This window comes from Dermacentor variabilis, chromosome 3, assembly GCF_050947875.1.
Source record: "Dermacentor variabilis isolate Ectoservices chromosome 3, ASM5094787v1, whole genome shotgun sequence".
Taxonomy (NCBI): domain Eukaryota; kingdom Metazoa; phylum Arthropoda; class Arachnida; order Ixodida; family Ixodidae; genus Dermacentor; species Dermacentor variabilis.
Window position 1 is genome coordinate 53,343,696 of NC_134570.1, and position 568,480 is coordinate 53,912,175.

At 47.7% G+C, this 568,480-nt stretch overlaps 3 protein-coding genes across 9 annotated transcripts; 2 read left to right on the forward strand and 1 right to left on the reverse strand.

The window, feature by feature from the left end:
- The first annotated feature begins 9,606 nt into the window (after window positions 1–9,606).
- LOC142575614 (cationic amino acid transporter 4-like) lies at window positions 9,607–163,490 on the forward strand. Of its 6 annotated transcripts, none has more exons than XM_075685113.1 (6): window positions 9,607–9,815; window positions 150,382–151,326; window positions 154,878–155,183; window positions 157,304–157,651; window positions 159,147–159,255; window positions 161,191–163,490. In XM_075685113.1, the coding sequence occupies exons 1-6, from the start codon at window positions 9,807–9,809 to the stop codon at window positions 161,352–161,354; spliced, it is 1,881 nt and encodes a 626-aa protein (XP_075541228.1). In that variant the 5' UTR covers window positions 9,607–9,806; the 3' UTR covers window positions 161,355–163,490. The 6 variants fall into 6 exon arrangements, with proteins under 6 accessions (XP_075541228.1, XP_075541223.1, XP_075541222.1 ...); XM_075685108.1 differs by lacking the exon at window positions 9,607–9,815 and adding an exon at window positions 27,529–27,653; XM_075685107.1 differs by lacking the exon at window positions 9,607–9,815 and adding an exon at window positions 50,081–50,316.
- Window positions 163,491–169,866: 6,376 nt separating this feature from the next.
- Window positions 169,867–199,957, forward strand: LOC142575615 (cationic amino acid transporter 4-like). 2 transcript variants are annotated; one of them, XM_075685115.1, is made up of 6 exons: window positions 169,867–170,463; window positions 173,605–174,675; window positions 178,626–178,934; window positions 183,010–183,357; window positions 185,806–185,914; window positions 195,357–199,957. In XM_075685115.1, the coding sequence occupies exons 2-6, from the start codon at window positions 173,737–173,739 to the stop codon at window positions 195,587–195,589; spliced, it is 1,938 nt and encodes a 645-aa protein (XP_075541230.1). In that variant the 5' UTR covers window positions 169,867–170,463; window positions 173,605–173,736; the 3' UTR covers window positions 195,590–199,957. The 2 variants fall into 2 exon arrangements, with proteins under 2 accessions (XP_075541230.1, XP_075541229.1); XM_075685114.1 differs by having other exon boundaries at window positions 173,665–174,675.
- Window positions 199,958–202,287: 2,330 nt separating this feature from the next.
- On the reverse strand, window positions 202,288–437,046 carry LOC142575616 (uncharacterized). The gene is made up of 11 exons (XM_075685116.1): window positions 436,929–437,046; window positions 421,640–422,010; window positions 420,212–420,377; window positions 237,994–238,132; window positions 236,183–236,298; window positions 235,177–235,296; window positions 217,931–218,134; window positions 209,119–209,353; window positions 205,792–205,964; window positions 203,994–204,566; window positions 202,288–202,478 (listed from the first exon to the last, which is right to left on the reverse strand). Exons 1-11 carry the CDS (start codon window positions 436,932–436,934, stop codon window positions 202,419–202,421), a joined length of 2,163 nt encoding a protein of 720 aa, XP_075541231.1. The 5' UTR covers window positions 436,935–437,046; the 3' UTR covers window positions 202,288–202,418.
- Window positions 437,047–568,480: the final 131,434 nt, after the last annotated feature.

Sequence of the window (568,480 nt, forward strand, 5' to 3'; positions counted from 1 at the left end):
TTCCTTCTTGCCCTCAACTGCGAGAGTATAAAAACAGCTGCCCCCGGACGCAAAAGAGAGGGCTCCGATTTCTTCTGTTGAGTGAAGTGCTCTCCCGTCTCTCTACTTCGGTCAACCTGACCGCCAACTCTTTGCGATGTTAAAATAAACAAGTTGTTTTGTTGTTACCAGTCGACTCATGCTTTGCCGGGACCTTCGGATGCTTCCAGTTGTACCCCAGGCCGCCAGGCCAACGCTACCCTTGGGGCTTGCGACCCAGGTACAACCACGGGCGTCAGCGCCGAGTTCCCAACAGATCGTACCAGCAGTCCGATCCAAACATCTGGTTGGCAGCGGTGAGATCGCCTACGACTTCAAACAATTGTCTGCCAGCGGTGAGATCGCGACAACGGAGGCCAGCAGCGAAGAGATGCAGTTGACTGTATGCTGAGCAGCTCATCGACGATCCGGGAGCAGTGCAACGAGCCCTGTGTGATGACTGGTTGCCTGCAGCGGAACGACTGCGCTGGACTCTTGGCTGCGAGGTTTGGTGAGTGCGGGACTTTCTTCTTCTGAGCTTTGCCAGGCTTTTGTTAGTGTCAGAAACAGAGCTGGTAATTGTGGTTGTCGTTGCTGCCGGGTTAGTTTGCGGCAAGACAATAGTAAGCAGTAGAGAAAGCAGCATTCAGAGCAGCCATGGATTTGAAGTCGTTGCGCAAACCGAAATTGTTGGAGCTTGCAAGAGAGTTGGGTCTGGATGTCTCAGACAAACTAAGAAAACCAGAACTGATAAAGGCTATTCTTGAGTTAGAGGCTGAGGATGACGAGCTGTCGGAATGCCTTGAGACCATTGAAGAGAGAGAGACTGCAAAAAGACAGGAGCGCGAACTTAAAGAGCAAAAAGAAAAAGAAGAGCGCGAACGTAAAGAACAGAAAGAGCGAGAGCAACAAGAGAAAAAAGAAGAGCGTGACCGTCAACACGCTTTGGAAATGAAGCGTCTCGAGATAGAGATGGAACGCGCTCGTAATGGAAGTCAGGCACACGGTGCAGGAGAACGAGTATTGTTCAAAATGACTGACCTGATGCGGCCGTTTAAGCTTGGAGAGGACATTGGTTTGTTCCTGGTTAACTTTGAGCGAACGTGCGAGAAGCAGGGGTTCTCTCGGGAAACGTGGCCACAGCGCTTGCTCACTTTGTTACCCGGCGAGGCGGCCGACGTAGTCGCTCGCTTGGATAGAGAGGAAGCAGAGGATTTCGACAAAGTAAAATCGAGTCTGCTAAAAAAGTACCGGCTGTCTGCGGAGGCGTTCCGTCGGAAGTTTCGGGAAAATGAGAAAGGCAAAAGTGAGTCATATACAGAGTTTGCGTATAGGCTTATGTCGAACATGCAGGAGTGGCTCAAAGAAGAGAAAGCGTTTGGTGACCACGATAAAGTTCTGCAGTGTTTCGGGCTAGAACAGTTTTATAGTCGGTTACCGGAGAACGTGCGATACTGGGTCTTGGATAGGCCAGACGTTTGTACGGTGGCTAGAGCCGCTGAGCTAGCCGAGGAGTTTGTGACGCGTCGAGCTCGCGGAGCTAAGGACGGTCAAAAGGGTGAATTTGGCTCGAAGTTTGAGAGGCCGAAGTTCACGCCCATGAGATTAAAGGGGGACACGCGTAGTGCGGATGCGAGCGAAAGCAGTCCGACCAAACGTAAAGAGACGGCGGCAGCCAAACGCAGAAAGCGGTTCGAGATGAGGCGAGCGGGCGTTTGTTATACGTGCCAGAAGCCGGGTCACTTTTCGGCGCAGTGTCCGGAAACAACACCAAAAGTTGTGTTTTTTTCAATAGGCAGCACTGACGAGAACATGAAGCTTCTCGAGCCTTACATGCGAGACCTCCTCGTGAACGGGAAAGAGTGCCGAGTGCTTCGCGATTCCGCAGCTACGATGGATGTAGTTCACCCATCTTACGTAGAACCCCATATGTTCACGGGCGAGTGCGCGTGGATCAAGCAAGCCGTGGAAGCTCATAGCGTGTGTCTGCCGGTAGCAAAAGTGCGTATTGAAGGACCTTTCGGAGCGCTTGAGACGGAGGCGGCCGTGTCAACTATGCTGCCCCCCCAGTACCCGTACCTATTTTCAAACAGGTCCGATCACCTCCTGCGCGAGAAGGGGCTTTTGTTTGGTGAAGCTAGTGTTCAGGCCTTAACCAGATCGAAGGTTCGGGAGCTCGCTGCAAAGGCGGTAGTTGCGGGGCCGACGTTATCAAACAACGAAAAAGGGTCAGAGGCGCAGCAAGCTGATATTCAGAGCACGCCCGAACTGAATAAAATTGAGTCTGTAGCGTTGAAGGCGCCAGATACTGGAGAGGAAAATCCCGATTCGGGAAAGTTAGAAGAGCTATCTACTGATTTGCTCATCGCGCCTACGTCAGACGGACTTGATAGGTTGCTAAAAGTCAGCCGGTCGGCTTTGATAGCCGAGCAAAAAAAGGATGGCAGCCTGGAAAACGTGCGCTGCAATGTCAAAGAAGGTATCGCCAGGAAAACTGCGCGTTTTGTGGAAAGAGGTGGAGTCCTGTACCGGAAGTATCTAGACCGAAGAGGAGTGGAGTTCGATCAGCTGATCGTGCCTCAATGCTATCGTCAGGATCTGTTGCGCTTGTCGCATGGGGGTTCGTGGTCCGGACACCTAGGAGTTAAGAAAACTAAGGACCGTCTCTTGCAAGAGTACTATTGGCCAGGGTGTTTTCGGGACGCAGACCATTTCGTGAGGACATGTGACACTTGTCAGCGGGTGGGCAAGCCAGGGGACAAATCGAGGGCGCCGTTGAAATTGGTACCTATCATTACGGAGCCTTTTAGACGGCTCGTTATTGATACTGTGGGACCTCTGCCGGTAACAGCCACGGGGTACAGACACATTTTGACTGTGATCTGCCCAGCGACAAAGTTCCCTGAAGCAGTGCCGCTTAAAGAACTCAGCTCAGTTGAGATAGTTAATGCACTACTGTCCATATTTGCGCGAGTTGGTTTTCCTGCGGAAATCCAATCAGATCAGGGCACAGTGTTTACTAGCGCTTTGACGACAACTTTTCTCGAAAGGTGTGGGGTAAAGCTGTTACACAGCTCAGTGTACCACCCACAGTCGAATTCCGTTGAGAAGCTCCACTCCGTCATGAAGCGCGTGTTGAGAGCGTTGTGTTTTGAACATCGAACTGACTGGGAGCTGTGTCTGCCTGGGGTGATGTTTGATTTAAGGACCGCGCCGCATGCGGCTACGGGGTTTTCGCCAGCTGAACTGGTGTACGGTCGCTCGCTTCGATCTCCGCTTCGCATGCTTCGAGAATCATGGGAAGGTAGGGGCGACGACCCAGTCGTGGTGGAGTACGTGCTTAAGCTCCTCGAACGCTTAAGAAGGGCACAGGAGTTGTCAGGTGAAGCAATGACAAAGGCCCAGCAGAGGGCCAAGGTTTATTATGATCGGACAGCCAGGGCCCGTCGTTTTGAGGTTGGCGATGAGGTCATGATATTGCGCACATCGCTAAACAACAAACTAGACGTGCAGTGGGAGGGCCCAGCGCGAATTGTTCAGAAACTGTCGGACGTTAACTACGTGGTAAGTCTGCCAGGAAAGCGGAAAGCACAGCAAGTTTACCACTGTAATCTGCTCAAACCTTATAGACAAAGGGAAGCCGTGGTGTGCATGATGGTAAACGTTCCTGAAGAGCTTCCGGTCGAGCTTCCGGGACTAGGCTCAGTGACGAACAGGGAAGACACCGGTCAAGTCATTAGTGACCTTATCAGTAAAGCACCGCTGTCGCCTGAGCAGAAAACCGAACTACACCAGCTATTACAAGAGTTTCAAGGTCTGTTCTCTTAGAGGCCTGGTAGGACTTCTGTACTTACTCATGATATAGAACTTACCTCCACAGAGCCAGTGCGATCCAAAGCGTATCGGGTGTCACCCCGCCAGAGCGATATTATGGAGGCTGAGGTAAAGAAAATGCTACAGCTCGGTGTTATTGAGGCAGGTGAGAGTGATTATACCTCCCCTTTGATTTTAGTTGAGGTACCGGGCAAGGAACCTCGTCCTTGCGTCGACTACCGCAGGCTTAATTCCATCACTAAGGATCAAATTTATCCGATCCCTAACATCGAGGAGCGCCTTGAGAAAGTTAGTAGCGCTCAGTTTATTTCCACCCTAGATCTTGTCAGGGGTTATTGGCAGGTTCCACTTACAGAAGAGGCTTGTAGGTATGCGGCGTTCATTTCACCAATGGGAACATTCCGTCCTAAAGTGTTGAGTTTTGGTTTGAAGAACGCGCCATACTGTTTTTCAAGTCTCATGGATAAAGTGTTGCGGGGACAGCAAGAATTCGCTTTACCGTATCTAGACGACGTAGCGATATTCTCCGCATCCTGGTCTGAGCATATGACACACTTGCGGGCAGTGCTAACCCGCCTGCGCGAAGCAGGCTTGACAGTAAAGGCTCCTAAGTGCCAGTTAGCACAGGCCGAGGTTGTCTACCTCGGTCACGTGATTGGTCAGGGTCGTCGCCGCCCCTCTGAAATAAAAGTGGCCGCTGTGCGAGACTTTCCGCAACCGCGCACAAAGACCGATATTCGGTCGTTCTTAGGTGTCGCCGGCTACTATCAGAGGTACATCCCTAGGTACTCTGATATCGCGGCTCCCCTGACGGATGCTCTAAGAAAGACAGAGCCTCAAACAGTCGTCTGGGACGAGACAAAGGAAAGAGCTTTTAGCGCCCTAAAGAGTGCCCTAACAGGCCAGCCTGTGCTACGATCGCCAGACTATACAAAAGGGTTCATTGTTCAGTGCGATGCTAGTGAGCGAGGCATGGGCGTTGTACTGTGCCAACGGGAAAATGGAGAAGTAGAACACCCCGTCCTGTATGCTAGTCGTAAGCTGACCAGTCGTGAGCAGGCGTATAGCGCCACCGAGAAAGAGTGTGCGTGTCTCGTGTGGGCCGTTCAGAAATTGTCATGCTATCTAGCCGGCTCGAGGTTTATCATTGAGACGGATCACTGCCCTCTCCAATGGCTGCAGACCATCTCTCCCAAAAATGGCCGCCTCCTGCGCTGGAGCCTCGCTTTACAACAATATTCCTTTGAGGTGCGTTACAAAAAGGGGAGTCTCAACGGTAACGCCGATGGCTTAAGTCGAAGCCCCTAACGCAGGAATCAGCCTCAAAATTGTTTGTTACTGATGTTTTTTTTCCTGAGGCAGGATTTTTTTAACATATTGCTTTTGTTTAGTGTTTCAAAGTGATGATATGCTTTCTAGTGCAAGTTTTCAATTTGTGGACGCGTTCTGAGTGATGCTAGACTACTGTAAGGAACTAGGCAGTGGTATAAAAAGGGGAAAGAGCCTGGCAGGGCTTAGTGAGGGTTGTGCCGTGCTTGCTGACTGAGCGGTTGAGTTTCAGCGTAGTTCTAACGCTTACCGGGAACGAGAACAAAAATGTGAACTCTCCCGAAGTCTCTTTGCAGTGTCCCGTGCGAACCTGATCAAGAGAACGAGGCCTTCTCTGTGCGCTGCGCTCAAGAAACGTCGAGGGACGCCCGACTTCGGTTATGAGCATCATCGAGCGACATCCCTCCGGACAGCGGATGCTGTCCCCTGTCCATCGGGATCTCCTTCCCCCGGCGGGGCGGTCTGTTGCGTTTCGCCTGCGACACGTGGTTTTGCCGGCGCGACTGCGGCGGGGCGGCAGACATTTTGGCCCGATCGTCGTCGCCGCAACACTCATCGGCAGGTGTTTCCAGGCGCGACTGCGGCGATGCGACCGCAAAAGATCACCCTCTCATTCCAGTCATTGTGCCCGAAACAGGCGATGCCAAAGCAGGGACCATCCTCTCATTCCAGTCATTGTGCCCGAAACAGGCGATGCCAAAGCAGGGACCATCTTCTCATTCCAGTCATTGTGCCCGAAACAGGCGATGCCAAAGCAGGGACCATCCTCTCATTACAGTCATTGTGCCCGACCGGCAGCGCTACAACAGGGTGCTACGAGATCGTGCTCGACAGGGTGCTACGAGATCGTGCTCGTCATGGTGCTACGGCATCGCTACGACAGTGTGCGTCACCATTAGCCCATTGTACATTCACGTGCTCGTCTTTTGAGGGGTTCCTTCTTGCCCTCAACTGCGAGAGTATAAAAACAGCTGCCCCCGGACGCAAAAGAGAGGGCTCCGATTTCTTCTGTTGAGTGAAGTGCTCTCCCGTCTCTCTACTTCGGTCAACCTGACCGCCAACTCTTTGCGATGTTAAAATAAACAAGTTGTTTTGTTGTTACCAGTCGACTCATGCTTTGCCGGGACCTTCGGATGCTTCCAGTTGTACCCCAGGCCGCCAGGCCAACGCTACCCTTGGGGCTTGCGACCCAGGTACAACCACGGGCGTCAGCGCCGAGTTCCCAACAGATCGTACCAGCAGTCCGATCCAAACAAGGGGTAGTGCTCTGCAAACCTATCTCAGTCCGCTGCAGTTGTTTCGAGCGACCCACGGGGGTGGCGTCTTTTAGAGAACCGGCGACGACGACAGCGCTAACCGACCATGCTTTTCCTTCAGAGAACTGGAGACCACGGCAGCGTTAATCCACCATGCGCCTCCTTCGGAGAGTCGGCGACGGCAGCAGGGCTGGCCACGTTTGGCGGACCGTGTATTGTTGGTTGATTTGCCGCGGCCTTCGCGTTCTATTTGCAGCAAGAGAGCTTCTCTAACAAAGGGTGTTTTGCAGTGCGTTTCCTCGGGCCCCAGGATTCGTCAGTCTGCTGACACTCGTGGCGACTACCGGAGAAGTCAGCTCTAGAATTAAGAGGCGCCGGCTGGGGTCAAGCGCGACAATCTAGTTACGAGGACCCGCTCAACTCGGTGGGTGCTTCGTGCTGGGTGCTTGGAGCTCGTGTGCTGTATGCTTCGTCTTTCGGGCTCCATTTGGCAGTCATGCTAGACTGTTGAAATGTATCTCATGTTTTAATGTATATATGTAAATAAATCCTGTACTCCTAGTTCTCGATGCGAGCAAGTTCCTCCCTACAACCACGTCCCAAGCGTGGGTGAGTTGGACGACGGCATGGGCCAGCTACCACATAGTACATGCCCGACTACAATCCTTACAACTGGATGCCAGCGGTGACAACGTCCTACAACTCTGACACCGTGAACGACCTTGTAGAAAACTTTAATCCAAGAAAGGACATTTTCGTCAAGGTGTAGCTCAATACGCGTTAGAAAAAGTAAATAATCTTCTGAAGCGCAGCCGAAATACGAGAAAGTTTATTGAACCGTTGAGCTGTCGAATTATATCGTGTGTAACCTACACCGATTTGTGGATTGTTTATGTGAGTTCTCATCTCAAAATGGGGTCGTTAGAGAGATTTGCGAAGGTCTCTGGGCACCCCTCCTCCCACCACAGCTTTGGTCAAATAGTTAAGCACCCACCACTGCTGTCATTTTAGAATCGTCATTGAAGAATTCAACGGACTCAAGCGCTATCTCCTCTCCACTTCTGCCCTTTGACCTTTTCGATGCCGAACCCTTAAGGGGGTCCGCCCAACCCGCAGAAAAACTTTCTGCTTAGGCAAATCGACATCAGCATAACCAGGTTAATGTTTGCCGTGTTAACGAGAGCTAAAAAGGCGTGGTATTTCGTCAGTTTTATAGGAACCTTGGTAAAAACAAATACGGAAACATAGCTAACAATGCCTTGAAACTGACGCGTATATTAGGAAGCTCCGGCATCCACGAGCTGCCGTTTTCTTTCGTGAATATGCACAAAACGCGCCTTCGGCCATAAAGGAACGACGAGGCATTACAAGACAGGCTGAGGACAGCAATGAACAACTCTTCAGACATACTTCCTTTTCCCCAAGCAAAAGATGCAACGTTCCTCAGTGAAGTGCCGTCTCTGTGGCTCCCGGAGATGTTGGTATCGGACCTCCCTGGTTTTGAGTTGTCGGGTTCTGTTTGTCAGCCTTAGTTTCTACTCACAGAAAGTGAATAATTTATTAATGAAAATCTCCTGAGTAGTCGCGAGCTCCATACAGGAGCAGAGTGTGCCTTTGGCCTCTCTGCTTAGCGCGTAGAGTGCAACATTAAAGCAAGAGTGTCGGGGAACATTGCCGAAAAGCTTCAATAGGAGAGGTCCGCGGTCATGTGGAACAGCGTGGAACGCGCAGAAGTTGGCGTTTTGGCTCGAGTGTCAGGGAGACTTACACAAGCTGCATATCAGCGCCCTTCCTCGTACACCTATTTAATGTTTCCTCACTATCTGAGGGACGTCGCTAATGCAACACAGCCTACCGACCATGCCACAGCTGTTCACAGAGCGAGCGCAGAGTTCAGTAAACGTTTATCTGTGATTCGCATTCATAAACGAGTTGCAAGCATGCCAGGGGAAGCGCTACGAAAACGTCTGGCCGCTGAGGCAGCACATCAGAGGCGAAAAGTTCAAGTTGGGAGAAGGCGCGAAGCACTTGTGGTGACGTCCTGCACTCACGTGTCAACCACTCTTCACTTACTCCCTCATCGCCCACTCACTCACTCAGCCGATTATGTAACCATTCCCTCAGTTAATCAGTCACGGAGTCGCTTAATCACTCACTCCCTCAATTCTATATAGATTCTAGTGCACAGGCTTGATGTCACATGCCTTGTTCTTTCACACACTAACTCACTCGCAAGCCAACTCGTCGACAGACCCTTAGTCACTTACTGGTTTAGTAGACCTCTCCCTCCCTCTCTCCCCCTCTCTCTCACTCACTCACTCACTCACTCACTCTCATTGACTTGCACGCTGTCTCTGGAACTAGTTCGTCCGTCAATCAACTAATCAATAAATCAACCCTATCCATGCGATACTTGAGCGACCGCAGCTTTCAGAGATGCAGCTTTTTCACTCAGCTAGTCCACTTCACATACACGTCACAACGCTTGTAACGACGCGAGGCACTTTCACCGGCGAAGCGATTCGGTCTTTTCAGGAGTTCGACGTCGCGGCGCCAATAATTTCTTCCCGAACGTCAAATGTGTGCCTCGGCGTGTGCCCCGCAGGCCCGCAGTCAGCGCGACGGGAACGCCTGCGAACAACCTGCGCGAGCGCGTGCGAACCACGGAGAGGGCGAATCCAGTCCCAATGGAGTGCCGCGCGACTCCGGCGCAGCTGTTGCCGCGCACGTTTTATTTATTTTTATTTATTTTTTTATTTTCCGACCAAAACGCCGTAGTTGCGTGCTCGAGAAACGTGAGTGTGCGGGCGTGCATTTCTTTATTTCTTTCTTTTTTTTTCTTTCTGTCTATATATCCGAAGCTCGTGAGGTTCGTTCGGCGAAGTGGCACGAACGACCGATCGACCGCGTGCACACAAGCTGCTGCCGCCGTGTAGCTGCGGTGCGCCACGTTAGACCTTACACAGTTCCGCACGGAGCCTTCGCAAAGGCACTGCGTTAGCCCCGCAGGCTGTCTATCGTCCGCCTTCTTGCGTCGTGCGTCGAGCTCGCCCCGGCGTGACGATACGGGCGTATGCCTAACCGCAGCCCAACCGGCCCGGACCCTTTGACGAAGAAAAAGAACCCCACGACGTGGCCAGGTGCGACGACGTCGTTCGCCGAAAAGCGCCACTGCCGCCGCCGCCGCCGCAGCCAGTCGCCACGCCGCAGAAGCTGGAACGCGAGAGTTTACTGCGTACGTCGCTGTCGTCATCGAAGGCGCTTCCGCGGGCAGCGGGTCAGTATCAGTCCGTCGAGGTGACCAGCGAGACAAGTCCTGGTCGCACCGAGCGTAACGGAAGCAGCTCCGCGTCCGGTTCCTCTTTGACGATGCGGCAGGTGAGTAAGAAACTATGGGCGCACATTTGATTCCTTCGTACACCGAGGACTTTGCGCTAAGCGAGTACGCTGACGCTACATTGGCGACTCGTCCTACGTTGCGTTCTAAACAAACGTCAAAGCGCTGTCAACCCCAGAAGGAATCGTTGCAAGTGTCCGAGCAATCTAAGTAGTTTGCTCCTATACCTGTTTGCATGTGAACCAGTTTGGGTGCTTAGGCTAGGTGTGTGGGAGATGTCGTTCATGACACACTGGCTCCATGTGCCGTTCCCGTGATCGATGCGGCTGGTACACGCGACAGCTGCCAGAAGGAACAAGCGCCGTGTTCTTGTTTGTTCGTTCACTAAGATCGTCCGCACACCAAGCCTATACGGCTGACGACGCCAGTAAATTTTGCCCAGTGATCGGGACACTACGATAATGGCGACGAGACCGGGTGCAGCGTTTCAGAACCGCCGACTATATAGTATCAAATAGAGACATCGTCGAAGCGTTTTCCGGGCGTTTCTAATTTGCTTATGTGTCATCCTTATGCGTGCAAGAGACACGTGGTACACTCTCGATCATTTTCAAGATATATGTCAGTATAGTGCTCCTTTAGTCAGCGAATTAAGAAGGAGCAGGGGACCCTCGTTCAGAATAAAGAGTAAGGGTGGGCATCTACTGTCCCGCACACCATATAATTGTATGTAACGGCCACCATACATAGACAAGCCGCATGTTTACAAAGAAACATGTATAATAACAGGCAAAAGGAGCAGACGACTAGCGTTGACAGTTCCTTGTTGTTCGCCGCTTCGAGTAGCAATTCTCGCAAAGCAGCTTGCGAAACCCTTTTTGAATACATCTGAGAACTGTGTCTATTAATCTTGCTCTATAGAAAAAATTCAGGCTAGTATATATATATATATATATATAGCTTGTCAACGTATTGCACCAAATTTGACCGAGGTACCGGCGCATCTTCATGACGTAACGCTTTTCATGTCTTCATCCATAGTAGTGTATAGCTGCCACGGGCACCTAAACCATTCCGCGGAATAGGAACATTGCCATCAGAAGACCCACGTTTTCATGAAAGTTGCGCCGCAGAAGCTGCGATTATGTGACTCGGTCTTCTGATGGCTGGATGCAACACTTGGGTGGCGGAATTACGTCATCAGGTACTCTCGCATGAGGAGCCGGGTGTGAATCATAACGCGCCTCAATAAAGGGACCTTCGCCAAGCCTCACTGGAAATATTTGTTACACGTTAAGATGACGACGATGATATTTATTGGCATCCCCTTTGAAACGGGGCAGCTACAAATAGCCACCTAGCCTGCTTGATCTAGTCAGGTTTTATTACAAGTCTACAATTTAGCCTGGCACTTCCTGATCTTTACTTTATTTTTCATTGAAGCCTCTACCGCTATATTCTACAGTCACCTCCACATTTAATGACTCCCGTTTCATCAATCTCTTCCCTTCTTTATTTTTTAACCAATACTCTAAAACGTCTCTTACTGATTGTTTTTACTGCTAACCCGTTAATGCATCCCTCTGCTTTGAATTCCAGCGCTTCTGCAGGGTAGACGTTTCTTACGGGTTTTGCTGGAAGTCGTAAAGCGCCGTCTAGAGAGCGTTCTCATAACAAGGATCCGAAGAAAACTCTTCCAGCCAGGCAGCATTTTAGAAAAAAAAAATATTCATAAAGGCTTCTGAAGGCACGGAGTCAAAAATTCATTGTCGTTTCAGAACCCATACGTGTTCTTCGAACCGTGAAATATTTGATTCGGTCAGTGACCAGAAGCCCGTTCGGTCCTTTTTTTCTAATTAGGAGCGTTCCGCCTCAAGAATTTTATTTCGTATTGGTGCATCAATACCGGAAATAATAGAAATAATAGAAACTAAGATATCGCGAATGGCTGCTGCCTGCACGAGGCGAGCTTCGCTGCCAACAATCACAACACAAACTATCGTTGCCTCTACCAACGTCCGCGAGCGACCTTCCTTCCATACCTGCGCCCTGCCGCTTGTCCGCGTAATCGCAACCGTCACGTGGCTGTCACGTGGCTCGTTACGGCTCACCCTTCCTCCCCGTTTGCTCCTGCAGAGGCTATGCCTCCCTACCTCACAGATATCCCAAGGCCAAGTTTTTGTTCGTTAAAAATGCTACCGCATTCAAAAACCTGGTGATGAGGGCCCACCAAGGTCCTTGGTACACAATAACCCGCTTGGGGCGCCCAATATCGTGCAATTAGCGCCGGCCCACACACGTCCTCGAGCAAGCAGAATCTGCAGGATCGGGCCATGTCATACAAACAACACCGGCGGCTCAGTTTGATGCTATTGCATTGAATGAACATTTACTGCAATGAAGAGAGATACAATATAATCAAATCATTGCAAATCAATAGTTTGATGAGTTGATGACATCATAATGATGTCGCCGTACTCGGGTGCCGCTCCGGCTTATAGAGGCGGTGGGCGCCATAAGAATTGATTTATAAATTCCGTCATCAAACACGTTTTTTTTTCTCCAATGGAGTAGACTGTTTCTGCGAAATTCTCACGCTTTGGATGGAATGCCTTATTGCTGACTCACGAGTTGAGCTGTCGGCTTTAGAATCTACAATTGCATGCAATAACCTCGCACAAAACCATGGAGATGCCGGAGGTCGTGTACGACAGGATAAGGTTAAGATTGCTCACATTAATTATCTAAAATCTGGACGCGCGTTTCCTCAATGGGATGTTAGGGTGGTCATGCCGCTAAATAGCGATCGTGTAACCCGGTAAATCTCCCCTTCAGATTTTCCCGACTTTGGCCTCCGAGATGAGTGTCGTTCGCAGAGCATGGCCTCCATCGGCCCAGTCTGCTGATAAAGTGTCACAATTTATCAAACATTATCGAAGATTCTGATCATTAATGACAAGGCGGTGACTGAAGGCGCTTATTTTTTTTTTTTTTACCGTGTACAGTTGGCGTGATAAGTTTACGGGATGCTGAATTCTTCATGAACCTGCAGCCACGCAGCTATGTTTTGACCTGATACCTCTACTAGGGTATGCGCAGACAACGTATCCTTGCATTGTTTTACTATAGCCGCAAGCAAAAAAAAAAAAAGAGAAAGCATGGGCCAAAATTTGACTTTCTCGTGGAACCTGCGCTCCACAATCTTTTGACGCTGACTGTACGTATGATTTTTTTTTTTTTACCTAACTTCCATTTGTAAGTTCAGATATGTTTAGCTATGCAATCTTGCAAAAGTTTCTGTCATTTGAAATGTATCTCTACAGAGCTTATTGCACGAGAAAAAAGAAAGGACAACAAGGGCGCGGCGCGGTACTCTTTCCAGTAGCAATTGATTTTGATCAGCGAAGCTGCTAGTGTGAATAGACCTCTTCTTCCAGAAAAAGAAAAGCAGAGGAAAGAAAGAATGAATTAATGAAGGAAAAAATGAAATGAAGAAATGCTGGACATTTAATATTAGCGAAGGCGGCTGACCAGTGGTAATGATCCCTTACGAACGAAAAGCTTTATGAATTCGGCCCCAGAACATTCGTGAATTAAGCCTCAGTTTGTAGGTATATATTTGCTCCGCACTCCCTTCGCGTGTACCGTTCAGCTCACCGTTCTTCTCTCGTCAAGTATCGCGCATCAGCGGCGTCCTCGTCACATCGCTGCGTGACGTACGTTCTCACACAGCGAGATTCGATGCTTGCATTTCGGCGTAGCTGGTGGGCGGCGGTAGTGCTATAAACGCGAAATTCGCGCGAGATTAAACTCGTGTCCTGTTGTGGCGGATAAACATAAATGTGGCACAAAATTTTACAGGTTGCATAGAGTGGAACTAAACGCGCATCGCCGTTAGTCGTGTAGCATATGATTACCTGCTTCACTAAAGCTTCGCTTTCACATACATTCCAACACATGCGTCGAAATCAAAATTTTTTTGGTGATTATTTATTTGTTGCTGTTTTAAAATGAAGTGCTTCACCGACCACGGTACGCGTGAACGATCTTGAACCTCGCGCTCCAACCGCTTCGGAGCTAGTTCTGAAGCGCTCCGCCAGGTGGCACTCTTATTGTTCAATTTGCGGCGCTCATGATGGGGGCTGCTCGCCTCTCGTGGTGAGAGCGCGCATCAAGGCACTCTAACGATAAGTAGAGAACATGACAGCCCTCATAGAGAGTAATGAGCATGCAGTTAGCTGCGTCCGGGAGCCTATATGGAGCAATTCTAATACTGAGTCAGCGAAGTTTTCCTCGTATGAACTCTGGCTTATTCAACGAGCTCTCTCTCTCTCTCTCTCTCCATATATATATATATATATATAATTTTCTTGGAATGGAGGCCGCGTTGCAGCAGGAAGGAAATGAACCCTATTTTCCAAAGGCAGAGGCGTAGCCATTATCAGCTGTGGGCGCTAAATTTAATTGTACTTTTACAAAACAAAAGAGAAGGAAAAAAACTGATAAATTGCAGATATACCTTTCTAAGCGACCGATCATTACACGTACAGAGTTTAGGTGGTGTCCTGTGCCATCTGATGCCCATTGAAAAAGTCTGCTCTACATTTACCATATCATTTGGAATACTACAAACTGCGTATATTATAGAAAAAAAAAAACACTTACTCATGTATCATCTAACACTACCGAAGTTGTCAGTCCCCTATCTGGCTGCGTTTTTTTTTTTACTTTATCAGTACATATGCTTTGCGAGAATGTTTTGTTCCTTTTTACTTGCGCTGCTATGTATAAATGTATAATGTTCAGTCTTCGTGTTTTTTGAGCCCCCTATCTAATGAATGTAATGGAATTTTAACCTACGCGAACAAAAAAAAAAAGGGTCGAGTTCATTCTCACGGTTTAACGTTTAAAAAAAAGATAACCCTGGGGCTATGAGAGGTGCGGCAGTGGAGGGCTTTGGATTTACTTTTGACCTTCTGGTGTTGTTAGACGGGGGCCTAAATCTGCATAGACGAGTCGCAAGCGAAATAAACCAATTTCAGCATGCAATTTCTTGCTGTTGCAAAGTCTATTGTGTGGCTTTTGTAAACACGTTTTGTATGAAGCACTTCTTATCTTTCGAAATGTACGGTATTGTAGGCTGTTGCGAGCGACAAGCGGTGGAGAGGGGGGAACTGAGGAGCTCGATTTTTGTTAGAGCCATGCACGCCAAGTCACCAGAGAACAAGCCATAATAAGGACAATCGAATTGAAGGTGGACGAAAAGACCGCTTGCCGCCGGTGAGAGTCTAACCCACAGCCTGCGCATCACGCGATCGATGCTGTACCAATTGAGCAACAACGGTGGCTGTGCGTCGTCGACCTTCTTGAGTATTTGTATATGGAGTGTCATATATTGTCCTCGAAGTGCTAGGTAGCGCCACTCATGGACAGGGCGGCGAATGTAGAGTATCTCTTACAGTGAAAGCTGTATAGCTCTATCTCCCAATGGGTCTGTCGTGTCCGTAGGCAAAGCTCGGGAAGCACCCGTCACATGCGCTGCTGGGTTCCTTGCAGTACCAGAAGATGGCGCTCGCCTCCGCTCATCCGCGGCAGCGGTGGCGCCAGCTGTGCGGGGGAAAGAAAAAAAAAGAACCAGAAAGCTCGCCTTCGCGCATAGCATTTGCCTCAAACGTTTCCCGGTGAAGATTACCATTCCATAAGCTGCAGTAGCCGGGAAGCGGCAACTGCAGCATACGAAGCGGGGAGTGACGTAACTACACTTTTGCATGTAAAAGAAGAGCCTGCCTAGCAATTGATTTGTGTTGTGACAGTGCTATGGGAAGGCCACGTATAGTGAGGACTCTATGAAGAGCAGCGTGCGTTCGAGGCGCGGCGAAAGTGCGGTTAAGTGCATTTCTCTTCTCTCTGGTTCGCTCTTCGTAGATACACGAAGTAGCGGCGCAATCCAAGTCGCCGGCCGTTGAAACGTCTTTGGGTAATGATTAGGTAGAGTACTTGTGAATGTCACCATGAGCGCAAACGTACCGCTCTCTCGGCGGGAAAACCAGCCGTATCGGCCCACGCGGAACCCGGAGAGGCAGGGCAACGAAAACGTCGTTTACGAAAGAAAAAAGAAACACAATAAAGGAAAGTAACAGAAAAAAGCAACAGTGAGTATCATAGGCAGAGTCTAGTTCTGTCTACTTCAATGCGTAGAACTGTCACTTTGATCACTCCGAAGGTTGGAAGCTTTTACACCGGTGTTACACGTGCATTTGGCAAGCCTTCGAAGCGGTAATCCATGGACTTAAAGGCGTGGTTGATCCCGGAAGCATAGCCTAGAAGTAGTCTCAATTGTCTACGCTGCTCATGAATAACCAGTATAGCCAAAAAGGAAACTTCATTTGCGGTTATCTTTAAACCTCGCTGCCTTTACTCTCGTATTTTTCTCACTATCGGCATTCTTGGCCGTTGTGAGGATTGTGAGGTCAATCCCACCGTTCGTAACTAGTTGTCAAGAATGGAGTCGGGCATGAATTAGATGGTAGCTGGCCCATGCCGTCGCCCAACTTATCCACGCTGAGGACGTTGTTGAAGGGAAGGACTGCTTCTCATCGAGAACGAGGAATATGGGTTTATTTACAGTACCCAAATAAGGACGTTGCAGTTCATCAGTCTAGCATGACTGCGAGAGAAAGTACACTCAGTAGCCGCACAACAGCGGCTTATAAACACTCCGTCCTCCCTCGATCCCCAGGTGAGGGAAACGTTCGACCAGTAGACGAGCCGCCTCTCTGCGGGGGAGGCGGCTCTCTTTCCAGGAAAAGTCGACGCCGCTCTCGCACCTGGCTGGCAAAACTTGCACCTCAGCGGGCCGTTCTTAACACCGCGCACAATACTGTCAATATGACCTCGGGAAATCCGGGAGCATGCAGCTGTGGGAACCGTAGGCCTGAGATCTCGGAGACAATCATAAAAACATTAGCTTGGAAACTTTGCAAGGTTATAGCGGTGGGAGCTCTGTAGTGATTTTTCGGCTTATTGGATGCCTTCTTCTTTTCTAATACCCAATAACGAAACATGTTCTTTCTTTCTCTCCTTTCGCTCTAATACCTCACTACTACTCACGCGTTCTTTCTATTTCGAACTGCACGAGGTTTTATTTTTCCAGCCTGCTGCGTCACTTACATGACAGGTACCTTTATTTATTTATTTATTCAATACCCACAGCACCTTTACAGGCATCACAGAGGGGAGAAACACAGAACATCAAGCGCATTCGTGCAATACGGCTTACAAATGAACAATGCAGTACGAATGGTAAGCACAATGGTCAAAGAATTATAGATACTATTCGCAAGCAGAAAAAAAAAACGGAAGTGTAGTCGCATCAATGCAACAAGGCATAAAATGCATCATTCGATATTACATCAACCACTGACGATGGTAGTCTATTCCACTCCCGCATTGTTCTAGGAAAAAAAGACATCCCGTGAAAGCTGCTTCCTCTATCATTCCTTTTTTTCATTCTTTTACAGATCGTTTTTCTTTAACTACTAAGCGAAGCGTACCTTCCGGTCGTGACACTCTTGAAATACGATAGTAGATGGCATCGAACCCCCTCCCCCCCCTGCCCCCTCCCCTTCCTCCTCCCTGTAACAGCAATTCGTGTTCTCTCATGCAATTTGAATTATTGTCAGTGACCGCCGTCAGTCCAGAAATATGCGTACGTCCTTTACTAAGGACAGCATTTGTTACGTCGTTCCCGCTTGGTAATTCACAGGCCACATCAGGCGCGCTCGTAAACCGTAATCTGTCGCGGTCGAGGCGCTTTGTCTGTGCTAGACATTGTTTAGGCTTTCGTTTCGACAGTCAAGCGTTAGTCAACGCTGCGGGATGCTGGAAATGAGTCGTAACAGAACTAGAGCTTCCTTATTTTCTGTTTTACGAGTTTGGGCGTCAAGTTGTGCACGTGATTGTCGCTAGGAGAAAAACACTGCGTACTTGCGCAAACATATAAACAAAAAGGTCTCTAAAGGTCGTTGCGTGTTCCGATTTTCAGTGTCGCGTTCCTTTCATCCTTCTACGCTCGCAATTACACTATACGCTACTGCCGCATTCCTTCCATGTGAATGCGACGCGAATGTATAATTTTGCGTAAAATTTATAACTCAACATAATATGTTCAGCACAAAACTTGATAGATAACTAAGCCTTCCATTATTTGTAAAGTGTACACATCATTCGTACGTCATCTGTGCGTTTTAAATGTTCCCGCGAGGTCGGTGGCCATGCCTAAACCACCCTGTCTTATTGTTAGGCTTAGCCTACGTGCTTCATAGAAAACGCACACGTGCCACACGTTTGAAGCTGGCATTTCCAAAAGCTTACCAGGTGGTGCCGTGTAACTGCCGCGTAAATGTAAACCGTGCTTGTTTCCAGCACGTATTGTATTCTTGTTATAGTGTACTTTATGTGTTATTTCACGTAGTCATCGCTCTTGCATGCGTTTGCGAACGGAACTATTACATACCGTTAATATATGCACCCCATCCCCTACACCACTGTATCGGCGACAGGGCCAGTGACAGGCGAAATTATCTGCGTGCCAACCCCGACCAAGTTATGTCTAAAGGACTGCTGGATATAAAGCACGTCGAAAAGATTAGAAGAGGGAGAGACGGTGACACTGCAAGACGAGCCATCAACTTACGGCGTTCGAAAGTAGTCTCCCTTCCATAGATTGATCATATCACAAAACATTATCTTCGGCCTTACTCTTTAATTGGTAGCAACCTGATTTGCATACGAAAGGCGATTGTTAACAACGTCACTACTGCTTTAAGAGGAAGCTTTAACTCTAGAGCTGCCATCTAAATAGATCAGAACGAAGAATTCGTTCTGATCGGCAGCTAGTGCACCGAATTCGATTAGGTTTGTTGCATCTAAAAGCTTTATGCTCTACAGACTGAAAGAAGCATTTATTTTACTTATGTCAAGTCAATTGTGATGACAAAGTCGTAGTTTCGCCAAAAAGGCGAAGCATTGATTGCGATAGCAAATTATTAGGCAGCTATACTAAATGAGCGTAGCAGTTTTTTCGGTGGCTATGGCGTTGGGCAGCTGAGCACGAGGTCACGCGATCGAATCCCGACCACGGCGGCCGCATTTCGATGGGGGCGAAAACACCCGTGTACTTAGATTTAGGTGCACGTTAAAGAACCCCAGGTGGTCGAAATTACCGGAGCCCTCCACTACGGCGTGCCTCATCATCAGAAAGTGGTTATGGCACGTAAAACCCCACAATTTAATTTTTAAAAATATAATTTGTTAGTAGTTTTATCGTACGTATAAACTTGTAAACATTCGCTTATTAAATAAATTTTACAAGTATGGTGTCACGCGCGCACAGGCAAACATGAACACATATCACTCGATGACCGCGGCAGCAGCAGCGAGCGCCGAGTGAATCGACGTTCGCGCTGCAGCTCGCTTCAACGCGAACTAAGCTGCGAAAACACAGCGCTAACGAGGCTATCAGCCCTCGGTGCGCGCATAGCAGAACGCTTTCAAGATAGGGCCCGCATGGCGCTCAGCAGCGCCATGCGCAGCCTCCGCCGGAGTAGATCAAGGTTGCTATCGGCGCTGCTATCGAGGTATTTATATTCCACCATGCAGTATAGGTACCTGGCGGTAAACATAAACGAATTAAATACCTTCTTAAGCATCCACCAAGATAATGTAAGAATGAAGGGGCAGTAGAAGGCAGCAATAAAGAAACATAGGACACTTTGAGGTTAGAATATATAAGACGAGGTGCGAGGAATCTGGAGATGAGTAATGATGCCCGTGGTAACGTTTGTAAATGCCATTCTGCGCTTAAATTAGAGATCTCGTTGATGTTGGAAGTTAAGCAAAGGTCGGAAAGCCGGTTGGCCTTGGGGGCCCAGGATAAAACCACAAATGAGGCAGTACTGTGAGACATGAGTTGAGCTTTTCTTACCCTTCTTCCTTTAAGTCCGAAAAGCACAGAGCGAAATTAGTTTTGAAGAAAAACTAAGGAATATGGACGAAAATAAATGGGTAGCTAAAGTGCACAAATATGTGCACTTCAATATCATGGACACAGAATGAAAGCTGGCAACGAAGTTTAGGATAATCTAACGTGTAGTTCCGATTGTAGCATGGTCCCTCGGTCCACGCCAGCAGGCCTCAGCCCTGGCCGGCCGTGTCCAGGAGCGCGCAGCCAAGCTTCGAACCACCGCTAGCGCTCCCGAGTCACTTTGTCTTCCCCTTCTTCGACTGCTGGCTCCGATGCCCGAATTCCCATACTGCCCCTCCCTCTGCGAAGGCGATGATGGCACTGGCCCAGGGCGGCTTGCACCGACGGCACGGCACCCCGAACAGGCGGGCAAACCTTGCAGGTTGCTGCACCGAACGAGGTACGACAGAGCACGCAACGTCCTAGTCACCAAGGTCTTCCAGAAACCCGAAGGCCCTAAACCTGGCTGGCTTCCCGGACGTACGCTTCGAGAAGATGCGGCAGACCATATGTTGGAGCCTCCGAGTTGTCGAGGTCTTGCGGGAACCGCCGCCAGAGTCCGAAACCGCCGCCAGAGTCCGAAACTTCGCCCTCCTCGGGCTCGGACGAGGACGATGCGCCGCTCTTGTTCTCGGCTTCGCTACCCGCCGTTTTCTTCGACATATTGCCTTTGCGTGCCTTGGCGGCTCCCTTACCGTCACCGGTCCAGTCGTCGTGTCTATCTGACGTCTCCGGGTCGCTGGACGCGGTCGCGCCGCCGGGTTTGGAGCCAGAGCTGGCCTCCGTGCTTCGACAACTGGTCTCGGTGATGCAGTAACCGCGCCAGCGGGTCCCTTCTTCAACGGAGGCGCCGGAAGCTTCAGCAGCGCGTAGGAGACCATTCCGCCCCCGTGTCCCATGCCAGACGCGATGACGGTGACAGAGGAGGAGCCGGCGGAAACGCTCCTCAGCGAACGCCAGAGCTGCAGCTTGCACCGCGGAGGTGGTCACGCACCAGGCAAGGCTGGCGTCGCTACTGGTTGTGGAACGGGCGCCGCCCGCCTTTCCCACGATCATGGTTTGTTCCGCAACGCAGCCGGGGGGTGGGGGGGGGGATGCACGTTACAGGCGCCAATGTGAAAATGGCGCGGTCACTCGGTCCACGTCAGCAGGCCCCAGTCCTGGCTGGCAGTGTCCAAGAGCGCCCAGCCTAGCCTCGAACCATCGCTCGCGCTCACGAGTCACTTCGTCCTCTACTACTTCGACTGCTGGCTTCGATGTCGGAGTTCCCATAAAATAAAGAAGACTATGCAGATTTACAAGAATGGGAACAAGGAAATTAGAAAGGAAAATATTTACAATAACAAAGGGCAGTGCCTTGCTATTTGAGGGCCTAGCTGGTTGCCTAAGGGCAAAAACATACCGGAACAAATTTTCGCAACAGGGTGAAGAATGTGCGGATGCAACGAAAATCTATAGACAACTCAGCACATCCTAATGGAGTGCGAAGGTATTCATCCAGCGAGACCTGTAGAAAACGTCCATCTTCACAAGCGCCTGGATTTAAAGAGGCTGGAAGCATTAATCAGTCAGCAGTCGAGATGAGCAAGAGAAGCTTCGAGTATTAGTGAAGAAAGGAGGACTATGGAAATTGATAAGACCTCATCCGTTACAGAGGTAGCTATATAAGGTAGGTGTCGATGTTTTAGGGAAGATATAAAAGGCATAGACAAAATAATATATTGATAGTTATCTACAGAATAGCTGGTTAGCTTAAGCAGGCTAGGTGGTTACTTGCTGCTGCCCTGTTTCGAAGGGTATGCCGATAAATCGTCATCATCATCACGCACTTCGCTATGCGTCGGTGTTACCGAAAAAAAGCCTGCATGAGCACGTGTGCGTGCGTGCTAATAGATAATTTTAGATTAGGGGTGCGCAAGCGTTATGGGGCCCGCTAGCGCTTGGGACCACGGCACTGCGCATGCGCAGACGACGCGTGCGTGCGAATAGAGAGCTTTAGATTAGGGTGACCCAAGCGCTAGGGGGCCCCAACGCTAGCGTCCCGGTAATCTAAAGCTCTCTACTGTCGGAGCCAAATAGCGTGCGCCTACGCAAGGGCGGCCGAAATGACAGGTAGTAAAAACTGCACCTTAATATACAAAGCTCGTTGTGGTGCGATCACATGACCTCATCAGTGTCAGTAGTGGTATACAGACCAGTCGCCGCGGCGCTTGGGCGTCTCTTTCCGTTGTTAGATGAGCTGTCAACCCTGCATGCATCCATCACTTCTCTCGCTAGCAGAAATACGTGCAAAGTGCACGATATCTCCTTCAACAGTGTTCGAGCACCTTCAAGAAAAAGAAAAAAAAAGGACCCATAGGTTTGCACTCCTACCATTATCGTGTTGCCAAGCGGACTACGCTACAGAAGTGCTGCCTTGGCGTCGTACACAGTGCTCACTGTCTCCCCTTTAATCCCACTCCGTGCCATATTAGAGGGCAGATGAAGTGTTCGTGCTGTTTAAAACAGAATATATAGCTTCCGTCCAAATTAAGCACTTTCGAAAGGCTTTCGCGCATGGTCAAGCTGCTTTGATAGGTGCAGCATGTCTATTGCGCCGTCACGTACGCACATAAATATCGATAAAAAGCAAGAATGTCACGCAGGTAGGGTTGATTACAAATCCCGGCGGTCGCGTTTCAATGAAGTGGAATGCACTGTACATATATATATATATATATATATATATATATATATATATATATATATATATATATATATAGCGAGAGAGAGAGAGATTGATTGCCTTGACGCGTCATCGCTGCCGACATCTTAGGGTACTAGCACGTCGAGCATCTACGTGAGCATAGAGGCCTCACAGCAGGACAGCATCAACGGCAGGTCTTGTGCCTATAGCACACGATATGCGAATTCCTTTTTTTTTTCTCAAACTGTAACAGAGTGTAATATATTGACTTGTGCCCAAGTGTGCTGTATTATGAAAGGCCTGTTTGTCTTTTTTTTTTTTTTAGTTGTAACGCCCCCTGCTTAAACGTCCTTGGGCAAAGCTAGGTATCTCTGAATAAACAATAAATCGATAGCAGTGATAACCGAGCGAAAAATCACCGCTGTCAAAAACTAAGACGATGTGCGTCCATTAATATATGGATCACTGACATCATGGTGGGTGCCATATTCGGGTTATAGCAGTGTGAAAAGCTCCGTCCTCGACGGTCTATAGGGTCCGTCGGTGGGTAGAAAATTCACCTAGTTTTAACTGCACTATGCTAGCAACTGAAGAAGGACGAAAAATGGAAGGAAAGGCAGGGTGGTTAGCCACTTTAAGTACCGACTGGCTATACCTGTTCTTGCGGAAGGATTAAAGGAAATGAAAGTTGATAGAAGGGATGAAAAAAAATTAAGTAAGAACGAAATGCACACAATAACGCGATTCAACGCGCTACAACTTTCAAAGCCAGTCGCACAGTTGACGAGTCCTTAAGAATCTGAGCAGAGCATTCAAGGCCTCGAGTGCCGAAACCGGTCTGGACCCGCGTCTTAGAACTTCTTCCTCCGTGAAAGGGCGACCATCCAATTTTTTCGAGCGTGGCCGCGGGCACTTTTCTCGCGACATTGTTAAGGGGACAGTCACACAGAAGGAGCTTGATCGCCTCCTTGCAGCCACAGTTGTCGCAAGCCAGGCTGTTGGCCATTGCAATGCGGAAGGAATAGGCGATCGTGAATCCCACGCCGAGCCACAAGCGGTACAGAAGTGTTGCTTCCGCTCGTGGTATGCCTGGTGGAAGATGGAGTTGCAGGCGTGGATCCAATCTGTGGAGACGCGTATTCGTAAGTTCATCGTGTCCCAGTAAATATGTGTAAGCTCGCGTGCGAAACATTGTGGCTGCATCTGTTTTCGACAGTGGTATACCACTGGCATTTTCGAGTGAGCGCTTTTCACCGTCCAACAAATGTCGCGCAGCGCGGGACGCGCCCGCATGTATCGCAAGTTTCCGGAATTTTATCGATAGTTCTATCTGCTGTTTGTTGCCACCAAAGCTTGTGTAACCGAAGTGCATGTGCGACGCGAATTATAGAACTTTCTAGAAGACACGCGGGCACCAGTGGTTACTCTGGAACCTTCGACGACTCATGCGTAAAAGCCGACGCGCTTGACCGGCAGATGAGATTTTCGACGATCGCCGACTGTGTTCGCCGTGGTCGTTGTTCTTTGAGTGTAGCCTGTTTTTGAGGGCAGAGGTTCGCCCAATGTATCACTAGTTTTGTCACTCACATTTTTGCTGCTTTTTTCACCGTCACTACCACGTGACAATATATAGAGGGCACCGTCGCGGGTAGATTGGGCACCGTCATCTGCACTGTGGTTAGCAGAAATTTCGCTATGACCCGGTATTCAATGGTAGATGATTTTGTGCCTCTTGTCGAATGCGTGATCGTGAACTAGTCGGATGACTGCGACTAACTGCACGTTAGGTCCGTGATTTAACGGGGTAAGCAGACACCCGAAGGTGCCTTCGATTCACAAAAGACGGACCATGACTGTGACGATTCGCAACCTATAAACTCCAGAGCAGCACGGACAGCTGCGTGTTCCGCAGCCGTCGATGATGTAATGTGAGACTTCTGGAATGGAATGATGGCACATTTCGCGGGAATTGCCACTGCTCCAGCCGAGCTCTTGTAGAAAGCAGAACCGTCCACGTAATCGTGGAGGCGTTCTCTGTGCTTCTCGTGCAGGAATAAAAGTATGGTTTGCTTGAGAGAGATAAATGACATCTCCGTTTTCTTTTGATGCCGGGAATGACAAGAACGGCTTGAAGCAGGTGCAGGCAGCACGGCAGTAGAGATGGTCGTGCTGCAGACGTGATGTTTGCCGATAAAGTTCCACAGTTGGCGGCGATAATTCTGCTAAACGCTGAACGAACTCTAGCGGCCGGAAGAGAGGCGAGATGAAGCGACGGAAGTCGGGTGAACTGCCTTATGTGCATCCTTAAATCGTCGACTCGGACGTACGTATTGATGGGGTGGTCATGCGCGATGGCTATTGTTGCTGTAGGGGATGCAAAGCTGCAACGGCCAAAACATATCCGTAGAGCTTGGACTTGCACAGACCGGAGGGCACGGAGGTTGGTGTTACCGGTCCCACCCAGTAGGCTGGCTATGGCGCAGGATACCCTGGAACAATGTGTTATAGAATTGGAGCATCACTCTCACAGAAGCATCCGATGAATTCCCCGCGAAAAAAAAACTGAGGACATGGGTTATCATGGGTATATATTCTTTTTCGGGCAAGAAGCATGACAACTCCGGCACAGGTCCCAATCTGTTATTACTCCTAGAAAGCAGTCCGTCTTCTCGTAGGGGATTGGCTGCCTGTTAATTCTGACGACGTAGGGTCTCATTGCTCTGCTCGTGAAAGCAACCATAGAGCACTTCTCGGAGGACACCTCCAGACCTTGTGCTCGAATACAACCTGAAGTTAAGGTTTCCTTTTTTTTTTTTTGTTTCTGGCGCGAACCCAAGAACGCGTCACTCCAGATGCCCAAATGTATGTATCGTCTGCACAGAGTGACACGTGGTCGGATTGCAGAAGGGAGTGAACCACGTTGATGATCACGAGGTTAAATAGAGTGAGGCTCAAGACTTCGCCTTGTGGTACGCTACGGTAGGTGTTGTGTTGTGATGACACACCATCTTCTGTTTGCGCAAAGAATTACCTGTCCTTCAAGTAGCTGAGTATCCATCGAAAAACTAGGTCAACCAGGCCAATATCGCCGAAGGCGTCAAGGATGGCTCGATTAGTTACGTTGTTGTAAGGGCCTTTCACCTGCAGGGACACAGCCGGTGACAATTTTCACGGCCTCAGGTTGTCTATACAAGAGCGCAATGTTATGGATACCACTCTAGACGTATCAGCATCATCTTCTCCATCACCTTTCCTGGACAAGCGCCAAGAGCAATGGGACGATAAGACGCCTCGTCTAAGGGTGACTTGCGTTGCGACAATCTGAAGAGACGCATTGTGCTAATGTAAACAGAGTCAAGTGCAATTTTCTAATCGAACGCAGTCAGCTCTTACGATGGAGCAGGGGCATCTTATACTGGGCTGGACGTAGTACAAAAGGAGACAGGAAGCGTTGCATAGGTATACAAACCACGATGAGTCGCCACTGAAGAGAGAGCTGCCTTATACACTGCCTCACAAGTATAGCGCAATAGTCCCCTTCCAATTTCCGTGACTTCTCGATCTTGTAACACCTACGTCGCATTTCCTATCATTTCTAGCTCAGATGCAGCAGCCAGGCAGAAGCATTGGGTCTTGTACTACCACAGCCGCCGGGATTCCCACCCTACACTCTTAAGCAAATGTACACCCTTTGGTGTGTATATTTCCCACACAACAATAATCGTCATCTGTCTTGCTTGCGTTTCCTTCCTTGAAAACGCTGCGCTCGCTACCTTCCTGTTGTTAGATACGGGACCGTTTCCTGAGCCTCCTTCGAGTTCACCAGACCACATCGAATCGCACCACAGCTAATTAAGGAGCGCAGAAGCACGGATACCACATTCCTGAGGCGCGGCACGTGCAAACAAGTTGGTGGCCCCCACTTCGTGTGCTGCAGGTGGAACTATTCACTGCTTGACTCTTCCCGAAAGTGAAGCGAGAGCCTGGCACTGTTGCAGGTAAAGTGGGTCCCGAAGCAAGACGGCTGTAATGCACCGTGAAAACCTGGCAGCGTCGCCCCCATTCGCCTATTGTGACGGCGCATTGCAAGTCAGCAAGGCAAGACCGCAGCGAGAAGTAAGCCCTCGGACATTGGGGGACCAAGCAGCGACTCTCTTCGCCGGGTGCGACTGCATCGCACGGGCGCCTACCATTGGCCGAAAATGACGACACCCGAGCGGGCTCGCCGATTGGCCGAAAATGGCGTCACCTGAGCGGGCTCTCCCATTGGCCGAACGTGACGTGTCTTCGAGACACGGAAGGGCTTAAAAGACGGAGACCGGGAGCAGCAAGAGGGCATTCCTGGAGCATTCCTTGATTGATCTCTTTCGAACTTCTTGCCACGGGCCGCAGCGTCCGAGTTGCTGCCGGCCCGTAATGACTCTATGACTGTTAATTTCTTGGTCGTTTCACTGTAAATAATGTAAATAAACCTCCAAGTTTTTCATCCCGACGTCCTCCTCAACTCTTACAACTGGTGGTCTCAACTCTTACACTGTCTAGCATGCCCTGTAATGCTGATAACGGGCATGCCGTTCGTGACTTGGAAGTACCGGGCTCGCCGCGTTAAAGAAAGGAAATGCGGGCAAGACAGATGACGATTATCGTTGTGTCGCAAAAGGGTGTAATATTGCTTAAGAGTGTAGCAGCAATCGCCACTAGCGCATGCGCAGTTCGGTAGGTTCAGCCGATCTTCGTTTTACATTCCACTATGCTGTCGAGACATCGAGCATCGGGGCAAGCTCGCTGAGCGTGTGCTATTATAGCTCGTTACGGCTGGTAGCTTTTCCGCAGCTTGTTCGTTGTATATCGTGTGGCAAGAGGAGTGTCGTCCATTGCGAAGCACACGCCCGAAAGGCCCGCCGCAGTTTCCGTTGTGACATCGTCGATCGGAGTGTGCAAGCCAGCGCAGTCAATCCACCTGCCAGTGGAAACTGCCCCAGGCGTGACAAGCGCACGCAAGCACGCGCACAGACATTCGGCGACGACCGTTAGCGCGGCGGTGCAGCTGTCGTCCGTATACGCTAGTTCTCCCGCCTCTTCGTGGCCTGTAGATTTGATGCTCCAGCATCTCGTCTAGCTGCGCGAGCCACAGCTGCTTTGAAGATGAGGGATTCGAACTACAAGCCGGTGAGTCGCGATCAAACTTTGTCGTCGATGGTATATGACTCGATAACAAATGCAGCGGATACTTAGGTCCGTTCACACCTTTCGAATCGGTGCTGAAGACCACCTTGAAATGTGTATGGCAGCGTATTCTCGCGAATCACGAGGTGTCTTTAGCACGATGAACAGAGTTGCTTGCGGATATTTGTTAAATTCCTTCGCTGCAACATATACTTTACGAACGTGTCGCCGGTCGCGCTTTCCGCACTTTCGGTACGTAGCTCTCGGGTGCGATTTATGAGCCTGCGAATCGCGATGCAAAGACGCGCGATCTGCCTTACAAATAGTGCCATGAACGTGTCGCCTGCCACGCTTTTTTTTTTTGTATGTATGTAGTCATTCACGGCAGTTTATAAACGCGACTGTCATTCGAGCCATATGCGAATCGCAATGCAGATATATGCGATCTGTGTTACAAATAGCGTCGCTCAAGAGTTGAGGACCGTCGATGCCAGCACGCCAGCCTTATCGGTTGTCTTGATCAAATTAAGGATGATCCTTCATGCACATGTGGCGAGCGCAACGAAAAGCTGCGCTATCACTGTCGATATTTGTAGAACGTATAGCTGGAGTAACTTTTCATTGGCGCCTTGCCATGTTGGGGGATTTTGTTAATGTATTATTTAATAGCGTTGTATCCAGGGTACAAATGTGGTGCGGGTCACCTGTTTGCTATGCGGTGCGGCAAAGTGGAGGGCATCGCATTATGTTTGCTCGCCTGTGCTCATCTCTCATGAACCGAACTCAAAGCACAGATTGTTTGCATTAACTCCACCTGGGCTATGTATACCATCATGGGGCACTAGCACTTCGAGAAGCTGCGTAGACAAGAAGCGTGACCGCACGACAGTCGTGTCCTAGGCTGAGCAAATAAATCGACAAGTGATCACGTGGTGCCATGACGTCATCGTAGTCGCCATGTTAGGGCGCTAGCACGGTGAGAAGCTGCGTCCGTGTCATCCCATGAAAACCATCTATCCCGGCTGTCTCTTTTTTTAATTCCGCTGCCGAGAAGTGCATGGGCGTGTCCCGGCCGGCCGGGGGAATCGATCCCACGACCATGCGTGCTCAGTGCGCTTCCTTGTCGCTGTGTGTTTAGGATTTCGTTGTTTAAGAAGGCCACGCTGCTTCGATCCATGCACCCTCTCTGTCAACGGTATCAACAAACGGTAAAAGGGAAACGCTTTGCTAGCTAGCCTGCTCTAATCACAGCCAGGACTGATATAAATGTAGACAAAAGTACCTGAGAGCCGTACGGTGACCGATTCCTTATGCCGAGATACATGCCGGATCTGCCTGTATGTGGTCGAGAGCTCTGCCTGCGTCCTGTGAGCTAGCGACGAGCGTATCTTGTTTGTATCCGCTTCCTCTATCCGTTCTTATTTTCGTATCATCAGTCCCTCCGGGTGGCCGTACCCTACGTTAAGGAAGGCGCGCAACAGATTCCGAGCGAATAACTAAGTGCAAAACGAATGGAAAATTAAATGAGTCATTCAGAAGTTTTTCCCCAGGCGTCCTCCGTCAATTCTGATGCACGAACGCTCGTGTATTGGACCTGACTGCGCGAGTTGTAGCTAGAGCAGTGACGGGCTCATCTGTGCAACGCCTCGTATAAATGTCGGGAGGCCTGCGGGTCTCACACTGTGACGCATGTCATTATCACGGAAGGCCAACGCTGTCACTACGCGTCGTGCGACAAAAGCGCACAAAAGGGTTTTACCGCCGTTTCTCGCCTATCTGCTTGAGTAATCGTTTTGGCCGCGACCTAATCATCCCAAAGGCATTTCTGCGTCTACCTTTCCGAAAGGAAGAGCTGTGGAATGCGGGAATGTTTGTAGCGTGCTATAGTCGATCAGTCCCACAATCGTCAGCGCTGATTTTCCTAGGTACGTGTGCCGGTATGCCTCTGCGTTTGCGAGTTTAACTGTACTAAGCTGAAGCTTTCCAATTCAATATTAATCGGCCATGCGCAATTGCAGCCTCTTGGCTGAGACAAAGGGAGATAGCGGTAGTGCCGTCGCGCGTGCTGTGGAAAAATGCATCCGTCGCGTACACTTGATAAAAGCTCCCGAGCAATTGTAGCTGTCCGGCCTTTTGCCACGTGTCTTTCGCATAAACGATCCTCGCTTATAATGTCCAGTAAAAGGAAGTATGCGGGAAATGAGACGCTATTAGTTTGCGGAAATCTGCTCGATGACTAAGGCTCGCGTGGTACGGTGCGTCACCGGTGACATACCGATGCCACACCGCTCTATTTAAAGAGCGCATGATTTTATTATCTTATTTGAGGCCTCGAAAAAGCACTGAGGGGGAACGGGGGACGGCATTACGCTTGTTGATAAGCTAGATTGATTTCTGATAGGAAGAAAACATCATCTTCGGTGTTTAATTGGCAGCAGCGGCAGCACGTAGATGTGCAAAAAGCACATGCGTGTGCCATGCTCGCTTAAAAGGGTCATAAACAAATGAGAACTCGTGCTCTATTATAAAGCCGGGCATGCCTCTGCAGAGCTCGCTCGCTCGCTCGCTCGCTCGCTCACTCACTCACTCGCCCGCTCACTCACTCACTCTTGTCTCAGCTAGGTCACCTGTCTATACCTGGTTGTTCTGGTTGTTGTCATTTATCAGTTTCGGACATATTTCCCAGCACGTCCCCCTCTCACTTCTTTTCAGCTTGTGACAAACTCTTCCTCGACGTTTTCACGGCATCACTCGTAGGTAGAGCCTTCTTGCTATTGCCGTCATATTATTTGTAATTGACCTCTTACCAATACTGTTGTGGGCATTTATTTTCGTTTAGTTAGCGAACTATCAAATCTTGTGCCGTGAGCGAGAGAAATGCATTTGAGAACTGGCAGAGAGGTCGGCCTGAGGGTAACTAGTTTTGCGAAGGAACAGCGCTGAAGAACGGTACAATGGAGGAGACATTTATAAGAGCGAGCGTATGTACCAACCAGACGAAGTTAGTTCACTGTTACGTTAACTATAGTCAGCGACAACCTGAAAATAAGAGGCTACATGGGCGCTGTTCAAGTGACACACAGTTTGCATAAATCACCATAAATTAGCTTATTTCCATGACATCAAGTATTTTAAGGTGAAGCTTTCTTTGCCTACCACCCCATGGTTTCGACTGGGTCGGATGGTCGGTTGGTCGCTGGTCGGGTTCTCGCGGAGTAGATGATGAGGATGGGCTTAGATCTATAGGCACCTACCCACTCGGCGGGAGGGGGGGGGGTAAGTTCCTACTCACTTGCCGAGTAGATGATGATGATGGTGAGTTTACTTTTATTGTCACTTACGCTCTCGGGGGAGGACGGAAGTTGATTCCTACTCCCTCGCCGAGTAGATGATAATGATGAGCTTACTTCTGTTGAAATCTACGCACTGTGGGGGTGGATTCCTACTGACTTCCCGAGTAGATGGTGATGGTGAGCTTACTTCTATTGGCATCTACCCACCCGAGGAGTGGGGGGGGGGAGGGGGGAGGGGCTAGATTTCTAATAGCTCACCGAGTAGAGTATGATGATGAGCTCACTTCTATTTGCACCTACCCACTCTGGCGATAGATTCCTACTCATTCGCCGAGTAGATGATGATGTGCTTACTTATATTGGTACTTACACACTCTAGGGGGAGATTCCTACTCACTAGCCGAGTAGATGATGATAATAAGCTCACTTCTATTACAACCTACCCACTCTGCCGGGAGATTCCTACTCCCTCGTCGAGTAGATGATGATGATGGGCTTATTTCTATTGGCGCCTACCCACTGCGGGAATAAATTGCTACTCACTGTTAAAAAAAAAACGAAACGCGTCCAGTGGCACGAATCGAACCTGGCCCCCCAAGCACAGCAACCCGATGGTGTATGCAATAGGCCGCAGCAGCGATGTTTTTCCCTTTCTTACCGCGAAGTAAAGCCCTACAATTTACACTTAACAAACCGCAAGTCAATAATAAGGTGTACTTAAACTCAACTCAAATAGGTGAAACCAGTGAAGAGATTCGCAAGAACCTCCGTGTATTCCGCGCGTCTGAATTATTTCGCCCTGGTAGACGTTCTCTGCTCGAGGTGATTCCCCATGTCTTTCAATCAATTTTTCTTATGTTGTGCAGCGAACAGTTAAGAAAGAATAAGTTAAGGCTATCGCTATCAGATACCTTGATGCAGCAAAGGACAGAACCTTGCCATACGATCTCATTTTCCATATTGGATTGCAGTATTCGCTGGATAGCACCAATGATAAGCAACAACCGAACGCCCATACTACTAGCATCGTGACAACGCCGACTGTCTGTTTCTCGTGATCGCCACGTGTTCCATATGGCGCTGATTCCCATACTATGGTGCATACACACAACCTGGGATCGGCCCTCTGGCGGTACCTCTCGTCCCGAACCCCGAGTAGCTCTTTCTTACGATCGTCGCATGTTCGCCATGTTTGATTATGAAAGGCTTGCGGATCTCTTACCGAACCAACGACTTCTTTAACGTGATTGCCGCGTGTTGATTGCGATTGTGATTTCAATACTGCGGCACGCATACCAACAATAAATACGAAGACGTTACGAAGCACCTGGCGATGCATTTCACCTCCAGTATATTCAGAATAAGCGTGCTAATAGTTCCTTCAACACCCGATTCATGGCCGATCCCTCAGAATGGGTCGCGCCATTTGACTAGAGAACATGGAGAAGAACAAGATGCAGCATAACGAAAGAAGCTGGCCAATCCAGCCTCGTGGGTGCGGCACTGCACGTATGTTGAAGGGGGACAACAACAACAAAAAGCCGGAGAAAGGTGTGTGGATGAGGCCTAAGGGGGCTGCCACTCTCAACACAGCAATGGTGCCGAAACGCATTCCAACGGCAGAAGGGATACGCAAGCGCCGAAGAGACGTCGAGCCGGAAGAAAGCCCGCATTCGATGCGCGGCAGAGCGGGGCGCCGAGCTCGCGCTGTCCGCGAAATGCGAGACAAAGAGTCGTCGTTGTCGCGGACTGCAAGGCCTCAAGAACCTTTACTTACGGTTTCACGTCGACGTCAGTGCAGTGCGATTCCATACTCGGTATAAATATATATGAAAGCAGTATTCAGCGTGAACGGTACGTAAAGGACAGAGAGTGCCCGAGCTTTACAATGTTAAGAAACGCGCGTGAGCACATTGACAAAGCTACAACTGTCGCGTCGTTCGCTGCATAGAATTTTGTGGGCGTTTCACGAAAGCTCGTCGATTCCGACGTTTCAATTGGATCTGCCTGGTTTTATGCATTTAACACGGCGGCTTTCTCCTCACAGATTTGCCTTTGTGGCACTCGCTGGTTTTTTAGGATGAAACCTGAACGTCTCGGCAAAAAGTTTGAGCGATCCCGATATCAGTGCTCAACCAAAGTCAATATTTTGGCTCGAAACAACTAGCTTTTATTTTCCAGTTAACCTAGCGTTTACACTAGCAGAGCAAACTAATTAATCTGCGAGCGGACAAAAAAGTTTGAGCAATACTGATATCAGCCAAAGTCAATATTTTCACTCGAAACAGCAAGATTTTATTTTCCAGTTAGCCTAGCGTTTATAGTCAGGGCACGTAATTAACCTTAAGTGAAGCCTCACTGCATAGGTATTAAAGATTGGCTATTTTCAAACTCTTAACTTATCACTTCACACTCCTCGCAAAACTAATAAATTTTATTTTAAATTTCAGTAATTACCTACTTCATATATGTATTCATTATACGCATATATACATTATTACATTATATACATTACGTACGGTATATAAATACATTATATCCAGACGGACGCGTCTCGATATAATGCTTCGCGTTGAAAGGTCCAGACGCGGTCGTCTCGCCATGCTCACACTGACGCAGTTGAGAAGCTGTCCCTTTAGATGTTAAGTAAGAAAGCTTTGCCTTCTGAGACTAATTGGGACTCCCTATGGTGAGGGCACGCTGAGGGTTCATCAACCTCACCTGGTAACGAGCTCGTCGACCTCTGGAACGCAGGCTTGGCGTTGCATTTGCATTCCGCAAAAGAAGCCATTCCTCCTTTGAGTGAAGGCGCGGGTAATCCTCGCGATGTTGCATCCTTATCTCGCTTACTGCACACGCTGATAAAGACGCACTGCTTCCGGGCTTCCGCACACCTCTGGTCCAAACCGGTTCCCAAAGCCCCACAGCATTGTAGAAGGCAAGAGATAGAGTCAGGAGCACACACTCTCATGGACGGGAGCTTGGCCTGAATGGATCGCGTGAAATTGTTTCCGTTGTTTGTTTCTCGGTGGAATGGCGCCCTTCCAGGGAAAACGGCTGCAGTGCGCTGTCGCTTTAATCGAATTCGCTAGCAGTCCACGAACGTTTGTTCTCGCTAATTGTGCGTTTGTGTGTTTGGGAATAATGTCCCAGCGTTAAAATGGTTGTTTGAATGTGCGCGTGCGTGTGCGCGTGGGTGAGCGTGCAATTGCTTGTAGCATTTCCGTTGTTTTGTGCACATATGTCAAGTCAGAAGCGAATATATCGTTATCAGCCGTTAGTAATAAAAAGAATTCCGAAAGCGTACGTCTCTGGTACAGTTAGTTTGCTTATCGGTAGACAACGTTGGAATTTATTATTATTAGTGATTCCAGTGAACAGAGAGCGCACATGCTACACAGAAATGTAGACAGGCAAGAGACTCGAAGCAGGTAGGTTGGATGTCACTTTCAGGATACAGTTGCAGTCTAAACAAACCAAACATTCAACATGGCAAGTTTCGACAACCTTATCTGCGACAAACAGCCCAAATGCGAGAAAGCACCTCTACATTCGCAATGTCACCCAGATGTACAAACGTATTCAGCGTTAAACTGTATCGAAGGCACCCAAATTAAGCCCTGAGGGGTTTTCACACTAAGCCTGTGTAGAAAAGGGGGTGGAATTCTCTGCGAGCAGCATTCTTATACAGATTCACTTTAATTGGCAGACCCTCACCTAAATTAGCCCAAAAGCGTTTAGTTGTTTTAGATTGCACGCGCTAACGAACGTAGCCGTCCTGTTGTCTAAGATTGATTGATTGATTGATTGATTGATTGATTGATTGATTGATTGATTGTGTTTAACGTTCCAAAGCAACACTAGCACTATGAGACACACTGTAGTGATGAGATCCTCCGAATGAGCAACTTTCACTAACGGGAGTTCTATACCGTGCACTTTAAAATCTAAGTACACTAGAGGCGGTCTTTTTTTTTTTTTGCATTTCGCGCCCGTCGAAGACAGCCACCGCAGTGGCGAACACCGCTTGCGGCCTCGTGCCCTGGCACGCTCTAAGCCCCGATATCGACCGCGGAAGTTCACGACGCTGTTATGTTTCTTCTATTTCTGGAGCGCCCGGGGAGACAAACCACCGTCGCCAGTTTCTCAGGAACTTCACGCGCAGCTTCTCGCAGAGGTGGTTGGAGGTTCGATTCCCGGCAGCGGCGGCCGCATGTCGACGATGGCGAAACGGAGCCCTAGCCCCGCCGTCTTACACCACTGTTACCCGAGATTATACCCGACCGATGCGTGCGGACAGAGGGCAGCGCTGCGACGCATGCTCTGGGAATGCATTGAAAGCGCCGCCATTCCCGACGCGTTCATAACCGCGGCCGTCACCAGCGTATACAGGAAGCATCGAGCTAGTTCCTCCGAGGGCCGCCAGGGACCTTCTACGTCGGCGTCGCCGCCGCTGGGAGTCTGCGCTCAAGAGTTCGGAGCTGGAAGACCAGTTCTGGGCCGTCCGGCAAGCCGAAGATGCCACCCTAGTCCAAGAACTTCGAGCCGCCACCTGAGGCCACAACAACCAAAACTACCGCGTACCATTCTTTTTAATAAAGTGTATTTTCTTCTTCTTCTCCTTCTCCCCGTAGGGGCGTCTGCGTCAGCAGGCGTTTGGTGTGTTGCGACACCACGTACCCGAGCACACGAGGCTTGGACCCTCCCGCGTGTAGCCGTGCGCGGCTTAGCCGTGTCCGGGGAAAGGGGGATCCTGGAGGTTGAGCCGATGCCGGTTGTTAGGACCTTTAAGGCCCCCCGGCGGAGACAACACACCTCTTTGGCCTCTGCTTCACGTAGACGGCACCCCCGGACTGACCCACCCGGGGGAAATCGGTAGTCGCCTTTTCCTGTCTCTCTCTTCTCAAACCTTCGTCTTTATCTCTCACTTTACATCTTTCCTGTCTTCTTCTCTCTTCCATTTACTTCCTTCCTCCACGGCGGCAAGGGTTAACCTTGTGTGGATATCCTACCTTGGGTACACCATATTGGGTTATAGTGATGGCGTACGGCTGGCGTCGTGCAGGCTTGTACACAAGCTGTGCCGCGTCCCCTCGTTGGGCTCCGTGGTGGGCGGTCGGCGCTGTTGCCGAACATACACATTTTCCTATGGCAGCGCAAGCCTCTGTTGTTCATGATCGGCGTCTGAAGAGATGCCGCACCGAAGTACCATTTCAATTTTCCTTTCAAAGCAACGCCCCAACATTTCCAAAGTACTATGTAGTGCATAGTGAAAGCAACATTCCGGTAAGGAAACTCTCTCCTTTCCTGGTAGCGAAGTGTCTGAAAGACAAAATCGGACCAACATACAAAGTATCCAAAATGTCTAGCAGGGACCTCCTCCTAGAACTGAATAACAAAGATCAAGCAGATAAGCTCTCTGAACTTACCAGTATTGGCGAAGCGACAGTGACTGTTTCAGCCCACAGAACACTTAATACAAGCAGGGGAGTAATATCTGAAGAAGACTTCATTGGTTTAAGCGACGAGGAACTGCTGGAAGGTTTCCAGGAACAAAATGTCACCAAAGTACAAAGAATAGTAATCCGAAGAAACGATCAAGAAATCCCCACCAAACATGTTATACTCACCTTCGGAACAAGCGTAATGCCTACTTCACTAGATGCAGGTTATGTCAAAGTCAATGTGAGACCGTATATCCCGAATCCCAGACGGTGTTTTAAGTGCCAAAGATTTGGACATGCTTCACATGCATGCCGAGGACAAACAACTTGTGCTAAATGCAGCTCCAACGATCACCAATCAGAGAATTGCACTTCTTCGCCACATTGTGTTAACTGCAAGGGAGATCACCCAGCTTATTCGCGGTCCTGCCCTTGCTGGAAAAAAGAAAAAGAAGTCATTGCACTAACTGTTAAAGAAAAAATCTCTTTCTTCGAAGCCAGAAAAAGACTGTCGTACCTTCCCCGAAGAAGTTATGCCGAAGTGACGCAGGCGGGGGCAGCGTCACAGAGGCCTCCGGAGGCCTCCGAGCCCACGCGCAGTGGTGCCGCAGTGACTCCTCCCGCCCCCGTGGTGGAAGCAGTCAGTACTGCTCCACCCTCTACGACAGCCCTGCAGACACCAGCCCCGCAGGGCCCTAAAATCAAACGAACCCCAATGCCCGAGGCACGTGTCTGGGCGCCTAACTCTCGGTCCTCCAGCGCCTCAGAGAGAGCGATGGAGGTCGACACAAAAACTCCGGTGTCATTGACACCGAAGGATAAGCGCTCTCTCGAGCGCGGTAAGAGGGACAAAATCGCAATAACAACTCAAAATAAGAAAGCGTTAACCTAAAGGTTATCGCTCATTTGTATTAGCCTTTTTAAATCCATGTCACCTATACCACACCTCTTAATTTTTTCCGTAATGCCATTTCTTATCTTTCCATTTTAAGATGGCTTTTATTACCCACTGGAATTATAGAGGGCTTTTACACAACTTAGGTGACATTAAAGACATATTAATAAACTTCTCTCCTGTAGCCCTGTGTTTACAGGAAACAAACCTAGGCGAAAAACACAAAAACATTTTGAAAGGTTTCACTGTTGTACGGCGCGACCGTACTCAGGCGAACCGGCTGTCAGGTGGTGTAGCCATTGTCCTGCCAGGTGGTATAGCAGCCAGAGAAGTTCCCATTAACACTCACATAGAAGCCGTTGCTGTCACCGTTTTAGCTCACAAAACCATCACCATTTGTTCAGTATACATTCCGCCGCATTTACATTTTACCGTAAGAGACCTAGAGTTAATTTTAAACCAGCTACCCGAACCATTTTTATTAGCCGGTGATTTTAATTCACATAACACGTTGTGGGGTAGTCAAACAACTGACACCAGGGGTCAAACGCTTGAAGATTTTATCCTAACAAATAACATATGCCTTTTAAACACCGGTGCGGCAACTTACTACTCCCCAAGCACAGGCGCTATGAGTTGCTTAGATCTGGCACTATGCTCTCCATCTCTCTTTGACGATTTTCAATGGAGTGTTATTGACAACCCCTATGGTAGTGACCATATGCCTGCTATTATTAAAAGAAAATCTCCTTCTCCTACCATACCATTAAGACCACCCCGTTGGAAACTCCACCTAGCAGACTGGCCTCTCTTTACTGAAAAGGCCAGTCTAGATAACATATCAGATGAGCTAACCATAGATGAAATGAATGATAAGATCACCGCCTGTATACTTGCTGCAGCAGCAGAAACAATCCCACAATCATCTGGCCTATTAAGGAAAAATCTGAAACCCTGGTGGACGAAGGAATGTACACAAACAAAAAAACTACAAAACAAAGCGTGGGGTATCTTCCGGCGATACCCAACACAAGACAATCTACTCTCCTTCAAAAAAGCAAAAGCGAAAGCCAGGTACACACGCAGACAAGCCGAAAGACAGTCCTGGAAAAATTATGTCTCGTCTATAAATAGTTCAATAACATCCAAACGAATGTGGGATCAGGTTCGTAAGTTTAGAGGCGACTACGCTTCTTACTCTATCCCCATACTATCACCTCCAGGCACGCAAACAAATATAGACGAACAAGCAGACATATTAGGACAACACTTCCATACTATATCAAGCTCGGTAAACTATTCAGCTGCATTTCTAAAACATAAGCAATTAGCAGAAAAACTAAAGCTTCCGACCACAGGAAGTTCAGAAAGACCGTATAATGCCGCTTTAACACTACCGGAAATCAATAGAGTACTAACAACTGACAAAAAAACAGCACCTGGTCCGGACAGAGTACATTACACGATGCTCGCTCATCTACCTCCTAATGCAGTTGAAACCTTGCTTCGTTTCTTTAATAAAATCTGGGAAACGGGAAAAATGCCGAAAGAGTGGAAGAAAGCTATCATAATCCCGTTCTTGAAAGCTGGAAAACCTCCCACAACAGCAACCAGTTATAGACCCATAGCACTCACAAGTTGTCTTGCAAAGTCCTATGAGGCTATCATCAACATAAGACTGACATACATCCTTGAAACAGAGAACATGCTAGATAACCATCAGTGTGGATACAAGAAATGTTGCTCCACAACAGATCACCTAGTCCGGCTAGAAGACGAGATACGTGCGGCCTTTCTACACAAACAATACTGTCTCACTGTTTTCTTTGATTTAGAAAAGGCCTACGACACAACATGGAGGTTTGGTATCTTAAGGGACTTAGCAGATTTAGGAATCCGAGGTAGAATGCTCAAATGTCTAGCCGATTTCATGTCGGACCGAACATTCCAGGTGCGTTTAGGAACGGCGCTGTCACGTATATTCATCCAGGAAAATGGAGTGCCACAAGGATGCGTACTAAGTACAACACTCTTTATAATAAAAATGAACTCTGTTAACAAAGCAATCCCCCCCTCTGTTATGCACTCCATATATGTGGATGATCTGCAAATAGCGTGCCGCGCCTCAAACTTACAAACATGTGAAAGACAGCTCCAGATAACAATTAATAAACTAACCGAGTGGGCTGAGAAAAATGGCTTCCGCTTCTCTACTCAAAAAACCGTTACAGTGCTATTCTCGCAAAAACGAGGATTGTACTTAGTCCCGCTTCTAAAATTGAATGATGTCGCACTGCCGGTAAAACAGGAATGTAAATTCTTGGGAGTAATCTTTGATAAAAAACTAAACTTCCTAGCCCACATTAAAACACTAAAAATTAAGGCAAATAAAGCATTGAATATCCTAAAAGTTCTGGCTCATAAGCACTGGGGTTCCGACCGAACCTGTCTTTTACGTATTTACCGGTCTCTTGTGCGTAGCCTTTTAGACTACGGCTCCGTGGTTTACGGCTCAGCCAGGCAGTCCTACGTCCAACTCCTTGATCCAGTACATAACCTTGGATTGCGACTGGCAAGTGGTGCCTACAGAACGTCACCCATTCAAAGCTTATATGTTGAGTGTAATGAACCCTCATTACAGCAGCGCAGAGCCTTATTAACATTCTCTTACCTACTCAGAATTCAGTCATCACCGCAACACATATGCTACAACATCCTCACACAGTGCAACTCACGCTTACACTACACAAATAAACCGAACCTGATTAGGCCACTTCTCCTGCGGTATGAGAAATACTGTCAGGATTATGACATCCCCCACGAAGTCCTCCAGGTCGCCAAGAAACCACAACGGTTGGCCCCATGGTACAATTTCACGCAGTTGTGTGACTGGACATTAACACATTTAAAGAAAAGAAACACTCCACATGAACACATCATGCAAGAATTCCGTGCTCTTCAAGACAAGTATCAAAATCACATGGAATTCTACACGGATGGCTCCAAAACAAAAGAACACGTGGGTGTAGGGGCCGTAACAGAAAATTGGGAAACAAGTATCCGTCTACCAATACATGCTTCTGTTTTCACTGCTGAAGTTTATGCTGTATGGGTAGTAGTTAAAAAGATTATCACTGGCAAGCACAAAAACACAGTCATATACACTGATTCCTTAAGTACACTGAAAGCTCTAAATCTGAAATGTGAGTGTGAACCCCTGTTAGGGGATATACTAAACATGGTCGCGCTTAATAAATATGGGAGATCAATCCGCTTCTGCTGGGTACCAAGTCATGTTGGGATACCGGGGAACGAAGCAGCCGATAAATGTGCATCGATGGCAGCGAACAAAGATATAACAAACACAACACTTCCATACAAAGATAGCATCCGTGCGATTAGAAAAGCCTTAACGGTAAAATGGCAACACGAATGGGACCGTTGTGCTGACAACAAACTACATCTCCCGAAACCCATAGTTGGCGAGTGGAAGTCATGCTATCATCAGGAGCGGTTCATCGAAGTAGTTTTATGCCGACTACGCATTGGGCACACACACCTCACACACAATTACTTACTTACGAAAGAAGACACACCAACATGCGAGAAATGTCAACAGCCACTAACAGTTATACACATATTACTCACATGTACCCAGACTGAAACACACAGACGAACACTTTTGCACAAACTATATCAACTACACATACCTCCACACCCTTCTCTAATTTTAGGTGATGATCCACTAGTGACATTATGTGACATCCGTAAATTTCTAGACGACAGTGGACTTTTACATAAAATATAGACTATTAACAAAGCATTTTCCTTCATTCACTAGATTTTAAAACACCTCGTGTTTGGCGCAGCATAGCCTTAGCCGCTTTTGCGCCATTAAACCCCATTTAACTAACTAACTAACTCTTCTCCTTCTCCTTCTTCTTCTTCTTCTTTTTCCTTTTTCTTCTTCTTCTAGCGTGCTAAGCTTTAGGTGCGTGGTCTACAATAACCTCAGGTGGTCAAAAATGAATTTGCAGCACCCCCCAATATGGCCTGCCTCATAGTCATATTGTGGGTTTTGACGCACGCGGTTTGTTCGAGCTCGTCTCTATTTCTCTCTATCTTCTCCTTCCACTCTTTCTCTTTTCATCCCTCTTTACCCTTCCCCTGTGCAGGGTAGCCAACCGATACTGCCTCTGGTTAACCTCCCTGCCTTTCTATGCATTCTTTTCTCTCTCTCTTGACGCACTGAAAGCACCATGCAGAATTAAATCTTTTCTTTTTCTCCCAGACGCCTCGAAGATCGCGCACGGGATTCCATCGGCAGTCACGTGCAGTATAGACGCCACCGCGCACCAGATGGCACCACTTTTCGCTTGCCGTCGATCGTCCTAGTTTGCACGCGCAAACTACGAAATTGTTTAGCGGGACTGATTTCGAAATAAATGTCAACTCGAGAAATATATAAACGAGAACGAGGCATTCCGCGCATAGTAGAGCTTTTTCTTTATGCTGCGTCTGCAGACCCCGAAAGCTCTGTGTAATATATTGTGATTAGCGTACATCCTGTTTGATATGCACAGCGACAAATGGCTTTGCGAAAGCTCGCCCGGGCTATGTCTAAGCTGGAAGAAGGAATGTTTTTCAAGGTGAGAAGCGTCGACAGGGGGCGTATGATCAGTATTCCCCGCACGTGTGCTACGAAGGGGGCTTGGGAGCCTTCTTCAAGTAAGCAAAAGACAATAAAAATGCATGCAGCTCATCCCATTAGATAACGAGAGACATAAATAGAGAAAAAAAAAATATGCGCGTAATTTGCGGCGTTTATGCAAAGCAACTTGGAAAGGCGGCGAAGTGAAAAAAAAAGAAATGGTGGTTGGTACAGTCGAACCGCCATGATCCCAGCTCGTGAGAGCGGGACTTTGTGGCACGTTTCAGAAAATGGAGCGCGTAACTTTTTAAGTTTTCTTTATTTGTATTAGCTTTCTTTTTTTTTTCTTCCCCGTTGCCGCTTTGGTCGCGCTGTGTTGCGCTGGCAGTATTACCCACGTGAGTTCGCAAACGATGCGGTATGTATTTAAATACTACAATAGTTCTCACTCGCCGAATGTTGATGAACTCTACAGTATTTCTGGTCCCTTCTTGTCTGTGTTGAAAGCTAGGTGATTTTACGGCAGAAGAAAAGAGAAACGAATAAGTGCAGAAATTCGTATGCGCAAACATTGCTTCTACAGACTAAGGATTTATGGCTTAGAAAAAAGAAATGTTGGTCCACGGACGATTAGCATCTGTTATTGATTAATCGTTTGAAATTTTGAGCAATTATTTGCTGAACGTGAACAAACTATATACTGTGTACAGGCCCAGCAAGATGCGTATCCAATGCTCCATGGCTTCTTAAGATTCGTAGAACAGCAGTGCACAAGCTCCGCTTTTGGAAACGACGATGAGTGTGTGTGTTAGAGATAGAAAAAAGAGAGAGGAATATAAAGAAACCAGGGTTGCTAACCAGTCAAGAGTCTGGTTGGCTGGCCCAACAAGATGGGGGCGCATCCAATGCTCCATCGCTTCTTAGGATTCGTAGAACAGCAACCCACAAGCTACGCTTTCGCAAAGGACGATGAGTGTGTGAGATGGAGAGAGAGAGAGAAAGAGAGAGGGGGATATAAGGAAGGCAGGGATGTTAACCAGTCAAGTCTGGTTGGCTGCCCTACACTGGGGGAGAGAGAGAAAGGGAGAAGAAAACTAATGAGGCCAACCAGCCGTCCCCTTGACTGCGTTGTAGAAGGAAAAGGGGACGGTGTATTGAAATAAATATGGAAAAGTCGAAAGGGAAGACAGTTCCCGCTCAAGTTAGTAGACGCAGGGCGTCTGCAGGCGCTTTCCCTGGTCCGTTGAGTTAAGGAAAGTCATTAAAGCTAGCATAGCTCCTTGGGTTGACGATGGGTGAGGTCCCGCACCCAGCATACGTGCCTCTGTAAGAACACGACTGTCCAGTTGGTTGAGGGCTTTCCGAAAATGCTGACGTTGGACGTCGAAGCGAGTGCCGTTGCGTAAGAGGCGTGCGATGGTCTCCTCACAATTTCAGTGATCGCGTATGGCCGAGCCAGCCATTACAATGTGAAAGAAGTATGAATTTCTTAGGGCTACCTCTGCAGACGACATTCATGTGAGCAGAAGTGATGCTACGGTGAATATAACGCGTACATATGGTGCAGTATCAGCGAGTTGCTCTTGTATAACATGCGTTGACAAATAGTGTACTGGTTGGAAAGAAAAAAAAGTTGTAAGTTTTCTCTAAACACACATACGCTGACCCATTCGTCACATACATATGCGTTGTACCCATGTGTATATATCTGTCACACTCGATTTGAAGGCGCTGTTACACCCACGTCGTGACTTTTGTTCGTAACGGTGTTCATGGAGGTTAGGCTTGTCGATTGCCTCTGTCATATTCGTGAAAATACGCGGACAAGCATCTACCTGGCAGTGACGTAATGTAGACTGTATATTCTTCCCTATGGAAAAGAACGTAGGCAAAGAAGTGAGTGACTGTTTTTAAAACTCTGTTTCACACTGTTTCAGGAGCTCACAGAAAAAAAAAAAACCTACGGTGGCATAAAGGGCATTTTATAGCCAAAAAGTTGTGTCCACGAACGTGGACACAGGTTGGGAAAACATCTTGTGAGGTGCTCGCAGCCATTATTATATTTTTTAACGACCGCCTCAGAAGAGATATGGCGTCCTTCTTTGGATGCAGAGTAAACGGTGATGTAGACTGACAAACTCGCGTGATTTGAATTCTTTGGAACATTTCGCTGAGGCACACTTGGCTTTTGAAAAAACTGTCCACAAATGTAAATACTGGTAGCCAACATGAACGTTCGCGATGCCGGTCGCAGCAATCTTCTTCTTTCTTTTCTTTATTGAGGGCTGCCTCAGCCAAGATATAGCTTCCTCTTTTGGAAGTCGAGAAAGCATGGTCCAGGCTGAAAAAACCCCTCAGTTTTAACGTCTCGCAACTTCTCACTCGTGAACACTATGTCAAGGAAGAATGGTGCGAACGAACAGGGACGAGATAGAAAACGCCGACAAACGCAGAATAGCAACAACGGTTTATTTTGAATAAATGCGCAAAATGTATACCCTGGCATAAACACGTATAGCAGCGTAAAGATTAGTGATTACATAATCGATTTCTAGTTCGTGCAGACTCGCTTTGCTAACTAATCTTTAAGCTGCTACACGTGTTTATGTCAGGGCATATATTTTGCGTGTTCTTCAAGATAAACCATCGTTGCTAGTTGGCGCTCGTCCTTGCTTTGTATCTCATCCCTGTTCGCTTGCGCCATTCTTGCTTGAGTATGGATTGCTTGAGTGAGTACTTCTAGGGCACTTAGCTTTGGAAAAAAGTGCCCACAAACGTGGACACTGGCAGCGAAGAGGGTATTTAAGTGCTACAGGAGTTAAGGTGATGGCGTGCTTATAATAACGTGAGTTCTCTACGTAGTTATCCGTAATAAGTATTTCCAGGCATCTTCTCATGCGAAGCATTCTTTGCCGAGTGCCAAGCCCATTTGCTGTAGATAGGCGCAGGTATCTGTCACACCTCGTCAAAAAAAAAAAAAAAAAGGAAGAAGAAACACGCGTCCGTTGGAGCAATTTTAACCAAAGATCTCCAGCGCAAGAGCCCGGTGCGTTATCACTTAGACTGCCAGCACATGCGTACTTTTCTCACGCCGTCTTGTGTTTCGAGATGACTGGTGTGAGCTTCACGTCGCATAGCAACAATTACCTTGGAAGAGCGACGTATGCGCGTGCGCACCACTTTCTATTAGCCTATAGACGTCTAAGGGAACGTGCTATCATAATTTAAATCTTACCACTGTCCTTCGCGTGCGTCATGTCGCCTAGCAACAAGTTGCTCGTGAAACCGAGAGCCGCCGATTTCTCCCGTCCTTCCCCAGTGATGGTTGGCGCTTTGAGACGCTATGGGACATAAGTACCGCCTTTGGGATTAGCCCCACGATCATAACGGAACGCTTTTAATGATTATTGAGCTCTGTACAACGAATCAGTCGCGTGATCGTCGTCTCCGTCGAGCCAGCTTAGTCGCCGTGCTGTGAATCGCCGTCACTTTGTCACGCAATCGATTGCTTTGCACAGACATGTTGCGCCATCTGAGGTCACTTTGTGGAACTAGAAGCGATGCTATGTGGCCAGGCGCCGACGAGAAGCTTCGCACAAAATTGCTTCGCAGAGTGCGCGGGATCCGCATATTTTTTTCCTCCTCTTTACGAACTGGATGCGCTGCGGCTCAGCGCTTCTGAACAATTAAAGTGCGTACGCAAACTCTCTTTGAGGTACCGATTTTATACCGCCATTTGGATCGACACTGCTGTACACGGGCACACGTATGAAGGATGCCGTAAGGCTGTCAACACCTAATCGAATGATACATAGAGCGTGGCCTGAAGTGTCTTGGGACCTGCGTTTGTAAACGTGAGGGTATATAATAACGCAGTTTAAATGGACACTACACAGAAAAAATATAATTTCAGCTGCATTAGTAAGTTCATATTTTGAACTTTAAGAACAAAAAAGCAGCCAGTCTTACCTCCTGAAGACACTAGACAAGCCAAGACAGAAGAACGAACGACAGTTGGCGAAGTAGCCATGAAGTTCCTCGCATCCAGCTCGCCACGACGGCATAGATTTCAACGAGAAAGATCGATAACATTGTATTCTAAGGGAGTCCGAAGCTGAGCTTAGCAAGTTTCAGAACGTTTAGTGAACCACAACGGCCAAAGTAAGGAAAAGTGCTTCGAAATCCATGTCGTCACACCGACGTGTACCGGTGCTGGCGCTGCGGCACGGAATTCGAACAAATAAAAGTTTAACCGTCACTTTTCTTTTTGTGTTAGCCAACTTTTCACCGCGAAATGAATACAAATGAGTTTTCTTTTTTTTTTTAAGAATGATTTATGAGCATAAATTAATGTTTCCCTTTAGTGTCGATTTAGCAGTTTGGTGTTTAGTCGGGTCTTGGATTGAACCGAGAATAACTATCGACGCTGCTATGTCATAATGGTAAGCGGATAGCAAAGGCAAAGCCTCCAAAGTGACAATTTACTGCATCTACAACTTTTTCGCGCCATCCTGCCATGACGTCACGGATTTCGACGGGCGTCTCTACTCGCCTCTACATAGTCAATCGTTTATCGGTAATCAAAGACTGCGTCGAATTCTAATGCAAACTCAAGATTCGGCCTACATAGCAAGCTTTCTGCGCCAAAGTGACATAAATACGTAAAAGTTAACTTTCACATCCTTCACTGAAGTCTCGCCTTCAGCCAGTATAGTGCTATACAAAACCGCAATGTGGTTTTCTAGACTGGTGAGGAGCGAGGAGAGGCTCTCGGGACCTTATATGTTTTTTTCTTTTGTAAAAGACCGATCGTTCAGTCTACACACTTGAAAGTTTGGCGTCGTTCTTTTTTTTTTTTTTTTTCGAAGCGGGAACAGTGACGCAGGAGGTCGTGCAAGGTATGCAACGTCGCCCGCATTCGCTCACAGCGGCACAATCTCGTGACCTCTGAACCTATCAACGGTTCAGAGGTCACGAGATACTGCAGATTGAAGGTTCAGCTGGCTTAAGCCTAACGAGAGCGTTATCGAGGGAATGTTCGAGTTAGGTCCTCGTCACGAGTCCAAGCCACGAATCAGTCTCCGGTTCCAGTGCCAGAGTACCTCGCAGCTCGCTCTCCAGTACCGCATTTTTTTTTAATTAAACAGATCAGCCCTACATTGTTTAGAGCTCGTGATAGTGTATGCCCGAGATTTGAAAACGAAACAAACAAAAAAGACACATAACATCCCAAAGTTGGTCGCTCCCTCTGATGGCGCGACCGCGTCATTGAAACGTTCTTGACACGTTCGCGATTGTTTTGACCGTGAATTGCGATACGAGCGAAGGCCGGAGGAGTTGTGCAGACACAGTGAACGCCTTTCCCGCGCGTCGTCCTTCACCGACTGGTTGGGAGGCGTCGAGGCTCGTTCGACAACTCTCTCGATTAGCGCCGTCGATAACGGGCGTATGGAAACCGGCTGCCTTTCCTGCTGCTCCCGCTTGGGCCGTCCTTTGTGCGTTGTTAGAAATAACGCCGAGAAAAAGAGAAAAAAAGAAACGCTGTGTTTTCCTATAAGAATCGATCTCTGTGCCTGCGTCGGCCCGTGCGACAGTTAATCCTGCAGATGAGGCGCGTCGGGCGCTACATACTCTCTTAAGCAAATGTACACCCTCTGGGGTGTATATTTGCCACACGAACTGTAATCGTCGTCTGTCTTGCTTGCGTTTCCTTTCTTGAAAACGCTGCGCTCGCTACTTTCCTCTCGAGAATGCTCTGCCATGCTGATAACGGGCATGACGCGTTCGTGACTTGGAGGTACCGGGCTCGCCGCGTTAAAGAAAGGAAATGCGGACAAGACGGACGACGATCACAGTTGTGTGACAAAAGGGTGTAATTTTGGTTTAAGAGTGGACGCATAATCTAAGCGGACAGAGGCTCAGTCAGAAACTGTCCATTATCGTCATCGTCTTGTTTATGTCCACTGCAAGACAAACGTCTCTGTCCCGGCGATTGCCGAGTCTTGCGCCAGCTGACCTCATCTTCTGCCTGCAAATTTCCTAATTTCGTCAGACCACCACCTGATACTTTGCCGTCTCTCGATTGCGTTTTCTTTCTCTTAGAACCCATTCTGTAACTTCAATAGACCACCGGATATCTCCCCCTATGCAATGTATGACCTGCCCAACTTTGTTTCTTGCTCGTAATTTAAACTAGAACGTCGGCTACCCCCGTTAGCTTTAGAGAGCTTTAGTGTGGCATATATGCCCTTGTTATTGAAAGGAGGTTTTACCTATCATGCGCACTATCGAGAGAGATATTTATTTAAGGTGTGTTTATGAGAGATGTCAAGTACTCTCCATTAGGAAGGAGGAAGGGGGATAAAAAGTTCTAGAGAAAATGGGAAAGAAAATTGAGAAACGTACGCGATTGAAGCCGACAATGTGATTTTACAGGTCAGACGATGACGAAAAATTGCCTTTCTATGTCACGAAGAGAACTGTGTCGAAAATTTTCCGAGAAGGCAAATTGTAGAACGCTATGTGCAGAACAAATCCAATCAGCCCACCGCTGTGTGGAAGGGCAAGCCATAGGACATAAGGCGCTCCATATTGCCGGTGGAGCGAGACCGGTCACGCAAAATCAGTGCTCAAGGCAAACAATGTTGTCGCGATACGCGTTTGCATTTCAAATTATATATGGTCCACAGCCTCTAAACTGCCCCACTGTCGCAACCATGTCAGCTCTGACCGGCTCATCGGGCCGCTGTATGCCATCTCTGATTAGTTCAGAGCGGAAATTGGCAGATTTCGACACGGCGGAACTAGACCGTGTCCAGAATAAGCGCACCAAAATACCGGAAGTCCTGTACACAGATACGCTGCGCTTTTGGCGTTGAATTCGGAAGCTGTGATAAACTGTAAAGCTAAAATCATTCTTTTTTTTTTTCACGACTCTTCTCATCAAAAAAAAAGAACATAGAAAAATATAATAAGGAAGCGTACAAGATGCATTCATAAAGTTTGTCACTACCGAAGCGATTGCGCCAGCAGATGAATAGAAACATAGTTCACCCTTTGAGGCTGCTGCCGTGCTCATCTTCGGTTATATACGTTTGGGCTAGAACTTCTCCACTTCGCTAAAAGACCAAGCAAGCGAGCTGACACGTCCCTCTAACGGCTTACATGCGTTGATCCGCTCCCTATCGGCGGTGTCACGTGACCGCTGAACGCTCAGCCGGAAGAGCGGAACTTACGCTCCGCACCCGAGCGGGCCTGACGGTACGCGGAGCGGAGTCCTCGATACAGCGCTTCTGCCGTATTGCAGACTCGCTCACTGCTTCATATGCTGGTGCAGCTCCTTTAAAGCCTGTAGGTGCAACTGAAAGAATGTTGGGCGGAGCTGTAATTAAAAAGCTTTAACAATGGCGGTCAGCCGGAGATATGGGCAATAGCGCTTCCGTGCGCGTCTCGCATTTCAGTTCTGTTCCAAACTCTGCGCTGTATACACTTCTCATTCGAGACTCGGCACAGTCTGAGCTCGGACGGCGGCGCGCGATATGTAGTACGAAGCGCTGCCCACCCGCCCCGAATCCTCCTTCGTACCCCCGCCACAGCAATACTACTCCCGCTTCGTGTAACAGACAGCGCATCCCTAACGAAGTCGGTGCGTTTATTCAAATGAAGACGCAATGCGGCGCGGCCGGCGCAACGTGAGCGTCGCCGCCGGTCTCGCTCGCTACAGGAAACGCTAAGCACTCGCACTCGTGTCCTCAACCATTCTGTTCTTTCCTTTCTCTCTCTCTCTCTCTCTCCGCGCGTCTTGTCGAGGAGGTTTCACTGAGCGCAGCAGGTCTTCGAAAGTAACCGGCTAGCTAGCTAGCTCGCCAGCTTATAGGCCTCCCGCGCTCTGTGTTGTCTGCCCGCCCGCTGACGCGGCAATCGCCGCCTAGCCAGCCTGCCTGCCTAGCGTGCGCCGCGAGCAAGGGAGCCAGCTTATAGCAGCAGCAGCAGACACCGCGTTATCAGCGTCGCTGATCGTTTAATGGCCCCGGGCTGTTACCAAACTGCCGTATATAAGGGCGACCAGTAATCCGTCGAGGTCCCCCCACTCACACACCTCGTCGTCGCATATACGTGTACGGAGTCACTCCCACCCCCCTAGCTGTTGCATTTTATTTGCTGTCACCCCCCCCCTCCCACCCCACGTCCGACCGTTCACACCTTCTTCCTCTTCGACTGCGACGTCGTCATTTGGTCCGGAAAGGACACTCCGACTGGGACGATCGCCATGAGCTCTGCCGCAGCGGCCGCCAAGAGCGCGCTGTGCTCCGACAACGCCGAGGTCACCGAGGCACTGCTCAATGGATCTGTCGTGGACGGCAGGGACCACCGACGCCACGATGTGAGTCAATGGGTCTTTTTTTTTTTTTTTTACCAATGGCGTAGCGGGCGGTATAATATCATAGTCAGGCGTTCTCACTTGTCTACTTTCGTATTTCTTCAGTTACTTTCTTTTTTCTTCTGCAATGATAGCTGATTTATTAGGTTTGCAGTCGACGTCCGTCACCGATTAATTTGGGGCGGGAAAGGGTGAATAGATTGAAGCTTTTCGACTTACTTAAATTTCTTTCTTTAACTTCGTGCTCTCATTCATTTTCTTGGAAAGATTGCTTTCCTGTTAGGTTCGCGGCTGGCGTCCGTCGCAGACTGGCTAAGGCGAGAACGGGTGAAATCGCAAAAATTTAGATCGGTTTTCTTACGTACCAGTATGGTGACTCATTTTCCTAAATTAAAATTCGTTTATTTACGTTTTCGTTGAAACGATAACTTTCTTGTGTAGGTTCGTGATCGGCGTCTCCTGCACAGTGTAGACTGCGTTGGGAATGACGGAATCAACGGAGAATGAAGGATTTTGATTTACCTTGTATAGCTAGTTTGGTGTTTCCTTTTTCCTAAAATTATGCTTCTTTTTTCGTTTTTTTATGTTACTTTGGAAATCTGTTACAAGTTCAGGCTCGGCATTTTCCGCCGAGTTCCTCGGACGGGGAAGAGGCGAGACTGCCGGAGATCGAACTTTTCTTTTTTTTTTTGCTTACGCGAGATCACGTGATCTGATAGCCTCCTAGCTTAGGGTCACGTGTTGCCATCTGCGATTTCTGTGTTTACCTATCTGCACAAAAAAAGTGTGTGGGGGGGGGGGGGAGGGGGAATTTCGCATTGGACTCTCCGCTGACTTATTCGACTATCTTTACTTCACGTGCTTGCTGACACACATACGTCTTCCCTTCACCACCTGTTGCGTACGGGTCTCTGGCATTGGCCCAACTGTGGAATGACTTGGCTTCTCAGATGGCTTCTTCGCGCGCATAGTTACTCCATTTCGAGGCACCCTGCATTGGCTTCGAGAAGACCGAAACTTGTGCCGAGGCTTTTCACGTGCAACATTTTCAGTGGTCTTCGCTCCGATCGAATCCGCCGCCGAGCGTTAAGCTGCATGGTAGTGGAACATCTCGGCATAAAGCTATTTCGTAAAAGCAGCAAATGCTCAACTACACTGCAAAGCGAGTTTCTATGCGTAAGACAAGACTCTAATTTTCTTTTTTATTATTATTTATTTTACTATACTTTTTTAAAATTTTGCGGCACGTTTGCTGCTACCGCTTGCAGGAGGCTGAAGCGAAATTCGGTGGCGTGGATTATCACCCATTATAAGATACGAAAATGATTTAAAGGAAAAGTAATTGTCGTTTTTTCTTATTCGTTGTATGCCCAAATATGGTTCCACATTCAGTAAAATTAGGAATTCTTCGTGTTTATTTCTGGGCGTGGAAAGTACATATCACACACACACACTCACTCACTCATACGAATGAGATGTTACATTAATGAAACATAATTAGTACATTTCTAATTACACACACACTCACACACACGAATGAGATGCTACTTTAATGAAACTCAATTAGTGCATTTCTTAATTAGTCGGTAATTGGTTCCATCGTTTTGTCGTAACTGGTTTGTTCAAATAACCACAGCTGGGGTAAGCTCCCTCCAGCCTGTTCAAAGCGTTATGAGCTGTGAGCTCAGATTTCCCGGCTAAATAAGAATTTGGAGATGTTCAACTCAGCGTAGCGTACGTATGATAGGTAGGACAGTACAGGATTAACTTTTTTTTATAGCGAGTCCGTGCTTCAAAAAGTCGACATATATATGGAAGTGGGGAGGGGGAGGGAGGGGGAGCCCACTGGTTCCTCGCTCGGAACAGAAAAACCGTAAATCTCTGCGTATAATTTGGGAATTGAATCTCATTAATATCGTCATTTTGTGTGCGATATAAACGCACGATTCAAATACATACATAACATAATATAATACTTATACGCGCAAGGTTTTGTTCGTTTAGACTTTGTCACCTGACTTCATGCGTTTTCATCGAGTCCTTCGAAGGAACTGACCCCCCTTCCCTCGCCTTCATTTTCTTTCTGTTTCTCTCTCTCTCTCTCTCTTTTTTTTTTTTTTGGCACAGCCACGTTCCGAAGTTCGAATAAACGTGAAGGGTTCCCAATAACCTTCGCACGAAAAGAAAAGACAACTTAATTTGAACGAACTTTTTTTAAAAAAGCATAAGGCCTCGCTGAAACCAAGAAGCCCTCGATGCATACTACCACGCTTTATTAGTCCTGATGTATGTTCGAAATCCGATCTGAGTAGTTAAAAAGCCAGTCTTGCTCCTAAAGGGTTAATGCGCATTCATAAACACGTTCGCCAGAACTAATACTCTGGTTCTCTTATTGGGCTCAATTATGGCCGCGATACGACGGTTCCACTAGCCACCATGGTCACTGAGTGGCCACGCAGTTCGTCTGCCGGGCATGAGGTCGCGGGCTCAATTACCGACCGCGATGCGGTCGCTCTCCAAGGGGGTCTAAATGCACGAACGAAAGGCACAGCGCCTTGATTACTTGTAAAAGAAAAAAGAAAGAAACCCAGGTAGCCGAAATTAATCCCGCAGTCCTCGCAACGATTGGCATCTCTCATAGGCCATGCAGTGTTGCCTTAGGACATTAAACACCATACTTTAATTACGAGGTCGCCGAAGCCACCACCCAATCTGGTTGCTGTCTTTAACCAACACCTATTTTTCTTTTTTCGCGCGTTTGCTTCTTCTCTTTTCTTCTATTGTTCCTGTCTTCCTCACTACCTTTACCTCTCCCCCCCCCCCCCCCCAAGTATATACGGCAGCGAATGAGAAGCCTCTCTTCCCGGTTAACCTCCCTGCTTTTCCCATCTCGTTTGTTTATCTTTAAATCAACGGAACCCAAGATTCTGCGCAAGATCACGCCTAAAGTGCCGCGTTAAGGAGTCTGAAAGCGCCTACTTTCTTTGTCTAAAAGAGCAGTGGGGGAAGAAAAAAGAAACAGACTTTCTTCCGGCATCTTTAGCATGCGTTCTGCATTTGGGCTTTCTCTCAGATAGCAGCGATGGAACAACCTGACCTCTCGAAGGAAACCCCAGCAGCCTAAACCCAAGACGGCCGACATTTCAATGCACGGCGCTATCTGCCGTCGCCGCAAAAGAAAAAAAAAGGGAGAAGCAGCACGTGTACATGAACACGAATGCCATCTTTCTGCTATGTACGAAGCTATATAGCGTTTTGAATATTCATCAGGCGATGCGCGTTTGCTGAAACCGTGGTGCACCCAAGGTGGCATATATCGCCGAGCGGGGCTGCAAGAAAGAATAAGTTCTCACGAGTCTCTCTCTCCTTTCGTCGCAGCCACGAACAAAAATCCATCCGGGGGAAAAAAAGATGTGGTACGAGGAGGTCAGAGAACGCACTGAGCATGCTTAAAAAACTAGAACGTGGGCGCGTTAAACTACGTCTGCTCAGAGCAGACCAGTGTGCGCGCAGAACTTGCTAATTAGCATGCGTGCTTTGGACGTGCTCTGCAGTAGGCTGTGCAAGTTTAAAAGAAAACAAAAAAAATTTAATGAGAGAAGGAAACAGGGAAGAAAGAAATTTTTACGCTAAGAAAGAAAAGAAAATCCCCCTAGTTCTTAGGAACGCGTCGCTACAGTCGCTTTGCATCGTGAATCCGCGATGCGAGGTGAAAACGTGCGGCCAATGAATAAACGGTTCTTCTCTTCATTTGCTCGGCTTCGAGAAACGAAATTCGGCAAGAATTTTACCATATGCAAGTCGGTGAAAGGGGGTCGCGAGACAAATTTGATTAAAGAAAAAAAGAAAGTGATGTCGGGGTGCTGTCTCCGCTGAAAGGAACGATATCTTGGCTATTGCAACAATCGTGTAATGCGATTCTGTAGCGAGTATAACGGTCTTTCAAAAAAAAAAAAAATAAGGGAAAGAAGGGGAACACACAAGAAGCTCTGGTGTATGTGTTCCCCTTCTTGTCCTTCGTCTTGTCGCGCTTTCGCACAAGTCGAAGGAATGAGATATTCGCGAATCCGCATAGAGTATACATATGAAAGCTCTATTATAAACGGCCTGGGCAAACGACGTATAATTTGCACGTTATTAGAATACCGTGTGAAGTGATACCATACTAGAGGCAGCGTACGGTGCGGTACACTTTTAAAGGGAACACCTCACGTCTAATGTATCGCAGCTGCAACGCTTCTTCGACTATGCCGCTGAAAAGTGACTGATCCGTTTCACTATAAGCAGACAACCATGCTTTAAAAAAAATTGCCTGCAGGTTTTCATTGCCTATCTCGGCTGTAATTGAGGGCCGGGTACTAAGGTGTTCGAATTAGGATTTTGCTATTCTGTACATACACGAGACACATAATTGTCGCGCGTATGTGTAGTGGGCGCAGAAAGAACGACATCTTTTTTACGCGCGCTCATACAGAGTGAGCAAAGGAGCAGACTGAATGAGCTGTATGCGTTATTAACGTTTTCTTTTTTTTTATAAGTGTGTCTGTGATAGCAGATAACAGCGCCCAGCAATAAAGTGTGACGTCTTTCTGAAGATCCCTTTAAACACGACAGCGCCCGACTTTCAATGAGAGCTGAATGTAATAAATAAATAAATAAATAAATAAATAAATAAATAAATAAATAAATAAATAAATAAATAAAAACGATGTGCTACGTCACACCCATGTAAAATAGCCCTTTGCGATCACACGAGATAAAAAACGGTATGATAGCAGACAGAAGCGATGGATAGAGTATTAGGTAGACGGTTTAAGTGAACAAATTTCATTTACAATGTGGTCGGCTGATGCAGGAACAAGATCCCGATATCGTTGACAGGGGTCCGCGCCTTGTGTAGGGGACTAAAGATAGGCAGCTGATCAATTAAGCGCCTTAACTGAAAACCTAAATTAATGAGGGATTTATTAATTCACAGTAGCTCGCGAGCTGAACTGTCTCAAGAGCTAAAACTTGTCTTTCTTGTTCGTTCGTTCATTCGTTCGTTCGTTCCTAGTGACTTTCATTATTGGTGACATTCTTTCATAGTGAGAGAGGATTCATAACGACTGACTTCACAGTCGATATCGGCGTTAGCTAGCATTCGGAATCAACGTCGTTGGTTGCATAACGTGAGAAAATACGAGCATAGTATTCACTTTCTCTGCGGTTGGCGGTGCGCTAACTATTGCGTAGATATGGGATATCTTTTTTCTTTATCCCAGACAAATCTCTTTCTTTTATCTTTTATCCCAGACAATTTTTTCTTTATCCCAGGCTTCGACAAATCGTAATTTCCCCCTAGACATCAGCGAGAAAAAAAAATGTGGTCGTTGTCACCCACCTTTCCACATAAAGTCGCTCGCTTAATGTTCCAGGTGGGCTTACACAGGACATCTCGACTCACTCCTTCGCTCTAGACGCGTCTTATCAGCTCTGCAAACATTCTCCATGTGGTCTGGTTAGCACAAGAGCGTCGGCCTTAACATGGCATGTTTCTTTCTTATCGCGGCCTTATCTCGTTTCGACGCCTCGTGCGGGTTGTATCGTGTTTATCCACTGAGGAAGAGGGGGGCGTAACGCGGCGTAATCAGGGTGCCATTCGGTTGTTTCAATGCCATCTCGAAAAGTGATAACGAGGGTTGAGGAGCAGATAATACACACCCCGTCTAGGCACTCCGGATGTCCCATCGTCCAGAGGGTTTCGCTCAAGTGATAACAGGCTAGCCATGCAATTGCGTCCTCGTTTGCATGTCAACGCTACCCGCCCACCGCGGTGGCTTAACGGCTATGGTGCTGCGCTGTGCTAACCACGAGGTCGCGGGATCAAGTCCCGGCCTCGGCGGCAGGGTTTGGCAATATCGATGAACGATTAATTGATTGAAAGTATCCAGCAAAACGAACAATCTCCATCGATGCCCTCTTTCGTCTAATCGACTTCATCGATCAGACACGTTCGATTAATCGTTTTCTAGAGTTTGACGGGAGTGGCGCAAAAATTTTGAAATCGTACTGGTGTGGCAGAGCACGAGCAGTGACCGTGAGCGCCTGTGGTAAAGCAACTGCATGTAGACTGTTTTGCGAGTCCCGAGTGATGCCGATCCGAGCGCTTTCCTTCTCTTCCCTCATAAAACCCCTTAAACTTCGTAAAGTAGTGCCACGCTTTGAAGAATGCCGCCTCCTCCTCGCGCGCTCTGGCCGAGGCCGACGCCGCGTCGCTATTGGCCGAATAGCATCATGTGGGCCTTCGCGCCGTCCATCAGTGCCATTTTTGCGCGAGAAGCGCCTACGGAGTGGCGAGGAGCGCATGTTGGCGCCGTTGCTACGCTCGAGCAGTGTAGGTGGCGCCACGGTCGAGGAGGGAGCGTGAAAGAGGAGAAACGAGGAGGAGTGAAGGCGGAGGAGGAGAGTGTCGCTGCTACGAAGTTTAAGGGGCTTTATTCCCTCACAAGCCACGACGCTGCCCGAAACCGGAGGCTCGAAATGTCCTCGCAATTGAAGACTTGCTATGGTTACCCAGTCGTTAATCGTCGTGCCGCTTCTCAGTCCACTGAAGAAGTGGCACATCATTCGTGCCGGTTTGGAGCATGTATTTGACATATCGATGGAGTTCACGTCGATTCCATCAAATCTGTAGCGTCCGAGCTTCTCTTCACGCGTGCTGGTTGTGTGGCCATTCAAAGAAGGTGTCGCTTTTTACCAAAACGTCCCAGCCAATTGACGTTCCTTCGCTCTGTAGAAAAGAGCGTCTGGGTTAAAATCCCAAACCAGTAATTTCCTTTTCTCTCTGTGGATATTGCAATTTCTTGAAGGTTTTAGTTAGACTTAACCTTTCTCTTTTGCAATTTTTCTTATTTATTGTTTAACCTTACTGTAGGGACATTCACTGGTGATATGTATCTTGTTTGATTCTGCTCTAAGTGGAATTTTATAACATATGTTGTTTATCTTTTCAAAGGCCACTAGTACCAACGCTATTTAGCCTTTAACAAATTAAAGATTATTCTTTACGGAACGTTACACATTTGTATTTCCGACTTGGTTCCACCTCTCAAACATTAAAGTAGTGTCCTACAAAAGTATATAACTCTGTTTCAAGCTTTTTAAAAGTGCCGGGCGATAATTTCGATTAATAAATAATCGATGAAAAGCCCTGCATCGAAAGCAATTAAGCGATCAAAGGCTGAAATGGTGAAGGGATAATCCTTAATTGAATAAAAAAAAATTATCGGCTATCCCTACGCGGCGGCCGCATTCCGTTGTGGACGAGATGCAAGCACGCCCACGCCCCGCGCATTAGGGGCACGTTAAGGATCCCCTGGTGGCCAAAATTGATCCGCAGTCCTCCACTACGGCGTGCCTCATAATCAAATCTTGATTTTGGCACGTGAAACCCTAGCATTCATTCATTCATGTCAAAGCTGGCGGCTGTAGGCCAGGCATCCCTGCCGCATCTCGTTTCATGTGTTCTTTAAGTTGCGTTCACACTAGCGGCAGAAACGCGTGAGCGGCATGTCGCGATTGTCAAGTCGGAAGGCCGCGAGCGGCAGTGTTAGCGAACAACAACAACAACAAAAAACGCAACTGTCTGCGCTGAATCCCTGCGTGACCAATTTTTATGCGGTAGTCAGGCAGCTGTGCGACGGACAGCCACTCATGAGAGAGTTACGTCACGTGTCACGGTGATCGGGACAGCGGCGCTGCCATGTGCGCGGAGCGGCAAAAAAAGCGCGCGCACTTTCGAGTGAGCGCGAGATACAAGTGACTGTCACGTGACTCGAACGCGGGAAAACAGGACTCGTGTGAGGTAACGCGGCATTCATACGGATCTGCCACGCATCGCCTTGCGGCGAGTGAAGTGACACGTGAGGATATAGCTCCTGACATGAGGATGATGACAGTAGCGCGCCGGCTGTATGTCTGATGCTTCTTTCTGTAATACGACGAACCGGGCCACATTTCTCTGAAGCGTGTATCCTGTACTCGAAGGGAAACTTTGTTCTGAAGAAAATTTCGTTTTTCACTTGATACTTCGCTTGTCTTGTTTTGTTTTGTTGGAATGAACCTCGCAAAGCGAACACATTCTCGTTAATTTTAACACACCGATTGTCACGTTTCACAGAAAGTGTAGTGTATCCGACAATGCTCACGAAACCAACGTCTCACTTGCATACATAGTGGTACCATAAAGTTTCGAGACTGGCCCTGTTTTGAAAAAAAGGTAATTTGTTGATGGGCAATCAAGCACTGCCATCATTGAAATGGTCCTCTTGCGCAGCAATACAGCGTTCCCAGCGTTCATGCCAGTTTGCAAATGTGTCCTGGACGTCTTCATTCCCGTAGTTTCCGGCGTGGTGGCACTATAACCACACAACAGGCAGTCACGCTAATTTGCTATTTGGCCAACCATTAAAACCCTATCGCAACGCTACGGCGACAAAAATCGCAAGGCTACGAACGATACCCACGCGGTGTAAGAGCGTTATCCTCCTACATGTCTGATCGCTTACACTCTTACCAACCACTTGCTACACAATAAACTCGCTCCGCAATTAATGCCGCGGACGGACCGTGACACCGAGCTCGAACCGTCGGGACAGTCGGCGTTCATGTTAAGCGTCGCCGTCGTGGCACAATTAGGGCGCGATTGGGGCGTATTTCTCAACCCTCTGTTTGTATCCTAGTGTCAGCTCTCAAGGTCGGCTGCTTCGAAGGGCGGATGACGACGTACGACTCGCGGGTGGATGGGGGCGTGTAGTTCCACCATCCCCGCGAATGCGGCACGTGATCTCCCAACCGTTCCTCGCTCTTCGCAGTTTCATCACGAGCATTTCGTGAGTGTTGCCGCTTGAACACGGAGTGGGTAACAGAAGAGAGAGAGCGACAGAGCGAGAGGCGATCGCGTGGCAAGTGGGCGAGAGACGTAATCGCACGCCGGAAGCGAATAGCGAAAAGAAATGGAAGCATTGAGCAACAGTGGCGCCGCCTGGCATTCAGCTCGAAGAACGCACGTGATGCGTGGTGCCGCCTTTAGGCGTGAAATGTGGATTACCGCACTAGCGGTGGTTCTCCGAACAGAGGAGAGGGCGCCGGGAAATTTCCCAACGCGGAAACTATGTCACGAGAAGAAGGCTTACGGGGGCGTATAGATAAATATAGGAATGCCGCCAACATTTGACGAAGTGGTCTTCTGTGCTTATGTCGCGCCGTTGCGCTTGCGCACATTTGTTTTGTCTGGAGCGCGCGCGCGATGTTTGTGCGGTGACCATGGAAACAAACGCACCCGGCTTTCAATCACGAGTCGCACTTCCATCTGTATTATCCCTTTTGTGCTAAATGCGTATATATATATATATATATATATATATATATATATATATATATATATATATATATATATATATATATATATATATATATATTGTCTGTTTGCTGCGACACGACAAGGAATGTCTGCAATTTTTCAGCGAGTCTGCTAAAATGATGAGAGAGCGGTAGAAAAAGTAAAGCTTAGCGCTGCGGCGTGTATTTTACCCACACGCGGAATGCGATAGCTGAAGGTCCCTCTCACGTGTCGACGATTGATGGCGCTTCGCGACACACGAAGCAGGCATTGCGATAGGACGCCTTAATACAACCCGCTGCATTGAGGAGGCTCTCCCTACATTGTCATAGAGTTATTTGACGAGCTCTCCTTCAGGGGGACCACGTACACACAGCTACTCCACATGATAACGATGATGGCGTTTATTCGCATCCCCACTGAAGCGGGACGACGACAAGTAAGTCACCTAGCCTGCTTGAATTAATCAGGTTTCACTACATCACCGCCAAGCCTTTTTTGCCTGTACTTTCGCATATAAAACATGTCTCACTATATTGTACTATTACCTACGCTTACAATGACTCCGGTTCTATCAATTTCTGTCCTGCCTTTTTTTTTTCTTTTGCGCCGATACGACTGTTACTTATCTCGACTTCGGACCAGTTAATCCTTCCATCTTCTCTGAATCCGAACAATTTTGGAAGGTAGACGCGTTCCCTACACCTAGGTCTCACTGGGTTAATATCTTGGCATTTCGTTACGAAGCGCCGAGTCGTTTCCGGGATTTTCTTTCCGCGCACGCAGGCCTCACCATCCTGTGGCGCCTAATTTGCTCGCGGTTGTTTGTGTCCCCAGACCGACAGCTCGGGCCACAATTACAGAAACAGCGCAACAGCTCAAGGGTTTATAATGGTTTACCAACTAGCCTTGTCCCGCACATCGGGTTTCGAATACCAAGCACTGATCCTAACGTTGTCCTACAGATTCTGTCTGCTCATTTCTTTCGTGGCATTTTTGCAAATCTCCGTTTTCTTCTTTTGCTTTCCATCCTTTCCATCCAATATACCATCTTATTCTCTCGCTGTCCTTTTCTTTAAGACCTCTGGTCGTCTTATTCGCACTTTCAATTACCCCGTACTTGGTTTCCCACTTTCTCGACCTCTTCCTGCATTCCGCGTCCATGCTCTAGAGGTGCAGACATTTGAGCTCTTTAGTCAGCCGTTTATTTTCATCCGTGTTCCTTGGCCTTTCTTCAAAGCTAATGTACGTTCCATCGCGCTTCTCTGACTTCAAAAGAAGCTCAATCTATGAGACCTTGCGCTGCCTCAATTGTGCTTTTACCATAGGGTCCCAAAGCCAGTTGGAGCACCGACCTCCAGTCGTTCATTTTCAACCCCAACAAGACTACTGATTCTGGCATTGTGACATTGTAAGCAATAGCTGAGATTGTGAGCACTCGCAGCGACCTCTAGGGACGCGAGTATAGCGAACACATCGCGCGAGTCCATGCGTTCTCGCGGGCGGTCCTCCTGCCGTGGTATAGAACGCCAACTCTGCAAATTCGTTGTCAATCGCGGGCGTTGGCCAAGCCACAGCTGCTGCAAACTAGCATTATAAGGAGATGCTCTCGTTGCTCTTGGGTGATCAAATGTTAACGATGCGTTCAAGTCGCACAAAACTGGACACTTCTTACCCATAGCGCTGGTTCTCTGGTATACTCACTGTATGCAAGGAAGCCAGCCAATATGTGTTGGTTTGTTCTGCGTGTTCTCTACATGCCGGGCATGCAACCCCGCGCATTGGACCCTTACATCACGTGTTTAGGGGTGTGCTTATTGCGCCGATGCCAAAGCCAGCTGTCACTCATCTTGGACATCGTATTGACCGAGCTGGTATTTACCGTGGCGGGATAAGCCGCAACATAATTTTTTTAAGGAGTCTCTGTGGCAAGAACGACCACGACGACCATGAGCACACTTTAGTTGAGAGCCCGCAACGGCTGTTTATTTGAAATAATGTGCTGCAGGACGGAACGTAATGAGGTGCTCAGGTTGCGACAAAAAAATAAATAAATAAACGTCGTCACTTTTATGGTAACGGAGCACTATACGCAACGCCTTGGGTTCAGCTGCGGCGCACGAATTTTCGTTGACCGCACGCAATATGCGCAGCCTGTGTGTCTTTGCGTGCGCTTTTCAAGTGCATGCAGCGGAAAGCTTGATTTGGCAGCTGCTTCAGTCATTTAAAAAAAAAAAAAGTAAGACCGGGTGTGAGCAACTTTAGTGATAGAATGGTGTGGCAATATAACTTGCGTATACCTCATGTCATATATAGCACGGCATGGCATATAGCATACGTAGCATCTCGACTCATTTTTAATTCGAATAGCGAACGACTGGAATAATCTACCCACTTACGCTGCGCGGCGCTCCAATCCTAACCGCTTCAAGTCAGTCATTGAAGACCTCGCGCAAATGTAACAAGGCACCCCTCATGTAAAACCCCGCACCAGGGGCATTTGAGGTATAAATAAATAAATAAATAAATAAATAAATAAATAAATAAATAAACCTAATCCTATACGGAACCTCACGACGACGGCGACGGCAAAAGGTTTCTTGGAGTGCCCATATAGTTGCTATTGCAATAAGAAAAGTTGGAAGGCGGTTCAATCTCCAGTTGAAGTCGATCAAAGACAGTGTCCTTTAGAGCGAGTTATGGGTGTCAATGGGGAAAGTCACTGAGCATGGCATTCTATCGTTGTCGCCCCTCCCGCTAAAATTCTGCCGTTTCGCGGACCAAAACCACAGTGTGATTATGAGGTGCGCCATGGTGGGGTACTCCGGGTTAATTGTGACCTCCTGGGCTTCTTGCACCCAAAGCTCACGGCGCAATGGCTTTTTTTTTCTTTTTTTGCATTTCGTCTCCACCAAAATGCGGTCGCCGTGGCAGAGAATTGAACGCTTGACCTCGCGTTTAAGCAGCGCAACGCTATAACCGCTAAGCCATCGCGACGGGTTCCAGTCGTTCGGGCCGACGGAACGCGAGATGGTGTAGCGATAAAGTGGATAGCTTTCTCGTAAAGTTGGCTTCCCTTCCTGTGGTGGCCACGGGAGTGCGGTGGCGATTCGCCATATGGCGATGTTTATTACTACCGCGACGACGTCAGTCCTCTGTAAACACGCCTACGCGTGGCTGGCGCCTTTTGACCGCAGCTCGGCCTCGTGCCAGGGCGCTCGCCTCGGAGACGCGGGTTCAAAACCCTCTTTCTCTAGTTTCCCAGCTGCCTGCACATAAGTGATGGCACAGACATTCTCCTGCCCGGCACTAGGCCTTCTTCTGAAGGACAACCCGCCGTGGTTGCTCAGTGGCTATGGCGTTGGGCTGCTGAGCGCGAGGTCGCGGGATCGAATCCCGGCCATGGCGGCCGCATTTCGATGGGGGCAAAATTCGAAAACGCCCGTGTACTTAGATTTAGGTGCACGTTAAAGAACCCCAGGTGGTCGAAATTTCCGGAGTCCTCCACTACGGCGTGCCTCATAATCAGAAAGTGGTTTTGGCACGTAAAACCCCATAATTATTATTCTGAAGGACAGCTCGGGGATAGAAACCGTGATCGAGACTCTGCGAGGACCAATAACTGAACAATTTTCGCATAAAACTGCCCACTGAAAGTACTTGCGATAGCATGTTCAGGTCCCTCTCGCACTCATTGTCGCTAACGTACTGCACTTGCGTTTGCTCATGAATTGCCGCTTCAAGTGTGCGTCGACGAACTTGCGCTAGCGAGGCGCAGGTACTACGGGCGTCGGTGAAGCCCATAGAGTTCTAATCATCTGTGTTTGCTGCGACACGGCATGGTGGCGCCATCTATGCCGTACTCGGTGAATGACGGCTGTTACCATTTCGCTCATTCCTCTGCGCACGTTGGCGCCTTTAAAGGGACACTTAAGGCAAATAAGAAGTCGACTTGGACTGTTTAAAGGGACACTAAAGTGAAAAATTATCTATTTTGCATCAGTAAATTACCTTTCTACAACACCAAGAACACCACTCCTACGGCGATAAGACGTTTGGTAAGCCAGAAAAAGCGCAAGAACGAAATACGGGTGGCGACGCCTACTTAAGTTCCCGCACCTAGGGGCTGTGACGTCTTGGATTTTGATGGCATCTTCTAGGGCCTACTAATTACACATAGCGGTACAGATTGACTACACTGTGTTCTAAAGGAACCAATAATTAAACATGCCAAGTTCCGGGAACATTTATTCAGCCAACGCGGCCCAAATAGGAAAACATAGTTTGGTATCCCTGACGTCACACTGACGCACCAGCGCTGGGGTTTCCGCGCGAAATTCAAATACTGATGCTTGGACCTTCATTTTCTCATCTAATAATCAAACTATTTAAATGACTGCCAGCAGGGTTCTCAAACAATGCTTCATTAGTCTAAACTAATTTATTGTTTCGCTTTAGTGTCCCTTTAAGTACCATTTAAGTACCACCCAACCGGGGGAGTGGTGACGTTGCATCCGCCATCACCGCCCCTTGCTGCCATCGGCGAGTAAAACGACGCCCGACAGACGGCGGCACCGAGCCAAGACAGAGCGGCGTATTCGCCGTTGCAGCTGCTTTTTGGTCAAGTGACGTAGACCTTACGGGCATCCCGCGGCATAATATGGAAGTTGAATTCTCTCCTGGTTGCAGTTTGTGCGAGTTTTGCGAGCCAGCAAAACCAGTGCGGTACTACGCGATCAGGAAAGTACTGAAACGCGAAAGCGTGGGTGGCGCAGAGTCGAGCGAAAACGAAACATTTCGACCGTTCACGTCCTTGTCAAGGGAAATTTCAATAATTTATTTTTTTTCTAAAAATGAAATAGAACTGGATAAGTAGCATTTTATTTCACCTTCTAATACAATAAAATGATGTTTCTTGCAACGAATAGTTGAGTAGTAGTGACATAATTTAACTGAGCAGTCCTTTCGTCATCGGACAAGTGCTTGAATGTCCCAAGGGAGTCTTTCTATTCAATTCAATTCAGCTTATTTTTCATTGATAATAATTTGTACAAAGGAACTGGTGGAAGGAAGTCTAATCATGTCCTGCATTTACCTCAGTTTCTCGATTACTAAGGCCCTGTTCGCGATATTATTGACACCTTATAGATTTCCAAGCATTAATATATCACTTTAGCATAACTCAATATTTGCCTTTATGGTCTCTTTAAAAACCTTTCTAGTTTTCTTTATTTGCTTCGTTATGCTTTTGCCTCATTGGCATACGACATGCAAGCGGCGTCAGAAGGGATCACACAAACCAGTGGGAACACGATAGCCCAAATTATTACGGCATGTAAAACGACAGCTGAGCGCGCCTCTCTGATGCACATATGGCAGACAATACGCGCTTCAAGAACAAGGGCAAGTACTTGCTCTCGCAAGAACATCGAAGTCCGCTATTGTGCTTCTCTGTAAAGGTGCCAGATTGTGCAACCTGTAGGAGAAACTTCGCGACCTGCGCGGTGTAAAGTCTAAGGATATGAAACTGCAGATCTTACGTACGTTTATCTACCGAATTTGCCAAATTTAGAAGCCTCAGGCTTTCGTTCTGCCGGGTCATTCAAGCTGAGCTTCCGGCACAGGTTATGCATGAGGGCTGTAATGAAAACACGTTCTCTTTCTTATTCACCAGTTCGATCTATAGTTATTCAACCATGTGCGTCAATTGCGATTACATGTGTTGTTGCCATACCAGAACGTCAATCATTGTCGCCAGAAAAAGGAAAAGGCGGCTATTAATTTTGATCGGCTATTCTTTTCGACCGTCAAATAACTAGACGCATAATGTCGACGTTGCATAAATACTGAAGATATATATATCGAGGCTCTTCCCGGGCTGTGCCATTCTCCGGGAGGACAGCAACACAAGTTCGTCACAGTGCTGGAGTGTAATTTCACGGTAGACCCAATGCAGTAAAACCCACCTGAGCGTCTTCATTGCTTCAACCAATGAGGTGAAAGGACCGAAGTATATAAGGAGGAAGATGAGATATTCGTCATGCTCTTGAAAGGCTCCCTGAAGAGCAACACTGACTCGGTTTTCTACTGGTGAACCTTAGTTTCATTTTTTAAAATTAATTTCGAAGGAAATTGTTGAGAGATAAAAAGAGAAATAGAAGACAGGAAAGGCAGGGAGGTTAACCAGACGCACGTCGGATTTGCTACCCTTAACTGGTGGAAGGGGGTATGGGGATGAAGAGAGCGAGAGAGGAAAGAGAGATAGAGCACAGTTTCGCGCACAGTGGAAGGTTCGCACCGATTCGGCACACGGTTCCAAAGACCTCTCGTATTGAGGTATTTCAAAAACGCTTTCGTGGCTTTCTGTACCATCGACGCGTACGCCAGGGCCCGAGGATGTTCATTACGGAAAATGGTTTAGTGTCCATCTGTTTCAGTGCTGCCCGGAGAACTTCGCGCTCGATGTCGTATTGGGGACAGATACACGGGATGTGTTTGATCGTTTCTATGGTTCCGCAAGAATTTCCACTAAACTGAAGAGGTAATTCATGCTTTATGGAATGCTTGCTACTTCAGATAAGGTGTCTCAACTGACATGGAAATGAGAAGAATATAAACAAAAGCCAGGACTATAAATACAAAAAAAGATCAGTAACGGACTAAAGGTAATACAGGGAATGTATATGTGTGCTGACTGGCATAATCATCACTGCAGTGCAGTCGTCATGCGGAGTGCATCCTCTCTTATGTCCCAGATTCCCAGGAAATCACCAGTGTACAATGGTCCTCGCTTATGAATTTAGTCATTGCTGCTTACTTACCGCGCGGTGGTATAGCAGTGGTGACAGAACACGCGCTCAATGCCGTCAACTATCTTGCACTCGGTGTAGCCCTGGCTAAATGGGTCGCCCGATCTCTCGAGTTGATTACGAGTGAAGTAAATGTAGGGCCAAGCTGCTCACTTCCCTGAGTCAGTTCGACGTAAGGGATTTCAAAGTTTATTTTTCTCTTATTTTAACCGTTCTGGCTCAGGAAAGGTTCTCAAAGCTTTCTAGGTTCAGTCTTTGACTCGTTTAGAAAGCAATATGATTGATTTTGTTGTTGTTTGCGTTTCTTTAAGATGGAGGCTAAAGTTAATGCTTAACGATGTAAACAACTGAACTCTTGAATACCATGTGAAAAATCCATGATCTCTCACAGCGAGCCAGTGTGGAAAGTTCAGAGTGCAAAGTTGCAGCACAAACATGCCTCGCAGCATTACACACATAGCTATGAGCTATAAGTGCAATGCTCTGAAGCATATATCGGCAAGCCTACCTGGAAAGCTATCCTGGAGAGTTGTACCTCAGGAAACATCACCTCACCAAACGAAACACTGGCGATTCGACGTATGTTAGAGGTAGTTATTATTGTGAACCAGTCTCGTACGAACCTAAATAATTACTTCATTCATCAGATGGCAAGAGTGCTCGCACACGTAGGCGCATCCACGAATGTGAAAAAAAAAGAGTCAATTTATTCAGTTTGTTGAGATGAAAGCGTGTTTTTGTTTCCCTAAACACACAAACGGAGGTTTCACCCGATCACACCCGGCGAATCACATGACGGTTCCTCGCGTTCACTTTTGACGATGATTATAATGATGACGTCTGTTGTCACTTGCTTGAGCTAATCAATATTATACATTTTCATCCCGGATTGCCAGGCCATCTGGTGGCATTTGTAATTTACTACACATTCGGTTTTTTTTTCGTTTTTTTTTGTCTTTGGGGACGACGCAGCAGTATGTGTCCCGCAAAGTATCAATGTTCTCGATAAATGGCGCGGAAAGATGATAAACTTAAATTATATTGTCTCCTATACAGCTAGCACCAGAATATATCAGCTTATCGCATCCGGGTTAATATTGTAACGGATGAAGGACTTTGTCCGCGGTTGTGAACGCTGCGGACCTGAGGAGCTAGGCTTAAAGAAATACTCCGCCAGTGCAAATTTATTTAGCGTTACCAGTTAGAGTACCACTGAGAGCAGCTCGTTCGCTTTCTCGTAGACCGAGTCGGGGGCCGGAGTGTGACGTTAATTCGTAAGCGCATCCCCAGGTGACCTATTCTTGGAACACCGGCGGTTCCATTGTTGCCAGACGCGAGCGAGTCCCACCGTCATTGGCCGCCTCGTCGCTCTGTACGCACTGTGCACGCAAGAAGAAACGCCGCAGCGCTTTTCGCCGCGGATAACAGAATTTAGCAAGTTTCGCGACTTTCGTGATGGATTCCTCTCGGAAGCTGCGCGGCGACGGAGTGGCGTCTGCCCCTGGAAGGTCAAAGAGGCGGCGGCATCCTTAACAAGAATGTTCCTCCCGCCGTCTCCAATTTAGCTGCTTCTTTCTTTCTTACGCTCTTTTTTTGTTCCTATCTGCTTTCTCCTTTTCCTTCTTCTTGTTTCAATATAGTTGTCTTCCGCTGTTCTCTTTGCGGAGCGCTTTCTTTTCGCCAGAACCTTGCGTATTGTTTTCTCCTTTTCCTTCTTCAAATACAGTCGTCTCCCGCTGTTGTCTTTGTTAAGCGCTTTCTTTCGCCAAAACTTTTCGTGTTGTTTTCTCACCTTTTACTTTTTTCTCAACTTTCCTCACGTCTCGCGCGAGAATCGGTCGGCGGCGCGCTCTTCTCCCACCCTCCCCGCCATTCCGACGCCCACCTTCCGCCCACCCATCGCTTCGTCTTGAAACCGGCGGTTCCGTCTGGCTTTGGTTGGCAGCAGGGTATTTCTACTTTTGTTTCTTCTTTCTTGCTCTTCGCATTTCTGTGACTTCGCGCGTCGCCAGCGCTGAAAGAAAGAAAAAATGTTTCCCACCTGTCGCTTTTCTTTCTTTTGGAAAACGACCAGGTTTTCAGGCAGGGCCCCACGGCAAATTCTCAGAAGGGGCGGGGACGCTGGTTCAGTGCGAGCGCACTCTAGAAGCATTTCAAACTGTTGCGCATCATTGACGTCATTCGTTAAACTATCGTCGAAGTTACAAAGACGTACGTCAAAGGAACAAATAGGTTCTTTGAGTTGTTTCGTCTATCTTACTGTTTTGCGTTGCTTACTTCCTTCTTCCTCGAAGCTTCGTTCACAGAAATGCACTCGTATTCTTTTTCTTCGAAGTAGCCGAGAGCAAAGGAGCTTCGTCGACGGGAATGTTCAGTGTACCACAAACGACTGCACCTCGTGGACGCGGGGAGGTGGGGGGGGGGGGGGAGTGTCCTCGCAGACGCACCCCACGTTACTAGAGTCAAAGCTTAACGTTGAGCGTGCCTGCTAATTCACAAGGATGCCGAATCTCGTTTATCGGTTTAAAGCGTCTTCAACTCCAAGCCGCCGGATACTAAAAGGACCGAAAAGCCACGCGCCTGAGCTACTTGAGCCACCGGCTGTACACAATGCATCTAAAAGCAGCCCGTATATGCCGATTGTCGTTATTGGGGGCAACATCTACGCCGATTCGCTCGCCACAGTATGTATAATACCTCAACGAATTCGCGAATGCATGTGCAGTCTTCACAAGCCTTCCCCCTTTCGTGGTCAATGCAACGATGTACACTAGGTGCAGGGACGCGGTCACAAAAAGTACATCAGTCTATAGCAAGCTAAAACACACTTCCTCGCCGCAAATTCCGCCTGCTTTCATCTCCCCATTCTACCCCCACGGCTCCCAAAATAACTTCTCCGTCATGACACACACGCATTATTAATCTCTCCGTGTATGTGCTCCCTTCCGCGTTGCCTTTCTCGGGTGGAAGAAGCCTCCCCACTGCAGGTACACCTTCGGTCACGTGGGCTGCGTGGCCAACGCCTGAAGACACAGTGAATTGTCCAAAGTGTGCCACTTCGTCATCTATACAGCGAGCACGCATCACTTGTTTGGGCTCTGCCCAGCAAGGAGGGCTGCTAGACAGAAGCCTCTGAGCTGCCAAGCCGTGAACAGACCATGCAAACAGGTACACACGTTGGTTCATGTAAAATCACTTCTACGATCGACGCACTTCTCAAATCCCCACACGGGGAAGTCTCGCTTTCGTATAAATTCCTAAAAAAATTCCTAAAGGAATATATTCGCACGTGCCAAATATTTTGCCGGAAATAACTGATATCAAGGCTTCCATGTGTTTTGTCTATTTAGTAAGTAAAGAAAATACCACACGAACTTGAGAACTATGTCAGTTCAAAACCAGCAAAGCAGTGCATGCAGCTGGTAAATAAACGCAAACGCCACGAAATGAACAAGTTGAGGACAAATATTTTAATGCAACTTTGTCGTTAAAGGACCTTGCTTACAGTTTTGTACATATGCAACTGCCAAGGAGAAATCACATTGACGCTGTCCTTCGTTCCAATGTATTGCGCAGGAGCAGCTGGCTTTCACCGGTCGTGTATTACATATATATATATCAGAAATGCGAAGATAAAGCTATATAAAGGGCAAAAAAGTTCACTGCATGTATCCAGAAAACCTCGCACCAAGGTATTTAAATCTACGTATCTAAGCAAAAGTCACTTTATATAATGCGTCAAACAAGGCAAATAAGCATGTTGCGCAATCACAGATTCACAGATCCGAGAATCCTAAGGCCCGCGCCCCTCCCTCCACTCCCCCCGATGCATCGCGCGCGACGGAAGGCGGCGCGCTTCGTCCCCGCTTTCGTCCGTTGCGCACACAAGACTGACCCACCATCGTCGGCTCACCACCCCACCTCTTCCTACGCTTTCACTAACACATACAGCATACGGCGCGCGGTGACGATGTTATCGCCTTTTGACTGCATACGGAACATGACAGCGTCGGCGACGATAGGAATGCGTCTTGAGTGTCGATGTATTTGGTATCGCAATAATATAAACAGAATATCCGGCAACTCAAGAGCCCCGTGGCCCATTGCTGTCCGCAAAAGAAGTAACAACATGGAAATTTCACGATGCGACAATTCGCTGGGCCGCAACAATGTCATTCTTTCTTCTTTTGTGGTGCGGGAGCACCGAAATGAAAAAAAAAAGAACGCAAAGGAAAGTATGTTGGCCACAATCGAATGCCTATTTTTGGCACCTAATGTGGCTACCGAACGAATATCGAAAAAAGCGTGAGACGCTCGGTCCAAATTTTGGTGATGCCCTTAGGCGAATGCGTTGCAATCCGTCGGGCCCACATGGTGATGGCGGCGACTGACCATTGTTTCTTTTTTCTGTTTCCTAGTCAGAAAGCATCCAATATTCTGTGAGACCAAAATCCACTCGGCCAGAGAAAAATGAACGCGCACCGAAGGGCGCCGCTTGGTGGTCAGGGCAACACCCGAAAAACGCATGCGCTCTCGCTGGCTCTGACAGCCCACTAGTACCCAGGACAAGAAAATGGAAGAGGCTCATGTATCCACGCGAATAAAAGGCAATGTAGAAAAAATAAAGAAGAACGTCGTTACCTTTGCTGGTTTTAGTGTCTTCACATAGATGCTTTGGCGCAGGGGAAGAAAATGTTGATACTCGTTTCTGCGACATGACGGCACAAATGAACTACCACAACGCTTCGTCTCATCGGACCTCGCTGCGTGCTTTGTCATCTTGTCTGATAATGTGTCGATTTGGCGTCCTCATCAGAAGGGCCTCCAAGCGCTACTGCGCTTCATGAGATCAACCAGCCTGTGTGAACGCCTTGGATTGGAACGCCTGTTCTCTTACTTGTCCTTTTTTTTTTTTCGTGTTCCTTTTTTTCTCTCTCGCTTTTTGTCGTCTTTACAACCCCTATATCCCCTACCCCAGTGCAGGGTAGCAAACCTATCTCGGGTTAATCTCCACACCTTTCCTCTCTCTCTCTCTCTCTCTCTCTCTCTTTCTCTCTCTCTCTCTCTCTCTCTCTCTCTCTCTCTCTCTTTCTCGTCGAAGGCTGGACTGCCTTCGGTATCCGCCCAAGAATACGGTTTAAAGCTCGCAAGAAATCGCGAGTGTCGAGTCTTACAGAAGCGTGAAGAGCAAAAAAAAAAAAAAATACCTGCCAACAAAAGCCAAAAGTTTCCAAAGAGAGCTAACCGCTTTAAGAGAATCTGTCAACGAATACAGGTTTTCATACAATTCTGTTCTTAAAAAAAAAAAAAAACGCGACAATGTTATAGCAACTCCGATTGACGTCTGCTCAGAAACGGCGAGGCGAGGCCTCCAGATGCAAAACTCCCCGAACAAAACTGCAGGAATTTTATCGCCGCCGCCACGAAGCCTTCACGATCGCGACGACGCCCTTATCTCCTCCATCCAAACCTCCCTCAATCGCGGCTGCTATCTCATCAAGGTGGAAAACACGCGGCGTGCGCCGTTTGCCAATGCTGCTGTCGTCGCCTTGCTTTCGTTACACGTGCTTCTTCGCGCGCAATTACTTTTCCTGCCTTCTTTATTTTCTGTTGCGCCCGTTTGTGTCACGGCCCCCGACGAGTCCTGTTTGTTGTCGACGGCGGCGCACGAACGTCGACGCGGTTCGTGTTATTGTTATGACCCTGAGATGATGGCGATGGGAGCAAGAGAAGCTGGGAGGAAAGAGGGGGGGGGGGGCGGTTGCGCCGGCGCTGATGATAAAGACAAGAGTGTTTGTTTGTTTACGTACTAACGGGGAACGGCTGAGAATGTAGTTGGGCTACCCGAGGGATTCGCGTGAAGGAGTCAAAAAAAAAAAAAGGGGGGGTGGGAGGTCCGAGATCTCGCGATAGTTGTAAAAGAATACTGCGAGAAGAGAAGCGGTAGGGAGCGATGCGAGAACTGTGAGGAGGCTCCATCCATGCCAAGAGTGATTCCGAGCGTGTCTAGGCGAAAGAATGTAACGAAAACTCGCGCCGCCACCTCGAAGCTGTGGGTCACGGACGCCGGAAATGCTGCAGTGTTACAAAGTTGTTTACACTGTGTACGGTAGCCCTACGGGGTCTCACGTGCCTTGCTGTTCTGGAGCAATAGGTGTGCACTTTTATCCCGAGAACCTTTACGAAGGAAGGCGCGATCTATTGTCATTCAATGAGTTATTAAAAAAAACGGCGGCAGCCTTGCAGATGTTGATTTTAACACGAAAGTGTGTGTGTGTGTGTGTGTTGCCGCGCTACAGTGAAAATTCATTCCATGTACCTACGTCACGAGATCATCATCACGTTAATTTCCTCGCATCCCCACGAGATGACGCTACTGTGACGTTTGGTGTAGTTCGGTGCAGTGTTACTCTATAATTTCCCTGAGACCCTATACAGTAACTGGGAGCTGAAAGCTTGGCGGATGGTCGGAGGACGTCGCCAGGTGGTGTTGCCCTGAATTTAATTTAATTCTGTGGTTTTATATGCCAAAACTTCGATTTGATTCTGAAGCGCGCCGCAGTGGGGCACTCCGGAGTAATTTTGATCAACGTGCCCTCAACGCCCGGGACACGGGAATTTTTTTTATCTTTTGCAATTTCGCCTTCCATCGAAATTCGACCGCCGCGGCCGGGATTTGATACCGCAACCTCCTGCTTAGCAGCGCAACACCATAGCCGCTATGCATAGTGCCACCGCGGAGGGTGCAGAAGGTGTTGCCCTCCACGCATCGTTAGGGTGCCTCTATCAGTGGCCTCAATGCGCACCTGCCCTCCACACATCGACGCAAAGTGTATTAGTTTGGCCCAGTTGATGCACGTAGTTATTCCATCGAGGCACCCTAGCCATCGTCTCGGCGGAACAGCTCGGCGGGCGGTCGGGACGGCGGCCGGCGTGCATGCGCTAGCTGGTTGGGACACGCGCGCTTCGTGTAAAGCGTTCTCGTTTCCCACGGCCGCGATCCGACGTCGGTCGTGGACGCGTCACCTTTAACGAGGCCCTCATCGCTGAACCCGGGCAACGACTTGTGTTGTCGGACGTGCGCGATCAGGCATGACGAATGCACGGCGAAAGCGCATCGTGTCTGCATTTCCATTCGTGCGGCTGCTGTCGCGTCGGCTGTAAGGCGGGCTTTCTGGCGCGCGCCATGCTTTCGGTATGCCTTGTTGACGCTGTGCAGGTAGCGCAATGCCTTGCGCGTTTGCTTATCGCTGTCAATGCTTCGCCCTTGGACCGAAACTGTGGCCAGCAGCTTAAAGACCGTGCACATTTACGAGCTTGCATTGGTGAACGCGCACCGAAGCTACTACTGCTTCTTAGAACACGCGTCTCACTTTGGTGTTGTAATCGTTTCCTTTGAGAGAGAGCGATCGACCATTTTATAGCGACGCTTTCTTTGCGTCTTCCTTCGACGTTCTCCCTGCTGCTGCTGTCTGACGCACCCCATCGGGGGTTCGTTAGGAGCATGTGTGTGTGTACATCACAGGAGCGTGGCAGAGAGGAAAGGCGACGCGAGAAACTCGTTCGGACTTTGGCGCCGTGTCGAAGTGCGTACAATAACATCTGGAGCTCCCTCGGCGTCGCCACGTTAGCCTCTTGACAGCTGTAATTATCCGTGATCCCCCCGCAAAAGCTTGCAGATATTGCAGCGCTTACTTTTCTCCTAACGTGCAAAGTCGAGAGGGAAGCTAGATAGAGTGGTAGAGAGAAGGGGGAGAGGAGGCAAAGAATGGCTAGAAGCGACGCAGTTGCGAAGTGAGTGAATAACATCCTTGCCATTCTCTGCTTGCAGTTGCCATACAAGGTGGGGGGAGGGGGAGCATAGGGAAAAGGTGACGTGAGAAGGCAAGCATATGCGCTACTAGCATAGACAAGACAGCGGTTGCGGGCAAACGAGATAAACTTAAGTCCAAGGTACGATACGGTACGTTCCCGTTATTTCTGAAAAATAAACACCAAAGCAAATTTGTCAAGCGGACGACTTACGCAGGACGTGCAAGAGCAGAGCCGCATAAAAGCGCATCGAAGGGCCTAGACGACACTACAAAAGTGGTCACACGTCAAATCAACAATTGTGTGCTCACGGTGGCTATGTGGCTATGGCATTGTCCGAGGTCGTGGGTTTGATCCACACCATGGCAGCCGCATATATATATATATATATCAAGTTGTAAACGCTTTTCTCATGCCCGCCCCTCATGTAATACTCCGTCAGGGGGAGGCAGTATTACGCAGTTTCGAACTCACTGTACTTCAAAATTGAATTCCTTCTCCTGCTCATCAACATCAGCAGAATAATCATCGTCATTATCAGCCTACATTTTAAGTCATTTGCAGATGCAAGGTCTGACTTGTACATGTCCGAGAGACTATATCCTGCGTCAACCGCACCCACCCTATGGTGTCTGCAAACTCTTTGATCTTACCAGTTTATCTAATCCCTTGGCGTCCTCGATGGCGTTCTTTTTCTCTTAGCACCCATTCTCTTAGGCTAGCGGACCCCTGCTTATCTCATCTGCGCATGACATGACCCTGTCCTGCTTTGCTTCTGTCTCTTACTTTTTTTCTTATTCAGATGTGGAAACATTCTTTCTCGTAATCTCATCGGTAGAACCTTACCAAAGTTGCATATTTAGGTGTGGAAACGTTAGCTCTGCTAATCTCATCTGTTGAACTTGACGTAGTTGGATTTTAAGAAAGTCTTACGATGCGATTAAGGCGTTGGGCGGTGTTATATGTGCTTCAGTACTGTTTAATGTTGGGAGCCCTAATTCTTCACGCTCTCCTCTACAAGAACAGCTCCCAACCACAGGGACAAAAAAGAAAGTCTTCTTTTATGTGCATTTTGTTAACACTGCCCCTATGTGCTGCTTTGGGAGGGTAGCAAGTAATCAAATAAATAAAATTTCGACGTGCGCACACACCTCACGACATCATCGGCGGTGTCCACTGTTTCTGCATTGGGTGCGAACACGGAAATTTTCAGCCAATGTTAACAGTAGCAAGCGATATGAATAGAGAGTTTTAGCAGAGCGTTGCCTACGCTCCGCCGAGCCCACATTTCACGCGCACCGCTGGCGCCAGTGGGTTCGTCAGCAACGGATGGATGGATGGATGGACGTTATGTGTGTACCCTTTGGAACGGGGTGATAGGTTGCGCCACCAAGCTCTTGCTATTATACTGCCTAATGTCGTACGTAGGTTAAAAAAGAAAAAAAAACAACGAAAAAACACTATGAGCTCCCACGACCAAATTTTCTGATCCCCTATTGCGAACTTTGCTTTTGTACGCAACAGCAACATGCTGGCAAACAGCGCCGCGAACGGCAGAAGTAGCAGGACTGGCATGTGTAGCAGACGACGTACGAGGCGATGGAGCTTGGGGTGCTTCTAGTGACTTCGCGCTGCGCGTTTCGAGGCCTTGTAATAACGCACCGAAAAACGCATTTGCGCGTGTCTGCTTTTGAGAGAGGTTACCACTTGTACGAGGCAGGCCGCGTTCACGGCATCCAGGTGATTATATGAAGCATGAAACCGGTGCACCCGCCGCGGTTGCTTACTGGCTATGGTGTTGGGCTGCTATAGGCACGAGGTCGCGAGATCGAATACCGGCCACGGCGGCCGTATTTAGATGGGGGCCAAATGCGAGAACGCCCGTGTACTTAGGTTTAAGTGCACGTTATAGAACCCCAGGTGGTCCAAATTCCCGGAGTCCCCCACTACGGCGTGCCTCATAATCATATATTGGTTCTGGCACCTAAGAACCCATTATTTCAGTTAACTTAATTTAGTTTAAAAAAGCTAGTGCAAATTGCGATGTATAAATGCACACCGCCAACAGTGCTCACCGCGGCAAGCTAAGATGTGGAGCTCCAGCATTTATGTTCGAGATGGTATTTTTGCTGCACACGTTAACATTGTCGCGTACGTAGTCACGTACATAGGGGAAGAGTACAAAAAAATATTCACCGACTATGTATGAAAAATGTATAAAATACATACCACTGGGTATGGTATCCGTGGGGCCGCTGTGTGCCACTGCGTGTGTACCCCAGTGGCCAACGGTCATCTGCCGCTTTTCAATGAACCCTTTTTGACGTCATCTTCGGTCACATGCAAGTATCGCAGCTACACGGTGACATTCACGTAATGCGATTTTTCTTGCAAGCGAGGTGTCGGTGTCCTTTTTTTTTTTCCGCTCTCAAAAAAGAAAAGAAAAGCGCGTTGCTGAAAAATAAGACCTTCAACATCGCATTTGTAGTCTGTAAGGGCTTCTCGTGGGAGATATTGAGCTAAGAGGCTTTAGTTGCAACCGAAGTGGTTAAAAAAACTGCTTCGATTTTTCTCGCTAATTACACGATGACGAGGTATTTTTTCAGAACACTACGAAGATTGCCAGAGTGACCGCAGTGGCTATGAACGATAGCACGTATAGGCATGCGGGTGAATTGTTCGGCGCCAATAGTGCAATCATCGGCACAACTACCATAGCCTAGATGGCGGGGTCAAACTCTGACGCCGCAGGCACAGCTCCGCGATGTTGAAACCGCACGACTGACTACAGTTGAACACCACTACAACGGATGCCAGTACAACGTCCCAGGCGTTTCGTTATAAAGGCGCTCGACTGTTTACTTTACGTCTCACATACCACGACCACTTGCGTGCGCTCTATAGCTTCCATTCGGCCACTAGAATCAATGACTTTCTTCGTTGCGTCACCAGCGAGAGCGTGTCAGTTTCTCCCATTCTCGCCTCGTGGTAGCCGAGGCTTTGGGGCGCTGTGTTTGGGGCGCTTGAGGCGTTGTTGTGCGTCGTTGTTCATAATCTCTGCGAGGGTTGAGCATTATCATTGCCTCACAAGGCACATCGCATCGTGGCAGCAGCGCTCTGCACCACATTTCGCTGCGTAGCGAAGACGCTCCTGTCACGCGCGACGCTTCGTTCGGGCCTGGGTGTCCTCGACGCTGAGTGCACGCTTTGGAGCCATTTTACTGGCACGTGTTTACGTGCTCATTGTACATACGTGGCCAGCAAGCTATTAAGACGCCAGCTCTACGCGCTCTCTTCAGGCTATGGAGGGTTCTAGTGTTTGCACTATCACAGCCAAACACGTGGCCTGCACAGACCAGCATCTGTATTTTTTTTTTGCATCGGCAAGCAAGCACAACACTTGCCATACACGTAAATTGTGAAAAGCAATTAAGCTACCGCGGCGGTGCCGGCCGGGATGTGAGGAGACGAGTGCCATCTGGTGGTGTTGCAAGAAACCCAACGGCACGAACGAGCCAGACCGCAGAAGTTGCAGCGCCCAGATAGTCTGGTGAAGAGGTGGAAAAACATTCGCTTTAAAAACGACAGAACATATAAATCAACGTAGCTGGCGGCAGCGCCTGCCGAGGCTGGCCTGGCCGTCACGTACCATTACATTCGTGGCGCCACCGCATGAAGGCGCCACTGGTCCAAACTCATCCCGCGCCCGGTGCCTATAGACATGGACGAGATATCTCATCGAACGCTTTCCATGATAACATCGTTTTGCGCATGTTATGTATTTCAGCGTCGATTCGATACTGCGTATCGTTCGCCCTTGTGCGTGTGATTGTCCTAAGTGCACCCAAACCACATGTCCTCTCTCTGTATCTCTCTATCTCTCTCTTATCCGTTGATGTGAGCCTCAACTGTTGTTCGCGTCGTCAATTGCATGCAGCGCGCCCTCCGGGCGAACAAGTAAGTGTACTACGTTCGTTTCGTATATGCTCTTCAAACGCGATACCATATTGTCAACGCTAATAACCAATGAAGGCAAATTGCTTGTTCAGTGCTGAGCAAGACGTCTAGATGCAGGCAGAAAAAAAGTGCACGTCTTTCCGATTCGTTCATTTACACTGGAGGCTGTTAGTGCGTCCGTTGGCCCATCAACTTCCGGCGTGAACAAGCTCCTTGGAAGACAGTATAGACTCGTCTGGATACCACCAGGTGGCGCTACTCGGCGTCGCCACGCAGCTTAACGTTTATGAGCCATCGAGACCAAAATGGCCTGCACAGAAAATGGCTAAATGGTCCATCGTGTCGCGCCCTCCTCTCCATCATCCGGGGAGTCAAGTTAGACTCCCCGATATGTTACGAGAAGTACTGTATATACTGTCCCCCCATCCCATTCATAGGCCTCGAGATAATCCCGATTTAAAGACGTCTTCATTACCACAGGAGAAGTTGACACTTCTTCCGTGTGTTTCACGCGCGGTGCGCTTAGCGGGTGGATATAGCTGTGCGGGGATGACTAGCTCGGTTTTCTCGCAATTCTGATTGGGCGAACAACGCTTGCGGCGTCCGTAGCACTGCACCGAACTGCAGCGTGTACAGCAGAAGGCGATGCAGGAAGCTATTGCGTAAAGGGGGCGGTTTCTTGTTTTTTGGCCCGTTGACGGGAAACGAGCTCATGTTTATATTGCCGCGAAAGAGAAGCTCGCGACGCCCACATAACGCCCGTCTTCCCTCAGATACGCGTCAGCCTGTTCTGTTACGTCGGTCAACCTCCAAGAGCGAGGATTACGCTTAATCTTCTAGCCAGACGGCGCTCACGGCGTATGCGATGCGAGACGTCTCACTGGCGCTTTACGCGGAGGATCTCGGCTTTGAATGCCGTCTGCTTCCGGAATGAGCGTCTGGAATCTACTGCAGTTTTCTCGGTTAAGGCACCGGATTCGGGCAGACGCGGAGTGTTGTTGTCGACTGAAAAAGAAAATCGCGCCCAGACGATGGTGTAACTCACATTTAGGGTCAATCACTTAATGCGACATCACGAGGCTCTGACCGGGTACGTCTGCAAGGTTCTTTAAAAAGAGAAAAGAAAGAGCACGTTCACCCGAAAGCACTGACTGCAATAGCGAGATTTTACGGTTACAGTTCAACTACAGGCGGGTCTGACTAACGCGGACGCGACATACGCTTGTGCGGTAATATTTCTGGCACACTTAAAGGGACACTAAATGGAAAAATGATTCCTTCTGCATCAGTAAATTACCGTTCTACAACACCAAAAACACCACTCTTACAACGACAAGACGTTTGGTAAGCCAGAAAAAGTGCAAGAACGAAATACGGGTGGCGACGCCTACTTGAGTTCCCGCACTGGCTGTGACGTCTTGAATTTTGATGGAATCTTCTAGGGTCTACTAAATATATATAGCGGTACAGGTTGACTACATTGTGTTCTAAAGGAACCAATTATTAAACACGGCAAGTTCCGGGAACCTTTACTCAGCCAACGCGGCCCAAATGCGAAAACATACCTTGGTATCCCTGACGTCAGACTGACGTGGCGGCGTCGGGGTTTCGGCGCGAAATTCAAATACTGATACTTGGACCTTCATTTCCTGCCAAATACATCATCAGCGACTCTAAAACCGCAATTCGAAATTTTTGCAAAGGAAGGGCCCACTCAGCAGCCATCAAAATATTACGAAAAATCTCCAATACCCGCCAGATCACATTGACCTGGGTCCCCGCCCATTCAGGCCATCCTGGAAATGAGGCGGCGCACCAATTTGCCCGGGGATTCGTAGTTAACCGGGAGGTGCGTTACCCCGAGCTCAGGTCAGCCAAGGAGCGAATGACGACCTACAAAGAAATTACTGCCCACTTTAAGAAAGAAAGACAAATCTTCCCAGAACCACATAGATCTCTAAGTAAAACACAACAAGTCAGTTGGCGACAGCTCCAAACAGACACTTTCTTTAATCCGTACATATACTCCATATGGTTCCCAGAGCAGTTCAGCCCCGTCTGTTCTCTCTGTGGGCACCATAAGGCAGACACACCACACATCCTATACTCATGTAATCAAGACAAGCCGTCGAACAGTCTGCAGCTCTCTACCCAATTGCAGTGGGAGGCCGCGCTGCTCAGCTCGGACCCGGAGGTTCAACTCCGAGTCACGGAGCGGGCCGAAGAGGTCGCCGAACGACATCGTCGGTCGGCCACCTGGCGTCCGGCCTAGAAGAGGAGCCCACTGCGGGGAGGGGAACGTCACCCCAACCCCCGCCTAAGACCTCTTCTATAATAAAGTTTATCTCCTCCTCCTCTTTTCCTCACTAATAATCAAACTATATATATTTTTTTGAAATTACTGCCTGCAGGGTGCTCAAACAATGCTTCATTAGTCTAAACTGATTTATTGTTTCGCTTTAGTGTCCCTTTAAACGCTTTAACACGCCGTGTGTAGGGCTTGTAATGACAACTGCACGGGCGCCACTAAGCCAAACGTAAGGAGCCGCGCCAGTAGAATTACGTCATTTTGAGGTTTAACCACTGATATTGTTTTGCACGTTTAATGTTTCACTGTCCGAGAAGAGTTAAGATAAAGGGCATGCGCTGTGAATGCGTGTTTCATGACAAATGTTGTCTGTTCAACACATGCGCACATATCCGCAAAGAAAGCTCTTACGATAGATCTGTTTCGTAAGAGAGAAATACTGCACTATATATCCTGATGCAGGACATAATATTAGCGAGACCGGCTGGCCAATGGCAAAGAACGATTACGAACGGAAAGCTTTGTGGGTTCGGCCTCCGGTGAGGCTGAAGCCGAGAATATGGCCTGAGGGACGGTGATGACGTAACGAAAAGGACAGACACAGCAAACCGGGTTGCTAGCTCTTAACTGCGCTCGCAGTAAAAGCGAGAAAACGCGGGAGTGAAAGAAAATGCTGTCATTGTCTTGCGTTTAAGCCATTCATTCATTGCTTAAAGGGATTTGTTCCTCAGAAATCTAATTTCGTTATAGTTAAGTTATTCGGGTGAAATTTACGGAATTGTGTAGGGTTTAACCTCCGATTTTTGAATGCGTATTTCAGCTTATCAAAACCATATTTGATTACAGTTCCGTGCCCCCGGCGAAATTGTTAAACGTACAGTCAATTGTGCAAGTTTGTATCTCGTATTACGAATAAGAGAGTGTTGTAAAATAGGCTAGATAGTTGGACATAAAGCACAAATTGCAAAGAAGATAAAAAAAGATAATATTGTTTCCCTTTATTATTTAGGGAACACTTTTTTCAATCTCAACTGCCATTCTCGAGAGCATCGTCCTACGATAACCTGTAACCCGCAGAACCAAAATTGCCCTCAATTACTATGAAATGTCACATGCCTATGCAAAAAAGAGGCGTAGAATACAAGTCTTCAGGTCTTATTATTGTATACGTTTATTCTAATTTAGGGAATAAATTCCTTGAGGCGCGTCGCAGTGCATGGTGTGAAGTGGCGGGGAGCACGAAAAGCACTTTCGCTGCAATTAGCACCCCTACATGCATAAACATAACCGGCATCACTGCCGTCAACGCGGTATCAGAATAAAATAAAATAAAACGATAAACAAAAGCTAACTTATCTTTGCCTTGTTTGACGCCGTGCGCCGTTCTTTCGCATCAGTGCGATTAGATCGTTCGCGCGATTACAGTGGATCGCTTACCCGTAGTCGCAACGCAGCTTTGCTTGGCGGAAGTGAAACAAACAAGCAGGAAACTTCGCTCAACGTACCACGCTATAATTACCATAAGTCAGCACTACGTGCTAATCTCCATGCATCTGTACGGTATGAAGGTCGTGTACGCGATCTGTAGCAGGTTTGCAAACGGATATAACTCGAATCGGGGTTATTGTTATTATTTATTTTTTTGCGCACGCGGGCCCGAGGGAGATCGTGATGTATACCCAGTTTGATGTAGTGCACAGTAGCACTTCGTAGACCTTTAGAAATGTACGCACTGCTTCAGCTTTTTTAGCCGGATATAGTGGCCGTGTTACACAGTATAGTGTCCATGTGTCGCTATATAGCGGTGACCTTCCTTCTCCCCCGGAAATTTCAAGTTATTTCCTACATGTGTCACAATCTATGCGTTCCATCATGCGCTTCCCTATTTCTATGAGCCCTCGAATGAAGTTGTCGTATTGGAAACGTTGGCGGCGAGTATATCACCGGCATCTACTGCACAACGTTAAATCGCTGAATGAATGGTCATACGGGATGTGATGAGCATACAATTCCTACATCGATTTAGCAGTCGTTTGTACCGAATGTTTCACGTAACTTGAGTCAAGCTTGGTGAAAAACGAAAAAGAAGAAAGAAAGGCGTTTGATACCAGTGCACATTGTTTCTTTCTTTCTTTCTTTTTTAGAAGGTTTCTTCTGCGGCATATTTGTCGTTTGTATTTGCGGCATTTTTTTTTAACCTGCGATGAAGCATGCCTTAATGCACAGTGAAAATATATGAATGTCCAAGAAGTCCAGTAAGGCTTTGTAACGGTCATAGTCCTTACTGCACTTGCTGAGGTCAGCCCGCGACTGCCAGGCAATCTGAGCAAGGGCTCTCTCGGTGTATATCTCAAGGTGTGATCAGTTAGCGAATTAGCTAACTTTCATTCAGCTTATTCTCTAACTACTTGTTTTGTGGCATAAGTTTTATTTCGCAGACTGTAGAGGGCGCGCTCAGGTATACCCAAATGGAGTTTTTTTTTTTTCATGACATTATCTTTCACGTGGGTTTTCTTTTCCGAGATTTGAAGAAATTAGGCGAAATACTAAACATGTGACCTCATTAGTCTCTTGGGCATCTGGCCTGTAGCCCTGCCAACTGTGTGCTTTAAACTTGATAAGCCCGGAATATCTCTAAAAAAAGGGAAAGAAAAAGAAAATACCTAAGTAGACAGACGGCGCTTTCCGCATAGTCCGCGACAGGGAAGTTAAGTAAACGGTCACCTACCTTTTTATACGTACTTACTAGGAAAAGCTAACTGCTCCCCGCTTTTACCTTCTGAAATCCGAAAGCTTCCCATGTCATCCCACATATCTCTCGTACGCAACATAGAGCAGATTTTTTTTTAAAGCACATTGAACCTTCCTTTAGAGCACTTCGTCATTAAGCACTCTACAGAGCACACATAATTCCCTCAAAATGCAAAAAAAGAAGAAAGACGAAGTAGGAACGAAGACAGAAAGGAATGGGGGAGTAGAATTTCATGCGCCGAAATCGCCGGTGCTTCAAATGACTTCCCGAAATCCAAGCCCCTGGTTGGCCTTTTTCTCCGAACGGTGCTCCCCCCCCCCCCCCTTAACAAAAATTGCTGGTGTAGGTACTCAGTGGGCTATTAGCGCAGTGGTATCGCTACGATAATCAGCTGAGGTCCATGCTTCAACTGACGGACACTGCGGCCATTATAGCACTCGGGCTCCGGCGGTACACCAGAACTTAGTAGTTTGGGCGCACCCTGAACAAACACATTTGTCAAGGTTAAACCGAAGCACTTCGTTGGTTTGTGCATCATATCCGAAACGTAGCGTTGATGTGTAGAACTTTCTGAATTGCTTTCGATGTTACTAGCGCAACAGACGCATATAGTGTGGTAGACACCTCTTACATCCAGAACTAGTTCTGCACTGTGGCAAAAAGGACAGAGGGTGAGAGATGTAATGCATTTTTTAAAGCAAGATGACAACTTGAGCTCTGTCTGGAACCTCAAAGTGATGGCGTTCGGACTATCTCTCCGATTAACGTTCGAAGGTTTCAGGAGCAGCGAGTTCCCAGCGGAAGCGAAAAAATGGATGACACAAATGGAACAAATGTGCTTCGGGGGGAGGGGGGTAGTAATCGGGTTAGCTTCGCTCGAGACTACTTCCTAAAAGCTGAAAAAAAAACTCGACTTGTTTCAGCAGCTTCCATCTCTAAGAACGGCGGTTCCCGTCTCGAACACCTACCCCTCCCCTCGCCACTCCCACACGATTTTGTTTATTTCTGAGGGAACGCTTACAACAACAACAAGAATGGCAAGAACAGTCACATCAATAAACGAGGCAGTAAACCAAGCAAGCGGGCAGCGGAGTTTACCTTGAAGCGTTATGCTATCGGGCCGGAAGTGACGTCGGATGGGACCTTCCCCTTCCGCTATCTGCAGCAATCATATGCGCTCCAAACCCTCTCCGCTTTACGCACACACACAAACACACACACACACACGTGCCCGGCCTTCTCTCCCTACCATTTCACGCGTGCCCTTTCAAGAGCAGCTACGCCTACTGCCGCTTGCAATTTTCTTTTTCTTTTTCGTTTTTTTTGCAGCTTGGGATTGGAAAGAAACGAATTAGAACAAAACGAAACGAAGGAGGAGGGCTGGGAGGGAGGGAAGCAGGAAAGGGAAGTCTGCCGACGAGAGGAAGCGTGGAGGAAGTGCGGGGAGGGAGCAGCGGTAGAGGAGAAGGGAGTAATTCGGCCTGCTGGCGACGAAGGCGTATGAGAAGAAGAGATTTGAGTTGAGAGAGAGAGAAAGGAGAAGAAATGTGGGAGAGGCGAACTGGTATATACGGGTAGGGTAACGGTGCGCCAATGACATCTCAATCGCCGCCAGAGGGTGTGCTGGTGGAAGCGAATTTGGTAGGATGCCAGAGGCCGCTCGAAAGGGTTCATGTTGTCTGCAGTTTCACCAACAAACGAACCCACCTCGCGGAGAGCACGGACAGATGGCTAACTGTCAACTGGTCTCGCCTTTTATTCTTCAATCTTTATTTTCCTTGTTCTTTTTTTGTTTTCTTTCTTTTTGACATTTCGCAGCGCAGTAAGCAGTCGTATTTGAAGGGGCAGCCTCATAGTGCATAGCAAATCCACGGAAGAAAAAAATTTCCTTCGTGACCTCTGAATTAAGGAATGACTAGCTTAGTTAATGCTTCTTTCATCGCAATCCCAAGTTATCTTTATGTGTAAAGGACTTCTTCCTGCACTGACAAATATTCGCATTTCACGCAGGGCAACCTTCGAGGAATTGCAGATTAATAAACAGTTTTATTAGACTGCTTGATTTATTATTATTATTATTATTATTATTATTATTATTATTATTATTATTATTATTATTATTTCTTTGCAATGAAGCATACGTGAGAGTCTGATACAAATCCTGCTCTGTCTGGCGTATCATTAACGCTATCCTGTAAGCTGTTCGCAACGCTGTCGTTAATTGCTACATATGATTGGCAGGCTTGCAATTATAATTAATTTTCTTTAAAATCACGCACACCCTCACATGTTTCTCTAGCACCGACCTCGTACAGAGCGAGGCTCAGGAAGGCTATGATGAGAAACAAAATGGCCGAACCTACGAAGTCGGCCGTTCTCTCCCGACCACCGTGGTGCAGCTGTTGGGGATGTTATATTTTAGTGTTTTTGCCGGCAGACAGCGAACACTCTAAGAGGATCTCAGTGCCGAGGGAGGGGGAACAACACAGGATGCCCGGTGTTCACTGCTGGCGCGTGCCACAATCTGCCGCTGGCTCCGTGTGCGGAGCTTCTCCACCAGGCCCCAGAGACGACCACCGAAAGGGAAAAAAATGAGTAATTCAGACGGAGAGTTGGTGCGCGTGCCGTGGCAGAGAAAGCAGGGGCGAACACTTCGCGAACACCGATCGTGCCGGATTTGCCCGCGAACAAAAAGCGTCGTTTTCGGCGGCGATGATAGATAAAAAAAAAAAAAAGACGAAAGAAAAACGGGAAAGAAACAAAATAAAGAGCAAGTAATACTCAACTGCAAAGCACAATCACCCGGTCTTCCCCAATCCGGCCCCTTTTTTTATTATTATTGTTATCATTTCCTCGTTGACGTAATGATGCTCCTTCCACCCCCCCTCTAACCCTCGATTCCGCGTCGCTACCCCCTCTTGGCGTTTGCTGGGAACCGACCCCGGAGTCGGTGAGGAGGATGCGGTGAAGAAGGAGAGGGCGTTTCGAGACCGGGGGAAAGGGTGTCGGCGTGCAGCTAGGCTGGACGGGGCGATACTGCAAGCATGCGTTCGTTGGTTTGTGTGTGTGCGTGTGTGCTTGCGCTTGAGAGGGTGAGAGGGAGAGCGTGTCTAGAGCGCGGCGCCGGTAGCATCGGGGTGCGTGGGGTTTGGTTCCCGTTGTTTGGATTCGGCTCCGGCCAGGTCAACCCGTCTCTCTTCCGTCTGGTCGCCGTCGTCGTCTGCTACTGGCCTGCCGGTGCATCGTCTGCTACTCCCGCGGACAGAGACAGAAACCTCGCTTGTCCCTGCGACGCGCTCACCACAGCAGCACCAGCAGCACCTTTTCGTCTCATCGGCGTTTTTGCCCTAAACCGGTTGGACCTCGCAAAAGGCGCAGAGAAAAGAAGGAATCGCGCCGCGTCTCTCAGTACCGCAGTGTGTCACGAGGGATTCGGCAGCGAGCCGCTTCGAAGAGGGACGACTCTGTTGGACTGAATCCCGCGGTTCACCGGCGGTGCTAGTGGCAGCGGAGGCGGCAGTGGAGCGTTGTTGCTTTGTTGCAGCGGCTTCCGCGTTGAAGCTCGCCGGCGCCACAGAGAGAAGGGGGCTCGCTGCCACGCGCGCGGCTACGACGGAGGCATTGCTGCGTCGCTGTGCGCGTTTTGCGACGCCGCCGGTTGTTGCGTTGCCGAGGCGCTGCGCTGTCGTTGTCCCGTCGTTGGGACGAGTTGTGCGGCGAGACCGCACCTCAAAGCCCGTGAACACGACGCGCCTGCGAGACGGACCGGTCCCGTTGTTTTTGGAAGGCGGAGGAGGAAGACGTGAGTATGCACAGTTCGTTCCTTGCTTTCTCTCTGAACGCTTTTCATTCCGGGCTGGTTTGTAACGTACTGTTGTTACCTAACGCGCGCTGAAGAAAAAGGCGCGTTGGGCGTAAGCCAACCAGTGTTACTGTCTCCGTTGTGGAAAGGAAGAACTGAATAGTGGAGAGCGACGTGTGCTTGCGACCACGGATGCGCAGTACACTGGGAGGTGAAAAGGAATTGACTCGGTGCGCAATTTGTGTGTATTGAAAGGGTGCGATCCGTGAACCTTTTGTATAACGCAGCATCGCTGATTGCCTTGTTTTTCGCCCAACACCCAGAGGTGTGCCCGCCAGTTAAACGGCATCGATCGGGACGTAACATAGGCGTGTTGTGTATAATACACGGGCAGCTAAAACCTACGGAAAGAGTGTGGAGGGAAGGGGTAAAGGTTGAGGATGACGTTATTGCTGTGGTTACGTCTCGTTGCGTTAGCAACTTATAATGGGAGTGGCGGTTGGGAAAGAGGAAAAGAATTGAGCGAGAGGTGAGTCGGGGGCCTTGGGAACGACAGAACGCTTTTCTCTTGACAAACACTGAGTTGTAGCCTGGTTTGGTCAAGCTGGCGTTCTTTCGTTGTGGTAAACACAAAGTGCAGTCGTTAACACGTCGGGTCACATTAGGATGTTGTTGACGCTTTTTTCGCTGTTGTTTTCCGACGACGCCAGTGACAGTGCGTTGGTTATGTCTGTTGACAAAAGGAAAAAAGCACGTATCGGGCATTGATTTCTTTTACTGTATTTGTTTACTTCTTTGGTTTGCTTCGTTGGTTAGGCGATTGCATGACTGTTTTGGTGTTTACACCTCACGGAAACTGGAAATTGAGTGAGAGCCCCTCCTTTTCGCTTTCGTAACAAAAAGAAAGAGTTTGCGCCACCCGTCAATATACGGAGTTCCGCGTCGGTGACGTCGCGTTACTGTCGTTTGTGTGAATGTTTTCGTACGGGGCCTAAAAATATAAGCGCGCCATTGTGTTGCGTCTTCCCGTTCATGGTCATTTCACTTTGTCAACAGTTAAAGAATGAGATCATTGATCAGTTGAATAAACATTGTCAACTGCAGCAAACGTAACAGCGCAGAAAGATGGCTTGCCTAATATTGCAAAGCGCAAGCAACACAGAGTCAACAGTTCAAATAAGGTGAGGCACGGTTTTCAAAAACATTTAGTCTTGCGTTATTTAGTTATATTTTTTCCTTTCCTTTTAGAATTGCAAGAAAAGATTATATTTATTTACTAATCATATGACTTTCTGCTTTTATAAAGACCGAAAAACAGTGTCAAATACGGTGGCATTTAAGCAGGAAAGCCAGCTAGTTTGCTCCCTCGTACATGCGCACCGTCTAATAAGTGCAGAGGTGTTAAAAAAGAATGATTGCGAAAAGCTGGGGCGAACGAGCGCTGCAAGCAACACTCGCACTTTCTTTACATTCGGTTTATGTTGCCGCAAAGTTTACGTCTTGCTCACCGATACAGTACACGTCTAGGGCAAGACGATATAGTACGTATAGTAGCGCGCCTCTATAGTACGTCTAAGCACCTCTCAAAGCCGCCGTAACTGGAATGAGGGCCTCCAAATGCGACGGTCGTAAGGTGCTCGCATTTACAGCCACGTCCCAGTTCCTCCTTCGCGGCGAACGATTTTTTCGAGGTCGCATTCTCGGCCGTTTACTGCCGTTATAGTTAAGGAGCGCTCCAGTGACCGGGTCAGCACGCCGACCCGGCCGTCACGTTGTCGACGAACTGCGTATAGCGTTTGCTTGTTTGTGCGTGCGTGCGAAAGAGATAAAGAGTACCGTGTTCACTCGGACTTAGGCCTGGTACCTGCGAACGCGCAGGTGAAAGAGAAAAGAAGCGTTTCCTCGAAGAACGGTTGAAAGGCGGCGTCAAGGAGGTTATATAAAGCGTGCTTTCTCATGTACTAGCTATATGTCTCCGAAGAGGTTCCGAAGACACAGTCAAGTTCATCAGGTGCGCTTTTAACGAGGATGGCGTAGCGTAGATGTGGGCGAAGTACATGGCGAGGCATCTTACGAAAGTAGATGTTTTATGCTTACGCTGTGGATCAGAGCAGACTGAAAAAAGCAAGGAAGAGGTTCGTTGTCTAACCGGACTTCCTGACTTGATACAACTTCATGCACTTTTTGGTCATGGAACGTCACTAATTTCACCGATCATACACTGCTATCGATGTTGATGATGATGATGGCACTGCAATACTTGTATAGAGACTGGATGATAAAACATAGGTGGATGGATGAATGGATGGAATAGGATGTATGGATGGAATGGGATGGATGAATGAATGGAATGGGATGGATGGATGTATGGATGTGATTGGATTGGATTGAATTAGATTAGATTGACACCTAACCCGTTTTTTTTTTAGCAGAGCGTCTCGCTTTTGGTGGACGCTTTATCTTCAAACAAACGCAAAAAAAAGCTCCGTACGAAGGGGTCCCAGAATGCCGAGTCAACGGATCAAGGGGTCACCCACGGCTAAGAGGTTGCAGGAACCGCCTGTCTATTATAGACCTCTTCGGCAATGCCGGCGCGCTCCAAGTGGCACATACGTTGTCGTCCGCGTGGTCGGGGAACTTGCGCGGACACCTATTTTGGCATCATCGTCGCGACGTTTAGGGCGCCGCATCCCGCCGTTCTTTTTTGTCTTTTTTTTTTTGTTTTTGCCGGCGCGTGGTCTTCTTTGCTCTAACCCGACTCGCGCGCAAGTTGTGGGGGCAGACAGAGACACTCTGTCGCGTGCTATTTCGGAGAGAACGCTGCGTCGCGCAGGGCCACCTCCCCTTTCTGGACTTTCTCTCGGTTTCGGATTGCGTAGTTCTCTCCCCCCCCCCCCTCCCCCAACCTAGCTAGCCGCCCGGTTCGGTTAAAATTGGCTGTTTACAATGAACCCACTCCTCTCCCCCTCTACACACACACACACTCTCTCTCTCTCTTTCTCTCTGTTTAACTCTAAGACTTCCTGCCTCCTTGAGAGAGAGACACTTTTTGTTGTTTTTAATACCCTCCGCGAGCACACGTACAAGTGCGAACGCGGCTTGGCGAACTGCCAAAAGTTGTCTTGCTTCGCCTTTGTTTATCTGTGCGAGAGAGACAGAAAAGAGCTGAGAGAGAGAGAGAGAGAGAAGGAGCTGAGTGTGCTGCGTAAGAAGAGTTTCGCGTTGGTATTCAGCTCTGCTTGTGTTGGTGTCTTCAGTGCGAGTTTTATATCACAACGAACTAGGACTAGCGAAGGGGGTAAGGAGGCGCCGTCAGTTATTATGGCCGGAGGTTTTTCGGGTGGGCGTGCGTGTGTATAACAAAGTCTCCTGGAAATTATTATCTTTCTTTTTTTTGAGAACTCGAGCGCGGCCAGCAAGAGCTACGGGCGGCGACATGCAGAGATCAAGGCCCGCTTTATTGGATGGCTTTGTCGCACAGAAAAGCGCTGTGGGCGCCATTGCTCTCTTTCTTTCTTTTTATTTTTTTTACGGGGGGGGGGACATGAAGGGAATGTTTTACAGACCGTTTTAAACTGTATCAACACAGGTATTAAGAAACCTCAAATTTTGCTTTAAATCGAAGAAAGTTTCGCCTTTGAAACCATTTAGACAAATGACTAATCTTAACATGCGAGCAACTAATGAGTAACAGCAATATTAATAATTGAGTTCTAAATTTTAGTCACCCTTAATCTATGCGCTTTCATTTGCCTTAGGTATTATTATTTCTTCCAAGTTCTTTTCATTTGTCCTTATTTATGCAAGACCGACTACTCTATTACACATTTCTTTATATTTTATTTATGATGGCTTCCTTTCATATTCTCTTTTACGTTTATGTATGTCCCACAGTGAGTTTGTGCCATTGTTTAATACATCATCATCAACTGCGCATTACGTATGTACCTAATTGGTGTTCGTGGTTAACATGCTCCGTATGCACTAACATACTAACCATGTGCTATATAAATTTAGAGCACGCGTTTGAGATAGGTGATAAGGACTCCCCTTCGATATGTTCTCGCTTTGGTAGAATGGAGGAGGAAGCGCTGTTCTGAAAGCGATAAGCGCAGTCACTCCTTGATAAGAGGACGGCGCCGAAATATTGAGGCCGTCCGTTTTATCGCGGAGGGAGTGCGCTCGTTTCTCGCACCGTATTCTCAAACTCGCCATCTCGTCAGCTCTGATTGGCTCAGAAGGCTGCTGCGGCCTCTCTGATTGGCTCAGAACGCCGCCATTGGCAGTATTCGCTTGACGATATGGGTGTATCGTGGCAGTGTCTATAGAGTAGCGACCACGCACAGTCACGACGTGGAAACTTGACTTAAACTTCTTCACTCGCGGGCACGCATATGCAGCGCAGGTTTGTATCTGCGTATGTGCATACAATAAGTGCAACTTACCGTGCGATGCGACACACTCGATATAAACGAAGCAGAGAGTGGGCGAATATTCGAAGTTCAAAATTGGAATTGAATATTACGCACTAGCTATATACTGTTATGCAAAAAATGAACTGCACTGCACTTTTTAATATTCGAGTCTAACCAGGTATTTCACAACGACCGACTGTGTTAAAGTCTTGTTGCTGTTCACCGTCGGCTAAACAAGGTATCGCGCATGATAAGTGCAACGAGCGCAAAAATTTTGGAAGGAATGCAGAAGCAAAATGGAAATAATGCGGGTTTTGTTTTCGGTTTCTCGGCGAAAGGCCTGCGAGACGACCTGCGAGTCTAGTGTGATGTCCGTGATTTAATGTTTTTTTTGGCGGTCTGTGGTCACGCAGCGTTTTTATCTTTTACGCTATGCGACAAGTGATGTTTTCCTTGCAAGAGGGACCTTTTACGCTTCGTTAGGGCAGACATTCCCTCCCTTCTTCCACAGCTTCTAATCGTTTCTCGGCAACCATTTACTTAGCGTTCTTGTAAAGCTCCATTTCATAGAGCAGCCATTATTGCTTGGCAAGCTTGCTTGGAACAAGGCGTCGAAGGTGTTCTGCATATTCCCTCTTCTGCATATTTGAGCGATAATGCTTTCATAAACTCGGGTAAGCTTGAATCCTGGCAGAGGCTATTTGTGCAGTTTTCACATGACAATTAATAATATTTCGTTCAAAACTAATTATTCGTCCCTAATAGCTGTATTTTTTGCACTAGACAGTAAATTAAGCCATGCTGCTGAATTAAACAGCAATAAATGTACTTCCTGTAAATACGTATATGCGTGTGCATCTCACCATTCGATATTCCATTCGATACTATGACTAGTCCTATTCAATTTCTATCCGAAGAATTCGCCCATGTCGAAAGGAATGAACGAACTCAACGCAAATAGTTTCGGCACGTAACTCCCCCCCCCGCCCCCCCCCCCATTTTCTACTTCTAAAAATAACACTCAAATGACGTTTTTTTTCTCTTTCTATCTTTTTCTTTGTGTGTGTGTGTGTGTGTGTGAACCCGTGCGCTGCTTCGTCACGATGCTATTACAGTGCACAAACGTTACTCAGGCAAGCAGAAGTATTGGGCATCCCTCTGGCCGTGGCACTTAGCTTCGAAAGACGGTTAGGTATACCGCATAGACCAGCGACGAAGAGACGCGGCACCTGAGGATCTTGCATCTTTGTGGTGAACGAACGAGCGAAATGGGACGTCGCGTTGATCGGTTAATCTAGGGCTTTCTATAGACGTCACCCACTTTTTCTCCGCAGTTGATAACTCTTGTGAGCAAGATTTTGTTACGAAATGAAGAATGAGTGTTACGAACGTGATGTCTGGGCCCGTTGAGTATTTGCATGCGTCAAGAACTCGCACCCAGAGTGGACAATACAAAATATTTTGCGAGTTTGCGCGCCGAACACGTGTGAGCGCAAGTTTTCTGGGGTAGCACGCCGCTGCTGCCACGGTGCGGAGAAAAAGCTCGTAGAAAGAAAAAAAAAAGAACTGCAGTGGTAATTTAGCGGTAAATGTGAGAGAAATGCGATAGGCATCACATCGAACCTCTTAGAGGCCCCGCATACATGATTTACATTGCGTTCACCACATTGCAAAGTGTTTTTCAGAAGCCTACTCCACACACGGCCTGCCACTTAGAGGACCGATATATATATACATATATATGAACGACAGAAGAAGGGAAATCGAGGGGCTCAGTTTTTGTTAATCATGACCATATCAAGGCAACAGAAAATGTAGCCAAAAAGGCATCGTGGAAATTCGCTGTGGTCGAAATTGAAATGAAAACTATAGAGGAAGGGGCATTGAAGGTAGACGTAAAGATAACTTGCTGCTTGTGGGAGCCGGGCCCACAACATCCACATTACGGGTGCGTTGCACTAACAACTGCGTTACGGCGACGGCTATCTGCGGAGGTTGTGGGTAGCTCCCACTGGTGCAAAGTTAAACATTAAATGCTAAGAATTTGTTGGCCAACATCTCTCATGGTCGTTTCATTAACTTGGTATTTACCAAAATTGGCATAGTATGAGAAGAGTGTATGAGGAACCCAATGATAAGTCATGACACGAATATCATTACATGTATGTCGTATAGGTCATGAATGAGCAGCCTACGTCTTGCAGCTTTCATGGTCGTTTCGTTAACTTGGTATATCCAAAATTGGCACAGTATGATAATAGCGAGTGACAAACATAAATGATAGGCCATAACATGAATGTCATGGCATGCGTGTCATGTGGGTCATGAAACAGCCGCCTACGTCCTGGTGTTCTCACGGTCGTTTCGTTAACTTGGTTAACGATTCCCACAGGGCCTGGGATCTGCCGGCTGTTTTTCTGCACAGCTTCCGATGTTCTTCATATCAGGTTCCAAATATTGGCTCCCAATGGCACAGCCGTATTCTAAGATAGGTCCGAGATGTCACCTCCATATGCTAGCATATCAGTCTCATCGAATAGCTGTGCGCATGAGCGTGGCTTGCAATGTGCGGGAAGAACACCTTCTCCCTGCAATTGTCTGACAGGTTGGATCACATAGTCGCTCAGTAATACAACGTCCTGTCTGACCAATGCATTCTTTGCAGCATATAAGGCGCATCGGGTAGACCAGCGTAAAAATCCGCAACTCTGCACAATGAAACATGTGTCGCAGTTTTGTAAATGGCATCGGCTATAGAATGTAAGGCGGATAAATTTGATGTATCAATTTACAGTTGACGCAAAATTGTTAATGTTTACGATGGCTTTTCCAACATTTTACTCGCAAATAATGCTACATGTGAGAGTGCTTTATAGTGCACAAATATTGTCCGCTTTAGATGTATTATTAGCTGTAGTATGCGTAACTTAAAGAAAAGCTTAACCAACTGATGCATACGTTGAAAATGTGCTGTTTGTAGTTACTAGATATTAACTTGTTCTTTTAAATGCAACAAAACTGGTCAAGGTCTGCTCAGTGCGTTGCCGAGAACAGCGATTTCTCTGTTTCCATGCATTTAGATAGGAGAGCCCGAGCTAAAGGTCCTTTTTTTTTTCTGAAACCCTGTACATAACTATATTTTTTTGTCAGCTTTTTCAAAGCTTGACGCAGTGTGTAGATCGAAACGCCTTCTTAAAAAAAAAAAAATAAATAAACCGGGCCCCTCGTATCGCCTCCTCCTCCCAGTTCAGCAAGAATAAGAAAAAAAAAAGAAATAATTTATTAGTTCACCTAGAACGCACATCCGCGATTCGAGGAAACTCAGGTTGTCATAAAGAGAGGATGCGTCATCCGGGAACGTGCTACACGTGCCTATACAACATAGAAAAGAGAGAGCGAAAAAAAAAAGAATGATAGCTAAAGAATGGGAAGACCAAGGCCTTCTAAACGCGAACACACCACACACGTACCGATTTATTATTCGAAACATCCTGTAGCCGGCGCTACTCCGCTTCACCGAAAGCACCTCTTCCCTGTGACAAAAAGACCGAATCAGTTGCCTTTCTTTTTTTTTTTTTCAATTTTTCGAACTGCTGGCACGAAGCTACCGGCTCTCTGTATTTGCAACAACACGCTTCGCCTGCGGTGCTGCATACAAGCGAACGTGAGCCACTTGTGCCTGTAGTTGTTGTTTGCTAACCACATTGTTAAACAGGAAGATTCTCTGCTGACTATGGTGACGTAAATCTTCTAGCGCAGGGCATGTTGCTACCTTAGGGTATTTCATTTGAAACGTTTCCTATACGTTTCCAACCGAAAGTATATAACGCAGTCGGTTATGGGGGACTCCGTATCCTCCGCGATGGCTCAGTGTATTCGGCGTACTGCTGCTGCGCACTAGAGGTCGCGGGTTCGACTTCCAACCGTGGCAGCGGCAGCGATTCCAATGGGAGGGGGAATGTCCGAACGCTCGTATACGTCCATTTAGTTGCTCGATAAAGAACCCCACGTAGTCAAAATTAACGTGGAGGTACAACCCTTGCGATGTCTGTCGCAGCCCGAGAGCTGCTCTGGAACGTTTTAGTATGTAGAGACGCTAAAGGAAAGCATGCATTAAGACGAATTAGATTGATAGAGTGGGCTTCCGTAATAGTGAATGCGTCATCCGTAGCGAGAACAGACATTTAGTAAGCAGGGAAAACAACGAAAATCGGAGTGGCTCCATCTGTTGCGGACTACATAGTACCTACCATATGCGGCGTCACCACTGTTGGATTCACAGACAGGGGCTTAGAGGGAGGGCACGTGAAGGTTGCGCCAATTCGTCCGTTTCGGCGCGGGCGGTTCGGATTGAGAAATAACAGCGGGACTTTTGGAGGCGATTTTCTACGCAACCGCAAATACCCGTTTGCGCAAGGAAAACGGTAATAGGCTTATACACGACTAATATATCGATCCAGCTTGCTCTAGTTTCCCTTTTAAAATCAATCAATCAATCAATCAATCAATCAATCAATCAATCAATCAATCAATCAATCAATCAATCAATCAATCAATCCAATCAATCAATCAATCAATCAATCAATCCAATCAACCAATCAATCCAATCAACCAATCAATCCAATCAACCAATCAATCCAATCAACCAATCAGAGCAAGATGGCGGAAGTGCACGCATCTAAAAGGTTGGAGACAGCAAATTTATTAGCGCGGAGTGCTTGGAGAGAGAGAGCCAGAGAGACATAGGTCTCGTCGCAGCGCCTCTACGTTGTGTCACGGTTACCCATGCGGTGCTGCCACCTTCCAGGAAGCACACGGAAACGGCGCTGGGGAAGACATCTGTATAGGCCGGGAATTGTTTTCCTCAGCGCGGTACGTGATTGCGATTCGACATGCAACAGCTGGCGGCGATAAAAATCGATTTATTTATTCTGTAAGCCAGCACACTGAGACGTGTCTCCGTGAGGCGTCTCAGTGGCTTGACTCAGTGGCTCAGTATTGCCAATTTAGAGAATTTCCTGCTTTTTTCTAGCGGATTGCGCGTTTATTTAGCGCGTATCTTAGTGCATTCGAATGAAGCATTGCGTAGTTTTCTTTCATTTGCTTTTACAGTGTGTATTTACCTAATTCTAAGGAGTTTTAAATCTTGCTTTAACCAAACTTTGTCAATAAAACAACTCATGGGCAATGCTGTGGCTAGACCTGAGCCGCTGTAATGCGATAGCACATCATTACAATAGGACTGGTCCACCGACGCGTTTGTTTACATTGTAGGACGACACAAAAAAAAAAAACACATTGAAATACTCGCGAAGAAGCACATTGCCCACATGCTAATGAAGATCCGCTTGCCTCCGGCATCGATTTACGTGCTTGATGCTACGGCATTGTGATGGAGACCGGTGAGCGTACCTCGTAGTCTAGTACTATGGCATTGAAAGGGCAACACTACACCTGCGGACTCTATCCTCACTGGCAGCCGTGGCTGCGAATGTTGAGCCTTTGCGAAGTCAGCTTTGCCGCGTCGACCTGTTAGACGGTATTGTAGGCTTAACGATGGGAATAGCTGACGCTTAACTTTTTCAGGCGCAGTGCTATTCACACAGACACGCACACACCCCACACATAAAGTAATAAGAAGCGAGTGACATTTCGGAGTTAGGCTGAATCAGAGATCAGTGTAAAGGTTCTCTGTGGCAGCAGACTGTTGTGCGACTTAACTGGCATATTTTTCGCAGCGCCCAGTGATTAGTAATTTTTTTTCAGGTGTCGTGACCAAGCGTTTCACTAGTGTCACTCGGAATAACGGATTTCATCGCTTGTGCATGGCGCAACCACGTCGCCGTGGCAGCTGTGGCTGTAAGACAACCGCGGTTTCGACGATATTAAGTTGTGTGGGGCTGTTTTTTAGTTCTCCGAACGTTGCGTAATTGGTTACGTACACACACATCTTCCTGCTTAGCCGTTCACTAACTTTCTCTCGGCGAGAAACTAAAGTTTCTCGCCGATGTAACAGTTCGCAGGGGGATGTATTTTAATTGCAAGTTTGTTATTACTTGCGCATTTTCTTTACACTACGCTCTAAAAAAAATTTTGCACCCTTTCGGGTGTATATTTGTCCCACAACTATAATCGCCATCTGCCCTGCTTGTGTTTTCTCTATTGAAAACGCTGCGCTCGCTACTTTCCTGTCGAGAATGCTCTGTCATGCTGATAACGCGCATGCCGTTTGTGACTTGGAGGTACCGAGCTCGCAGCGTTACAGAAAGGAAGTGCGGACAAGACAGATGACGATTATCGTTGTATGGCAAGATACGACCCAAGGGATGTAATTCTGCTCAAGAGTGTATGAGGTCATTCATGCAAAAAAAAAAAAAAAATTTAACCAGGCAGGCCACTGAAGGAAATCGATGCTTCACTCTGAATTATACACAGTGTCTATAAACTTTCTGCGCAGAACCAACTTGAAACATCCACGGACGACGGCACACAAAAATAAAACCGGCTTCTTAACGACTTTTGTTGACAGAACTGCGTACGTCTTTTCGACCGAAAAGGGACGCGTCATGAAGAAAGGCAAAGCAGCCTTCTACGAGAAACCTGTGAATTCTTCTGCAGGCTGTCTAAACCACCCTTTAATGAAGGTTGTCTGTGTTTGATAGCATATACGTGATTCTCAAACTGTCACAGTGTTACCTTCTTGCTGACGCACGTAAACGCGTGCCGCGCTTCCGTCCCCTGTCTTCTGGCACGCGCCAGCTCCCGCACTGCGGAACGCGAGAGGCATCTAGACGCCCACTAGGGGGATTTGTATTTATAGCCGCGGCTTACGGTTAAACCCCCTCCGTCTGACTTTTTCTTACTTCTTTCCAGGCGTCGGCACGCGATGGTGGGATGTGGAGGGAAGGGGAGGGGGGCAGTGACTAGCACGAGGACGTTGAACCTTGTGTCCCATCTGTCTGTCTCCGGCGCCGTCTGCTCGTGTTGCAGACGACGACCCGGTGTGCGGTGGTCACACACAAACACACACGCACACACTCGCTTGCTACTTGGACTGAGCAGCAGAGGCGCGCGGCGGGCTTCTGTGCACCACACCGTGGCCGCGGGCGACCAGGTCTTCAAAGGGAAGCGGGATGAGGAGGAGATCGTGGGTGGGCATTCGGTTCCGCGTGCTCGTCGCGTTGTCTTTTGGGTGGCAGGGTTGGCGCTTTCGAACTTCCTCGCTTGCGCCGCCTGCCTTTCTGTCTGGTGTTCCTGGTTGGTCGTGCTTGTTTACTCTCACTGCCTTGGCCCATAAGAGAGAGGGTGAAGAAAATGAGAAAGAGTGCGAAGACGGGAGGAGGAAAGACTCCAGAAATCGTGGCTGGCTCCACGTTGGGCGGGGACGAGCCGGGGGTGTCCAGTTACTCCCGTGCGCTAACGTATTCGTTACTCGGGAGGTCAGGCTACGTTCTTCGCGCGAGATTTAACTGTGCTATCAACAGTCTGATCCGTTCCTCGTCTGATAGAAGTATGTTTGTTTGTGGACACCCCGAAGGGGGGCAATTTGTGGCGTGCTGTCATGCGTTTCGTGTGGCATACAACCAGCTGGATACATATTATAATTAGACGATAAAATTAACAGCTGGCAGAAGACAGCGGTCGGTGGAGAACGTTCGGAAAATGCATTGAGCCTTACAGGTGACTCAATTCGACCAATAGCAGCGGCGACGACGTTTCTTTTTTTTTTTCATCAAACCATTTCTCACGGCGTTAGCGCTTCTGTGCTCGAACGTGTGCTTAGCGGTCAAGCTTAAGAGTTGAAGAATTCAAGGATCACCCCGCATTTCTGTAAGTCTTCGAAAAGAAGCAGCTGGTCCCGTAGTATATATTGCGTCGCCTCAACCAGACACAACCTTCAGCGTGGATAAAGCATCTTCCGCGGAAAAAGCCCGCGGAAACGCTGGGGTGCTTCATTGCAAGGCGCTTCCAGCGAAGGTCGCCGAAGGTTCGTCGCTTGAGACGATTGTCTGTGCTTTTCAGCAGCGCTGCTGTCTCCGGAGCAGGCCAATCGAGCCCCATCAATTTTCGTATAAGAGGGTGAGCCACGTGTTCTTCCTCTCGAGGGAAAAGGATGCCCGACCCAGATACCGCAACGAGCTTCGTCCTTGGCTTGGCTCCGTGTCACGAACACGGGAAGAATATGAGGACTGGGCTCGCCAGGAGATTCACTCTTAGAAGACGTCGAGGTCTGCGCGCAGCAGACAAGTATTTGGCATTGGGAAACAGACGAACAGCAGACGACGGACAGGAGGAAGCAGGCGTAGACTGGTTGGTGAAAGACGGCCGATCGTCTGCAGTTGGCTCACGCTGGATTTGTCTTCCCGGTTTAGAGATCACTAGCAGTTCGTTCTCCGTATTTCTATCTGCCTTCACTGGAAGCCGCAGGGTTCCAGCCGGGGGACTTCCCTCTTGGCGACGGGGTCCCTCCTGGAATAGACCAGCTGTCGCAACCAGATTGCTGCTCAAGGGCGACGAACGTGTGCCGGCCATGCGTGCGCGTATGCTAATGCCGTCATTGTGCGTCAAGTGATGCGGCCCCGGTCGGCACTCACTGGTTGCGCCGGCGTTGCTCCACCCGATCCGAATTCAGCTACGGCGGCCAATTGACTTTGATTTGTCCTCATCTTGTCCCGGCGTTCTGGTTTCTCCAGACTAACATGTTGCTTCGCTTTTTTTTGTTCCTTGCATGTAGACCGGGGCGTCTCGCGGTGGTGCAAGACCAATAAAGCAATTCTGGAGATTTTCTTTTCTTTGCAATCACAGGAGTTCGCTGTTGCTTGTAATGGCGCATGTCGCGTCCAATTGTGGTTGTGTTCTTTTGTTTGCAAGGAACTACGTGGCCTTTCTTCTTGTTAGTGAGAATGCGGAACTTAATTTGCTTATTCAACAGTGCTATAACAGCAGATCCCTCACATCATGACATGATGTTATAAGAGAAAGAATTCGAGGTAGGCCGTGGATGACATGCGCAGAACGAATAACCTACGTTGTGCTGCCGATATCGTTGCATTGCCCATTGTTGTAACAGCACGTTGTGTTGCCTTATACAATGTTATACTATAGAGGGATGGCACGGATGCCACGTAAGGGGGGGGAGGCGCTATCGACGGCAGCAGAGGTTCAAGAGCTGCAGTGAGTAAAAAAAAAAATTTGCTGGCGTGGCATATGGGTTGCCTTACGCAAGAAATTGCGCGCAATTGCAGATTTTTGGCAGATACTTTTGTTCTGCAGTGTGCTTAAGGTAAGTTGCTGATCACGAGAACGTCGGCCATGACCTGATACGTCTTCAACGCAGCCAATTAGGCGGCATGGTGTACATCGAACTACGATAACAATTTTTTTTCTGAAAACTTGTCGCGCATTTCGCAACGAGTTTATGATAGGCCGGGAAAACGTGAGTATAAGAAAAATAAAAGAAAAGCAAAAGCAATTGTTTACACCACACGAACCAACTGGGCTGCTTAATTGTGCTGCGAAATTGGGTCAGTTTTCATGCATTTTTCAACCTTAGGCCCTGTGTTCAGAATCGTGTTCATGCCCAGATTCAAGTCCTGAACCCAAACTATTCCTGGCAAAAAATAAACGTGCGTGATCATTTGGGCCGCATGTATCCGTAACACCTAGCGACTAGCGACACGATGTAGCTAATGACAAGTGTTTTCCTACAGATAATGATGAAATTATTCATGCGAGCGCATTCTTTGCCGTCTACCCCATATACTTTGGCAGAAACACACACACACTAATACACGCAAAGAAGGCCCAGTCCCCGCGCCTGCTGGCAAGGGACCCATGTCAGCCAAGCGTAGGGACTGTTGAAAGTAAGCTCAAGAACACTGAAATACAGATGGAGGAAGTCAAACAAGCGCTGGCGTCTTTCAAAGACAGAATGCAGATGCTTATTGGCTATGTCTCACAGTTGACAGGGAATGTAGGCCAAATACAGACGGCACTGAATGACCCTAAGGAGGGGCTGAAGGCTTTTGGGCGAAATAATCAAAACGCTGGAAAGGATGACTATGTAAGTGAACGTAAGAGAACAATGCGGGTCGTCATTCGTCAGAGCTACACTAACTCCCCAGGCGAGTGAGATGAATATGCAATATGGAGGCCACTAAGAGGGAATTTCGAATATGACAGTGGAATTGCGGGGGGTGCAATAACAAACTTACCATCATCCAGCAATACCTTAGGTCACTTCAGTCTAAACCGGATATTATCGCACTTCAAGAGACAGGATATGGATATGTCACAATCACTTGATACAGGGCCATAGAGTGTCGAACGTACGGTAGGAGCCTGTACACGCCTGTAAATAAGCAGCTTACATACATCCCACATGACTTAGGCATCATGGGCAAAAACCTAGAGTACTTCATGGTTTAGGTCGTAGTACCAACTTCACACAAAAATCAAAAGAACAATACCTTATTCGTGCTCAACATCTACAGCAATCCGAAACACCATAAAAAACACTTCAAGAGAATATTCGAAAAAGCTAATAATCTAGAATGAAATAGACCTCTCGTTATATTAGGAGACTTCACTGCAACCCACGTTCTATGGGGCTACGTTACGACGAATGTCAAAGGCAGGAATCTGTGGAACCACGCGGATGAGCTAGACCTGGTCTTAATCGCGGATAAGACACATCCTTCAAGGGTCGGCAATTCTGTTTGCAGAGACACCACACCTGACCATACGTTCATTACGAGCAGAAAGCATGTTTCATGGACTAGCACAAACATGAATTTTGGCAGCGATCATTACGTAATAGAAGTCAAACTGGACGTTGAGAAAGGTCGAACTTGAGAATTCGAGGTCGTAGATTGAGACCCTTTTCGTAAGTTAAGAGCCCAAAGCGGAAAAGAAACCACCAAACTCAATCTCAGGGACTGGTGTGAGGGCATCAGAAGGGACATCAGAACAGCGTCCAAAAGGATTGTTACAGACACTAATGTGGAGGCAATGGACTCGAAACTTGCCCACTTAATAGAAGCCAAGGAAGCCCTAACTCGAAGGTGGCGGGCCCAAAGGCTAAATCGTAGGCTGAGAAAAAGAATCGCAGAACTTAACAAACAAATCGAACAACACTGTAACACCCTTTGGCAGCAACAGTGGAATGGGCTTTGTGAGTCAATCGATGGGCAAATAAGGAACGGCAAGGCGTGGACATTGATCAAGCATCTGCTGGATGAAGGAGGCACTAAAGCCAACGAGAGACACAGCCTTGCCCAAGCTATACACATAGCCCTTAAGGATCAACCCATCGAAACAGTTACCAAACAGTTAATTGACAAATACCTACCAGTTAGAAATGAGCAGGACCAACCATTTCCATGAGAACACAGGGGAGCCGCTCAACCTGAACTCGACCAACCCTTCACCAGACCCGAAATCCGGAGGTCGTTAAGTGAACTAAATCGAAAATCAGCCCCCTGTTCTGATGGAGTAACAAACAGATCACTTAGCATTCTCGATGAGCCGTCAATTTAATCGCTGACAGACTTCATCAACGAAGCATGGATCTCAGGCGAAGTCCCAAAATAATGGGAAACCTCACAAGTTATAATAATACCGAAACTGGGTAAGCCTCCAAGCTTGGGCAACTTACAGCAAATATCGCTTACATCATGCGTGGGGAAGGTCACTGAACACGCAATCCTTAACAGGCTAAAATACCAACTAGAGGACAACAATATATACGTTCAGAACATGCTGGGTTTTAGGTCTGCACTTGCCACGCAGGATGCCATGAAGCAAATCAAACACCACATACTCGACGGATTTTCTAGAAATACCAAGGCCATACTTGGATTAGATTTGGAAAAAGCGTTCCACAACATAAAGCATGAGTACATCCTCAAAACGATAGAAGATTTTGGACTCGGGTTGAGGATGTTTAACTACATTAAATCATTTCTCGAAGCACGCAAGGCGAAGATAGAGGTCGAAGGCACAAACTCGGACGTGGTTGAGCTCCGAGATCCAGGAACCCCCCAAGGATCGGTGATCTCTCCTGTCCTTTCCAACCTGTGCATGATTGGTCTGTCCAGAAAGCTGGGCAACATTAAGGGCATTGACCATACCATATATGCTGATGACCTCACTGTATGGTGTGCTGGTGGAAGTGAAGGGCAGATACAGGACGCACTGGCTGAAGCGATCAGGCCTGAGACCCAGCGGACTCAGGTGCACCCCCCCCTAAATCGGCGTTGCTAGTTAATAGACGTGAAAAAGAAGGCCGGCCTAAGGCCTGGAAACATCTATCGGAAAGCGATATACACGTACTTACAGAAAATGGTGTCAATATACCCAGAGTCAGTGTGATCAGGGTACGAGGCTTTTTCATTGATGCAAACGGTGGAAACCACACGGAAGTCAAGAAAATCATCCTTAAAACGGATAACGCGTGCAGGATGATCAGACGCCCGGTAGGAAGACACAAAGGTATGAAAGAAGATAACCTCATCAGGTTAATAAACTGTTTCGTACTCTGTCATATTTCATACGCCGCTGCCATGTACAACTGGATGCAGGTTCAACTTAAGAAGCTTGGCGCAGCGATCAAGAAGGATGTTAAAAGCGCATTGGGGCTCCCAATCCGAACCAGCACTGAAAAATTGCTCAAGTTAGGAATACACAACACGACCATGGAGATCGTGGAGACTCAAGAAATATCACATATAGCGAGACTATCTACAACCAGCACGGGAAGATCAGTCCTGGACAAGATCATGATCAACCCCATTACGGATCCAGCACAGTACACTAAAGTTCATCAATAATTCGCTGACAACATAATTGTCGCACCACTACCCAGGAATTTGCACCCATAACATAACATCAACAGGATAGTTGCACGAGCCAGGGCGTTAATCAAGAAAATGGATAAAGTGGGCAGAGGAGCCTGCATTGTTGATTCGGCTGCCTACAAGGATCGAACTAAGTTCGCGGCGGCGGTAGTGGATCATCAAGGCAAATGCGCCAACTGCGCCACGGTCTACACTAGCAAACCTGAAGTCGCGTAACAAGTTGCCATTGCATTGGCATTAGCAGACGATACATATAAATATATAGTGACTCGAAAACGGCTGTTAGAGCTTTCAATAGGGGAAAGATTGCCTCACAGGCTGCGAGAATAATTAACATAAGACAAACAAATGTTACATTTGTTGGTTCCCGGCGCATCTTTGTTCACCCTATGGCATTCCTGTCAATCCAAATGAATCGGCCAACAGCGTCGCCCGCGAACTTACAGATCATACGGTTTTGATTCTGCTGTATTGGAGAACCTACAGAGAGATACGCTCATTACATACAATGAAATTATAAAACATTACTAAATGGGAAGGAGGTAGCTTCCACCCCTTCACTATAGGCTAGACAGAGCACAAGCATTTACACTTAGGCAATTACAAACACAGTCTTATTATTCACCTGCACAAATAAAGGAATGGTATGACATTGCATGACATGACATGACAAGAACTTTGAGTCCTGAGGCACTGAGATCTTGGGGAGCTAAAACCGAAGGCTCCCGAAGATCAAGTCAGTGGCTCCGCCCACGATGGGACCGGGAGATCAACTCACGCCGCAATGTCGTGGGCCCTCTGGACAGCCTGGAGTCGAATGTGAAGATTACTGCTCTTGAGAGATTCCTGCCATTATTCTTTCGTGATGGGTGGAGAGGCGTTAAGGGCTGGGCACAGCCAGAGCATGCTCTTTGACCACATATGACACTGCAGACATGAATATTATATGCAAAACACGCAAAAAGGAGATATGCACGCTTGAACTTATGCTCTGATAGTGTGGGTCGCTCGGCCCTGGCATTTCCCGGAATCGGTTTTTTAGGAATGAGCAGATCCCACGATCACATCCCTCAACTCCTGGCTGTCCAGTACGCCCGTGATAGGGCTAGGAGGCATGACCTGCCAATCCCAACATGGGACTAGCCAGGCAGGCGGCAACACCTTGTACAGGACCAGAATAATATTTTTTCTCCTCCTCCGCACATGCACAGACGCACACCATGGACTACAATGTTGAAAGTGAATCCGAACACGTACACTCAAAAGTCAGTATACAAAGGACGGGATATTGTGCGTATAATGCTGCAGCAGTCACCGAGTCGTGATAGCTGTTTTGAGCAGAACAGATGAAGTGAACAACAATTAAATACAGGTTGAATAAAGTGTGGGTGTGTGTGTCGTGCGAATTCTCTCTCATAACTTATGTCGATCGTCGTAGATGGATCCTGCATGCTATAATTGTCTAGTTTTGTTATTTTGTTTGTTTTTGTTTTATTTTTTGTAATGACGTTACAAGAAAGCGCAGCGATTCCTAAACGTTTTTTTTTTTTTTTCATTTCACTTCGGATGTTTTCCTAGCTGTGCAATGACAACTGGCAGAAGGTATAATACCGAACGCTACGACGGCTGTTCGCGTAAAAATAGGATGGCGGTCTTTTTCTCAATGCCGACCGAATCGTTTTAAGCGAGGAGCTTAAAGAAACCTCTTTTTAAACCTCCTCTGTGTTAAATGCTTCGAGCTTTGTGATGGGGCCACACGCGGGCACTTTCCGTACGGTTCTGGACAAGGCACTTCCTGTGCAAAACCGGGTCAGCGTACTCTCTGCGACGAGCCCCGCCAGACCGGCTGTGATCAGGAGTCACGTGTCACTGTAATATGCGAGTATTTGCAGGCGTTGCAACTGTTTCCGTTCGCGCGATAATAGCTCGGGCACATTGTCTACACTACACACTGTTGGCGCACCGTCGTTTGCTGCCATCGGCGCTTCGCCGGAATACACGGTATTCAGCTTTCGTAGGTCGTTCGGCAGGCCTGGCGCACGGGCGTTCATCGATGCTATACCACATAATAAGCGGAGACGTCCTGGATGACACCGGTGGATCGGCGTCGAACAGCGTGGTAAGTTTCAGTTAGCAATAGCCGCGTCTGAGGTAAACTTCACAGTGCGCAACACTGTCTCCTGCTCGGAACTATACATTTAACGCAGAACGACTGGAAGTTTAGAGGTCGTGGGTTCAGTCCGGGCTGCTGTGACCGTATGTCGATGGAGTCGAAATGCAAGAAAAAAAAGAAAAGAACGTGTACTTGGATTTAGGCGCAAGTCAAGGAACAAATTAATCCGGAGCCTCCCAATATGGACGGTGCCTCGTAGGCAAATCCTGGTATTATTGCGTAAAACTCCACGGTTTGATGTGATTTTGGCTGAAAGTTGAGCAAGTCGGCATAGATTCATGTCACTGAATGCGAAGGCCCGCAAACACAGACGCACGTATGGGAACAACACGAACGCCAGCTATCAGCTGAAAGATCGCACAATGGCGGAAAATGACAAGGACACAAGACTTATTATATTCGAATGCTCAAAAGAGTCAATAATGCGTAAGCCAACCCTCGATTATTCTGAACTAAGAAACCTACTTGTATGTTTCACGAGTTGGCGCTGCTTTCTCTCGAGCATGTGTAGATGCGTTCTGTGTATTCCTCCTTTCTTTTACGCCACAGTTGGGACCTTTCAGTTTCTTTAGGAGCCCGAGACATTGTTGCCGTTGATTTGCCTATTATGCAGTGCTGCAAACATCATTTGTTTGACTTCTTAGGGAAAAAAAATCATAAGCCGCTCCACCCTGTGAAGGGGGATCACTAGCGAAGCTGTTGAGCACACGACACAAAGGTGACATAAAATTTTGAATGAAGGTGCGGACGTATTTATTAAAGCGAAAGCTTTACTTGCCGCGAACTTGCTATTTCGCCGTCTCGGTGCTCCGAGGAGGCACATGACGTCACAACGCGCAGCTCGCCGCGGATATTTCTCTCTCTCTCTCTCGCTCCCTAGTCACTACTGCGCATGCGCCACTACTAGCACCGAGCCACAGGTGTTCCGCCGCTGTGCAGCGCCGCGCCTTTCCACCACCGCCGTTTGGTATGACGTCACGCGCTTTCCTCGTCGTTGCGCTCGCCGCCGCTCGCTTCGCCAGCTGCGTCGCATGCCTGGTAACATGTCGGAGGATTGAAAAGGAGAGCTCGCGTGCGCTGCAACCACAGTTGAGGCGGCAGTATGGACGGCGACAATTCTAATACGCAGGGGGAGGCCTGGAATCGACATCGGAACGAGATGAAGAGGAAACGAATCGCCCAGGAAACAGACGGACAGCGCGCCGAACGACTGGCTAAACGCCGCAGCATAGCTAGACAACCAGACTAACCCGGACGTGCAATCAATATTAACCAAGGCTTACCATGCTATGTTTTAGCTTTCGCTACGTATATCCTGGCATTGCCGAGCTAAGCCACTGCCAATTTTTGTCCTGATGGTTGACCATCGTGACGATAGGTATGCATGCTCATTCTCGCTTCACCTCTGTCATTAAATGCGTCCGTCACGCAAGACAATGAATGGCTCATACGTCGCTTAAGCAATGGTTCATACCACGTGAATAATAATAATGAAAGAAATTTAACGCGGCCTCCCCATTAGGACGACAGAAAAGAAATGAAATTCTACGCTGTATTGATGAGCGACAAACGAGCCAGCTGTGAAAGAATACGACGATGCTCGAGCCATTGCTGATGGTGATGGTTGTTGAGGATGCTGATGACATTTTCCTCTTACCAATGAATGACTCAACAATGAGGGGCAACGGAGCCAACCGTGGAAGGAGACGACGACGACGAACGCGTGAGCAGTGGCACAAGCGCGTTCCCACGGTTGCGCCTAGGAACGCCGACGAACTAGCTCGCGGATGCCGTAAATGCCCTAGAAGTATGCAGCTTCGCTGTAAAACAAAAAAATGAAAATAAACAGGAAAGGAAAGCGAAATTCTTGGAATTAAAAAGAATGTTGTCAAATAACGATCATCATCATGTCAAATAAAAGAAATTAAACCACAGTTCTGACTCGTAGGAACAGTACACTGTAAAATAATTTACACCTTAAAAAGTAAAAAAGGGTGTAAATGTGTCTATAACTCACACCCTTAGGGTGTCCGTTATATAGATAACACCCTAAGGGTGTGAGTTATAGGCACATTTACACCCTTTTTCACTTTTAAGGGTGTAAATTTACAGTGTAGTGCGGGTCTTTTTGCACTTACGATCCTACGTGCGAGTTTCGCCTGCCAGGTGGCCTTATCTAACAGGCGCGATCGAGCACGTCGGCACCGCACTCGGCTTAATGTCGCAAATACCAAATGCTTGCTGTTTGAAATCAAACAGATAACGCCACCATTGTGCGCTGCGTGCAACGTTATGCTAGAATCCCACTTATTCTGCATACCTTCGAGTCCACGCTGAACATTTATCAAAGACTGTCATCCCTTGAGCTGAGACACCTCCTTGGCTCGCGGACTAACGCTGCCTGCGCACCTCGAGCAACGAAGGCTCTTTTGCCTTCCTTAGAGCCACCGGTGCCAATTGGTTACTTTAATTTAGAAGCGTTGATTATTGGGTCAATTGGTTCGTAATGTTGCGTCCTTGAGCGGGACGAGAGCGGAAAGAAAGGATGTGGGCAGGACAATACGCTCACTTACGACTGTTTGTTTACAAAGTTTGTTGTAGTGTGTTTTGTTTACGCTGTGTATCTGTGACGCGAACTGTGCGTGTCCGGTTATTTTTCATCATTAGTCATCTACGGTAGCACGTTAGGCGTCCGACCAGGCAGACCTTTCCAAGATCCTCTAAAGTGCATATCTATCTATCTATCTATCTATCTATCTATCTATCTATCTATCTATCTATCTATCTATCTATCTATCTATCTATCTATCTATCTATCTATCTATCTATCTATCTTATCTATCTTATCTATCTATCTTATCTATCTTATCTATCTTATCTATCTAAGTGAACTACTGCTTAACGGGCTTTGTACGAAATCAAATCGAAGAACGCAGTGCCGGGGACGTGCGCTGCACTGTCAAGTTGAAGACAAAAGAACTGCGCTACCGGCATGAACTAGCGTAGAAAGTGCAGTCAAACTGAAGATGCCTATAGTTTCCAATTTGCTGGGTGTCATGGCGTGTGTTTCCGGCGATTGCACGTGATGTCACCACGGCGTCGAAAAACCGCGCTCGCATCAGCTACCTCGAGTGCACCGTTGTATGCCTAAGTTCCATGGGATACGCCTGTTCTCTTTTTGTGAAAGTTAAGCCTGGCCACACTTCCTGCGTTTCGAAAGTGTTGCATTTCTGTTTCTGAATGCGGGACGTATTAACCACTGAATGGTGGCATGACGAGAGCAGAGGTCGTCGTTGATCAAGCTACCACGCGCAGTTAGCTTGAAGCCACGACGTTGCAGAGTATGTAAAATAACAACGAAAGAAAATGGATGGACCTAATTAAGATCTCCCATTGATGTAGCTGTACTAATGTCGGAAATTTTATGCCCGAGGCAACCGTCCCGATTATTTATCATCATTTGTTTTATTTATATCCCATCATTTTCTTCTCTTTTATTTATTTTTGTTTATTTCATCTTTCAAGTTAAGCCTGGAGTAGTGTGTCAGACGTTTCGCCAAAGTTAACATCTCCAGTCCTCGTTAAAATCTCATCTCTCTCACTATTTTTTACACCAGTGTCGTGTTGGAATTTAGTAAAGATACCGTTATTTTTTTCTTTTATTTGTGAACTTATTCATTATGGGAGGGACGCCCTTTCAGCCTAAATTGAGGACAAAATAAAGAGAGGAAACAAAGAAAGCTTGGAAAGCTTGTGGATAAAGTTATGTGGAGAGTGGAATAAAGTAAAATAGAGAGAGAGAGAGAGAGAGAGAGAGAGAGAGAGAGAGAGAGAGAGAGAGAGAGAGAGAGAGAGAGAGAGGGAGAGAGGTGAGTGACAAAATAAAGATAAAAATGATGTAAGCGAGCAAAAAGCCTGGTAATGACGTTTACAGGTGAGACGATGGGCGAATTCCAGCATTTCGTTATCAAGAAGTGAATCTTCTTTACAGCTTTCCGAGAAAGTCAATCTCGGAGAGGGAACCGGAACGATGAGTGCAATGGACACATCTGTTTTGAAGGGCGTGGCATAAGACCTAAGGTGCCCCGTAGAGTCAGTGGAGCGTGGCAAATATGATGTCCATTTCGAACTCGAAACGATATCTCTCGTCGCGATACGAGGGGCGTTCGCGTAACATGTGTTCCACTGTCGGCACGCTGCCACAGTTATCACGCGAGGGGCTGAGTGACGCACTTATTAAATTTGTACACACTCATTACAGCATGCAGTTTTGGGGCGCTTAAGCTATAGCACTTGGCACGCCCTCATAAAAATGCATACGTACATACGTAACGCAGAACGCTTTGCCTTCTTCCCCCAACCGGGCACGTCCTTGGTTAGCCTCCCTACCTTTCCCTCTTCGTTTCTCTCTCTCTATCTCGCTTTGCCTTCTTGTCTACAGCTTTCCGTTCTCGGCATACAAGGTCTACGTACTGCCGGTACACATTAGTCGACCAGCACCGTAAGGGGGCCATAAGTTCAAGGACTGTCCACATGGATAGCATTTCACGATAAAACAGCTATACACATTCTGTAGAATATGTAAATTTATTTATTTATTTATTTATTTATTTATTTATTTATTTATTTATTTATTTATTGCTTTTTTATTTAGAATCCCCTACAAGGCCCAAAGGGCATTGAGTAAGGGTAAAGAACAAGAATATTATCGGGAAGTGCGAAATATACAGGGCAAGAAGGGACAGGAAAGTATTGCACAGGGCTGGGACTAAGAAGCTGCAACAGACATAAGTGCAAGGTACACAATATTATCATTGAAGAAGTCTATAAATGCAGCACAAATGTCAAATACAGAACTAAAAAAAGAAGAAAGCAGGGGTTTACCATGGAAATGTTGATTATTGCAGACGAACAAAAAAAACACACAATAGCCAAAAAACACAATATTATGTACAAGACAACGATTATTGACGTCACGACGTCACTTGAAAATATCCGTGTAGCTGATGATGGAATGGTTGATGGCTGCATACGGATGCAATAATATCGGGAACAACCTTCCAAAGAACGATGCCACGTGGAAGTGCTGATGAATTGAAGACTTGTTCTTCCGCGCATGCGCTTGATGCTTGTGCTGATTATGTAAGCGGCGCGAAATTCGCGAGGACCCTTCGAGAGGTAACGGAGATGGCGTGGTGCTGTAACAATATTTATGAAATAAACATTAAAGAGCGATAGAACGACTAATATATAGTGGTTCGAGAGAAATGTGAGGTTTGTTCTGTGTTACTGAAGCTCGAAAGGGGACTGTGGTTACATGTACTGAAGCGAGCGGCTCTATTTCTTAAGAGGAAGCTTTAGCTCTGACCCAACTCCGACGCGGCCTATTCAAATACATGTAAAACGCAAAAACGTTTTTCTGAGATAACCCCTGGACCGATTTTAATGAAATTTGTTGCATTTGAAAGAGAAAGTTAAATGCTAGTGACTGTCGGAAACGGAATTTCGATTTAGAGCCTGAATTTTGTTTAAAAAATTTTCAAATATTTGAGAGCTTTACAAATATAGAAGCAAGAAGTTTACAAACTAATAGCTATGCATCAATAACAGATATCGCGGTTCTGTCAACGGCATACATTAGATCATTAAAAGCGGGCAAATTCGATATGTCATTTTACATCTTACGTGAATTTGTTATGTTGTTTACAAGGGTTCTGCAATATCTGTATTTACATATTAATACATTTTTTGAGATTCATGTGTAACATATCAATTTTGTCCGCTTTAGATGTACTATTAGATGCAACTCACAGAATTGTGATATCATTTTTGTTGCTGAGTTCCTTAGTTGTAAACTTGATAGTTTCGTTTATTGAGAATTTTCGGTTTTGCCAAATCTTAATAAAAAATTGACGACGTAAATCGAAAATTCGAAACCAACAGTCACTAGATTTTAAGTTTTTCTTTTAAATGTAATAAACCTCGTCAAATTTGGTGCAGTGGTTGCCGAGAAAAGCGAACTCTCCTTTTACATGTATTTAGATAGGACCACCCGAGCTAAAGCGTCCTCTTAAGTAGTTTTGATATGTGGGGACCATGTGTGGGGGCTGCATATTCTAGCAGCGGCCGCACAATTGTCAGAAAGGCAAGTTTTCTCACATCGTTAGGTGAATTCCGCACGTTTCGGCGCCGATACCATAGTGTCCAGGAAGCTTTGGCACAGAGGCCGTTAATATTGCCACGTGGTAGTGAAGTATAAAGAACACAGTAGCAATACTGTGAAAGACGAAACTAACGTTTGTTGGGCGAACCTGTGCCCACAAAAACAGGCTACACTTAAAGAACGGCGACAGCGGCGAACAAAGTCGTCGATCGTCAAAATCTGATGAGCCGGTCAAGCGCGTCGGCTTTTATACATAAGTCGCCGAACGTTCCAGAGTAATCCCGGGGACCCACGTGTCTTCCATATAGTTCTGCACTATTCGCGTCGCGCATACATGCAATCCGATTACACAAGGTTCGGTCACAGACGGCGGATGGAACCATCGATAACACTCCGGAAACTTCCTATACGTGCAGGCGCGTCCTGCGCTGTGCGATAACATTCGTTAGACGGTTGAACGTGGTCACCCGATAAAAATACACAAATACACGTGTCAATATGCGCGGCCCATGAAATATTACGTGTAAGATGAATACCTCAACACTTGTCTGATGATGCCTGAAACACTACCGCGTTATCTGTGAGATACGAGAAGTTGGAATCGATAGACTCGCGGCTGAAGGACATAACCTTGCATTGATTCGAGTGGAGTGTCATTTGCCGTTTATAACACCAGCTAGAAAATAAGGTTAACGTCACTTTCGAGGGAAAAATAGTCACCCATGAAACTAACGGACCTGTAAAGGAAGCTGTCGTCAGCAAAGAGTCATAGGCGAGAATATACGTCAGCGGGCATGTCGTTTATGTGTATTCGAAGTAATAAAGGGCGACGAATGCTGCCTTGGCGTACACGTGAAGCTACGTCACAGAGTGATGAATTAAAATGGTTAACTGTTGTAAACTGTTTTCGGAAAGAAATTTACGAAGCCATGACAGTGTAAAATAATCTACGCACAGAGCATATATCTATATATATATATATAAAGAGAGGATATAAGGTAGGCAGAGATGGTAACCCGTCAAGAGTCCGGTCGGTTACTCTACGCTGGGGGAAGGGAGAAGGGAAAGAGAGAGAAGGGAAATATATGTAATTTCGAAAACAAACGGGAATGTGCAACGCGGTCAAAAGCTTTAGCAAAATCTAAGAAGGGATGCCGTCAGTTTGTATGTCAGCGTCCATGTTGAAATGCAAGTCGGTCGGGAGTTTTAGCAACCGAGTGTCACAAGAAGGTCCTTTCTGGTAGCCGTGCTGTTCAGGAAAAAAAAAAAAGAATTGTGCTCGAGGTGACAGTAAATGTGAGAAGCGTACGTGCGTACCAGTAATTTACAGCAAATGGATATTAGTGAAACTGGACGGTAGTTTTCGGGTGAATTTCTGTTTCCGCTTTTAAACACGGGAATAATCTTGGCAATATTCCAGCCTCTAGGAAGCAAGCCGGATGACATTCATTGCTGGAAAATGAGGCAAAGAACTTGACTGGAGATGGTCGCTGCGCGTTTTTAATATTTTAGAGTTAATGTTGCCCGGCGCCGGCACTTGGAGAAACGTACAGGCTTGTGATGAACGATACCCGTCGAGGTTGCTTAGTGGCTATGGTGTCGGGCTGCTAAGCACGAGGTCGCGGGATCGAATCCCGGCCACGGCGGCCACATTTGGATGAGGGCGAAATGCGAGAACACCCATGTACTTGGATTTCGGTGCACGTTAAAGAACCCCAGGTGGTCCACGTTTCCAGAGTCCCCCACTACGGCGTGCCTCATAATCAGAGAGCGGTTTTGGCGCGTGAAACCCCATAATTTAATTTTTAGTTGAGCGATACCTTCAGCAGTGACATTAATAGGGGCCATTACTTGCCAGTCATGATGAGAAAGAATGGGTATGTTGGAATGATCGTCTCCCTCGTGAATACTGATGCAAAGTATCTCTTGAATGCACGGACGGCATTCGTTTTGTGAAAGAAGTGAGATTTTGATGAGGTCCATGCGCAGTCGGATGTGTGATTGCGAGAACTCAACACTTGTCGGCGCCATACGAGGGAAAAAAAAAAAGAAAAATGCTGTAGCAGGATTTTCTTTCTATATTCATTCCCTCCAACTCGCAGGACTGTTTTTTTCCCCTACTACATCAAGCGTTTCCTCCGTGCAAGGTTGCTATCTGAGTGCGCAATCATGTCAGTGAAAACAGCTGCAGTTGTTTTCGGGCCTAGCGTTTTGATGTTGCTGCGGGGCCTGGCAATAGGCTTGGCTGGCGCACAAATCTTTTCGCGGCTTCCTGTCGAGATCTAGCACTGACGCGCAGCTGCACCGGTACCGCATGTTCTTTCTTCTTCTCTTCGTTTATTTGGCTCGTTTTCTTGATTTTTATTCGTTCCTAATGTTCCCATGTAAAAGGAAAAACAAAACGAAAGACTGAAGGATGACATGTCCTTCCGTTTTCCTTGCTTGTGATTCCGGCAAAACTCGCGGAGCACCGGGCGCAGGACCAACTCTATCTACATCGACGCTTCGCTGCAGAAGCCGTGGGTCAATGGGCGTTTAACGCCACGCGCATGGATACGAGAAATGTACAAAAAACAAACAAAAAACAAGCAAAACGAACGAACAAACAAAAACAAAACAAGAAAAAAAACGAGCAGAAGGAAGAAAAACAGAGCCAAGCTTTGTCACTTTATTTTTATTTTATTTTTCGGAGGTCACGGAATTGGCCATTGGCACATGCTATGCCATCTGTGCACGTGCGTCGAGGGGGAGGACACAGAGAGAGAGAGAGAGAGAGAGAGAGAGAGAGAGAGAGAGAGAGAGCAGAAGTATAACATCCAGGGAGTCGTTGCGCTCTTATCTATTTCATTCCCCGAGTTTTATTTTCGCGACAACGACCACTAGCGTTCGAGTATTCTGTTTTGGAAGTAACCCGTGCGGTGTGAAGCACCGGCGCGTCATTGGGCCTGATGCGAGGGACGGCGTGTATGCGACCCATGATTTCGCGTGCAGGGTTGAGCGGCGCTCTTTCGGTGAAATGTCCCACGTCGTACGGGAGGACGTGACCTCTGCGATCATTTGCAAAGGAAATTCGCTTTCATCTGTTCGTGTTTTCGTCTGTTTTGAGCACAAGTTTCTCGGCATCATATTGGATTCGAGACTGACACTCATCCCGCATACTAAATACTTGAAGGCTAAGTGCCTCAAGACAATGAACTTATTGAAAGTTCTATAAAGTACAACATGGGACACCGACAGGAAATGTCTTTTGAACTTGTATAGGTGTCTTGTCGGCTCACGTCTTGACTACGGCACTATAGTATATCAGTCCGCTACACCAAGTGCTTTAAGGATGTTGGATCCTGTCCATCATTTAGGGATCGGCCACGCGACCGGAGCCTTCAGGACAAGCCCCGTACAAAGCCTTTATGCAGAAGCAAATGTATGGTCACTCCATACTCAGAGATCATATAGCAGTTTTGACATATTTCCTGAAAGTAAATTCAAACCGCGAACACCCCTCTTATTGATGCATAAACGATATGACCGATGCCATATCCTTCAATAACCGACCTGCAACGAGAAGACCGTTCTCTTTGCGTGCAAGGAACCTTAGTGAGAAAATGTGTGTTCCGGGTGCTTGAACATTGTCTTATGGCTCTAGCGAAACTGTTACCGCCATGACAGTGGCAGCTGATAGAGTGTGACACATCCTTTGTAGAGATCACTAAACATGCGCCAGAGACATATTAAAATGCATTTCTTAGAACTACAGTACAAGTACTCGTGCACAGAGTTTTACACAGACGCTTCCAAGTCGCACGCCGGGGTGTCCTACGCAGCCTTTGGTCGATCTTTCTCAGAATCCGGTGTACTGCACCCTGAAACAAGTATATTTACGGCTGAGGCCCATGCACTATTGTCGGCTGTGAAACATATAAGAAAATCAGATCATCAAAAAACAATTATACTTACAGACTCCTTAAGCGTCGTAAAAGCATTGAAGTCACTCTGTAAATGCAATAACCCGGTACTTACTGAGCTCTATTCCATTCTATGTAGAGCGTATATATCTAACCAGCATGTCATTATATGCTGGGTACCTGGCCTTAGGGGCATTGAGGGGATTGTACTAGCTGACGAAATGGCTACATCACTCACCTCGCAAGTTATTATTCCTACGGCTGCTGTCTCTGTCACAGATCTGAAGCCTCTCTTGCGGAAGAATCTGCGAAGCCACTGGCAATTACGCTTATGACACATGGAAACTATAAGAATAAGCTTCACTTGATTAAGCCAAAGTTAGGTTTCTGGTCCCCGAAAACGAAAACACGACGAACTGGTGTCCTATTCTGTCGACTCAGGATAGGACACACCTATGGCACCCACAATTGTTCACTGACTGGAAATCAGCCTCCAACGTGTGGTAGATGTGGTGAGAGGCTGACCGTTCTCCACGTCCTCCTGGAGTGTCGGGAAGCCAAACCTGAGAGAAGGAGACATTTTCCTCTTGTATATCGCCAGCACAGCCCTCTCCATCCAGCAATGTTTCTTGGTGCAGAAGCGTTCTTTGACACCAAAGCAGTTATAGGTTTCTTGAACGATGTAGACTTGAAAGTTTTTAGCCCCATAAATTCATATCACATCCCCTTTCTAGAAGATGCCGCTGTGATGGTAGTGTTGCAAAGCACATGCCTCCAGGCCCTTGCATCCCAAGGGCTCTGTTAAGACAGTAGTGCTTATTGCAAAAAGTTTATCTGTGAGATATTTCACCATCTCATCATTATCTTACAATGTGTATTTCTTGTCCATTGTGCAGCCCATTAACCATTGGCATAATTTTATGTCATCTTTGTAATCCCTATCCCCCATCTCCAGTGTAGGGTAGCAAACCGGAGACTCATACCTGGTTAACCTCCCTGCCTTTCCTCTTCATTCTCTATATATATTATCTTGTATAGGTTTTATGCACTTTAGAGCTACTGTTTTTAGGCCCCTATACAGCCACCTTAACCCTCGTTATTCATAGCTCCATTGCGGGCGCATTAGCACCGGCCTGGCGCTCATTGGCCACACTTGGCCCTTGCGCCACAATACACCACATTCATTCATTCATTCAGTCATCTGTTTGAAAAGGAAAGAAAAAAACAAGGAAAGTTCGCACGATCACTCGAAAAGCAATGCCCTCGCGATGGCTTGAATCAGTATTTTATGTGACATTGCACGGGGGAAATGGGGGGGGGGGGGGAGGTGAATGAGGGAGTAATGATACCTCCGGACGGCCGTCGACGAGTAGCTCCTGGAGGGACGCCACCGCTTTATCGCGCGGTTCCATAAACGGGCGCCGACCGGATCGCGCGACATTAATTGAGGTTGGAAGCGTCTGCTGCCACACGCGCGTCTAAGGTCAAACGACGCGGGTGTCCTCCGTTGCTAGATGTGGGAAGGTGAACGGATTTCGGAGCCCCTGAATGTATTTCGCTGTCGACACTCCGCCCTCTGTCACCTCAGATATTTCTATGCACAAATTTCCATTTTTTCCCGTCTTTCTAGTTTTGTTGTCCATAATTAGACATATGACACAGAAGAGTCTTCAGACAAGATAACGCGAACAGGTGAAAACTTCCTATGTGACGCAACATATTGTGTGATTACGCATCTCGGAGGCACACATGACAGCCAATGTGCTTCAGACAACAGCCTTCACGAACCAGCGCGAACAGTACGCATTACTTGCTACCCTAAGAATAGCAAAAATAAGAAATGACAACGAACGAAAGTCGAGGACCAGAAAGCAGACAAAAACAGTTACTCGCATCAGGAATTACTTTTATTAGTTCTGAATTATTTGCGCTAACGTACACCAGCCAGAAATTAGGCATGTTAACGGACGTGGAGGGGTTGCCATGAAACTCGCTTGAATTCATCCAGCCCGTTAAAAGAAACACGTCCGAAATTTTCGATCTCGCTTCGTCCAACTAGCCCACGTGACTACGTGATGCTTTCTGCGGCTTCCTTAAAAGCCCGTGATACGAGTGTTTTGGCTGAATGTGCATTAACGGTATGTCTTCTAATAAATGGTGTTTGAAATAGCTGTATAACCACTCCCGTTTCTTTTTGGTCGTGTAATCGCTTATCTTGTAGCGAGCTTCATGCTAATTTTGTTTCTTTATGAAACAGCTGCTCCGCGGCATTGGTTGGCGGAGACGTTTGTGTAGGCTTTGCAATATCGGTTCTGAATGACAAGTGACCACGAGCTGCGTCATTGCCGGCGTTATACCACATCTCGCAAGTAGCAACAGGGACTGCGCGTGGCATACGCGGGCCGATATACCGACGAATTATTTTCGATTGATTTGAGACATAAGTGCTTACGCCAGTAAGGGCTTATAGACGCGCTCTGTGACTTTCATGTATATGACTTGACTCGTTACAGCTAGCGAGGCAGTCAGCGACAGTTACCGAGGCAGTCGCGCCACACTTCGCTCCGTTTGCAACGCGCCCCACGTGACAGATTGTCCGCGCCAGCCAAAACGTCGCGAAATGAGAACACAAATGCAGCTGCGCTCAAATTTCGCATCAGGAAGTATCGTAATAGTCGTTTTCTTTTTTGGACCTATTTCTCCGAATATCCGCTAAGGCATTATTAGACTTCACTACAGCGTCTTGTATTTAACCCCTCGGAGTTACTAGCACTGCTGGAGCCAGTCGGTCGGCCGTTTTTCTATTCTCGTCATAGATGGGTCACTGTGGATGGATGGACGCAGAAAGTACCTTGGTTATACCATTCATGTCTGCCCTACGCCAATAAATAAATGAACGAAATGATTAGTAGGCTTGACTACTGTCCAGTTGCCCTGTGTGCAGTTCAACTGGAGAAAATGAGAAATTAAGTTGTGCAATGTTTCATTGATTTACTTCCTGTTCGATATAAAAAAAAAAAAAGAACACGTAAGGTTATTTCCTGTCTGCATCGTTTCTGGCATCGCGCGTTACCACACGTTGGATGTCTTGGTTATATTATATTTTTATTAATTTTGTCCTGAAAAACCTTCTCATTTAATAAATCGCTAGAACTATATCTAGCTTTATAATGCACTGAAATTGTCATAACTGAGGACAGAATAAACCAAGGTTTTGTTCGTTTTTTTTTTTTTTTGATTTCCTAATGTTCAAAGCTGCACTTGCTTTGAGCTCTGAACGGAGACGCGGGTGTCATACATGTCCAACGTAGCCCGCACGTGGCTCTGGAAAGTATAGTGCTCGTGACATCCGTGCTGTCCATGAATCAAAAGGGCGACGTGTGTATCAATCTCACGCTATTTAGCCAGCAGCTATGTAGGTTGTTTTTTTTCTCTACGTCTGTAATATATCAACGAAGTGATTCACGCAACCTGAAACTCTGACTAGCTCAGTACGGTTTCGTTGTAGAGAGAAATAGAGAGAAAACATCGCTAGGGACACGGAAGGCTCTGGAATGGCACTCCGCTGTCCTCTAAATATCGTTCTTCGTAATCAACAGAGATAGTCACATGGCTGTTATTAATGGCTGTAACGTATAGTAGCGGCACGGTTCGTCTGCGCATTACTGCAATGCGTGCATTTTTGTATTTGTCTGTTTGCAATGGACATATAAGGCGTATTTATGTGCATGCGTGTGCGCTTGTGGTTGCGTGAGGGAGAGTGACCGGCTGTGAGGTACAACGTCGGCTCTCTTCTTTGTTGTTCCTGTATTGCACACGTATTACGCCGATGATACGTCGCGCCTCTGCGATCGAAGAAAGCTGACATGACCCGCCGTGGTTGCTTAGTGGCTACGGTGTTGGGCATGCTAAGCACGAGGTCGCTGGATCGAATCTCGGTCGCGGCGGCCGCATTTCGATGGGGGTGAAATGCGAAAACACCCGTGTAGTTAGATTTAGGTGCACGTTAAAGAACCACAGGTGGTCTAGATTTTTTTGTAGTCCCCCACTACGGCGTTCCTCATAATCAGATCGTGGTTTTGGCTCGTAAAACACCATAATAATATAAAGCTGATGTGAAGGTGTACTAGTCACGTGTACGTTGAGGACATGCTGACTGAGTCGTACGGTAGTGAATTGACTTGCCTGCACTGTCCATGCAATCGTCACTGCCAACCGCACTGTGTCAACTGCATTTTATTAACGTCTGCTTCGGCCAACGTCAGACTTTGACGCGGTCTTCGGCCTCGAAATCAGTTACCACAGCCGTGCACCTATCTCACGGCTTTCCTATCTTACTCGGTGCAGTGACTCGACTAAGCGGCTGTGGAATTCTGCTTCCGCATCACGAAAAGATTGGTGGTCGATCCCACCGAACGAAAGGATACGAAAAATGTACTGTTTCTAATAGTTCTGGAAGATGGTTTGTATGTCGTACTAGTTTATCGCAAAGTGCACCGGTGTGCACCTGACGACGACGAAGGCGAAACACAACATGATGACTGCACCGACAGCGACACAACAGCAACTGTGGTCAGAAGCACAACGACGACTGGAACATTACAAGGGTAACTGCAGCAAATACAACTGTAGCAGGTACGACTACTTTAACAATAAACACACAATGACATTTAGAACGCTAATAAAGTTAATAATTACCAATGTGTTTGTCGCACTGTATGGAACCAAACCGACAAACAGCTAAATAGCTAGCTCGACTATACCTCCCACCTCCACAAAATCAATGCAAAACTTTAAGTTACGTTGTGGTTCAAACTGAGAAACGGCACGAGTGATAAGGAGGTATCACAAAGAACGCAAAGAAGTTTGCACAGTCAGTCTCTTTTTCGGGAAAGCTCGTTTTATTTTTTTTTGCTTTTATTCTTCGTGAATTACAATCTTTCAAAACGCCTAATGGCTTCGCGTTAGGGTTAGTCACCTACGGTTAGCCAACACTCCCTAGGAAATTCATTTCACGAAAGAGATCCAGCGTGATCACCAAGGTATATTAAGCAAGCCTGTGCTATTGACTCGCACATGGTCGCGCTCACTTTTTCTCAACGCTGCCGTGCGGTTCTCGCAAACTGTACTCGATATAGGGTGGCAGACTCAGATCGCAATAAGGAGGAGTCGAGGCTATAGAGACGGGCTTCGTGCACAGCGTGGGGAGAAGGGCGGGCAGGCACTCTTTGTCGATGGTTCCAGCTTTCCTTCACTTTTTCATTTTTTTTCCGCGTTTAACTTTCGGGAGCAAGGACTCATCGCAGTGAAGATACGCCCGAGAAAGTTCATTTTTCGTTTTCATTCAACCAGGTTCAAGTGAACTCGAAAGGTACTTGCATGATAAGGCTAGCGATATAGGCCAGTCCACGACGGTAACTACGTTCGGGTCGAACTCTCTATTAAGAAAGATCAAGATTCATTGAAGGAGACGAGTTTTTCTTAACGCTAAATAACATACCTGGAGGCGGGGGAAGAGGGGGGAGGCACTCGAGGTCGCATCTGTCTTTCTCTCACTTTGAGCTTCGCTCCACTGAACGTACGTTCTATAAGTCCATTCGAGCTTTCGTCGAGCATTGCACTGTGAAAGTTCATGAGCGTTTCTGAAAAAAATAAATGCGTCCACTGATGAAATAAAGCGACAGCTAAGAGAGAAAGATAGAAAAAAAAGTAAGTGCCCTTCCTCTCTGCGAAGAAGGATGAGCCGCGACGCTGTGTATCTGGGCCCCTTAATGGCGAACTGCACTTCCGCCGCGGGTCGAGCCGGCATTGCACTATCTTCGGGATCGGCCCACGTATGGGTAGTGCTTAACGCCTGCTTCACCTCCGCCGGGGGTCAACATGACATTGCACTACCTTCGGTATCGGCCACGTATGGGAATGCTAGAAAACATTTTATTCAAGAGGTTAACAAGAGAGTAGCTGGCTGTGCGCCCGAGTGGCAGCCCCTAGTCCGGGACGCCATTGGAGATGGCCGCTGCATGGCCGCGCGCCACCGAGGAGCATTGAGCTTCCAAGGTAGAGCAACAGAGCAGGCACTCCTCCCAAGCCTCTCTACTGTAGGGAAGGGGAAAGAGGGTGAGAAAGAGAGTGGAGCAGCGGGGCACGAAGCCCCGACGTGAAAAGGTGCCGGCGCGGACCTGACAAGTCGGGCACGTGCCAGATATTTCCGGCATGAAGCGCAGGGCAAGCGCCTCACTAAGGAAAGTATTGGTCTGAAGTCGGCGGAGTAGTCGTTCATACGCTTTCGCAAGACTGCGTGCGGGGTCGCAGTAGAGTCGGCGCGAACAATCTAGAATATTGCGGTAGCGTCTGACGCTCGAGTTGCCAGGATCCGACTCAGAATACGGAGGGGTGGGGTGTGCTTAACGTCTGCTTCACCTCCGCCGCGGATCGGTCCGGCATTGTACTATCTTCGGGATTGGCCGCCGTATGAAAAAATTGCTGCTTTACGCGCGGTCGCGATCCGCCAGATCCTAGCCACGGACAGCTTCCGATGGTTCCGATGCTTACCACAAAAGACTTGTCTATGGCTCCACGTAAGTTTTTCGTGCAACGGAAATCAATCGCTGTCACCCTGTATACAACAGAGCGGACATTGTTGCGCTGACAGGACTACAAGCGCCGTGCAGAGACTTCTATAGCGCGCCAGAAGAGGCGCTTTCTAAAATACGATAAATATTTCTCTCAGTACGACATAAAATGCTTTGTTCTGTCTTAAGTTTCGAATGTATCCTGAGCTGTCTATTTCACATCGATATCCAGTCTTCTCTTTATCTCTTTGCTAAGATTGAATGTCGAATTTATTCGACAGGAAGACGTTGCATGCAAATTCAGTAATCAGCAAAGGAATTCAAGGTCGATGGAAGAAAAAATCGTCGCGTGACGCTTGGCTGTGGAAACGATCAAACGCCCGATGGAAATCTCCGCCATAGGATCTATAGTGTGAAGGGGACATGTCCTGCAGTTTTGAACGCTTCATGTTTCATGAATAAGTAAATGAAAAAAAATGACAGAGAAGCTAATAATGACAACAATGCCGCAACCGGAAGTTTAAGTTCAGATGGCTTAGCTCAGATGGTAGAGCGGCTGCCCCGGAAAGGCGGTGGTCCCGGGTTCGAGTCCCGGACCAGGACGAATTTTTCTTCAACTATGAGGCTTTTCTTTAGAGGAACCCGTATGGGTTTCCTTTGTCGCGATTGCTACGAACGGGTGGATGTCTGGTTATCCCTTTATTCATTACTTCTCTCCACCTTGCGGGTTTCCGCAGAACTACTACGTCAAAAACTGGAAGTTTACTCGACGACAGTCCACGTCGCTCGCCAAATTGTACACGCACGTTGTGGTCGCCGTGCATTGGTGCAATAGTCGTTCAGGTACTAATGGATCGTAGGCCCAAACACACAGCTTAGTTCAAGCTCACACACGTCACCTCATACATAATTGTACAGGGCTACTTATCGCAAATGTCCATCTGACTCCATGTTCGCCTAAATGTATCTCTCTCTCTCTCTTTTTTTTTGTACAAGAATGCGTGTGACTTTCGCCGCAGATGACTCTCTGACCATGGTGCAAGTAATTTTCGTATTGTAAAGGGAAGCTTGTCTATTGTTCTTAGTTTATTTTTTTCAACGTTCTTGTTCATATACGGCGTATTTCGGGCACTCGAGAAGAGCGTGGCAGACGTTCTGAATCTTATGACCGCAGGAGCAGTTTCCTTTTTGCCTGGTCAGGCGGCGGAACAAAAAGAGAGAGAGAAAAAAAGGAACGGCTGCAGCTAGAACAGCCGCAGCCCCGAAGGAACCCATGCGATGTTGCCCATTGCCTGGCACATCCACGAGTGCATATGTAGCGATCAGCTATTTTCGGTCCATCCACACACACGCACACACACATCTGGTTTTCTTTTCTCTTTTTCCCGGCACGGTGCTTGCTTCCGTCCAACACCGCGCGCAAAACACTGTTCTTCCTTGTTCCACATGTACCGTTGGTTGGCCGGGCCTTCAAGAGCTAAGCTGTTGGTCCTATGTTAGGAGAGTAGGTTGGCAGCGCAGTCTATACTGCTGCGAATTTTTTTTTATGCTTGTTATGTTTTCGTTCGACAGGAGATACATAAAAAGAGCTAGCTATGCGATTTGGCCTTCGCTTCTCTAATTTTCGTCTCGTAAAGAACAGAAAAGCGCTCTTGCAGCTGCAGCCCGGCACTGTGTGTAGGTGCTTCAGGGAGGGAGAGAGAGAGAGAGAGAGAGAGAGAGAGAGAGAGAGAGAGAGAGAGAGAGAGAGAGAGAAATCCGCTTAGAACCATGCCCGTGTGGCGACACACATCACTGCCTGCAACCACCGAGCACACCTGTGGGTGCTCGTTCTTCGCATCGACCTGTGCAGCTCGGGAGTTAAGTCCTCGTTCGAGCCTGCGGCGCGGGCGGATTGAAGGCGTCTCCGCAACGTCGGTTGGAAGGCACACAAGCACGAGGTAAACGCGCCACCTTGTCCGTATACTTTGGTGGCTCAGTAGACGTGTGTGGCGTTGAGCTGCTGAGCACGACGAGGTCGCCGGTTCGACATATACTCGGCCGCGGCCACGTCCACAGTTGGGTAAAAAGCGAGATGAAAAACAAGAAGGAGGTTATACGGCGTTCAGCGTTCTAGGGTGCACGTTTAGAGAGCCTCAGGTAAAGTGCCAATTACACCTGAACTCTCCAATTACGGCGTCCCTCGCAATTCACTGTACAGTCTGATTTCATTAAACACCCCACAGTTTATTATTATTATTATTATTATTATTATTATTATTATTATTATTATTATTATTATTATTATTATTATTATTATTATTATTATTATTATTATTATTATTATTATTATTATTATTCCAAGTACGCACGACTCCGTGAAAAAGCTTAAATTGCGAGCGAAGTTCGAACTTCATTAAATTCAAGTAATCCTTATCTCTCTTTTCTTTTCACTCTATCAGGTATGGCTGTCGTGATGGTGATCTGATTATCTCATGAACTGCCCCCCTTCTTATCGCACGTCCCCCCGACGCTGGCATAGCCGTTCGTCACTTTCCGCAGGTCTGCAGTTTTCCTCAGGGGCCGTCTTCGGGGTGACGTTGCTTTCGCTATGGTTGACAAAAGTTGAAATGCCAACTATATATATATATATATATATATATATAGTTGTGTCGGCGAGAAAACCATACTGGCTCCGTTAATTGGTGTAGCAAAGAAGAATAAACACGACGTACGTGAATACACGTTCTTTTTCGTAAAACGTTTCGGCTGGTGGTCCATATATATATATATATATATATATATATATATATATATATATATATATATATAAATTGGCAGCGTTCTATGTTAAAGCGCTTCGGGGAGGCATGTCGGTCGGCGCAGCAAAACATTACGGGACATGGTTTCCACGCAAAGGAAAAATTTCTGCTCTGGTGAAGCACGTACGTGCATTACAATTTAATGAATGGCTGTTTACGGCTCGAGAACTGATTCAGATTGAACCTTTCAATTGGAGGTTGGGTGTCCTGGATTCGCGGGAATTCACATTTTTCGCAAATGCCGTGTATATTAAAGATTTTTTTTTGTGATTGTACTTCGGTAAAACACTATAGTACAGGGTCTACAGCTTACTAGTTCTATGTGCTTTCCTTTCGCATTTCTGTCGAACTCGTTCTAATAACATAGAACGAGTACGCTTTTTTTTTTCGAATACACTATATAACGTCGTTATTCGGGCTACATTTTGTAACCATATTTAGAACTTAGGCAACGCCACGGCACGATTTAGGCAGTAAAATCCTTCAATGGTTCCTCCGAAGTGTACGCGCCGGCCTTCTTTGAGGAAACGCCTGCGCTCCAGCTCTTCCGAGTAAACTCGAATAAGCCACGTAAGCGTTAGGTTACGAGGGACGCGCTGTCTCGCATTCGGTGGAACCGCGGAGTGCGTCCTATGTATGGGCCTGCCAAATTTGTCGCCTTGTCCTCTCAAGACTGCCTCTCGGAGCGGCTTAATTCACTACGTCTGGTTAGCTCAAAAATTCCTGCACACGATTTCGGAAATTTCGAATCCGAAATAGCACCAGTGGATTTAAGAAGGACATACGAGAAGAGAGAGAGAGAGAGAAAGAGAGAGAGAGGGAGGAGAGAGGGAGGGAAAGAGAGGGGGGGAGGGAGGGAGAAGGCAGGAATTTCTGCAGCGCAGAAAGCGGAGCAAATCCAACGCCGACTCACGCGGTGGGGCATCGTTGCATCGGGCAAGGACGGCCTCCACATGCGGCCGAAATGTTCCCCGCTGTCACTGATACGTAGAGTAATAACCAGGAAATTACCTTGTCGCCTTACCCTAGGTTGGAAGATGGGGAAACAAGGAATATGACACGAAGCGAGGAAAGTATTGGAGGTGTGGTTAACGCAGCGCAGAAAGTGCCACCAAGTCCATCAAGTCAAAGGGGATAGCTCTGGCCAGTCGTCCTTAAGATGAACAAAATTGCCTTCACTGTCTTGTGGGAAGGTTTGAAAAAAAATAAAGAAATAACGCGTTTATGAGAAAGAGTGAGAAAGTTGAATGGGTATTTTGATAAGTTAGCTACACCGACAGCCTCGGCACGTTACACCACGTGAGGCGGCGACGGAAGAAATAAAAGTGAGCTGAAAAACGTTAAAATTGGAAACAAGGTAAACAGGTTACGGATGAACGGCGAGATAAAAAAAAAATGCGCGGCCGTTAGTTACGCGCGGTGTATTGTGCGAAAGAGGTAAAAGGCAACTCAGTCAAGAAGATAGCGTGACGCTTGCTAATCACCATTTCCTGTTCACATTCGGATACTGCAGGTTCTTTCAAATGTAGACATTAATTTATCTACACAGTCTTTCCGATATGTGTGATTTATTGAAGGACTTTGGAATTGAGTACGCAACACTCGTCACTAACCGCAAGAAATTACTTCTGTTTGTGATGGCGTTACGTCCGTGGTGTACTCCATCGTGTTTCTCTGTTGCTATGAACGCATGCTGGTTAAACTGGTAGATGCATTATTGGGCGTTTGGATGAATGCGGGCTGCCTGTGAAAAAAAAAAAAAAGAAATGTCGCATATGTTCTCAACCAGGAACACGGTGTTGTTCCTGCACATGTTTAATTTTTATTTACGTTTCTTTTATATCCGTGAGTGTGTTTTCATTTTGTTTTATTTCCGGTAGGAAAGTTCTTGTTAGAGAAAAAGAGAAGCCTGTTTTCTGAGTCAATCTTCGGTGCTGCCAATTTTCAATGTATGACCGTTGGCCGAGGTAGCCGGGCCAAAATTGCCCACATCACGCAAAAACGAAACTATATCCTCGGGAGTGATGGAGCGAGAGCGGTGACTGATTGCGCTGCGAAAAGCCGCTTCATCTTACTGTCCCCAGATGAGCACGCCTTGCAAGAAGCGACGCCGATTAAGCTTCCCGATGTTTGAATTACGTTTCCTTAACCAGGACCGCCGGTAAATTAACCGAACCAAACGGGAGACGAAGCCGCAAGTCGCGCGTTTCACCCGGAAGTAATCAGCGAGTGCCCTGGCTGCCGAGGTTGTCCGAATTAATAAACAGCCGACCTTTTACAATGCCGCCGGGGGCATTGCGCCCTTGCGTCGCAAGGCTGAGCTGATTGGGCAGTGTTGAGCTCGCGTACTTTGGACACGCATGCGCACTCAGTGCCGCGGATACGCACATGCGAGCACGCACGCAGACAGACAGACAGACACAGACAGACAGACAGACACAGACAGACACAGACAGACAGACAGACAGACAAACAGACAGACATAGACAGACATAGACAGACATAGACAGACACAGACAGACAGACACAGACAGACAGACAGACAGACACAGACAGACAGACACAGACAGACAGGCACAGACAGACAGACAGACAGACAGACAGACAGACAGACAGACAGACAGACAGACAGACAGACAGACAGACAGACAGACAGACAGACAGACAGACAGACAGACAGACAGACAGACAGACAGACAGACAGACAGACAGACAGACAGACAGACAGACAGACAGACAGACAGACAGACAGACAGACAGACAGACAGACAGACAGACAGACAGACAGACAGACAGACAGACAGACAGACAGACAGACAGACAGACAGACAGACAGACAGACAGACAGACAGACAGACAGACAGACAGACAGACAGACAGACAGACAGACAGACAGACAGACAGACAGACAGACAGACAGACAGACAGACAGACAGACAGACAGACAGACAGACAGACAGACAGACAGACAGACAGACAGACAGACAGACAGACAGACAGACAGACAGACAGACAGACAGACAGACAGACAGACAGACAGACAGACAGACAGACAGACAGACAGACAGACAGACAGACAGACAGACAGACAGACAGACAGACAGACAGACAGACAGACAGACAGACAGACAGACAGACAGACAGACAGACAGACAGACAGACAGACAGACAGACAGACAGACAGACAGACAGACAGACAGACAGACAGACAGACAGACAGACAGACAGACAGACAGACAGACAGACAGACAGACAGACAGACAGACAGACAGACAGACAGACAGACAGACAGACAGACAGACAGACAGACAGACAGACAGACAGACAGACAGACAGACAGACAGACAGACAGACAGACAGACAGACAGACAGACAGACAGACAGACAGACAGACAGACAGACAGACAGACAGACAGACAGACAGACAGACAGACAGACAGACAGACAGACAGACAGACAGACAGACAGACAGACAGACAGACAGACAGACAGACAGACAGACAGACAGACAGACAGACAGACAGACAGACAGACAGACAGACAGACAGACAGACAGACAGACAGACAGACAGACACCGCGCCACGCACTCACGGGCCGGTTCTTGGGAAGCCATGTTCGCGCTCAGATAGAAAGCCGCCCACAGATGAACATGGACGCACGAGGGAGGCACAAAGAGGCGCAGACACGGAAGAGACGCCAGACGTCTTCTCAAGCAGACGCATATGCGATGTGCAAGCAGTGTTTGTACACAATTACCGTCTGCACGCATTGTGACGAGCACACAGACACAACGTCGTTTTGGAAACACGACGCCGTGTTGGAGGCCGCGCGTCGAAGCTTGCGAGCGTCGGAGGGAGAGTCCTAGCTAGGTTGGCACTGTGAGTTAGACGAGCGTTCGGGGTCTCTGTCTCCCCAAGGATTTAGTCTTGCTTCGTGATTACAGCGCCGTAGGAGGGCGTCCTCACTTGCGACATGGGAGAGAAGGATTAACGAGGCAAGGCCGTACGGCGCCAGCGTAGTCAGGCGAGACGAGAAAGGGGAGTGCGAATTTGCCTGCCGCGTAGGTTTCTCTTTCCGAAGTCGTTGCCCAGCTACTCATATGCTCGCTCGTTCAGCGCCCTAAACAACGCTGGCAGCCAGGCGTCGACTCGCATAGACGTTAGCGATGCTAGTGTGGCTTCTGTGAATGGACGCATCGCGCCGCATGTGTGTTACGTCACGACAAAAAAAAAATGCATCGCCGAAGGTGATGGATAGACGGCGCGGCGATATCTGTGGTCGTTTCAGCGTAATATAAAACCTCTGTGTGAACGCTCCTATATATAAGCGGCGAGAGCCGAACAAAGCGTGCTGCGGGGCCTTGTCAGCAGAATGCAAAACGATAGGCGAAAAAAAAAAAGAAAGAAAGCTGTTGCCGAAACACAATACGCAAGGGGTGCCGCCGGCATGCCCAGACAAGTTCGAGCAGCTGGGAAAGCGATAGGCTTGGTTCTATGCGCGCTCTCCCTGCAGTATTACGAAACCACGTGAGCTGTCGTATCAACTAATCGCGAACCTGAAACCGCGATCACCCCCACTGTTGTGGCTATGAGCAATGAGCACGGGATGGAGAGTTTGATCCTGTCGACTGCGAAGTATGTTGACCAACCAAACAAAAAAGAATGACAAAAGAAAAAGAATATAAAAAGACGTTCCCACGAATGTTTCCTCCCATACGGGGGCACGCAAAGGAAATCGTCGTAGTGAAAATTATTCCAGGGTTTGCGTAATGTAGCGATTCTGTGCCAATTCAGAACATAATTTGAACTTCACTTTGGCGCAGAAAGAAAGAAAGAAAGAAAGAAAGAAAGAAAGAAAGAAAGAAAGAAAGAAAGAAAGAAAGAAAGAACGCACGCACGCACGCGCGAACGCACGCACGCACGCACGCACGCACGAATTTCGCATTTGGCGCTTCTCCAGTGGTCATATAACCTACGTTAGCACCAGGATTGACTATACTCGTGAGCGGTGTCTGATAAGAAAGGAATAGAATCGAGCACAAGGAATCACTTCAGTACTTCGGCCCAGATTCCATGCGCTACGTGGATCGCTGTCCGCACGTAGCCCTGGAGCCATCTTTCCTAAATAACTATTTCATATTCCACGCCTTCAGCCCCTCATCATGGCGCCGACGCAGCAGAGCGGCCGTTAAAGTAGGAATCGGCCGCTCTGCGCGACCCATGATAAGAAAAGTAGAAGAGGAAACGTAACGTCACAAAATAAGGGACCGAGTTCTCTGATTTGTCAAGATGTCGAAGGATGTGGCTAGTTGGTGACACCGCCCGTACACGTGCTAGCGCGGTCTGCGTCTTTATCCCGTTCTTAGCTCATAAATGTGGAACGTTGAACCACCGGATCGACAGCTCGATCAATAATTTAGGCGATCAAAAGAACAGCTGATCAAACTGGCCAATAAGGTGCCAAACAGGGAGACGGCAGTCGCTCGATCAGTATTCTTACATCCGGGCCTCTGTAAGCTGGTGCCTGAGTCGTCGCATCTGGATCGTTGCACGGTATTAAGCCGCAGCTCAGGGCTGTTTCACGGCAAAGTGGTACTCTCAGGAGCAGTAGACACACGATTTACAGTATCCGGCGTCCGATTCGACGCACAGTCTGTAGTGCCAAACTTGAAGCTTACAACAACAACGACGACGACGAAGAAGACGAAGACGAAGAAGAAGAGGACGAAGAAGAAGAGGACGAAGAAGAAGACGACGACGACAAAGAACTACAACTACAACAACAACAGAAAACGCTAGCATGAACCCTAACGCTTGCGTTTAGGGGAGCTGCAGCAACGGTAGGCCTGACGTCAAGTAAATGATGTATGGTACAAGGATTTGCCTAAGCTTCGTCCTTTTAGCCTCAAACGGCGCTGCGACTACGCGAATTCATCCTTTTCACCAAAACATTTCGTTAGAAGTGCGACGATACGCGATAATTATGTGATACCTTGTGGCCTTCATGCGTGGAAGAAACATTTCTCGAAAATTTAGGAAGACAAGGCGTAATATATGAGTCACCAACGAGGTCTGAAGCCACGCGCGCAAAGGTTAAACACGTACTGCACGTCATACCCATGCTTGTTGAACGATTGCCGTAGGGAACTTCGTGGTGCGAGCAGTCACACCCAACGAAAGCTTTATTCGTCAGGTTCGAACAGCCACGTTCCAGATGCGGTCGCACGTCGTATAGGAAGCCGTGTCGTATCACGTAGGACGTGCTTGCGCGAAGGGCGCTTTCTTGGTGCGGAGCGGGTTGCAGGCTATGAGTATACAAAAGAAAACAAGAAATGAAAAGGAACAACCGATCCTTCGGTGCTGTCGGCGATGTCTAGCTCGTCTTTCCAGCACGGTTTGCCGGCGAAGGGAAGAAGCCCGCTTTGCGGTGCCAACTGTTGGAGAAACGTATGCGACCGAGCGCAAAAGTTTTCGAAGCTTAGAATTCCCGGAGAAGCCATCAAAAGACGCTGAACCTTGTGCAGGAGAAGTTTGTTTCAAAGAAGGGAGGGTGACTCGCCTATTTTGAGAGCCAGTAATCGTTCCGTGAAGCTTCTGTTCAGTCGGCGTCTCGCAAAGGTTGATTCTTGTTCTCTCGCATCGACGCCTGACGCTACTGAAACATTCCGCTGCGCAACACTGCACATAGTCTGTGAGGGGAAGCGCGCATATGGATGTGGCGTTAGAGTTTGCTGCACTGGGCCTGCTCTGCACAGGTCTATGAGTATGCCGTGGGATATATATATATATATATATATATATATATATAATGGTTGTATGTGCGTCGAAGCATATAGAAGCTAAAGGGCTTATATAACACTTGTATGCGGACCGTCAATGTAGTGCAAGGAAGCGCACCCGTGTTCTGCGTCAGAAAAAAGGAAAGTTCTTGCATGAAACCTGAACAAACAATGTCGCCTCGCAGATATCTCTAAAGCTCGCCGATCTGTCACTAGAATACCCGATTATATCGAACGGATTCTTTGACTTACTTCAATTTCTGTGATTTAGCCACTGGGTGTATGCCCGACCTCAGATAATCCTTCCCAATGGGCACGCGTGCCACTGGGACAAAAGAGGTCTACAATCCTTTAATGTGGCTTCATACGCACGTGTACCTTTCTGTGCGTACACCCGATTTGGAGTTTGCATTTTTGGCATGGCTTGTGAGCGATGTCTCACACGAGAATGGAGTTGTGACCGTTCTGGTGGACAAACGTTAAACATCATTAAAGCTTCACTTCACTTCAATGTGTGCTAGGAGCTAACACACACACACACACAAACGCACACACGCGCACGCACACGCACATGCGCACGCACATACATACACTCGTCATTTGCATCACTGTAGAAGCTGGAGGAGGACCCATTAGCTAAGATGGCCGAATGCCCTTGGAGATGCGTTCATCCACACCACGCCGTCTGCTCAGTGGCCGTTGAATTCGCGGTATGTGACGTGCACGCGCAAAGGTGCTGACGTGTTCCGTATCGCTGTAACGTATCGTGTACCAGGGGAAAACAACGCTACAGACAATTAGTCCTGGAACTATACACCACTGCGCAAGGATACTGCCTATGTACCACTCGTACCTTCGGCAATGCTGCAAACGGATTGAACCTTCATACGTCCCCGTACGCTCTCCACTTCAGCGTGTGTGTATTGACGGCTCCCTAGTGCAGACAAAGCCACAGCGCACTCAATGGAAACGTTCCGAAACAACGGAGGCACCCTCTCCCACCCGTTTCTGCATTCTTTCCTTTCCTGAGCGCAGCTGCGGTGCTGATTAAATGTAAGCGATTCTGTTTTATGGCCGTTCGGCGCCCTTACATTTCCCGGCGACCTCGTCCTGTTATCCGCGCTACACATATCGCGGCGCGCGACAAAGTCGCTTCTATCAACCAACGCCGCTAGCGAGGCCTTTTTTTTTTATCGTCGTCACCGCGCATTTTCTCGTATAGATAGCTGGCGCGTGACGTCACCGGCCCCGTATGGGCCGAGAATTCACTCTCTTAGCGAATCAGTGGGTCGACGTGATTTACGTTGCAATGCCATCTTCCGCCCTACATGCAGGTACGTCGTCCTTTGGGTGGTATCATGATCATAAGCACCATTATCATAATAATCACATGTTTTTATTGTTCTTTTTTCACCAGTTAATTATTGCGCTTCACATCCAGATGACGCGCATGCTTGACCTAGTGCTTTCATCTCCATCTTTATTGTGGCTTAGCCGCGAATGACAACTTTCGTTCTCGTTGTTATTTATTTATTTATTTATTTATTTATTTATTTATCTATTTGAGACTATGCGCACGTGGCAACACTTCAGTCACTTGGAGTTAGCGCTGGTTTGCGCTGTTCGTTCCCCGTCCATTGTTTTCTTGTGAGCCACACTCGCTCATGGAACACTAGCTGTAGCCCAGACTAGTGCGGTAGCACGGCCGCTGGGTAAAAAATAAAGAAATAAAAAATTCGGCAGCCATTTTACGCTGCGAAGGCGGATGACCATCGAAGCTCTATAGATAGTATAATGTAACCCAAAGACAGAGATAACACAGAGATGCAGATATACACAGATATAACGCAGACGTGAATAAATATTTAGGTGTTCTTCATTAGTTCACTCCAGTTACTGTAACTTTGTGGTCGCTATAGCAGACGGCCATTTTCTCCGCCGATACCAAACAGTCCCCGAATGGTGGCGCCGCGGCGGCTGACAGCGTGTCTGGTTCACGCCGCAGGCCGCCCGTTTTCTTTCTTTTCTCTTTACCTTCGTGTTTTTTTTTTTTTTTTTATCCAGAGGCCGTGGCGGTAGCTTACTTTTGTTCCCTTCCCTCGTTGTCGCATTCTGTCGTGAGGGTTTGCGGTGAAGCCGACCGATAGGAGCGCGCAAGCGCGTCGATTGCCTCTGTTCTTGTATCTCTCTCTCTCTCTCTCTTGTTTCTGATACGGCTCTCTGCCTGGCGAGGTGGTGCGCTAGCTGCAAGGTTGGTTTCCTCTCTTCCTCACCCTCTTTTCCTCTTTGTAACGTCGCGCCTTCTTCCCATACTTCCGCCCTTCTTCTCTTTCCGCTTTGTCTTTGTGCAGCTTGTTCGCGCGTCTAATCTCCTGTAGAGGTCTTGACCCCTAGCTTCACGCAGTGGAGAAGGAGTCAAAGGGAGATCACCGTGCACACTTCGCTGCGTTGCGGCTTCGCTGGTGGCGCGGGTACGAGGAACTCCTGCTACAACGTTTTTTGTTTTCTCTTTCACACTTCTTGTTCCTCTGTTTCCCTTTCTCGCGTTGTGCTCTTTCCCATCAGTTGTTTAGGGGCGGCTCTTTCACTGCGATATCAAATCCAAGCCGTAGCCTTGAGACTGGGTGCTCTTACCCACTGTCTCCCATGTTCGTCTGTTGCTCGTCTGCTTTTCTCCGCTTGTTGTGCGTAACGGTTAACAGACTTAGGTGGGCTAGTTGGTTGCTCGCTTGAGAAAACGTGGTTATAACGGCGCGTTTTGAGGACAGGACACAGAAAGAATGCACATATCACAGACGCCGATCTTCCATCAATGTGCATAACCGGTTTGCTTAATGTTCTTTTGCAAGTAAGCAAGCAAACGGTCGCTTCATTCTCTCTCACTCGTCTAGCGAGACACGCAGTTGTTTCTTTGGTTTCTCTATGTCACGGTTAACTCGCGGTGTCCTGAATAAAAAAAAAAAACACTGCCCTTAATTTTCTGGAAACCTTGTAATAATCGACATTATAGCAAATTTGCGATAAGCAGTTAGCTTTAAGCGCATTACTTTGAGAAGCAAGAAGGACATGCTGAACCGCAAGGACGAAGTTTTATACAAACCAGTATAGTTACCACAATTCCTGTGCTGGAACAAGCTGCTGAGGTAGCAGGTAGATAGCGACAGTAGTAACAGTAGCAACATATTTTCTGCTAATGATATGAGGATAAAACTATAGATTTGTCTGTGCAGTGCATTTTGTTTGATTTGCCTCTACGTTTTCGTCTTGAACCTTTTCCCGCCTTACGTTCGGACAGACTTTCATGAGGCATCACTTGTTGCGTTCTTATAATTCATCATGAATCACGACCATCTCGTCTACTTTATTTTTGTCCTTTTTGCCGGGATTGTTCGAGTATGTGAGAGGTGACTTTCTCCAGAGCGACGTTTGGACGAAGCGGCTCAGTGGTGAAGATGAAGGAAGCTTCCAGAACGGCAATATACTTAAGCAGGCTCCGACTAGCTTTCTGTTTTGCATTTTTGTTCTTAGCCGCCTGTCTCCCGCGCGTCATTATTCTTTTGGTTTTCTCTTCCGTTATCACTCTTGGACCGGATTACGGGCGTAGAGCGGACGTGTGCTGTAGTAATCTTTTCTCACAGAAAACCTTGTTGCCTGTTCCCTCTCTCTTTCTCTCTCTTTGCCAAGTTCAGAATCATTGTTTCAATAATCCGCAGTGCTCCGGCTACGGTGGTATCTTCGCGTAACTTTTTCTTGCACTAATACGCCATTAAGTCACCGTCGTCTGGTGGACTCTTTCGTCCCTTGCTACGGGTCCATTCAGTACTTCTGCCTTCCGCGCCAGAAGTAATCGGTAATTTTCGTTTCGAGCAAGAGAGGGTAGCGACATTAGTCGAGACATATCTCGCTGGTCTCACCTTCCCTGCTTTTTTTGTCCCACTGCCTGCTACGTCTTGGAGCCGGTTCAACAGGAGCGCGCCACTCCCTGCTTACGGCGCCTCGTTAAACGTTCACGTCTGTACCGCGTGATATGCCATGCGCTTGTGGTGGAGCCAAAAGAACCCGCGGAGCGAAGTCAAACAATGCGCGAGTTTTCTTTCTTTTCTTGTGTCTTCCTTCCGTCTTCCTTCATTTCTTTGTTTTTTCTCTCCCTCTCCCTTTTGCGGAGTACGTTTAAGGATGTGTCGTAAGAAAGGGTGGGGTAGTGAAGCTCCGTGAAAAAAAAAAAAGAGGAAGATGGATTGATGAGCGCGTCTTGTGTGCGTGTGTCTCTGTATATTTTCCTTTTTCTTTCCTTCTTTTCGTGAGGTGGAGGCAGGGGAGAGGAGGTGTGGCCGAGGGGAGAGGTAGCTAGAGATCGCTTGCGGCGGCGTTTCGGAAATTTCGCCCGCCACGTCGAATTTCGAGCGCCGAATGGAGCACGCTGAAGTTGCGCTCTCGGCGCGGGAACTTCCGTTAGGTGTACACATTTCCGCACGTTCATAGACTGCCTGCACTACTCTGTTGCCGTAAATAAGGGCAATCGTGCTGCGAGGTAGTGCAGCTCTCCAGTGACTGGAGAAAAAGTAGACGAACATTTTAACGCGATAGCGTTAAGGAGCTCGTGTCGCAGAAAAGCCGGTGTCGTCGGCGTCGGTGTCGGTGTCGGCTTCGGCGTCCGCGGCGTTGGCCGTGAGCGATAAATCACGGCAGGCACTTCATAAATAAAGAGCAACTTCCAAGATGGGCTGGGTGGGAATCGAACCAGGGTCTCCGGAGTGTGAGACGAACATTTTTCAGACCGCGCGCGCCGATCACATTGGCTGTGTGAAACACTAACGTTTGAGGCCTCAGCGACAACTTTTGGTAGAGATACTGGCCGTCCATCTCAGAGCGTGCTGTCCTAAAGGACGATCGTCGTCGTCAGCGAAAGTGATGTCCACTGTAGGACCAAGGCCTCTGCCAGCGACGTCCAATCATACCCCTGTCTTGCGACAACTGACTCTATGCTGCGCCTGCAAGTTAAACTAATTTCGTCACACCACCTAGTTCTCTGTGGTCCTCGAGTGCGTTTGCCTTTGTTTGACGCACCCATTCTGTTAGGCTAATAGACCACAGGTCAGGTGCTGTGCACATCACGTGACCTGTCCATCTTTATTTCCTGCTCCTAGTCTAATATGGTAATGCGAATAAGCATAATTAATGGTAATTTGTCCTAAATATAATTATTCTGAGGCTTGTCAGTAATGTGAGGCCCAACCTAAAGCTTGCGCGGATCGGAGTGACGTTATCATGTCACGGCATGCATAACATGACGCCTATAGTGCTGATGTGTATAGTGTATATTGCTGGCTGTAAACTTTAACTCCCAGACGACCTTCAGCCCTAACGAAAGAAATAACAAGTAGTGAAAAAACCTCATCCCGAGCGGTCTTTGTCATTACTTGCAGCAATAAACAGCACTACGTCCCTGTAATAATGTAAAAAAATAGTTTAGTCATTACAAAAGTTGCCGCCTTCAGATTACACTGCAGATGACGCGCTGTGCGAGAGGGCAAGCCACAGCTTATTGCAAATTCCCTTTATAATTTTTGTTTCGTTTGCACTTTGGCGCGCATTGTGACACCAAATGTTGTTGCAAGCTTTCTTGCTTCTCATTATTCAGTGTTTCACAAGGTAGCGATACAACATGTTAACGCGAGGTTTGCGCGCTCCAGCATTGGAGCTTATACAGTCGATTGTGAGATTCCACCAAAGGAGAAGCCCAAGATATATATATATCTTTCTTTCTTTTTGGACGGTGGGGGAGAACATGCAACGACTAAGAAGTAAGAAATAAACTTGGCCTTAGGTGCTTGCCCAGAGCCGCAAATATATGCGCTCAAATTTATATAAAGAAATTGGCTGCTCCACTTTCTGCTAACACAACGAGCCAAGGGTCACAACAACAACGACAACAACAACAATGAAAACGGAGAGAATGGGATGTTGGCAATAACACCAAGGGAGCAGAGAGCTGCGTGGCTGTTGTCCAAGGCAAGCCACGTTTCATTTGTCAAGCACACGGAAGCCAAGATAGACACGCACGCATGCCGAGCTCGTAGTCGAATAGAAACACTGGGGCTCCTGCTCGCTCTGATTTAGGTGGTACGTTATACATGATTAGGGTATTGAATAAGGAAAACTGAGGGGCTCGATCTTCTTGTTAGAACACGCGAGAAGAAATGCGATATGGCATAGAGAGCACGGTGAACTAAGAAGCATATTTCTTTTTTGGATTGGCACTGTATGTTTGTGTCTATGTAGTGTGTGTGTGCGCGTTACAGGAGGAAAGGGGTAGCCCGATGTACTTAACTGTGTCTTGGGACAGGCGGCAGTAACCTTTCCTCACTTTCAACTTTTTCACAGTTAACACCTAGCAACTGCAACTTCAACAAAAAAAAACAGAATGGAAATTTCGAGCTGCGGAGTTCTAACTCTTGGGCTTCACCACGACCGCTGGATCTAAAGAAAAAAAGCGTTTTTTTTTTACCGTGGTTTCACTACAAAAGAGAAAGAACGCCAATTGTAAGAAGAAAAATTGGCAGACACCATCGGGACACGAGCGTAAGTTAGAGAGCAGCTCTCTGCTGGTACACGTCCACATGCTACCACAGAATCCAATTTTGTTTCGCTGCATGGTGCCAGTGCTGTACGCTCCGTATCTTGTGGTATCGGGCTGAGGTGCGCGCGTTGTATGCGGGCGCTGTCCTGACGGCGTCATGACGTCATCGCTTCCGCCACCTGGCGTCCGGCCCTGCTCCTTCCTAACGTGTGCGCTTCCTCATCAAGACGACGCGTGACGTTGCAGTTTGCACCAACCAATCCGGGCGTTCCCATGCGCCTGACGTGTTTTCTACCCCCTCTCGTTGTCCTCTCCCTTTTCTGATAGAAACCGAGGCCGTACAGTTCTTTCAAAGTCCGTAGGTTTAGGTTTTGCTGGTTGCTTGACGACGTATATATATATAGTTCAGATCGACCGAGCTACTGATCCGTGCAAGACGCGGATGCTTTACGAAGCAGGACATGCATTGAATGTCCGCCACGAATATAAATAAAAGTTAGAACGGCGCTAGCGGAATGCGCGAAAAACGATGCGATGCTGTGACAGTCTGGACAGTCGTTCGCAGCGGATCCCCTGCCTGCAGCTACGCGACACGAAGTGCTGTCGCAACAAGTTGGCCAGCACATTCCGTACACAACCTGTTGCAGCGAAACGGCATGCGTTTTCGTCAGGTTTATCGTAACAGTTGTTGCCCCCGTGTTAAAGCAACGCAGACAACCACACACAGACTCATCGATGCGCTGGCCAATTCGTTGTCCACTGTGACAGCGTCCTTTTTTGTCAAGGCCGCGAGCAAGCATTGCCGCTGGAGTGACGTTTTGAACGCAACGTATCTTCTTTGCCCCATAACGACCCCTTCGCTGTACAATGCAGGATTAGGACGGCTGGTCAAAGCGAACGTGCGTGCCTCTACTGCGTGCTGGGGATATGCATTCCCTGGCGGGATTGAATTCAGGTACAGAAAAACATTCAGTGGATATTGTAGGCAGGGTGTAACGACCAGAACGGACGAACGTTTCACAGTCGTCGAAGTGTCCAGCGAGGACCCCGCCTTCGACATTAAAGGGACAGTAAGGCACAATGATGATTCAGTGTAGACTGGTAAAGTGTTATACAGATGTTGTAGTGTCATGTATTTGTCTAAAAAAAAGGGGGGGTATCCCGTGTTGAATTTCGCACTCAGACTGCAGCGTAGGTATGCCGATGTGATGACGGGAATTTCTGCCAATTTCGGCTATCCCCCGCAGCTCTGCCCTAGGGCAAAGCTTCTCAGGACCTTGTAATTCAAGTTCTTTCTCTGTCTTTCTGTCACTCAGGAAAGATTCACAGAACTCTCTAGGTCGAGTCATTCCCTTTAACAGTTGACTATCGCCTAGAGCACATGCTCAGAACGACCATGACGACACGGTGATATAGTGCGACAACTTCAATGTGGCGCCGATACCCGCCTTCCGTTATTGTGCTTTCAAGTTCTTTTTTATTCCTTCTTTTTTTTACGACAAGAAAATCTAAACTCACTGGCGTAGCCTCGCGCTCCTGAGCGCGAGGGTGCGCCTGAGCGCGAGGGTTCGACCCCGGCCGCGGTGGCCGCATTCCGATGGGATGATAAGACACTACTCGTCTACTTAGTTTTAGGTGCTCGTCGAAGAAACCGAAGCGGTCAGAATTAATCGGGAGTTCCCCACTTTGGCACGCCTCACAATCGGATCGTGGTTGCGGCACGGGAAACCCCAGAGCTTAATTTTCACTCACTCACTCACTCACTCACTCACTCACTCACTCACTCACTCACTCACTCACTCACTCACTCACTCACTCACTCACTCACTCACTCACTCACTCACTCACTCACTCACTCACTCACTCACTCACTCACTCACTCACTCGCTCATTCACTCGCTCGCTCGCTCGCTCGCTCGCTGTTTCTCACGGCAAGGCTGACCTTTATCGCATTGCAGAAGTTCACTTCAACCATTCAGCTTAATTCTACATTCGTCTATTAACTTGCTTTTTAAGCAGATCGCCATAAAGTTCTCGCTTCTCTACAACGCATGTGAATATACGTACTTATACACGAAGCGCGTGCTTGCGTAATGTAGTGTACCCTGGTCGTATCATACCTGAGCAAGGTGGAGATGCTGACGCGTGTCAAGATGTGTGCGTCAGCATTAAGCCAACTCAGAATTTCGACGAAGCGTGACGCTGACCGCAGCACGTCGTCGTCCCATGGCGCCGACTCGCGGATAGCGTGATCTCTCGCGCCCGCAGAGGTAATCTATACGTGCCAGGTACTCGTGCTTCGCACTTGACCTCTACGCGTTGAACCTGAAACTTTTCTCCGGAACTACGGGCGCAGAATAGCTTGTGCACGGAAATCGACAGCGCCTCCTCTTGCACAACTACATCAAGCGCAGACGGAAGCTTTCCATGCAGAAATGCAACGCACTTACCGTGCACTGACGTACCAAGCTCGGTTGTCTTTGTAACTATATGCCTGGCACTTAGTTGAGATAGAGTGAAGCAGAGGTATTGATAGCACTTACTGAAGTGGGAATGCTTGCGTTTCGAGGAACCGGTTGGAATTGAGCTTGCAGCGTTATTTCCGTGTTACACGAGCTGTTCTCTTTGAGACCTGACATGGCGACAAAATGATCATCAGCTTAGCGTTGGAGGCAGATATTGACGAGGGTCTCGTCGGTGCAATGCGAAACCCAAGACTCTTATGCTGAGCTGACGGTCTGGCGCGCAAAGCGCTGCCATTCCAGCCCACGAAGAAGGCTCCCCAGGATGCAAAAAGAGGCATGAAGAAAGGTCATCTTAAGGCCCCTTCCGTCCGTTGTGGTCTCCACCGAATCAACATGTGCGATCAGAGGACTAAACAAAAATGACGCCACTTTCCTTTATCGCATCTGCATGGGGTCAGCGCAGACTCCATCTTGGCGGTCCAACACGGGACTTGGCCCATCATCGTCGTGTGCGCATTGTCAAGCTCTTGGTGACATTGAACATTACATACTAAAGTGCTCTGAATTTGAAGCCGAACGCAATAAATTAATAGATAGACTGAAGAAAAAGACGATACCACATTCAAATGCAAGTGACGTTTTGTTCCTGCGAGGATGTTGGTTATTTAGGAGGAAAGTGCTTCGGCTCCTCGAGTTGCTCCGTGATACAGAGTTGCGAAGCACATGGTGAACCGTATAGGTCGTTGAGGTTCAGGAAACGCTCAAGGTATTGAGCTCCGAGTCAACTTATTTTTTGAATCTGGTATTGTTAGTTGTACTGCGAAGCTTTTCAGACCATATTGCGGTTGATAGGCGACTTTCAGGTGGAGAAATTGCTGGAAGCTTTTGCAAGGCCAGGTCCGCCTACCAGCAAGCAACCCCTCCCCCCAACCTCCTCCTTCTCGTAGAGCAACCTACTGAATATATTATCACGTGGCAATTATTGTTCCATGTGAACGGGCCTAAGTCTAGAGAGAATAGGGTTCTGTGAACCTTAGAGGGACCGGACTTGTAGCATGGGTATTATTCAAACTTCATCGCATTATCAAGTCGAGAAGGCACTGTTCTTCACAAGCGTGCTTAACACGAGCGATCCTTCAGCGTATTTAGAAAAGTCAAGAGACCTGCAGCACGTGACAACGCAGCTATAGGAAAACAAGGGTAGCGACAACACTGGCCTCTTGTAAAGGGGATGGTCATTAGAATTCTGAGGAGTCAACTTAAAGCTTTCGTTAACACGTTGTGTGGACTCAATTACAGGGGAGCTCTTAGCAACTCGTTGGTCGGCATTTTCGTGTCGATGTCCATGGGCAAAAAGGTGGACCAATCCAGGAGGTAGTGCAATACAGGGCCGACCCCGGTGGGAGTGAAGCAGGTTCCAGGCACTCAGCAAAGTGAAGCGAAAAGTGCATACATTGTTTGGAATTATGCATACAACATACAGAACGGCATTCGTTTCAATACAGAACAAGCACAAAAGAAGCATCAGAACCACATAATTTACGATAAGGCGATCCTGATAATAATGCTAAGCATATAGCGCTCCCGGCATACCTTTCGCGGTAAAGATTACTGCTGCGCAAGCTGCCGCGGCGACGGTAGCTTGCGACATGAGGAGTGACGTCACTAGCCCTTCGTATGTAAAAGAACCAGCCTAGCAACTGATTTCATTGTTGTTGCGGTACCGCTATGGGTAGGAAGCGCATGGTTAGGAATCCCGAGGAGCAGCGTGAATACGAGGAGGGGCAAAGGGGAAAAGAAACGGCAATACGACCAACGCCGGCTTGCTTTCAAAATTACCATTACTACCATTACTGTAAGGCAATGACGTATTGCATAGCCCTCTCAGCAGTTGTGGTGGCTTTCAACAGCTTCGCTGGACATCCACGTTCTCAGGGCCGGGATGACGAGTTAATTTTTTAGCTGAACTTTTGAAACATCAGCAATTGAAAGGGCTGTTTCATGACAGTGGGAGTCTCGGTATACTCTCGAGACGTCTGCGACGTCTTTTCGCCTATACGACGTGATATCGCAAAACTGTACGGGACATGGACAATTTTTATTGTGCTAATATGTGCCAAGGGGTTCACCGCACACTTGCCATGCCATCGTGCATTAGTGTTAATGCCATAATTAGTACTTCTGCTAAGCTATCGTGCGTTTGTGCATATAGGATCACGCTGACCTGACCTAAACAGACATTCGTGGTAACCATCGAACAGCGTCGACTGTTTCGGCTCGTAATCACTGGTCGTAAAATGGGAACACCGCATCAAGTGCTCCCTCTCGCGGAGCGGGACCAATAAATCGCCGTTTACTGACCTGGTTAACGACCTGGTTATTCGGATTAGTGCGTCCTTGGGTCACCTCGCGCTGGTGCACGTTAAGAACCGTTATATAGATAGCGTAACCGCACTGGGTGTGTGAGGATATCAATCGCTTTTAGTAAAGCACATCACGCTGTTCTAAAAACAACTCTTTGGGGTTCTCGCTCTTCCTAACTGGTAAACTTTGTGTCGAAGTAGTACGTGATCTTGCATGCGTGGCAACCGTACAGACACCACATACTTCCTAGACTCGTGCAGATCCAAAATCAAGAGCAAAGTCGAGGGGTGGTAACACTCGTCGTGATAAAAAGAAACAGATAAAGCAGTATAAAGTGCCTCCGACATGCTGATCGACCATGTATCTGAACTACTATCTGAACTGCTATCTGAACTGCTATCTGAACTGCTACCTGTACTGCTATCTGAACTACAATCTGAACTATTATCTGAACCACTATCTGAACGACTGCTTGCACTGCATGGTCCATCCGATATTTATCACTTTTGTATCACTACTTCTAACTTGTGTCGACAAAGCGGAAAGTGCGCGGAATGAGTTTTTTTTTTTCGTGCTCATCTGCTGGCTACAAGATAAAGCTCTTTAATGCCGACGTTGTGTCTGGTTTACGGTGACTCTCGGACGGCGGCGCACCCTTAGCATCTTAACGTAGTTTGATAGGAGACGTATAGCTCGCAGTAACGGGGCGCGCGCGGCATGCTAATACTCGCTAATATTTCCATCAGGCGTCCGTTACCTCTGCTGCCAAATTTCAGGAATTTCGTCTCCAGTGTCGGGAGGTGGCGCCGAGGTTTCCGCGTCCGAGAGCAGCCACCTGCCGGCATTTGCATGGGGCGACAGGGTTATCTTGATACGAACGAAAAAGTCGTCACGATAAGGTTTAGTGCGCGGGAATTCCGCGACAAAGACGCGCAATGATAAATGTGCACGCAAACAGCGAACGTACGTGTGTGTTTTTCCACAGCCAGATGCGCGTGACCGCCGCAGACTCCGCACATTCTCGCGCTCGCTTCTTTGCCGGTGGTTCTGCACGACGCCAAGAGCTTCGACGCAAAGGACACGCCGCCGAACTGCAAGTATCGCGAGGGTTGTCGCGAGCCAGAGGTTATCTTTACAGCTCCAGGCCTTTCCGTCGATGCGCTTGCTGCGATATGAATGCTTTCGGGCATATATGCACGCATGAAAGGCACACAGCTCCTCGCTGGAGGCATTTGACCGTGATATCATCCTCGCGAAATGCTCTTCGCACCGTAGCCGTGTCACAAACACTATCATAAATGTTCTCTGTGATTCTCAAAAGCTTATGTGCTCCCTTGGGACAAACATAAGGTTTCCTCAAAACTTTCAACATAGGGCCGAAAGCACACTCATGCTTCGGTGGGGGCGAAGCACGAAAACGCCCATCTGCTTAGATGTGTGTTCACGTTACAGAATCTCAGCCAAGTTGCCAAGGTTATCCGCATTCTCCCACTACGGCGTACTTCAAGATCAAATCGTGCTTAGGGCACGCGAGATCTCGGAACATATTTTTGATACGCATACTGGCTGATCTACACAGTCACTGTCTTTCTTGGGACCTTTATGTACGCAAGAACTTTGTTGAGAAGAACTTGCCTGTCTTTGTGGCTACTGAGCCATTTTGATCTACGGTGGAGACATCCATGGATCACCGATTGAACCAATTCTTTGAACTCCTCATTTAGTGAACTTTCGGTAGCCGCGTCTGTGAGCTTCAGAGTTCTCATACCATTTTCGTATGTTCACGAAATCGCAGAACGAAATCGGACCCCGAGCGCTGGAATAAAACCCGTAGAGTCACGTTCGGAGCTTTTGCTGCGGCGTTCATTATGCTGACAAGCAGGTATCCCTGCTTGGCTAGTGCTGGTTTAAGTGCGCGCCGCATGATTGGACAGGATGTTCCAACGCGCTCCTTCCTTGCGCGTTGTTAGTGCGCTCCGAGTTATACGATGTTACTGTTCTGATTAAGCGTAATTTGTGCCAATGCACTCCTTGACCACGGTTCCTCACTCAACTCCATGTTTATTACATGGTGTGTGATAAACACTGTGTGACTTTCACGTGGACTCTTTCGTGGACACTGTGGACTCGCACGAGAACACAGGGGTCCTCGTGAGAGTCCAGAAATAAAAGCCGCGGAACAGCGTCGTCCATCAGAAGTGCCCCCAAAGCGTCCAACGAGGGGTTCGCGATGGCGTGTTTGTGTGAGGTTACACTTTCGGTTTGGCGTTGCAAGTAGCCTAAGGGTTTCGCCTTTTCTTCAATAAAGACTGAGGTCATGGTTCGTCGTTTCTTATAGACTCTGAAAAGACAAGTTTCGCTACGATCTTTCTCCGCTAATTATCTCTCCCCACTTTTCGACTGACCAAATGCAAATGGATGTTTGCAACAGCACCCGAACAGTCGGCGCTGACAAAATGACTGCTTTCAGTAAACCCTTAGCGCTCGGGCCCTCTGCTGTAACCCCCGTTTGATAGCACTCGTTCGAGAGGTTCGACGAGAAAAAAAAAAGGGGGGTGGGGGGATTCCGGCGCCTGAGAAACATCGCTGTGTAGCACGCTGCCTGCTCGCTCTCTTATCGCTTTTCGGCGATACTCCGCCGGCAGCTTCCTCCGTCGCCGTTAACGCCAGCTCGCCTTCCTCTTCGTCGTCGACGCTAGAGGCACGCGCTCGCTAGCGCAAAGCCGCGGGCGGCCCACTTCCTGCCCTGGCTCTGTTCCGAGCGCCGCAGCGTGTCCTTCGCGCGTCGAGGAGCCAATACACTCGGCGCTTCTCCTCCCATCATCACCTCGCCGCGGGTGGTTATAGACACCCCCCCCATCCGGCGTTCGCGGCGTAAGCCCTACTACGGACGAGTCGGCACATTGTCACGTTGGATCGACCCCGAGAGTGACACCTGTTCCTCGTTTGCGACGTGTGCGGTGAAAGCGTCGCCGGTTTTGCGTCGCCTCCTCGCAATCGGTTGGCTTCGCTGCCAAGCGGCATGCTGCTGCGGCTCAGCGTGCGCCCGCGGGATTACGTCACTCGACTCTGGGCAAGCGTACGGACAGTATTCCTTTAGAAGCAGGGCAGAGAAGGGAGGGAGGGGCGGGGGGGGGGGGGCGGGGAGGAGTGTTGACGCCCTGTGGCGTCTACACAAAAGACGCCGCTGCGGCCGCGGTTCAATGCATTCCATAAAAAAAGAAAAGTGGGCAGTTTTGTGGGCCGTGGATATGGATGAGCCTCACCTGGCAGGTTGGGTTGAATAGAAAGGAACAGGATGAGTGAGGAACGGCCAATCAAAGTCACCCGGTTCAGTTTTAGCATATAGTTGCGTGCTGGTATGTGCCGTGCCCGCTGCACCGTGTAGGTATGGATGAACCTGAAGTGGCGAAATTATAGGCATGGCCTGAGGGGAATGGATAACGAGAGGAACGCGGCTTAAATTAATCGGACGCTGAAGTTGCGTGCTGAAAATGCCGGAGGGGGACGGAAACGTCGTAGAAGCTGCAACTGCTGTTATGAGCGGAACGGCACTACAGACATAAGCAATACACTGCCAGTTGAAGAAACGCTTTCCAGTGACACGAAAAACCGCGTGAGCGAAGGTTATGCCTGCCGATGACTTCGTACATGTAGCAGTTGAAGCAGTTGCGGATGAGGCCGGATAGGTTCAATAAGTAGTGCGAGGGCTAACCTTTGAATGCATCCTATAGTCATCGCTCACCAAAAAAAGAAAGAAAGAAAACCTGTATACGCAGAGAGTACACCTGCTCTTAGAGGCTGCACTAGTGGATGTGGACGGAGTCTGCGAGCGGGTTATTGCTAATCGAACAATGGCGTCCGAGACGGTGGAAGTTACGGGTTAAGGTTCAAGATCGTCGATGGAAGAAGTGTAGGACATTTCCAACATAAATGGGTTGATAACCGAAGTATGCGCATCGCTCGGCGAAGGAGACGAGTTGCGCGGCGGGGGAGGGGTGGTTTAGGTTGCAGTTTAGTGCGAATGAGGGAAGGGGGTGCCCAGCGTTGAAGGTGGCGACAGAAAGGATCGTGTTCCAGCGACGGCGACGACACCGGCGATGTGTATACCCTCCCCCACCCCCAACGCTTCGCTTTCGGCCCATAGTAGCGCCCTCGCAACGGTGCGCAAGCGAGCTCTGCGAGTGTACCCGAGAAGATGAATCGACCAATGAGCAGCCTGCTTCCCTTCCCCCTCTGCGAGGGAAGCGCGCCTCTATACGAAGCGGCGCGTTCTCTGAATCTGCCGCGGTTCGCACTCCTCGCGTTCGTCGGCGCGTATCGCTCACTCGTCAGCGGCTCATTGCGCGGTCAAGACGGGGCATCCGTCTTCTTGGCCATCTTACGGGGTTTCATTTCGAGCCATCCTGCCCCGATATTAGACCCGCCCTAAACTTGAGCGTCAGTTGAAGCGACGTACGGACGGCCTGGGGGAAAAGGCAGGCAGCGTACACCGACGAACCGCAGTTCCTGCCTGGCCGTATTACTACGGGGATCGTTTTCGCTTTATTTGTTTGTGCGTGGAATTCTGACTAGTCTTGCGAACAGACGGCGAGAAATTGCAAAATGAAGGTGAGTCGTCCATGCTTTTTCGTACACCGGCGCGCAGTTCTCGTTTGAGACGCTCTGCCACGTGGTGAGCGCCATGATGAAAAAAGCCGGAACGGTTGCTCATTATGTGACCAACATTGCGCGTTATTGCGACGCTGAAGTGCAGCTCTAAATGTCCTACTTTCATACACTGCTATGTATGAGTGCATATAATGTTATTGGCGTTAAATACGAGTTAATGTACTGAGAAACTCTGCAACGTTCGCCGTGATGAATGAAACGTGCGTTTCTGTTTACGGATAGACTATTTCTTACGGAGGAACGTGCTTTACATGGACGTAGTGTGCACATGTCTCATTCAAACTTTCAGGAACGTGCTTTACATGGACGCAGTCTCATTCAAACTTTCACGAATGTACACACACAGACACACAGGGAGCGTCGCTTCGTTATGCGTCGAGTGTACGGGTGTCTGGGACGGCCGATATGGGAGTTTAACTTCAGGAGGTCACGTGCTTGCGGGCCAGGCCAGGGCCACTCGCATTCCGCAACGACGCCTTTCATTGCCCCCTCGACACATCGGCAGCGCTCGTCAAAAAACCTCTGGCGTGTTTACGACTGTTCGCTGCCCTCTCGTTGGTCCTTCGTCGGCACCGTCGTGTATCGTATAGTGGTTGGTCGGTTGGCACGCGACATGTTGACAGCGATACGGCGGCACTTCCTTCCCTGCCCGTAAACAACGCGACGTATGTTTCCGGTTGTCCACTATAACCCGCTCGACGTGGGCAGTCGATGTCTGATTTTATTTCACTAAATTTTTTTGAGGGAAACGATGATTACTGCGCGTGCTTTATTTCGACAACCACTGAGGTCGTGATGCGCACAAGTGTCGGCGAGCTGAGGAAAGGCGAGAAAATAAATGCCAATTAAATGGCGCGGAATGCGACAGGTGCCAAGGGATAATGAAAGTCGGCATGTATAATACGTGTTGCATAAACTGGTTTATAATTTTTCATGCAATGCGGTATTTTTTTTTCTCATTAAGTGTTTGGTACATCGACACTTCTTTGGTGTTGATCGGCCTGTTGAGCCTACACACATTGAGTGCTTCGGTGAGCAGCTGAATGAGCATTGTCTGTGAATAACAATGAAACACGTTATTGTCCGTGCGATGCCACTTTTTCCTGGCGAGTGCCGTCTTGGGAGGATCACATATGGTAAGGGCAGTATTGTATGTTAGGCTGAACAAAAATGATCCCGTGACACTCGTCGACCAAAGGTAAAAGGCTGACATTCAAGAACGTCCTGAAGCAGAAAATTTTCGTGAATACAGATGGCTCGGTAATCGTGATTTTTGGACAGTACACAAAAAACGAAAATCTTTGTGAATTCGGCCCGATTATTTGTCTTCTCGTAATCGCCTCCTGCTGGCTGCGTGCTTCGTTCGTAACGCATAGACGGTCCAGGAGTGACTGCAGAGTGCATCCCGCCAGGTTCACGAATTACCGTTACCGTTTTGCACTGTAAGACCGGTCTCTACCTCTTTCTAACCAGCGGCCATATCTGTTTCCCGTTTGCGCTGCAGGGAGGCGCCGGCAAGATGCTCTCGACGTTCCTGCACAAGCTGCGACGGACCAAGGAGCCCGGCGCGGACCACATGCAGACGTCGCTGAAGCGATGTCTGACCACCTTCGACATCACGCTCCTCGGCATCGGCCACATGATGGGCTCCGGCATCTACGTGCTCACCCCGTCGGTGGCCAAGAACATCGCTGGCCCGGCGCTCATCGTCTCCTACATCGTGGCCGGCGTCGCGTCCCTGCTCGCCGCGCTCGCCTACGCCGAGTTCGGCGTGCGGTTCCCTCGGGCCGGCTCGGCCTACTCGTACTCGTACTTTAGCGTCGGCGAGTTCTGGGCCTTCTTCGTCGGCTGGAACGTGGTGCTCGAGAACGTCATCGGGATCTCGGCCGTGGCTCGGGCCTGCAGCGCGTACATCGACTCGCTCACGCACGGCGCCATCAAGGGCGCCATCATGAACACGACGGGCGAGATGCCGGGCCCGTACCTCTCTCCGTACCCGGACTTCCTGGCGCTGGGCATCATCGTGGTGTACGTGGCGTTCATGTCCGTCGGCGTGCAGGCCACCTCGTGGCTCAACAACATCCTCTGCTGCGTCAACATCTTCGTCCTCTTCATCATCATTGGCGTGGGCGGCTACTACGCCGACTTCAACAACTGGAGCAACCCGGAGACCGGAGGCTTCATGCCCTTCGGGGTGCACGGCATCCTGGCCGCGTCGGCGGCGTGCTTCTTCGCCTACGTCGGCTTCGACGCCATCGCGGCTTCGGGAGAGGAGGCGAAGAACCCGCAGCGCTCGCTGCCCATCGCCACGTTCATCTCGATGACCGTGGTCACCGTGCTCTACGTGGCCGTTTCCGCGGTGCTCACGCTCATGGTCAACTACAAGGACATAGTGCCGGACTCGGGGCTGCCGGACGCTTTGGAAGACAAAGGAGCAGTCTGGGCTAAGGTGAGCCCCTTGCTATGTCGAGTGATGGCGATGGGGATCGACGCGTGTATTTTTCCATACTTAAGAGGAACCTTGAGCTCGGGGCCCAACTGCGATTTCGCAATTCAAATGCATTACAAAACGCACGAATGCTTTTTTATGAGCCGATCTACGAGCGAGTGCCAGACGGAACGAGCGAACCGGAGCGAGTGTCAAAAAACCTCGCAATGAACCTCGACATGACGTCACGGCGCAGTATAAGCAAAAGCGAAGCGGGCTGTTTAAAAGATATTAAATTGTTAATGACGATCTGAGGTTTGCCAAGTTGCCAGTATGATTTGTGCGGTTTAGATTCCCCAAACAATTATTTACCGCAAAAAAAAAAAGTATCCTGTCAGTACTCCTATAAGAGTACCGCTTTCAATCCTAGCTAAGACAATTAAGAAATGGAAGAGTTGTAAATTTGGAATAAATGAATGGGCGTGTTAAACGACGAATCGAATGTAAGAATGAAGTCGCGATAGCAATGAGGAGATGTGTTTGAATATGGCAGTTTATGTAAGCCAACTATTGGACTTCAGGTGCACTAATGTACTTTAGCAGTGACCAGAACTATTCGAGCTTGCATTTCTAAGTTCGAAGATTATGACGCTGTAATAACGATGATTGGATGTTTTAATCCGAGCACGATGGTTGAAAGAACGTTTTCTCTACTACTTTTCTAGTTTCAATTAGCGCAGGAATCCGATGTTCAACCGCATAAAGGATGTGCCAGAGTTTTGTAACGTGAGCACAGTGACTGTATGATTCAATGGTGCTTCAGCTCTCTCTGTTTCCTCTCTCCCTCTTCAGCTCTCTCCCTCCCACCTTTCCACGCTACTCCACTAATTAAGAAACGGGTTAACTAGTACGTTACAAGAGAAAAAAGGCAAAAGAAAGCCGCTGGTTTCTCACGCAGGAGAAACGAAAAGAGGACGCAGTTAAGTTGCCCGGTCTCAATTAAGTACGCGAGCGCTTCAGTAGCACGTACGGCAGCTGTCCGCGTTATCAATTCCCCGAAGAAAGCGTCCACGCATTGTTAATCGCGCATAATTCGCGGAAGACAACCTTGTCTTCAGTGACGTCCAAGGAAACGCCGCAGTGTTTCCAATAAGCGGTACCCGTAGTTGACGGGAACGTGTTGGTGACGGAATTTTCCGCGCTGCAGTAGAGCCTTGAATTCCAGGAGTTATTTTGACGCACTTTTCTTTTTTTTGACTGCATGACGCATCTGTTTATTGTAACAGGATAGTTCTGACGCTTAAGTTCACTATGATAGCAATCGAAACAAGCGTAGCCGGGAGCTTCCCACAGGGCTACCGATAGCCTTCACATTCCCCGACTCCTGTTGCGCTTTTGTTTTATTGTGGTGGTTCTGACTTTGCCGAGGCGGAGCATTTTTTTTTTTTTTTCGTGGCCGCTTCCATCGTATCGCCTCGTAATGAGCATTCCTAAAGAAAACGGGGAAAGAAAGAAGTGTTGCGCTTGTCTAAGCATAATAGGTCAGCTCATATAAGTTTGCTTATCTCGGAAAAACCAGTAAATAAAGAACCGCTCGCCTCAGTTGTGTCGAAATTTTATCATTAACTTTTATGTTAAAAATTGTAGTGTAAGATCGACTTTCCGCCAGTTGCATTTTCTCACGTTATCTTCGTATTCTGAGGTGGATGGTTTGTTCTGATACACTATTTCTCCATATAAGCTCAATAATAATAATAATAATAAAAAGCAGTTTCGCGTTTCGTATCTCGCTCTCTTAATTCCGTTAACGAGCGAATTGTACTGTTTTCAAAGAGAATCACATAGCAATCCAGTTCCCTGTATTATTTCGGTCTCTTTCTAACCGTACTAGGTATGAATGAATGAATGAATGAATGAATGAATGAATGAATGAATGAATCTACCATCTGTATCCTTTTGTGCGCAAATAAGACAATAAGAAAGGCTTTTTTGAGGCTTTCTGTTTCAGAATGGCCAGGAGACGCGTGGTCCACGCATTTTCAGCCAGTTGGTCCTCACTTTGCCCAGCATTGCCCAAGTGCCGCATTGTTGTGAATACCGTGACACGGCTGTAATTCCTTTCACCCCATGCACAGCTGCGGCAGTACACTATCAGCAAATCAGCTCACCTTCTTTTTTTTACGCTGTCGTCCTCTTCGGTAGTCACTATAAGCGAACTGTTTTGTCGTCCCCTTCGTTGCCTGACGTCGACATCTGTGGTGTTATCGAGTCTGGCATAGCTTACTGGCGACGCGTCTGACCGAGGTCGGCCACCAGCGCTCAAATTTGCGCGACAACTGCCAGTGCAAGCTGCATGCCAGGGAAGCACGAAAATAACAATGCCACTGTTTCGTGATGACCCGAAGTCCATCGCATCGTCATTGCATAGCGTTGCTATTTGCGTGGATGACTCATACCGAGCAAGTGAGCTCGAACGTGTAAGTCCCGATGCTCTCAGAAAAGTACTTTCTGGCGGATTAGCCATTCTTCGTTTTGCATTACTCATGTGACTTATATGTTTTCTCAGTGAAAATTTCATGCCGCCGATCAAACACTCGGGGACACACGTCATCGCCGTTGTCTAGCGGTGCCCGCCAAACTTTTTCTGGAATTATTCAATGCGGATTGCGACCACAGCGGTCGCGTCCCAAGGCGATAATGTGTTAACGGCATGGAAAAAAAAAAAAACTTGTTTGATTGAAACCCCGGATACCATTTTGAAGCGTTCGATCTCCACAACGAATTCGTTTTTTAGGTTCATTCGTTTTTTGCTGAAGGCAACGCCATAGGCATGCTTCGGGCTGTATGAATCTTTGACACTCTGTGACGCATTCACTATAGAGAAGAAACCTCGACGTGAAAGTCCATACGGCGTTTACTTTTATTTATAGCTGCTTCCACACACAACCGACCTTTTTTTTTTTTGCGGTAGCAGTTGATGAATTGATCCGACTTCTTGCACGCTCCATTGCAGAGTAGCCCGTAACGCAAGGTGAAGGAACTGGTTTGCAGCGGTCCTTTAAAAGAAGAAACGGCGGTACGCTCCTTATCTTCGCAATGTAATTGTGAAAATTCCCCGTGTACGACCCTTCTCCGAACTTCCCCTGATAAACTGCAGAAGAGTGCGCGTTTGGGCTGGTTGGTTCATGATTGCAAGCAGTAAACAGAGCTAAACAACAGGACAAAGAGAGGGACACAGGCAACAGCGCTGACTAACAACCAAATGTCTTTATTCTAGTGTCCTTAATTGAAATTTTCGCTCCTGCGCATGCTGGATTCAGTTGATTCTGTGCTATGAGATAGCGGTGCAGCATATATATATATACGCTGACTGAAGGAATACACACGGTTGTTAGCCAGCGCTGTTGTCGGTGTCCCTCTCTTTGTCCTGCTGTTTAGGGCTGTTTGAACGTGAGCTTGAACGTTCACAACAAACTGCTCATTTTCCCTGACCGACTGCTTTATTCCAGTGACCGCTTCCTCACCACGTTTTTTTTTTCAAATTGTTATTTTCCTTTGGACGGACTTCGCAGATCGTCGTGATCATCGGCGCCCTGTGCGGGATGTCCACGGTTCTCATCGGCACGCTGTACGCCCTCACCAGGATCGCGTACGCCATGGCTGACGACGGCCTCATCATGCACATGTTCGGCACGGTCAACAAGCGCACCAAGATCCCGCTCATCGCCATGTACGTGTTCTCGGCGCTGGCCGGCCTGCTCGCGGTCATCCTGGACATCGAGACCCTGGTGGAGATGATGTCCATAGGGACGCTGTTCGCCTACCTCGTCGTCAGCGGCGGCATCATCATCTTCCGGTACAGGGAGCCGGCCAAGAAGGTGCGCGCACTCAATCAAGCCTTGCTCGTGTTATACGCTTCCGCCTTTCATCATAGAGCAGTGATCTCGCACACCCCGATGCGGCGTTGCCCGTGGAGTGACTTAGGCCTAGGCGCCGGGCTCGTTTCCTAGCCACGAAATGACATTCCTACGTAATCGGAATGCAGAAGCGACGACTGCGGGTGGCACGTCAAATAGATTTTTTTTTTTTAAGTGGTCGCGAGCATGATGCCGATGCAAGCACAAATTTGCGGTGAACATTAATCAGGATGTCCTTGTTAGACGTCTCTCGCAGTCCTGGTGCAGATTCATGCAGGAAGATTTCGAAATTGTTTATTCGTTTTCAAAATTTCCTGCTTTCTTTTCGCACAAAATGGAGAGAAGAGAAGAAAGATAGGAGGTTTACCTGACGCACGTCCAGTTTGCATGCTGCCCTGCACCAAGCAAAGGGGATACAGCGACAAGGGGAGAAAAACAGGGGGAGACAAAGAACACCGCTCGTTCACGCACACGTGATGATATGAAGTTTATAAACGGTCGAAGAAGCACGTCAACTTCAAGTGCTGTAATAACGCTCTCGTTGCTCTCTGCGTCACTGACCCGCCGGGCGATGCTCCAAGGATCTGTGCTTCAAAAGAGTTTTAAAATTCCTGCCTAACGGTATACGAACAACAGACATATGTCGTGAGCTGTGTGACCGCAACGACAAACGTCTTCTTCACGTATAGTTGGTGACCATCGTCTCAGGAGATTGTCGCGAAGAAGCAAGTTAATACTTGTGTGGCGTATTGCGCAAGAACCATAACCTTGGTGCTCTATAGTTTGTATACGGGCTCTTGTCTGATTATTTTGGCTAAGAAAGCGTATGGGGATCGCGATCTACCAGCTTTAGTGTCACGTCGTTGCAGGTAGCCGCTATCCGTTGTTGTCACTCACTTTATTCGCACTTACCCAAACCGCGCTGTGTCTAAATATCTCGTAGACCATTTTTTTTCTTGCCATCATATGGAGGGCACGAGCCTATTCAATTTATCTTGTAAGTACGTTGGATTAATCTTCAGCCCATGCTTATACAGAAAGGACTAGATGCGTGGTCCCCGTAGGGTACACTTAGGCGACCTTGTGGTCGATTGCTTCGCGGGAAGTTCAAAAGCTTAAGTGGGAACATTCAATCAGGAGAGGTACCCATTGTAAACCCATTAAAAGAGACGCTTCTGCCGTTATCTGCTCTCAAAATGGGCTACTGTGGAAGAATTGAGGCAGCAAAATGTGGACACTGACAGATTGCTGTGTTAGTTTGGGAACAGACATGACGAAAGTGGCACAAAAATTCGACAACTTCAACATTTTTCTTGCAAATTTTCATGCTACTGCCGTCGTGCCCAGGATGCTCCACTCGCCGCTTTTCTACCGATGGAAATTTAAGAACTAATAAACTGAGAAAAAAAAAATACGGTTACCAGAACGTGCACTTCAGTGAATAGCCAAGACGTATTCACGCGAGCACACTAATACACGCATAATTAAGCATCTTAGCCTTTAGTGAAGGAGTCCTGCGGATACAGACGTGCATAGTCGGTCTAAAGACATTGCAGAGTTTAAACACTACCCACAATAGGGACAGGAAAAAGGAGCAGTGCGTACGTCGCTTTACACCGTACATGTGGTACAGAATACCTCAGATTCCACACTAACACGTAGTGCCAGAGTGGAATTACTATGTTGCCACAAGAGCTTTTAAACTATACCCCTGTTGACGCTTTTTCGAAAAAGCTGCCCGAGCTTATTTATTAAGTAAAAAAGAACTGAGTGCAGCGGTTGTTTTTATTTTACCATCATAACTTTTACACTACATATGTGCATTGCACTGCTTGTTTGGCTTATCGTTTCAATTGCACTTCTTGTTTTGCTTAACTGTTGACCAAGTTCGTAATATTCACCATCGTGTGTACGTACGGACGCAAGTTCCATAACAGTCTGTATGTAACCAGTTATTGAGTCCCCAATCGTGCAACAGCATTCCGCTTAGACCATAGCAGCCACTGCAAATAAACAAATATCCCCACTTATCGCAAAAGACTTGACTGACCATTGCTTCTTCTCGTATATCGACCGCGCAGGAGGTCTTGGAGATGGGCTCGCTCACCGAGAAGCCGCCGGCAAACGGTTCCTCGGGTGGCCCCGCCGGCGCCACGTCGAACATCGCCTACAACCGGCTTCTGCCGCGGTTCCAGTTCATGTCCTCCGTGCTGGGCGGCGTGACCACGGACCTGATCATCTCGCTCAGCGTGTGCGGCATCGTGGTGGTGACGCTGGTGCTGGGCTTCTACGCCCAGAGCCTGTGGGCCGAGATTTCCGCCGGCGTCTGGTGGGCGGTGCTCGTGCTCGTGGTGCTCGTGCTCGTCCTGCTGGCCCTGTGCTTTCTCATCTCCATCCACGAGCAGGTCGTCACCATCCAGCGGTACAAGGTGCGTTGACTTAATTCCCCTCGTTCGTTCGTTCGTTCGTTCGTTCGTTCGTTCCGTCCGTCCGTCCGTCCGTCCGTCCGTCCGTCCGTCCGTCCGTCCGTCCGTCCGTCCGTCCGTCCGTCCGTTCGTTCGTTCGTTCGTTCGTTCGTTCGTTCGTTCGTTCGTTCGTTCGTTCGTTCGTTCGTTCGTTCGTTCGTTCGTTCGTTCGTTCGTTCGTTCGTTCCGTCCGTCCGTCCGTCCGTCCGTCGACCGCCGCCGTTCGCGCGACGAACGCACCGCAGCCAACGCCCGGTGCAAGGGGCTCGCAGAAGGGACGCGCCCAAGACGCCACTGCCGTCCTTGTCCGCATTTGGATGCGCCGCGAGCCACCAGCTACAGCTGAGACGGAGGCGTCCGTGGCACGTGCTTTTCTACGACATACAAGCCCCGATCTTTACAGAACAAAACATGACGTGGGCCTCGAAAAGCTGAGCGAAAAGGCAGACACGCTTTCGAGAGAAATGCGTGGTGTCGAAATCGGGTGTGCTAAAATCAAAATAGAGTACCATTCCTTAAGAGGAAGCTTTAGCTCGGGCCCAACTCCGACGTGGCCTTTTCGAATGCGTGTAAAACGCAAAAACGTTTTTGTGAGATAACCCCTGGACCGATTTTAATGAAATTTGTTGCATTTCAGAGAGAAAGTTAAATTGTAGTGACTGTTGGAAGCGGAATTTCGATTTAGGGCTTGAAATTTGTTAAAATGATTTTCAAATATTCGACCGTTTGAAAAAAATAGAAGCACGAAGTTTACAAATTCATAGCTCTGCATCAAGAACAGATATCGCTGTTCTATAAACGGCATCCGTTAGACAATTCAAAGCGGACAAATTCTATATGTCGTTTTACATCTTATGTAAGTTTGTTACGTTGGTTACGAGGGTTCTGCAAAAGCAATATTTCCATATTAAAAAATTCCTGTAATCTTCATGTGTAACATATCCATTTTGTCCGCTTTAGATGTACTATTAGACGCAATTCACAGAATTGCGATATCATTTTTCGTTGTTGAGTTATAGAGTTGTAAACTTGATAGTTCCGTTTCTTGAAAATTTTCGATATTTGCCAATTTTCAATAAAATATTGACGACCTAACTCAAAAATTCGGAACCAACAGTCACTAGAATTTGTTTTTCTTTGAAATCCAACAAACCTCGTCAAATTTGATGCGGTGGTGTCCGAGAAAAAGTGAATTCTCCTTTTACATGTATTTAGATAGGACCACACGAGCTAAAGCTTCCTCTTAAGTGGGGCTAGTTGCGAATCAATCTGCTTCCTTCTCAGCCCTCGCCTTCTTGCATTCGTTGTTCGAGCTATGAAACCAAGCGAGCTTGCCAAACTGTTCGTGATGTTTTAAGTGTAGCCCTTTCAGTTATGAATGATGGCGTCGGTGCCCAGTTCTGGTCACTTTCCCGGCGTCTGTGTCAAGCTGACAGTCGTGATGTTTTGATCTGCGCAGATGCCGTTTGTGCCCTTCCTTCCCATTCTGAGCATCGTGGTCAACACCATTTTACTGACAACCCTGCACGGACTGACCTGGCTTCGTCTTCTTGTATGGGTAGCAATAGGTGAGCCAAATGGTGTGATTCTGTATTTCTTTCTTTCATAAACGAGATGTCTTGAAGAAAATGCTGGTGCCTGTAGGCACTGCTGGCCACCCCACTCCTCGAACATCTTAGATATGCGTAAATGTGATGAAAACTCCACAAACAAGGATCAACGGCATTACTACAACTGTTCACCACATGCCCCTGTCCAGTTTAAAACAAGACATCAGTGCGAAAGATTGTATTGGTCACTGAATTCGGGCAAATATGTTCTGCGCAAGACCGCAATGTGGACGAAGATTCGTGAAAGGAAGAATTGTTATCCACCAAACCGTAGTACGAAGCTTCTTCCTACAATGAATCTCATTCAATAATGTTTTCATTTCTTGAAACTTCCTCCACCTTTTGGCCCTCTGTAAAACTGATTTCTTCATATTCAGTTTGCCTGTGCTTCGAGTTGTCGATTAACTTAGCCTCGCTCGGCGCTAGTCTCCTGGTTACCTCAGATCGTAGTGCGACCGCTAGGAAAGACGTTGGGGCCGAGTTTGATCCGCGGACAAGGACAAATTTTTCTTTAACTCGTAGCTTTGTTTCTCACAAACCCGTCTACGAATTCTCTATAATTAAGCAAAACTGTGCGCTTGCTTCATGTAACACAGTCTGCCAGATTTTATTACGCACGGTATGTTGCAAAACATGGGAACTAATGGTCGTGTGGCACTTTTGGAATTACTCAGCGACTTGTGAAAAAAACAATCTGTCCCTGACTCTTGGAAAATTGCACGTGTGATACCTATATGGAAGCCTGACAAAACTTCTCTTTCTCTTGAGTCTTTTCGTCCTGTGAGTCTGAGGAGCTGTTTATGCAAGGTCATGGAGAAAATAGTCGACATTAGGCTGCAATGGGGGTGCAAGCAAACAGAAGCACTTCACGATCACATGACAGGACTTCGAAGTCGGCGATGCACCAGGGATTCAATTTTGGATATCGTTACCTATGTTAAACATGAACGAGCCAGGGTAAATGTCACAATAGGTGTTTCTTTAGACATTGAACGAGCCTTCGACACACTCAGCCATGCGGAACGGTGGGGAGGAGGACATCGAGGCGCCCTAGCAGCCGCCGGAGGAGAATGCACCTACTCCCTCGCCAAACCCCCTGCCTCACGCGCGACAGGAGAGGGCACGCTTCGAGCCTGCGTTCCTAGCTTGCGCACGCAAGATCGAACCACGTTCGCCGGCTCGCCCTCGCATGCTTTCACTCGCAAATACAGCATACGGCGCGCGACCACGATTTTATCGCCCTTTGGCTTTATACGGAACCTCACGGCGACGCCGACGGCAGAATTGCGATTGGACTGTCCATATAATTGCAATAAAAACATGTATGCAAACACAGTATATGCATGACTGCCACCGTTGTGCGAGTTCTCGTCCACCTAGGTTGCAGTGTAGGAAGTTACAGCTTGAAAAAAAAAAAAACCTTGAACTCACTTTATTCGCTTGTCTCTTTATTTCACTGTCATCAAGTGAGCTGAATTGAGAACGTGATTACCATCATGCGCTTTCTTCGTACCAATGTGAGCACAGCCGGGAGGAAGCCCAGGTATGTAACGCGGTGCATTGTGGTGAAGTGCGTAGCAGCACTCCGCGAAGGAATCGCAGAACATTGTCATGGCAGCCTATGTGCAGAAACCATTCTGCGTGCACAAAAAGCAACCCGCAATTTGCGACTTGCTCCCACCATCTTTTTGAAGCAACGAATGGCCTCACGGAACAATTTAAACAAGAAATCGTACGTGACCAATTTTGGCTTTCTAAGCAAGAACACCGCGTACAGGTCCGAAACCAGATCCATTCCAGTAAGACTCGGTCACTGACAGTTCTTCGTTGTATGTGACTACGCAGGCTTCCCGAGCGTTTTACCTCATCTTGCATCTGCGTTTCTTTTCGCAGGGCTCACGGGTTACTTCGTCTACGGTACCCAGCACAGCAAGCTGAACAAGCCGCAGGAGCAGTGTTACAACCACACCGCCGATGGTTCAGCAACCAACGGAAAGCCTCAGCAGCAGACGTCTTCGGGCAACACTGCTCCTTCCTCAGACGCCTTCCGCCTCTGAGGACGGAGCAGGTGGGCTCGTTCGGTCCCGCCCTTTCGACGTGCCACCGGTGAACGCTGGTGACTCTGCGGGCGGGGGCCGATCGGCGACGAACACGGCGGTGGACACCAAACCGGGGACGCCAGCTTTACGGTGCCGACGGCTTCCGGAGCGGGCAGACGGGTGACGTCGTCGTGCTTGCACGTGCGCCGAACGCGTGAGCGTGAAGTGCGCGGCGTCGTCGCAACCGTGCCAGCCGGTAGGAGCAGCAGCGACAGCAACGAAAGGAAGCGAACCTAGTGCCGTGTGACGCGTTGTCGGAACATGGTCGTTGACAACCGACTGTGCATCGGCTCTCATCTGTACATAGACTCCTCACGAAGCTTTTTTTTTTTTTTTCTCCGGACAGTTCCGAACGGTGCACGTGGGCTCCGTGATTTTGTGCCGTTGGGGAAAAAGCGGGAGGGGTGGGGGGTTCCTGACACGATTGTCTTTGGGTACAACCAGACGCACCCACTGTTTTATGCGGGTGGACATATAACCCTTTGGTCACTGCGCTCGCGGAAGAAGATCTCGTGTCGTATCGACGAAGGCAGCTGACCTTCCCGCTGGAACAACCGCAACTTTCACCGACGCCTTCACGCATTTTTTCTCCGTTTTTTTCTTTCCCTGTTCAGTTCAACCCCCACGCGTCAAACGGAACGAGAAGTGTTGACCAAAGCAGAACTGCTTCTGTTGTTGAACTTAACGAACAAAAGTTTCAAGTCCGTCTTCAACTTGCTACGTGCGACACACGGGAATCGAAGATGTTGTACAGGTTCATACTTGATGTGCATTTAGTCGAACAATTTCGTTTTATTTCAAAATTTGCAGCGATTCTGTGCGGCTGACGATGTCGCGGCGAGCCGGAAGATCAAATTACATGTACAAAGCACGGGTGATCTTGAGCCACCTATTTCACGCCTAATGCTAATCACCATAAAGTGGGAAGCACCATCGACCTGCCGCGTTTTATGCATGCGTTTTCGTGGTGTAACCTTTTAAATTCTTCGGAAGGTGCTATTCTTTAGCTGGAAACGTGCGTTTGATTGTTTGTTGTATTACAATTTGCATCCCGGAGCATGAAAATAAATTTTCGGTTCTGACCTTTTAAAACACGGCGATAGAAAGATCAACGCTTCATTAAGATATCGATGTAAAATGTTTGTACCTGAATCGAGGTCTACTTCTTTCATAAATTGCTTGTTTTTTTTTTTCTTGTGCCAGTTTTGTCTTCGCATAGAGATAGATGGCTCTTCTTTCTTTTAAATAATATATTTCGTTATTGCTCTTACGTGCACTGTAAATACATTGCAGACATAACTATTTATACTTCTTAGCTTTCTTACAGGACCGTTCTTGGATACTTTGTTTTTAACGTTCTTGTTTTAACACATTCGCGAAACCTTTCAAACACATTCGTATTGCTTAGCGTTAGACAGAAACATGTAATGAACCATGGTAAAAATTTTGGGTAACGCTGTGAAACCATGACGTCTGCTTACCAGGGTCAAATTTAAATATGGATGCTCCCGCGTAATATCGTTTTTTTTTTCTTTTGTTGTTGTTGTTGTTAATACTTATGAGCTGCGTTTGGTGATATTTATGCCGGCACGTAGGGTATAGATATGTACATAAAGAAGGATAGACATTTACGTTTCGTTTAAAGTGTGCATCAATCCTGTCATGCACATATATATACATATGTGTACTATATGTGTACATAACTTTCGAGGCATACTCTTAGAGTGGCGCCTACACGGCCTTCGAGTTTTTATTTTTTGTGCATCTACAAGTTTTAACGTGTGCGCCAGCGCGGTTTGTATTTCTAGCAAAGGCAAATGTTGAATGATGCGTTCGCCAATCACAGGTAATACTTTTTCCTGCAGAACAACTGTTCGGTGCTATATAGTACTGAAATGAAAGAAAAGAAAACAATTGTCGGTCTTACTTGACTCCAAAAGTGCTATTGCGTGTGTGTATGTGTGTGTGTCTTTCTTTTTCCATGTAAACGCGTAGATTTGCCATGAGCGCTTTCGTTTGAGAACAACCAACGAACAAGCGTGAGTTATGCCGAGTGTTTGCAGGCAATAAAGGAATTGCTTGGTAAAAAGGAAAGAGCTGTGAACTTTTTTTCTTCTGTCGTTCGGTCTAATGTTCTCGCTTGATATCATTGCTTCGCCGTAGGCGCCCTGCCATAGGAAGCAAGGAACGCGAATGTAATATATTTCTCAGCCTTATATCGAGAGGGCGGAGGTAGGCGAGTGGTTTATTTTCTCCTGACCTTCTTGAATACTACTACTACTACTGCTGCTGCTGCTACTACTACTACTACTACTGCTACTACTACTACTACTACTAATAATAATAATAATAATAGTAACACTAGTAATTGAGTTCGTGAAAATCGTGTTAACCCCCCCCCCCCCCGCCTTCTTCAATAAGTACATTGTGAAATTCTGTGTCAAGTTCATTCATGTTTCAGTCAGCAATATTCAGCGTTGTAGTTAAATGTTAAGAGGAAGGTTTAGTTCGGATGCTCCTATGTAAATACATGTAATAGGAGAATTCGTCTTTCTCGGCAACCACTGCACCAAATTTGACAAGGTTTGTTGTATTTAAAAGAACAAATGAAGTCTAATGACCGTAGGCCTCGAATTTTTTATTTAGGTCTTCACTTTCTTATCAAATATGGCAAAAATCGTAAATCTTCAGAAAACGAAGCTATCAAGTTTACAGCTTTAACTCGGCAATGAAAAATATCGCAATTACGTGAATTGCGTATAACAGTACGTCTACAGCGGACAAAATGTATACGTCACGCCATAATTAAAAAAAATGTAGTAATATGGAAATGCAGCTTTCGCAGAATCCTTCTACACAACGTAATGAATTCACGTAATATATAAACTGACATATCGAATTTGGCTGCTTTGAATGATCTAATGGATGCCGTTTACAGAACCGCGATATCTGTTCTTTACATCTGTTCCTTATGCAGAGCTATTAATTGTAAGTTTCGCGCTTTTATGTTTTCAAAATTCGTATCTTTGAAAATTTATTTCATAAAATTCGAGCCCTAAATCCAAATTGCCCTTCCCACAGGCACTAGAGTTCGACATTCTCTCTCAAATACAACAAATTTCATTAAAATCGGTCCGGGGGTGATTTCACAGAAACGTTTCTGCGTATTACGTGTATTTGAATAGGCCGCGTCGGAGTTGGGCCCGAGCTAAAGCTTTACATTAAAGGGCCGCTCACCAGGTCTGGCCATCTTGAGATGACAAGCGCAGAGCATACATTGCGCGATAACGGTCGTGTCTGCAAAGTATTGCATCGCTACGCGCCGCGGAAAGACCTGAAATTTCAGACCGAACGCCGTTTTCCCTTGTCCTCACGTCCGCCGCGCTCCAAACCGGTGACGTCCTCGTGTCACCACAGTGTGACGTCGCTGAAACTGAAAAATCGCTTTTCTCAGCAACCACTGCACCGAACTGGACGAGGTTGGCTGCATTTCAAAGAAAAATGTTAAAATATAGTGACTGTATCAAGCAGATCTTTTATTTAGTGCATCGGTGTTCTTACAAAAAGAATTGCAATTTATGTAAAGGAAGACGAAACTATCAAATGTACAACTGTGTAACTCGGCAATGAAAAACGATGCCGCAATTGTGTAAAGTGCGCCTTCTAGTACACCTAAAGCGGACAAAATTGATCTATTATAGAGTATTCTGATTTACCGCATCAATTTGTTAGTAGGCCTCTTGCAAAACCCTTCAAAACCCGTGTAAGCATTGTTACAAATTCACATAACTTGTAATATCATATATCAAGTTTGTCCACCTTGGATGTTCTTATATATTCAGTTACGGAGTAACGGATTTACAGTTACAGAGTTACGGATCTTGAATTTTGTGCTTCTATTTCTTTTTATTTATCGATTCTCGGCAATTTCTGCAAAAAGAATTCCAGGCTCTAAATCAAGATTCTGCTTCGTACAGTCCCTAATATACCACTTTCTCTCTTAAATAGTAAAATAGTCATTCTGTCATTGTGTCCTCAGCACCGCAAATCGCCTTCGCCTGAGTAGGAAGGCTACATGCAGCCCCCGAGACCAGTATTTGAGTAAAGACGTCTAAAACACCGCTATACAACGTATACCAGGTAATGGCTAGCGAGACTTCAATGCGTTTGATCGACGATGCCTACTCTAAAGCTGTCGCGGTGTCCCCGTTATGTCAATCTATCTATCTATCTATCTATCTATCTATCTATCTATCTATCTATCTATCTATCTATCTATCTATCTATCTATCTATCTATCTATCTATCTATCTATCTATCTATCTATCTATCTATCTATCTATCTATCTATCTATCTATCTATCTATCTATCTATCTATCTATCTATCTATCTATCTATCTATCTAATCGAGGAAGACACCGTGAAACAATAATAAGTGGTGACAAAACACATCTCCATCGAGGTGTGCCTTTTAGCTTACTATATTAAAAAGAAAAACGGCAAGGAAGAAGCGAAATTTTTCATGCACAGCGCTGTGTCATGCTACTTCTATTGAGCCAGTTATCCGGCATTTTTAACCCGCAACGGCAGGCTTACTTAACGACCAATTTACTTCGTCAAGCTAACCGCTCACCTTAATCAGAGGGCACGCCACACTCTTACGGAGGGCGCAAATTGATCATTACGCAACCTCCGCCTTACGCGTGCGTTGCACTATTCGTAATGCGGAGGTTGTGTGTCCGATTCCCACCGGCGAAAAGTTTCTCTTCCTCCACTTTCTTTCGTTCGCCCCCTTCATTATATTCCAGATTTCAATTTCAACTACAGCTAATTTCCCCGACGCTTTCCTTGTTTTCATTGACTGCTTCCTTTAAAGGTTGCAATTAAGAAAAATGAAGCCACTCTGTCTCTCTCTCTCTCTCTCTCTCTCTCTCTCTCTCTATATATATATATATATATATATATATATATATATATATATATATATATATATATATATATATATATATATATATATTCAAGCGTCCCCAGAAATAGCAAGCTGGGCACCAATTTACCTTCCGTTGGTGGGGACACTCGACTCTCACGCGTCCCCCATGTTTTCGCCGCATAGCTCTCGTGTCTCCTGTAATCGGGCTTCTTTGCGTAGCTAAGCGCCGCCGGTGGGCGGTGTGGTTGCAGATTAGCGTGAGAGGTGGCGTTACTGTTGCGCTGATAACGCCAGCTTACGGCGGAGTTTCTCGGGCGCGAAAGGGAATCCTCTTGGGCTTGGGCTCGGCGAGCGGCGCGGTCCTTTCGCCCGAGCGCCGATTAGCTTCGCGGGACCGTCCCGTAAAAGGCTCAGCAGCGGGACACCGGAATGGACGAACACAATCGTTTGAAAACGCCACCGTTCGCATGGCCGTACACGCGAATGATTATGCGCTGGGTGTCCAGCGTGTGGCGAACATATTCGTTCGTTATCCGGTCGCGGTGAGTCGGACTTACTTCCTCAACCTGTCGTGGGCCCACCGGCATGTTCTGATTATAGTAATTCACCTAGCAGGCATTAGTGTAGGAAAGGTGCAATAAATGCCTTTGTGACAGTCTACGCTACTGTGTTGCCGTTCCTTTGTCCTAAGAGCACGTGTGAGACCTAGTAAATGAAGTAATCGATTAAAACAATATCCCTACCAACAATGTGATTAATTACAAGTAATCAATTAAGTGCGATTCGTTAGAAGCCTGGTCAGAGATTGAACATCTTGACCAAGAAGGCAAAATTTTCAAGTTAATCTTGACGATTGCAACACAAATAATCTAGGAAAAGCAAGCAAGCGAACAAGAAAATCTCCATGTCTGTGCCGTATGTATATGCTGGTGTCCCACGGACACTTTCAATTGCGATAGAGTTCGACCTGTGTAGAATTTCGCGATCGTACCTGGCTCCTTGCTCAAGCTGCGGAAGGGAGCCGATCGGGACTGAGAAATTCGATCCCGATTCGGGGGGGCTCGATCGCGCTCGTAACTTTCCCGCGCGACTGAAGGAACAAGAATCGTTGCATGTTCATAAAGAATCCAAACAACCAATTAATTGTAAACTAATCATCCTGTTTTGCTGTGAACACCCCTCCTTGTTTGCAAACCACGCGTCAGGATACGCGTAGATTTCTCGTACGCCACCAATAAAATTCACATTTTCTGCGTTCAGTATTTCTCTGAGTTCGATGTCACTTGATCGATCTTGCTTTGTGCGCGGAAGAACGGTCAATATACAGTTTAATAAAACGTCACTTCCCTTTTCGAGGCCGCATAGTTCGTGATATATAGAATCCAGGCGTTTATTCCTTCTGTCAGATATATTTATGGCTATTTGTTCTTGATTGCATGCAATGACGACCAAATCCAGCTGCGCATACTGTCGCATAATGGCAGACTATGCGGGATTCGCGCAAGCTTTCACGCGTATACTGCAGTGTTGAACACTGTCCTCGGACCTGGCGCCATCCGCAGTGTCATGAAAATGCGGCTTGTTCATTACTTTAACACAGGGGAAGAAATAAAACACGGATAGCTTAAAGCACAAAGAAAACGAGACTGATTTTCCGCCGTGCATTTGTAACTGACATCACCTGCGCAGGTTCAGTCTTCTGCACACCACTGTAATCAACAATACTATTTCATGGGTACATAGGAACACCACAATATAGAAAAAAGAAGCGTGTTAGGAAGTTTCTCCTGCAAATGACACCATGGCCACTCATTCTCGGAGAGTTGGAAAGAAAGAAATGAGAGAGAGAGAGAGAGAGAGAGAAGCGGAAGGCACCGCAAACCACGCACAGATACATAGCCATACACAGGATAATATACACGCCTTTCGAGTACGGCCTTTATGATGTCCAAAAACAGCAAGCAGGCCGCTTCTAACTTCTTTCTAAAACACGTTCGTTTCGTGTATGAATTTTACACAGCCACGAAACCCAAGCGCATTGATTGTGTCCAACGACACCATGCCTACTGAGTCACTGTCCAAATTCTTAAATAATCACCAGGTTAAACATTTCCCTCATCCTTGCCCCCATCCTTCCATCGTGTAATGAGCAGTTGGGGACCTGACAAAAGCATAAAAGTGCAACGTCATCGAGGGAACCCAATGTCGCTGGCGCTTGCGTGCAGGCTCGTTTTCAGCGTCAGAACCCAGAAAAAAAAAAGAACGACCAATTTCACCGACGGCTTGACAGAATACACAAATGACGATGGCACATTAAGTCCTGCCTTGCGCTGCTATGCTGGAGTTTGCGCTAACCCCATGCGGACCCGACAAAATGTACACAGTTTCAGTTCTTTGAATACCACTAATCCCTCAAGTTTCAGTGCGCTGTATAGGTAACAACCAACGGAAGTTGTTTAAGGTAACCATTCTCACGACTTTTTTCTTCAGTGCCTCATTTGTTGGCCTGAACTGCAACGCTGTGCACGTTCAAGTCTGTCAGCCGCCTCGTTGCCTGCGACGCCGGCACGCATTGGAAAATAAAGCCAAAACTGGTTGTGTAATTTCTCAAGTTCCTCAAGCAGGCCAAGGTATACGGTGTATGGCCCATGGCCTGTTGCGTCCTGTTCAGCCTTATTCACCCCTGCAAGCACTGCTAAGAGCTTCGAATTCTATATTGTTCGTCTTTCTATTCCCCATTTCCCTCCCCCAGTGTAGGCTAGCCAACCAGGCGCATTTCTGGTTACCATCCCTGCCTTCTCTCACTCTTTCCTCTTCCATATTGCGCTTGACAGTGGCGCTCGCCGGGGAAGATGTCAGCAGCGCAAATTTAAGTCCGCCTGCGGCTGGCAACACTCCTCATCCTTCAGAGAAAAACATTCAGTCTTGCCACGGACCATATTAATTAATAGCTTTTCGCGAGGAAATCTTATCGAAACGTTCACGTCATTTCGGCACGTTATTATAGACATGGACGCGCTCACACAGACGATTAGGGTAGTTCAGATGCGCGTTAACATGACGTAACTGTACACGTTACTCCAGAAAATAACACTTTCGGGTCCCAGCCCAAGATGACACTAGTAATAAGCCGAAAATAACACAGCCGCAACCTGTAGTCTGCTTAGAAACAATATCCGCGCCTGATGCCTTGAACGATACCTCGGCCGGAGTGAGCTACCCTATGTATTTTCACCAAGGCAATATGCCTAACCCGCTTCTTTAACCGCTACTCTAGTAACAGCTGTTTACCAAAGCGTTACGGGGCGCGGCAGCGGTGAAGTGGCCGTCAACAAACATGTGCGCGCGTCATCTGGTCCCGCGCTCTACCTCATCTCGTCGTCCGTTCTCTCTTCTCCGATTATTCGTTTACACAACCTCCATAAAACGTCTCGCGGCAAAGCACGTGCTCCCGTAGCATCTCTCTCTATCTCTCCCAATCCTCAGTTGTCAGGGCACGGGGTCAGTGCGCAAGTGGGGAAACGAGTGAACGAGGAAGAGCAGAAGGTCGAGGCCACGTGTTTGTCCGCGCCGCAGACGCACCAGGGTGCCAGACTCGCAAACCAACAACAAGAGCTCCGCAACAGCACGCGGCGCGCGCTCTGCTCGAGAGCGGTGACTCATGGCGCACGCGCACTGAGAACCACACCGATCAAATATGGGGGTTCTAGCAGCGAGCGGTACAGTGCGCTGCGCTTCTTCGCTGGAGAGAGGCTTTATTGATCGCGGCGGGGACTCCCGGAGACCCCGGGCGGCAGAGGCGGCGGCGGCGGCAACCCACGCGCGCGACGGGAGCCCCCTCCTTCGGCATCGGAGCGGTGGCTCGAGCGTCGCCGGTTGCGAAGCGGCCATTGCCGTGGAAAACGCAGCTGACGGCTACCGAGAGTGTCGTTGCTGTCACACCTGCCACGCTGTTCAGCTAGGGGACAGGCTGCGCTCCGTGGGACGCCCGGCGCGCGAATATATCCGGTCTGTCACTGGGTCGTTCGCGCCACGCTGCAAGCGCCCCCGGCACACCGCGGAACGCCATGTGGGCGCCGGCGGTCTCTGTTTCACGCCCGCTGGGGATGTGTCACTGACTGTGCGAGAGTTCGAAGGTGAGCTTTGCCGGCTGCAGCTGATTGGCGTTGCGCTTCGAGAACGTGAAACAGCCTCTTCGAGGCGTGCGCGAACGGGAACTGGTGCGCTGTTCCCGCATAAATGTGGATCGGTACATAGCAGCTGGTCCTGTCGGCGCTTCAAGGTCCCGGAATGTGCACATACGGTCGTGCTTCGCCGCTATTATTTGCAAGCGGCCGGGCGCTCTGGCTCGCCGCGTCGCCTTTAATCGCAAAGCTGCTTCCGTCGGACGTTGTTCGGAGCAAGCGACGCTGTGTCGTTGGGTGAATGCGCCGCGCACCCTCGAAGCGGGTGTTTCAGGAGCGCAGTCGTGGCGAACATATGGTCGAGTTGAATGCCGCGCCTGTTGTTTTGGCGACGGCGCGCTTCCGGCCAACTTTTTCATGCAGTGTGAAAGAGGATGCTGCGTGCACGTAAAAACTAGTAGTATTTTCGATGGTGCAAACATTAAAAGTAATCATATGTCGGCATTGTGACGAGTCCGAATGCACCCCACGCTGCACGTTGCACTTCGTACTCAATCTAATGTGTTCAACTTACGTTTGCGGGCCGGTTCGAACAACTCGAATTTAGTTTATATTCATTCTGCCTTAAACAACGTATGATATATAAGCATTCCGACATGATTTAGCGCGAACATAAATGAATATTTTAATGAGAGCTGGCGACTTTAGCCGAGCCGAATGCTTGGCGCATGGTGCACACGACGATGAGAGTGAAAAAGGAAACGAACATAATCAAATGCCAAATGCCTTGGCTCAATATTTAATGTGCATAGTTTCAGGTATCTATGTTATTCATATACCACTGACCTGCAGCAGTAAATGCGGAAAACATTAGCGTGTGATACGCTACGTGAGGCGCAAGATTTAGAAGGTAATGATGCCGACGAATCTTCTTGAGTGCTTAAATGGGTTAGCTGAAAAAGTGCATGCCTCCCATATAAGGAAGCGCAATAACAACGTTGTTTTCACCTGCCGGAGGTGTGATTCCTCGGCGTCCTTTTGAGAAATCGACCAATTGTAGGTACTGCTGTTGCACTCTTCCATAGATGCCGCGCTTGTCGTCGCTCGACATATGTTTTCCAACCCTGCAGGAATGTTCGATAACGTATGAGGTTCCGAAGCATGGCTGGGGATGGAATTTCTAGTGACGTCTGGTGTTCGGAAGCAAAACAAAAAAAATATATATGCAGGTTCTTTAGCAGACAATCCTACATTTGTCAACGCTACGACAGCTCAATCGCGTCAGCACCGCCTCTGTGATCACTTAGATACAGGCGCGCTCCTCAGTGGGAGTACCTCCTGCTATGAAGGATCGAATGTTGTACACGTCCTTACAAAGCCAACCGGAACCTATCCTACAGTTCGTACTAATCTTTAAGTGCGGTGCAGTCTTCGTGCATGTTAAGTTCCCGCAACAGCTTGGAACCTCTGACGAAGCTAACTTTGAGGTTAGTATTGCAAGGTTTCCTTCAACATTCTATGCCCAGTGCTCGTTGCAATTAGTTTACGTCTTTCTTCGGTTCGGAACTGCACATCGACATTGTATCTGTATGCTACTTACGCGGGCGCGTTCAGCAACCATTATGCCGATGGGACCTAACGTGAACGACAGCTGACCAGTGTTTACACAGACCGATTTCCCGGCGAACATCAGTTGCCATAGCTGCCGCAAAGCATGCCGGCAGTAGTAGTCTGAAGGCTGAAGAGCAGCTGTATATGATAAGAGCCTCGCTCTGTTTGTTCCATGACAAAACTGCTTACCTCACGAGATCGAAAACCAGAGACATGAGAACAAAACGATTCCAATAGAGGCGTGGGGTAAAGCCACGCACAACCCAGCTTACTCCTTAAATTCATTAGAAAAGTACACAGTGGCATTCCAGGCATTCACCACAATGTTGCTTGGAACTCAGGTACATCGGGACAGCGGCGAACACTACTTTCATCATAACGCCGACAGGGCCACTGCAAATACGCGTTGAACATGGCCAAATATGTCTGCATGTTGTGACCAAAACATGGCGTGCTTGACATGTTTCTGCCTGCGAAATAGCTTCCGGCGCATGCAGTTAGCAAAAGCATGCAACCTCTTTCTGTTACTCACAGGCAATCGTTTCTGGGGCGTGCATTTGGACACGACCTACGGCAGCATATGTCTATACAACATCTAACTCTCAAGCAAGACGGACGGTGTCGCTTGAGTCACGCTTTTCAAATACCATTTGCAAGACTGGTTCCTCTAACAAAGACGTGAGGCATGAGGAGCGTACAGATTCAGTGAAATATATTGTGCGGACGCGAATAATGTCAGAGGTCATCGTGCACCCCTAAGAACGTCATTCGCGATGCAGCCACAATGCATTTTATTTCTTGAGGTCAAGGAAACGAAGTCGTGCAAACGAACTGCATGAGAAGCCAGGAAAGCGACAGCAGCAATATACCGGTATCAAAAGTATATTAATTGAATTGTCTCGGCTCCGTGTATGGTTCGATTTGAGCTTGCCTGTGCACGCCAGTACAATATGAACAGGATTTGCTGGAGTTAGTAAAGCAAAATCCAAAAAAACATTTGCGGTAACTACGATAATATGCATATCATATTTGTCGATTACAATGACTGACTGAGCGTGTAAATTCGAACACTAAATTTCGCCGAAAAAACCGCCTATAAGCCTAAATCACAGCTGATAACTTCGACCACCGTTGGTTTCAATCGTTCCTGAGGATGACTGAATAAAGGTGGTCGTCCAGTTGTAGAACTGCGACATTTGTGGTTCGATAGTGTATCTCAATCACTTGGTTGTAACCCTGTTCCGAAGAAAACTGCACGTTGATTTGTTACTAGAGATTTTCTTTCTTCGGCAAACACTTTTTTTCCAGGGTCCAGTGTACCTTTGAGAATATTTCACGCAGCAGGCTTATCAATGTTCTGTGGACATCACAGAGCGACAAACATACCGGAGACAGTACACACAGTGTCTATTCCAAGTTCGTCATCGCCATATGCAAAATCAGAGGCCGCATTTTACGTCAACAGCGCTCTGCGCATCGTCGTCACATCGCAGTCGCGTGTAGTCTAATGTAAAGGTCGTTCTCATTTGTCTGCTTCCACAGGTCGCGCTTCCATTTACGCCCGTAGTGCACTGACGCAGTCCTCTTTTACGACCATAACAGGCTGCAGCGCTGAGGGACACGTTCCACATCGGTATTCCCACCTGGTAACCTGACCCAGGCCAGCCTCCGAAAATGGAGTCCGGATTCAAGGCCTTTCTGCGGAAGCTCCGGCGGACCAAGCCCCTGGGCACGGGCCTCCTGGAGACGTCGCTCAACCGGTGTCTGTCCACCTTCGACATCACCCTCCTGGGCATCGGCCACATGATGGGCTCCGGCATCTACGTCCTCACTGCCACCGTGGCGAGGTCAGTGGCCGGTCCGGCCGTGGTGCTCTCCTTCCTCATCAGTGGCGTGGCTTCCCTGCTGGCCGCGTTCAGCTACGCCGAGTTCGGCGTCCGCTTCCCCAGGGCCGGCTCGGCCTACTCCTACACATACCTGGCTGTCGGCGAGTTCTGGGCGTTCCTGGTCGGCTGGAACGTGGTCCTGGAGAACGTCATCGGGCTGGCCGCGGTGGCACGGGCGTGCAGCGCCTACGTCGACTCGCTGCTGGGCAACGTCATCAAGACTTGGACCGCAGACCACGTGGGCAGGATACACGCCAACTTCTTCTCCGAGGAGCCGGACCTGTTCGCGTTCGTCTTCATCGTCGTCTTCGTGGTCGTCATGTCGCTGGGAGTGCGGGCCTCGTCGCACATCAACAACATCTTCTCCATCGTCAACATCGGCATCGCGCTGCTCATCGTCGCCGTGGGCTCGTACTTCGCCAATATCGAGAACTGGACCAACCCGGCGACCGGCGGTTTCGTGCCGTACGGCTGGCACGGCGTGCTGGCCGCCTCGGCCTCCTGCTTCTACGCATACATCGGCTTCGACTCGATCGCCACCTCGGCAGAGGAAGCGAGCGACCCGCAGAGGTCACTGCCGCTCGCCACGTTCCTCTCGATGAGCATCGTGACCGTCGTGTACGTGTCCATCTCGGCGGTGCTTACGCTGATGGTGAATTACACGGAGATTACCAGTGAGTCCGGGCTACCCGACGCTCTTGCCGCCAACGGTGCCACTTGGGCTAAGGTAAGCTGTTCTTGTTCTGAAATTTTGGTCATTGAAGAAGAGAGGGAGAGACGGAAGAAAACGGGGAGGTTCACCAGAATGGGAAACCTAGCTTGCTACCCGAAGATGTGGGCGGGAGAGTTTCGGGCACAGAAACAAAAAAAGAGAAGAGAAATACACCACGTATACAACACACACGCGCGCATAGCAGTAGCAGTGCTTTTTTTCCCCCAGCGTACTGTAGCTCGCCAACACGCGCGAAGAGCCTCGAGCGGCCAGCCGCGCGGCAATTTTACGTGTATTCGCGGGCTTCTCTCAAGCTCGGAAAAACATTTCTGTGTAGCACGCACTGAGCAACAGAAAGCTGTGTCGGGAGATTTTCATGTTGCTGTACAATTTTTCTCATTGAAACTTTTGATCTAATTATATTATTTGAGAAGTTGTTTTACATATCAAGACTAATTATGTAATTAGGCGGAATGCAAGAGATAATCGGGGTATCTCCAAGCAACAGCAAACACTACCTTGTTCTTGTCCAGCCACGTGGCATTTGTGTATTCTGAAAGTTTAGCTAAATTTACGTGGGACACCCTGCACAGCGTTCGGTTTAGTGATGACGGTGCGCTCGAAAAGTTGCGACGTAAGTAACCTAGCATTCTGTTAGTGTTATTGACTACATAATCAATGTGAGTTTTCCAGGAAAGATTAGTGGATTGTGGCGCATGCACACATATTTTTATGAAGTTACTTCACCTAGCACAGATGGCAATGTTATAAAGAGCAGTGAGAGAAAGAGGTGCTTTCCGGGATACTCTCATTGATTTATATATAATTTTAGAATTAGCCGACGGCACACCAGTTAGTAATCGCGAACGGTCAGGCTGAAGTACGGAAATATCTGAGTAAATTATTACAGAGTAATAGCTGTGAGTAAGATATCACACAGGAAGTTACACTAGAGCTGTCCACGGGCTCGGGCCTGCCCGAAAGCCCGAACGGGCCGGGCTTTCGGAGATTTTCTTACTCGGGCTTGGGCCGGGCCCGGACCAGGCTTTCTATGTCTCGGACGGACCGGTTGGGCTCCCCAATCTCGACTGCGTACAGCAGGAAGTGCAATGTATTTATTCATCAAAAATGGAATCTACAGGGGCGAGAGAAAAGTACAAACGCTTACAAAAGGCAAACGAAAGCTAGCGGAGGCTTTCGTAGTGCACAATTCTGTGCGCGCGCTGCATATGTATATATTCATGATTTTGTCATATGGAATGCGAGAGTTCAACATTATAAGGTCATTTAAATAAACTGATTTTCCTGATATCGTTTCTTTTTGTGTCGGCGTCGCGTTATTGCAGGTCGGGCCGGGCACGGGCCGGGCCTTAACCCGGCCTAAGGCCGAGCCGGGCCGGGCCGGGCGAACTCAGGCTTCTTTAGCGTCGGGCCGGACCGGGCCGCCTGTGGTAGTGTAGGGCCCGGGCCGGGCGCGGGCTCCGAATTGCGACCGGTGCACAGCTCTAAGTTACACAATCATCCCCACATAAGCGAACAGATGACAAGACATCCGTTAGTCCTGTGTGGTTTGTGAAGGGTAAAAGAAACAGAGGAAGCCATTTTACCGACGCCAGGCCGCTTGGCCTCGCTATTATAGACGAGTTGCTGTCGAAAAAAAAAGGAAGAAAAAAATCGAGGCTGTATTGGATTTGGGTTCGATTTATTGGCCTCACCCTTTGTAACGGGTGGGCGTCACCTTGAAGAAGTAGCGATGCCCTGGCCTTGGTAGGTAACACATATCAGGTATATGCACACATAAGCACAGTCACACATGCATTCACAAATACTATCAATGAAACGCGGATTGGTTTCGCCATCTATCGGCAAAGGATGGAAACGTCGAGAGCAGTAGTGGCGGTGAAATTGCTGCGCGGGCAAGATGGCCGTTTTGAATATGCCGCCGCGTCGGCTTATTTTTATGGGCCAAATCAAGCCAACTCGTGTTGTGAGCTCTCGGCTCGACACTTCACAACAATTACTTTGCTCGCACGTATGCAGTTGTTCGGATGTCACTTTAATGCGAAGGATTTTTCTCCAAGTACGGTAGCCTTCTTTTTTTTTTTTTTTCAGCGTTCTGTCCGCGTATCTAGTCGTTTCGGCGGCCCGATCCCTTTGATAGTGCAGTCTAATTTTATGTGCCACAGGAGAGACTCAGTACGGGCCACAGGACCCACTGGGTATGCGCCGTCGCGTTATAGTTTGCTTTCCATCTTATATCTTTTCGTTGTAACCGTTCTGTCTCACTTGTTACAAATACAAACGCATGCAGCATACAATCTCTACACAACCGTTCGTTACACAGCAGTTACATTATTCATAGAACTATGCTCTACAAACCATGAATGTGTTCGCACTGCGTAGAGGTCAACTACCTTTGAGTGTGCCAAATTTCCTAGCTTTTGTCTTACCGTCTGTATAAAGGAAAACGTGACAGGTGGACGAGGGTGATCGGCCCAGTTTTTAACTAATGTCCTTGGTTCATGGCAAAATTTTTGTCAGCTGCTTTTAGGTAAGCTACTTCGACCTTACCCGCCGTGGTTGCTCAGTGACTATGGTGTTGGGCTCCTGAGCACGAGGTCGCGGGATCCCATTCCGGCCACGGCGACCGCATTTTGATGGAGGCGAAATGCGAAAACAACCGTAAGGAACCTAAGGTTGTCGAAATTTCCGGAGTCCTCCACTACGGCGTGCCTCATAATCACAAAGTGGCTTTGGCAGGCGTAAAACCCCCATAATTTAATTTTACTTCAGTCATCGGCAGCGACCCGATGCCGCGACAAATCTTGCAGCCGGTAACGACAACGGTGCGACTACTACCCGATGAGCTCCGAAAACGACGACGGCATAGAGGCTGACGCGTCGCTGAAAGGGGATCGAATCCGCGCAGCTAAAAGGTGGAGTTTTCTTTCTTTTTTTCTTTTTTGGCGACTACTTCTGAAAACATGGAGGTGACAAGCGGCATTATGATAACCACTACGGTCGCGGCGAGAGTTCTTTGGAGCACCATAACGAGCTACCACTGTAAAACGTTCAACAAAAATACCTTCGTTGATGATCCATCTCGGCCTCTTGGGGTCCCTATCGACGTAATCGATGACGTTAGTAAGCATTTTAGCGTCCTCTAACTAACGTTAGATAGAGTCTTTAACGCAACAGCGGAACGGCGACTATGCAGACATGCGCAGCAGTGTCAGTAGCATCATCGTTTGACGCTGACGTCGACTAGTGGGCATAGAAATATTCGTGCAACGACTACTTTGTACCTATCCGCTGGTTTAAAGGCGTCGGCAACAGCAATCACTAGCGTATAGGGAATTACTTAATTTTTCTCTTTTTCTTTCGACAAGTAAAATTACGCAACGCAAAAACGTTTCTTTAACAGGTTGTTATTGAAAAAAGCGCCTTTAAGACGGTTCTAGTCGGGCTGCTGCAGTGAAGACAGATAATATAAAGTACAAGACAATATACTACAGACTATAATGGACGCATAGCAAAACCTCATCAGCTCAAGCAGGCTAGGCGACTATTCGTCGCCGCCCCATTTCATAGGGAGCGCCAATACAGACACACATCATCATCTCCCTCTGTACAGAAAGACGCTTTGTTCTGCTGCCGTCGACGCTTCCGCTGTTCAGGTTTATCGTAACTTCTAACACGACTATACGGACAACATAAAAAAAAGAAATAAAACAAACCCAAACAAACCCTAAAGGAATTGATTGTTGACGTAGGTTACACACATACAAACAGGACGATAAAAAAAAAAAAAGAAAGACGTCGTTTAAGAAGGGCACACGACATTACAATCTTTTAACTAGTTCTCGCTTGGTTGAATAATGGATCTGGCGTTAAATTTCGCTCTCGTATTCGTTTTCAACCTGACTCCGCATTAATTTCTGCCTGCTTTTTTCTTTCCCCCTCAGGTGATCGTGATCATCGGGGCAGTGTGCGGCATGGTGACGGTGCTGATGGGCAACGTGTACGCGCTCACGCGCATCGTGTACGCCATGGCCGAGGACGGGCTGCTCTTCGCCTGGTTCTCGCGCGTCCACCAGCGGACGCAGCTGCCGCTGGCCGCCATGTACGCCTTCACGGTGCTTTCCGCCCTGCTGGCCATCTTCCTGGACATCCACACGCTGGTCGAGATGATGTCCATCGGCACACTGCTCGCCTACCTCGTGGTCAGCGCCTCGCTCATCATCGTGCGCTACATGCCCGTCTCTAGACTTATGGTGAGACTGACGCATGCCCCGTCGCCAAGCGGCTTCTGGCGGCTTCGCAGATCGTTTTATTTTCTTTTATTTATCACGCACTGCGGACCGAATACGGTCTGAGCAGGAGAGGCAGAACACGAAAAGGACAAAAATATTCGACCTTGAAAAAAAAAGCACGCTTACACACAAAAAGACACTAAATATGGTCGATGCATGAGAATACAAAACTGAACGAGATATTTCACGCATAAGAAAGAAGCCACAAAAGAAAAGAAGCAACGCGCAACGTTAACGTCGTGGCACATCACAGAAAATGCATTCTGGCGGTCAAAATCACTCATCAGGGGCGAGGAGGACAGAATCATGCGGCAATGCATTCCAATCTATGATTGTATTCGGGGAAAATAAGTACTTGTAAACATCCGTACGAGCAAAAATAGGTTCAATATAGCGTTGATGCTTATGACGAAATTGTTCAAATGATAGTTTGGTTATATGTATTCTTGTGGATCAATGCCTATAGCTTCGAAAAATATAAACAAGATCAATGCCTAGTTTCGGAAAAATATAAACGGCTGAGAAACTTAATTCGAGCAATTGTTCCGCGCTGTTTTAAGCATTCCAGCTTTGCTTCCTGCGACACGGCAGATCGAGGCTCCGAGCGTTTATAGCGGCTACACATGAAACGAACCGCTAATCTTTGAATTTTTTTTAATTTTTTTTCCATATGTACCGTAGTGTGAGGGTTCCACGCAGTACTTGCGTACTCTCGAGAAGGTGTTACTATGGCTTTGTAGGCCTTCTTTCTTAGTTCGTCTGATGATCTTCGCAATTTGTGTTTTTAGGAAGCCTAAATTTTTACGAGCTGAAGAGCATATCTTATCAATCAATGTGCGCGGTCCATTTAAGCCTGGACTTAATCGTAATCCTTAAATACCTATGTTCTTCTACGTGTTTGATAATGTTACCGTTTGTGTTACACGAAAACACCAGTTTGCTTCTTTTATTAGTAAGACACACCTGTACTGCTTTTTTTTTCAAAATTAATAATCATGTCCCACTTAGCACACTATTCTGCCAGTAATTTTAGATTCACATTCAACTCAAATTGGTCAGAAACATAATTTATGGTTTTAAGAATGACACAGTCGTCGGTAAATAATTTAACTCAAACAGTTGATTTGACAGAGTCTTCCATATCATTGATATAGATGTTAAACAAGACCGGTCCTATTACAGATACCTGGGGTACTCCCGAGTAAGCATCTAAATTTCCAGAGCATGATCCGTCTATATCTACATACTCTTTTCTATTAGTCGAATAAGGTATAACCTAGTTGATTATTTAGGAAGGTATACCAGTTGTTTTCATCTTCAGGATTAGTTTATTGTGAGACACCGTGTCAAAAAGCTTGGGAGAAGTCCAAAAATATTATGTCCACCGGACCATTCATATCTAGAACTTTAGCAAATTCATTAATGGTTGCCATTAACTGCTTGTTAGTAGAAAAGCCTTGTCGAATCCCCAAGCTGTGCATTGTGTATGATATTGTGTTCATCCAAGAAGTTATATAAATATGTCACCAGAATACGCTCTAACACCTTGCAATAAATAGACGTAGGGGAATTGGTCGATAACTACTGAATTATACAGGGCTACCCTTCTTAAAAACCGGAACAAGATGAGCCAGGAGCCAATCTGTCGGTGCTTCGCCGGTTTTTAAGGACTTATTCAATATTATGAGAAGAAATGTACTTATCAGCTGTGCGTATCTTTTAAGAAAAATAGCCGGAATTGTATCTAGACCTGTTGACTTCTTTCCGTCTAACCGTATAGAGCAGTTCCACTACACGCTCTAAGGATGTGGGCAGACCGCCTGATCAATCTGTTGCGGGAGTGACATCACAAGCTTCGTCCGGCTTTGAAAGCACGCTTTGAAAATGATAACTAAACATTTGCGCTTTTGCCTGCTGGCTGTAACGAAAGTTGCTCACTCAACACCACCTGCTCGATACCTCGATGGCCCTTGTCCTTCAAGAAATGCAAGAATTTTCGTGGGCTTTCTAATGCAAAATGCCCAAGATGTTTCAGCAAGGTAACCTTCCCGGGACACTCACATTTTATACTCAAGGGTATTTTTTAGTTCTTTAAGCACCTTGTCGTCAGCGCACTTTAGTTTCCTGCGACTCTTTAGGCTATGTTTTATCTGGAGCAGCTCCCTTGTGATCCAGGACCTCTCTCGACCACCCTTTTTTTCAGTCTGTTCGGGATAAGGTTTTCTGTAAAATGGTGACACCATGATTTAAACTCGGTCCATAATACGTCGATGTCCTCATCACAAAAATGGAACAGAGGGTTCTTCTAAAAAAAAAAAAAGCGCAATTTGAACATCGTCCGCGGCAGAATAACCTTTCACAACTACAGGTTTCGGTTTACAAGAACCCACCCTTCGCGGGAAGATACAAGTAAAATATATCAGATTGTAACGTATTAGAAATGTCATCGTGAAACTGCGTCACACGATCCTGAACGTGGTTTGAGCAAAATAAAAGGTATAAATTGAGGAAGCAGAATCTGTTACACGTGTTGGGAGAAGGACCGTTTGATTAAGGTTATATGCAAGATCAAAAACAAAGGAAACCGCCCATACGAGCTGCCTTTAAGGAATCATCCGTCAAAGATGGTGTCAGCTCCTGATAGTGTCCCGAGACAATCGGGATCACCAGCTCCCACGCTGTGTGGGGGCACTCGATCAACCTGTCGACTTTTGTAATTGATCCTCGCTTTGCTAGCGATTGTAGATGCTTCCTGCACAATTTTCTTTTCTCACTTGAAAAGTTCTAAAAATCGGTCAGAGTTAGCGCTAAAATGGTTAGGTATTGCTAAAACCGCATGTAATTAATAAAATATTATAGCATTATCGCTTGTATCTTTGCAGCCGTACTACTCACTCGCTTTGCTTTGTTAACGTTGTATAGAGAGAAAAAAAAGAAACGTTACCCAATCATGTATGTGTCGCATCCCCAGATGGAGCCGTTGTCACGACACATGAGTCTCAGTCGGAGCCAATTTTCGCCTCTGGTTCGGCGTCCAGAGGTGCATAGCTCGGCCATACGTTGGTCGATCCGAGGGGGTGTGGTCGCGTGTGAGAAAGCTCACTTCACCATGAGTGAGCTTTCACGGGACAGAAAATGAAAAACCTTGGAAACAAATTGCGTGTAAAAGTGCAAAGCTTAGCTTCCGGCGAGTGGTGAACACCATATAGAGCTCTCCCGCGACGCGTACAAAAAGCTCCCCCCCCCCCACGTGGGGATTTACAATAAAAAAAATTACCCTCCGCAGATGAAAAACAAAAGGCAATAAACACGACAAACACGACATTGAAAGATTATATAGGGTGCCCCAGATAACGTTAACCAAACTGTTCAAAGGAAAAAGAAAGATTAAAAATACATGGTGCAAGGTACGATTGTAATACCTACAGGGTGTTCGGTCGTCAGAACGCCGAGGACCGAACGGCGTACGGCTTATAATTCTATCTTGCATCGTGTTTTTTCAACCTTTTTTGTTTCGTTGAACAGCTTGACTAGCCTTAGCTAGAGCTCATCGTGCAATAAACATACCATGATGACACGAAGAGAGGATTAAACGCTATCAAGAGGAGACAGGCCGGTAGAAAGTTGTGAGAGCAGTTTGGAACACGTGGGCTGATCCGTGGTGCGCTTGTCGAAATTTCGACCTGAACATTCGTCGGGATGCTGATTCTTCGCTGACGAAGATGGCAGACTCGCACTGCGTGTCAGTTAAACTCACACTTTATATATATATATATATATATATATATATATATATATATATATATATATATATATATATATATGCAGGAAGAGAGATAGAGAGAGTAGGTGAGGCAACACATCAGGTTAGATAGCGCGAATTAAGTGCTGTCCAGTCGCCAGTGACGTACCGCCGAACCATGCAACCATTGCTGACGTTTCGAGGGATTCGCTTGTTATTTCCCCCCCGTTTTTTCATTTTAACTTTAATAAACGCTCCATCTGTTTTCGATCCACGCGGACAACCACCCCTCAGGGCGAAGAAAGCCAGGAACCGGCGGACATGACGAAGCCCTGCTTCACGGACGACGAGAGCATCTTTGACGGCGCCGGCGACGTGGCCGGTCGACTGCGGGCCACGTTCGCCTTCCTGCACCGGCTGTACCCTTTCAACCAGCCGCCGGGAATCGTGGTCTCCTACTGCATCACCACGCTCACCCTGGACGTCTTCCTGCTGAGCTTCCTCACCCAGCTTCTCCTGGAGCCGATCTCTGGGGGAAGCTTCTGGGCCATACTGCTCGTGGTGCTGCTCTCGCTGGTGGCGCTCTTCTGCTTCGTCGTCATCCTCATGCACCAGCAGTCCACGGCGCTGCTGCACTACAAGGCGAGTCAGATCTGTCGCACCCTGTGTTGTTAGTCAAGTTTAAGCTTAGCAATGCAAATTTGGTATTGCCAGACCAGTTCTTCAAGGTATTTAGCTATACCACCTAAAGTGTGAGCTGATCCCGGATTTAGCAGAGACTATAATTATGTAGGAGATCCACCAAGGTCGTGCAATTGCATATGTTCGGGACTTCAATGAGCGCCTTTGACGCTAAATTGTGACACGGCGTATGTGCTACTGGGGTTGCGCGTACTTCACGGCGGCGCCGCCAGAAGGCGCAGCGTGTCCACAGGGAAGGGGGAGAGAGGATTTAGACTGCAGTAAATGACGCGCTTTGTCTATTCTAATACTTGGATATTTATCGTAGATGAGTCCTGTCCGAAATTTTGTGCACAGCGTGTAGAAAAGAATGGCTGGGAGGATTCACGTGAACGCCAACAAATTATGGACAAAGTGTGAAGACCGCTTAATTTAATACGACACAGCGATCAAATGCTCGCGAAAGAAGGATGGGAATCACATGCGTCACATAACCAGGTGCTATAGCGCTTGCGTTCCAAAAAAATGCAATTGCCTTCATTAGCTATATAAAAGATTTATATTTCTCATAACATAACTGACTGCTCATTCCTTCATTTTGCAGACGACGCGTTTTGATATTCTTTCGGTTGTGCGATCGAAAGAGAATCAGGTATTTTTTTGCCTGATTCCTTTTTTTGCGATCTTGTGATACGGGAAATCAGAGATTTTTGTAGTTTTCTTAAGTTTCTCTAAAAAAATTTCATAAAGTTTACAGGTGCTTAGTAAGGCATTCCTCATTACACAGTTTCATCTAAAGATATTGGGAAATACTGTAATTCTAACTTTTTAAATTGTTGTATCTTAGTCGTCAAGTTGCTATTGCCAAGTTACGATTAAAATATAACTATTGCAATTGGTAAATTCAAGCTTCTATCCAATGTTGTTCACAAAGTGGATTTCTGACTAAGCCAAAAGGGTATCATTCACATTGTAATTAGTTTCGAAATGCAGGACGCTTTCGGGGCAAATAAAACCAGTTGTTAGTCAGCGCTTGTGATGCGGTTTGTGTCTCTTTGTCTCCGTCCCAGTCGTGCTACGCCTTTTGAATAGCCATGAACCAAATCGCCGAAATCAAAGTTTTACTGCATTCTTCAACACTGATGACTGACGTAACATGTCAGGGAAATTTGGCAAATAAAATTTTTTGATTAACAAAATCTGCCTGATGTAACACATAATACTTTTGGTTCAGTAGATGCAGAAGACAAATTACAACTGAACAATGTCTCTTAGAGAACATTTTGTTGATTCCCAACATAAACTCCCTTTTTCCAGCAAAAACTTAGTCTTTTCCAGAAATCGAGTTTAACTGTTCAGCTGTGAACCATCAGGCTCGAAATTCATGAGGTACATAATTTCCCACATCCTTTAACAGTCATTCATTTGCGAAATATTTGCTGGCAGTTACTCTAGCTTTTGTTTCTTGATTGCTCTTGAGAGAGAGAGAGAGAGAGAGAGAGAGACAGAATGTTATTGAAAGTTTTTGCTTGGGTCAAGGATTGCTGCTCTGAGCGAGACACCGGTGAACTTCATGGAGCTCGAACTCGTGAGCGCGGCTTGATCACGAGGCTTGTCCACTGTTGTGTCTTGTATGGCTATTGAAGGCACATGTGGAGAGGCTAAATTCCATCAATTTTTTTTTCTGAGAAGGTCCCTAGCGCTCACGATAACCAACAATTTATGATACGCGACAGCAGCCAAGGGAAAATATCGAGTAGTGCACTTTCCTTATGGTACTTGCAAATTCTTATAGCATCAAAAGCGTTGCAACAATATTTCACAACTTACTACAATGCATGGCAAGAAATTGAATATAGCGCACATTGCCACATGAATACTCAACAGTCTAGCACGGAAACAATTAACTCACACTTGTCGGTAAATCCCCTGTCAAACATTTTGTAGGGTGAGTACGTTACTGCTATCAAAAGGTCGGAGATAGATGGGCGGTATGAATGCTCGAAACAAGCCTTCATTTCTCTTAAGTTGATTTCATAAATGACACGTGAGTCTTTGCCACGAGATAGCCATATCCTTCACGTCATTCCCCTGAAAGAAACTTTTTCCACCTTTTCACGGCTCTGTTCGGTTCCCGTGGGGGATAATATTATCTTCTTCTTGCTATGCACAATCCCGATTTATCTCATTTTCACTAACCTGTAGCGGAGTGCTCATAGTTTTATGTACATGCCAAGACAATTCATCCCTGCAGTTGTACTTACACGTGTCTTACACGCTACGCTTCTCAGTTTTTGTATCATTGGATGTAAAAGGCAAGGAAATGTCCATATTTGTTTTTCCAAATTCAATTTTTTTCTTTAGTTTCGGAAGTTCCTAAAAATCTATGTGATTTCTATTCGTTTACAGATGCCCCTGGTGCCGCTCCTGCCTACCTTGAGCATCATCCTCAACGCCACGTTGATGACAACGCTGCAACCGCTTACGTGGGTGCGGCTGCTTATATGGGTGGCCGTAGGTAAGCTGCTCGCGAAGGATCGTAGCACATTGCGTCTCGATACACGTCTCTTGGAGCAACACACGAATAAACAGCGCGTGCGTATGTGGAAACCCAATCATTCCAACTTTAGCCGTGAACAGTCACTATATAATGACCGCATAGGCAGTGGCTCATATCGCGCTCACGGTGTGTACCAGCCGCAAAGCTGTGTCACCTGTTCAGTCAACTTCCCGACGGTATTCGCCAACTTCGCTTTCGCCTACTAGTTCTGGCCGCTCTGCGGTTTCAAGTGTGACTCTGCCCAACGCATTCGCCAGGACAAGCACCGCAACTTTTCGTATTGCTGGATCACCTGTTCCCGGGTTCTTCAGCCGTCACTATCTACCCTAATTAATGCGCGCCCATGAAATACAAGCAAACATTAAAGAGACAAATTATTTAAGCAGTGTCAGAAACTACTCTTCTACAATATAAAAAAAAAAGATTTGCCAAAGCTTTAGCTCGGGTGCTCCTATCTAAATACATGTAAAAGCAGAATTCGTCTTTCTCGGCAACCACGGCACCAAATTTGACGAGATTTGTTGCATTTAAAAGAAAAACCTAAAATGTAGTGACTGTTGCTTTCACATTTTTGATTTAGTTCGTCAATTGTTTATTAAAAATTGACAAAAATCAAAAATTTTCAAAAAACGAAACTATCAAGTTCACAACACTGTAGCTCAACAACCAAAAACGATAATACAATTCTGTGAATCGCATATAATAGTATATCTAAAGCGGACAAAATTGATATGTCACACATGAATCTCGAAAAATTTAGTAATATGGAAATACAGCTTTTGCAGAACCCCTGTAAACAACGTAACAAATTGACGTAAGGTGTAATAATATGGCATATCAAATTTGTCCGCTTTGAACGATCTAACGGATGCCGTTTACAGAACCGCGATATCTGTTGTTGATGCAGAGCTATGAGTTTGTAAACTTTGTGCTTCTATTTTTTTTCAAACTGTCGAATGTTTGAAAATCCTTTTAACAAAATTCAAGCTTAAATTGAAATTCTGCTTCCAACAGTCACTAGAATGTAACTTTCTCTCTCAAATGCAACACATTTCATTGATATCGGTCCAGAGGTTATCTCAGAAAAAACGTGTTTGCGTTTTACATGTATTTGAATAGGCCGTGTCGGAGTTGGGCCCGAGCTAAAGCTTCCTCTTGAGACTGCTTACGCGTCGGAATGCGAAAGCATTACACCGTTTGTAGACCTCGGAACGTCATGAACGCGCTCACAAACGCGTCATGAAGGACGCACTAGGCACACCTTCAGTAAACCACAACCGTCGAGCAACCATGGCGTCGGGAACGCCTGCTCGTCTCGCACCCCGGAGGCCCGGGCTCGATTTCGTCCCGGACCTAAATGTACCGAATTTTCTTTTCAAAGACATTCATTTACTTCGTTTACAGGAACTCCGAGAAAGTTTGAACGTATGTCTTACTCTTTGCGACGTCGGCCACTTGTGATACGTGCTCGTTCGCCAGAGGTGCCTGTTGCAAATAATCGTTGGGGTTTGCCTCTGCAGGTGTCGGCATTTGGGCACCAAAGGTGAACACCGAGATTTGTAGTGCTCATTTTGCCGCCATCTCCGCGGCTCAGCCGTTCCCCTTTGGGGCATGATTTCTTTCGTAGCGCTGCCCAGCTCTAGGCTGGTACAACACTCTTGTACATGTCGTGCGGTGTTTCATTCTGCTATTGTTCTTTCATATATTAATTCGAAAGCATTATATGCTCCATGAAGCGGAAAATCCGGCGTCCGTCCGCCGTTGTTGCGTTCTCCAGGGTAGCGTACCTCGCCGCTGCCGACCAGTTGTTGCGACGCCTGTTTCTCGAAGCCCGACCGGCGTTACTATTGGGTAGCGTGGCGCTGTCGGCGGACTGCAGGCATCCGGTATATAGGCCATGGCGTCCAGGCAAGGACGAGACGATTTCTAGTGCGAAATCTGCATGATTCAATGGTTGGTGAAAGATGTAAAAGGAGAGAATGAAGTGAAAAGTTACATTGCGGACCCCTTAAATAGGCCCACTAATATCGTAGGCGGGATCTTGCTCACGTCAACGTCACGTGACATGCACTGAGTCCCCATCGGTGCTTTGCGGCTGCTCCCACATTGTCAGGTGAGCCTGGATGGGCCCGCCTTTGAAGGTGGCAGCTCGCAGGTCCGGGATCGTGGGCGCTTATCCTTGCTTCTAGGTGACGTTGGTTCGCGGAAAGGGCGTCTGGTTGTGGTTGGACGCCTGACTGTGGATAGGTGACTGATCCCCTCTCTTCTAGACGTCGTTGGTTCGCGGAAAGGGCCCTCCCTTTAGAGTTGGACAGTTCGTGGAAACGGTTCTTCTAAAGTCGAACACACACAAAGGGACGCCAGCCAGACTGGCAAACCCTCGAGACAACCATAGCAAATTAGGAATCCATTCTTCGTTTCTCTTAGGCATGCACACACACGAGGGGGCCTATAAGTACTGCGGGGCACCTGCCAGACCGGTAACCACTCGAAGCAACTACAACAAATTGGGAATTCACCCTTTGTTTCGATGAGGCATGGTGGTCGAGCATCCTTTTTGCCCGGGGTGCTACACGCCAACCGTAACACCGTCCATCCGGTAACATCCGATGGTACGAAAACCCACGAGACCAGTGATGACGTCACGTTTCAATATCAAGTAAAACTGATCTGGTCCACACACAGAAAGTTGTCTTTGCCCAATTTGAAGATAGAGTTGACTATAATTACGTTCAAAACCGCCCTGGCTCACCCCCAAAATTTGGGGGGCCCACTCTCAAATTTGACTCTGCCTAATTTGAGTACATGACCAAGTGATCGCGTCATATGAAATAGTCACGTGACCATGTAAGAACCTTAAGTTGCAAGGTCGCATGACCAGGTGATGACGCCATGCGACAATGTCACGTGACATGGACATCGTTATGGCCGACACGTCGAAAATACTATCGCATTCAATGAACGTAAGAGGCTTAAGCGAAGCTGTTTATGCGGACCCTGTGCCGTCATTGTCGGCGTTCGCTAAAACTCTAGTCATCAGCAATGGCTCGAGCGTCGTCGTCGTCTTCCACGGCTGGCTCCGTTGCTGATTGTCATTCCAGTGTAGAATTTGACCTCTCTTATGTCGTCGTAATGGGGAGGCCGCGTTTACGGGAGGGGGGGGGGCAAACTTTATTGATAGGGGAAAGGGGGAGGTGGCTGAGGGATCAGGCTCAAGTAAGGCCCTCGGCCTGCTTGGCCTTCTCCGTCCAGTCCACCAGTTCAAGCTATCGGTCGACGTCCCCGGAACTGAGCCAGGCTGTCCAGTCAGTCTCGCTGCTGACGGGGAGATGAGAAAACGGGAGCGAGGTACATGCCCACATTATGTGTGAGTGTCCCTGTTTGTGAACAGAGCCTATACATAGGTCGCTTTCCTTGTATGAGCCATTGCTTAAGGCGGTATGAGCCATTCATGGTCTTACGTGGTGGACCGATTTAAATTTTGAAGCAATTTAATTTTGAAGAATCGCAAGCGGCAATGCCGGGCGGATGCCGCTAACCACGCCACCGAGCAAACTCGAGACATCGAACTCGAGCGATAACGGCGGATTGCGGGCATACCGTCACTGACGTCGTTCTCTCCGTCGCAGCCGAACGTGTGTGTAACCGCATTAAGACGCACGAAGAGGTCAAACGTCAAACGACTCCAATGAATCGCCAAAACATTTGCAGCGCCCGCATCTCCAGTGGTGGGCCATGCGCCCAATACACGGAGATTTGGATTAGTGGTTCCGCATATTGCATCCCCTCTACAACTGTGGGAAAACCACGAGTAGTGTGTACTATTGAGGAAGAAGCTGCCTACCACGAACGTCAGCGGCAGTTGGCTCGTGAACGGGCTCGTCATCCTATGGCCGACCCCTGTCTGTGCGCCACCAAAACCTCACGCGCAAGCCAAGAAAGAAAAAAAATAATCACTGGGAGAACCGCAAAAAAAAAAAGCACTCCTGAAGCATGCTCACCACGCGAAGCACGCGAAAGCCAAAATGAGGTGAAAGAATGGTAAAAGAAAAGATTAACGATATGGAATAGCTTGCGAAGTTTGACTTGCATGGTGTAAAACACTCGGTGTAACTAACACAACTTCGCGAGAACAGGGCGAGAACGCGGGAATTTTCTTCTCCACCTCCCGGCACCATCCTCCACCGGCGCTCGCCTCCCTCGCTGCGACAAACATAATTTCGCCGATTTCACCTACGGGGTATTTACGCTATTGCGTAAAAAAATAATTGCAGAGTCTCTTACGATCTGTCTTAACAGGTGAACGGCGATACCTCCTCTTCCTCCTCTTATCATTCGCCTCTTTCTTTTTGCCTCTTCTCTTTCTCTTCTTTCTTTTGGTCATTACTGTTCACTACTAAGCATATTTAGTCGTTTGTAATCAATTGTGGTCATTACAAGCCGTCGCTAGACATGTTGGTCGTATCGCATTGAGTAGTAGTCACTACAGGTAATTTCAGTCATTATTAGTGATTACTGGACATTACTAAGCATTTTTAGTCATTTATAACGAATTGTAGTCGTTACAAGTTGTCGTTCGACATATTGGTCATTTCGTAGTCATTACTAATTATTACAAGTCATTTCAGTCATTATTAGTCATTACTGCTCACTAGTAAGCATTTTAGTCATTTGTAATCAATTGTGGTCCTTACAAGCCATCCCTCGCTGCGACAAACATAATTTCGCCGATTTCACCTACGGGGGTACTTACGCTATTGCGTAAAAAATAATTACAGAGTCTCTTAAGATCTGTCTTAACAGGTGAGCGGCGAAAGCTTACTCTTCCTCCTCTTATCACTCGCATCTTTCTCTTTGCCTCTTCTCTTTCTCTTCTTTCTTTTGGTCATTACTGTTCACTACTAAGCATATTTAGTCGCTTGTAATCAATTGTGGTCATTACAAGCCGTCGTTAGACATGTTGGTCGTATCACATTCATTAGTAGTCACTACAGGTAATTTCAATCATTACTAGTGATTACCGGACATTACTAAGCATTTTTAGTCATTTGTAATCATTTGTGGTCTTTACAAGCCGTCGTTAGTCATATTGGTCATTCCGTAGTCATTAGTAGTGATTACAAGTCACTATTAGTCATTTTAGTCATTACTACTCATTACTAGACATTTCTAGTCATTTCTAATCAATTGAGGTCATTACAAGCCGTCGTTAGACGTGCTGGTCATTTCGGAGTCATAAGTAGTCATTACAAGTCATTAGTAGTCATTACTAGTCATTATTAACCTCTACCAATCTCTTATAACGTCATTATTCACTAACTGTCACTATCAATCATTATTCATTCTTTAATCTGTCTTCATATGGCGTGACGACGCTTCGGCGGACACTCCGGCGGTCAGGTCTGCTGAGACAAATTTCACCATGAGCCTATAAAGGCTTTGGGCTTAAAAAGAAAGAAAAAATAAGAAAAAAGAAAAGCCACTCTTGCACTAAGGTTAGACTTGCTTGGCGAGGAATGAAGCAATAAGTAATAACGCGTGGCGACGCCGCCTTGGAAGGTTCCGCGCCAGCTCGCCGCGACGTTACAGATTTTCATGGGGTTCGCTTGGTCCTGTTAAATTTTTTTATTGGTAAAGATCGAATGACCTTTTGTTAGAGTCAAAGAGGGAACTTATCAGACTTTACTAGTATTTACTGAGTCACATTCAGCAAAGGATGGTAAAAAAATGCTGCGAAATCTGTGACGTAACACTGAGGTACCGGCAGCGGCGCGAAAAAGAACGATACTTTGAAGCTCTTTTCGTCTTTTAATAAACAACCCTTTACATAGAAATTAACGAAAATAGAGTTCTGAAAGATTCGTTTATCACTCTAAATTGATTAAATGTTTCTTCTTCGTGGTCCATTAGGCGAGCAAATCGGCGCGCGTTCGCGAACTCACCGCGCCTATCCTTCCTCCCACTCCTCTATCTCATTTTTCTATTCCCCCTTTCCCGTGCCCCTGTGTAAGGTATCCAACCAGATACCTTTCTGGTGAACATCCCCGCCTTCTTTCTTTCTTTCCTCCTCCTTCTCCTTAGCGTCCGTCGAACCTTCAGATACTCGCAGGTTGCCTGCCTTATCGAGCAGATGGATAAATTGGCACGGTAATACATGCCGTGGCTCATCGTTGACACTGAGTCTCGCATCTCTTGAGAACTCCAGCGCCAAGCGTCGCCCGCGCTGCACCAAACTTGCCGCGCTGCACGCTGCAATTGAGGCTCTCATATTGATGAGCTGCGTGCTGCCGCAGAGTCAGCCCATTTGCGAATGGTTGGATGGGGCCGCGGAAACTCGGGTCTGTCAAAGCGCGTACCGCGAGGTTACTACTCAGGATGCGGAGGTCCGCGTGATGGGGCGGCACTGAGATAAGGCACAAGGTCGAACGATTCCACTGAGGCCCGTAATCAACTGCGGCTAGGCAATGCATTATTCCCGGTTAGCGCATTGCGGGAAGACGCATTAGAAAAAGGAAATGAGTGCGAGCAACTGCGCAGAATGCGGCACATCAGCGTTGTTGAATTATGCGTGAGCCAATATGTGCACACTGTCGGACAAGGTTTGATTGCAGGCGGCACAGAGTAGCACAAATGAAAGAAAGAAAGAAAGAAAGAAAGAAAGAAAGAAAGAAAGAAAGAAAGAAAGAAAGAAAGAAAGACGGGCGTTCGGACTAGCCAGAACGCCTCAAGCTAACGATGCATTAAGGATACCTGTTCTATGTTTGCGTACTTGCGACTCGCTATATGATTCACGTAAGTGGCCCCGTGGGACGGGAAACAAATGACAGCGTCGCTGTGTCTTCGGTGTTCGGCCTGGGGTATTATGTTGCTGCGTGTGTGGTTTGCGCTGCCGTTCTCCTAATACGAATTTCAGCCAACTGAACCAAGTATCGGTCCCATTTTAAGCGCGGGAGTCGTTGTCGGCGTCCGAAAGAAGTGCAGCAAACTTGCTCGACCAGAATTTCTGGAAACACGGTCCCGCATTTTTGAAATGCAGAACAATTAGCATGCGGATAACGACTGCAGCATCTACTGAAGTCATTCGAGTGTAGAAAAAACACACACGAACATAACGCGGTCGTTTATCACGTCATCTTTAGATCTTTTCGAACCTATCGGTCACTTTTCATACCGTGCATTTTCACACATTCAGTGGATAACCCAACTGCTTTCATTTGTCAACGTTAACTACGTTGCGTGTTGTTGCTTAAGTATATTGCGTATGTTTTGTGTGGGCTGCGCATATGTGGTGTGCACTGTGCATATCATGTCATTTCATTTCGTCATACCCATGATAGGCATACCGCCATCATACCGCAATACCGCATATCATGATAGCATGATACCCATGATAGGCACACCCATACCATGATACCCAGGATAGGCATGCCGCATATCATGATAGCATGCCACGCAAATCTCTCCAGGATTCATTAAGGGGCTCTCTTTTTCTCTCTTTCTCTCTCAGCCCTCAACAATCGAACATTTTCTCTGAATTAAAAAGTCTGTAACTTTGAGCTCTAGCTTAGCTAATACAGGAGCGCTCGTAACAAAAGAACTTTAGTGTTGGAGGAAACCCACTTAAGTGAAAATAAACCGCTATCCGTACAATCTCAAGAGAGAACACCATCTTGCACATAATAGAAATGTTTCTTCGTGGAGGGCCGCGATGGTAAATACTTGGGATTCTTGGTATGTCACAACGACCTGAGCAACGTGACGACACGGCCTGTTTTTCCAGTGCTGCCGAGCAGTACAATTTATCACGAATGGGCCCACTTGCGTACTGCTGTTAGGGGCAAGAGAAATAGAGATATAAAATAGACGAAAGGCATGAACGTAAACGGGACACGCGTCCGGTTTGCTACCCTACCCTTGGAGAACGATAAGCAGGGAGGAAGAGAGAGAGCAGGAGAGAATATTGTTGCGCACACGCTTTAAGAGGAAGCTTTAGCTCGGGCCCAACACCAACGCGGCCTATTCAAATGCATGTAAAACGCAAAAAACGTTTTTCTGAGATAACCCCTGGACCGATTTTAACGAAATTTGTTGCATTTGAGAGAAAAACTTAAATTCTAGTGACCGTTGGAAGCGGAATTTAGATTTAAGGCTTTAATTTTGTTATAAAAATTTTCAAATATTCCACCGTTTGAAAAAAATAGAAGGACGAAGTTTACAAATTCATAGCTCTGCATCAAAAACAGATATCGCAGTTCCGTAAACGGCATCCGTTAGATCATTCAAAGCGGACAAATTTGACATGTCATTTTACATCTTACGTGAATTTGTTACATCGGTCACAAGGGTTCTGCAAAAGCTGTATTTCCGTATTACTAAATTTTTCTTTATATTCATGTGTAACATCAATTTTGTCCGCTTTAGATGTACTATTAGATGCAATTCACAGAATTGTGTTATCGTTTTTGGTTGTTGAGTTACAATGTTGTAAACTTGATATTATCGTTTAATGAAAATTTTTTATTTTTGCCGATCTTTCATAAAAATTTGACGACTGAACTCAAAAATTCGAAACCAACAGTCACTAGGTTTTAAGTTTTTCTTTTAAATGCAACAAACATCGTCAAATTTGGTGCAGTGGTGGCCGAGAAAAAGGAATTCACCTTCTACATGTATTTAGATAGGAGCAATCGAGCTAAAGCTTCCTCTAAAGATGCGCAGCACGTATAAATTGTCGCAGAGACTTGTCGACTCGAGGTTCTGTAGCCATGTTCTTGTCACTTTGTGCGCCAGAAACGCGCACGGCCACGGTTCAAGTATACATTCATTTACGAAAAGTCATGATACCTACTGACGACGTGCAAGTACTTCTTGCAGGGTGTTGAATACTTGTAAGGCGCTTCGAGCTGTCGGTGTCTGCAGTTTTGTAAAGGTGCGCATAAGGCATCATCATCCAGTGACTGCAGCATATCCACGACTTCCCCGTCTTGCTCTGCAAATTTCGCGAGGAGCGACGGGGAGTGGTGCTAATCGCATTACCGTCGACAATTATCGTGAGATGTGTCCTGTCGAAATTTGTTGATAAAGATGATGAGGGATTATATGCGCAAACGTAAAGATAAACGGATTTCGGTTACAACAATCGGTGCGTTGTCGCAGTTTAAGTCGTGTTGAGCATTTTTTTTCATCGAGTGGTCAGCTATAGCGTTTACTGTCACGTGTCCGTGGTCACGTCGCCCTTGTGTTACTGCAGACGCCTTTTGGAGTTTACTGTCTCTAATATAGATGGCATTGAATTCGGCGCACGGTACCGTTAAACACGTGCGCGTGTAGCAGTGGCGCAAATGCTGTCTCGGGACGCAATGCTTCCATCTCACTCACTGCACGTCTCTATGGCTCGCAGGGCTCCTGGTGTACTTCAGCTACGGCATAAGGCACAGCAAGCTGAACCCGGACAGCGTCATCTCGCCGCAGACGTCCCTGCTTGCCATGGAGTCACGCGACCAACCTCGCAAGTGGGGCGCCATGGATCAGGAAGTGACGTCGGCCACAGGCGTGACCGAAGCGGGCGACAGCACCGACGACAAGCAGCCGCTTGTGCCGCCTTCTTCACCGCCTCCGAAACCCGCATCCTAGGTGTACACGAGTGGCTACGTCGTGGATTGTCCGCTGTTGCACCACACTCGGGTTATACTTGTTGTCGTGCGGAGACAGACGTGCACGCGTTGTCGAGTTGGATAATTCGAACGGAACGGCTTTTCTCCGTTTCAATAGGGGCGACGATTTCCTCTGGTAGGCCTGGATCTCTGTATTCTTCTGTTGTGAAGGGTTGTGTTCGTCCGGCACTTTAGAGAGAAAGCGATTCGGGAGTCCAGAGCGCTGAATAGACCCCTCAGCCCAATGCCAGCGCTTTATGTTTAACATCAACGATGAAGATTTATTTTCCCGCTTATTTGCGAAATCGCAGGTTTCACTGCCCTAACAACGTCTCGCTACCACCGAAGCAAGCGGTTCGAGTAGTTGTAGCAAGTAAGACGAGGCCAGAGGCGAAACTGAGATAACGGAGCGCTAACGGTAAGGTGGCAGCAGAAGCTTAGTTATTGCTGAACTGGGACACTCGTTCCAAAGCCGAAAGCCCATGCGTCAAGCCTACGATCGAGAGAGAAGCAATTTATTCAGCCTTTGCAGATTTGGAGGCGTAGGTAAACCAACACCTCGCTGGAGCATTCCGCAAACTCTTTCACATTGAGGAATGCAGCGCTAGAGCGCATCCGGTTCACAGGATTTAAGCAGTTCCTGCGCATCTCACAATTTTCTGTCCAGGCGTATCCAGTTAGACAAGGACGACAGGGAAATTATCAATGTGTACGGCATCTTGTTGACACCTTGTTGCGACTAGTTTCTATCTGTCGTCACGACAGAGGAAAACGTATATATAGATATCACGTTAGGCACGCGACAAAAAAATCTTCGCTAGGAATCGAATCATGCCAATGAAGTATTTACGGCTATGAAGAAGTATCCGTCGACTGGACAGGAATCTCTAACGTGAAAACGATGGGTCCCAAAGAATGATAAAACACCGAATTCTGTAGCGTACTGCCCGAAATGTACACTGGAAGATGCGAGAAAAAAAAAAAAAAAAGCCGAGACACGAGAGGAAAGGAGGAGGAGTGGGAAAGAAAGGGAGAAGGCAGGGATGTTAACCAGAAATACAAAGAGCGACGGAATTCAGTAGGAACCAACTGGCCTGCAAAAAACTAGTTCTTGAGGAAACACGGCTCTCGCTACGACAAGTAAAGAAAGAAAAAAAAATGAAAGAAAAAGAAAGAAAGAAAGAAAGTAGTCTCGTTATGTATTTCGGGATAAATTTATTTTTGCAAGGACAGGAAATAGGCTCCTGTTCTTATAATACAGCGACTACACGAAATCGCATCACATTTCTACACCTAAAGGAAAATATAATTTATGTTATTTGACTTAATGAGAATACTGTTCGATTATGCATTCGATTTCTTAGAAAGAAACGAGGGTTCGCATAAAGTACGTCTTTGCATAAGAAATTCCTAGTTTTCCTTGTAGCAGAGTGGTCATTGAAGCTCGACCGTCTTTTGCATAACTTGACTGCCCTGCTTTACCGTTAAGGCAAGGGAAAGGTTAATTTTCAACATGAATTTGAGGGCATTAAGACAATAAGCGTTCTTGCGGCGGCTTAGAAGTCGTTCTCATTTTATTTACAGCGTGATATGCTCTCAGTGATATTAAACAGCGACGGCGACGCGTGAAGTTAGACGTCCGAGTTCGGAACTGTCGGTAGGCGTTGATTATCATGGCACCGATCATTCGAGTAAGCATGATGTTTGTGTGCGGAAACTCTCCCGAAGAAATAGACGAACTTTGAATGGGTAGATGTCCGAACAATTTTTTTTTTTTTTTTTTTTTTGCGGTCGGTTGATCAATCTCTCTCGAACAAGTTTCGCAGTTTCCGCCACGTTCAGACTAATTCTTTTTTTTTTCTGAAGCTTCCAAAATGCATTAAACATGGAGAGCAAGTACAAAATAATTGCTGTCGGCTATCTAATACTCCACAGGGTGTCTCGATAGTACCGCTTCTGTGCAGCGCTGCTTTCAAAGCATTCTAAATACTCTTTGTTATACAGCGCTATCTATCTGCAGCGCACCCATTCATTGAGAACTTTAAAAAGCCTCCAAGACGGTTTTTTTTTTTACGCGAATCTCGAAGGCTACGACGCCTTTGATATTGATCTACTAGGGGGAGACACCGCAACGGGCGACAGTAACGAAGCCGCGCGAAGTGCTGTTGGCGCCTACCTTTGAAACTCCTTTGGGGACGAACTACGTAGCCACGGCGACCGAGCTTATGTACGGCCATCATATGATATCATTTAAGGTTATGAATTATAGGTTGTGCGAAATTCTACAACGTAAGCATATTTTACCACAAGTATAGTTAAATGTGAGGACATCAAATTATTTTGCGCGCATTCACTGCCCAAGAGATGCAGCCGAGTTATTTCAAGCCCCAGTGCCAATCAATATCTTCTTAGTGTGGCATGATGGTTTGTCTTATTAGATGCATTTCTTTTTTCCCTCTGGTAATAACTATTTGTACCAGTTGCATCGCCTGCTAACCTCATGACGCCCGAGTTATGCAGGGAAAGCAGCACGCACTAAGGATCCGGACTATACGATGTAGAAGTCAACGAAGCCAGAGGAAGGAAGTTAATGGCTACGTTTATTGGAAATGTAGGAGTAAATTAGGAAAATGAATGCGGACGAAACTACAAGTTGCCGAAGGTGGGGATGGAACGCACGTCTACCGCGTTACTCGTGCGGTGCTTCACCAATGAAGCTACGACGGCGCTGTCCTCTCGTGTAAATTTTTTTTTATCTGTGTACGTGTGCAAACTTAGCTCTGGGAGTGTTAACCAGCGCAACCCACGGCCGAGGCGAGGCCTACTTTTCAGAGTACGTGGCCGAATGGAGCGCAGCAACCTAGCGATCTTGGAGGCCACGCTGAATTTTCCACGCCGTGACACGTGAAACCCTCATGCGATCTCAGAGGCCACACTGAATATTTCACGCCGTGTCACGCGACACCCTCAGGTAGTCGTTCGGTTCACACAGTGTCTTGGGAGAACACAAGAAGCTATTTTATGGCAGTATTATTTAATGCTAGTTGCGTTCTGTCAGGAAAAGTAAATTTATGCCAGCGGTGAGTCATTTCGCGCAAGGAAGATTGTCTTTATATTCCCCCAAAATTCTAATCATCAAGTATGTGTGCCCGTCATGTATAACTCCTCTGTGGAATTCTAAGTGCTCTTGCATAGTGTCGTTGACTGAACTATGTTTAACAGCACCGATTACCGCACTTACTACGCTATTCGCAATCAAAAGAGAGATTTAGTGTTTCCGGTATTCCGGTAAAACGCAGGCGTTGGGGCGTTGGGGCAGAGGCGTAAACGCGAGCGGTCTGCATGGTGCAGCCACCTGGTGGCGCAGTGCTCAAACATACAGAAACAGCTAATATGGCAGTAACCGAGTGTATTTTACTTTGTTGCGGTTGTAAATTTTTGGCAGTAACACAATTACGCCAGTGCCGAAAATTTACGCCAGCTGCGAAGAAGAACACACTCGGTGAATGCACTATTAGCTGTTTCTGTCTGTTTGAGCACTGCGCCACCAGGTGGCTGCACGATGCAGACGGCTCGCGTTTACGCCTCCGCCCCAACACCCATCCGCCTGCGTTTTAACGGGAGAGAGAGAGAGAGAGCAAATGATAAAGGAAAGGTAGGGAGGTTAACCAGGACTGAGCCCGGTTGGCTACCCTACACTGGGGAAAGGGAAAAGGGGACGGAAATATTAAAAGAAGAAGAGAAAGTACTGGGTACATCGTTCGGTCACTCAGTGCAGATCACAGACGCTGACTCAATCCAGTAGCCTTCAAATATCGTTTTAACGGAATACCCGACACGCTAAACCTCTCTAAAGACTCAGCATTACCGAGTGTGCGAGCTGGATCCTCGGCAGAAGGACATTCGGCGCTCTTCGAGGGAAAGGCAATCGCATAAAAATGAAGTGACGCTCGTTTTTCCAACCTTGCTGTTGCGAAATCGAGCAATCCAAAACCTTCATGTCTTTCATGTCAAGATTTAAACTACGTGGTTGCGACGTCACTATCACGTGTCGTTTGTTTATGCTTTGTCAGATGTTAAATCGTTAGATTGTACGGTGCTGCTGAAACACCGACTAGTCGTTTGTATGTGCGAGAAGCGCGCTACTGTGATCATAGGTTAAATGGCGGACATATATTATTTATTATTTATTGTTGTTATTGTACACTTAGATGTCACTATACTAGCTTGATTCTTTTTTCCTTCTACGGCTTGAATTATGCTGAGAACAATATTTTTGGCCATTGTGATTGTGATTTAGAGGCACTGAAAAGGTGCCTTCAATAAAGAAAATATGTTTGTTGCTAACCTTGTGGCGTCGCTCTATTCATATTCCTATCCTTGTACTGCCGACCCCCCAAAAGCTTTAAGAGGGCAAGTTTTGCTAAAGAATTGACGTAATAGTTCTGCGGAAACCCGCAAGGTGCAGAGAAGTAAATAATATTAAAGGGAAAATGAGACATCCACCCGATCGAAGCAATTGCTACAAAGGAAACCCATACGGTTTCCTCGAAAGAAAAGCCTCGAAGTTGAAGAAAGTAATCTCAGTGCCCTTCCACTCTGTGATGAAGGATGACCAGCGCAGCTGTGTATGTGGACCTCTTAATGGCGAACTGCACCTCCGCCGCGGGTCGGCCTGGCGTTGCACTATCTCCAGGATCGGCCCACGCATGGGGAGCGCTTAACGCCTGCTTCACCTCCACCGCAAGTCGGGCCGGTATTGCACTATCTCCAGGATCGGCCCACGTACGGGGAGTTTTTTTGCTTAAAACACGAAAATTTAATTAAATTACGGGGTTTTACGTGCCAAAACCACTTTCTGATTATGAGGCACGCCGTAGTGGAGGACTCCGGAAATTTCGACCACCTGGGGTTCTTTAACGTGCACCTAAATCTAAGCACCACGGGTGTTTCCGCATTTCGCCCCCATGGAAATGCGGCCGCCGTGGCCGGGATTCGATCCCGCGACCTCGTGCTCAGCAGTCCAACACCGTAGCCACTGAGGAACCACGGCGGGTAAACACGAAAATTTCCTTGGACCGTAGAGGTATACATCTTCGCTGTAACATTCATCCTGGTCCAGGACTCGAAGCCGTTATCACCACCTATTCAGGGCAGCGCCCTACCATCTGAGCTAACCAAGCGCCTAGTAGCTGGCAGGGCGAAGTCGAACTTGTCAACAACTGCTCGAAGCAAAGGCAAGAGATTGAGGTAATAGTTCTGCGCAAGCCTCCAAGGTGGAGAGAAGTAATTAATTTTAAAAGGAAGATGAGCCGTCCACCCAATCGTAGCAATTGCTACAAAGGATTCCCACACGGATTCCTGGAAAGAAAAGCCTTGAAGTTTTTTCTTGAACTTCGAGGCTTTTCTTTCAAGGAACTCGTATGGGTTTCCTTTGTAGCGATTGGTACGATTGAGTAGATGTCTCACTTTCCTTTTAAAATTAATTTGCTAGAGAAGGCTCAATTTTTTTTTCCGACTTCACCTGTCAGCCTGGGGAGAAAGAGGCACATTGCAGGTAGAACTGCAGCCATTGTTGGAAGGTGCGAGTAGCTGATGATCATTGGCTTCATGCCGGACTTGGACCGACGCTGTGCGGCAGTGTAAAGTGAAATTCTCACTCTCGATTGAAATTCAAGGTGAGACGCGTGGAGTTTGTAAGCGGAAGTGTCCACTATGGCACGTTTTCGTTCGATTGTTCATGATTGCGGATGCGAATGGTTGTGGTGAAATTTCGTTTTTTTTTCTAGGATTCCGGGCTCCGAAAGGCTTGACGGTAGGGGAACCATACTTCAGGCCTTGGACAGCCGGCATGATACGCTATGCAAATTGCTTCACCTCTGCCTCTTAACAATGATAAACAAGATAAACAGATGGCAAGATAAACAGCAGTATACCCCCCACGAGGCATAATATCAAGTGCGCAGTTATTGTCGTTAGTTTCAAATGCGAAGTAAAGACAGTCGCGCGTGACTGCGTGAATGAGCGAGACTTTTTCGCCCTATTTCTTCCATCAACTTGCATAGCCATTTACCCTTTGCCAGTGTAGGGTAGCAAACCACGAACAGGATGATGAGCTGCGCTAGAGGAGCAGGATGTTTTCGTTCTGCGGCTATAACAAATGGAACAAGAATACGTATTCTTGTTCGAAAAACGCGCATTAAGAGATATCGCTCCGGAAACTCTACCGACGTCTTTGTCATTGCGTCCACACTCCGACCAACCATCCTTGCCAGTCGTGCGTCAGTCGTGTGCAGGTGCTCCCCAGCCGCTCTAGCGATCGTCGTGATAACGAGACGGCGGCCGCAGCGCTGGCAATTTTTGGATGTAATTTACGTACGAGAGGTTTCTGTGAATACGGGCTCAGTTTTCTTTTTCCAGCAACCTCCGGCACTATTTTCTTCGAATGCCGGAGACGACAAGATTACATCGATTGTGTTTTGCGCCTGGTACATCTGAAGATCAAGCGCAATTTCCTCGAATATTGCTTCTAGTTTAACTTCGAAAGTATGAATGTGCACGGGCACAGATGCCCGAGGAGGGTAAGTTTGCCCATGGAGAAAAAAAAAAAACGGGAATTGTTCAAGCAGAAGAAAGGGATAGGTAGACAAATCTTGTTTGTGCAAACACTGTTGCGCGTCAGCTGTGAAGAACAATTTTATTTTAGGTGTCGTCGTATTCAAAATACGGTGGCAGATAAACAGATATACCACGTGAGAAAAGTTGTGCCTTTGTACAAGAAGGGTGCGAGAAAAAAAAAACAGTCGTCTTCAAAAAGGGAAGTCGTGACCATGACGCTTCAGGTAGGTTTGCGCCATCTGTTCGAAGGCCTGCAACCAGAAAACAAGAGCAAAGCAACACAGTGAGTCGCAGGCAAGCGTGAGTGCCCCAACGCTAAGGCCAGGGAAGGTTTATCATTGATTTCGATTTAAAATTAAGTGCCTGAAAAAGATTAGCAAAACAGATCGCGGCGTAAAACTGTCGTGGAAACCTGCTGTAAAATTAGCATACGAGATGTATAAGAAAATAAGAATAGACTACATACAAGAGGAGAAAATACTCAATGCGCAACAAACTCACGCGGAATTACGAACAATGCACTAATTCCTAATTCACCTTCAACTTTATTTTACTAGCTTTCGCGATAATTTGAAGTGTGAATGCAAGTACAGCCATGTATTCTTAAATTAGGGTCACTGCACAGAAATGAATGAATGAATGAATGAATGAATTAATTAATTAATGAAATAAAGGTGATCCTAAGACGTGGGGACTGTGCTAGTGGACACGAAAGGTGGGGAGGTGAACGTGCATCTTCTATTCTAGCACGGCCGTGGCTGTGCCTTGCGCAGCCGAGCGCCACCGCGCATGCCTTGTCTTGGGGCTAAAATCAAGCGAGTGCAAAGTGAGGCGAGCCGAGATGGCTGGTGGCTTCGTGTGCGCTGTGTTCTCGCGCGCCTAGTGTTGGAGGCCGCGGAATCTCATGTTTTCGAGACACTTTGTAGCGAGGGGCTGCATGCATGATGCGTTCGGTGGCCGCTGCTGCCACTCTTCGACACGCCAGCGTCGTGACAGAGAGTGTCCGTGGTCATCGAGAGAGAGAGAGAGAGAGAGAGAGAGAGAGAGATCTTTTCGTATTTGCCTGCGCTAGCGTGACAACCGGCTTGGTAAAATATTAGTAAGCGGATGTTTGTTACAGCTTACATGGCCAATACTACGAATCTTACTTCGTGAAGTTGTCCGTTACATTGCTATCGCTCCAGTGCTTTGCCTGGCGATACTGCAACCTTTATATTCAATTAAAGTTAGACATGCCTATACAAGGAACAGCACGCCGACTAATGGGTTCCAGGGTCGCATACCTAATGGCACACGCCCAGTTGCACACACCCAGTGGCCACAGGAGCACAGACCCACATATCCAGTAGCCCTTATCTAGTGGCATATACACAATGGACCAAGGGACACTCAGTGGCACATACGCAGTACTCCCTAGGGCCCATACCCAGTGGCCCCAGTGCTGATGCTGTATGCTCATAACCCGTGGCACGTAATTTTAGACTGCTCTGTCATCGGAATTGGCCCACGAAACCGCCGAAACACATAGCGAGATACACCTCCACAAGAACTGGCGCGACTCGGAGAAGAACGTTTCGCGTCGGAAGATTCGTGTCCCGTGTCTTCGTGCCAGTGTGCCTGCGTGTGTCAGCTTATAGTAGCGCTACAGTGCTCTATAAAGTTGCAACACATTCAGCCCTGGAAGGCAGACCACACAGATCGCGCTGGGTAGCCGCCCGCAAGTAGCGGAGAAAGAAAAAAAATCTCTCGAAGGCGCGTGTACCCACGTCGATCTCGGCCATTATCTCCGGGTCTATGTGACAGCGCACGTTCCCGTCGGGGTCCTCGGAGAGCAGCCTCGAGCCGCTGTCCAGGCTGTGCGCGTCGTCCTCGGAGCAGCAGCTGCCGCTGTCCGTGTGCAGCAGGGGCAGCTCCTCGTTCCTGGCCACCACGGCCGCCACGAGGGCGGCGTGGTCGCCGTCCTTGGCTTCGCCGGGGCCCCCTCCTCCTTCCAGTACTCCCCGGGGTTCGGAACCGCCGGGCGACGCCAGATCCTCTGGCGGCGGAGAGGAGCCCGACCTCCACGCCGGGTGGCCGTTTCCCTCGAGCGACGCCCCGTGCGACGAGGGCGGGTGCTCCACGGCCGGCGACGGGAGGCGCGACTCCTGCTCCTGGAGCTGCAGGTACGGCAGCTCCAGGTGCTGTTCCTCGGCCGACAGCAGCGAGGCGGCGTCGGCTGACGAGGCCGCCGTTGCGGTAGCGCCGACCGTCGCTAAGGCAGCGCCGGTACCGCCGCCGCCGCCTCCGCCGTGGTGAGCCTTGAGACGCTTGTTCTGGGACTCGGATCGGCCCCGGAATGACTGCGCAACAAAGGGCATTAGAGGAATGGGGGAACAAAAGGTTAGCGCCGCGGTGTACCCTGGCAGCTAGTCTATACGAGAAGCAAGAGATTCGCGGCTTTTCTTTTTTGGAATCCTGCTTTTAGCCACTGTAAAAAGATGTAGTTGCAAGTACACCAATTCGTTTCTTCACGAGTTCAAATAAAGAACAGCACTATGGCCCGCGAATACATTATTCTAGTTCTGACACACCATACCTGTCTGTAATTAATGGCATTTGTCCTGGGTGAATTATTACGTCTATATGTCCTAGAGTAAAATGAAGACAGGCGGTTTCAGCTATCATCGTAAGTGCAGGGACGTGGGCTGTCGAAGCGATCAACCCCCATGAAACTCCCGGCGTTCCTGCAAATCATGATCAAACCTGTTAGCGCGGAAACACTGAGGAAGACAAAGGGGCAACGACGTACACAAACTCTTGCCTGTGTAGTTTCCCGTCTGTCGTGTTCATTGTTCCTGCGCTGATAAGTTTAATCGTGAAATACCAACTACAGCCCGATCGCTGACACTGCAATTCAGTCGACAGCCATCACGTATGCGATGGATTCCTGCCGATACTTTACACCAGCTTGCGTCGAGATTATGCATAGTTCAGGATGGCGATATGGTCTTGGTGATTTAGCATTCCCAAGGAGTGATATACAGCGCGAGAAACGCTACAGCTCGCGCTAAACCGTGTGTGTTCACTTTGTCGTCTTGTGTCGTGGTGTGCTTCTCGCCTTATCACTCGCCTTGATTTGTAATCCTATTCGCACTAATTGCCGTTTCCGTTAAAGCACTGGCGGGTTACGACGTACTATCATAACCAACTTCGTTGCTGCAAAGCGACTATCTGCCGTAACTTGCCACGTAATGCTTTTGCCGTCTGTCAAAGGGTTACTAAAGTCTCTTACGGTAATCGCACCGACTCGCTTCATGCTACAACTCTCTCTATGGCTCCCTTTATGTCAAACATTGCTTCCCGTACCTGACAGGCCTGCTGCCCAATGTGCGAAATTTGGCTATGTTTGATTCCGGTGTCGACAATCCAACAAAATAGCATTGTTCCAGGAACTGCAGAGAGATGGACAACACCGGCACTAGTCTACTATAGTGAGCTTTCATTACTAAACGAACATATCTCCGATTTACAATCTTTCTATGCACAAGCCGCGTCATGCTACGAGAGGTGATGCAGGCTTTGTACCTTCTTGTGCGTGCTTCCAAAGCGGCCCTTTCGCGACTCGAGAAAGTCTCCGATGATACGCAGCGGGCTCCGGCGGCTCTTGGAAGCGGTGCGAGTGTCCTCCATCTCCTTGGAGTCCGAACTCTTCGTCGTGTCATCGGACTCGTCGCCTGCCTTGCCCGCACCATTGTTGACTGTGTTAGATAGCGAAAGACACTGTTAAAGACTCATATTAAAGCCTAAATCTGCGAAGAAAGAGACAGGACCCGGTGGAGTGGTAGCACAGCGACTAGGCAGTCCTGCTTCTCAGCACGATCAAATTATGGGGTTTTACGTGCCAAAACCACTTTCTGATTATGAGGCACGCCGTAGTGGAGGACTCTGGAAATTTCGACTATCTGGGGTTCTTTAGCGTGCACCTAAATCTAAGTACACAGGTGTTTTCGCATTCGCCCCCATCGAAATGCGGCCGCCGTAGCCGGGATTCGATCCCGCGACCTTGTGCTCAGCAGCCTTACACCATAGCCACTAAGCAGCCATGGCGGGTTTCTCAGCACGATGTCGCGGGCTTGAATGCCGGGTGAAAAAGAAAAAAAAAACGTGGTGTGCCGAGCTTTGGGGACAAGGTGAAGAGCGACAGGGGATTACAATAATTTGGAACCCTATACTACGGCGTTTTTCATAGCCCCCATGGTTGTGTCTTGTAGAGGATGGATTCACTCACTCACTCACTCACTCACTCACTCACTCACTCACTCACTCACTCACTCACTCACTCACTCACTCACTCACTCACTCACTCACTCACTCACTCACTCACTCACTCACTCACTCAATAAATAAATAAATAAATAAATAAATAAATGAATAAATAAATAAATAAATAAATAAATCAAACGCTGTTGTAGGCACGCTTAAGGCTAAGCGAAATATTAAATGAAGCCAGACTTATAGGTCACAGAGTAAGCAGAGACTCGTAACGTGAGAAAGAACGCAAGGACCATTGAGGCAGGAAGAAGTACGAAGGAAGGCTCGTTTTTCTTTTATAACAAGGACAATAGACGGCCGTCGTGAAATTTCCGCAGTCGCTGCTCGTGGGCCTGCCTCAAATGGAGCCACTGCATGCTCGAAATTTCATGGGCAAACGAGCTGAACGGAAGATCCATTAACACCTGGGACCGTAATTTGTGAGCTTTGCGATTATTTTCTGGTGAAAGATCGGAAAGAGAGAGGATGCAATGACGCTGCGAGTGCGTGCAGACGCGTGGACTCCACTTCCACGTCGCTATCCGTAAGTTCGCCAGCCAGACATCTCCTCTAGTTAGCCTACCTGCCTATCGCTGCTTTCTTTTCTCTGTCTCGAAATTAAACTGACGTTTTCCTTTAGATACTCCATACCGGGTTTGCTCGATGGTTGTGGGCCCTCTCGAGCACAGCGCAACGCGCCCCCGCGTAAGTCTCGGGTCTGGCGTCTCTCGATTGCAGTGGACCAAGCGCAAGCAACGCATGCAAAACGACAAGTAAAACACTGTGTACGCATGTGCTCATCAATCACGTCGAGTAGCCCGCTCACGTGCAAGTGAATCTTCAACATGATCATCATCATCATCATCATCATCATCATCATCATCATGTTCATCATCATCATCATCCTGGCTGTGCCCACTGCAAGGCAAAGGCCTCTCACATACTTCTCCAACTACCCCGGTCATGCGATTGTGGAATCATAATCTTGTGGCATAAATCCACGTGCTGGTGAGATAAAACCACCAAAAGAGCTGAGGCGGACCTCCGAAGAAGCGGAAAGCAGAAATAGAACGTTAGAACTAGGGCAGCAAAAAACGTCAGGCATAACCACGAGAGCAAGTACGTACGCGGAGTCACCTGGAAATTATGCTTCGGGTTCTCGTGGTTCCAACACAAGGGTCGGGCCTGCGCCAAGTCTTTTTTTTTTTTTTGCGTGGGAGAAGGGGGGGGGGGCTTTCCGATCCTTCCAAATTACTGACTCCGGACGTCGTGTTAGGTAAAGACAGAGAGAGAGAGTGAACTTTAATGAGCACCAGCAGTTCAGTCGGCTGGGCCTAGGCCTCCCACGATGGGACGTCGAGGTCTTGCCTCTTCGCCGTTTCGTAGGCCTGCTGGGTCGCCCAGAGTTGGTCGTCGAGATGGGAGCTGCGCAGGGCGGTGTGCCATCTCGACGAGAGGGTCACAGTATTAAGGTCTGGGTATTGATGTTTGAACTCCCATAGCATGTGGAGGAGTGTTGCTGATTCAGTTTTACAGACCTTGCACGTCTGGCTCGGGTAGATGTCAGGGTATATGGTGTGATAGCGTGTAAGGGAGGGGTATGTATTCGTCTGTAACAGGCGAAGGGTGGTTGCCTGTGCTCTGTTTAACTTGCGGTGAGGGGTGGGGGAAGTTCTTCTTGCGAGGTAAAATGACTTCACAAGGTCGTTGTATCTTTTAAGGCGGTCGCGTCCTGCGGGTGCATCTGCACCGTCTCCGGCACGGTTGACTAGTCCTCGTGCTACGGAGTGTGTAACCTCGTTGAGGTTGGTGAGATGATTGCTGCGCGAGAATCGCTAAGTATGGTGTGACAGGCTGGGTCAAGAGTTGCCAGGGCGATGGCCACTTCCTCGGCCGTCTCGGCATTTTGTGTAACGATGCTGGCAGCATGTCGGAGCAAGCCGCCTGCTGTGGTAACCGCCGCAAAGCGCGGTCCATCTTGGTACTCAGCTGCGTCGACGAAGGTGACGCCCGCGGTGTTGGCGTAAGCTTTGATGAGGGAGGTAGCTCGTGCCTTCCTGCGTTCTTTGTTGTGGTCTGGGTGCATGTTTTTCGGAATAGGGTCGGCGTGTATCCATTGCTGAATGTCGCGTGGTATTGGGTGTTTTTCTCCATGTTGACGGTGGTAGGTGATATCAGATTCGTTTTTTTTTAAATTTACGATACTGCTGGCCGTCAGGCCATTACGTGATGAGTTTACAACGAAGACATATAAACCTTCACAATTGAAGTAATACAACTCTCCGAATTTTATATAATGCAACATTGTGCAGATAAAATATTAAAAAAAGTACAAAATGACAGTCGTATATCGCCCCTCAGGTTTGGGGTATAGCACACGCGATATCCTTCGATTCTTGTTTACTTCTTATCACTTGCACGACAGAGCGGCCGAAAGTGGTGCTAACGAAGACCGGACGCCGGGCCAGTCAACGACTGAGCGCATGAAGAATGGAAAATGAAAATAAAATCTTACATAATGCGGCTAGTGGCTACCCCGGCGCATGCTACACGCGTAAACAATGCACCGGAGGGCGCCGCACCACCAGCCCGTATACTCACGCGAGGTGTTCGAGGCGGACTTCTTGATGATGGACCCGTTGTTGCTGGCCTCCTCCTTCTTCTTGGCGCGGGACGAGGGCATGAACTTGGCGGCACGCACCCTGAGCGAGCCGCCAGAGCGCCCCTCGTCCTGCGTCCGCGATACCAGGATGCGGGGCGCCGATGAGTCGGCCCAGTTCTCGCGCAAGGCGTCCTCCGGCGACAGGTACCTGTTCTCGAACAGGTGCTGGTACACCTGCGCACGGGAGGCTCCTTGCAAATTCTCTCTCTCTCTCGAAGGAAATGGAGACTGTAATCGACAAGAACCTTATCGAAAAAAAAAAACTAGAAGCATTTTCTCTATTCATCCCACGTGAACATGTGGGAGTCGGATGTAAAACCCAGTATGTTGACATATATAATATGGGGCATTGTCGAAATGATGCCCGGATGAACGTATGGAATTCCATATTGAAACACGTACTTTATGGGGCAAGCCGCTTACGATTATACCAACGTATGAGCATCCTCTATGAATGCGAGTGTGTTTCCGTACATTATATGGAGGGCAAGCTCCATATGATACATGCGAACATGCGGGTTTTTAAATGGGGGCCCTGTATGTTCATATGAGAGTATTGGATATGGGGCCTATGTTTATTTTTTCTTTGCTTTCGATTAAGCGGTGCAGTCAGGTTAATAACTTAGCTCCCTGCTGTTACTGTGTGACAGGATGCCAAACTACGTGAAGAAACTACGGGACAGGAAAGAACGTTGTTGTTGTTTACATGTCTTTATTCACATTTTTTGTCTTTAAGTGGCTGCGGTGAATTGGTTTGTGAAATGGCGGGGGTTAAAAGGTAAGAAAGACAGTGCTAGGGGAGGCTTGATTATCTACATGAGGTGTGGTGCTTTCGCTAATATTCTCGAGATGAAGAAGCCTGGTCCCAATGGCTGGAGCCTCAGTGTCATCCAAGAATTCGTACACTGACCGCCAGAGCTCGTTGGTGGTCGCAACACTGCTGTGTCTCTGTAGTGCCCAAGTCTCTAGGGAGGTTGGTCGCCATTCCGTTGGGAGCGAAGCAAGGGCCCTTTTCCTGGGGCCACAATACAGTGGGCAGTCGCATATTAAGTGTTCCGAGTTCCGCCCGGGTGTTGCAGGGGCTGCAGATAGCCGCACGCGAACGTTCTAGGCCACGAGGGTCTTCCTTTCTGCGAAAACGCTGCACGACGAAGGGAGTCAGGAGGATGCCAGTCTGTACCTGCCGGAGCAGAACCTGCTGCCGACGAGAAACAGCCTCGGAGGGAAAGGGAGGAATGTCCATGGATGTAGTGAGGAGATGGCTGTGCCTGCGGCGCTAGGCTCCGGCTATTGCTTCTATGAGATCGTACCAATGACTGTGTATTCCCGTGTCCTCAGGTACGTTGTTCAGTAATTGTTCTGGCGGTTTCAAGTGCGCGGATAGTAGCGTGGCGCGAGCCAGTCGGCGAGCCCCTTCATTTCCTGGTATACCCGTGTGGCCCGGGATCCAGTGTAACGGAAAATCATGACCTTGCTCACGCAGGCGATGCCCGTGGAGGCGGAGTTGTTGGACCACAGCACTGGTTGTACGTGTGTCCTAAAGGCATTTTGAGAGTCCGTAAACACTCTGTAGTGGTGCTTAGCATCTGTTGGAAATTTGTTAGCCGTGTGTTCAGCATGCTTGGCAAAGTCTAGGATGTCATGCAGTTCTGCCGTAGAGCTGTGAACGACATCTCTCGTGCGGTGGAATTTACCGCCCCATTCGGTTGCTTCCATATTTGTACACGCCGTAGTGAGCATTGGCTCCTCCTCTGGTCCTCCGATAGAAACATCCACATAGACTATACGGCACCTGCCAGAGGGGTCGTTGCCCTCGCGTAGTTGGTGTGCATACTTTTCATGGCGTTTGGCGTGGGCCTCTCTCCTTGGCGATTGATCTTGTCCCATGTTCCTCGGCAGTGGCTTGGGGTCCGCAATTGGTACGCGCCCACAAGGAGGCACGTACCAATTGCGTACCAATGTGTGTGCAAGCGCCGGAAGGTTAGAGATGACATGCCCAATCTTAACCAAAGTGGCCCTTCCTGCGTTTGTGGACTTGAGGCGTGTCACGTGAGTATGCTCGTACGTTGAAATAAGGTCAGCAATGCCACCCAAAACACAGCAACTCTTGAGTGCAGGGAGTGGCCTGTATTTTGGCAGTCCTGTAATTACTCTCCTTGCGTCGTTGTTGAGGCGTTCCAGCGTACGTAACTGTGTCCGAGTGACGGAGTGAAAAGAGGCGCCGTACAGGATGTGATAAAGTGCGTCATTTGTTTTTCTTTAACGCCCCTCGTACGCTTGGCAATCCTCCGGAACATTTGGGTGGCCTGCTTGGTGACCTTTAGAGTTTGGTTGAACCACGTTGTGGAGATACCATGCTCGTCCAAGAACAGCCGAGTAGCAGGTCAGAACATTGGTTCATGCCGACCTCTCAGTTTTTCTATCATAAATAAATACCTCCTCCTCGTCCAAAGACATTCCGAGTATACGGATGACCCGCTTCCTGAGAATGGGTGTCTGTACGATCGGGAGATGGACGATGGCTTTTTCCTCGTCCTTCGACTTTGACTTTTTGCCACCATGAATAACGACAAACTCGGTGTTCTCCGGCGCTAGCGTGAGCCCTATGTCCCTCGTGAAGCTCTCCATGTTATTTAACGCTTTGTGCAGGGCCTCCTCTTGTTCTCCCAGGGATCTTCGCGTAGTCGACAACGTCGCATCATCTGCGTAAATAGCATGCTCAATGCTTGTTATTTTCTCTAGTTTCGCAGGAAGAGCTGCTAAGACGATGTTAAATAATGTTGGGGAGATGAAGGCTCCCTATGGGACTCCAACCCCGTTATGATGATAGGAGCTGAGGTCGCTGCCTACTTGATACTTGAACTTGAAACGTTCTATCCTGCAGGAACGCGGCAATAAAGTTTTGCATTTCGCCTTTCATGCATATTTCTTGTGTCGCCTGTATGATAGAGGTGTGGGGAAGGCTACCGAAAGCTTTCCTGACGTCCACCTCAACAACCATGCGAGGACATGAGGACGAGGTATCGAGCATGTTTTCTTTTAGAAGGAGCATAATATGCTCAGTAGAAAGACCAGGCCGGAATACGTGATGAGTGCGAGGCTACAGACAATTTACGTCCAACCACCATACTATACTTGCGTTCCCCGTGCTCTCCAAAAGTTTTCAGAGACATGGCGCGGGAGAAACTGGTCTTAAATTTCCCAGGCATTTCGGTGGGTTGCTCAGTTTCGGAATAGGCTTGTCAATCGAATGGCGCCGTTCTTGTGGGGGAGTTCTTTCTTTCTATATATGGTTAAGCTCCATCAGGAGAGCAAATTTGCATCCTTCGGTAAAGTTTTTAATCTGCGCTGCCGTGATTCCATCAACCCCTGGCATTCCGTGGGTGTTCATTCTGCGTAAGGAGTCTTCGAGCTGGCTGGCGGTGAAGATCGTCGTGTCCGTCTTGGGCATCGTTCCTCGCATAGGTTCTATTTATGGTACTATTTGACAGGGGAAAGAAACATGTTTGCCGCTATTTCTGCGAGTTCAGCATCGGCTATGCCTTCATTCAAGGCCACACTGGCTGCGCCGTCCAAGGTTTTACGATGCCCAACAAGAGTTCTCAATATAGCCCACGCCCTTTGATTTGGTCGATCCATTGATTTGTTCGCACACCTGCATCCACCGCTCGAAAGCTAGCACTCCCGTATACTTGTCGATTTCCTCTTGTAAAGAGCGTAGTTTAGTTCGTAGTGTCCGGGGGCGCCCCTTCGCTCGATAGGAAGACAAAAATCTGAGCCAGCGGTTCCACAGACTCGGGAGCTGCCTATCCGGATCTGGTTGGTCCTGAGAAACCTGCAGCGTCTTAGTTGCTGTGCGCTTGGCACGCGTCATAGCCTGCGCTAAGGAGACAATATTATTAATTGGACCGTTTTCTTCTAGCACCGTCCGATATTTCTTCCAGTACGTAATCGTACAATCTCGCTTGTACGACTACGGGCGGCTCGTGGAGCCATTTGTTCTTACAGCGATGGCAAGTGGAAGATGGTCACTGCCAAGAGGGTCCTCTAGAAGTTTCCATTGGCAGGTTCTGGGTCTCGAGGAGCAATCTGGCATCGTGTTTGCTTGCCTTGTGTACTGTCCGAGCGCCATACGTGATTGCGGCAGATTAAGGAGCGCTGATCCATAATGGTCAAACTCTTCCATTATACTACGGCCGAGTGGGCTGCACTCATTATAGTTCCAGGCTATGTGTTGAGCCTTGAAGTCTCCACAGATTAGCATTGTATCCTTGGGATAGATCTTCCGGAAATGTTGTATGTAGCTGAAGTCTACAGAGGCGCGCTTAGTCTTCCTTTGTGCGTTTTCTGGACACATGTAGAAGGGAAAAACCATTATTATTCTTTCGGGCGTGAGTTGAATCCGGTATCCAGTAAAATTAGCAATATTCGAACATCAGGGCTCAGTGTCGAGCTTTGTGTGAATGAGTCTTCGATCCACATACACAGCAGTGCACGCAGGTGTGTCGGTGTCTTCGGGAAAGCCACAGCTCTCGTAGCATGGTAAGTGTGGCACGAAGCAGTTCACCTCCTGCAATGCCAGGACGGCGGGTCGGAGACTGTTATGCGATGCCCCCAGCATACAATCATGTCCGCTTTTATCTTCTTGAGGGAGCGGCAGTCCCATTGAATCAGGGTTGGGATAGCTCCCTCCCCCTCCCCCCCGCTACCCACAATCCCGATCGTGACTGCGAACATGAGTGATGAGCGGAGCTATGTTGTGTGTGAGCCATTTGCGTCGGCGCTGTCTGCACATACATCAGTATTAACTGATGCGGCGGTGGTAAGACCTGCGAAGGAGAGCGGTCCATTGAGCATTAGACGTTCCATGACGGTGCGAATGCATGTTTCGATAACTCGTTCTGTCATCGTTTGTATTCTTAACGTGATGTTGTGCTCCATTTGTGCCAGGCGTACAGAGAAGATAGCGTCTTAATCAGACTGAATTTATGGTTTTGGCTGCCTTTCTAGCAGCTTATTCTGGATCTGTTTGAGTACACCGACAGTGAGAGATCGAAAGGTGGTTTCGTGGGCTTGTCCGTGAACATGTGCACCTTAATTTGCTAGGAGTGAAGCGGGAACAGACTGACCTGTAATTCTGGCGTGACTCGCTTTCGCTTGTTCCAACGCTTCGCTGTTAGCCAGCTTGACAACATTACCCAAGGTAATGTTGTCAAGCTGTTGTCAGCTTGCCGTGGTCAGCTTGCCGTGGTCGTAATGCGGTTTCTTTTCCCGCGGCACCGCAGGAGCTGGTGGAGTGCGAGGAGGCCCAGTGTAAATGTTGTGGATCATGGTCACTGTCTTTTCAGGGCGCTCATGAACTTGCAGTTGTGACTTAATTAACTTCTGGCTTGGCTTCTGAGGGCGTTTTGACTTCACGCGCAACTGTTTGTTGATCTTTATGCACTGGGAGCAGTCTGGAGCCGTTGCAAGGTGTCCACCCCCGCAATTGCGGCATTTCGACTCCTGGTTGGGAAAGACCTCGTTACTGCCATGTTACTTTCCGACAAATGTGGCACAACGCGGGCTGTCAAAATCGGGGCAATGCTGCTTTCCGTGTCTTAATTTGTGGCACGTCGCACAAGCGTAGACCTGCGACTTGAACGGGTAGACTGGTATCGTGAAATACTTGGGCACGATGTTGTGTGGAAGGCTGGTCCCGCTAAAAGTGACTACAGCTGTGCCTCTCTTCCTAATCGGGCGACAGCTGGCAATGTCGCATTTTCCGCAGTGCATGTTCATCATAAGCTGATCGGCACTCATTTCCCCTGCCTTGCGGACAATGCTTCAGATTTGATCCCTCTGTATGGTCTCGTATGCTTGAAATGCAGTTGACTTGCCATTTATTGAAAGTTGTATTAAAGTCAGAAGTGCGCCTTGCGTGTCACGATCATAGGTGTAAACTGCTATTTGATTACTCCTGTCCAAGTATTTGATCTCAACGATCGGATCAGCTTCCTTTCGATGCGTTGAGGGAGCGTTGTGAATGTGATTCCAGATTGTCTCATCGATAACAATGAAATTTTAATCAATGCTTCTACATGGCTCTTGAGGTTTTAGGATATCAGTGTGTGCGTATAAAGGGCCTTGCACATGCTCGTTCGCTTGTTTCTTCCCTGGATCGCGGCCTTTATATGTGACGGTCTTCTACGCTCCTTGTTCGCTGTCATCTTTATGAGCGGCCGCCGAATCCGGGTGAAACGCCTTAAAGCCCGGCGTCGCGTTGTCGGTGTAGCGAGAGACGCCATGACAAAACGCGGCTTTCTGTTTAGCTGCTGCAGCATCTATGGCTGCAGGTTCAGCAATTGCGGACAGCGTTTCCCATGCGCGTTTCTCCCCATGCTTGGCGGTGGGTACAACGACTAGTTTTCAGACGAGTAAATAATCGGGCTTGCCTTTGCTATCAATTGGTGGCTCAAGATCAGCAAGCGCAGCGAAATGATTCACGTCTGGACGCAGCGACGTCTTCCTCGAAGCGGTGGTGTCTACCATGGCGTCAGTCGAGATGCACGTTAGGGTTAGCGCATCCTCTGGCGTGAGGGTGTCTTCAAACTGCTGTAACTCCATGTCCTCGGGTAATGGAACGTCGAACGCTGCCTCCGCATCATCCATGGCCACGGTGTACGCGACTTTTGGGCCCTAAGGCCCAAATTAACAGAAGGAAGGCATTGACTGTCGGAGACGAAAAGACGCACCTCCGTTCGCTTCGACCACCTGGTGGCGAGTGCCTAGGAAATAACGTCTTTCCTATCTAGTGGTTTCTTCACATCATTTCGCGTCCTGTCACATCCGGATAACTAAGTGAATCAAACCGCCCAACCAACATGAAATCTTGTTAAACGATAGTGTTATCTGATTTCATATAACGCTTCGCGCAGCAAAAGCAGCCACGTTCAAGAAAAGACAGCTTCAGAGATACGCTGGTTGCGCAATGCTGTCTGTCTAACGTTCTAACGCAACGCTATTCTTTACAGCTGAACAAGGTCAAGACTGGGCAGGCTGGGCAAGCGCTCCTGGGCTGGCTGTGAGGTATGTGGTGACAAGATATGACAATTGTTGTCGGCCTGCAATCGCAGACGCTGTCGTACCATCGTCCTCAGTGCCGAGCATTTGTTGTCATCGTACTGTATTCTTCGTTGTTGTCATTCACGGCATGTGATTGTTATCGCGTCGTTAACTGCCCCGTGCCTGGCGAGCCTTGAGCCGTTTAATCATTATACTCGGTGATAACCTAACAATTGTAAACGAGCTCCTCCCACAAGAACGCAGACACCAGGCCTTTAGCTCTGCAAGAGAGCCGAGCTTGCTGGTGTCCGCTCACAGGTTAATTACTTTTCTCTGCTAATGTAAATGCTAGGCTAATCCGAAAATAAAAGCTAGTTGTTTCAAGCTAAGATGTTAACTATGGCGAAACAGTGATATCAAGATCACTCATTAAGTTTTTCATAGACTTTCAGATTTCATCCCGAAACCTGAAATAAAACACCGAAGTGCATGACTGAAGTCAGGCAAATACGCGAACGAAATTGACTGGCGCATCTGTGCACTTTGTGTATTGGTTTTAAGTTTCACACCGCACACCCGCGAGCAAAAGTATACGGCCCACAAGGTAACTGAAGAAAAGGAATTTCTTCGTAATTAACAAACATAAACTGTAATTGACGAGTACGCTGAAAAGTTCGCAATGCAAAGTTTGGATTGCAGTCCTCAAGTTCAAGTTGCGTTCACAGGCAGAGAAAAAAAAAAAAGAACGGCTTGATCCCGCACCTCCTGGTCCGTATACTTTTGCTCACGGGCGTACATGATTATAATCATGCAGTTCTGAGGTTGTCACTGTCTATAGTTTAAATGAGTGAAGGCTGTCGCAGGTGTATTTCAACTCGCTTACCTCCAATGAAACCACTAATAATACAACACGATGATTGCATCACATGAACGCTCGCGCGCGCGCGGAGCTCAAAATGCGCTTCAGTAGTGCAGCCCGGAACACCTGCGCGATTCAAAAGCGGCGTACATCGGGATCAGCTTCCCCACTTTATTAGATATTGTTCGCAGAAGCCCGTCTCGGGGAGACTCACGTCGCTGGCACGTATATGCTAGCGCATTAGTCAACGTTGACTTATCTGCGATAACGAGCTCAGCTTCCCGCTGTGCGCCTCAGATGCGCACACCGATGTGTTCCATAAAGCTTGCTCTTCCACTAGAATGGATCCCGCGCGCCGGAGCACGCTTCAGTAGCGTTCGCTTCTCTAGCGCCACAAAGCCTTCGTTAGAGTCGGCTGCTCCACAATAACGAACATCGTGCGGAGAAGCCAGCCTTTTGTTTTACCGGCGATCTGGGCATGGGACATCGGCTACAGTAATCGTACGCAGCAAAAAAAAAAAAAAAAAAAAAAAGAAAAAAAGAAAAAAAAAGAAAAAAAAAGGAAAAGAAACCGTTGTTGGCGGCGCAGAAATAAGAGCTAGCGCAGAGTGCGGAATGCTCCCGATGATTAACACCCTCGTTAAAGAATTTTGGCGGGACAGGACGCTCGTGTAGCATGCACTGGATTCTTCAGCGTCAACTCAAGTTCAGTGACCGATTGTGGTTATTTTCAGTTCGACTCATTTTTTTTTTTTTTGATGCGGCACGTTGTAACCGTGGCATTGTGTGCGGCTGCGAGACGCGAAAACCATTGGATACGCTGTGACGCAAGCATGTAATACGCATACCTCTTCCATCTTCTTATCCCACTCGCGACGCACTTTCTGCGCCTGGCGCTCGGTCTGTCCCAGGTTGCCTTCGAGCAGGCGCAGCTTCTGAGTCAGCTCCTGTAGCTGCTCCTCGACCAGCTCGCGTCCTTCGGGCAGTTCGGGGATGGCCCGGGGTTGCGACTTCTTGCTCGGCTTCCGCAGCTGCCTCTGCAGGGTCTCCACCTGGGGTCAACGATTGCGTTCTTTCAAACAATGCTTCAAAAGTACAGTCCGCGCCATTATTATGGTCGAAGGGCGATTTCTGCCCTCGTGCTCAGGAAACCGCCGCGTAAAACATTTTCTTCTTTATTTCAGCCCAGGAACGATGAAATTAGCCGCTTTAATCAAATGACGAAAATGACGAAAAAGAAATGACGAAAATTGTACTGAATTGCCCAGCCTTGCGGCATTCAGGCAGCCGTGTTTCCAATGCAATCCCATTTGGAGCAGTACATAATGAAAATCAAACTGCGCACAATGGATGTGATGATAATGATAATATTGATGACAATTTTCATTCGATTTACCTTTGAAATGCTGCGGTGACAAATAGTCACCCAGCCTCTTTGAGCTAGTCAGGTTTTACGGCATCTACTGCAGTCCAGTATTTTGCCTATCCCTCTTCGATCTTCTCACTCCTCATTAAAACCTATACTTATATATTGCGCAGTTATCTATGCCTGTAATGGTCCCGTCTCTAATAATCGCTTCCCTGCTCTTTTTCCCCACCAATGCTCGAAACGACTTTTGCTTATCTCGGCCGCTGACCAGATACTATCGGCTGTGAATTCTAGCGCTTCTAGAAGGTGGAAGTTCCTTGCGTTTCTTACTGGGCAAATATCTTGTAAGTAAGAGTGACGAGTGTCACCAGCTAGTGTCAAGGTTGCAACTAGAAGCGCTGTCACGGATACGCTGGCCATTGGTTCACACTGCGAGGTATGTTTCCGCATGACAATTATATTCGCCGCCGGATATATTAGTACCAATTGCGGTGACGACTGTTCTCGTAAGCGATAAAGAAAAGGTTAACGGAAATGTGCTGTTCCATCTCACATTGGCGGTGTTCCAACATTCTAAAAAAAATAATAACGACGAGAGGAGCATAAGGAATACAAAGTGACTTGAGCTATATTGCTAGAACTTGGATAAAATTCTTGCGCAAGCGGACAGCGACAAAAGGGAAACGTACACACGACGACGCACTGTCAACAATTTAGGCTTGGGGAAGTCGTCCATGTATACTACATGCGAAACCGTGCGACTCCCTGTCAGAATGTCATAGCGCTCCTTCAAAAAAAAAAAAAGTTTCACCTTTCCACTTGATAGTCTGTGCTTCTGTAATTTCAAGTACGTCCTTACCTCGGTGTCTGGCAAGAAGAAGCGCAATCAGTGAAGGAATGTGTGCATTCACATTCTTGATAATGAACAGACTGATGAGCACCACGGTGATCCCTTACTTTTAATCTATGTTCTCTTAAGCTGTTATTAAGACATCGTCCAGATTGTCCTATGTATTTGCTACCACGTGACAATGACCTGCCACTGAAACGGTTTCGATGCCTCTTCGAACAACCGAGCACAGCTTTGCGGCAAGTTTTGGACAAACGGCAACTTTGCTTAGTTGATCAGGCGCTGAAAAGACTATACCATTGTTCTTTCCCGACTGCCAATCATCTTAAGACAGTGGGCCGCCCTATGTAGGTAGGGCATGACGGCGACATTCCTTTTAACTGGTGTCTGTTTCTTTGATGTATTTTGATTGTCACTTTCTGTATATGATCTCTTTACAAAACACGCTGCTACGGATATATGCAAGGCCTTCCGTTAGCCTGCTGCGGTCAAACGTTCATATTGTTTCCTCAAGTTTGTATGGAACTTACGATGAAACGACTTATTTATGGCATTGCCGAGACATTAGCTGGTCGTACTCATTTCTTGCAAGTTTGAAACGAGCTGAATTGTGCAGTAACACGGTCTCATTGGCTCTGGACTGAGCTGATAAGCCATCGTGGTGTCTGCGTCTCGATTTTGACCCTGTATGATTATCCAAGTTTGCATATCAACAAGACCAACTCACCGCGATGCTTCGTTATCAGCAGTTCAGCAATCTTGGCAAACTGGCTGACTTAGCATATCGATTTCAGAGTAGTTCGGCTTCCTTAATATTTATGCTGTTGTTAGACGTCCTTTCTTAATTCGTTTTCTTCAATTTTTCGGGTTAATAACGGCGCACGATTAGAAGTCAAACAGAGGAGCCTGGTGTGCTCATGGTTGATACGGACTCTGAGAATATAAACAGCGTAAGTGTAGTCTCTTACGGAGGAATTACTGCCGTAACGTCAACACGAACTCAGCTATTCGGCGGCAAGAAGTGGGCTTTACGATCTTATATGCGCTTGCTTTGGAATAACAAGCCGGGGTTGCCAAAACAGGGGAACGCTTGGCTTCGAGCACCACTGGAAAGTCAACCACTCGTTCGGGAGTCAACGTCTCCTTCGTATGTGTCTATGCGCAGTTTGAGCGGGCCTTAGCCCGTTTTGTGTTTAGTCTAGCCTGAACCAGCCCGAGCAGTGCGAAAAGGAACATTCAGGAAGAGACAAAACTACACTGATACGAAACGCAAAAAGCTACGCCTGAGCTTTTCTCTTGCCGGATTCCTCTGGCCGGATATTCTGCGTTGGAAGAAGGGTAAGAGGGAAAGAAAGAGGGACATGAAGCGTGACGATGACGACACAAGTAAGATGCAAAAACACGTGACAAGCAAGTCTACTCAAAGCCTAGTGTCCTGGCCGGTGCTTCTTAAGGAAGTCAAGTAAGGCCTGCGCTGCCCAAAAACTACATTTCCAGGCGCGCCAAGGGCCCAACATAACTTCCTCCGACAGAAATTGGCTGTCGAGGCACGCAATATCCACAGTCAACTTCAGTCGCTCTTCCACGTACTGAGGGCATTCACACGGCACGTGCCCTGTAGCCTCAAGCACCTGACGCAGCCCGCGGCACGGAGACTAGGTGCGTCGCACTGAGTGGACACACCAACGCGCGACTGCCACCTCCAGCCTTATATATATTTCTGGCTTTATCTTATGTATGCCCCCCCCCCTTACATATTACCTCAACAGTGGCCCATGAGGGTTACTATATGATGATGAAGAGGAAGAAGAAGAAACCTGTGCAGAAGAGTGGCACAGATGCGCTGGATTTTTGGTGATGGCGTAAATTTTATGTTGGGGTTCAACCTAAGGAGACGTTTGCGGCGACTTCCCGGATGGTGCCAGTGCTTTCATGTCGCTTTTCTTATGTAATTGAGAGAAGGCAGTTAGCTTTCGCTCTTGAAAACTAAATTCTGAGCAATGATATGAACATTGAAATTTGCACTGCACAGCAGCTCCACATGTGCCGAGCATGAAGCTATCCTAAAGGCGCATTAGACGAACTCGAGAACAGTTTTGAAAGAGAAATAGTGTTTTAAAGCAGATGTGTTGTTCGTCGGCGCCCAAACGAAACCACCAATGAAGTAAATTTAAAGATTCCATGACGTTTTCATTCATTTGAAATTGCTTTCTGAAATAAAAGGCCACAAATGTCGTTAGGATTAGATATTGCTTATGTTCGAACGCAGTGGATTTGTTTTCTTTTATTGAGTAACACCTTGTGTGGTATCTAGCAGGCGATGTCGAATACCGTGATGTCATTGAGGAGCTGGTGCAGGATTTTGAAGCTGGCATCCACACCAGTCTCGTTCTCGCTTCCTTCGTGGCTTATACAAAACCTCGACGCACAGTGAAGGCCGACACATTAATATGAAGTGGGATATTACTCACTAGATTCCTGTTGAATAATGTTTACGAGGTTCAACAAGACGACTACTCAATGGATATTCACAGATGAGCTTTGGAAACGTACCACCACAGGAGTAATCGGTGCTTGTAGAGCTATACCATGATCTTTCGTTTATCACTCATGGATGTTTGGTGACCATATGAATTCGACGTACAAACATGACTAGACGGCACTCAGGCTAGGTAAAGGTCACGCGTGGACGCCACATTACTTGTGGTATCTGTACAATTGCAACCTTGTGTCGCGTTACTAGCATATGGCAACAACGTGGGATGTTCCTAGTACATAGTGACAAAACGTGGAATGTTCTCATTATTTGTACTTCTTTACTGCCTAAACTTTCTCTCTTTATTAGTGTGCAGTTATCTATCATTAGCAACAGTTTTTGGGGGCACTTAAGAACACCAAGTACCCATTTCGTCTCTGGTAACAAAGAGACTCTTCTGGCAAATCAGTTCTGCGGAAGTCCGCAAGATGGAGGAAAGTATATGAAAGGGACAAAATTGTCATTAAACGACTCTTTTTGTGCACGTTTCCTCGTTTACCGAACTGCGTCTGTCCCATACTCTCATTTGACTCTCCCCTGTGTCTTCCTTTGCTCCTGGGCCCGGGACTTGTTCGTAATATTTCACTCTCTTCGGTCTGTCTAAGTGTTTTTTCAGCTTTGTTTGCTGAAAGTTCGCACAACAACGTGCCCAGCACACAGCAGTGCTACAGTTCGCTTTTCCTGTGCTGGGGAGTAGCCGGAGCCACTAAAGGCGCCAACCTCTCCTTTAATTACATAAAAAAATAAAACAACTAATCTCGATTTTAACCATGCGTAAAATACAAGCTCGAGCGTTAATAAGTGTGTCCGGTGTTATTTTGTAGTCAAAGCGGCCAGCCAGCTCGGGCCAGGTGCACGTGAAAGCCGTAACCTATCTTGTCTTCCTCATGTTTTTTTTTTTTTTTTACGTGTCCAGAACCGTTCAGGCCATCTTATGATACGGCTCCTTATTACAGTTAGTCTTGTTCTCTTGCGCTTCCTGCAGCTACTCTGGCACGAAACGAGCGCGGTAAAGGTTCCACTGCATCCATCTTATGTAAAACACCGCCATTGCTTTCACTCGTCCCTTTCCATCCGTTCAAGTTAAAGTAAACCAGCGCTGGAAGATTGTTTCTTGGCGCGCTTCCATTTTCTTGCTATTTTGTTTCCTTAAAAAGCACCAGATTCTGGAAAGCTTGAGATGCAATGCACACCCAGAAGTTTAGCGTAGCGCCCGAATATAAAGGATTCAGTTAAATGATAAAGGATAAAGAACACACACACGCAAAAAAGAAAGAAACAAAGGACTGTAAAGTGTGAAAATACCGCCAGTCAATCAAAGCGGTTCGAGTAGAGTAGCGGCCAGGAAATTTTCGGACGGGTTAGCCAAACAACGGCTTAGAATGCGGGGCACCGTCTAACCCCCCCCCCCCCTCCCCTCCATACACACACAAAGAATGATCCATATCCAATGCACTTGTCAGAATCTAAGCGAACCGAAGCTTTAGTGACGTGCTTCATTAGAAACTAATGGCGATGCGTACAAATGCGTTTACTCTACACAGCGAAGCTGTTAGCCTCTCGGTGGTCGACGTTTTTCATGTCCGTCCGTGAATAAAGTTATTATCAGCAATGGCTTATATCCCACTAAGCAAGCAAGAATGTCCAGAAAGAACAAAAATTATCCTTCGCGAACAAAACTTATCATCATCAGCAACGGCTCATGCCCCCAACAAAAATGTATTGGTCCATCCCCCTCGTAATCCAGAGGCTACAAGCACTCAGCGTGGTGAAGCCAATAGTGCATACATTCATTGGGATCACAGATGCAACGTACAGAACAGCGTGCCTTTCAATAAAGAACATGCTCAAAACAAGCATCTATCACCATCACCCATGGCGCATACCTCCGTAAACAAGCAAATAATTCAATGGCTCATACTCCCGTAAATAAGCCAAAAATGCAATGGGTCATACCCATTGCACGGAGCAGACACGTCTCTCACATCGGCTCCGTCTTTTTCGATGTTCCGCTGGCTAATTTTTCGAGGTACGACGATTTCAAGCACATCATCAGATTCGTGAAGTTGCCCAGACTCGACTGATACGAAGTTTCGAGGTGGGAACCAATTTTTGACAATTTTATTGGACTTTCTCTGTTCATCTCACTACGTGCGGAGCTGACCCTAGCGAGGAGCAGGGCCCATTAGGCCTTGCCGGCCTACGTGCCAGGGCGACATGGCAGACTCCCGTATGGAAGAGGAAGAGGACAACAACGAGGAAGATTTCGGTTGGCATGTGGCTACCGGACGACGATCCCGTGCTGGAAAGAAGAGCAGCAACGCGGCGAACGCGACGCCAAGTACCTCACAAGCGTCCGGCGGAGACGCCGCTACCGGTGGCAGCAAGGGACCCGCCACCAACACCGGCTCGATCAAGTACCGTATAGTCAAGGCCTCAAGGATGCCCCAACTGCCCGAGGAGCATCGGAAAATTATAATCAGGCCACGAGGAGGACTAAACTTGAGCAAAGTAAGTACCACCGCTATTGGAACTGCAGTGATCGAGGCTTCAGGCCTAACGGCAGAGCAAGCAAGTGAAGACATGGTGTGCCCCAACTTCACGCAAAATATCGTGGTGGTGAGCACGCCTGAACCAGACCATGCGGCAAGGTACGTGAGAATGAAGTCTTTCAAAATCGTGGACACGGAGTACGAGGTCAGTGCGTACGAGACGGCCCCGCACGCCACGTGCAAAGGGGTGATTAGACAAGTCGACATCAGGGACTCCCAGTCTACTATCACAAGGAATATCGTGCATGAGCGCAACCCGCTCGCTTTGGCCGCAAAGCGCATCAAGACGTCGGGCTCAGTCATCGTCCTCTTCGATGGACTGAAAGTGCCAAACTTTGTGCGCTACGGGCCGACCTTGTTGAGATGTTATCTCTACAGGAAACAATTTGATGTGTGCTTTACTTGTGGTAGGGTAGGACACCGCTCGGACGTGTGCCCCACGCCGGACTCTGTTCAGTGTAGAGGGTGTGGAGCCCCCAACCCACGAGCGGACCACGTTTGCACGCCCAAGTGCAAGTTCTGTGGAGGAGACCATCCCACCGGAGACAAGACGTGCAAGCAGAGATTTCAAACACCCTATGTGGTACGAGCTCGCCGAAGGGAACGTGCCCGGTCACGATCGGCCACGAGGGAGAGAAGCCGCTCCAAGTCGGGAGGATCGCAGGTGCAAAGGGAACGCGCCCGGTCGCGATCGGCCGCGAGGGAGAGAAGCCGCTCCAAGTCGGGAGGACCGCAGGCGCGCTTAGAAGATGGAACACCTGGTGCCAAGCCGACAGTTGGGACCGCCTGGGCGGATAAAGTCAAAGGTACGGTGCGAATCGTTGGTGGCGCCACTACGCCGGCGGTGACTGAAAGCAATGATGCCAGAATAGAACAGTTGATTAGGGAGGTAAATTCTTTGCGTAAAGCTAATGAAGAGCTGACCAAACAGGTAGCAGAACTGAAAAAGAAGGCACAGCCGAGCACTGCCAGCGTAGCAGTAGCCCGACCAGTAGGTCAACGCAACGAACCAAGCGAGGGAGATAACTCCCCCGCCCCGAAAAAAAGAGCAGTAAGCCCCGAAACTGACTCGGTTTTCTCAGTCCTCAGCGAGCTGAAAGAGGTAATCAAAGAAATTAGAGAGACGACGGAAAGGACTAACTTTAAAGTGGATAAACTATGGAAATGGAGGTTAACGGCCGAACAGCGATTCAAGAAACTCGAAACGAAATGCGACGACGACGAATTCTTGCCGTCAGAATCAGAAAGCGTAAAATCGCTCTCCGGAACGTCAGGGGGCGCTCCAAAGAGATCGATCGCGGGTAACAGCAAAATTAACCCATTCAATAATCATGGATAGTGCCCACAGTTTTAGTGTGTGGCAGTGGAATTGTCGCGGATTCCACAACAAAAAGGCATCGCTGCGCCAATTAATTAGATCGATGGGGGTCAAACCAAAAGTAATTATGCTGCAGGAAACTTTAGCGGACGAAGTAAAGCTAACCGGGTACAAATCGGTATGTAGAGAAAAAGATTCCGGAAGGGGATTGGCCACCCTCGTTGACAAAAAGCTACCCTTTATCGAACACGATATCCATCTCGGATTGAGTAAAATCGAGTATATCCTCGTAGAAGTCGTACTCAAAAGGCACAAGGGCAGGGCGCAGAGTATCTTCTGCCTGAACATTTATAGCAGTCCCACCTACAAGAAACAAAGCTTTAGGGCACTTTTCAACAAGGCACTCGCAGTCGCAAAGAGCTCCCCGCTCATCATCGGAGGGGACTTTAATGCCCCCTACCAAGCGTGGGGATACGCTTGGAATACAAAGAAAGGTGAGGGGTTATGGAACCTTGCCACGGACCTGGGACTGTTCCTGATCACCGATCCGGCTTTCCCCACCCGCTGTGGCACGTCAACGTGCAGGGACTCTACGCCCGACCTAACTTTTGTCAACAACTCGGAACAAGCTAGTTGGGAAAACTCGGGCACCGATCTAGGCAGCGACCACTATATCATACACATAGGTATAGGTATGCCGAAACAAGAGACTAGAACATTTCGGTGCACGGACTGGGACCTTTTTAGGAAAGTTAGAGCGAAGAGACTAGAATCGGAACCGATAGAAGCGGGCAGACAGTCCTTCCATACCTGGATCGACCAGCTCGAAGAGGACCTCAGGGAGGCCACTAAAGAAATTAAGACCGAAGAAAACATAGAGAGCATAGACAGTAGGCTCGCGCATCTGATCGAGGCCAAACAATCCATTCTGCAAAGATGGAAAACGCAAAGACTGAACCGAAAGCTCAGGAAAAAGATAGCGTTGCTAAACAGACAGATCGAGGAGCATTCGAGAACGCTCGTGAAACAGCAGTGGGACGAAGTTTGCCACTTGGCAGACGGCAGAATCAAACATGGAGGCAGTTGGAACATCCTCAAACATCTGTTGAACGAGAGCGACACTAAGTCAAACAAGAGAACAGCAATTACAAAACTGGTACATCAAGTCAGCCAGTGCACGACTCAGGAGGTAGTCATGAGACAGCTCGCGGACAAATATCTCCCGCTCGAACAACCGGGCGATAGCGACGAACGCGTGGAGTACATGGGAGGACCGTGCGAGGATATGGACCGCGATTTCACCGAGGGTGAGGTACGGGCCGCCCTCCATGGTCTCTCTAGTAGATCGGCAGCCGGACCCGACGGTATTACCAATAAACTCTTAATGAATCTAGACGATGAGTCGATCACTTTCCTGACGGATCATTTCACCGAGTTGTGGAGAAAGGGAGACTATCCGGAGGAATGGAAGATAGCTAACACCATCCTCATACCAAAACCGGGCAAACCACTCCATCTGGATAACCTACGTCCAATATCGCTTACATCGTGCATAGGTAAAGCTATGGAACACGTTATTCTTAATAGACTCACTAGATACGTCGAGCAAAATGACATACTCCCGTATAACATGATCGGTTTCCGGCCCGGACTATCGACTCAGGACGCCATGCTCCTGATCAAACACCAGCTCATACACGTTAGCCCGGTGCACGCGAGAGCGATTCTGGGACTAGACGTCGAAAAAGCTTTTGATCGCATAGAGCACAAGGCCATCCTCGAGGTCCTGTCCGAGCTGGGGTTGGGCGAGAGGCTATACAGTGTAGTCAAGGCGTTTCTGGGCGGTAGGCAAGCGAGCCTCACGCTAGGTGAACTAAAATCGAAGGTGATGAACCTGGGAAACAGGGGCACCCCGCAAGGGGCCGTACTTTCGCCCATGCTATTTAATCTAGCAATGACCAGAGTCGCGAAGAAACTGGAGAGTATAGAAGGTATACACTTTGCAATATACGCCGATGATATAACCATATGGAGCGCCAACGGTAACGTAGGGCAAACGGAGACCAGACTGCAGGAGAGCATACACGCCGTGGAAAGCACGCTAGGCGAGATGGGACTCAACTGTTCGGCGGCAAAGTCGGAGCTTTTGGTCCTAAAACATCGACGCAGGGGTCGCAGACCCAGGGGCTACGTCCCCGGGGACGAACCCAAGATTATGTTACGCTGTCACGACGGATCCGCGATCAGGCAGGTGGAAAATATTAAAGTTTTAGGCTTCCACATAGCAGCGGGAGGTACCAACATGAATGCCATTCAACACATTTCAAACAAGACGGACCAAGTCATCAGATTACTAAGGAGAATAAGCAACAGACACAGAGGCCTGGGTGAGGACAGCGCTCTAAGGCTAGTGCACGCCTTCGCTCTATGTCACTTCACCTACGTGGCAGGTCTATTTAAATGGTCGCAGGCCGAGCTGAACAAGCTAAACACTCTGATCAGAAAGTTAGTGAAGGCTACCCTAGGTATACCCATCAGCACCTCGAACGTGAAGCTCATGAACCTAGGCGTGCACAATACGATAGAAGAGATGGCGGAAGCGCAACAGATGGCGCAGCAGGAAAGACTGACGAAAACGCGAGCGGGCAGGCTTATACTCAAAGCGATAGGGACAGACGCAAATAGATCGATGAACCCGAAGGAATCCGAGGTAGAATTGAGCGGGCAACTTAGAGACGCGATCAGAACCACCCCCCTCCCGAGAAATATGCACCCGGAACACAACGTTAGCAGGAGAAAAGCGAGAGCGAAAGCTTTGTTGAAAGAAATTGAACAGCTAGGACAACAGGCGGCCCTTGTAGACGCTGCCTGGGTCCAAGGCAAAGAGGCCTACACCGCCGTGGTGGTCGACAGCCGGGGCGAGGTACGGGACGCCGTCACCATCTTCACCAAGGCTTCCACGGTGGCGGAGCAAGCCGCGATTGCTCTAGCCATCAGGAACCGTAAATGGTCTTTCATCTATAGCGATTCCAAAGCAGCAATTAAGAGCTTTGACAAAGGCTATGTAGCTGGGACTGCGGCTAAAATTATCGACAAGGTCGAAACTATCCAAACAGAAATCCGATGGTTTCCTGCACATATGGGACAAGTGGACGAGACTCGGCCCAACCTCAACGAGGTGACGAACGACCTGGCACGAGGACTTGCTTGCCGTGCCGGTCAGAACCGAACCGACGCCCACTACCATTCTGGGGAACATAAAGATCAGTTACTAACTTACAACGACATCACTAAATATTACTACTTGGGGCGTAGGCAATTCCCTCTGCCACACGTAAAATTGAACAGGGCTCAGGCAGTGACGCTACGTTTACTGCAAACCGGGACGTACCCCACTCCGTATTTCATAAATAAAATTCACCCCGAAAGAGAAATTAGGCAAGAATGTAACGTATGCGCTGGCATCATTGACATCAGACACATGCTGGCGGGCTGTCCCGCGACTCTCGCCGACCCGGAAGAAAAATGGCTTTACTGGCACAAGTTGATAACAAGCTCTTCATATCAAGATCAGCTACGGGCTGTCCAGAGGGTCCATGATGACGCCATAAGGCTCGGCCTGGCGGTGCCGACGTGGACGCGGCCCGCCTCGGTCTGAAAATACCGGGCTTCAGGACACTAATAAAGTTTTGTGAATGAATGAATACCCCCATAAGACAGAGGCTACAAGCGCTCAGAGAAGTGAAGGGAACAGTGCATACATTCATTGAAATCACCCATACAACACACAGAACAACATACATTTCAATAAAGAAGAAACTCAAAAGAAGCGTCCGATTCATCAATAAAGCATTGCAAACCTCCTTCAGCAGTTGTGATGATGGTTTTGCAACAGCTTCGCTGGACATCCGCTTGCGCAAGACCGGGATGACGAGTCAATTTCTTCTTTCTTCTTTTCTTGTTGTGTATGTGCAAGGCCCGAAACCAAGTGAGACAGGATTATGCCTACCTAACAAGCGAGAATAGCCTGGTAAGACGAACACAAACCTTCACTTAAGGGGAAGCTTTAGCTCCGGTGCTCCTATCTAAATACATGTAAAGGGAGAATTCGTTTTTCTCGGCAACCACTGCACCAAATTTGACGAAGTTTGTTGCACTAAAGAAAAAAAAAAGAATTTAATATCTAGCGACTTTGGTTTCGACATTTTTATTTAGGTTGTAAATTTTTTATCAAAAATTGGAAAAAATCGAAAATTTTCAGAGAACGAAACTATCAAGTTTACAGCTCCGTAACTCAGCAAGGAAAATTGATATCCCAATTCTGTGAATTGAATCTGATAGTACATCTAAATCGGACAAAATCAATATGTCACACGTGAATCCATAAACTTCAGTAATGTGGAAATACAGCTTTTACAGAACGCTTGTACACAGCGTAACGAATTCACGCAAGACATAAATTGACACATCGAATTCGTCCACCTTGAATGATGTAATGGATGCTGTTTACAGAAACGCGACATCTGTTCTTGATGCACAGCTATTAATTTATAAAATTCGTGCGTCTATTTTTTTTCTAACTTTCGAATTTTTGAATATCGTTTTCGCAAAGTTGAGGCGAAATCGAAATTACGCTTCCAACAGTCACTAGAATTTACCGTTTTCATTCAAATGCAGTAAATTTCATTAAAATCGGTCCATGGGTTATCTCACAAAAACGTATTTTTTTTTTGCGTTTTACATGTATTTGAATAGGCCGCGTCGGAGTTGGGCCCGGGCTGAAGCTTCCTCTTAAGCATTGCATAAGGTTCACCATCGCGCCATGTCATTGGAGCCAATCTTAAAGGCAGCGCCAAGATAATACCCTTTTGTATAACCTCCGTAGTGTTTCTGGTTACTTAAGCAAATAATTGGCTGATCTTGCTTCTGTCTTAAAATATCGAAAACCGCACTAGTTGCTGCCGTGCAGTTCCACCCTCAGCGTAAGCCTTTTATAGCGACGCATGTATTTATCGCATGCGACGTCTAATCTGATGCAGTGTTTGTGTTTCTGCGCTGCGCAGGTGTCAACCTAAATGTCTACCAATGTTTATGCTTATGCACAAAGCCGTCCGCAAAAGCTGTGCCGAAATGGAAACAACTCAGGCGGGGTCACAGGTATAAGGTGTCGACACAGCGAGGTGACAAGCACCATGACGATGTATGCGGGATGCTATTCGACGAAGAGAGAGGATACCGAAGCATTCATTTGCAATTGGGTGGGGCGTCTTCCTTGTAGTGTAGGGCCCTTAGTTCAGAGCCCTACTGGCTCGTGCCACTCCGCGCGCCCGCTGGATCAGCAAATCGCTGTTCCTGCCGGTCCTACTGACTATGTTGTTTCAGTGAATTTATCAGCCACTGCGGTGCTGCCGATTTTGACAGCTCGAGGAATTTGGCTTGAATAAACTTACTCGAGGCGTGTGCCCATCCCGTATACTGCGTCTTGCGCTCTCAAGAGAGCGGCGTCGGTATGCATCGCAGCTTCTTTTTTTTTTTTTTTGCGTGCATTTCGCTGCAATTACGCGGCATCCCGTCTTTCAATACATTTACGCGAAGAGAATCTGCATTTCGCAAAAAAAGAAAAACATTGATGTAACATTTGTAAAAACGCGGGACGGGCCAGAATTCCTAAAATTTACGTCATATTCGGAAGAGTTGGCAGGTATGGGTACTCAACCTCTGGGCGACGATCCTGGCAGCAGGTTAAAAAAAATACAGCAACAACATTAGCGCGAGTTAAATAAATGTTATTCTACGCTGCCTCGAATTGCTGTTTTCACGTTTTACGTTTCATATTGGATCTATACCTAGCATTTGCCTAGGGATCATGCTTTTCAAATTTCTGCGTAAAAGGTATATGGGCTACAAACGCCGCGTACCGATGCAAGGTTTTACCGACATAACCATCTTTACCGTCGTTTTTTATCCTACTAGCTTTCTAATTTCTTTCACTGACATATTTTGCATAGCGTTTACACTGGTTTGTGTCAGTGGTTAGCGGGCTTGTTTGAAGCCTCTTGCATGTCATTTGTAAATCGCGCAAAAAAGAGGGGGTATCAAAGAAAGTAAGGAAGAGATGCAAAGGTCTGTGCGGGAATCTTGGAAGCAACGTCAGTCACTTGCCGAGTGCGTCCTTAGATGGCGCCACAATGCCACGCAGCGTAAAGCCCCTCAATTTTTCAAAAGTAGCGCCATTCTTATCTTTCCGACACCCCGCTCACCCTGGCGGGTCCTCCTCCACGCTTCCTATCTCCCCAGCTTCCTCCGCGCCCCCATTGCCCAATCTGTGTCACGTGGAAGCAGGCGCCGCGCTTTTGTATATTTTTTTCTTTCCAGCGCGGAGCAGACGCCGCGCTTTTGTATATTTTTTCTTTCCAGCGCGCGCCGACCTCCATTGTTGGGCCTGCGCGACGAAAGTACGGCAGGCGGACTGACGGAGTGCGTTAGCGTAATAGAATGTGCAGGGCCGAGAACATAATTGCGATGCCATGCTGCTGCGCCTTCGGTTGCCGCAACAGACACAGCGAGGGCAAAAAGTTTTTTGCTTTGCCGTCCGGCGGGTGCTACACAAAAAGAAGTGTGGAGTCGAAGGATCGGGCGGGCTGACTTCGAGGAAGTGGCAAAGAACGCACGGCTTAGTGAAGTAAGGGCCACGGCTACTCACAACCTCTTATTTTGAGCCTAGCTCACGCCTTCCGCTTCGAGAAAGTATGTGTTCATGCTCTGCGTGGTTTTTAGCGCGTTGTTTGACTTTTTTTTCGAATGTGCTCTCTTTGTTTCATGTAGTTTCGTCTTGCGGTGAAATGCACGCATCTGCAGCTGGCCTGTGACATAAAAGCTACTTTATATTCACGGTGTGTTTTGAGCTCCACCAGAAGTTAGCACATTCTCGACGCTTTTGCAAGGCTCACTATGACTTACGACGCAGTCTTAGCTTCGAATGTACGCCCTCATGCATTGATTTGGTTTGTGGTGATTAACGTTTTTAACGTTCCGAAGCGACTAAAGCTAAGAGGTCGTAGTGGATGGCTCCGGATAACTTTATCTAGCTCGCCTGGGGATGTTTAACGGGCACTTTGATCGTAGAGTCGTACGTGGGCCGGTAAATTCCTCGTTGGCGTTTCATAATACTCGCGCGCTAGCGCTGCTTTAGAAGTTGGCGCCTCGGCGCGATTGTATTTCTTCAATAAATTTTATTTACTAGTTGTACCAACTTGTCATTATTTCGTATTATTGACGGCGCCTCCAGGGCATCAAAGCGGCAACGGGAACACCAAAGCTAGAACCAGGGCTGGATGGGGCTCGCCGAAGCCTGTGCATGCCAAGGGGGTATAAGATCGCGGACAGCCAATTTTGTATACGAACACTCCCTGCGACGCCTGCATTAGTGTAATGTTACGTCCTCTTCAGAGGCCTCCGTTAGCCATTACATGTGCCCTCCTGGAGCAGTACTTGTAAAAAAAGAAACAATATATCGTCACGATTACCAAAGCACCCCGCAATGAAAAAAACGGCCTTGTTGCCACGCATTGCTGACCGCACACAGCCGGAATCTCTCCCGCGCCGACCGAACAAAAGTGTCCTGCAGGTACGTGAATGAACCTACGAAACCACGTACACATACTTTCACGCTGTCAACACCTGAAACTTTGGTAATTACGCGCGTGTTTGAGTACACCGCGTGCTTGCGTCGTGTTTCAGCAACACGAACTCTCAACGTCGCGCACTTTACGCCTTAAATACTCCTTGAATAATATTAATTTTCTCTATTTCTTCCGCAATTCCAAGACGAAATTCTAAAGGCCAGTTACCGACTGACGAAGAAAGATCTCGATTGAAAAACTGCTCCGCAGGGCTCGAACAAACTTTTCTGCGGATTTCCTCCCGTAGCGTGTTAGCCGTCGTCTCCTACGGCAGGCCCACCACCGGCGGCGCCACCGTCGAGGCCGCGCCGAGCGGAGGAGGAGGGAAGCGAATGGCGCTACTTTGGAAGATTGAGGGGCTTTAACGCAGCGGTAAAACGCACAGGCCTAACGAAAGCGCGCGAAACGGGGAAGAAGCGCTCGTCTTATTCAATTGCATTTCAGCAATAAACATGTTGAATTTAACACGACGTCAATGGAAAGGCGACAGTATTTCTACCTCGACTTTCGTAAGGTTGTAATTGAGCATTTCTTGCATTGCTCGCGCAAGCTTGTCAATTTGTGCGTGTAGCGGCGATTCATGAGTAAGAGCGCGTTTGTAGGAGGCAGCGTTGTGGAAGAGAGATCTGAACTACCTATCGTAGCTTGTTAGAGTCGCAGTTTTGTACGAGGAGTCATTTTTTTTTTTCATCAAAGCCTTTAGAGCCTATCCCTGTAATACCGCGTTACACCACGGCCCGAGCAACCTTTCCGCGCCGAAAGGACAATCGCCGAGACGATTAACGGTTGTCCTCAATGTCCACATTCGCTGTTGAAACTTGGGACATGGGAACGTGTTCTACGTACTCCCACGGATTGCTGAAAGCCCAGTAAGGCATAACTTCCTTTACTGAAAGTGACATTGTATCTCTGCATTAACGGTTAGTATGTCGTCGTCCATCATCGCCGACAGGAGTATTTTCACCTACGCAATACATTTATCTCGCGTAATTCGATTGTCTTGATTGATCGATTCGTGCTTAATTGCAAAATGTGCAGTTTCGTACTTTTCGTTTTGTTTTACTACGTTGACTAATTAAGCACGTTTACCAAGTGTGCTTTATTGCCGGCAAGCTTTTCGCATCACCTCATGCTGACCAACATATCGTTAGCGGAAGATGCCGGCGACGCAGAAGTCGCCACACTTTGCAATTTAATCAGAACGTGTGTTGCTTTTTTCGCAGCTGTCTCTTCCTCCCTAGTCTGCGCGTGTCACGAGGTTCATTAGCGTAAAACGAACGGCAGCCAGCGCTTCTGCTAGCATATATACGAGCCAGCATAACGAGCTGCTATTAAGGTGGCCAAGGTTGCATAACACGTTCACAACACACGGAGTCGCTGAACACGCCCATACAGGATAGTATCCGCACAAGCGATAAGTGTTTCACCCGCCCTATACCCACTTTGCCGAGGCGCGCCGGAAACGACGGAATGGCCTACACAGCAACCCAACCCCTTTCTCTCCTCCCCCCCCCCCCCTAAAGAAAAGAAAAAGAAAACGAAACTAGAGCCGCTTCGGTGAACGCTTGTTTCAGCAGAATGCGCTCGTTAGGAAAAGAATGAATGGGCCTTGTTTTCCCGCCTCACTATGCTGGCTTGGGATGGGAAGAACAGCAGCAGCAGCAGCAAACAGAAAAAAAGAAAGAGAATGAGATACGCTATTTAGCGTGCGAGCTCTCGCATTTTCACGTAGGGGCTCACGCACGCACGAACGAACGCGTGCGCGGACTGCACGTGTCAAAACTGACCTTGAGCTCGGTGGATATCTTGCGCTGTCTCAGGTGGGTGGCCTTGCGGAGCGCCTCCTGGTGAGCCATGATGGAGGCTTGTTCCACTTCTTCGACGTCCTGGGACATGCCCATGGACTCCTGCGAACATGGTGCGGGCTTGTCTTGGCGAACGTCGCGGAAAATGAGCGAGCTTGTTTAAGAAACAAGTGAAATGCACGCGTTTTTGTTGCGCAATTTATCGTTCGAAATCCGTGCCGCTATACATTCAGCTGAAATATCTGGAAGCGAGGCCCACGTGTAAAGAGAGAGAGAAGGAGAGAGAGAGAAAGAGAGAGATGAGTTGGGAAAAACACGGAGTTTAACGCCTGTAATTTTCTTCGTGGCAAAATCAATCCGTTACCTCATCTCTCTGAAGCTCTTGAGCTACGAAAGTAGGATATGCGAAGACGCGCACTACACGAATAGTTCAAGAATTTCCCAAATTTATTCTAAGCGAACATCTTCAGCAACGCGTAAAAATACATGCACGATTTTGAACTATAAATGTAGCCAATGTAGAAAGAAGTGCAAATGAAGAGAAAACATTGAAAAGGAGAGTAACTATTCAAAACTTTTACGCCCGAAACAGAACAAAAGAGAGTATTAGAATGACAGAAAGCTGAGCTAGTTGGTAAGGATTCATTATGCAAAAGGATGAGGCGTGCAGACAGAACACAAGCGTTCGTGTTGTCCACTTCTCTTCTCTTGTGTCCTGTCTGCACGCCTCACATTTTTGCATAATGAAAAGAGAGTATTCCGCAATTGCTTCGGCAGATGTGTTTGAATACATTAAAGAAAAATATTGCGATACAGTGTTTGTACTTTCTTCTAGAAAAAAAAAGAAGTTTCGACAATGGAATTCCCAAATTCTCAAAGTACTCATCCGGTGCGTCCTATTAGGTGCTGTAACAACCCTTTTTCGCGAAGATGCACTCAACGAATAAAAGGCGCCACAAAAGTGAGACAACGAAAAATAGAGCCTCACATCCCCTTTCTTGAGCTTCTTGCCATCCGACTTTTTCTTGAGTAGTTCGTCGAGAAGCTCCAAAGTTTGTGCGAGCACATTTTCATCCGGCTGAACCTTGCTCTGAACTCCTGGCGCTGCGACAAAAGAAAGGAAGGAAAAGTTACAGAGTTACCTTCTTGAAAGTTACAGATCTCAAAAAGTTTCATCACAAAGAACTTGGGAGAACGGTTGATGCAAAACGTTCAAGCAGTGCTTTCTTTCGCCCATTCTTTGTAAAGCTGCAATGCGTACAATACTCCCCGAAATTGTGATGGTCGTATATGAAAAAGAAAATTTGTTCCAGGTTTTATCATTCAGGTTACTTCTTGAGGGAGGTGAGCGCTGGTAATCTATCTATCTGTCTGTCTGTCTGTCTGTCTGTCTGTCTGTCTGTCTGTCTGTCTGTCTGTCTGTCTGTCTGTCTGTCTGTCTGTCTGTCTGTCTGTCTGTCTGTCTGTCTGTCTGTCTGTCTGTCTGTCTGTCTGTCTGTCTGTCTGTCTGTCTGTCTGTCTGTCTGTCTGTCTGTCTGTCTGTCTGTCTGTCTGTCTGTCTGTCTGTCTGTCTGTCTGTCTGTCTGTCTGTCTGTCTGTCTGTCTGTCTGTCTGTCTGTCTGTCTGTCTGTCTGTCTGTCTGTCTGTCTGTCTGTCTGTCTGTCTGTCTGTCTGTCTGTCTGTCTGTCTGTCTGTCTGTCTGTCTGTCTGTCTGTCTGTCTGTCTGTCTGTCTGTCTGTCTGTCTGTCTGTCTGTCTGTCTGTCTGTCTGTCTGTCTGTCTGTCTGTCTGTCTGTCTGTCTGTCTGTCTGTCTGTCTGTCTGTCTGTCTGTCTGTCTGTCTGTCTGTCTGTCTGTCTGTCTGTCTGTCTGTCTGTCTGTCTGTCTGTCTGTCTGTCTGTCTGTCTGTCTGTCTGTCTGTCTGTCTGTCTGTCTGTCTGTCTGTCTGTCTGTCTGTCTGTCTGTCTGTCTGTCTGTCTGTCTGTCTGTCTGTCTGTCTGTCTGTCTGTCTGTCTGTCTGTCTGTCTGTCTGTCTGTCTGTCTGTCTGTCTGTCTGTCTGTCTGTCTGTCTGTCTGTCTGTCTGTCTGTCTGTCTGTCTGTCTGTCTGTCTGTCTGTCTGTCTGTCTGTCTGTCTGTCTGTCTGTCTGTCTGTCTGTCTGTCTGTCTGTCTGTCTGTCTGTCTGTCTGTCTGTCTGTCTGTCTGTCTGTCTGTCTGTCTGTCTGTCTGTCTGTCTGTCTGTCTGTCTGTCTGTCTGTCTGTCTGTCTGTCTGTCTGTCTGTCTGTCTGTCTGTCTGTCTGTCTGTCTGTCTGTCTGTCTGTCTGTCTGTCTGTCTGTCTGTCTGTCTGTCTGTCTGTCTGTCTGTCTGTCTGTCTGTCTGTCTGTCTGTCTGTCTGTCTGTCTGTCTGTCTGTCTGTCTGTCTGTCTGTCTGTCTGTCTGTCTGTCTGTCTGTCTGTCTGTCTGTCTGTCTGTCTGTCTGTCTGTCTGTCTGTCTGTCTGTCTGTCTGTCTGTCTGTCTGTCTGTCTGTCTGTCTGTCTGTCTGTCTGTCTGTCTGTCTGTCTGTCTGTCTGTCTGTCTGTCTGTCTGTCTGTCTGTCTGTCTGTCTGTCTGTCTGTCTGTCTGTCTGTCTGTCTGTCTGTCTGTCTGTCTGTCTGTCTGTCTGTCTGTCTGTCTGTCTGTCTGTCTGTCTGTCTGTCTGTCTGTCTGTCTGTCTGTCTGTCTGTCTGTCTGTCTGTCTGTCTGTCTGTCTGTCTGTCTGTCTGTCTAATCTCCACCAGGCTGCTCTTCATAGAAACTTACGAGACGGGTAGCTGGAGCATCCCTCGAGGTTCAGCCCCTGGATGCTGAGCGAGCAGGCCTGCGTCCTCCGCCGCAGCTCTTCGCCCCACGACTGTTGCTCTTGCGCCGTGTCGGCCGCGAAGCACACCGGCGCGCTCTCCTGCGCACGGAACAAGAACGAGAGAACCGCGAACGATCAACGCTATGGAACTGTATACATTCAGCGCAAGCGGCTAACACGAAAACGCGATGTAGAAAGGCACGGACATGGGAAAGGAAATTTAAAGATACGACAGGGGCGGGATGCACTGGCACGAGGCGGTTGGTTGTTGAGCTTTCCACCCCGGATATAAGCACGTCATCGTACGAGAAGTTCGCGACGTAAGTCGAGCTGCCGCTGCGGGCGTTTTCAAGCGAATCATCAGTCAGCGGGGAAAAGTTTGTAGTATATCAAACGTACTAGACGCAGTCGTATGGGGTGGCTGTGCGCCTCCTTCTGTATACGATTCGCTACCCTCGACCGCTGCGTTTACTGCCAACTTGTCCAAATTGATTCAGGCAAGGGAACTGCGCCGAGCCTGGAAACTACTGATCTTGAAGGAGACTTGGATGTGGAAGAGGGTTCTTGCGGAATGATATTCGTCGTCGACGATTTTTTACGAATTTGATGCAGATCAGCGCAGCTGACACGCCACGTTCTAGCTCCGCGCGCGTTGCAGACGGACTTGCAAGCAAATACAATCGAACACCTTTACAACGAAGTGCTTGGGCCCTACGAGGCCCGAGCTATTAATCAGGACTGAATTATTCCTTCGTTATGCAGGTGTTTTTGTTTGTAGAGGCGCCGGTTGTAGAAGCGCTCGACTGTAGAGCATACCTGATGCAATAATTAGTTTTCTGCTTTATGGTTACGTGCACATTGCTTCACATGTATACCGAAGACATTAACATGTCCCTCGAGCTTTACAATTACAAGTGCACAGGCACACATCATCCAAGCACGACGCGACACAGTGACAGCGTGGATATATATATATATATATATATATATATATATATATATATATATATATATATATATATATAATCTGAAAACTAAAAGGAAAAGAACGAGCGGCTTGCCAAAAAGAACAGTCCAAGAGGAAAGAATAGATAACTTGATTTTGACATATTTATTTATGTGAAGTTGGAAATATTCGCCGCCACCTTGTCCCCGGCTTCACCACAAACAATAAACTGTTCAAGATTAAAAAGATGATAACATTAAGTTTAATTAAAGCTGCGGGAATAGAAGCCGAAATTAAACATTTCATTTCTCATTCCAAGGACCGCTTTCGAAGGCAACAAAATGTTTGGAGGGAAATTGTGTTAGCGCTGTTGGGAAAGAAAGAAAAAAGAAGGATAAAAAGACAGAAAGAAAGAAAGACGGAAATGTGCGAGCAATTCATGCGAAGTACAAGTAACCCTATATAATGAAACACCATCAGAAATATGTGAAGCTCCGTCAGCGGGTAGCGAAAGTAAATAAAAAAAATAAATACAGACAGAAAAAAAAAGAGAGACAGAGCGAGAGAGAGAAAGAGAGAATAAATTCCATCGCTCTTCTGCCTGCGTCATAAATGGCCGGCTGCGCTGTATGGCGCAAGGCTGGCCATAAGAGCAAAGAAAGGCGATATTGCTCGACATAGCCTGAGTAGACGGGCAGAGCCGGAGTCGATTTATCTTCCGCGCGCCGGCCATGGCCGCGTCGGCTTGGAGAGCGACGAAGAAGAGACGAGGCCGTTGGGGAGCAGAGGCGAATGAAAGTCATTCAGGCATAGGAGTTCCACTTGAAGAGGACGCTGAACAGAAACTCTAACACGTCGCTCTAAACCGATCAAGTACCATTTCAAAAGTCCATTTTCGTTCAGTTCCTGGTAAAGGGATCACTACTTGATGATAAAATAAATGCGAAAGTGCGATTTTTTTTTTATTTCGCACCGAAAGCGCGGCGTCGGTACTTTAGTGCGGCATCACGGACTCGAATATGTTTTCTTTTTTCTTTTTTTGTCACATTCGCCCCATTGTGACGTAGTTCTACAAACTTGCTAAGCACAGCACTCGACTCCTTCACGGAGTGTGTGTAACAGTAGGGCTGAGGATTAATATGCAGAAGACAAAGATAATGATCAATAGCTTGGCAACGCGGTACAGGAGTTCAAGATCGCCAGTCAGCCTCTGGAGTCTGTGAAGGAGTACGTCTACCTAAGTCAATTACTCACAGGGGACCCTGACTATAAGAAGAAAATTTTCGGAAGAATAAAAATGGGCTGGCGTGCACACGGCAGACATTGTCAGATCCTGAATGGAAGCTTACCACTGCCGTTGAAAAGAAGCGTATACAATCGATGCATTTTACCGGTGCTAACATTTTGGGCAGGAACTTGGAGATTCACAAAGAAGCTCGAGAACAAGTTAGGGACCGCGCAAAGAGTGATGGAACGAAAAATGTTAGGCTTTACGATAAGAGACAGGAAGAGAGCGGTGTGGATCAGAGAGCAAACGGAGATAGCCGATATTCTAATTGACATTGAGAGAAGAAAATGGAGCTGGGCAGGCCGCGTAATGCGTAGGTTAGACAACCGGTGGACCATTATGGTTACCGAATGGGTGCCAAGAGAAGTGAAGCACAGTCGAGGAGGACAGAAGATTAGGTGGGGTGATGAAATCAGGAAATTCGCAGGCGCAAGTTGGAATCGCTTGGCGCAGGACAGAGGTAATCGGAGGTCGCAGGAAGAGGCCTTCATCCTGCAGTGGGCATAAAATAGGCTGATGGTGATTATGATGAGGATACCATTTTGTCCGTCTTTTATTGACCAAATAATTAATTAAGCCTTAGCAGACGCCATCAGAGCTCATGACGTCATCAACTCCGATCATGTCATGCAGGTGCGGGAACGTTGGGATGTGCCTGCTGTCACACGTACTTCGTTCATGTGTTTTCTTCTGGCTTTATCAAGTCTCCTCTCCCGGTAAAAGTGCTTTTTTATGGTATTGTATAAAGAAATATACTAATGCAGCTCTTGGATTTTATTATTTATTTAGTAGTGTGCACTCCAGCCCGTACGGAGTGTATATCAAGCCCGCGTTACAGAAGGTCATGGGGAAATACAATACTTGTGAGTAAGCCTTCAACGGGCAAATATGGCTGTCAACACTCAAGGAGTGGACGATGTCGGAAAGGGGAGCGTCTGGCGAATGACCAACACTGTCAGTTCTAGGAGCCGCCAGTCGGAGCATTTATGTGTACGTAAGTTACACACGGATATTGTCATTTGCAACAAGAAAGGTGCAATAGTTGCCCAACTGACACGGCTACCTGTTTGCAGATCGAGGTTCTGGAACGGTTATGGCTTACACCAGAACGAGAACAACGTCTAAAACAGAAACCCCTTTTGTGTTTATGACAATGCAACAGGGGGCAAGAGAGAATGATGTGCATGCGAGCTGTCATGTATTATAAAAAGAAAATGTGGTTTATTTGTTGTTTACCGGTAGGGAAAGAAATGCGAAAGCCGGGAGACTTGGCCATTCTAATTAGATCAAGTCGGGACTCGGGACAATTACTCAAAGGTCAGGACTCTCCCGCTACATTCGGGAAAGCTTTCAACCCATGCCAAATGATTTGCCCAAAGCTCCGCTCGCATTCGTAAGAAGCAGTTTGATTGATCACTTAAGGAGACAATAAAATCCAGGCTTTCTTCAATCTTTACTCGCCGCCGCGGCTCAGTGGCTAAGGCTTTCTGTCGCTGAGTCCAAGGTCGCGTGTTCGACTCTCGACCGTGGCTTCCGCATTTCTGCAGGGGGCAAAATGCACGAACGCCCGGGTACTAACATTCACGTGCACTTCGGTAAAAAAAAAATCAGGTGGTCATAATTATTCCGGAAGCCTCCCATTACACGGCGCTTCCCATATTACACTTAGGTACGTCAAACATCATGAATCAATCAATTTCCGCGCACAGAATGTGACGCCGATGCACAGTGGAAAAAAAGAAAAGAAATACTCCCTTGAAAGGTGCTCACTCGTGGGGAGATCGAACTACCGGGGGGAGGGACAAATAAAGGTTCCCTTTTTGGCGACCTTTTGAGGCAAGTAATTATGACGATAGCTGCCACAGACGACACGAAAATGGCATGAAATGTGCCAGATATTTCGTCAGAAATTGTGTGAGATATTTCGATGCATACCCCATGGGGGCCAAACTTACAACACAACTTTCAGCTACCGTTTCTCTCATTGCACGTGTAACTTGAGGTCGCAGTCATGTGCATTGAATCCTATTTACAGCCTGAAGGCTATGCGTGTTAGCAGTGTGGCGAAGCGAACGTTTTACAGAGTGTGTTTGCGTGTGGGCTACGTTTTTGCGCATGGTCTGCGAACATTGCCAGAATCTTGCTTTCGATCTTAAGTTTTCTTTTTTGTGTATTAGCAATTAGCCAGAACCAGTGGTGCAGGCGCTGCGTAAGTAAATCCGTGACGTCACTGTCACCCGGTGAGGGAGACTTAATGGTGGTACCTGTCTTGCGGAAAATCGGCAAACCTCACAGTGAAGAAGCCAAATGACTCCTTTAGGGCTTAAACACTCGTGTTCGCGGCAAGACCGACCTATTTGAATTAAAGCAAAAGTGGAAGTCCCAAATGTATCAGTACTGAATAGCCATCTTGAGTGGTATACACCGAAGTGAACTTCAGTGCATAGTTTTTGATGTGTGCACATGGGCTTGCTTGGCAGCGCGCTGGCGTACGTCTGCGTTCGCAACTGTGTACAAACTGACTGTTTCTTTTTTTCTTTTTAAGCGCAGCTCTTAAGGCCAGAATACATGGAGCGAATATGCGACGAATAGTCGGCGTTCGACGCCCGGCGGCGTATATGCGCGACACGAGGCGGCGGAGAAAGCGTCGTTCGCCGCCGATCTAGCGGGCGCAGAAAAGTTCGTCGGGCGTCGACCATACCGGAAGCGGCAAACGAGCGGCGCCCCAAAGCGAGCCAATCAGGTCTCACTATCCGCCCCGACTTCCGACTAGGCTTCCCCGCTTGTCCGGGTGTCCCGATCCCGCTCTATCGTCCACGCCGGTCTCCCGCTTTTCTTATTCATGACATCCAAAGCGGCGCGGCTGGAATTTAACGACAAGTTAATTTCGGCTGTTCAGAAGCGTGCCGCGCGCGCGTTGACCCACAGAAGAGAGCCGCGGAGTTGGAGGAGCCGAAAGTTGTTTACGCGCCCTCTGTTGCCACAACGCATAGCATCCCCGCTTTCTTTAAACTACATCGGCACATGAATGTCTCAAACACATAAAAGAACACTAGAAATCATTTCTAAACAAAATTTCACGCGTTTTTAGATTGTTCCGCAATTCAAAAGCGATAATAGTTGTCGTTAAAGTTTTTTTTTGTGTGTCATGTGTTTCACTGCAGCGCATTTGCCTCGTCTAGCCACACTGATAACAACGCAGCGACTCGCCGGCGGCGGCCGCCGTGTCCTCGCTCCATGTAGCGCAGCCCGACGAACATACGGCGTTGCGCCGCGGCAGATTTTCTGCCGCCCGAACTTCGTCGTGAAAGTTCGCTCCATGTATTCTGGCCTTTATGCGGCCGTTCCTGCGGCGAGCGTCAGGGTTGTCCTTCGTATACACAAGCGAACGAACACAGTGAAGGATGAAAGCGAACGCGGAGCGCAGCGTAAGATGAAAGACAGCGATAGCAAACAGAGCGCGAGGAGGAAAGCGGAGGAGACGGGTGCAGCCGACCCATGGGGAACCAGCGCTGGAGTTTTCACGACGACTGCAGCGCCACCCTGGCGGTCAGAACGTGCACAATGCAGCCGCTCCCGCGGACGAAAGTTGCTGCTGGTAGCGGCGTTGCGTGCGCTGCAAGTCGAAGGAAAACAAAAGGACGCCGAGGATACTGTTGCGAATACAAATGCCGCAACTACGTCGGGACGATGGAGGATGTATCCTTCTGCGTCTTTCCATCTAAACCCTAAACAAGAACGGAGGCGGCGCTGGATCCAAGCAGTCAGGCGAGCGGAGCAAGTTCCCGTCTTGTCGCGCTGTCAAGTGGTGTCGGGCTGGTTTCTAAATAGAATTTCGCGTGTGTGCTTGGTTTATTCGATAGTGAAGACGGTCATCCGTGGTAGCCAGTGCCAAACAGAAGAATCTGCAGTCGGCATTGCGTCGGAAACAAAATGAGCAATAGCATGCACCATCCGGCATGTGTACCAACCATTTTTCCTTCGCCGTACCACCGCCAAGCTCCTTCCAATGCCACCACACCAAGCGAACGAACGATACGAAAGGTAAATAGTTTCTATTCATTGCCAAGAATTATGTGGCAGGGAAGCTGCCTTGTAATGCGAGTTGTGTGCGCATACTGCCGGCGCACACGCGACTAAGCCGCCTATGTGTTTTAAAAAATGCGCATGCGGTTGAGGACTCGGCGCTGAGATGCATCCGGTAAATTTATGTAATTAATGCTAAATGTAGCCATGGTTGTTACGGATCAAGCAGCGGAGCACGCAAACCTTTGCTTGCCCGAATCATCTGATGCGATAAAGCTTTCTTCTCCATTGACTGCTGTGGCCAAGTAACATCAGAATTTCTTATGTCTAGCCAGAGAAGTATGGAATGTCTTCAGGCCAACTAATACTTCCGAAACCATAGCGCAGGAAGACCGGCGCCGTAGCTACTAGATTTGCGAGGCAGGCTGCCACACAAGCGTGGGAACGGCACACGGCGCAACCGTTAAATAAACGCACGTGCTCGCCGCGACACAATGTGAAAAATATATAAAGCTTAAAAAGCTTCTTTCGTCATTTCTTCACTTGATGGCGCTAGCTTCTTTACGAAAACTGTCCACTTGAAGCGGCGCGAAAACGGAAACATGCGAACCATATGTGCGAACTCTGAAACGGCCGCGGACGTGTCGTCTGGTCGAGAGCTTGAATATGCCGCGTTTCGTCGCCAGGGCGGCGTGCAACGCACTTTTTTCGACGCGCCGCCTATCCAGCGCTGGTTACCCATAGGCGGAAAGCGGAGGAGGAAGGTATGGCGAAAGCCTGAGAAGGGAAGCGTAGTGCCGCGCAAGACGGGCTGTGCGGCTAAGATGGCTACGAGATGGCGCCAGAGTATTGCGCGTCATCTCTGGATACAAAGCAGTGCATGAGCGGAGGTCTCTGTCTGCGGCGGCTGCTGTGAATCGCGCCCGCGCGTGCACCCACGCACCACCTCTCGCGATCTCCCGCGATTAGCGAGGCAGTCGTGCCACATTTCGTCCCGTTTGCAATGTGCTGCACGAAACACCACTTTCGGCGCCAGCCAATATATCGCGAAACGAAAAGACGTATGTACACAGCTGCGCTAAAATTTCGTATTAGACGCTATATCGTAATCGTCGGTAAACATTTTTCCTTCCTAAATAGAATAAATAGCACTCCTTTCTTAAGCATTCAGTTCAATTACTCCATATCCAAAGTCTTCGAATGTTCATTCACGATAGAATCGGTTGGTGGCATCGTTGAATATATAACAGGGCAGCGCTTAAGCGGGCAGGGCACTTAAGTAAACTGAATATTTCTCGGCGTTTAGACACACAACATTCGATATTCGATTCAATAGTCGGGGGTCATTTTATAGCGTACTTGTACTCGATTCCAATCGGAAAATTTCACAGTTTGAACGCCCGCTGAACCTTTCAGAGAGGCTGCTAAACGTAGCAATTAGAAAGGAAGAAAGTAGAACATTAAGTTTGCAACTCTGTAACTCAGCGACAAAGGAAAAATGACGACATCGCCGGTTCGTAAACTGCACCTACGGAGATATCTAAGCGGAAGAAATTGGTACGTTATCGAACGTTTGGAAATGTGCCACCAATTTGTCAAAAAATTCTGACCGAGACTATATCAGTCCCACGCGTTCTGCAAACATAGATCATTGACCACTTTAGATGATGTTACAGACGTTGTTTACAGCACTGTGATATGTGTTTTCGGTAGAGAGGCACTATTCTTATACTTTGTGCTTGATGTCTTTTTATTGTTTCTGTTTACTTGAAAGTCATCACATTTTGGTACTTTTTGTGAAAAAAGAGATATGTGCTGTTTTAAATATTAATTTCGCTTCCAGCTGTCGGTACAATTCAGTTTTCACAGCCTATGTATACAACGAATTCCATTCAAGTATGCGATGCACTGCATCGGCGGGGCGTTAATTGTACGGCAGAAATAGAGCGAAGTGATCTCCAGCAGCGCATCGCGCTTGCTAGCTTAGTAAACGTTCGAAGCTTCTCAAAATCATTTACACGAATTTGAAACATACTTGTATTCAAATTTCATAAAAGTAAATATCCCAACAGATTTGGGGAAACAACTTCATTCCCGACTTATTGCTTTCATTCAAGCAGTGCTCACTGGTTCAACAACCTATAGGAAACCGGATATTTACCTAGAATTACACACATGATAAGGGTAAAGTTGTATGGCGCCTACACTCTAACAAAGTTTTACGCCTTTTGGAGTGTATATTTGCCACACAACAATAATCGTCATCTGTCTTGCCCGCATTTGCTTTCTTGAAAACGCTACCCTCGTTACTTTCCTGTCGGGAGTGCTATGTCATGCTGATAAGGCGCATGCCGTTCGTTACTGGAAAGTACCGGGCTCGCTGCGTTAAAGAAAGGAAATGCGGACAAGACAGATGACGATTATCGCTGTGTGGCAAATATACACCCCAAAGGGTGCAACTGTTTTTAGAGTGTAGGCTGAACACGCTCGTCAGGAACGCGTCGATACTCGCTTACAACATACATGCCGGCGCGCGAAAGCTTGCGCCCACGCACATCACGCATGCGCAGATTGTGCAGGACAGATCGTACGCGTCGAAACAAGGGGCAGCGTTCTTCTAAGAAATAAAAAAAAGTGGAAAACAAGCACGCTAAGTAAATGATAAAACATTGGTTTGGTTGATGTCGATGACATTGCATGACAAAGTGAGTATCAGATATATGGTTGGAAAGCACTGTACGAAATTGGGGAATTCACTATCCGAAATTGTGAAATATTAGTTTCTTTCGAGTGTACATGGAATACCAACACTTATTGGAGAGAGAGAGAGAGAGAGAGAGAGAGAGAGAGAGAGCACGTTTCGAATGACGACTGTTCAGACTTTTTCTGCTACCGGGAAACTGAGGCTGCAGCAGATTACTTAAATTTCATTACTGTCATTCCCATAGTGCACGTGATAACTGAAAGCAGTTGTTTTCTTCACTTACGAGCTCCTTAGTTGACCGATGTCCTTTCACGATGCATTACACACACAAGCACGCGCACACTAGGCGAAGACGCGCACACAGCGGTAAACGGCGATACCCAAATGCAACGTAACAATGTGCAAAAATATCTAAGTACTTGAACTTTTTGTCAAGCCGACGACACAATGAACCGCCGATTCGCGCGACAACTGCGGCGATTCTTCCCCGGTAATCTCGTAGACACGTGCAAACGAGTTCTGCTTACAGTCTTTCTGACAATACGAGGCCCTATACATTCAAGCGCTCGCCTAAGAAAGTGCCCACTGCACGGAACTTCTCAGCAGGAAGAAGCATTCTAGGTTTATATTCCGGTAGCAAGAGAGAACGGCGAAGTGCTCGGAACGCACACGGCTTCCAGCGCCATTCCGAGCGCGCAGCGACGCTTTGTCCCCTAAATTTACTTTGCGAGACATTGTCCACTAGATCTTCTTAGAGTCACGACAAGGCGACGCTGTGTACTTTGGGCCTCGTGCGCGCCCGTATATACTACGTCGACTTCGCCGCGCCAGCTTTGCTCCAGCGCCCCAGAGTCAAGTGCGGCCGAACCTGTATAAGCCGGCACCTCCATGTACGCGTTGGTCGTCGGCAGTCTCTTAGCGAGAGCCGCACCGTGTTCTATCCCAGAATCCTACGGCGCTCAAAGTCTGCGCAGGAAGCGAGTAAATATGGTGGCAGCCGCACGAGGATGGCAAAGCAACGCTTCCTTCCCGAGACGAAAGGATAAGAGAACGGACGAGTCAAACACGACACCAAGAAAGAAGAAGAGAGAACGGGGCAGGGTTTCCCTAGGATTGTCGCGCGGGTAGCGGAGGAAGAATTGGACTGGAGGGGAAAAAAAAGACGGAAACCCCTTGCGCGGCGTTCTCGCGAAAACAAGGATTTCTGGTGGAACCTAGCGGGGCTTACAAACTTGGCCTGCTTTAACGTTGACAGCCAGTAGCGGTAGCTTATATACACAACGAGCATACCTTCCCGTATAGGAGGCTTTTTGAAACTCCGGCGTTGTCCGACGGCTTTGAAGTTGTGCGGTTGTCTGCGTAGAACGTTGCACCGGCTAAGTGGCTTTGCTACGGCTTTTCTGACTCAGAACAACGCTGTAAGTGCGTGTACGCTTCGTGGAATCGCCAGACGAAGCCGGCCGGGGCGGTGTTGTGCAATTGGGTGGTCCGCGTGGCCCCGAAGGTTCCATGGACGATGCCGGGCCGGGGGCCGGTAGAAAGAAGAGTTCCGAGCGACGTTGAAGAGAATGAGAAAAAGGATTATATTCAAAAAAGGTTCATGATTCAATTTTACAAACACGGCTCCGACTATCGGAACACGCTACACGCTAGTGTCTTTGCGTGTCCGAGCGTCTCCTTCTTCACAGCCGTCCGGATCCGCTGTTTATGCCGTTTATTTCCCTCTTTCCCTCGTCGAGTGAATTCACTGGCCAATCACAAACGCCGAATCGTCCACCACGTGCCGTTCCTTATCACTTCAACCGTTGCCCGACCTCAGTATCACACTGTCACCCGCTCTTAACGACCCCCTTTTTCCCAATCTCACCGTTGCCCAATACGAGGAACCACGTGGCGAACTGTGAACCCGCTGTTGACATCCTTTCCCCGGGTGTCCTTAACAATGACCCTGTCATCGATCAGTGGCCTCTACTGTCAGGATCGGGAGACCGGCCTTTGCGGTAATCGGAGGGCGACGTTGTTGTCTTGAAGTAAATGATGGGGCGTGAACAGCACCCGTGGCAGCTGCATGTCTGCCGGTGAAGCATCGTTTGTTCCGGGGGATCGCCAGGCGCAACAGCGGCCTTGCCGACCCTGCCTTAAGCTGCCGTGCTGACACATATCTTCCTACTGTCGCATCGGTTACGTAAATGACAATTTTAGCCACTGGATGGCAGAAAACAGAAACTATAGAGTTGCGTGCAGCAGAGAAGAGTTTTCCAGTGCACTAGAGAAGCATGGCGTTGACATAGGGATAACATATCTATAGCGTAGCGCCGTCGTGGCAATTTCATAGCGATATCATATTGATAGCACCTCATCGATAGCATAGCAATAATATACCAGTTCCATGTGGTTAGTGTTACGATAGCATATCGCTAGCACATAGCGAAGCGATAGCATGGCGATTTCAGTCGCGGGACGTTCAAGGACAGTGGTGAAGTTCAGAATTTGAACTGCGCCTCATCGAAGAGCTTATAGCACTTTTTGTGGGATAAACGCTTCCGTAAATTAATAGGCTCTGTGACTCCTAATAGGTTCTATGCCCTCCCTTTGCGAAGGCGCTGACGGGACTGGCCCAGTGCCAGTCGGTGCGCTCATTTCGGTCTCAAATTATTTGCATGAATTATATCGCGAAAGGAAAACACGAATGTACATAACGAATGTGTATAACTAATACGTAACACGAATGAACGCGAATGTACGGAAGTAAATGTGTGTGCGTGTTTTCTTCACGATGACCACCGATCAAGGCAATAAATGTGTTCGTACCTTTGTTCGACATTCGGTGTCACCTCTTTGTCGTGTGCGCTACACAGCTTCGCGGGTCATCCACCTTCCCAGAGTGAAATGGCTCACGATTTTTTCATCTCGCTTTTTTTTCTTCCGTTCCTCACCAACTCACCATCAAATCGATAGCAAAGTGACGTTATAGCGATGACATAGCGATAGTGTTAAAGTCAAGAGACGGGAGGTTGAGCAGAACGCGTTCCGGTTGGCTACCGTGCTCGAGGGGGAGGAGATGTTGGTACGAAGAATACAAACTGGGTCTTACGCTATACCTGTAGCACGTGGAAGTAGCAAACGCTCGTGATTCGCCACCGTGATGACCACATGCACGCTTCATTCGCTTGCATCCTGCACAACGTATTCGCGATGGCTACACGGCGCTTCACCGTTGTGCCTGTTGAGTTAACGACACGATTACATCTGCTGCACGTGTCCTGCTGCGCGGATGCATGGCACTGTGGGGTTTGGTTGTGTGAAGCGAGATGGGGCCTATCTTCTGGACTCCGAAACTGCGACGTCAACTCGTTAATGAGAGATCTTGCAGAGTGAGTTTAAATGAGTGCCGCTGTGAAAGGACCTTGCCTAATGTAGTTACGAGTACATGCGTCAGAAAACGGCCCACAACTGTTTGTAACGGCGTGTAGAGGTGCCACTCTTGCAAGAGAAGGACTTGCAGAAGTGAGGATGATTGTATCATTTTAACATATGCAGTACGAAGTGATGGGAGCACGGCTTTCTACTATTCCGCATGTATTTTCTCCGAAGTAACACTGACTACCCCCCCCCCCCCACCACCGCCCCTTCCCTTCGCTTTACTCCGCTGCTAGAGCCGCCGCGCGGCTGTTCAGCGTCTGCAGCTCCGAGCTGAACGTAGCTATAGTTCTGTTTTACACGGATGAGGGCCTACACATGGAAGAAAACTTTGAGATTTCAATGAAAGTTCTTAAAAGAAAAGACTCTCAAAGCAATATCTGACACCACACTTTCGACAAAAGCTCATAACAGTTGAGTTTGTCCTACGGTTTTATCCGAGCCCGCAAGCCCATTATAGTTTTCCTCACGGAAACAGCGTGGTCTCCCGATGGGCAAGCGCCGAGCTTTACAGCAGCGACACCGCTTTGTATGCGTTTCTGTACACATCGGCAGGTTATTATTGCCAACGGAATTCCACGCAGAAGAAGGAATCGAAAGAAAAAGAGAACAGAGCAAAAAAGAGGGAAAGACCGAAGACGGACGCGAGACCATTATGCCGACGTAGCTATCTTCAATGTATACGGTCGACCTGCCCCGCACGCCGGTCTCGAAACGCACGGATAGATTCCCTGGCTTCTGTCTTCCAGTGGCACTCACTCAAGAACTCCGCCGAGGCTGATCTCGATGTGCTGAGCTCAGCCGAACAGTTTGAGACAGGTGGAAGAAAACGTACGTTATTCTAAAGCCCTGACGAGGGCGGGCTGAACTTAGAACGTAAAAAAGAAACTAAATAAGAACAAGAAACTAGATTAAATACAACGTTCCGAGCAGCTGCGAGGGAAGGGGACATCCTACCGAAACTGCCGCACGTTCTCGCTTCCTTTGACCGAAGGGCTCGGCAGTGAGGTTCGAGTTTGCTGTGCCATTAGAGGCTTTTAGCGCAGCAAGGTCATCACGCCGTGGCTCCATACTGGGAGCCAACAAAAGGTGGGGACGAGGGGTGCAGGTACAGCGTGCGAGCTCTCAACGTTCGAGAGTTCTGCCTAAGATGGAAAGGGTCGCAGGGCCTCTATCGGAGGTTTGCAGCACCACCCCCCCCCCCTCCACCACGCGCTCTACTGAGACAGTTCTACGGGTGTGTGCCCACCCGAACTCGATGTGGAGAACTTTCGAATCCCTCAGCGTCAAAAATAACGCTTACGTGTGAACCCGCGAGTGTCTGAAGTTGGAGAAGAGAGACAGTCGACGTGCTCAAATTTCTTTTGTCTGGTTCCCGTCATGAGAAAACGGCTATGTTTTGTTTTTATTTTGGTTTTGTTATACAGCGAAGCAGTTTACCGCTACCCCCCAAGGCACAATCGTGTCTGCGGACAGAAAAGTGGGAGCAAAAACTATCACTATTAGCAATGGCTCATATCGCTACCCCACCAACGGCACGATCGTGTCCGCGGGCAGAAAAGTGCGAGAAAAAACTATTATCATCAGCAATGGTTCATACCCCCCTAAGCAAGCAAAAAGTGCATCACAGAGAACAACACGTGGAAACCTGTGAACATCAACTTCTCATACCCGCGGAAGCAATGGCTCATACCCCCGTAAGCAAGCAAAAAACTCAATGGCTCCTAGCCCAGTATATCACAGTATATCACAGTATCTCAGAGTATATAACTTTGTATCACAGTTTATATCACAGAAAGCATTATATCACTGTAATACGAAGAACGTTTGCCAAAGTTTAATGTTTGTCTGGTTGCCATACCGTATGTGGTGGTCCCCCCACAGCTTTCCTGTCCAACGACGTTCACAGGGTGGTATGGGTTCTAATTTTTTTTCTCTCGCTTAAAAGCACAACGAAGGAGGTTAAGTAAAGCGGTGCTTTTGAAACAGCACGCTATTGCCACTCTTACCGCCAAAGGAGGCGAGGTAAAGAAGGAAAGACTGGCAAACAAAAGGAAGGTACACCGACCCCCGCCTGAAGCTCTCGTACCAGGTCATCGCGACGTCGTGGGTTCCGACGGCGTCTATACACTTCGATTCATCGATCGGGAAAGAAGGACCACGCCACCAATCAAAAAGAATTAAATACCTGACCTAGCAAGTTTCTAGAACTTATTCTATGACAAGGATAGCTGAAATATATCGGCTATTCTTCCCTCGTATAAAGTGAGCCATTCCTCAACACGCAAAGACCAATAGCCAATTCAAGGGTGAGCATTAGAAAAGAAAAGCGACTCATCTGAGAAAACAAGAGCCGTTGTTTTCCCAGGTGTCTCATCGACGAGTCCAAGAGCGCGCATAGCGAACAATCACCGTACACAGTACACGTCGAACGTAAAATACACGGTCCATAGCTTAAAAACAATCGTGCACCACCTCTTCCCGCTGGTATACGTACCGCTAGATGAAAATATCTTGATAAAGAAGACGCCTCTTGATAAAGAAGACGAAAAGGTATCCGCTCCTCCTTGGTGCCTCTTTATGCTTGCCGGGACATATCGCGCCTGTGTAAGCTACAGCTCCGAGCGCAAAATGCAGCGATTTCTAATCTATAGAGACCTATATCTTCTTCCCTTAGCTGGTCGACTCGGACAACGCGGAGGCGTCCTGTTGCAAGCTCGCCGAAGTTTCTTCTAAGGCGAGTGTTAAACGGCAGGGCGAGAAGAAAACACCGTGGAAGGAGAAATGGGTCTATATATATCTGTATATATCAGCGCAAGGGTGCCACGGCGGTAGTACGTCAAGCGTAAGCGCGCAGGGCGACCTGCGTTCTCGAGATTACTTAATTACCCGCTGCGCCACGGCAGCTCTTTTTCGAGCAACTTCCTTTCTTTTCTCTTTTGTTTTTATCTCTCAAGTGCAGCACCCGACAGACTCTCGTTCATTTTGTTGCTCTTTCTTTTTCTCTTGTTCGTTGCACCGATCGATCTCTGTTATGCCAAGGTGGGGAAGAGCGTATTTATGGCACGTTAATGCGGAACTTCCCCCCGCCCTGCAACAGCAGCATTTCAAGGCGGACACATATGGGAGACCTTGCTTTGGGACACGGAACATGAGATGCTGCCCCGCGCACACTGTATAGCGCGGGTCCTACTTTGACTATTGAAATACCCTTCATCAATTGACCCATAGGACATTTCGGTTGTAGGCCGGACGCTGTAAAAAGGTCGTGCGAGGAGCATTTTACCGAAATAATTTTATTTCAAATCGGTTCGTTATTGGAGGAGATAAACGCAGTCACCTATCCTGTTTACCACGCTGCCAGTAGGCGAGCGTCACAGCCAACGAAGACACTCTTTCCCTCTACCTCTAAAGTAGAGTTCCGAAAGCGGCGTTCCATACCTATCTTACCTCAGACCCGAGACAATGGACGTATGACGGCGTAGGGAATTGCTTGAGCGAAGCTCATATTGGCTCACAAGTGGCGTTGTCGGGGTCACGCAAAAAAAAAAATATCAGTTGCTCTCAAAGCAAGCAGCTGCGAGGAAAGGTGGTTTGGGGAGTTGACAGCTGCACCGGCGCTGCAGCGTGAGTCATTAGCAAGGATTCCAGCTGCATAGGCGTGCGCTCACGCCACGCGCGCAACCAATCAGAGCCGTTTCGCTTCCGCCGGGGAGGGAAAGGGCAAGAAAGGGTTTCGCGGGCGCTACGCCGGCTTCGTTTCCGTTCAGTTTAGTCTGAGAAAACGGATGGGACGGCCACGCGTTGTGCGTTCCCCGGAGGAACGGGCAGTCTTCGACGAGGGGCGGCGAGAACTCGCTCGTGAAACGGCTTACCCTCGGTGCGCCGATCCAGCTGTTAAAGCCACCCGAGCTCAGGCAATCCGACAGCAACGAAAAGAAGATCCCAAGCTGAGGGAGCGGGAGGTCGAAGAAATCCGCCACCGTTACTTGTGTGTTGCTTAACCGTGATGAAGGTAAGGTGCACGCAGGACAAGCTTCGCTTACTCCCACTTTCCGGTAGGCGAAGGGTTGGTCATTTTTAAAACACACACACACATTATATATACATATATATATATATATAGTGGGAACGGCGCTGTCCCTCATACCCCACTAGCAGGCCCAGCCCTGGCCGGCCGCGCCTCGAACCTCCGCTTGCGCTCACGAGTGACGTCGTCCTCTACTCCTGCGACTGCTGGCTCCGATGCAGGAGTTGCGATGATGATGATGGCCGAGTTCCCATAATATATATATATATATATATATATATATATATATATATATATATATATATATATAGCCGGAATTAAAGTGATGCCGCATCGAACAGCCACCACAATTATCAACCACATCCATGGCTAGTTTGCTATGCGGCTAATTGTGTTCTACACGATGAGACGCCAAGTACAGCTGCACGTAATCACCGTTTCACCAGTAGTCGGTTCACAATATACAATATACAATACATACAATATAGTGGCAGGAGCGCAATACTATAACAGCAGCGCCCGGAAAGTCGGGAGAAGAGGCGAAGAAAGCTTCGCTTTAAAGTGGTTCGCAGTAAAGGTATTGTTGAAATGATCTTGGGAGTTTCGGGGCTTACTACCATTTTTTTTTCTAGCGTTCCCACCAGGTCGCTGACTTCCGTTCAAAGTAAAATAAAGTAAACGATATTTAGGAAATAGTCTTCCGAAAATATTGACTAAGTGCTGCTTTAATTGAAGCTGTTGCATTTTGCACAGAAAGCTTCGGCGAGTGGGGGGGGGGGGTGCGAATTATAGGAACGTTCTCTGTTCATAACAACTCTCTTTCGCCAGCCGTATTGTCCATTTACCTTAGTCGCAACGTAAGCAATGGAGCTGTTGGTCACAAACTATCTTAATGCATTAGAGTGCATGCGGACAAAGGAGGGTGTAACAGAGACAAGCGCTGTCGTCAGACTCGGTTGGAAAAAGCTTTGAAGTCAGGGCTTGGGGCCTTTGCAGCTCTTTCTTTTTTCCTTCGTCCGCATGTGCGCCAAAGCGGTGGTGGTGGCGGTGGTTGCGCTTAGAATAAGGATAAAGGTGTGCCAAATTTGTGACTGCTAGCTATGTGCTCATATTTCGTGATCGATGGGGCGGCACTCGACGGTGCGATTCTTCGGAGAGCGCCATATCAGACAGCGCTCGCCTTTAGACAGCGCTCATATCAAATTTTTCTTTCTTTCAGACCGAAAACAATTGCTCGCAACTACGTCGTTAGTCGTAATCACGTGGAGCGCCACCGGTTAAAAGGACAGCGGAGAAAAGGGAATGTCTCGCTAAATGGTTCATATGAAAAAAAAAACACATTCTTTTCCTTCGAGCGATGAAAGGAAACGTAAGATGAGGAACCTTTTCTTTCGCTGACATCGCTTCGTGAGACACAGCAAACCACAAAGTTCTGAATTGTGTAATCCGCAACGCTCGCAACATTGCCCGAGCACATTCAAGCGTAAAAGGTAAGCATGAAAGTAAATCTCTATGTTCCCGTCAATCTTTAAATCAACGACCGAATAGTAAGTTGTAGTACCATTAGTAGTACTAGAATGGTAGCAACGGCTGTAGTAGTAGGAGTACATGTTCTTGTAGTAGTAGTAGTAGTAGTAGTAGTAGTAGCAGCAGCAGAAGTAGTAGATAACACGGTAGCTATAGTGGTAGTAATGCAAATAGTAGTTGTAATGATAGTAGCAGCAGCAGTCCCTTATGTGGCAGTGGAAAAGTACGGAGATACGTTGCTTGTGAATCTTTTTTTTTTCCTTTCGCAACTCAACAGCGTTCGTTCCTCTTACACTGTAGACGTTTCAGTCGGCTTGAGCTACACCGCAACTATTTAGCAAGGCACGTTGCTACGGAAGCTATCTGAAAGCACAACACTGGCCAGCTCGTAAACTTCAGTGAATGCAACGGGGAAAACGATGAAATAAAGGAATAATGAACAAAGGAGTACCGAGCAACTGTCCGCGCCAGGCGCGGATGTCCAGTTACGCGTTCAGCCCCGGCACAACCTCCTCGCCCTCCTTGCGCCGAAGCTAATGTGTCAGCTTGAAGTGGCGGAGGCCTCTCGTTCGGTTCCTAATGGCCGTCCCCCGCCAAGGGCACCTTCCCACCGCTGGCCCATCCTCTTTTCCCACGCAGTCGCTTTAGAGCAAGCGTGGGCATGCAAGAGTGGGGGAGGGAATTGGAAGAGGGCCGACACGAACGCGCCGCGGGCCGCATACTGCCGCACTCGCCGCCGCCTTGAGTGCCCTCGCTCTCTCTCTTGCCGTAGTTATCTCTGGCTAACGAGGCTTCCTTAACTCGTTCCGGGATCGATACCACGTGTGGTAACGTCCCCGCCGCCAAGTTTCGTTCCGTGTGTCTTTGGCCAGGGGTTAATTGAAGGAGCCGCATGCCTCTCTCTCTCTCCCACGAAAACACCCGGCGCGCCCCGCTCTTCCCCAACCCCCCTTTTTCCTCCCATAAGGCTTCCCACAAGCCCGGTGCTCTTCCCGAAATAGGGAGGATGCCTGCAAGGCGACGGGATTCCTGCTTCCTCGCACCCCACAAGCGTCTTTCCCGATGGCAGTGCGATGCTAGGGAAAGAGGGAATTCCCTCTCTTGCCATTTCGCTTGCCCGGAGGGGTTTTTCCCGAGCAGGGAGGCTATGAGGCAGGAAAGGGGAATGGGAGCGGAGATGTACCTCCGTCCTTCGAGTGGCCGTGCAGTGTAGGGAGTGCCATCGAGGCGTGGCTCTGGATATATTTGGCTGCTAGCTAGGCTTGCTGGCTTTGGATCGTTGCGTGGTTATCTCGTGCGGTCGCGGCTGGGGTAATTGACCAGCGCTGAGCCGTTGGCTAGACTCACAAATGCTTTAGTTTTCACGAAGGGGAGTCTTATAAAAAATAGCAATTTATGCCGTAACTCAAGCTATACTCGCGTACAACTTTCTGTGGCAATGAAGGGAAAGCAACGGAGGCAAAGCGCGCACAAGTGAGAGCGCTTCTGCAAAGAGTCCCGTGTTTTCATCCACGCTAGTTTAGGCAGGGGAAGAGAAAAATAACTACCTTATTAGCGACAGTTAAATAAAGTAAAACACACCATTGAACGTAAACGTTTACTTATTTTGCGGCTGTTCCCTTCCGCATCCGGCCATCGCACGCGGAAACTGCGTCGATTCAGCGTCTTTTACAAGCGACCAAATGCACGGTCAAACGCTGGCGGACTACTTGGCCCGGTAACGCATGTCCAGAAGCTCCGCCCCCCGCAGCTTTCCCTTCATTCCCACAGAAAGTTGTCCGCAAGTATATAAGGTGTAGATAAGCGAGCCTATGCGTCGGTTTTGCGTGCAGCCAAGTGAGTCATTGTGGAACATCGAAAGATAAAACCTCAACGGGCTGGCTGAGTTACGGTTTGTAGAGAAAGTTACTAGGGACCTCAGGCTTAGTTAGTTGGCAGTGCCAGGGGAAGCGGCAGGTGGACTGTTTCTGGCTTTCGAAGCAAGCGACAAAGGAAGTGACCATCAGTTCGCGCAAGCCACTGCCGACTACGTGCGCATTACACGCCTCAAGTTTCTAACTATACTTCCATTGAATATGAACTGAATTCTGGGGTTTTACGTGCCAAAACCACGATTTGATTATGAGGCATGCCGTTGGGCGGGACTCCGGATTAATTTTGACCACCGGGGGATCCTTAACGTACCCCTAATGGACCGGACACGGACGTTCTTGGAGTTTGCGCCCATCGAAATAGCGGCAGCCGCGGTCGGGATTTGATCCCGCGACCTAGTGCCTAGCAGCTCAGCACCATAGTTGCCAAGCCACGGTGACAGGGTGTACTTTAACTGTATATTGCTGAAACACATCACTAGCTTTCGATTCTGGACTCGCAAGGCATAGCTCACACCCAAAACATTGTTTTCCCCGTATTTTCTTCTTTTTCTGTGTGCATGTGTAAGGCCCACAGGAGGGACAGGATCCTGCCTACCTAACAAGTGACATTAGCTTGGTGAGATGCACATATAGCGTGACAGTCAGTTAGTGTCAAGGAACAGAGTTCACGATTGAGCAGCTTTGGTTGGAGACAATATTAAACGCAGCGCCACGAAGATACCACTTTGTATGACCTTCGTAGTGTTTCTGGTTACTTATGCAAATTCTTCACTGAGCTTCCTCCTTTCTTAAAATATTGAAAAGCGCACTTTTTGCTGCAATGCAGTTCTACCCTCAGCATAACTCTTTTATAGCGATGCCTTTATTGTACGCATATGAGAAACAGGTAGTGACAAACTGCAGTAAAAGATATTACGGTGGAAAATATATGTTATTATGACTGTCAACGTTGATGCGATTAGCATTGAGGAAATGTATGAGGAAATGTAGCACCTGCTTGGTAGCCACCCACTGTGGTATAATGATTAAGATACGTCTTGGTGACGACACTCAGACGACTTTTTTTGTCGACTTGGCAATTCCGTCTCCATCGCTTCGGTACCGTCCTCTATGGCTCGTAGTAGGAGACGTAGTACCAAGAAGTACGACACGTAGGCTCTGAAATTGTTTCGCTCCGTGATGAAGGCGTGCTTAATTACCTCACCCGTCATCGGTGTGCGCACGTAGTCGGTGAACGCTCCATTCACACCAAAACGCCTCCTTCACGAACTGTGTGAACCAGACGTCTTGAGGTTGCGCTATGTCCAGATCGAAGTCTCCTGCTGTAATCATCGGCATTAGCTTGCAGCGATGCGTCGACGTTCGGTTACCCTCTTGCGTTGTTGGAGGACAGTTCAGCATTAATGGCGCCGGATTTACGCTCAGCTTGCCGCATTTTGTATCAATAGAGACTTTTAGCATGTCCGCTATTCCGGCAAACCGGGTCGGTTTGGGCGGATTACTGGATGGTCGAGGGCGCAAAATTGAGCGGCCAGATTGGTGGCGCCAGCTGTTGGTGCAAAGCCCAACCACATAAACACAGAGCCAATTACCATATTCTTCTTAGCTGGGATGTAACTTTTCGACAGCGCCGTAATTGTGAACAGAATTACGCCGCTGCCGAAAATTTGCACCAGCAGCGAAGTAGAATAAAGTACGCTACTGCAATTTTTGTTCTGTGTTTGTCTGATTGAGCTCTACAACACCAGGCGGCTGCACCGCTGCGGCCGCTCACGTTTACGCCCCCGACCATCCGGTAATCCGCCCAAACCACCCCGTGTTGCGTTTCGCCTGCGACACGTGGTTTTGCCGGCGCGACTGCGGCGGGGCGGCAGACATTTTGGCCCGATCGTCGTCGCCGCAACGCTCATCGCCAGGTGTTTCCAGGCGCGACTGCGGCGATGCGACCGCAAAGGATCACCCTCTCCTTCCAGTCATTGTGCCCGAACCAGGCGATGCGAAAGCAGGGATCATCCTCTCATTACAGTCATTGTGCCCGACCGGCAGCGCTACGACAGTGTGCTACGACATTGTGCTACGACATTGTGCTACGACATTGTGCTACGACATTGTGCTACGGCAGCGCTACGACAGTGTGCGTCACCATTAGCCCATTGTACATTCACGTGCTCGTCTATTGAGGGGTTCCTTCTTGCCCTCAACTGCGAGAGTATAAAAACAGCTGCCCCGGACGCCAAAAGGAGGGCTCCGATTTCTTCTGTTGAGTAAAGTGCTCTCCCGTCTCCCTACTTCGGTCAACCTGACCGCCAACTCTTTGCGATGTTAAAATAAACAAGTTGTTTTGTTGTTACCAGTCGACTCATGCTTTGCCGGGACCTTCGGATGCTTCCAGTTGTACCCCAGGCCGCCAGGCCAACGCTACCCTTGGGGCTTGCGACCCAGGTACAACCACGGGCGTCAGCGCCGAGTTCCCAACAGATCGTACCAGCGGTGCGATCCAAACATCTGGTTGGCAGCGGTGAGATCGCCTCCGACTTCAAACAACTGTCTGCAAGCGGTGAGATCGCGACAACGGAGGCCAGCAGCGAAGAGATGCAGTTGACTGTATGCTGAGCAGCTCATCGACGATCCGGGAGCAGTGCAACGAGCCCTGTGTGATGACTGGTTGCCTGCAGCGGAACGACTACGCGGAACTCTTGGCTGCGAGGTTTGGTGAGTGCGGGACTTTCTTCTTCTGAGCTTTGCCAGGCTTTTGTTAGTGTTAGAAACAGAGCTGGTAATTGTGGTTGTCGTTGCTGCCGGGTTAGAGTGCGGCAAGACAATAATAGGCAGTAGAGAAAGCAGCATTCAGAGCAGCCATGGATTTGAAGTCGTTGCGCAAACCGAAATTGTTGGAGCTTGCAAGAGAGTTGGGTCTGGATGTCTCAGACAAACTAAGAAAACCTGAACTGCTAAAGGCTATTCTTGAGTTAGAGGCTGAGGATGACGAGCTGTCGGAATGCCTTGAGACCATTGAGGAGAGGGAGACTGCAAAAAGACAGGAGCGCGAACTTAAAGAGCAAAAAGAAAAAGAAGAGCGTGAACGTAAAGAACAGAAAGAAAAAGAAGAGCGTGTGCGTAAAGAACAGAAAGAAAAAGAAGAGCGTGAACGTAAAGAACAGAAAGAGCGAGAGCAACAAGAGCGTGACCGTCAACACGCTTTGGAAATGAAGCGTCTTGAGGTAGAGATGGAACGCGCTCGTAATGGAAGTCAGGCACACGGTGCAGGAGAACGCGTATTGTTCAAAATGACTGACCTGATGCGGCCGTTTAAGCTTGGAGAGGACATTGGTTTGTTCCTGGTTAACTTTGAGCGAACGTGCGAGAAGCAGGGGTTCTCTCGGGAAACGTGGCCACAGCGCTTGCTCACTTTGTTACCCGGCGAGGCGGCCGACGTAGTCGCTCGCTTGGATAGAGAGGAGGCAGAGGATTTCGACAAAGTAAAATCGAGTCTTCTAAAAAAGTACCGGCTGTCTGCGGAGGCGTTCCGTCGGAAGTTTCGGGAAAGTGAGAAAGGCAAGAATGAGTCATATACAGAGTTTGCCTACAAGCTTATGTCAAACATGCAGGAGTGGCTCAAAGAAGAGAAAGCGTTTGGTGACCACGATAAAGTTCTGCAGTGTTTCGGGCTAGAACAGTCTTATAGTCGGTTACCGGAGAACGTGCGATACTGGGTCTTGGATAGGCCAGACGTTTGTACGGTGGCTAAAGCCGCTGAGCTAGCCGAGGAGTTTGTGACGCGTCGGGCTCGCGGAGCTAAGGACGGTCAAAAGGGTGAATTTGGCTCGAAGTTTGAGAGGCCGAAGTTCACACCCATGAGAGCAAAGGGGAACACGCGTAGTGCGGATGCGAGTGGAAGCAGTGCGACCGAACCTAAGGAGACGGCGGCAGCCGAAGCCGAACGCAGAAAGCGGTTCGAGATGAGGCAAGCGCGCGTTTGTTATACGTGCCAGAAGCCGGGTCACTTTTCGGCGCAGTGTCCGGAAACAACACCAAAAGTTGTGTTTTTTTCAATAGGCAGCACTGACGAGAACATGAAGCTTCTCGAGCCTTACATGCGAGACCTCCTCGTGAACGGGAAAGAGTGCCGAGTGCTTCGCGATTCCGCAGCTACGATGGATGTAGTTCACCCGTCTTACGTAGAACCCCATATGTTCACGGGCGAGTGCGCATGGATCAAGCAAGCCGTGGAAGCTCATAGCGTGTGTCTGCTGGTAGCAAAAGTGCTTATTGAAGGACCTTTCGGAGCGCTTGAGACGGAGGCGGCAGTGTCATCTATGCTGCCACCCCAGTACCCGTACCTATTTTCAAACAGGTCCGATCACCTCCTGCGCGAGAAGGGGCTTTTGTTTGGTGAAGCTAGTGTTCAGGCCTTAACCAGATCGAAGGTTCGGGAGCTCGCTGCAAAGGCGGTAGTTGCGGGGCCGACGTTATCAAACAACGAAAAAGGGTCAGAGGCGCAGCAAGCTGATATTCAGAGCACGCCCGAACTGAATAAACTTGAGTCTGTAACGTTAAAGGCGCCAGATACTGGAGAGGAAACGCCCGACACGGGAAAGTTAGAAGAGCTATCTACTGATTTGCTCATCGCGCCTACGTCAGACGGACTTGATAGGTTGCTAAAAGTCAGCCGGTCGGCTTTGATAGCCGAGCAAAAGAAGGATGGCAGCCTAGAAAACATACGCTGCAATGTCAAAGAAGGTATCGCCAGGAAAACTGCGCGTTTTGTGGAAAGAGGTGGAGTCCTGTACCGGAAGTATCTAGACCGCCGAGGAGTGGAGTTCGATCAGCTGATCGTGCCTCAATGCTATCGTCAGGATCTGTTGCGCTTGTCACACGGGGGTTCGTGGTCCGGACACCTAGGAGTTAAGAAAACTAAGGACCGTCTCTTGCAAGAGTACTATTGGCCAGGGTGTTTTCGGGACGCAGACCATTTCGTGAGGACATGTGACACTTGTCAGCGGGTGGGCAAACCAGGGGACAAATCAAGGGCGCCGTTGAAATTGGTACCTATCATAACGGAGCCTTTTAGACGGCTCGTTATTGATACAGTGGGACCTCTGCCGGTAACAGCCACGGGGTACAGACACATTTTGACTGTGATCTGCCCAGCGACAAAGTTCCCTGAAGCAGTGCCGCTTAAAGAACTCAGCTCAGTTGAGATAGTTAATGCACTACTGTCCATATTTGCGCGAGTTGGTTTCCCTGCGGAAATCCAATCAGATCAGGGCACAGTGTTTACTAGCGCTTTGACGACAACTTTTCTCGAAAGGTGTGGGGTAAAGCTGTTACACAGCTCAGTGTACCACCCACAGTCGAATTCCGTTGAGAAGCTCCACTCCGTCATGAAGCGCGTGTTGAGAGCATTGTGTTTTGAACATCGAACTGATTGGGAGCTGTGTCTGCCTGGGGTGATGTTTGCATTAAGAACCGCGCCGCATGCAGCTACGGGGTTTTCGCCAGCTGAACTGGTGTACGGTCGCTCGCTTCGATCTCCGCTTCGCATGCTTCGAGCATCATGGGAAGGTAGGGGCGACGACCCAGTCGTGGTGGAGTACGTACTTAAGCTCCTCGAACGCTTAAGAAGGGCACAGGAGTTGTCAGGTGAAGCAATGACAAAGGCCCAGCAGAGGGCCAAGGTTTATTATGATCGGACAGCCAGGGCCCGTCGTTTTGAGGTGGGCGATGAGGTCATGATATTGCGGACATCGCTAAACAACAAACTAGACGTGCAGTGGGAGGGCCCAGCACGAATTGTTCAGAAACTTTCGGACGTTAACTACGTGGTAAGTCTGCCAGGAAAGCGGAAAGCACAGCAAGTTTACCACTGTAATCTGCTCAAACCTTATAGACAAAGGGGAGCAGTGGTGTGCATGATGGTAAACGTTCCTGAAGAGCTTCCGGTCGAGCTTCCGGGACTAGGCTCAGTGACGAACAGGGAAGACACCGGTCAAGTCATTAGTGACCTTATCAGTAAAGCACCGCTGTCGCCTGAGCAGAAAACCGAACTACACCAGCTATTACAAGAGTTTCAAGGTCTGTTCTCTGAGAGGCCTGGTAGGACTTCTGTACTTACTCATGATATAGAACTTACCTCCCCAGAGCCAGTACGATCCAAGGCGTATCGGGTGTCACCCCGCCAGAGCGATATTATGGAGGCTGAGGTAAAGAAAATGCTACAGCTCGGTGTTATTGAGGCAGGTGAGAGTGATTATACCTCCCCTTTGATTTTAGTTGAGGTACCGGGCAAGGAACCTCGTCCTTGCGTCGACTACCGCAGGCTTAATTCCATCACTAAGGATCAAATCTATCCGATCCCTAACATCGAGGAGCGCCTTGAGAAAGTTAGTAGCGCTCAGTTTATTTCCACCCTAGATCTTGTCAGGGGTTATTGGCAGGTTCCACTTACAGAAGAGGCTAGTAGGTATGCGGCGTTCATTTCACCAATGGGAACATTCCGTCCTAAAGTGTTGAGTTTTGGTTTGAAGAACGCGCCATACTGTTTTTCAAGCCTCATGGATAAAGTGTTGCGGGGACAGCAAGAATTCGCTTTACCGTATCTAGACGACGTAGCGATATTCTCCGCATCCTGGTCTGAGCATATGACACACTTGCGGGCAGTGCTAACCCGCCTGCGCGAAGCGGGCTTGACAGTAAAGGCTCCTAAGTGCCAGTTAGCACAGGCCGAGGTTGTCTACCTCGGTCACGTGATTGGTCAGGGTCGTCGCCGCCCCTCTGAAATAAAGGTGGCCGCTGTGCGAGACTTTCCGCAACCGCGCACGAAGACCGATATTCGGTCGTTCTTAGGTGTCGCCGGCTACTATCAGAGGTACATCCCTAGGTACTCTGATATCGCGGCTCCCCTGACGGATGCTCTAAGAAAGACAGAGCCTCAAACAGTCGTCTGGGACGAGACAAAGGAAAGAGCTTTTAGCGCCCTAAAGAGTGCCCTAACAAGCCAGCCTGTGCTACGATCGCCAGACTATACAAAAGGGTTCGTTGTTCAGTGCGATGCTAGTGAGCGAGGCATGGGCGTTGTACTGTGCCAACGGGAAAAGGGAGAAGTCGAACACCCCGTCCTGTATGCTAGTCGTAAGCTGACCAGTCGTGAGCAGGCGTATAGCGCCACCGAGAAAGAGTGTGCATGTCTCGTGTGGGCCGTTCAGAAATTGTCATGCTATCTAGCCGGCTCGAGGTTTATCATTGAGACGGATCACTGCCCTCTCCAATGGCTGCAGACCATCTCTCCCAAAAATGGCCGCCTCCTGCGCTGGAGCCTCGCTTTACAACAATATTCCTTTGAGGTGCGTTACAAAAAGGGGAGTCTCAACGGTAACGCCGATGGCTTAAGTCGAAGCCCCTAACGTAGGAATCAGCCTCAAAATTGTTGGTTACTGATGTTTTTCTTCCTGAGGCAGGATTTTTTTTAACATATTGCTTTTGTTTAGTGTTTCAAAGTGATGATATGCTTTCTAGTGCAATTTTGCAATTTGTGGACGCGTTCTGAGTGATGCTAGACTACTGTAAGGAACTATGCAGTGGTATAAAAAGGGGAAAGAGCCTGGCAGGGCTTAGTGAGGGTTGTGCCGTGCTTGCTGACTGAGCGGTTGAGTTTCAGCGTAGTTCTAACGCTTGCCGGGAACGAGAACAAAAATGTGAACTCTCCCGAAGTCACTTTGCAGTGTCCCGTGCGAACCTGAACGAGAGAACGAGGCCTTCTCTGTGCGCTGCGCTCAAGAAACGTCGAGGGACGCCCGACTTCGGTTATGAGCATCATCGAGCGACATCCCTCCGGACAGCGGATGCAGTCCCCTGTCCATCGGGATCTCCTTTCCCCGGCGGGGCGGTCTGTTGCGTTTCGCCTGCGACACGTGGTTTTGCCGGCGCGACTGCGGCGGGGCGGCAGACATTTTGGCCCGATCGTCGTCGCCGCAACGCTCATCGCCAGGTGTTTCCAGGCGCGACTGCGGCGATGCGACCGCAAAGGATCACCCTCTCCTTCCAGTCATTGTGCCCGAACCAGGCGATGCGAAAGCAGGGATCATCCTCTCATTACAGTCATTGTGCCCGACCGGCAGCGCTACGACAGTGTGCTACGACATTGTGCTACGACATTGTGCTACGACATTGTGCTACGACATTGTGCTACGGCAGCGCTACGACAGTGTGCGTCACCATTAGCCCATTGTACATTCACGTGCTCGTCTATTGAGGGGTTCCTTCTTGCCCTCAACTGCGAGAGTATAAAAACAGCTGCCCCGGACGCCAAAAGGAGGGCTCCGATTTCTTCTGTTGAGTAAAGTGCTCTCCCGTCTCTCTACTTCGGTCAACCTGACCGCCAACTCTTTGCGATGTTAAAATAAACAAGTTGTTTTGTTGTTACCAGTCGACTCATGCTTTGCCGGGACCTTCGGATGCTTCCAGTTGTACCCCAGGCCGCCAGGCCAACGCTACCCTTGGGGCTTGCGACCCAGGTACAACCACGGGCGTCAGCGCCGAGTTCCCAACCGATCGCGCCAGCGGTGCGATCAAAACACCCGGTTTGCCGGAATAGCGAACACGCTAAAAGTCTCTACTGTTCCTCCCTTGCATCCCCGTTGAGCAGTGGGTGTATCGACGGCGAGCTGACTCGGAACGCCGCAGTTTCTCTCTTTGTCCTATAGATACGTTATGGCTGTCCTGTAAGTGCCACCATGCCTGGACTGAAAGGGACGTACCGTTGGCGGTTTTATATATAATCCCGAGCGAGGTCATTTATAGGGCGGCGTGTTGCACTGTGATTGGGTCGTAGCGCGCAATCACGCGCAGAATTTGGGTTCAGCATATTCTACATAGAATGATCTGAGGGGCGAGATTATAGGCATCTTTTTTCAGGCGTAATGCTTTAGTTTTCAACGTCTGCTACAAAAGCACGCGCTCTCACTTCGATCAGTAAACTGTTGCTATGCAAGGCGAATCACGTGAGTTGGTTGGTTTACACAAGTGGAAGTTGGTAAGGGTGTTATGCGGAATCTTTAGGCGTGCGCCTATCTTCTTTCTAATGGACAGGACATCGTTCTGCTCTGCTAAGGGAACCAGGTTCCAAAACAGCCCTTGGATATTTTATTTTAAGAGGGTCATTCAATAGCGGTCAGATAGCAATCCACCAGAGTCTGGTTAGTACGCTAATAATGCTAATGGCAATAAAGGGCATCTTGCTGCGTTTTACTCTGCCACTCGAATCAGGCACGACGATGAATGTTCCGGCGTTCAGAATAAAATCTACAAGACTAACTATGATATATCTTTTCGAAGCTAACTGCTGATCACAGGCACTGCATAGAGAGTCATGCAAAAAAATTCTCTACAATGTTCTCAATCTTCACCGCACACTGCGGTAAACTCGTAAGTGTTCAATCAATCAATCAATCAATCAATCAATCAATCAATCAATCAATCAATCAATCAATCAATCAATCAATCAATCAATCAATCAATCACACTGATTCGTGGTAAAGTAATCGTCAGGCGATTGTCATCGTACAGTCGTCGTCATCCCGTTGTCCTCATGCCGTTGTTATGCTATCATCATAACGACATCGTCGTCATACGGACGTCGTCAGACATTCGATGTCATACCGCAATCTGGATGCCGTCAAACGCTGCTGAATCGCCGTCACTGTAAGTTCGATGTCCGACTCGCGTCATGCCGTCGTCTTTATATCGCCGTCGTCACTCCATCGAGGTCACGTCATAGTTTCACCATCGTCATCACTTCAGTATCGTCGCGCCGTTGTCGTCGTCATACCACTTTCATCGATCCACCTACGTCGCTACTTATCGTCATTCCACCATACCCATGGCTGTCGTCATTCAATCGTGATTAGGCCGCCGTTGTAATCTCATCGGAGCCATTGCTTCGTCGCAACACAGACACTATAATCCATCCGTTATCATACCGTCGTCGTCATGCCGTCTTGGTTGTGCCATCATCGTAGTTCACGCTTCTTCATCCACTTGCATACAAACAGTCATCGTCACGCTATGGTTGACACAGAGTCACCGTCGTCTTGTTGTCCTTACGTCGCCACACTCCATCCCTTGGTTCCTTGCCCATGTCCGGGCGATTGAGGGGAGTTCGCTGATGCTCAATAAGTCTACCAACGGGCTGCGTGTGGCTTCACCGGCCGCGCTGCCCTCGGATAGGGTGACTCTTTCCTCGGACACAGAGGCGCTCCTATCACGGGCAATGAAATTACTAAATTGTTTTACTTAGAGAGAAGGGTTTTCCCGCCGCCTCATTCCAGGCAAAGCAGGCGGCACGCAGTCATGCTAAGACTCTGCAAACTAAATCCTACCCAAATCTGGCGTCCCGTATTAACAGCATATCTTCTGACATTTACCCTAATTGTTCTTGCGTGGCCTGCGTGGTTGTTACTTTGCGTCGTATGCTCTGGGACTGCGGGTCGTTGGGCCCGATGTTCACCAAGGAAGAGTGAGACGTTCTCCTGTGAAGTCCCGTCTTTGAGGACCAAATCCTGGCCGACCCGCGCTCGCGATCGGGCCGCAGGCTAGACCTGTCGGTTCCGTCGTGGGATTAGCCGGGTGCGCGTTTTGTCACGTTTTGCTGGACTCAATAAAATTTTATTCACTCACTCATTCACTCATCGTCATGTGTGGTAGCTATACCATTGTCATAATTTAGGAATAGAAATCTCGCTGTCTTCATGACATCATCGTTATACACATTTGTCAGCCGATATCTATTGGACGACATGCTTCCTTCTTCATTCCATCGTCACGTCACGTCGGCGTCATACAGTCGTCGTCATCCTTCCATGGCCTTGGGCTACCTTTATAAGCACGTGCCACAGCAAATTGGGACGATATCAGAGTATGTAACATATGTGACATATAGCCGGACCAATGAAATTTTCAGAATGACCACTATACTTGTTGAATACGTGACCACAGGAATATGATCTGTCGCTACATTGCACTATCACTATTCGCCTTAAAGTCGACCGCCATTGTGAAATGCGTTGTGCCTTAATTTTGTTATAGCTTTATGTTATTCAGTGTTTCGTTATGCAGCTAAGCGAACTCCTCCTAACCGTCAAGCTTATCATCCCTTGCATTATCACACTCCCGACGCCTCGAGCAGTCGTTAAATGCTCCTTCCTTCAGCTATATACCCGACACTCTTTTCACACGCCATTAGCATTACCAGCTAGACATATCAAACTACATGCCTGTCTGTGTAATTCCTGGCGATTATCGAAACACTTATCGAGACATTTGGATCAAGATAATGAAGCATGAGACTTAATGAACTTAAAACACCTGAGAACAAACCTCTACAACCTAATGATTCAGTGCAACTTCCACCTGCAAAACTGCGCAGCAACTACCATCTGTGCATTCGCACTCAAAAACAGAGAGAGACGACGATATTGAAATGGGGCTCAACTTTGGCGTTACGTCACGGATATTAGCGAACGTAATTGGCTGGAGAACCTACCCAAATTATCTTTGAGTTGAGCAGCGGTTAACTTAGCTTCCATTATCAGCTATTCCGCTATCCGATTTATCAGTCACTCTAGCGACCTATTTATCTGCTTCCCAGTCATTTTCGAGCTGAATTCTTAGCTAGAGGGTATATTGAAAATGCTCGTTTGGTTGCATATATTACGTGTCCACCTCATTTTACTTGGAAATGACGTAGCATTGTTAGTCTTTGGACAACGGAGAGCAGCTTAGGCAGGTACATATGCACGCAACAACCAAGAAGTAAAGATAGTAAGCTGATACGATTGAGTAAGGTGAAGGATAAAGAGAGAGAGGGAGAGAGATAAAACGACAGAAAAAGAAACCTTACAGGTCACGGACGTACGGAAAAAAAACTTTAATGAGCAAAGGACCGGCGAGGTTGCCAGCCCGGGCTCAGGCCACCCGGGCATTATGTGCGGTGAGGCATAGCCTTTCCACCGCTGCCCGCTACCGCTGGATAGCCCGTAGTTGGTCGTGTAGTTCCGAGCTAGTCAGAGCACTTAGCCATCGCTCCTCGAGAAGGTCCGGTTCTGCGTTGTCCTCTACACATATCGATCTGATCTACGTGCACATCCATAAGATGTGTGCCACGTCTGCGTGTTCGTGCTTGCAGAGCTTGCAGCTCGCGTCGGGGTACTGCGTTGAATTTACTCTGTCTAAATGTACTGCGTTTCGGAACGTTCTGGTTTGCAACCTTCTCCAATCTGTTTCTTGAGATCTGTCGAGTTGTTTGTGGGGTTGTGGGCATGCTTCTCTTTGTTTCGTATAGTGTGTCAGTATGTCTTAGTGCGTGACGAGTCCGTCCCTGTCGTCTTTTATCGCTACTTCGTCGTTGTCGCTTCCTCCGTGTTCTCCATCGCTTCCGCCGCAGTCCTTCCCCCTTCCCCGGGGGTCGCGGGGTGTTGGGCCGTCACTGTCCGAGCCGGTCCTTACATTACTTTTGTGTCCTTACAGGTCACAATTTCAGGGCATCGAGATAGATGCGACGAGATCCGCGGCGAGCAATCAAGAGCAACACGAAACGCGCCACGAAAGCCGTCGTTCGTTTGGCGTAATACATGCAGCAAACCAATGTCTCTGATATTACGCTCGTACATTTTCTTATTGCCTGGGATTAGCTTAATGATGGAAAGGGGCGTTGGAAAAAAAAAAGACTGTTATGCTCTGGATCGACAGATCGTACGCCCGATATTCGAAATTGATTAGACCTACAACGACTGCATAAGCACCGAAATTAAGTGAGGCATTGTACGCCCAGAGAGAATGCAGAAACGGAAAGCAAGTGTCAACGCCATCCTCCCGTTTTTGCTCCAGAACCCGTCGACGTCACAGATTTTTAACAGTGTTTGTTCCTTTTTGGTTTAAGTTCTTAAAGATTGGAAGGGGATCACCATTACACTCTTAAGTAAGTACTGACATATAATGAAAGTCGAAGCACCCTTCTATAGCCTAAAAAAAAAAAGTACTGACAAGCGTGAGAACGCCATAAATAGTTTACTACACTTCCTTCTGAGGACTTGTTTTGGTTACGATACCGAGACGATGGCTGTATCATGACGTCACGGTGCAATAGTTCGCTGCGTTCCAGCGATCGCTGCGATTTCCATAGCGCGCCTACATGAAATGCCCAGAGCACACTTGCTCATTATTATTATTATTATTATTATTATTATTATTATTATTATTATTATTATTATTATTATTATTATTATTAATCAGCAGCGCCACGATACCTAGCCTTATTGTTATATGACGCCAGCAATTTTCGATCTGCAATGAAGTAACCGTAATGTCGACGATGCGCGGTTCAGCTTTTCGAGAGAAATTTTAGTACGAAGTTAAAATATCTTGCAAGCGTTTACAAACCATGACACCTGCTAAGTCTCGTCATTTCAAGCGCGGTAAGCTCTGTTACACAGCTTCAACAACCTCTGAAGCAAGTGTGGGCACTCCATCAAGGGTCCTTCTACTGAGAGGGTCCTTAACCTCTCTGCCAACTCTGATGTTTCCCTATTTAAATACGTGTAAAACGCAGAAATGCTTTTCTGAGAAAACAGCTTGGGTGATTTCAATTAAAGTTGTTAATGCCAAGAGGAAATATTAAATTCTAGCACATATACCACCCGGATATCTATTTAGGACCTCAAGTACACACAAAAAAAAGAAAATAAAACAAGAATTGGCGTAAGTCGCCAAACTTAGAATAAAATGGAACCAATATGTTTAAAAATTCGTAACTCTACGCCAAAAGCAGATTTCGCTGATCTGCACCCGTTAGGCATCTGAAGCGTACCAGTTATATAAGAAATTACAGCTGAAGTGAAATTGTTGCAAAAATTGCAGGGGTATCGCAACATTCCTATTTATAATTAGTGGCATATTTCACGCAGATGTACAGCACATTGTTTGTTTTCTTCCCGTTTTGATGGTTTATTAGCGCCGTCTACAGAATTGTGACATCGTTACTTATTGCTGAGTTTTACAACACTGTGAACTGGACACGTGAGTTCCTCGAAGTTGTGGGATTCAATGAATGTATTTACAGGGCATAATTTCAAAATCTACTTCCCCTGCAGTTCCTACATTCCAACTTTCGCTTTCAACTGCACCAAACCTAATAAAATACGTGCAGCTTGTTGGCGAGAGCGAGGCGATTTCTCCGTACGCAATGTATTTAGATAAGAGATGCCAAACGTTAAAGCTACTTCCAACCTCTAACATCCTGCCCCACACTGCACGGTAATCGAGAGACAGGAGTACAACGAGAGGACGCTGAAGCGCCCTGGCTCGTCGTCGGACTCGCCTAATTCTCGACTCTGGCGTTGTAGTCGCGCCCGCGAGAGCCGGGCTCGGGGCTCGGGCCCCTGCGCCGCTCCCGACGTTCGATGATGCTGCACGCGTTGGAGAGAGGGCGAACGCCTGTTTAGGAGCGGGATAATTTTGGCACCGCCTGGTCCGGTCGAATCCGGCCGCAGCCCATACGAACGACGCTCGCTAGCTGCTGCTGCTGCCGCAGCCGCCGGTGCGGTACGTGTGCTTTATATATCCACTCTCTCCGCAGTGCGGAACTTCGCTGCGGTAAATTGTATAGATCATATAAGAGAAGTTATTTCGCTGGTCTCTGTAGAAATATGTGAAGAGAGAGAGAGAGAGGGAGGTAGAGAGGGAGAGACAGGGTGGTAGGGAGAGAGAGGGATAGACAGGGAGGTAAAGAGAGAGAGGGAGGTAGATAGAGAGAGATACAGTGAAGTAGAGTGAAATAGGGAGGTAGAGAGAAAGACAGGGAAGTGGAGAGAGAAAATATGAGAGGGCAGCAGGCAGGTTAAGCAAGCTGAGCCCGGTTGGCTACCCTGCACGAGAGAGGGAAGCTGGACGCATAGACGAGGTGGAGAGAAGCAAAGTTCGCAGCACATGTGGGCACGCACACGCTCATTGTTAATTCGGTCGCAAGCTGTAACAACGACTGTGCATCCGAAGAAACGTGGCAACTCTTTCCGGTGCAGAAGCCATGAGGCCACGGCCGCGAATACCTACCTTCAGTAAAAGACGGGAAACTACGCAAATCTGCCTCACTAGGAGCCAAAGTAAGTTTTGCCTCTCAGTGATGATCATGGTACTAATATGCAGGTTGGGTAAGTAAACTAAGTTGGTCGAGCTCACGGCCTATAATCAAGCGACGAGTCCGGTGGAACTCGCAAGGGCTTCTACGCTTATTTTTTACTTGTTTTACGACGGGTTCGCCAAATCAACGACGAGTATACACGCGAGACGTACGACATGCACAGTAGGAATAAGACAAGCAGCACAGCAAGACCGCAACATCGTAGAATGGTAGAAGCGCTGCGTATCGCTTTTTTTCATAGCCGTTGTCTTGCGAATTGCAGTTGAAGCAGTGAGCACGTATGCGTTTTGCAGGAACACAGCCTACTGTTCATTGTACTTACCGATTCGTTTGCTTGATATTGAAATATAAGGAGGTGCGCATGATGCTTAGAAAATCATAATCGAAGAAATCATACGCCATAACAATAATGCTTTAATGGTGTTACAAAAGCTGACGAAACAGTTACTTTCAACTTTCTTTTTCTTCAACAGATCACCTCATCTTGATAGTACAGCCGATGCCCTTAGCTATAGTGACGTGGGACAAAGTTACTCTCGCAGTCTTCCGCGACCATATAGAGAGACATCCCGCAAGCATGACACGCAAAGGGTCGCTATAAGTGCCAGCGTGGTGCCCTACTGTGACCTGCTTGACAAGAGGTTCTCACCTGCGACAAAAACAAAGCGGTATGGCTTGCTCCCGCTTCGCTTGTTTCCGGGTAGTGTCCATCATAATTAGCCCACATGACGGCGAAATAAAGAAAAGAAGGAAGGAAGGAAGGAAGTTCAAAGGCCTGCCTCTACAATGTAGTCGAATGCTCATGAGTCGTACTGACTGAAGCAGGTAGTTGGAAATTCTCTCTCTTTTTTTTTGCCTACTTTTGGCAGTTGGCAGGGCCGTGAAGTTCGTCCGAAAAGCAGCCGTGCCCTATTTCTAGCTCTACTATCTCCCGTATGATAGGTGCTTCGGTGGTATCCGCGCGTTGCTGACGCATTATGGTGCATCTATCTAACGTATGGGAAACTGTTCTACTTTGTTATTTGTGCCCTATTATGAGAGGAAATAAAGAATAATCAGCTGTCTCTCCCTTACTTTGTCTCCTGACTTAGCAAGAATGCAATGACAAGGGATGTCGGAGGAAGGACATTAGAACGGAAGTATACTGTCACGTGTACTTGTTCTTATTTTTTTCAGTGAGCGCTTTTCATCAGCGTACAAATGTTAAACGTTATCGCTCGGCGCAAGACGCCATGTGCATGTATTACAAGATTCTTTATTATTTTGGCCGCTTCTATCTGCGTCTGTATTTTCGCCGAACCTTGTGCAATCAGATAACATTTGTTACGCGAATAGTGTTGTACATCCTAGAACATGTGCGAGCGCCCGCGATTATGTTGGAACCTTCGGTGGGTCATGCATTAATAGCCGATGCATCTGACCCTCAGATAAGATGTCGACGATCGACGAGTGTGCTCGCCGCTATCATTGTGTTAAGCGTTACTTCTTTTGCTGGGCACAGGTTGGTCCAATAAAACAGTTACTTTCGTGACTTGCGTTATGCCACTGTGGTTCTTCACCTTCCCTACAAAGCTACAGCATGTGAAGAAAAAGAAAAAAGAAAGAAACCAGCCAGAGCGCATTTTTTGTCAAAAGAAAAAGAATGCTCAAAGTTCAATAATTTGTTCAAGCGCTGCGCCGCTTAATAAAGCTCGAAACCCACAAATGACGACAGAGAACATGTCATTAGCGCAGGCTGGCTCGAACGGGTTGTCAGTAGAGGCAAAGCTCTGTGAATCCAGCTTGCGAAGTCTGTCAAAGGATGGCGAAACAATTGGACTAAGGGGAGACCAAACGGCGGCCACCGATAACAGTCTATGCCCCATGCATGCACAAGCGGTGGGACTGGGAAAAAAAGTTCGCAGTGGCGCCCGCAGCAGCCGGTGCCGTCATTATACACCAGAGGTCACCGCGAGAAAGCATTTCACAGGGGGCTCCACTTTCTGCTTCCAGTGACCGCAAGGTAGAGTCCAGAATGAGAGACCCCGAGTGCTGCCAGCCAGAAAGGGACGTTCTTACGTCACACACTGCAGCTTTCGGCACCGATCGCGAGACGCGACCACGATGATCCCACCAGGAGGCCGTAGCTTCTTGCACGTACCTACGTACATTGCCGTTCTTTAGGGCCGTAAGTGATCCGGAGTCATCAGGGAATAAGGGGAGGACGGCAGATCCGCCGGAAAGGTTGCGCAGCTATAGGCCTCTGGAGCTTATCTCTTCTTTCTTTTGTTTTCGCGGATCGCGAACATCAAGTCCCCGCGCGGCACAATATCCGGTGACCGCGCGCGGAGGCCACGCGGGGTTGCTGCGGAGAGAAATAGATCCGCCGTTCGCACGAAGATCGCATTACGTATCGAGGAGCCCGTTGGGCGACGCCGGAGCGGGATCGAATGGGGAAGGGCAGGAGTTTGCCTTTTGGGCGCTAGTGCAACGGCATGCCTTGTCCTGTGATACGATCGCAAGTTATCTGCGAGGCACTGCGAAATCCTGCTCAGACTGCCCGGTTAACTTCCTGCTATATGTGGCGTACTCCTACGCATAGTATTGGTGAAATTATGCAGGGTGTCCCAGCTAACTTAAGCCAAAGCTTAAATATGTGCGAACGCCACTTGGCTGGACATAACCAAGGTAATGTTGTTTGCCGTCGCTTGCAGGTGCTCAGATTATTTTTTTTTCATTCTACCTAACTACATAATTAGCCCTAATTTAATTAGTCAACTTCTCAAATATTATCATTAGAGGAAAAGTGTCAATGAGAAAAGTGTAGAGAAACGTGAAAAACTCCCGATACAGCTTCGTGTGGCTCAATACGTGCTGCATAAATATGTTTTTTCCGAGCGTGAAAGAAGCCCGCGAATACGCGCCAAGTGCCTCGAGCGGCCAATCGCGCGGCAATTTTGCGTGCATTTGCAGGCTATACGTTCACGCTCGGAAAAACACTTTTATGTAGCGCGTATTGAGCAACACAAAGCTGTATGGGGAGTTTTTCATGTCGCTTTACAATTTCCTCATTGACCCTTTTCATGCAATAATAATATTCGAGAAGTTGATTAATAAATTAAGACTAATTATGTACTTACGCGGTATGAAAAAAGATAGTTTGAGTATCTCCAAGTGACGGCAAACAACATTACCTCTGTTGTGTCTAGCTGCGTGGAATTCGCGTATATTTAAAGTTTGGCTAAAGCTACGTGGGACACCCACTATATAGTAATTGTGAAATTGCGGCAAGTCGCAATTTTAGTCCTTACGCGAAGGAGGGCAGTCGTCATCGCGTGCTTGCGTGGTCACTGAGTTTTAAACTGAGCGGAAAACACTCGGTATTTTGCAAATACAACGTGTAATGACAACGTATAGGGAATTTCCAGCGGGACTTTCTCTTCAAAGGACCTGGGAAAGCGCCGAAGTCAGGGGCAACAGCCTGTACGGTATTCAGAACACAATAGACACATTTCTTTATAGAACGAGAACACTGCAGCGTACACCCGCGTTCCTTTAGCATACAGGTGAAGGCTCCCGGTATAGCGCGCTTATAGAGCTGACAGCCGGGCTAGACGGTGATTGTACCGAGTTTGCCAAGTCTGCAACCCGCGCTAAGAAGAGACGCAGAACCAAGAGGAGAGGGCACCTGACACGATCTCGGACTTCGAGACAAATGGCGCGGCGTTCTTCAACTGAGCGGATGTCCTTGAGCCAGTAAGTCCCGTTTCAGCTTCGGTTCTTGTCTCGCATCATTTGCACCCGTTGCGACGGCTCAATCTTGAGACTTTCGGTAAGGTCGCGCTCTATCAGAACGGTTACGTGGCAACGGCATTTTTTGGTGGCGAAGACAGAGGTACGCAAGATGACGGAGACACTAAATGCTCAACAGTGGGTAAACGAGGAACGTCTGTGGAGTCGTAAACATTTCTTGTTGGACCGCTGCTGGTCAACGACTTCCGCTGGAACACCAAGACGGGTTCGCTGCGTTCGTTCTCAGAACTGGGCTGCACGCTCCAGCTGTACGAAGCTGTTATTTCGTTCACGTGCTTAGACACGGCCCTTCGATCTCGTGTAGTGTTAAGGGTGTGAATATTTATGCCAGAGCGAGCGTAAGTTCTTTTTTTTTTTTTGGTACCCCTTCTACTGTGGTCACTATAGTTCTCGCTGCTAACCTGAAGCTATCGTTGTAACCAGACGTTCGAGCTTCAGAAAGTGCGCGTACCCGCGACGCAGAAACTTCGGCCCGCCATCGTCGATATATGAGCTCGAGAACTGAATTGGTACGCCGATTACTATACGACGTCTTCAGGCTTTTGCAATAGGACGACTTACGCAAATAATCAATGCTCAAAGCCCGATCGCAAACAAGGGAATTAACTATACTACGAATAACAACAACCAGATTCCAGTGGGTGAGGCTGCAAGGCATACGCACTTGAAGAGAGTTCTGTGGATGGCACCATTTACGAGATACGCGCCGTAAAACTTGCGGTAAATATGCGCAGTCGTTCCATTTACTTTCGTGACAAAACGTCGTCTTGTGCATTGAAGCCCCGATGTAACTGGAACGCCAGTGCATTTCTCGGCAAAGTACGGGAACTATAATATCTCCTAACTGGCGTCGCCCTGAGAATTCGTTCCAAGTGGATCCGCCTTGCGAACTCCCCAGCTAAAATTTGTAAACTGCAACGTGTGCCAAAAGGTAATAGGTTAAAAATTTAGTAAGTGACCTTTTGTTATTTAGTCGAGAATGTGAATTTCAATTTTTTTTTTTTTTTTTGCAAGTAACGTCCGCCTCTTCGAGTAGACCAGCTCACGGACTAGAAATCGTGCTACCTGTCACAGGCAATTCCCGAAAATTTTTTAATGCTCGCGCAAACTCCCGGTATATGCGAACGCCGTTTGTGGCGCATTAACCACCGTCATCACACGTAAGTGCTTTGTCTCCGACTGTCGATCAACTTACGTTCTGTTCGCCGTGCATTACTTCACCGCGCCTCAGCTGTACGAGAGATCCCTCCCCTCCTCTAAGTGTCCTCGGAGAGCCATCGACGCCATAACCGGAGAAAGAGGCAGAGAAGTAAGCTCAAAACGCTATACACCAGAGTGGTTATAATGCGATAACTTAAGTATAGGGTTTGTCAACCACACCTTTGATCGCACTGCCTCCAGGATTAACCCGCCGTTACAAACCACATTGCAGTCCTTATGAGGTTCCGTATCGTGCACTGGTGTCCACGCCGGCGGCCCGCCAAGTCATCGATTTCGGTAACACTGCCTGTGGGACTGGTCCAGCGTATTTGTCGAGACAGCCCACAAGCCAAACCCCAAGGGAAGAGGGTTCAAGAAAGCTTCGCTTTAAAAAAAATACATATAGAGCATTCTTCGGCCGTTCTACATATTTGTAGACCACTTTGCTTTCTTGTACAGTTCTCCTTGTAGCTGCATAACGTTTAAAATTAATTGTAAAGAGGGTGAGAGAGTGAGAGAACAGTTTTATTTGACGGAAATCGCCAGTGCGGGTCCACTGAGAAAAGTGAGGTGTAGTGGTCAGCCATCTGCGCAGAGTAAGTTATTGGAGCATGCAGTGTCCGCATATCTGCGGAGGAGTGCGCCAGCCACACTTCCTGGGTCGCAGATCTGCATGTACTTTAGGCATTAGTGTTCCTGTATATGCTCCCGCAGGGAGCAGAGTTGCGCATGGGTCCGGCATTATGTTCCAGCTACGCAGTGAAGCCACTTCTCACGCGCGCAGGAGGTAAACGCCGCACTGTGTTCCATTGGCTTCTTTGTCTGCTCGTCGCGAGCTACATGCGCAATTGTTCGCAAGTGCTGAGAAAGATGGTACCTTTTAATAAAGCCTATACGCTCGAACCATCCACGCAGGCGGAGTGAGGTAGGGTTGCAACATCCCTAAATTTGTAGCTTGTATATGTGCGTTTATGTATGTACGTACAAACGCACGTACGAACGTGAATATAGGGGGTTGGACGGCCCTCGATCTCCCAAAATAACATCCCGCTTACCCCCGTGGCTCAATCACTCAAACGTTTGCGTGTAAACACGCAGTACCTTGCGACAAAAAGCAGTGCGATGTTTTTCAGCATGCATATGAAGTTTTCACGCCGAGACTGGAAGGCGAGAAACGTTTTAAGGCTTGTTTAAAGAAAGCTTCGCACGCGTAAAGTGGACAATTACGTGAGCGCAATTACGAGAGCGCGTGCAGCCTGTCCGCACGGCACCGCGTAAAAAGCTTTTCCACTTCCGTGCGGTTTGTGTGCTTTGGTACACTGCACCCCGTCATACTGGTATACAAGTGTCAATATGACATGTTTCGGATCAGTTCAACAAGGCCCTTGACTTTTTATAATCGAATACCGTACCTACAGCCGGGAGCCGATGAATGCAACGCACGCTCGACGGTCCGCTGATTGTAATGTCGATGGCACAGACGGAAACGACGAGTCGGCATAGTGCCCATAAAGTTGGCTTCGCAGCAGCGCAGTTGAACGTTTGATGCCATTTTGTTTGCACCACGTGATGGCGCTCGGCGAATAGCGGTGCGAGCGGCGCCGGAAAAGTTATGCGCTACTCTGCTCCCTGCGGTAGCAGAACACTACTAGGCATGTGACTGAGGCTCCCTCGCACGGCCACCCGTGTTATTCCATGCAAACTGGGACTTATCCGAGAATCTAGAGTGACTCGATAACAGCCTTGTCAGCCACGGTTCAGGGTGGTGACACCCGTCGACCAGGTCCGCGCCGTACCGTCACCATATTTTGTCGAAGCTGATGAAGACGCCGTACACGTTTGTGCATTAGTCAGTGCAGCTCTGTTGCGTTGCACGGTGCTCGTGATTACGACGGTGCCGTGGACGTGTTTGCTAAGTTGACTTTTCCGGTCCTCACCGTGAGACGAAAGTTGCGTGGAAGTTTTGCAGGTAAAAACGCTCCATTATAACCGGTCGTTGCGGCCCTTTTGTGCACTCCAGATCAAGGGAAAAACGATACCCGTCTTCGATTTCCCTGCGACTCCATAAACATACGGCGATAAACAGAACACAAACATTCTTTTTTAACGAAAGCACGGTACGGGAACACTTTTCCCTATAACTAGATAAATGACGATGTTTGAGAAAGGAATCGAGGAGCGTCGAGCTCAACGCCTGGTGCGTTTGGCGTGGAACGAGCCTAAAGCGTTCGCAGACAGACTAACGCGCTCTAAATATAGCGGGGCCCGGATGCCAACTGCATGTCAGAAGATATGCTAATGAGATAGTGCAATGGAGGAACCAGAGCGAGTGACGGGACAACAGTGGGTGCGTGAGGGTGGAGTTTGGAGTGAGAGAGAGGTCGAGGCTGACGTCACTCGGCCAATTTCGCCGTAAAGAAGTGCGTTGAATCGTCTTTCGCAGCGTACTGGCAGCTTAATCGCCAGCGTACTGTATAACAAGACGGAATAAAAAGAGGACAAGGAAGACTCGCTCTTTCTCTGTTTTTTTATTTGTCCCTAAATAAGGCAGACAGAAAGACAGTGGAGGGGGCGGGAAGGGGTAGAGGAGGAGGCAACAGAAAAAGGAAGAGAAGCACTGCGCTTCGTCATTTTCTCAAAGGGAAGTTCGGGTAGGCCGCGTCGCGTGGACTATAGAAGTTCGCGAACAGCTGGTTAAATTAGAAAAATTGGAAAGAAAAGATGCGGTCGCGAGAGAACTCGAGTGTATGGGAGACGACTGAACAAACGTAACAGGAGGGACGTCGAAACCACAAGAAAGAAAAAAGGCCAAAATGAGACAATCAGGAGGGAGAAAGGGGAGGAGGGAACGATAAACTAAAAGAAGAACAAGCTACAAAGGAAGGACTGCAAAAGGAGTAAGAAGTAAAAGAAACGAGGGGAATAAGCAAACACGAAGAGATGGTCCACAATACGCCAAGCGAGCAAAAAGAAAGCGTTCATATAAAGGAAATGGCTTAAGGGAAATAGAAAGAATAGGTCATGCAATGGAAAAAAGGGGATGAAAACCAAAATGGCGCAGATCTCGGAAAATGAGGGAATGGATGCTATGCGAATTATTTTGAAGTTAGCTCGCAATCCAGCATTGTACGGCGGGGCTCCGCAATGCGTTGTTACCGGTTGGACCAACGCGTTTGTGAAAATCGAGCAGTTATATATGTGTGTGAGTGCGTGTGTGTGCGTACGTGTGTGCGTATGTGTATGTGTGAGTGTGTGTGAAAGCAGCAGGAAGGCGAGGAGGACGATCGTGCGATGACAACGGCGTGATTCTTACTGCGCCCGTTCGACGCGAATCTACGCCGCATACTGATTGTTGAAGTTCTGCATAAGTCTTGAACGGGACCAAGCGGGAGATTCACGCGTTGTGACGCGAACTGCGACTAAGTGGTATACGGTCGTACGTACCTAGGTGTATGTCATGTGGTCGTGGGCAAAAGGACAGTGACATTTGTAAACCTGTCGAGGAAACACGTGATAAGCTTGGGTCGATCATGAAAATGGTACGGAGACGCACAGTTTCTACGTAACATTAAGTGTTACGAGCAAAGTACTGAGGACCGTGGGACGTTCTCGAAGACGCTTCAGAGTAGTCTCAAAAACGCGAGCTGTCACGAGGAAAGAACACGATACTGTCACATAACCATCAGTGCGAAAATTTGGGCTTGTTGTTGTAGCATTGTGCTCAAATAGCGCAAGTAGCTCAAATAGCAGCAGGACGCCTTGGACGTGTTCCTGTTCTTCTTCTACGTCCTTGTGCTATTTGCGCCGCAAGAAAGAAAGCTGGAAAATGTCACATGACGCACGCGTCAAACGTCTCAAACAGAACACGGCTTTGGCCATAGCTACATTTTCGATACAGTTTTTTGCTGGAGCTAGCACGCAATCTGTTAGTTATTGGCAGAACTCTAGTACGTACTTAAAGTATTGCACCGCTTTAGAGTCAATATTCAAAAGGCACATCGAGCGTTGATGATGTTTCTGTCGGGATCCACGTGAGAAATATATTTGGAGGACGCTTAAGCTTCGCCTTTAATAGTGGAACGCGACAGCATCCCCCACTGCTTCTCACGCTTCCTGGCAACTGCATCTTATGTAACCGTAGTGTTTACCGGTAAACGCCGGTGGCGAATGCTATGCACTAAGGCGAGCTTTCTGGTAGAAAGGTGACCTCTTGCGTGGGCCGATCCCGGCTGTCATTCTTAAAATTCCGAGAGGAATGACTTTGTGGAGAATTTAAGACAAGGTATGAACAACCGCATATACCATGTGTCATGTAGCAAGGCGTGGCATATACGTATACCTAAATAAATACGGAAATTTTCGCTCACGGACAACTCCGCCGACGCCTACACCGACATCGAATTTTCTGCACGGGACCCTCAACGCTATCGCGTTGAGAAAAGTTCGGCAGAGACTGCTCACGTTGGGAATGCGAGAGCATTATGGTCGCTTTGGTGAAACGCTTCTTTCCGACGCGTTGCGTGCCCGCCAAAGTTCTCGCCAGCGTTCTAACTGTGCCTCGGTAAGGCCAAATGAAAACGCACCGAGCGCGTCAACTTGCTGCCTTTCCCGCGAGGAGCTCATAATTGGCAGGACCGCTCAGCGGCGTTCAACGGGCTTCAAGCGGCGTGCAAGCCAGTCGCGCCAAAGAAGTGGAATTAGGTCGAACGCCTTTATAACGGATTGCTCGGGGCCCACGAAATCCTTCGTCACTCCGTTGTAAACGTCGCGCGCCGCAGAGCTGAGAGAAGAACAGTGACAGATATTTAATTGGAGAGTATTGTGCGGCTCGTGAGGCCGAAAATCCGGCGTAGTGGGCGTTGGCGCGACCAACGATACTCCAAGAAGTCCAAGAGGTACAAGTGAGCCAATCGAGGCAGTTGATGACGTCAATTGGGGCCAGATTAAAGAAAGCGAAGTTAATTAAGCCAGGTGTAATTGGCATACAGTTCATTACGGCACTCGAACCCGCGATCATTGGTAGGAGTAAAACCCACGATCTCTGGTGTTAATTAAGGATAACCTAATTAAAACACAGGTAATGAAGATGGAGTCATAGCACTCGAACCCTCGCCCCTTTGGCGCAAGTAGAACCCACGACCTTCGGTGTTAATTAAGGCGAAGTTAAATTGGGACGATTGAAAGAGCATAGGCATGGCGCGGTGTTCGCAATGCATTAAGTGCCCCTTGAATTTTGCTTCGTTATATAGGGCATTCCGTTGTAGCGCCGTTCGTTGTAGAGGTGCTCGACTGTTTTCTGACGTGTGTATGAGACAAGCATGCGTGGGATTTCGACATCGGGCTCCTGTTCCTGCGGCGTCAGCGGTTCGACCTCACTATCTATTCGGTGAACAGTCATCAAGAGTCATCAATATACTGTAGCCGAATAACACACGCACAGGGCTACGTGTTATCGCTCATAAGCACTGCAGTCACTCCGCTAATCTTTGTAGTCCTGCGACAAGTACTTCGGGATTGTATCAATAACGAAAAGATCAGAACAGTCCTCGTCAACCCTTCGGTAGCAGCGAAAGCCTCTGAGCTCAACATTTTCCAGGCAAAGCCGTTACCCAGCACAACCGCCACATTGAAGGTCAGATTTAGAGAGAACGCGTTATTTGAGACCCCCCCCTCCCCAAAAAAAAAAGAAGAAAGAAAGAAAAAACCGCAACGTCGACGCCGACGTTCATTTACAAGAAAAATGGTATGATTGGGGGGGGGGGGGGTGAATACGAACCCGCTACAACTGCTGGGAGTAAAACTCACGACCTTCAGTGCTAATTAATGTGAGAGTAATTAAAGCACAGGTAATGAAAGTATAGGTAAAGCACTCGAACCCTTGAACTTTGGTGGGAGTCGAAAGCGCGACCTTTGGTATGAAAAAGGTACTTAGATATAGTTAATTAGGGCACTCTAACCAACGACGTTTGGTGTTCGTTAACGCGAGGTTAAATAAAGCTTTAGAATAGTGAGCTGTTGGGCGAGTTGCTTTGACATTATTTTTGCAAAGGGTAGCGCAGAAGCGCTGCGGGAAAAAGTAGACGTGGACAGGAAAGACGCTCACTTGCAATTAGTTGCAAATGAGTGGTATACAACTTGGTTTAACAAGAGGTATTCTACTGTACTTGGCATCGGCATGATAGAAGCAAGCGCGCGATTCGAACTGCACAAAGAGAAGTTTTATTTGCTTGTATACATTGTCCATTTTGATGTCACAAAAAGGAGAATATATGTATCTACAGACTTGGAGCTGAATATTAGAACGCACAGGCTTACGTGTCATCGCTCAAAACCACTGCAGTTAGCCTGGCAATCTTTGGAGTCCTGTGAGAAATACTTCGTCAGTATACAATTAACGTGAAAATCAGAACAGTATTAGAGAACCGCTTCGGTAGCAGCGAAAACCTCTTAACGCAACATATCCCAAGCAAGCCCTTAAAGAGCACAAGCGACACATTGAACGTCAGATTTGGCGAGAACACGTTTTTGGAGAGCCGAAAAAAAAAAAAAAGATCACAACGTCGACGCCGACCTTCATTTCCAAGAAAAAATTGTATTACGTGAATAGCAACGTGTAGATGCGGTGACCCAAGTTGCAGCGACCCAATTTGACGTCAAAGAAAGAGTTTTTTAGAGCGAGGCTGAAGACGACCAGCGTCGAGGAATCCGCGTGGCCGTTGAGGCCGTGAGGACTCACCGTCCTCAACGCGCGAAGACTGCTTCGTCTCCCCCCCCCCCCACCTACCTGCGTGTAGGGTGAGAGGCGGGCCCTCCAGTTCGGTGGAATAGTAACGTTTTCAATCAATCAATCAATCAATCAATCAATCAATCAATCAATCAATCAATGAAGAGCGGCACATACCCGCTGGCCCCTGAGGAACATACCAGGTGGCACACAACCAGCGGTGACATGGATACATACTGGTATGTATTTCAGGCATTTTGCTTACTGCATTATCTTCAGCATTGGCCCACAACAACACGCTAAGAGGGTTACATAGCCGTTACGGAAAATTGGGTCGAATTCAACAAATATGCCTCGCAAGAAAAATTAATAACTGAAACTAAAAAAGAGCGGTGAAGAGAAGCGAGTTCTTATCTCGTTCCATAGACGCGTCCTTTTTTTTATTGCGATAGCAATTACATGGACACTCCAGGTGCATTTCTGCCGTCGCCGTCGGCGTCGCCGTGAGGTTCCGTACGAGCGAAAGCGTGTTAGGGTGAGCCGGCGAAAGCGGTTCAATCTCGCGTGCGCGAGCGCGGAACGTGGCCCGGATGCGTGACCTCTCCTGTGGCGCGCGAGTCAAGGGGGGGTCAGGCGAGGGAGGAGGGGCGTTCTCCGGCGGCTACCAGGGAGTCTCGACGTCCTCCTCACTCGCCGCTCCATACAGAGTGGAAACAACCGCGGCACCTTCTACGGCGTTGGCAACGAGATTCGCGGACGCCCACGTAGTAGACGCCTTTGGTGGACGTCGTAGGGACGCGTTTCCGGCGCTCGTGCGCCTTGAAAGCAATCTGCGATGTTTGCAGAGTGGGCGTAGTACCGGTAGCATCGCGTGCGCTGTGCTTTCGGCCTTTCGTACGCCTTGAAGCGACGGATGCACGGACGGAGGTCAATTGGCTCACGGTTGCTGCCGCGATTCCTAACTCCAGCGGTGTCACAGAGGGTTTCCGTTGTCATCGAGCGACGTGTGTTCTTGTTTACCTGTGCGCGCGTGGCACCGTGCTGGTTAATTTAGTTCAAACGCGTTGACGGGCTAGTTGTTTTGAATCCACGATAGAATATGTAAGCGCGACTGGACAAGGACGTAGAAAGAAGCAGGACTACAGACAGCGCTGTCTCCGTGTGTCTGTTTCTTCCTACATCGTCGTTGAGTCGCGCTTACACATTCTATCCTTGTTAATTTAGATAGCGAATGTTTACAAGTTTATGCGGCCGATAAAACTACTATCCTTACTGCGTACAGCTATCGGTGTTTGGCCTTTCCGGCGGAAGTGCGAATTTATTATTTCATGCTCTAAGTAATTATACGGATTAAGCGTTAAACTCGTAGAGCGAATTCACATTCTGAGGGGCTGGCACATACACTTACTTAAAAAAGTGCCATAATAAGACCACTCCCTCGCCTCCCTGCGCTCTCATCTCGTTGGATAGCGTAAGCCACTTGCGCCGGCACTTGCAGCCAGCGTGCATCTTTCGGCAGCATAGTTTCGACTTTTCCATGCGGTATCGTTAAGCGCTGGATTTAATAAAGCGCAAATGTCAAGCAAAGGAAACAAGCACACACACACACACACGCCCAATTTAAACGCACGAGTGCGCTCAAGCACGAAGCGGTCCACTGAGGCAAGCGCGGCCAACGACAAAAGTTTGAGCCACCGTCATGGAGAGGGCGAAAGTGAGCATCCCAAGTTGTGCAATGCCTTGCGCAAGCAAGGTGAAATATCCGGCGGGATGGAAGACTATCCTTCTACGCTTGAGCCTAGTTTATATCGAAACTATGAAAGGGGAGGGAGGCGATGAAAAAGAAGGGACGCGATGAGGAAATTACTTTTTTGCGGCTCGTTAAGCTTCACCTATCAAGTCATTCACGGTACACTTGACATTGAAGGGCGCATACCTGTAAAGTAATGGTGCGCTCGCTATAGAGAAGCGCTGTTTGGACGAAAAATAAGGAATGTCTCCACGTCTTAAAATATTTGCCTTTCTTTGATGTCTATTCTGTTCATAATTTTAACATCCAGGATCGCTCCATCATGTTGTTTCCGTTAGTGTCGGTGCGCGCATAACTTCTGTTCACGGTTCCTTGAAGACTGAGTATTTGAACCAAATCTGTACACAGCGGCGGGCCTGGAGTTAGGCTACCACTCGCGCAAAATACACATAAATATTTACGCACGTCCAACGCAGATCTGACGCACGTGTTGGAGTGTATGTGAAGGGAAGCTTTCGTTCATCGGTTCGCGAAATAAATTTGCCAACTGCGTTCCCGCATCTTTAGCGCGAAGGAGAGAGGCGCGCGCGCATGCGCTGTCGCGCACTCGTGTCATGCGCGATGCGCCACAAGCGGCCACCACCTCGAAGAGCGAGTTCGCGCTGGCACGACATTCGTGCGTGGGTTGATTGTGGCCAAATGGTAAGGGCATAGGGGTTCTGTGCTGGCGGACCGAGGTTCGGTCCCACCACTGTATAAGTAAATTTTTTTTGTGTGTGTGTATCAGCTATTCGCCAAGAAAGCAGCACCTCAGCAGTAACGATGGGGAAAATCCTGGTGGGTATCGCAAGGAAAGCTTGTGCTATATGTGGGTAGTTATCGAAAATTGCAGTGCGAACTTTATCATGTCTTTTAATATTCCACCTATTGCCGCCGAATTGAGGCAGATCACTTGATCGCACTACTACTTTATCACTTTTAAGATCTACACTTTATCAGAAACAGGTTGCACGCCTGCACTGATTGTGTGGTTCTCTTTACTTGTCCGTTTAAAATGGTCGTTTAAAATGCTACTCGCTTGCTGTAGTGAAGGCGCGTCATTTAGGACGAGCGTGGAAGCTCGTAGTGTGCAGAAATTTCGTAGACACTTGTTTCCGCAACACAAAGAAAGGAAGGCCAACTTCCCTCGATGTCCACGTTATGAAAAATAGGCGCCTGTTAAATTCCACGAGGTTATGGGAGAACTAGCTCAGCTGAGTTTCGTCAAAGGACGGCTGAGGACGACTTGTGCCCGTTACATAAAAAAAAGACGGAAACCGATTACAAATACAATCACATAATTTAAAAATGTAATTGATTACAGTCGTCAATTACTGCTTCACGAAAGTAACTGAGGAATCGCTCAAGAGAAACCGATTACGCTAATAATCGAGTACGTTACTTTCTTCCAGATTTCCAATAACATTTCAATGATACAGTAAGTAGAACGAGCTGGCCTGGCACCTCCAATGCGTTCTCTGCAACTCTTCATACATTGCTTACATTTCTTGAAAACTACATTTGAAAAAAAGAAAATCGTCGGTCATCTTCCGTCGTTGTCGTGGAGACGTCGGCAGTGACATTGAAAACTGGCTCGTCGGGGGCACTGCGAGCAAAATTTTTAGTTACTGAGCGTCTAGGTCTCATACGAAGCGCAACGCTTCATTGTTGCTTTTGACTAGAGGAAGACGCTGTCACCGGTTGTGCCAATGAAATACCTTAAAGGTCATCCGCATGTGACTTCCTAGCATTCACGTCCCAAGTGACCGTCGCTGTCGATGCGCATATAACCACCGGTTCAATTCGTCGGCCAACGTCTGGCGGAGCGTGCAGATGGGGAAACAGATGTTGAGCTTCCCGGGTTTGCCTGTCTAAAGATGCGAAAGTGTTGTGTTGCAGAATCTCAGGCGTTCCACCGCAGCTCCCGCCAAATTCAGGTTGCCAAAGCTGCGTCACCCGTTACAGTTTGTCTCGTCAATGAAATAACGAATTACACGTAATTGGTTACTCGAAAAGTCGCTGAAATACGGCGAGCATTACAGAGTAGAAGTGCAGTGGTTAAATTAAGAAGAAGCTACCAAAAGAGTGTAATTGATTACAAGTAAATAATTACATGTAATTGGTCGCGCACAAATCTGCTGAGGGCCGTGTGGTAACCAACGAGAAAGGGAACTGAGGGGCCAAAGTTTTTTGGCAGCCACAAGGGCGTACGGCACAACAGATAACGAAGCCATGGAAATGATAGAGGAAGATATTCGTAGTTTTTAGTTGAAGTGTGCAAGTGATGAGATAAAGGGAAATGAAAGTGGAGGAAAGAACAACTCACTCCCGGTTGGGACCGAACCCTCAACCTCCGCATTACACGTGCGTTGCACTACCGATTGTGTGCCAGGGTGGCGCCTGCTCCCACGTCCACAATGCTGGGTATTTGTGTGCGCAAGATACAAGCCTGTGAGGTTGTTAGCTATAGCCACACTCAGAGCCATGGTGGTGAATGAGGAAGATTCTTTTGTCCGATGACGCCATGTAGCACGTGGACATTCTTAGGAGCACGCAGCCACTCAGTTTCTTTTCTTGCCCTTCATCGTATAGCGAGGGTCTGGCCCATCTCTGGCAGGTTTGATGCCTTCAGCTATACATAAGAGGGTTCGTCGGTCAACTTCCCACTGTTCCCCTACTCTCTCGTATGCTGCTACTTGTTGAGAAGGCCGATGTAGCGGCATAGCGAGCTACCCGGCGAGCAGGAGGCAGTATAAGAACGCCGCGATGTCCTGCTCCCACGTGACCACGCACTGTGTCATGACGTCACAACACAATGTCTTCCTGAAAAAAAAAAAAACGAAACCGAAAGTGGCCGTAGAATAGTACACGCCGCCTCTGAGGCTTGTCACGATCTTTGCTAGGGTTTAGTGGTCTAGCACCTTCATATAACGCAAAAGAAAGAAAAGGAAGGAAAGAGAAAAAGAAAGAAAGAGAAAGAAAGAAAGAAAAGACTCGTAAATATGATGTCAGCTCTTCTTTGAAGGCTTTCTCCTTCTTCAAGTCAGGAAATTGATCGCTCGCGACTGCGAATAGTTACTCCAACCTGTACCGAAGTTCACGATTTATTACGCATAATTTTCGGACAGCTGTCACCTCAGTGTATCGCGTTATGTGTGAAGCTTCAATGAAAAAAAAAATGGCGATTGCCGCTTTCTGATTCTTGTTAAAGTTTCCCAGGTAGATCGCATTTTATGGTCCGCATCGCTCAGTATAATACATGGAACTATTAAATACCTGGCTTGTCAAGGGGGGAAAATGCAGACTTGCACTCGCCTAAAGCTAAAGCTGTCGCTTTGAGCGACGTCCCAAACATGACGGCTATGACGTCACCTGGTCGCTTCCGTTCCGACGTCTATACCATGCGACATAATGTGAGCTTCGACATTAGTTGTCATAATTTCCATAATGATATTGGATCTGAGGTAGCGCGTTGCACGGCGAGGTGAATATTTCACTTCAAATTAAAGAAAAAGAAATACATTTTACGCTTATAGCTGCACCGTTCTTGCTCAGATTTATTCAAACAATCGCATTTTTGAGGTTTACGTTCTCAAATTTAACACTTAGCAGAGTTGTTCATCTGACATTTAAAAAAAAAATTGAAGTTGCCTTTCTTCATGGGGATACAAGCTGTTTCGAAGTCCATACTAGTATAAGCTTGTGTCGCTGGTAGCTGCATTACCGCAGTATCGCATTACTTCCTCAATTTTTTTTCGTAAACATAATTTTTCTTTTAATTTCGTGCAGTTACAATGCTTTGCTAATTTATGAACAAAATGTTCAGTATTCGTTCTCACGCGATTTTATGCAGGATACGCTCCTTATGGAAATCTTTAAAGGCAGCCCTCAGGCCACAACTGGCAATTTTAATAATTGCACAACTTTTATCCATATATAGTATTCTGATCCACGGGGAAAACTAACCAACGCTCGTGGCGTTTCAGCGCGTTCGTTGCTTTCTGTTCATTGCGGCCATAGACGCTGGAGGGCAGAGATAGAAAGGGGGGAGGGGGGTATATCTAATTAGAGGAACAGCTGGAGTGGATATCGGCACCAACATTAGGCAGTGCCTGGACAGTGCCCCTGGGTATGCGACGCGCAGTTTCGCACCGAGTCGCATAGCAAGTGAAAGGCGTTTAACTTTTGCTGAACAAGAACGGATATGTGCCCCACTCGAATGGCTGTGCTTCTACGAATCCCCGTTGCTTCCAGCGTAAGGTACGGTACGTCCCGCAGCTTGCACACGTGGGCCGGTCTGCATAGCTACCACTTAGAGTTGTTGCGACCGAACACAGGGCAGAGAATTCGCATCGCTCATGCCGCTGCGCGCGAAAGACAAAAATACCCTTCCGTTTTCTAAAGATCACCACGTCCTACCAAACGTGTAACGCTTAGACTTGTAACGCCTAAACTTGTAACGCTGTAAACTGTAACTCTGAATTTATCTGCAATGCCGCCCATTCACCACTTACGCACGTTTTGCCTCTACACGCAACACTCCTGTTATATCTACATGCCAAAATGATACATCCTTGTAATTTACTTCTTTTTTTTTTTTTGAGTCGATGGCATGCGGTGGAGCTTCGTACGGCAACGACTGCTGCTCACCTGGTGCCACAACATTGGATGACTGGACAAAACGGCCGGAATGAGCATTTATATAGGTCAAAATAAACATATCATCATTTCAGAAGACATCTTGCGTTTACTTTATGAAATTGCGCGTGGCACAGATTCGGTGGAGGGTTGTAAAGATGGTTCGCAATCATTTTTACGAAACAATAAAACGGCCGACACACCGCGTAGGAGCCAAAGCTTCTTGGTTCTAGCCAGCGAGTCCACGTATAGAAAAACAACACACGCCAGAATCAGAAGCGCAGATTTTGGTGATATCATCACGACAGAATCCGAGAAGCCGTGTTAAGAAAAGCGGACGAAAACTCTATTGCTCAACTTTAATGACATTTATCGTATTCCCTTCCGTTCAAAGAAGCAGCAGAGTGAGCGGTAAGTGTAAGCTGGTTTGATTTAACAAGCCAGAACCTTGCGCGATACGCATAGAAGTCTGTTGAACAAGCGTTGGATATCGAGAGCGAGCTCTGTTCTCCAGCGAGGCGCTGACGATGCGCCTGGAGCACACTCAGGTCTTCTTCGCTACTTGAGCCCTAACTTGTGACAAAAACTGACCAGGTACTGCAGCTGTGAGGGAAACCGATAGACGCAGCATGAGTTCAGTGCATTCTCTAATGTGCACTGAAGTGGACCTTGCTCTGGCATTTCACACTGAGTTCCATACCGTCCTTGTAATCAAGAGTGCTATGAAAGTTCGTCTGGTCAGGTAACATGGTGATGGAGAAATTGCGGTCATTGACCAAGTCAAGCTGAACAACACACAGAGACGTTTCGAGAGCTGAAACAGGTTCCGAAACGCATCTGTGTGTTGTTCACCTTGACTTGTTCAGGGACCGCAAGTTATTCAAATTTTTGTATGAGAGCGGACTGGACAAGAGACTTTGAAGAGTCTTAGAGCGTGCAAGATTTTCACCACCATCTTCATTCTCATAATTAACGTCTTCTCTATTCTTTATTTTTACACCCGTTCCCCTTCCCCCAAGGCCGAGTAGCGTGTCAGAACATTGATTCAGGCCGACCTCTCAGCTTTTCTCTCATAATAAATACCTCTCTCTCGCGCGCGAGTTATTCATCATTGACACTGTCCAGTTACCAGGCTGAGGTTGTAACGAATGGAAATTAATTGTGTCGATCAGGCTCCCGCTGACTGATTGAGGTGCTTAGAATATAGCAATAACAAAAAAAAAAGGCGACAGAACCCACCTCGCGATGACAGTCGACTGTAATGCGTTTACAGCATTGAATCAACATAGCGACACAGCGTATTGTCACCGTCGAAACGAGTTACTTATCAGGCGTGTACTGCAGCAGGATCCATCCTTCGCGCCACGTAAGAACACTCGGCGCCATCTAGCGCAATCACCGCGAAGCCTGCGCATGGCCTCTGAAATTCCTCTTCCGCCAGTGCGCGCAAACGCCGAGGAACTGGGTTCGACAACTGGGCTCCTCTCTTACGCTTCTTTCGGGGCACGCTGCGCCATCTAATGGCGCTGCCGAGAAGTGCACGCCTGGCCTCCTAGCGAACAGGCGCGGCTCGCCGACATCTTCGAACACTGAGAAATGTTCCCTCGCTTGCCGCACACTCAGTGGCATGTACTCAGTGATCCAAGTTCGCAAGACGTTCATCGAAGAGGGGCACCTGCCTCGTGCATTGCGCCACGAAACAATATACATCATCGTCATCGTCATCATCACATACCTAGTGCTTTCTTGGCGCAGCTCGCTAAAGCGTTGGCGAGAAAGGCATTAATTGAAAAGCGGCACATACAAAATGCTTTTGTGGCACAGGCTGATAATGCATCGGGTTTTTGCCCTTGCTAGGTGGATTCAATTCTGCTCAACAAAGGCGAAATTTAGGGGATTTTTATCGTCGTTGTAGAGCGGCGCACTCCCAGTGGCACATAACCTAGTTACCCAAGTTGGCTTCAAAGATGCTCACTGAAGGCCAGCACTGACCGAGTGGAACATAGAGCTCCAAGTCGACGTGAAAGAATTTTTTTTTTTTTCGAAGAGCGATATCTACCCAGTCTAACATGTACAGTGACCTATGTCGGCGTGGAAGAGGTCCTTTGAAGAAGCGGCACGTATGCAAACATTGCCGCACACTCCATGACCGAAGTTGGTCCAATAGTTGGTTTCAAACCTGTTCCTTAAGCACAGCAGTCCGATGTGCTGCCTATTCAACAACGGACTATCCAGTGACAAAAGTAGGCGGGACCACGGGTAAAGACATGCATACATACGAACATAGATAGGGACATACAAACGTAGGTAGACAGTTGGCCCCATCAAGGTGTGTGAAATACTCTAAAGCCCCTGTTAGACGGACGGCCTTTAACCGCGGTTAACGTAACCGCTGTTATCGCTAAACGCAGTTACACGGTAGGCGAAACTGCGGTTAGGCCGCTAACCATGGTTGACCGTCAACCGAGCTTGGCAACCTCGGTTTAGTGTAACCGATGTTTCGGAAACGGGCAAGATGGCGGACGGTACTTCTCCCGAGTGCAGCGCTGGCACTTCCCAGATATCTTCATAAAAGCGTATCATTTGGCCTGACGCGACAACTGAGGCACTGATACGCTTTTGGGAAGATAATCTGTCCGCTCTGCGCTGAAGTAGTCGAAACGCGCGCCACTACACAGAGATGACGGCTACGCACAACTTTCAAAATTTAAGAACAGCGCAATCAAACTGAACAAGTGAGACACACGCAAACGCTGTGTGTTTGTGTGCGTATCACTTTCTTGTCCAGTTTGATGGCGCTGCTTTTAAGCTTATAACTTCAGTATTTTTAACATGTACTTTCTTGCGATAATATTTGCGATGTGAAATCTAAGAGTACATACATTAACACCCGAAAACACTTCCTTTTCTTCCTTTCTTATTCTTTTTTTTTGTAAGTGCAAGCGTATAATTAATTCCAAAGTGAATGCGTAAAGTTGTACACCCTTTAATTATGCAATCAATGTTTCTTAGTTCATTTGTTCATTAAGAATGTTTATTTCCTTTTCGTTCAGTGGACATAATTTTATTTTATATTTACCCATTTGTGACCGTTAATTCTGTCTTTTTATATAATTATATGCCCACCAGGCATGCTCAGAACTGAGAGCAGGAGTATCGAAAATAAGTAACCTACAGACGCAAAACGCAGTCTTACACATTAAAACTCTCAAATATGACAATTGTTTTGCTGAAAAATAACATATTTATACCACTATAATCAAATGTCGAAGAAAAATTACTCAAGATGAAGCCTGTACGCAAGAGATAGCCCGCGTAGCTATGGCGGACTACGGTTTGCGTTAACCACGGTTCAGCGAGTTAACCACGGTCGAGTTTAGCCGCGGTTAGGCTGCCCGTGTAACGCATCAAAAACTGGCGATTTCGCTTGAAGGCGCTGCATCGAAAGCTTGAAAGGTCTGCATCGGAAGGTCTTGAATTAGGCTCAAGATTCTCGCATGGTGTTCCACAAAACTGGGAGGCGATGCGACCCGAAGTAACACGGAGGAAAACTGCTGCGCCGCCGCAGGAACAACGTCCGGGTATGAAGCCAGGCGTCTTACAACGCTGGCGTGATCACTAAAAGGCATGCAGCGGGCGTTACCAGCGTCTGACCTCAATGATGCAGGTGATAGTACCAAAAAAAAAAAAATATCATCTGCGCTTTTCAATGTAAATGAAACAATTAGGTAGATTTGCCTTGCCGTTTAGTGTCCGTTACGCTCAGACCAGTGTGCGCACCAGGACGTGGTTGCGCACAGGTCCTCAACAGGAAGACCAATTATGCGCGCGCGCAGCAGTTATGACAGTGATGTAATGAATACATTGTTGCGCTAACAGGAAAATAAAGACTTGCGAGGGCAAGTAGGAAACGATAGATCGAGCGCTGAAGTTTAACTGATTCTATTCTTACAGTAGAGCGGAGAGAATCAACAAATGCGCATGCGCATGCGCATTTGTTGATATTACCAGAAAGAGTATAGAAATAGATGCTACGAGATCAGCAGTCAGCCATGAAGTGTAAGATTAAATGTGCCACGAAATCCGTCATTCGTTTGGCGCACTGCATGCGACAACCAATGTCTCTGATATTACGTACGTACATTTTCTTATTGCCTGGGAATAACTTTATCACGGAAAGGGACGCTGTAAAAAGAAAAAAATCGCAGTTCCGCCCGAAAGGAAGTACCGTTTGCCATAGCAAATTAGTACTTAGCTGTACGGAGTAAGGATATTAGTTTTATAGGCCATATGAACTTGTAAACATTCGCTTACTAACTAAATGAGCAATGATACAATATGTAAGCGTGGCTCAACGAGGACGTAGGAACAGACACACAGAGACAGCGCCGTCTTTGTGTGTATGCTCCTTCCTTCTACGTCCTTGTTCAGTCGCGCTTACACATTCTATCAAGAATTCAAACCAACTAGCCCGTCAACGTGTCTTGACTAATTTAGCCAGCACAGTGTCACGCGCGCACAGGTGAACATGAACGCATCTCGCTCGATGAGCGCGGAAACTCGCTGTCGAAATTCTGGAGGGAGGGATCGCTGCAGCAGCAAGCAAATGTACCTTCACGCATCTCTCGCTTCAACGCGAACGAAACGTCGACAGTACAGTGCATACAATGCTACTCTGCAAAAACCGGAGATCGTTTTGAAGATGAGACCCGTGCGGGCGTGCACTTGGGCAACGCCGCAAATCGCTTTCAAGACACGCGAGCTCCGGCAACGCGTCCCTACGGAGTCCGCCAAAGGCGTCGTCTACATGCGTCTTATACGGCGTCCTCGATTCGCGTGGCCAACGCCGTAGTTGACGGCGCGGTTGTCTTATACTCTGTGCGGAGCGGCGGGCGCCAGGTCCAGCATTTCCAGATAAATTTTAGTACGAAATTGGAACGCCTTGCAAGAGTTTCCAAACCAGCCTACTTGCTCAGTATCACCATTTCATAATTTTGTTCACCCCCCCCCCCCCTTCCCACCGTCTGGCACGGTCGAATCCGGCCGCAATTCATACGAACACCTCTCGCTAGCTGCTGCTGCGGCCGCCGCTGGTGCGGTACATGTGCTTTGTATATCCATACTCCGCAGTGCGCGAATGCGCTGCGGCAAGCTGTGTAGAGCATCATTTCGCTGGTCTCTATAGAAACACGTAGAAAGAGACAGGGAGGTAGAGAGAGATATGGAGGTAGAGAGAGACACGGAGATAGAGAGCGAGAGAGACAAGGAGGCAGAGATGGAGAGACAGGGAGGTAGAAAGGGAGAGACAGGGAGAGACAGGGAGGTAGAGACAGGGAGTTAGAGAGAGAGAGAGAAGATATGAGAGAAAGGCAGGCAGGTTAATTAAGGCAGGCTGAGCCCGGTCGCCTACCCTGCACGAGAGAGTGGAACCGGGCGCATCGATCGGACGAACGAGTGAAGAACAGCTCACAGCACGCAGCGCGCACACACGCTGAAGCGTTCATTTGTTAATTCGTTCGCGAGATGTTACAACGCCTGTGCATAGGGAAGAAACGTGGCAACGCTTTCCGGTGCAGAAGCCAGGAAGACGCGGCCAAGAATGCTCCAGTAAAAGGCGCGGCATTCCGCAAACCTGTCTCACTAGGAGCCAAAGAAGGTTTCTCCTCTCAGTAATGATCGTGGAAGCAACGCTAAGGTCAGTTAAGTAAACTGACTTGGTCAAGCCCATTGCCTAAACAAGCAACGACTCCGGTAGAACTCGTAGCGAGCGCGTCTATGCTGCGCCACTTGTTTGCGAAGCTATATATCGCCGGATCGACGGTCAGTACACTCGACACGACATGCGCAGTCGCAATAGGGAATCGCATGTCATCGCAGAAACAAGCAACACAGCAAAGCCGCAACATCGTTGAATGGTAGAAGTGCTGCGTGTCGCTCTTTTTATAGCCGTCGTCTTGGGAACAGCGACGCAGCAGTGAGCACTTAAGTGTCTTGCGCGAACGCTGCGTACTCTTCACTGCAGTTACCGACTCGTTTGCTTGATATTAAAATATAAGGAAGAGCGCATGATGCCTAACAAATCAAAATCAAAGAAATGACACGCCATAAGAATAATACCTTAATATTGATTACAATTATTTTATTGTTTATCTTTTTCTCTTTTCTACTGTTTACCTTTATATTTTCAATGCATTATCGATTCTATCTTTCACTTCAGTGACTGTATTTCTGCTGTATTTTTTGCATTTCTGTTCAAATCATTGAAGTTCACAAGTCTTTATGTACCGCCTTATGTAATGCCTTCGGGCCTTTAAGGAGAAATATATGAAATGATATTCTTGCGGTATTAACGAACCACAGGCTAAACCGGGTAGTAGCAATGGCTAGTTAAACATGCATATTGTTTATGCGTTATCCAGATAATAAGTGGCTGGAATGAAGCTAGTGACCTATATGAAAAAGAAAACAGTCACTTTTCACTTGTTTTCTTCCAAAGATGGACTTCGTCTTGACAGCACGGCCGATCTCCCTGGCTATGTAATCAGGTGTGGAAAAGTTACGCTCGCAGTCTTGTGGGACCTTATAGAGACATCTGGCAAGCATGACGTTCAGAGAGAGAGACAGAGATAGATAAGTGAGATGGGAAAGGTAGGGATGTTAGCCGGAAGACATATATCCAGTCTGCTAACCTGCGCTGGAGAAGGGGCAATGAGAGACAGAACGACAAAAATGCACACACGCGGAAAGAAAGGGAGATAAAATACACGCACGCGTACAAAGAAACGCACGAGTGTCACAGTCGTTCAAACAGGTAGCTTGACTGGAGGAATTTCATTAGCGCGCCTTCGTGGCGCTCTGGTATGAAGACCGCATCAGACGGCAGTCTAAGAGCGCCTGCTCACAAAGCGACCGGTCGTCGAGGTGTGCCAACGCCGTCACGAGCGGTAGCCTCTGGGAGCTATTGCTGGGAAAATGAAAAAGGATGTGTTCGATTGTTTCCTCGCTGCCGCAACTATCACAGGCAGCACTGTCAGCCATTCCGATGCGACAAACAAGTGCATTCCTAAAGGATACTCCAAGCCACAGTCGGCAGAGAACATGTCTCGACTCGGCTTAGTCCAGGTAGAATTAGTAGTCGGAGGGTTGGGTGCAGACACGCCTGAGGCAGGCAGCTATAAATGCCAGCGTGGTGTCCCATAGAGACCTGCTCGGCAACAGGTTCTCACCTGCGACAACTTCAAAGCGGTGTGGCCTGCTCGCGTTTTGCTCGTTTCCAGTAGTGTGGGATTGCGTGTTCCCATTATTCGATCAAATGACGGCGAAAGAAAGAAAGAAAGAAAGAAAGAAAGAAAGAAAGAAAGAAAGAAAGAAAGAAAGAAAGAAAGAAAGAAAGATCAAATATCTCTCTCTTCGCTGCAGTCGAATGCTCATGAGTCGCACAAAGTTAACCTGGGAAGTGGGAATTCTGGATTTTTTTTTACAACTCTAGGCAATTGTCCGCGCTGCTATGTTGAGCGAAAAAGCAGTGGTGCCCCCCATTTCCAGCTCCACTATCTTCCGTGCGATAGTTTTTTCGGTGGTATCTGTGGGTTCCTGACGCAGTAGGAAACATTTGCCTGACGTATGGGAAACTGTTCTTTGATATTTGTGTCCGAACTATATTGTGAGAACAATTAAAGAATAATCGGCAGTCTCTTCTTTACTCTGCCTCGTAAGTGAGCAGGAAAGCGATGATAAGCGATGCTGGAGGGGAAGGACATTAGAAGGGCCAGTAAACTAACAGCTGTACTCGTTTCTGCTTTTTTTTTTTTCAGGGACCGCTTTTCCCCAGCTAACAAATGTTAAACGCCGTCGTTCGACGCAGGACCCCACGTGCATGTAGCAGAACATCATTTATTCTTATAGCCAATTCGATCTCTCGTCTACCCGCCGTGGTTGCTCAGTGGCTATGGTGTTGGGCTGCTGAGCACGAGGTCGCGGGATCGAATCCCGGCCACGGCGGCCGCATTTCTATGGGGGCGAAATGCGAAAACACCCGTGTGCTTAGATTTAGGTGCACGTTAAAGAACCCCAGGTGGTCAAAATTTCCGGAGTCCTCCACTACGGCGTGCCTCATAATCAGAAAGTGGTTTTGGCACGTAAAACCCCAAATATTATTATTATCTCTTGTCTGTGTTATCGCCGAACCTTTCGTAATCATATTACATGCGTTACGCGAACAGTTTTCTATTATGTTTTGGAACTTGTGTGAACACCAGCGATTACGCTGGAACGTTCGAAGAGTCGTGCCGACGCATGTGACCCGCAGATAAGATTTCGACGATCGACCACTGTGCTCGCCGCTATCATTGTGCCGAGTGTAACTTGTTATTATGGGCCTATGTTGGCTCAATAAAGTTTCGCGACTTGCGTTCAGCCACCGCGGCTCTTCACCTTCCCTACAACGTGCTAACATATGAACAAGAAAAAAAAAACAGGCCAACCACCGAGTATTTTTGCCAAAAAACGTGTGCCAAGGTCAGAAATTTGCTCACACGCTGGGCCGGCTAATAAAACAGAAAACCCTCAAATAACGAAAGTAAACATGTTATTAGGGAACGCTAAACATTAAATGTGGCATTTTACGTGCCAAAACTACGATATAATTATGGGGCACGACGTAGTGGGGTAGTCCAGAAATTTGTACCAACAGGGGTTCTTCAACGTGCACGTAAATCTAAGTACACGGGTGTTCTAGCATTTTACCCCCCACCGATAAACGGCCGACTTGGCCTTGGATTCGATACCCCGACCTCGTGCTTAGCAGCACAACACCATAACCACGGTTGTTAGTAACGGAAAAGCTCTGCAAATTCAGCTTCGGAATTTTTTCGAAGGATGGGCAAACGATTGCACCAAGGAAAACGAAAGGGCGGCCACCGATAACAGTTACCCAACTCAAAGGCGGTGTGACACTGCCGTTTTGCGAAGAAAGCTGCTCGCACTGACGGCCAATGCAGCCGCCGTCGTTCTCCACGAGAGGCCACCGCAAGAAAGCATTTCACAGCGGACTCGACTTCTAGCTTCCAGTGACAGCAAAGCAGTCCATAGTGAAAGACCCTGAATGCTGCCAGTCAGAAACGGACGTTCTTACGTCACACACCAGCTCTCGATACAGAGCACGTGACGCTACCAAGATGATTCCAGCAGGAGGGCGTACCTCTTGCACGTACCTACAACATTGCTGTTCTTTAGGCCAGTAAGTGATCCGGAGGATTCCGGATAGGAGGGGACGACGACAGATCCGCTGGCAAGGTTTTGCACATATAGGCCTCTGGACCTCATCTCTTTTTATTTTCGCGGACCGCGAACACCAAGCCCACGCTCGACACAATATCCGGTGACCGCGCACGGAGGCCACGCAGGGTTGCTGCGGAGAGAAAGAGAACCGTTGTTCGCACAAAGATCTCATTACGTATGAAGCAGCCAGTTGGGCGACGCCGCAGCGGGATCGAATGACGAAGAGCCAGAGCTTGTCCTTTCGGCACGAGTGCAACGGCTTGCCTTGCCCTGTAATGGGATCCCAAGTGATCTCCGAGGCGCTGCGACATCCTGTGCAGACCGCTCGCACTGCCTGTTATATATGGTGTTCTATATATACGTTGGCATGTCGCAATTTCAACCATTAAGTGCATGAGAGCATTCGTAATCGCCTGCTTGCGTGGGCGCTGACTTTCAAATTGAGAGAAAGCCACACGATACTTGGCAATTACAACCTACAGTTACAACGTATAGGGCATCTCCAGCGGAGCTGTTCACACGGAAATGTGTGAGCGTCGAAGTCAGTGGCAGCATAGTGTATGCATGGTATTCAGTACAGAATGTGCATATTTTATTATAAAACGAGAATAGTACAGCAACACACCAACGTTTCTTTAGTATACGGGTGGAGACTTTGGGTAAAGCGCTTACAGAGCCGACAGCGGGGCGAGTCGGTGATTTTCTGCTGGGATTGTTAAGTTGCAATTAGCGCTAAGATGATAAGTAGAACCAAAACGAGAGAGACAAGGGACGCGACCTTAGACTTCAAGACAAATGGCGAAGTGTCCATCAAATTAGCGGAAATCTTCAGTCGTAAGTCCCGTTTCTGTTTTGGTTCTATCTCGCATCATTAGAGCTTGTTACGATGGCTCAGTCCGGAGACATTCGCTAATGTTGAGCTTTAACATAACGCTTACGTAGCAATGGCTTTTGATGATAAGGCACGCAAGAAGACGGAGACCTAAAGTGATCAACAGTGGCTGTGCAAGGGACGTATGCAGAGTTATGGACATTTCTTTGTCGACCGCTGTTGGTCACTGATTTCCGCTGAAACACCAAGAGGAGTTCGCAGCGTTCTTAGTACAGAGCACTCCGCTCCAGCTTAACGAGGCTGCGGCTTTGTTCACGTGCTTAGACTTGACGCTTCGGTCACGAGTTGTGGTAACTGTGTCAATCTTCATGCCAGAGCAATTGAAAGTGTTTTTATACTCCTTTGATTATCATTGCTCGGTTCTAGCTGCTAATTTGAAGCTATCATTGTAACTAGGCCTCTGAGATTCAGAAGGTGCGCGTACTAAGAACGCGATACAACAAGTTTGGCACGCCATCGGCGAAATGTGAGCTGAGAAGTGAATTGTTGCACAGATCATTACGAATTTTAAGATTTCTCCCATAGGCTAACTTATTCAAGTAATCAATACTATGAACACGATCACAAACAATGTAAGTAACTATAGTCAAGAGTAAAAACTTGAGCAAGGCCCTCCCTATGGGAGTCGAAACTTCTTGGTTTCTTTTCTTTTAATGTTCTTGGTCAGCGTCCGCTTTTACCCTTGACTCTGAGCAATTCCGACCAGACGAGTTTCCGTCGAACTCTTGATTTCGAACTAACTACTACGAACAAGAAACAAAGCTTTCGCTTCATGTAGGTGTGTCGAGAGGCAAGGGTTTGGAGGTGCGAAAGTGAGCACGTATTTATAGCGTCGAAAGGTCTACACGTGCCAGATCGAAAAAAAGTTTTGCATCGGGACTACACCCTGAAAGGCAGAGCAGTAACCCGAGAGCCCAATGCAAACTCTGAAACAATAGCATCGCAAGCGTTTCCCCCTTTATACTGAAAGGAGATCCCGTGGCAATTTGTCGGCGCTCACGTTTCATCGAAACAAGCTCAAGAATTTTGCCAGATATCGTGTTCGTCTTCACTGCACACCCCCGATGATTAGTTCCTGCTCGATCCCACTATCGGGCTCTCGATTTATGGCCACGGGATAAGTTCTCATCTCACTTGATTACGACAAAGGGGGGAGGGAGATTGTTTCTTCTGCCGAGTCTTTCATTCATTGGTCACTACCGCTGATCGATAGCGTCCTTGTCGCGCGATCGCTTTCACCAGGTCCTCATATCAACGCTAGAGAGATTGGAAGTGATTAGGGACAACGCTGCTGCAAGCGGTTTATCTCTTAGAGGAGCTTTGTTCCGCAGTGTGTTTCATTCATTTGCCACGGAAACTTCCGGGCACCCTGTGTTGCTGAGCTGGTTCCACCAAACTCTTGAACACCGAATAAATAGAGGGCAAACTACGTAATAGAGAGAGCGCCGATGAAACTGCGGCTGATCCCTCAAGGCGTCCTTGCATTCAATGTGCCCAGTAAATCTCCGTGTCTTGCTGTTGAGTGCAGTGCCTCTTGAAGGGTCCTTATAGAAGCTAGTAGTCGTAGTCTTCACTTGCTTCGATATATAGAGCGCATAGGTTGCTAAGGCTATTCTAGCGCCAAGTCAAATGTGAATCTACATAACAGACGAACGTACTCTGGAGTATCGGTTGTATTCCTTTGCCGGAATAATAGCGAAAAAAAAAAACACGGTTTCTGGCGAAGGCTTTCGAGGACAAATCATGGCAAGAGGACGATATAAAGAAAAATCTGGGATTTGCGTTTGGCATTGAATAGCCCCGGCGGTGCAAACGAGTCGCTCCTGCACATGGCTGATAACAGGGCTTTACTTGCTCCGAAGTTCCGTGCGAGAAAAAAAAAATACGATTCAGCCCCAAGCTTGGCGAAGAAGCAAAACATGTTTGAGGGAGATGGGGGACGGGTTCGTCAACATGTGCTGCGGCTCGCATCGCATCGCGTGCGCTGTTTAATGCTCACACTCTAATTCTTTCCTCGAAGTATGCTAACTAAGCACGAGATTTCCTGGGCGAACCCTGCGCGAACGCCTTCTGCCTCAACTAAATCTACTCAAAAAGCGTTTTCCGCACGTATACTCACGGTTACTATAACTTCGAACAGTATGGCTTCGACACAATGCACGCGGCTTCTTTGTGACGTGATGCGTGCAGCGAGGAATCGACGCGAATTGTGCACGCACAAACTGTGAGCGTAACTAAAATGTAAATTCTTAGATGGGTGAGACTTTCTTGCCCCTCCGCGCCATCTTACTCTATGATGGGCTCGAAGGTGCCTGTGATGACACGTTGCCTCAGTAAATCCAAGTGTCCTCTTCAGTGGCGCTGCAGCGTTTAGCCATGCAGTAAGCAATATATATATATATATATATATATATATATATATATATATATATATATATATATATATATATATATATATATATATATATATATATATATGAGGAGAAGAAGAATACGGGTGCTCGGCTTTTTCAAACACAACCATACGAAGTCAGTAGGCAATGAAACTAAAGAAATGCTGCGGGTAATTGAATATATGCATAAATTATAAATAGGTAATTAAATAAATAAATAAATTGAGTAGATACAGCGGGTTGCCGAATTTGAAATTGAAGCATAGGAAATAATGTACAAAAAGCATAGGGAAATGAGTGTGTACGAAAAAAAAGACCAATGTCACCGGTGGGGACCGAACCCAGAGCCTTCGCATTACCCGAATGTTGTGGGAAGTCGCGAAGGTCGTTCAATTTCATTTCCCTCTTTCTTAATTATATTCTATATTTCAACTTCAACCACAGCTAATTATCCCTACACTTTCCTTTGCTTCATTCTCTGCCGCCTTGATATAGTGGTGACTGACAGAAATTCGAGCAGCTCTGTTTGCATTCTTGTTGTATTGCGCTTAGTGTTACACTGACGGAACATAAGGGACAAGACGCGGATGTAAGTAGCGCAATACGTCCGCGTCTCGTCGCTTATGTTCGTCAGTGTAATATTAAACGCAATGCAATCATGAACTAAGAAGATCCTTTAGCTCTGCGCCAACTCTGATTACTCTATCCATATACATGTGAAACGCAGAATCGCTTTTCTGAGACGACAGCTTGGGCTACTTCAACGAAATTTGTTAACACGGAAAGAAAAGAATAAACTCCAGTACAAACACAAACCATGATTTGCATTTAAGACCTCGAGTAAAAAAAAAAAGAATTTTTTTCTGTACTCAAGTAACGTTTTTGAATCATCCGCGAAAACAAAATGGCGGTCACAAACAGCACAAACATTTTTTGCGACAGCGCGTTACGGAAGCACTTGTCGGTATAACGAGATCAATCGCGATATTTGAGAAAAGAATCTGGGAGGGTCTAGCTCGATTCCTGGTGCATTTGGCGGGGAACGAGCCTGACGCGTTTGCAGACAAGCTGAAGCGCTTCAAATATAGCGAGACCCAGATCCCTACTGCGTGCCAGAGGCTAATCTAACGAGACGGCGAAATGCAAGAGAGTGAGTGGGTGACGGGACGACAGCGGGTGGGTGAGGGCGAAGTTTGGAGTGAAAGGGAGATCGAGGCTTAGGACACTCGGCAAGCTCGCCGCAAAGAGAGGAGTTGAACCGGCTTTTCCGACTAAAGTCGAAGGCTGGACGGCAGGGTACTGCATAGCAAGACGGATTGAAAACAGGAGTAGGAAAGCCCGCACCCTTTCTTTTTTTTTTTTTGTTTTCTTCCTGCAGTTCGTCCCTAAATGAGGAAGACGGAAAGAAGGTGGAGGTGGAGAGGAGGGGTAGTGGAGTAGGAGGAGGCAAGAAAAGAAGAAAGAAAACGGTTTAGTTTAGCCAGTTGCTCAAAGGGAAGTTCGGGTGGGTCGCGCCGCGTCGACTTCTAAAGAGAGGTTCGCAAACAGTCATTTGAATTAGGAGAGTTGGAAAGAAAAGACGCGGTCGCGTGAGAGGTCGAGCGCATGGGAGACGACTTAACAAACGGAACAGGAGGGACTTCGAAATGGCAAGAAAGAAAAAGAAAGATAAAAAAATGAGACAGTCGAGCGGGAGAAAGGGAAAGGAAGGAACGACAAAACGGGAAGAAACGACAGCTACAAGGGAAAGGCCGCAAAGGGGGCAAGAAGTAAAAGAAAGGAAGGGGATAAGCGAGAATGAAGAGGTAGCAGCTGATGAGCGAAGCGGGCAAGAAGAAAGTTTTCATATAAAAGATATGGCACATGGGAAATACAATAAATAGGACATGTAATGGGAAAGTGCATCAAAAACAAAATGGCGAAGATTCGGAGTAATTGGCGAATAGATGTTATGCGAATTATATTGAATGTAGCTGGCCATCCAGTACTGTTCGGCGGGGTTCCGGAATGCGTTGTTAATGGGTGGACCAACGCGTTTGTGTAAATCGAGCAGTTGAGTGCGTGTGTGTGTATGTGTGTGTGTGAAGGCAGCATCAAGACGACGAGGACGGTGACGATGATCATACGATGGCAACGGCATGACTCTTACTGTGCCCGTTCGATGCGAATCAACGCCGCATACCGATTGTTGGGGTTCTGCATAGGTATTGAACGGGCCCAAGCGAGAGATGCACGGATTGTGATGTGATCTGCGACCAAGGGGCATGCAGTCACACGTAATCATGTCTCTCCCATGTGGTCTATGATAAAAGGACGGTGACATTTGCACCTAGGTTCAGTGTAGTCTCCAAACGCTAGCTAGCTGTCACAAGGAAAGGACAAGAGAAACTCTCACGTGACGCACGCGGCAAATGCCTCAAAGCGAAGTCGACTTCAGCCGGATTCGCATGTTCGCTACAATTTTCGCCGGAGCAACAGCGAGCAATCTGTAGGTTATTGGCAAAGCACTTGTATGTACTTCAAATGCTGCACTGCTCGTGAGTCAATATTCAAAAGATGCATCGAGTATTCGCGATATTGCGGCGAGGTTCCACCTCGGAAAAAACTAGTCACACAAATATCTTGCGACGTGGTGTATGCAATGGTGGACCCATTTTTTGCGCATTGTCAGCCGGCTTCACTTAAAAATAGTACTACCACGTGTTATTGTTACGACAAACCAAAATGCCAGGAAGAATACAGGTGCTTTTAAAATAAGTTGTTTCGGCTTGTAAATTTCTGTCGGTGGCGTTGTCGCTTGACTGTCTGAGTCATGTTATACTCACAAGAGCTCGTGCACTGATATCTGCGACTCTGTCCTACCACAGCTAGAGTAGCGATCAGTGTATTATGTGCGCCCAGAAAAGCATACATCCATAGCAGATTAAATAAGGTGGCTTTTTAGCAGGCACTGTTTAGCATGTTGTTTTGAATTCACATACGTGTTGGTCACCCTTCAAGTCTTGCCTTACAGAAAAATAATTTTTCGTTGCAAGAGGGATGAAAATGATTGAGCACATGTCTGCTGGAAGGCTGGAATGCCGTTTTCATTTAGGACCTGTTTTCAGCCTACGATTAGAAAGAAAGCCCTCCCGCTTAATCTTGAAGGAATCCATATTTTTCTGCCTATCCAACACACAAGGACACGCATTTGGACATTACTCTCTTACTTGCCCATACAAAGCATATGGAAATGCAGGATTGTCTTCGAGGCACGCGGACGTTCACGGTAACCGAACACGGAAGTATTTTAAGAAAGAGTGCCAGAAAATAAATGCGCAAGAGCCAAAGACGCATTGGTGCATACCGGTATGTATGGTTGCCGTGCGTCGAAGAATTCACCACGTTGAAAGAACTTTAACTTAGTGCCGCCGGTCGAGTGATAAGCGCCGTTCTTGAAACGCGACATTCGTCAATTTAATTTGGTGATGTGTCCTTGATCGCAAAAGCGTCCTTCTTCTGTATTATACATCTGGTAATAAAGAAAAGAAAAAAAAAGAAAGAACGCGATCGTGGCGTCATCGTTAGAGCATAATACTGTTGCGCTCGAAGGAAGAAGTTGAATTGTAGGCCATACATTTCTTTTTACTGTCGAGATCCGAAATAAGGCCAGAAAGGACTCTGCCTACCTACTTGCCGCAATGTGCGCTGAATAAGGCCGAGAATGCTTCGCATTAAAAAAGTAATTCTGCAGATCCCACACATGTGCAGCAGGTGGCCGGCTATCCAGCTCCATTTGGGTTTCTGAGAAGGTACACGAGAAACTGGCCGGGAACGTGAGGGCAGACCGTACTGCTCGGGGACTAAACGTCTATAGCAGCGGCACGGCCTAGCGACGACCTTCCACTCGATTCTCGTGAAATCCTCTTATAGCAAAGACAGGAGCGGAGACATTTTGGACATCCTAACTCGAAATTAATTAGCCAGCACGAGGGGGACTGACGTCGTATACAGACGAATAGATGCCCCAACCTGCGCACCACCTACACAGATTAGAAGCCACGTGGTTCACTGACGAGTGCCCGTGGTGCATAGACGCGCGCCCAGACTAAAACACATCACATGGGAGTGCTCCAAGAGGCCTCCTCACGAGAGGCCTCCCCACAATACACAAACATCCACTAGTAGGGAATAGCCAGCGGGAGGCATGGCTTGCGGACGAGGGCCGGGGTAGCCAACTGGCTCTTCTGGGCCAAGCCAAGGCGAGCCGCTCGTACCTGTGGGGCCCTGGAATAGGTGCCCCAACAATCGTGCCTTATTTTATTTATTTTCAATCAAGTTGTAGCTCACTCACTCACTCACTCACTCACTCACTCACTCACTCACTCACTCACTCACTCACTCACTCACTCACTCACTCACTCACTCACTCACTCACTCACTCACTCACTCACTCACTCACTCACTCACTCACTCACTCTCACTCACTCACTCGAATATTTATCAGAGAGGAGCAAGACGACGGCGGCGACGACAGTGCTATCTATGACAGCGAGGACATTACGACTGTTCTTTCGTTTGTTTACTCCAGAAGGAAACGGTACAGCCTGAGCCGGAACTGAAGTCGGTACAATGTATCGCAACGTCTTCGTAGCGTTCTGCTACGCGTAGAGGACTCGGCAATCAGGCCCGATCTCGAAGGCCTGGGTGTAGTTCAACACAGCGTGCCGAAGCCTCAGCTGCCACGAGGCGAGAATAGGACAGACACGCTTCTACTCGTGACGAAAGGAAGAAACTCGTTGATTCTAGTGGCCGAACGGAAGCTAGAGCGCCCACAAGCTCGTGCCATGTGGGTCGTGCCATACACGCGCCGGTCGTGTCAAAGAAGCGTAACACAGCCGAACGCCTTTATAACGAAGTGCTTGAGGCCTCAGAAATCCTTCGTTAAGCAGGCCACTCCGTTGTAAACGGGGCACACCGCACAGCTAAACAGGGACCGAGTTTGAACAGGGACAGGGACAGAGTTTGAATGCGAAAGCATTACATGGCTCATGAGGCGGAGAATCCAGCGTTGTCGGCGTTGACGCGACCAACGATGGTCCAAAGAGAGTCCAAAAGGTCCACAGGAGCCAATCAAGGCAGTTCATGACATCAGTTTAGGTAAGGCAAATAGCGCGAAGTTAATTAAGGCACTCGAAACCAGGAGGTATTAAGGCGAAGTTTAGTTAAGATGACTGCCAGAGCACACGCTTGGCATGGTGGTGACAGTGCTTTCGCATTTATCCACTTAAGGATATGTGCCCCTTGAACTTTTCTTCGTTATACAGGTCACTCCGTTATAGAAGCGTCCGTTGTAGAGGTGCTCGAGTGTGGTTGGCGTCGGCATCCGAGAAGCATGCGTCCAGTTTGAACATTGGGCTGCTGAGCCTGCGGTGTCAGGTGTTCCAACCTACCATGTATGCTTAGGGTCGTGAAGAAGTTCGACATTGTCAGTGGAATCGAACCATGCTCGCACAAGCCTATGTATTATCGCTCATAATCACTGCATTCACTCTGGCAATAGTGCCAGTCTTCTGAAAAATATTTCTTAATTGTGTAAGCAGCGAGAAAATCAGAGTAGTAATCGCGAACCGCTTCGGCAGCAACGAAAGCCTCTTAGCTCAACATCTCCCATGCGCAGCCCTTAGAGGGCGCAAACGCGATGTTGAAGGAGATATCTGGCGAGAACGCGCGTTTTGAGAGCCGCAAGGAAGCCCAATGTCGACCCTCACCTGCAACATCGACATCGACATCGGAACGAGATGAAGAGGAAACGAATGGCACAGGAAACAGACGAACAGCGCGCCGAACGACTTGCTAAACGCCGCAACATAGCTAGACAACCAGACTAACCTGGACTTGCAACCATGATTAACCAAAGCTAACCATCTTATGCCTTAGCTTTCGCTACGTATATCCTGGCATAGCCGAGCTAAGCCATTGCCAATTTGCTTTTATTCGGCGGATGTGCCAGTAGTACGTATTTTATACATTTTCTTTACTGCATTATCTTCCGCGTCGGCCCGCGCCAAAGAGCCAACAGGCCTGCATAACCGTGACGGAAAATTGGGTTGAATTCCACAGAAACGCTTCGCAAGAAAAATTATTAAATAATAATAAAGAATCGCGCGCCATTCCACTACCGTGAAGGTGGATTACCAGCGAAGCTGTTCAGCGTACGACATAGACGTGACGCGGAATTTAGATGAACGGTACGAGCAAATTTTAGATCTGTTAAGCGGTGACGGCGGTCATCCCGAAAGAGACACACGCACACACGCTTTTATTTTGATCGGCGGCACACGGACGCAGACGCACATTATCTTGATGTGTGTATCTTAGTCGGTTGTTCAGTAGGTGGTCTTAGTATGGTGGACTAAACGCTGGACTCAGTTGGTGCTCTGAAGTGGTGCCCGTCATTTCGCCTTGATAATGGTGACGATGCCCCTGTGCTCGCTACGCGCTGCTCGGCTCGGGCACAACCTCAGAAACATTCTTTGCCAAAGTGAACTCTACGTGCGACCGGTGGTGACTGTTTGGAGCCGCAAAATTTCTGTAGCAGTCCAAGCCAAAGCGTACGAGCACGAACTGTGTAAAGCCGCTTCTTTTCCGGCCCCGAGATATCGATGTTAAGGTCGCCGACAACAATGACGGGCGAGGTGTCGTCACTCCCGACCCAACCGAAGGGCGACGACACGACTCTCGATGTGGCATTTGGTTGTACGCGGCGATACATTCAAAGTGTACACCCCGGTCCCGTCCGTCCGTCGTCCGCACGGTACAAACATCGGCACATTCGGTGACGCTGTCTTGAGGCACAGAAGAGTACGCATTTGGGGTGGTTGGTTCACGATTAGGAGCTATAAACAGAGGTAAACAACAGGACAAGGAGAGGGACAGAGACAAGAGACAGGTGTCTGTGTCCCTCTCCTTGTCCTGTTGTTTAGCACTGCTTACTGCTCGTAATCTTGAGGTGGCTTGGGGAAGCTGTAGGGTCGCACACCCAAACTGTCTGTCCATGGCCCGGAGAGCACCTTTTAAATTTAGCGTATACGCTCCTTCCGAGTCGTGCGATGTAACCGCGTGGTACCTACTCGTTTGTGATGCGTTCTCAGCCTCGAGACGTTGGGCGTCTTGCCTGACTCGCAGCATGCGCTAGGCGTTTCTTGCGCGCCCTTCGTCGGTTGTGTTAGCCGCCCGCCGCCGCCTATCGTAATGTTCGTCTTTGTTGTCGTCATCGCTCGTCGTAGGCGCACTGCTCCTCGGGAGTGCGCACTACGAGCGGCCTCGCCATGACGACGAGCGAAGAGAAGCGAATTTCAAAATGGAGAACGGTAGCTTGTCTTTGTGGTTTTATTTCTGCACACGCGGGGTGAGACCGGCGCAGAGGAGACACGGCTCGCATGCAGGTGCGGTCGCCCCGAGAGATCGGAAGGAAACGGAGGTGCGCATGAGCTTAGAACGATGGCAATGAGAGCGCGGTGCGAGCCTGGGTATGGCCGGCGCGGGTTGCGTAGCGGTAAATGTTTGAGAAGCATTCACTATCCACCTGAGAGACCAGCGATCTTGAAAATGGTGCCTATTGATAGCTGATTTACTCAACGCGCACATGCAAGTGATGAGACATATAAGGCTTTCCATAAAATGAAGCCCTTTTACAGTCACTTTCAGACCGGAATTTTTGCTCGCACACATTAAAATTTCGCGGAAGGTTAGCCACAAGCAGCTTCGCTGTAAAAGAGCGGGGAAGAGCAGCGAGTCCTTACCTCGCTCTGTAGAGGTTTCCTTCTTTTTCTTCAAGCTATACGCACATATATACGGACTAGACGTTTCACTCATAGAGCGAATTCACATTGTGAGGGGCTGGCACATACACGCGCCCTGAAAATCGTAATAAAAAGACCGCTTTCTCCGCTCTAATCTCGTTCGGTGATGCAAGTCACTCGCGTCGGAACTTGGAGTCAGCGAGCATCGTTCGACAGCGTGGTTTTGACAAAGAACTGCGTTATCATCCCTTAGGCTTTTCCACGCGATAGCGTTAACCGCAGGCGAAACAAAACGCAACAGCTAAGCAAAGGAGACAAACACACTCACGAGCCCAAGGATACGCACGAACGCACACAAGCACGAAGGCATCCGTGGTGGCACGCGATGCAAAAGGACAAAAGTTTGAGCCAGCGCCATCAAGAGGGCAAAACTTAGCACCTCAAGTTGTGCAGAGCCTTCTGAAAGCAACGTGTAAAATATGACGGAGTCTAACCCCCATATTCAGAAATGCATCTTAACTTGAAGCCCATGCTTGACTTGATATAACTGACGGCTCACGTGAACGTGCCCAAGGCGCTCATTGCGTTTCCTTTTTGGGGCGCTCACGATAGACGTCATTTAAATCAAGTCAAGCATGAGCTTCAAGTTAAGATGCATTTCTGACTATCTGTCTACGCTTGAGCATAGCTTATATCGAAGCTCTGAGGGGGGTGCGCAGGCGGGGGGACGCTGGGACGAAACTGCACCTCAAAGGAACGTGATGAGGAAATTACTTTTTGCGACGCGTTGAGCTTAACCTATCAAGTCAGCCGTGGTAGAGTTGGCATTAAAGGGCACATAGCTGGAAAGAAATACTGCGCTGTAGAGAAGCATGATGACAATAAACTAATGAATGTCTCCATATCTTAATATATTGTTTGTTAAATGCGTGAGCATTTATATGTTTACCTAACGAGGAATTTGTCCGCCAAGTAAGACAATGAATGACTCATACCCCCGTAAACGACCAGAACCTGCAATGGTTCCTGCCCACATAAGACAGACGCTACAAGCGCTCAGCAAAGCGAAGCGAAAAGTGCATACATTCACTGGAACCACGCATACAACGTAGAGAACAGCATACGTTTCAATAAAGCACAAGCTCAAAACGAGCACGCAAAGAAGCATGAGTGCGCGCCACTCTCCTTTGTGCTAAAGACGCAGCAACGAAATCGGCAAATTCATTGCCTGTGATAAAGTGATGAAAGAAAGCTTCGCTTCAAATAGATTCCAAGATTCCATAGATCGTCAAGCTTAAATGTTTTCTCCGAACGCGAAACCACACGAAACAGGCGTTCATAATAAGGAGTCAATGGTGGCTTGATAGAGTCGCGTCGCATACAGGCGTACGCGGTTGTGCCATTGTCGGGGAATCTAAACACAGGCTTCGCGCGGGCGAAACACGGAGTTGCAGGTCGAAGCTGGTTGAGCCAGGAATGTATAGCCTTTCCAAGTGCTGCGCCACCGCTGGCAGAGTGCCGTACTGGGTTCCGAAAAACTGGTATGTAACGCAGATTGCTGAACCATAGAGCATCTTGGCTGCGCTGACTCCGAGGTCATCCTTGATTATAGTTCGCAGCCGCAGTAGTACCAGGGGTAGCCTTTCCACCTAGCGCTGTTTGTCGAGCCTGGAGGTCATTGAGGTTTTGAGCTGTCGGCGGAGACGTTCGATCAGGCTGTTGCTCTGCGGGTGATGAGCCCTGGTGTTATCAAGGCGCGTGGCGAGCAGATTCGCCAGGGCAGACAAAAGCGAGCTTTGAAATTGCTTGCGTCGGTCAGTAGGTATACGCAAAGGGCAACAGCACCGAGACAACCACGTAGCTATAAATGCTTTTGCCGCAGTTTCGGCCATGGTGTCTCGTAGAGGCGTCGCCTCAGGCCACCTTCAGCATCGGCCCACACACGCGAGGAGGTATCTGAAAGTTTGGCAGGGCGGAAGAGGCCCCACCAAGTCTAAATGGACGTGAACGAAGCGGCTCTCTGGTGGTCGAAACGGCTGCACCACTGAACGCGTCTGTCGGGCCACTTTGACGGCTTGACAGGCTTGGCATCTCCTTGACCAGCTTCGAACATTTTTGTTGATCCCTGGCCAGACGATGCGGTCTCTGATAAGCTTCGGTGTCGCTCTGATGCCGGTATGGCTTGAACCGTGCAGTGAATTGAATATTGGCCACCGAAAGTGATGGGGCACGAACAGGCGAGGAGCGGCGACAGGTACCTGTGCCGCAGACGAGCAGTCGCACATGCGGTCAGCGAGTGCAGCTATAGCCGATGAAGACTCGTCTCGTCGGAAGCCGCCAGCACCAGGCGTGCGCACCATGGGAGGCGCCGCAGGAACAGCTCGCGCAAAATTGGGAGCTAGATCTCGTTTGCTGGGCGGCCACCCAGCAACCGAAACAACCGGTGCAGGAGTTGTGACGGTCGTTGGTCGCCGAGTTCCTCGGAGAGGAGCTGTTGGAGCCTACCCTGTTGCTATGGCTCGAAGCGCTACAGGAGCGTGTGTTTCAGGTCGTCGTAGGCTGTGACCGAAGGTGTACACGCTAGCAAGTCGTCTATGGCATCGGCGATGTCGCAGAGTAGCGCAGCGATGACGTGCAGTTGCCTTGCTGTCTGTGAAGTGATGCGCTGGAGTTGAAAACAGGCCTCTACTTGCGTAAACCAAACTCGATGGTTCTTGGGCCAACGGATGGAAAGCTGAAGCTCCGTGGCGATGACAGGAGTTGTAATCGTGGCGTCGTCTCTGTCAGCAGGAGTAGGAGCAGCGTTGTCCCTGGCTAGCGTTCGAAAAAGAAAAAGAAATGTAAATGTGCTGGGCCACCACTTGTTGAGAGCTCGGTTTAGCGGAGGCCGGTAATACCCGTTTTGACAAGTTGAGAGCAGAGGGTCGACTGGCTTCATTCAAGAGTAAAAGCAGGTTTGCCAAGTGGTAGTGGTGGTGCCCCTGTCGGACGGCCGCTTCGAGTGGAGCAGGGAGCAGGGGGCAATGACCCCCACGGCGGCTGCAACGAAGTGACCGACGGTTGCTACGAGCTTAACGTGCCACAACTTAACGTGCTTAACAAGCTTAACGTACTTGCACATACATAGGCAACTACCGGAGGAGTTTCTGGGTTGAATTTGTTTTTTTTTATTGTCTCTTCCGTTCATTATTTCTCATCCACGATCACCCCATCGTGTTGCTTCCGTTGACGTTCCTGCGCACACAGCTTCTGTTCGTGGTTCCTTGAAGAGTGAGTATTCAAACCAGGTTCCTGGACACAGCGGCAGACCTGGAGTTGAAGTACCACTCGCGCTAAATACATATAAATATTTACGCAGGTCTGACACGCAACTTGGAATCTATGTGAGGCGAAGCTCTCGTTCATCACTTAATCACAGGCAATAAATTTGCCGATTGCATTGCTGCGTCTTTAGAACAAAGAAGGAGTGGCGCGCACCCATGCTTGTTCGCATGCTTGTTTTGAGCTTGTTCTTAATTGGAACGTACGCTGTTCTCTACGTTGTATTCGCGATTCCAATTAATCTGTGCGCTTTTCGCTTCACTTTGCTGAGCGCTTCTCGCCTCTGCCTTACGTGGGCATGAGCCGTTGCAGTTTTAGCTCGCTTACGGGAGTATGAGCCATTTCACTGTCTTACGTGACTAACAAATTTCTCGTCGGGTGGGCATAGAAATGCTTGCGCATTTAAAGAGCACAACTCGCATATATGGCAACGATAAGCATATAGCATACATATACCTAAATACATGCGGAGCACCGCGGCGACGACAACGACGGCGAAAATTCGCTCGGAGTGTCCGCATAAATTCAGTCGCAATAAAATTTGGCAGTTTCGCCCCAAGTCCGAAAAATTTACACTGATGGCAAAGTTTGGGCGCGGCGCTTCAACTCGCAAGAATAAATCAGAATAAGTTTCGTTGCAGTATTCTTTATAGAATGGCCGCACCATCTGTTACGACAATACGGAAGCAGAGAAAAAGTGTTTTGTGTTTTTGTTTCCAATCTGCCATCGCCACAGAAGACGCGCATGTCACGTCGCGATGGCATACACTGGCTACACACTGGTCCACAGGGCTAACATCGTAAACTGATAATGCTTGACCACGTATTTTGATTAAGAAGCCTGATATTGCGAACAATCTGCTTAGCAATTCCTAATGCTGCCGTTTTTCACAAATATAATTTGCTTTATATTGTGCAGTAGGATGAGTGAAACAGTCTATCGTTTGGAACACCAGAATGTTATAATAGTTTGATATGTATGTGGAGATGGCTGTGGATTATTCGCAAACTATTGAAAAAAAAGATATTCGATATGTCTTTCGATTCGCTTCGGGCACTTTTCAATTCATGTTGGGATCGGACTCAAAAACTGCTATTAGCCACGCCTCCAATACATAGATATAAATGGAAGGCGGTGCAGCATGTGGCAAAAAAAAAAAAAAAAGAAGAAACAACGAGAACCAATCCTTGACCGACAAAGTGATCCTGCTTTTATATTTTTTCTGTTAGCATGTTATGACTTAAGGCACTACTCCCCCCATTGGGAAGGATAAAAACAAAAAAAAAAAGACAAAGGAGGACAGATATAGAGAGAGACAAAGCAAAATGTTCAAATCAGGGTGCCTCCCATATCCCGCCAATTCACGGAAACAACAATACGCGACGTCCCTGTCCACCCTGTCTACTCCTTATGTCCTTCGGCCAAGTTCCCACATCTTTGCCTGAAGCCCTAGCTTCTCACCCTCTACCCCCCACCCACCCTTCCTTCATCGGTGCCTAAACGAAGGAGTCTGCAATTCCCGAACTAGAAAGACCTTCCGCCCTTTTACCCTACGTAACTTTCCCCGTGTTTCCCCTTCGCTCATCCATCCCACAGTGCCACACCTTACAGGCAGAGTCCCAATCGAATCAAGCACTCCACCGGGGGAACGCAAGCTCATACAGGGGGAATGTCGAAATCACGCCACCAGCCTCTTCCCTCCCTTTCCCTCCCTAACACCTCCTCTATAAATCGCCGACGCTGTGGCCACAGCTTTTTTTTTTTTTTTCCTGCAACGAAGACGCCCGACCCAACCGGCCGACCGCTCTCGTCGTGTTTGCTCCGCAGTTAGTTTTTGTTGGGCAAGCGACTGGGCGTGAGGAAAGGTGCCTCGGGGATCGATAAATCATTTCGCGGTTGCGCCCCGATCGCTCAGTATACAGCCGTGCTTTCTTTGGTCGCCACTCCTCTTGCTCTTCTTCTTCAGCCAACCTGTGTGCACCCGTCAAAGGATCCCGCCGTCCTGTCCGCGCCTTCGGCGTTGGAGTCTGGCGTTCTCGGTACGCTTCGATCAGGCGTGCTGCTTCTTGAAGGGGCGGACAGCTTGGATTCGAGGTCGCACAAGCGAAACCTGACGATGACGACTCGCCGCTGCTTTGCCCTGTTGATGCGGATAACCAGTGGGGTTCGTTTTGTATACGTTCCCACGATTTCCGGCGGGAAACAGACCTCGTGGCACCATGTTAGAAATGCTAAAGCCCCCAGCCCGTTAACGGGACCGTGTGGTTTACACGGATGTTAGCAAAAGTACTTTGAGAAAGAGTCCATGCTGGACAAAGTCGGTCCCATGTGTAGTGTGTGCGATGTAGATTAAGTACTTGTCGCACGCGTCAACGGCGTTGGAGGGGTAAGTTTTACGGTTGTGCGAGGCGTTTCTCGGAGAAAGCGTGTGCTACTTCGTCCTGTGCCCTACAATGGAAAATGGTCGCTGGAAAAGAAAAGCGTTTCTCGCAAACAACGAATAAAGCTTTGCCTAAACCGATTCTCACGGCGTAGGGGGATCCCCGTAATCTCGTTTTTTTTTTCTCTCTCTCTTTCGACGAAAACGTTCACGGAGCATTGGGACTTCCTTAGCGCATCGTAGTTCAACAAAGTGCCACGAGATGCCGCTAACAGCGCTGTTCTTGTCCTGGGCTCCGCCGTCTCGCTATTCCGCCAACGGCGATACATACGTATATGAGGCGAGCTGCTGAAAAACACCCTCTTGGGACAAATCGAGGCCCACGAGAGTGCACGAACCGACCGTCTCGTATCAAAACCAGAAGAAACATATGCAAAGCGCCATAATCGGCAACCCGTGTTACTCGACTTTCCGGCTAAAGCTTAGCGTGACACACGCGCGAGATCTTACGCATGCATTTATGCTCCGCATCGCGTGCCTCGCGCCCTGCTACCGACCTCGCGTTTGGAGCACGTGAGCGCTTGCTCAAGCGCTGGGTGTCGTCATGCTCTCTTGTTTCTACTTCTCAAAAACAGCTTATCGGAAAGAAGCGAGAAATAAAGAAATAGGAAAAAGAGAAGGGGCGCCCATGTTTACATAACAGAGCGTTGCACCAAGGAAGCGGGCATACACGGGGAAAACGGGTAATGAATGCGCATCCAGCGGTTCCGCAACTGAAGCACAAGGCCAAACACTACGACACTTTATGGCAGCGTCTTTCTTTCTTTCTTTCTTTCTTTCTTTCTTTCTTTCTTTCTTTCTTTCTTTCTTTCTTTCTTTCTTTCTTTTCTTTGCCCTTTGAGAGTCGCAAGACACGGTATTCGTTGCGACGCGCATCGAGACGTGGAAGAAGAATGTCACATGGGAATACAATCATTGAAACACACACACGCACGCACACACACACAAAAGGAGGAGGAGAAACTCAATATGTAAACGAGTACCGGCAAACTCCGAGCACACAAACGTTCCTTGTGTACGTAAACATGCCGCCGTTTCACTTCTTGCTTCCTTTTCGCGTCTACTCCCATCGCTTTTCGAAAAGTTGCGATATGCACTCTTGTCCATGCCGCGGAGTCCCACGGAAATAGCATAAACAAGCTCTAGTCATGGAGGCAAAACTGGGCAAGCGGGGTTGGGAGCGGGGGGGGGGGGGGGCAGAAACAGGTTGCCATAAAAGTCACGTGAAAGACGCGCAACTTGTTGTAAGGAAGAGACGCTACAGAATACAGAGTGCTTCCGCGAACCGTGCATCGAGTTTTCTTCGACCCTCACCGTCGTTCCGTCCGCTTCGAAGTCGCCCTATATAGTAAGTACGAAAAAAAAAAGCGCCTCGCAAAAGGACGCCCAATAGAGTGAATACACACAATAGTGGATGGCCCGCACTTCTCGACATCGAGTTGTCCGTCGCTGAATTCGATTCGCGTCGCCCTTCTGGGAGAGTCCGAGCGGGCAGCACGTGCATAAAAGAGGCACGGATTCATTCTTGAGAGCGTTTGTATGTACTTCGATGGAGGCCTCCATCTTAAGTTGCCCAGGAATAACGGCCGCCCTACGCTCCGCTTACCTGTCGTCGCAAAGAAAGGAAAGAAAGAATTCGGGAGTTGTGTAAGACGGCTGCGAACCGGTATGCGAGCTTCGCTTTCCTTTCGGCGCTCCTATAGAGACTGTATAGAGACTATAGAGATTTGTTTGCCTCTATAGCTCGCCGCCTGAACTCGAACGGCTGGATGAATGATTCGCGAGTGGATCGGTCGAACCAAATGGTTAGCTGGGGGCGGATCGAACGTCTCTTGATATGCCTCGAATCTATAGTTGCACAACGGCTCTGTCTGTTTGACCAAGGACAGCGCGTTTTCACAGCGATAACCGATAAGGGTGTACCCCGTGTAGGTCCAGAAATATGGCTGCATACATGTCGCAGCTAAAACCATCGCGCTCGTCAGGGTTCTGTTTCCGTGGCGGAAGTCATTAGAGAAAACAAAATTAAGTCGCCGCCATTGTGTCCTGCCTGGAACACTCCTTACGCTATATTATTGGCAACGCAATTCTGAAATCAAATAGGGCCATCTTCCGCACGCTCCGGCGCGCTCATCAAAGGCCGGCCGGATCTCGGTGCCTAATGATTTCCGCTTTCGCCTTCAGCCCACCGCGGCTGTCACTGGCGTCGGCGCAAGCTGCTTTCGACGCGCTGCTGCTCTGCTTGAACGAGGCTGGATTGTTCGACGAAACTTAAGAGTGCGTGACAATGCCCGTTTCTGTCTTTGACGTTGTGTCACTGCGTGCGACTGTGCGGCATGTCGACAGACTGTGCGTGACAGCGCTCGTGTGGCTTGTCTCGGATAGTTCCGCTTTCCTTCCTGTTATCTTTATTTTTGTTCTTCTTCACGCATATTCTATTTCCCTTTCTGCGGTGACAGGACGGCCAAGCGGATATGTCTGCTGGTTGATTTTTGTCTTTCGCTCGCCGCGAATGACCCTTCAGAATATTTTTTTTTTTGTATACAAAAATATTGATGAACTGAATGGCTGACTGACAGTTGTCACTGCGCATACATGGACAACCTAAAGCCATGGATAAAATCCTCTAAGGATACTCGCTCCAAGAGAAGGCCGTGAATAATTAGAGCACTGTAATTATTAGATTCTACCGTTTAAAGTGTTTGTACCCCTTTAACCTAGGACATTTCAGAAAATAGACCACACTGGAGAAGCACTGCTTTTATAGCTTAGAGAGTGCTACTTTGAACGCGTACCTTTCAAGGCCTCTGACATCAATGAAGCATCAGTAAACAGAGAGAGCGAGAGGGAGAGATAGAGAGAGTTAACTTGAGTTTCTAGAGTTGTACAAAGAGCAGTTTTTGATACCAAATCGAACACGAATAGAATAGTACCAGAAATGAGTTCAATCGAACAGCGAATACTTTTAGATAAAGTGTGGAATAATGGACGGCTGTTTCAGCCATGCAACAATATAAACGCCCAAGCACTATGAAATTAACATGTTTCTGTCACCTCATTGCACGGTATGAAACTTTGCTTGCTCGCAGGAGGAGGAAATAAAGAGAAAAGGCAGGGATGTTAACCAGACATGCGTCTGGTTGGCCACTACTACTCGTAGGGACAGGAAAGAGGAAATAGGAAGACAACTTACAGAGAGGGACAGAGGTAATAGAAAGATAAGATACAGGGAGGGATAGAGGGAATAGAAAGATGAGATAGAGAGAGAGGGAGCGGGAGAAAAGCTGAGGTGAGCTCGCGCAAGCACGCGGAACACCAATATAGCATAAGGAACAAATCCGTAGTTTGTTCGCATGCCCAGGTCTCTTCGGAGACAGGGGACGACTGCGGTTCAATCGGCAATATCGGGCTCCCTGAGGGACATATCTCGCTCCACCAAGGAACTTGTGATGTTTCGTGCTATGCTATGTGGGCGAGGACGAAATCTGCGCTTATTTTTGCGCCAAGTTTATATTTGATTTGATGATTTTGATTTGAAAACACGGCACAGCAAGAACACGCAACTACGGACACCCTGGAATGCTAGTGTTGTCCAGTCTTGCGTTCTTTGCGTTGGTTTTCAGTTGCGCTACAATGGCCTCATCAAGTTACAACAAACTAGCCCCCGGAACAGGTTATCTCAAGTCATATACGATTGCTCGCAGTTTACGATGCTGGAATATGCGAGACGTATGAGACATGTATTGATATTTTCGAAAAATGAAGGCTGGAGTGACGATTCGTCACTGGAAGGTTCAGAACAACCCCGCACATGCTCCGCAAGAGTTTCGAAAGGTCGTCGCTACCAAACCACCACGCGCCCTTATGCTATATGCCCAGCCGACGCGCCACAATCTCGGGTCAAGCGCCCGCAGAGGCCTGCCTTTCCGGAACACGATTGCAGACCCTCGCTCCTCGTCTCGGCCGCAGGCTTTGGCTCGCTTCGGCTCGTTTAGTTTGCCGGCTCATCATCCACGGACCCCAGCATGTAACTGCAGCGCCGAGGACGCCGGGTGCGAGCGCGGAGGGGGCCACTCGAGGTCGCAGCTTTTTTGAAACGAGCTCCGCGCGAGCTTTGTAACACCGCGCGACGCTGTGAGCGCGCGCTGCTCGTGAGAGATAAATTCCTGGGCGCTGCTTCATTAACCACGCTCTGCGCGCGGGCCCCGTTAATGACGACGCCGTTAACGACGCTCTGTTACTGTCACCACTTTCTTTCCTGCGATGCCCCCCCCCCCTCTCTCTCTCTCTCTCTCTCTCTCTCTCTCTCTCTCTCTCTTTCGTGTACCACAGCCGTTTGGCGTCCGCAAAATAATAAAGAAAGAAACGAACACGCGTATTCATTTGGGGCATCTCGTGGGCATAAAAAGAAGGGGGCGCGGGGAAGGGGGGGTGGGCAGGATTCGAGCAGTTGGAGAGGCCGAAGCGTTTAGAGGCCGACGACCAAATTTCTGCCGCGTACAGCATTTACGCAATGCAATAGTCGCCATCGTGCGCAAAAATTATCGCCGACCCAACTTTTGCGAGGTGAAGCCGCCAAAAAACGTGCAGTAACTATACTATTTCCCCTGCGATGCATTTGATTGCGAGACGTTGGCCGCAGTGCCGTGGTCAGTATTGTGCGGCATTCGAGCCCGCCTCCTCGACGGGATGGTGCTTCGGTCTTTATTTCGCGGAGAAGCCGCATTGTCCGAGGCTAATCATACAAATCATCATCATCATCATCATCATCATCATCATGCCCACTGCAGGAGGAAGGACTCTGCCATGCATTCTCCAATTACCGCCTGTCCGGCGCTAGCCGATGCCAACTTGCGCATGCAAATTTCGTATTTTCATCAGCCCACTCAATTTTCTGCCGTCCATACTAACTACACGATCACATTACCGGGTTACAAGAGCAGAAGCAACACATGCGCTATGAAAGCGGTAACAGAGCATGTGACCATGTGATCGGCTGCAGAACGCTATCTGCACCAATATATATATATATATATATATATATATATATATATATATATATATATATATATATATATATATATATATATATATATATATATATATATATATATATATATATATAGTCATGTTATCACCATCTTCCCCAGGTGGACACTTAGGTGAGAGAGAGAGATAAAACTTTATTATGTCCTTGATGGGGTTAAGAGGTGAAGGACATGTTTGCATCCTATCCCCGTGTACATGGAAGATAGAAAAAAAAAAATTCAAAGCCATTCCTTTCTGCGAAGGTGGAAAACCAGCGGAGCTGTGTATGTGGTGATAAATATATTAATAATAAATATATTGACTGAAAATAAAAGACACACACAGCAACAAATTTTATTTTCTCGCGATTTTTTGTTGTTTTATTAATCGCATACTGAATGCTTTTTTTATTTTTAACATTTTTTGTTTGCTTTTTCGGCTTTATTATTTGGTCACCAAGGTGACTATCGCTTTACGATCCCTATGATACGTGGCCAGTGCCTCTGTGGCGACACTGGAAAGGTTCTAGGCCACACGACCGATGACGCGTCGTCGTGGGCACACTGATGTTCGTGTAACATAGAATGCCGAACCCTTTCCAAGAGAAACGTCACGAACCACTTTCAATGCGGCCGAGACACGTCTACGTTGAAATCACCCACAGTCACGATAGGAAGTGGAGCCGGTGGAGGGGTGATCCAACCGAAGTTGCGTACACGCTTGGCGTTTGCGGCACGACGTTCGTCCATATCACGTGACGGCCGCCGTCGCCGCACGCTTTCCCGCTTCTCTTCACGACGGTGTTCGTTCGTAGGCTTCGTGTTCTTCCGCAGCCTCAGAGCACGCGGACTCCCGACTGCACTGGGGGAAGGGAACTAAGATAAGGTCACGCGGTTTGCCTGTAGAGCCCGTCACGTCAAACCGCAATCCATACCAAACAGTGTTTATTCCGGTTTTACTTTTTTTTATAACGATATTTTTTTATCACAATAACGTTTGGGCACTTCTCGCGATTAAACGCAGTTGGGGCATACCAACGGCGATACACTTCTGCTTTTTGCGTTAGCTCCTTTTTTAGCTCTGGGGTGGCCGCCATCTTTGTTGCTAGGCACACGAGCCACGAGAACTTAGCGTATAACAGCTCCGCTGTAAAAAAAAAAAAAAAAAAAGAAAAAAAAAAAAAAAAAGAAAAGAACAAGAAGAAAGAAAGTCGGGAGAGGCAAATAATGGACGTAGTCCTCATTTGGTTCCGCGCCGTACTCTGCAGCTCCCAAAGCGAACGCATAACGCGAGCTTGTCGCCGCTAATAGGGTTCGCGCTACAAACTGGCTCCCGGAACGCGCAGAGAGGCAACCAACTCCCATAGCCGTTATACTGTCGTCCTCTCCCTTTTCCTGTCCCTCCATTTAGCGGTATGCGCGCATGCCTCACGGTTGCGTCGTGCAAAGCATAATGCGACGTCGGTTATTATGCGTAACGAGCGCCAATTTCGCTGTGTCACTTTCACCGGCTCCATTTCGCGGCAGCTGTACTCGAAGAGATGATGAGAAACGAAACGAGAAAAAGGGTAAGGGTAACTAGGCAGAACACAGCCTGGCTGCATAAGCTTCACACGCAACTCCAGAGATGATAACGAAGTCGTCGGGATACGTGGAACTTCGCATTGCGTGAACGTGTATGCGAACACGGCAAGGTGCTTGTCATTATTAACCCTTTCTTTGCCTTCGTCAGCACAAAAGCAGGTCATTTTCTTTCTTTCTTTCTTTCTTTCTTTCTTTCTTTCTTTCTTTCTTTCTTTCTTTCTTTCTTTCTTTCTTTCTTTCGTTCTTTCTTTCTTTCTTTCTTTCTTTCTTTCTTTTTACTTGCTGTTTCCTACGAATCCACTAAAAGTGACAAATCATGTCATACAATCGCACAATTTCGATCTAGCCAGAAAGCCTGCAATGTGGCAAGAACGCAGGCAGGGGAATTGCGAGGGCGAATCTTTCCAAGGCGAGAACTTTCAGCCTTTGCTCCTGTTTTTTTATTATCCAAGATAAGGTACATATAGGTAATTACAAATACACGTACAGTTGTACGCACCTTACACTATTCTTCAACGTAGTTTCCGCACCGGTTTAGACCATTTGTCCCAACGCAGCACTAAATTTCAGATCCCCCTGTCATCAGCCAGCGACGCACGCGGCCTCCCCGAACGCTCATTGTCATGCAAGTCTTCACGGATCTTTTGCGAACTCTCAATGCCACCACCTCACACTTCTCAAAGCCAGGCACCATTCCCCATACGTGGGCTGCATTTCCCTGCCGATTTCGACGGGCGTTCGTCCCTTGCTCCACAGGAAACGAATCACACTTCTTTGCTCGTACGCCATGGACGAGTGAAGCACAACCGCCATATTCAAAGACTGACAGCAGCGCCTTCCCGCGGAGCTACCGGCAGATAATGCCGGCCCGGTCCGAGAAAGGCCCACCGCTGGAAAATGGATATGTTGACTTCGCGTTTACAGCCGCAATTTGGTAAAAAAAAGAAAAGAAGAAAACGGGACGGGAGGGAGCATGCAAAATACTTTCTGATTCGCCCTCGTACAACGGCAATCGCCGATAGTAAACAAAGGGTTAGCTGCCGGATTGGGACAAAATAAAATATCCGAGAAGTAATTCACAGTTTTCAATTCTTCACCATTTTTCGACTGATTGCCCATAGTATCTTGCAATTAAAAGTCAGCAAAAATCTGTGCGCGTTGATCCCAGATTTCTGCAGAGTGTCTATTTCTTGGTCGTGTAATTGCGGGCCTTAAGCGCTTTGATGAATTGTGAATTGCCTACATACTGTCCGTAAATAGCGTCGTTCTGATGTCCGCGGACAACATGTAGGCGAAAAGAAAGAAAAAAAAAAAAGACATTATAGACACTTTTGTCTACCGGCTATAACGAAGGAACCTGCTATAACTTTCATGTACGCCGAAAAATCCCTGTCTGCACGACGGTAATGAAGTCCATAAACGTCTAGACGTACAGCGTACAGATTATACAAATTTCACGGCGCTATATGAATATTGTAGAAGCTAAGCGCATATTCCTTGCCAACGAAACCAACTTGATCCTGACTACTTTCGATGTTCGGATGAGTTCTTAAAGGTGCAATAGGAACACATCTTCTCGATGCTGCAGAAATTGTTCCACGCGACCTTTCTCACAAGTGCCATCTAAGTACCATCTCAAAGAAAGATGGCACTTAGCAAGTTACGGTGACTGGTAAACACTGATGAAATATTTTAATTTGACACTAACGTTGGTTTCGAAACGCCGCAACCGAAGTTATGACTCTGAGCAAAATTTGCTGGTATCGTGTGGCAATAACGCTAGGTACGATGACCGTTGCTCACAAAAGCATCAACATAATCAAGAATTCTTCGCAGTTATTTTTTTCTTCTGAACCGCAAGAGTAGGCGGGAGGCAGTCAATTCAACGTGCCATTGAAGTCGGGGCTCGGGAGTCGTGATGCCATCCACCTCCCTCGTAACGAAGCCGAAACTGGGTCTATATTCACAGAAAAAAGTTCTTAGGCTGGAATTGTTCGTATACGAGAAAAATGACAGCTAATCCTGATGCAGGACATAATATTATCGTAAAAACCACTTAAAAGCCAAAGGCTTGGTAAATTCTAGACCGGGATTCGTAGAAAGAAATTCTATGGGGGAAATATTTAGGGCGCTTTGATGCTTCCCAGCTCTTTCGAATAGAGTTTCGAGGGCTTGGACGCGCATTTACCGCAAAATAAAGAAATAAATAAAGATAAGCCGGCTCAATAATCTTTTAAAGATGACTAAATAATAAATAAAATGATAAGTCCGAAATGCCACGTCAGCACACGCTAAAGGTATGACACCACTTTTAAGAAAAAGCGGCAGAATATAAGTTCGCAAATTAATAGGAAGCTTTAGCGCGGCCTCAACTCCGACGCGGCCTATTGAAATACATGTAAAAGAGATACCCCTGAGATAACCCCTGGACCAATATCATTGAAGTTAGTTGCATTTGTGAGAGAAAGTTGAATTCTAGTGACATTGGAAGCGGATTTTCAATTTAGGGCCTGAGTTTTGCAAAAAGAATTTCCGAAATTCGGAAGTTCGAAAAAAACTAGAAGCACAAAGTTCACAACTTAACAGCTCTCATCAAGAACAAATATCGCGGTTGTGTAAGCGACATCCATTAGATCCTTGAAAGCGGACACATTTTTTTTTTTTATCACGAAGTGCGTTCTGAAAGCCCGGCGACATAAATTAGGAAGCACTCAGCTCTGGTATTCCTTCTTAGCATATTTGCTTGTCATTCGACTTGCAAGTGCCGTAAACATTTGGCGAGCAAAACAAAAACGCGCGAGCTCTGACATTTGCCTTCTAGTGCCAGCGACACACAAGTCTTTGACCCTGAGAGAAACTGCCCGTTGAGCTTACACGCCTCCGACATCGACGCAACGTTGCGCAATGTTTCAGGCTTCCGACTCCCGGAAGCATATGGCTCCCGTAACGGAGCAGACGACAACGCGATTATTCGCCTCACCTTGAGGCGGCGCGCTTCAGGCACAACCGAGGAACGTTGACGAAAACGAAAAGAAAGAACAAAAACAAACAACCTTTTTTTGAACTCCTTGGCGGCCACGCTTCCTTGCAAGGTTATCTGGGCATTTACGTTGCGCATCCTGCAACAAACGACCCAGCTGCGCGGAGCTATGCTACGTATGAGGTTTGCCCGTGAACGATAAAGCATGAAGCGACGACGTCGAAGACGTAATGGACTGCGTGAAGAGACACACCCGAGGTACTTTATTTGGGATAGCGGATTATGCGGGAACCTCGGATGTTACACGTTCTGTTTGTAGACACGGCTGCTGGGGAAGTGTCGACAACGTAGGGCCCTGGCACGAGTTGGTTTGTTCGCACCTTGAATAGACTGAGATGGAAGAAAACCTTGGCATGAAAACCTTATATATATATATATATATATATATATATATATATATATATATATATATATATATATATATATATATATATATATATTGTACTAAAGGCACTGGGCACTGGGCATGGTGCTGGTGTGCTGGTGCAAGAGAAGAAGACGACGACAAGTGCTTGCTTCCCCGTTACGAAATAGCGCCGACCTGTTTAAGCCTAGCGCTACAACCTATAACTAGTGGCCCTTCTGCTAGGCAAACACCCTCGTTGCATTTGGTGGAGGTGCGGGGTTTCTCTACGACGTCCTGGAACTCCGCAGCCGAACGCTACCACCAGCTGTTGCAATGGATGAACCGGGACCGTCCCAGGCTGCCGTAACGAGACACGTCGGCAGAGCAACAACATAATGGTTGCTAATGGATCGTCTTGGCTTGGAAACGTTTGGCATGAGGTCCGAGACGACGCCCTGTTTTATAACGTATTTTTTACGTGTGCGTTTCCGTGCGGTAAACTAAATGACTTGAAAGGACGCGCACCGTAACGCCCCGCAAAGGTGCTTACGTTTAACGAGTGTGAGGCGACAAACGCTATTCTAAAACTGTCCGTTGACTAAAGTAAACGGACGCGACGCGACACAAAGCGCATCGTGTCATTTTATCAGCGTCACTCTTTCAAGCCGGCCGTCGGCAGAATAAATATCTTCAGAAGATTCGCGGACGTTGACGTCATCGCTGACTGTTGTTGATGTGTACACTTCAGGCGAAAGTATTTTAGGGAGTCGGGTTTTTTTTTAGATAGATATCACGGCCCTAACACTAACTGCAGCCCTCAGCTTCGCTTGACTTCTCGAGAAACAAACGCAACGACACATGACCCGAAAAAAACTGCGTCAATGCTGACAAAGATGCAATAATAAAAAAGCAAACTGGTGCGTACCTTCCAAAGACAGCCGAAAAGCGGCAAATTTTTTTTTTCTTTTTTCCTTGTTGATCCGCTTCACATTTGCCAGGTCTGCCACAGGTTTCATGCAATGAGCGCCGACACACATCCCCCTTATTTTTCTTTTTTTCTTGTGCAACAGGAAATAAGTATGTTTTCTTTTTTTTAATAAATGGCGGTCGTTAGCTTGCAATGAGGTCGCTTTTAAGCGCAACAGAGGACGATCAAACACAGGCATTATTTGTGCCAGCTGCAAATGCGCGCGGTTGAAATAACTAGACACAGAGAGGAAACTAAATATACGCAACCAAATTGGCGCACATCTCAAGCTGTACCCGTGGGTTGCACCTAATGGGATCATTGTTTTTTTTTTTTTGTTAGTTTCATTTAATACAGCCGCGAGAGGGTATACACCAAGTCAAAACTTCCCAACGCAATCCGTTTCATGCCCGAATGCGTTGCAGCCAGTGTTGCAACATTGAATGCGAACTTTGATATTTACCCAGCTTCGCTCCGGCGAGATCGGGCGAGCAGCCAAGCGTATATACCCTGGCAGACTGCTTCGAAACGCAGGTAAAGAGACAAAAGAAAGAGAATAAAGCTGAACTGTATTAGTGAATTGCCTTTCGGCAAACAGACACTGTTACCTCGAGAAAGCCGCCGTGATGTAAGCCAGAGAAAGATGGGGTGCCGACGCCGCCTTGAATTGCCGGCTCCAGCTCGCCTCGACGGCTTTGGATTTTGACGGTGTCTGCTCTGGGTTCCTATAGTTAATATTCTTAGCGTCTAAGAAGCAGTTCTTAGCGAACATTTCTCAGTTTGCCACAGTATCTATCCCTCTAGCCGCCTACGTCTTGGTTCTCCCATGGCCGTCTTGTTAACTTGGTATGTACCGCAATTGGCATAGTATGACACGAGTAAATGACGAACATAAAAGATTGGTCATGAAACGAATATCATGGCGTGCGTGTCATGTAGGTCATGAAACCGTCGCCTACGTCTTGGTACTCTTGTGGGTGTTTCGTTAACTTGCCATGTGCCACAACTGGCATAGTACGACACGAGTGCATGACGAACATAAATGATACGTCATGGCATGAATATCATGACATGTGTGTCATGTAGGTCATAAAACAGCCGCCTATGTCTTGCTGCTCTCATGGTCGTTACGTTAACTTGGTAGACCTCCCTGCACACTGCTTCGCATAATATCGATTCCCACAGGGTTTGGGATCTGCCGGCATATTTTTATTGCGAAAGCAATACCGCTCGAGGTTTCCGCTCTTGGCCGTCGTCCCGGAGAATCCACCATTGACCTTTAGCGTGACCTATGTGTGACGTCATACCAGCTGTGGAAAAGCAGGGCCCCAACTCGGCTCGTCGAAGCCGTCCCAGCGAATCCTCCACGGTATGTCGGATGATGTGTATAAGGTGAAGCTGCAACGATGTGCTGCAGCTAAGAAGCGGCGGCGTGCGGAAGAAACGGATGAAGAGCGGGAACAACGTTTAGCTAAACGGCGTGCATATTATGCAGCCAGGCGAATGCGTTCAACATCTCTTGATCTGGGTGCATCTACAAGTATCATGCATGCTCTCAATGCTGACGCGATCCTGGCGACACCTGATCGTTCAACAGCAAGCCTTATGTATGCTTTAAATGGCGACGAGACTGCATCTACACGTTCGATGAGCAGTATGGAACTCAACAACCTGAACAGAAGATTGCTTTCGCAATCCACTAGGCTTAGCCAAGCTAAGCCTCTGCCAATTTTTCTACACTGTACTCTGAGCAAACTAAACACTAAATAAAGCTAGGAGGTTTTGAGAACTTTTACTAAGCAACATCTGCCCGAACACAAGAAGATATTGTTAAGTGCTTGACGTCACACTGACGTAGCGAGGGTGGGGTCTGACCGCGATATTCAAGAAAGCGAAAGTATACATCCTTCATTTTGTTTTCTAGTTATCAACCTCGTGCCACAATATTAACGAAAATGGAGCTTTGTGATCAGACTAGACATATTCACACCTGCCCTTACAGTGTCACATTAAATATCGATGTGGTATCTACTGTTGCGTGATTCCAAATAATTTAGCCCTCGACAAGATTAGAGTGGATCAACTTCAGTGAAAGACAAAAAAAGCGGAAATAATGGTAATAAAACGAGACTTGCGAACAAAGGCGGGAATGGAGGGTGGGATCATGTCATTGATAAGCTTGGCGTTGACAGTGAGCTATCCTTCAGATTTCTCGTGTAGGCGAGGAAGCAAGGAACAGTAAAAGTCTGCTACAACAATCACGAGGACTTAGAACAGGAAGCACGAATCATCGTTTGCAAACTGAGAAGAGCAGAGAATCGCCGAAGAACCGCCGTTGTACGAGAATTCACCCGTATACACAATGACGAGACGCTCTGCGGTTATACACTTGCAGTTTGACTCCGAACTTTCGAGGTCGGTAAACTTGGAAAGAATGACGTTCGATCGAAGAACGCAATACAACAAAAAAAATATGTCAAATAAGAAACCGGATACTGCCTCTCAAAGGAGGAGTTGGGATGACGAAGCGGTGGAGTGTTGTCGCATAGCGCAAATGTCGGTGACTGTAAACTACCCTTATGGGACTTGCTTGCTCGAAAGAACAGTGACAAGGAAACGGTAAAAAAATCCCAAGGCGATTGAAAGAAGGCATGCAGGGCGAAGTTGTAGCCGAGCAGCAAGAAGAACTCAGGCTTACAGCCGCTGGAGATCACCAGAGAGTTGCTTTACAAGAATCCCCCGCCGCCAAGCCCTCGAGTTGTGCTCTCTTCTTTATTGTTTTATATTACTGTATGGGGAGGGGGGCGGGAGGATCCACGGCCGCTCGCTCAAGCGAATCGCGTGGGGCTGGTCCAATTAAACGTTCCTGCCGCCACGGAAAGGCGCACAAGAGAGATGCCTTGTCTATAGCGGGCTCGGACAAAACAAAAAAAAAAAAGAAAGAAAAAAGAAAGAGAGAAAGGCCGCCTTTGTCTCGACCGGGAAAGTTCCCTGAGGCGCAAGCGACGTGAGGCTTCAACGCAAACAGGAAGGGAGGGCCGATGTTTTTTGGTTTTGTCTGTTTGGTTCCGGCCCATGCTGCACCACGGCCACTCCGGTGCTTTATTGAACTTTGCCGCTTCTGCTAAACAAAAGTGCGCAGAGGAGATCGCGCGTTTGTTTGTTCGCGTCGTGCGCTGTTGCGCGCAAAAAAAAAAAAAAAAAAAATCGTGAGCCATTCTTGGCCTAGAAACAAATTTAAAGAGGACAGAAACAAAGAGCGCGCAACTCGCGAACCGTAGGACAGGACGACCTTGATCAAACTTTAAGGCTGCCAGCGAGGTGTACAGCGCGGTCCGCTCTTACTGCCTTGAAAAAGTTTGCAGCGTTTGGGACATATCTCATCCATTAACAATAATCACCATCTGTTCTGCCCTCATTTCCTTTCTTTAACACTACGAGTACGGTACTTTGTGGTCACCGTAGAGTTTCATACAATAATTACGAGAAGTAACTCTGGCGCAAATGTCTACGGGAGCTGCAATCGGTGCGGTTCAGCCAGCATGGTAATTATGGGAAGTATGCATGGATCTGACTAAACTTCGTCCTTCTGGCTTCAAACGGCTCCGCAACATCGTTAATTCATTTTCGACAATGTGCTGCAAAAGAAGCGATTAAAAAACATTGAAATTTTCCGAGGACAGGAGTCCAACACAGGACCTCTAGCACAGAAGCCCGATACTGAAACCATCACGCCACGGACGCATGCATCGACAGGCGGCATAGAACGCCGTTATAAATTTCGTGCAGCCAATCCAGCGTGTTGAGAGGTTTGGCACGTTTCAATTCAGCCGCCTGGACAGGTTGTGCAGCTGCAACCAGTGGCAAGCCTGTGGAATGTGGCGTGTTTTGCATCCTGCAAGCCTTGAGGTGTCGCCACCATCGAAACGACGACAGCTTACCACCGGCAGCGGTAATCGAAGCATCCGCTAAGCCTTTATATTGTAAACTTCATTTGTAGCGCTTCAAACCAGTACGTACACAAAATCATTTCTTTTTTAGATCGAAGCGTGAACGCCACACTATTTTTCTCTTTTAAATTTTAAGCTGTTTGAAGCGAATTCGGCTTAATCGCTGAAAAGTTTTATATCGGGACAACTTCTGGAATGGGAAATGGCAAGAGAGAGAGCAGGCAGTCTGGACCAGAAGACGAACAGTCACGACAGAATCCGCCCTTGTGAAAGCTACGTGTCTATGCGCACATCGAGCTGCGGTTTCTTGGATATTGTGAACGAAGTGGTGTGACATCTTCAGCTACAAAAGTGGAAGAACTTAAGCAACACGCCAACCTAGGACGGCTCTATGTGGTCGGATGTATTTCTCCATTCAGCGGCGGACAGCTTGTGTTCGCCAGAAATGTATGGCGAGACTGTACGCTGTATCTTTTTGCGCATAAACTATTATGCGTGTTACGCTCCAGTATATCTTCTGAAAACGCTATTCACGTCCCTTTTATTTCATGTAAACATCAATGCTGTTGCAACAAAACTGTTTATTTGCAGCAAGGTGATGTCATTAGCGCTGTGGTTTCGTTCGGCCTATGCAGCAGTGCCAACCTTCAAAGCTAAATACACAAGCTAATATATATATATATATATATATATATATATATATATATATATATATATATATATATATATATATATATATATATATATTATCTGAACGAACTGACATCAGCCTGGTCAAAGCAAGTGGGCAGCGAAACAGCAACAGCAGACGCAGAGGACGCGGGCGTTGGGCGTATGCTGTGCGGTGCTCCTCACATGCGTCATTGTGCTTTCGACACGCATTCAACTTTCTAAGCAACTAGAAATCATTCAGCCGTCGCCTGTCGTTCTTAAATTTAGATTAGAAGGGAATAATATTGAAAAGATAATCTATTACTACTAAGCAAACATTTTTCTGGTATCAGTGCAACTACTGTTAGAATCCAGGCGGCGCTAGCGTCGCCGGCAAGGACCAGCCCCTTTGGTCCTATGGGAATGTCACGGGCTTGTTTGTAGGTATTGTGCGTGCTCGCAGAATATTCTGCATTTAGAAAAGGGTACACGCTCTCAAATGTCGGACAGTGAAGATAGATAAAGCGTAATAAACAAAGACACAAGAACGCCTGAATTCACAAGCTCGATGATCAGACAAATAAACGTACTTTCCATCATTCTCATCGTGGCTGAACGATCGCAGCGCCAGAGTTCCGTCTAGTAATTATTGCATGAAACTCCATGCAAGCCACGAACGGCATGCGCGCAATGAGCGTAACATAGCATTCCGAACAAGAAAGTAGCGAACTTTTCGAGAAAAGAAACACAAGCAAGGCAGACGACGATTATTTTTAAGGGACAAATATACACTCCGAAGGGTGCAAATGTTTGAAGAGTGTAGAAGGAACAACACCTCGTTTGTACAGTCTACTCCCGTTGGGGCGTACCTTGGTCCTTCAACAGCAATCGCCATCTACGTTCGTGCCATCTACTTTAGTGTGTTTTCTCGTGTAATGCGATACGCAAGAATTAAAGGGGCCCTGAACCACCCCTCGGGCTTGGCGAATAACATAGTCCGCGAGTGAGTGAGAGAGAGAGAGAGAGAAAACCTTATGAAATGTCCTTGCTGGGGTCAAGCGTGGCGGGAGTCTAGCCCCTCACGCCATTTCACCACGGGTAACCATTCTGTCTTTCGCATGACCGTGCCAGGAGACGACTGCCTCGTCTTCAGCCTGTTGGGCCGCGGTTCGTGACGGGTGACGCGCCCTCGGTGGGTAGCATACGCTGCTGCGAACACCTCAGCCAAGTTTTGCTGTCGTACGCGCCGCGTGGAGCCCGCAAGCCGATCGCGCAACTACCTTTCTCTCAAACGCTCTCTTCTAAACAGACGGCTCTGCCCTCACTCTCTTCTAGGCGCACTATTTCGTCATCGGACGCACTGTTTCGTCATTCCCTTAGACGGCTGCTATTGGCCGACAGCTGACGTTGAGCTGAGGTCGGCTACGTGGCGTAGGTACCGCGGCCGCCTCTGGGTGCCGCCACGAGTCCACTGGCTAAGCGCACTGCGGCTCGCTGAGGACAGCCACGTTTGGCTCAGGCTGAGCGCACGGAGGAAGGTTGAGCGCGTGGTAGGCACCAAAGGCTGAAGTCGTGGTTTCTACGTCAACATCCAAAATGAAATTTGAACTGCGCGTCACGGTGACGTTTAGAAGGCGGAGCGTTGTGGCCACGCCCCACTGTGCGCCGTAGCCTTCGCAGTGCAAGGCATTGAAGAAGGAACGGTAGCACAGCGGAGGCCGTTGTTTGATTGCCAATAACTCCCTTTCTGCTGATCGCATTGAAGCACTTTATGCGGCAAAGTATGTCAGAAATAGCCTATTTTAACTTCGAATGTCTCTCTCTCCACTTCGATAAAAAGTGGTTCGGGCCCCCTTTAAAGGTGATAAGAATGATCTTACTTACAAACTACCGTCCAAAGCGTTGAACAAAACGAGAACATCCCACATACACGGTGACATTCACGCAATTCGATTTTTTTTCCTTACAAATCAGGGTGGGCGGTGGCACTGTATGTTCATTTTTTTTTTTACGAGTCTCATCAACCATGTTCTTGCCAAATATGACCTTCAACATCGTATTTTTGCTCTTTAAAGCCTTGTAAAGGAGAAATTGAGTTAAAAGGCTTCCGCTGCTGCCGAAGTGGTTCACGAAGGCTGCTCAATTTTCTCGGTAAGAGACAACGACTAAGTATTTTTCAGAGGGCCTGGAAAGCTAGCCAGAGTGACTGCGGTGGTTATGGGCGATAACATGTAGGCCTGTGCGCGTTAATTTCGGCAATGGGGAAAAACATTCTCACGCTCTTAAGTCCTCACGAAAGTGGTGTTCTTGTATTTGGTATGTGCACTGAATATACGTGTATGTCGGTGCCTTTAAAATTCTGTGTATATACACTTCTCGTAGCATCGCTACAAAACTATATAAAGTCCCATCATCCTTGTACATAACCATTGTGTGCACTGTATATAACGAACATCATATTGTGTAATGTGACAGTTATCTGTAACTGCGTTTCTGTGGGTCTATGTAGTTATATGCTAGTGAGTCTGCACTGGGATACTTCCTTCAAAACGTGCCATCTATACAATGCTTCGTACTTTGTGTACGTCATCGTCCTGGTGGAATTGGGCCGCGATTGTGACTCAGCGTTCGTATCGTCTCTTCTTGCAATAAAGTTTTTTCAAACAGGTAGGTAGTGGGATCGAGCCCCTGCCGCCACAAGGCACAGCAGCCCGATGTTCAAAGCGCACGCATGGTTCCCTCATGCCCCCGTCAGAGACAGTCGAACACCTCTGCAAAGTACGCGTCCGGAACGGAATGGCCTCTCCAACGTAGGATTTGGGAGGCCCCAGGCGCTTCGTTATAGAAACGTTCGACTGTATCACACTCTTTAACACGACTGGCACGTATATGTCACGTCCAACGTAGCACAAGCTAGAGCCCATGCGGGCGCGCTAGCTTCAATTCGACCACTAGAATGACTGTCTTCCTTACGTCACGAGTGGGGAGCGCGTCAGTTTGTCCCATTCTCGCCTCGTTTACAGCTAAACGCTACGAAGACACTGCGGGACATTGCACCACTTACGGTTCGACCCAGGTTGTACCGTTTCTTTCTGGAGTAAAAAAAAAAAAAGAATCGGCAGGAACATTTAAGACTGATTACGTGTGGGAATGCGAAGGCACTGTAGTCCCTATGGTCCAGTGTATGTTTTTTTTTCCGCACGTTCCTTGTGCACGCAAGCTAACTGTACCTCGGTAAGGCCAAATCAAAACGCGCAAATCGTCTCATCGCGCTTGCTTGCCCGCGAGGAGTTCCTAACTCGAAACACCGCTCAGCGGCGTTCAGTGGACATTAATGCTTTTTATTAGATGCACTCATTTTACACCCTCATAACGTGCTGCCAACTCCTCCCCATTGGCTGTGACGTCACGTGTGTAATGACGCACGCACTATAGGCACACATTAAGTCAATTATATAACCCTGTAACCGCCGTGGTGTCGGGGAAACCTGCTAGTCTCGCACCTCGGAGTTCTGGGCTCGATTCCCCACTCAGACCAAAATTGACCAAATTTTGTTTTCGAAGCCATCAATTTGCTTTGTCTGCGGTAACGTCCCGGACAAATTTGACGTCAGTCCGAGCGTTCTTACTTTTTGCGCCGACTGCCACTTTTGGTACCGTCATTCGTTCACGCCGCTGACCACTACATACTTTCGCGTAATGGGGCATATGATTCCATCGCATTTAAAAAACCCGCCTCCATTGCACCCTGCTAGAGTGGATGTATACAGTGAAGCTGTTTCCGATGTTACGCAAGCCCAACCACCACAGGCGACGTATACGTCACACGCGCCTGCACGTGTGCGGAAGTTTAGGATACGTGCTCATTTTTCTAGGCCCTCCGCCAAGCGCAAGCGCATTAGTGAACTAAATGGATTTCTCAAAGTAGAATGCGTCAGAAAATTCGTAAAGTAGGACTTACACGCAACCTCCAGGCTTGGCAGCGTGGGATTGTGATTCGAATATACGGGAAAAATGATTCTGTTACGCGGAAACTCAAACACAAAGCCATTTCGCAGCTGCCGCATCTTTATGGGTGAGCACGCCACGAGAAATCCCGACCAACTAGAGGCGAACAGTGTAGCTGTAAAATAATTCTGACGCGTTTCATTTCTTTCACTGATAACTACTGCAGCATGCTAACTGACTCTCAGTACAACATCAGTAAAGATAAATCTATCGAGGTCACACTCCTCACACTGCTTACGCAAAACAAGAAAAAAATAGTAATAGTTGAAGTGTTTCGAGAGTCATAACTTGCTCCTTCGCCTCTTTCTCGATATCACAAATGCACTCGATCATGTTATTCAGAGCATACTTCTTAAAAAGTTGTAGCACTAGAACATTCCAGTGAAAGCTCTGTCACTCACTTTATTCTACCTATATCATCGGTCGCAGTTTGTCATGATTGATGGTCACTTTCCTTTGGTGAAGCCGGTTAATTTAGATGTTCCACAGAGAAGCATTTCGGGCCTTTTTCTTTGTTCTTTACATAACCGACGTTGTTAACATTGATCTAGCCTATTTTCTGACGGCTGAGATGTCGGTAGGCTATTGTTTGAGCAAATGAATCGCTTCATCGCATTCACTTGTGGGCATCAAATAATGAATTGAAGTTAAACATTAGTAAGGCTAAGACCATTTCGTCCCCCCCCCCCCCCCGCATGAAACAAGTTCTGCGAACTCTCCCAGCCGGTGCTGAACGATTTGTATATAGAAGTTGTATAAAGTTTTAAAACGATTGGCATAAGTTTCCTTGATAATTTGTGCTGGGAGGCTCATATTATTACACGCCTACAAAACTGCCCAAAGTAATTGGTCTCAAGCGTCCACACTGCTTTACGTTCACTTTTTTTCCGTTAATAATATTTTCTGCAAGGCTATATTTTCATCCACATTGAACTATGGAGCACAAGTTTGGAGAAAAACAACAAAAGAAAAACTTGAAAAAAAAAAGCTCCTTTCACTCGATAAGCGTGCAATACGCCTAGTTTTTGCACTTCCTTACCTAAGTCACACAAAGTGCATATTCAATAAATTTAGGATTATTAACCTACAACGATGGCACAAATTCAGGCTACTGCGACGATATCAATTGCAAACGAATAAGAAAATGTACCTTCTGAGTCCAATGGGTAGGTCGTAAAACAATTCCCCCATATACCACACACACATTCCCGAAACATGGAGAGTTCACAAATGCCGCACGACCTACAATAACCGAATGTCAAGGAGCACATTTCGAACTTGCTAAATGAGTTGGCCAAAAATGACACAGACGTTGAAGTGATCTGCTTGAATTAGTTACGAAGCATACATGTCGAACTCCCCATTACATTCATCTTTTGTTGAAGTACCGACTGCGTCTCTCGAATGTACCGTTTCTGATACAGTGGATTTACCGCGCTAAATTTGTACATCTTATGAACTTGCTTTACGCATATATTTACCTCTTAGTTGTACTGTTTTGTCGATTTCTGTCGTTTTCTTGCGTTTCCTGCGTATTGATTTTTCTCCTGTGTATTGTTGCGTTTCGCCTGCGACACGTGGTTTTGCCGGCGCGACTGCGGCGGGGCGGCAGACATTTTGGCCCGATCGTCGTCGCCACAACACTCATCGCCAGGTGTTTCCAGGCGCGACTGCGGCGATGCGACCGCCTAGGGATCATCCTCGCATTCCAGTCATTGTGCCCGAAACAGGCGATGCCAAAGCAGGGATCTCATTCCAGTCATTGTGCCCGAAACAGGCGATGCCAAAGCAGGGATCTCGTTCCAGTCATTATGCCCGAAACAGGCGATGCCAAAGCAGGGACCATCCTCTCATTACAGTCATTGTGTCCGACCGGCAGCGCCACGACAGGGTGCTACGAGATCGTGCTCGACATGGTGCTACGGCATCGCTACGACAGTGTGCGTCACCATTAGCCCATTGTACATTCACGTGCTCGTCTTTTGAGGGGTTCCTTCTTGCCCTCAACTGCGAGAGTATAAAAACAGCTGCCCCCGGACGCCAAGGGGGAGGGCTCCGATTTCTTCTGTTGAGTGAAGTGCTCTCCCGTCTCTCTACTTCGGTCAAACCTGACCACCAACTCTTTGCGATGTTAAAATAAACAAGTTGTTTCGTTGTTACCAGTCGACTCATGCTTTGCCGGGACCTTCGGATGCTTCCAGTTGTACCCCAGGCCGCCAGGCCAACGCTACCCTTGGGGCTTGCGACCCAGGTACAACCACGGGCGTCAGCGCCGAGTTCCCAACAGATCGTACCAACAGTCCGATCCAAACATCTGGTTGGCAGCGGTGAGATCGCCTCCGACTTCAAACAACTGTCTGCCAGCGGCGAGATCGCGACAACGGAGGCCAGCAGCGAAGAGATGCAGTTGACTGTATGCTGAGCAGCTCAACGACGATCCGGGAGCAGTGCAACGAGCCCTGTGTGACGACTGGTTGCCTGCAGCGGAACGACTGCGCGGAATTCCTGCCTGCGAGGTTTGGTGAGTGCGGGACTTTCTTCTTCTGAGCTTTGCCAGGCTTTTGTTAGTGTTAGAAACAGAGCTGGTAATTGTGGTTGTCGTTGCTGCCGGGTTAGTTGCGGCAAGACAATAGTAAGCAGTAGAGAAAGCAGCATTCAGAGCAGCCATGGATTTGAAGTCGTTGCGCAAACCGAAATTGTTGGAGCTTGCAAGAGAGTTGGGTCTGGATGTCTCAGACAAACTAAGAAAACCTGAACTGCTAAAGGCTATTCTTGAGTTAGAGGCTGAGGATGACGAGCTGTCGGAATGCCTTGAGACTATTGAGGAGAGGTCAAAAAGACAGGAGCGCGAACTTAAAGAGCAAAAAGAGAAACAGGAGCGCGAACTTAAAGAACAGAAAGAAAAAGAAGAGCGTGAACGTAAAGAACAGAAAGAGCGAGAGCAACAAGAGAAAAAAGAAGAGCGCGAACACGCTTTGGAAATGAAGCGTCTCGAGGTAGAGATGGAACGCGCTCGTAATGGAAGTCAGGCACACGGTGCAGGAGAACGAGTATTGTTCAAAATGACTGACCTGATGCGGCCGTTTAAGCTTGGAGAGGACATTGGTTTGTTCCTGGTTAACTTTGAGCGAACGTGCGAGAAGCAGGGGTTCTCTCGGGAAACGTGGCCACAGCGCTTGCTCACTTTGTTACCCGGCGAGGCGGCCGACGTAGTCGCTCGCTTGGATAGAGAGGAGGCAGAGGATTTCGACAAAGTAAAATCGAGTCTGCTAAAAAAGTACCGGCTGTCTGCGGAGGCGTTCCGTCGGAAGTTTCGGGAAAATGAGAAAGGCAGAAGTGAGTCATATACAGAGTTTGCGTATAGGCTTATGTCGAACATGCAGGAGTGGCTCAAAGAAGAGAAAGCGTTTGGTGACCACGATAAAGTTCTGCAGTGTTTCGGGCTAGAACAGTTTTATAGCCGGTTACCGGAGAACGTGCGATACTGGGTCTTGGATAGGCCAGACGTTTGTACGGTGGCTAAAGCCGCTGAGCTAGCCGAGGAGTTTGTGACGCGTCGAGCTCGCGGAGCTAAGGACGGTCAAAAGGGTGAATTTGGCTCCCAGTTTGAGAGGCCAAGGTTCACGCCCATGAGATTTAAGGGGGACACGCGTAGTGAGGATGCGAGTGAAAGCAGTCCGACCAAACGTAAAGAGACGGCGGCAGCCAAACGCAGAAAGCGGTTCGAGATGAGGCGAGCGCGCGTTTGTTATACGTGCCAGAAGCCGGGTCACTTTTCGGCGCAGTGTCCGGAAACAACACCAAAAGTTGTTTTTTTTTCAATAGGCAGCACTGACGAGAACATGAAGCTTCTCGAGCCTTACATGCGAGACCTCCTCGTGAACGGGAAAGAGTGCCGAGTGCTTCGCGATTCCGCAGCTACGATGGATGTAGTTCACCCATCTTACGTAGAACCCCATATGTTCACGGGCGAGTGCGCGTGGATCAAGCAAGCCGTGGAAGCTCATAGCGTGTGTCTGCCAGTAGCAAAGGTGCTTATTGAAGGACCTTTCGGAGCGCTTGAGACAGAGGCGGCAGTGTCATCTATGCTGCCACCCCAGTACCCGTACCTATTTTCAAACAGGTCCGATCACCTCCTGCGCGAGAAGGGGCTTTTGTTTGGTGAAGCTAGTGTTCAGGCCTTAACCAGATCGAAGGTTCGGGAGCTCGCTGCAAAGGCGGTAGTTGCGGGGCCGACGTTATCAAACAACGAAAAAGGGTCAGAGGCGCAGCAAGCTGATATTCAGAGCACGCCCGAACTGAATAAAATTGAGTCTGTAGCGTTGAAGGCGCCAGATACTGGAGAGGAAAATCCCGATTCGGGAAAGTTAGAAGAGCTATCTACTGATTTGCTCATCGCGCCTACGTCAGACGGACTTGATAGGTTGCTAAAAGTCAGCCGGACGGCTTTGATAGCCGAGCAAAAAAAGGATGGCAGCCTGGAAAACGTGCGCTGCAATGTCAAAGAAGGTATCGCCAGGAAAACTGCGCGTTTTGTGGAAAGAGGTGGAGTCCTGTACCGGAAGTATCTAGACCGAAGAGGAGTGGAGTTCGATCAGCTGGTCGTGCCTCAATGCTATCGTCAGGATCTGTTGCGCTTGTCACATGGGGGTTCGTGGTCCGGACACCTAGGAGTTAAGAAAACTAAGGACCGTCTCTTGCAAGAGTACTATTGGCCAGGGTGTTTTCGGGACGCAGACCATTTCGTGAGGACATGTGACACTTGTCAGCGGGTGGGCAAACCAGGGGACAAATCGAGGGCGCCGTTGAAATTGGTACCTATCATTACGGAGCCTTTTAGACGGCTCGTTATTGATACTGTGGGACCTCTGCCGGTAACAGCCACGGGGTACAGACACATTTTGACTGTGATCTGCCCAGCGACAAAGTTCCCTGAAGCAGTGCCGCTTAAAGAACTCAGCTCAGTTGAGATAGTCAATGCACTACTGTCCATATTTGCGCGAGTTGGTTTTCCTGCAGAAATTCAATCAGATCAGGGCACAGTGTTTACTAGCGCTTTGACGACAACTTTTCTCGAAAGGTGTGGGGTAAAGCTGTTACACAGCTCAGTGTACCACCCACAGTCGAATTCCGTTGAGAAGCTCCACTCCGTCATGAAGCGCGTGTTGAGAGCGTTGTGTTTTGAACATCGAACTGACTGGGAGCTGTGTCTGCCTGGGGTGATGTTTGCTTTAAGGACCGCGCCGCATGCGGCTACGGGGTTTTCGCCAGCTGAACTGGTGTACGGTCGCTCGCTTCGATCTCCGCTTCGCATGCTTCGAGAATCGTGGGAAGGTAGGGGCGACGACCCAGTCGTGGTGGAGTACGTACTTAAGCTCCTCGAACGCTTAAGAAGGGCACAGGAGTTGTCAGGTGAAGCAATGGCAAAGGCCCAGCAGAGGGCCAAGGTTTATTATGATCGGACAGCCAGGGCCCGTCGTTTTGAGGTTGGCGATGAGGTCATGATATTGCGCACATCGCTAAACAACAAACTAGACGTGCAGTGGGAGGGCCCAGCACGAATTGTTCAGAAACTGTCGGACGTTAACTACGTGGTAAGTCTGCCAGGAAAGCGGAAAGCACAGCAAGTTTACCACTGTAATCTGCTCAAACCTTATAGACAAAGGGAAGCAGTGGTGTGCATGATGGTAAACGTTCCTGAAGAGCTTCCGGTCGAGCTTCCGGGACTAGGCTCAGTGACGAACAGGGAAGACACCGGTCAAGTCATTAGTGACCTTATCAGTAAAGCACCGCTGTCGCCTGAGCAGAAAACCGAACTACACCAGCTATTACAAGAGTTTCAAGGTCTGTTCTCTGAGAGGCCTGGTAGGACTTCTGTACTTACTCATGATATAGAACTTACCTCCCCAGAGCCAGTACGATCCAAGGCGTATCGGGTGTCACCCCGCCAGAGCGATATTATGGAGGCTGAGGTAAAGAAAATGCTACAGCTCGGTGTTATTGAGGCAGGTGAGAGTGATTATACCTCCCCTTTGATTTTAGTTGAGGTACCGGGCAAGGAACCTCGTCCTTGCGTCGACTACCGCAGGCTTAATTCCATCACTAAGGATCAAATTTATCCGATCCCTAACATCGAGGAGCGCCTTGAGAAAGTTAGTAGCGCTCAGTTTATTTCCACCCTAGATCTTGTCAGGGGTTATTGGCAGGTTCCACTTACAGAAGAGGCTAGTAGGTATGCGGCGTTCATTTCACCAATGGGAACATTCCGTCCTAAAGTGTTGAGTTTTGGTTTGAAGAACGCGCCATACTGTTTTTCAAGCCTCATGGATAAAGTGTTACGGGGACAGCAAGAATTCGCTTTACCGTATCTAGACGACGTAGCGATATTCTCCGCATCCTGGTCTGAGCATATGGCACACTTGCGGGCAGTGCTAACCCGCCTGCGCGAAGCGGGCTTGACAGTCAAGGCTCCTAAGTGCCAGTTAGCACAGGCCGAGGTTGTCTACCTCGGTCACGTGATTGGTCAGGGTCGTCGCCGCCCCTCTGAAATAAAAGTGGCCGCTGTGCGAGACTTTCCGCAACCGCGCACCAAGACCGATATTCGGTCGTTCTTGGGTGTCGCCGGCTACTATCAGAGGTACATCCCTAGGTACTCTGATATCGCGGCTCCCCTGACGGATGCTCTAAGAAAGACAGAGCCTCAAACAGTCGTCTGGGACGAGACCAAGGAAAGAGCTTTTAGCGCCCTAAAGAGTGCCCTAACAAGCCAGCCTGTGCTACGATCGCCAGACTATACAAAAGGGTTCATTGTTCAGTGCGATGCTAGTGAGCGAGGCATGGGCGTTGTACTGTGCCAACGGGAAAATGGAGAAGTAGAACACCCCGTCCTGTATGCTAGTCGTAAGCTGACCAGTCGTGAGCAGGCGTATAGCGCCACCGAGAAAGAGTGTGCGTGTCTCGTGTGGGCCGTTCAGAAATTGTCATGCTATCTAGCCGGCTCGAGGTTTATCATTGAGACGGATCACTGCCCTCTCCAATGGCTGCAGACCATCTCTCCCAAAAATGGCCGCCTCCTGCGCTGGAGCCTCGCTTTACAACAATATTCCTTTGAGGTGCGTTACAAAAAGGGGAGTCTCAACGGTAACGCCGATGGCTTAAGTCGAAGCCCCTAACGTAGGAATCAGCCTCAAAATTGTTTGTTACTGATGTTTTCTTCCTGAGGCAGGATTTTTTTTTTAACATATTGCTTTTGTTTAGTGTTTCAAAGTGATGATATGCTTTCTAGTGCAATTTTTCAATTTGTGGACGCGTTCTGAGTGATGCTAGACTACTGTAAGGAACTAGGCAGTGGTATAAAAAGGGGGAAGAGCCTGGCAGGGCTTAGTGAGGGTTGTGCCGTGCTTGCTGACTGAGCGGTTGAGTTTCAGCGTAGTTCTAACGCTTGCCGGGAACGAGAACAAAAATGTGAACTCTCCCGAAGTCACTTTGCAGTGTCCCGTGCGAACCTGAACTAGAGAACGAGGCCTTCTCTGTGCGCTGCGCTCAAGAAACGTCAAGGGACGCCCGACTTCGGTTATGAGCATCATCGAGCGACATCCCTCCGGACAGCGGATGCAGTCCCCTGTCCATCGGGATCTCCTTCCCCCGGCGGCGCGGTCTGTTGCGTTTCGCCTGCGACACGTGGTTTTGCCGGCGCGACTGCGGCGGGGCGGCAGACATTTTGGCCCGATCGTCGTCGCCACAACACTCATCGCCAGGTGTTTCCAGGCGCGACTGCGGCGATGCGACCGCCTAGGGATCATCCTCGCATTCCAGTCATTGTGCCCGAAACAGGCGATGCCAAAGCAGGGATCTCATTCCAGTCATTGTGCCCGAAACAGGCGATGCCAAAGCAGGGATCTCGTTCCAGTCATTATGCCCGAAACAGGCGATGCCAAAGCAGGGACCATCCTCTCATTACAGTCATTGTGTCCGACCGGCAGCGCCACGACAGGGTGCTACGAGATCGTGCTCGACATGGTGCTACGGCATCGCTACGACAGTGTGCGTCACCATTAGCCCATTGTACATTCACGTGCTCGTCTTTTGAGGGGTTCCTTCTTGCCCTCAACTGCGAGAGTATAAAAACAGCTGCCCCCGGACGCCAAGGGGGAGGGCTCCGATTTCTTCTGTTGAGTGAAGTGCTCTCCCGTCTCTCTACTTCGGTCAAACCTGACCACCAACTCTTTGCGATGTTAAAATAAACAAGTTGTTTCGTTGTTACCAGTCGACTCATGCTTTGCCGGGACCTTCGGATGCTTCCAGTTGTACCCCAGGCCGCCAGGCCAACGCTACCCTTGGGGCTTGCGACCCAGGTACAACCACGGGCGTCAGCGCCGAGTTCCCAACAGATCGTACCAACAGTCCGATCCAAACAGTATGTAAGGGAAATGATACCGCTGTGTGTCATGCTCTGGCACACGGACCCAGTCTAGCCTTCTCAGGTTTTTTCCCCGTCCTCCAAACATCCCCCACGTGCTGAATAAACCTGACTCGATTTGAATGTTTACGAGGGAAGCACAGTCGGTGACGGCAGAAAACTAGGTGGGGTGGTGAAATGAGGAAATTCGCAGGCGCAAGTTGGAATCGCTTGGCGCAGGACAGGGGTAATTTGATATCGCAAGGAGAGGCCTTTGACCTGCAGCAGACATAAAATAGGCTACTGACGATGATGACCAATTTCTCCTTTTTCTTTTTTAACGCTGGGCGTCCAGTACTTCCAAGTCACAAACGGCATGCGCGTTATCAACGTGAAGTACCATACTTGAAAGGAAACTAGCGAGTGCAGAGTTTTCGAGAAAGGAAACGGAAGCTAGAGAGGTATATGATAGGTTCTTTAAATTATGCGTAATATGTAGGAGATGGTGGCTCCTTAAGGCTGCACCAAAAGGAAGGTACTACACAGGAGAGGTTCTTGATACTGGAAGCGTACCACAAAAAAAGCAGGGGATAAGGTTGCGTCACTGAGACTTCGTTAAGTCTCTACACAAAAAAGAGTTCGGATAACTCGAAGCGCATATGAATTAGTCAGGCATTTGTTGTACATATATTCATATATTGTATTTTTTTTTTCATAGACGCATCTGAGCATGTGCCTTCCTCATACATATTTCATGTTGACGTTGTCAAATAAACAGTTTTAAAAGAAGCGCCTGTCCTGTGCATGACCTTCCTTCTGTGCCGTGTCTCGCGTTTGCGGCTTAAAAATATTTGTCAAATATGCACCAACTAGGCCCACAGTAAGTTCTTGTGAATGTATGCAGAACACTACATGACAAGCCGGCACTTAACGATAGAAAGGTAACAACGAAATAGTCAGACAGTCAGGTTGTTGTGGGACAACGATACGCCCCGAAGGACGCGAACTGCTTTTAGAGGGATACAGCAGTCCACCCTAGATTACACCATAGATTATAGATTTCTGCGTTACGAGGCGTACCAGCTACTTTTACCGGTAAACTTTAAAGAAAGAAATTCAGTGGTTAAACTGGGTTTATCACCAGTAAGGTGTTTTATCCAAGTGTGGACCTTATACTTGCATTGCTCGGTAACCAGCTGAGTAGTTAGAGTGAACAGTAATCCAGACTAAATGCTTAACCTCTGCCGAAGATGGTTTTCTTTTGACACTTAACGAGCTGAGTAGTTAGATTTAACAACAATCTACACTAAATGGTAAACCTCTGCCGAAGAAGGTCCTCTTTTGACCCTTCCTACCTTTGACACTCGATTTGACAGCGCGAGAAAAGACCCAGCGGATTCGTCAGCCACTGCTTGTTACGAACTGATTCTGCACGTTGATGATGATGTCGCGATGGACGACACATTGATGGGGTCCATCGAAACCGGCAACGCAAGTATCCAGATGACAGGACAACACTGGCGATAAAAGATGAACTGGGCCCCCTTTCACACACACACACAAAATTCTAATGCTGAGTTAGTTCCCTGAAAAGTTCTAATCGTGAGATATTCCCGAGGAGAGTGTAGCCAGTAGGGGCCATACGTTCAAATGCTACAAGCAAATGCGCACGGCCGATGCAAAATAGTACGATTTAATAGCTTCCCGAATTCGGTTTCCGAATTGGTTGTTCTCTGTAGAACGTGCAGGAAGTGTTCATTTTACTCCTGTCTCCTATCTACTGATACAGACATAATATCAGTGTAGAAAAGCACTCTCTGCGATGCCTTTATTCTATAGCGTCCGCGTGCGTTGTGACAATTGTGCCAGCAAATTACAATCGGAGGGTCTTTCCTTGCTATTGGTTAAGCTATACTTGAGTTCAGCACGGCAGAAAAGGTATTGCTGGTCGACAATAATATATCTACCTTGGCCACAGATGCAGCACTGAACGCTATGCAGAAAGCTGGTAACGACATCTTAGTCCAAGGGCATGCGGTTCAAGGAGCCATAGAAAACGTACGCCTAAATCGGAACGTCTCTGTCAAAGTCCTAAGTTCTTGAAAAACGAAAAGCAGCCTAGAATTTGTTCTAGGCAATCTACTCGGAATACATAATCGCCATGACACTGCGTACAGGCACTTGGTGTTTAATTTTTGCAATAGCGGCACGCAGTGAATAGCTCTCACAGAACGAATCAGCTTATATATACCCACCGAATCAAGTTGATTGAGGGACCTTGAAGTCTGTCGCAGGGGCTTGGGTTCGGATAACATGATGACTCTGGTTTCGTCACAACACAGCCCGGGTTCCTAGTTTATTGACGCGCTGTTTGCGCACTCCTCACATTCACGCCGGGGCGAGTTTGAACACATTCACCATTCCCGGAATCGCAAGTTTCGTCGCTCCCTCTGGGATCTTCGGGCCGTTCGAAACAAAGCCTGACGAACTAATACACGATTCGTCACCACTAAATATCTCGCAACGCGCAACAGAAATGCTCGACAAGCTTTCACAACCCACAAGATGAGCACCACACGTAAGTCGCTACAGCACGCATACTACACGCATGCGTGTGTGGGTGGCCGACGCCGACGTCCTGAGAAGCACGAGATGACGAATTCTTTGAGAAAAAAAAAAGAACACGAAAATTGCACCACAGCGGACGAGGTTACAACGCGTGTCACAAGGCCATTGCCATCAACGTCTCGGGTGAAGAAAAATAAAGAAACGAGAAAGAAAGTGATAGTTGGGATATCCGCCGAGAATGAAAGATTCAGGCGTGTCGAACAGGGCGTCTCGAGTCGAAGCGAGTTGCAACATGCGCCCCTGACATGTAACTTGCTCGATGGCGCCTGACGGCGGGCCAAGCGGTTCGAACGCCCTTCACACCAGGGTGCATCGAACTCGACAAGCGGGATGACGCCGCTCTTCGCGGGACGGTTCACGGGTTTCGAGGAGTCGCGGCGATGACAGGAGACGGGACATTTTCATTTTTGCGCCAGTGGACAGCGGGGGAGAACAGCGGACGTACGTTAGCGTTCGCGAAGCACCGTCTGAGTACGAAAAGCACGAGACAGCACTGATCCGACTGAGAAGCCGACATCCATCCGTTCGACAAAGGCGTCGTCGCAGTGGCACAGCAGGTGCGATGGCTGCGAGTCGGAGCAGCAGACGACGCGACGGAACAAACCGGAGCAGCAGCGGCAGACGACGGACGTTTTTCGCTGCTGGGCCGCGTTGGCTTCTTCGTCAGACCCGCCGCTAGGGGTGCTAGCTTCTACGTGCAACAGGGGAATCTCCCACGCGTTTCCAGGGAACACGCGCGCACGCTTTTGATACGCAGGGTAACGCTGGCCGGCTGCTTCTGCGCCTGCCTCCAGCCAAGCTGTTCATGCTCCGTTGGCTCCTGGGCTTCTTCAACAAACGTGTTTCTCCGTTACAAACCCCCTCCCATAACCCCCTCTTTCTCATCGTCAACAGCTCCCCACCTTTAAAACTTCGCTGCGTTTTTATTTATTTATTATTATTTTTCCCGGTCAAGCGCGGTTGCTTGTTTACGCTCGCGTGCCCTGTTGGACCGCCCGGGATTCGCGGGTGCAAAAACCGCATAAAGGCAAAAAAGCATGGAAGGCGGTGAGCAGACCGTTACGCTTTACAACCAACCAACGGACAAATGCAGGCTGGTTTTAAAACGAGCGTTCCGAAAGCTTGCGTAAACGAGGGGTGGGCAAGTGTTACGTTTTTTGTGTGTGGACGGGAACGCTAAGGTTGACGTTTCTTTTCGGCGTTGTTACTTGCTTCGCTAGAGCTTAGGCCTTCGCTTGTCTTTTCCGGCTTCGCGGCGAGCCGTACGAGCGTGAAAGACAAATTTCAAACAACGCCGCCGGTCCAAAAAGAAAGTTAGCAGCGGAGAAATAAAGCGGCCAGACGTGTGCGTTTCGACTCGTTATTTACTCCTCGTCTTCGTGTTTCGTTTCTCTCTCTCTCACCTCCGATGCAGGTTTCGACTCACCAAAGCTTAATTTAAGGAGAAAGATTTACGCCAACTTCGCACATGGCAAAACGTAGTTTGCCGAAGAGAAACGCAAGCGCAGTAAACCGGCCGCACTGTATACAACATTACGGAGTAAGCAACCAAGATGGCCATGACATAGTACTCGCAGTTACAACGCTTGTGTAGCTCTGCCGTTTGCTATTCGTGAAGAGTGTTTGGGTGATTTCTGCGCCTCCGTGTTGCGTCTGGCGTTTCCAATAGAAGTAAGTTCGAGTGTTTCAAAAAGCCGTGAAGGTTGTGCGGTTGGGATGGTCTCGTATTCAGTAACAGGCCCTACAAGTTGACGTTTCAACAGCCTGTCACACCTACACGTCGTTTTTCGAAGAGAGAGAAAAGCCACGAATGGGGCAATGATCTTGAATAACAACAGCTTTCCAATGTCTCACTCGGCCCTTCGGGGAAGACGGATGTTTTGTTGCCGCGTCTGACTCACTGCGTTGTTCCCGTAATACTTCTCGTCAAGACATCTGCAGAGGCGAGTGACGGTTCACAGATCACTAGATATGCGGAACGGGTAGCGATCGGGCGACGTTGTACTGGCATGTTGTTGCGTGCATTTGCCGGGGAGACGCGTTCCGGCGGCGAGAAACAACGCGTCCTGTTTATATCCGGCCTGTTTGCCCGACCGACGAGTGTTTAGACGAATCGTGCTGTTCCAGCGCAGGCGTGCGAGATGTTACATCTTCTGCATGTAAGCATAAAGCGCCGAGGCTGGCTTCGTGTCCAACTCTTAGTAGGTACTTTTCAGCTGCTGTAAACGCTTGCGTCACTTGGGGGAGGGGGAGGCGAGGAGGGTAGGCTTGTGCGTCAGATAGCTTGTTGTCGAAGTACGCTATTGCGCAGGCTAACAGACCCTCTTCATCGTTCTCACGTTCACTCACTCACTCACTCACTCACTCACTCACTCACTCACTCACTCACTCACTCACTCACTCACTCACTCACTCACTCACTCACTCACTCACTCACTCACTCACTCACTCACTCACTCACTCACTCACTCACTCACTAATTGCCTCACTCAGATAATCAATCAATGCTTCCACTGCACTCGCATGCATCGCTCGCTCTCTCGCTCTCACACACTCACTAATTCACTCACTTTTCTCACTCGGATACTGTTTGTTTGCTTTCACCCACTCATTAATTCCCTAATTCACATGTTCACTAGCTCACTTGCTCTGTACTCACATGTATTTCAACGCTCGCTTGGTAACACGCTCATTATTTCATCCATCCGCGCATTCCCACTCACCAGGTCACTTATTTACTAACTTCATGAAAGCGTTTATCTACTATGCTCGACTTTGGTCATGGACCCGCTCATTCAGGGATCACTCAATCACACGCTAACTCCCTCAGCACTGACTTGTCGCTAGTTCCCTTAACTGACCTGTCACCAGCTCTACATACTTATTTCCCTGTCCAACAAAATAACATGTGACCTGTTACACTTTCCATTGTTTGTTCAATAAAACAACCTGGCCTTCACTTTTTTTCTTATCCTGCAGTACGTGCTTCTAGCTACTGCATCCAGCACGTTTCTGTGATAGCGGTGGGATGGCGACATGACAATAATTGTTACAATTGGTTCACACTGTGTGCAGTCGACGTGAGCCAACTCTTTAATTTTGTGCCAGACCATGCATAACTATGAAGAGGAACCAAGAATATCGGCTTGCAAAGAACTTCGTGCGTAAAAATGCGCTTTTTGAAAATTAATGTTGTTCACTTAAAGAGGAAGCTTAAGCTCGGGCTCAACTCCGACGCTGCCTATTCAAATACTTGTAAAACGCAGACATGTTTTTGTGAGATGACCCCTGGACTCATCTTAATGAAATTTGATGCATTCGAGAGAGGAAGTTAAATTCTAGGGACTGTTGAAAGCCATATATCGAATTAGGGCCCGAATTTTGATAAAAAAAATTTCAGAAATGCGAAAGTTCAAAGAAAATAGAAGCACGAAGTTTACACATTAGCAGAGCTCTGCATCATAAATAGATATCGCGGTTCTGTAAACGGCATCCATTAGATCATTAAAAGCGGACAAATTCGATACGTTATTTTACATCTTACATGAATTTGTTACTTTGTGTACAAAGGTTCTGCAGAAGCTGTATTTCCATATTACAAAATTTTTTATATTCATGTGTAACATATCAATTTTGTCCGCTTTAGATCTACTATTAGATGCAATTCACAGAATCGTATTATCCTTTTTCGTTGTTGAGAGACAGAGTTGTAAACTTGATAGTTTGGCTTCTTGAAAATTTTCAATTTTTGCCAATATTTATTAAAAAATTGACGACCTAATTCAAAAATTCGAAATCAGCAGTCACTGGATATTAAGCTTTGCTTTTAAATGCAACAAACCTCATCAAATTTGGCGCAGTGGTTGCCGAGAAAAACGAATTCTCCTTTTACATGTATTTAGATAGGAGCACCCGAGCTAAAGTTTCCTCTTAATAACTAATTCATAGCCGAATTTATTTATTTTTCGCGTTCTGATTTCACGGCACTAATCATATCGCCAGTACATTTGGCTCGCTGCCCCGCTCTCACCCTGGTAACAACTTTCGCAGTTTGCTATGCACCGACTCGCACATTTCATCAACAACTCACTTACCTATACTAAACTTACAGAATGAATATCCGCGCATGGCATTCTGGAATCAAGCCACGTTAACCCACAGGAAAGTTTTCTTTACAAAAACGGGGTGTTTGCTTCACGATCCCGCATGGTTTAGTAACTTCAAAACTTCCCCATCGTTGAAATTTTGAGTGGGACTCGCATCAGCAGCAATGCCTTGTTTTTCCCGCTGCTTTTGTGGCAGCCTTCTCACTTGCGTTAGGAAAAAAGAAAGCAGCGCTAATCGCCAAGCAGCCTCTGCGATGTACCATTTGTTTTTGTGACTACGTAAGCTTCGCGTATGTTGCCAGACGTTTTCTCGTTTTCTCTCCTCTCCATCAACGCAAACACCCCTTTGTCTTCGACAAGAACAGCTGTGCCAATGCTTGTCATGGGCGCAGCTGGCGGTTATCATGCTGCCGGCAAAGCTTTGTTAAATTTCGGACACGGAGTTTTCTTTTGTTGCCGAAGAAATTTGTGTTTTCCGAAAGCATCGCGGCCTTCTACTGAGAACATAGCGTGCAATTATCGTCGCGTTACGCCAGATTTGACTTTGTAATACTACCGCTTGCCCACTCCCGCATATTTTTCCGGGCCCCTTTTTTTGTGTGTTGGTTTATTTTTATGGTATTCTTTTTTACCTTTCAGATGAGTCAACCTAGAGACGAGAAACTAGACTGAAAAGTTAGATAAGCCTCGGTTTCACGTAATTCGCGTATATTGTTTATAATATATTTGCTTAACAAGGCGCAGAAGAAAAGAAAGGCGGTGGGGGTGAATGGGCAACATCTGCTTCTGAAGCGTCCACACTTGTTTGGTTTCATTGAAAAAAAAAAAGATAGTCCGCGTTACGATATGCTAATGCAGCTGCTTTACTTCCTGAAACGACCGGAAAACATTGTTAAGTTAGATATTTCGCTTTTCGTCAGGCTGGAAATGTCGGCGCTGAGTTGCGTGCAACGTCGGACCCATATATCCTCTAATATATAATCTCCACAAAGACGGAAAAGGGAAGAAGTGACCTCGAACCAACCGCTCTCGACATTTCCTTGCTTGTAAATAACACCGTGCGCCCGCGGAAGCAGCAGTCACCCCTCTCTCCCCAACCGCGCTTTCTCACAAATATTAAACTGCCCTTGCGCATCATCTAACGGTACAGTTATGCTGTTAATTGTTGTTTGTGGTGCAGTTCTGTACACAAACGACAGCCTCAACTAAACAATACCGTCGGCGACCTTGTATAGTCGAGGCAGAATTTCAATTCTAAAGAGGAAATGTTATGTTTCGTTACTCACAAATGTCATGATAATCTTGACTCATGACGCCGAATCCTCTGTGAGTTGTTTGCTCTTGGAGGCCGCACGAACTCCGTCGTGCATTAACTGTTTAATACCTAGTGAGGCAAGTGTTTCTCCTATTGCGGCTTTCGAGGTGCTTTCACGCACGCTTTCCGACACGCTTTCGGCTTGGCGCATCGTAGTAGTGCGGTTCGATACCACGTGGCGGCGCTGCTTTCCAGGCATCGGCAGAGCGTGTATGAAAAAAATTATGCGCGTGGCTCTGGGCACAGGAACGGCCTGCAGCGTCCCTTGTGAGTGGGTGTGTAAAAGAGAAAACAATCGAGCCCGTTCTTTGCCGTTGTAACCGCTGCACTTTACAAAGGCGGTTGCTTTACGAATGGGCTATGACGTCTAGAAGGTGTTCCAGACGACCGCGAGAGCTTACGGAGCAGACGTATTTGCTGCGTTTCGTCGGATCCCAAAGCAGGCTGTCGTCCAGACGACCTAGCTCATTCGTGGAGCGACTTGTACAGACCTCCCAACCAGAAGACCGTGAAGACGCATCCGTGTTTTCTGCGGTCGAGTGCGCCTGAGCTTGCGACTCTGACACTACAGACCTTTTTTTTTTTTTGCTTTAGAGCGCCGGCTCTGTCTCCTCTTGAAGTGATCAAATTTCGTCAGTGAGGTTGTATGCACCCACGTTGTGAGCACTCTGCGTCTCGGAAAATCAGTCCTTATCAGCACTTGCACCTAAACGTGACGGTGTTGTCGTTATACACTTGCGGAATGGTGCGGATCATCTGCAGACATTGATTCTGCGTCGGTCCACTTCTTGTCTGCCGAAGGGTACGCGTATGTCTGTGTTCTGCGAGTTCTTTTCTTTATTTCGTTAGCACTATGAGTGCCAAAATCTGAAAAAGCATGTGTGTGAACTGCGGCAAGGTGGTCACGTGCAAGAGGCGGAGGGGATAAGGGGAAAGCTTAGAAGAGCGTGTATGGGGCATGTGTATGTCTATTTGTATGTATATACACCACCACCAGTAGCACTATATATATATATATATATCTATATATATAAATATATATATATATATATATATATATATATATATATATATATATATATATATATATATATATATGGAACTTTGAAGTCTGACGCTACCAATACCAACTGCCCCCGACAATGGTTGACGAAACCACCCAGCAGGCCGTCGCCCAATCCCCGAAGTTTTCGTAACGGGCGCACCGCGCCAACGCGACCCTGCCTCCTTTAGTGGCACAGATGACCACGATGTGCAAGATTGGTCGGGCGACATTCGAAAAGGTCAGCGGCCACAACAAGTGTGACGACCCACTGGAACTACAGAATGTCTCGTTTTATCTCAAAGGCATCGCAAGCCTGTGGTACCACAACCGCTACGCGATTGAGACGACGCGATTGACAGTCTAGTAGGCGCAGAATTCTTTTCATCATTGGCGCCAAGGGCATTGGCAAGTACCCATGGCAGACGCCGATCGGCCGAAGACAGCTTTTGTCACGCCGGAGGGCTTATACTAATTTAAAGTAACGCCTTTTAGACGTTGTAATGCGCCCGCAACGTTTGAGCGCATGATGAACACAGTTCTGCGCCGCTTGAAGCAGCACACGTGCTTGTGCTGTCTTGAGAACGTTGTTGTTTTTACTCCTGACTCTACCACGCACCTTCAACGGCTCCAGTCGGTTTTAACGTGTTTAACAAACGCATGGCTACCACTAAACCTGAAGAAGTGCCGAATTGCTCCTCGGCAGCTGACAATTCTAGGTTACGTCGTATTTAAAGATGGAATTGTCCCCGATCCAGCGAAACTTCGGGCCGTCGCTGAATTCCCTAAGCCAACATTCGTCAAAGAATTGCGCAATTTCATCGGTCTGTCTTCGTATTTCAGATGCTTCATTTGCAATTTCGCCGCCATAATATCGCCCCTGACATAGCTACTTAGAAGCTACGGATCCCTCACTTCGTGGTCGTCCGAGTAAGACGAGGCCTTCACAAAGCTCCGTCGTTTGCTAATGTCTCCGCCAATTGTGTGCCATGACTACCCGACGGCCCTTACCAAGATGCACACAGACGCCAGCGATTTTGGCCTCGGCGCTGTCCTTACCCAGCGCAAACAGCGATTTCCTGAACATGTCACGGCTTATGCAAGTCGCACGCTTACGAAAGCTGAGACGAATTACACTGTGACAGAAAAATAAGTGCCCGGCCATCATCTGGGCTCTCACCAACTTCAGGCCTTGTTTGTACGGCCGTCCATGTGATGTAGTCCCGGACCACCATGCACTATGTTGGCTGTCGTCCTTAAAAGATACCTCAGGCCGTATTGCCCATCGGGCAATACGGCCTGAGGACTACGATATACGGCGTGCAGGACTACGATAGCCGCGTGCTCTACCGCAGCGGACGCCGGCATTCTGACTCTGACGCCCTCTCGCGCTCTCCCTTGCCTGACGACGGTGCCTGCTGCTCACTATCACACTTTACCGTTTTTTCGCTCGACCTTACCACTATCGCATCTGAGCCGCGCTAGGACCATTGGATTACCTCTCTTGTAGACTTGCTTTCTGGTTTATCAGCACTACGAACCACTCGCACGCTGCGTCGTCGAGCCCACCATTTTGCCATTCGCGACGACCTGCTTCACCAGTGCAACTATAATCTCGACGGGCGCCAATGGTTATTAGTGGTACATCGCAGTCTCAGTCCCGACATATGCGCAGCTTTCCACGGCCATCCACCGTGTGCACACTCGGGAGTTTTCAGAACTTATCAGCGCCTTCGGCGGCGGTATACTACTGGCGGGGGAGGAGGAGAAGGAGAAACTTTATTATTGCAGAAACCGTTGCGCTGTTTATTCCTGGGTGGTTCCCTCTGACAGGGCTCCACTGGCGATCGCGGCTCGCCGGGCCTGGTCGAGGGTCGCCAGTTGGCTTCCCAGGTCCAGTTCGGAGAGTTTCGCCTCCCAAGACCACGTAGTGAGTGTGTGTGTTGTGACTCGTGGCGAAATTGCGTCGCCCGGACGGTCAGTGCATTCATGTGTTATGTGCGCGAGTGTCGCTGTGTGGTTGCTACACCAGGGACATGTTCGGGACGTATAACTGTCTGGGTAGATTGCGTGTAGACGAGACAAGTGTGGGTATGTGTTAGTTTGCAGGCGGCGCCAGTCCCTTGCCTGGAGTTTATTGAGAGCTTTGTGTGGGGGAGCGTATTGCGTTCTTCCGAGCCGTTGGTCCTGTAGTATTTGTTGACCTGTCGTTAATAACTCGTGGGTCGCTCGTCGGTCTGTCGGGGGCTGAAGAACGGTGTGGTCTGCCGCTCGGCTAGTGAGACCTCGAGCTGCGCAGTCCGCTTCTTCGTTGCCCCGCAGGCCTTCGTGCCCGGGGCACCAGACGATACCATGGGTCCATTGTAGTGTGCGACCCAGGATTCGAATGGCTTGTATAGGGAGTGTTCCATTCAGGTATAAGCGACAAGCCGCTTGTGAGTCAGTAAGGACACGGGCGGACCTTCCCTTGCTCTCTGTGTAGAGTTACGTTCAGAAGCTCGTTCGCTCTTGCCCCGATTGTCAGTGCCGGAAATCTCCACCCCCTTCTCTAGCCAGCCGGTCTGCAACCTTTACCTTGATCTACCCGGCCGTTTCGGCGTGTTTGCATCTGTTTGTATGGCCCCCTTCCCCTGACATCGGCTGGAAAACGCTGGGCCGTTGTGGCGGTTGAACACTGCGACGAAACTGCCGCTCTCCCGGCAGCTACAGCACGCAATGTTGCCTCCTTGCTGCTTCATTGATTCATCCTGCGTCATGGACCGCCTGAATGACGGCGGACGTGTCTTCCTATCCGAAGAGTTGAATCCATTCTCAAAGGGTGTCGTGTCGTTCATCGCACAACTACGGCGTGCCACACTGAAATCAATGGCCTTAGAGAACGCTTCAACCGTACGCTCGGCAACATGCTTGCAATGTGCTCCGCCTCCGACCTCACAAATTGCGACGTCTTTCTGTTCTTCGTAACCTATGCGTACATCCGCCACTCGGAGCACCGCCGGCTTTTAACCATTCTTCTTACTGTGCCGCAGGCGCCCGTCGCGTGCCATCGACACAATTCTACCATACCGGCCGGATGCATCTGAGTGTGCGCCTATTTCTGCCACAGCCAGACATGCCGAAGAGTGTGGCGATCTCGCGCGGGCCTTCACTTCAAATGACCGAGAGCGCCAGAAGAGCGTTCGCGGTGACACCACTTCCGCGCCCGCGTTCCTCCCTGGCGGGCTTGTGTGGCCTTCCGTTCCTTCAGCTGCACCTGGGCTCTCTCCAAAACTACTTCCCAAGTGTGAAGGGCCGTACCGTATCGTCGAGCGCGCATCCTCCGTTAACCATGTGGTCGAACCCGTTGAACCGTGTTCGGACATGCGCCGTCGTGGACGAGACATTGTCGAACGTCGAACGCCTCAAGTCTCACTATGATCCACTCATAGTGAAGAGCTATTAGGTCGCCGCACAGCTCCCTTTTCGTTCCCGTCGGTAATTGAGGAGAAGAGGAGGAACACCATATTGGGCCATCCTCTCCAGCGCTTTCTAAAGTGGGTCAAGCTCTCGAGCGCGTTTCTCCGGAGACGCCGCTCGCGCTGAGAGTTCGTACCCTGCTCTAACGGTCGTTCCCAAACGCCGGTGACTAATACGCACCTTTATATATATATATATATATATATATATATATATATATATATATATATATATATATATATATATAAAGTAAACAAACAGCAAATGTCAGACCCGTGGATCACGGGAGAGGTTATTCATGCGAAAATCCGAGTCAATCGTCTTCGTAAGATAGCAAAGAATAATCCGAGCCAGTGGGGAGCTTCAAAACTCCTGTGCGCTATAGCAGATGTCAGAAATAAAACCAAGGCAGCAAAATAATATTATTTTAACGAAGCTCTTCCGAGTTTCCTTACAAATATTCCCCCATAGGTTCTGGAAGCCCTTCAGCAGAAACGTATACAGTAGAGCCACAACTTTCTGCGGAAGAAAATCAAATGAAGGCTGGTTCGTTTAACAAAATTTTCCAGTCAGTATTTATAGTAGAAAATTAGAGTGCACCCTCGATTGATTCATGCATCACTATGAACATCGATGGCGTAAACATTACCGATGCCGGTATCTTGAACGTGCTGTAGAATATGAATCCTAAGAAATCTAGTGGCCCCGATGGCACCCCGAACGACTTTCTTAAAAGGTACAAGGAATGGAGCAGCAAGTCTCTCGGCTTAATTTTCAGGAAATATTTCCAATCAGCTAAACTACCATCAGACTGGAAAATAGCTAAAATCATTAATACATTAATCCGATATCAAACGATAGGCCCATATCTCTTACCAGTAGACCGTGCAAGCTCCCTAGAACATATTATATTTAAAGACATCACAGTTTTCCTTGAACGATTAAATTTTTCCCCCTTACCAGCACGGATTCAGAAATGGTTTATCAACTATTACACACACAATTGAGTGAGGTTGTACATGACCTTGCGTTTAGCTTGAATAACTGTGGCCAAACAGATATGATTCGACTGGATCTATCGAAAGCGTTGCATAGTGTATGCTATAACAACTTAATTGCGATAGTAGAAAGCGTATCAGACAATTATGAGGTAATTAAGCATATTAGGCCGATCACCTGTTAGATTAAGCGCTTTTTTGTTAAATCGGAAATAATGTGTTTTTCGAACATGCGACATCAAACACAATTATTGCATCACCAGGAGTACCACACGGATCAGTCCTTAGGCCGTTGTTATTCCTAATCTGTGTTAATGACATGGCAACGAACATCGATTCTAACATTAAGCTTCTCGCTGACGACTGTGTAACTTACCAAAAAATTAACGATCATGCCCACCATCTTTCCCTGAGCGCATCCCTTAAGAGGAAGCTTTAGCTCGGGCCCAACTCCGACGCGGCCTATTCAAATACTTGTAAAACGCAGAAACGTTTTTCTGGGATAACCCCTGGACTGATTTTAATGAAATCTGCTGCATTTCAGAGCGAAACTTAAATTCTAGTGACTGTTGGAATCGGAATTTGGATTTAGGGCCTGAATTTTGTTAAAAGAATTTTCATATGTTTGGAAGTACGATAAGAATGGAAGCACGAAGTTTAAAAACTAATAGCTCGGCATCAAGGACAGATATCGCGGTTCTGTCAACAGCATCGACAAGATCATTGAAAGCGAACAAATTAGATGTGTCATTTTATATCTTACGAGAATTTGTTACGATTTGTACAAGGGTTCTGCAAAAGCTGTAGTTCCATATTACGAAGTTTTTTTTTTCAGATTCATGTGAAATACATCAATTTTATCCGCTTTAGACGCACTATTAGATGCAATTCACATAATTGTGGTATTGTTTTTCATTGCTGAGTTACGGAGTTGTAAACTTGATAGTTTCGTTTCCGGAAAATTTGCGATTTTTGACAGTATTTTATAAAGAATTGACAAATAAGTCAGAAATACGAAACCAACGTTCCGTAGATTTTAAGCTTTTCTTTTAAATGCAAGAAATCTCGCCAAATTTGGTGCTGTGGTTGCCGAGAAAAGCGAATTCTCCTTTTACATGTATTTAGATAGGAACACCCGAGCTAAAGCTGCCTCTCAACATAACATCCGAATGGAGTGAGCAGTGGCAGATGTCAATCAACGTAAAAAAGTCCGTCGTAATAACTGTGACGAGAAAATAAGAACACTCACATTTTGCCTACGCAATCAACGGAACAGCCCTAGATAAAGTTAATGAGCATAAATATCTAGATGTCACGCTTATTGCTGACCTTGACTGGAACTTGCACATTGACAGTATTACGGAAGCAGCTCTACGTCAATTATTTCTTCTTTAAAACATGCCTAAAGCTAGCGCCTACTCCCCTTAAGTTGCTCGCCTGTAAGACATCTATAAGACCGATCCTGCAATATGCAAACGTGGTTTTGTTCCCTCACACAATGACTAACATGGAAAAACTGGAAGGAGTGCAAAGGAATCCCATAAGATTTATGCATAATAAGCACAGGCGCAGTGACTCACCCACTCATCTTCTAGCTGCATCTTGTCTAAAAAGCGCTATCAGCGAGAGCGCAAGAAGCACGCTTAAAGCTTTTATTTCAGCTTCTAAATAACAACTTTAATATAGACGCGTCGAAATGCATATCATTTTCGGAATTTCGAATTACACTTCAACACCACCCACATAAACTAACCGAATATTCGTACAACAAATGAAACTTTTAAGCATTCTTTTTTTTTTTTCAGAAGCTATACGTGAATAGAATCAACTGCACCCATCAGTCAGAAATACCAAATCACTTTCTCAATTCCCTAGTGCAATTGAAGGTACTAAAGGACTAGAGTTGTCCTAACCACATGCTAAGCCACTCCTTCCCCAGAATCATTGTTGGGTTGCCCCTTCGGGCAACTGCTGTTATTGCTTATATTTATTTTTACCATTCATTTATTCATTCTATCTAAGCTATTTTAATTTTTACAGTTCTCTCCCCTAATTTCTTACGTTTTACAATATTGCAAAATGCATTGCAATGCATTACAAAAATGCATAGCCTATGCTTGTGAAACCACCCTTTTGTGTTTTTGTTACTGTAAGCCTCTTTTTTCTACATTCATTATGCTTGTGAAAATCGAATTTTCGCCTACTTGTATGTATTTACTTTTTGTATTGTCCTCGTACTATGCTCTCGGTTGAGAGCAGCAATATTGAAGATGAAGTATATATATATATATATGTGTGTGTGTGTGTGTGTGTGTGTAGTCAAGAGTTCGACGAAAGTTCGTCTGGTCAGGTAACATGATGATGAAGAAATTACGGCCACTGACCAAGTCAAGGTGAAAAAACACACAGAGACGTTTCGGGACCCGTACGGGTCCCGAAACGTCTCTGTGTGTTTTTTCACCTTGACTTGATCAGTGGCCGTAATTTCTTCATCATGTGTGTGTGTGTGTGTGTGTGTGTGTGTGTTGTGCCACTTTGTTCGTCGAGCTCCATTGAGCTCCCGCGCAACACTTTGCAATGTGCTTCAGAACCTCAAAGAGGTGCGCCGTAATGCTAACGCATTTCTCTCACCCTTACCGCTAAATTACCACAGGAGTTTCCTTTCGTTCGCTTCTAACTTGTTCTATAGTTAGAAAGGAGTAATCGGAGCTATACAAAGGCGCTAACCTCTAACTTATCTCAAGTGATAGTAACGGGATAAAAGGTCAGCCCGTGAGTGAGCTGTCCACAAAGCTGCCCACGAGATAAGCAATTAGTTTACTGAAAAACTCTTGGTTTCGTCATTTTGTTATTGCTGGCCAGTCGTTGTGTCTCTTCAGTAGCCTCTGTTGGAACAAGATAGCGGTGTCGTTCGTGGTAGAATATTTACGACAAAAAAAGCAGCGCCAACGGGGCACGCAGGTTGTGACAAACGCCCTTCATCACCCCAATACCTTGGTCTCTTCCACGCACAAATACGAACAAACGCACGCAAAGGAAAAAAAAAACACACAGTAAATATATACTCTCCACCATAAAACCAACCATCCTTGCCCTGCCTCTCCATATCCTCGCCCAACCCGTACGACACTATACTGCTACCCGAACTTGCGCAAGCAGTGTATTCATTCTCCGAGATCATCAACAGGACAGCGCGGGCGTGTTGCGACGTTTGCAGTTTCTGCTACGCCATCAAGAAGTCAATACCGAACCCGCGAATACCCGTTGGGACAAAGTTTCAACACGGACGGGCGCTGAAACAGAAGAACAAGCAGAATAGTGTACAAAAGAAGCTGCCACGCAGTCTCCACGTCATTCCGTGGACGCTGCGGTCGCGTCCAAGACCGTCCTTCTCTCTAAGGACGGCCGTATAATGTATATATACTATACTGAGGTGGGGGCTGCGGCGAATGGCGATCACCCGCGTCGTCCTCGGGGAAATTCCTTGGACACAGAGCGGCCGGAGGCCCCACGGTCAGAGCACGACCGCCTGACCATAGTCTGAGGGCCGGAGTGCCGCGACCGCAATAGCATAGTGTCGCCTTAGAGCCCCACAGCATCTTCCCACGCTCCGCGATTTCACTGACGACGTCCTCGTCGTCGCGTTGCGTTGGCGAAGGTCGTTCGCTCCTTCTTGGTGACGCGCACCCACGAGAAGCCTCTCGCCGAGCCGGTCTTCGCTTCACTGAGCTCGTCCCACGAGGGAAGGAAACACACACGCTTCCTTTACGAACTCCAGCTTTGGCTGTTCTTGTTTCTTTTTCTTTTTCTGCTTCGTTGACTCAAACGTTTTCTTTCCTTTTCTTTTTTCTTTTGCCTTTCACGCATGCGATCTGCCGCTCTGCGGTCCCAGAGACTCCATCATCGTCTCCGAGCTTTGCGGGCGACAACCGCTGCTGGCGGGCGCGCCAATCTGTCGAAAGTATCTGTCGGCGGAACGGAATTGCGAGCGTTGCTTCCTTTCCTTGCTTGGTTACTGTTTATTACTTTATTCTTTTTTCTCCAGCCACCCTTAGTTTCTTTGCGCTCGCTCTTCTCGGTTCCGTTATGATGCTCGCGTATTTCAGAACGCCGCCTCGCATCTCTCGTGCCTCCCGAAGAGTGACAATCCCGCAAGGCCGGGCTGGGATGCTTGCCGTCGCTCTTGCTGCGATGGTAGCGGAGATGGGAAACTCCCACGCGGAAAGCATTTTTTTTGGGAAACGTATAGTATGGCCATGGCCGTGTAGTTAGGCCATGCGCGAGCGGGAACGCCTTAGCATACGACGAAGTTACGACAGAAGCGGCCAGACCACACATAGCGGCGGAGGAAGCACACTTTGTAGAAGTCGTTGCGTTCTCACTATAAGGATTGTTGTTCAACTGGAGGCAGGCGTTTCCATGTTCGGCACATATGTAGTGGATCCGCGCATGACACATACGTGTTCGAACGCTGCCGTACATTTGACAAAGAAAGCCTCGCCTATAAAGATCGAACCATGCTCTGTCGACAAAAACTGATGTGCCCAAGAGCTCCCATATCCAACAGCCCCAAGTGACATGCGGAAACACACGGGTTTCATATAAATCGCATATAAACCGGATGAACATCGTCCCCCACATCGTCTTTCGCATAAGAACCCACAGAGGAGCCCACAATTGAACCAACATTGTATCTAACATGGGAGCCCACATGTGAACCCGCAAGCAAACCGTTATTGTCTCTGAGATTGTTTCCCGCACAGGAACACACGACACCTAACTAAACTCGCAGGAAGAGAAAAACACAAACTCGACATCAACTGAACCTAATTTGATAAGCTCTTTTTGTCGAAATGAGAAAATTAAAATTTATTGGCGTTTAGATACAAAATATTATTTTGGCATTTCAATTACGTTTTTATAAATTGCCAAAAATGATAAAATTTTAAAATTAACCTAAAATGGAATGAAGTTAGAAATGTCACCTCACAGTTAGTTAAAAAGGACACCACTGTAAACTGTAACCGTAATTCGCGAATAGAAATTTTGTTAGTCACGCATTTCATATCCCCCTCCCCTCTCTCCGCAGCGAAGGGTAGCAAATAGGAATTTCCCATCTGGTTAACCTTCCTGCGTTTCTTCTGTTTCTCTTTCTCTCTCTCGTAAGCCACGCAAGAAACAGGAAAATACTATATTAGCTTAAAACAAAAAAAGCCATATTGGATCTCTTTAAACGCTGTAAGAGAAATTGTTTACACAATGTAAACAACAAATTCTAAGCAGGGCGTTCTAATTTCATGAAAGTTAAGAATTCTTCGCGATTTTTTCTGAGAACAGAACTACAACTTAATTCGAACTTGGAAAATGAGATGTAATTTATGTATCTGTCTCTCAAACCAAAGAACTTAAAAATAATCCATTCATCCATTGCCTAATAGAGCAATTTTCCTCTTGACACGCCTTTCTGTAGAGACAACGGAGGTTTACACGAGCTAAAGCCAATTAAAAATGTGATGGATCAACCTTGTGCTCATCTTTACCATGCTGAGTCTTCGTACATGTGTTCACGCTTATGACCAAGCCATCCTGCATACCAGGATCCAACTCACCCGCCATTTGTTTTTCAGTTCTTGAAAGCCTTCAAATCTACAACCTTTAAATCGAAGCCTGTACCTCAGTATATGTTCTTTTTTTCTCGTGGCATGAGCATTGAGTGACACTCTTGTTTCTTGCCCATTAGAATTCACCTCCTAAAACTACCGCCTAATTCAAAATAAACCAGAAAAAAGGAAAATAATATTACAGTACAAAATTCATGGGTTTCATTATAGACATGATATCAGAGCATAAGTTTAGCTAAAAGTTGAGTTGCTGAAAAGTCTGGAATAATTAGAATGAATTAGAATTTCGATTACCGCACACCAACGCACGGAATCAGAGACTTTAGAGACCCGCCACGTGAGCACGACTTTGGCGAAATTACTAGAAAAACGTAAGTAGAAATCAGAAGTAATGACGTCACTAGTGACATTACACACAAGAAGGCGGCATGACATTTAACCGGAAAGCAGTGACCCGGCATAGAATGAACATTTGTCTAGCAGAACGGATGTGACGTCACTCCCTCCTCTTTCGCTTCTCCTCTCGCGGCGCTCACCTGCTCGCTCGTTCGCTTGCTCGCAAAAGTTGCGCCCGCGCGCTCGTTGCATGCTCTGACGTCAGCACCGCAGAGTCGATTCGTGAGCCGCTCGCTAGGGGGCTACGCCCCAGCAGTTGGCGGGCGCTGCGCTTCCTCCTCGCCCACCCTCCCTCCTCAACCCCATATCGTACCAGGGCCGGTATTGTGTAGCGATGCCTTTTCCGATTCTATGCCTTTTCAGGCTTTTCGCGCTTGGCCAGTGGTCAGAGCGACGGTCTGCCCACATTATCAACGGGATCAGGCGGCCGTGTGTGGTGGATGATAAGAATAGTATATAATAAGGCATGAGGCATCGCTACAATATAGCGGCCCAGGGGAAAGTTCGCTCGCTTAATCTAAAGGACACCAACGCGGAGGTGCGAGTGGCACTAAGAGACGCATAAGTAAAATATTAGGGTGGCCTACCATTTTTGTATTTTTTTCTCGTCTGTCGAATTCAAAGCGTCCTGTGATCCTTGAGGTGCCAAACATGACCGCCCAAGAGACCTGAATATACGACCCGAGATAAAGGATCCTCAAAATATTATATTAGGAGCTGTCAAAAACAAACGCATCCAGTGGCATTTATTGTCGTCTGACAGGCTTTAACAACTTCCTTCCCTTCTATTCTCCCGTAGCTCGCTTCGGCTTGTTCCATACAACGTCGTGTGCCCGTTTCCGATTGTATACGTCCTTCCTAACCACTTTGCTCCCCCCTTGGTTGCATTGTTCCCAGCGTACAGGGCTCTCGAAGTTTCCTCTTTGTCGGGACCTGCAAGCGCGAAGCGCCCGACCGAACCTATTAGGGAGATAATGAAAATCGACGAGACAGGATGTTCAGTTCAAGAGAGCAACCCGTCGCGGCTGAACGGTTCTCGCAAGACGTCCTCGACGATTACCGGAAAGATGTCGCTGTTTCCCCTTTTCGCGACACTTCAGTTAATCGTGTTTTTGTCCCGAAGTAGAAAGGTGGCAGCGCTCTGTGTAAAGGGACGGCTGATCATTTAACGGATTGCAGTGGTCTTCCCGAGGAACTAAATCTTTCCGCAGCTCTTGTCTACATTATAGGAGCAGTGAGGGGCTGACGTTGGTTTGAGAACATCGCGGCAAATAACGGGAAGAGGCGTGGGGTCGTCTGTCACGGTGGCCACCGCCTCCGAGAAACGCTCCTCACGTGTTACTTTGTTGCTCCGTTACTAGTAAAGACATTACAGTAGCGTGCCTAATTGGGCTTGTCGATGTTGAAGCGTCTCGTGTGAAAGCGCGCGCGTTTAAAATGCGAGAGGAACAAAATCTCTGGCGGTTAAATGTTCGTGATTTCTCCCAGGACCTTACTGTATTTGCCAGAGATTAGCACTATACGGGTGCTACTCAGAGCGTGTGTGTCTTCTCTGACGTGTTTCCTGTTCTTAAGCGCTGTTTCATTCTTCGCACACGCACGCGTAAACCGTCACAATTTAGAACTCTGCCTTTTAGCGCTATTGTGTCCTTGAACCACTTTACAGGTTACAGCTTCTAAGCTTGAGTCAACGTATACTGTGCGATAAAAATATCTATACTTTCTATGTCCTGGTGCATCCTGTTCTGTTGTCCGGTGCTGACTAGCCTTGACCCGATAGAGGAACGAAAGGTTGAAACAGGTTTCTTCTTACACCGTAACCAGGACGCGCAAGCGGTGCATGTGGTCAGAGATTCAGAACAGCGATCTGTAAAAGTGAATTGTTGAATTTAGATCTGCTTCTGCTCGTTCTTAGGCACTTTGTACTCTGCCCCAATTAACATCCGCATCCACGTCGTCCGCTATCGAATGATTCACCGACGGGTGTTCAACAAACCGCCCTCTCGTGCCGAACTTTGTAAATGTGTCATGAAGACCAAGCAGGGGTCGAAATCCGTGCGGCTCAACTAAATCCGCTAATCCGCGGTAAATCTACAACGACGATGCGGTGAAAGCGGTGAATCGTTTTTGTAAAAGAGCTTTGAGGCAGCGCACTCTGTGACGCCAATATGTTGTCAGTGATTTTGTGTGATTCCTATGAAATGGACCTGTAGCCACAATCTGTTGCTTCCGAGGCCAGCAACACAACGCTGGCCGAAATTTCCACTGTCATAATAATAATAATAATAATAATAATAATAATAATAATAATAATAATAATAATAATAATAATAATAATAATAATAATAATAATAATAATAATAATAATAATAATAATTTCAAGCAATGCAGAAACAAAATGGGTAATGCAAGCTTTGTTTTCGGTTTTGCCGCTGAAGCATACGCATGAGTCGTGATTCTTGCTTGTATTCGGCCGTTTTTTTGCTTTTGGCAGTGTAGTCATGTAGTAGTTTAGCAAAAAGGGAACAAAAGACACCAAAGATTAGAAAAGGTTAGCTAGACAGGGAGTCCTCTTGCGAATGCGCCACCGGCTCAAGAAGTTGGCTAGTTTATTCTAAGGACAAGTAAGACCGGCTGTATCTCTTCTGGTTAGACTAATTGCCAGCGTGCTAAAACAGCTATATTGCCTTTTTAAAAGAATTTCGTGCTCTTGAAACGTCGAAAGCACGTGAGGGTCCTTCAAGGTCTTGAGCAATGGGTCCTACTTAAAACATATGAAACATTATGGGGTCTTACGTGCCAAAACCGTGATCTTATTAAATGAGGCACGCCGCGTAGTTGGGCAATACGGAAATTTGGACCGCCTGGGGTTCCTTAACGTGCACCTAAATCTAAGCACACGGGTGTTTTCGCATTTCGCCCTAATCGAAATGCGGCAGCCGCGGCTGGGATTTGATCCAGCGACCTCGTGCTCAGCAGGCCAGCGAAAAGATATCTGTAGTTTGGTTGCAGCTCCGCACACACGAATACCGCTCCGACAGCGGTAAGAAAAACACCAATACGAGCGAGACAGCAGCGCGACGATCCGCTACTGCAGCGGCCATATTGCTCACCAGATAATCATGATGATATTAGTTTTCAATATGATCAAGCGCCATATCTCCAGGTATACTTTAGTTCACAACGCCATCGCTACACCTACTTCAGTTACGCGGTGGAAGGCACAGTTGCACAGTTTCCTTTTAAGGCGATAGAGTTCAGGGCCCATATCGCAGAAAATCCGGTGTCGGCGCCTTGCGTCCTGTGAGCGAAAGTGGCCTTATCACTAAACTTGCTCATACATTGTCTTACATTCTTTACAAAGTTATGGGGAATTTTGAGAATGGACAGTTCACAAACCAAAGTCACGAAAGAAAACACCGACAGCGCACGCCTCGTAAGTTCAATCTTCTAAGACTGAAACATTAGAAGTGCGAAACAATTACAGAAGATCGGCCCCCCGTAAAATACTGCGTTTCTTACAGAAAACGCACATTCGGGCACAGCGTTCGCCGCCAGTATTACGCCGTAAACATTACGGTTACATACGTAACAGTTAGCGGAAGGCAGTCACGGATCTGCAGCTGTGTACATAGCCTGTGTTCTCATCGCTGCTTTGGAGCCAAATTCTCATGTGCAACGCTCCTTGGAAGCCATAACAAGGAACCCCCTCACGTGCTCCGCGTAAAATTGTCTATTTAGAACAATGTTTTCCGTAGAGCTTGTGATTATAGTTAAACTTAAGAAGCATCCCTAGCAAGTTTAACATTAGGCACGTTTCTTTTTACTTAAACGTGATTGTGCTCTTCTTGTAGGCAACACATCTAAATCAGTAGGATAGTATTGGGGACAGTATTTCGTTTCCGAAAAGCCACATTTTTTTTCACGACTGCTTTTCCGTACGGCTTCTCCTTCCAAACCGGTGGCGTACTCATTACAAGAAAATCATCGCTCTTGCCATCTTTACGACACTCTGCTAACAGTAACGTGGCAATGGTGGAAGCTGCCACGTTACACAGTGGTTCCCCTATCACGTTGGCGTCCAGGGCAAGCAGGAGGCTGACGCCCTGGCAAAGGAAGCGCACCACGCCACTGTACCCGTCAGCGCCGCTGTAACGGCCGTGCAACGCACACGTTGCAACGGCACATTAGGGCGCTTCACCCGGATTGCAGCGTCGTCTGCGGTCGACCCCCACGTCACCTTCCTGATAGCGACCTCACAAGGTAGGAGCGGCTGCTCCTGGCCGGCGTCCCGGTGATACAGCCACTGCCTGGCTCCAACCCCGGCCTGGCTTCAACCCCGGCCTGGCTTCATGCGTGGCATGCTCAGCGTGCGGCTAGGCCGATACAACCAAGCAACTCCTTTGTTTCTGCCCCGCTTTCTCTAAAATTTGAGGAGCCATTCTACTCTGTGAGGGTGGCTGACCAGTTTGGCTGTAGCACATCACACAGGGTTAGACAAGGGTAGACGTAATTTGAATGGTAATGGTAGTCACCATAGCTTTGTGATTAAAGTGATACCCCCACTTATTGATTCAGTTGCAACCTTATACAGAATCTTGTTCAATGTTTTATCTATACACCACCATTATTGAGTAATTTAGTGGCTTCGATTGGTGGGGGCACTTCAAACCAAACTCTTCTAGCACAAACTGAGTGAAGCAGTTCGTGTCTGGTTTTGAAATGTCCAAATCGAAGTCTCTAATGATGATCGCAGGGGTAGTGTCGTTGCGGCTAACCCATGCCAAGTGCGTGGTCATGAGCTTCTCGATATCCCACAACTGGGTGTGCCTGGAGATATATATATATACAATGGATATACCAATTCCCGCCGTATTTCGTTTGTATGGCACAGACATCCCCACAGTCGGTGGCATTGTCATCCTGCAAGTCAAGGCCGTATGGTTGTACATATATTTTGTCCTTTGCGTATATGACAAAGAGGGAAAGGCAAGGAGAAGAAGGACGTTTTGCGCAGTCTGAGACTCACCTTAAAGCCTATTAAATAAACCCCACCAATGAATCCCGTTTCTTTCGTGACGTAACAGTTTTGGTGGGGGTGCTGGGTAATCGAAGTAACGACGGACCCGGAGCTATTCATTCTTCGCCAGAGTCGTCGCCTTGCCGGTATGCCACCTTCGCTTGCTGACATGTCCAACAACGGAGGCGCTCAGGGTCCAATGCCCGCTGCTCCGGCATCAATACCTGCTGGTACGTGGCGCTACTACCGATAATCTCTGGTTTTAACCTTGGAAAGCAGGTGAAGATGTGAACGAGTGACTAAGGCGTTTCCAACGAGCGACCAAGTCCAACGACTGGGGCACCTACCGATCAGCTAACCAACGTTGCATTCGAGCTCACTGACACTGCTCTGATATGGTTTGAAGACCCTGATCTCACGGGCCCCTTTCCCCGTTAATCTAAAGGAAGCCGTTGGATCATCGTAATTGCCGACCATCTGACCCGGTACTGCGAGACGGCTGCTTTACCATATCTGCCACCGCCAAGTTTTCCTCTTTCTGCCGCACTCGATCATTCTCCCTCACGGCCCTCATTGAGTCATCATCAACGGCCGCGGTCGCCAGTTTACTGCGGATGTCGTAGAAGAGCTTCTTTGCGCGCTTCCAGCGTTCGCCAGTCGACCCCGTATCACCCGCAAAGAAATGGGCTGACGGAGTATGCCAGCCGCACACTGGTGAAGATGTTGTCGATGTAGGTCGCATTTGACCATGAAGGCTGGGACGACATCTTGCCCTTTATTAAATAGGCCTTTAACACTGAACTACTGGCTCGGAACTACTGGTACAGACCGTTTTTTCCTTCTCTACGCTCGTCCACCGCATCACACACTGGACATCACATTTTCTTTCTCCACTCAAGACGACCTCTCCGTCGCCGAAACTTGTGTTTCGCTGAATAACTTCGACGCTTGCCCCGCCTACGTACTATGACTTTGCAAGAGCCGTCGAAAGCACGATACGACATGCACCATCGCGATGTCACCTCGACAGTGGATGACGCTGCCACGTACAAGGAGCAAATAGCTGAACGCTACAAGAACATCATGTAAAACCGCAACATATCATACCATAACTTCATCCTTCACTCAACAAGGAACAAGCACATGTCCTTTGCAAAGTTCAAACGAACACTCTTCTGAACCTACTAATACTCTACAACTTCGGTTGGCGTAGCACAGCTCACTGCCCCAACTGTCCGGAGTTAAGGGCAGATACAGAACATTCTATACTGATGTGACCCTGCCATGTTACCTCTCCTTATTTTGCTTAACCTTCCCCTCCATCTCGGAGTGCTTGGGTTCGCACGGACTTGGCGGATCAACAGTGGGCCATAGCTGAACGAGCGCTCTTCTTTACTGGGCCTTAGTGTTGGCCTTAAATAACGTGTTTTCCTTCTCCTTCTCCTCCTCCTCCTCCTCCTATTCTGCAGCGGGTATAGTCGGGCGATGGTTTCACGTGCGCAAACGTGGCCTATGTGGGAAACACCTCGCCCACTACACAGGGCCGTACGTTGTTGTTGACCAGCTCAGTGAAGTAAACTGTGTCGACTAGTGCGTCTCAGAGCAATTGGACGACGCTCCGCTAAGGCTGAGGTTGTACACGTCGCTCGTGTGATGATGTCCTTCACTCCGAGAATTCTTGCTCATTCGTCCGGCGTGCTTCGTCTAGGAGGAGAGACACATTACAGTAAATGTAGCCGCACGAGCGGAAGAAGAAACGTGAGCGGCGGTGAAGAGGAAGAGAAGGACGTCTTGGCCCGCGTGAGGCTCGCCTTGAAGCCCATTTAATAAACCCGTTTCTTTCGTGACGTAACAGTTTGTCACCAAATGGCGTTTAGAGCGGAACTAAATAAGATACATGTCACTTGCGAATCCCTGTACAGCAAAGTTAAACAAAAAATAAGCAAGAATAGCAAAAGTGAAAGGCGAAGTGAAAAGGAAATATGCAAGAAAGCGTAATATGCAACGGGCAAAAGAGCATTACTGGTTTATCATTTCAAACCACATGCTCTTTTCTACAGCCCGAAGGAATGTTAAGTGGATGCGATGTTTGGGTGAAACCAACACCTCGTCTGAATGGCCACACAATCGGCAAGCGAGAATAGATGCTCGGACGCTGTAGATTTGCTGGAATCGACACGAACTCCATTTCTATGTCAAATACATGCTCCCAACCGGCGCACATGCTGTGCCACGTCTTTAGTGGACCGGGGGTGGCACAACGATCCACGAGTGGGTTGCTATAGTACGGCTTGAATTGCGAAAGCATTTCAAGCCTCCGGCTTTGGGCGGCATGGTGGCGGAAGAGAGGGGAAACGCTCGGCTAGGCATCACTCGGGACTCGGAAAAACACGACAGTCGCTCTACCACAGCCGCAATATCACTGCTCATGCGCCGCCATTCCGGCACGTTTCCGAAAAATTCGGGCCACTTCTCTCAAACTCTCGATAACGATGAATCGAACAGGTCCCAATAGATTAAGTTGAATAAATGAAAGGTGGACGTAGATGAAGATTCATCGTTTTGCGGGATAAAAACACTGGATAATTAGATCAGTCATTCATCAATATTACCAAACCAAATTCCTACCCAGACCAAAATTTACCTAAAATTATTTTCAAAGGTATTAATTTACTTTCTTTACAGGAACCTCTCTCAGGAATTTGACGTCAATTCGAATACTTTTTGACGTGATTTTAGCCTCTGCCGTCGGCCAGTGTTGGTGCCATCATTTGGTCGCGCAGACGACTACAACGCAGGATTTTCACGTAACGGGGTATATTAGGCTTTCGCATTAAAATACCACAAGAACACTAAAATGCACTTCTGACATACACACACACAGCTACTTTCAACAACAGTCCAAAAAGGGCTGCGTGTGCCCACTGTGTCTTCCAGCGCCCTCGTGATGCAGTGCGCTAACTCGCTTATGGTAAGATCAACCAATCCCATCGCTCAACCGTCGAACTTTGTGACGCACTTTGTGACGCACTTTGTGACGCTCTTTTTCTTCGCCGTAACCGAACGAACGTGACCCCGCTACACCTGCGTATGTGGTAGCACTCGAATGAAAGTGCGAATCATCAGAAATGTCGTCTTTCGTAAACAATACACGGCCGGCCGAGCATGAATCCGCCGAATTACGAGGGTGTCGTTCTCGGTACAACTGAAATAAGACAGGCTCGCGGGGGTTGTTGGTTCCTTTGACAGCGCAGAAGCCAACGAACGTCGGCGGAAACACTTGGGGCCGACGCGAATCCTTACAGGCCGAGAAGCGCATTGATCGAATCCCCCGTGCATTTGCAGGCACGAAGCCCAGGCAACAAGAGCGGCGTGCTCGCTGCAAGGCTGGTCTTGTTTGGCGTGTGCAGCACGGACGTCACGGTGGTGCGCATTGAGATCCCACGCTGCGTGACTGCCAGTAACCCGTTTCGATTGTCGCTTCCAATGCTGCTTGAGGAACCACGCTTTAGTTGCTGAGGAGCTTCGAGTTGGCAGCTTTCGGCACACCTTTAAACGGAAGGCAGTGGTGATACCTGAGCTGAGGTAGTCACTGACCTCGAGAAAAACTGTTCGGCGACATAAGGCCATAAACGCGCTGCTGCGATATCTGAAAGCTACCGGATTGAGCCAGCGTCTGTGAACCGGACTGAGTGATCGAATGATATCCCCAGTGGACTTTCTCCTTGTCTTTTAATCTTTCCGTCCCCCTTTCCCTTTCCCCAGTGTAGGGTAGCCAACCGGACTCAGTCCTGGTCAACCTCCCTACAATTAATTTATCACTCGCTCTCTCTCTCTCTTCAGTGGTTTTCGAGTTAAACTATAGTTAGCAAGCGTATAATTTCCAGCGCGCCTTCCGTCTAGGCAGAGACAGAAACAATATTCCGCACACGCAAGGGCGCGCGTAAAGGACAGCCAAGCATGGCAGCTCAACAATGCGTTCAAAAAGAAATAAAAGGAAAGACACTTTTGCCCATGCTCTCCACAGTATAGCCCAGCGCATGGCTATCGCTTTGCGCTGCGGAGCCCGGGGTCCCGGGCGAGATCCAGGTCGTGGTGGCCGCAATCTTGGGGGGAGGGGGGAACGCAAGAAATATTGCGTACTTCGATTTGGGCGCGCGCGTGAAAGAACCGCAGGGGGTCAAAGTTAACCCAGATTCCTCCACTTCGGCGTGCGCCTAACTGTCAGATGGTTGTGTTCGCACATAAAACCCCCGGGGTTTACTTTCTTTTTCTAGACTTTAGCTTTCGCTTAAACGCAAAGAACTGACGAGATAGCCGGCGCAACTTTATACGCAATGCGTGACGCGCCGTTTCATCTGGAATATCGGTCGGCGCAAACGTTGGCAGACGTTGCGCGATCTGCCTGCTTTTGAGAAGATGATGACACCCCTGAATGCCGATTCAAATCGTCCTTAATTTGCGCAGATCTACTCTAGCCTGATATATACTTCCTCTCAAGATTTATCCCTTCACCTCCGTTTACCCGCCGGCTTCTTGGCCTATCCTCCGCAGTGCAAACGCATCCCGATTAAGGAAGCAAGTAAGCAAACAAGGTGGAAGAGAGGTGGAGGACAGTGAGGCGTGTCGATGTTGACTTCTTCGTAACATGGCATATGTGAACGAGCGACATTTCCCACGCAAATAAGAAAATAAAAAGGGCATATATAAACAACAAACATCTAAAAAATGCGAGAAAGGAGTCGCTTTACCATGAAATAAATCACTATTTAAGAAGAAATCGCAATTAAAAGAATTTGTGCCAGAAATCTCAGCTGAAAGATAGACCCCCTAGCAATGTACTCGTCTGGACGATTCAATGAATTTATGAAGTGCAACGCAAATTGCTTTGTGAGTGAGTTCACGCGGAAGAGCTCCAAAAGATAATAAATTTGGAACAGTCATCGAAAACGCAAGATGGCGGTGTGGAAGTTCTAGAAAAACTTGTGCAAGGAGCTGAAACATTAGCAATGACCAAAGGTTTGTTGATCATTACGAAAGCACCAAAGGTTTAAAGTCGAGGACTCCCGACGGACGACAGCAAAATTTTAGGCGCGGAACTAAGAGACCACAGCTACGCCTCCTTCGCTTTTCTAGCCCGACTTTCGCCTTCCTCTAAATTCGTTCATTTCGGCGCGAATTCAGGACAAGTCGCATAGCGTGGCATTAACCAATCATAGCTCGCTAGGTGCATCATTCTTTCTTTCCTTAGTATCGGCAGAGGCGCAGTATTTTGCGAAGTGCGCCCTGCACTGTTTCGCGTATCATCGAGTGGAGAAAGCATTCCTGGATGTGCCTGGACCAATATTCTGTCTAGAAGAAGAATGGGAGGTGGAGGACGAGGATGAAATAAAGAGAGACGGCAGGGATGTTAACCCGAAATGCGTCTGGTTGGTTACCCTACTCCGGGGGACGGGAAACAGGGAATAGAAAGATAAGATAGAGAGAGGGAGGGGAGGGCTAGAAGAAGAAGATAAACTTCATTCACTATGACGGTGGCGCACCCCAGCGGTGATGGGAAGAGATGCGGCTATTCTTTTGCCTTCTTCTTTCTATATGGTTTCTTTCGAACTTCATCGTTGGTATCGTTTAAGTACTTTTAACCAGCCGATGTCAGCGAAGCTTTGGCTGAGCCCCGGACGTGACTGCAAATCTACTACATAGGACAGCTAGGTCTTGCATGATTCTTGCTTAAAAAGTACGGCCTTTGATCTCTCGGTTAAGAATAAACCTGCACCTAAGTGCTTCGCCTCTTCACCTCTTCCCTCATCGACACCCATTTTGTTCCTCCCCTTTTTCCCTCTTTCCTTCAACCAGCACAGAGGCTCAAGCCAAGCTCCGCGCCTTTAAAATTTTATATTTCTAAGTACGTGCTACGCTCCAAGTGGTAATGAAGTTCGCAGATACCCTTTAGCGGTCAGGAAGGCTAGTCGCATCAAACATGCTTACGAGAGTAACGACGGGCCTTCAATCAAGGCAGGATTGCCTTAAGCGCGATCCTCACATCTAAGGCAGCAGAGAAGAAAAACATGGCAAACCAAGTTACCAGAGCTCTCTTCATCCCACCTGTGCCCGAGGGTGCTGCGTCATGGCTCGAGATACTCGCAAACAACCCGCATAAGGAACCAACCTGCATCCCCAAACGAAGAGTGTATTCAATGGAAGTGGAACCAACTGTTTTTTTTTTTTTTTGCCAGGGCACCAGCACGGTCTTCCGGAAGCTGTCGGAAGCGGCCGGAATGCCCCTGCATCTCTTCTTACATTATTCGTTAGCTAAGAGTCGGCCAACGGTTAAAAGAGGCAGCCACTAAGGCTTATGCAACTACAGAATGTGCCATGGAACTATGTAACGAGACTAAGCAACTATGTGTGGAGCTAGCCATGCAAAGAACGCCACTCAACGACATACTTTCCTAAGCGAGTTGTTGAAGTCCGGGAATCACATTTCAGGGCAGTGACATGACTTCGGTTTGAAACGGCGGCGGCTCGTGGTTAGGAGCGGGAGGATTCAATGACTGATAGACTTGGATGAATTTGGGAATGTTGGCAAATTGTGCCTGCCGGCTCCTCCAGAAATTGTAGGTTGATCAACGATTGAATGTCGGTAAGATGAAGAAGTATGTTAAATCTGCCGCGCATTTTTTCTTTCAGCTGGAGCAACATTTTCAGCCATTTTCACCGTTGCTTCGTTATTCTTATTTGCCCTGCTGTAACCGTGCGCGTACTGTTCACGCTTCTATTGCCTTGCGAGGTCTATCGTGTTACATCGAGCCACTAATGTAGCTTTTGACACCTAAATGTCTATCCATCGTGTTCACCAAAAAGTAAGATTTAATTCGATTTGATGGATTTTGTGCGATAAGAAAGCGTGCTGGTAATGAATAATAGCTTGAAAATGGTACGTCCAGAAGCTTCTGCGATTAAGGGCAAGCCTATAATGAAACGCAGAAGGTAAACACAAATACATGGAACCCTTAACAGCGGGCGAAGTAACAAAAATTCAGGCCAGAGTCAACGTTTCGACAAGGGCACCCTTGTCTATATCAAATCTTCTCGTAGTAGCCTAAGCTCCAGCCAGACTTCAAGCGTCCACCCTTACTTACACCGGTGCGCAACATGACAAGTTTGTCGAGGATGTAATTAGCAGCGTCAAAAATTCGCCTAGCTGATTCCGCGCACCATGCGCGCTGGCCAAGGCGTTCCTCCTGAGGTGCTGTCCTGTATATAGTCTGGGAGCCGCACACGGTAATCGCCGAGCCGACGTTATCCAGCATTACACTATAGGTGCCGATCAAACAAGGACGGTTCTAAATGCGCGAGCATTTCGATGCTTACCCAACGAGAAAACCGTCTGTCACGTAAGACAGAAATGTGGGCCCAACTCGGAGATAGCGAAATACCGGAGGAACCGCGTTGGAGGTGAGGCAGCCTTCAAGCACTCGGCCAAGTGAGGCGAAAAGTACATAAATAAAAAAATAAATTATGGGGTTTTACGTGCCAAAACCACTTTCTGATTATGAGGCATGCCGTAGTGGAGGACTCCGGAAATTTCGACCACCTGGGGTTCTTTAACGTGCACCTAAATCTAAGTACACGGGTGTTTTCGCATTTCGCCCCCATCGAAATGCGGCCGCCGTGGCCGGGCTTCGATCCCGCGACCTCGTGCGCAGCAGCCTAACACCATAGCCACTGAGCAACCACGGCGGGTGGCGAAAAGTACATAGATTCTTTGGAATCACGCATACAATACTGATTGAGCCTGCAGGCGCGACCGGCTTTACATCCGTGCTGCCTGTCGCTTCCACGCTTACGAAACGGGGAGAGCAGAGCGCTCACAAGTCTCTAAGCACACACCGCACCTTGCCCCTTTTGCAGATCGCTTTCAAGATATGCGCCCACGTATTTCTCTTCAACGCGAAGTGGCGAGGACTCAGCGCGCGAAGCTATCAGCAGTCGGCACTTTCTTATCTGCATCGCAGATCGCGATGAAGATATGGTCCGCGCGGCGCATGATGGCCCGACGCCGATGGATAAGGCGCTAGAGACCGATACCAGTTTATCATGATCGGAAAGTCATCAGCGCATCTGGCGCCGCCACCTGCTGTAGTTTGCTTGGCTCATCAATTCACCCTGCACCGCCATCCGCAGCGCTTTCGTTTATGCCGGTAGCATCAAGTTTCATAACATTGATAAGGACACCGGACTGCGCGGATACGAGCAAGCGGTACAGCGCTTACACACACTTAGACAACTCCCAGAGGTATCTCTGCGTGAATTTTTCTGTCATTATCCTGCGTGACCCTTCTTTAAAATTTTAAAGCCTCCTTTGGACGCATCTTGTGCGCCATCGAGGAAGCAGCCGTGACTCCGCGGACGGCACTTGCTTCTGCCCATCAGCGGTTGACCTTGCCTTTACTGAGTCAGGCGAATACCGTCTGATGACTTCAAGCGCAATGCCAAAGCTTCCTTACACTGTCAATGCTTCGGGCGAAACTGTCACTCCTTTGCTTCTCTCCCACTTTAGACCAGTTCTACGTCACCAGTTTCCTGCGATCTTGAGCTTGCCGTGGGTTCCGAAAGACGCTGTCAATGCCTAAACGCGATATAGTTTTGATATAAAAAAAGCTTAATAAGGCTTTTAGGGCAGATCTCAATATGAAGCGGGGAGTGCAAGGAGGTCCGTATAAAAGCGACGTGAAAGAAAAATTTGGCGGTATCAGACAGAAGGGCGAAGCATCTACGCGAATCGCAAAGTTCGGCATCGCGTTCCAATTCCTCGGACGGCGTGCCAACTGTAAGCGACCCTCACGTGCTGGAGCGACGCAGCGCGCGAGGCAACTCCTGCTGCGCAGCATAAACAGCGCCCTGACAGCTGCCAGGCGTCTCACGACGCTCAGCGCGTTGAACAGCGCTGCCATTTGCGTCGCAGGCGCCGCCATGCCATGCAACTGCACGTGAGTAATGTTAGCCAGCGCCCAGTGAACTATCAGACAACGCGAGTCCGACAAATTTGCTTCTCGTTCCCTTCAGACGACTGCATGAATGGAGTAGCCAACCTCCTTGATAACAGCAAGTTGTGCACGGACGGTGTCTCAGAGAACGACACGCGATTTCGCGACATGTCGCATAGCAAGTAACAAACGGTTGTGCTTTCTTCGGCACCCAGCTGCTCTCAGCCTAAAGTCTGGCACATCGCACAACGTAGCTGCGAGCATGAGTCGGTTAATTTCGACGACCGACACTTGTAACCGATACCGCCTAAACCCGTGAACGAAACACAGCGCAGTGGTCTGGCGTCGTGCATGACCCTGTGCACACGTAGAAGGCGTAAGCGAAAAAAAAAAAAAACGCCTCCATTCCACTCTGTGAAAGGGGATGTACAGCGAAACTGTTGCCGTAACCGCTGAACAATAGCAACGAGTAACGTCCAGTTGCGGGAACGCTCCGCTCAGGCGCGTAGCTACGTTCACGATGCGTATTGATAACTTCTAAATAAGGGATAACCAACTGGAGCAACAGAGTCAAGGAAAATAAAGGGGGAACTATATTTCTTTGAATCGCAGATGTAGATTTAAGCGCGAATAATTTTTAGGTTTTCAATAAGCTTCATATTTTTATTAAAGGAAAATTAAAGTGAAAGTTGAAGAAATTTGCCACCAGTGAGAGCCGAACGCCGAACTTCCCCATGATGCGTGTGAAGATCTATTATACCAATTAAACTGCGTTGTTTCTTCTCCCTCCTTATTTTTATTGTTGTTGTTGCTGTTTATTCGGTTCAGGCGTCACTCTATACAAACACTAAGAAATTTAGCGCTACACCTGCCTGCTGATTCGTTTTGTCTCGTTTCTACTTTCACTTCACTCATTCATAGTTCCGTCATTTAGAATAAAAGGCTCACGGAGTACCAACTCCACCCATGCGCGTTTTCCCCCGTCCACTTTCTTCGGTATTTGTGTCCCCGACGCAAACTAGTCCCGAAGATCGAGTGTTAGGCAGCGCCACTAACGTCTATGGTCGCGGATGTGGGAACACTCATGGAATTGCAGGCATCCGCGGTGCGTTAACTTCGGAGCTGGCGACTGACGCAGAAGCCTTTGTATTGGATTCCTCGGAGGCTACAAGACTGCATACCAGAGCTGAGACCACGTCTACGTGCAGTAAGCGAGAAAAAAAAAAATATCGCGCCCCCCTTGATTCTCCTGATTCTTTCTCGCTTACCAAACAAGTGAAGAGACGCTGCACAGGGCGCGCATTGTCAGCTCACTGAATTTGGGGATCGCTGAAGTTCAGAGCGCGAGCCTTCCGAGATCGTCGTCCGAAATAGCCGACGTGTGTTGATCTTGGCAGTGAGCGCGCCCAGGCATTCGGAACCGGCCAGACGTCTTCGCATATTCGCATTGCTGTTGGGTGCCTGCAATCGTCTCCGCATTGTTCAGTCGGCAAAAACGTATACAGTCCACCACGTCCGCACGTTGCTGACTCCTAGAATAGATTTGTGGGCAGGCCTATTGTTCGTTAGCTAGTTTTGTTAACAGGATTGTCAATATCATTACTACTTTGACGAAGAGGTGTGCAGCCTTCGGGACCACGTTACAAGGAGAATGCGGGCGAATGCTTGGAACCTATTCTTTGATGCGAAAGGATTGTATGACCCATCACGAGAAAATCAGGCGACTTTGGCGTCACCACAGAGCGATGCCACTAAAGATGGCTGACGACGCAAGGAGTTAAAACACGTCAAAGACGCTCAGATCGACGCCAAACTTCTATGGGAGCCTTCTGCAAAAGAAAGCAGATCATTGGCTCTAAAGGGAAAATTTGGGAAATTTCAGCCTGGGTGGGAATGAAACCAGGGACAACGGAGTGCGAGATGAGCACGCTTCCCCGACGCCTCGGCAGCTCTTTCTTTCTTTCTTTCTTCCTTGCTTTCTTTAGAAGACGCCACGGCGGCTCCACTGGTCTAGCTTACTGAAAGCGCGGCCTAGTGCGTACGCGATTGGCCACGCGATCGCGCAGCCAATAGGCAGGAGGTGGCTCCTCGTCATGAGTGTATAAAAAGAGTGTATATATAAAAAAAAAACATAAGTGTCCAATTAAAGGCCCCTTATTGGTCTTTCGGGTTATGAACTACTCGCGGGCAAGCGAGGGCGTTGAGACGCTTGGCGCGTTTTGATTTGGCCTTACAGAGGCGTAGTAGGAAGCAGGCGAGATCTTGCGCGGACAAAGAGGGCGCGGGAAAAAAAATCTCACCGAAAGGTGTCTAATGCTTTCGCGTTCCCACACGTAAGCATTCTTAAGTGTCTCTGCCGAATGAATATAGCAGAGCGCTGATGCTATTGAGCACATATTTCGTGAATGCTGGAATGCCGTTTTCCTTTGGGATGTGTTTCCAGCGTACAATTTAAAAAAAAGGTCAGTGCCCTTTCACTCTGTGAAGAAAGATGACGAGCGAAGCTTTGTATCAGGCGAGAAAGGAATCTGCCTATATACCTACCTACTGCAATGTACCTGCAATAAGGGAAAAAAGGCTTCGCATTAGGAAACCAAATCAGCAGATCCTAGACACTGTTCGAATACCTCTGCACTCAGCTGGCTTTCCAGCTCCAATTCGCTTTCTTGGAAGAGCCACCAGATGGACCAACGGGCTTGTGCGAAACAAACAGTTACGTTTTACGCGTGCCTATTTTGACGACACAAGGAAGTTGATGAAGACTACGATGGTATAAGGGCTACGACATTGCGAGATATTTTTTTTTTACTCCAGAACATAACGGTACAACCTGGGGCGATCCTGAAGGCGGGGGTGAAGTTCTAACACAGCGTCCGAAAGCGTTAGCGGCCATGAGCCGAGAATGGGACAAACTGAGAGGCCAGGAAGCAAGTCATTGATTCTACTGGCGGGATGGAAGCTAGCGTGCTCTCAAATGCTCTAGCTGGTACTATGTGGGGCAGGACGCACTTGACAGTCGCGTCAAATAAGTGTAATACAGTCGAGCGCCTTTACAAAGAAGTGCACCCGGCCTGTGAAATGCTCGAAAGGACCATTGCGTGCCAAGGCGTTCGTTGAAGAGGTGCTCGACTATAGTTAGCGAAGAAGCATGCACACGGTATGAACTTACAGCTGACATACGTGCAAGTTGAACAAAAGGCTACTGGAACGAAGTTTTACACGCATTAGCCTATGTGTTATCGAACATACCCACCGCAGTCACTCTGGTAATCTTTGTAGGCTTCTGAAGAATACTTCGCCGTTGTCCCAATAACCAAAATACCAGTGCACTTTTAGCGAACCGCTTCGCCAGCAATGAAAGTCTCTTAGGTCAGCATCTCCCATGCATAGCCCTGAAAAAGCAAAAACTTGATGCTGAAGATCCTATTTGGTGAGAACGCGCTTTGTGAGATCCGAAAAAAGAAAAATGAGGACTGCGTTGACGCCGACACTCATTTGCGAGGAAAATTTCCATTGCGTGAATGTCAACGTGTAGATGGGATGTTGTTGTGGTGATACTTGCAGTGTCGCAAGTTGACGTCAAAATAAAGAGAGAGAGAGACAGAGATAAAAGAGTACGAAAGGGAGGGAGGTTAACCGGAAGATAGATTTCCAGTTTGCTACCCTGCCACGAGCAAGGGGCCAGGGGAGACAGAGAGATAAAGAAAAATGCACGCACATAGAATGAGAGGCACATTACAGAAAAAATAGAAAGAAACAAGAAAAATTTTTATAAGAATTTTAGTGCCCTTCCACTCTGTGAAGACGGATGACCAGCGAAGCTGTGTATGCGCGCCCCTTAATGGCGAACAGCACCTCACCCGCGGCTTGGCCTGACCTTGCAATATGTTCGGGATCGGCCCACGTATGGGGACTGCTTGACGCCTCCTACACCACCACTGCGGGGCAGCCCGGGATAGCACTATCTTCGGCATCGGCCCACGTTTGGGGACTGCTTAACGCCTGCTTCAACTTCGCTGCGGGGTGGCCCGGCATTGCAATATGTTCGGGATCTGCCCACGCATGGGGACTGCTAACGCTTGCTGCACCTCCGCCGCGGTTCGGGCCGGTATTGCACTATCTTCCGTATCGGCCCCACGTATGGGAACTGCCTAATGCCTTCTTCACCTCCGCCGCGGGTCAGCCTGTCATTGGGATATCTTCAGGATCAGCGTATGTATGTCCGCCCACGTATTGGGAGTGCTTAATGCCTACGTCACCTCCACTTGTCAGCCCGGTATTGCACTACGTTCGGCATCGGCGCGCGTATGGGGAGTGCTTAACGTCTGCTTAACCTCCGCCGTGCATTTATTAGCATTAACAATTTGGCAAGTAGGTTGCACACCAAATCCAAGACCTCAAATTCGCGCTCTATGTGGATGGTATCGCCTTATGGATTCACAAAAGAACGTTAGGCCAAAGAGAAACCACAGTACAGGAAGCCATTAACCCCATCCAATACTTAATGGCAGAATACGGCATGGCCGGTGCACCAGAAAAGTCCGAATGGATCAGAGCCCATGGACGAAACTACCGTAACAGGCCAAACCTACGCCTCCAACTAGAGAAAAGTATGCTTCCAGAAAGAACCAATATTCGTGGCTTGAGCCTCTAGATCATAAGTAACAGGCGAGCGGATCACACTATCGCGATCGTGAAAGCGACAACGAAGAATATAGAGAAAATAATAGGAAGAATTACAAAGATTGGGAGAGGCCTGTACGAAAGCGAAACGATACGACTCGTTGAAGCTTTTATCATCAGTCGGATATCATACGCTCTACGCTATCAAAACTTAAATGGCACAGAAATCAAGATGGTGGACGAGATCACACGGTGCGCCTACACGGGGACGCTAGGATTAACGGTTTACACTCCAAATGAAAGACTACACGACACAGGAGTTTACAAGACCTTTGAAGAGCTCAAGGCAGCGGTTCTGATAAATCTGCTGTCCGGCTTGTGGGTCTCGCACAAGTCGGACTACAACTACTGACTGAACTAAGACACCAACCGAAACCGCAATATTGCAGGGACCAGATCGACCAGACACAGCGCTACATCAAGAGGCAGATACAAGCCACACCGATACCAACGAACATGAATCCCGAATACCACAAAGGCCCAAGAGAAGCCCGAGCGAAGCAATTTATCAAAAGCTCTGGGAACAATGAACAAGTGCTATACACGGACGCTGCTCGAACCGGCAGAAGATATCTCATAATAAGAGTTCGCAACACACAGCGGTAAAGTGCCGAGATAACGGCCTCAATAAACACAACATGCACAGTCACTGACGAAGCTTCAGCAATCGCGATGGCACTAAAACACAACGACTGTGACGGGCACTGAGCACTGGTTATCTCCAGCTCTCCAGCAGCATGCAGAATGTACCTGCAATTTAGATTGCCACGAATCGTGCTAACAATCATACGCGACGCAGTCCGAGAAGAACATGCAGTCATATGGTGTCGAGGACACGAGTGCATCACAAGCAATGAGAGTGCACACTCCCTAGCTCGAGAACTCACAAACCGAGCAGGGAACCACAGCCCTTTCCACAGCCCTTTCCCTTTCTACTTTCTGCCCGAGAGATCCTCGAAAACCAAAGTCGCACGAGACAGCGCCTTAACTTCCCCCCCCCCCCCGCCACACTCGGCAACTGGGAGTGCAAGAAGCCCGCGCATACAGAATACAAACACACACCTATCCCCACTTGGGAAGATCAGACCAGGTGAATCCCCCGCTACATCTCGGCGCTTGTCCATTGCCAGCTGCATGGCCGTCACTCCCACAAGTGACGGGGGAATGCACGAAAAGACCACAAGAAGCAAACTCGCCTCAGGTGCTTAACTACGGTAGGGAGCCGTGGGAGATCCTCATCGCGCGGCCGGGGCTGGGGGCCCAAAGGGGCCTCTTGGACCAGGTGGAGAGGGTAGCCAGGATCACTGGGGTCTTTAATTAAGGACCAACCGACCCGCTCCAACCCACCCTACCCTCTGCCTTAGTCCCCTTTTACCCACCCCCCTAGATTAACCAATAGATATTTTCTTCCTCCTCTTCCTCCACCACCGCCATGGGTCGTCCCGGTATTGCACTATCTTCGGAATCGGCCTACGTATGAGGAGTTTTGTGTCTACACAGGGACACGAGCCTGGAAGAACTAGCCCTTAACAGCTTCGCTGTAAAAATTCTAAGGTACTTAGGTGTCCCTAAGTGGATGAATGCAAAAGAATTGCGATGACCCTCCAGTGACGCATCGGCCTCATTCGTGTACTTGCATGAACGTCTAAAGGATCGGGTCGCACCTACTTAGTGAGAAGTCGAAGGTTCGTCTACCGAAGCGCACGACAGAACACGCCGAAATCACCGCACCGACGGGCAGTGCCGGGACCCGGGGCCCCATATATGGAGCGGCCATGGCAACCGTGTGCACAAAGTTGCTGCTTCCCGGCAACTGCGGCTTATATAAGCGCAGTCTTTACGCTTGCTGCGAACGCTCTGCTCGAGGGCGAGCTTTCTGGCTCTTCTGTTTCTTTCCCCCCGCACGGCCAGCGCCCAAGCTTCCGCGGATGCGCGAAGGTGACGCTATCTGAAGGTGATTCAAGGAATCCATCGTCCTACGCGGCGCACGCTTCACGTTCGTTGATTGGCTGAGACCACGGGACTTTCTACAGCATCTAGCCAGCAGATTTTCTGCTTCATGAGCCATATAATACTTTCGCATCAAACAAATGCGACAGCAATAAAAAAACAAAAACAAAGCAAAGCTCCCGCTCTGCCTTTTTAGTAGGAAACACCCGTCTTTTCTTTAAACTTTATTTTCTTCTTCCCGCTTTACCCTGAAGCAATCCACTTCTCTGCCTGTCGAGACAGCCCTTGGCACGTCTTTCGACATTAGTATGTTACTTGGCCTTCACAGGATATGGAAATGCAGAAGTGTCGTCCAAGCAGGCGGACGTTTAGCGTAACCCAACACGGGAGTATCTTAAAGACAGCGCCACAGATTAAATGCCTAAGGGCGAAAGACACGTTGGTGCATACCGTTATAGTTGCCGTGCGCTTGATTAGGTGTGCTTGAGCCGAGAAACGTCCTTTTTCTGTATTATTAAATAGGTAACCAACAAAAGAAGAAAAGGGGATCGTGGCCTATTCGTTAGCGAAAAAGGCGGCTATGCTCGAAGGAATAAATTCGAGTCTATCGCAGGCCATACATTTCTTCTTCTTATCGATATACGAAATGAGGCGAGAAAGGAATCTACTTATACCTACCTACTGCATTGTGCCTGCAATGAGGGAGAGAAGGCTTCCCATTAAAAAAACCGAACCTGCAGATCCTAGACACTGTTCGAATACCTCTGCACGCAGCTGGATTTCCAGCTCCAATTGGCTTTCTTGGAAGAGCCACCAGATAGACCAACGCGCTTGTGTGAAAAAAAAGAAAAACAGTTACGTTTTACGCGTGCCTATTTTGACGACACAAGGAAGTTGATGAAGACTACGATGGTATAAGGGCTACGACATTGCGAGATATTTTTTTTTTTACTCCAGAAAATAACGGTACAACCTGGTTGTGATCCCGAAGCCGGGGGTGGAGTTTTGACACAGCGTCCGAAAGCGTTAGCGGGCGCGAGCCGAGAGGGGGACAAACTGAGAAGCTGCCCTCGTGATGTGCGAGGAAGCAAGTAATTGATTCTACTGGCGGAATGGAAGCTAGCGTGCTCTCAAATACTGTAGGTGGTACTATGTGGGGCAAGAAGGACGTGACAGTCGGGCGCCTTTACCATGTAGTGCATGCGGCCTGCGAAATGCTCGTGCGGGCCATTCCGTGCCAAGGCGTTCGTTGAAGAAGTGCTCGACTGTAGTTAGCGAAGAAGCATGCACACGGTATGAATATACGGCTGTGCAAGTGAACACAGACAAGAAATTACGTTCTACTGGAGCCAAACTTTAGACGCATTAGCCTATTTGTTATCGAGCATAACCACCGTAGTCACTCTGGCAATCTTTGTAGGCTTCTCAGAAATACTTTGTCGTTGTCACAATAACCAAAAAACCTGCGCAGTATTCGTGAACCGCTTCGCCAGCAATTGTTTGGATCGCGACACTGGAGCGATCGGATGGGAACTCGGCGCTGACGCCCGTGGTTGTACCTGGGTCGCAAGCCCCAAGGGTAGCGTTGGCCTGGCGGCCTGGGGTACAACTGCAAGCATCCGAAGGTCCCGGCAAAGCATGAGTCGACAGGTAACAACGAAACAACTTGTTTATTTTAACATCGCAAAGAGTTGGCGGTCAGGTTTGACCGAAGTAGAGAGACGGGAGAGCACTTCACTCAACGGAAGAAATCGGAGCCCTCCTCTGGCGTCCGGGGGCAGCTGTTTTTATACTCTCGCAGTTGAGGGCAAGAAGGAACCCCTCAAAAGACGAGCACGTGAATGTACAATGGGCTAATGGTGACGCACACTGTCGTAGCGATGCCGTAGCACCATGTCGTGGCGCTGCGCACTATCTCGTAGCACCTGGTCGTGGCGCTGCGCAGCACACTGTCGTGGCGCTGCCGGTCGGACACAATGACTGTAACGAGAAGATGGTCCCTGCTTTGGCATCGCCTGTTTCGGGCACAATGACTGGAACGAGATCCCTGCTTTGGCATCGCCTGTTTCGGGCCCAATAACTGGAAGGAGATCCCTGCTTTGGCATCGCCTGTTTCGGGCACAATGACTGGAACGAAATCCCTAGGCGGTCGCATCGCCGCAGACGCGCCTGGAAACACCTGGCGATGAGTGTTGCGGTGACGACGATCGGGCCAAAATGTCCGCCGCCCCGCCGCCGTCGCGCCGGCAAAACCACGTGTCGCAGGCGAAACGCAACAGACCGCCCCGCCGGGGAAAGGAGATCCCGATGGACAGGGGACTGCATCCGCTGTCCGGAGGGATGTCGCTCGATGATGCTCATAACCGAAGTCGGGCGTCCCTTGACGTTTCTTGAGCGCAGCGCACAGAGAAGGCCTCGTTCTCTCGTTCAGGTTCGCACGGGACACTGCAGAGTGACTTCGGGAGAGTTCACATTTTTGTTCTCGTTCCCGGCAAGCGTTAGAACTACGCTGAAAACTCAACCGCTCAGTCAGCAAGCACGGCACAACCCTCACTAAGCCCTGCCAGGCTCTTTCCCCTTTTTATACCACTGCCTAGTTCCTTACAGTAGTCTAGCATCACTCAGAACGCGTCCACAAATTGAAAAATTGCACTAGAAAGCATATCATCACTTTGAAACACTAAACAAAAGCAATATGTTAAAAAAAATCCTGCCTCAGGAAGAAAAACATCAGTAACAAACAATTTTGAGGCTGATTCCTACGTTAGGGGCTTCGACTTAAGCCATCGGCGTTACCGTTGAGACTCCCCTTTTTGTAACGCACCTCAAAGGAATATTGTTGTAAAGCGAGGCTCCAGCGCAGGAGGCGGCCATTTTTGGGAGAGATGGTCTGCAGCCATTGGAGAGGGCAGTGATCTGTCTCAATGATAAACCTCGAGCCGGCTAGATAGCATGACAATTTCTGAACGGCCCACACGAGACATGCACACTCTTTCTCGGTGGCGCTATACGCCTGCTCACGACTGGTCAGCTTACGACTAGCATACAGGACGGGGTGTTCTACTTCTCCATTTTCCCGTTGGCACAGTACAACGCCCATGCCTCGCTCACTAGCATCGCACTGAACAATGAACCCTTTTGTATAGTCTGGCGATCGTAGCACAGGCTGGCTTGTTAGGGCACTCTTTAGGGCGCTAAAAGCTCTTTCCTTTGTCTCGTCCCAGACGACTGTTTGAGGCTCTGTCTTTCTTAGAGCATCCGTCAGGGGAGCCGCGATATCAGAGTACCTAGGGATGTACCTCTGATAGTAGCCGGCGACACCTAAGAACGACCGAATATCGGTCTTTGTGCGCGGTTGCGGAAAGTCTCGCACAGCGGCCACTTTTATTTCAGAGGGGCGGCGACGACCCTGACCAATCACGTGACCGAGGTAGACAACCTCGGCCTGTGCTAACTGGCACTTAGGAGCCTTTACTGTCAAGCCTGCTTCGCGCAGGCGGGTTAGCACTGCCCGCAAGTGTGTCATATGCTCAGACCAGGATGCGGAGAATATCGCTACGTCGTCTAGATACGGTAAAGCGAATTCTTGCTGTCCCCGCAACACTTTATCCATGAGACTTGAAAAACAGTATGGCGCGTTCTTCAAACCAAAACTCAACACTTTAGGACGGAATGTTCCCATTGGTGAAATGAACGCCGCATACCTACTAGCCTCTTCTGTAAGTGGAACCTGCCAATAACCCCTGACAAGATCTAGGGTGGAAATAAACTGAGCGCTACTAACTTTCTCAAGGCGCTCCTCGATGTTAGGGATCGGATAAATTTGATCCTTAGTGATGGAATTAAGCCTGCGGTAGTCGACGCAAGGACGAGGTTCCTTGCCCGGTACCTCAACTAAAATCAAAGGGGAGGTATAATCACTCTCACCTGCCTCAATAACACCGAGCTGTAGCATTTTCTTTACCTCAGCCTCCATAATATCGCTCTGGCGGGGTGACACCCGATACGCCTTGGATCGTACTGGCTCTGTGGAGGTAAGTTCAATATCATGAGTAAGTACAGAAGTCCTACCAGGCCTCTCAGAGAACAGACCTTGAAACTCTTGTAATAGCTGGTGTAGTTCGGTTTTCTGCTCAGGCGACAGCGGTGCTTTACTGATAAGGTCACTAATGACTTGACCGGTGTCTTCCCTGTTCGTCACTGAGCCTAGTCCCGGAAGCTCGACCGGAAGCTCTTCAGGAACGTTTACCATCATGCACACCACTGCTTCCCTGTGTCTATAAGGTTTGAGCAGATTACAGTGGTAAACTTGCTGTGCTTTCCGCTTTCCTGGCAGACTTACCACGTAGTTAACGTCCGACAGTTTCTGAACAATTCGCGCTGGGCCCTCCCACTGCACGTCTAGTTTGTTGTTTAGCGATGTGCGCAATATCATGACCTCATCGCCAACCTCAAAACGACGGGCCCTGGCTGTCCGATCATAATAAACCTTGGCCCTCTGCTGGGCCTTTGCCATTGCTTCACCTGACAACTCCTGTGCCCTTCTTAAGCGTTCGAGGAGCTTAAGCACGTACTCCACCACGACTGGGTCGTCGCCCCTACCTTCCCATGATTCTCGAAGCATGCGAAGCGGAGATCGAAGCGAGCGACCGTACACCAGTTCAGCTGGCGAAAACCCCGTAGCCGCATGCGGCGCGGTCCTTAAAGCAAACATCACCCCAGGCAGACACAGCTCCCAGTCAGTTTGATGTTCAAAACACAAGGCTCTCAACACGCGCTTCATGACGGAGTGGAGCTTCTCAACGGAATTCGACTGTGGGTGGTACACTGAGCTGTGTAACAGCTTTACCCCACACCTTTCGAGAAAAGTTGTCGTCAAAGCGCTAGTTAACACTGTGCCCTGATCTGATTGGATTTCCGCAGGGAAACCAACTCGCGCAAATATGGACAGTAGTGCATTAACTATCTCAACTGAGCTGAGTTCTTTAAGCGGCACTGCTTCAGGGAGCTTTGTCGCTGGGCAGATCACAGTCAAAATGTGTCTGTACCCCGTGGCTGTTACCGGCAGAGGTCCCACAGTATCAATAACGAGCCGTCTAAAAGGCTCCGTAATGATAGGTACCAATTTCAACGGCGCCCTCGATTTGTCCCCTGGTTTGCCCACCCGCTGACAAGTGTCACATGTCCTCACGAAATGGTCTGCGTCCCGAAAACACCCTGGCCAATAGTACTCTTGCAAGAGACGGTCCTTAGTTTTCTTAACTCCTAGGTGTCCGGACCACGAACCCCCGTGTGACAAGCGCAACAGATCCTGACGATAGCATTGAGGCACGACCAGCTGATCGAACTCCACTCCTCGGCGGTCTAGATACTTCCGGTACAGGACTCCACCCCTTTCCACAAAACGCGCAGTTTTCCTGGCGATACCTTCTTTGACATTGCAGCGCACGTTTTCCAGGCTGCCATCCTTTTTTTGCTCGGCTATCAAAGCCGTCCGGCTGACTTTTAGCAACCTATCAAGTCCGTCTGACGTAGGCGCGATGAGCAAATCAGTAGATAGCTCTTCTAACTTTCCCGAATCGGGATTTTCCTCTCCAGTATCTGGCGCCTTTAACGTTACAGACTCTAGTTTATTCAGTTCGGGCGTGCTCTGAATATCAGCTTGCTGCGCCTCTGACCCTTTTTCGTTGTTTGATAACGTCGGCCCCGCAACTACCGCCTTTGCAGCGAGCTCCCGAACCTTCGATCTGGTTAAGGCCTGAACACTAGCTTCACCAAACAAAAGCCCCTTCTCGCGCAGGAGGTGATCGGACCTGTTTGAAAATAGGTACGGGTACTGGGGTGGCAGCATAGATGACACTGCCGCCTCCGTCTCAAGCGCTCCGAAAGGTCCTTCAATAAGCACTTTTGCTACCGGCAGACACACGCTATGAGCTTCCACGGCTCGCTTGATCCATGCGCACTCGCCCGTGAACATATGGGGTTCTACGTAAGACGGGTGAACTACATCCATCGTAGCTGCGGAATCGCGAAGCACTCGGCACTCTTTCCCGTTTACGAGGAGGTCTTGCATGTAAGGCTCAAGAAGCTTCATGTTCTCGTCAGTGCTGCCTATTGAAAAAAACACAACTTTTGGTGTTGTTTCCGGACACTGCGCCGAAAAGTGACCCGGCTTCTGGCACGTATAACACAAGCGCGCTCGCCTCATCTCGAACCGCTTTCTGCGTTTGGCTGCCGCCGTCTCTTTACGTTTGGTCGGACTGCTTTCGCTCGCATCCGCACTACGCGTGTCCCCCTTTAATCTCATGGGCGTGAACTTCGGCCTCTCAAACTTGGAGCCAAATTCACCCTTTTGACCGTCCTTAGCTCCGCGAGCTCGACGCGTCACAAACTCCTCGGCTAGCTCAGCGGCTCTAGCCACCGTACTCACGTCTGGCCTATCCAAGACCCAGTATCGCACGTTCTCCGGTAACCGACTATAAAACTGTTCTAGCCCGAAACACTGCAGAACTTTATCGTGGTCACCAAACGCTTTCTCTTCTTTGAGCCACTCCTGCATGTTCGACATAAGCCTATACGCAAACTCTGTATATGACTCACTTTTGCCTTTCTCATTTTCCCGAAACTTCCGACGGAACGCTTCCGCAGACAGCCGGTACTTTTTTAGCAGACTCGATTTTACTTTGTCGAAATCCTCTGCTTCCTCTCTATCCAAGCGAGCGACTACGTCGGCCGCCTCGCCGGGTAACAAAGTGAGCAAGCGCTGTGGCCACGTTTCTCGAGAGAACCCCTGCTTCTCGCACGTTCGCTCAAAGTTAACCAGGAACAAACCAATGTCCTCTCCAAGCTTAAACGGCCGCATCAGGTCAGTCATTTTGAACAATACGCGTTCTCCTGCACCGTGTGCCTGACTTCCATTACGAGCGCGTTCCATCTCTACCTCAAGACGCTTCATTTCCAAAGCGTGTTGACGGTCACGCTCTTGTTTTTCTTTCTGTTCTTTAAGTTCGCGCTCTTCTTTTTCTTTTTGCTCTTTAAGTTCGCGCTCCTGTCTTTTTGCAGTCTCCCTCTCCTCCATGGTCTCAAGGCATTCCGACAGCTCGTCATCCTCAGCCTCTAACTCAAGAATAGCCTTTATCAGTTCTGGTTTTCTGAGTTTGTCCGAGACATCCAGACCCAACTCTCTTGCAAGCTCCAACAATTTCGGTTTGCGCAACGACTTCAAATCCATGGCTGCTCTGAATGCTGCTTTCTCTACTGCTTACTATTGTCTTGCCGCAACTAACCCGGCAGCAACGACAACCACAATTACCAGCTCTGTTTCTGACACTAACAAAAAGCCTGGCAACGCTCAGAAGAAGAAAGTCCCGCACTCACCAAACCTCGCAGGCAGGAATTCCGCGCAGTCGTTCCGCTGCAGGCAACCAGTCGTCACACAGGGCTCGTTGCACTGCTCCCGGATCGTCGTTGAGCTGCTCAGCATACTGTCAACTGCATCTCTTTGCTGCTGGCCTCCGTTGTCGTGATCTCGCCGCTGGCAGACAGTTGTTTGAAGTCGTAGGCGATCTCACCGCTGGCAACCAGATGTTTTGATCGCGACACTGGAGCGATCGGATGGGAACTCGGCGCTGACGCCCGTGGTTGTACCTGGGTCGCAAGCCCCAAGGGTAGCGTTGGCCTGGCGGCCTGGGGTACAACTGCAAGCATCCGAAGGTCCCGGCAAAGCATGAGTCGACAGGTAACAACGAAACAACTTGTTTATTTTAACATCGCAAAGAGTTGGCGGTCAGGTTTGACCGAAGTAGAGAGACGGGAGAGCACTTCACTCAACGGAAGAAATCGGAGCCCTCCTCTGGCGTCCGGGGGCAGCTGTTTTTATACTCTCGCAGTTGAGGGCAAGAAGGAACCCCTCAAAAGACGAGCACGTGAATGTACAATGGGCTAATGGTGACGCACACTGTCGTAGCGATGCCGTAGCACCATGTCGTGGCGCTGCGCACTATCTCGTAGCACCTGGTCGTGGCGCTGCGCAGCACACTGTCGTGGCGCTGCCGGTCGGACACAATGACTGTAACGAGAAGATGGTCCCTGCTTTGGCATCGCCTGTTTCGGGCACAATGACTGGAACGAGATCCCTGCTTTGGCATCGCCTGTTTCGGGCCCAATAACTGGAAGGAGATCCCTGCTTTGGCATCGCCTGTTTCGGGCACAATGACTGGAACGAAATCCCTAGGCGGTCGCATCGCCGCAGACGCGCCTGGAAACACCTGGCGATGAGTGTTGCGGTGACGACGATCGGGCCAAAATGTCCGCCGCCCCGCCGCCGTCGCGCCGGCAAAACCACGTGTCGCAGGCGAAACGCAACACAATGAAAGTCTTCTAGTTCAGCATCTCCCATTCATAGCCCCTAAAAAGCAAAAACGCCACATTGAAGACCATATATGGTAAGAACGCGCTTTCTGAGAGTCGAAAAAAATAGGTTGCGTTGACTGCCGACACTCAGTTGCGGGGAAAATTCCCATTACGTGCATGTCGCATTCTAGATGGGATGTTGTTGTGATGATACTTGCCGTGTCGCAAGTTGACGTGAAAATAACATGAGAGAGAGGGAGATAAATGAGTACGAAAGGCAGGGAGATTACCTGGCAGACAGATTTCCAGTTTGCTACCCTGATATGCGGATGGGGTAAGGGGAGACAGAAAGATAAATAAAAATGCATGCACATGGAATGAGAGGCACATTACAGAAAAAATACAAAGGAACAAGAAAACTGTTTATAAGAACTTCAGTGCCCTTCCACTCTGTGAAGAAGGATGACCGGCGAAGCTGTGTATGCGGGCCCCTTAATGGCGAACTGCACCTCACCCGGGGGTCGGCCTGGCCTTGCAATATGTTCGGGATCGGCCCACATATGGGGACTGCTTGACGCTTGCTGCACCACCGCTGCAGGGCTGCCCAGCGTTGCACTATCTTCGGGATCGGCCTACGTATGGGGAGTGCTTAACGCCTACTTCATCTGCGCCGCGGTTCGAGCCGGTATTGCACTATCTTTGGTATCGGCCCACGTATGGGGACCGCTTAACGCCTTCTTCACCTCCGCGGCGGGTCGGCCTGTCATAGCGATATCTTCAGGATCGCTGCATGTATGTCCGCCCACGTATTGGGAGTGCTTAATGCCTACGTCACCTCCACCACGGGTCAGCCCGGTATTGCACTATGTTCGGGATCGGCGCGCGTATGGGGAGCGCTTAACGCCTGCTTCACCTCCGCCGTGCACTGGCATTAACAATTTAGCAAGAAGGTTGCGCACCAAATCCAAGACCTCAAATTCGCGGTCTATGTGGATGGTATCACCTCATCGATGCACGAAAGGTCATTAGGCCAGAGAGAAACCACCCTACACGAAACCATCAACACCCTCTGATCTCGGCGCTTGTCCATGGTCAGGAGCATGGCCGTCACTACCACAAATGACGGGGAATGCACGAATAGACGACAAGAAGCAAACTCGCCTCAGGTGCTTACCTACAGTAGGGAGCCGTGGGAGGTCCTCATCGCCCGGCCGGGGCTGGGGGCCCAAAGGGGCCTCTTGGACCAGGTGGAGAGGGTAGCCAGGATCACTGGGGTCTTTAATTAAGGACCCACCGACCCGCTCCATCCCACCCTATCCTCTGCCTTAGTCCCCTTTTAACCCCCCCCCCCCCTCCAGATTAACCAATAGATATTTTTCTTCCTCCTCTTCCTCCACCGCCGCCATGGGTCGTCCCGGTATTGCACTATCTTCGGAATCGGCCCACGTAAGAGGAGTTTTGTGTCTACACAGGGACACGAGCCTGGGGGAACTAGCCCTTAACAGCTTCGCTGTAAAAAGTCAAAGGTACTTAGGTGTCCCTAAGTGGATGAATGCAAAAGAATTGCGATGTCCCTAATGTGACGCATCGGCCTCGTTCGTGTACTTGCGTGAACGTCTAAAGGATCGGGTCGCACCTACTTAGTGAGAAGTCGAAGGTTCGTCTACCGAAGCGCACGACAGAACACGCCGAAATCACCGCACCGACGGGCAGTGCCGGGACGCGGGGCCCCATATATGGAGCGGCCATGGCAACTGTGTGCACAGAGTTGCTGCTTCCCGGCAACTTAGGCTTATACAACCCCAATCTTTACGCTTGGGGCGAACGCTATTCGCGAAGGCGAGCTTTCTGGTTCTTCTATTTCTTTCCCCCCGCCCGGCCGGCGCCCCAGTTCCCGCGGATGCGCGAAGGTGAGTGCTCTGTCTGAAGATGCTTCAGCGAATCCATCGGCCCACGCGGCGCACGCTTCCCTTTCGTTGATTGGCTGAGACCACGGGACATTCTACAGCATCTAGCGACCGGATATCCTGTTTAATGAGCCAGATAATGCTAACGCATCAAACAAATGCGTCCGCAATAAAAAATAAAAGCTCCCGCTTAGCCTTTTCGTAGGCAGCACCCGTGTTTTACAATCAAGTTAAATTTTTTCTTCCCGCTTTAACCTGAAGTAAGCCATTTTTCTGCCTGTCGAAACAGACATTGGCACGTCTTTCGACATTACTATGTTACTTACCCTACACAGCATATGGAAATGCAGAAGTGTCGTTCATAAGCGCGGGCGTTCAGGGTATTCCAACACGAGAGTATTTTAAGGACAGCACCACACAATAAATGCCCAAGGGCGAAATACACGTTGGTGCATACCGTTATAGTTGCCGTGCGCTTGATTATGTGTGCTTGATCCGGGAAGCGTCCATGTTCTGTATCAATAAATAGGTAACAAACACAAGAAGAAAGGGAGATCGTGGCCTAATCGTTAGAGAATAAGACTGCTATGTTCGAAGGAAGAAATTCGAGTCGATCGCAGGCCATACATTTCTTCTTATTATCGACATCCGAAATGAGGCGAGAAAGGAATTTACCTATACCTACCTACTGCAATGTGCCTGCAATAAGGCAAAGAAGGCTTCGAATGAAAAATAACCGAATCTGCAGATCCTAGACACTGTTCGAATATCTTTTCACACAGCTGGCTTTCCAGCTCCAATAGGCTTTCTTCGAAGAGTCACCAGATGGACCAACAGGCTTGTGTGAAACAAACAGATGTGTTGTACGCGGGCCTGTGTTGACGACACAAGCAAGACGATGAAGACGACGATGGTATAACGGCGACGACATTACGATAGTTTTTTTTTTTTTACTACAGAAGGAAATAGTACAACCTGGGCCAATCCCGAAGGCCGGGGTGAAGTTTAACACAGCGTCCGAAAGCGTTAGCGTCCACGAGCAGAGAATGGGACAAACTGAGAGGCTCCCCGCTCGTAATGTGCGAGGAAGAAAGCAATTCATTCTAGTGGCGGAATGGAAGCTAGCGCGTTCTCAAATGCTCTAGCTGGTACTATGTGGGGCAGGACGCACGTGACATTCGTGTCAGATAAGTGTAATACAGTCGAACGCCTTTACAAAGAAGTGCACCCGGCCTGCGAAATGCTCGTGGGCTATGGAAGTCAAAACGGAGGCTACTGGAGGCAGACTTCTACTGGAGCCAAATGCAACACTCGTGTCATGTCATGTTACGTCATGTCATGTCATAACATGTCATAACATGTCATGTAATGGCTCACAACCACTGCAGTCAGTCTGGGAAACATTGTAGGCTGAGAAATACTTCCGTCGTTGTCTTAATAAACAAAAAAACCAGTGCAGTTTTTCGAACCGCGTCGACAGCAATGAAAGTCTCCTAGCTCAGCATCTCCCATGCGTAGCCCTTAAAGAGCATAAATGCGATGTTGAAGGTCATATTTGGTGAGAAAGCGCTTCCTGAGAGCCGAAAAGAAAAAAAAGCTGCATTGACGCCGACAGTTATTTGCGCGGAAAATAGCATTGCGTGAATGTCACCGTGTAGATGGGATGTTGTTCTGGTGATATTTGCAGTGTCGCGAGTTGACATCAAAATAAAGAGAGAGAGAGGGGGAGACAAATGAGATACGAAAGGCAGGGTAGTTAACCGGAAGATAGATTTGCAGTTTGTTACCCTGCTCTGCGGAAGGGGTGTGGGGAGACAGAGAGATAAAAGAAAAATGCACGCACACAGAAAAAGAGGCACATTACAGGAAAATAGAAAAAAAGAAGAAAAATCAACACACACACACACACACACACGCACACACACACACACACACACACACACACACACACACACACACACACACACACACACACACACACACACACACACACACACACACACACACACACACACACACACACACACACACACACACACACACACACACACACACACACACACACACACACACACACACGAAGGAACGCAGGAGTGTCACAGTCGTTCAAGCAGGTCGCTTGACCGGAGGAACTCCAGCAGTGCCTTCATCGCCTTCTGGTGTGAAGGCCGCATCAGCCGACACTTTCAGATCGTCTGCTCAGAAAGCGGCCAGTCGTCGAGGCGCGCCAACTCCGTCACGAGCGACTGTCTCTTGGAACTGTAAGCGGGTAGAATGACAGAGGATGTGTTCGTCTGTTTCCTCGCTGCCGCGACTATCACAGGCACCACTCTCAGCGATTCCGATGCGGCAAGCAAACGTATTGGCAAAAGACACTCCAAGCCACAATCGGCGGAGAACAGTTGTTTCGATTCGGCAAAGTCCAGGTGGAATGCGTATGGTGAGGGAAGGGTCCAGGTGGTGCAGTCGAGTATGCCAAAAACCTGGCTCGTTTCACATGGACCGTGTGGCATCGCGAGCGAGTATAAGAAGCTTTGTTGCTGCATCGGTTCTTGATAGCGGGATAGGTTCCTTCCCAGCATTTACACGAACCCTCCTAGCAGCTTCATCGCAATGTTCGTTGCCCATGACACTGCAGTGGACGTCAAAGAGGTTCATGGAAGAGCGGCCCATGCCCGCTGGTCTCCGGGCACGTATCCAGTGCCACACACCCAGTTATTCCACGGATGCATACCCACTGGTACATACCCAGTGATTGGCATATCGGCGCACATCTTTTCGACTGCATTATCTTCGGTACCCGGTCACGACGACACGCAGATACGGCTACATACCCATTACGGAAAGCGGGGTAGGACTCGACAAAATGCTTCGCAAGGAAGAATAATTAAATAATTAGTTAATTAATAACAAAATTATCATTATTAGAAAGAACGTGGAAAGAGAGGTTAGTTCTTGTCTGATATTTATGGAGATTTCGTTTTTTTTCCTTCCTGCTATAAATACTCACATGCAGTAAAAATTAAACTCGTACAGGGAACTCACGTTATGAGGGGCTGGCATATGCACATGCTTAAGATGCGTCTGAGAAAATCCCTCCTTCCTTTTCCTCCACTCGCATATCGGTCGATGGCGCAAGCCACTTTGTTGACACTTGCAGCCAGGAAGCATCCATCAACAGCATAGTTTCGCCAAAGATAGCGTCATCATCCCGCATTTTCATCGATCATCGATCAGCTTAAGTTATAGCATGTTGCCGAGCAATATTTACTGGCCGATAAAGTCGAATCGCCTCATTCGGTTCTCACCTGATCCGTTTCGTGTATTCGTGGCTTCTCAAACATGCTAACAGCACCTTATTATGCTTGGGGCATTGTAGGCTTTGGGTGGGGTTGAAACGTTCATTATTCTTCCTCTTTTTTGTGACTGAGGCTGGAGGGGTTGTGGGGGTGCCGTTGCCTTCTTATTAGAGGCGTACACGCGCAACTATTTTGTCGTGGAAAAAGAGCTTTCAACGTTTGCCTTTTCCAGTTCGCTGTTGTTACCTTCCCCCAGCGTAGGGTAGCCAACCAGACACCTTTGTGCCGAACATCCCCGCCGCCTTCCTTTGTTGTTGTTTTTTTCTCTTCCTCCACAGTTTTGTACATTCCTACAGATGGCTTGCGCTGGCGTCATCCTAGGTGCCACGTTGGTTAACCAGCACGGTGAGCAGCTGCGTCGGTTCGCATCTCACGCGGCACCAGCATTCTCGAACACATCCGGTTGGGCTGAGGCCTCCGCTAAGCTTTTTTTCCTTCGCGGCAGCAGGTTACGCGCGGCACTGGAGATAATACACTGACGTTATTCTAGGATCTCTATTTGAGATCGGTCACGGTAAGATGCTGTGTGTGCTACGTCACGCGCAAGCTGTCTATATATAGTGAAATGACTAGGCCCTTAAAATAAATGCCGGGGGCTGGCATGTTGAACATGATGTGACCGACGGCCACCCGGAGCACAAAGTGTCGTCGCGCGAATTATGTTTCGGGAACCCGTTGGGAAGCACAGGTGGATCAAGACCAGCCAGTGGGTCTGAAATACGGCGTCTCAGATAAGTGGAAGCGTGCTGGAAAGCAGTTGAAAACGTCGTGGAATGCAGTCAGAAACGAGTTGAAAATAAGGTAAAAATTTCTTTCAAGGCAAGTTGGAAACCTTTTGAATGAATCCAGAGCGGTATGCCTTGTTGCTACGTGATGCTCTTTAGAATTGTGCATAATCTTAAGAAACATGCATCAAATTTAGCAATAGCGCCTCCAACCAATGGCAAGCCCGCGTCTCTCTCGTTACGCCGCTGGGGCAATTGTGAACGCATTATATTTCGTAGAAGCTGTATACTGCAAACGTTGTGGCTGTTCCGTTCGCGCTGACGTGGGATTTTTCGTCCTCTGTATGAGCAGCGCCCCAAACGACACAATTTTCTTTACATAATTTTTACTGCTTTTAGTTAATACTCTCTCTCGATACTACATGAAAACACGAACTGTTGTTATCGATTCCCTCCCTCCTCCCCTCCCTAATTCTGCGTGAGCCAATATTTTTGCTGTCGCCTCTCTGAAACCTCGGCGCGAGAAGCGGCTCTGATGCTTCTCCGCAGACAACTCACAACGTGCCCATACTTTCGCTCTGTGCGCATCAGCGATAGTTCAGCGGGTGAGTGTACCGGACTGTCTGCTTACATGTTGTTAAAACGGTTAAAGAGTCCTTGCGGAGGGGCTACTCTGTCTCCCATATCCTAGGATGGTTCACTCTGCCCAGGTCACCGGAAAACAATAAGAATGGCGGATGGAATGAGACACTACACAAAGGGCGCGAACAGCCAGAAAAAGTTTATTCTAAAGATATACGTACACCATAAGAAAACACAGAAAGGATGAGGAACCATGGTATGAGTTACATGTCCCATGTTACATCTCTTGTAGTTGGGGCGAAAAATTTTCGTTTATGCATACGCATGATAACAAGTGCCACTTTAGGGAGGTTCCGCTAATCTTCCCTGTGTTACCTCTGAATTGTGTTTAGATCCTCAATGAAGTTCGCTGCATGTCTCTGAATGGTATTGTATTTGCGCTATCTTGTCTTGGTCGTGTATTCCCTTTCCGAAACCATTACTAATGCGCCAAAAACATTCTGCCGCATTGAAGCCGCTCACCTATAAACGAAAATGGTGGCATCGGAACCATGGATAACCCAGCAGTCTCCGAGGCAGGGTCGGCGCATCTTCCGGCGCCGCCGTAATCTCGGAGTCTCCTATGGTCCGACGTTCTGCGCTCGTTTTTGCATTGGCACCCTTTTTCGTTATACCTCTGAAGTTTGCAGTATAGCACGGAACACAGCTCTGGCCCCTGTTAATTTCGCTTCGCACTAAGTCGCTACCACATTCCACCATCACCGGCTTCGAGCGTTTGCAAGAAGCCTGACGCGAAGCCCGTAGTTCCGTGTTTTACGTGCAGGGTGCTTCTAAGCCAGTCCAATGAGGTGAGAAGGAAATAATGCGGCAGCACGTCGTACAGCGGCGTGTGAAGCTTAATGCGTTAAGAAATTGGCTTCAAGATCTTCCGCGTCAGAAGATTTACCTTTAATGTCCCGCGCATCTGCGGTGGGCTCCGAACACGCGAATCGATCGTAGACAGGCGGTTTGAACGACTTGAGCTTGGCCTCAAAGCGCAGGTAGCTCGCATCAAATGAAAGTTTAAATGGACCGCCCAGGACGCCGTCTCCCGCGAACTGTGTACTCGGTGGCAGAAAGTAAGCAACTCGTAGTCAATCCCATATTGAAGACGGTTGTGGCCCGACGCTCATTGCGGCAGTGAGTTACAAGGGTAACAAATGCAACAAAAGAGTTAAGCCGACTTCAGCGAGTCCAGTGACTCTGAACTGACTTTTTCGCGTTAGCAGCAGGGTCTTTCGCAGCGAACACCATCTATGTTCTCAAGAACCATTGTAGTAGTAGTAGTAGTAGTAGTAGTAGTAGTAGTAGTAGTAGTAGTAGTAGTAGTAGTAGTAGTTAGCAATAGTAGTAGTAGTAGTTAGTAATAGTAGTAGTAGTAGTAGTTAGTAGTAGTAGTAGTAGTAGTAGTAGTAGTAGTAGTAGTAGTAGTAGTAGTAGTAGCTGCAGTAGTAGTAGTTATTGTTGTTGTGGTTGTTGGTGCTTTTGCTGTTGTTTTTGCTGTTGTTCTCCTCTGTACACGTCCTCACCCGTTAGAATACTGCCTGTTGTCACCTCCGAAATAAATGCACAGAGGCCATCGCTCTGAGAGTCTGTGGCGCGTAAAACCCAGCATGCCCGCATGAATTACCAATTGAGACAAAGCTGGACATTACCTGCTCAAACTTGGAAGCATAAAAAAAATAAAGTGTTTCTGATTCTTTTTTGCTAGTCTCATTCGCGATATACCTGAAAGGATAGAGTATTGCTATGTGAGTTGTAAAGATACGATGTTCGGACGTTCTGCAAAGAAATCTCAACAAAAACTTCCCTTTGAATCAGCATACCATCCGATAAATGACTGCAACGCACCAAGGAGACGTGACATTTGACGTTCTCTTTTTTTAATGCGATTCCCATTGTTAAGATATGATATGCCCCTTTTCGTTATCTACCTGAATATGCCCGTATCTAGCTTATTTCTTTCTAACTTGGCTCACCGGCTAGCCCATGGTTTAATGGGTAGAACATATGGCTGTTCGGCTGGTGAAGCCGGGCTCGAAACCAACTGTCAGACCAACTTCGGTCACTGAGTATGTGTCGCTCTCCAATTAAAGGAAGCGCGGAAGCGGAGCCGGGCTGTGAAGTACAAGCCCCACACATGACGTGTTATATATGAGCAACACAGCACTCGCTAGGTGTCGTCCATTTCTCGCGTCCAGTCTGTTTCGTTCAAGCTATCAGTAAGCGTGGCTTGGCTGCCGTCGATGGCACAACGCCCAGTTATCCCGAACTTATTATCCGCAAGATGCCTTGGAGGTGAACGATATTACGAACAGGATCGGACATTTCCCTCTTTATTATTTATATCACCCAACAAAACATATCTTTTTTTTTTTCTGGAGACTCACTCCTATTAGAGACTCACTTTTTTCTGGAGACTCAGCTCTGCAAGACAGAGAGCGGGTTTCACTGCAATACATAAGACCGCCTTGTTTTCTCGACGTTCTCTGAGCCGAGTTCACCGAGAACGGCGGAGGAGGCGAAATAACGCGCTTCGCATTTCTTTCTTTTTTTTTTTGCCCGCTGCGATTAATACTACGCACTCTCGTATATTTATATGCGTTGTTATCACAGTCGCGGCACACCGCGAGAACCGTCGGACAACAAAAATGGGGGCGAAGCACTTTCCCTCCAACCGCAATTACTTTCGCAGAGGGCCCTAGCTCCCCACGTTGCCGGTACCTAAACGGAAGATGCTCACTTTCATTTCAGCGCTTCCTTCCGCGTTAAACAAAAGTGGACGTCACGCCCCATACTATTGTATGGGGATAACTGGGGGGCAGTAATAGCAGAAGAAGCAAAAAAAAAGAGAGAAAATAATGGAACAAGGAGGAGATGACGAAGTAGGAAGAAAAACACAACAGTTAATAAACAAATAAATAAATAAATAAATAAATAAATAAATAAATAAATAAATAAATAGAGAAAGGAAGAAAGAGGACGAGGGAAAATAAGAAGAAAATTGAAAATTCGCACTGGGAAAATAAACAAACAAACGAACAAACAAGTAAATAGATAAGCACGAAGCAGAGACAGTGAAGTGGCTCTTAGCAGGCGACTTGAAGGGCATCGTGCGTAGCTGCAGTTACGGCAGCTCTCCAGGCAACGAGAGCTCGAGAGAGCGCCGAACGCGCTTTTACCCTTGCGCGTATATAACACGGCGCTCGCAGGAAGCTAAGGAAGGGAAGCGGTACGCGTCGGCGGCCCATAGCGAAACAGAAACAGCCACGTATAATGTTCCCGTCCATGACTCTTCCCCCCCCCCCCCCCCCCATGTCCTCCCCGCGTCCGTTGCATATACAATCTTCCTTGAAACTGCAGCTACTGCTGCTGCTGCTGCGGCGGCTACCGTTCTTGGAGCCTTTTCACGGGCTGAAAACTCATTTCCGGCGACGAGAACGCGTGCGAAAGGGTCCGCTATATGGCCGCTGTTACATACATCTCACCGCTGGCACAAGCCATCACGTGTGCGCATACTGCAGCAGAAAAAAAAAAAGTTTCTTACAATTACTAGAGGGAATTGTGGCGCTTCGATCGTTCAGCCATCATGGGAATGAATGGGTATAGTGCATGAATTTGTCTGATCTTCGTGCTTCGGACGTTCCTGTGGCTTCGTTTGTCACACTTCATCCGGGATTAAATTGAACTAAACTACCAAAGCAATTCATGCTCTTTCTTAATGCAGAAGGTGAAAAAAAAAATCTTGCTCTAAACCAAGTACCGCTTTCTACAGTCGCCAGAATTTATGTTCCTCTCTCCAAATGCAGCAAACTTCGTTATAATCCGCCCTTAGGTTGTTTCAGCAAAGCATTTCTGCGTTTTACTTTTGATTGAATAGGCGGCATCAAAGTTGAGTCTGAGCTAAAGCTTCCTCTTAACGACGGCACGCGCAGTGTGTTCCCAGCGGCGTGAAATGAGCACATTCGCATGGAGGAATCGTAATGCTTTGTCACGTGAGCTACATGAACCGTGCTGAAGAAATCCTCCCCGGTGATTTCACGTGGCTCGAAAAAGATCGCACACCGAGAAGACGGACAGCCGCAGAATTGTGCCGCCCGAAAAGATGCAGATGATGCGAGAACCGCAACCGCAGCGAGTCACTAATGCAAAGATCCAGTCACTTAAGTATCCTTACGTGATTTGAATGCGAAATTATTCTGACCTGTCACGTGTCCTGACGTTACGCGTGAAGTGACGTCGTACATGAACATGATCGGAATAAATTTCACTTCCGCTTACCACGTGGCCGTGGTAGGTGACGTCATGCATTCTCACATGACCTTCGCAACTCTACCTTAATCAGCCTTAATACACGTTGCTATAATTTGTACCAACCTAAATTCAGTTTAGTCCACCTTGCTCTAGTTTGTACTAACCTTATTCCGCATTATTACACCCTCATACACTTTAATCCACGCGAATCACCTTTAATCCACCTGACTTCACCTTAATTCACTTTATTTTACCTTAAGTCGCCTTAATCTAACTTGTTCTAATTCACTTTGCCTCATTGTAATTCGCCTTAATTTACTTCTTTCAGTTTAGTTACCCATAATTACTACTAAGTAACGTTGTTATACCATTTACCATATTATGCATTAGTACTCGCGTCATACAAGACGCTGATAACGTCACATGATGTGGTGATAATTTTTGGTACCACTCATTTCCTACAACGCCGGCTTTCCTGCCTCGTGGGGCATTTAATGCCTTCGCATTAATAACCGGGGATTGCTATTACATGTTAAAGCAGTGCACTGGAACCTTTGGGCTCACTCGCTGTAAGAGTGGTCACATGTACAAGGTTAAAGCATGGCGCGCAGTTTCAAAGGGAAATTTTATTGCATGTTGTTTACAACGTGTATACTCATCATTTTTTCCGACGTGTTATGCATATTTCTTTTCATGAATTTTCAATCATGCAGGAGTATGTTTAGCAGGACAGACATGCTGCGTTCCACGATCTCTTGGAGCCGTGCTCTTGACGCATAACGCTAGATGTTATTGCACATAACCACCACAGTCGTCTTGGCAACTTCACTGAGTTTTTACAAATATTTTTTTTTACCGTCAAGTGGAACAGCAAAACAGCCTTCGCCAAGTGCTCCACCAGCAACCAAAGCCTTTTAAGCTCTATTTGACAATGCAAATATTTAACGAGTGAAAACGCGATATTCGAGGTCCTGATTTACAATGTCACGCATCTTTTTTTTTTCTTTTTTTTTGATCCGTCAAGCATCGACGGCGACTCTGAAGCCTGTTTCACGAGGTGTGATTTTCGTCGCGCTAGAAGTGCGATTTCAGTGGCATGCGACGAAAATCGCAGCCGCAAGTGTCGCCTACCTCCTGAACTTCCCTCACCCTCCCGATCCCCCATCCTCTCTGTAGCTGCGATCAACCAGTTCTGCGAAGCTTGAGATTTAAAAGAGCGTTCCTTGTGTGCTGTCGCGGATAAAGGTCTCAACGCCATCTTCGCAGGTGACTCGAAAGGGCCGGCGATGATGAGCTGAAAGAGCTGAGGCCCCCTACGTCGGTGACGTGCTAAGGAAGCTCCGCCAACAAAAGCGCAGTGCGCCTGCTCTTCCCCTCTGAAGGAGAGCTGAACCAGCTGGGGTTCGCCCACAGCTCAATGACTTTGCTCGGCGAACGTAAATGCTACTAATTAGAAAACAGAAGCTAATTGTTTCAAGCTAAAGTGTTACCTCTGGCTGAGCAGTGACATCAGGATCGCCTATAAGATGTGCCTAAACGTTCAGGTTTCCGATTTAAACAAGTGACGTAAAGGTCGATCTTCAGGGAGGAAGCAGTTGTTTAAAACCCGCAAACGCGCTTGACGTCAAATAGATAAGCAAATCTAATTGGCTGGCTCACCTATGCAAATTCGTTTTAGTTGGACAGTGTTCATATAACCTTGTAATTCTTAGGTTGTCACCGACTATATATTAGCACACTATAGCAGCAGCCGGGATGCCGGAATGCCCGTGGACGTCGAAGCCAACGGTGATGACGCTGACGGGAGGTTGATACCGCGGGATCACGACCGCCGAGCTGCTTGGTACGCCGCCCAATGTTGGCCTCAACCAAAAGGCTCAGGCGCAAAAAAAAAAGTCCATGGCACTTAGGTATCCCTGCGTGTACGTATGAGCGCGAAAGCATTGGGGCGTCTTCCCGATGGCGACTCGTTTTACAAAACGTAATGGCGTTGTTTTCACGTTGCCCTGTATCATTTCTGCAGCGCGAAGCACTGAAGAGCGGAAAGGCAACAAACGGACGAAGGAAGGAACAGTGCAAGAGGACAAACACGAGCGCTTTTCTTATTCAGCGCGTTTCTAGTATGCAGGGCCCTTTCCGTTGAGGGCTCGTGTTTGTCCTCTTGCAATCCTCCTTCCTTCGTCATAATTTTCCCGCTCCGCGCTTCAGTGCTTCGCACTGCAGAAATGTATACACCACGGACTTAAACCAACTCGCCCGCGTCGCCATTCTTGTATCATTTCTCGCATCACATGCCTCGGCCTCGTTCGCGTGCTTGCGGGGACGTCCAAAGGAGTCGGGCGCAACTATCGACTGAGAAGTCGGAGTCGAAGCTTCGTCCGTCGGAGCGCGCGACAGAACTCGCCAAAATCACCGCAATGACTGGCAGCGCCGCGACGCGTGGCGCTCTATATAGACGACGACGAACGCGCGAGCAGTGGCGCGAGGGCGTCTCGGCGACCACGTGACTTTTCGTATGATCTCCGCCCGCGTCGCCGGATTTTCCGCTTTACGAGCCACACGATGCTTTCGTATTATTAAGACTCTGCAAGCACGCACGATCGCTGCTAACGCGGTGGTTCCGCTTCTCATAGCGTCCGTGGCGTCATGGTTTCGATATCGGCGTTCCGTGTTCGGAGCGTGCCGTCGAGCGAATTTCAATAATGTTTACTTGAATATTTATAACGCAGTGCCGTTTTGAAAACGATCGCTTCGCAAAGCCACGAAGCCATTTAAAGCCAGGGCAAAGTTTAGGCAAATCCACGCACTACCCGTCATTGCCATGGCGGCTAAGTTGCCCTGCCTGGGGCACCCGTGGGCACTAGCGCAGGGTCGAGTGAGCTCGCGCTCGCATCAGAGCACCGCGCCACGAGGGCGATCGTGCGTTTCTCTATAGGGCCCTTATTATCGGTTCGTTTGCACCTCTCATGCACATGTTCTTTCCGTGGGCGTATCACTCACACCGGGGTGACCGCGCATCACCGAGACACAGTGGGGCTTCGTGTGTCCTCTCACCGGTTAATGGATCGGCGTACATTGTGTAGAGCAGCATCTTCCGACATTGTATAACTGTACTCTACTCCACATTTCGAACTATATCGAGACGTCGTTTACCCTTCTCAGCTGCGTTCGTTTTCTCGATTCTTAGGGGTACCGTCGACAATGCTAAACGCTAATTGCCTCTTACCTGAGACCTTATACGCTAGGTACGTTCTGGTTTCGCCTCCTCTGTAATGTCTTAGATAAAATAAATACGCGGGGGGAGGGGGGGACAGTTTAACCAGAATACTCTATCGATCTGTCATTCATACTGATGACACGCCCGTCGCCTCGAGAGCACGGCGACAATTTGCCTATATGAACGCATTGGATCGCCGATTTTCCCTTCTTCCCTGTTGGCAGCTAGCACTTTGAGACGCTATGTGAAATTGCCGCCGCCTTCAAGATCACCTTGTGTAGCTAAGGAACGGGTACCAACGTTTCTTCGCAAGTTGTCCACTCGGCAAGACAAGGAAGGAAAAAGTGGAGAAGGAAGGCAGGGAGGTTAACCAGTGTAGCGTAACCGGTTTGCTACCCTACACATGGGAGCGGGAGGGGGGGGATGAAAGATGGGAGGAGGAGAGAGAGAGAGAGAGCACATAACACAGCAAACACATCGTCAGTTACAGTCCGTCACTCTTGCGCGGTACGCGACATCACTGTCACAGCCGCTGTCACAGCAGGCAGCGCACACCCAGTAGCCAAAATTGTGTATACATCCGGAGAGGGAAACACGCCAAAGGTCAAACCCAGAAGAAAAGGCAAAGAAAGTTTAACTGCCTTATTTTACTTTGATGTCTGCGCTCTTTGATCATTGCAGCCCTAGCGCTGTGAAGCCCCGTTAGTAATAAATTACTTTGATTTTTATAACACGAGAACTTGAGATTCCGATAAGGTGATGCGTAACGTGCGGCTCGTGAAAGGTGTGGTGGCGTACAAGATAACTTAACGGGCCGACGGGGAAATCGGCAGTCGGCTCTTACAAACGATAGGCCGACTCAACACCCCGCCGTGTTCCTAAATTCAGAAGTATTTGGGAGTGGCGCGGCGTCGCGACTTCTTTTTGACAGCGCTCTGCAGCCGCGATGGGGGCCGTAATTTGTAGCATTTTTTTTTTCGTTTAACTACACAGTGAAAGGCAAGCCTCGCGGTATAGGTATTGGGGCAATAAAAATGGCGTGGTTATCACGCGGCGGAACATGGACGCGCCGACGCCAGGCGTTACAACGCCGACAATACGCCACATAGGCGCTTCATGTGGTTGGCATGTCAAGGTTTCCGAGACAGGGGCTCTATATATATTTAAGCATGTAGCTCCTTCATCCTCCTTCTCCGTTTTCCGAATGCATGTATTGCCTTTTCCTTTCTTCCTTTCTTTCTTTTTTTCTTTCTTTCTTTCTTTCTTTCTTTCTTTCTTTCTTTCTTTCTTTCTTTCTTTCTTTCTTTCATCTTTTTTATTTTTACGCGATTCCACGTTGCCGTGCACATGGGGTACGTTGGCCATCTGTTTTCTTCATCGATGACTCATACTTTTCTTGGACCGCGCTGATGATTTACGACAACATTTAAATACCTCTTTTCGTGGAGCGGTTTGCATGGGGGGGGGGGGGGAGCGGCTTATATATGCTTTCAAGCGGCTGGGTGGCGCAAAGGCTCATGGGGGTTCTGGGTCCTCCACGTATAGCTTTTTTTTATGTGCTTTCCCCGTATGCTGAAGGTACGTCAAAATCTCGCCCGGCAACAGCAAGATTAAACGAGACCAAGCGCGAGATGCACAGAAAGACAGAGAAAAAGAAAGCGAGAAAGACATCATTCAAGAACATGGTTCTACTCAATTTGCGTACATATAGGCGCGCGAAATTTTGAGCAAGCGAGAGAATGGAGCGACGGCAAACGGTAAGAATATATATATCTATACACGGAATGGCGGTAATGTATTTTTCGATTCTGTGAACAATAGATATTCTCGGCAGGCCTCCCGTTCTGCTCAAGAAATAGGGCGTCCTGCTTTCTTTTCTTTCCCTCTCTCCTTAAGCATATACTTCGTCTAGCTTCTGGCCTAGAGCGAGCTGTTCTCTTCTTGCAGACGCGCAGAAGCTCTCAACGCCCGGGCTTCGCATACGTGAACAATGAGAAAAGGTAATAAAAGAGTTGAGAAGCAGCTCTTAACGAAACGGGTGGGCCGTACAAGTTCGGGGCGCGTCTTCGCGAGGCGCCTCGCTGCTTTTGGCGTCGCATGTGGAACAATGGAAACGCCCGCTCGCAAATTGCCTCCAGCCATGGAAAGGAAGAAAGAGAGAAAGAAATATGAAAGAAAGGCGAGATGGTCCGCGGAATCTTCAGGCTGAAATGCTCCATCCGAGCGAAAAGACTGCGTTTTGAAGAGCGAACTGAACGTATAATATATATACATATATATATATATATATATATATATATATATATATATATATATATATATATATATATATATATATATATATATAAATCTGAAGTGCGCCATCGTCTTCTAGGCTCAACGCAACTCGAAAGGCAGGCACACAAGACTGTGTTCATATGCTGCACAGTTCCCGTTACGTATAACCTGAGTCGCTTCATATAACATTTTTAGATCACAGCTCTAAGGCACCCGTTATTGCGTCGGCGTAGCCAGCAGATGGAACGCGGAGCGCAGCAGACGATGAAAGACGGCGACAGCGAAGAGAGCGTGAGGAGGAAAGTGGCGAGGAGGGTATTATGAAAGGGTGAAGAGAAAAGCGTTGTGGCGGCAAGAGACCTGCTCCACGGCGGCAAGCCCCTACGAGATGGCACCACCGAAGCGTGCGCCGTCACCCGGGCGCCGATGCCGTCGTTACTAAGGCACGTGGCGATGCGTCCGCCGATACCACATATGGAAACAAAGCGCTCGCGTGGGCTTAGCAGCCAGTGCGCATGCGCTACTTCGCCTGCGCCGCCGCCGCTAGAGAATACGCTCCGCGGTAGCCCCGCGTTTCCGTGTTCACGCTTTCTTTCTGAACAACGAGCGACGCAACCGGTGGAAATGCTTCGTCTGCCGCTGCTGCTAAGCGAGCTGCCCAAAGCAGAGGCTCAGCGTCGCCTGCGAGACGATCCTGCCGTTCAGATTCAACTGATTTGCCTCACTATATCGCGAATTCAAAACAGCGCGCTCAAATTTCGCATTAGGGACTATCGTAATCGTCTGTGCATTTTTTTTTTTTATGTTATCGAAGAACTCGGGTGTAGCTAACTGGTTGCACGTTCGGTGTTTGTATTGACCACGCTGTACGCCTAAAACAGGCGAAGCCGCTGACGAAAGGAATATTTAGCTTGGAGTAAATGACTGGGGGACCCCCCAAGTTAGGCTTAACCCCGTATTCACAAACGCACCTCGACTTGATCCTCCACTCGAAATGCTCCTTGAGGGCGGTTTTTCATTTCATAAATCGCCCTCCACTTGAAACGCGCCTTGAGTGAAGGAAAGCCCGAGCGCTTTACTCGAGAATCTCAAGGTAGCCTCGCAGCTACCTTGAATCGCTCCTCGAGTGAAGCTAATGCGTAAACATGGCTGCCTTGCGATCTGTCGCTCGCCTCGTCAGCTTTTTCCCATGGACGCCAGTTCCCTCCGCAGCTTTTCTTAGGTTAACCATGCAACGCATTTTCGAGGGCTTCGTTTTAGGGACCGGTGCAGTCCTCTGGAGCACCGGAACCGGCACCGGAATTCCGGCACCGGAATTATTCCACTGCGGCGCCCAGACAGATCGGCCGTCCTGTCAAAAAGACTGCGAGCTAGTGCAGTGACTGTCGTCTTACTCCGTGCATGAGCCAGTTGATGACCTGCGTGCAGGTATTATTCGCGCAAGTGCTCCAAGACTACTATCGGCGTCAGTGCATTCACGTGCTTCTCGCGCCTGATCGTACAAAGCCGCATCAGTTCAAGCACGGCGCGATACATACCTGCGGTGGACTTCGATCTTATAAAAAAAGAAAACTGCGAATATTCCTGTCATTAGTGCGTGTATTGCTTGCGCGAGCGCCGGCAGTCGCCCCGTCGGTGCTGTTTGTACTTATTGGGTGGATCGTCACTGGCTACACTAATCCAAGGACTGCGAAGCACACCGCAGCAAAGCGAGCATCTCTATAAACGAGCAGGTGCGTCCACTCTTACTTTTACAATTTTCTTTAATTTGATGCAGCTAGTTGCGCTAAGGAAAATAAGAAATGTGCTGTAGTTTCGCGCGGACCATGTGCAGTTAGCGCAACTTAAAGTCATAAGCAATAATTACGTAATCCTTGCTTCAAACCATTCAGTTTGATTAGCTTATCTTCCCTATGAAGATCCGAGCTCAACGAGGAAGTCACGAGCCATGAAATGGCATTCGGAATTATACCTGTACGTATACACAGGTGAATGTAATGTTTTGCTTGAACAAAATAGACAGAATAACAATACAACAGAGTAGAGTTTCTATGCGTCACATTATTTTTTTTATTCCGATAAATAAAGGTGTAGCAGTGTAGTGACAGCTCCTAATACAGACAGTGCTAGCAAGTGGTAGCAGATGTACCTCGCACACCTTTATTGCGAACATCCCAGCTCTCTACAGGGTTCATTATGTAAGTCTTAGATCGCTGTTGTCGGTCTTGCTCCGCAAGAGGTAGACCAGCTGAAAATGTTTCTTTGCAAATAAAAATAAATAAAAACAGTATGAGCTACTTATTGTAAAAAGAAGAAATAGCGCTTTAGAACACAAACTTTTTAAACGAATGTATTATTACGAAATGTAAACTTAAGAAAACGAATACAGTACCTAAGCTAGTTATCATGGACCTTTTTTAACGTCGTTGCATGTTAATTACGAACCCCTTCTCTTATGCAGGAACCAGATTGCCAACGCACGCACGAAGAACGACTGCCTTTCCAACTGTGCTATGTGTGCTGCGCTTCCATTGGTGTGCAAGTGGAGAAGAGGTCCAGTTATTGTCCTGCTGCACTATAACAGCCGTCGAAATATTCTGCTTAAGACAGCTATCACTTTTCTGACATCCTACCAGCTCAAACATCACCACTAAGAGCAGTTTGACTGCATGGATTTGCCTTCAGAGACATGTTGTAGCTGAAGTGATTGTATTTTTCATCCAGATGTCAGTCATACTTAGTAAGACAGTATGTATCCCTTAATAATTTCTGGTCAATTCAAGTGCCAATTTTTTTTCTAAAACAATAAATTAATATTATTGTCGCCTTTTAGTACCTCGATAGTATGCAATACAATGTGAACTCTTATCCTACAAACAGAAGCAGTAATGAAGGAAAAGAAAAGGGGTTAACCGAGGGGCGCGATTTTTAATAATCATATCATGAGAAGCCAACAAGCAAAGTCGCCAAAGACAACATAAGGAAAGTTACTTGTACTTACTAATTGAATTAAAGAAATGATAAATTATTAGCGATGAAAGTGGATGGAACAACAACTTGCCGCAGGTGGGAAATGATCTAGTTCTAGTAGTAGTTAGTTCTAGTAGTAAAATATAAATACACAAGAAAGTGGATGGGAAAACGGCGCCGCGGTAGCTCAATTGGTTAGAGCATCGCACGCCTATGGCAAGTTTTCTCAACCACTTTCATCGCCATTAATTTGTCATTTCTTTAATTCAATTAGTAAGTACAAGTAATTTCTCCTATGTTGTCTTCGCTTGTTTGTTTCCAAGGATATAAACAGAAGGAGTAGTACTGCTGACAAATATATTCTAGAAGAAAACACCATATCTGTTCAAGACAGTAAGTAGCCTGTCGGGTGAAGCCATCCGACGGTACGCAGTGGTAAATCCTTGTAGAATCTATGCTGTTTCTACCCTGCTTCTAGCTTCAGGTTAAAATAATTTATGACGGCCCGAACAATAAGTTTCTTCCATTGGATGCGGATGACAGTTGGCTTCAATGGGGCTTGCAGAACTTCAGCAATTGACCGAGGTAAAAAATCCACGGTAGCAGCGTGTCTTATGGTATCCCAAAATAGGCAAAATGGTGATGCAAACTGTCACAATGAGAATGCTGAAAAATACAGTATAGAGCGCATTACTACCGTTATTTCAGAAAAGCTGAGCTCAACCATCAAAACTATGGCATATTATTAATCTACACTTGCTCATGATAAAGTAGCTTCAGCATGCCACTAAATACTGAAGTGCTGGCTACAAATGCTACGAAAGTGTTGCATCAGAAATTGCGGGCAGCAAAAAGCTCCCCGTCGCAACTGCAACGCACCACGGGCAACTGATGACTTCGCCCATCATGTTCATGCTATTTAAAACAAAAATTATATGACCAGCTGAAGAGTAATAAAATATTAATTTGATTTCATTATGGCATGGCTGTTTCATGTTTGTGGTTCGAAATAACACGGTGTCCATTTCGCCATTTTGTGAATGTGGGGACACGTAACATCAATATATTTACAAAGTTTATGAAAATAAGCGCAGACATTACCCGGTAGGTTAGTCAAGTACTTCTTCAGCACTTAGGTTCTTTCAGGGAAGCGAGCTGGTGCAAGTCCAACAGGCAGGCACCAAATCTATCGATGCTTTAAGGTCTGCCAGAAGCCTTACTGTGCAGCACAGGCGTTGATTTTTTCATCAGCTGGTCTTTCAAAGGCCCACATCTTGCACCAGAATGCCAAAACTCTTATGTAGACAGGGTGCTCGCGCGCTAAGTAAATTCAGTATACCTAAGCAACGGAAATGAAAAGACGTAGCATAACTAAAAAATTTTGGACATTTCCTGAACTTGAAAGCAGTTTATGGAACGTGCATCAGTTGCTACCACACAACACACTGAAAAAGTTAAGATGAAAAAAACAAATCCCAGTGATGAACTATTGACAAGTGAATTTTCGGGAGAATAAAACATTGCGTAGCGTATATGTGAAGGGAGGAAGCACTGTAAATGCAGGCACCAGTGTTGGTTCATTGACTGTGTGTGCTACAAGTTGAGCAAACCGACTGACCACCACGGCTTCTAAAACAAAGTACAGGACTCAAAAAGCGCTTGTCTTTTTTTTTTCCAACCTGCCGGAGCTACGCACTCAACCATATACGCATTCTGCCACATCTATACTATAACTGCTTCTCCTCTACCGAAAGATTTCATACGCGATACTGGAATGATCGTTGGATGCAGGCCCCGATCCGTACCTTCTACATTTTTGTTAAAAAAAGTGAAACCAACTACAGATTGCCGTGGCGAATCGGACACAAGTTCCCATTAGCAATATATATATATATATATATATATATATATATATATATATATATATATATATATATATATATATATATATATATATATATATATATATATATATGTTTTGTACAAGCTGATGATGCCTCGAATATGTTTCAGGTACTAATTAATGCCCGCAGCATGAACAACTGGAGTCAATCATGCTTGCGAACATCGGAAACGGCTTATCGACAGCGCAGCCGCAATCTCACGAAAACGGCATTGACATACTGTGCTTCCACGAAAAAAATGGCTCACTCACCCATATTTTCTGTCCTGTTGTTGCTTTCAGCAATCTCACAGCACCACTCGGTCTTGAAGGTAAACAAACCTGCCCATCGGCCGTTCCATCTGTGGCCTCAGAAGTCATTCAGGCTCGGTCACCATACGCACAAGGACAAAATCACCCATCATAACCGCGCTTAACAACCGCAGCGTCAGTCACCAATGAAACCCTAGGAAACAAAGAGTAGCGGACAAATGCCTGCGCAAATAATCTTGGTTCTCAGCCATGCGCCATGCTCTCAGCTGTTGGAATGCGATTGTTGCCAGACCTCAAACACAGCTCCCGCTTGCTCTATCAGTCGAACGCTCACAGTGACAACGTTGCCGAGCTAAAGTTGTGCATCGTGCCATGTAGTCGTTTGATTAGGAAGACGAATTAACGGAAACACATATTTGTCTTAAATAATGGGACTTTTGATAAACACATTCAAGAATAGTCTCGATATCAGACGTTTTTCTCGGTCGGTACACTTCACTTGAGTCGAGGGCGCATTTTCAAGGCGTTCCTTAGCGGAGGAAAGGTGAAGTAGTGTTCATGAAACGCAACGGCGCCTTGTTTGAAGGAAGCCCCGTCGCCTCGACTTGGCTGAGTCGAGGAGAAGCTTCAAGTGGAAGGCGTATTTAAGAATACGGGGGTTAGCCTCGAAGACTCAGCCTGGATAGCTTGTTCTCGCTATCAAATGTGCAGCAGGAAACGACAACGAAACCACGAGAAACGCAAGTAAACAAGTGAAAGAGATCAAGTAGCAGGTTAGACGTCTGCTCGAGCTACGCAAATTAAGCATGTCACCTTTGCGTGTCAACATGCAAGAATGATGCAACGGAGGAGCTTTTACTTGTTCTGCCTTAGCAATGCTCAGAAGTCCAGTCGGGTTAAACACTTCACGTTGGTCTATTGTTTGCGGCAGCGTTTCTGTACGTGGTACGAAGGAAGTGGCATACAGTTCAATGAGAAAAATCAGACATTTTGTTATCTATAGTAAAGAAGGAAAGGAAAGCTAGGCACAGGCAAGGGGGGAACTCCTGCTTCCAGCTGGTCTAACAGTGTGGCCATTTGGCAAGTCGCTTTGAAGACAGATGCCACTGCGGAAACGGTGAGCGTTGGCAGTTTCCTTAGGCCCCGCAGTCGATTGGAACTTGACAAGGCAATTGAGGCCACAAGGGGAGAGGAAATGCCATTCTCACACCATTTGCATTTTAGAAAAAGTCGCCTAGCAGAACAAGCGTGGTGGTTAGATGGCCTGAGGAATCGGTTTCCTCATGTATGGCGACTCCGCTCCCAACGGTAACGCACACGCACGCACGCACGCACACATCCACAAACGCACACACACACACACACACAGAGAGAGAGACACACACAAACACACACACACACGCACACACACAAACACACACACAAACACACACACACACACACACACACACGCGCGCACACACGCACACACTCAAACACACGCACGCGCACCCACGCGCGCGCACACATACACACACACGGAAGCACAAAAGGCTATATGAAGCGAGCACTCAAGTGAACGAGAGTACAATATGTCCCGTCGCGAAACAAGTCGACGGCTCGGACTTGTACAGAAATAGAAAGGAGAAAGAACGAAGCCGTTAATTGCGTCGCGCGAAATCTGAACGCCAGCAATTATCGACAGAAACGAAGAGAAACGCGGAAAGAGTCCCGGTAAGTATTGCATATAGGTTTGAACAAGCAATCAGGCGACAGCGAACGTCGGCGACTCTCCCATTTGCTCGCGCGGTCGATGATTATAAAGCAAGCGCAAAGACAAAAAAGGCATTTCGACGTTATTTAAGCTGCGTTCAGCAATTCCGGACGACAATGGGATAAGGCTTTCAGTGTCGATTGAGAACACGCGATGTCAGGGTGGCAACTTGATCGGTCCAGGCCTCTCAACTCCTTCCCCACCTACAGCGGGGACAAGTAATCTTTAATTCCTTCTTTCGCGAAGCGGCCGTGACGGGCCAGCGACGATGTCGTTACAGGACCTTCCGACTCGTCATATTCTGTCCTTTTTCTTTCGTTTCCGCGCCGATAATTACAGAGAGCGTGCTTTGTTTTAACGAACTTAATTCCGTGCAGCGGTGTGCGAGCCGGTCGCAAGATGGCGCGACCCCGCCAGCACGCAAGAAGGAATATGGCCGTGACTCAGCCAACACGATGCTTGATAACTTAGGCAGTCTGTGTAATAACCGGCCTAATCCTGATGACCTTACACAGCTGTACCCTGTTGCTTAGAGCAGCATACTTGAAAAAAACAAAGCAAGTACAGACTAGCTAATGGCGATTTCAAAAGTCGCAAGAGTTAGCAGGCCTGAATTCAATGACGGCGCTAAGCATTCGCCACTGCAGTATTCTCCGTCAAGTGACCTAAAGCCACCCTAGTTACGTGACCGAACGAATAAATAAGAAATACTCTAGATTAGTCTTCACTTGGACTCCGTTGTTCCCTTCTCGGTAACTGCTGTTACTCTGTGCCTCTTCTAACGGGCAATGTGGTGGTTCGGCCTATCGATGAACAATACAGTGAAGGTTTTAGCTCCGCAGAACGTCATATAGAGCGAGTCAGGAACAACTGTAAAGGCGAACACATCGACGGCGAGACAAACAAGAGCGACTGTTGCCGCCCCGGATTTACGAGCCTTGTCTTCGGTTTGAACGCAGCCATGCGGTGTGCGGTGGCTTCAGGTATTCACGAGGGAACTCGGAATCGAGCGTGTATCGCGACGTCGCGTGACCCGGCAGTGCTATCAACAGCGCTGCATCGAATAATGGCATAATCACCCCGAGTGCCGCAGTGCAGTGTTGTGTTCTTGTTTTTTTTTTATCTCTCGCTGTTTATCGACCAGGAGCGAGACGGACAAATTGATTTTATGTAATGTGCTGCCGCCGTAATCGACATAAGAGGAAAGAAGAGGAGTACATAGGTCTCGGAAGAAAGAAAGGATACAATAGAAGATTCTATTGTATCGACGTCCTATTCTGTCACTGAACAAGCTGGCAGTCTATAGCGTACGAATGCAGTGCACGGAATTGTGTGCCTAGCAGCCGCTTTGTTCAAGCAAAGGGCAATTGGGGAACTTTTTCTCAATTTCGCAAGAAATTGAAGGCACGAAGTAAAACGCCGAGGTGAAGCGGGGTGCGCCTGTGTCGTGTTCTATGTATTGTCGCTGCACCAGCCCTGTCCGCTCCGCATACATCGCGACGAAATTGCCCGCTTCGAATTTCAGTCCCCGAAGTTTCAAAAATGCGCGGTATTGGATTACCGTTCCGAGGGATATTGTTCGAGAGGAGAAAGGCGACGGAGAAAAGCTTAGGGTAATTCCTTGGACTTTGAACGTGTGCCTCTGGAACAATGTGCACGACGAAGTCGACGTTACGCCACCGCCTTTCTGGCTGCAATTTGGCTTTGTTCGCCGTATATACTAAGTTGATTTATCATTCTACAGATTGACTATATATAGTCCATTTAATGCGACGAGTAACTGTGTATCGTACAACCCAAGGACTTCATTCATTCATTCACAAAACTTTATTAGTGTCCTGAAGCCCGGTCTTTTCAGACCGAGGCGGGCCGCGTCCACGTCGGCACCGCCAGGCCGAGCCTTATGGCGTCATCGTGGACCCTCTGGACAGCCCGTAGCTGATCTTTATATGAAGAGCTTGTTATCATCTTGTGCCAGTAAAGCCATTTTTCTTCGGGGTCGGCGAGAGTCGCGGGACAGCCCGCCTACCACTTACCCATTTAACGATATACGTGGTAACACGTCGTGGCTTTGGCGTTGCGCTGCTAAGCCCGAAGGCGTGGGATCGAATCCCGGCCGGCGCGACCGCGTTTCGGTGGGGGCGAAATGCAAGTACGCCCACGTACAGTGCATTCGTTGCGCGTTAAAGAACCCCAGGTGGTCAAAATTAATCCGCAGTCCCCCACTGCGGCTTGCCTCATATTCATATCATGGTTTTGAATGGCTCGTAAAACCCCAGATTTACCCTTCTTTCTTTAATGTATGTGGTATTCTCGTCGATGAAGCGCGGCGTCACTCAGCTCTTATCTGTCTGGCAAGTCACGACGAAATGCCTCTGCTGTATAGACTTGATGACCTTGTAGATCTTATGACATAAAGTGTATATTATGAGACTTTACACCTTTGGAACAATTGAAGATAAATCGCAATTCATATAGCTGTCTATCATTATAAACGCTAAGGTTGTTGTCGTCAGTACTGTACAGCGCCCATGTATGCGCCGGTGGAGTGATCGAACGTTTTATCTTTGTACCCAGGCTGATTTCATGCGCTTCGCGAATCTGCAGCGCACTCGGGAATCCCCGTAGCTGTTGACAGCATTGGCAATCGGTGTTATTGTCTTTAGTGTACGGCACTTTGGCGACGATAGTTTAAGTACAAATGTAAGAATCAACTACTGCGCATTCATGTGCAGACAGATTTCGTGTAAAGACAAATACGAACTACCAGAGAAGTCCCACCGCTACCCGCCGTGGTTGATTAGTGGCTATGGTGTTGGACTGCTAAGCACGAGGTCTCGGGATCGAATCCCGGCCACGGCGGACGCATTTCGATGGGGGCGAAATGCGAAGACACCCGTGTACTTAGATTAGGCGCGCGTTAAGGAACCCCAGGTGGTCGAAACTTCCGGAGTCCCCCAACCACGGCGTGCCTCTTAATCAGAAAGTGGTTTCGGCACGCAAAGCCTCATAATGTAATTTTAGAAGTCCCATAGTTACGGCCACGTATCGTTGTAAGCGCTATCGTCTTCAGCAGGTCGTGCTCGACGGCGACTTTTATTCGTCCGTCGATAGAACGACGCAACTATGGCTGCTAAAATCGTCGCTCGCTCACCTTCTTGACGAGCTGTATGGGAAAGCAGACCTCTCCGGGCGCCGAGCCGGTGACCTTGCCGGGCGTGACCACTTCGCAGCCGGCCAGGCTCACGGAGATCACGGGGGCCTTGTCCGAGACCTCGTAGTACGCGTCCAGCTTCTCCGCGTGAAGCGCGACATACAGCCTGCGAAGGACAGTGTTCGCGTTATTCCCAAGTAAGATGTGCAACCGAGTACTGACCCCACGCTTTGCTATTGACCAGCGGTCTCAGACTCGCGTCAGCCATCGCCTCTTATCAGTTTTCGCGTAGCTCCCCGTGGGCCGTTGTGAAGGAAGCATTTCGGAAAGCGACAAGGAACCCGAGTGGACTGTGCCTGCGCAAGGTATATAGCCTTTGTCCACTTGCGTTACTTCTTTCGTTCATTCAGTTGGTTTTCTTTTATTGCTATGACAACTATATGGACACTCGAGGCACACTTCTGCCGTCGCACTGAGGTTTCGTACAAGGGCGATAAAATCGTCGTCGCGCACCGTGTGCTGTATCTCGCGCATGGAAGCGAGGAAAGCGGGGAGGAAGTACGCCGTCTTCCGTCGCGCGCAAGGATCTGGGACGGAGGATGTGGAGGGGGGGGGGGGCGTTCTACTGCACTCGGCCTGGGCATCTGCGCGCGTCAGACCGGGTAGCTGCATCTCAGAAGCCGTCTGCGAAGGGGATAGTGTTCTGCCGCTGGATGTGTTTTCGTAGCTTAGTTCGCGCTGATGCGAGACGAATGACGTAGGTCAATTCGCTCGCTGCTGCTGCCGCGCTTCCTCACTCCAGCGTTCTGAGAGCGAGTTTCTCAGTCCCCCACTGCCGAGTGAGATTTGTTCATGTTTCCTTCTGCGCGCGTGACACCATGCTTGTTAATTTAGTTAGTATGCTAACGTTTACAAGTTTATACCGCCGATAAAACTGTTATCATCGCTTATTATAGCTAGCTGTTGACTAATTTGCTGTCGCAATCGATGCTTCGCTTTTTGGGCGAAATTGCGACTTTTTCTTTTCACAGTAAATTTTTTTTGGCCGCCGCACCTTAGCCCACGTAAGAGTTAAATACAGTAGCGTGGAAGTACGCTCCCCCCATCTCATCACTTGAAGTCCGAGCTAGATCTAACCTAATCAACCGGTGTTAATTTTTCCTTCCATACCATTTCACTAAGCAACTGGCCAAGCTTCCAGTAATAAACAGCGGGCACCGCTGCGACATGTCCATCATGCATAGGGGGAGACAGAGACATAGGCTGAGCCCCTGTAAGCACAGCGCTGTAAGAAGGAAACATTCTCTGGCGCTACGCGGGCAAGCATTGCGGCATTGCGTGATGGAGACCCTCGCCCCATAGTAGACCACAGCGAATATAGTTGCCGACCCCAGGCCCACCCGTACAGCGTGCGCTTTCAATCCGCACCTGAACCACAGCTGGTCTCCGGACAGCACGTGCAGATACCCATCCTTGATGGGCAGCGGCCTGACGGGCCGCGAAAGTTCTGCCAGGCCGTCGCAGGCCTCCTCCTCTTCCGAGCTGCCGTTGGTGGGCGGCTGCGCCGATCCCTGGGCCTGCTGTGGGGGCTGGGCGCCGGAGGAGGAGGAGGACGGCGTGAGCGCGTCTTCGCCACTGGACATTCTGCGCAGCCGCCGGAACCTCAGGCCCATGACGGCGGGCGGCCCGCTCCCGCTGCTGCCATCGCGGCCATGCCTTGCGCCGCTCCCGCTGGCCTCCGAGACGGGCGGCGGGGAGATCGTGCCTCCGAACAAGGGCGCGCACCAGCCGTGGAGAGTCTGCGGCGCCGGAGAGGAGAAAAGTGAGAGAGGTCACGCGTCGTTGCCTCACCGATGGATACTACACACACTCCATCGTGGAGTACCGAAACGGAGAGAAAAACGTCAACTAATTTAAAAAGCGAGAGAGCGACCTAAGCCTCCCCCTGGAGGGAGAATGTGAGAGGGAGATGTATGCGTTATTAGGTACTCATACTTAGTGCGCGAGACGGGAAACGGACAAGACAAGGAGAAGGAACACACGAAGAAATCGTGAGCGCAATTTGTCGCCTCTGTATACTTCGGAGGTAGCAATGTATGCAAAAGGACGAGCGGGAAACAGCAAGAAAACGAGGAAGACGACCACACGAGCAATGAACATGTGGTCTTTCCCGTTTACGTTCTAATTCGTGCTCGTCTTTTCGCACTCGTGAACATGCACCAACTAGACCGGCGACGCGCTTTCCTGAGGTAGAAGCGTCGCTCGCGAAGCTCCACGGTGCGCGACTTATTTTTATCCCCTCTCCTAGGGAAATTTCTCGCCACTGTTAGTGCGTATCGCTCTTGTTCTCGTGCCAGAGAAGCGTTATTAAGCAAGCGGAACGACATATTCTTGTTCCACATAGGATCCGCCAGCTAACTAGAACCTATATGCAAAAATGTTCCACTTAGGACATGTGGAAGTAGGGTAGGTAATGTCGGCGAATGATTAATCGATTATTCGATTAAATATATCCCGCAAGATGCTCATTCTTCACCGATTTCCACCTCTCATTTAGCCGAGTCACTCGATTAGACTTGTTCGTTTAATTGTTTTCAGGAGTTCGACAGGAATGGCACGAAAATTTTAAAAATTGTACTGGAGCGGCGTTGCAGGAGCGGTAACAGTGCGGCTGCGGTGGAGCGCACGGCGACTGTTTTTCCTTAGCCCCGAGCGATGCGGATCCGAGCGCTTTCCCTCTCTTCCCTCCACACTGCACACGCCACCACGCCGCCCGAAGCTGGAGGCTTGGAACGCCGTCGCAATTTGAGGCATACTACAGCAACCCAGCCATTGATCATTTTGCCACTCCCCGTCCAATAAAGTCCTGGCACAGCCTGTGGGCCGGTACGAGATAGAGAGAGAGAGAGAGAGAGAGAGGAAGGCAGAGATGTTAACCAGTCAATAGTCTGGTTGGCTACCCTACGCTGGGGGAAGGGAGAAAGGGAAGCCGGCGGAACCTCGCGCGCCGGTATGAAGCATATATTTGACATAGCAATGGAGCTGACGTCGATTCCATCAACTCTATAGCGTCCGAGCATCCGTTCTCGCATGCTGCTTGTGTGACCATTCAAAGAAAGTGTCGGGCTCACCCAGACATTCCAGACAATCGACATTCCTTCGCTCTGTAGAAAAGAGCATGTGGATTAAAATGCTACACCAGTAATTTTCTCTTGCGCTGTAACGGTTCCTTGTATACTTCAGTTGGACATCCCCTTTCACTTTTGCCATTTTCCTCATTTCTCGTTTAACTGTACTGCAGAGGGATTCACTAGTACCATCTATATCACTTAATTCTACACTAACCGCCATTTTATAACATACATTGTTTCACTTTTCAAAAGCCACTAGTGCCAATTATTTAACCTGTTAAAGATTATCCGTTATAAGAAGTTTATACCACTCGTGCTTCAAACTTGGTTTCACCTCTCAAAAATTAAGGTATGGTCCCACAAAAGAAGATAACTGTGTTTCAACCTTTCTAAAAGTGCCTGGCAAAAATGTCGCTCAATAAATTAATCGATTAAAAAAACCTTGCATCTAAAGTGATTAATCGATTTAAGGTTAAAATGAGAAATGACTGGTCGTTAATTGAATAAAAAAATTAATCGACCATCCCTATGCGGAACAAGGTTAAAGGTGCACTGATGATTGCCATTTTACGACGGAGCTGCAGGCAGCAGTCAATTTCGTGAAGCTAAATACAGAAAATTGTGAGATGCGATACATGTGTTTTATTTTATTTTATTTATCTTTCCATCTGTGACAGTTTGCTTCCTCTGTAGCATTCACGGCGCAAGCACGTTCTGTGTCCTGAATCTGAACTGGTCGCGCCTAGTGACCCTCTTTTCACTTGGACAGCATCGCATTAAACTTTTTAGGGCAATCGGAAAGCCCGGCAACATTGCTGAACAACGAGGCAGAAGTCGGAAATCGCTTCGGTGCTGGTTTAAGTTGACCTACACCAGCATCCACTCGCCGATCGTCCGACGTGTGCCAGCACATCTTCGAAAATCAATCTCCAGTAGTCCTCAAAGCGGCAGAGAGAGGCGATCACGGTTATTTACAACCTCCTGCGGTTTTAGACCATAATCACGCGGCAAATGTACGCCGTTCTCACTTTTTGTTCTGAGACACCCTACTGAAAATTTGCACGTGAAACGAGCCGATGAACAGAAGTACGTCTTTGTTCTTCCTAGTAAACTAAAAAAAATCACTAAATCAGGCAGAGATGGAATCGTGAGGCGACTAGTAAAAGATGTGTGCGCTTCCACAGAAAGCCTATCACCAAAATGCCAGGCTATCATAAAGCAGGCGACGGTCGCTAGACGGCCAGCCGGGTGTTCTTTAGTGACCACCGCCTGCTCTTTGATAGAATATCCACACACGAGCCATGCTGGACAAATGAGATGCGGACGAGTCAGGGCTAAATGGAACGCGTTCTTTTGTTTAAGCGTTCGTCACTTCTTGTGAATGGCCTCAGCGATTTCAGCTGGCGCGCCACAACGTTTACTCCGCGCCCTTCTTTTCACGTATGAAAGTGCGAAATTACGCTATCGAGTTTATTTATAAGGTTCCCGTTCGCGTTTTATCTTTTGACGATAGCAAGTACGTGGACGCAGACTATGACCGTATTGATTAGCTCACCACGAAACAACAAAGTTACGCTTCCCAGCAGCACTTCGGTGCATTGTCCTACAAATATTTTCAAAGCTAAGAGCAACCAAATGTTCCTAGAATTTTTTTTATTCAGTGGCATGTCTTCTATTAGCATCGTGAAGGTTCCGTTACGAAGACACTTTGCTTTATTATTCAAATTGAGGCAGAGAGAGAAGTGGTTCTTGTGGGGAAGGAGGAAAGGCTAGCACTATTTTCTGCAGCCCAGCCAATTTCTATAAATTGGTGTAGTCATAATCACATGCTTGTTATCTTCTACTATATATAGAAAATGAACAGGCGATTTTTATATGCTGGTCAGGCAATTTGACAACTTGTGACCTTACGCTTTTTACGAATTGTTGCCCTAAGGATATCTATAGAGAAATGTTCATAGACTCTAAGCCGACCCATTCTGATTAATGAACTATATCTTCCCGGCCTTTCAAGATCAGCTTTACGACAATGATAATGCCACAATAGAGAGGACTTGGCCGCATTATTATATTCCGGCGTTTCGCGAAAATCTCTAGGCTGAGACTTCGCCGAAGGCCGCCGCTTATCCTGTCCCTATTCCATCTCCCTCCACCTGGACGTCGGGATAGACACAATGTCTTCTCCGCTATCTGCTCGATTACCTCTCGCGTCGCTGACGGTGCAGTTCTCGGACAGCGTAAGCCTGCTTGGCCCCGCGTCTTTGCGAAGCTCCCCATTAGCTTTTCATCTCCTAATCCCCTTTCGTCGGGATATAAGAAAGACCGGTGATTTCATTATGGTTAATCTTCCAGCGTACGTGCTGGCATTGTTCTGCCTTTGCTCGCGGCCAGCGTTGGTTGGACAAAGGCGCACACGTTGATGGAGTGCCGGTGCGTCGGCTTTTCCCACATCAGGAACGATCGTAAAACAGAAGAGAGATCAGTAATCACGTGACGGTGGAGAGAGAGAGAGCGAAGGAAAAGACTGAGTGCGTTAAGCCAATTAACTGGCACTAATTACCCCTTAACGGACAACGCAAGCGATGGATGGACGTCGCCAGAGAATAGCATGCGTCGTATTGCATGCGTTCCCTGCCTGTGAAGGCGGCGTTGACAGTATGAAGTGGACAGTTCTCGTGCAAGTTAACTGAACTTGATGCCGGAAAAGTGCATACGTTAGCGCGATGCTATGCGAGAAACTTGAGAGATTCTTTCGACATCGTATGGACGTTGTTGGTTTATTTGCAAGCGCTATGTGTTGACAGACCGAATACAATCCCGAAGACCAAAATAGTGCGAACAGACATCACTATTGCGCTGCGCCGTCTGCTCACTCCTCTTGCCTTCTGCACTGCTTGGAGTATGAAAACTTACCACTAACAGCACAAGCCTACACCATCAGTGTACAACTTGACTGCTTCATAACTCCCAGCAAATGCACTGATCCCGTGTCCCCCTGATTCATACAAAACTTCTGCAAAGGTTGTATTTAAAAGTACCACTGTGAGCTAATATAAAAGAAAAGACTATTTAATTCATTGTTGTAACAGCTATCCCTGAAAAGGCGTGGGTCATGCAATGTTGGCAATCACTGCTATTTACTATGGCAGTGTTCTTATGTTTAGTTAACCGACTAACGCAAAGTTAATTATATGTCAGCCCAGAAACAACGAAATATACCAGCTAGCTAAACCCAAACTTCGTCTTTCCCTTCATATCGGCGCACAGTGCACAGCGTATCACTTCTGACACCGTGGAATACGCTAACTAACCGTACGTAAGTTCCTCGGAGGAGAACACTCCCTTACAGGCAACACATCCTCATAAAAGTCGGTCGCTGGCTGTGGGCGCTGACGGACGAACCACGCGGCGTCTGCGGTCGAGACAACTCCGGCGCCAGCCCGGCATATCTTCTTCTGGCTTCTCCTCGGAAGCACGCTTCCTTCCTCCCTCGGTCCTTGCGCTGTCTCGGAGGTTATATAGAGAGCGAACGCAGCCGTCCTCGCCGTCGTCACGCCTTCCTGCGTATATGTTTACGTACGTTCGCGCTCAAAGCCCTGTTCTGTTGTTTTCGCGCTGTGCAGGTCAGGCAGGGATCTACTCCTCCCGACGGCGGTAATGATGAGAAACGTGACGCGGCGGCTTCCGCTGGGAGCTGCAAAGCTATAGGCAGAGTCTTCCATGTAGACGCGTTGGGCGTACGTGGGGATATCACGCGTTCCCAGAGCATGTCGAAAACCACGCTTTGATGGAAGAGAGAGAGAGAGAGAGAGAGAGAGAGAGAGAGAGAGAGAGAGAGAGGAAGAAGGAAAGGCAGGGAGGTTAACCAGACTGAGTACAGTTCGCTACCCTACACGTGGGGTGGGGAACGGGGAGTAAAAGAGAGAGAAGCCATGATGGAAGATCCGCTGGATGAAGTCATGATGGAAGTCATCCGCTGTGCTGTGGCGCTCCCAACAGCGTCTTCTATTCGTGCAAACGATAGAGTAACACTGGCGTTTATTTTGGAATACACAGCACGCACACGCGCCGGAAAGCCGGCAGATCGCGCGCCCTGCGAGAAACGATGCTATGCGAAGCAGCGTGCGAAGCAGCCTGCCAAGTTAACGAAACGACCATGACAGCACCGAGACGTAGGCGGCTGTTTCATGACCTACGTGACCCACATGCCGTGATATTCACGTCATGACCGATCACTTAGGTTCGTCGTACACTCTTGTCATACCATGCCAATTTTGGCACATACTACGTTAATGAAACGACCCTGAGAGAACCAAAACGCAGGCGGCTAGATGGATACTGCTAAAGTGACAAATGTTGCCCCCAAGAAATGCTTCGCATTTAATAAAAGAAAGAAAAAGGCGATCCGAGGATAAGGAAAGTATGTGTAATACGCTGTAGATATCACGTAAGTTAGATTAAACAAGAAAACGTTTTTAACAGTTTCTGCAGCACCATGATCGACCCACACACAAGGAAAAAAAGTAGACCATAAATGTGCCAGACTCAACTGTACATTACATCTACATATTGCGAAGCGTTACAAACGTCTCAGCGCGGTGGCTTACTCGCGGGAAATTCTTGGTGTTCTACTCCGCAGGTCGACGCATGCGTTCGTGCCATCATAAAAAAAAAGGAAAGAAACAAAATAAAGAAGAAGAAGCGGTAAATGGCGTAATGGCTCTGGTACTGGGCTTCTGTGCTATTAGTCCTCCGTTCAAATGTGGTTGTCGGACGATATTACTGATGCGAATGCGTCAAATGGCTCATTGAGCGCAAAGGCCGATTTCTGGCGCCTGTAGGATTGAAACGGCACCTAAATTGCCGTTGGCGCGCTCGCGACGCTGGCTCGCGCTTGTAGGCTCGGGGCTTGACGGAGCAGATACTTCCTTGAGCGTCACTTCGAGGCTTGATCGCCACCTGCAGCGTCTGTCACAGACTACGTTTCGATAACGACCTCATACCATCGCCGTCGTGAGGGACGACAAAATGCGGCAACGCTCGTTGTAGGTGTTAACGCGGTGCTTCTCCTGCGAGTATGTGTCAGACTTTCATGCGTGTGGTATACGCGTAGAGAGGCTCTGCTAAAGGGTGCGGTTCCACACTTCTCGACGACGAACGGTTACGTGTACTAGCATGTGCCGGAGCACCTTTCGAAGCTCAACGCCGATCGGATCAGCTTCGTAGGTCGTCCACCTTCACAGTGTGGAATGGCTGACGAGTTTGTATTTATTTATTTGTGTACGTACACATATCCGGATCATCACGGCTACCGTTGGCCCCAGACGCACATACCCGCGTATACCCAGTCGCACGAGCGCGATTGCTCCAGGGTCACAATCCCAGTGGCACATAATTTTAGACTGTCTTGTTTTCGGGGTCGGCCCGTGAAACCTGCGAGACGAGTTGCATTTCCAAAAATTAGCTGCACTCTCAGACGAATGCTTCGCGCTAATAAGTGGTAGTTTCGCCCGCAGGCGAAGGATTGAAAGCGATAGCAAAGCTTAGCGTTGTGCTGAATGCGTTCAGAACGCTGGCGTGATGAGGGCCACTGTAAGCGATGTTGGTGGCTTCGCTCTTCCCTGCTGCACGAGACGAGACTGAACGAATACCGTCGGCACTCGTCGGCGCCCAAAGAAAAGATTTGTGCAGCTTTAGCTTGAAGTCGACTGTCTGTGCCGCTCAGAATAGCGCGCGCAACCACGGTGTTGTTATGCCTATAGGGGGCTCGGCAACAACGCTAATACGTGTGCAGACAAGGCTCACGTGAGTAACGGAAGCCGGGACACTGTTCTGACCGCCGCAGCAGAGCCGATTGAGCGGACCGTGATGGTGCGCTGACTTGGCGTTGTTGCTTTCGCAACCCGACGCACTTTAAAAGACATTATGGGGTTTTATGTGCCAAAACCACTTTCTTATTATGAGTCACGCCGTAGTAGGGGACTCAGGGAAATTCGACTACCTGGGGTTGTTTAACATGCACCTAAATCTAAGTACAGGGGTGTTTTCGCCCTCATCGAAATGCGGCCGCCGTGGCCGGGTTTCGATCCCGCGACCTCGTGCTCAGCAGCCCAACACCATAGCCACTGAGCAGCCACGGCGGGTCCCGACACATTTCGCCCCTCTGACGCCCTTCTAACCCTCCACGAGCGAGCCGTACGTGCAGGTTTAATCCCACGACAGCACGACGGCGCGAATCCGCTTCTAGCGTTTGTGCAATTGCTAATGCAATCAAGCTACAGCGAGAGCAACACGTCAAGAACTTTAGTTGTGCGGGAAAAAAAGCGAAGTTTTACCTAACATAAAAACGTTGCGTAACACAAAGTACTTCGGAACTCAGTTTAGATATCAGCACACATATAGAGAAATAAAGGCTAGCTCTAAATTGCAATTCTCACAGAACCATATAGGTCTAGGTGGCGCCTCATCGTCATCAGCTGCTTCATCGAATCTGTCCATGTTTGGGCGCTAACAAATATTTTTTTTCTTGCTATATTGAGCAAGTCTCCTATAGAGGCCCGTCAAAAGGGGCCCCCAAAGCCAAGGGCTGGATGCTGCTGTCGGCAGTCGAACTAAACCTCCACAAGAGTAACAGACAGTAATCCCATTCCCAGGGTGGACGTCCTTAGAGTTCTCGGCATGCTGATAGAGTCGAACGGCTGCAACGTTCGAACGATCAACAAAATCACCACGTAGACGGAGAACATGATCAGACGGAGAACATGATCAGACTAATCAACAGAGTTTCCAACAGGCGTGAGGGTCTCAGAGAAGACAACCTCCCAAGGCTCATTCACGCCTTCTTCATGAGCTACATCACATACGCGGCGGCCATGCACTGCTGGCACGGCCACAAGATGAAAAAGCTGGACACGCTAATTCGAAAGGGCATAAAGAGGGTGCTGGGAATTCCCGTGCAAGACAGCACAGAGCGACTCATTCAGCTAGGGGTTCGCAACACCCTTGAAGAGATCATCAATGCGCAGGATTCTGCTCAGCTAGCTCGGCTGTCGTCTGGGCCTGCCGGAAGGAAGATTTCGGCCGTACTCGGCCTCAACCTCAAGATCATTGCCGAGCGGCGACATCAGTTCTCTGACGTCCAAAGGGCCAGCATTCGGGCCTCTCCTTTCCTTCGTAACGTTCATCCGCAGCACAATATCGGTAGGCGCAGGGCCTGGGCCGCCGCGCTTCACTGACACGTTAGGGACGAACCTCACTCGGCTTGCTTCGTAGATGCCGCCCAGTATGACCCCTCGACAAGGTTCGCTGCCGTCGTCATCGATCACAGAAGTTCGATCCTCAATTCCGCATCTTATAAAAGATTATATTCCCTCGAGGGTCTCTCTCGCCCTCCCGGACGATAGTAGATCGCAAATCTACGAAGACTCTAGATCGGCGGCTGGGGCCATCGCTTCAGGCTCTATTTCCCTCGAGGCCTCTAAAATTCTCCGCAATAAGATTATATCCCCGCACAGTTTCCGGCACATGTTGGTTCTCAGCTAGACTCCCTCACAAACCTCAACGATACCGCTCACTCTCGGGCACGCGATCTAACCCTCCGCGTCAGGGAGGACGCAGGTCTGCAGGATGGGTACGAGGAATTTAAACACATTTTATTCACGTTTAACGATGTCACCAAGCACTATCAAATGGGCAGGCGGGCTTTTCTGCCCGCACACGGTAAACTTTCCGGGTCTCAGTCATTGCCACTCATAATGTTGCAGACTAGGTCTTAGACTGCAGGTCGGTTAGCAGCTTAGACCACAAGCTCTGGGGGTGCCGCTCGTTATGGGGGCCCAATCAAGTCATCGAGAAGGAGTGGAGCTCTGCCACCAAGAGTTCCGAGCTTCTCCCACAACTCCGGGCTGTACAGAGAGCCCACGATGTGGCGGTGACGCTAGGCCTTCCCGTCTCCACGTGAGAACGGCTCGCGATGCTGCCATAAGGGCGACGCTTCCCAGGACCTCATTAAAGTTGTCCGTCCGTCCGTCCGTCCGTCAGTCTGTCTGTCTGTCTGTCTGTTCTGTGTGTGTGTGTGTGTGTGTGTGTCTGTCTGTCTGTCTGTCTGTCTGTCTGTCTGTCTGTCTGTCTGTCTGTCTGTCTGTCTGTCTGTCTGTCTGTCTTGCTAAATCATCGCCCACTGAATAAAAAATTAAATCCTCGAATTTTTTGTGCTAGAACCACTATCTGATTGAGCAGATATAGTACATGGAAGAAACCGGTGGTACGCGAGTGTTTTGGGATTCGGTACTTGTGGGAATGCGGCTGTCATGGCTAGTATTGAACTCACGGTAGCTTTCTCAGCAGCGCAAGACTATAGCCACTGCGTTACCACGGTGGATATGCCGCTCTTCAATTGAGCGACATCGCAAGATAATGTATGGATAAGGCATCAAAAAAAAAAGTTTCGAAGTTCGCGATTGCGGGAAGACCTCTTTCCATCCTTCCCGTAGTCGTGTCTAATAAAATAAAACAGGAAATAAAAAAAAGAAAGCTACTGATACGAGGCGTTCTGTAGTTTGATATGTTCCGTAAAACTACATTCTTCGCTCGGAGTAATCGAATCAGTGGCGATATGAGCTTACGTATATATGTGCACAGCTGTGCGCGATTCGTTCAAAAGTTCAAAACTTAGTCGATATACAGGGCAAATCGAAGAATCTGGGCTCAGATATGATCCACGCAGATCGACTGCACTCATTCTTCTGTGGACATCTTTTTTTTTCGTCATGCCTATTGATCCTCCGAACGTTTCACTTTTGCAGGCCTCATAGAGATCGAAACGTTGGTCTTTGAATACATCTTCGTTCGTGAAGTTGTTCTGCTTCCTACATCGAATCACAGTTCTTTATGTTAGCTCAGCCAGCGGAACGTTTTCAGCAGACGGATTCGGAACGATACTTGTCTGAAACAACACTTATATGCCGACTGGAGTTTGCAGTTTCGCGAGAAGAATAGGATTGTTTGACTAATACACGTACGACGATGTCGTTGCGACACAATCTTCGGAAACCATCCACGAGAAAAGGGACGTTGTTAGCTCATCGCGTTGGTTTAATACTTTTATTTATTTAAATGTTTGCACTACTATCCTTGGGTGCTGTTTTATTTGTTTTAATGACACGATTTTATAAGAGAGGTTTACTCCCTTGGAGGGCGAATCCTTGTCGCATGGCAGACAAAATGAAATAACGGAATGTGCAGAGCAAGACTAAATGCAGTAAGAGATGTCGAAAGGTATTAAAGTATCAGATAAAGACAGCATCTGACACCATAAAATGTTTTTTTTTCGTGGTTGAAGTTAGGGCTTATGAGTACACTAAGGCCACATGAACAAACAACGCATCTCCGTGTCGTCTTATCCCGTACCGCACTGAAATGAAAATGGTGTTGCATAATCTTGCTGCGCCCTCCAAAATGATTTTATGTGGTCGCGTTAAATGTAACATAAAAAAATAAATGCTGTTCCCTTCGTTATACCTTAAAGTAGACAGACAGATTCAACAACGAAGAGCTCCCTTTTTCGTCTTCTTCCATCCAGTCATACCTAACCAAGCTCCTGTGATTGCAAGTTCGGCGAGGCAGACCATATTATACTTCGAAATTTGTCTGAACAATACTGCGGATTGTTCTTCGCTGCTCCTTTCTCGTTAGCTGCATCCCAGGCAATATATGCACCACTCTTGTGACCCAGTCGAATAAGAAAGATAAGCATTGCCACCAACCGCGTTGTATATATATATATATATATATATATATATATATATATATATATATATATATATATATATATATATATATATATATATATATAAGCATATGTTAGTTGTGAAACGCACTTTTGCTTTCCTGGAGTGCAAAATGGTGATCACATAATTTATTAAAGGGATTTCGTGATTGAAAGGAAGCCTACAAAGTTTTGCGAAATGAGTAAACGTGCTGCAACGGGAACAGGATTGCGCATAAAAGTATTAGTCAATTCTGAGATTCAGGGCACCCCGAGCTCCCACGCTGTCTGTACCTGAAGCGTACTCGAGACGCTGACGCCTCCGTTCAAGCCGAAGTCTCCACACGGGAATCCGCTGCCCTCACAATCCCTTCTGTATATGTGTTCTGTTGTTCAGGTGTAGTACATCTTTGGATTTGTTGTTCCTCAATTACTCAAGCATCTGTCGGAGAGAACTACCAATTTCATCACCTCTTTATATCTACAGTGGAGTTCAAGTGAAGACTTACCCCCGCATTCAGGAATGCATTTTAACTTGAAGCCCGCGCTTGACTTGGATTTGTATGACGCCTGTCAGGAACGCACCGAAGGAAACTTCTTGAGCGCGTTAGCATCAGGCGTCATTTATATGAAGTCAAGCATGGGCTTCAAGATGCATTTCTGAATACGGGGTTATATCTTGAGCACTGCTTATGTAATCGTTCGTTAAGTTGTATGACTGCGGTTACTAAGTCGCGTGAAAGAATGCATTGCAGTAGAGCTGCTTGCAGCTGTCATTGACTCGGCGCTCTTGAGGTTGTCTCTCCTAAGTTTGGTTTTCGACGCTTCTAAGCACGCTTTTACGAGAGGAAAGGATGTCGCAAGCAGTCACGATGTTAGGAAAATACCCGGATAACAAACTCATAACTGCTTAGCGCAGTAAAACGTGCGCTCTGCATAGCATGCTGGCAAACATAACTCTTGTTTTCTAAATGATCGAGCTTTCTCTGCCAATGTAAGCTACCCGTGCAATATACAAGCTGATTCACAACCACATCACAAAACTGTATCATTTTTTTATTATATGTTGTCGCCTTTTATTGGCAGCGGCTACTACTTTTCGCACAGAGATGCGAAAAAAAAAGAATCAACACCAGTACATTAAAATTAAATCCTAATCACAATAACACAAAGTCCAGTGACATAAGTACGCTAATGCCACACTAGAAGTGAAAGTCAACTCAGATACTCAGCAACACAAAGTCCAATCGCATAGGTGTACTAAAGTAAATAGAAAGTCCGGTCACATAACTGCAGTAAAATCAGGGCGCATCGAAAGCACGGATTAAATTCATATGAAGGTATATGAATCCAGAAGTGGAATTGTCAAAATAAAGGTTAAAAAGAAGAAATCCCATAGAGTGAGCTTATTGCAATTAAACACACTACTCAAACGTTTCCGGGAATATTGCTCGCTTCTATAAATCTTTGGAGGGCCAGTAACGCTCATTTATGCAGTGTATATATATGTTGGCCAAGGAACTATACTCCATCTCGCAAGCTGGTTGCAGCACTGCCGAAGGTGCGAGGCGCGTGCACAGGCAATATACTTGCGCAGCGGGCATAAATGGCTGATTATTGGCTACATTAGAGAGTTTTATTTTTGCTTTATTTTTGCACATGATACGGTACAGTGATGTGTGACATATTAGGACCTTTGCGGATGCACGTCGTATAGCGAGCATTACTGTGGCACTTTCCTCCGGTAAGCGTAATAGCCACCCTAACCGTGCCAACATGGCAGCGCCTATACAGCGCCGACTACCCGCAGCGATCCGAATTCGCGCTTGTTACTGGCTCTCCGCCCTGTCAGAAAGAAACAAGCGGCAAATTCCGTTATCGCTAAGTCTACTCTCAAGCTGAGGTCAAACAATTAGGTATGTTATGTCGTAATTATTGAGATCGGCTGTTTGTTTTCGCGCTGCTAGGACTACAGACAGCACCATGCCATAAAACTGGTTTGATTTCTAGTTAGGAGATCGCGCCACAGCCTTACCATTGGTTATGCGCTCACGATGTGGAACTTCATAAAAGCCTAATTGTTCACTGCATTATCAATTTACCGCCCCTTTCTATAGCTCGGTACGTGATGACGGTAGCGAGCAAACGCCAAGTAGACGCCGAGCAGACGCAGGTGAACATTTTTAAGGGCATTCTTCCGTACTACTTACTGAGGGGCCTGCAAGATAACTGCATGGAAAGTGTATACGCTTTTCCTGCAGGTAAGGGTAAAGCGAAACCCTGCTGTAGCATGCATGTAAACGTGGCTTGTGGTTACGGCGTCAAAACATTTGTTGCGTCAATCCACCAACCATCGAGCGTGTATAAGCGGATGGCAAGCAGACGCTGAGCAGACGACGCGGCGCCGATGAGCACATCTCGAGGGGCGCATTAGGCCTTCCTATTGGCTAGAAATTTGTGTAGCTTCCACAGTGCTGCAGCCAGTGTGTGTGATCGAATATCAGATCTATCTGAGGCTGAAGGGCCTTCGGTTTCATGACACTAATTGGCGTGCAAAACAAACGTTGTCCTTGTGTGTCGTGTCGCGAACATCCTAAAGGACGATGCTGTACATCCTTATCCGCGTGGACACAAGTGCCTTCCAAAGTGCGTACACTTTACAATTTTGATACCCCAATTGTTGGCCAATCTCCGGGGACTCGACTCCTTTTCGCAACTATTAAACTTCGCAATTTCAAATTTGGGCCATACAGCTCACTTGGTCCGCGTGCAGAAGCCAACTCTCGTGTTTTTCTTTCTTCTTTAAGCATTCCCGCTTTCTTTTTTCAAAACAGTGCTGTCTACTAAGCCTTCTACGTGGCACACCTCAGTCGCACGTGCGTTCTTCGTGCATGAATTCTCACGCATACCTCAGCGACCGAGGGAATCATCGACGAACCTGCATCGGCGTGTTACTGAAGCCCCACCGACGCGATGATTCGTGATGCGATAATCCCCTTCCTGAAACGGCTGGCATAGTGCAGACAGAAGAACGAGCTAGCAAAATACGTTCCTAGCTTTCAGCGTAATGTCCGTATTTCTATCCCGAAAAAAAATGTGCATGCCCTTAACTTCTTATAGATTGAAATCTTCTCGCCCGAAGAAAACCATTCGAATTGCATTTAGAAATGCTTGTATATGCGACGCAAGAACACGTAAAATTACTCACACAATTCCCTACCAAGAGTGAGATATGTAAACTAGCCCAAGGAATTCTGACACAGACGCCTAACGAAAGATAATGCTTTATACGCGCATGCTTTCGAGCTAAACAAACTCGGACTTTGCAGGTAAGCCGTCTCGCACCTCATGGCAGTCTGAAAAACAGTCGGTATTGCAGAGGTGGTGACTCGGATGCCGCCACCTGATTTTCTTGGAGGGTTCACCCTCGTTGCGGGCACCACGCGCGAAGCGTTCTTTTCCCAAGTCGGAGATGGCGACAGGCTGACGCATTTTTTTTTTTTTTTGCATGGCTACACATGACGTCAAAATCAGCACTGCACTCGCTTCAGCCTCCCATTCAGATTTACGAGCTCGGAATCGGCGTGTCGAGAATTCGCGACAGCGGACCGGAAGAGGTCAAACTTCGCGTCATTTCCCAATCGCGAAATTCGCATGTGACGATGGCGTGCGAAAATGAAAAGGAAGCTCATACAGTACACACTTCTCTCACTGCCCCTCTATAACCGCTGTTGGGGGGAGAGCTATGCATCAATCACCAGGAAACGATCAAAACTTTAAAACAAAGAAAATTGAACAGCGGCAGCAATTGTTTACTCACAGGCATTTCGGGTCGACACCGACGACAACGCAGTGCTTCCTTTCGTTTCCGTCAAGGCACCCAATATTATTTTTTTTTTCGCTTCCGCTTCCGCGACAAAGCCGATTGCCGCCGTCGTCGCACATACGCCTCGCGGGTCTTCGTGCGGGCGAGCTTGCGGCGTTGCGCCGAGAAGCAAAACTGATAAGACCTCTGTTTACGCTTCCTATCAGTGGACGCGCCGAGTTCGACGCGTAAATTTTATCTTTCTTTTCTTTTTTTTTAGCTGGCGCTATTTGCAAGCCGACTGTAGGCGCGTCTGCGCCGCTTAGACTTCCTGCCTTCCTTCCTTTCTTTTTTTTTGTTGTCTGGTGTCATTTCACTGTGGAGGACGCAATAAGCGGCCGGGAAGATATGACTGCTCTCGTTTCTGTCACCATCGGCTTTTCGGTACCACCTAAAACAACTTTACGGTGCGCTTTCGTGCCGTCTGATTCCATCTAATTGACGGAAGCGAAGCTATTACCGCGAGTCAGAAGAAATGGCGACGTGCGGACCAGGTGAGTCCCCTGCCGATCGTATACAAGGCTTTCGCGAGATTTAAGGTGACGGGCGACGTCGCGGACCGCTGAACAGCCTATAAATTTCTTTTCTCCCTTCCACCCAATGCGAGCAGCACCGTTTATGATAAGGACAAGACAGTAAAATAACCACTGAACAGGCCGAGAACTACCTGTTCAAGTTCGATGGCAAACTTACCCGCGGCTTTGTAAGTGTACCATACCGCCTCGCGTTTAACTTGTGCTTGCACACGTACGCTCTGTAACAGTTGAAGCGCATGACTGAACGAAAAAGAAAAGAAAGAAAGAAACTTGTAGAAACGATCCGAAAAAGGGAATGGACAGAAAGGTGGGCGAATCGTAGTGCATTCTGAGACGGTTTCGGACACCGCGGACACAAAGAATACGGATTGTCAAGACATATGCGCTGACAGGGGCAGCGCCTGTCCTGTCAATCAGTCTTCTTTGTTCTCGTGTCGTACCGCTTTACGCCGAAAGCAGCCATGAATACAAAAATATAAGTCAGAAGAACTTCGCTTCCCCTCCCCCACCAAAAAAGGAAAGAAATCAGATATCGCGGGCTGTGGTAATCGGCTTAGACGAAGCTTTCCCACCGAACTTTGCGAAGAGCACTCTTTTTGTTCAGCGACCATTTGCGGGTGAGCCCCCGACCAATGCCAGTTTGTCATCATTGAAATTTAAAATCAAATCGTGGGGTCTGGCGTGCCAAAACCACGATATGATTATGAGGCACGCCCTAGTTTGGGGGCTCCGGATTCATTTTAACTGCCTTTAACTTGCCCTAGTTGCACGGTACTCGGGCGTTTCTCGCCCTCGTCGAAGCGCGGCCGGCGCGACCGACATTCGATCCCGCGCCCTCGGGCCTATAGCAGCGCGACGCCGAAGCCACATACACCACAGCGATGGGGCTGCCAACGTTTTATCGCTGGCGAACGAGGACAGAGTGGAGACGTGGAGATGCGCATCGTGCTGTTTCTTTACTCTCGGCTGCTTCTGTTACGCGACTAGTTTACCCCTTCTCAGTAGCCCCGACTTCATCTTTCTCTTTCCGATAGACAGCATGACAAGCATCGTGTTGCCTACGTCACCCCTCTGTCCTTGTTCGCCAGCGCTACAATTTTATCCAAGGTCGAATACCAACACGGCCCAGCGTGCCACAGTGCGTTTTGACATATTAAGGCGTAAGCCTTTAGTGGCTCATGAGTGTCCCTGCACAGTCCGTGGTGGACGCAGGAAAGCGGAGATCAATCAAGCGATCCACGGCGGCGTCCGTTCGCCGAACAGTTCAGACAACAGAAACAGAGGCAGTCATAGACAGGCTTTCGCCTATCGCAGTTTAGCTCAGCAAAGGGTCCGTAGATTTTCTGTGCCGGGAAATGCTGTGCTCGGCGTGAACTTGGGGCGCTTAACGATGCGCACCGCACGTGTGACGACGAATGAAGGACGACGACGCAGTGACGACGACGACGGCAAGATGGCACTGAATTTGACGACGCTGCGTCATCTCGAACGAACGAAGTTTACAGCACCTACGTTCTGCCTGCTGTAGTGTATTATTTGTCTTAAATAGCATGTATTATGTATATATAGTGTTCCTCTCGAAAAGAAAGCTAACTGGTAGGATTCGATGACTATTTGATACCCTTGAGTGGAAGCTTAAAGTTTGGGTCAGGTAGCCGACTGACTTCCTGACTTAGCTGACTTCCCGATTCAGATAGCTGTGAAGCGCGCCGGTGCTCTCATTAGATGACTAACTGCCGAACTGATTTGAATGAATTTTTGCTGGATTTTAAAAAGAAATCTTTGGAACTTCTAGAGGTAAATTACTTTTCTACGACATAAAAAAGTGCCACTCTCATTGTGAGATTATGAGAGCAGGTTTGATACGCGAGAAGACGCAAAAAAAAAAAAACAACTAAAGACTGGTGGTAACGCCGCATTTCGGTTCCCGCAACAGCTGTAACCGTGATGCCGTGGATTTTGATTGCCTGCGCAGTCCTGATTATCTTTATTTTTTATCGGTGAAGATTGGAATACACTGAATTATTTAAAAAAAATGCTCAAGACTAATCTTGTCCAATTGCGAAAAAGTTTTACAGTGATACAAACTGCGACAATAATACGAACGTTAATAACATTAACTGCACATTCACGAACCGGAGATAAATTTAGATCTTGAATTTTGGCTATGATATCCTCATTTTGTAATCAGACTATTACTACTAAATTGATAGAAATACAGGTACACTTTAAAAACAGTTGCATCCTTTGGGGTGTATATTTGCCACGCAAGAATAATCGTCATCTGTCTTGCCCGCGTTTCCTTCCTTTGACGCGGCGAGCCCGCTACTTCCAAGTCACAAACGGCATGCGCGTTTTCAGCATGACACAGCATTCTCGACAGGAAAGCAACGAGCGCAGCGTTTTCAAGAAAGGAAAGGCGGGCAAGACATACCACGATTATTGTTGTGTGGCAAATATACACCCCAATGGGTGTGAATTTTTTTTAGAGTGCGTGAAATAATATTTTATCAGTCTAAGGCGATTCGTTGCTTTCATTCATTGCCTATGAGGCACAAGTTTAGAAATTCAAAACTCAGTACCGAAAGCAGGTATTGCAATTCTGTAAATTGCGTCTGTTAGAACGTTATCAAGCGAACGAATGTTATGAGTGGACGGCTTATCTGAAACTCTTGACCATGCTTACGATGGCTTTGCATAAGTGCTACCCTAAATGTAGCATTGTATTTCAAAAGCAGTGAGTAATACGTAATTTCCATCTTCGCTTCGGCAACTTTCTTTCAGGAGATCGTATCTAGATATGCAGGAACGGGGATAAATTGTTATGCTTGGCATACACTTGCCGAATTCGATTCGCAGTATTGTATTTAAAAGAGGAAAAATGAAAGGTAAGACCTAATAAGTGCAGGGAACAGATTTTGGGGTTCGCCCATCGTTACTTCCGTAAAATATTGTTGAAGGTCGCAAAAATTTTAAGAAAATTGAGTCATTGATATTACAACTGTGTAATCCAGCGTTAAAAAAGTATGTGACTATGTCGTAAACTCCGCCAATCAATGTGCATGTAAATGTCGTCCGGCTTTCTTGGCTGGTTAAAATTTGGATGATGTGGTGCCACTGTGCATCGGTTAAATAGGTGGTTGTAAATATTCCTTTACCTTTATTACAATTGGTTCTCCTGTCGGAGCATTTATTCCGTTTCACATTTATTTGAGCACTGAAATAGGAACTCATACCGAGCTAAGGGTTTTTCTTAACTCATATGCGGCAAACAGCTGTTAACACCGCTTTCTTTATAGACTGCACAATCTTCTGGATCGGGTCATAACTTTGGTTAGATAGATGGATAGCCGAAAAAAAAAAACTGGTGTGGCAAGGTTAAGAATGCTGTTTGCATTAATGACCTAGTTTTCGCTTTACATTCGTTCGGAAGTGAGCTTACCACAATACACAAGCCTCAGTGATCACGCCGCAAGGGATGGTAACAGGACAGCAAATGAGAGAACTCACAGGCACCGTCTGCCCTTAGCTGCTGATCTTCATTAGCAGCTTTTGCAGCAGCTGTTTTTCTGTGTCCGTCTGCCGGGACCACGGCTTCCCCTAGTGATCTCCAATTACCCCTGTCTGTTGTCAGCTGGTTCCGCGTTGTTATACATATGCAAGTTGCCCAATCTCATCTCACCACGTAGTAATCTGCCGTCTTACGGACTGCGCTTCCCTTTCCTTGGCACACGTGCCTTTACTTGGTCAGACTCCTGATTACCTGATCTGCGTAATTGCCTGACCGGCCTAACTAACTCTGCTTCCTGCTCCCCGCCTTTGTCTACCAAGGTCGCCAGTCGCTGCTGCCGCTCGCTGTGTTCCTGGCTGCCGCTTGCTGTGTACATGCGTTGCCAACGTATCGCCGACCTTGCAGGCGATACGCCACCTCATAAGTCGTTTGCGGCTCGGCCTAAGGTACGAGGCGTGCACAGGTGGTAAGCATCCTAATGCAGTGGGATGCAGTTTCGGGCTCAACTGTTGAATTACTAGCGGGACTAGAGAGTTTCGGTTTCGCTTGGTACATGATACGTTACAGAGATACGTGGCACGTTAGGCCCTGTGCGCATGCCGATCGTAAGCCGCAAAATCGGCCGCCGCCGAGCAGACGACGCGACGCGGTCGAACATATCGACACGCGTATTTGTTTATCGAGTGACCGCGTTTCATCGTCTAGCAAATGTTATCGCTCAGCGCAGGACGTGCCTACATGTATCGGAAGTTTCTGGAATGTTATCGATCGTTCTATCCGCTGTCTAGTTGTCACGTAACCTTGTGTAATCGGATGGCATGTATGCGCTATGCGAATGTCGTAGAACTTTTTGGAAGACACGCGGGCAGCAGCGATCACTCTGAAACATTCGATGGTGCATGCATGGTAGTCGACGCGCTTGACCCGCTGATCAGATTTTCGACGATCGGCGAATGCGTTCGACGCTATCGTTGTGCTTTGAGTATAGCCTGGTTTTTTTAGCGCACAGGTTCAGCCAATAGAACATAAGTTTTGCCATTCAGTTTTGCTGCTTTCTTCCCCGTCACTACCACGTGACAATATATGGTGGTTCACCCTGCCTTCCCAGTGGCAGAGTCTTGCAGATTACAGAGTGCTACAAACGACTCATGAGATGGAGTACAGTAGGGAACTAATTATAATTTTAGCGGCAGCATATATGGTGAATAATATAAAGAACAGAAAAAATGTAGCTCTGTTCGGGGCTTTTTTTCTTCTTGCAACTAAGTAATGGATAGAAATCTGCGTTTTCATATGGGAGGTAAAAGAAAGGCCTCTTCAGACTAGACTATCCGCTACCTGCGTCTGCTGCCTTGCGTAGTCCGTGCACGCCGACGTATTCCTGTCTTTTAACGTTACCTTTCTACAAATATTCACTTAATAACGTGATTCATGGGATGGAGAGATAATAGCCCTCAAGCTGTCCTTACAGAAAGCAGGTAATGAGCTGGCAGTCACCTAGGGGGCACTTAAACAAAATTTTAATTTCCTTCCGTTGGTTCATGCAATTTGTTCATTCTTCATAATTACCAGCCGTGAGGCACTTGTAACTCCGAGGTGGATACAATAGAATAAAGCTGAATGCTTTCTTTCTATACGAGTCCAGGAGAATTCATCTCCGTGTGGCTAATTACGAAAAACAATTCGGGCACTCGGGAAACCGCTCGATGTTACTCAATTAACAAAGAGCTCTGAAAGCTTAATTGCTTTTCCCGTCAAGAGACACAGTCGGCAATAAAAAAAAAATTAAAACTCCACCTCAATCCACCTTGCTGTTATTTGTACGTCCTTAATGAACCTTACTGCACCTTATGCCACTTTAATCCGCTTAAATCCACCTTAATCCACCTAAATTTTTTGGTTGTGGGCCACGACCCTAGATCTCAGTTCATCAGGACTCAAATAAAGTTCTTGTCATGTCAAATCATGAGGGCCACGGCACCCGTCCGATGACGTGGCTGGATGACGTCACCGTGGGGTTTCGCAGTGCGAGCAATGGTGCGAGCCGTAGCAGGTCAAGACAAGAGCCGGGAAGGTAGCGCAATCACTTGGTCACGTGATTTCGGTTTCATCGAACGTTAAAACGCGGGCAGGATCTTCATGTCACAGCAAACGGATCTTCCGCTTCGTGGGGCGTATAATAATGCTTTCGAATTATTAACGATTACGAATGGAACATGCGCAGATAACAAAACCATTTGTCCTAATCGAAGATGTAGCTGGTGTTGCCCGCGTCTCCTCCAATCATTATTTTTGCAAATACGCCGACAGAAGGGAAAGGTGGTGGTAACAAGTAGCTATAGTATAGGCGACCGAGTATAGCAGCTAACCGTTTAAAAAAAGCCCACTTTCCACCTTCGCAACAGGTCCAGTTGGCGACTGGGCTTTTCAACTTTCAAAATTTGTACCCAGCACACTAGTTCGCTGGTGAAGCATTTCTTTCGCAACGTACATTCTTTAGCATGCAATTTTCGGTTGCCAGTACTCAAACAACAAGGAACATCTAATTTCAGTCTGGAAATGTTACACGATAAAAATATAATAACCGACAAGAAGCCCCCTTCTGCGAAATGAATCTCTGGTGAAGAGACACCGGCTGCTGCGTTCATTCCGTGGTCTTCGAGATCGTGGCATGGCGTCGCAATCTTCGAGGTCCCCTCACGCGTGCGCGCACACACTGACCACAGCATGGCTGTATTCTGTCGGTAGAATCCTGGCGCTGCAATCGTTCTACCAGAGTCCATGAGAGATCCGTGTTGAGCACATGTATTCCTGTGATCTTCCTGTTTGTGACTTCGTAAGTCCTTGCGAACTTTCGATGCGAAAGCATCAAATGGCCCATTGAGCGAAAAAGCCGGCGTCTGTGGCAGCGAAACGGCACCTAAATTCCCATTGGCTGTGGCGCCGAGTCACGTGCGCGCCTCGACGGAGCAGAGCGGGCGAAATGAAACACCTGCTGCGGCGCTAACGCGCAAGGTTTTACGTGAGGGGAGAGGTCATCTCCGCGACGACACGTAAACCTCCCTTTGGAAAGCCTGCGTTGTCCGCGCGAACTGTCCACGCTGCAACGCGCTTACCAAGTCGAAGACGATTTGGCGTGTAGAGGTGGAATCGGTCTCGACCGCCTTCTTGTTTATGCATGGTTGTCTCTCTTGTAAATATTGTAACTACATCTTTATGTGTGAATTCTGCAACGTAACAAGATAGATAGATAGACAGATAGATAGATAGATAGATAGATAGATAGATAGATAGATAGATAGATAGATAGATAGATAGATAGATAGATAGATAGATAGATAGATAGATAGATAGATAGATAGATAGATAGATAGATAGATAGATAGATAGATTACAACTGACGGTGGCCTGCCTCGGACCACTGTCAGTTGCACTTCGATTCTGGACGAGGCAGGACGTGTGCCGAGTGAGCTCCTGAATAACACTTTGCAATGTGTTGAACGATATTTCCATCATGAATCCGGGACCTCAAAGAGGTGTGACGTAATGCCAACACATTTTGTCTCGCATTTACCGCTAAATCGCCAATGAATTCTTTAATGCCGCTGTATCACAGCGAAAGCTGTATATGACTAACCTTCCGCAGTTTTTTCGGCGTCCGGCAACGGAAACGGACTTAATGATTTCTGAGAAACCCATATACAGTGGGTTTCATTGTTTGCTTTGCGTGTGATCACGTACTGGTTCAGTGAGGCGGCGCAGATGTCAAAATGTGGAACAGATTAGAACGCTTGCTGTGAAAGATAGCGTGACGTCAATGTTATCGCAGTATATAATCAGGAGAGGTATCGGCGATAAAACAGCTGCGTTATCGGTGGGGCGGACACGTATAGTTTGTACTCCCGAAGAACAACATGCGCACGAGGAGCGGCGGAGGGAGCAGCAACGACAATGTAAACGGCGCCGGCGCGAAACAGCCACCGACGAAGAACGTTCCCGCGGTAATGAACGAACAAATAAGAACCAATTCCACTCGATGAAGATGGAATGGCAGCGAAAGCAACTTGCCTTTCGTTTGAAAGCTTTAATTGTAGTCAGCTTTAGCTGCCATTCCATCTTCACAGAGTGCTACGGTCGTCATTTATTTTAGTTCGTTTTCGCTTTTCTGAGCTGAGAGTTGGCGCCGTGTTCTAACGTGAAAGTGTGCACACGGTTCCCACCAGTTCTATCTGCAAATCGTGCTGTTTCCCTATCCTCCAAAAGCGAATCCGTAAAGATAAAAAGTTTATAACTTGTATGGGAGCCAACGATCAATGTTACTTCATTCATAGCTTGTGTCGACGGCGCGCTAACGATGCGAGTTTCGCTTCTTGTATTTCAGCTCTATTCTTCGATTATCTCGCCGCCCGTCTTCCGGATTTACTGCGATCTTCAAATCACCTAGACATGAATATACATATTTCTCTGTATTCTTCACATCTTTCACTCGAGGAAGATCTTTTTTTTCCCTCCAGGTGAGTTCTATCGGTGAGGATTTTTCCGTAGTCTATCACACAGCGGCTTATCACTCCCCCCCCCCCCGCCCCCTCATCCCTTACCCTCCGTTTTCTTTAAACTTCATTTCCTGCCGCCAGACGTCTTACGTGCCTCTAGCTTCGAACGTGACTGGAAGGCTTCATCAATTTACCGTCACGGGTGCATAACCTGTTCATCTCGTTTATTTTTTCTTTCTGTTTTTTAGGTACTTCTCCATCTGCGCACTCGGGCGTCTCAGCGCCTGGAAGGAGAGTTTCGTCGCAGTGACACTTCGGGCAGAAGGAGGCCCCGGGGTTATGATTTCCCAAGGAGGCCGTTCGACTCACGGTAATAACCCCCGCGTTAATTCCTTTTTCATCATTATTATTTGTACATGTTTCTACGCTCCTTAACCTCTCGGCAAGAAATACAGCGACCGGTGGAAATTATCTTCCTCTCGCGAAAGCAGTGGTGTGTTGCAGGGAAGTGCGGCGGAATCAAATTCATCTTGTCGCCATTTCGGTAGCGCGAGAGAAAATGACGTCCCAAACTTGCTATGTGCTTACGAGTGCGGCTTTGCGGTAACGGTGGCGATGTGGGTTTGTTGGTTGATCACCGTCTAATATTGATCCTCTTCGCAGCACAAACAAGGACGAAAGAACAAACAAAACACATACCCGCTCTCACTCACTCACTCACTCACTCACTCACTCACTCACACATAGGTGAGTGAGTGAGTTGCGTCATCTCCTCTCACTCGCATAGAGGTGAGTGAGAAGAGGTCACGTAACTTGCTCGGTCTACTGTGGCATTTCTCGCGACAGTTAAACCCTACTATAACTGTGCCTATATAGCAGCCCAAACTAGAATTTTATCTTTCCTCCTCAAATGAAACAAATTTCATTTAAATCGGTCCAGCATTTGTTTACTAAGAGCATTTCTGCGTTTTATGTCCATTTGAATGGGGAAATCTGAGCCGGTCGCGAGTTAAAAGTTTCTCTTAACCAACTCCGATTTGCCTATCCAAATGCGCCTGTAAAATGCAGAAGAAAGCTTTGATAAGAAAATTGTTGCATGTGAGAGTGGAAATGAAGTTCTAAGAAGGAAGCAGTATTTTTTAATCGGGACGGCACATTCGGGACCGAACAAAAGAAAAAAAGAAAGAAAAAGAGAAAAAACTGATTTCAATTCGGTGAAAGGCAAACACTGTGGTATAAAGTAAGTTTAACGACACATTCAGAGTGTTATCTATGATTAAATCAGGCGCAAGGCGAGAAATATTATACAATTGCAAATGCGCATAAATAACAGGAACACAGAAGTAAAAAGCGTCGATAGGAATCCCGGAAATTGTAAGCATAGTATTCTAATGTGAAGGTTGAGGGACACATTTAAATTTACATGAGTGAAAATAGCAGCAAAAAAAAAAGGGGGGGGGGGACACGATGTACAATTCTAAGAAACGCATAGAAATACGAAAACACCCGTGTACTTAGATTTAGGTGCACGTTAATGAACCCCAGGTGGTCTAAATTTCCGGAGTCCCCCACTACGGCGTGCCTCATAATCAGAAAGTGATTTTGGCACGTAAAACCCCATAATTTAATTTTTTTAAACAGGTGTTATTCACCTAGAATATGCTCCAGAAGTTCCCTTTGAATATTAGCCGCTTCAGTGCAAGTGACAGCACTTTCTGGTAACGCTTCTCACTCGTTGGTGAACTGCATTAAAGGTGAACGGAACCGTCCGTGTAAACACTGATTCGGTTAGCGTATGAACAATGCAAAAGTTCCAATGTGATCTGCTTGAGAGCCACGGTGGTCAGGCTAGCTTTCTTCGCTATTCCTGGAACAGCAAGGTACACGGGAGGCTTTTTCAAGCACCACAGAGGGGATGGCGTTCTTGTTGCAGGTGGGTGCCTCAATTACAAAGAGTGCCGGTTAGCCGCAACTGATCTGGAGAACGCTGCCTTGCGTCTTTTCTCAGGAAAGCGAGCGAGATGGCGGTCAGATGGTGGATATACGGCGAACGAGATGGTGGATATACGGCGAACATGCGAGCGGAGTGCGTCGATAGCTAAATAAGTCATTATTGGGTGGTCTCTCGCGGTGGCAACTGTTGCTACGGTTGAAGCGCTTCGAGATAGCCCCAGACATGTAGCACAAAGGAGGAGCAAGGCAAAGCACAAGGAAGCAAGCGCAGTGGAAGGTCTCGGCAAAAGGGCACAGGTTTCATTTACACGTTCGATCAATGAACTTCGGCGTGCTGAGGAGCATGGGCAGAATGTGCCAGTACGAGAACGATACATGCTGAGATCAGTGTCCGTGGCGCGAGTTACATAGTCACTTCAGATGCTAAATGAAGGGAAGTTTATGCAACCAACTCACAGTGTGAGGACGTCAGTACCGCACATGCAGCTGCTTTTGTAATGTTTCTTTCAAACTTGCGTCGGTGTAACATGAAAACGCTGGACGCAATGTATTTAAGTCACCAGTGCGAACATCCAACAGAAAACACGTTTAAAAAAGGAATCATTACGTTACAGGCGATTAAACTACGGCAACGACGATTGCCGGCACCACGGCTAACAAAAATTCATAGTGACAAACTGAACATGCTTAATTTCGCAGTCTTCTCGTTCACGAATACAAAAAAAAGTATACTTGAACCACTTCGGCACTCTGCATTGATATTAAGTAGCCGGCAGCCCCGTCTTAAAAGACACAGCTCCAGCCGAGGGCCGAACGTAGCCTGCGTAATTTTTTTTTCCGGGGGGGGGGGGTGGGGGGGATTACACCCTGGTTTTACTGAAACGTGCAGTGTGGATGTGGCTCAGGCAGGTGTCCCCCGTTCGTGCGCATTTCCTTGCCCTTGTTATATACGCGTGGCCTGTTGGCGAAAAAGAAGATGGCCGAAAAAGAAAAGAAGGAACTTGGTCAGGGGCGGCCTTCTCGGGTGATCACTCTCGAAGACCGTTTCAAATTCGCCAGATATTGTGAGACTTAGTACAGGACATGTCGAAGTATACGGTCGATGGCGCTCTCCGCACTGCGACAACCGACACGGACACGGTCGACCACTGTACGCACATGTCGACCGTATATGCGTGGACCAGTCCGGTGCCGTGTCACGTGCAATCTCGGGAAAGTGAAAGCATCTCCTAAGGTTATCGGCCTGAGAACACCGCCCGCCAACTTTGCATGATTGTGACGTTTCGACAGCTGTGCGCGTTATACGTGGAACCTTGCATTACTCTCAAGCTTTCTCTCTCTTTCATTTATCAAAGTGACGTTTCTCTACCTCGCAGAGCGCGCAAAGTGGCCACACTTTTTACACATCAGTCCTCGCCGTGAGCCATACCCGAAACTTTGCATAAACGCGCCACAGACACGGTTTGAGGTGTGTCTTTATACTTGAAGTTCACTGCGAAACGTTCCGGTACAGAAAGACCTTTCGGGTGCGCCGTGTAAACTTCGAAAGCCATAATACATTTCCTATTCACCGACCACGTCGCTTCGAAGGCACGTTATAACGTAGGACTACGTATTTCTGTAGCAATCGATACGAAAAGAGAGAAAAACAAAAGGATATTTTTAGAAAAAGCAACGTCGTTGCACAGCACCTCGCTGCTCGGCTTCGTCGGGTCTCTCGGAGTCATTTGAAATCATTAGGGCGCGAACGCCGAGTAGCGCGAGCATATACCACGTCATGCGTGCGCGACATCGTGATGAGTAAAAATACCCGCGGTGAGTCGGACATTTTTGTTCATGTTGTCACGTTTTGTCGTTTATCCTTTTTTTTTCTTCGTTCTTTTGTTAGTTTCTCGATACGTCATGCATGCAGGAAGCAAGGGCGTGCCGGCAGCATTGCAGGTTTGTCGGGACTAGACCATTCATTTGCCGACAAGAAAATAAAAATAAAAAATAAAAGACGTACCCCACACGTATGTGCTCGCAGCGACAACTTTTACCTTGTTAGCACTGATGGCGTTTCGAGGCTGTTCTGCATTTGTGTGTTCGTGTTTTCATGATAAAGAATAGAAGTGGCTCCCGTGGGGGTTCCAATGAAGGGCACGAGGCCCTCGACACGAGCGAGTACGACAGCTTTACAGGGAGCATTCATTTCACTGCTTGCGATATTACGTGCCAGACGACTGCTCATAAACAGACGACGTAGATAGCAGATGACTGCCGGTGCTATGGGCTTGCCATGTCGGGAAAGCTGTATTTTGTTGGCAAGACATGTTTATCGAACAACGGAGAATGCGCAAAGTTCGAAATTTATACAACGCTTTCGTAAGACGTGCTATAACCTCCAATGTTCAGTCGGGAGCAAAAGTGACGGACCCCTGCAAGTGCATCGAATAAAAGTTACTGTTCAGGCTCCCTTTAGGGAGCCTGTACATTCACTCTAGGTCGAAATAAAGACCCTTGATAATTTGAAAGTAGCTACACTCTCCTCCTCGCGGCGCTTTCCTCCTCGATTCTTCTCGCCCGACGGGTGCGCACGGAACGCTTTTTCTCCTGGGCTACCGCGGACGGGCCGAAGCATTCTATGGAGGTGTGTAATTTGGGGCCAGTAGCGTGCCCCAGTGCTGTTGAAAAATTTTGAGAAATGCTGATAACAGCATCGATAATGCTGAAGGCAACGTTTATGAGTAGGTTGGTATTTTCTTAAAACCGTCTGAACGGGGTATACTGGCGTAAAAGGAGCTTTCAGGCGAATTTTATACTCCAGACAATTATCTGCCACATGATGAGATACTTTACTTAGTGCCTCTGATCTACTATTGCTTGTGGCACACCCCTTTTTGTGTGGCTTATTAAGAGAAAGCCTTGGACCTCTGTTTCAAGGTCGCGTTGTGAGATATAGAAAATATCACGTCACCGAAGGAAGGCCGGAAGCGAACCAACGCATGTGCAGTCGTGTAAAGAGATGGTTGCTGATTAGAACATTTAAGTAATGATTGATCAGTGATTGGATTAAGATGAATAAATGTGTATTATGGATGATTAATGTGTATTAAGGAGAATTAAGGTTGATTGAAGTCGATGAAAGTGGATTAGGGTGAACGAAGGTGGATTAAGGTGCATTATGGAGGTTAGGGTGCATTAGGGAGGATTAAAGTGAATGAAGAAGGATTCGGGTAGATTAAGGTCATTAAGGAGGATTATGGTGCATTAAGGTCGGTGAAGGTGGATTAGGGCAAATGAAGGTGGATTAAGGTGCGTTAAGGAGGATTTTGTAGGATTAGGGTGGATTAAAGTAAATGAAGGAGTATTAGGGTGAGTTAAGGAGGATTAGGGTGGGTTAATGTCGATGAAGGTGTATTATGGCGCATTAAGGAGGATTATCATAGATTAGGGTTCGTTAAAGTGAATGAAGGAGGGTAAGAGAGAATTAAGGAGGTTTAAGGTACATTAGGAAGGATTTGGGTGGATTAAGGTCGATGAAGGAGGATGAAAGTTGATTATGGTGAATTAAGATTGATTAAGGTACGTTAAGGAGGACTAAGGTCGATTAAGGTGGATGAAGGATTGGCATGCATTGAGGTTTATTACACCAGCCTTTACAACTTCAATCCTCCTTCATCCACCCTAATCCTCCTTAATACTTGTTCATGCACCTTAATCCTCCCTAATACAACGTAACCCACCTTATTCCGCCCTAATCGGTCTTAATACTTTCCTCAAGCCTAATTCACCTTAATGCAGCCTAATCCACATTAATCCTTTTCATACACCTTAATCCTTATTCATGTACATTATTTCCCCTTAATCCTGCTTAAAACCCTAGACCACCGTCATAAACCCTAATCCACCTTAATCTACCATGATCCATCCTAATCGGTCTTAAACCTCCTTTATCATGCCTAATCAACCTTAATCCTCCTTCTCCCTCCTTAATCCCCTCTAATCTTTGTTCATGCACCCTAATCTACCCCAATCGTTCTTAATACACCTTCATCAACCCTAATCCACCTTAATACTCTTTCATACACCTTAATTCTTAGTCATGCACTTAATCCACTTTAATCCTCATTAATGTACTCTAATCCACCTTAATCCTCCCTAATTCACATTATTTCAATGGCTAGTGATTCATTAGTTGACTAATCATTCTCTTATACACGGGTGGACATGTTTTGGGTCGCCTCTGGCCTTCCTTGGGTAACGTGATATTTTCTGTTCACAACGCCACCTTGAAACAGAGATCTGAAGGCTTTGCCTTAAAACTTAAACGCAATGTCGAATAGCTAGCGCTCATCACCTGCAATACCACGTGTATAGTTGCCACAAATTTTTTCAGGACTTGCATTCATTGTATCTGACTGCCGCACAGATCGACGTAAGGTAGAAATAATAGCTCTTCTACAAGCCGCTATTTCTCTTTTCAGTGAAACAGGCAGCGGATCTGAACAATCGCGAAAAGTGCGATCGAGAGGCTGTACCTTCGCACATAATTTTCCGCAGTGGAAAGCAGAATCTATTGTGCTGCGTTTCCGACTGAATAACAACAATTGGCGACGTTCCAGGTGATGGAGGTGCCGCAGAATATTAAGCACACTGAGGACAACAGCATTCTTATGCAACGTACAAATTGCCGCAACAAAACGTTGGTGAGCAGGCCGGAAGAATGAAAAATATGGAGCAAAACGGAATGCTTTGCTACGAGCAATAAGAAAGACGCCTGACCTCGCAATGAACGCTGTTTTTTTGTTGTAACAAAGTTCTTTCAGCCAATGTTGTGCAGCCACTGTTTCCTGCGCAAGCCGTCACGCTTTCCTTGTGATATCACAAAAAAAGGCATAACCATCTTCAGGTTTCTTACTGCGGTTATATGTGCAACCGCACGGCATAGCGCTAACACATACAGCAGTAAACACAGCATACAACGTTCGCTACGCCGACCTAAAGCGCCGCGCCAGCCGATCTGAGGAGAAAAATGGCGCGAACGAAAAAGAAAAACACAAGCAAAGCGCAAGATCCGTGAGTTTCCAAGAGGAACAGAAGGGAGACGAATCGTCTTGCAGGAAAACTGGGACAAAACTGGTTGCCGCAGGGGGGGGGGACGACAAGCAAGGGGCGAGGAGGAGGCGAGGAGGCCGCGTGGCGGCGGCAGAGTTCAAAGAGAGGCGGTACTTTAAAATTATCAACGGACTTTAAGTCGAAATAAAGTCCCTTAAACCTCGTAAAGTAGTGCCACACTTTGAAGAATGCCGCCTCCTCCTCGCGCGCTCTGGCCGAGGCCGACGCCGCGTCGCTATTGGCCTAATAGCATCACGTGGGCCCTCGCGCCGTGCATCAGCGCCATTTTTGCTCAAGAAGCGTCTACGCAATGGCCAGGAGCGCATGTTGGCGCCGTTGCTACGCTCGAGCAGTGTAGGTGGCGCCACGGTCGAGGAGGGAGCGTGAAAGAGAGGAGAAATGAGGAGGAGTGAAGGCGGAGGAGGAGAGTGTCGCTACTTTACGAAGTTTAAGGGCTTTTAGGTCTAAAAGCATGCCAGCGCTACCTAGCGCCACGCGGCTAAAGCTCGAGTGATGTCACATCCGGCGCAGTGCGCATGTGCGTTGCTATATTATTCGTCGAAATGGCATTCGCAAATGCGTACTGCGCCGGTATTCACGTCACACGACCTGGGGAGGCGTGTGGCCAGTTGGCGCTGGCATGCTTTCCGGCACGCACTCGCAGAAGTACATTCCTTTTGCTCATCAATTTACATATATAGCAGACGACGGCAGACGTTATGTGTGTCGGCTTTGTCGATAATGTTGTATTTCGCCCGATATCGTGTTTATCGAAAGAAAGAGATTGCAAAGAATATGCAAATTTACAACGTCTTTGTATATACGTACTAGAGCACAGAACTACAGCCGCTACGTGCCTGCCGATTGGACGATGAATCTTTTGTCGACAGCACGATTTGCTCGAATAAATTAAAGAACGTGAAAAGTGTATGCAACTGTACAACACCAGCGAAAATTAGTGCAATAAATTTATTTTCTTTCAAAAATTCTACTCATGCATCCCAGATTATTGATTTCAAGTCGCACTGTCGATACGAATGTATCTGTACGAAGTAGATGATGAAAGCTACATTCTCCATCCGGATTCACGCAGGTTCCTCTTCAGCACGCGTGACTTTTTGTAAATGTGTTCAACTCAGCCGAGCTATATGGGAACGAGATAAGGAAGGATATTACGTATTACGTGTATATAATAGCCGAGACAGAAAGCTCCAGCAAAAGAAAATACGACGCTCAAATGCGTTCACTCCCCAATAGGTTCAACTTACCGAGCGTAAAAAAAAAAAAGGATGTTCAGCTGAGACACTTATGACTGCTTACGTGTGGAAATGCGTAGGCGTTATACCGTTTGTAGCTCGATCGGAACGTCATGAAGGCGCTCATTTTAAACACTCATGACATGGCGCCACCTCTTCCCCATTGGCTGCGCTGCCACGTGCCCAATGACGCACGCACTAGACACACCTTAAGTCAGCCAGAACCGTGGACCCGTTGCAGCGTCGGCAAAGCGCGCTCGTCTTGCACCCCTGCAGGCCCGGACTCGATTCCCACCTAGACTGAAATGTCCCAATTTTTTTTTTTCAAATCAATCATTTTACTTAGTTCACAGGAATCTCCCTGAAAAATCTGACATCAACGCGACCTTTCTTTGACGTGTTTTTATTATTTGCGCCGTCGGCCATTTTTGGGGCCATGTTTTGGTTAGGCCAACGCCGACGGATTTTCGCGCAGTGGGGCAGATAATGAGGTTGGACTCAAATGATTTTCGAATATCTTCTATTCGTTTAACCTATATGGAATGCGATTGCGAATGTACGCGTTATCACGCGCTAACATTGCGTCGACGCCGCGCCACTGACGTCTAAGCCGGTTCCACTAACGCACAGAACTGCCGCGCTCACGCGATTTTAGGCGTCGTTGGCAGCGAAGCGCGCAATGACGCGGCCTTCTTCAGAATGACTCGCCTTCTTTTATCACCCAGGACGCGGTCTTCGTCTACGAGCGCTTTCGGGTTTATTACACTTGTACGAGGACTCAGCCGCGCGAAATTCGCTCGTTCGCTGGTCCTCACGCTCCAAGCTGTATAACTGCCCATTATACGAAGCTCGACTCTACCCCCCCCCCTCCCCCCGCACGCTGATTACGAATTCCAGAGGAGATGCGGTGAAGCAGCGCGATCAAGCACTCCGCTGACGGTGCGCATCGTCCGCGTGCCTCCGCGCGCGAGAATTCCTTACCCGTGTTAGCTGCTGCCCTTTACGGCGCTTGGAATATTCCCGGTAATAAGGGCGGACGATTACGAACTACCATTATTACTCTGTTTATGATTGAGGACCGAGGACCTCAGTGCTGCTGGCTGCTGACTGCTTCGCTGTCTGTACTGCTGGATGTTAACTGCTGTCATAGTTAGTAGTAGTAAGGAGTGTACGCACAACTGCTTACTATTACCGTCGCCTCGCCTATCTGCACAGGGAGGCCTATTTGTCCATACGACTGCTTCTCTATCTCTACTGCTGGATGTGAACTGCTGTCATAGTTAGTAGCAGTAAGGAGTATACGCCCAACTACTTACAACTACCGTCGTCTCGACAGCTGTATAAACTATCTGCAAAGAAATGCCTATTTGTGCATATGTCGGAAGCACTGCTTCGTTAGCAGAGGCGATGAGTTAAAATTTCCACGGTCGTTAGTTAAAGCGATCATCCGGCGGTACCATAAACGTTACGAGAGACGAAGCGATATCGTCAGATCCAGCGGTCATGACAACCAACGCCAATTTCAGTTTCTTCAATGACACGAACAAACAGCCCAAAATTTTGTTTAAAGAGGGCTCGGTAAACAGAGTGGGACGCAACACGTGACTCATCAACATGCAGTGTGTGCTCGATGACAGATGTGTCGTTAAAGAAAGTATAAAGAAGAAGAAGGTCATGCTTTAAATAGCGAGCTTAGTTGATCTAATGCTTTTTCCGGTAGGCGTAAGTGCAAGAGAAAAAAAAAAAACATGCTCGAAGCGTGAAACGTTGAGTCATTCAACGAAACTTATCATGTCACAGGCCTCTTTCTGAGCGGCGATTTAAACGTCATGGTTAGTATTTAGTATGACACCATAGCTACACTGCGAGTCGCCGCAGTAGTTTTTCCATTAACGTTAAAGGGTGCCTTGGAGTGTCGTATCACAAGAACACGCAATCAGTCATGCTCCTATATCAACATCTTCCTCTTTCATAGGGTTTTCCGAGTACAACGAACTCTACGCGTATAGCTTACAGATGACTGTGTCGACGAATCGACAAAGCCTTTCGGGTTATCTGAACCCGCAACTGAGCTGCTGCCGTTTGGCCAAGTCTGACGATGCACGACAACGCTACTTCTCTCGCCCCAGGTGTCGGAGCAACTCGCGGGGAGATAGCTAATCGGCATGACATATCTCCCCCGGCGCTGTGATGAATTGTCCTCCGTGGTTCATTGTTATACGAGGTCGATGATCGCCTACTAGAATGCTATGCACCTGATGCGTGATATCCGTTTGCGCACCTCCTGAAGGAGGAAATGAGGCATATTTGCTTCAAGAATCCGTTACTACCGCGTGATCGGCCTATCAGCTATCCGAATAATCCCTACACATTCGCAGCACTGCATAAACGCGGAATCATCGCCGTTAGATAAGCGGAATATTGAAGAGAATAAAAGGAATGGAAATTAAGTGCAATGGAGTCGCGCAATAAAGATCCATCACGTATTCGCAACTGTGACGCGTCGTCTACGCAAAAAACAAAAACAAAAAAACACGCAATCTGTATAAAACACAGTCTCTGGAGGAAAAAGAAAAGGTGAATGGGAAGCTAGAAATCTAAAGTCCTGCTTTGTGGAAGAGTAAATGCATCGCTGCATATGTGACTGACACTTAGGTTGTATATGCCATTGTTTTCCTTGATTGCTTGTCGTGAAAAGTGAACTACATTCTGGGGTATTACTTGCCGAAGCAACGATGTGACTATGAGGCGCGCATTGCTTGTTGTACTTTTGCTGCGCATATATGTTTACGTACCCACAGTACCACGTATGCTGTCACGAACACTATAATCAATCAATCAGTCAATCAATCAATCAATCGATCAATCAATCAATCGATCAATCAATCAATGAAACCCCTTTATTGTCACAAAATATTATAGTGATAAATGGTGGCCAAAAGAAAGCTGCAACATCACAACCTGACTAGGCCTGCGCATCCCATAAGCATTAAGACAGGGTACACCACTGTTGTAACCTTTAACGTGATATAGAGAGCGGGAAAATAAACACTACATTCGAATGTGTTTGCATACAACAGCTGTTAAGAAAGAATAGATATCTGGCAGGGACACGACGACTGCGACACAATTCATATTTCCTGCAGAATGCACACTTGGGTGCATGCATACTGTACAAAAGATGCATACAACACAACGAAGTTTAACAGTACCGCAAGTGTGAAAGAACACTAAAGTAAGTTGAAAGATTATTTTGATTTTCAAGAATGTAGCGTAATTAGGCTTTCCTTTTTTTTTTTTTGCAAGGAACGAAATTTTTCACGTTGCTCACAGGGTCAAAGCCATGTATGTTAATTGCTCGTCGGTGCGTGCGTCTGCGTGCGTGTTTGCTTATTTTCTTCTGTCAACCCTTCGTCTAAATGTATCTAGGAAAGGCGGCAACGAAAGTTTCTAGCAATTGGTATATGATCAAATCAAAGGGTCGATCAATCAATCAGATGGGCGCTCGGTTCGCTACCCTAAGACGGTCGGAAGGACCTTAGGAGACAAGAAAAAAAAATAAGGGAAAAAGGTATACACTTCTAAACGCTACACGAGCTTCCTTCGCATTTTTGTTTGTTCTTTCTTCGTTCTCTGACTATGCCCAAAACTTCGGGTTAGATTCACCAGAGGTTGTCGTACGCTGCGCGAATGCATCATAAGCTTTCCGAAAGCGCTACTTTAAGCAATACGTAAATCGTGCGATGTTCTCGACAGGCCCCTTGCGTCTTCGTGCTCGGCGCTCGAGAGCGCAGTCCGTCAAACTCTGACACTAAAACCTTTCGCTGTGTCGGGAAGCCTGACGATACCGAGTTCAACGTACGCGCGCGTGACTTGCCGTCGAGTGAGCGCACACACGTGCAGACACACGGACCTAAGGACCAAATAATAAAGAAGCAGGCGCGCCAGAGGCTGAAAGCAAGATTGTATAGCTGTATCCAAACGTGTCGGGCGACGGCAGGAAAGCCCGCAAGCGCACAGTATACAACGTCTACGGTTTCTTTTGCTTCGTGATTTGTCGTACAGCTTCGTTGAGACGGAAGCCTGTTGCGTGCTGTCCGCGAAGACACGGGCAGAACGTTCGTGTTCGTTAATTGGCTTCAGGCTTTCGCACGCAACAGGGGGTTCAACAAAAGAAGCAGGTGGACGAGCTGTGGTTGGATATTAAAAAAGGTTAGTACGTTCGCGGCATGATTGCGGCATTCGGCAAGCTCTCCACGACGATACGCGTAGACCATTCGTGTTCGTTAGTGGCCTTATTAATTTTTTTCGCTCTGAACGGGCCGTTTAAGACGGTGGTTAGAACTGGCAAATCGAGAAGTTGTGGTTGGCTATCCGAAATTATATTTAGTTTGAAAGCATGCTAAACCGAGGTATATTACGTTAGTTTGGGGAACTTTTCGTAGATTTGTTGTTGTTCTTCCTTATTCGCGGTGACAATACGGGAAGTAGATTGGGATGTACCATAAGCCGGGCGCCGCATCCGCAGATGCTGTTATTTGGTGGTTGTGCTCGGTCCATTAACACAACAGCACAACATGCTCGAGAACGAAAGAATAGCGCGTACGTATTAGTCTGCAGTGCATGCTATAGGAACGTCATGGATGTCGTACGTGAAAGTTATGTAATAGGCAGTCCCATTGACGTCCTCTTCACGCTACAGTGCTCTTTGAGAATCGTCTGGTGGGTGATTTCTTTGCTATATAAGCTTCATCATAGCCATGCGCGTCCGTATATTCTGCGCCAAGAAACTAAATTTCGTTCATAAACCATTAAACGTTCTCCGTGTATAGACATTGAGATACAGGGAAAACATCTGAGAGGGAGGGAATTTTTGTGCGCGACTGATGAATGGCACTTACTGGGTCACTTGTTGCTATAAACACTATAGGCACACCTTTACACTCGAAAAAGTAAATCAAGGATGACGAAGCGGTTCCTGTGGCCCGAACACCTTGGCGTATTCCTCAACTAACGGTTATGCGGACATTCTTGCTCTTTTTTTGCAGAGCTTCAGATCGGTGGCAACATTGTTTTTTTTTTACTGCTTTTTATTTCAAGTACGTATAGACACGCAGTTTCGGAGATTATGGGCTAAGTAGCGCCTCTCTAAAGCATCGCAACCAGTGTTTACTTTTAACTAGAGGGAGAAAAAATACACGTAATTAACTAATAAAACAATGACAGCAAAATATCAATATCAAGATATAAAGTTCAAGGCGCGATAAGACCCTTAAGATGGTTAAACATCCAAGTAAAACATCATAAGTGAATTATTATACGCTCTCTTCCCTAAAACAGGTTTAACAAGAACTTTCACGTATTAGACGTTATTTTCCAATATCTCTAGCGAAACAATAAGTAGCCCGTGCCATATCCAGCGCAAGAAATAATAATGATAACTTAAAGTACACAATAGTAACGACGCTACAAATCTTCAAAATAAGCAAAAGCAATCGATTAGTATTTTCCTTCGACCAACCTCTCCGCTTTTACTTTCAAAACAACTTTTTGCATCTCTCTTCCTCAACACATTATTTAAGCAAAATAACAGTTTCAAGAAGAGAGTGGGAGAGAAAGGCAAAGGAAAGACAGGGAAGTTAACCAGAGATTATCTCCGGTTGGCTACCCTGTGCTGGGGGAGGGGCAAGGGGATGCGACAGGTGAGAGAAAGAAGGATTAAAAAGAAAGGGAAAGAAACTAAACACGTACACGCACGTACACACGAACTGTTTCTGTGGGCACTGTTGTCACGCAGCCAGCAATGGCGTTCCTAGTCTTACACAGTGTCACCGTACAATCCTACGTCACACAGTGTACAGTCACAATTTGCCAGAAAGTCCCGTGCCATTTAAGTATCGCAGCCGTGCCTTCATAGCGGATCGCGCTGATGTTCGCGTAGGCCAGTTTGGAGATCACCGGTATAGGCTGTACCGCAGGAATCCAATAAAGAGGGCGCTGTACAGTAGTGCGCTAGCATTTGCCGTGTTTTCAGTCTGCGTAGGAACGACGGTCATAGCTCATGAATGCGCCTAAAAAAACAAAAAAGAAAAATACGCTGCTGGCTTGTAATGGCTTCGTCGCGTTGTGAAATTGAACATATTCAACGAAACGTCGAGTCACATGTCGAACAATATGCAAACATTATGTGCGTATAAGCATAACCGATTGCCTTGTGATGTTTGGAAAACTATGACAACCGAAACTTTAGGTTAGATTAATAAAGCGTGATAAGAAACCTGACAAGAATTCATGAAGTCATAAAAGCCAAAAGATTAGACAAATCCATCTGTGTAAAATTCCGCATAGTTCCAATGGCATCTGCAGGATCAGAGAGCCGGATTTCCTCATAGGTACTTTTGTTTTGCCTTGTTTGTGGGAGGTGATATAGCGTCACGTTTCCATATCCGCTATGGTAAAATCATCACCTCGTGCTAATGGTACATCGTGCGATACGAAATCCCTGCGTTATCAGTATTATGAATCAGGACAATTTCCGCCGTCGGCGTTAATCGCATACAGTCTCCGAACAAAGCGCACATCAAAACTTTGCACGTATAACCCAGGTGCCTGTCATCATCGCCATTCGCGGGCGACGTTATTAATATGCAAAGTCCGGACGCAGCTCTCAAGGAACGAGAAGGGGGCGGGGGGGGGGGCATCGCATTAGAGTTTGACGCCTCTGTGTGCGCGTGTTTACGCGCGTAGCAGGCACATAAGCCGGGCGCCTATTTTGGGCTCCTAATAACGCCTCCCGCGCCGACAACAACCCGGGCGCGCGGGGGATGTTTGCAGGAACGGGTTTTCCTCATCAGAGTCCCCTTAGGAAAGGAATTATCGTTCCCGCAAATGGCACTGCGGGTCCACGTCACCCCGGGAAGAAGGAGCGGGGAGTGAGAAACTGAGGGAAAGGGAAACGAAATGAGAGTGAGAGAGAGAGAGGGGAGAGAGGGGGTAGATGGAAGAAGGACTGATTTATTGTTAACCGAGTAATCCATAACTCGCGCCGAGGAACGAGGTAATATATGTACTTCCCCGTTTGAACGCGAGCGAGCTTTGATGGGGAACTAGATTGAAATAACATCGTCCGGCCAGTGGCGCTAACTTGGGGTTGGGGGGGGGAAGGGAATACGGGCTCCCGTGATGAGAGCGTGTATACGTGAAGGGAGAGCGGCCGAAGGAAAGCGGCCTCCGGCGGGGTATTTCAACTAAAGCCGCGTGATTGCGTGTTAAGCCTCGGCGCTGCTGTCGCTCGAGCGTCGCGCATGGCGTCCCCTCTCGCGTCGGCGCGTCGACCACGCCTCCCAGCGCGACGCTCGCACCGCGCGTCCTCAGAGAAAACAACGCGCGCTCGTTTGTTTGTCTGGGAGCGAGCGGGCGCGGCGCGGCGCGGTAGATGCTTAACAAATAGCGGTCGCGAAATTGCGTTTCGGCGGGTTCCCAGTCATAGCGGCGGCATAATTGGGAACGAACGCCAGCGCAGGAGTAGGCAAAAAAAAAAAGGAAAAGCGCACGCGAACGTGGAGAAGAACAAGCCGTTCCCGAAGTCCGCCCAACGAGGTCACAAACGTATTGCGAAAATTCTCGGTGAGAAGATCCTGTGCGGCATGGTTAGATGAAGAGTGCAAAGGATATTCGATGTTCTAGGTTGTAGATCCTGCGCTGAAATTCAGTGCATGCGGGAAGACACCATACAGTGCGCAGACGTTGCTTCACCGCTCGCGCCCGGGTGTGGCATACACAAAGTGTTTTGCAGTTATATAAGATTTTCGCGCAATCTCCCGCGGCGTGTTCGTGTGCGTGAAGTGGCGGACGGCGACGTAGCCCGCGTGCTCGCACAGCTGCAGGCACTTCAAACTTTGAGCTCATGGGTGATCGTGCATTATCCTCTGGGACAATTTAAACTTACAGTATGATAAGTTATCGGTCTTGAAATAACCAATTTCAATGCACTGAAACACGTTTTCTTTTTTGTAAGTACAGGCATTTGACCGAAATTCTAAAGGGACGGTTTTGTCCAGTGACTCACTTTCGTTGTTATTGTACTGACTACGTCTTGTTTTCTTTTTTGCAGTCTTGTATGTGGGAGGGTACGCGCGTCCTAGCGTGTTATATTTATGAAATAATTGGTTAATTAGGTTATTTACTTTAATGCCAATGTATTGTATATTTTGCATCGAAGTGAAATGGTGTAGACACAGACCTGCTGCGTCCATATAGATACTGTGGTGTTATATATATATATATATATATATATCAGTCAGTAACAAGGTAGACCTAGTAGTAAACACGCTTCTGTACATTACTGAGACAAGCTGCCCTGAATAGTGCGTAATGCATAATACTACTTAATGAAGACGTTCAGAAAGGAAAGTTTACATAAATATTGGTATTATACTCTTTCTTTCCTTTTATTTCAACAATGTGTGACTGGAATTGCGTTCCAGCACACGTCGTAAAGGCGGGCAATGGCGTGCTTTTGTTCCGGTCCATTTGCCACAGTCTAACGTACAATTACAATTGTTCTTATTTCTTGTTGTGTTTGCTCTATACCGTCATCTACAGTATTGGGTTGTGTGGAACACAAGAGGCAGGCGAAAGGACACGAAGAAAGGAGTGCGCATGTCCTAAATCCAATCCGCACGTTTCTGTAGCCAGCAGTTCTCAACAAACACAGCCAGCATCACCTTTCAAGGTACACGTGATGATATTGTTTGTTGAGCAAGCATTGTTTTCTGACGCCCGTCTTGGTCCTGATTCCGGCCGAGAGTATTTGCGAATAAATAAATAAATAAATAAATAAATAAATAAATAAATAAATAAATAAATATACGTGGTTGTGGGTAGGGAGCTCTGTAGTGAAAGCTTCTGGACAAGCGAAAGCTTTACAGTGATAGTTGTGGACTCTATTCATCGTGTCGAAGAGTTACAAACAGGAACCAGTAATTCGGCTATTACATTTCAGTTGATCTTAGTCGACGATTTAGACTCGTAGACTGCAGCATCAAGAACGCAACAGTAACAGATCATAATGTCATAATGACTTGCATAAGACCATCATATAGAAGGAGTAATCCGGTTGTCCATAGATAATCGTCGATAATATAAGATCTCACAACGCTATCATATTTCTGTCATCGCAGGGAGAGGCCTTCGTCCCGCACTGTACATAAAATAGGCTGATAGTGATGATCTCTGCCACCTGGAAGAGGCGCAACGTCCTGTAAGTTTCTTTTCTTCTTCTTCTTACTATTGCAGCTGGTAGTGAACGCAGTTTTTGTCGTTCTGCATGTTCAGCACTGTCTGATAAACGGTGGCGCATAGGCTAGTCGGTTCTCGATCATGAATGCGGAGTAGCGCTGAACAGCTGTTCGAAGGCACGCACGAAGAAATCGCGATGAGTGTGGGATCGTGTTTCCGTCGAGTGTGTCTCTTGTTACAGTTATACAGCGCGATCCTCGATCCTCCTCGATCAGAAATGTCTGTTCATATGTTGCACACCTCATCGCAGTCATTGCCCTCGTTGCTTCCATCAACGTTATCCCACAGCTTCAATGCGCACCTTCCGCCTCGACAACATCGTAGAAGTATCGCTCTTGTTGCTTTAAGCGAGTACCTCGAACAAAAATTCTCTAAGGCATAGCTTACCGTACCTCCAATCTTATGGTAAAAAAAAAAAAAAAATCTCCAATGCCGGACAGAAATTGTGTCGATCTATATTGAACTAAACGATTACGCTACATGCAGTTGGCCGTGACTCGATCGAGCGTCGGTAAGCTCTTTAAGGGCCATCAAATCGCTTAAATTGTAACAAAGGTGGTGGTTTGTAGTCCAGGTCAAGGGTCCAAGGTCCGGGCCCCCTTTGCTCTGACAGACCTTGCTAAATGAAGGGTGCACCTGTCGACAATAATTAATGAAGATTTTCTACAGATGCATTATTAGAGCGAAGACGACACTGATGACTCCGCTAAATGTAGCGGGGATGGGCTTTGTCGACGGTATCACCTGGTGCACTTCATGTCATCAGCAATCATTTATGTACGTCACACCCTCCTGTCACACTATGCCAATTTTGGTACATGCCAAGGCGTAGGTGGCTGTTTCATGGCCCACATGACACGCAGGTCATGAAATTCATGTCATTAGCTATTATCTATATTCGTTATACACTCTTGTCATATGTCAATTGTAGTGCATACTAAGTTAACGAAACGACCATGAGAACACGAAGACGTCGGCGGCTGTTTCCTGACGTATACATGACACACCTGTCATGATCGATCATTTACGTTCGTCATACGTTCTTGTCATACAATGCCAATTGTGGTACATACCAAGTTATCGAAACAACCATGAGATGACCAAGACGCAGGTGGCTAGATATATATGCTGTCAAAGTGGCAACTGGTCGCCAAGAATCGCTTCGAATTTAATAATAGAAGTGAGACAACGGATATCAATGGAATTAGTTTCCTGCTTCCTCTCCACTCCCCCGCTTCTTGCACCTCGTCTTAGAAATCATGTCTAGAAACTCCAAATGACAGCGACTCAGTTTCCTTTCGGTTTCTTCCTTTAGAACCAGCCGTAGCCGACAACGACTGCGCGTGACGTCACCCTACTAAACGGTGAAAACTAACCTGCCGAGAATGACAAGGCCTCCCTTGACAAATATAGGCCCACTTATATAGTAACGATGGCCAGCCTTTATGAGGCACCTTATCCCTGTTTATAACTTGCATTCTACAATTATTATTACTAATTACGGTGAATATCGCTCAAATTGACTCAGCGGGGGCGTATTACAAGAATTTACGCGTCTCACATGCACTTGAATTGTGAATGGCGCTTTCTGAAGCACAAGCTCGCAGTTCACCTCAAAGCTGGAAAGAACTTCGAGGATCCTGCCTTTAGGAAGAGCGTCGGTGCGGATGTGATGCCGAAGGTACAGTGGCAGTAGTTGTAGCGGTCAGATAGATGACTGAATCTCAAGCTTCAGTGCAGTATAATCGTGAAACAAGTGTGGTGACGGTGGTCAATAAATTTTGCCTGGCTCAGCAACTTTGTCATACTTCCGGTATGGTATTAGAATGTGTGCTGACTACTCAGTTTATGTGCACGAATATGATACTTCTCACACGGACTCTTCAATTCGTAAGCAAGAACAAGTTCAGATACTTTATAAATTTTGTATTAAGTTCTCGAAGACCATATTAACTTATTATATGAATCTTTTGGCTATATAAAGTCTGTGTCTGTCCGCAGAACTAATGTCTGTGCCAGTTGGTATACTTCTGTTGCTGCTCGAATGCGGATTCACAGAGATCCAAGCGGGCTGATAGCCTAAGGTCTACAGACATTCGTCGACAAAAAAAAAAGAAGAAAACGTAATGCCATAGGTCTACTGGCATTCTGCTATAGACATCTTTTAAACGTCTCAGAATAATGTCTGAGTGCGTCCTTTTACAGAGACTGTCCAAATTAAATTTAGAAGAGTTGACTGTTGGGCTAGTTGGGCGTCCATATTTCAAGTAGTAACTTAGTGGGAATAAAACCACGGAAACAAGAAAGACAGCGCTTGTCATTGTCTGTCTTTCTTGTTTCCGTGGTTTTATTTGCGCTAGGTTACTACTTCACATTAAATTTAGTTAGCTCAAGCGCTTTGAATTTACGCGCGCTCCTCCGTTTAATCGTAATTACCGCGAAGGTCGCGGCGAGCGCTAAAAATGTCTTATACACGCAGTGCCAGAGTATATCGTCGAAATTCGGTGTCGTACACCTGCACAGTTGCAGCATAATGTTTGATCGCGGCCTGGGTACCACGTCTGCTTTTTCGCAACGCTCACCGCTTTCAGAGCGGGGGAGATTTACCATCCCTCGCATGTAGCTGCACTTCGTGCGGGTGGTATTGCAAACTCGAGAGCCTTTGCGAATACTTTGCGTATAAGAACTTTTGCTGTCGCACTTCACGAGCTATGGGACTGGATGCCGGCTAAATGCTGCTGGTGCGGTGTTAATGGAACAACATCGCAGCCATAGACGATACAAAGTTGCCTCTCGCGAGCAGTGTTACCGTGTTCGTGCGTGCGGTGTGTAGAGGTACGAAGGGTTTCTGTTTTTGTTTAGTGTCTGTAATGCTATGGGAGCGTTCGTGCGTGTGGTTCCCAGCGAGCATGCATGTTTGTGTGTGCGCGCATGTCTTGCGTGGGCGATGTACGAACGTGCGTGTGTGCGTGTGTTTCTTGAGAGATCGCGAGCGTTTTTGGACGCGTGTTCCCGTATCTCTGTCAGCGCGCGTATGTTTCCTAATTTGTGTTCGTGCGCTTGTATGCCTGTAACCTTAAGCTGTGCGCTCATACGAGCGCCTAAACACAAGTAAGCGAACTTACGTGCACGCGTTGGAGAGACGGTACACAGGCGCAAAAACACGAACTCTCGCTCAGCTTACGCTGATCGTGCAGCTTTAGAGCTGCACAGGTATTTGTTGTGTGCGTGCGGGCAGATACGTGAGGGCTCGGGCGGTTGCGCATATATGTCTGTGTACACGCGTGTTCTTGCGTGTGCTCGGGCGCGTGTGGTTCTATATCGCTAGGACGGCTGGACAAATTTAGCGCGTGCATTTTTGTGTCTGTGTGTGTATGGGGGGGGGGGGGGGGTGCTGCGTTTTGAGGGGTATATATACGTGCGTTTTTGTGAGGTCACGTGTTTGTGTTTGTTCGCGTGTGTGTGCGAACCGTGTGCGCGAGTTAGTGTATGTTTGTTTCTCAGCGCGTGTGCTCGGTGGTGAAGCTTCTCGGGCACGAGACGGCCGGGAGTGGAGTGCACTTAAGAAGCATCCATAATCAATAATTCAACGATGACGGGCAGCTGCAGTCTGTCCCCCTTCGCGGCATAAAGAAGATGGAGCGGCGTGTGCACCGCGGCCGCCTGAATGCACGGTGTGCGTTCGACTTATACCCGGGACACGTTGGTCGGTGGCGGTGTTTCGGTATATAGCGTGATTTATGAAAACGCCGCGCGCGAGGGCGCGGCAACGCTTCCGTGCAGCCCGGAGCATGTACACACTTCGTCGGGGAGCTATACGAGGAAAAGCTCGCTCCCCCATACTGAGTGACTTGTGACACGCTGAGGTTCTCGTCTCTATATAGGACCTTTTATTGCTGTTAATCTCGTTGTCCTCGTTGTTGTTGTTGTTGCGGCTGACGTTGTTGATGCCGTTTACGTGTTTCTGCGTGTGCTGGGCACTTTAGTCGCCGCGAATTCCGGCAACAGTTGTTCGTGCGTGGCAAAAAACAAAAAAGACGAAAGAAAAACCGGGCGCCATAGCGTTGCATTATGCGCAGACGGAGTGCTTCTGTGTGTTGCGGTGCGTTATTATTCGCGCGAACCGCGAGTGCAATGGGAAAGACGCGGCGGCACACCACCGTCACGTGGCGCGTTGATTCGCATAATCCATTAGATGAACAAGGACGGAGAAATAAGCGAAACACAGAAAAATACATATGATACGCAAATAGACAACGAAAAGAAACTCCACCGTAGTAGTCTAGATAATGCTAAAACCCGTCGGAAGGCCATTCTTCTTTCGACTTCAAGGAGCTGGGAATTAAATGACGCCTCCCCTCTCCTTGGTCCAAAGAAAAACTTGCGAAGACGAGCAAAGAACTGATAAACTCCGCGTGTGTAAGGCCTGGACGAATGCACGTACGTGATAGGAGAAAGCTTAGTTTGTTGACGAGCTTATGGGACGCGGCTCGTATTGCCACTTCGAAGCAGCGAAGAAGATACATAAATAGGAAGGGTACGTAACAGCAAGGGTAAAGCAATTCAACCGATAAGAACATGATGCACACGTGCTCCCTACACGGATTGATGAGTCCTGTACATACGGCAAGCTCAAAGGCGTTTCACTCCATCTAAACGAGGTGTTTAAGGCGAGGGGAAAAACAAAAACTTTATATTGGAATCCAGAGAGAGAGAGAGAGAGAGAGAGAGAGAGAGAGAGCGAGAGAGAAAGTCAGGGAGCAAACCGAAACTCAACAGAGCTCGTAATTTATTGAAAAAAAAAATACGGTAACTCACCGCGTTCTTCTCGACATTCTTGCGTTAAAATGTCACGGGTCAGGTTGACGTTAACAGGGGCCGCCGTATGCTTTCTTGAAAGTGGCGGCTGGAAAAGAGGCTGTAGCGCTGACCCTAAAGTCTTTTTCTTTATAGGCATCGCGCGAACCTTCTAGAGTGCTGGCATAGCTCTAAACAAAAAGAGAGAAAAAAAAGCTTTGTTTATCGGTGTAAGCGTTTCATCACTGGTCAAAGACGTATTAGTTGAGGGATTTTTAAAAGAAGCAACATTCACCTTGACTAGAGCTCGAAAAAATAACGAAAATCGACTTTGATGCGAAAAATTCAGGCTACGATGCGGGATAAAATGGCAATGGCCTCGTATAGTGGAAGCAAGTAAGAAATATACGAATCGACAGGCAATTTCTTTGTGAAGTACCGCATTTTTCATGCTATTCCGTTCAGCCGTTGAGATCACTATGGTATACGCTAAGAGAATACATCGAAATCAAGATCACCGACAAAAATATTGGTATTGGAAGCATGCCATATGCATCCTCAAACATTTCTAATTGCATCCGCACTGCAATATTGAACAATTAATGCAAAATGTTTAATAAAACGAACTGGAAGGTACAGATATTTGGGTGTCGTGTCTCTCGGCGTCAGTAAGGTGTTGCGGATGCACTTTTATCATTTTTCGTGGTGTTTTACATCAAACATATTCTTCAATTGTCGGGCGCTGTTAAAGTATGACGGTTATGAAACAGATGGGAATATTTTTACATCTGATGCTCCCATAGAGAACTCTGGCTTGGAGTCCACATTCTGTGAACGTGGTAACAACACTCACTCAAGAATAGCGAATTCTTTAACCTTCCTGCAACTGTACACTTTTCGTGCTTCGTGAAGATGCAAAGAATATCCCTTTACTGCAGCTTGTTGCGTTTGCGCAACATTCCTATGAACGGCGTTAAACACAGAAGCAAAGACCGTTTGGAGCCTGTCTGTACACGTTGTTGCATTTCCACCACATTCGTCCAAAAAACGCGCCCCTTTTTGCTGCCATCTGTGCTCATCCTTCACATCTTCTACCAAAACAAACGTGACGGAGGCTGCGCGGATAAGTTTTGCCACTTGTAAATGTATGTCTCCATAACACAAAGCCTCCCCCCCCCCCAAGAAAAAAAAAAAGATTCTTACGCTAAGCTCCACATCCTCCTGACTCTGTAGATTAAAAAAAAAAAAACATTGTTATCTTGGAATGTCTTGATCCTGGCGACGGAACGTATCTATCTTGCGTAAATGCAATGACGTGTACATGTTTTTTTTTTCTTCGGAAAAGTGAAATGGCTCCGAAACGCTTTTATGGCCGAGCGATTCCTCCTGATAGTCAACGCAGCGACCTGTAAATGTAAATCCGGTTCGATTCATGCAATATGTGTGCAAAATGTTTTCTGGTCGATTTTGTTTTCTTTTTCAAAACGATGCGTTGCGTCCGCACGTTGCAGTGTCGCGTCGTCACGGGCACAGCGTTTCGCCTGTGCTTCTGTGCTCCAAATTTTGACAATGACGCTGAAACACTGCATTGCCTCCTGGCTGCACGGGAATCTGCACCACGTACTGCACGAAGCGTGGGAACCACCTGTGGTGCACAAGCGAGTAGAATCGCTTCTTTTTGTTCCAAACTAAACCATAGGCGCACCAACGACTGTCACGTGCGAATAAACATCCGAGTATGAATCGCACTAAGTCTATCTTTCAACTTCAACTTCTTTATTTGCACGTTCTTGCAAATACGCAACACACCCTTATCCTGCAAATTCAAACCACGGAAAATCACTACGGTTAGTTTCCACGGGAGTACAGCTGCTGTTATTCATCCCTACAACGCCACGAAAAATATTTTGCGGAAACGAAAAATTTTTCAGTGAAGGAATATGATAAAACTCAATTTTGAGTGGACGTAATTATATCGACCTCTGAAAAGGCTGCAGATGCCCAAATGTTGAAATATCGCGTGGTGCAGACTGTAAATGATTTAGATACTGGCGATCTTAGGCCGACATGAAAGAAAAAGAAAAAAAAGGAGAGAGAATGCGATGAGCCTTGAACACGCTTGTCACTTTTATAATGTGCTAAATCACATATCTAAATCAGCTCCGCAGTGCAGCCGGAGGGCAACATTTCCAGCAGTTACGGACGCTTCTCAATACGTAGGTGCCTACTACTCACAGATGCACGAAAGCGCACGCTTTCCCGCGCTTTGACTTGTGAGCGATTCCATTCGATTCCTTGTTTCTAAACAATCTTGGCATTGTTTTCTGTTCTAAAAGCTGCGGTTTTTAGCTTGGCACAGGACCGCGAACCACAGACACAGACGCAGAGCATGACCTCACGGCACGACTGGTACCCGAGCCTCAACGTACAACATCATTTAAACTTAAGTCAAACTTGAACAGAAGCACAGTATTAGAGAACAGCCATCGACAACGTGAACGTGGCATATTGTGCCAAACATGAACTTGAAGTAACGTAATAAACTTAAGCAACGTCAGAAGCATTGGTAATATTGCCAACACATTTTCAATGTCACGTTTATTGAAAGTAAATTAAGGCATACGCGAACATATACGTGATGAAGTGGCAGTAAAATTCCTGCCTACTGACTGGATGCTGCGCGGGGACGATAAAACAAGAAATGCCTATTCCAAGCCGAAATCTGTACCTGCGGGCTATAGAGCGGGTGCGGCCTACACTGTAAAATAATTTGCCCCCTTAAAAGCGAATACTGGTGCAAATTGGTCTATAACTCACACCGTTACACCCGAAAAGGGTGTAAATATGTGAGTTAAAGATGTATTTACGCCCTTATTCCCTTTTAAGGATGCAAACTACTTTACAGTGTACCTAAGTAAGCACCTTCTATTTTAAGCCCAATTTTGTCTCTGCAGAATGCGGCGGGTGCGAACTAGAGCCGAGAAAATGCGGTAGATTGGCGGCACATATTTACGACGCTGCTATGTGCACTTCAGTTGAGATTATGGAATGGTGTACTCTGAGAAACAAAAGAAAGATGCTAAGGCCAGGCGTCGCCCTCTCGTAACGCCGAAGCCGTTATTGTTTCACTCGGGAGGCGCAATACGTTATCCGCTACTGGATGGAAACAGTGGTATAGCAGCCGGAGCCATAATTTTCAGCATGCCTCCGGACTTGTTGGTAAATATTTTTTGTTTTACTTACAACCATACGGAACCCTAAGGTAAATATATCTTGATCGTTAAGAGGAAGCTTTAGCTCGGGCCCAACTCCGACGCGGCCTATTCAAATGCATGTAAAACACAGAAACACTTTGCTGAAATAACTCTTGGACAGATTTTAATGAAATTTGTTGCACCTGAGAGAAAAAGTTAAATTCTAGTGACTGTCTCAAGCGGAATTTCCATTTACGGCCTGAGTTTCGTTAAAATTGCTGAAAATTTTGAAAGTTCGAAAAACTACAAGTTCGAAGATTAAAACTTATTAGCTATACATCAAGAACAGATATCGTGGTTCTGTAAACGGCATCCATTAGATCCTTCAAAGTGCACAAATTCGATATGTGAGTTTATATCTTACATGAATTGATTATGTGTGCACAAGGGTTCTGCAAAGGCTGTATTTCCATATTACCAAACTTTTTTGACAATAATGTGTAACATATCAGTTTCGCCCGCTTCAGATGCGCCAATATGTGCAGTAACCAAAGTCGCTCGAGATCCGGATCCCTCTCGCCGATAAGAAGACGTAGCCGAAGTCGTAACATACCTAAGAACAGAAGTCGAAGCCGGAGTCGGAGTGGAAGCCGCAACCGAAACCGAAACCGCCCCATGCCAGACGGCGTGCGGGCCACACATGGCGAGATACAGACAGGGCCGCGCAAGGTCACCTGGTCCGACATAGTCGCGGAAAGAAATGGATCCTCTGTAGAGAGCACCCCACTTTCTGGCAGCACGAGGGAAGCCCCCGACTCCCTCCTGGCGGCGAGGATGGAGAAAATGGAGCGAGAGAATAAGGAACTTCGAGAAGAGCTGGGCAGGGCCAGAAAGCAGAACGAACAATCAGCGAGGAAAATCGACAAGCTACAACAGACGCTCAACGAAATCTTGAAGGGCATGAGAGAATCCCCTCATGAGAGGATCTCCTCCTTCACCTCCCGCGAGGCCGCCGAGCGAGGCGATGCGACCGCGACAGGCGGCGAAGTAGGCCAGATGGACATGTGTTGCGTCGAAGAAGAAGCGCCGGCAGCGGCGGGCTCCAAGCGCAAGGGCACAAGCGATACGCCACCTACTGAAGACACTTGGGACCACGCACAAGCACTGAAGAGACCCAGGTCAGGAGCCAGAAAGATAGACGCGATCGAAGAGATGGTGAACAAACTGACGGACAAGACGGAGCGAATGTTTGACATACTTCTGACAAGGCTGAACGAATCCGACGCGGGACGGAACGCGCAGTACGCAGCGGTTAACACCCAACTCGCGGCCATGAATAAGCGAATCGAAGATCTGGAACACGGGACGATGCAGCTGAGGCAACAGCAACATCACCATCACCTGCCTGGAAGGGCCGGGGTACCATCGTCAAAAGCGGTAAACGCACCGACCATCCTCGCCTGCGACAACAACGCCAACGCCACCCGCACCGGGGCAGTAGGGACGCACGGACACTTGTGTCCCCCCAACACCTCTGCATAACCATCATGGCTGTGTCCCGCAAGTCCGACAATAGCCGCATAGTCTGGCAGTGGAATTGCAGGGGCTTCAAAAACAAGAAAGCAACGATGGTGCAATACATGAAAACGCTTGCCAATAACAAACTTCCTGTCGTGATTGCCTTGCAAGAACCTTTCGATCGGGCCCAGCTCCCGGGTTATGTGACGTGCGGTCCCCCCTACGAATCCATGGGGAGGGACGTCAGGGTGTGCACCCTGATTAAGCGCGGGACGGCCTTCATCGAACACGAACTCGTGCTCCACGAGGAGTCGGGCATAGACCATGTACTGATCGAAATCGTGCCGAGTATTGGAAGCAGGAAAACCGGCCTTTTCGTGCTCAACGTATATAGCTCCCCCTCGCAAAGATACCGCACTCACACTTTCGACGCCCTCTTTCGCGAAGCGATGGCCAAGGCCGCCTCTAGTCCCTTGCTGATATGCGGAGACTTCAATGCGCCGCACACGCAATGGGGATACGGAGCCGACTCGCCGAAAGGGAAGAGGCTAGCCGGACTGATGGACGAGCTCGGCCTGACAGTACTCAATGAACCTGCTTCGCACACCAGGATCGGACAGGGAGTGTGCCGCGACACGTCCCCCGACCTCTCCGTCTGGTCAGGCGCGGGCGTGGTCACTTGGTCGAACTCCTTCGAGGACCTGGGGAGTGACCACAGGATCCTGTGCGTGACCGTGGGAGAGGATGAAAGCGAAGAGGGCGTCTGCCGAAAGGCGAGAATCGTAGACTGGGACAGATTCCGGAAACATAGAGAGCAAGACAAGAAGGAGGGCCCGATCGAAGACATCAGCGAATGGTGCCGAGTACTACTCGCAGACGTAGAGAAAGCAACCGATGAGGTCGAATGGACGGACTGGCGACAAGAACCACCCAAAGAAAAGGCAGACAGGTCCCGCGGAGCCGTGGGCGACGGCGCTCCCCAACCGTCCAGAGTGGACAGCCGGCTGGCACATCTTGTTGCGGCCAAGAAATCCATGCAACGGAGAGCGAGTAGGCAAAAACTCAACAGGAAGATACGCAAGAAGATCGCCGAAATCAACCGGGAGATTGAGATGCATTGCGCCCGCCTGTGCGAGCAAGAATGGCAGGAGCTGTGCGACACGATGAACGGGAACATGAGCGCTGGACGCACCTGGAAGATTCTCAGGCACCTGCTCGACCCGGGAAGCACCAGAACGGCGACCCGTACAGAGATGGCCAAGCTGCGACACAAGTACAAGGACGACCCAGAGGCCTTCGCGGAAGAGATCGTGCAGACGCACCTCGCACGCCCGGAAGGGCAGAGTCACCCAGAGTACTGCGGGGCTCCCAACGAGGAGCTGGACGCGGACTTTTCCGTGCAGGAAATTAGAACGGTCCTCCAGCTACTGAAGACCAACTCGGCGCCCGGTCCTGACAGGATCACCAACAAAATCTTGAGGAACCTGAATGACGACGCCATCGAGAAGCTCTGCGAGTACATCAACGCGTGCTGGAAGGAGGGCCAAATTCCGCGAGAGTGGAAGACCGCAGACGTTATACTGATACCAAAGGCGGGCAAACCGCTGGAGGTCCGAAACATGAGGCCGATCTCCCTCACGTCCTGCGTCGGGAAAGTGATGGAGCATGCCTGCCTTAACAGGGTGACGACGCTGCTCGAGAAGCAGGACGCCTTCGGCACCCACATCATCGGTTTCCGGAAGGGACTTTCAACGCAGGACGCCATGCTGCAGATCAAGGAACAGGTCGTGAACGCTCCGAGCACACACGTGCGCGCCCTCCTCGGGCTAGACCTCAAGAGCGCCTTCGACACTGTGAAGCACATGGCCATACTGGACAAGATCAGCCGACTTGATCTCGGGGCGAGGTTCCACCGATATGTCAGCAGCTTCCTGAATGGGCGCGAGGCGACAGTCAAGATCGACGGGGCCCCACCACGAACGGTCCGCATGGGTGGTGCGGGAACGCCGCAGGGCTCCGTACTTTCCCCCATGCTTTTCAACCTCGTCATGATCGGCCTGCCGGAGCGTCTTGACGCGATAGAGGGCATCAATCATACGATATACGCAGATGACGTGACGGTGTGGACCACGGAGAACACGAGCGTCGGAGAAATGGAAGACCGCCTGCAGCGGGCTGTACGGGAGGTGGAGCGGCACCTCGAAGACACGGGACTCGTCTGCTCACCCGACAAGTCGGAGATCCTGCTCCACAGGCCGCGCAAGAAAGGGCCCCTTCCGCAGGCCGTGCTGGACGCTCGTCGTTTGGGCGTCCGCGTCACGACGAGAGACGGGACCCGAATACCGACGGTGTCCAAGTTGCGAGTGCTCGGCCTGTGGCTGGAAGAGAACGGTGCCAACCGCGAACTGGTTGCCCGACTGCAGAAGAAAGTGGCCGCCGCCACACACCTCGTGCGGCGGGTCGCGAACAAGAGGAAGGGAATGAAGGAACACAACGTAACGAGGCTGATACAGGCGTACGCGCTGAGCCACATAGCGTACGTCGCCGCATACGCCGACTGGAACAGGAGCGAAACCGACAAGCTGAACGTGGCGATCCGCAGGGCGTTCAAGACCGCCCTGGGAGTACCCCAGTACACGCCAACCCACAGGCTCCTCGAGTTGGGCGTACACAACACGCTCGAGGAGATCGCCGAGGCGCAGAGAATCGCGCAGCTGGAGAGGCTGTCGAGCACCGTAACGGGAAGACGAATACTAGACTTGCTCGGGATTCGATATCACGAGCTGCGTGGACTGAAAGAATCACTGCTACCGGAAGTTAGGGACGCCATACAGACGGAAAACATGCCGAAGAATGTGCACCCGCTGCATGACGTGCAAAGACGTATACGCAGGGCGGTAGCAATTCTCGAGAAGCATGGAAGACAAGAAGGCGTTCTCTTCGTCGATGCAGCCAGGTACCCGCGGCCAGTCGGTGACTCTGATGGCGACGAGGAACGTCGACCACCACCGCCGCAACAAGGGAATGTGCGAGACGAACCGCAGTTACCAGCACCACCATCACTACTGCTACTACAACAAAAACGGCAGCAGCAACAACGGCAACATCGACACGGCCGGCCGACGGCGGCGGCGCCCGCCTTCTCCATGGCAGTCGTAGATACAAAGGGAACGATCCGAGTCACGGCATCAGCGAGGCTGCCGTCGGCCGAAGCAGCGGAAGAGATGGCCATAGCCCTCGCGGTACTCCACGGAGGTGCGGAGGATAACCTGATCATCAGCGACTCCAAATCAGCGATTCGGAATTACACCAAAGGTTGGGTGTCCGCGGATGTGGCACGCATGCTGAACGCCCGGGCCGGGGACTTCGGATCCGGCACGATTACAAACAAGTCCCTCAAGTGGTTCCCCGCGCACGTCGGGAGCTTGGCGGTACCAACAACAGCCACGACAATAATGACACCAACAATGCTAACGTCCGAAGACGCAACGACACTCCACCCAACCACAACGAGCACGCCCACCTCGTCGCGAGGCAGCTTACCCGCCGCGACGAGGTCACCCATAGGGCAGCCGCTGCCGTTGTTGTGCGGGACCCCAGCGGAGGAGTGACGGCGACGGCGGCTGCCACCCCGTCTGGCGCGGCCGCTATTGTTACCAATACAACACAAATCGCGGCGGACGGAGCTCGGGATCACGAGGACGCCGACTGCGCTGTCAAGGAGTTTCCGGCAACGTACCGGGAGGTGCTTGGTCACTACAGGAAAGAACGTAGAAAATATCCACAACCCCACGGGCGCCTAGACAGGTCCCAGGCGGTCGACCTGAGACGGTTGCAGACGGGCACTTTCACCAACCCCTACCACCTGCACCGCCTGTGGCCCGCGCTGCACCCGTCGCCCGGCTGCCCGTGGTGCGAGCACGAACGGGCCGATATGGCCCATGTGCTTTGGGAATGCCGACGCCACGTGGACCAAAGACAAAGAGGAAGGGGGAATACAACAGCAGAACCCTCTGAAGCGGGGCGCCTCGCTGAGAGATGGCAAGCCGCCCTCCTCAGCGAGGCACCCGAAGACCAGGAGTGGGCCGTCCAACGGGCCAGGGCCGTTGCCGAGGATCTCGAAAGATTTTCCTCGGGCGATGGAACTCTGGCAGCCTAGCCCCGGGCACCAACATCAACAACCGTTGGACAAATAAAGTTTATTCCTATCCTATCCTATCCAGGATTACGATATCCTTTTTTATTGAAGAGTTACAGAGTTGTAAACTAGATAGTTTCGTTTTCTAAAAATTTGCTATTTTTGCCAACTTTTTATGAAAGAATTACAACCTAAATCAAAAATTCGAAACCCGCAGATTTCAACTTCTTCTTTTAAATGCAACAAACCTCGTCAAACTTGTTGCAGTGGTTGTCGAGAAAAACGAATTCCTTTTGCGCATGTATTCAGATAGGAGCGCCCGAGCTAAAGCTTCCTCTTAAAGGCGGACGATAAAGCAACGCCAATCCGTTGTGCATCGGGCGAACAAACCTCAGCTGGTTAAAGTAAAGCCGGAGTCCCCCACTACAGCGTGCCGATAACCACACCGTGGATCTTAATTAATTTTGATTTAAAGCAACACTAAATCAGCTTATGCTGGTATAAGATACTTTCGCTAGTATTACCGAAAAAATAAAGCAGGAAAGGACTATGCCACAACTTAGCACCACTCACTCTCTCAAGTATGCAACGGCATAGTGAGGCTGTCACGTGTCCACGCCTGTGCGCGCTTGCGCGACGGGTGACGTCTGGGCCCTCATTTATCGAAGCGACGTTTCGGTACCTCTGCACAGCTCTCAATCAGAAAGCCGTTCACCTTGAACAAGATCTCGGGACCATGGCCTCGCGTATCACAGCTACAAAAGACCACAAAAAGCGCTGCTGCGATATTTGAAAGCCACCGGATTGGGAGTCAGCGTCTGTGATCCGGAATGAGTGACCGAATGCTGTCCCCCGTGGACTCTCTCTTCTTCTTCTAATCTTTCCGTCCCTTCTTTCTTTGCCCGGTGTAGGGTAGCCAACCGGGCTCAGTCCTGGTTAACCTCCCTACCTTTCATTTATCGCTTGCTCTCTCTCTCTCTCTCTCGGTGCCTCGTATTCATTACAGAGTTGCCATTTAACGCATACCATGACGCGCGCGCGTGCATTCAACGCACGTCGGATTTTCTGTTAGATAACATAGATAAGAGGTGGGTGAAGTCGATCCACCTGTTCCGCCACAACGAAATGCGTGGCGACGGTGCTATCTAACCTATCGTCTTTCAGGGGCAGCGGGCACGCAAGGCTCTAACCGCTAGTCCGTCATCGCAAGCGTGCTTCTCTCGCGCTAAAGACGCTCATTGAAACGGCTGGCGCGTGTGTCACGTGACAGGTTCTCGCATTCTTCCCTCGTGGCACCTAGCGCTTTGAGACGCTGCGTTTAGACCGAACAGTGCCTTCGGGAACGAACCACATTTTCTTTTTTTTTTTTTTTGCTTGAGAGACTACCTACAAAGTGGTTGTACTCGGCTTATAATGCTTTCGTATTAGATCAGCGTGAAACTTTCCTTTCGGGACTACCGCGCCGCGTGATCTCAGCACCGTCGTGCGTGTTTGACGACGCGCGGGAAAGTTCTCTGAACTTGCCACGTTAAACACTTGCTTGTTTTATAATGTTTTATGGAGCAATGTACAGTATAAGATGGGTCTACGGATGAATTGTGATCTAGAGACCTGAATATACGTCGTTAAAGTCAATGACCTCAAGGCGTGCGGTTGTTTTCGCTTTCTGACTTTTCGGGCTTACAAAACTTCCTTCCAGGCAAGAGTGGCCGATTTATTGTCACGGAAGCGTAATTTTCCAAGCGCATGCCTAATGAGCGTTCGCATATTGCGTCGTTTATTTTATCAAATAAACGTACCCCACAGTGCCGCTACTCTGATGATCAGCAGGGAGCTTCAAGAAACATTACATGACGCTGGATAAGTGACGGGAAAAAATATACTGATTGCGCAAAAGTGGCGCGGCAAACTTAAGATTGATCTCAGATTCGAAGCTTTCTTGAGGCAACGCGTTTGCATAATTCACCGAAGATTAAAACACGATCAATTTTCTTTTTCAATGAATATATGCATGCCGCGGATCGATGCAGCTAGCTGTTAAATATACCACAGTTTTCACAAACGAGGTTCGATTATATGCGCAAGTATCGGAGACAGAGCGCTCTCGACGTGGTTTATGGCGCTCTTAATTATTCAAGTGGACGCATATATTCTTTTCTGCGTAGCATGAGCTTCACTCTCTCTCAGTTTTGTCACTTGGATGAAGGCTTGCCTTAAATGTGTGCAGTGAGGCCCCGGGGGTGTATGAATTTATGAAGTGTTTTTCACGTTACTTCCTCACAAAGTGAAAATTTATTCGGTTTCGCGGGTACTATCGGCGCTTTACCGCTTTTAAACTGCAATAGCTTCCTCTTCGGTTTCCCCCCTCTCTCTCTCTCTGTATATATATATATATATATATATATATATTGTTGCGTGTAGAAAGACACAGAGAGAAGAGGCTATTTACAGGCTATTTACACTGCAGCCAGGCAGCCAGGCCGACACTCGCTCGCACCAAGCGCACCCACCAACTTCATCGACGTTCACGCGGCGGCTCGTTTCTTCAGCATCGCTCGATGATATCATAATAACATATATATATATATATATATATATATATATATATATATATATATATATATATATATATAATTATGTCGTCGTAGATGCGATCACTACAGCCACTATAAAATGGCTTTGTTTTCATTGTTGTTGTTGTCGTGCTTTTCTTATAAAACGCGACAGAGTTTATTTAAGCGAGGTGTGCTGCTTTTAATTGATAATTGAGAGAATTTCTGCGTTTCACAGCCGTCTGTACAGTATATTGTCAACTCTTATAGAGGTAACAACTAATTGGCACTCCGACATTAATTACACTTAAGGTATGCAATGAAGGCTTGTAGATTACTATTTCTTCTACAGCGTAGGAATGTGCGCCTAATGCATCGCATCGTTCGCTCATTACTGACAAAGTCGAATAAATATTGGAGCTATGGTGTATTTGCTACCAGTAAGATGTTCCATTCAAGAGGAAGCTTTGCCACATTGGCTCCTGCATCAAATACAAAGAAACGGAGAAATTTGCGGCATATGAAGAAGAAGTGAAAACGCATCGCCAATATTTTGATTCAGATCGATTATTTTCTTTCACGAAAATTGTAGGAAATCGTAAATGTTAAGATAGCTGGAGCACGAAAGCTTACAGCTGTGTTGTGAATAAGCAACGAAGAACGGTATCACAATTATGCAAACTCACCGCTTGAGGCATCTAAACTGGATGCAATTCGTGTAACGCAAACCACCCGGAATCGTACCACCATTCCTTTTATTCCGAAATTTCGCAATTCCTCGTAAGCATTGTAATAATCTCACGTAACATCTAAATTCATACATCACAATTGCCCACTTTCGACGCTCTAACAAAAGCAGTTTTCAGAACTGCTCGCGATATGTTGTTCGAACGCTTCCTCGAAGTTCCCTCACCACGTCGTCATGACATCACGAATTCTGACGGTTGTCTACTCCGGCCCGGCTAATTTTTTTCATGTCCGTAACCACGGACTATAAATGCATCCTAGAGGAGCCAAATACTACACATAGCATGTTTCAAAAAACATTTACAAAGCCACAACGGTCGAAATATTGTAGTACTCTTCAATGAAGCACACTAAACACACTGGTTTATTGTGGGCCAACTTGTGCCCGGAAACTCCAATATTAAGCATTCACACACGTTAAAAGAAGAGTTAACAGGACCGTATTCCACAGTCAACCGCGTCTCTCCGCCGAACGCACTTTTCACGCGCCCCGAAGGCCAAGAGCCACGCCGTGGCTTCTCATTGGACGGCAGACTCGGGCGATGCCGTGAGCGCGTGCGCGGGAGACACGCGCTGTGTCGCCATGCGCGAGGCGTTGCTGGGCCTCTTCTAACGGCGATGCGACGAGTAATGGGCTTCAGCGATGAGACGCTTGGAAAGGCGCCTCACGAGAGTGCTCGTAACTGGCACGTGGAGAGCTCTCTGCGGCAATATGCGGAAAATACTTTGAGACCAGTTTCGCGAAACTGACGTGCCGGCCGTGGGCGTGTGAGCACGAAAGTCGAGGAAATGGAACATTGGCATTCGTTTTCTCCTAATCAGCCGGTTACCGCAAAATTAACGACAATGGATAGTCAAACGAATCGTTGTTCAGTCTAAGTTTGTTTTCTAGTGTTTAGCTTCATCATTCGTTTAATAGTCGACCGTACATAGTCAGACTGTAGAATATACAGCGTATATATAACTCTACGTAGAGTACACAATATATATACACTGGAGTTACCGCTACCACTCGAGAACACCCGCGACGCTGATAGCCTGCTACCAGTGCCTTTTTGTTTTATAAGCTCTGATAGAGAGAGAGAGAGAGAGAGAGAGAGAGAGAGAGAGAGAGAGAGAGAGAGAGAGAGAGAGAGAGAGAGAGCGTGCCTGTCCTGTCTTCATGCCCGCTGCAATCACTCCACGGACAGACTTCTGTCATCGTGGCCGAGTCGCAGTGAAGGTCAGACATCGGAGCGCCGACATTAGCATATCTGCCTCTTACGTCCCACTGACACCGCCGGGAGTGCCGCAATATTAACGCGGTTGCCTAATTTTGCGGGCTGGCCGCTGCAGTGCTTGACAATGGGCGTCTCGATGGGGTGCTCTTGTCACGGGAGAGCCCCTTCTGGGGTTTTGCTGCGGACGTTGCGGGTAAGCCCAAGCGAGCTTCACTGGCCAAAGCGAAAGGCTGCCGCGATCAGTGACACAGGAAAGAACGTAATAGTCCGCAAGGCTAGGAGATTGAGAGGCCGCAAGGAAAAGGGGAGGAGGTGGGGTGGGGGAGGCGTTCGGATAAGCGATGCCCACCTGGACGGCTCATGTAGATGGGGTCTTTCTTTATTTTCTTTTATTTTTGCTAACGAAATTTCTAAATATCACTTTCGGGAAATACTACAAGTCTACTCATTGAACGAGTTTAAGCAACGAGGCGGAGATTATTCGCACCGAGAATTGAAACCACGTGATTGACAAATTAATGAAATTGCCAGTAACGAACTTTTATACTATTACTTTAGGGCTCGTACTTCAATTTGCGATTTCAAGACAGTGAGTTCTCGGGGCGCAGACATTTGGAAAGGATTTTCGAACTAGTGCAAGTTTCGAAACAAGGGTCGTTAAACTAGCGCTAGAACTGCACTCATGTCCCACTTTCATTTGCTTTAGACAAAATGCCTTTCTACGCACTGAACTGCAAAAATAAGTGGGATGCCGGAGTAGCTCTCCCGCATTTCGATAACGCCTTGTTCTGAACTGGCGTCATTCTCGTGACTTGTTTCCAAGTTGATGCGCCTTGCGAAAACACCGGCTACAATTCGTGAACTACAACCTGTGCCACAAAGCCACTAGTATAAGTGTTAATTAGGGTTAAACACTTATTCGCTTTATTTTTGATAGTCTCAGCTATCCGTTGTTCCTGTAAAGGCCTGCGTTAATTGAATATCGTTAGTAGTGGAGGTGGCCGCCTTATCACAAACAGGTTACTGTCAATCACGTACCACCCAAGTTCCCTTAGGCGGAACGTACTTGCCAGAATGTTCCACTAAGGTCTAAGCGGAACCTATGTGCGGCGCGGGTGTACCTGAGCGTCGGCTCTTCTTCCTTCGGTGTAGCTTATTTCCCCACCGCTACTATCATCAGCCCACTTTTATACCCGTCGCAGCATGAAGGCCTTTCCCAGCGATCTCCAATCACCGATGTCTCGCGCTAGCTGCTCCCAACTTGTGCCTGCAGCTTTCCTAACCTCATCACACCACTTAGCTCTCTGCCATCGTCGATTGCGCTTCCCTTCTCTTGGCACCCATTCTGTAACTCTCACGGAGCACCGGGTATCTCCGCTACGAATTATACATGACCTGCCATGTTGTATTGCTTCCTCCTGATGTCGACTAGAGGCGTATCGGCTACCCTCTTCTGCCCTCTAATCCACACATCTGCCTTTCTGTCTCCTAACGTTACGCCTGACATTTTTGCTTGCCATTTGTTCGTTGTATCACGCTTGCTATGGCACACTTTATTATTATTTCGCATGGGTGCCACTAGGTACGTGAAGTACGTTTGCAAAAAAAAAAAAAATTATGTTCCCTTTAATTAGTCGAACATACGAGGCAAGAGATCAACAAGAATATTCTAATAAAAGCTTCGCAAATGAGGTCTACGTAGAATTGGCGGAAACAACAAGGCTCACAAAAATGCGGAGCTCGCTAGGGCTGCGGCAATGAAACGTCAGCAGAGTGCGAGTGGATTAGCGTCGGCCCCTATAAGAATGTGGCTGCCGTGGCTTCAGGATTCGAACCCGTGGCCTCGTTCTTCCAATACCGGATGACGCCAGAACGCCAAAGCCACCCAGCCGCTGCGGCGCGGGCGGTAGGAGGAACAGTCGGGCCCACGAAATTGCGGGCAATATTGTAGCTCGACACAGGAAGCTTAATAATTAGTTCTGCCTTCCGCGTAGTTTCCTGGCCGGAGGAAAGCAATCTGAAGCAGTCACTGCTAACGCGTAATTAATCAGGGCCGACGAGCGCGAGCAGCCAGTATAATGGAAGCGTGGGGGGGGGGGGGGGGGCTTTTTTGGGGAGATGGGGGCGGGGCGGAGAGGATGCGAGCATTCTATCGCTAACAAGGAGTCCAGCACGCGTCGGTGCATGCGCGAATTGTAGGTTATTAGCGTCTTGCCAGTTATTAGCGAAATTGCCAACAGTGCAGCGAAACCAGGTGTGCGGAACGAAGGTATACTTGTCGGTGAGAGAGAGAGAGAAATAGAAGACAGGAAAGGCAGGAGGTACTTGTCGGAGTTTCTGGGGTTAGACTGAGCAATGGGGTGTGGGTGCCCAAATGCATATTTTTTTTTCTCTTTCTTACTTTTGGCCGAGCGTTCGATGGATAACTGTATATACAGTATGGTAAGGTGTGATCAGTGTTAACAGGCATGCAAGTCACTGAAAAACGTGAGAGAAAGCAATGCGGTCAAAAAAGGAGTAGTCAAACAAAACCGCAGTTCTTGTCCTTGGTTGTCCTACTGTGTTGTGCAGGGTTTTTTTTTTTTTTACTAATCTCTAACTTCTTTGCGTTCGGCCATCTTGCGTGAGATCTTACGATGAGCATGTTACCACGCCCTACGGTTCTTAATTGTGATCTGCAGTGTAGCTGTGCTCGGTTATCTTAAGGCACGTCTGGCGGCGATTATGTTAACGTACCACGTGCTTCTTATCTTGATACGTAATTTATTCGTGCACGGTCATCTCACGAGAGATCTCACGAGAATTACCCTGCCTTGTCGTAGGGTTCTTATTTGGTCCTATTATTTCTCGGTTTCCCATGTAAAGTCCATAGGTCGATGGTAAAAATTATCTGAGGACCAATATTACGCAAATTTATTCGGTGCACGAATAGAAGACATAGTAAACGAAAACGTTTGTCGGAGTTTCTGCGATGAAACGGTCACCTAATTCACTGGCGTGTTCCATCTACATAGTTTGTATTGGTGGAGCGCTCGACAGAATACTAGCGCGGTCAGGAATTACGAATGTTCAGAGGCGAAGTCGTCGTCAAATGTAAGAAAAGCAATGCGACGAAAGGGATGAAAAAATCACACAGATGCAATAAGACAGACGTTTTTTTTTTTTTGTAGCTGGTTCCCGTTTGAACCTCATAGAATCCCATTCTTTATTGGCATAAGGTTCTTGTTCCGCTCTGTAATTTCTTCTCGTTCGATTATGCCATGCCAGATCTTACCACGCCTATTTTATATTACCGTACATACAATTCTCATTTCGTTCTATGTTTTGCGTGTCACGTGCTACGGCCGATTTTCACAATTATTCTGCCTTGTCATAGGATTCTCATACTGCGCTATATTTTACTGTATTCGATTATCTTACGATAAGTATCACGACATTTACCGTACGCTGTTGTGCAGTGCACTAGCTCACGTAACATTCTTTTACGAAAATTGCAGTAGTGCTCGGAAGGACGTTGTGCTACGGTGTCCCAATAAATCAAGATATCAACAAAGGCCTTTCTTAGAGTGTTACTTTTCGTATGTCCTAATGGCTTCTCGCGCAGTCAGTATCACTTTGTTTTGCGCTGTCACATTCTCTGTCGTGTTTGTTGCATCTTGTTCTGATGTGTCGTATGTTTATTTATTTATTTACTTATTTATTGAGCTGTAAACAATGATGCCGTTCAGTTACGTATAGTCGCGTTCCGTATGAGCTGCAACACGCTACCTGTGGTCGAATGTCTTTCAATATGGCACCGCGGTGCAAGCACACTAAAATTTGTATTACTAATTACCGTCAGTTAGTATGATGCTTAGTTATACATATTTTTTGCATGTCGCCACCGCCGTACAGTCTTGGGAACCCTTCGACCACGAGCACCGTGTTGCAGTTCATATAGAACGCGACTGTAGACACTGCAGCTTTGCAAGCTGTGTGGCTTTGTCTCACGAGGTCATACGCTACTGCTTGTACTAGTTGAAACAAGAATCTCTCTTGTGGAAGTAAGCGTCTGATGGCCTCGAACTAAGTTACAGCAGTCCATGCAAGCAACGGGGGGAAACAATACTTTGATGGGCAAACACAGTGTACCATCGATGTTTGCGAAGTGTAACAACATTCTCTTTCCTTTTCCTTCGGATAACTGGTAAGTTCACTTCATTAGCCGCCACTATGCGCTGCCGTGAGAAGTTTCTGGGCAACGTTCTGTGGCGCTATAAATGTTTCAACTCTGAATACGACCGCTGAACTGCACGAAGTAATGCAAACGACACACGCGGTTTTGTTTCTAAGATGCGAGCAGCACTAATTATTCCTTGCAGCGTTATAACTGTTCGTGCATTGCTCTCAAGCCAAAGAAAAAATAGCGATCCAAGTCTTCGACGTTTTACTGGTATCCTCTTTTCGTCTCTTTAAATTCGGTATTCACTTCGTAAACGAGTGAAAACGTATAACCTAAATAACCTGAATATGATGCGCTAACTTCCTATCCTTGGAGCCCTCTCGCTGTGAATATACTGTTTTCTTTTATTGATAAGCCTCTGTCGCACGGCTTTATGACTGCCCAGAGCCTGCCTTAAGCGAAAGAAGTAAGAGTCATATGACAGGCACAACGGTGCAGTAAATTGCATGTCTTACTGTAAAGAATTGGATAAAGAGCACGGAGCTGAGTAATACCGCGGGTCTACGCGTGCGACTGATCATGCACGTCCCCTACTTATTATTATTTATTATTTTTATTATTATTTTATTATTACTTATTATTATATTAGCCCTTGTCAACCTATACGCTTGTCTAAACGTAAGTATCATCCCAGTAGCATTTTCGTCACACTGTTCGCGCAAAATTTCTGCAGGTTGCTATCGACTAGGTCTAGGTCTGCTGTTCAAGTAAGCCAACATTTGCATAGTACGTCTCATATTTGCGTACGAAGCTAGAGCGCGGATGGTTAGCGTGTACACTAATCAAGGCTTCAGTTTGGGCTGCTGAAAACTGTGTGGACGTTAGTCTGCGCTCGGTAGTTAATACGGGTTAGGGCGAGCGGCCACAGCATAGCGTACAAAAGTAATACACCAGGGCCTCTCCACGGAATTCAATCGTTTCATAGACGGCTCGACGACTGTGCGCTTGCTATGCATCCAATCCCGTCCCGCATCCCGGTCTGCTTGACGTCGATAGAGTGCACACGAGCGTATTAATATGCATGCTCGTCTCTGAATGTTTGTCTTGGCGTATTGGTTGTTGTATGCGCGCGCTCAGACAGACGTAGTGTGTACGTGTGTGTGTTGCAGATAGGGCGATGCCGCCTTGCATACTTGAGATCTCTTCTTTGTGTAGCCAGCACATCTTCTAGTGAACAAGTGGCACTGAAGCGAAACACGTCGTTTCTATGCATGCTCTTCCCTTCAAGCGGTAGTTTCTTTTCTTTGCGGTATGGATGGATTGGGCCACCGTTCATGCGAGTTCTTTTTGTTTCCGTCTTAGTTACGTCCTCAAAATGCCCCCCCCCCTCCCCTAGTCTTGCCATTTTTCATATTTATTTTTCGGGGCGCGCATTGAAGATGCGTCGTCAGTCACTATAAAAAATTTATTAGGTCGCGGTTGCGGAAACCGCACAATATGTTTAAGCCTAGGTGGCGCTCTCGAAAGAGCTCAGAAGCGCAAGCAGGAAGTCTGGAGAAGCCGCTGTGAGGCTGCAAAGCTGTTTTCGCGCGGAGTCGTCTTCGGGGGAGCTTTTGGGGGCCTCAAGTGGAATGCGCGCCTTGCTTAAGGCACCCGCATTGAAGGTCGCATCAGAGAGAAAGGCCCCGCGCTAAAAGCCGCGATGTCTTTTTATTTTAATTCATTCATTGGCCAGGTAGGTTAGGGGCCCGCTGAGCGAAGAACATTTATATCTTTATCGTAACAGTAATGAAACGATGACGACCGAGGTAATTTAAGAGATCCCCTATTCGGCTAGTGTTATCAGAAGGAATACGGCCGACACTCTTAAACAGGAAGCTCACTGGCATCTAAATTATTGGCGAATTTTGTTTAATGACTGTTCTCTATAAAGACTATAGTTTTGTTCTTTTTGTATAATGGCTATTGCTTCCCATGTGATCGTAGCAAGCCCCTCTCCTTCTCCTCCTCCTTTTGATGTAATACTCCTATATGAACGGATGTGTAAGGCCTGCGAATAAATAAATAAGTGGGCATTGATCGAAGTGCAGCGAACATAACTAACGTGTTCGAATATTGCCGAGGTGGTTATATTTAAAGAAAGCCTTTGGTGGCCACTAATTTTGTGGACCAAGACTAGATGTGGAATATATATAAAGTTATTTCTCGGGGTCAGAATCAAACTGTAGCTTGCGTTTCGGTTTATGTTTCAATCATCACGACCACCATGATCATCGTCATAATCAGCCTATTTCATGTCAACTGCAGGCTGAAGGCCTATCTCTGCGATCTCCAATTACCCCTGTTCTTCGCCAACCGATTCCAGCTAGCGCCTGCGAATTTCTTAATTTCATCAACCCACCTAGTCTTCTGCGACCTTCGACTGCACTTCCCTTCTCTTGGCACCCATTCTGTAACCCTAATGGTCTCCCGGTTATCTAACCTACGCATTACATGACCTGCACAGCTCCATTTCTTTCTTTTAATGCCAGTTAGAGAGAGAGAGAGAGAGATGCAAATGAGAGAAAGGCAGGGAGGTTAACCAGAGATAAAACTTCCGGTTTGCTACCCTGCACTAGGGGAAGGGAAAGGGGAAGTAAAGACGGAAAGAAGAGTGTGACAAATACAAAAGCACGAGAAAAAACTTATGAAAAGGGACGGAATGGGGTCATTATAGTCTTTCTAATAGGCCACTGTCCCGTAAAAAGGTCAACAAAGCCTTGACCGACTTTCGCTGCGACGACAGTTCATGTCGGCATTCCAAAACTCACTGTTCTGAAAGTGGCCTGTCGTCAAGGCGTGCCAACGCGGTCGCTAGTGACAGCCCGTGCGCGCTGTATCGAGGACAGTGGGAAAGCACGTGTTCGATGGTCTCCTGGCCGCCGCAGTGTCTGCAAGCCTCGCTGTCGTCCATACCGACTCGGAAGGCGAAGGATCTTGTGTAGGCGACACCAGGCCACAGTCCGCAAAGTACTGCTGTTTCGAGTCGAGAGAGTCCAGATGAGGGTCGAAGGCGAAGGGATGGGTCCAGTCGGTGTAGACGTGTATGCTTCAAACTTGGTGTGTTCCATAAAGTTTTGATGGCTTCATTTGCAAGCACACGAATTTTCATTGCAGCGTCTGTTCTTGAGAATGGAATGCAGTCTTGCGAGCCATCCTCATGTGCAGATCGTGCTGCTGCGTTGGCATGTTCATTGCCCATCATTAGAATATCGGCTATGCCTGTTTGCTCTCTGATCCACACCGCTCTCTGCCTGTCTCTTAATGTTATGCTTAACATTCTTCGTTCCATCCCTCTTTGCGCGGTCCTTAACTTGTTTTCGAGCTTCTTTGTCAGTCTCCACGTTTCTGTGCCATATGTCAGCACCGGTAGAATGCATTGATCGTATATTTCTTTTTAATTTTATTATTATATGGTATTTAGGCGATGTCGCCTTTAATTGGTGCCGGCTACTCCTTTTCACATAGGGATTTAAAAAAGAATGACCTTTCTTTTTAATGATAATGGTGAGCTTCCAGTCAGGATCTGACAATGTCTGCCGAATGCGCCCCAACCCATTTTTATCCTTCTGTAAATTTCCTTCTCATGATCAATGGCCACTGTGAGTAATTGACCTAGGTAAACTTACTCCTCCTTGACAGACTCTAGAAGCTGTCTGGCGATCTTGAACTCTTGTTCCCTTGCCCAGTTATTGATTATTATCTTTTTCTTCTGCACATTAATCTTCAATCCCACTCTTATACTCTCTCTGTTAAGGTCCTCAATCATTTGCTGTAACTCGTCAGCAGTGAACAATGAACAATGTCTTCTGCAATAGAACAATGTCATCTGCAAACCGAAGGTTGCTGTGATATTCCCCGTTGATCCTTACTCCTAAGCCTTCCCAGTTTAATAGCTTGAATACTTCTTCCAAGCACACAGTGAATAGAGAGATTGTGCCTCCTTGTCTGACCACTTACTTTATAGGTGTCTTCCTGCTTTTCTTGTGACGAGAAGCGAAGAACAAAGTTTTCTGTGGATAATTAAGGTAGTTGTGAAATCTTTGTAGATACTTTCCAAGAAATTTAAGTACGGGTCTTTTACTCCTTGCTTACTTAATACCTCTATGGCTGCTGGTATCTCGACTGAATCAAATGCCTTTTTATAATCTATGAAAGCCATATAGAGAGGTTCATTTTACTCTGCGGATTTCTCTATTACCTGATTGATGGCATGGATGTGATCCATTGTATAGTATCCGTTCCTCAAACCTGCCTGTTCCCTTGGTTGACCAAACTCCAGTGTTGCCCCTGTTCTATTGGAGATTATCTTGGAGAATATTTTGTATAATATAGGAAGTAAGTTAATGAGCCTATAATTTTTCAATTCTTTAACGGCTCCCTTTTTGTGGATTGGTATAATGTTGGCCTTCTTCCAGTTCTCTGGCACCTTTGAAGTCAATAGACAGATAGTATAAAGGACTGCTAGTTGTTGAAGCATTATGTCGCCACCATCTTTGATTAAATTGACTGATAGTCGATCTTCTCCTGCCGCTTTTCCCCGTTTCATGTCTTGTAAGGCTCTACTAACTTCATCGCTAGTTATAAAAGGATCCCATGTAACCTGTTCATTACTACTTCGAATGGAGGTATCGTGACTGCTTTGGGTGCTGTAGAGGTCAGTATAGAATTCTTCCTCCGCTTTTACTATATCTTCGCGATTGCTGATGATATTACCCTGCCTATCTTTCAGTGCATACACCTCGGTTTGTCCGATGCCTAGTTTCCTTCTCACTGTTTCCAGGCTGTGTCCATTTTTCACTTCTTCTTCAGTCTTTCTCACGTTATAATTTTGAATATCCCTTATTTTTTCCTTGTTGATTAGTTTTGACAGTTCCGCGAATTCTGTCTGATCTCTTAAAGCTGGACACTTTCATTCTTTGTCGTTTCTTTATTAAGTCCTTTGTTACTTGTGAGAGCTTACCTATTGGTTGCCTTCGTACCTTATCTCCCACTTAAATTGCTGCTTCTCAAGCCAGCCTAGTGGAGGTTTCATTCATTGCATCTATGTCATCTTCGTCTCTCTGTTCTAAGGCTGCATATTTGTTTGCAAGCGCAAAGCTGATTTGGTCTGCTTTTACCCTTACTGCGGCAAGGTTGGCCTGTTTCTTCTTGACCAAGTTTACTCTTTCTCTCCTCAAATAGATGTGAATCCTAGCCCTCATTAACCTATGATCACTGGAATTTACCCTACCTAACACTTCTACATCCTTCATTATGCTGGGATCGGCAGAAAGCATGAAATCAATTTCATTGTTGCACCACTAGGGCTTTTCCAGGTTCACTTTTTGTTCCAACGTTTCCTGAAGAAGGTATTCATTATTCGCAGCTTATTCCTTTACATGACTTCTACCAACAACTCTGCTCCAGTGTTCCTTAATCCACATTGTAGTTACCAATTGCTTGTTCACCAGCCTGCTTTCCCCCCATTTTTGCATTGAAGTCGCCCGTGACTACAGTATACTGAGTTTGAACTTTTATCATCGCTAATTCAACATCTTCATGAAATTGTTCTATTTCTTCATCATCGTGACTGGAGTTCGAGCGTAGCTTTGTACTACCTTCATTCTATACATCCTATTGATGCTTTATTACGACTACTGCTACCCTCTCTATAATGCTGTAGAATTCGTCAGTGCTGCCCGCTATGCCCTTATAGATTAGGAATCCTACTCCGAACTACTCCGAACCAGCTTTATTACGACTACTGCTACCCTCTCTATAATGCTGTAGAATTCGTCAATGCTTCCCGCTATGTCCTTATGGATTAGGAATCCTACTCCAAACTGCTTCTTATCTGGTAGTCTTCTATAGCAGAGGACGTGGCCATTTGTTAGCACTGTAATGCCTAAACGGTTCTTCTACCCTCACCAATAAAAAGGCCAATGATATCCCAAACAATGCCTGCTAGTTCCTCAAAGAGCCTTGCTAGGCTAGCTTCACTCGAGAGGGTTCGGATGTTAAACGTTGCAAGGGTGTAATTTCCTTGGACTATCCTGTGTGGGTCCGCTTCATTCTTTGCCTCAGTGTGGAGCAATAGGCCCGAGGCGGGTACTTCGGGCCACCATCTCCGCTTGTTCTCTCATCGCACCTTTTTCCATTTATCCATCGGTTTAATGCTGTGGTATGTGTCAAGTTTTCCATCGTGTGAGATTGCGTGTTTTAAGTATCTACTGCTCTATGACATTAATGGCGGTGTTTCTTCCTCTAAATTGCAACCTTTTGTGTCCTTAGTACTTATTGTGTTTGCATGATTGTTAGACATGTTTCTTGTGATTTTGTAATGCGACATATTTAAGGCGTTTGGCATCTGCAAAGGAATAGCCGACGTTATTTTTGGAGTGAATATCTCCTTAATTAGCACTGTAGATATTGAAATAGCAGAGAGGAACAAAATAATTATAGTAAGAACATATATTGCCATATAGTGAACTGCACCATGCGGTATTCTCCCGAATAGTAAACGTATAGTGAATCCATAACTGCTCTCGGTTAAACAGGTCTACTTAGCAATATGAACCGACTAGCCCAGCAACATTGTGCTTCAGGTATTAGAGAGGCGAACCTACGCAAGCTTTCCCGTCGTGATAAGTCAGTCATTGGCCGTTGTCCGCTACACCAAAATACTGCTGCCCACCAGCATATGGTCTCCCGCAGGGCCTGTATCGAACCCTCAGTGACTTGATTTTATCGATTTTCCTGTGTGTGTCTATTCTCTGTGTCACCGTCCCATTTGCGCTGCCATTATAATGAACATCAACCATCCCGACAAGTTTTACACCCATATCGTGACCGGAGAGGGAAGTATCCTCAACGCCGCGACCATAAAAACAGCGTCCACCGTGGAAGCGGAAGAGACTGCCATTGCTTTGGCCATCATGAATACCTCCGTGCAAACTATCATAAGCGACTCCAAAAGGGCAATAGTCAGCTTTTCGAGAGGCAGCATAGGCGTCTGTGCAGCGCGAGTCCTACGGGACTTTAATAATGAAAACACTGTTGAACTCGTATGGGTCCCTGCCCATTCGGGGAATCAAGGGAATGAGGAAGCGCACTGGGTAGCCCGAGGTCTAATCAACCGGGAGATGTGCCCCTCAGACTCGGATCCCATGGATGAGGCACCGACGACATACCAGGAAATAACAAACTATTACAAGCAAAAAAGGCGAATTTACCCGCCTCCGAACGCAAGCCTCACGCGAGCGCAAGCCTCGATGCTGCGTCGAATCCAAACTAAATCGTTCCCCAACCCACATTGGCTAGCCATAATTACCAACGGGCAATGGAACCCAATATGTCAAAATTGCACAAATCAAACATTGGCTACCCAAAATCACATTCTTTGGGGGTGCGAGGGCTTACCCCCTCCCAGGTCGCTCCTGCCAGCTCCCTCACAACAGACGTGGGAAGAGCTGCTCAGAACGCCGGAAGAAAAAGTACAAAAAGCCCTCGTTGCCTGGGCCGAAAGCGTCGCTCCTCGTGAGGGGCCATTCTAGGACTCGGGCCTGCCAGGTCATCACTCAGCAGAGTCTCAATAAAGTTGTTACCACCACCCCCTATTGATTTCAAGGTACATTTCCTCCAACCACTCTGATTGGTAACTTGCTCGACTTTGAGTCTACGACGCTGCCTGTATAGGCCTTAGTTCTTCCTGCTGTTCGGCCGAAAGACGCCCATAACGTGTGGACACCTCGCTTCCATGTGCAGCAGCTCTAGCCATAGGTTGCGCTTGCCCGTAAACGTATATTTAATTAGGATGCAAGATCCGCAGCACGTCTCTGAGTCGATTTCGATGGCACGAGCATTTATCCCAGCGCTTGGCTATTTGCAAACAACGAGCCGAAATCTACAGTGTGTAAACAGTCCGGTATTACTAAGCCGACGTGGGTTCTGTGAAATTGAGCATAGCAATAAAAAAAAAAGGAAGCCTAATGAACCGTTCCTGTATTGTATAAAGATGGCTTCCAGCAATCTGTAATGTTGCAGGCACAGGATCGTTCCCTCTTAACAGAAGCACTTCGTTAGTGCCCCTCCCCCTCCCTTCCACCCCCCCCCCCCAAGGCAGTACAACTTTTGTACTTCGTAGGGAAAGTGTTCTTTGTACGACTTCTTAGGAGGATAGAGACAGAAGAGAGAGAAAGGAAGGATACAGGAATGTCAACCAGGCGCGTTTTCGGTTTACTACCCTACGAGGAGGGAAAGGAGTCACGGGGAGCGAGGGAAAGAAGAAGAGCGGGAGCGAGGCACTAGCACGCGGAGCTGCACCTGCTGGACGTAACTCCCACATATTTCAAAGCCAGTTGATGTCAGAAATCGAAGCAATTCCTGAGCCTGCGTCGAACGAGGCCACCGATTCTACGGAATCTAACGTCTCTAAAAATCGGCTGGAATCCAGTTCGCTTTAACACAGTGCGAAGAAGGTCGCGCTAGACGTCGTAGCGAGGGCAACAAACGGGAGACGCGTGCTGGACTGCCTCTTCACGGCCGAGCGATTTTCACATTTCGGCCTGCCTGCCACATTCCACCGAGGAAGGGGTAACCGTTCGTAAAACGCTAATCCCGGGCACAGGACGCGGGAGTTGCGTCGGAACAGGGAAGGCGCCGTGGCGTTCTCAGTTTCAACGTAGGGTCAAATCTGTGGCGACTGCGCATCGAGACATTCGAAGAGAGCAATGCGCACTTGTGTGCGTACTAAGCGGTGCGACGCCCAAAAGGGGCGACACGCCATCCTGTTACATCGCGAGCCGAACGTTGGGGCCATCGGTTAGTAGAGCTTGCGTGCGCAGTGATCGTAAAAGTATCACAAAGAAAACATTCTGGCGGTTACGTCATTTTGCCTCTGTCAAGGCAGCTGCTGATACGGTGCCCACCGTGGTGCTTACAGACAGGACAACTGTCTTAGTTGCAGTCCGAGAACATGAGCTGACGTTCTACTCTTCAATAGGTATTAGCGCAAATCACTTACCGGACTTTCTTCCTTTTACGTTTGTGTTTTCCAAGATAAACTAGTGGCTATGTATAAATATCTTTCCTGTAGTGCGCGCCTTGTGTCACCATTGGTGTCGCGCTTAGCTGAACTTGAGATCTACGTCAGCAATAACGTATACATATATGGTCGATATTATGGGTTAGACAGCGTTGGATGATTTTGTGTAAGTACAAAAAAAGCAGCAATAAATTTAGGAATATCAGGTATGACGTTATCGTTATTGAAACTTAGCTCTTTAATAGAGTTGTCGAATGCAGCAGAGACCGAGCACGTGACCTAAGCCGAACGTTCGCGTTCTAAACCTACACGTGTTGTTGCACAACATGCATCCTCCATATGCCACATTCCCATTAACACCTTCTGTAAGTGACTTATTGTTGTGATTGCTATATTCTTGTACTGTTCCACGCTGAATAGTCCATTACGAGTTATGCAACCACCTGCAGAGCATTATTGATGAGCGGCCTGACCGGCCTGTTCATCTTGCACAATTGAAGAAAACGTCTTTAAGTACTGGCCCCGCAGCGAGGCTTTGGGCTCTGTCTCGCAAGCAATCTACCGTCATTCAAAGCTGTCGCGGAAGATGATCGCGAAGCGGTGTTACATGCGATCGAAGAGGAGCAGACGACGTAGACGTTCCCGTGCTGTCTGCTCCTCTATACTGCTATACTATCTTGCATCCAACGCCGTTTCGCCTTGTCATTTACCAGCTACGAAGTCTCGCTCAGCACTTCTGCTATGTTCGAGGTGGTTTACAAATTCCTACTCTCACAGGAAGGCCGATCTTACCAGCTACGCTCAACAGGTGACGCGCCACATTCGATGGCGCTTCGCCTTGAGAGAAAGCTACCACTGTTAAGAAAAACTGGAATAGCGCTAACGTCGAAATGCAAGAAAATAACCCGTACTTATGTCCGTTGTAACCAGTGATCACGTCGTTGTCATTATGATAAACTAGCAACAATGTACACGATATAAACAATTTAGTATAGTCGTTAAGACGAAATGTATAGTCAGTACGATGTCTGCAAAACGCCTTAACAACACTGGGCACTCTCTCCTTCTTAAAGATTACACCAAAACCAGGCAACTTACATTAGACGTTCGCTAGTTGGAGTAACGCAGCAGCCTTTCTTGCAAACGTAGAGTCGACTCGAGAGATCCGCCGGCGTGCTCTCGAAAGTGACACCTCTGCTTCCTTCGGCGGCAGTTGCTTCTGTCGCTAACTCGAACAGTCAACAATGTCCGCACACTCGTCAGTGACTCTTTCCTTCCCCTACAGGTCGTCAGGCGCTTTCGAGCACGCTTTCTTTCAATTACGGTCTCGGCTCGCGAACGATGCACCAGCGTTCTAGTTGATGCTGCGTCGGCGCCGAGAAAGTCAGTCGCAAAACCGTTCGCGTTCGGTGTCGACTTTCCCCATTGGTCAGAGGATCGGGACGCTGACAATGGTCAGGCGAACGACGACGTTTAAGATAACTACAGCAACGACCACGCACAGAGCAGGAGTGAACAGCAGCAGCCGGCAAACACCGTCGCGCTCCGCGCGCTCTCTCTGCGCGATGCTTTTTCCGTGGCGCACTAGCGTTGTGCGGAGGAGCATCGCTTCGCGCGCCGCGCGCGCTTTGCTACGGCCCTCTCGGATGTGCAAGGGTTTTTTTGGGGGGTGGTACTTCTCTTTCTTCTAGGCTCTCTCTCTCTCTCTCTCCCCCCCCCCCCCGATCGCTCCGTTCCTTCTATCCCTCCATCTCTCTCCCCCTCTGTTTCTGTTCAGTTCGTACTATCTGGACTGGAACCCAGGCCTCGTTTCGATCGATCCTACTTCGCTCCCTTCTACAGTGCGTGCGTGCGGGTGGGTGTGCGGGTGTGTGCGTGCGTGCGTGTGTGCGGGTGAACTGCTAGACTGGCTGCACTGGAGTCTGAAGCCAGAAGGACGACGGTTTACTCCGTTCGCCCAGACGGCGACGCGAATTTCGAGCCCTGTCCATCGGCTGTCGGCTTTAGTTTGGAGCGGTGTGCTAACGATCGCCTCTAACGGGGGCTGTTCATGGGAGGGCAATGGGTTCAGTCACCTGAGCTGCTCTCGTGTTAGAGAAGGGAGAGGGGGAGGGGTGAATGCGGGCCTCCTGGGAGGAATCAACTTACGTTCGTTGGTGGTCGTTCCCCGAAGATGCACCTCAAGTTGCCCTCCCGGAGTATTAGCGCAGCTAATAAACTCCGAATGAGCTAGCTCGCGCGAGCGACAGCCAGATATTCTTTTTTTCACACTCTTTATTCCTAGAGGAGAGCGTCCGTGGCACCCATAAGGCTTTTCGGCGCGCGAGAGAGTTAGCCCACTCTATGTGTCGTGAAGCAGTAGCCAGGTCTTAGGTTACCTCTTACGACTGTCTCTTCCCTCCCCTTCCCTCCGCTTTGAGCTTTTACCCACCCTCTTTCTCTCCTTGACCCCTGTGAAACTAATACCCGTGTCGATGACTTGAAAGCACATACTCGGTAATTTTTAATTCATTAATGAGCCTGTCGCCCATTCTCTCTCCGGGTAACTAGCATACCTTGGAGCGCGCAGACTTATTAAAAGTATCCTGTTGCAGGTAGCGTAATTATAAATTATATCTCCGTCGACTGGATTAGCTTAAAAAAGGCGTCTGCAGGGCAAGTCACAGGGTGACCTTCGCTAATTAAGAAAACTTCACTAGTTAACGTTCTATATTATAAAATGTTTTTAACTATATTGCCCACGTCCCAATTGGCGGATTGGAGCCGATTAGTTAATGAAAGGAGCAGCTAAATTATGCGGAAACGCGGTCCTGAGCACGAAATTTGAGAAAAAGTAAGTTAGTAAAATGTGGTTTAGTGGCGCAAAAGTATTCGAGAGATACGTCCGCAGAGTCTGCGCTGGTGGCTGAACGAACGTCTTCATAAGAACACTCGTCGCAAGACCTACTTTCTATACGCAGGGAAACCGGTATCGAGGCCTCGAGTTACACTTATCACCCCATACGTATTCCCGCAATGCTCATTAGTAGTACATAGACCAGTGTCGCAGCAGAAAGTAGCAAATCGGGGAAGAGTGAGGGACGTGGAACAGGCACGAAAAAAAGAAAGAAAGCGCCAACGAGACTATTTATAACGAGGTCACAAAAATTATATAGTGCCCTAAGCTCAACTCGGAGAGCGAGTAAAACTAATGTAAGCCATCACACCATTCGTAAAAGGAACTACTGCTACTAACAGAAAATGTCATAACTAGAACTAGCCACAAGCAGGTCGAAAAGAGACCAGCTAAAAAAAAAAAAAAAGCCAGACGAACATCGATGCAAATTGTGGTTTGCGAAGGAGATGCATATACGCGTAACATGCAAAGTAGCCCGGCCGCATTGTTCGCTGGTGCACATATGATACTGCGAAAGAAGCAAAAGTAAGCTTTTCGCTAAGATGCGACCGACGGCATGATATGGTCTTGTTGTATAACGCTTTTGTTTATTCGGCTTGTCTGCAACGACGTTGTCTTCACTACTGTCACGTGTGGTGAAATGGAGTTACAGAGTTAGGGGGAACGTTATGAAAAGTTTCAATCCGTTTACATTTTCCCTGCTTTGTGGAAACATCTTGCGCATCCGCCCGAGGACATGCGTAAACAGGCTTTTCACTTCTTCCTGCTCTCACGGTACGTTGACAGCCCTCTTGTGCCTCTCTTAAGTTCGTATTGCATTACATCTTGTTTGGCCGCCGGGCTAGTTAACTTTGCTTTCCATGTGTTTGCTGGTAACGTATGATAATGGAGCCCAATTATAACATCGTTTTGCTTCGGGCGTTTCCGAATATGTTTTTTCTGCAGAATGGAAGTCTATACGCTCGGCAGCCTGTTAAACCGGAAGTGTAACATGGTGAAAGACGAGAGAGACCAGACGGGAGAGTGGGCCGGCCTTCTACGCTGCTCCATAAAAGTGCCGATATATAATCAGGGAAAGAAAACCTACTTTATCGACGCGTTCTCCTAATATACTAACCTGAGAGTTTAAAATGGATAGTGAATAAGATATTTGGGGCGAAGCTCAGTACACCGGGCAAAGTGCGACGGAGCTGAGATGAAAACTAACGGAACCACCAGGGCGGTGGAAATAAATCCGTAGCGCAATTCTTTGAGGACGGATTATTGCAATTAACAACATCATTAGACTTGTAGTAATGACAATAAGGACAACAAGTGCTGTGTAATCGCAGCGCGCGGTCTCGCGTCAGTGTTCCTATTATATTTAGCGCGGAATCATTCGCGCTAACGATTTATGCATGGCTCATTTCGCACTAGTTAAGCCGCGTCAATGTCTTACCCAATACGTCGTTAACCTTATTGTTCCAGCTTCTTATCTACGCCTCAATTAGACTGTATTGCAACATATTTCGATGCAGCGATAACTACACCAATTTCTCGCTCCACATACTCTTAGACCTGGATTTTCTTTTTTTAGAGTGCAGCTCTGAGGCACCCGTTCCCACGTCTCGCGTCGCCGTCGTGCCTCGGCGTAACCGAGAGAACGAGTGCAGCGAAGGATGAAAGAGCGAGCGCGGCGTAGGGGGGGGGGATGAAAGACGGCGATAGCGAAAGGAGGGCGAGAGGTAAAGCGGAGGAGGAGGAGTCGATGGCGAAAGCGTGAGAAGAAAAGGGTAGTGCCGCGCACGACGGGGGTCCGCGGCGACGCCCGCTACGAGATGGCGCCACAGTAGCGCGCCGTCGTCTGTTCAGCGATGGCATGCGGCGAGCGCGTCCACCGATAGCACATACTCTAGCTTAGTCCTATACATACTCTTAGTTCTGCATTCTTTTTTTGTCTCGCACCCTAGCTATAGCTACTAGCTATCCGAGCCCAAATTATAATGATCAACACTGTCATCAGCACTATATTAATGACATTAACGACAACTGCAGTCATCGTGGTAATATCGTTATTATTATAAGATAAGAAAACATACAAACACACAACGGAACTCGCTGCACTGTTCAAGTTAGTTTCAGCGCGGCATCGTTTGCGCTTACACTGTATCTAAGGCAGTGTTTCGTACCGATTCACCTTCGTCACTTACCCGATATGGTGTCAGCCTTAGGCGTAACTTCTTACGCATACCCGGTAGAGGTAGTTCTGCAATCTAATTCGATGCATTGACAAATGAGCAACTTTCCTGCTCCGTATACGCCTAGTCTCGTAGTTCTTTTTCCATCGCACCTGAGCTGTAGCTACTGCCTCCTTTCTGTGCCAAGTCTGAGCAGCCTTTCCAAGGTACGATACCCTAAGGGCCCCCCTTGAAGTGTCAGGTCGCGAGGAGGTGCAGCGCGCAGGTACGTGACATTTTGCGTAGGGGAGAAATTGTCATTATAAGGGCGCCTTTGGCGGGAAGATAACAAGCTCTGGCCCTCTGCGCGGCGCCCTTTTGCTTGTGAGGGCTCGAGAAGTTCTTGAAACTGTTACGAAACAGTCACGTGAAACATTAAAGGAAAGCTAGTTAGATCACTCTTCGTGCGGGACCGAAAAAATAAAGGAACGAGTGCTTCAGAAAGTTCTGTATTCCCTACCAAACACTTCCTAGCTCTTATGGAGCTTCCAGTGCAGGAGTAACAAAACGATAATAAAATAGAGGCAGCGAAATCTAATCAGCTCATTCAGACGCATCTTAAAAGAAATTGGAAAAATATGATGCTCTGAAGTAAGAAGGCTTTTTGTTCTTTTTTTTTTATACAGAGGGGAAATGTTCGGAATTCTGTCGTCTTGTCAGCACACAATTGAAGAAATCCTTTACTTCGGAACTTTAGGGGGTTCTACGACGAGAGTTCGCGTAACTTCTCTTGTGCGCTGTAGGACCTAAAGCTTGAACTAAAGTATATTTAGGATCCCTCGCTTGCCTCACCTAGTCATTCATATCAACATAAAGCAGACGGATAGAAGAACTGATTGATGCGAAGACAGCGCTGCCGATTGGATGAATTCCAGCCGTATAGCTTCGACTGTAATGTCGCATTATTGTGAAATGGGGTATTGTAATAAAAGCAGCGTAGAATGCGAAAAATTTTGGTGCGTACGCAAATTAGAACTCTAGATTTACCTTTACGAAACTGCTGTTCGCGCTACTGTGCCGTGGAAACAAACAGCTACAGCTGGCTCTTCGCGAGGCTGATGTGCTTAAGTGCGTAAGGCAAGAGCGTATAGGTCACGCAGTAAGTACGTTAGCGCGAGGATTATACGTACGTCGACTAATAGTCTTGGTCGATGCAATGCGTTCTGCGTTCAGCCTTGTCTAGCGTACGAATCGATCCATGAGCCCATATCGTTACCCGCCACTATTGTCACTTCAAGCGTCGAACAAGAAATTTAGCACGCAGAGACACCTGGACCGTCCGAAATATCATCTGAAAAAAAAAAAAAAAACCTCTCGTAGCGCAACTGCACAACGAGAGGTTCGTTGATTGATTGATTGATTGATTGATTGATTGATTGATTGATTGATTGATTGATTGATTGATTGATTGATTGATTGATTGATTGATTGATTGACGAGGTTTAACGTCGTCAAGCAACTCTGGGGCTGCGCAAGACGCTAGATGAGTGCTCCGGATTAATTTGAACCACGTGAACTGGACGTTCTTTCACCTCGCACTTCAATGTAAGTGCACGAGGCGCTTTTGCCCTTCGTCCCCATCGAGATTCGGCCGCCGCCACCAATGAGTTATCGAACCCGCAACCTCGTGCTCGGCGGCCAAACGGCATTAGCCATTGCGCCATCCCGAAGGGTATGTTGCTCAACGGAACAGGCGTTGCTGCGATGAATGCATGAATGTTGCTGGAGAGATTGGAACACCGGGGAGCCCGGTTGCGTGTGGTTATAACGGGGATGGCGGAGGACAGCCACCGCCGAATGAGTGCAGCGAGTTCGCACACAGGCGGCGACGCATACAGTTCGGTGAAAAGACGAGGGACGGTGGCCAGGCAGGCAATATGGAAGCGACGCGTAGAAAAGGTTACATCGGGGGTCGGTGGACAAACTGGCGCGTTGTATTGCCGCGTAAACAGTCTCGCGGTCGCAAATTACTCGCACGGCCAGCTATTCGGGCGTGGGCTGTTTCTAAAACCCTGCTGCCGTAGCCACATGGCGGCATGCTCGTCAAACAGCGCGACGAACTAATAACGCCCGCGCATGCGTGTGATTGCAAAGGCACGCTGTGTTTGCTCCCAACAGCCACCGTCAAGCGGACGGTCGACAGACCGTCTCTCGGCGGAGAGTTCGGTGCTCAAAACGAGCCACCGGAGCTGGGGAAGCCGGCTGACTTTGAACTCCTGCGCTGAACCAATTTTTCGGGCCCGGTGTCCCAATAGCTTAACGCACCGTGTTTGTCTGCGTGGGTGAGAGTGCCTGTCGGGATGTGGGATGCGCGCAGCTTCGTCCCCTAAATGCGTACTCGAGGCAGGGAATAACTGGGCTCCCTCGGGATCAGAGCAGGACACGCAATGAGGGCAGCGTCAACATGCGCGCCGGCTGTGATTGCTTGGCGTCTAAGAATAGCGAGAAATTCACTGTCCGCGCCGCATAGTCCCCGTATGAGGATGCGTCCTTTCCATTCCACCATAGTTCAGAGCGAAACATTTGTTTACGGAGTGAAACAGCATGCCTGAAACTTGCTTCATCTGTCAGCTGCACTCGCACAATTTGTCGCAGCAGCACCGTTTTCCCATTTTAAAGGCACCCTAAACATTAATGATAAGCTGTATTAGTAACAAACGCTTCTAGTAGAGGGAGCTCGGTAACCCGAAAAAAACAAATAGCAAAAGCTGATTGGCTGACACAGTCTAGGTGGCGACTTGCAGCTGCCCTGCTTTAAAGGGAATATGCCATTCGATTTGGCACATGCCAAATATGCTATTTAGATATGCCATCATCATTGATCATCATCAAGACGCAAACGCGAAAGACGAGTGCTGACGTCACCCTGGAGTTCCCTCACCAACTCGCCGTGACGTCACGTATTTATACAGCATCTACTCGGGCCTAGTTATTTAATAATTGCTAAGAAATAAGTGCTTTGCTTTCTAACTGAAGAGTCGGCCTATGCAGCAAGTTTCGAGAACCTGTCCTGCGCCGAAACAGCCCAGTTACGAGAAAGCAATGTCGTTGAAATTCGTGGCGTCTCGCTGATCTATAAGCACTGATATTTCGGCGCAGAATTCTAGAAAAAGGAAAATTTCGCCTTCATTTTATTCACTAAGAATCAATGTTTTCCCACAAGATGCTTGCAAATAGAGCTTGGAAAGAATACCTTACCATGTCTAAGCTCATTCAGTGTTGCCCTCTGGTGTACATTAAGAGACCATAGCGAGTGATCAAGTATATATCGGGAGATTGGCACGTCTATAACTGTCAATAGTACTGGGCCGGTATTTCGGCAGTTCAGCAATGTGGTTAAAAGGGGCGGGGGTAATGTGCCTGATTTGCGCTGTGAGCACTTCCAATGTGATATGAGTTGGGACTGGGTAATCTTGCGCTATCGCAATTGTCGTTTTGCCAGGAGATATTCGGCGTACCGCGACTGCCTCCCTCGAGATTACCCACCTGCCGAGAGGCTGCTATCGCCTCCTTGGTGTTTGTGTCCCCCACAAGTTCGCCTCTCGGTACCTGGGATTCGAACGAAAGCAGGACTCACGTCGCCAGCTCTCAAGCAGCTATCTCTACTAATTCTGCGCGAGACATGCAGGGGTCATCTTCACATTTACAACGATCGCTGGAGAACTGTTGACGCATCCTACAGGAGCTGTGATCTTCCCCGAAAAAGCAGTAGCCATCCAGTTTAAAACTTCTCACCAAACAATTGAATATATCCTCTGTCATTGTCCCCACTACAGCTCCTAGAGACGGTTGTGCGTTACGGAATTGGCACTCATCAATAACCGGCCGCTTTCTGAGCAGACGATCTCAGAATGCCGGCTGGCTGATGCGATATTCACACCAGAAGGCGATGAGAGCATGCTACTGAAGTTCATCCAGCCAAGCGACCTGTTTGAACGACTGTGGCGCTCCTGAGTTCCATCGTGTGTGTGTTGCTTCCTTTTTTTTCTGTAATCTTCCTCTCTTTCTACGTATGTGCATTTTTCTTTGTCTTTCTGTCTCCCCTTACCCCTTCCTCCGTGCAGGGTAGCAAACTAGATAAATATATTCCGGTTAACCTCCCTACCTTTCCTATCTCATTCATCTCTCTCTCCCGCTGTCTCTGAGTAGTACACTCTTAGCCCGATTGCGAATCAGGAAATACCAGAAAAAAGAACAAAAGTTTAAGCCTGCTAGCGACGCAACTTTTCTATGCCGGCACTAGCTCCTTCTGACGTCTGCGAGAACTGGTGCCGTGAGCCGTGCTAGAAGACAACCGTGGTGATCTGGTAGCCCAGAAAGAGCCCGAAGCGCAGGTCAAGGTCTAGCTGGGACCAGCAAGCGCGGGTTCGGATCGTGGTCTACCTCGCGAGTAATAGATTTTAATAAGCACCCTGCCGTGGACGTGGGTTTAAAACCATGCTGTCGCTGCAGTTTACCCACCAGTTACCCCTATATGCTACTGCACCTCCGGGCTCGAGAGTCGGCTTTCTTTGGGGGGAACTGTACTGGGGAAGAAGACCGTGCCATGCAAATCCTGTCGAACCCTTTGTTTGCAAGAAAGCCCTGTAATAAAGTTACATCGTTAACTTTTTTTTATTGATATGATATAAGGAGATGTAGGCGCACAATTTAGGCGCCGGCTACTCTTTATCTCTTGAGTGGTTCCGTCATACATCATACAGAGTTCAATATTACATATCAAATACTCTTTTCACACAAGCACCAGTACTCATCACGCAACGTTTCCACAGGAAGACTATGACGTAAGGAACACATGGTATATACATATACAAAGTAAACGTCACCACATGTATGTAGATAAAAGTCTCAAAAGTACAAACGAATACACTTCATTTGAAGAGAAGCCTAATAGTTCGTTTTTGTTTCTTGTTTTTAGAATTCTTCCTGAGTGCAAAGTATCAAACTACGCGAAAGCGCCTGGAAAGTCTTGACGTAGTAAATGTGACATTAAGGCCACCGTGATTTGGGCGCGAAGTTCACCAAGGCTAACTGTCAAAATCCACGACCCGGTGACATTTCCATCATAGATCACAACTACATTTTCAGGATTTTGTTTTTTCATCAACTTGTTTACGCTATCCTAGCCCTTGCGAAACCATTGTAAAAGTGTTATTTTTCCTATTTTCTCGATGATCCAATTGTTATGCGCATGTAATTCGTCTTATGTAATGACTACTGCATCTATTCCTATCATACCCCGTTTTTTTGCACTTGATGTGATACTCCGATTGAGCCTGCGAGGTGTACGAATAAAGAAAAAGAGAAATTTGCATGCATTTCTTGAAGCGCCGCTTCACACTACAAGAATTGTGGTACTTCATTCCTTGAATGATGAGCACTTTAAAGAATTTATGCGTTCAGTCAAGCGAATACATCTAGCTTGCCATCTGTCCGATATCTCGCCTACCGCACGTATTACACTGACATCCTCGAATTTACCATAAACGCTCAGTAGTACAAAGCTTGTTCCGTGTTTTCTAAACTTGAATTTGTTTCCCGCTGCGTTAAGTACGTGGCAAATAGGGCGACGCACCTCCTATTTATCGGGAATGCTGCGGAGCCCTCCCTTCCCCCCACCCTTTGAGTCGCTCAGACACCCCACCTTGCACGTGGAAGAGCTGGACCACTCCACCGCAAGAGCTACGCCGTGTACTATGTTTGCTACTTGCGGACAACATGAAACTCGTCAACGGGTACAAACAAATGGATCACGACCCAGCCGGACTCCGACAACGATGACTTGGGCCAAGGATAGTTCAGAAATGAAGTTTCTCTCTCTCTCTCTCTCCATCTGCCTGTGTGTCCATCATAATGAAGACAGAGCAGTCTATGTAGTGTATAGGCCTATGAGAAAGTGCTGGAACTGCCGAACTTTTCCTACTTTAATGCAATTAGCATTCTTCAGATACTTCACACACTTTCCGGTGTCTGTCTGCCTATCAATCTGCATCTCTAGCCCTTTGCTACTAGCTATGGTCACTGTTAGTGTATATTTTAACAGGTAGAGCACCGGGCTCCTGTGCTGAGAAAACCGGGTGTGAAACCAACCGTCCGGTCAAGTTGGGTCACTGTGTATGCGACACTACGTATGTGACGCTAGGTGTTTGTCACTTTTGAGTGACCCTCTTTGACGTCTACGTGGGTCACTGTATGTGCGACTGGGTACGTGCAGCTCTTCAAAAAAAAAAAGATATCCTTGAGAATGATCCGGTGCCGGTCGGAATCGAACCCGCGTCATACATATTCAGACAACCTTGTGTGACGATATAATAAAACACGTGATACAACTTTGCGGCGGCACCACCAGATGGCGTAGCGTCTCCACAGGGAATCGCGAGAGTGGAGCCCGGCTGCATACATTTGTCGTACATGAGGCGTGTCAGTGGTGTCATTACGATGCGCCGCTGCATTGCTCCAATGCTAGTCGCATTGACGTCGACATTCACCGTGAGATGGATTCCGCGGGAATATTTTTTTGCAATAGTTTGGCGATTCGGCATGTTATTGCAAGGCCGACAGTGTCTGTAGCTATGCCAATGCTGCGCGGTTTTACCGGTGTTGATCGGTGGAAGTTCATCCCTCTACCGAAATGGGGCGAAGCAAAACCGCCGAACTGTGCACTGATATCACTGGTCGGCCCGCCCGCACACATTGAATAGCTCTGGCCGCGCGCTTCAGTGATTCCCAAGGGTGTACACAGGAGCGCTACGCTTTCCGAGAGCAGCACTTGTTTGTTGAATCGCGCGGTGTCGGGTGTGGGTGCAAGATTCAAGTCTTGTACTTTCCGTCGTTTCTTTTTTTTATTACATCCCCAGAGGCAGAGCTCAATTTTCCCGGAACGAAATCTCTTCCATCCAGGAAGAACGCGAAACGATGAGAGAGCTTCGACGTTATAGAAAATTCGAACTGTGAAAGTGAGCGATCGTTTCATGGGAGCCGCTGGAAGAACCAGAGACCGTATTCAGACAGAGCCAATATATATATATATATATATATATATATATATATATATATATAGTAAGACCGTACCCTATAACTATTCCTAAGAGGAGATGGCCGCCATTTGTTATGTTAGACATGTTATTAGTAGACGAGCGAGTATTGAATATTTTATAATGGATCGGATAGTGTTTGGTATTCGATTTCAAAATTTGCTATTCGATATTGCGGAATATTCGTTTCTGTTCGAACAAAAATGTATAACGACACTTATCGGAGCCCCGAAATACAGATTTTGATGTATCTGGGTGCCCTTCGTAATGTCTCTGCTGCCAGAGAAGCGCGTTTCATGCGCCGAGGCACCACTTTCCTTTTTTAGTGAATTCGTGAAGCAGACAAGTCCTGCTCAGAATTTGTAGGGATTGAGTAAGAATGACGTTGCTTTTAGATAGACTTTATGTGAATTTAATGTCTCCAACTAGATGACGCAATTGGGTCTCGTACTTGGGCTCCTTTAAAGTAGCGTGCGGTGTTCTATCGCAACCGTTCTCCTTTAGCAAAGGCGACACCACACGCATTTCGCGACGTGCTGTTCGTTCTTTTGTTCCATTGCTGTAATTTTCAAGGTCCAACAGAAAAAATAAAGCAGTTGTCTGTTGTTTCTAAGCTCTTCAGCTGATTGCACGTCCAGTACCGAAAGACATTACATGTATACATCTATCAAAGCGTGCAATTAGGTATCTGTCTTTGCCAAGCAAACTCCGCTCAGAATTTACAACAACATTGATTAGAAATTAAATGTATTCATTTCTTTTTCATTGAAGTTAAAATCAAAACAAGAAATGTAGTCACCCTTGGGGACGGCTATTCCTTTTCTTATAGCAGAAATAACTAAGTACTCGCTTCTATATTCGCAAACAATATTTCTCAAATATTCGATTCCATTTGAAATTTTCGCCATTCGAACACTCTTAAGTACATCTTAGAAGGCTGCTGGCCAGTGGGAGAGAGTACTTACGGGCGAAAAGCTTTGAGAATTGGGCCCCTCAAGTCCATGTTAAGAGGTGCTGCGCAAGATACTTCGTATAGAGATTTAATAGCTATAGTTGTGTAGTAAAATGGTATTGCCATTTTATGAATATCGGGTGACCAGAAGCGTGGACGGTTGGGAAAACGTTTGCAGTGACAATGTGTGACAATTTAAATCACAGCGCGTTAGGAACACTTTTGTGTTGCGTGGTTGTTCATTCAATACGAAAAAAAAAACACAGCTTCTTATCCGCTGCGTACTGACGACTCTTTGCATTAACAGCTTAGTAGAATGTGTTAAGTCGCCACGAAAAAACGAAAAGCTATGTAGTTCCAACGCAAATGTTGGAATCTACGTGAAGCGGAGCTGTAGTGAAGTATTTAATGGGATACCGTGAACGTAATGGTACGTACAAATAATCCTGTACAGCTTGTAAACTCGTCTAATGCTTACCCGCAACAAAGGTCACAACTGCGCTCCTCTTAGCCAGGCGAGTGGTCAGTCACATGATCAGGCGGCGGCCCAGCTGCGGAGAGCGCATGCGCCAAGCTGGTGGCGGTGGCGGAGCTCGGCGCAGCGAGTCACATGATGCGTTGCCAAGGCTACGGAGCAGCTGAGGTCAAATGAAGGTCAAATTGCTGGCGACGGCTAAACTCGGCTCGACGCGGTTAGTAAAGCTACCGCTATAAAATTGTACACACGGCGCCACAATTTATTTCTTAAAGGAAGCGTTTACGGTACTGGGCTATGGAGCTCGCTCCAATGCGTTGCACGCAATTCATGCGCGCTTTAACCGTTAGAGCGGCAGTTCAGACGGATAATCATAGAGTAGACGTGAAAATGGTATGGGAACATCTCAGTAAGAGATAACAGCCATATTTGTTAAGGTACAATAAGCACGTCACATATGCTTGCTTCATATAACTTCTACGACGTTTACCTTGGTTTTAACCTGTCGTAATTTGTTTTCGCACGACTAGCAGTACTGAAACATCCGGCAGCAGCATGAGGACTGAACTAACACTTCAATCAAGATTTTACGGGTGCCAGTTGCTCAATGAACTACTCATCAAAAATAGTTTGTTTTGACGCCGTGTAAAAGAGGCACTAATCAAAACGAGACAAGTTGACTTGCTAGTATATGCAAAAGCCTTGGCTTGTACTTATTCTCTTTTAATGCTAAACGTTCAATAGAGCTCAGTAATTGAAAAGTTTATGTTCCTTTGGGAACAATTATGACACACTCGTTGTGGAAATCTGACACAGCTGCTCGGGTGAACCTTTTTTTAGGCTACAAATGCGTCTGAGATTGTGAGGTTGTGGCCTAAGAGAAGTCGAACCCTCATTAGTTGTTTGGGACACACTGAAATCAGTATTATTAACTGAGGTGTTCAACAGCAAGTGCATTCAAAGAGGCTTGTGCGGTCTTCTTTATGCGGCGACGTTTCGTGGGCTGACGAAGTAAACAATTCTGTTCAGACTTTAAAAAAAAGATGGTTCGAAAAATAGCGCTGCTCAAGTTTTTTTCTTCAGTGCAGAACAAGGGACTCGGCTGTACTGCCTAGAGTATAACGTAGGCACTACAACTGGCGCTGTAAAGTACTACTTTGCGATTTCAATTCCAAGTTTTTTATGAACGGACAGGTTTGACGAGCAGTAAGTACCTGTCCATAACGGCGGCTGGTTGGTGCTGCAGTGAAAAAAATAAAGGCTGCGGCGTTGTAAGAACAATTCAATCGCCGGTAATGTCCTGGCTCTCGATTTCGAAAAGGAAGTTTTATCTCGGAAGCTCCAAATAAGTGCAGGGGAATGACGAAATTGTATTGTTCGGCAATCGATCCATCGGATTTAATTGGGTTTGTCGTACTTACAAGAAAATATTGAATGTGAGTAACTGGAGCAAGGGATTTTCAATTTATGCCACCAACATGTTTCAGTAAAGTACTTTATAATTTTCGAGTTTCAAGAAACTTTAGCACTAAATTTACAACTGTGAAACTCAAGGGTAAAAAACGACACTACAATTCTGTAAACTGCTTCTACAACAGATCTAAAGTCTACAAAGGTGATGTATTATGCCCACCTCTGACATATAAGCATATTTGTCAGTAGAACTTTTCCTAAACCCTTGTAAACATTGTAAAAAAATCACTTAGGCTGTCAATTAATTTACGAAGTTTGTCCTATTGTTATTATTATTAAATGCACAAGATATGGCAAAGCTAGAAGGTGTGTTTATGTTCCCCAAATTTTCGCTGAACACCCAGACGATATACTCACTGCGACCTCAAAGCACACCCTCCGGAATATGTCGAATAATCCTTCACTCGTGCAATGCTGTCTTTTTTATTTTCCACTGTTATATCATTTTTCTGTTATGTTATCACCTACTTTTCTGTATCTGTCTCGTTCACTACGTAATGATGAGTGATCGCAGGCCTGTCCAATGTCTTTTACAATTTTTCGCTTGCAGATGTTTGCAGGGTCCTGTTACGCAAGCCTCCCTGTGGCTTTGACAGACCCGATATTTCAACGTGCATACTCAAGATGGCAATAAAATTATTATTATTATTATTATTATTATTATTAGTAGTAGTAGTAGTAGTAGTAATAGTAGATTTCAAAACGTATATACACTTCACAGCAAAGGGAATGGGAGGAGCAGACTGGCAACAGCCACCGGAATTGGCACAACGTCTGCCTACCCTTCAGAAAGGAGGAGACAAACATAGAAAACGAAGATAGCAAGGAGGGGAGGAAAGAGAAAACAAAGAGCAAGATGAGGAATCTCAAAGAATAAAGCAGCACACAAACACACTACAGGCCACGCACAGTGGGTCCCGGTCACTGCAGGTGACGCTACTAAATAATATTAAAATAGAAGAAATAGTGTCTGGGGTCTTGCAATTTGAAAGGCAGAGATAAGCTAAAAACGCGAACCTGAGTTTGTTGCATCTAGGAAAGTAAGGAGAGCCCGATTACTCTGATCACGTCGAGACGCACAACCACTGTTGTACATACATTGGTCGAATGTCGTACACCGCAGTAAACGAAGGAGGTTATAGTCCCTCACTAGCGACGGGCGGTGCGCACTGAATGCGGGACGCTCCAACATTAGGTGCTAAGTGTCTCGCAGCAACCGAGAGACAACTTCGTGCGTCTATTTTCTTTATGCTGTTTTCTTTCTTTTACAGTCGACAGAAGTCGACATTTCTCTCACCAAAAAAATTGTGACAGAAACAATTTCAGGATTACTGTCGAATGTAATGCGATTACCATGGATGCACTGCAGCCACACGCGATACTGCCACCACCGAAACGCGTCACGTGTGAGGCGCGTACTACATCCGGGCTCCTCTCTCTCGCTTCCCTGTGGACACGCTGCGCCATCTAGCGCCACCGGTTGGAAGTGTTCGCATGGCACGTGTCTGAGTCTATAATAGTACAAGATTGTCTGAACATATCCGACGCGGGTTCCATTCCGTCCAACACCGGAGAAACTTTAAAGGATATTTTTTGTGATTGAAGAGCTGCACTTACCCCCATGCACGCGGTGTCCAATGACACCTTAGCTTGCGTGGTTTGTCAAGAAAGAGACAATAAAAATTCGCTTCGTAGATCTGCGCCACTCGCAATATGAGAAGTCCTACACATGGTAGCTAGGACGTTATCTGAATATTCTGGTGTTTGTACTACCGCAAAGCCTCGGCCTTCACAATTGGATTCTATTACACGCTGGGGAGCAATAGCAGCAGAGGAAAGTCCAAAATTTTTTTAGAAATGTTTCTAAGGGAAGAAACGCAGGTCACTGCACGTATGAAGACAAGATGAAAACACGTTACTCTTCATGTTCTAAACGCAAGTTCTGTGCACCACGATGGGAGCCGCGGTGCGGGCTGGATGCTTCGTACATGTGGTACAACGAGAGAGGTAGGGGGGAGGTAATGGAAAGAAATAGGGCAGTAAGCCGTGGTTCTACGGACACACACTGACAAATAGGACCCACGTATTCCCGAACCGTTTCCGGCTCAGCTGAGCGAAGTGAGTCGCGTTCTTCTTCCCAACCAGGCCCTACCCCGTCTCTCTCTCTCTCTCTGTCTTCGCGGTTGCTGAATCTCGCCGCACGTCCACGGTCGCCCACGTGCTGCGCACAGTTTCCTCGCAGCAAACACCCGCGCTCAGATACAGGAGATGCGCGGTGAGCCCGCGCGCTCTTCCGCGTCTGAGCATCGCGGGTCGATGAGGTGCCGCGACCAACTGTTGATTCTCAGGACTCCCACCCATCGCTGGCTCGCTGCCCCACTCATCCAGCGCGGAGCAGCAGCAGCTCTGATTCCCGTGGCTCGCGGCAGCAACCTCTCTCTCTCTCTCTCTCTCTCTCACTAGTTTGCTCGTTCTCTCTTCCCTTCCCCGCAATTGGCTACAGGTGCGCGTTTACTGCAGTGGCGGCGGCCCTTGCGCAGAAGTGCCACTGCCATCCGGCGCCGCTACGAAAACGGCTTTCTTTCTTTTCTTTCCTGTAGTACACGGCACCTTACTGTTATCCTTGAAAGAGAAGACGCAAAATCACCGTATCCTTTCTCTTCTTCTTTCCGGTCTTTCGTTCTTCCTTTGTTTCCTTCTTTGTTGTGTACGTTCACTACCGCTCTCAGCCTCCTTGAGGTTAGGTTCCACTTAAGAGCAAGAAATACTAACAAATATTTTCTACTTACCGAAACAGAAGCGGTGTTCCCACGCAAGAAATCGGGAACGGCGTTTGATATGTTTCAACTTTTCTTTGTCGTTTTAAGTCGGCGTAACAATACATATGCAGAACTATGTTTCCATGAAATGCCCACTGTTATCTAGAAAAAAGAAATCCCACATACCAGCATTTATTCTTCTGAAAAATAATTCTTCCACAGACATATATAACCGGAACAATATAAGTACGTGAGACATGGCAAGCGTGGCCCACGCGCTGCGCGAAATGGTTTGAGCTAACCTGTATTTGGTGTTTCAGCGAAGTACGCCGTTTTCGATTAGCAACCATTTGCAAGTACAGCGCACATGACCGAGGTGGACACACAAATTGAACGAGGGAGACAGCCTTGCTCGATGTAACCTTGCGGTGCTCCATCCCCACAGACACGCCAGTCGGAAACCAGGGTCTATCGTGCGCACTATACACAAAGAATCGAATTGGTACTGCGCGAAGTATTTCCCAAAAGTGTTTTTTTTTTTGGCACTCGTAAACGACACGGTACCGTTCCACACCTGCCTCATCACCGCGTAGGGATGACTCACAACTTCGCGTGTTTCACAGGCCACGGTAGCCCAATTTGTGTGTCATTGTGTTGCTGAGGTCGAGGTAGCGAGTTCGATCCGGGTCCAGGTCACGGTATTCCGATGGGAGGGTGGAATGCTTAAATGCTCGTGTACCGTGCTTTTGGTGCATGTTAAAGAACCCCAGGTGGTTAAAATCAATGCGTGGTGGCCCACTACACGTGCTTCGTGAATTAAATGGCGATTTTGGCAGGGAAAACCCCAATTTCTACTTGCTTAATTTATCTTGCTAGCTTGGAGTCTACGAGCAAGTGTGCTGTCGCGTTCCAGGCCGTTTTCTGTGTCTCGCACGATAGTGACTGTCAAAGCAAAGCGACGGCTTTCCAGTACACCTGCTGATGCACTAACACAATAACGTTAAGGGTCACGCGCCGCAGAAAATCCGGCGTCGGCGTCCCGCGTCGGCCGTCGTTCCGGGAAAAGTCGTTCCGAACCATGCAAGCCCAACCACGCATACCTTACCATGCAGACCCTCCATGTAACGCAAAGAAGTTATTCAACTAATTGAATTTCTCAAAGTAAAATACGACATAAAAATCGCAAAGTACGACTTACACACAACCTGCAGAATGATAGCGTCGGATTGTAATTTGAATGTACGATCAAACATAATTCTATCAGGTGGAGACTCAAATTAAAATCCCTTTTTGAGTTTACCATCCATAGACCGGCCACAGCGTCCAAGATTCGCGCGCGCTGGCGTGCGCAAATCTCGGAGGCCACGGAGCGGCGCGCATAGTTCATTGGAACACCTCCAGACGGCGATCGCCTCCCCCACATCACAGCCCACACAAGAGGCCGCGTTTCTACCATAATGCTCGCCTTCGTGCACAGCATTCGCAACCAGCGTTTCCCGGTAAAGGTTACGGTTACATAAGCTGCAGTTGCCTTGAAGCGTGAGGAGCAGTCAGGGGTCTTTGAATGCTATGCGTTCCACTCTTAAACGCGAAGCTCAAGTGTCCTCCAGTTTTTTTATGCAAGAGGACTGAAAGACAGGCTACAGTGCAGCGGATTCATAGTTGCTCCTGATAGCGCGACAATACGAGAAGAAATAGTCAACCAACAAGACATGCGCTGTTGTCGCTACTAACCTCTTTTTATTGCTATAGCAATTATATGGACATGCCAGGCACATTTCCGCCATAACCGTCAGCGTCGGCGTCTCTGTGATGTTCCATATTGACCCTTTTCGCGAAGCAGTTTGCTGTGGAGAAACGAGATGGCGCTTTCGGCGGCGCTCCGCACGTTGCCTCAGCGAAAGCGCACGACTATGAAACCGTTACCTCTTCTGCCCTGCTTCTGTGCGATCAGCTGTCGGAAATGGACATGGGCTTTCTCTAACGCACTCTGCTCCATTCATGCGGCAAAACATGGAGCGGTGGATTGAAGATGTGTGCAGTAGTTGACTGCAAAAATTGTGACTCACAGTAAAGGGAATGAAATTAAGCTGTGTGCACAAGTTCACGAACCGCTGTTACACAAGGACTGCCTGCGTTGCCGGCTCTTCCCGATGCACGGCTACTCTCGAGGATAAAATAAATAAAATTTACTCATCCGCCAGGGTTGTAGCGCTAACCTCCAAAGAAAAGACTTCACTCCCGGAACGCCTGTACGAGTGAGTACAGCTTGTTATGCGCCGATAAGGGGAGTAGCGCCGATTCTTGGCATATGCTAAGTTTCTCGCACGTTATCTAAACACATCCGCCCAAACTTACACGCAAGCTAATCCCCACCCTATGGCCAGTGTATCAAGAATAAGTGAACCGGCGCATATTTTAATCAATGCCCCGAAGCGTGGGTGACGGCGACTACACCGACAACGCACTATAATGTTCGAAAGTGAACGCTTTGTAACGATGCACTTAGTAAGTGAGCGAGATAAGATATTGGCCACACGGGGAACATTGTTGAGTTAGGAACGTAACAAGCCGCTGCTTAAAAGTATTTGCTGAACAAAGAAAGGAGAGCTAAACGCACTGATGCTTATTCACTTTATAAGCGGGAAGGTACGATAGTTTGGAAAACATTTTTGGCCCTGCTTCTATTACGGGCACCATATACGCTGCTCGCGCTGTTAGGACAAAGCGTAATGAGCTCCGAAAGTGCTTACATGTTGCTTGAAGCTGTCGCCAAAGCTTCGCGTGTCGTCCGCCCAGTCACCGTCTACGATATCCGCCGAAACACGCTTTCAGAGCGGCACCGACGTCATGTAAAATCATTGTAGACACAGAGGCAACGGAGTCAGTTGATAAATGGACGCGTCACCCCGTGATCAATCATGGCAGCGCCCACGGGATCGCCATGAAAAGGGTCAATAAACTCCAAGGGCGACGACACCGTCGCCGCACGTCGAATGCTGTACTTGCTAGTGAAAGCAGGTGAGGGAAGTCGGCGATCGCGGCGCAATTTTGCGCGCGCAAAGGAAGAAAGCGGAGAGCAAACGCGCAGTCTTCCGTCGCGCGAAAGGCCGTTGGGGGGAGGGAGGTAGGGCGGCTGTCTGCTGCCGCAGCAACTGCGCATTTCGCGACCGGGCTCAAGAGGAACTGACGATCGCGGCTCAAACTCGCGCGCCGAGTAAATCGGGGAGGCAGCGCGGGATGGAGGGGGTGGTGGCTTCGACTTCGCCAAGTGGGTACTTTGCACGGTCGCGCACGCCGTATCTTGAAAGAGATATCAGCAGACGGCTCATACCTTTGTTGCCGCTGTCTTCTCAGCGCTCTTGCGTTGAATCAATAGACCGCACTTACGTCGCTTCGCTTTCTGTTGCTGCCGTGCTTGCTCATACCAGCGTTTTGACGGCGAGTGTCCGCGCTCATCGGTTGTGATGTGTTCATGTTTGCTCGTGCGCGCTGACACCATGCTTGTTAATTCAGTTAGTAAGCGAACGTTTCCAAGTTTGCACTGGTTTATACGGCCGATAACACTACTATCCTTGCTTCATATAGCTGTCTACTGATTTGCTATCACAATCGATACTTGGCCTTTCGGGAACAACTGCCACTTTTTCTCGGTAATGAAAATCTTCGATATGCAACGGAAACTAGCAAAAGCGATATCAAAACCAAATGACAATAATTAAAGTATTAAAATGTGGCAGAAAAGCAAGAAAGATTGTATAATTTACAGAATTAACGTACGCAGAAAGTTTTAAGCTATTGCTATCATATTTTGTTGAAAGTCCTGTTGACGCCTGTCTAATACACATTTAATTTAATTTGTTAGCATGAAATGATTCTATAACCTTTCTTGTTTGTTGGGTGGCAGGGCCAGCGGCAGTGCCAGCGAAATGTGGTGCTGTACGCGCATGCGTGACATTGCATTGCTCGACGACACTGGCCTGTGTACTGTCCTTTCGCTGCTTGTTTTTTCTCAGTGTTGTCACTCTAATAGACCTTGCTGACGCATGCTTCTGGTACACTTATCGGTTAACGATATTGGTATGTGGTGTGTGGGCGCGTGACTGCTGTGACGTCACACAGCGTCCAGGGTCAGCGCGAGTTGCAACCCGCAATATAACGCATGGGAAGAAGCACATCGTTTGCTGGCATCAGGGTTGGCTCATCAGATGACATTCTTTCATTACATTTTGATAGCGACTGGTTACACTTCTCAAGAGAAAGCTTTAGCTCGGTAGCTTCCATATCAATATATGGGAACGCATAAATCACTTTTTCTGGGTTCCCGCTGCACTGTTGTTCATGAGGTTTGTTACATAAAAAGAAAGTTACAATCTAGTGACGGCAGGAAGTGGATTTTCTATGTAGGCTGTTTATTTTAAATAACAATTGTTGAAAATATAAAATTTTAGAGAAACGAGAGAGAGAGAGAGAGAGAGAGCAAGCACATGAAAAGCAGGGAGGTCAACCAGACGAGCGCCCGGTTTCCTACCCTGCACTGGGGGTGGGGGAAAGGGCAATATATAGAGAAAAAAGGGATAGAGAAAGCACTGAGTGCGTGTGGGAGGATGCACAGGGACACTATAAACGGTCTCTTAAGCTGGTGCACTTCAGGTATTGTACTAGTGCACGAATCGCTTTTCGTGCCAGTGACGGTTGTGGCCACGGTCCGAGTATCTTTGACTCGGAGAACGGTGTTCAGTCCAGTCTGTTTGGAGTTGCCCACAGAGAGAGAAGTTGTACATCGTAGCGAGGGTAGGTACACAATAGGTGCTCGATGGTTTCCTCGCACCCACACGAGCCGCACACCGGACTCTCGGCCATTCCCATACGAGAGAGAGAGACAGAATAAACATTTTTATTGGGTGAATGCAGCTTAGGAGAGGCGTCATCATTCCAGAATGCCTTGAACTCGGGCCGCGTCCTGGGTCCTCGTTGGTGATTCTCGTGGTCGGAGCTGGCCAAGGCTCTCTCCCGAGAGAGAGAGAGAGAGAGAGAGAGAGAGAGAGAGAGAGAGAAGTTTAATGATACGAAACGCAGAGAGGTCGACCTGTAGTATATTCCTCTAGCCAGCTACTCGGCGTTTGGGGAAGGGGAAGAGGGAAAGAAAGAGGGAAGAAAGATGCGCATGGTGGATGACGATGACGATAAAATGAAGATGTAGAACATGTGGCAAGCAATTCTGCATGCTCAAAGCCTACAATCCAGGCCCGTACTTTTTAAAAAGTTCAGTAAGGCCTGGATGGCCTTGAAACTCGATTGAGCGTCTGGCCAAGGGCCTAAAATAACGTCCTCCGACAACGGTGGGCTGTCGAGACGCGTAAGGTCGTTGTGCAGCTTTTGACGCTCTTCCACCTACTTAGGGCAGTCACAAAGCACATGACCTATAGTCTCAGTCGCATTGCACACCTCACAGTGTGGAGACTTAGTCCGTCGCATGAGGTGCACGTATCCGCGCGTAAACACTACCCCCAGCCTTAGTCTGTGCAGAAGACTGGCATAGCTGCGTTGAATTTTCGGTGGTAGCCTAAAATTCATGGTAGGGTCCAATCTATGCAGTCATCTGTGGCGATTATCCGGGTTGTTCCAGTTCTTTGCTGTCAATTTTCGGATGACACTGGAAAGGAGACAGTTGGCGTCCGCTCTTGAAAAAGGAATTGAAAGCAGCGACTCTCGTTCTTCGAGTGCTTTCTTCGCTTCGGCATCGACCAGTTCGTTGCCGTGTATAGCACAGTGACTGGGAATTCACTGAAATGTGATGTGGTGGCCGTTTTCTTGCGCTAAAGTGTACAGCACGGCAGTTTGAAGAGCCAACATTAAGTAGTTGCAGAGCCGATTTTGCGTCACTGAAGACTGTCCATATCTGAGGAAGCTGTCGCGAAATATATTGAACGGCCTCTCTGATTGCCACTAGTTCCGTAGATGTTGTAGTCGTCTTGTTATACAGACGAAACCGCCGAATGACTTGATGCGCAGGCACGACGAAAGCCGCACCAGACGCATACGACGAGACCGATCCGTCTGTATACACACTCACCGAGGAGTCGCATTCTTTCGACATATATTCAAAGCTCGTTGGTTGGATATAGGTTTGGGAGGATGTAATGGTGCCTGTCTGCAACCCCCTTCTATGCGCTTGAGGGACCCGGGCTCTGCGCGGAAGCGGCAGTGCGGAGAGAATTGTGTAGGGCCTATGAGGTGATTTCTGGTTGGGGGGGGGGGGGAATGTATTAACCTGTAGAGCTCGGAGGAATCGCTACTGCTCTCTAGGTAGTGACTTGTGTGGGGGTGCATACGTTATGCGGGTTAGCTTGTAGTGTTGTGTGATGTCTTGGTACGAGGCTAGAGGGTGCATGCGCTCGGGTTCAGATTCCTCGGCGTCGACTCGGTGGGTCAAATCTCGAGCCACGCGGTTGGTGACCTCGTTGCCAGGAATGCCGTGATGAGCTGGCACCCAGATGATCTTGACTGATCTCATTGGCGGCTTTTGATTGATGATCTGGAGCGTAGCCGTATGAATTCTGCCGCTAGCAAAGTTGCGGCACACCTGTTGGGAGTCGGTCCCTATGACTTCAACCTCTGTTTGGGAGAGCGCGAGGGCTATGGCCGCTTCCTCGGCTTGGAGGGGTTGTTTCGTGTGAGCGAAATGCTGCTCTGATGTTCTTTGTTTACGACTACGGTGGCTGTTGTGGCTGCGCGTCTGGGGTAAGACCCTGCGTCCGTGTAGGCTGTAGAGGGTAGAGTCCCGTATTGCTTGTGTATGGCCAGGGCCCAGGTCTCCCTTCGCTCTGCGTGGTGCACTGGGTGCATGTTGCGAGGTAGAGGACGTGCGGTGATGTTGCTCCGGATGACATGGGGTAAGCTCACAGTCTGAGGCGGCGGATGGCTCAGAGGGGCAGAGAGGCCCAGGCGTAAGAGAATGGACCTCCCCGCTTCCGTAACCGCCAGCCTTGTTCGCTGACTGCATAAATGTGCCTCGATCAGCTCCTCGGCCGTGTTGTGCACACCTAGTCGTAGTAGGCATTCTACGGACGTACTGATCGGCAGGCCCATCGCCTGCTCATATGCCTTTCTGATCATTGTGTTGATTTTCTTGAGTTCCGTCGCGTTGAGTAGTGCGTATGGAATATCGTAAGTTATTCGACACACGATGAAGGCTTGGACAAGCTGAAGCGTGTCCGCCTCCCCCATCTCTCTTGTCGTGGTTGTTCGCCGGATTATGTGGGTCACTTGGGCTGCTGTATTCTTGAGCTTGTGAGTTAATACGATAGGAGTAGGTGTTGGTGAACGCCACTCCCAGCCACAAGCGGCACAGCAAGATTGTTTCGCCGAGGGAAAGGCTAGATGGCAGTTGTAACCGTAGCGTGGGGTTCAGTTTATGCAATCGTCAATTGAAGGCACTTGAACTCCAGAGATCTTGTGAATCTGTGCATGCAATTAGGCGAAGTTCCTTGGCAGCGTCCGACCTCACCAAAGGTGTTGAACGCGTCTGGATGTCATCGTGGGCAGACCGGGCAGAGAAAGAAACGAAACTATGAAGTTTACGACTGTGTTATCGAGCAACAAAAAGATCAATGTAACATTTATGTAAACTGAACCTAATAATACATCTTAAGCATCCAAATTAATGCATTGTACACAGCTACGAAACATACCACTAAATTGTGAGTAGTGCTCTTGAAAACCACTTCCAAGTACTGTAACAAATTCATTTAGATGGTAACCTCATATGAACAAGTTTATCCACTTTGTCTGTCTGCTCTAACAGATGCAATTTACAATACTGCAATACCTATTTTTGGTGCAGAATTACAATGTTATCAACTTTGTGCTTTATTTTTTTTATTTCCAACTTTCGGCAAATTTCCAAGTTCCTGAACCAAAGTTCTGATTTCTGCAGTCAATTTCCCTTTCCCTCTCAAAATGAAACAAATTTCGTTGAAGTAAGCCGAGCCGTTGTATCAAGAAATCATTCCTTCGTTTTACACATATCTGAATAGGCGCGGCCGCTGAGCTGGTCCCGAGCTAGAGTTTCCTCTTGAGAACAAAGAAACCTGCAGGAACGGGGTTGGATTTGTTTGGTGTTGTTTGTGCTGCATGTTACCCTGCACTCTAGTAGAGTGGGCGGCGATTTTGACCGGCTGTGACCTCGTGACTGTGATGCCTCTCTCTCTTTCTCTCTCTTAATAAACATATTGAATTTCTACCTCGCCCTTCCCTATCCACCGGTGCAGGGTAGCAAACCGGATTTTCCGTTCTGGTAAACATTTTTGCTTTTGTATTTTCGTTCGTGTTGCACTCTTGTTTACACTGTATTTGAGATTGGCCCAGACACACGGGATCTTCTCAAGAGCATATTTACGATGCCTGCAAGGGAGTGACGCAATACTATTCATATTATCGCTACTTTCGATAGTTGAGTCATTATCGAGTTATCGGCAGTACAGTCACCCAGACTGTACTGCCTAGAGTGGCAGCTGCCTACTGCGCCAGTGTCTGCAGCTGCAACCTCGCGGTAACGGCTTTGCTCCACAGTCACGTTGCGGCATTATTCGATTCGGCGAAGCACCGATCAACGGGCGCCAAAGGGGAGTACTAATAGGAACCGACGAGCAAGACGGTTATTGCCGGCCACTCGGGAAAGCGGCCGAAAAGGGTCGAAAGCCGGTTTAGGGATTATTTGTATTTTTTTCGTCGGCGCGGCCGTCCCGCCCCAACAGCTTCTCGTAGGAGCACCTGTCTATTCTCTCCCCAGAGCGTGCATTGAGAAGCTTACCCAGAAGGCGGGGGTGCGAATACTCCGAAATATGTGGTGTGTCTGTGCAAGCCTGTGTCCACGAAGTGCTGACAGTGTATGTGGCGTCTGATAGTGTCCCGACCTGCGACAACTTGTTTTTTCATCCACTTTCATTTCCATTAATTCATCAATTCGTTGTTTCATTTATTAAGCACAAGTAATTCCACCTATGTTGTCCTTGGTGTGAGTGTTTGTTGGCTTCTAATGATATGACTAACAAAAATCTGGCCCCTTGGTTACATGACGTTACATCACACTCTAAGAACAGTTTACACCCTTTGGAATGCCCCTTCTGCCACACAACAATAATCGTCATCTGCCTTGATGCGTTTCCTTTCTTTAACGCTGCAAGCCCGGTACTTTCCAGTAACGAACGGCACGCGCGTTATCAGCATGATAGCATTGCCGCCAGGAAATTGGCGACGTTTCTGTGTACGCAACTGCATTTAGTGAACGTAAGTGGTGGCAAGTTATCGCAAAAATTTCCGGCAATATCCTTTGCCGAGAATCTCAAACGTATTCATAACACCCACTATGGCGCACTGTCGTAACGCTATCGTTGGTAATGTCGATAGTACTACTGTTGGCAGTTCTTGTTGCACAATTGATAGCTTGACAGCGAAATATCGTAATGCCATCCATAGCGAGTTTACCGCTGGCTTTGCAGCACTACAACCTCGTCCTTGAGGTTACCGCCATGGATCAGGTTTGGATTTGGGTGGGATAAAAAAAAGAGGAACACGACCCCCATGGCAGCTTTAGATCTACAAAAACAAAAAGAAAATGATACGTAGAATCTCCTCAGGGAGTTATGTGAATGATGCATAAGCATTTCGTAGTAATGAAGTGGTGTTGAGTGGTCGTGCGCCGGTGAGTTTGCGAGAACGACCGCGAAAGAGTCGGGAAACGGAGACGCGCGGCTTCAACACCGAACTGTTAAGCGAGACTTGCACGAGACGACGCAGAAGAGGCGAGTATAGGAGCAATGTTCGCTCGCGTTATAGAGAGCCCACAGCGGATGTGGAAGTGGGGTGAAATGATGACGAGGGACATGTACGAAAAGAAGGAAATGTGTGCAGCCTTCCCTGGAACGTCGGTATCGGGCGGCGTCGGCGCGGCGTCGTTCCTCGTGGTTGTTGCGTTTCGGCAGCGTGTCGCTGTATAGTCTCCCCGCTTTGCGCAGCGTCGTTCATTTGTCTGGGGTGTAATCTGTATTCGCGCTGATGCTCTGCGTTCATGCGTTTCCCTTCTTCTTCGCTAAGCCGCTGCGGTCGTGTTTGGCGTCGTTACCGGTAAATGCGACAGCGCTGCGGCGACACGAACTGCTGCTGAATGCGCCGCAGCGTGAATTGACGAGACAAGCAAACTACTGCCCGTGGCGGCTGATGACGTTCCGATACGAAGCCACGGCTGCTCCGCAGTTCTGGCGTAGAGTTCTGGTGCGTGCCCGACGTGGCCGCGGAGACGCGCCAGTGCCACCACTCGTTGCGATCGTCGTCGTCTTCCACAGCTCGCTGGCTCTGTCTCGAAAGCGATCGTCTTAAGCTGAGGTGTGACGGACGGACGGTTTTCTCGTTGAGTAACTGTCGAAGTGCTTAGGCATTTGCCGCAAATTGCCGGTAGTGCATTGTTTTTGGAGCGCAGAAATGATCGCGTATATCTCATGTTGCTAAAAAGAAAGGTTAGGCAATGCAAACTGGCAGTTTAGTTTGACTCGTGTGTACATAACTGCCAAGCGCTCGAGCAAACGTTCGGAGACGCAGGGAGGGCGAGGGTTGACGCTGCTTTCCCGAGCTGCAGCTGTCGCTGAGCAACAGCGGTCATCCGTCGAAATATGAAGCCTAAAAGAATTTCTGGCTAATCGTATACAAAAGGAGGGGGGGGGTGCATTGCTTATATAACCCAGCCGAGGAATTTTGCCAGAACGCGCTTGCAGTTGACCAGCGGGTTGAAGTTTCACAACTCCCACCTACACTCAAAATTTTAACGCGATAACGTTAAGGAGCTCGTGTCGCAGAAAAGCCGGTGTCGTCGGCGTCGGTGTCGGCGTCCGTGGCGTTGGCCGTGAGCGATAAATCACGGCAGGCATTTCATAAATAAACACGAGCTCCTTAACGCTATCGCGTTAAAAGCAACTTCCACGATGGGCTGGGTGGGAATCGAATCAGGGTCTCAGGAGTGTGAGACGGAGACGTTACCACTGAGCCACGAGTTTTTTTTTTCTTTATTGCCGGAAGCACCACTGAGGCACGAGTTCGATGCTTCAAAGCGGTACAAAAGCGCCTCTAGTGAACGCGGTGCTGCCTTAGAAACAAGCTGTTTCTAAGGCTCAGGCGTGCGTCGCTTGCTCAGGCGCACATTTCGTTGTCGCGCCGAACGCTGCGTTGCTCGACGCTCACCGCGTCCGATGCGGGGCGCGTAGTCGCTGCGCCGTATATAGCCCATTGTCTTACACCCCTTGGCGGGTCGACGGGAACGCTGTCGCGTTCCACTCTTGAAGGCGAAGCTTAAGCGTCCTCCAATTTTTAACGCGATAGCGTTAAGGAGCTCGTGTCGCAGAAAAGCCGGTGTCGTCGGCGTCGGCGTCGGTGTCGGCGTCGGCGTCCGCGGCGTTGGCCGTGAGCGATAAATCACGGCAGGCACTTCATAAATAAAAAGCAACTTCCAAGATGGGCTGGGTGGGAATCGAACCAGGGTCTCCGGAGTGTGAGACGGAGACGTTACCACTGAGCCACGAGTTCGATGCTTCAAAGCGGTACAAAAGCGCCTCTAGTGAACGCGGTGTTGCCTTAGAAACGAGCTGTTTCTAAGGCTCAGGCGTGCGTCGCTTGCTCAGGCGCTCATTTCGTTGTCGCGCCGAACGCTGCGTTGCTCGACGCTCACCGCGTCCGATGCGGGGCGCGTAGTCGCTGCGCCGTAGCCCAATACCCCTTGGCGGGGCGACGGGAACGCTGCCGCGTTCCACTCTTGAAGGCGAAGCTTAAGCGTCCTCCAATTTTTTTTTTCTCCTTTTCTCTTTCATCCCCCGCAAAATTCGAAATTCTAGTTCGCTCTTTCTCCTTTCGCCTGTCGATGACACTTCCCCGCACTCTTTGCAATTCTTCGGCACCGTTACCCACGCTACCGGCTGGAGTGGGCCTCGTCGCGTAACATGTTCTGCGTTGGCTTCGCGACGAAGAGATTAAACGCAAAAAAAAGAATACAAAAATTAACGGTGTTCTATGTGCACACACTTCGCGTGAATCGAAGCCGTTGAACAGCCGCAGCTTCTTTCGCGACTTTCGGAACGTGGGCGGCATGTTCCACAATGTCGTCAGAAGCACAACGGTGCTGTGCAGCCTGCAGCTGCAAAGTGATTCTGACACATTCGTCAGCACTATATCATCATTGTTTTTTCATTTGCACAAATATAATTTTTTTTTCCATAGGAGACATGCATTACGTTCACTGTTCCTACATAACACCCCCGGTAGCCGGAGCATCTGCGGTAAACTAATTTGGTTGAGAAATCAACAAATCCTAAATTTTTCTTTTATGTTTTTCAAAACGAAAACGCTTGGCGACTACACAGAGCCCCCATATATATTAAAGATCGAGTATTGCGAAGGAATTGCGCTGCACGTAGCGAAGCATTTGCCGAGCATGTGTCGAGTAGATTTCCAACAGTTGTACAGCAATGAGATCAAGACCAATAAAATCAGGTCACTTTTGTTTACTTCATCACTTCTATGCGAACTACAGTTTGGAAATGGACGCTAGAGCGACAGGCTTGCATTAAACAGCTTGATATAGGCCCCAGCAACCGCGATAAGGCAGAAGTTAACACATCGCCGTCAACATACCGCGCGTTCCAGCTAACGTTATCCAAGCTGTTCAAAAAAAAAAAAAATTAAAAATTAGTGCAACATACAATTTCAAGAGCTACAGTGTTCAGTCGTCAAGACCCTAGCGTCAAAATTGTATCTAGAACCGCGTATCTTAAATATATTATCTTCGAACAGCTTGGCTAACGTTGCTAGATACCCGCCGTGGCTGCTCAGTGGCTATGGTGTTAGGCGGCTGAGCACAAGGTCGCGCGATCGAATCCCGGCCACGGCTGCCGCATTTCGATGGGGGCGAAATGCGAAAACACCCGTGTACTTAGATTTAAGTGCACGTTAAAGAACCCCAGGTGGTCGAAATTTCCAGAGTCCTCCACTACGGCGTGCCTCATAATCAGAAAGTTGTTTTTGCACGTAAAACTCGATAATTAAGATTATTATTAACGTTACCAGAGACAAACTAGATAGAAATTACGAAGGAATTAAGTGCAAAAGCATATTATGAAGGGTAATATAGAGACAAGGAGTTGAATATTAAAGAGTGTAGTATACATAAACCTAGAATTTCCGGAGAACGGTGTGAGAGATCGTTTTGCTGCTCGCTTTTGTTGGGGAAGGTTTTTTTTTTGTTTCTTTCTCATACAATTTTTTTTTGTCACAGTGTCCAGCAGCACTCACTGCGTCGTCGCCAGGCTGTCATAATTGTAACACTCAATAGGTGTCCGCATGTTGTCGTGCCGGACATGAAACAATGTTTACAATTGATCAAAAGAAGGGAATGTAGACGAGCTCATCAAGCGCGTTTTTGCCAAAAACGACGTACAACATTGTGTTTGTGCTCTTTAAGGGCTTCGCATGGGAAATGCTGAGTTAAGAGGCATTCGTGGCTAGCGAAGCTGCGCGCCAGAACTGCACCGCTTTTACTTTTATTAAGATTTTGTAGATGTATTTCTCAGAATCCTGCAAAGATTCTCGGAGTCCCTGGCGTGATTACAAGCAGTGACAACTAAACTTTCGCATGTAATGTTCGGCTCCATTGGCGCTCACTCGCCGCTTGCTGAAGCATTCTGGGTCGAACCCCAATAACACCGCAGGCGCCGCAGCCAGGCTTCCAAACCGACGTCAAAGCTCCACAATGTAATAATAACCAGTATAACGACGATGGAATAGCTTTGTCCCAATATTGTGTTTTGCGCAATCTACTGTGTGAGAACAGACGGCAGTTTCGGCGTCGTAAAGACGGTTTTCTTTTATTGCCACAGCCACTTGTGCGGATACTCAAGACTCATTTGCACCATCGCCGTTCTATAGCGCCGTACTGATATCAACGACGAATGTGCGCCACGAAGTATAAGAACCTCTATATACTACCTAGAAGCAAATCTGGCGCTGGTGCGCTGTTGTATGCATGACAAAGCCGGTGTATGGTAATTTCGGATCGCCATCGTTCACGGAGAGTCAGGACACTAACGCAGACCTGGCTGTCGTCACAAATATCCAACAAAGAAGTATTCGAAGGCCAACAACATTTCCGCACCTATCAGTGTGACCGTTGTATTAGACTAAGTGGCGGCGTGCTTATCGCAGTGGCTGACAGGCTCAATTCGTATCACATTCCTCTTTCTTCCGGTTTAGAAGCAGTCTGTGCAGGAAATGGTACCAACCACCGCGATGTTATTTTTTCCGTATGTTTTAGGCCACCGAGCGCTTCCTCTACGTTACGTTCAGCGCTGATGGTCGTAACCTGCTTAATACCATCGTAACATGGTTGCGACACTCACCAGTTTTCTTAATGGGAGATTCCAATTACCCCAGCAAAAACCGGTCCTACCTGTACCTACTGTATCCGACTCACCCAGTGATAGCAAGGCATTTCTCGATTTGTGTTTCGATTTCCATCTTACTCAGCTGATTACTCTCCCAACTCGAACTGCAGCAACCAGTGCTAAAATCCTCGAATTAGTTTCGACTACCGCTCCCGATCTTGTTAATTATTTAAGAATTTTTGCCAGGGCTTACTGACCATGGTTTTATTGATTTCCAGCTTAAAGAAAACGTCAGCACTCCTAACGGCCAACGAAAGTGCATTCTAGAATACAGTAAAGCCGTCTACGCATCAATGAAAGCACAATTCTTATAGTTTTGTAGAAGAATATATGCAGGAAATTTCCACTAGGGGCGTCGAACAGAACTGGTCGCTTTTTAAAAATTAAGGTAATGAATTAGTAGAAAATACATACCCCCGCGTAAGTTTAATGCATCTCTAAAACGCGTCATGAACAGGAAGAAGCGGCTGTTTCGCCAAGCGAAATAACGTAATACAACTGATATCTGGTGTGCGTATTAGCAGGTTGCTTCACTGCTTTAAAACGCAGTCAAAGAAGCTAAACGTGTCTTTTTTTATAATACACTTGCAACTCTGCTGACTGAAACAACTACAATGTCTTGGAAATTTGTCAAGAGTTCCGAATGTAACACAAAATTGTTAACTCATGTAACATTTTCCCCGCGCAATAACCGAATGCTCTTTGCGAATTATGTCAGTACACTAGAGCGACGCTGTCACACATGTTGTGGGAGTGTCGGGTTACATCAGCTACAATGGCAGTAGCTCCGGAGGCTCTTGCGTCGAAGTGGGCCGCCGCTCTGCGCAGCTCCAACCTCAAGACACAAGAGTGGGCTGTCCAGCAAGCCCGAGAGGCGGCGACGAGGGAAGGCCTCGAAGTCCCCTCATGGGAGACCTGAGCCCGGGTCATCAAATTTGCCGGATTCAGAATAAAGTTGTTTCCATCCATCCATTAACTCATGTAGGTAATGCTGCTGTTCCGCAGGAAGAATATTGTTCTACACTCAATGAAGTGTTTTCTATATCATTCTTGAATAACGTGTTGCCCTGTAGTTCTTCATCTGAAGTTGTGAAGATGAATTTTCCTCAGATGGAGCACTTAATCGATTGCGATGGTGTCGCTAACTTGATTCAGGAATTTAAATTTTGTCGTCGTCAGGAATAGATGACATTGACTCCAAGTTTTTGAGTAATAAGGAATTGTACTCTGCTATAATCTCTTGCAACTTTTTTTCGCAGAATATTCTGTCGTGCTAATAATTACGAAAGGATTTTAAAATCGGCAAGGTGGTTCCATTATGAATTTCTGGCGACGTGCATTGACCTTTAAATTACAGGCCGATTTCTCTATCAAGATAGCCATGCAAAATTCTAGAGCACATAATATACTCTATTCTCATTACCTTCCTAGAAAAAAAATTCCTTCTTTTCATCTTGTCAGCATCGGTCCCGTAAATCGTTTTCCTGGGATACTCATCTTACTTAATTTACGCATGACATCTGGGCCGCTTTAGATAATAGATTTAGAATCGACACGATCTTCTTAGACTTTTCGAAAGCATTCGATCGCGTCTCTCACCATTTAGTTTGTGTAAAATTAAGCACGCTCAACATTGACCGCATTCTAATCTCATGGATTGAAAACTTCCTATTCAATAGAACACAATTTGTCTCTGCTAACAATTTTGATTCTTCACTTTGTCCTGTCAGTTTCCGGGTTCCGCAAGCTTCTGTTTGTTAGACCCTTGATTTTTCTCATTTATATTACTGATTTGTCCGTGTAGCGTCCTCCATAGGGTATTTGCAGACGATCGTGTCATTTACAGAGTGATATAATCGAATTCTGGCATTCTAAAATTACAATCTGATTTAGCCAAGGTACCTAACTGCTGCACCACTTGGAAAATGCGACATAACAGCCAAAAGTGCCAAATATTGAGCATTCCCCTCGATACTGCTACGTCTATCCTATCAAATTATCCTTTGGTGAGCTCTGTACTCGAAGCAGTCACTTTCTATAAATATTTAGGCATCCACATAACATCTAATTTTTCCTGGCAAACATACATAAATCACGCGATTAACAATGCTAACTGCACGCTTGCTTACCATCGTCGCAACTTCTTTATGGCCCCCACTAATTGAAGCTGCTTCTTTACAAAACAATAATACGTCCTAAGCTTGAACATGCCTCTCATGTCTGGGACCCTGGCCTAGATTACCTAACAAATGCAATAGAATCTATACAACATCGTAGCGCACGTTTCATACTTACTAACTATTCTCGGCCATCAAGCGTAACATCTATGAAGGCTACTTTAAGTCTCCCTCTCCTCTCATGCCGTAGCAAGTTAGCACAAATAAAAAGTGAACTTTTCTCTGAAACTGCCTACATATTGTCTCGTACTGACCATCGCCATAAAATGAGAGTTCCACATTGTCAAATGAACCTTTCTTTTTATTCATTTATTCCTAAAATTACCAACGAATCAAATCATATGCCGGCCTCAATCGTTAACATAACCGATACGTCGGCTGTTAGGACTACTTTTGAAGAATACTTTTGTTAATCTGCATTTTTATATTTTTTTATTATAACCTGTCGTCCGTATATGCTCTGTATTTCGTTCCACTCCTTTCTGTAATGCCTTGGGGCCTTGAAGCTACAATAAATAAACAAATAATAAGACGCGCAGGGCTAACGCCATTCCTTCTGTCAAAATGATTAATTTCGGACTGAAACCGCATGTAAAGAGGTGTTTTACCTTCAATAAATGCAAAGCTTTTCTGGACTAACATTTGTTACTCTGACACTATCTATCTATCTATCTATCTATCTATCTATCTATCTATCTATCTATCTATCTATCTATCTATCTATCTATCTATCTATCTATCTATCTATCTATCTATCTATCTATCTATCTATCTATCTATCTATCTATCTATCTATCTATCTATCTATCTATCTATCTATCTACCCGCCTACATCTTGGTGCTCTCATGGTCCTTTCGTTAACTTGGTATGCACCAAAATTGGCATGGTATCACAAGAGTGAATGACGAACATAAATGATAGTTCATGACATTCATGTCATGGTCTATCACTTATGTCACTCACTCACACTGTACATATGACCATCAGCTGTTGACTAAGGCGACCATGTCATGACCTATGATTTGTGTTCGTCATATACTCGTGTCATACTATGTCAATTTTGGTATATGCCAAGTTAATGAAACGACCATGAGACAGGACATCACATAGATGTCATGACATGCGTGTCGTGTAGGTCATGAAACAGTCACCTATGTCTTGCTATGTACAAAAATAGTACAAATATGTACCAAATATTATGACAAGAGTGGATGACGAATAAATATTATAGGTCATCACATGCATGTCATGACATGCGAGTCATGTAGGTCATGAAACAGCCGCCTGCGTCTTGGTGGTCTCATGGTCGTTTTGTTAACTCTATAGGCCGCCCGCACACTTCTTCGCATAACATCGAATTCCACAGGGCGTGATGTCTGCTAGGTTTTATTGCAGAAAACCATGACTTGTTTTATTATGAGGACTTGTGATCGGGTGTACAATAATAGGAAACGCAAAAGCTACAGTGGCGTTCGACATCGTAAACGATGGTTACGTGCAAGCGTATCGTATCTATTCCCTTCTTGTGCATTGCGTGTAAAATGCTTTAAAAATGCTTTGATTGTGTCTAAGTGTGTCGTTTTTTTTTTTTTCGAGGCTTATTTTGATGTTGCATGTTTCGTTTCCGTTTTTCGATTTTTTTATAAATTGTAATGTGCCATCAGGAAGGATGGAGAGGCACTGTAAGGAAATGCACAGACTTTATTATTTCAAGCAATCTGGTAATGTACTATTTCCACTACACATTTCGCGCTTCCTCTTCCTCTTCCTCTTCTGGAGTGATCCTGGGCGCAACAAGCCCGGACCTTTTTTTGGACTTGTTCAGCTCATGCCTAGCGAATGCCACCTATCAAAAAAAGAAAAGAAACAAGGCCACCGCATCACCTCCGCTTCTTGTTTATACGTCACGAGAGTCGGATGATCGCGGCGTATGGGGGGGGGGGGGGGGGGGGGGGGGGGCGCTGCGATATTACAACGCGGCGCTCGTGTTGAAAACAAGTTTTCTCCGTAACAGCAACGCTAAAGCGGCATCGCCTGGAGCTTTTTCTAGGTGGCTTTTGTGGAGCATGGTGCACCGTAAACGCGATTGCTTTTCAACGATTGTGCGTGGTTCGTCGAACACGGAAGCTCAACGATTCCTGGCTTTTGTTGCGCGCCAAACTGCAAGTCCAGTTATGACGCAGGACCAAGTGTCTGAGTGCACAAGTTCCATCTGACCCAGCGATATGGGCAGCATGGGGCGGAGCTGTTTCTAGGAAGGCCTTCTCGCCAACGAAGTGCACAGTGGGGTCCGCATTTCTTCTCTCTTTTCTAATTCCGGGTTTGCAGACGAATAGGTTTCGTCAGCATAGTGCGCCTTGCATCCGTGCACGCGTGCACATTAGATGGGTCTATGCACCTGTCGACGCGCTTGTAAGTTCTACATTTCATTCCAGCTTCATATTTGTAAGGGCTTTTTTTATTCCACCTTTGTGAAAGGGATTTCTTGCCATCGTGTTACTTGAACACGACATCTTACACGGACGTCAAGACAGGAAAAGTGGCCGAAGTCACCTTGAAATACATTCGTGTCAAGAATACTGCAGTTCCGAGCTTGTTTCCCAGTTTGCCCTGCCTATTTATCGCGCCTGCAAGCCTGCGTTCGAGAAGTGCCTTGTACCAAAAGAGCGCGCTTGGAAGCCGCATCTTCGCAAAAAGCAATAATGCTTTCACAGCAAACCCAAGCGGAAGAGGACGCGAAAAATCTGGATGGTAGTTTTGCGGAGTTGCCGAATGCCTTGCCAAGCTTTCAGAGTTCGGACTTGTGGACAGTAATTAAGAAGGGCTCCAGTGTTTTCTTTTTGGACTTGTCACTTCAATCTACTCCTGCAGTCCGCACTTCAGTGATCGTGTCCACAGACCTGCCCGTCGAAGTATCTTTTGGTGAAAAGGGTGTGAGGAAGTGTGGTGAAGGGTTAGTTACTAAAAAGCTGTGCGACTTGAGAGATTTGAACAGTGTGTTAAAGATCATCGACAGGACACACATGATTATCAGCAATGGTCGTTCTGAAAAGGCCAGTCATCTACTGAGATTGGTTTCGGCGTTGTTAGAGGAAGTAAGTCGAAAACATTTCACATGCGAGTTGCTAGAATGGCATTCGGAAATACTCAAATTCTTGCAGAATCAAGTTGATCTTGTTTTGAATATAGCTGTTCGATATGCCCCCGATTTATTGATTTTTGCTAGCCTTTTGTTCACGATTTCGCCTCATGCATACAGATTCTTGAGAACGTCGATGAAGCTTAAGATGCCGCAGCCCAATGCGATCAGAAGACTGTTCATCGTACGATGTAAACCCTGTAACGAAGCAGCAGAAATCTGGCTTTCTTTCCTATGCAAAGCGTTTTGGAAGCAAATTTAAAGAGCATGAAAAGACTGTAACGTGAATGAGTGATGAGGTCCACCTTCAATAATTTCTTGATTGCAAGGCTTGCATTGTTATTGGTGCTGCAGTAAATTCATTGACTGCAGCAAGAACTGCCATCGTACTTATGATAGAGAGCCGGCTTTCTTCAAACAAGGATGTTGTCCGCATTCTTCCTGCGGCACAAATTGATGCTAAGAAACCTCTTCCGTAGTGCCTAGGCAGTAACATATTCAAGGAGCACAAACCCCAGATTTTCTCTCTCGCACCCGCTATCACTTGCACCTGCGCAGAAACGTCGAGCTCCGCGACAGACTCCACGCGCCGCTGTATCTACTAGCAAACGTAAAAAAGCAACCCGGCACGTACGTACGCACACAGAACCCGTAACATCTTCTCAATGAGGCCAACTCTGCGTGGTATCGCCTACCCTGCTCTTCCGCGATGCTTCGGCTCCTTTCTCCTTGCCCGCGTCGCTCAACATCGCCTAGACTTTCCTCTAGGTGGCGTTGCTTGGCCGCGCTCCCAGCGTGCCCTAGGGTGTCTCAGTGCCACGCTTCTCCGTACAGGGTGGCGACACGTCTTATTACTGACACGTCTATTGTTTCGGAACACGTAAAGGCGCGCTGGGACGGACAGGGCGAATTTAGGTTCTGCGAGCGCTGACAGTGTAAAAACGTCTATTTCAGGCAGCTTGTACGATTACGTGCATTGCAGGATTTGCATCCAACGTTAAAAGCAGAGGTTGAACGCTCACTGTAAACCAATACTAGAATGAGTTTGAGTCCTGCAGGTAATTATTCGTTTTTGCCGCGCTTTCGATTACGCTAACAAACTTGCTTCGAACACTGAGTACACGAATATGGTGCACACTAAATGTTGGAGAGGTTGTCCTTCTAGAACACTTTCGCAAGTTTTCGCCGTAAAGCTTTACCTGCATTGTGCCGTGAAAACATACAAGACAAAACAAAGTAAATAGTACGACAGCGTTGCCGATAGCTGAAGGTAGTGTATTTATCGAGATACAAATCACGCGTGAGAAAGGTGACAATGATAAAGAACACGTGGTCGGAAACAGTCTTACATTAGCAGAGACGCGCTATTCGAGTGTCGAAAGGCAAGGTTGACGTCGCGGTTTCGATCGCGGCCGTGGCTGCCAAACGTGGCAAAATGCAAAAACGCGCGTGCAGTTCGGTTTTGGCGAACATTAAAGAAGCGCACGTGGTCAAACTTATTTTGAAGTCCCTCACTAAACATAATAGTCAGTTCGTGGATTTGGCATAGAAAAGCGCAGAATTTATTCTCCTAAATAAATGCGACGCAAACGCGTTATAAATGCAATGCCTAAGCATTTTTTAAAAATACATTTGCCTTATGCAATACCGCACTGACGCGCGGCGGAGGTGAAGCACGTGTTAGGCACTTCGTATGCGAGGGCTGATCCCGAAGATTGTGCAACGGTGGCTCGAGCCATGGCGCAGGTACAGTTCGCCATTAAGTGGCCCACATACACAGCTTCCCCGTTCATCCTTTTTCAGAGTGCAAAGCGCGAAGTTTTTTTTTTTTTTTTTGACTCTCATGAAGCGCCTTCTTCCCAAAAACGACGTTCAACATTGCATTCGTGCTATTTACGGGCTTCGGATGGAAGATGTTGAGCTAAGAGGCTTTCGTTGCTGGTGAAGCAGTTCGTCAAGGCTGCACCGCTTTTCGTGTCAATAAGATTTTGTCGATGTATTTCCCAAAATCGTACAAAGATTCCCTGAGTACGTGAGGCGGTTACAAGCAATGACATGTAGGCGTTTGCTTGTAATGTTCGGCTCCAACGACATCAGTGGCGGTCGTTGCTCGCTCTTCGTGGCTCGAACCCCCCATAACACCGTAGGCGCAGCAGCCCGGTGTCTACACCAACATATGCTTATCTCATGCCGACGTTCACTACAGCCGAACAGCCTTACAACGAATGCTTCCGCAATGTAATAACCAGTATAGCGATGGAACGACTCAGTCCAGATATTATGTTTGGTGCAATGTACTGTCACACAACAGACGGCAATTTGGGGCGTCATGAAAACGATTTTGTTTTATTGCTACAGTCAATTGTACGGATGCTTAAGACTCATTTGCAACCATAGTCGTTGTATGCGCTTTTCTGCTATCAGCGACGCATGCGCGGCGCGCACTATAAGAACCTATATAAACTACCTCGAAGCACATCTGGCGCTGGTGCTCTGTTGTATGCTTGAATAGGCCGGTATATGGTGATTTCGGATTGGCATCGTTCATTGAGTGTCAGGGCACCTTGATGTCACTTGAGCACAGACCTGGCTATTGTCACAAATATCCAACAAAAAAGTATTCGAAAAGCCAACAACATTATTGCATCTGTCAGTGTGAGCATGGTACTAGACTAAATGGGTCGTGCCTATCGCAGTGGCTGATTGGCGCTATTCGTTTCACATTCCTCTTTCTTCCGGTTTAGAAGCCGTCTGCGCAGGAATTGGAACCGACCACAACGATGTTATTTTTTGTGTTGGTTATAGGTCACCGAGCGCTTCCTCTACGTTACGTTTAGCGCTTATTTTCATGACCTGCTTAATACCATCGTAACATGCTTTACACTCACCAAATTTCTTAATGATAGATTTTAATTACCCTAACATAGACTGGTCCTATCCTGTACCAACTGTGTCTTACTCCTCCAGTGATAGCAAGGCATTTCTCTATTTGTGTTTCTATTACCATCTTACTCAGCTGATTACTCAACCAACTCGAACTACAGCAACCAGTGCTAACATCCTCGACTTAGTTTTGAGCACCGCTCGCGATCTTGTAACTGGCCGGAACCGCCGCTAGGGTCCAAGTCTCCTGGCCGTCGTCTAGGTGGGAAGGCTTAAAACCTTCCCTACATCTGTTGGACAAATAAAGTTCTACAATCCAATCCAATCCAGTTCCTTTAAGTATTTCGCCAGGGCCTAGCGATCATTGCTTTATTCATTTCAAGCTTAAAGGAAAAGTCAATCGTCCTCATAGCAAAGGAAAATAGATTCGAGAGTGTAGTAAAGCCGACTACGCATCAATGAACACACAACTTGAAGTTTTTGTAGAAGAATATATGCCAGACTTTTACATTCGAAGCGCTGGAGAAAACTGGTAGCTTTTTAATAATAAGGTTATGAATTATTACAAAAAAACATGCTCCTTCGAGTTATTTGGTGTAACCATCGATCAGCGTGGTTTAATGCATCTCTAAAACGTGTCTTGTACAGGAAGAAGCAACGGTTTCTCCAAGCTAAAGAACGTAATACACCTGATAGCTGTATTACCTTCTTTAGCTTGGCGAAACAGCCGCTATTACATAATACGCATATTATCAGGTTGCTTCACTCTTTAAAAACGCAGTCAAAGAAGCCAAACGCATCCTCTTTTACAGTACACTTCCATCTCTGCTACCTGAAAATGCTACATTTCGGAAAATTGTCAGGGGTTCTGATTGTAACCCAAAATCGTTAACTGATATAGATGGTGCGGTTCTTCCGCACGAACAATATTGTTCTGTACTCAATTAAGTGTCTTCTAAACCATTTTTGAATAACGTGTTGCCCTGTACTTCTTCACCTGAAGTTGTCAAGATGAATTTCCCTCAGATGGAGCCCTTGTTAATCTATAACGATGGTGTCGGAACTTGATTCCTAAATTAAATATTTCGTCATCGGCAGGAATAGATGACATTAACTCCAAGTTTTTGAGTAATAAGGAATTGTACTCTGCTACAAGTTCTTGAAACATCTTTTCGCACACTATTCTGTCGTGCTAATTGCGAAAGGATTTTAAAATCGGCAAGGTGCTTCCATTATGAATTTCTGGCGACGTGCATTGACCTTTAGATTACAGGCCGATTTCTCTATCGAGACAGCCATGAAAAATTCTAGAGCACATAATATACTCTGTTCTCATTAACTTCCTTGAAACAAATTCCTTCTTTTCATCTTGTCAGCATCAGCCCCGTAAATTGTTTTCCAGTGATACTCATATTACTTTAAAATTTACACGCGACATCTGTGCCGCGTTAGATAATGGATTTCGAATCGAAACCATCTTCTTAGACTCTTCTAAAGCATTTGATCTCGTTACTCACCAATTACTTTGTCTCATATGAAATAAACTCAACATTGACCGTATTCTAATCTCATGGATTCAAAACTTCTTATTCAAGAGAACACAATTTGTCTCTGCTAACAATTTTGACTCCTCTTTGTGCTGTCAGTTCCGGGGTTGCACGAGGTTCTGTTCGCGGACACTTGCTTTTTCTCATTTATATTAAAGATTTGCGTAACTGTGTAGCGTCCTCCATAAGGATATTTGCAGACGACTGTGTCATTTACAGAGTAATGTAATCTGATTCTGCCGTTCTAAAATTACAATCCGATCTAGTCGACGTATTCAACATGTGCGTCACTTGGAAAATGCGACGTAACAGCCAAAAGTGCGAACTAATGAGGATTCCCGCAATACTGCTTCGCCTAACCTATCCAATTATCATTTGATGAACATTTCTGTACTCGAAGAAGACACTTCCTATAAATACGTAGGCATCCACATTACATCTAATTTTTCCTGGCAAACACACATAAATCACATAACTAGCAATGGTAACTGCACGCTTGCTTACCATCGTCGCAACTTCTCCATATGGGCCCCGCTAACTTAAAACTGCTTCTTTACAAAACACTAATACGTCCTAAGCTCGAATATGCCTCTCATGTCTCGGACCCTGGCCGTGATTACTTAACAAATGCAATAGAATCTATACAAAATCCTAGCGCACGTTTCATTCTTAATATTCTCGGACATCAAGCGTAACATCTACGAAGGCTACTTTTCCTCTCCTCTCATCCCCTAGGAAGTTAGTACGCTTATCATTGCTGCCTAAAATTTATTACTACAATCCGAAATAAAAAAGGGAACTTTTCTCCGAGCCAGCATACATATAATATCGTACTGACCATCACCATAAATTGAGCGTTCCACATTGTCACACGAACCTATCTTTTTGTTCATTTATTCCTAAAATTACCAATGAATGGAATCATCTGCTGGCCTCGATTGTTAACATAACCGATACATAGGCTTGTAGGACTAATTTTGAAGAATAGTTTTGTTAATCTGTATTTTTTTAATTTTTTCTATTATAACCTCTCATCTATACATGCACTGCATTTCGTTCCACTCCCGTCTGTAACGCCTTAAGGCCTTGCAGGAAAACTGAATGCATGAATTAAGTAATCAGTTAATAGTTAATTAATTAATTATTTACCAATTAATTAATTAATTAATTAATTAATTAATTAATATAAGCTTCTGGCTCGCACCATTCCTTTAGTCAAAATTATTAATTTCAGACTGAAACAGCACATAAAGAGTTGTTTTACCTGCATTAAAGGCGAAGCGTTTCTTGGCGAACATTTGCCACTATGACAGTATCTATCTATCTATCTATCTATCTATCTATCTATCTATCTATCTATCTATCTATCTATCTATCTATCTATCTATCTATCTATCTATCTATCTATCTATCTATCTATCTATCTATCTATCTATCTATCTATCTATCTATCTATCTATCTATCTATCTATCTATCTATCTATCTATCTATCTATCTATCTATCTATCTATCCGCCTACATCTTGGTGCTCTCATGGTCGTTTCGTTAACTTTGCATGTGCCAAAATTCGCATAGCATGACAAGAGTGTATGACTAACATAAATGATAGGTCCTGACTTGAAAGTCATGATCTATCATTTATTGGCTGTCCGCTGTTCGCATAAAAAATTGCCTGACCGCTATCGCGGACAGCCAATGTTTTACACGACCACCCCCTGGCACGCGCAGGCCTCGGCGAGCCCCAACCCACTAACCAGTCCGTGTTCTAGCTTTGATGTCCCCTATATACCGCTTAGGTGACCTGGAGGTTCTGCCAATAATGCGAAATAATGACACGTAGTTTTAATTAGTAAAAACGCGATTGAATAAATATAACTATGTCCAGCCGCCAACCTGCGGTGCTAAGTTGAGCAGTACCGCGGCCCGCGACTTCTGCTGGCAAAACTAGGGACAAGCGCATACAACACGCGCTTAGAAACTCCTCCGTAGTGCCCAGGCAGAGTCGTATATTCAAGGAGCAAGAGTCCCCACATTTGCTCTCTCGCACCCGCTCTTACTCGCGCATGCGCGGAAACGTCCGTCGTCTCCACAAGTGCCATGCCCCGCTGTACCTACCAGCAACTGTAAATACGCGCTACTGTATATGCTACCAAAGGTAGCACAGCTGCGCGTAGCTCCGCCATCTTGCCAGGGAAGCAATCAAATCTATGCAGCGAAGCTGCACTCCATTTTTGCAGGCGACTTGCCTGCCGTAGTGTCGATCGACCGTGAGCGCTTTCGCATCGCTTCTGGACCGCTTTCCTGCCTAATCGCAAACACATCGAATCGAAACAGCTGACTTGATAAGATCGCCAAAAAAAAAAAGGCACGGCTCTTCTTTAGCGCGCGGCGTTAGGTGCTGCGCAAATGTTATCAGTTGTTTTTTGGTCTTGCAGTCACCTGTGCACCCTCTAGGAACTTTTCGGCTAATAACGTATGGGCACTGGCGTATCTAGAATATATTGCGTACTCTATACACGCCTATCAGATACAGCATTCATGAACCTCGACAGTAGCAATTAGATGGCACCGAACAGTCTTAGGGAATATGCTGATGTTATTTTATGGAACAGCTGCATAACAAGGTAGTATAAGGTTCGAAATAACATAGTGTATTAAAACTGGATAAACGTTAGCAATTGAGGTAAACAATCACATGCTTTAGTATTTTTCCTTCGCTTGAATATTGCTTGGCACTCAGGTTTTGTTTCAACAAAGATGAGTACGCTGCTAAGAGCAGTGCGGTGCTCTTTTAGCATGTAAACAGTAACAGAAAGTGCCGAACCGCAACTATATCTTTTTTGGCAATAAATCCACAATGCGAATTTGAGAAAAAAAGAAAACAGTAGTGTATGTGCGTGCGAACATATTGATATATTGAGCTTGATCAATTTGTGCTCTTTTACAAAGGGAACTGTACTAAATATGATGAGGCCCATACCTGCTTATCTGCCAAAGCTCTCAACGCGTGGGCAGTCTAAAATATTACTGGTGAGTCAGTGACCAACCATTAGTAATTCGACTCTGGTACGCCATTAGATTTGCCGTAGAAACGTAACCACCTACCACGAGGAACTGGATATCAGCCACACCTGCAAGTGTCACTTCAATATGTGGCTTTTCACTGCAGGGATTCCAAAAGTAACCTTCTGTGGGAATGTAGTCAAAGTTTTTCTCTCACAGGATTGACATAGCTACATTATAGGTAATAATGCAAAGCACAGTTAGGCCCTTACCGTATGTTAAATGACGTCATTCATTCCTCTTGCGTCCTGCTTCAGATAAGCAGTAGTAGATGAAATATCTTTACTTAGTAGTAACTTTTATGTTCAGAAAGAACAACCCAAGAAGTGCATTATCATGAAAATGTGAGCTGGCTTTTTTATGACAGTTCTGTGAAATCAGTGCGGCGCATGGGATAGAATAAAAAGCTTTTCTGCTTTCAGAGTGATTCGTGCAGTTGGGAGCAGAGCACCCGGTCATTATATCATTCCGATGGAACTGCGATGACACTGCGATGAACCAAATGTGAGATGCGCTGCGCAAGTTGTGTTGTTGCTCCACAGCTAGCCCGCCCGCAAACTGCGAACGCCAAGATTGGCCAGATTCGCTTTGAATTTGACTGGCGATAACTTGCGTCGATCCAGTTCGCTGCAGCGGCGGCGTCGGGAAATACAAAAATTGGCGCGAGCATATGCTTCTCCTAATTGCACGGTAACTTGGCTACCGCGTGATGACGTTCTGCCAATAGAGGCGCTAGCAGCATGATAAAACAGACGCTCAACTCTGCTACCTTTGGTAGTATACACAGTAACTCTAGCGCGCCCTAAAACCCCTTTATAATTTGCAAGTAGCGACACTCTCCTTCTCGCGGCGCTTTCCTCCTCGATTGTCCTCACCCGGTGGCTGCGCACAGCACGCTTTTTCTCCTGGGCTCCCGCGGACATGCCGCAGAATTCTATGGAGGCGTGTTATTTTGGGCCATTTAAGCGCCCCAGTGGTGTTTAAAAGTTTGAGAAATGCTGATAACAGCATCGATAATGCTGAAGGCAACGTTTATAAGGTGGTAGGTTTTATAGCGAAAGCAATATTACGCGTCTAACCGCTCGTCGCGTATGCTGTGGCCCCCCGAGAGCCGGCGCAGGTGGTGTGACGTCAGCTCTCTCCGTTGCTATGACGACCCGTGACGTCAGCTTGCTCCCCGCCGCAGCTATAAGGGAGCCGCTCGTCGCGTGTGCCGTGGCCCCCCAGCCGGCGCCGCGCCTAAAGCCTGTTTCACACGCAAGCGAAAATGCTCGCGAATCCTGCCGCCGCGCCGCAGAAATCTGTTTCGAGCGGCTGCGGCGGCACTAGCGGCGGAAGCGGCGAGGTTCGGGCAAGTTGGAATTTCATCGCAGCGGCAGAGCGGCAGCACTGCTTCCGAACGGCCCGCCTCGACACGTGACCAGTGGAGGACTAGTGCGGGAAAGCCTGCGCATAGGACGACGTTTATTTACTTGCTACAAGTAGTACGGGCAACTTGCGAAGAGAGCTTTTCAACGAATTGTTAATTGCTAAGCATAGGATATGTATTTATAAAGTAAAAATTTCAGAGGCAGGGACAAAGCAATGCTTATGTTGGTAGTCGCAAACTACCGAAACTGGCTAAATATCCCGTGTTTTTTGCCAGCAACATTGCTATTCGCAGCGGCGGAAAACGCGCGGAGGCAATGCATGCGAAACGAAACCTCGCGAAAAGCTTCGCAGCGCCGCGCCGCTGTTCGCTTCATTCGCTCAATCACTTGCATGTGAAACAGGCTTAAGAGGTGGTCTCTCTGTTGATACGACGACCTCCTCACCTTGTGCTCGTTCCGTGGCGGCTTCACTGGTATATATAGCGGTGCGCTACGCGTTGGTTGATCAGTCTCGCCATGGAAGTTACCGACGAAGAGTCTATATCTGAATTTAGTTGCTCTACTGCTTCGGAACAGTTAAATTCTAAGGCGAAAGCTAAGCAAGCTAGCAAGAATGAGAGAAAGAGGTTGCAACGTTCCCAGGAAACTTTGCTTTCGCAATTCAACAAGGTTTAAGCAGAGCTAAACCACAGCCAATTTTTTTTCCCTTGAAGCCGTATGAATGGGGCATACTGATGTTAAGGGAGCTTTGAGGCGAGTTCTATACTCCAGACAATTTTTCTGCCACATGATGAGATGCTTTACTTTGTGCGTATAATGTAGCGTTGATTGTGGCACACCCCTAAGCGAAAGCCTTAGATCTCTGTTTCAAGGTCGCGTTTTGAGCTGCAGGAAATATCACGTGACCGAAGGAGGACCGGAAGCGAACTAAAGCATGGGCAGCCGTCTATAAGAGATGATTACTGATTAGCAAAGTTAAGTAATGATTGATTAGTGATTGGATTAAGATGAATTAAGGTGCATTAGGATGATTAAGGTGGATTAAAGTCGATGAAAGTGGATTAAAGTGCAACAGGGAGGATTATGGCGGATTAGGGTGGATTAAAGTGAATGGAGAAGTATTAGGGTGGATTAAGAAGGATTAAGGTACATTAAGGAGGATTAGTGTGGATGTCGCAGCAACGATACGAGGCAGCTGCGTTCGATGCGAACGAAATCGAGATTCTTCTTTTGTTTTTCTTCACTTATTGCTTTATTTTAGCTTGCGCGCCTTTGGAGCCTACCGTCTTAATCTTTCTCATCTTGTCCTCTCCAATGAGTTTCAATAGCTTCATGCCGCGAAAGCTTTTCTTCTCATCAGTATAAGCAACCTTCAAGTGTGTAAAGATGTACAGGTCTCCGAACGGGTCTTCCTTTCGTATTTAGGAGGCGCGCCTTGGCATCGACTCCAGAATATACTTCAATGACATTTTCTTCTTCTTTTCCTTCTTAGACTTGCGTTTCTTTTTTCTTATTTTTTCTTTTTGGAGCGTATCTCTTTTTTTTAGAACGCCTTTTCTTGTTATTTGCGTCGTCATCTTTCACGACATACGCAGCAACAGTCGTCCTGACATCCTAACATTCTAAGCCTGCGCTTAGAATGTTCGCTTTCTCACTGGCGAAATCTTTGTTCAGAGTGTATTGAACAAGTCCTGTTACTGATTCTAATAAGGCAGGTAGAACGCAGACGAAGGACGTCCGGCCTGTTGACTAAGCCGACGAAATCAGGCCTGTTGACAGCTACTTCAACCCTTGCGTTAAGGCCTGGAAATGAAGGAAGGCGCCGCGAGTCAGAGTTCGGACAGTTGCGAGCCCCTCTTTACCCATGCTTCTGAGGAATGGAAATTTGACGTTCGACACTTCCCTGAACGCACAGAACCGGCGGATGTGGTCTTTCGAGATCCCAAGGGCCTCCTGGTGCTTCGAGACTTTTTATTCTCGCCTACCAATCTGTGACGGGCAGAATTTACAGACGATCTAGAGTTTGTCTCGGCTGTAGAGAGGCTGGATGAGGCTTATCTCTTACACATTACATTTATCGTAGCGGACGTGCATGGCTCGCTTTGAACTACATCGTCCATTACTTGAAAGCAGTCGTGTACCATTCTCGCTAGAGTTTCAGCTCCTTGTACCTCGGTGTACCTAGGCTGTGTCGAGCATAATTCGGTTTTAATTACGTCATCCATGACTTGAAAACAGTCCTGGACTACTTGAACTATTGTTTGGGGCTCTGGTGATTCGGTGTACCTAGACGGCGCAGGAATGCTGGACGTGTCCTCGCACATGCTGCCCACTTCGCCAAATAAGTGTTCGTCGACGACGCCTCCTGTCCCGTGGTGTCGTCCTGATGGGAGTCGTCAGCATCGATGCTAAGCGCAATCGCAAGGAGATTCAAGACTTCGCTTTTCGGTTGTTCTACTGAAGGTTGCTGGATTACTTGAGTAATGTTTCATGGTGCTGGATTAATGATCGATGTGACGTTGGATACCGCGGCTTCTTCCGTACCTTCAACTGCATGAATGGCGTACTTTTCTACAATGGTGACGACGGTTGGAGCTGTCGTGAGTCCCGTCTGATGTCCTTGGAAGGTCTCCTGGCCGAATGCGCCATCCTCGTTTCCAGCGAGGTAGTCTTCAAGAATAACTGTTTCTTCAATAGATTCCACGTTTTCTTTCCGTGGAAGTCTGACAGAATATCGCCTCTCTTCAAATTTTAAGTCCCTCTTGGAGTGCTGAATCACTTCCTCTTCTCTCTTGGTTTCTTTCTCAGGGCACTTTATGCTCAGAGTTTCAATATCCCAGAAATGTCTGAGTTCTGTCTGTATTTCAGAGTTATCCACGTTGACGTCAAGTACAATTACGGTTTACTTCTCCATTATTGTTGCTGATATCTTAGCTTGACCTTGTACTGTCCAGCCAAATATGGTTTCTTCTGCTGTCAACCTTTCTTCTAGTCTTCGGATCCCACCTGTCATTACTTGTCAATACTGGTCTGATCCAATAAATAGTCCGATTTCCATGCATTATGTGCTTCTACATAAACTGTCCGACAGCTTGAATTCGTCCTCTTCATACTTCTTTAGCAGTGATATAGACAGGAACGGTAATCTTTCTTCTGAGATTATGTCTACCTCCAGTGCTTCCAATAACACTTCTTCACTAATGTAGGCACTTTTCAGTATAACTTCAACCAAATTCATCACCTTTTCATTTTGACTTCCTCCGAGTGAGCCTATCGTGAGTCTTTCTTTTCCTTTAACTTTACAGCCAAGTTTCTCAGCTAGGCTTTTCGGTATGAATGATCTTTGGCTGCCACTATCCAGCAGAACACGAAAATAACATGACTGCCTTCTACTTTCTGCTAATGCAACTGCAGTCTGCAGAAAAACACTTGATTAGAGGTTCATAAACTGCAAGTAGATGTTTTCTCTTCCTGATTTTCAATTTCACCAGGAGTACATTCTGTACACTGTGCTGTCAGTTCCTTGCTTCGGCACATATACGTCGCATGCCATTTTTGACATATATTGCGCCTAATGTTTGTCTTACATATATTAGCAGTATGGCAAGGCCTGGTACAGCGGAAACATCTGTTTGCTTCTTTGAGCTTCATTTTCTTATCTTCATTAGGCATCGTTTTCCTAGAAACATCAGTATAATGAGCATAGTATTCTTGCAAAATATGCAAAACTTTGCAGCTGTGCTTTGAAAATTAACAGTTCTTGTCTGCTGCTTACTCTCAGTTCTGTTGCCGTAGCTTTCTCTCCTTTCTGCTGACAATTCCTCTCTGCACTCTACCTGATCTTCTGTGTATTTCATCAAGCGCTTAAGAATATCTTCTTGACGTAAAGCCACATTCTGATCTTGTGCTGAAGATCTACTTATCACTTCCCTTTGTTCCAACTGGAAGCAAATGTACATATCCACTGGCAAAGCACTTTTTCAGGATCGGAAGCAACATTGATGCGTAGGACTCGCTTTTCAATCCTAAGGATTCCAATCCACGTATGTGACCTTGCACCTTTTGTGACAGCTTTCTTAAACCGTCATGGTCGTTGCAGCTTGCCACTGTATTCAAGTTAGTTAGTTCTTTCATATACATTTCTACCAGCACGTCATCTTTTCCGTACTTCTGCTTGAGTAGATCAATGGCATTCCCATAGTTACTGTCGCAAAACTGCAATCCCTCCACGGCAGCTTCCACTTTTCCCGCTGGTGATGACAGAAGGTACGTAAATTTCTGATTTTCGTTCAAGTCGTCGTGTGCAGCTGTTTCAAATTGCAGCGAAAATCTCTGCCATTTCATTTTATCGCCGTCAAACTTCATTATTCCTAGCGTTGGCAGCTTCACTATTGTTGCTTGCTGCGATTGTCTAACTTCGCCATTAAAGTTGAGTTGATCCCTCGCTGTTTCCCGTATTTCTTGCTTGGAGTTGCCTTCACGAATGCCTACTCAGCACTAATTGGAATGGCTGATACTCCTGCATGTGATGTTTGCGGATGCGAGGAGAACATTGACCACTTATTGTGCCATTGTCCTCAATTTCAAGCACAAAGACTGTCTTTGTCCAACACATTGAGGAAACTAGATGATCGTCCTCTGAGTGAACAGACCATATTAGAGCACCGTCCCGACCGATCATCGGCTCAGAAGGCAGTGAAGGCACTTTTGTGTTTTCTCAGAACTTCTGGTTTGCTCGAGCGACTTTAACGGAAGTGCTGTCCGTACACGTATCTACACCTTCTCTCTCCCTTCTTTCTCTTCCCCTTCTCCCACCCCCCAGTGTAGGGTAGCCAACCAGACTATTGACTGGTTAACATCCCTGCCTTCCTGAATTCTACTCTCTCTCTCTCTCTCTCTCTCTCTCTCTCTCTCTTGACGAGAAAGGTACGCGTTGATGCTGTGCAGAGCGCTTATTATGTTTAACTCGTACTCAGTGGTTTTCGCAAACTGCGAGTCAGCTGATTCGGGTGTTATGATCTGCTCCATCTGCTCGTCTGCTTTCTTTATCGAGTCTGCAACACCTTTAATCTGGCTGGCTATCAGCGACTTCGTTGAAGGATCCTGATTTCCGTCCACTTTCTTTTCAGCATCACTAAGTTTGTTATTTGTGTCCTCATCGTTTTTCGCTTTTTCAATATCACTTCTCTGTTCATCGCAAATAACTGAGGAAACTGCTGCTCGCTTACATATTCTAGCGGCGAGACGTCATCTGAGTCTCGGTTGCCCTCTCTGCCCGTGCCGCTCCTTGCTGTCGATGTCTCACCTCGCTGGCGTTGCTTCACCTTCGGGCCTCCTCTTCGTCCGTCTTCTGTGGCCCTGTCCTTCATTCTGGTAGTCCGTGGCCAGTCGGAAGAGGAGTAGCCGCTATCCTGGTCACGGCACCATCTCGCAGAAACGAGACGGGACAGCTGCGTTCGATGCGAACGAAATCAAGATTCTTCTTTCTTTCCCTTCTGTGTATTGCTTTATTTCTTGCATGTGCGCCTTTGGAGCCCGCAGTCTTCTTTCTCATCTTGTCCGCTCCCATGAGTTTTAATAGTGGATTAAGGTCGATGAAGGTGGATTAAGGTGCATTGAGGGGATTACGGTGGACAACGGTGGATTAAAGTCAACGAAGAAGGATTATGGTGACCTGCCGTGGTTGCTCAGTGGCTATGGTGTTCGGCTGCTGAGCACGAGGTCGCGGTATCGAATCCCGGCCACGGCGGCCGCATTTCGATGGGGGCGAAATGCGAGAAGACCCGTGCGCTTAGGCTTAAGTGCACGTCGAAGATTCCGGTGTCTTCCACAACGGCGTGCCGCATTATCAGAAAGTGGTTTTCGCCCGTAAAAGCCCATACTATTAATGATTAAGGTGGATTAAGGAGGATTAAGGTACATTAAGGATGATTAAGGTGGATCAAAATGAATGAATGATGATTAGGGTGGATTAAGGTCGATGAAGGAGGAATATGGTGGATTCAGATGGATTAAGGCACATTAAGGAGGATTAACGCCGATTAAGGTAGACGAAAGATTAGTATGGATTAAAATTTATTACAGTAAGCTTGTCAACCTTAACACTCCATCATCCACCTTAATCCGCCCTAATCCTCCTTAATCCTTGTTCATACACCTCATTCCTCCTTAATCTACCCTAATCGCTCTTAATCATCCTTCATCAACCCAAATTCACCTTAATCCGCCATAATACTTCTTCATCCAGCTTAATCCTCCTTTAGGCACCTTAATCCTCATTCTTGTAACCTTAATCCACCTTAATCCTGCTTAATGCACCATATTCCACCTTAATCTACCCTAATCCATCCTAATCTGTCTTAAGCCTCCTTTATCAACCTTAATTCACCTTTATCTAGCGTAATCGTCGGTAATACTCATTCAGCCACCTTAATACTCCCTAATCCTTGTTTACGCACCCTAATCTACCTTAATCCACCCTAATCGGTCTTAATACTGAATAAACGGAAAATCGGACATCCACCCGTCCGTAGCAATTGCTACAAATAATACTCCTTCATCAACCATAAATAACCTTAATCCGTCCTAATCCGTCTAATACACTCTAATCCATCTGAATCCTTCTTAATACACTCTAATGCACCTTAACCCTCCCTAACGCACCTTATTTCAATCACTAATTGGCTAATCATTCCCTTATACAGGGGTGGACATGCTTTGGGTCGCCTCTGACCTACCTTGGGTCCCGCGATATTTTCTGCTCACAACGCGACCTTGAAAGATAGATATAAAGGCTTTCGCTTTAACACTTCAAAAAATGAAATGTGTATTAGCTAGCGCTCATCACCCGCAATACCACGGGTGTACTTGCCACTAATTTTTTCAGGGCTTGCATTCATTCTATCTGACTGACGCACAGGTCGACGTAAGCTGGAAATAATAGCTCCTCTACAAGACGCTATTTCAATTTTCAGTAAAAGAGGCAGCAGATCCTAACAATCGCGAAAAGTGCGATCGAGAGGCTGTATCTTCGCACATAATTGTTCACAGTGGAAGGCAGAATATATAGCGCTGCGTTTCCGACTGAATAACAGCAGCTGGTGACGTGCGAGGTGATGAGGCCGCCACAGAATATTAAGCACACTGAGGACAATCGCAATTTAATGCGATGTACAAATTGGCGCAACAAAAACGCTGGTGAGCAGGCCCGAAGAATGAAGAAATTGCAGCACTGCGGCATGCTTTGCTACGAGCAATAAGAAAGACGCCTGACCTCGGAAACAACGCTGTTCTATGTCGGAACAAAGTTACTTCGGCCAATGTTATGCAGCCACTGCTTCCTGCGCAAGCCGTCACGCTTTCCTTATGGTATCATAAAAACGGTATAAGCATATTAAGGCTTCTTGCTGCAGTTACGTGCGCAACAGCATGGCATAGCGCTAGCACATACAGCAGGAAACACAGCGTACAACGTTCGCTACGCCGAGCTCTGGCGCCGGGCTGAGGAGAAAAATGGCGTGAACGAAGAAGAAAAACGCAAGCAAAACGCAAGATCCGCGCGTTTCCGAGGGTAACGGCCGGGAGACCAATCGTCCTGCAGAAAAACGGGGGCAGAACCAACACCCTGTAGAGAACTTAAGGCATTCTGGCTGTACCATCTCTCCTTGAGCTACGTGACGCAAAAGCGGTTCACATAGAAGTTCCGTGCAGCGTGCTACGAAGCTACGAGTGGCGCACCTGTGTTGAGAATCAGACGCGTAAGATCGAGCGGGCGACGACCGCGATAACTATTCCATTAGTTTCCGGAACCCTGCCGCTTCTGGGACAGCTTCGGGGTTAGAAAAGTCCTGGCATGCTGCGACATGCTTCCGAGCGCACATTTTTTTCTGAACGTGAACCGTGCATGTAGTCTCTGCGCTTGTGCTGCGATTGCAGTTGTGTGTCCGGCAAGCCTTCACTGCCGCGGAACGTGGATATGTTCATGGCAAGATATGCCTAATAAGTGCTGCATGCCCAATTGCTCGTGCAATTACAAATCAGGGCCGAAAAATCATGCGTTCATCTTCCGCCAGATCAATGACAGAATATTGGGTGTCAATGCCAAGGCAAACAAGAGAAAAGTTGAAATTCTGCGGAATAAGGCAGCTATTCCTTTGTAAATAGTCGCACGAATGCTTTGTATCTCCATTGCTCAACTCATTTGAGGTGTTGAATATATGCGGACTGTGGTACTGTATGTAATTATGCCTCGAAAACGAAATTAGTCGTGTTAGAGCCTAATCTAGACTGAAATAAATACATGTATCCCGAATTTGAAGAAGGACGGACCAGTGAAGTTGTCATGAGATATGTGTTATGCTGCAGAGCTAACATTTTGTTGAAGAACTTTTGTGGTCGCATGAACCGCAAACTCTTTGAGGCCGACGATAAATCAAGGCAAAGAAGCTACTCGGAAGAAGAGGGCAGCACTGTGACTTTTCAATATAAGCCATGCTCTCTGTCATCATTTACCCGAAACTCGCTCAAAATCCTAAGGCTGAACCATTTAATTTTTTATGGACGGACTTTTTATTAATGCAGCGCATAAATAGTTGTGCATAAATAAAATAATATTGGAACACCCTCTTTTGTCTGCAGGCCATCTGCTGAACTATGCCTAAAAAACGAAACAATAACTGCGCTATGGTTAACGTCGCCCATAAGGGCGCGATCCCTTCATTCAACCCGTATCTCCGAGCCCTCCGCCGGCCCCTTCTCCGTGACGTCACTCGGCGTGCGCTCAGGCCTGATGTTGTCTAAGTGGAGTTGGCAAAACTGGTTGGCAATGAGGCAAGGAGGTCGCGCGGCGGCGGCAGAGTTCAAAAAGTGGCGGTACTTTCAAATTAGCAAGGGACTTTCGCGGGCCCTACACTCTAAAAACAGTTCGCACCCTTTGGGGTGTATATTTGTCTCACAACAATAATCGTCATCTCTCTTGCCCGCGTTCTTGCCCTTTCTTTAACGCTGCGAGTCCGGTACTTCCCAGTCACGAACGGCATGCGCGTTATCAGGGTGACGCAGCATTCTCGACAGGAAAGTAGCGAGCGCCGAGTTTTCAAGAAAGGAAACGCAAGCAAGGCAGATGACGATTATTGTTGTGGGACAAATATACACCCCAAAGGGTGCGAACTGTTTTTAGAGTGTAGGGTGCCTCACTGCCACGCTTCTCCGTAGAGGGTGGCGACACGTCTGATTACTTAAACGTCTGTTGTGTCGGAACATGTAAATAATAATAATATTTGGGGTTTTACGTGCCAAAACCACTTTCTGATTATGTGGCACGCCGTAGTGGAGGACTCCGGAAATTTTGACCACCTGGGGTTCTTTAACGTGCACCTAAATCTAAGCACACGGGTGTTTTCGCATATCGCCTCCATCGAAATGCGGCCGCCGTGGCCGGGATTCGATCCCGCAACCTCGTGCTCAGCAGCCCAACACCATAGCCACTGAGCAACCACGGCGGTTGGAACATGTAAAGGCGCGCAGTGACGGACAGGGGAAATTTTGGTCATGCGATCGCTGACAGTGTAAAAATGTCTATTTCAGACATTTTGTACGATTATGTGCATTGCAATATTTCCATCCAACGTTAAAAACGGAGGTTGAACGCTTACAGTAAAGCAACATTAGAATGAGTTCGAGTCCTGCAGATAATTATTCCCTTTTGCCGTGCTTTCGCTTACGCTAACAGACTTGCTTCAAGAACTGTGTTCACGCATACGTTGCAACTAAATGTTGTAGAAGTTGTCCTTCCAAAACAATGTCACAAGTGTTCACCGTTAAGCTTTAGCTGCATCGTGCCGTGAAAACACATAGGAAAAAAACAAGGTAAATAGTACTGCAGCGTTATCCATAGATGACGGTGATGTATTTATCGAGATGCAAATCGTGCGTGTGAACACGTGGTCGGAAACCGTCTTACATTAGCAGAGACACGCTATTCGAGTGTCGAAAAGCAAGGTTGACATCGCGGTTTCAATCACGGCCGTGGCTGCCAAATTTCAAATGGCGCAGAATGTAAAAACGCTCGTGCACTTTGATTTTGGTGAACGTTAATGAAGCACACGTGGTCAAATTTATTTCGGACTCCCTCACTAAGCATAATAATCAGATCGTCATTTTGGCCCATAAAATCGCAGTATTCATTCTCTTAAATAAATGCAAAGCAAACGCATCATAAATACAATGCCTGACCATTTTGCTGAAGAACACATTTGCCTTAGTGCAATACCGGGCCGACCCGCGGCGGATGTGGAGCACATGTTAAGCACTTGCCATACGGGCGCCGATCCCGAAGATTGTGCGATATCGGGTCGACGTGTGGTGCGGGTTCAGTTCGCCGTTCAGTGGCCTACTACATACAAGCCTTCGCTAATCATCATTTTTCACAGAGTGGAAAGCAGCGAGCATTTTTTGTTCGACTCATAAAGCGCGTTCTTGCAAAAAACGACGCTCCACATTGCATTGGTGCTCTTTGAGGGCTATGCATGGGAGATGTTGATCTAAGAGGCTTTCGTTGCTAGCGAAGCAGTTCGCTGTGACTGTACCGCTTCTTGTGTTAATAAGATTTTGGCGATGTATTTGAGAGAATCCTACAAAGATTCCCGGAGTGAGTGAGGTGCTTATAAGCAGTGACGTATAGACTTTTGCGCGCGCTATTCGGCTCCGATGGCACACATTCTGGCTTATTTCGTGCTTCTTGGATCGAACAGCCCTACAACCAATGCCTCCACAATGTAATAACCAGTATAACGATGGAACAACTCAGTCCCGATATTGTGTTTTGCGCAATCTACTGTGTGACAACAGACGGCAATTGCGGCGTCATGAAAACGGTATTGTTTTATTGCCGCAGCCAAGTGTACGGATACTCAAGACTCATTTGCACCATCGCCGTTCTATAGCGCTGTTCTGCTATCAACAACGCATGTGCGGCACGAAGTATAACAACTTATTTATACCACCTAGAAGCAAATCTGACGCTAGTGCGCTGTTGTATGCATGAAAAAGCCGGTATATGGTAATTTCGGATTGGCATCGTTCACGGAGAGTCAGGACACCTTGATGTCACTTCAACAGAGACCTGGTTATCGTCACAAATATCCAACAAAGAAGTATTCGAATGCCAACAACATTCTTGCATCTGTCGGTGTGACCGTGGTACTAGATTACGTGGCGGCGTGCTTATCGCAATGACTCACAGGATTAATTCGTTTGACATTCTTCTTTCTTCCGGTTTAGAAGTCTGCGCAGGAATTAGTATCAACCACCGCGATATTATTTTTTTTTTGCCCATGTTATAATAATAATATTTGGGGTTTTACGTGCCAAAACCACTTTCTGATTATGAGGCACGCCGTAGTGGAGGACTCCGGAAATTTTGACCACCTGGGGTTCTTTAACGTGCACCTAAATCTAAGCACACGGGTGTTTTCGCATTTCGCCCCCATCGAAATGCGGCCGCCGTGGCCGGGATTCGATCCCGCGACCTCGTGCTCAGCAGCCCAACACCATAGCCACTGAGCAACCACGGCGGGTTACCCATGTTATAGGCCACCGAGCTCTACCTCCACGTTACGTTTAGCGCTGATGTTCATGACCTGCTTAATACCATCGTAACATGGTTTCCACGCTCACCAGTTTTCTTAATGGGAGATTTCAATTACACCAACATAAACCGGTCCTATCTGTACTAACTGTATCCGTCTCACCCAGTGATAGCAAGGCATTTCTCGATTTGTGTTTCGATTGCCATCTTACCCGGCCGATTACTCAACCAACGCGAATTACAGCAACCAGTGCTAACATCCTCGACTTGTGGTACTTGGCATGCATGAAAATTGGCATACTATGACAAGAGTGTATGACGAACATAAATAATAATTCCTGACATGAATGCCATGTCATGCGTGTCACGTAGAGCATGAATAACCACCTACGTGTTAATATGTACCAAAATCGGCATAGTATGACAAGAGTGTATGAAGAATATAAATGATAGGTCATCACACGATTGCCATGACATGCGTGTCGTGTAGGTCATGAAACAGTCGCCTGCGTCTTGGTGGTTCCATGATCGTTTCGTTAACTCTGTAGGCTGCCCGCACACTCCTTCGGATAACATCGAAACCCACAGGGCGTGATGTCTGCCAGGTTATATCGCACAAAAACGTCTTGTTTCATTATGAGCACTTGTGATTGGATGTACAATAATATGAAACGTAAAAGTTACAGTGACGTTTTACTTCGTCGTCGTGGGTTACGCGCAAGCGTATCGGATCTGTTCCCTTTTAGTGAATTTAGCTTTAAAAATTCTTTGATTGTGTGTAAATGTGGCGGATTCACATCGATTCCTACGGGGCGTCGTGTTCGCCAGGTTGTATTGCACAAAACCATGCCTTGTTTTACTGTGAGGACTTGTAATTGGGTGTACAATAATATGAAACGTAAAAGTTGCAGTGACGTTCCACCTCGTGAAGGCGGGTTTGGTTGCGCGCAAGCGTATGGGTGGTATTCCCGTTGTGTGCATTGCGTGTAGAATGCTTTAAAATTTATTTGATTGTGTGTAAGTGTGGCGGATCTTCTATTTCCAAGGCTTATAATTACCTTCTATGCTTCGTTTGGCGTTTTTCGATGTTTAATAATTTTACAGTGCTATCAGGAAAGATGGTGAGGCACTGTAAGCAAATGCACAGCCTTTAATATTTCAAACAATTTGGTAATGTACTATCCCCACTATACATTCTGTCCTTCCTCTCCGTCTCCCTCTTCTGGAGTCTCCTTTGCACATCACGCTCACGCCTTTTGCCGGACTTGTTCAGCTCGTGTCTGGCTCTTCGCGACGGCTTCGGGGTCGCTCGATTCCCGCTCGGCCTGCCGCCGCTTGCGTCGCTGCTCCGTCCATCTCGCTCGGCGCCCGGCCTCTAGATCGCGAGGCGAACCCGGCACGTCCATAGCGCACAAAGAACCCGTAACAACTTCTCAAGGAGGGCAACCCAGCGTGGGCACCGCTTACCCTGCTCCTCCGCGACGTTTCGCCTCCTTTCTCCTTCCCCGCTTCGTTCAACATCACCTGACTTTGACTTAGATGGCGTTGCTTGGCCGCGCGCCCTAGGCTGCCTGGATTCCACGCTTTTCGGTAGAGGGTAGTGACCCGTCTTGTTGGTGACACGTCTACTGTGTCAGAACACGTAAAGGCGCGCTGTGACGGACAGCGGCAATTTAGGTTCCGTGATCGCTGACAGTGTAAAAATGTCAATTTCAGGCAGTTTGTACGATTGCGTGCATTGCAGTATTTGCATCCAACGTTAGAAACGGAGGTTAAACGCTCCCTACAAAATAATTGTAGAATGAATTCGAGCCCTGCAGTCAATCTGTCGTTTTTGCCGCGCTATCGCTTACGCTAACAAACTTGCTTCAAACACTGAGTTCACGCATATGGTGTACGTACACTAAATGTCGTGGAGGTTGTCCTTCAAAAATGCTTACGCGAGTTTTCACCGTAAAGCTTTCTTTAGCTGCATGGTGCTGTGAAAAGATAAGAGGAAGAAACAAGGTGAATAAATACGGCAGCGTTACCGATAGCTGACGGTAGTATGTTTATCGAGATACAAATCGTGGGTGTGAAAGGTAAGAATGATGAAGAACGCGCGGTCGGAAACACTGTTACGTTAGCAGAGACACGCTATTCGAGTGTCAAATAGGAAACTTGAGGTTGCGGTTTGTATCACGGCCACGGCAGCCAAACTTCAAACGAGGCAAAATGAAAAAAAAAATGCTCTTGCACTAATATTTTCGTGCACATTAAAGAAGCTCCCATCATAATGATTAATCAGACCGTGGTTTCGGCCCAGAAAAGCGCGCAATTTATTGTATTTAATGAACGGAAAAGCAAACGCACTATAAACGCAATGCCTGAACATTTTGCTGAAAAACTCATTTGCCTTGGTGCAATACTGCGGGCCGACCCGCGGCGGAGATGAAGCAGGCGTTCAGGACTCCCCGAACGTGGGCCGATCCCGAAGATGGTGCAATGTGGGCCGACCCGTGGCCCAGGTGCAGTTCGCCATTTAAGCGGCCTACGTATACACGGCTTCGCGGTTCATCCTTTTTTCACAGAATGGAAAGCGCCGAAATTAATTTTTTTTTTTCGACTCGCATGAAGTGCGTTCTTTCCAAAAAAACGACGTTCGACATTGCCTTTGTGCTCTTTAAGGGCTTTGCATGGGAGACGTTGAGCTAAGAGGCTTTCGTTGCTAGCGAAGCAGTTCACCGAGGCTGCACCATTTTTGGTGTTATTAAGATTTTGTGGATGTATTTGTCACAATCCTACAAGGATCCTCGGGGTGGCTGAGGTGGTTACAAGCAATGACATGTGGGCTTTTGCCCATCACATTCGGCTCCCATGACCGTCTACTGGATGATCCTCCGAGCCCCCATAATACCGCAGGCGCTGCAGCCCGATGTCCGAACTGACGTATGCTCATGTCATGCCGACGCTCACGACAATCGAAGAGCCTTACTTCAACTTGTACTTTATTCATTCTTTTGGTACACGCTAGAAACGTCCTCCTGGGGGAAAAGCTGCCATAAGCAGCTTGTCTGGACCCAATTGTAACAGAGAGTACATTATAACATCAAAAACAATTGTGACATTTTCAAATATAACTCTATTGACAGGATAATTGTCTTGCGATGCAGAAACAAACATTCAAGGATATTTGATAAGATTAACAGAAAAAGAATCATCAAAGGGCACCGCACAATTAGAATCATTATACTTGAAATATGTATGTTAGCATGTGAACAAAACACATCTTCAGTACCCTGCGAGAAAAATTAGAAGTGTCAGCGTAATTATTAAGGATTTGTGGTAAACTTGTGTTTAATAGATTGTAATTTGTACTCAGTGCGAAAACGTGGTACATACCACGGATAAGGGTTTCTTGGATGTACTGGTATTTTATGGCTCTGCAAGGCCGCTATGGATGTAAGCCAATTCCTTAATTCTTCTTTTGCAAAATAAAACATATGCAAAACGCTAATGCCTCTACACAGCTTTTTTTTTTAATTATGGGGTTTAACGTGCCAAAACAAGTTACTAATTATGAGGCAAGCCGTAGTGGAGGACTCCGGAAATTTCGACTACCTGAGGTTCTTCAATGGGCACCTAAATCTAAGTACACGCGTGTTTTCGCATTTCGCCCTCATCGAAATGCGGCCGCTGCGGCCGGGATTTGATGCCGCGACATCGTGCTCAGCAGCACAACACCATAGCCACTGAGCAACCACGGCGGGTTGACCCCCTCCACACTGTAATAGCCACTATAGCTATGGAATAGCTTAGTCCCAATTGCGTGTTGTGTACAATCTACTGCCTGTCAACCGACGGCAATTGTGCCTTCATGAAGACGGGTATTTTTTATTGCCACAGCAATTGTACGGATACTCATGACTCATTTGCACCATCGCCTTTGTATAGCGCCGTTCTGCTATCAAAGACGCATTTAGGCGCGCACTTTAAGAACTTCTATATACTACCTCGAAGGAAATCTGGCGCTGGTGCGCTGTTGTATGCACGAAAAAGCCGGTATATGGTAATTTCGGATTGGCATCGCTCACGGAGAGTCAGGACGCCTTGATGTCACTTGAACAGAGACCTGGCTATCGTCACAATTATCCAACAAAGAAGTATTCGAATGCCAACAACATTATTGCATTTATCAGCGTGACCGTGGTACTACACGCTAGGTGGCGGTGTGCTTCTCCCAGTGTCTGGCAGGCTCGATTCGTTTCACATTCCTCTTTCTTCCGGTTTAGAACCAGTCTGCAGCGCGAGAATTGGTGTCCACCAGCGCGATGTTATTTTTTGTGCATGTTATGGCCCAAGGAGCGCTTCCTCTACGTCACGTTTAGCGCTGATATTCATGACGTGCTTAATATCATGGGGACATGGTTTGCACACACCAATTTTCTTAATGGGAGATTTCAGTTACCCATCATAGACTGGTCCTATCCTGTACCAACTGTATCCGACTCATCCAGTGATAGCAAGGCATTTCTCCATTTGGGTTTCGATTTCCATCTTACTCAGCTGATCACTCAACCAACTCGAACTACAGCAACCAGTGCTAACATCCTCGACTACCAGTGCTAACAATGATCGCTAGTCCAGGGCCTAGCGATCATTGTTTCATTCATTTCAAGCTTTAAAAAAGAAACGTCAGTCGCCCTAATAGCAAACCAAAATACATTCGAGACTTCAGTAAAGCCGACTGCGCATCAATGAACACACAACTTGAAGTTTTTGTAGAAGAATATATGCCAGACTTTTACACTCGGAGGGTTGAACAAAAGTGGTCGCTTTTTAAAAATAAAGTTAATGAATTAGTACAAAAATACATACCCCCTCCGAGTTATTCGGTGTAACCATCGATCAGCGCGGTTTAATGCATCAAGAAGTTTGCAGGGATGGCATGGCCACAATTAGTACATGACCGGGGTTGTTGGAGAAGTATGGGAGAGGCCTTTGCCCTGCAGTGGGCGTAACCAAGCTCATGATGAATGCATCTCTAAAACGTATCTCGAACAGGAAGAAGCGGCTGTTTCGCCAAGCTAAAAAACGTAATACAACTGATAGCTGCTGTGCATCTTAGCAGGTTGCTTCACTGTTTAAAAACGCAGTCAAAAAGCTAAACGCATCTTCTTTTCCAATACACTTCCCTCTCTGCTGACTCAAAATACAAAAAAAATTTTGGAAAGTTGTCAAGGGTTCCTAATGTAACACAAAATCGTTAATTGATGTAGGTGGTGCTGTTGTTGCTCGCGAAGAATATTGTTCTGTGCTCAATGATTAAGTGTTTTCTAAATCATTTCTGAATAACGTGTCGCCCTGTACTTCTTCATCTGAACTTGTTAAGATGATTTTTCTTCATATGGAGCCCTTGTTAATCGATCACGATGGTGTCGCGAACTTCATTCGTAAATTAAGATTTTCGTCGTCGTCAGGAATAGATGTCATTAACTCCAAGTTTTTGAATAATAACCAAGTATACTCTGCTATATTCTTGTGCAATATATGTTCTCAGTCAATTCTGTCGTGCTCATTACCAAAGGATTTGAAAATCGGCAAGATGGTTGGAAATGCAGTCGCGTTGTAGCGCTGCTTAAACCGGGAAAGTGCCCCAACGAGCTTTCGTCCTACAGACCGATCGCCTTAGCCAGTTGCGTCGGCAAAGTAATGGAAAGAATGGTTTTGTCAAGACTGGAATGGTTTCTAGAGAGAAATAATTGCTTTCCTGATTTTATGCATGGATTTAGAAGAGGCCGTTCTTCGATTGACGGAGTTATCGACTTGGTCACCACTGTTGAACAGGAAAGAAGTCGACGTCAGTTAGTTGGAGCTGTCTTTCTGGATATTAAGGGTGCATACGACAATGTACTCCATTATGCAATCCTTGATGCACTGGAAGATTTAGACATCGGTGGCCGACTATATACATGGATTGTTAGCTACCTCAGTGGCCGCACGGTGTATATGTCGACAAGTGATGGCGACACCGGACAGTACCATATACATCGAGGTGTTCCACAAGGGGGAGTTCTCAGTCCAACTCTTTTCAATGTTGCATTGATTGGCCTTGCATCCGAACTTCCTAGCACGGTAAAGATTAGCACATATGCCGACGACATATGCATATGGGCATCTGGAGCCACCCGTCCCCAAATGCGTGCTAGGCTTCAACGTGCAGTGACAATCACAGCTAAGTATCTTCGGCGTCAAGGCCTCCGACTCTCAACTGAAAAATGTTCTGTGATTACGTTCACGCGAAAACGAATGACCAGGTATCCGATCATTGTTGACGGCGTAGCGATACCTACGGTTACTCACCACAGATTCCTTGGCTTAGTCATAGACCGGGGATTATCTTGGTCAAGACACGTCGCCGCACTGAAGTCAAAGCTTAAGAGTTTTGTTCACGTCCTTCGCGTCGTGGCAGCAACAAGATGGGGCCCCTCGGAGTCGTCATTACTCCAATTGTACCGAGCACTATTCGTAGGGTATATACGGTACAGCATGCCGGCGCTCTCAAGCATGGGACTTAGTTGTGTGCCTGCGCTGGAGAGCATTCAAGCTCAGGCATTGCGCACATGTTTGGGCCTCCCACGATGCACGTCAACCAATGGAACAATAGCGGAAGCTCGTGCTTGTCCTATTCGGGTGTACTTGCTCTGCGAGCCTCTTCGAATGTACCTCCGCGTGTTGACCCGACACAGGCACCATCCTCTGTCATCGCTCCCTACCACACACCCAGGTTCCAGCTTTTCAATGACTATATCGCGGCATCAGAGTGTTTTGCCGTCGAGATTCTCGCCCGACTGTATTCCGAGAACACCCCCGTGGGTTCTGCCTAAACCTGTCGTTACATTGCAGATCCCTGGAATTACTAAAAAGTCTTTCGTTGCATCTATTGGCCTCAAGCAACTCACCCTGTTGCACATTTCTACAGAGTACGGAGATACTGTACATGTGTATACCGATGGCTCTGTCACACCATATGCCTCCACTGCAGCCTTCGTCATTCCACATATGATCATCGCTCGCCGGTTTAAACTAGACCATAGCTCAAGATCAACTGCCGCAGAACTTGTTGCTATCCGGGAAGCACTTCGATTTCTCTCCGAGAAGCGTCCTCACGCATGGACGATATTCTGCGATTGCAAGCCAGCTCTGCAAACGATTGACTGTGTCCTCAGACGGGGCCCGTATTATTCTATGGCTATAGAAATTAGAGTATCTCGACCACGCAACAAGAATTGGCCACAATGTCACCTTTCAGTGGATACCATCACACTGTGGCGTGATAGGGAACGAACAGGCAGACGCTGAAGCAAAAACTGCTTTAGATAATGCTTGTGAAGTACGCATTCCGTTCTCACGAACAGACACAAACGCCCTACTTCGTCGCGTAAACCACAACTCTACGTTGGAACACTGGGCCCAACCAGATCGACGACACAAGCGATTACACAAATGGGACCAAGAAATGAGATTTCGTATGCCTCACAAGTTCAATAGAAACCACACGAGCATGGTGCACCGGATTCGCCTTGGTGTCGCATTCACCAACCGTTATAGAAATATGATAGGTGCCAGTGATACTAGCCCAAACTGTGAATGCTGTGAGGTGCCAGAAACACTTGAACATATATTTTGCGTGTGTCCCGCGTACGCGCAAGAACGACAGCAACTTGTCTCTTCCATAGCAAACATCCATGAGAGACCGCTATTGGACTAGTTTCTTTTAGGTCCTTGGCCTAATGCAACCAGCGCAGCCCTGGTAACAAGAGCCGCTGTAGCTTTTCTCCAAGCCACTGGGCTGGACGCACGCCTTTAGAGATACCACAACTCTGTGAATTTGTATATACGCATCTCTTCCTTCTACCATCATCATTCATCAGCCCTTTCCCTCCCCGTCCCTTTTCCCCAGAGTAGAGTAGCAGGCCAGAGCAAGTTATAGCTCAGGCCGACCTCTCTGCATTTCTGTAAATAAATTTGTCTCTCTCTTCCCTTGAAAATCGGCAAGGTTGTTCCATAAGGTATTTCTGGCGACGTCCATTGACCATTAAATTACAGGCCGATTTCTGTAACAAGATAACCAGGCAAAATTCTAGAGCAGACAATAAACTCTATTCTCATTAACCTCCTAGAAACAAATTCAAACTTTTCATCTTGTCAACATGGGTCCCGTAATCGGTTTACCTGTGATACTGAACTTATTTAACTTACACATCACTAATGTGCCGCGTTGAATGATAGATTTCGAATCGGCACTATATTCTTAGACTTTTGTAAAGCATTGTATCTCGTCTCTCACCAATTACTTTGTCTAAAATACACTCAACATTGACTGTAATATTATCTCACGGATCGAAAACTTATTGTTCAATTGAACACAATTTGTCTCTGCTTACAATTCTGACTCTTCGCTTTGTCCGGTCAGTTCCACGGTTCCGCGAGTTTCTGTTCTCGGGTACTTGCTTTTTCTAATTTATATTAAGGATTTGCGTAACTGTGTAGCGTCCTCCATAAGGTGATTTGGAGACGCCTGTGTCATTCACAGAGTAATATAATCCAATTCTGACACTCTAAAATTACAATCAGACCTAGACAAATTGTCTAACTAGTGCGTCACTTGGAAAATGCGAGTTAACAGCCAAAAGTGCAAACTAATGAGGATTTTCCGCAATACTGCTTCGTCTAACCTATCAAATTATCACTTGAACTCTCTACTCGAAGAAGTGATTTCCTATAAATACTTAAATATCCACATAACATCTCATTTTTTTTTTCATACAAACACACATAAACCACCTCACTAACAATGCTAACCGCACGCTTGTTTACCTCCACCGCAACGTATCTATGGCCCCCGCTAATTTTAAGCTCATCATCATCATCATCAGCCTGGCCTCGCACACTCCAGGGCAAATGCCTCACCCATGTTTCTCCAACTACCCCGGTAATGTGGCTATGTGGCTATGTTGTCCCTGCAAACTTCCTAATTTCATGCGTCCACCTAACTTTCTGCCGTCCCCTGCTACGCTTCCATTCACTTGGAATCCAGTCCGCAACCCTTAATTACCACCGGTTATCTTCCCTCCTGAAAACATGCCCTGCCCATGCCCATTTCAAATTAAAGCTTAAAATTAAAGCTGCTTCTTTATAAAACACTAATACCTCCTAAGCTTAAGTATGCCTCTTCTGTCTGGGACCCTGGCCTAGATTACTTCACAAATGCAACAGAATGTATACAAAATCGTGGTGCAAGTTTCATTCTTACTAACTATTCTTGGACATCAAGTGTAACATCTATGAAGGCTACTTTAAATCTCCCTCTCCTATCATCCCGTAGGAAGTTAGCGCAATTAAAAACTGTACTTCTCTCTGAAGCTCCATACATATCATCTCGTATGGACCATCACCATAAATTGAGCGTTCGACATTGTAACACTTTGCTTTAAAGGCTTTAAAAATGCTTTGATTTTGTCTTAGTGTGCCGTTTCTTTTTTTTCAGGCTTACTTTAATTTTGTATATGTCATTTCCTTTTTTTCGGTAGATTTTTAAAGTGTAAAGTGGCGTTAGGAAATATGGTGATGCACTGTAAGGAATTGCACAGTCTTTAATATTTCAGGCAAAACGGCATTGTACTATTCACACTAAACATTTTGGCCTCCCTCTCCGTCTTCCCCTTCTGGAGTCTCCCGCGCACAACAAGCCTGCGCCTTCTGCCGGACTTGTTCAGCTCGTTCCAGGCTCTTGGGGAGGACTTCGGCGTCGGTCGAGTCAAGCTGGGCCTGTCGCCGCTTGCGTCGCTGCTCCGTCCTTCGTGCTCGGCGCCCGACCTCCAGATCACGACACGAACCCGGTCCGTCCATAGCTCATACAGAACCCGTAACAACTTCTCAATGAGGCCTACCCACAGAACACCTATACAAACTTAGAGAAGGGAAACTGTACCTTCCACAGTGCTACGGAAATAAGCGTAGCGGTGGCGTCGTGAACTAAAGTATGCGACCACAGGTGGCGCTGTACAACAGGAAACGGAAACGGGGTTTTGCACAGTATGGCCGTTGGCTTTACCAGGTGTTCTGTGGCTTTACTGGGTTTCTGGCTGCTGCGCCTCGATTGTGCACCCGCCAGTTTAGTTGCTGTGTGGCAGACGTAGCGCCTACATATATATGTAGGCGCTATGTTTGCCACACAGCAACCAAACTGGCGGTAGCACGATCGAGGCGCAGCAGAATACATGTAGCGCTGAGTCATATCGAGTTGAGGCACACTCTGAACTGACTTTTAAGGGCATCCCGAGCGGGTTTTCGTTTATTACGCCGCCGTTACCCCGAGTTGTGCCGCCGCGCTCCAGCTGTTGCATTTCGTGTAGGGCTACTGACAGAATGCGGTTTCCAGGTGGCACGATGGCCTCGACTGGAATAAACGCACACGACACCAAAGATTGAGTAAGCCTGAAAATATTTTATTTGAATTTTACAAGTACAACAAAGAGCACACGTCTACGCATCCACACAAACGCGGTTACATAGTCAAGAACATAGTCAAGAAATGGCTCATTAATAAGGGTAGCACAAGCGCACAAGAAAGAAGACCTAAGCTACAAAACGTACGGTCGGCTGCTAAGTATAATAATTTCCCTGTCACCGCGTGTCACTTTTGTACAGCATCTTTACAGCACTACCAGGCCGGGTAGTTTGGTGGAAAGAACGCAACAGCTTACGGCCGTCAGCTGCCTCTTCCTTACGGGTGTCATAATTATCCTAATCTCCGCATCAACGTCGTGCAAGTCCGCAAACAGGCATCTGTATCTGAACCATATGTGCCAGCTTAATACATGTGTAGTAAAATTATGATAACCACTGCGTCTTATCAAACGTATTGGTTTTGCAAATGCGCATTACAGCTGACGGAACGACATACTGTAAGTGAAGCACAAGAGAACAAGGACAAAAGGAGGGTACAACACTTGAAGAAGAAATGAAGAATTAGTAGGCGTACAGCAAACAAGCGATGACGGAGAACACACAATGATGCATCGGGTGTTCTGCGACATCGGTTTGCGTACTTACGGTGTTATGGAGATCAACGGCATAAAAACGTACCTTCAAGCGTACTCCCTCAACCTCCGCCGCATTCATTATGATAGTCAACGCCCAAAACAAGATGAGGCACTATTTTTTGCCAAGAGTAGACCTCTTTACAGCAAGTCTGTGTAATGACTCGCAGACGAAACAAGCATGCTTTCGAAAACGTTTTACCGCCGTAGTATTCGAACGCCAACGGCCAGGAAACACATCGATACCAATAGGCTGTCGGCTGTCGGTGGTTATTCAAGTACAAAAACCTTGACGCTATGACTGAAAAGCAGCTTCAACAATCGAATTTTAAAAAAATCAACTGCCTATTTGTCTGAGGTAACAAAACATCCTTAGGCACCTCGGTTGTTTATGTCAATGGTTTGGGTAAAGTAAAAAATCCGGCATGTTCAGCGCCCCTAGCAGAGAAAGCACAAATTAATGTATTCGACCAAATTACAGTAGCTGCACTTGCGCGCTTACGCTGAAACGCGCCTCGATTGACTTTTCGTCCTCTGTGGCCATTTGTTGAACTTGAGAGTGTGCGGGGCCTGCCATGGCCTGGCCTACCCAGCGCGGCACCGCCTACCCCGCTCCTCCGCGACGATTCGCCTCCTTTCTCCTTGCCGCTTCGCTCAACATCACCTACACTTTCCTCTAGGTGGCGCTGCTTGGCCGCGCGCCCTAGGGTGCCGTGGTGCCACGCTTCTCCGTACAGGGTGGTGACCCGTCTGATTGGTGACACGTCTATTGTGTCGGAACACGTAAAAGCTCGCTGTGACAGACAGCGGGAATTGAGGTTCTGCGATCTCCTGACAATGTAGAAAATGTGTATTTCAGGCAGTTTGTACGAATACGTCCATTGCAATGTTCGTATCCAACGTTCGAAACGCTGTTTGAACGCTCACTGCAAACCAATACTAGAATGAGTTCGACTCCTGCAGATAATTAGTTGTTCTTGCAGCGCTTTCGATTTCGCTAACAAACTTGTTTCAAACACGCATGAGTTCACGCATGAGGTGTACGCTAAATGTCGTCGAGGTTCTCCTTCAAAAACACTTACGCACGTTTTCACCGTAAAGATTTAGCTGCGTCACGCTGTGAAAAGGTAGGGGACAAAACAAGGTGAATAAATACAGCAGCGTTATCGATAGCTGACGGCAGTGTACTTATCGAGATACAAATCGCGGGTGTGAAAGGTAAGAATGATGAAGAACGCGCGGTTGGAAACACTGTTACATTAGCAGAGACACGCTATTCGAGTGTCAAATAGGAAAATTGAGGTTGTGGTTTCTATCACAGCCACGGCAGCCAAACTTCAAACCGGGCAAAATGAAAAAAAAAAAAAATGCTCTTGCACTAAGATTTTCGTGCACATTAAAGAAGCGCACGTGGTCAAAGTTATTTCGAAGTCCCTCACGAATAATAATCATCAGACCGTGGAATTGGCCCAGAAAAGCACAGATGTTAATTTCTTTAATGAATGCAAAACAAACGCTTCATAAGTACAATGCCTAACATTTTCCTGAAGAATACATTTGTCTTAGCGCAATAGCGGGCCGAAACGCGGCGGATATGGAGCACACGTTAAGCATTTCCCATACGTGCGCCGATCCCGAAGATTGTGCAATGGCGGGTCGACCTGTGGTGTAGGTTCAGTTCGCAATTAAGTGGCCCACTTACACGGCTTCGCTGTTCATCCTTTTTTTCGCAGAGTGGAAAGCACCGAGCTTTTTTTTTTTTTTCCGGCTCTCATTAAGCGCGATTTTGCCAAAAACGACGGTCAACATTGCGTTTCTGATCTTTAGGGACTTTGCGTCGGAGATGTTAAGCTAAGCGGCTTCCGTTGCTAGTGAAGCAGTTCGCCAAGGGTGTACCAGTTTTCGTGTTAACAAGATTTTGTAGATTTATTTCTTAGAATCCTGCAAATATTGCCGGAGTGACTGAAGTGGTTACAATCAGTGACATCTAGGCTTGCGGATGCAATTTTCGGCTCCAATGATACTCCACAACGAATGTTTCCAGCTTCCTAGGTCGAACCCCCATGACACCGTAGGCGCCGCAGCCGGGTGTCCAAACCGACGTAGGCTTATCTCATGCCGACGCCAACTACAGTCGAACAACCTTGCAACGATTACCTCCACAATGTAATAACCAGTATAAGGTCTGTCTGTGTATCTGTCTGTCTGTGCGCCTACATCTTGGTGCTCTGATGGTCGTTTCGTTAACTTGGTATGTACAAAAATTGGCATAGCGTCACAAGCGTCTGTCGCGAGCATAACTAAGAAGTCATGACGTTAATGTTACGGCATGAGTGTTATATAGATAATGAAACAGCCGTCTAGGTCTCGGTGCTCTCATGGATGTTTCATTAACTTGGCATGTGCCAAACATGAAATAATATATCGTGAGTGTATGAGGAATATAAATTACAGGCCATGACACGAATTTGATTGACTGCTGGAAAACTATTATTCCACCGAGCTGGGCTGCCATAAAATGTCTTGACATGCGTGTAGTATAGGTAACGAAACAGCCACCTACGTCTTGATGTAACGAAATTGGCATAGTATGAACACAGTGTTTAACGAACTATTAAGATAAGCCATGAGATGAATGTCATGACATGTGTGTCATGTAGGTCATCAAACAGCCGCCTGCGCCTTGGGGGTCTGATGGTCGTTTCGTTAACTCTGTAGGCTGCCCGCACACTTCTTCGCGTGACATCGATCCTGACAGGGCGTGGTGTCCGTCGGCTTTTACTACACAAGGACATGTCTTGTTTAATTATGAGGACTTGTGATTGGGTGTTTAATAATATCAAACGTAACAATCACAGTGACGTTGCACTTCGTGAACACGGGTTACGCGCAAGCGTATCGGCGATAGCCCGTTTATGCGCATTGCGGGTAGAATGCTTTAAAGATGCATTGATTGTGTGTAAGTGTGGCGGTTATTTTGTTTTATGGGTTTTTCAATGTTGTATGTAGTATTTGCATCTAACATTAAAGACAGAGCTTGATCGCTTACAGTAAGGCAATGCTAGGCTGTGTTGGAGCCCTGCAGGTAATTAGTCCTTTGTGCCGCGCTTCGCTATCAAGTTTGTTTCAAGCAGAGAGACACGCACGTGGTGTACACTACATGTTCTGCAGGTTGTCCTTCAGAAACCCTTACGCAAGTTTCACCGTAAAGCTGTAGCTGAATCATGCCGTGAAAAGATAGAGGACAAATCTAGGTGAATAAGTACGGCAGCGTTACCGATAACTGGAGGTATCATATCTATCGATATACGAATGGTGCGAGTGAAAGGTAAGAATGGCAAAAAATTAATCTGTGAAAACAGACTTACATTAACAGAGACGCGCTATTAGAGCGTCAAAAAGCAAGCTTGAGATCGTGGTTTCGATCCCGGCCGTGGCTGCCAAATTTCGAACAGGGGAAAATGCAAAAATGCAAGCGTGCTTAGATTTTGGTGTGCATTAAAGAAGCACACGCGGCCAAAGTTATTTCGAAGTCCCTCACTAAGCATAATAGTCAGATCGTGGTTTTAGCCCACAAACCACAGAATTTATTCTTTTCAGTAGGTAAAAAGCAATATCACTATATATAAAATGCCTGTCAATTTTGCTGAAGAGCACATTTGTCTTAGTTCTGTTATGCAGCGACCCATGATCCGCCCAGCAAATTGAGAAAGAGAAACATAGGGACACATCTTACTAAAAGACGGACAATGTTTACTGTGAGACTTGCAGGGCGTTCATTTTCAATGTTTCCGGAAATTTTAAACACCGCCTTTTGAAGACAACCTAGTTCTAGTCTTTCAGCCGAATTGCTCAGATAGGCGGACATAACTTGCACAAGAAATCAGTAGATATTTACAACTAATTTTAAAAGTTCACTATGTAACTTCCTCATTAATTACGTGACACCACATGGGAGTTTACGAAATGTAGTTGGTTAATTTGTAAGGTGTAGCCACATGGAATGAATCTACAGAATGACACCAGATTGCAGATGTGCGCATCAAACTCGTAGTAAAGATTCACTGTTGTTCCACTTACTTTTTGCACAAAATGCTCTTTTATGCATTGAAGCAGCATAATAACTGAACCGTCCATATATTTAGTACCACAATTTGGGAATTGTGTCGAAGCTGGCGTCATTCTTTAGATTCAGTTCGAGTGGATACGTCTTACAATCTCAGCATGTTCAATTTGTAAATTGCAAGGTGTGCCAAAATAATTAATTATCATGTTAGTTAGCGACTCTGTTAATTTTAAAATACGGGCCAGGACTTTTCATTCATTCTATTCGTGTCAGTGTGCGGGCACCTCCTCTCTCGTGTGTTTTGTCGATTGTAAATCAAGTTAGCTCAGGTGCGTCGCCCGTCGAGCAAGGGCCCCCGGCCGGAAAGATGGGCTTCTGATATTATCCCGCTAGGGAACACCAGGGAGGTGCTGTTGTGAGCGGTGTAGTGTCAGAGGTTCGAGAGAAGGAAAAGCGCGAAAAGGTAACCTTTAGCTCGACAATACAATGTATGTAGACACAAGTGGCGTGACATTTTGTTGTGCCTGAAATTGTAAACCTGGGCGTTATACTGTGAGCCAATTTACAGAAGTCTACGTAATGCGTTTTGATGCGTGGCATAAAGCCCCTAAAAACCAATCCTTTTTTTTTTTCAGGGGCTTTAACCTCACAGATTTATGTCGATTTCGCGGTTACCACTTGTTCGCTATTTTAGGGGCACGCCGTGACATGGACGTGATCTATAGAAGGTTTAAGTCAGCTAAACGCTTGCACTGGCACCAGC

Bases quoted from the DNA above. Each gene is read 5' to 3' on its own strand.
- LOC142575616 (XM_075685116.1), bottom strand. The intron at 205,965-209,118 runs GTGAGTATACGG...TATCTAACACAG, and splicing joins GTCCGCCTCGAACACCTCGC to TCAACAATGGTGCGGGCAAG. The intron at 202,479-203,993 runs GTGGGTACACGC...TTCTGGTTGCAG, and splicing joins AGATAATGGCCGAGATCGAC to GCCTTCGAACAGATGGCGCA.
- LOC142575614 (XM_075685107.1), top strand. From the start codon at position 50,203: ATGAGCTCTGCCGCAGCGGCCGCCAAGAGCGCGCTGTGCTCCGACAAC. The intron at 151,327-154,877 runs GTGAGCCCCTTG...CGGACTTCGCAG, and splicing joins AAGGAGCAGTCTGGGCTAAG to ATCGTCGTGATCATCGGCGC. The intron at 159,256-161,190 runs GTGAGCCAAATG...TTCTTTTCGCAG, and splicing joins TCTTGTATGGGTAGCAATAG to GGCTCACGGGTTACTTCGTC.
- LOC142575615 (XM_075685115.1), top strand. From the start codon at position 173,737: ATGGAGTCCGGATTCAAGGCCTTTCTGCGGAAGCTCCGGCGGACCAAG. The intron at 174,676-178,625 runs GTAAGCTGTTCT...TTTCCCCCTCAG, and splicing joins ACGGTGCCACTTGGGCTAAG to GTGATCGTGATCATCGGGGC. The intron at 185,915-195,356 runs GTAAGCTGCTCG...TATGGCTCGCAG, and splicing joins GCTTATATGGGTGGCCGTAG to GGCTCCTGGTGTACTTCAGC.